A 530114-nucleotide genomic window follows, 5' to 3' on the forward strand; every position below is an offset into this window, starting at 1 on the left:
CTCACTTCCCCACCAGTGGGATGGGGGAGAAAATCAGAAGGGTAACGCTCATGGGTTGAGATAAGAACAGTTTAATAATTAAAATAACAAAAACAACAACAAAAATTCAATGGAAAGAAAAACAATGAGAGGTGCGAAACCTGGGGGGTGGAGGGGGATGGACTACCGAAACAAACTGCATGTGACACAGCTGCTCACCGCCTGCCGACCCAATGCTGCGCCTCCCTGAGCCACAAACTGTCCCCCTTAATATACTGGTCATGGTGTCACATGGTATGGAATGAACGTCCCGTTGGCCAGTCAGGGTCAGCCACCCTGGCCATGGCCCCGACCCTCCCATCTTGCCGACGTGGCAGAGCGCAGAAAGCTGGAAAGGTCCCTGACCACTACAGGCACCACAATGAAGAGAATTAACCCCTTCTCAGCCAAAGCCAGGACATTCTCCACCCCTTATTCCATACCATTTACACCATGCCCAGGTCCCATACGATCCAATACAACCTTACCAACCACCACCCCTCCCTTTCCCATCCTTTAACATAATACACAGACATCATTCCCTTAGTCTATGGACCTTCCCTGTAAAATGTCCATAAAAATGTCCATTGAGTTCACCCAGTCCACGCTGGGCTCCATCTGTCATATCAGTCGTTCAGGGTGGGAGAGATGGTGTGTGTGTGGCATTGGGTTGCTGCATACCAAGTCAGTCATTGTTCCATCACTGCTGCACTTTGCTTGTTTCACGGTTTATCTTCCATGGACTGGGAGGCTTGTACTATGATATCATTGATACAACACAGAGAAGACACACAATATTATATAGCAGTTCGCATCATGCCATTCAGTTCATTGGCTGTTTTTGCCCAAAATCAAATCCCCTTGAGGCACACATCGGCTTTCTCCATCCTCCTGCATCACCCACCAAGTGCACCCAGGTCCTCGAGAAAAAGCAATCCCACGAATGGGTTTGCCTTTGCCTGAGGGAGGAAGAACCCAGACTGTTTTGCCCAGCATATTTTTTATGTGCACTACAGGGACTCTATTCCCATTCCACAGTACGTAGGATTTCTGACTGGGCAGGGCCAGCTCGATTGGCAGATCCCCTCGTGTTGACTAACCACATGGCTTTTGCTAAATGTGTATCCCAGTGCCTGAATGTCCCACCCCCCCATTGCTCTTAGCGTAGTCTTTAACAGTCCATTGTACCGTTCAGTTTTTCCAGAGGCTGGTGCATGATAGGGGATGTGATACACCCACTCAATGCCATGCTCTTTGGCCCAGGTGTCTATGAGGCTATTTTGGAAATGAGTCCCGTTGTCTGACTCAATTCTCTCTGGGGTGCCATGTCACCACAGGACTTGTTTTTTGAGACCCAGGATAGTGTTCCGGGCAGTGGTGTGGGGGACAGGATATGTTTCCAGCCAGCCAGTTGTTGTTTCTACCATTGTAAGCACATGGTGCTTGCCTTGGTGGGTTTGTGTAGTCAATTTGCCAGGCCTCCCCATATTTATATTTCAGCCATTGTCCCCCATACCACAGAGGCTTTACCCGCTTTGCTTGCTTGATTGCAGTGCACGTTTCACATTCATGGATAGCCCGTGCAATAGCATCCATGGTCAAGTCCACCCCTCGATCACGAGCCCACCCGTATGTTGCATCTCTCCCCTGATGGCCTGAGGTGTCATAGGCCCACTGAGCTAGAAATAGTTCACCCTTATGTTGCCAGTCCAGATCCACCTCAGCCACTTCAATCTTGGCAGCCTGATCTACCTGCTCGTTGTTTTGATGTTCTTCAGTGGTCTGACTCTTGGGGACGTGAGCATCCACATGACGTACCTTTACAACCAGGTTCTCTACCCGGGCAGCAATATCTTGCCACAAGGTGGCAGCCCAGATGGGTTTGCCTCTGCGCTGCCAGTTGCTCTGCTTCCACGGCTGTAACCAGCCCCACAGAGCATTTGCCACCATTCAGGAGTCAGTACAGAGATAGAGCAATGTCTAAGGCCAGCTGGATGGCCTTTACCTCTGCAAACTGGCTCGATTCACCTTCTCCTTCAGCAGTTTCTGCTACTTGTCGTGTAGGACTCCATACAGCAGCCTTCCATCTCCGGTGCTTTCCCACAAAGCGACAGGACCCATCAGTGAACAGGGCGTATTGCTTCTCATTTTCTGGCAGTTTGTTATACAGTGGGGCTTCTTCAGCACGTGTCACCTCCTCCTCTGGTGATAATCCAAAATCTTTGCCTTCTGGCCAGTCCATAATCACTTCCAAGATTCCTGGGCGACTGGGGTTTCCTACTCGAGCCCGCTGGGTGATCAGTGCAACCCATTTACTCCATGTAGCATCAGTTGCATGGTGTGTAGAGGGGACGCTTCCTTTGAACATCCAGCCCAGCACTGGCAGTAGAGTTGCCAGAAGCAACTGTGCTTCAGTACCAACCACTTCTGAAGCAGCTTGAACCCCTTCATATGCTGCCAATATCTCTTTTTCAGTTGGAGTATAGCGGGCTTCGGACCCTCTGTATCCCCGACTCCAAAACCCTAGGGGTCGACCCCGGGTCTCCCCATGTGCTTTCTGCCAGAGGCTGCAGGTAGGGCCATTCTCCCCAGCTGCGGTATAGAGCACAATTTTTACATCTTGTCCTGCCTGGACTGGCCCAAGAACTACTGCATGAACTATCTCGTGTTTAATCCATTCAAATGCCTGTCGTTGCTCAGGGCCCCATTTGAAATCATTCTTCTTCAGGGTCACTGTCCCGGCCATTGGCCTGCCCCTCCCAGCCTCCCGCCGAAACGGCAGAGCACGGCAAGTTGGAAAGGTCCCCAATCACCTCAGTGAAGAGAATTAACCCCTTCTCAGCCAAAACCAGCACACTGAAGCAACTCTTAACATTGTCTTCCTTGTAGGGATGTTGAATTGGTACAGCACGGTACGTAAGAGCTTGAACTGCTGAGTTTTCCATTGCTACACAAGAACAGGAAATAAAGCACAGAATAAACGTATTCTATTTTTTTGTTGCTTATGTACTGCTGGAAGTATAGGAATATGTTTTGCCCTTAGTATCTCTTATTCATTTTCATGTAATTTCCTTTCCGCTGTGGCTAATAAGAGGATCAAGGCCTAACGTTAAAATGAGATGTAACAAATGGAAAAGCAGAAGTAGAGGGTGACTGTGTCATCATGGGCTTTCAGAGGCTCTCAAGCTTGTATGCTAATCCTGAAACTGAAAGGAGTTGAAGGGCTGGTTTTTTCTTTCCCCTCCTTCACATCTTTCTTTCCCCTCCCTCCCATTTGCTCAAGTGTAAAATGCTGCAAGGTTTCACAGTCACTTTGACAAAAATGGGTGTGTGGAAACATTTGCATAGTCTTTGTTCATTCCTGTGCAAAACATGATTTATTGAAGGTTGTAGCTTGACGAAGTAGCATTTGAATATATGAGCACCACTTTTCCACAAGAAAGGAGGGTTTACTTTTCTTTACCCACGTAAAAGTTGAGTCATTTCCTATAAATACACTGAACATAATGAGGATTTAGGCATGAAACAGTCTGTACTAGCATTTTAAGAACCAATTTTGTATGTTTTTGTACACTTGAAATACATGCCAGGCTAATCTTAGAATGCCTTTTAAAGCTTAGCAAGGTCAAATAAGTGCTTTGTGCAATCACACATGTAAGTTGTATTTAACTTTTTATTCAGTTTTCAGTGTGCTAAAAATATGAATAATTCATCTCCCGGTTGGTTTTATGTAACCATATGATAAATGAAAATAAGAGAGGGGGGAGAAAGATGAGAGATTGGTGAAGCTTTGTCATGTATGCCTACCACTGAGAAACCACTACAGCTGCCAACTCAAAGAGCAACGCCACTGTATAGCTTGATTTTTATTCAGAGCCCAGAAAGTTATACAATTAAAAGAATATTAATCTGTACTAAGTACATCTACTCCAACACCCCCTTATAACTGTAGAACTTGGCAATAATTACTGCTTTAGTATAGACTTTCTGATTAATATATGCCATTGCAGTACATTAAAAGTAAGTAATGTGCGTACATAGTCTGTGAGAAGTTTTAAGGAATGGAAGAAGATTTGCTGGTAGCTTTTTGCTGTGCTATGAAAGACGGTTGCTTTTCCTTTATGGGTTCGCTCTTGTCTTGTATAAACAACCTTTTCTCAAATATTGTATCTTCATACTTTAGGTTTTCTTTCTTTGGTCTTACATAACTGAACATACACTTAAGACTGTCCTCTGTGCTTGTATGCAGATTCAAGATGATCATAAGATCTGGGCAAATAGTACTTTGCACTGTAAGGGTCAATTTGCTGCCTCATCTAAACCTTTAACGCTTGTCTTAGCACAAAAATTCCTGCATTTTCCTTACTGAAGCTCTCATAACATTGAATTGAATGTGTATTTTCAATTTTGCCAATTGTTGGAGACTAAATGCAGAAACAACTATTGAAAATTGGTTTACCCAATGTTGTGGTTTAGCCTGGGACATTAAAAAACTTAGAGAGGAAACAGTGATAACTTAATTTACAAGACCTCACCCTGCATGCCGCCGCCTGCTGTTACAGAGCAGTCCATCTTTGGTACCTCAATTCTGCTCAAGTACCTTGTTCCTTTCTGCATCAACAGCGACAGTAAGGAAACAGTTTGGAGGTATTGGGGAGAAAGTCTTGATGTTCATCCCAACCTGCTCGTTCCTGGAGAAAACAAGTCATCAAATTGCAAACAGGAGGATTTCTGAAAGACTCAGGTGCTTTTTAGTCTTACTAGTCACCCCAGAACTGTGTTAGCAAGCCATCATGGAAGGACTGGCAGACCACTTGCCACAATCTCTTAAAAAGTTATTCTAGTTTTTGTTTTCCAACATACCCCATTTTATTCCTGCTGCTGAGATCCAAGCTTTCTCCATATAATTAGGACAGCTAGATGTGTGTAGTAACCTTTATAGTTGCCATGCTCAGGAAATACGGTACATTAGATTTTTTTCTTTCTCTTCTTCTGCTTATTCAGGCAGAAATTTTTTTATTTTGGTGACATATAAATTGTAATGTAATATGTAAGTAATATTTGACTCATTAGGTAATGTTTGTAAGTGAGGATAAAATATGTATCAGCCCAGAAGCAACAGCAGACTAGTAGCAAAATACCATTTGCATAGGTGTTGCAGAGAAACCTAAAACATTCAAATTCCAACTTAATAGAATAATACTTCTCCCAGTGACTTGTTTTTGTTAGGATATCGCATACATATAAGAAAAAGTTTAAATCATCTCTAAGAGGTAATTAAATCTTAAAACTTCACGGGCTGAGTGTCACGGTGGGATATTTTTGTGCAACATATCAGTATTCTGTGACAAACACTATCCCCAAGGTAGTTTTGAGCCAATTGTCACCAGAAAAATGCTAGAGATAAGGTATTATTTCCAGGATCAGTAAGTCTGGAGAAACTCAGGTTGCTCCAGAAAAGCATTTTAAATAAAATTAATCCCTACGTTGAGCCATGATTAATTACAAGTTGTTTTGAAAGTTAGATCGAGAGATACTGTGGCTTGGATGCTCTTGGTCAGTAAATTGTCGTGGCTGATAAAGATCAAATTTAAAACTTTAAATGACAATTTTCATAGAAGTTTCAACAAATCTGTTCAATCAGGGTGGTGGAGGAGAGGCCAATTTCATTCATCTGTATGGGATACAGAAGAGTTGAGGCTGGAAGGCACTTCCAGCTTCCCTGCACAAAGAATATTCAACTACAGCAGGTTACCCAGGACTGTCTCCAGCTGGGTTTTGACTCTCCAAGGATGGAGAGTCCACAGCCTTTCTGGGCAATCTCTGCCACTGTTTGACCACCCTCACAGTAAAGAAACAGGTAGGGTTTAGGTTTTGGGTTTTTTTTTATGTTCAGCTGGAATTTTCTGGCATTCAGTTTGTGCCCATTGCCTCTTGTCCTATCACTGGACACCACTAAGAAGAGCCTGGCTCCATCTTTATTCCTTGCCATTGGGAATTTAGCCACATGAATAGAATCCCTCTGAGCCTTCTATTCTCCAGGCTGAACAGTCCCAGCGCTCTCAGCCTCTCCTTGTATGATAGATGCTCCAGTCCCTTAAAACTCTCCCTGGCCCTTTACTGAACTCGCTCCAGTAAGTCTATGCCTCTCTTGTACTGGGAGCCAACCAGCACTACACCCTGCACTTTAGGTGTGTCGCACGTCTGCTGAGCAGGTGGGATTGAGCACCTACCTCAACCTGCTGGCAATGCCCTGCCTAGCACAGCCCAGGAGGCTGTGTTTTTTGCCATTAATACAGAATCTTTTCAGAATTTTTTTCTCTCTTATCTGGGGCAATCAGTTGCCACTATAAATTTATGCTGATGCAAATAAAATAATTATTTATTGCCTGAGAAAAAACTACAAGTATTTTCAAACTGGGAGTAATTGTTTACCTAAAAGTTCCAGATCAATATGTTACTGAAATGCTACAAGAAAACAAAAAGCTGAATGAAAAAATAAGAAAAAAGCTTTGTACTTTTTTGATCCATAATCTATTCCATGTTCACATTTCTTCCTTCCTGCTGTTTGCACTCATCGCTAGAATACCTGTCCAAGATCATTAGACAGATATATGGATTTAATTATAAAACAGTATAAGAGATCAATGCTATTGAAGTGCCTTATTTAGGTGTGTAGTCACCTTAAATTCCTCTCCAGATAATGGAAAGATGCAAATGGTGGTACTGAAGAGGTCTTAGGAGACCTGGAATGCTATCTGGATGTATTTACTTCTCTTTTAATTGTTTTATATATGTGTGTGTATATATATGCATGCCTGTATGTATGTGAGTACACACACACTGGAGTCTAAGAAGAATGCTCCAAACTTCAGCACCATGTTTCAGTGTAATGAATATAAGCCTATGTAATCATAATGATATATTAAATGTATAGGTAAGATCCTGGTAGGAACCCACTCAGGGTTAAAACCTGCAGGTGAGATCACACACAAATGTTAGGGCCGTACATGCTAAGAATATGAACTTGCTTGCTGCCGCTTCCATATGCCATTAGCCACACAAACTACTGAGACAGTACATCACATCAGTCGCGCTGGTAACTGTGGGATTAATTTGCAAGTAGGCTTGGAGGTGCTGGAGTCTGTCCATGTCTGACAGGAATGCTTATGTTCAGCTTACCTCAGAGCTCATTTGTAGTAATCGCTAAGAGAGCCAAAGTGACTATTTATAGAGTGCTTTAGAGAAATAAGTATGATATTCATTAGCAGAAGTTTTGGCCAGAAGCTGAAAAAGTAAAAAAGCAGACTTCAATGTTGATAAATTGCAGAGCAGTCTAACAGCATTGTTAACCTCCTTTTGCAGTGACATGGGTCTCCTGAGTGGATCCAAGGGCTTCCTGATTGTTTTTCCTGGCATCTGTGACTTAAAGCAATCACTTGCTTAAAATGCACGTTGGCAGATTTGCCTTGCCCTTGTGCTGTTTTTTATTTAAACAGTTTAAGCATGAGTGGTACGTGGGCTTCCCAACAAAATAGCATGAATATAATTTACAAAGTTCAATCTAAAGAAGGTATTTTAAAATGTTGTTATTCTCAAATCAAATTAATTATTCTTACCCAAACAGCAGCAAGCTAAATCTGGTATTTATACAGTGACCACAGGGACCATGTCTAGATTCTGTTTGCCTTGCTAAATCCACTTTTGTCCTGCTAAATCCACTTTTATTTGCAACATGAATTCTGTGTTACTGATAAATATTTTCTTTTAGAAATCTTCTGTAGTATTTTTTCTGGAAATTTCTACTGAAACCATTGATGACAACTAGTATTTAAATCAATTATTCTGTTTCCCCTTGGGAAACTGCTGAGGAAAGCAAGGACTGACTTTTAAATTTATAGGAATGTCGAGACAAGTTTGCCAATACCCAGCTTGTTTTCCAGTACTGACCTTTAGATGCCGCTTTGTTTTTACTGCTTTTTTGTATTTTACTATTACTTCTGAAACGACCCACATCCCATGTCCAACGGTTTAACTACCTTCCACATTCAAAATCTTTGTTACTAACACTAAGGATTATGCAAACTGTTGCCTATTTCACTCTATCAATATTTTTTATTGGAAAACAAAGTCAAACAAATAGCTGAAAAATCAAAAGAAAAGAACCATATTTGAGGAGATTATTTGTGATTATGACTGCTGTCCTCAAAATATATCTGAAAGTTGTCTTTTTTCTGAACTGTAAAATAACTGTGTTGTGATTTAACATTCAGTAGTTCTTTTGTTTCTCCCATCTACAGTGTCTTCAGAGTTTTAAATTGAACTCTACATCCACTTCAGCATTTTCCCTCATATACCACATGTAAGTGGTTCTTAATATGATGCCATTCTTACTAAAGATTTTAATTTTGCATACTGATTTCTCACAGTAATCTGTGGAATGGGTGTTATATAGGTTTTTGAATTTTATTTTTTTTAAGCAGACTTGCTGCACAACTGAAAAGAATTGTCTGAATGTGTTGCAAAAAGCTTTTTCTCACAATTTACTCCATGCACATAAAAGAACTTTGTGACTGCTAACGAGTTCAGGGGTAAAAAAAGTTATTCTGCCCCCATTTACATACATGTATTCAGCAGATTATGACAAACCAAGTCAAACTATGCATCTGGCAAGCTAACTTGTGGTCCTTTCAGAAAATATACAATCATAATATTACAGTGTCTCCATTCACCATATTCTTCTGACTCTTTTTTGTTCGGGTGGGTTTTGTATCCTTCTTGTTGTTTAGTGGGGTTGGGTTGGTTTTTTTTTTTAGAATAAAGGTATTGTGGACACCTCCATCAAGTTCTAAATGCTGCAGGAAAATGTCCCTTTATGTTATTTCTGACTAAGTGCTTTTGGGTGCAAGATCTTTATGCCATGTTTAGCAAATTACTCACAGCTTGAGAATTCTTTTTATCAGGGAAGTACCAGATTTATTTTATGGCAAAATCAATTAGTAACTTCTAGCCTTATTGCTAGCCAGGGTCACTAGTGCCAACAGGGTCAGCAAATAGGAACTTGGTTCGTGCCCTGTGTCTGGCCTACATAACTGTGCTTCTAACATCAGATGGATGTTGAGATCCCTCTACTTTTTTGCATAGCTGAAGCTAGGCCATATCAAGGTCATTTCATGTAACTGCAAGTATAATGTGCGCTTTGCAGGTGACTATTCTTGCTTTGATCCTGAGTTAGAACTGTGAAATGATGGTTGCAGAATATCCCAATATATCTAATAATCCTTTGATCAACTTTTTTTTTTTTAAACACAGCAGAGGGCAGAGTTCTGTTGTCTTCTAGTCTTCCCCTGTAGTGCATACAACATGCAAATGTTAAACGCAAAAAGCAACTTCCTCATGCTCACTGCTATAAAACTTCATGGCAATGTCACAGAATGTGTTACTGTCATAGCCTTTGCCTGTCATTACTTTTGCCCTTACAAACAACAGAGATTTAGAACTGGTTGGCTTTTGGCTGGGAGACTGTGATGTGAGGGTGTGAAATTACTGCAAGAGATTACACTGGTGATTCACAGGGATATGCTTTCTACTGTATCAGGTGCTGGACTTATGCCATGGTTTGGTGACATATGATACCATGAGAGTTTTTTCTTAATGGCAACTAAGGCTGGGTCTGAACATTCTGGTAATTAAAAAGAGTTAATTAATTAAAGTTAATTAATTAATTAGAAGAGTAGGACTTCGTGGCTGAGAGTCAAATATGGGTATTCCAAATATCCTTCCTGGTCCTCATGTTTCACAAAGTTCTGTACTGTTGTATAACAACTCCTCATACATTTCTGCCTGCTTTGTAAAGAATGATGGCAGGTTTTAGGACTGCACTTTGCTGTGTTAATCTGCATACTATTACATTTCTGGCTGATCAAATATCCTTTGCTTCCATTCTTAGTGTTGCCATTTGGCACCAACAATGCTTCAAAGGTAAACTCTGGAAGTGCATAAGGATTCCTTGGGATAGAAGATGTTATGTATATATGATATGAAAACATCACAGTTACATGCTCTAATAATACATGTATTTTTAGAAGTTTCATAAAGGATGCTGAAATATGAACAGTTATTTCATTCTAACATAATACAGCTAAACTCTAAGTTGTTGAATTGGCATCCATTATCCCCCCTTTTTTGAAATTTCCTTGAAATTCCCCCTCCGTTTTGTTAGTGTGGAAATTAAGCTCTAGTTGTGAAAAATACAGGAAGCTGAAACCTGAGAAGTGTCTGACGAGTATAGTTCACTATTAGATTATTCAAACTTGAGGCAAGCATAGTGCCAAAGTGTTTGGTGATAACATGATCTCTACTCCTTTACATTCTTTGACAAAGTAGATTACCTCCACTATGCATATATTGCCCCATTAACCAGGAAGATGAGGAAGAATTTAAAGGGATATCTAAACCTCAACTTAGGTGAGAGAATGTGCAATGAATTTAGGGAAAAACATAACACAAATGGTCCTAATTGCCAAAAAATACTGAGAAGTGTTGAATTATAGTAGATTCAACACTCTTGTTATTGTCGTGCTTTACCTTGTAGTATTATTAAAACTTTTACATAAGAGGCTGAGTTCCTGGAAATACTGTAGTAAAAGAGAGAGATCTACAAAGGAAAAAAGAGATGCTGGGACCTGTGTCCTGTACTCTTTATAAAAATATGAAGATGGCTTCTAAAGCTGTCAGAAACTTAAGAAATTTTATATGACTGACTGCATGGGAAAAGCTTTTCATAGGCAGAAGATATTAAAATCAATAAAACTGCCCTGGCACACATTGTTTATCACAAGCGATAAAGAGTCATACACCTCTGCTATTTCACCATGATTTAAAAAATCAGTTGTAGGGGCTAAATATCTTAAGATGGAGAGGAGCCAAGGAAAGTAATAATTTATTTGTAGTGCTTTGGCATTATTAGTCCCAGCTGCAGTAGCTGACCAGCTGTGGATGTTATGATGTGACGAATTATATGCTCGGCAACTGTCTTTCTGTATAATATTTAAATCCTGAGCTCTGCACTGTGAGCCTTACTGTTTAACAGGTGTGGTTGTGTGTGTGTGTATTTTAGTATTTTTGTTAAAACAGTCCCTAGGATGTAACATTTTTATGCAGCACAGCATTATCAGCCAAATGTGTCTGCATGCAGCTAGTAAGAATGCACATCTAATGCTTTTCAAATAGTAGTGCAATCATCTGCTTTAAATGATTAATAAGCACAAGCTAAAAATAGCACCACATTTACCTAATGTTTGCAGGATTATTTTTGTAAACATTTCATTCAGGCTTTCTTTGCCATATTTCTAAGCATCGTCAAAACATAAATGTTGCTATTTTGATTATTTTTTTCTCAGTTTGATCTTCATCATGACCCAGAGAGATGTAGCAGGGGAAAGCACCAGAAATGTTGATTCTCAGTTGACAGTAAGCATGTGGTTTCAGATAAAATGATAAAACTAATCTAATCTAGATATTTGCAGAGTAGTTACAGGGTTTTGGTTGTTTGTTTTTTTTTTTTCCAAAGCTAGTAATTGAACATGGTAAGAACTACAAGTCTGTGTTTTGCTACGAGCTTGTCTGAAAGCACTACAAAAATAAGGTCACATCTTCTGGCTTTAGGTCAGTTAGAAATAGTTTTAAAAGATGTGGAGGAATTGGTACTTTTGTTATGTTGGCTGTCCTACTTTTTTGTTAAGTCCTTGCTGAGATAATGTTAAGACTGGAATTTAAATGATGTTGAGGAAGAAGCCAAGATAGTAATCAGAACATAATTAACAGTGTATCATCTTTCAAACAAAAACAACCAGGGCTGGCCAGTGCTGCTATTCACCAACAAAAAGCGGTGGAAGATTTCCAATTAAAATGCTAGTGTTGTTCGCTGTAGTGGTCTACAGGTGTTGTGTGATGTATACGAATCCTTTACACCAAACAAAAATCCATCCCATCTACCAAATATTTTTTTTCTGCTCTTCAAAATTTGCTCTGTTTCTGTTCAGCTTTGGAGACATTCGGTAACTGGTTTTAACTCTCATGGTGAAAAGATTATATGGCACAATAGAACTGTTATGAACTCTAAGCATAAGTGTAAAACCAGGAATTTTGGTTAAATACATTAATTACTCTGGAAGTGTTTCAAAGATGCCATCCTCTTTTTGGCAATACTGTGAGGAAAAGTAGTATCTTCAAATCTATGGTGTGAAGGTTGTTTTGACTAACTTTTGCATACTGGAGCATTAGTTCCTTAGTCCATGTAATGTACAACATCTGTACATCATACTTCCTTCATAAAATGAAAACATACATACATTTTTCCACAGGTCTTGTGTCCCAGGGTGGGACTCTCCATCTCTCAGAATCAGGGTCAGGCCTTCCCCTTGTGATTTTTTTGAGAATTCTGACTGAAAATTCTGAGTATTAAGAAAAAAAAAGAAAAAGAAACATGGAAAATCTTTGCTAGCGATAGACGCGGTTAAATCCCCTCCCGCTGAGGCGAGGTCAGAGCTTCCCTCACCTGCACGGCGACTCCGCGCTGCTCCTGCCAGCGCCCCGACATCTTCCGAGCACCCACGGTGCGAGAGGCAAATTTTAACGTGATAACTTGAACAGTGTAAACCTGAGGGGGTGGGCAGGGGTGTGTGTGCGTGTCCTTCCATTTCCCCAGGCCCCTCTGAGGACGCCCCTTCTCCGGCGCTCCAACCCGTGCAGCGGCCCCAGGCCTCCTCTGCGGGGCTCCCGGCCCTGAGGGGCGCCGCGGGCGGGAAGCCAGGGCCGAGGCGCGGAGGTGGGAGCGCCGCTGCTCGCCCCGTGGAGCACCGGTGGAGCTGGACGCGGCGCCGGCCTCTCTCCGCTGAGGGGAGCCCCAGCCCTGCTGGGGGAGGCGAGACGAGGTTCTGCTGGGGCCAGCACCTCTGTGGAGAGGGGAGGAGAGGAGAGGGGAGAGGCGCTGCCCGGCCCCCCCTCCAGGGCTTCCCCGCTCGCCGCAGCCCCGCTAAGTCTGACGGAGCGCCGCCGCCGCCCACCGCAGCGCAGCGGCCCGGCGCAGGAGTGAGGGCGGTCGGTCGCCCGACTCCCCGGGCGCCGCCGCTGAGGGGACAGTGGCCGCTTCGGCGCTCCCGGCGGCTTGGCTCGGCTCGGCTCTGCTCCGCTCGCCGGTTCAGGTAGGAGGGGGAGCCCGGCGCGGCCCGGCTCCGCCGGTAAGGGGGGGCGGCTGTGGGGAGACGGCGACCCCCGGGAGCTGCCCCGCGCTGGGGTGACCTTGAGGCGCGGGGGATGGCGGGGATCGCTGCCGGTGGCGGCGGTGGCAGCGGGAGCCCGCCCCGGAGGGGCGCGGTGGGGGTAGCGGGGTGCGGCTGAAGGATGTTTTGGGGCGGTGAATGGGGACGGCTCTGACGAGGGTTCGCTCTGCGGGATGGCAGCCGCGGAGTAAAACCACCTCACACACGGGGCTCGGTCGCTTTCGAGCCCGGCGGTTTCTTTAGTGACAGGAATCGAAGCAGGCGGCGGGCAGGGTGACCGCGTTCCCCGCCGTGCCCTGCCGGGGAAGCCCGAGCACTGAGCGCGGGGTGGCGGCAGCGCAGCCCCGGGCACGGCCGGCCCCGGGCGAGCTCCGCAGCTTCGCGCCCGGCGGGGGCTGAGCAACCCCGGGGGGGACTGGCTCCGGGGCGTCAAGTTTCGGAAGATGACGCTTTTCTTAGAAATATTTATTTGAGAGAGTTAGAAGGAGGTTTGTGCCCCTCGGCCCGCTCGTCCGCTGGGCTGTGCGTGATGATGAGCTGATGGAAGGAGAAGCTCTCGGGAACGCCGTCGCCGCCGTGTCACGGGCAGCGGAACTCGCCCAGCTCCTGCGCCTTCAACTGAGCTCGGGACGGCGAGGTTGGGGCTTTCTCTTTTTTTGTTTCTTACACTGGGAGATTTAAATATGTTTTACAAGCAGTAGTTTTCAAAGCCTCCCAGTACTCCAGTGAAATGTTAAGAGCACCTCCGAGCCCTAGAAAAACTGCGGCGGGAGGTAACTTTCCCCAGGTCACCCAGTAAACGGCCTGCCGAGAGCCCCTGGCTCCCGGGTCAGGTGTCTGCTCCAGTCCCCGTCGCCACCACCCTTGCACGGATGTTGTCAAGATACGCTATCCTGTCGTCACTGAACGTAATGGATTATTTTTCTAAAATTTTGACTTAGAGACTGTACTAGAAATGTGAAAGAAAGAATGCTGTCTTCCGTTATGTATCTTTAAAAGGCCTGTTGCATTGCAGGTGGAGGAAGCATCTCTTCTACTTAATTAAACAGGCAAAAAGTTTACTTCTTTCTGTGTATTTCTTGCTTATCAATTTTACTTGTGTTTTTTCCTTTTTGTTGTGCTGTTTTATCACATTACACCAACACAACCTGATCTAGTGCTAATACTTTCTTTACTTTCTTTTGATTTAAAGTGTATGTTGTAGTAGAGCGATACTTGAGAAGCATGGATACCAAGATAAGGTGCTGGGAAGATCACAAGCTGAAAGCAATGGTGTAGAGTAGGACTTCACTGCTGCCAAAATAAACTAAAATGTAAGTTTATAGACAGTGTGGAAGTTGACACTGTTGTAACTGAACTCCCAAAGAGTAGAAAGAAATCCTTTGAAGAATACTGGTATCTTGTTGGTGGATACTACAAACCCTTAGTTACGTAAGCAGTTCTTTGAAAGTGAGTGGGACCGCACTTCATTTCTGATCTCGTCCACTCTTCTAGGTGTGGCTCATTTTCATGTGGGGACTCAAACAGAATTCAGCATTTTCATGACTTTCGTGTGAAGAAGTGGTTGCTTGTGTATGTCTGTGTATCTTCCTAATAAACTAGTTCAGGATTCTTTTAGTGACTTTGTGATCTAATGTTGAGCACCGTTTTCAAAGGGACCATTGCGGCAGGTTCTTCCTAAAGCAAAAGAATGTGCATTAAAAGTTTAGTGACAATATTAACATTTTGACTTTAACTCTTAATGGAATGAATGTTTTGTTTAATCTTACAATGCAGGGTATTATGTTACCTTCAATTTGTATTTGATATAATTTGATATAATTGTCCTTTGCTCACGTGCTATAAATCCGGGACGACAACCTCCTGATTATCTGAGCTATTGAATGTGATACTGGTTGAAATGTCTTCCATGTCTCTCTATCCAAACCATATCTTTTAACCATTAGATTGTCTCTTTCCTGATTACGCTAAGTAAATTGTTATTGTTTTTGACAAGTTCCATGGGGAGATGAGGGGTAAACTTATATGGTGTCCTGTAATATTGTCACCTCAGTAGGATTAATTTTGGAGGAGTGCAATGGTGAGAGCAAACAGACCATTAGAAGAGCCATGGGGTTGGGTTTGGGTTTCCTCATATAGGCATTTGGTGTCATTTGAGATGCCTCAGGATACCCCTCCTGGCCTTTCATACCACTTCAGAGGGCTGTCAGTCTCTACTGTGTCCCATATCAGACACAATGGGGCACCTCAGGTAACATTAGCTACCTCTTTGTAGATAGCTGAGTCAAACCTTGTGCATCTCTCTGGTTCCTTATCCTTTGTTAGCTAAGAATAAACCACTGCAGGTCACTTACCACAGTAACTTTGGTGATGTGACTAGAAAGTAGGATATTTGTCTGAATATAGGTAGTCCTGTAGGCATTGGCTTAGAGCTTATCTTCACCAACAAAACCCAAGTATTCTGGTTATTAGTCTGAAACTTAGAAAGTTTGTAGAGAGTGAGGTTTAAAAGAAAATTCTGATGTTCAAAATACCTAAAACTTGCACTGTAGCTTCAGAATAGGAGCAGGATGGTGAATGCAGTTGGGGAAAAATATCTGTGTTGACCATGAGGAAAAGTAGAGTAATTAGATGAGAGTTAAGTGATTGTTCTAGTGGCAATCTGGTGGGAGATGATAGTGGAGGGGGTAATTCGGAACAGGAAGAATGTTTACATTTAAACAAAATTATGTGGCTGCTGAAGTCTTTTAAAATAAACATTTGAACGAAGTTCAAACTTCTGATGAAGCTTACCATTGGAATGTGTGTTTCAGATACTGAAGAATTCTGTTTAAAAACAAAGCTTTACACATAATGTGTACTGTGCAATAAATATTTGCAATTTCCAAAATTCAAAGTGGAACTTCAGTTGTCCTTTGAAAGAAAAAATATGTTAAAACTAAGTAAGTAAATGTAAGTATGAATGCAGACTATTTATTTTAAGAATAAAAGTGGCAAATGCAAAAAGATAAAACAGTTTTAATTATCTTAAAAGAAAAACTAAAATTTTTGAGAAAGAAAAAGTGAATGTGGACAAATAATATGTACGTGTAATAGGATAATGGATGTGACAATGATATGTATCATAGTGGCTGAGATACATGTTGGTCTCAGTATATGCATTGCTACAAAAGTATCAGTTACCTCAGAAAGGCTTATTTTTTGCCAAAGCCTACACTGAAAAAATCTTCATCTTCCACAAATGCAGTTATTTAGTAGTGAAATATTTCAGACTTCCATTTTATAGGTGTGACCAACATTTATTGCATCGAATATAGCATATCCTAAGTGATGTGTTAACTGGCATTTTCCTGGATCACTCCATACACACCAGCATGGACTTGTAGCTAAATGTCATTGTGTAAAAGGCCTTGTTTTCACATATTTTGAACCTTACATTCAGAGTTCTTGAATATTTTGTAACATATAAATAACATAGCTGATGTGCTGCAGGGATGCCCTCCACACACTGGAATGTAAACTGAAAAGCCTTTAAATGTTTCTTGGAGGCAGAAGTTGCTACATATTTAACATGTACAGTAGGAACTGTGTTTTGGAGGGCTCATTGCATACTTTTAAGTCTGCAGAAAAAGACATAATTTCTGAAGAGCCTGAGTTTCTTCGGTCTAAATGTTCAGGTCAGTGCCCTCATAGCCTCAATCGCAATTCTCTTGTGTTTCTTTGTTTATCTGCTTTCAGCTATTTCTTTCCTCTGATCTAAAGGCCTCACACTGCTAGCAGATTTTACAGTCTTCCCATTGCTCCTTTTTCCAGGGCCATATGTCCCAAGAACTCCTCAGCTTCTAGAAGTTACCATATTTGGAGTGCCAGATACTTGTGAAGGCAGCGTTGTGGTGCAATTTCTGAATATCTGTGAAACAGTAATGACACTGATATTGTGTACTAGGTAGTACAGTTGTCATAATACAAGAATCTTTGCACAATGAATTTATTCACTGGATAGTGGAACACCTTTAAAAAGTACTGGGTTTTTCAGAACCAAAACTGCTTTTTTCATTGATGTTCTTGTGGAGGAGGTACTTTGTCCTGCCTGCGTGTAGCGGTCAGGTTATGTATGCATTGTATGTATATATGGAAACTATCACCTGGATTTGCAAATTCATCAAGGAAAGATTGATTTTAATTGTTGAAGGGACAGGATTTGGAGCTGCAAGACTGAATCATATTCCCCTCTCACACCCACCAAGCTTCGCAGACCTTTGACCTTGGGTGTGCATTTCAAATTTTGAAAAACTTTGTGTTGTATGAAGCCCAGAATACTGAAGCTGTCTCTATTCAGCTTTTATATTTCCAAGATTAATAAGTCAATGATTCAATAGTGTTTGGGGAATTACCTTTAGTCTAGTTTATTTATTATTATCCCTAAAATAACTTATATTAAACTCCATGAAAACTGACTAATATAAAATCATCCAGCGGGGATGAAGAGTGTTGAAAAATATGACATGCCTCTCTTAAAATGCTTTAGGATTCAGGAGTTTTCTGATGAATAGGAGGGTTTTTTTTGGTTGTTAACAGTGAGGCTAACACCTGGCATATTCCTTTTGATATCTCATTATAAGCAGGAGACACTTTTCAAGCCTCTGGGTAGCTTTACTGTGCAAAAGTTGCAGAGTCACCTTGAATGTATTTGCTGACTGTATATATTCTATCCTGCTTAGTGAACATTGGTTCTTCATCAGTGGAAGGATTCACACTAATGGGAAATCTTCCATCGTGGAAGATGTGATTGTGTTCAGCAGAACATACAAAAGACACCTTTATATTAGACTATCCAGCATTTCAGTTTTTGTGATGCAGGTATTTGAAACCTTTTTGTAATATTGTTATTATTTAAACAGACTAATAAGGTTTAAGAGGAATTGAAATAATAGAAAACTTGTTTTCAGGGAATGTTCTCTGTAACTAAAATTGGAAAATTCCGATAGGTTGATGGGTTCCTAGAAAACATTCTAACAGGCATCTCGAAATGTTTTTAAGTAGGAGTATTAAATGAGGAGATTTATGATAATGAAGAGCAGAAAAATGTTCTTTGCTATTGTCAGATTTCTTAGGGATTCTGCCCATAACTTAGGGTCAATTCAGTTTATTAAAAAAACCCATGATGTTTGTTCTTTGTCATCTGAGGAAATTGATCTGTGCATTTTTGGGTGCTAGCCTACAGTCACAGTAAAAGCAAAATTGTAGTTCTGAGAATAAACTTACACCAAAAAACTAATTATAGGTATATATACAATTGCTTTGCTGCATTGAAGTTGTAGTCTTAAGTTCAGATGCAGTTTTAATGCATTGCTTTATTCTACAAAATCTGCATGTTCACCAGCATTTTGCTAATGTATGAAGTATTCTACTAGCTTTAAATCAGGTTTTGTGGACTAAAAATAGAAGACTGGCATGAGTTTTGGCCTATAATTAGTAGAAAGTAATTACATGAAGACAAAATGTCAAAATTTTGTCTGGAAAAGATCTATTCCATGTTATTGGGTGGTTCTTATTTAGAATAAGTACCAGGTGTCCAAAAGCCCTTACAAAAACTAGGGCCATTTTTGTTTAAACATGCATATGACATGAGAATCATTCTGGAAGAGGTAGAATGATTCTCCTTGAAAGGTTAAATACTCTGAAAAATTAATGTGTATAGTACTGTAGCCCTGCTGATTCTGTGTCAAGTGCTAAAAATTTGAGAGCAAGAGCAACAAGAAAATGCCATTATGGTCTGGGAGGGCTTGTGGCTTCCTCCAGAAGCTACAGTATTATATTGCTTTTTGTGTCACCCAACAGTGTTCCCTCCATATTTTTTCTTGGCACTGCTAACATTTATTGCTCCCTAGCTAAATAAGATGACAAGACAGAGCTGCATTTACTGTGAATTTTCTTGTGCTTTTTTTTTTTCTTCCTTGTTTTGACTTTGGTTTTGCAAGTTTCTGAAGAAAAGGGAAAAATGGAAGGGTTACTTTATGTGCGGCACTCCTGTTAGGCATCCTGGCATGACACATGCCTTTTTAAAAAATACCTTTGTACTATTTGTTACTTATAGTCTACAGTGGCTTCCAGAGCCCTTCCAGCAGAACTCAGCTTATCTGTGTTTTGTGTTTTTGCCTGATTTCTAGATTTGCACTTGCTCTGCTTGCGGTTTACTTTTCAACAAGTTCTTCAATATATGAAGTTTTATTTTGAATTTTGATCTTGTCCGCTTGTGGATTGAAGGTGATATGAACCCTACTTGCTTTCTTCACAAACTTTTTTCTCTACTAAAATTTATTAATGTATACAGCCAGCTGTGAGATGTTTTTGCAGTGTGCTACGTCAAATTGCATTCCATTGACAGTGAATTTTAGTAATCAGTTTTAATTTGTGTGAATGTTTGTTTTTGGGGTTTTATTTTTAGAAACTTTGCACCCATTAAGCTGCAATTTCATATCAGTCCTTTGCTAAGCTGTGATTTCGTATCAGTCCTCACTGTCCTATGAAAATACCATGTTGGACAGTTACTGAAAACCTTACCATAGCCCGTATAAATTGCCTATTACTGTGTCTTCCCTCTTTAGTAGGCCAGTTACAATATCAAAGAGGAAATTTCATTGGTTTGATGTTTTGATTGTTTTCAGGCTCTTAATCCTTCAGGTGTTTAGTTGATGATTTAACTTGTTTCAGCATCTTCCTGGGTATAAAAGGGAGGTGGATTGGTTTGCAGTTTCTTGAGCCAGACTCACACTTCCTTTTGAAGTTGCATACTATTTTTGTCTCTCCACAGTCATTTGGGAGCTTTACTGTTCCTTTGTGCATGACTGAACGTAATAGCTAATGTTTGGGGATGGCTTTAGGTAATACCTTAAGTACTCTGCAGTGAACTTCGTAATTCTCTATCAAATTGAGTATGTCTGGCTTCTTTCGATATTTTTTAGCCTATTCTTTTTTCTTCAGGCCTGTAGTCCTGTCTTCTTGGCAAAAACCACTTTAGAAAATTTTTTGCTTTTCATTATCCTTTAGATGGAGACATTAAAAGAATATGAAGGAGGTACTGAATACTTCAGCTTTCTCTTAACCATCTGTTATTTTCTCTCCTTTCCCATTAAATCCTAGAACCTCTGCTTATCTTTGCCTCCCACTTACTTCTGCTGTATTTATAGATCCTTTTCCTATTACCTTTTTATGTCCCTCATCAGTTGTTGACCCTTTTGTGTGTTGGCTCATCTGGATCATACCCGAGATATTTGTTCCATTCTTTTCTACTTGGTCTTTGTTAAATGCTCTTGTTTCACCTTTTGTACATTCTCTTCTGATAGTCAAAGCCTTTAAAGACTCTGTATGTAACAGAATCAGTCTCTTACAATGTTTCCTATATTCCCTCTGCACTGAGATAATCTGTTGTGCTATTTTATACAGGCTTTGTTGATAACTATCAGTTTTCCTGAACTCCTTGATCATCTCTTCAAGATATGTTACAAATAATTTGGCTGAGTTTGCTAAAGTTGCTGCCCTGAATTCCACTTCTTTTTTTGTGCTTCTTTCACATGTTCCTTTCAATACGCTAGTGAATTCTCTTGACTTGTGATAATGCTTACTTGGAATGTATTTCTGCCCTTAAAATTTAAGCCAATGCTTTCCTGTTAATCTGAATAAAATAAAACTGCAGTGTTAGTAATGTCTTCCATGTTCGTACCTTTATCTTTTTAGTACAGCTCCACCTTGATAATGTAACATGTTTCCCCCTCAAGGGAGCAGTGTGAAAAAGATTTAAAAAATGGATGTATGCGATGGCCAGGGCATGGGATAGGGGAAGTAAGACTCTGTGTTTTTACTTGCTTTGTTAGGGGATGTTTTCTACCTTCATAAAATTTGCTTGCCTTTGCTGGGCTGCTGTATCAGATTAATAATTAAACTGCTACAGTATGCACCTAACCTGCCTGTTTCAATGGTTATTTCATTACTGCTTGTAAAGCTACTGAGAATTTTGGATAGAAAATACTGTAAGTGCAAAGCACTGTTCGTATCTGCAAGGTATTTCTAATGTTATCCAAAAAGAACATTAAAGCCACTTACATAGGAGTGAAGTGTGGTAGGTTCTACGTGTACACAAACATCCAAGCCTCTTCTCAATGTGGAAACATGAAGTTTTTTGGTGGTGTTCTTGCAGGCACTGTTCTGAGATCTGGTGCATTTCAAGCAGAGGAACCTGCGTAGAACAGAATACCCTTTCAGTTAAAATGTCAACCTGCTCCAGGGAGGGAATATTACATTTCTAAACTTAGCACTAAGTGTTGCGTTCTTGTCAAGAGACCATTTACAAGTAACATTTATGGCCTGATTGTCAAATAAGTTATAGATAATGCAGTAGAAATATTTAATGTATTAAGGGTAGGATTTTTTAAAAGGGGAGGAATTGTAGCCAAATGGAATTTTAAGTCCTGCTGGCTTGTCAATGGAATATGTGTATCTCTAAGTTGGATGTTTTTGAAAATTGCACTCTAAATTGGTGACTAATAGAGATCTTCCCCTGATAATGGTATAAAAGTCTTACAAGTTACCATTAATAATTCACCTAACGATTATTGGAGTCTGATTCAGTACCTCTTGAAAATGAGGAAAAGTTTCTCTTATTGATTTTAGTGGCTTTGGGTTATGTTGTTAGGGCGCTCTAATGAAATAATGTGCTTATGAGGGATAATTTTGCCCCTTCCAATGCATCTAGGTAGCCAGAGTTGAAAGTCATAACTTACAGGAGAAACAGATGATGGAGTCTTCTTTGAAGCTGTTTATGTAAAAGAATTTACAAGGATGTCAAGATCCTGTTCCCCTGAGCACAGGAAGAAACAAACGAAGTGAGTTTCTCTCTGCCAGCTTCCCATAGGAGAAGCTCAGTGATGGATTTCCTTGGGAAGGGAAGTGGGAGGTGGGCTATGCAGTAGCTATTACTGCTGTGCAGCATGGGCTCTGCTTCAAACGAAACAGCAGCAGTGCCCTGCCTTCCCTCCCAGCCTCCCTCCATCAGCGCACAGGCGCATCCAGTGCCGCAGCCTTTGCTGTTACGCACCACTGAGGAGCTGCCTGTTTTCATCATTCCTTCTCTGTCTTTGTCTTTTACTGTCTGTCTCTCTTCTTTCATTTTACCTCTCTCTTTTCATTCTCAAAAAGTGTCTAGATGAATCCATTCCCCTTAAACCATTAGAATTCCTAAAGAGTCTTATGTTTGATATTGCTTTGGATGGAAATGTGGCTTTTACAGCTGTTTTAAATGAGGGATGTCAATTAAACCTACCAGTTTTATCCAAGCAGATTTTCAAGCATCTCAGCAGCACAGCACTGTCTTTGGATAATCCATGTGTAAATATAAAAAAATCAAAGCTCTGTGTATATATTTGTGGAGGACACAAAATCTATAAAAGAATAGCAGTGGATCACTGGTATTGTTAATAAAGCAGACATAATATTTAGATATTTTTAGGGAGGTGTGGAATTTTTATTATCATATCAATATGTGTGAAGAGACTCATTAATCAAAGATTTGTGAAAATATATTCATTAACACTGAAATATGAGCTGACAGGTCCAGATCCCTCTGCAATGGAGAGAGATATTTTTCTAAATTAAAATACAGAGATACTGGTGTTGAGCTGGAAGTCATCTGGAAGTATTTTTGTCTTCTCACAACACCACTCATTGCCTTTTAGCAGGCTGCCTTTCTGCAGCAGCAATGAGTATATGACAGTGATGTCTTTTCAAGTTCAATAAAATTCTGCTTCAGACATGACCCTGCCTGAATTTCTCTGTGTGTTTAACAGAGTATTGCACACTGAAAAACGCTTGGAGAGGTTGAAATCGACACTTGTGGGGTACATACATCAGTATTTAGTTCCTATGTGAATGCTTTCTTCAGTGCAGGGGGGAAAAGGCTTTTTCAACATGTTATTATATATGGCTTCTGGTTTCATAACTTTCCTATGATTCAGCCTATTTTTTTGCATATTTCTGTGTAAATACGGCAAAAAGAAAGAGAGATTGGTGGAGCTTGTAATATCCATTCTGATTTTAAATGTATGACTTCTGGAAGAAAACTGTAGGGCTTAGTGCTTTGCTGTGTGAGGGGAAGGTATACAGAGGAAAAGCCATAGAATGACTGTGTCGAACAATAAAACCGGAACAAAAAGCTTTCTATAAATAGCAGCATGGTCCCAGTTCAGTGAAGTACTTAAGCATATGCCTAAATCCCTCCTTGTTCAACAAAGCACTTACATGTGCATTTGAGTTCTGCTGAAATAAAGCATTAAACATTAGGCTTAAGTGCTTTGTTGAATTAGGGGCTGTGTCTGTGCAGACAGACCTGGAGACAAGGATGGTTTTCTTCATGGGAAAATGGTATGCTGTAAACCTTTGTGCCATAATATTTTCTGTGAAATTTCAGACATCATGAACTGACCAATTAACTTGGAGAACTATCGGACATTAAAGTATTAGAGAGTAATTGTGTTCTGGTATGCCAAAAATTGCTTTCTTCTGTTACTCGTTAATTGGTCAGACTTAATGATAACTGCTGCCTTCGTAACAGTAGGACCTGTATTATCTACTAAAGTGAATTTCTAATTTCTTAGTGAAACTGATACAATGAGGATTTTCCTCATGACATCAGTGAAGCAGTCTGTACTCAGGAATTCAAAGCATGGGCTTCTCATTCCATGTAGCCCAGTTAGCACTCTGTCAAGGAGTTTTCAAGTATGTGTAAAGACCATTTTGGTTCTCAATTTTTGAGTTGCTTATATGAGACCTCTTACAAAGGCTTATTTTCTTAGAAGATATTTAGCACCTATTTTCCTAAAATGAAATCTAGTTAACCATTTCAATTTTTCAAAGTATTAGTCACTTTTGAAACTATTCTACAGGGATCCTCACTATTGGCAGCTATTTTTAGTCATCTTGTCTCAAAAGGCTCCACATAATGTCACCAGTGGCTGTGATGGCTGTCTGGATCCATCAGAAGATGGTACTTGAAAAGTGTGTCTTGATCAGGCTAAAATAATGAAAATATGATGCATCCTACTTTTTTTGTAATATGGACATATACAGCTAATCAGAATTTTTTTTTTTCAGTTGTAGGAGTATAGAGTTTATAAAACTTAGAGTCCCACCAGGATGGAAACTTCAATGTATCACTTGTCAGGGCTTCTGAGGTACAGACTTGACTTTTGAGAAACCTGCCCTAAGTCCCTGGTCTATGTGACAGCATAGCTTTCACATCTCAGGTGACTCAAAATTAAACAGACCCAGGATTCCCCAAATGCATTTCGGTATATTAGTTATGAAAGTCACTGTCACAGCTTGGATACTGATTTTTTTTCTTTCCAATGGAAATCGTAACTGAAGTAGGTGAGTAGCGAGTAGTTGGACTTTTGATAAAGTGATGTTTTGACCAAAAAATGTTCTGATGTTTTAATGAAACAGAATTACCATGGTGATTTGGAGGACATACATGTGGCAAGTGGATCTAGAAGAACACTTTGAAAATAATCTTTGGAGTACTGGGACTCTTAACAAGAAGTCTGTGCAGCTCAAGTCATACCTAGTGCTAATTGCCTCTCAAACACAGTGCTAGAGCACACTGCATTTGCTTTTACTTCACTGTTTTTCTGGTGAGTAAATCTGTATACCTATTTTGTGTGTGTGCAACAAGTCCCTATCGGGGAAAAAGCACACTGTAAGAGTGGTTAATTCCAATGTTTTATGTTTGAGCTGATTAAAGAAATTCAAATCTGGATCTTTACATAGGAAATTATAAAGGAGTTTCATAATTTAAACCAGATCAAGTCTATAAAATCATAATAAGCCTATGTAAGTCTCCCCAGTATAATAAAGTTGAAATATTTCAATTGTATAATTAAAAACACCCCTTTGTAACTATTTGAGTGAAAGTCCCTTGTTGCTTTTTATTATATTTGATTAGAGGACACACGGCTTTGAAGAAGCGCTGTTTTGATCTGATTCAAAAGGTCAACTGTTACGAATCATGGTTAATGTCATGATGTTCTCTTACTTCATGTGCTTCATATGGCACTTTAAGTTATACAAAATGAGCTTTATCTGTTTTGCACTTCATGCTGTGTGAATGGCAGTTTCTGTAGCAAGGATCAAAATATCTGTTAGAAACATGATCAAAATACAAAAATCAGTATCTAGAATGACATATAAATTCTGTTAAAATTAGTGAAGTTATAGTATGTGATGTAATGAAGCAGGTTGGTAGATAACGAGCTAATAAGCTGGACTTCCTGAAGTATGCAGACTGAATAAGTTCTGGTTGGATATTGGTGTGGAAATGACAGATTAGAATGGAAGTAAAATGACAAAATGTTTGATGATCTAATGCTGAAATGTACATGTAATGAAGCAAACCATTTTGCAAAATGCAAGTGTCTATCAAGCTTCCTCTTCAAAACACTGAAAATAAGTTCAATATTTTTCATTAAATGTCCAGGACCTGTTTTTTTAAGGTAGTGTGGCAAATAAATTCTGTAATTATTTAATCCAATGAGGGTGCCAGAAACATTTAAAGCTCGCTTTCAGGTGAACAAGAAGTGTTTCTAAGCTATATATCAAGTACCATTACTAACTTTGATTACCAAAATCTTCTAATTTTTGATTAAGAAAAAAAATTCCTACTAGGAAAAAGTTTTTTCTGAGATCGGATTTTGGTATGTGTTAGAGGATGTTGTGAGTAAAGTTGAACAAAATTATTATGATTACTGAATATTTTTGTTAACTAAATAAAGGAAAATGTAGTGGGGAGACACAAACAGTAGTTATTTCCTTTGCAGTCCCTTCTGTGTGTTTCTCTGCAGAGAGCTTTCAATGGATCTTAACCTAAGCGGGGCTTCATCAGTTGGATACATTCTCCTGTCTCCCTTCCTCCACCTCCTTGGGTAATTGAAATCAAATTGCATTGTGCTGCAGATTAGTAGTGAGTTGAGTAATCAACTTGCAGAGGCAGTGATGACCTGGAAGCTTGGTTGTAAATTCCCCCCTCCCCCCCCAGTCCAGTACTGTGGCTTTTTCCTAGATGCTTCCTTCCTGTTTGAGATGACCGACAAGTGAGTATGGAAGCATATGTAGATGAGTATGCGGAGGAACTGAGAGTAAGATTGTAATCAGGGAGGAAAAAAATGTATCTGTCAACTCAGAGCAATTAATATTCCCATTCCAGATTCTTCCTGAAGGTGGAAGACAGGTTTTCTTCAACTACATTCATGTATCAGCTACTGTATGTCTGTGATGGTCTCATGCTTTAACAGGATGGCATCTTTTTGTATTCACTTTTCTCATTCTTATGCAGCAGGATTGTAGATGTTCAAAGGTACAATAGTACTGGTCAAAACATCTTTGTTCTGAGAAACTTAGAGTATTTTGAAGGTTTTTTTTCAGTCTGTTATCCAAGATGCTTTTTAGCACCACGAGGGTTGGTAGGAATTGAAGTTCTAAGCAAATTAGTACAGCTGTGGTAATCTTTGCTGTATTCATAGTAATAACAAAACATTATTTGTTATTTATATGAATAGATGTTTGAGATCCTTATAAAGTAAAAGCTTATATTTAAATACAACATACATTAAAGATATACTTCAAAGGTTACTTATTAATTTACATAATAATCTCAGCTTTCTGAGGAACGAATAACTTTTCATGTATGTAGAACTAGGAATTACAAGGAACTTCCATGAAGTGCTTCCTATCTATAAATATTTATGAAATTCTGCTCAGCTATAAGTATTAAGGAAGGCTGAAGGCTGAGGATTTGATCTTAGAATACACCAGTTTCAGTGAGGATGGTGCTAGAATTCTGTAGTAAGTGGAGCACCAAGGGCTATGCTTTTTATAGATTAGTATTAAGCTGTGATGATACAGATTATTAAATTAATTTTCTGTTTCTGGAACAAGTTTTTCTTTTCTGTTTCTGGAACAAGTTTTTCTGTGCATCATCTTCATGATATTTGATTATTTCCTTACCAGTTGTGGTTCCTGGAGTCAGATAATGCTGCAAAATGACCTTTTGTTTCTTTTTTGACTCTCATTTAAAAAAAATCCTTTATAATTATGCAGAAAAAATTAAAAATACCCCAAATGTTACTTTAAAAAGAAACAAACCTCCAAGTTTTCTTTTGCCTACTTCCTTGTTTTTGGAAGGAGTAACCTGATTTGGATTTTTAAAATTTCTTGGTAATAATGTCTACAAGACAATTGTGGGGCTGCTTTGGAAGCCAGTCCTCAGCTACAGTAGTCAGCATTAATACTGATGCATGAAATTCCTGGTAGCATTGCCCTTTGTAATGTTCAGTTGAGAGTGTAAAATAGCATTTAAACTCAATGGAGCAGGAAGTACATATGAAGTGGAGTATCCAGTTGCCAGCAGGTTTACAGGCAAAGAATCATGTGATGAACTTGAGAAAGTGGCTGAAAATGAAGGAAGTACGTGCTAAGTTTAAGCCTTGATATGCTCTGTGGTGCCATTTTACTAGAACAGGTTACAGAAATCAAGCAGTACTATTCAGCATTTTTCTGAACTTTTGTCTTTTAAAATTTATTTAAAGAGCTCTTTTCTCAAGGAATTAAATCCAGGTTCTGTTAGATAGGCTCAAACTTAATATCAAAGCACCATGAATAAGGCATTCTTGTCAGCTATGTTATATTGAATTCCAGGGTAGTTATGGTGAGTAGAAACTAGGGTTAGAATAAATCCCCCAAACAGTAATTCTAACTGTAGACTTAAGAAGATTCACCTTTGCTGGTAAGCTAATTTAAAAAAATATTTGACATACGCAAAAGACTTTTTAAGGAACAGTAAATTTGTAAGACTAGGTAGTCCCTGGCTAGGATATTCTGTAATCTCTATTCGCTGGGCAGCCTCAAGAGTGAAGGGGGTGCTGTCTGAACTATTTATTTAGCACAGTGTTGGCTGACTTCTGTGTACTCTTGTGCTCCAAATATGAGATGTATCTCTACAGACTGAAGGGCTCAGTGTGTTGTGTGTGTTTTCACTGTGAAAAGGTTCAGGTCTAATGACTGTGTGAAGTGGATGAAAACATAAGAAATGAATTATATTCCCAGGGCTCTTTCAAAAGAGCGTGCAGGGAAATCCTTGACTGAGTATGAAATTAGACTCTTAGGTGTGAAAGAGTGTGTTTAGTGACTACATTTCTCAGAATCCAGCTTTACTTCCCCTGTATTGCAATACTGGAAACTTGAAGAAAATAAGCATTTAGAAAGTTAGGATTGAGTAGGCCACTGAAGCGGACAGTATTGTTGCCTAAGGCCACTGGCCCAGGACAAGCGAAGGAAATGCCTAGACCAACAGAAAGTTTGTGGTATAAGATGGGTGAGAAAGTTTGTGGTATAAGATGGGTGAAAAAGTTTGTTGGTTTTTTTTTTTAATCTCAACTCAGACAGAAGTTACCTCAATTACTTCAGGTATTGGATGAAAACCAAAAATGAGGCCATGGATATTGAAAAACTTTTGAAAATGTTTTTATTGAAATGTTAATGTGAGTAAGTTCTGAGGAGGATAAGAGGAAGAGGCAGCTAATGAGGCAAAACCTTCACTGGCCGTCGTGCCTAGAACTCCACAAAAAACCCACAGAGAAGAGAGCAATAGTGGTTTATCTACAGGTTTGTGTGCTGTTTTTTTCTCTTGTGGAACTCAAGATGGGCAACTGCATAAGAGTCCTCTGTGGGGAAAATGGCAAGCAGACCTGAAATCCATGTATTGCACCCACTGTCCTGTCTCCATGTCTAGATTACTACAGGTATGGTTTTCCATTTCTGTAGTTTTCTGTAGACTGTAGGCAAAATGCAGATAAAGGCAAATTCATAACTGCATTTGAATCAGGTATTTCTTCACTGCTCATTTCTGGTCGTTCAGTGGTTTATTTCAGTAGAATGTTCTGCTAATCTGATAGTTTATGAACTTTCTCACACAGCCATCAGTGGGCCAACAGAAGGTGAATATGCAGCATAAATTAAATATCTACTGCCATGTTAGTACATTAGAGAAATAAAAAGTAATATGAATAAACGTCATATTCTACAGATAATTAGTGCGTAAAATATACAATAGGCAAAATACTCATCTGGAAGTAAGCACTGTTACCTAGGGCAATAATACTGCTAAGCAGAGACATTAGTAGTGTGTGCCAAAACCCCATTTTAATTTCAAATGTCTTTAGGAAACATCACTATGTTATTCTTCTTTTGCCTGCCCTACTGATGACATGACCTTTTGTAGTTCCCATATAGAAACAGAGAATAAAGTGTTATTCAAAAATAGTAGGGCAGAAACACAGGAACTAAGGCTAAATGCAATTCTAAGCTATTGAATGTATTAAAAAAAAAATTGTCCATGCATCTTAGTTCTGATCTCTGAGTCCATTCAGATGGACAGCCTGCTTCTCCTTCCTTAACAGGTATTACAAAAAATAAACATTCCTTTCAATTTCTGCTTTTCAGTGTGCATTAAGTACCTTTAATTTTCCATTTGATTCCTCTTTATTTAGCTGTTTTGAAAGATGAGCTATAAACGTTTATAAAATGTAATTATAGAGACATTTCACTGCTGTTTAAGTAAATGCTTTTGAACATAGACACAAGAATTCTCCGTGGAGTCTCTTGGTTGTGTGTGTTAACTATAAAATTCATTTTCTGCTGAGTAAAAATAACTGGCTCAGAAGTGCAACCAGTACAAACTTAGCATAACTTTGGAGGTTGTTATAAATCTGTCAATGACTTTTAGCAAAGATTGTAACCTTAGTTTTGTATATTACTGCTCTAGTCACATTGGTAACCCCATGTTGATTCAAAATGTTTTACAGCATTGTGGTAAAATTTAGAAATGCCAAGTTTTAAAGTAAATCGTGTGAATGAGAATGGTAATTACTTGTATGAGCAGAGAAGATAAACCTTTATGAACGTATTCAAACAAGTCAAAAGCCTTATGAATTACAGTTGCCAGGACAGGGCTGTGCTTTTCAAAGAGTTGCCATGTAGTAATCACTAACATTTCATACATGAAAGATAGGAAAGCCTGAAACCTGATGCATTCTGTCTCTCTCTTAGCTGATTTTTCTGTACTGTTTGATCTGGTTTTTTGTGCCATTTGTCTTGGCAAAGATAAATCTGTGTGCATACAAACACGACATCATTTAATTACAAATCAGAGTAGATGGTGAATGTGTGCATGTACATAAACACACACATGCTGTCCTCAGTATCATTTAATTACCACCCAGAGCAAACAATCTTTCTGTTTTCTGTATCCCGGGGGACGAAAGGAATGTTTTCTTCTTTCTGTTTGTTTTAGGGCAGTAGGCTAAGTATTTCTCTGAAAGATGTCGTTTCATATCTGACTACTGAACAGAACACAGAAACATAGTAGAAGTGACTGTGAAAATTAGAAATACATTACACTTTCTTGACATTTAAATATTTTCATTGTATGAGATTGTTTTGTGTGTCTCCATTGCATCTTGCTGATGTGTTTGACATTTACGTATACAGCAGGATAATTAAAAATTTGATCTGGCCTAGATGCTGTAGAAATATAATGTGTATTTATTCTTTGCATATGGGCAAATACATTCATATAGATGTACATAAATTTCTGTTGTTCTTATTTGTTTTGGGTTTTCATATTTTACTTACAAAGGGATTAACAGTAAGAATAAATATCATCTAGCTCTTATGAATTGAAATTAGCAGAGTGCCTTGGCTGCATAAAATAATGTTTAAGATTTTTAAAGACTTTTCCCTAATGGCTTTCTTTTGTTTTCAGTATTCTTATACTGACTGCCTTTAAGAATTTATACAAATTAAACTGGTGTAAAGTGGTACAAAGGCTGAATTTCACATTAATTAATAAAAGAAGTTTATAACAGGCCCCTCTCTTTCCCAGTTCCTTACGTGTTACTTTTATAAATTATTTAAGTTATCTTAATTAATATTTATCTTAAGCTTAATTGGACAGTGTATCTTTATAACTGATTGTAGGAAATAAGGGTTGAACATATTTGATAAAATTCTATCAGAAAAGTTAAAAGTGATCTCAGAATTGAGTATTTTTCTATATTTGAAATCAGTTCCCCAGGAAGGAGAGAAAAAACAAGCTGACAGCTCAACAGCTTACTAACAAGGCATAATTATTTTATTTGTATCTATCTGTTTATCTATTCACAATAAGGCTGCTGATTCAGCTTCAGATGAATGTTGTTTAGACCGTTCAAGTGGGTAAAGAGACTTCGGTCAGTTTACCAGTAAATAGATGTTTAAAGCAGAGAACTAAAAATAAGATTAGAAAGCGATCACTAATTGGCATCCTGTTGGTTGCCTCAGCAAGAGACTACTGAGACAGAAATAAAATTTATGCAATGCCTGGGTACCACTGTAATAACAATGAATAATGACTGAGCTGCTTTCTCATCCTTGGAAGTGGTCCTTCCACTTCTGGGTTGGAGGTATGTTTGCGTAACAGCTGCCCTCTGGGGTATACCTCTTCTGTAAGTAAGTAATAGACTTCAAGCTGCATAACCTTTTATCCTTGCTGAAATATTAATTATTTTCAACATTCCAAACTATGCACAAAACAGTCAAAGTACAAATGCTAATTGTTGAGGAAGGGAGGAGACCATAAGAGAAGACCTCAGAAGTCCCTATACAAAGCAAACTTACTGCAATTTTGTTCTGTCTCTTTCTTAACTATTTCCTCGGCCTATGCTTTTTCAGTATGCTTAGGTAAGAGCTTAGAGGCAGTTTCCTGTTGATGGCATCAAAGACAGGATATCAGTTGCTGAGATTTTCCCAAAGGAAGCTGCAAAGTCTTACTGTTTTGCCCTTTCAGTACTATCAGCATTTAGGAACAGCTGTACTTAAATGAAAGTCCTTTGCCTTATTTATCCCCACAGAAGTTTTCTTTTTGCCTTACAGAAGGTGAACACACCTGAGTCCTGAAAGGTACTTCTCACCTATGCTTACCAGCATAGGTACCAACCATCTGATTATTACAGTAGCTGTCTGTGCTGTTATATGATGTATGTAGTAAAAGCCATGTATGTGCTTTTAATAAGTAGCCTAAACACTGGTTTTATTTGATTTGCTGTTAGAAATTCTGCTGTTGCAGACTTGGATTAAAATAGTTTAATTTTGGAAGAAATACATAGTGAAGAGTTGCTGAAATTAAATTTCAGGCAGGGAGATATCAAGTGTAGAGTATGAGAAAAGGTGCAATATAGACCTGTTAGTCATACATCATGTACAGCAGTGGCTATGTTGCTCAGTGGCATTTCCTGTCATATGCTCTGAAGACCGTTGTGTATCTGTTAATCAGCATTCCTGGTTTTAAATGCAAAGACTCTGTGCTTTGATCTCCTAGCTCTCCTGCAGCCCTGCCTAACACAGCTGTTAGGCAGGCTTTTCACAGGCCAAATATTATTTGTCAAAAAATCCAGAGAAAATGTCTGCCCACAAATTTCTCATCTGCATATTCATCTGGGCATCTTCCTGGCTCAGACTTGGCTTTTCTTTTTTTTTTTCCATTAAAATCTTCTGCTGAGCAATGAGCTCATCACAGCACTTTTCCTTTTTCCATTTCTCCTGGAGAAGACTCGTCTGTATAAATCACTGAAATGGCATCACTGATTGTTACAGTTCCAGCTACATTACAAGACCGTGCCAATGATTCATCTTTGGTTCTGCTAAAGGTCTCCAAATATGAAAGAAAGGAGAAACAGTTTGAATTATACAGAGAAAGTTTTCCTTTGAATTCTCAACACTACTTGAACCCCACTGGCTAACTATTGTAGATGATCAATATTGTCTATCATGTTTTTTTTTATCCAGCTCTCCAACTAACTTTATCTCCAAGTGGTGCACAGGAAAAATAAGACCAGAGCTTTGCTGGTACATTCAGACCCTGCAGGTATGTTTTACCAATATCCAAAAGAAAAAGGATTTTTTTTTGTTTTTCAAATTTGAACCCTCACAAGAAGAACAGCAAGGGATAAATGACTTATCCAGAAAATTGAATTAGAATTTTCTTCAGTAAATGTTTTCCAAATGCCTCTAAGCCTAACAGAGAGGAAGAGAGAGCTGGCGTTCATTCCATCAGATAATCCACAAAATGTTATGGTAAAATGCCCATACAATTGGAAGATAGTAAACTAAGAGAATGGGGCAACTGCATTGCCATGAAGGCAGCATACCAAGGATTGTGTAGTTTTCACAATCCTCACAGTCAAACAGTGAAAACAGTAGCTGTCAGAAGAAATTACTGACACAACTGTGTGGTGGGTCTGTCTGCTGAAATGACAGTCGTGTTAGCTCTAGTAAATGCTAATACACTTCTAGTTTTATAAGCATTTGAAATAACCCTCTATGTGCCACATGTTTGGAGGTAAGTCATCTCCAAAACAGAACACCTATGAGACAGATTTAAAGACCTAAAATTCTTATAAGAGCTATAACCAATGTCCTTTACTTATTCTTAAAAAGTTTTTTAAAAATATAAATGTATTCCCCTATACTCCTCTGCCTACTAACTGAAAAGAATCCAAACTTCCACTGCCAATAAATGAGAGGGGGGGGAACTGGATCTAAGGCAAACAAAAATGTTCTGGTGAAATAGGATTAGTTCTTAAATCTCAAAAAAGCTTGTGGAGTCATGGAAAACAGAAAAGAGAGGTTTAGCCTGCATAGAAACGGAATCACGAGTGCAATATCATTCAGACTTTCATTCATGTGACATTTGGTTGTTGTTGGAGACAAATCTTTGAGAAAAGAAGTACAGGAGTTTTTATAGATAAGGAGCTCAATTTCCTTAGCTTTTTGCAGGACGTGAAATACAATTACTGCAAGGGGGATGAAGTGGGAATATGGCAAATACTGTTCTAATTTGGCCGCATGTGTGTTTTCTTTAAACAGTGAGTTTGTTTTGTTTTTTCTATTTAGGGGAATATGTTTTGATTTGTGAGACAGAACACCAGCTGCAGCATGTGTCACTTCTAGGGTTTCACAACTAGTTATAAGTGAATGACAAGGCACGGGGAAAATTGTTACCACCTGCCATAGTGAAGATGCAGTTTAAAAAGTCAGATCATTGAGACAGTGGCTAGAGAGAATGAGATTTTATTGTTTGTATATAGGAACTGCATAGTCCCTTCCTTCATTTTCTTGCGGACCTCTTTGAATAACTGTCCACATCCACAGCGCATGTTGAAGGTTAGAGTCTTCATGGCCATCAGTACCTGCAGGGTGCTTTGTGTTTATTATGCTCTGCACAAGAAAGCATGAAGGATATAGTATGCTTCCTGGGACTCATCTCCTCTCAACTGCTTCATTTGCCGAATGAGTGCTGTTTGCATTTGGACTGCAGGAATGTTTTGCATTAGCAGGTTTCTTGTTAGTTTGCTTAGTGCTTTAAAAACTTTGGGCTTTCTTGGAATAAAGTTTACTGCTTCAGCTTATTAAAAGGAGGCATAAAAAATTAACATTCTGTTCCCTGAGGTAATGCTGCATCTCCAAATCCCTCAGCACCAGACAGTGATTGTTGGTCATGTTGGAACTGGACTAGAAAATGCATTCGAATATGGTAGAAGTCTGAGGGAGTTCAAGTGGCAAATCCCCCACAAAAAGGCTCCTTTAGAAAGAAAACTTTCCTGGTGCTGCCTACGCTGCCTCTTTGCTGAGGCTTGTGGCAGTTCTTGAAGGCACTCATATACAGGGTCAAAATATGGGGTCAGTGTTACAAGTGTTGGAACAAGCATTTTGTTCCCTTAGCACTTCTTTGCACTTGACATTTGTCCGGCATAACCTGGTCATCTGCACTGCATGTGTAGGGTTTGTGTGCTGTGACTCATCCACCTCTTCACCACCATTCTGAAAAGATCCCTCTACATGAATTGATTGCAGTACTTCAAGTTCAAAGTATGTTCTGCAGTGCACACTCATCCTTCTTCAGTCTCTTGTCTCTGTAATTTATAGAGCGCTGAGCTATGGTGGGTGTATTTCACTCTTTTTATGATCCTTGTTCAAAGCATGAGGTATTACACAGCATTCTGGTGAAAACATGCCTCAGATTGGATTCTTAAGACACAGAAAAAATGTAGGACTAATGGAAAAAATGAAGTAAGGAGCATTTGAAACTAATTTAAAATTCCCACATCAACATCACCATTGAGAAAAGGGTGTTTATAAGTTGCTGTGTGTGTTTTTTGTAATCAAAATTTGGTTTCTTGGCGTTAGTATTTAGGAAACCATTCTTCTCTGCAATGCTTCTTCAATCCAGGAAAAAAGTAAACCTCCCTAAATCACACTGTCCCATAAACCAAATTATGTATTATCCCTAAAATGAAAACTGGTAATACTTACCAGCATTGAATGCTTCCTAGGTACTCTTCCATAAGAGTCTGTCATCTTTCTGGCAAGTGGGGAGATGAGTCATAATGATTCCTTTCCTTTGCCTAATAGGTTGTACTTGGCTTTTCAATCCGCTTCCAATTTGACAGGAGTCCACATTACAAAAAATACTCCCTGTGTGCCTTCTCCTGCACCTAGAATCAATTTTTGCTTGCTCTACCAAGGTTTAAACATAGATAGTTTTTATCCACAATCATTAATGTGAAGTAAATAATATTCTGATGGGAATGTGATATTTTTTTTCGTAGTGCATTGTACTGTGTTCTCCTAAACTATGTGAAGCTCCTATGCACAGCTTCTTGTAGTTTTCTAGTTATTCTTAATAATCTCTGTTGCTTTGCCTTTGATGCTAAGGTAACAGCTGGCCTATAGTATGTAGAAGGTAATGTCTTCCAAAACACACTCTCAGCAGGTTTTCTACCAGAGGTAATGAAAGTTAATGGTCTTCTCTTCTGAAATCCAAGCTAGTTTCTGGGTGATTTTGAATGCAGTCCAGGGAGTGGACTTACCATTACCCGATAGCTTGTATTTCACTGATATAATTTTTGTCAAATCTACTTTTTAAGAGAGAGATTTTTGTTTCTCTTTCTCAATAGAAACAAATTACAAATACAAAATAGATTGAATACAAAGTGGATTGAGGCATTGTGATTGAAGGGGGAAAATACATTTTCTCTGGTAAGTAATTTTTACAGAAAGTAAGTCAGCTTAAAGGAAATCAGCATTGCATTGTTAAATGAATGTTTTATTTAAATGAAGTAATGCCACCAGCTATAAATCACTTGGTGACTCTTCCTTGAACATTCTTCTCTTTGGGTAGACATGACTGACTCCTAAAGGCAGGAAACGTTTATGTGCATTGATCCCATAGTACTGACCTCAGGCTAAGTGCCATCAACTTTCCATTTAATAACATTTATTTAGATGGATTTCACATGATTGATGTGAAATTTTTCATACCTTACAAATATTGAAGCTGTTCCTCCTCTTCATATGAAGAACAAATGGGACTGTAATCTTTTTCTATAAGAGTGACAGCCAGAAGCTCCAGTCAAAATGCCAGGTTTTTTTTTTTTTTTCTTTTTTTTTGTAGTGGAGAAGTAGCCTCATATTTCAAGCATGAGTTGCCCAATCTTGCCAACTCTGGGGAACAGCTCTGTCTTAGGAGTCCTCCAACCTAGCCTATGGGGTGGTGTGCAGGGCAGTGGCACCAATATTTTCAGCTCCTCTTGGGCTGTGCACGTATGCTGAAGAAGGCACTCCAGGACATGTCTGTCCCCTTCCCTGGTCTTTTCCCTTCCCTTTCTGCCTCCCCAGCCTGCACCAGTGGCCACAAGTGGATGCTGAACTTCACAGAGACACAGGTGGAGGTGTTTGGCTGTGCAAGAGTTCAGGCCTGAACAGTTGATTCCTTGCTGCTGTGGAGGGAAGGCATGAGTCAAAATATGTTTAATATGTCCCTCAGACTGACAGCAGGACCATGCTGTGTGCTCAACTGATCCTATTATTTGAAAACAGGCAAAGCTAAAAAAAAGGAATACTAATTAAGACATTGTAAAGTAACAGTTGTTCTACTCTGCAAATGAAAAATGAAGCATGGCCAGCAATATGAGCAGAGGGCAAGAAAGCCACAGGCAGAGATGGAACAATGAAGTTGCATGTACATCTCTGAAATTGCTGCCACAAAGGCCTTGAACCAGGGGATGCTCTCTGGTATGTCCTTTCAGAGGGGAAACAGGATATGGTTAGAGAGCAACAAATATTTTCAGCCCCATGCAGGCATCAGCCAGGGCTCTGAGAGCCTGGAGGAGCCAGACACTAAAGCAGAGAGCACCATGTCTGTTCAAGATTTGCCTATATTTTCCCAGTTTTAGTAATTTTATCTTAGTGAGGAGAAACTAACCTGGTGAGCTGTTGAGACCTATCAGATGAGTAATTGGTCAAAACATAGAAAAAATAACTTTTTAAAAAACAACATAACACTGAGATAGCATTTGTCAGGACATGTATTTAATAGCTTGGAGCTCGCTTTACTAATATATGAAGAATCAGTTATTACCAATTGCTTGTAGCTGACTTCTGAGGCAAGGAAGTGTCATGAAAACAGAACAGTACAAATGGTGAAAGAGGTTTGGTGGGTGTTTGTTTTGTTGGTTTGTGTCCCCCCCTCAATGATCCAGAACAGGAAATGAGGCTGGTTTTTTTTGCTCATTATTGATTTAAATCAATCACAGCTGACTTGAATTGGGTCAGAATTTCACCGAGGCTGCTTTTCCTTCTCCTATTTATTCTCTTGTTTCTCCAGTTTTCAGTGGTTCTTGGCAAGTGCTGGAATTAAAAAGGTGCTGATACCTGGCAAGGATCTAACTTGCTCTGTTCTAAACCTCAGCATTAGAGCTGCAGGAACCTGTGTGCTAGGCTTACTGGAGTATCATTTACAATGGAAGGAAAGCAGACTTTGTAGGCAATGGTGGGTATTTAAAAGAATTTGCAAAACTTTGAGCAATTTGAACATTCTTATTCAAGGCTGTGAAGAGGATGAAAGAAGGATGTGCAGGAGATGCCATCTTCTATTTCCTTAGGCAACGGAAAGATCAACAGTGAGGAGGTAGGCCCCGTTAAAGTGTTTCAAATCTTGAGACTTACCTTTTTTGGTTTCATTTTGGTCTAGTGCCTGCTGTTCATTTCTAGCTCTCTGCTACTCTCTCTGCTTACAGAATGTTTTATGGGACTTTCATTGTCTTTCTCTGGGAGTTCATGTTGTGATTTCAAACTGCTCGCACAGTATACTCAGGATGTTTCCTGTTAGTGGATTTCAGCTAAGGAGATCTCAGCTCAGGGGTCTCAGCTCCCTGCTGGCATCCTATGCCCAGGAAAGCCATCACATGGGCAATGCTCACCTGGTACCAGTGGTCCTCCTGGTTGGATTATAGAATGCTAGTGGCCAACACTAATACTTGAGAATTATTGTGTAAAATAAGGTTTTGGCTCCCTGAGTTGAGGTGGTAAGCTGTAATTTTTTTTTCCCTCAAGTGCTTAATTTTCTCTTTTGCTCTAGATTGATGATTTCAGTTGGTTTGAGGCAAAGGTATTTCTACTGGATATACATAATGCAGAAGCTTCAGCTTGTTTTTTTAAAAAAAGTAAATATTTTTTTTGTACAGTTATGGATATCTTTAAAACCTCTAACCTAGGACCCTTGCAGGTATTCTCTGGCACTTTTATTTATGTAAAAATTATTATTTCAGTGGATACTGTACGTGACAAAAGTGTTATGTTATTTTACAGTGTCTTTCAGTGCATTGTTGTAAACCAGTTTAACCAACTGTTTGCTTGACATGCCTAAAAGAGCACATTATATTTCACTTTTGGTGTGAATGGGTATAATTTCATTCAAGTTACTAGCATGTCATTCATCTTAACATTAGACCACACTTCGCAATAACTTAAAATTCCCTGTTGGTGTCATTTTTGGAAAGCAGCATTAATACTTCAGGCCTCTTGCTTTTAATGGACAGGAACACAGAAATACAAATAAAAGCATTTTTCTCTCTTACCTACTTCTCCCTCCTTTTACATACTCCCCACCCCGCACGTAGGACATAGAATATTAGCGGATGCTTGCTCTGTGTGCAAGCTGCCATACAGTCCTTTGAGAAAAGCTGATCTCACTGTGGGGGAATATTACTGTGTTATAAAAGGCTGGTTTTGAATTACTTTTATACTGAAAGTGGTCTTAATGAATGTATTATTTTACAACCTCAGTTTACTGTACAGCACCCTTAAACTTTGTCAAAAGCACAGTTAATTTTCCAACTAAACATCTGTGGGCTAGTTACAACAGCCTTTTCTGGGACATACTGATATTTCTACCTGCAAAAGCTGATGGTTCTAAAATGTCTTAGTGAGTCTTGAAATCTGTTTGATGGAACTGTGACTAGTCACCTGGATGGGCAAAGCGTCCCTTTAGAGGGGTTACATCATCTCCTGCTTTTTGTTTTGCTGGCTATAGACTTTAAATGAACTTTTCCGTTCACTGTGGTGGAGTTTAGTGTGCGTGTGAAACCTAATAGTAATAGCTTTATGGTAATTGCAATGGCTGAAGGTCAAAGAGAAGCAAGATTGGTTGGGAGAGGGAATAAATTTTATCAAAGCAGTTGATATCACTGTAACTTGTAAATTTGAGTGTTGTGTGTGAGTGGAAAGGCAGAACTAAATAGAGCATACGGTTGGCCCTTAAAAAAAAAAAGGGAGAGCAAAATTTAACTCCCAGAGTAGTGTAGTCTGTGAAATACTTGCTTAGAATATTTTTTTCTTATAGGAGTGGGGTAGAGTAAGAAAGAAGATTAAAAGTTCATTTGCATAGCTTTGAAATGTTTTTTAAATGTTTCTTGTTCTTTTTAACTTTTAGCTATAATCTTTTTAAGTTTCTATTTTGGACAAAAAATTCTAGTTATGTTGCAGGTTTGCTTCTCTTGGAATTCAAGACAAAAAAATTAGAAAGTGGCACCTAAATGTTAAAGTGGCTGTTAAATAGTGTCTTTTGTATTAGCTTTCTGTTCTTTGGTACTAGACTTAGACACGTGACTAGTCAGAATTTTTTCTATGAAGTTTGTACATTTAGCTTGGTATTGATGAAGTGCCAGTTTTGCAGACTTATGTTTAATTAGAGACTTTTTTTCCACAGCGTTCTTGCCAATAATGGAAATTCTAATGCTAATGCTGCTGTGTATCAAGACACTGAATTTGCTACTTGTTCAGTATATTTTTATGGTGTCCATCGAAGATATAGGGTGAGAAGGAGAGAGTGAACAAGCACGCTTACACGTACAGTAAGCACCCCCTAGGATCTAAACAGTTTTTAGCTCTTTCTGTGAATAATGTGATATTACTGTTATATTTGCACTTTAACACTTTTATCAACCATCACTGCCTGTCTCTCAGTGGACACAAACCAAAATGGATTTGAAGAATTAAAACATTTGTCTTGATCTCTAGCCCTTCAGCATGACTGGTTGTTTATATAGTAACCAAAAGAGCTGTAAATAGAGGTCATTGCCAATGTGGGAGGTTGGTTTCCATGCAGTTGTTAGTAAAAAACATTCATTGGTGGTAGTTATGACTGGAGAGTGAGATAACAGCAGAACAAGTTGATATTATGGCATAAGTTAAAGAGACTTCTTACTCTCATGTGCACGGAACTATGCCACCAAACTTGTTTTCATATTTGAGATTGACAGATATGCTGGATATTTGGCTTTTACTAGAGACACTGTATGTTCAGCTGTCACTCGTCCTCATGCTTAGGAATTGGTGTTGTTGCTTGTAATGCTGCTGCTTGCTCTCTGGTGGGAGTCTTGGGCTAGCTCTGCTCTCTCACTGTTAGCCTCTCCTGCCTGAGCTAGCACCCAAAAATATATGGATGCATGTCTAGGCAAATAAAAGTTTATTCTGCTCATGCTGAAGCAGGATGGAAAGCAGTGCGGCACTAAGAGTGAATTGATATTACTAGGTCTGCACTGAACTGTGCAGCTGTGCAGGTTTAATTTGTGCTATAGCACAGGCAATATAAACACTCATTTGATTATGAACTGTTATTTAGAGATGCTCAAAGTTGTTTGAAAAATCCTTTCTCTGCAACAAAAAAAAAAACCCTAAGTGGGAGACTGGTGCCACCCAACCAAGTGCTTACATGGGCTCAGTCACTTAACAATGTCTGGTTTGTTTCCATCTTCTGTGTTTGCTCAGAGACTGAAGACATCTTCTTTCTTCAGTGGGAAACTAATAAATAAAACTGGTGCTTGCTTTTTTTTTGCCTTTTTTCTTTTTTTGGGGGGTTTCAAGGAATTGGATGCCTTATCCAAACAGTGGTTCAAAATCCCTGTTAGTGATATCCCAGTCTTGGCATTTCTTTGTCATTGACAAGTGGTGGTTAGCAATAAGAGTATGTGTGCACCATGCTGTCACACTATGCATGCTTGTGTAGTGCATGGTTTTCATCCCTTAAACCTAGGAATAGAAAATACAGGCTTCAGGTGCTTGACAGGTTTGTCCCTGAGCTTAGTGGGCAGATTTTTTCTGAGTTAAGCTCTTTTCTTCAGCCAGGTATCATCTTTTTATATACACACATATATATGTGTGTGCATATGTGTGAGTTCTAATATATATACCTCGCTCCCCCTTCTCCGCTTAACAGCATTTCACAAGTGTGTGCTGTAGAAGGCCCTTAGGTTGTGATAGAGTACTCACAAGGGGGAGGCGGCAAACGTTCCCTCATCCTTTGCCTTATCTTCAGTTTTGAATTATCTTCTATTGAAGATTGTCCTCAAGCTTCAAATATTGAGTTGGTATCTATTTAAAACAGAAGGAATATGGGTTTTGAGCTATTACTGTTAAAAAGGCTTTTAAAGATCCAGGATAAAAGACTGGATGTTAAACCTCCCCCTTTGCAGAGAATTCATTCAGTAGCTGATAATGTGATCTGCTCAGGATAAATGAAGATAAGATGTCTGGGCTCTGACAGCAGCCTCCAGTACTGTTGACTGTAGAGATGTGGGGTTTTGTTTGATTGTTGTCTTAAATGCTGCCTGGGATCACAGCGCTTATTGGATGCGCTCCTCTCAGGTTTGCAACAGACACAGCCTTACTGCTCACATCTGGATGGCTGTGTTTGACTTGACAGCATTTGATTTATTGAATGCCAACCAAATGTCACAGAATCACAGGTTGGAAGGGACCTCAGGGATCATCTAGTCCAACCTTTCTAGGAAGAGCCCAGTCTAGACAAGATGGCCCAACACCCTGCCTAGACGACTCTTGAAGGTGTCCAATGTGGCCGAGTCAACCACTTCCCTGGGGAGATTATTCCAATGGTTCACTGTTCTCACTGTGAAAAATTTCCCTCTGTTGTCCAATCAGAATCTCCCCAAGAGCAACTTTTGCCCATTCCCCCTTGTCCTCTCCATGTGACTCCGTGTAAAGAGGGAGTCTCCATCTTCTTTGTAACTACCCCTTAAGTACTGGTACGTGGTGATGAGATCCTCTCTGAACCTCCTTTTCTCAAGGCTGAACAAACCCAGTTCTCTCAGCCTATCCTTGTATGGCAGGCTTCCCAGTCCTTTGATCATCTTGGTGGCCCTTCTCTGGACCCCTTGCAGCCTGTCCACATCCTTTTTGTATAGCGGGGACCAGAACTGTACACAGTACTCCAGGTGTGGCCTGACAAGCGCTGAGTAGAGTGGGGTAATTACTTCTTTCTCTCTGCTGGCGATGCCCTTTTTGATGCAACCCAGCATCCTGTTGGCCTTCTTGGCTGCAGCAGCACACTGTTTGCTCATGTTGAGCTTTGTGTCCACCAGGACCCCCAGGTCCCTTTCCACAGAGCTGCTCTCCAGCCAGGTGGATCCCAGTCTGTGCTGCACTCCTGGATGATGTTTTCCCAGGTTCGTGACCTCACACTTTTCCTTGTTGAACTTCATAAGGTTCTTTGCTGGCCCACCCTTCCAGCCTATCCAGATCTTCCTGCAGAGCAGCTCTCCCTTCTGGAGTGTCTACTTCCCCACTCAACTTGGTGTCATCAGCAAACTTCATCAGGCTACACTTGATGCTGTCATCCAGATCACTAATAAAGATGTTGAATAACATTGGGCCCATGTCCAGTGTTGTTGGTCCTGAAATGCCGCTAGGTTTGGTGGAGTCTGAGAGGGAACGGGGTGCTTGATCCCAGCAGCTAGCTCCAAGTGGCAGCAGTTGGTCTTGGTGAGGGGGGCCTCCCCATTGCCTCTTGTTTGTGCATTAGGACCCTCGTGATGGTTTGTGGCCGGAACCCAGACCCCCGTCTGACGGCATCAGGGCTGCTCCTTGTGAGTGACGCTGGGCTGAGACCGGGCACAACTCGTCCGGGATGCCGTGTGCCAGTATCGCAATAAACTATTTTGTGTCCGCAGGACGCTCCCGGGGCGCGGGATGTGGGCGGGGGTGTCTTGTCCCGCCGCGGCCGCCAGACGGCGCCGGCGTCACGGGCGGACGGCGGGGCCCAGTGCTGCCCGGCCCCGGCCTCCCGCCGCCCCCCCGCCCAGTCCCGCGCTGGGGACCGCGGCGTGGCGGACTCTCTCCAGGAATACGCTTGCGGGTTCTTTCTCACAGCCGCGCGTCGGCTCTAATGACTTCCGTTTCAAACCTTCTGCAGGTCGGGATCCCTCCTCAGCAAAAGCCTCATCCTGAGCGAAACGGCGGAGAGGGGTTTGCTGCTCGTCTGTCGGTGCGAGGGGGAAGTTCGGGTGGCTGGAGGAAGGAGCGCTTTTAAAGGAAGCTGCCCTCCTGCCCTCTCGATAAATCTTTGGCACAATCTTAATAGCGTTTTGTGTTGGTAATCTCCAAGTTCCCAGATACCCTATTTTCGTGGCGTGTAATAAAGCACTTAGTGCTGAGCAAAGAGCTTCTTATTCTGTTTTTAGAATGCAAAACCTGGAATGCTGTACCCATTCGAAACCAAAATTTGCACTGCTCCGTGTTGCCATTTATTTAACACCATATGGAAGGAAAAAGTTTGACCTTTCTGATTGTTATATGGTCTCCTTGAAGTCATTCAAGTAACTGAGTAAACACACAAGGTTTCTTTTCTGTAATGTCTTGTTTTCTAGCATGAGACTGCAAGTGAAAGCAGCTGGTTATATTAAATCCAATTACAACTTAATAGCTTTATAGAATCTTCTTTGCATTTCTTAAAATATTACATATTCAGGACACATGCTGTGAAGAGATGATGGCAGTGTACCACCTGTACCCTTGGTGGTATTATTCCTGTCATCAAACTTAAAGCCCCTATTTTAAATATTTTTTGTATCTGAATGTTATTGACAAGAATACATGACTATATTGTTAATTCTTAACTAAAATGGGGGAAAAATAACAATGTTTTAATTTTGAAAATATAAAATAAATATTATTTGTCAGAAAACTGTAGTGTTGAAACTAAACATCCTGCCGAGATAAAACAGTGAAAGTGTTTCTTATGGTGAAGGAGATTAGGGTCTGTTAGCACTCAGCTTGGTTTTTTCTGTGACCACTGCTGCTGTCCCATCTGGAAACATCAGCCTTTCTGCTACACATAATTTTTGCCATCCACTGCTGGTGACCTGGTTTTATGTTGATGAGCATAAACATTTTTTATTATCTTGGTACCTTCCTGTTACATCCACCATTTTGATTCCTGTTAATGGGTTTACTTTGTGTAAACACACAGGTGGGTGGCCAGAGAGAGGTGGAATTTAAAAAAAAAAAATTTTTTTTTAAAGGTTGTACACAGAGCTAAAGAAATAGCATTTAGCTTCTGAAGGGATTTTGAGGCCCAAGATTTGAAAAGTTCATCTGAAGTTTTTGCAAGCTCTGTTCAGTGCACTTTTAGAGGAGGTTATTCAGAATCTCTCTGGCTTTAAGAAGCATCTGTAACAGGGCATCTGAAGCACATATGCATATCCTGGCCTGGTTCAGAATTAGAATATGACTATTCTTTCCAGTTTAGCTGCATCTGCCTGGCACACTTAAATTTCTCCCTCATTATGTGACAATTAATAGTTTTGTTGATGTTTATATACATCTGTTAATATTTTCCTCAATATTGTCAACCCCATATGCATAGTGTTGAAATTTCATACCATTTACCATTTTTAATGTAGCATAAAAATAGCTGTTTAAGTTTAGACATACTCTTTTGCTTGCATCAGTTACAGCTTCTGGTTTCACTGGAGGCTCTATCAGTAAAAACGAGGTGGGAATCTGCCCCCAACAATGTGAGTTACATAACAGGTAGAAATCCTCTTTGGCTCTAAAATATTTCTTCAGTATTTAAGAAAATTGAAAAGCTTGGAGGTGGAGAAAGAAAAAGAAGGAAAAAATCTAATATAAGATTTGAGTGGGAAACTGAAGCAGGTAAAATCTGGGAAAGTAACTCTGGTGATGGTGGAAACAGTCTATTTAAGGTTTTCTCCATAACTTCATCATTAATTCCCAAAGTTTTCTGGCTGAGGAGAGAAAACAAGTGTATAGGTTCTGAGCTTTCTGCTGGACAGCTGTCATGTATTCTCAGACTTCAGGTGCAGTAAAAAATGCCTTTGATTTCCACCGTAAAGCTTTTGCCGCATCATGTGAAGATCTACTGGCATTTTTTTCCAGGGAAGCATGACTGAAAGCTCCTTGCCCTCCATGTATCCATCCACCTGCCTGACCTCAAGACTGTCAGAGGCACATAGTGATGTTTAAATACCTGAAGAGTGCCTTCTCCCATGCCAATTAATGCTTCCAAAAAAGAGCAGTGTATGCTATAAAATAGACATCTTTGAAGCTGGGGTTATGAAGTGAAAGTCTTTCAGCCTATGATTGAAGTCACATTGCTGTCTGCTTTCTGTGACTGGGCCAAGGCTTTCCTGATGGATGTTTTGGGAAGTAACTCCTAAGTTTGCTTTCTCTCAGGACAGGAGACTTTGTACATAGGTTTCTCTTCTCTGTGAAGGTACCTACATTTCTCTGTGTGGTGTAGATGGCTGAAGAATATTGGCTTCAGCATTTGCAGAGCAGACATTGCAAGTTTTAGGTTTTTTTGTTTGTTTGTTCTTTTTATTTTTTCCTTAGATGAGAGGCTCGTGCTATTTTTCTCTAGTTTTAAAGCCTTGACAGTTTTATGGACTCTTTAAATCTATAGCGTAGGGCGAGGAAAAGCCTCTAGTGGTTTTATTATTATTTTTCCTTAATAGCTGCATTTACTCTGGTGAGAATTACAGTGGAAAGCGTGGGTAATATATGTACCACCTGTTAGCTTTGTAAATGATTGCTTTCAAACATTTGATGAGGAAAGTAGGGATGAAATCAACTGGATGATATTCCTTTGTTTGAAATAATATGTGAAAAAATAAATGAACTTGTCACAAGCAAAGTTTGGTGAGAACTCATCTGCATGCAGAATAATTCCTGTAAGCATGACATCTTAATTTAAAGATGTTTCTGACACTGCACAGAGAATTTGTCATGCAAATGAGATCCTCATTAGGAAGTAATATTTTTAGAATACTTTTAAGCAAAAGGAAGCATGTTCTTCTAAAGGCTTTCTATACACACAGAGAGCAACTTTATAAAAAGGAAGATAAGGCTTGACGTGGTTGTATTAATGTGAGACAAATGTTTTCCCAGATCATCTCATCAGGATGTTAGCAATTTGGAGTTGCTACGTGGTCCACCTTTCACAATGTTCTGCTTTAAAGGCCTAGGTGTTAACGTCTAAAATTTAACCTACCTATGCAAGATAACAAGGGACTGCTGCTTTGCTGTAGTGCACTACTGGATAGCCTTCCTCATCATTTTGTCAAAGAAGAAATGTGGCTGTTTTGCCTGCTTTTGAGTTAGGGTGAAATACAGGAACTCGGTAAAAGTGTGACATTTATATAGGTGAGACAACAGCAGTGTTTCTTGGAGGGAGAAGTGACAACGCTGTTGCTGTGTAATATTTAAGCCTCTGGTCTTAAAAGCACGTTATGAAGTTATGCATCTGCACAGCTGAAATGGGTGTGTCTTGGTAGGTAAGACTGGGAATGTACGCTGCTGAACAAGCCTGGCTGGAAAAAATGCCTGCTTCTGGACTGTGGTGAATGAGGGCTGTTTTTTCTCAGCCCTGAATCTGCAGTCTTGCAGAGCAAAGTAACGGCTTGGTACAAGGCAACTCCAGCCTCCTACCCCTCTGCTGTATTTACGTGGGAGGGTCTGAAGCTCCCAACCCCCTTGTTTTGGCTCTCTGAAGAGGGACTATTAGGCTGGTGGGAATCAGCCACAGATTCGTCACTGGGTTTGTGCTTGCCTAAAAGGTTAGCTAGGTTGAGTAGGGCTTTGCATTCATCTTAATTGTGTTTGTTTGTCTTATTTTGTAATGTAGGTACTTTTGTAGGTAAATTCTAGTCAATTCCTGAAGTCAAAGTATTCTGCCTGTCAGCAGTAGGACCTTTGACTTTGACGATAGAAAATATGCTGTCTCTATGCAGTCCCCTGTGGTGCGAGAGGCAGAAGAGTGGGAGGCAATAAGAGGTTGCTCAGTGAACTATCCTACTCGGTTGCAAGAACCATAGAACTCCCTTGCTCTGTACAGTGCTCAGGCAGCGCTAAGGACAGAAATGATTAAGTAGATAGGTGGTGATAGAAATTAGGAATTTAGGTCACTGGATAGTAGAAGTGATGAAGAGCAAATAAATTAGTATTCACATCACCACATTTGCTACACTGGATCCCTTGCTTGTAAGACCAAATAAATATTGTTGAGGAGAAGCTGTTTATGTGAACTTCTAAAGCTGTGAAGAGGAGCAACTGATCAACATCAATGTTTAGGGTTGGCGTCAGTCTGGTGTGAAACTGGTACAGTTTAATGAACTGAGATGGTCTCTGGTATCTGTCAGCCTGGCTACTGAAGCAATGAAGTGTGTGAGCCCTTCTGCTTTGTGTGCTTAGAAAATGTATAATTGATTAATGTGGACACGTCTCCTGAAGTGATCAGAACTTTTGTCACTTTAGGTGGATTTGAGTTCTATTGTTCAGAATTTTGGGGAGCTACCTGAAAGGCTTTTGGGGCAAAACTTGGAAAGTAGTGTTCCTGGCCAGAGTGCCAGGTGGACACATATTGTACCAATTCCACTATTCATCAGTATCCATGTTGAGATGCAGTACATTTATTTGCTTTTAATATAGATTCTGAAATTATTGAAGATTCATACATTGTTGGTTCACTGTAGTAATCTCAAAAGCCAACTGTGAAACTTCTAGCTTATATAATAGTTTCTTAATACTTTTATATTAAGTTTTGTAAGGTTTTAGGCTTGTTATAAAGTGTATTAAAGATTAATTTCGGTTTTGAGTGCATGCTTTTCCTAAGCAAAGCAACACTTCTTACAGCTACTAAGATGGCAAGGAAACAAATGCAGTTACTGTTCAAGAGTGTGCTGTTCACTTTGAAATATGCTGTGGAATCTGTGGTTGTTTTGTAAGTTGTGTTCCCCCTGCTAATCAGAGGAGGACTGCTAATGGTAAAGGCTGAATAATGCACTTTGGACCCCTGCATGAAGGAAGGGAAACATCAAGTAGACTGGAGATTCTGGTGACCCAGAGAAACAGGCAATAGAAATGGGCAGAGAATTGCATGAAACAGGCTTTTTGCTGTATGCAGAATAGTTTTCACCTGGTGTGTTTGTTTTGTTCAGGGAAATGGAACTTATCTATGTGCTTAAAATAACCACATTTTTTTCAAGGAAATACCAGGTTCTATCATTAAATCCCTACCTCAACAAGAAAAAGAAAAAACCCCAAAACACCAACCAAACCCAACAAAAGCAAACAAACAAAAAAACCCAAACCCCAAGCAAAAAAACCCCCACCCCTCCCACCCACCCAATAACAACAAACCAACCCATCTCCCCTGAAAAACCCCAATGGCATGACCCCTGAATTTTACTAACTCCAGGCAAAATCAAGTAAAAGTGATTGTAGTTGGCAGCAAATAGAAATGGGAATTTTTCCATCATGCTAACTCTTTCCCAGTGGAGCAAAGCACTGGATAACATTTCTTATAGGTCCAATTTAGCACTGTAGAATTAAGTATACCTGTATCTGTATTGGAGAATCTACAGGTAAGTAGCATATACATGAACTGAGTAGCAATGCACATTCACTCAAACGAAGGCATTAACACAAAGTTGTATTCTTGATGAAGGTAGGAAAATGGGAGATGGGAACAGAAATGGGATGTAAAGGGTAGTAGAAATATTAATAGTAAAGGAGATAAGATATACAGGCAGATATTTGTGTATGCCTGTGAGGAAGAATACATCTCAATGTAGTGCTATAAAACTGTGCCACTTGAGCGCTACTGTAGATTCTCATAATGATTAATGAACGTATTTTACTAAAGTTAGTGACTTTTGCAGTGGCCAAGCTTGTGTCTTTGAGAATGGGATGGAAGAGATACAGAACAGTTGGGACTGTAGGTGCTGCATTTCAGGCTGCATTCCAGCTGGCAGGCACCTGACACCAACGTTTTACTTACCTGTAGTGTTGACAAAGATAATTGCAGCATTTCTGGGGGGAGAGAAAGAGAGGAAAAAAAAAAAACACAACCCCCCAAAAAAACCCCCAGCTCTATAGCTCTATGTCATTCTGCACAAAGGGGATTCCTTCCTGAGGCACCTCAGTGCAGGTGGGCCCCTCTTTTGCATGACACAGAGTGTGTCTTTTATAGCTTGTTGTTGTCAGCTAGGGTCTATTCAGTTCCTGCAGGGAGCAGCAAGAATGGAGTGGATTATTGAATGTGCCACAGAAAATATAAGAATTCTGCTTTACAGAATTACGAAGGTATCCTTATTCCTCTTGCTTGTGGTCTAGGACATGAAGGTCTGCCAGAGCACGTGCTGATCTCACCACTGTTACTGTAAATATCTTATGTTCAAGTGTCTGGTCACAATCTGCCAGGTTCTGCAAGGGCAGAAAGCTGCCTCCAGAAATGGTAAGCCTGTAGCTTGGATGACTTGGAGAATATGCCACTATGTGGATTTACAGTTAAGAATCAGTTTCTGTGATTGAATTTTCCTGAAAGGATAAAACCAAAAGTATACCTGTATCAAAGGCAAATGAAGAATGAATACGATTCCTCAGTGCTATTTCTGTTAGGGTAATCAAATGTTCTGAGCCATAGATGACTCAAGTTTGGTAGCGTTTCTGTAAAGATTGTCTGAAGTCAGGAACTGTGGCTGTCCTCGTAGAAGTGTATTAATAACAAAATTTTTATCATTCCAGTTGTGATACCACAGGGGACAGAACTGCCTCACTTATACAAGCGTAGCAGCAGGATTGAATGACTAGGCATGTAAGAATACAAACTGATTTGAGATACAATAATTTCTTCAAGGTCAGTGACTTATCTTGGGGTTCAGGCTTAGTTCCGTACTGCTTTGTGATGTTGTACTTTGTTGATGAACTACTCAGAATAAACACCTTTTTAAACTGTGAAGCAGAAGTGACAGATTAATTTTGTTATGCAAGCACCTAACAGAATAAGTACGCAAGAAAGGCATCCTCTTGCCATCAGCTTTTTTGGGGGGGGTAAGAAGTGCTGCTGGATACAACGAATTCAATAGTGTGTGCAGCAGGTTTCTATATATGGGATATTTTAAAAAAAGGTTAGTGATTGCTTTTATTAATTTAATTATTTGGATTTTTTTTGCCAAATTTAATTATTCAGTAATAATAATGCTACAATTAGCCATGATCACAAACTCTAGTCTGTAAACACTACAGATGAATGTACTCACAGTCAAAGTTAGGTTACCCTAAAAGTTTGTCCTGGGTACATTAGCATTTACAATTGCCTTCGTACTTGCTGCTTAATGAGTGACAGAAAGGATAAACTGTTTTGAACAAGGACACTCAGGTGTATTTGATGAGAATTTAAACTTTCCCATAGCTGTTCATTCTTTGAATTCTGTTACCAAAACTAATCTGGGAAGTTTGTATTTTTTTTAATATCAGGACATATTTCCCATGACCCTGACTATAAATAAAACAAGATTATTATTTCTGCAGGCTGATTCTTTTAATACTCCAAGTAGTTTTCATGGATGCTTTCTTAAAATTAAATGAGAAAAAAAAAAGATTCAACCAGTTTTATTTCTGTTTTCACTCATTTGTCCTCTTTCTCTTAACTAGATCTTAGCCCTCAACTGAGGCTGTGCTGACACAGCATGACACTTTTATTTTGATTGTTTGCTCTTTGGAAAAAAATGATGGTAAATAAGAAGAAGGTGAAGAACTTGCAAAGTCATAAACAAATATTTATGCCACTGTTTTGCATTCAAAATCCAAGGCTGGCTCCATGCCAGAGAACTTGAGAACACAATTTCTCAATCCCTATTTTTCAGAAAGCAAAAAAGCTGAACTGTGGCCCATGTGTTCATGGTTGGACACTCTTGAGTTGGCCACAGTTAAATTTGGACAAGGTTTAAATGCAGGTAAAATACAGTCTTAGGGAGATATGCCTTGCCATTTATCTTTGATGTGAAAAGGTTATATTCTCATTTCCAGAAAGATACTGTAAAAAGAATGAACTTCCTGGACTTGCTCAGAGGTGATTTGTACTTACGATCTGTTAGTCTGTAGGTATAAACCTACAAGATAGATCTGTATGAGATGTCTTTCTGTCCCTGCTGAATTTGGGAGAATGAAAAAGATCTTGTGCTCTGAATGTACTGATTATTTAATGGGAAAATGTAACACAGTGTGATTAGAATATTGCATAGACTTGTAAGTAATACAAGTTCTTTGAAGAAAAAATAAAATTGGAGAATACTAACAGCAGCAATATTATTTATGGTTGCTGTGATCCCCTTGAGCAGAGGACTTACGTATATTTTTTTGTTGGTCCTCAAAGGTAAATAGGGCAGTCAAGTGGAAAATTTGACAATTTGCAAAATCTAGTGACCTCGCTTGAAAGCTTTGAACTGAAGATATTAAAGGCAAAAGTTTAAGTAAGTAAAGTCTAAGTAAGAATTGAAGTAAGATTCATTGTTATGGATCAAGATAAACAAGATCTGAAGCATGGAAGAGCATGTAAGTGGCATATGTTCCAAAACAGTACAGAGTTATTTAAAGCGGTTTGAGAATGGGGTTCATGTATGTAAACAGTTGTTATTTCTGTAAGCAGCACAAAACATAGCTGTAACATGAGGTAAATAAATGTGCGTGCTCCATTTGTGGATGCTACAGCTGGGAGTGAGTACAGGATAGAGCCCTGGAGTGTTGTTCGCCCTTAGCAGCTCATTCCCTAGGGCAAAGATGCTCGTACTGGACCTTTGCTGCTCTGTCAGCAGAAGCTGAGACCTGAGTCTTGGTGTGAACTGGGATGTAGGATTGGAAGAAACTACTTTTGCATGCAAGGCCAACCCCTTTGGTTGAAGGTAACCATATACCAGATTTCTGGCTGTAGAAACATGTACAGAATGTCAGTTCCACACCTTGTAGGGTACAAACACTTTTTGACACCTGGTCTCAAACTTGAGGTCTATAGCAGATAACAAAAAAGCTCGAGCTGCAGTGGTTCACTTGAAGAAAGGGGGAAGGACTGAGGGCTTTGTTCCTGTCCTTGGTGCCTTCCAAGCTAGATGTGTAATGACAATTCCACTCCATTAGCAATGGAGATTGTGCACGCTGCCCTGGTGCGATGGGTTGGCCCCAGCTAGGAGTAAAGCACTTGCATAGTTTATCCCTCACTCCTTCCCCACAGTGGGGCAGGGGAGATAATAGGAAGAACAGGAGTCAGAAATTTTGTGGATCAAAATAAGACAGGGAGATCACTTGCCAATTACTATGTGGACAAAATGGGCTGAACTCAGGGAATCTAACTTAATTTTAAATGTTTGATTACTGATTGGGAAACAAAGATGACAAGCATTGAAATACTCAGTGAAAACCCCTTTCCTCCGTTTTGCCAGGCTCAGCTTCACCTCAGACACCTCTCCCCTCACTGTTGCTGCAGGTCTCCCTTCCTCCTTCCCCACCTCGGGTGAGGTGAGGGGTGGCACGGGAGGTTGGGGTCAGGGTGTGGCAGTTTCTGCTGCTCCTGGTTCCTCATGAATTGCCAAAACCTGGCAATTTACACCTAATACACCTGGAAAAAGAAAAGTTCCTGACTCCAGACTTGTTTCTGGGTTGTCCCTCAGCCTGTGAGCGGGACTGCTGAGTGTGGATGATGTGCTGAGTGCTAAGCCAGGGCACTCGGTTCGTAGGGCATTGTTGGACTGTCCTCTGGCAAGTAAGCAAATGGCTTCTTTGATTGTGGCTTCTGGTGATACTTTTTGCTTGGCACCAATGATATAATTCATTCGGCCTGAAGGCTAAGCGTTATGTTCTAGCAAGGTCAGTAAGTTGCAGTTATTACTTGACGAAGGCACTCTATTTGCATTGTATCGCACTGCTGGAGAAATTAATTTCAAAACTGCTGGCAGTTCCCTTTGCAAACACATCTTTGCAGAGGTTGGGTATATGGAAGGAATAGAATTAATGCAACTAGACCCTTGGTTCCTTCTTGGGAATGTCTGCAACAAGATGTCACAGGAGGATGAGGAAACAACTATATGGTTGGGGTCTACTTGTTTATGACAGTAAACCCTGGAGAAGGGAAACTACACAGCTTAGTACAAACAAGAACAGTGCCAGTGCTTGTTTAGCCTGTATTAACACAAGAACCAGCAAAGCATCTTTCTTTCTACACGTACAACCTCCCTCCTCCCAGCTATCATGTTGATGATCAAGTAAGTAGCAATGAAGGGGAAGAGCTGAAGGATTCCTTCCTCTCCCTCAGCTCCCTGCAGTGTGGGAAGTGGGATGCAACCAGAGCAGCCAGATCTGCTGGCTGTCTTGTGATGTGCTGAGATGCCAGCAGGGCAAGGAGAGCTGCTGGAGACCCTGTGGTTTACCTTAGCCTGTTCCTGGGGCTGAAAAACATTCTAGAAGTAACTGAGAGGCAGGTGGTGCACAGCTTGCAGAGCAGTGTTCATCTTTCAAAATTCGGTAAGGAAAAGTTTTAGTGTGAGAACCCCAAGTTGTCTGCAGATAGCAATTTGGACATCCTTGTCATGCACTAATGAGCTGTTTGCGGTTTGTCATGTTTGGGAGTGAAGCGTTTTTCTTGTTGGTTTTCTAGTCTGTAATCTGCTTAGTTTGTGTTTGATCGTACTAATTACTTTCAACTTGCATAATTTGTCAGTCATTCTGTGGCAGGTGCGTAGTCAGTCAGATCTAGGAGGTAAGAATATGCGGGAAAGTGACATTCCTCTGGCTTTGCCCTTTCCTTTTAGCTGCTCTTGTTAAAATTAGAGGGAGGAAATTATTTTGAAATTTGTTTCTCTTCATAGTTTTTGTGCTGCTAGGTGGTCACCAGAAATATTTTCAACTCCACATTTGAAGGAGCAATTGTAATTGTAACTATTAGCTTTATTAAACTGATACCACCACCACCACCACACCCCCCACCCCCGTCCTGTCCCGTGTGTGTGTGTCCCCCTGCCCTGCCTTTCTGGAATGAGTCCAGTAGTATTTCAAGCCTTTTTTTTAGTTGCTTATTTAAGGTACTATAAATATTGCTATGTTTTCTGGTTACGTTCTTGTTCTGGACTTAAAGCTAGAACTGCTCTGTTAATGAATACTGTGGGACAAATACCTCACTGTTTTAGACACATTTGGTTATAGAGGCCATGACAATTATACTGTATCTCCAGTGCCTTAATACATAGAAAAAGCCATTTTCTTTATGCCACTAAAATCCTGAGGCTTGGAGGGGAAGCCCAGTGGGAAGGGAGACGTGTCAGTGGCACAAAGACACTTTATGCTTTCCTACTTTCTTGAGAACCTTGAAACTTGTGTAGAAAGATCTCACCAGAGGGAAAGGGTCTTCTATCCTCTTCTATCCCCACATATGTTAAAAGATGCTTCTCCTCAGACCCAGTGGGTGTGATAATGTGGTAAACCCAGCTTTACATGTCTGTCTTGTATCAGAGCTCTACCTACTGAGAGTAGCAGATTCGTTAGTGATGGCTGGCAGTGTTTCTGACGCTGTGAATCTGAACACAATAATGCGGTAGGAATCTTAAGAGAAATTAAAGTTTTTCTCTTTAAAAAGAAAGTAAGTGCTATAAAAAGGGAAGCAGAAAAAAAAAGAGCAAACTCAGTAGTCAGGGGATTTAAAACATGGCAGAATGAAAAGTTTGATTTGTTACCTTGGAACAGAGGCAGTTATGATTACTGTATGTAGATAAAGCACAAAATGAAAGAATTTAGAAAGTTCTACTTATCTAAATTTATATAACTTGACTAGGCATCTTCTGGTGCCAACTTGAGTAACATTTTCTGTGAATGTAAATGTTTGTCTTTCAAGGTCAGAGAGTTTGAAGTGCTATAGCCTTACAGGTTCTAAAGGGAAATAACTTGCAGCAAAACTGTACGTGACCTCAGATGTAAACAGAAAACGAATAATCCTCAGGACCTACAGATTTCCGAAGGAGCATTTTACTATAAAGCATATTTTTTGTGTCTTTTAATTTTTAGGAGGATTTACAGATTTCTTCACCCACCCACTCCCCCAAACAATTTTTCTGCTTTGTTGATCTGAGAGTTGGTTGAATTCCAGTTTTATGGCTCAATGTTGTTAAGAGGTCACAGGTACATGATAGATGTCTTACTAGGTTTGATTTTGATTCAGCTGGTTCTATTATTAGTATTTTTTGTGATACTCCTTTGCAACAAAGATAATAACAAATAATTAAGTAATGGAAATAAACCTTTTGGTGTTTCAGTCATGTTACCTCTTTTCTCTTAAATTGATGGTTTTGTTTTCTTATGTTCATTATGTTAGCTTTTCTCCAAAAGAGAATAATTAGAAGTGTAATTATAAAACACAATTTTCCCAAGAAAATACATAGCTTGTTACATATTAGTAATAGGATTTTGTGCAAATTTGAAAACAGTGTAGCAATTTTAAATTTTTTTTCCTGAAGAGGTTTTTGCTTTAGTAAAACTTTGAAGTATTTTCTCACTTTATTTTCCTGATTGCCATGTTAATTTTCGTTTATTACAAATACTTTCATTTGGAAAAAATAGTAATTATTAAAACATTCTAAGAGAAGCTGATTTTGGCAGTTAACTTTTTTAGAGATCTGTTTTTTCTAATGTAGTTTATTGTCCATTGCCTTAGGCTAGAGAATGAATTTTCTTATGATGTGAGGAGTCATTTGCTTAGGCTGTCTTTCTACTGAAAGAGGTTATGAAGCAATGAAAGACAGTCCATTTGGAGCAAGAGAAAATAAAAAATTGTGATGTATCTCAGTTTCTTCCATGTAAAGCTCTGTAATGTATAGTATCTATAACATGGTATTAAAGAACTGGGAGTTTGAGATGAGTTGTTGGTTTTAATGGAAGAAACCACCATGGTTTGGTGAAGGAAGTGAAGAGAGTGATGGTCTCTTGCAATTATTCAGTAATGTTGACACATGGCCACATGACCAGGGGATAACAAAATGTAAAATATCTTTCTCTGAAAGGCAGGTGTTTTTATAGGAAGAACATGCAGTGACATGCATGATGCTTTCTTCTTTGTCTTATGTTGTTATTTGAGTGCTTGTGTCATAACACTGTGTTCGCTTTGCATCATGAAGTTCTGTATTTCATTTTTTGGTGCCGAGTGACACATGAAAACAAGTTTCTTTCAATGAAGCCTGTCCTCATGGATAAGCAGTACTTCTGATGTTTCTGCAATAGGAACCAATGTCAGAACCCTGTGCATGCAATAGTTCTTTTGCTATGTTACTGTAGATGTGACTTTTTGTTGTTATAAGTCACAAATGTAGATTTACATCAGATGGCAGTTGTTTCGTAATGCTCACTTTTCATTGAGGCTTTTGATCTTATCCACCATTTTATGAATGAGCCTTTTTTCCAGATAATTTAGTTATGCTTTTTTCTTTTTCCATTTAATCTGTGTTTAAAGATAGAGAGTTTTCAGACATCATTAAAGTCTCTGACTCCATGGAATTTTAACAGATGTGATTCTTGAGAGGCTCTGTAGTGGGCAGTGATCATTTATCAGGCAATACTTTTTAAGACCTGCATTATTATTCAGTAATTAAAAATTCACAGGAGTGAAAAGATATCTTGTAAATATTATATTCTTTTTTTATTCCATTGGGGTTTTTTGTTCGTTTTTTCTCTACAAGAATTTTTGAGAAGGTAATACCTTTTATGCAAGACTGCTAGCAACTATGGGATAATTTTCTGTGCACAAGGCTTGTGATGAGGTAGGCGGCTGGAGACGAGTATTTAAGGAAATGGCTTAGCATGTTGGACTGTTTCAGAGAGCGTACATGGTCATATTTTTTTGAGAATGAGGAAAGAAAGGAATACTTGTAGTAATGTGAATATTTTGCTTGTGGTATTTTGTTGAGATACGGGGAAAGCTTTAGCATTGAGTGGAGTTAAGAACTTCTGGAAGAACATGCATGATGTTAACATCAAATGTAATTGATCAACATACTGATGTTTTTGAGATGTAAATGGCTGAAGTCCTGTGCATTGTTTGCCCAGTTTCCAGTTTACTTCTTTATTACTTCTATTTCTACCACAGACTATTAAATATGCTTGGTTTTTGGACATTCTTCATCTTTTCCTTATGTTCCACTTCTAAGGTTTTCATATTTTATGTGTATTGGTAAAAAGCTATTTTAACATAGATTCTTTTTAGGACTGTAAATCTAGCGTATGTACTTTTGTGTTCAGGAAGTATTTAGTCACAGTGTTGCCGATGGAAAAATGCCAGGGTCAGCTGTGGTTTGAACACCTGGAACTCCACAAACCAGTAAATTTCCAGCTGGTTTACACTTAGTGTATTTTGTCACTGGAGAAACTAGATCATCTTTCTTATTCAAGAGTTTTGCTAGTTCTAGCTTTTAGCATTGTAATTGTATTCCTTGTTCCTTCATTGTTGTTGAGTCTGTTTAGGACACTACCAAATTCTGAACTGAATTCTCTTCTACTCGTGCTTGTGAGAATATGAAATAATACTTCTTTAAACATTTTTCATATCTCTGGCAAATACTACTAAATAAAAAGCTGTTACTCATGCAACTGAATGTAACACCATATGCAAATTTAAGACTTGCACTATATGTATGTATCGATACTGAAATAAACTTGCTCTTAAATGGGCAGAGAATATTTGTCTCCAGAACTCCAAGGGTTGTTTCCCCTTGGTTTGAGAAGATTATGGCAATTCTTTTGCTTCATCCATGAGAGTTGACTGTATCTTGATAGCTGATTTTAGAGGAAAACTACAGCTAGCTGGACCAAATATTGTGGGTCTGAAAGAAGTTTGTGGGGTTTGGTGTCGTCGTGTCCCCATCGGTTTTTGTTGTTTGACATGCTTTTTCCTTGTATGTACAGCGTTCTAGTCCCATTTTGCTTTCTCTTGATGTTTTCATGCTCTTCAAGAGTTTTCAGATTCCTTCCTAGGTGATGATTCCTAAGTTACAGTTATGTTAGTGTTTGACTGACTCATAGTGATCACTACTGTAGTACATAACTCAAAATTTTTTACTTTCTGACCTCATGTCTTAGATTTTCAGTCATCTGCATTTACTGTTTCATGTAGAAAAAATATTTCTTCCATATCTCCTGTAGAAAACAACACATATATAGCAACTTTCTAAAAGTATACAGGAAGTATAGCAAGGCAATGGTTGAAACACTTTTTTCATAAGGCTCATTTGTAAAAACATTGAAATAGAAAAGACTGAAGAGAAGTGGACGTGGATGTTAGATCAAAAGGTACACCATCTGACAAGGTATGCCTTGTCAAAATATACTATGCTTCATAAAAAGAATAAGTAGAAGTTAAAAAATGAATGTGGGTGAATAATGCTCTATCAGACATGAATAACAAATTATATTTTCAATAGTATATTAGAGTCAGGAGTAGTGAGATGGGGCAGAGTTTGTAGTCACAGAACTATATACAAAAATACTAGTAAAATTGTAAGGATTATATTTTAGGTTATTTCTCTCCTGTTCCCCTAGAAAAAAATAATCTTTTTGTGAGTGATTCTGACTTTTGTGGAATTGTTTTCTGAAACTGTATATGCAAACAGAATAAATACACAGGAAGCAAGTAATTTTTTATATATATTTGTAAGCAAATTAATCAGATATATAAACTCAAATAATGAAGATTTTTCAGTTGATTTCTTCTTGGTAAAATAAATCTGGTTATTGCTGTGGGATGCAGATATGCTCTATAGCAAGGACTTCCTATTAGATATTTGTATTGGTGAATGTAGAAAGCAATGTTTGCTCTGTGGCAATGGATTTGTGCCTGTATGAAAGATGTACTGAATTGTCCCCATTGTGCTTCTGTTCCTTTGAACCTATTCATGTTTCAAATAATAAAAAAATCATTGTCAGAGCCAAACACTTTCATGCCCACATAACAATATTTGAAGAAGTTAATCAAGGCTGTTTATTCTGCTTTACTGCTTTCACTTTGTCTGCAATTCAGGTCTTCGTTATGAAGCAAGATGGTGTCTGAAACATTGTCTGTAAAAGAGGTTAAAAAAAAAAAAAAAGCCAGAATAGATCTGGGACTAAAGCACCAATGGAATTGATTTTGACTAGCTGGAATGTTCTTGGATGATCAGTGTGTTCTCTCTGTCTTCCTGGACTGTTGTATTCCATTGCCAGTCTTCTACAGACTATAGCTGTCATCATTGGGAAAGAAACATACTGAAACCATGACATGTGAATATGTCTTTATATATATAAAATTTTTTTTACTTGGACTTACTCTACACAGAGAAACTGAAATTTTTATACTTCTTATTACAGTACTTACATGTAAAATCATTACACATCTGTTTTGTCTGTAGACCCAGAATTGTTACTTAAGCTGTGCTGTAATAATGTTTAGTGAAACCTTTCACAGGGCAGAACCAGAAAAATTGTTTATATGGCAAAAAGAGTAGGAGCGACAGTGAAGTACTAAGAGACAGCCTTTGCTAACAATATAACGGTTTCTGGCATGTTTGTGGGGTTTGGGGGGATTTTTTTCTGGTTTTTTTTTTTGTGGTGGTTTTAGCCCTCAAAATAATGGGGCATATGATAATTAAAGATATCAAAGAATAAAAAAAGGCAAATAAAGCATACTTACAGGCCACCTTTCTCTATCCTGACTTGAAAGTTAGTTTAATTCTGATGGGCTATGGAAAGATTCTAGAGAGAGAGAGCAGCTGGGGTTTTTTTTGTGTTTTTTTTTCTTTCTTTTTAAGGCTTGAGATGCCAATTTTCCCATGAAATTTGATTCATTATGAGAGCTTTCATAATAAGAAGTACTTGTAGCCAATGACACTTTGAATAAAATTGTATTGAAGTTGATTCAGCTTTTTTACTTGAGTTGAAAGAGGGCCTCTTACTAGCTGTACTTAAGTAGGGATTATTTTGTGGTGAGGAGGAAAACCAAAACAAATGAAAAGAGGAAACATCCCCCAAAAAAACCCAACAAAAAAAACCCAGACCAAACAACTTAATACCCAGTTGTAACCTGCTTTTGGAGCACACAGCTTTGCAGTTCCTAAACTGTGTGTGGGATGAATGGTGATGATGATAATAGTATCAAATTGCTGATTGTTGGGTGTTTTTTTAAAATTCATCTGCTTAATTATTCTTGGAAATGAAAAACATTTTTTTAGCAGTGACTTTTTATGAGAGTGCCCTGTATGAATCAATATGTTAACCGTAGCCTGAAAAAGCAGCTAAAGACATGCTTAGATTAACTTGTCTCTTATAATTAAATGCTTTGGGTTATAGCCAAACTGTTCACCACGGCGTAGAACTGACCTTTTGCATGGCATAAATGTATTAGTATTTTGTACTAATTTGTATTTTGTATGTTGTTATGCTAACAGTCTCCTAATGCTCATGTCTTTTGGGGATTTTTGTAGAAGAGTACAGTAGATCTCTGGAAAGATGGACAAATAATGTATGATGTCTGAGTAAATGCCAGTTAATATTTGTGCTGTTAACGCCCATTACATTAATTTTAATTTCTAATCTCCAACTATCTTGGAAAGGAAAGGCATCAATAATTGCAGTTGAAGCTTGATTCTTAAACTTCACATTGAATGAGGTTGATGGTCATATGTAAACGGCTAAAGGCCACAAAATAGTCTGGCTTCACAGACTGAGATTATTGGACACTTGTTCAAGAAACAAACCCCAACAGTCTGTTATAGGAACACTTTAAAACTTCTTATGGTAATTATTTTGATCCAAACCACAATAGTGTTTTAGTGATATCAAACCAGAGACTAGGGACAACAGGGATTTCCTTATTTGCTGCAAATGCTCCCTAAAATAGTCAAACTTGTAGTATCAAGATGAGACATTAGGCAGTGTAAAAGCATTGGAGATTCAAAGAGGGGTTTGATAGTACTGGAATATCTGTTGGGCATGAACCAAAGGCCATATACAGTTATTCCTGAATGAGGTAATAAATTTCAATATAGTAGTTTTTTAAAATATTTAACAATTATTTATTTCAGGTTTCACAAAATTAATTGGAGTTTGTGGCACACCTTAAACAATATATTTAATGTCTGTTGAAAAGCCTGAGATGGCAGATGAAAAAAGGAAAATAAAAAAATAGTAAAGGGGCGGTAATGGTTTTGTTACTGTGAAAGTGACTGCATTTTGCCACTAATTTTTCTGAATTCAGCACTTAATTTCTTTAACTACAATATTAAATATTTAATTTATATTTGTTTTCATTACAATTGTAATGAGTCAGAAATGTTAGTTTGATGTAGAATTTTTACCTGGGAGAGTTTGGTATGAATTAGTCTCTCTCAAGAGTTTAGCTTTTTCATAGCATGTATATTAAAAACATACTACAAAAAGCCAAGAGGGCATGCTGTGATGTGCCTGCAGCCCTCTCCACTTAGCCTGCGCAGGGGAGTGCTTGCCACAGCAGCTGAACTCCAGTGTTTTTCATATCCTCTCGTGTTCTCATTTTGTGTGTGTGTGTGTGTGTGTATTTCCTGGGATATTATGATGGGTATGAAAAAGTAGAATGGAATCTAAAAGCTAACTTATAGTTAGTTGGCATTTTAGTTCTTGGTGAATATGGTAACTGGGATTGTTTGAATGGAATATTTACTCATAATATTAGGAGAGAAATGATTATTTGAACCGACCTTAGTCCCTATGCTTCAAAGTTTCATAAAGCACTTAATGATTACTGATACTGCCATTAAATCAAGATCATTTAAGTAGCTGAAAGAGTATGTTTTTCAACGACTTTTAAAGTGGTTTCAACTGAGAAGGTATAATGTTGCTGAATATCTAACTTGTAGTATGCCCTTTTTTCACCCTTTAAGATTATAGTTAATACATCTTCTTTTTTATTCTGTGATCAGTATTTGATTAGTGTTCTTGAAGTAGCAGGTTCGCTAACTATTAGATCAGTTGCACTGAGAGGCGCTTGAGAGTTCCTTTGGTTTTAGAGTGCAGATGTGTGGATCTTTGAGCCTTTGAGTATGTCGCAGTGCAGATGCCTAGTGTGTTTAATATGTATACAAGTCCAGCCAATTTTTTTAACCTTGACTCTGTGTGAAATCGGAGTGTGCTGCAGCTATGCCATGGCAGTTGTGTTGCAGTGGTGTAAATCATGCACTGAAGTCTGGATTGTGAGAGAACTATATGTAGGAAGGGGGATGAAGGACCAGAGATGTGAGGTAAAACCACATGTGTTTGTGTATTATGAGGATGAAGTAGGGAATAAAAATTGTACGCAATATTGCTCACTGCCTGATCTAATCACGCTGCAAACAGGAGGAACTATATGAGGATGGTTTGAAATTCCTTTCCAAAACTCATGTTTATATAGGTCAGAAAAAAAATTTCTCTCTAGCCCCAAATTAACCGATTTATTAGTGTCAGGATCTAGACTTAAAACTATATTTTACTTAGGATTTTTTCCCCCTATTGTAATTACTTCTAAAAAGAAAGAAAAAGTAGGTGTAATTTGGAATTAAATTTGCCAAAACATTCACTGGAAGAACAGTGATTTGAACATGAAGTTATGTTGTACTAGAAGAATATATGTTAGGCTAAACTGTCTTTTTTTTTTTTTGGCTCTGTGGTGCTACTGAAAGATATTAGAAGCTATAGGTTTAATGAAACTATCAACTACCTCTTAAGAAAATGATGTTTTCTCACATGCTTCTGAAATAAGACTGTATAGTCCGGAAGTTTAGCATACCTTAGGGGCGCAAAGATGATAAGGTAAATTAAAAGTATTACTTTTAGTATGTTTGGAATAAGCAATAATGCATTGCTGATCACTTCTTTTTCTGTTAGCTTTCTGTTTGTTTTCTTCTAGAATTTAACCTGTAATATGGACTAAATACTGCAGAACCCCTCCCTCCATTATGTTTTTTTTCAAAATGTTGATACTTTCACCTATTGCTGGGTCTCAAAATTGTATAAACTGAGGACTTGACCTTTCCTGAGTAAACACTTGTTTACATCAGTTAGATCATCTCTCTGTTTAATTTTCCACATTAGTCTTTATGTCACCATATTTCTGACAAACCAGCAGGTCTAGATTTTTCTCAAGAGCTTTTTGTTTGTTCTGATTCAAAATAACGAGTTTATCCACACCACGTGATTGACAATGCTAATACAGATTATTTTTTGGTGATAGATGAAATTCTGTTATGCTTTTCTCTTCCTCCCTGTTCTCTTTTGGAGAAAAACTACACGGTGATTTGGAAAAGAAATGAATGCTGTGATCTTCCTGTGAAAATCTAGGCTACTTATATTAGTGCTTGCTAAGCTAACTGCTACTCTTCTGATTGGGTTCAAGGCTATGGTGACTTTAAGAAGCTAAATTACGTCCTCTTCCTCCAGGGAGGGAGGCCTTTAGTCTGCTAGAGAAACTGATTCCTTTCAAGGTGTGTTAGTATTTCTTAAAATTTACTTTGGGAAACAGGAGAGTTCTGTATGTTCTCAAAGGTTCTAAGGTTGCATGCTATTTTGAGTGATGCCATGTAACCTTTCTTTAAATACAACATTATTAGATAATACCTTCTATCTTCATTTCTTTCTGTCAAAGAATCAGACACACCAAGTGTGAGTTTTGAGCTAGTTTTGGTCTGATAGAATTCCGTAAGTTTTTTTTTTTTTTTAATCCTAATGTAAATGTTTGTCCAGAAAACAAAAATGTTACTGATTTTATGGGGGAACTATTTATTTGTAGAACTATCGAAAATTAGGTTTCTTAAATGACCACTCATAGACGTGGTTGTGTAGACTTAGGGGCTATAGAAAATGTGGAAATGTTAGAGGTTTTAATAGCACTAGCTGTCTGGAGTAATGAATTAAATTGTATATCTCATACAGTGAAAATGAGGTTTATGTTTCAAGAACTGCTCAACTGTGGAGTAGATAATGAACTGAGCAACTGTAAAATAAATAACTAAAAAAACTCCTTTTCCTTCTGATAAACCTGCAGTTCACGTGTTGTCAGGCCAATGTTTGTGCCCTTATCGTAACTATATAATATGTGAACAAAAAAAAAATGTCCTTGGCTTAAAGAGCTGCACTTGCCAGAAAGGAGCAGGTAGTCTGTTTTCCTTCTGGATGGATTCTGAGGTTTTGCTTATTGTAATAACAATAGTGGACTCTTCCCTTCCCCCTGCCACCTTCATTCTAGTTCATAAAAGAAAGAATATTATCGTTGGCAACCTTACCAGCATTTCACATACCTAGAGTTGAGTGAGAGTGGTAGGAGCTGATAAGCAGCTCTGGAGGCATGCCAGCAAAAGATCGCACACCCCCCCTTTCTTCCCTTCTCCCCACTGTCTGCTGTACCAGTGCTGTTTCTGCGCTAGATAAAGGCCTTCCCCTGCAGACTGATAATCTTCATCCCTGGAGAGAAGCAGCCAAATCCATTAATTAGTCCCATTTCCTTTGCCAGGGAAATCAAGCACACTCATCAGAAAAGCAATGTATTTTAAATTTTATTTTTAATAAATTCATCCATCATATTATTTTAAGAGGTTATTTACTTAATGTTCCATTTATTTCTGACTTAGCTCTTTAGTTTTAGCTTCTTTTAAATCATTCATCAAAAAATACATAGCGCTATTAAATGGATTTCATTCTTTCCTTACCATGCACTTAGAACCATTTTTGTGCTCATAGACCTGTGTTTGACATTACTGAACATTGGTATAATCACACTGCCACACTGGTAGGGATATACTGTCAGAATTCGGCATTAGTAGGTAAGTGTTTTTAGAGGAAGGTCAGGCAATCTTCGGCAATATTCTCTCTCCCCTGCCCTGCTCCCCCCCCCTCCCCCCAAAACAGGAATTATTTATCAAGGTGAAACATCACATAGAGAGAAATGTGGTTGGTTGTTTTCTTTAAGTATGGAAGAAATAAACTAAGACCCATTTTCTTTTAAGGCTTTATATATTTCTTATGATGATTTACTTAGAAAGTGCTTTTGCACTTGGTGGATGAAAACATAAAATGCACTACATTGTAACTTGCCATAGTTAAATGGCTGAAATGTTTGCCAGTGAAGCAAGTTTTATGTTTATTTCTGTCAAGAGTAAAAAATGTGCTATAATTGTTGTAATATGGTAATATTGACCTTTTGCTGACCACTTTATCAAACTTCTTTTAATGATCAAAATCAAAGCAAGCTTTGCAGCAATAGAATCTGCTACTTATGCTGAGAACCATTAGCCTGCTGCCAATACTGCAGTCTAGGTGGAGGAGGTTGCAGAGCTACGCCATTCATATATCTCCATCTATCTATAATATGTTTATATACATATGCGTGCCATTCATTTAGTAGGAAAAAGTAACTTTTTCCTCTAACAGGTGTGTTTGATTTAATTTGTTGTTATTAAACTTATCTTTTGGTGGACCTTGTTTGGCAAAATGATTGTGCTCTGAGACTTGACAGATGGCTGTATACTGTAATAAGAAAGTAGGGGTAGAGGAACTAATCCCATGTATTTAATCTTGTTTTACTTATTTAATTTAATAGTGCTTTTAATACTTAGTTCTAAATAAGACTGAAACATAAAATCAGTATGGCCCACAAAAATTGCCTAGTGAGATTCTCTGCTTCTTGCTAAATTTTAAACTTGTTAACTCATCCCCATGAAACACAATGCATTTCTGTTCCTTCTCCTACAAAAGATACCTTAGAGATCTGTGAAAGCAACAGGTGGTAGCCCTCAGCAAAGTACAGTGAAAATTGAATGTGAAATCCAAAATGGAAGTGTGGAGCTCCCAGAAACAAGGTTAGTGAGTAGTAATAATGTTGCCACTTTCCATCTTGTCTGTGAGGATGAGTGTTCTGACCCATCTCTAAGGATTGCGATGAACCTACCAAGAAGTTACCGCTTGAGCAAAAGTAGATGTAGAACATTACCTTGGCTCTAGATGGTGTCCTGCAGCACTCTTGATTGACTCCTCATAATTGAGTTTTAGGGAGATGAAGATGTAAAATACATGAAAAACTGGACTACATCAACACTGCAACAGCTGCCAGGCGTGGTAGTGTTTTTGTCTCCTAACTAGAAGTTGCATAGATTTTATAATTTGCATTAAGTCTGCATCCTTCTTTTTTAAAGGCTGCCATTATATAGCAGCTTTCACACTTTACTGTGCAAACTATAGTCAGAAATTATTCAAGGTGACGCTTATTCCTGGTGCAGAGAAAGCTGTATTGGATCTAAGATATTCAACCTCACAGTGTTCAAGTTTGCTGAGGTGTATTATATAGTGTTATGGTTTCATATTATTCTGGTAATTTTTTGTAGAAGTAGGTGCCGAGAGGCATCCGTGTAATGTGTATGGGTTTTTTTCCTGATATTTAGAAGAGTGGTTTACGACCTCATATAGAGGTTATGTAGTCTAACTGAACTGGATGGCAACTTGAGCATAGTGCTGTGTGGTATTTAGGGAGTATTTTCTGAAGGTTGAATACAACTAAAGATTGTTTTTCTTGCTACTGTCTTTCTTAAGGGTATATTTTGAACATGTTTCTGCTTCTTCTGCACTGCCTTCTGTGTTCAGCAGAACAGGTGACGAAGAACGGCTCAGCTCATCCTGCCTACACAGCCATTCATTTTAATTAAAATTCAGCCAACTCTCTCTGCTTTCCGTATGATTTGTATAAATGAAAGACTTTAATTTGACCTCCTGGAGTGTGAAGGGATTTCAGACTTCAGTTAAATGTTATAAGTTGCTGTCTTTCCTGAGGTGTATGTGGAGTAGGAACTGATGAACCATTTCTATTGGAGAAACACCTGTTTAAGCTCAAACACAGAGCTGGGTGTGACAGGTCTCAGCTTCTTCTCTGTTAAGCATAAAATGAAAGTCATGGTAGATTTATAATAGTTATAAGGAGCTATGTGGCATGAAGACAGCCATTTATTATACCTATTATAATTATAAGCCTGAACTTTGATATAATTTTAGCAATATAGTCTCCTACTTAGATCCTTTGGTGTATTCTCTGGAGACTTGAAGTGCATAATTTCTTAATACTTTTTCATCCACTGCTTCCAGTGTGCAGCCCTCATGAAGCTATTTAATTGACTGATCCCATGTAGATTGTAGTGACCTTGAGGATAGAAGAAAAGGGCTGAAGTGCAATGCCAGCTCTGCAAAGGCCAAGGAAGGCACTTCAGTTTAACCGAGATGCTGGAGACAGTGAGTGACAGGAGGGTAATGCCTTAAGCAACTGTCAAAGGATAAGTACGATAACTTTGTTCATTAAGGGCTTTACAGAGGTAATTTGGTGAGCCAGGTCAGCTGAACACCTTCAGGTGAAAAGGCAGAGGTCAGAAGCAGTTCTAGCTCCAGGCTGTGAAGCCTCTGAGTTACAAATGGACGTGCTCAGGAAGAAACAGAAGTGGAGGAAAGACTGTCACTGATGGTTTTTGAACGAAGAGCACTAAGATAAAAACATCATTCCCTCCTTCTGGTAAAATAATGAATAGCTCATAAAGCCCATAAAATATGAGTTAAAGGATACATCCTTATGTGAAAAGGCAGTGTCTTCTGTTTATTAATGATTTTGTTTGCATGTTGAGATGGTTCTGCCTCTGTCAGAGGAAGTCTAAAATTACAAGTTGATTTCCATTTTAAAGGGAGAGAGAGGGGGTGTAGAAACAAAGTGAAACTCTTGGGAGCTTACTGAAGGCAAAGAATTGAAAAGCTGATTCAATAAAGTGTAGGAAGTTGTGACCTTAGTCACCAAGAAACCAACCTGGTAGAAAAATACCAAATCTGTAAGGAATTTTTTTTTCCCCACAGAAGAGGTAATATTAAAAACAAAACAAAACAAAAACAAACCCCCCACACCCCACCACAACAACAAAAAAACCAACCCAATAAATGTCATTTAGTTAGAAAGGTTGTATTTCTTTTAATTTATTTTTTTTAAATTACGTATTTCCTTTCCAAGTTTGAGAGGGGAAAAAAGGGAGATGTTTTCTGTCTTTAGAAATAAGCAAGTAGACCTGACTGACCATAATCAGAGAACTATAGGGCTCATTGGTTGCTGTCAACATATGTAGCACATATTATAATAAAGGTGAGAAGTACAGGAGAGAGTACCTATACAGAGTCAGCTGAACAGACTTAAAACTCAGCATGTTTCACTGTTGAATTTATCTAGGTGAAGTTTTGAGAAATCTTCCTCATAATGAAAGGAAAGACATAAAATTGTTGATTGCTATTGTAAATATGCGCAAATACCATAGAAACAAGAGTTCTAGGGTACCATGTAGATGTTTGAGCACTTCAGTATTAAGAAAACCAAACTGTAGGAAAAGAACATAGGTCCAAATATACCCAACTGTGTAATGGAAGCATCCATAAATGCTTGATGTGCTCATAGGCAAAAGTAGGATTGGCCTTGTTAAGATGACAGCAGTGAACCATAGGCTGAATAGATGTAATGGCAGCTAAAAAAGTATGTTGCATGTAATGTTTCCTACCAGGAATGGTTATTTGGACAGAGCAGGTCACCTAAGTTAATTGGCAGATACATTCTTTAATTAGTTCCTTAAGATAAGAAAGACCAAAATATACAAGATTTGAAAAATTTCTTCCCCACAACTTCTCTGGCACTTGCTTACAAGAAATTTGCTGAGACATATGTTAAATCTGAGCCAATGTGAGAAAAGAGATTATATAGGTAAAATGTGTGGTGCTAGAGAACAGAGAACTTCTGGGACTGCCTCAGCAAAATGATGAGTTGTGATTAGTGAAATTCATCAGATAACATCATCCTCCTGCCATCTTTGAAATCTGTCTAACACTATCAATGTATCCTGTAAATGTGTGAGCATAAATTGTGAGAGAGTGACAAGGGTTGTCTTGAGATAGCTCTGTAACCTGTTGACCACAAGAAATTAAGCTCACTGTGCTTGATCTGACTTCTAGTTCCTGATGGTCCGTTGTGACACTGTATATACAGTTGCTTTGGAGAGAACTGCAGTGATGAAAGGAGGTTTCAGGTTTCTTTAGTATGTGAAACAGTGGTTGCTTGTTATTGTAAAGGAAATGGGGAAAGCTTTTGAGAGCAACTGGTTCAAACAGATTGCATTTGTTTGCCCATGTGTACTACTGCCATATGCTAGAAAGAATTTTAATTGTGTAGTAATCTCTGCTTTTTCAGTTAGATATGTTTGGCTTATACTTTTGTGTTCAAATAATTTACTTAAAGCTTACCAGACACTTAGGAAAAATATTTGATAAATAGTTGTTATTGCTCCCTGGGCTGTAACAGACATGTATGAGAACAAATACAGGAACATGTACCTCTAAGCATTAAATACAGCACCTGTACCATCACTACTAATTTCTAAGTGGCCAAAAGACAGAATATGTTGATGAACAGGAAGTCACTTAAGGTTTTTAATTTATTTAAATGTTAATGTTCTTACCTGACTTCCTATTAGATTGTGAATGATGATGAACTGAAAAGGAACCAGTGGTTGTTGCACAACAGTCCCTGTGGTACAGTTGGCAGTATTTATATTTAGTATTTACTGTAGTACATGTACATGGAGAATATTTTGATGAAATATTACAAGGAAGTATTTGAAATCTGAATGCATTTTTAAAATGTAGTTTGAGTCTTTAATTGCAAAACAATCTGGAATAGCTGCAGCATATATTTCTACATGCCTCTGATATTTATTCTTTGTTTTAATCAGGTGGAACTTTTCATATCCTAGGGATGTCTTACGTAATGGGTTGTTTCATTTTGACTTTCTTAGCTGTAATGCGTCTCTGGGAGTGCTTCAGAGTCAGTGACATGTAAATAATATTTAGAACAGTATAGAGGAATGTAACTTTTGTGAATGTTTTGACTTTCCTATGGGTTTGTACTTGGCACCTGGAATCTGATTTTCTATCTCTAGTCTGCAGAACTTGCCTTGTTGAGAGTTATTCAGTTTATCTTCCTTGACTGCTTAAGACCTAATTGCATAAATAACTCTATATTGATGAAGAGCATCTAAAGCAAAAAGCTTTAAAACATACAACATCAGGTAAACTTATTTTCATCTTTTTTTTTTTTAAAGAATTGTAAAACAGTATTTTTAAAAATGATTTTTCTGTCTGTTTTCCCCCACATTCTTATACTGGGAGATATTTTAAAGACTTGGCATATTTCTCAGATATTTTATTTCAGATCAAGAGAAGATGTCTAAATTCCTTTCTATAGAATGTTTAAGTTTTGTGTTATAATTCAGATGGATTTTTGTTTGGATACAGTGAATGCTAAAACGTCCTATTCATCAATATGAAAGAAAGTTGTTGTCGTCCCCCGCCCTTTTACAGCTAAAAAAATGTATTTTGTGTACTGGCCTTACTTACATATGAAGTCTTAATTTGAGGATAATTTGATCTACATATTTATGATTAGACACATAGATACAGTGGTGATAAACGCTAAATAGTAAGCGCACAGCACAGAGATGCTGATGCGGAGGCTTTTGGCACTGCTCTATGTTAGATTTTCTTTCCCCTCCTTGTTGAAATTGTTGGGTTTTTGTACAGCATCAGTGAAGGCTGACTTGCTGGTACTGTGTATTATTTGGAAAAAGCTCAGTGTTGCTGGAATACTGGAGGAAGTATTACCTGACACCTTGGATTTGACAGAACAAGCAATGACAGGGTTACAGGTGTTGGTGGTGATTTTTCTTCTGTGAACAATAGAGAAGGATGCATCTGACCAGAGAGATGCAGACAAGCACGTAATTTGTATATCTTTGCATATGTTTCCAGTTACACTGAAGAAAGGAGTCTTTTCACCTGGAGTATGCTGTAGGGATTAATTTGTTTTATGTTTGCTTAGTTCAGTAGTTCTAAAAAACTCACCTTGTGACATGAAAGATTCCTACCATTTTAGTCCTCTATATTGTGATGGTGCTGAAGATAAGTATGGGATTCTTTTACTGTGGTTCCTAAAATAATCTATTTGGGGAGCTTTTTCCTGGTTTTATGAAAAATCTTCTATCATTTAACTAAAATGCTTGGCTCTGTATTTTGCTAAGGTTTATTTAGTACTGTATACTTTTTTTCCACTAACAAATTCTCTTAATAAAATGTGAGAAAAGCACCTGAATCTTCTTTATCCTTTCCAAATATATATTCTAGTACTTATACTGTTTGGGATTTTTATAACCTAAACTCAATGACTCGTATCATCATTGGTGAATGTTACTTACAGGTGGTCTTACCCAACCTGACGAGATAGTAGAAAACTTCTGTACTTTGAGATTCACTTGGTTCAATATTTATTTTCAAGTAATGATTTTATGTAAAGTTGTCCTGTGCACCTTTGAAGAAGAAAATGCAAAAATCCTTAATTTGGATTAATCAGCAGTGTGCTCTTGTGGCCAAGAAGGCCAACAATATCCTGGGCTGCGTTAAAAGGATTGTGGCCAGCAGGTTGAGGGATGTTGTCCTCCCCATCTACTGCCCTAGTGAGGCCATGTTTGGAGTACTGTGTCCAGTTTTGCTCCCACCCAGTTTAAGGACAGGGAACTGCTTGAGCAAGTCCAGCGGAGAGCTACGAAGATGATCAGGGGACTGGAGCATCTCCCTTATGAGGAAAGGCTGAGAGACCTGGGTTTGTCTGGCCTGGAGAAGACTGAGGGGGGATCTCATCAATTCTTGTAAATGAAGGGAGGGTGTCAGGATGATGGGACTGGACTCTTTTTAGTAGTGCCCAATGACAGGACAAGGGGCAATTGGCACAAACTGGAACACAGGAAGTTTCACCTCAGTATGAGGAAAAACTTCTTTACTGTGAGGGTGACAGAGCAGTGGAACAGGCTGCCCAGAGAGGTTGTGGAGTCTCCTTCCCTGGAGACATTCAAAACCCGCCTGGATGCAGTCCTGTGCCCCCTGCTCTAGGTGTGCCTGCTCAAGCAGAGGGGTTGGACAAGATGGTCTCCAGAGGTCCCTTCCAACCCCTACCGTGCTGTGATTCTGTGATAGGATTATGCAGAAACTGTCTACTGAAAAGATAAATGGCTTGGAGGGTAACTGGAATTATGACACTCTTTAAAAATGAAGTATGTTTTAAATGTCAAGCATTGTAATAAAATCATAACAGTGAGGCTTATGGGATAACAGGTTCACTTAAATACATGTTCTGTTCCTGTACTGACTGGCTATAGGGATTTAATCTGTTGGGTTAAATGAGAAACTGCCAGATGAAATTAAAGATTTACCAGCACTCATAGAAATCTTGGTTAAAGTGCAATAATTTCTGTATGTTTTGTCCCACAAGTTACACTTATGTGCATGATGTCATGCCATGGGCCTATCCGTACTAAAAACTTTTTTGTACATTTTGTAAAGCATCAAGTTACCTGCAGATGCACGACAGGCATAGTTTCTATTAAGTTTAACAGATTGTGACAGTTCCTACCCTCTTGTATATGGAGCGTCTAAAAATTTTTATTCGATTTACATAAGATTGTGAGCCTTTGTTATTTTAAGGTATTACTATCTATGTCTACTCTGTTACACACTTGGATAATGTTACTCTTCTCACTTTTATTCTAAGATCTTTTTCTTCCTGGACAAAGACTGTAGAGGCCAGCAGAAGATGCTCAACAGGAAAAAGAAGCTATAAGAATATTTTCATATGCCTGTTATTACTACAGTTATTAAAAGTTTAATTTCCAGAGCTAGCATAGAATTAAAGAAGTTGTTATTAAATAGCTACTATGCATTTTTATAATCTCTAATTGCTTGGTATGGCTTCAACAAAGTTAATTCTGAATATTAATACAGTCACTCATTGGTATTACAAGACTTATCAAAAAGTGGACTCGTCTAGATATTCTTGTTACTCTGTTTTATAAGGAAGATAAATTATGCCTTTAATACTAGATTATTCTTGGAAGTTAGAACTTTGCTTGTCTTTCATGTATTTTAGGAAACCAGTGCTTGATCCACTAAACATTTTCCTACTTAAATTTCATAACACGTTTTGTGTTTCTTTCATGTTACGTATTGATTTCTTAAGATGGTTTTGACATAACTCTAACTACTGCAGTTGCTTGAGATGACAAATTACTTATCTTACTTTTCCACATGCAGGCATTGTGTTTACTCTCCTCCTGGATACCACAGCTCTGTTTGTGCATGCTTGAGAGAGGTTGGTCCTTTCTGTGCTGTATGCAAAGCATCACTCAGTCCTTCCCCAGTTGGAACTTAGTTGTAGGCTCATTCCTTCACTAAGTCTAAACATGCTGGCTCCAAAACCTGTGTGGAGGAATGTGTTTGTATGCGTCTTGTCTCCTACAAGTAGAAAGGGGAGAACTTTGTTGTCTTGTCAGATTCACCTTTTCTCCACTTGCTTTTACTGGAACCCATTTCCCTTCACAAGCTCAAGTCACATCTAGTGCACGATGAGACACACAGACTATAGTTTTTGATTAATTTTTTTTGAATTAGATGTTGTTTGAACTGAAATATTTCAGGGTGAAAGGCCAGCAATATTTTTATCAGGAAAATCACAAACACAGAGTTTTTTTTCTAGCCTTCTGACAAGGATTAGTTACAGGATTTAAATTGTTACAAACAAATGTTTTTGCCAACATTAATTTTAACTGTACTTTTCCTTCATTATCAATTAAATTAGAGGGGCTTTGCTGCATTCAGTTTAGGCAGTTATTTGTGCTTCACAGCTTGTCATTTCAGAGTGTCAAATATTTACTTGTGTCATGTTTGACTGTAGTGCCAGGCTTTGTGTGTTATTTATATTTGTGTATAATTTGCACCTCATTCTTTGATGCTGCCAGACTCTGTGTAACCTGATCTGTGGCTTTTGCCTGGCTCTTGCTTTACTCTTTAGTCTGCAGATCATTTGCTGTCATTTACTTTGCTTCACTGGGATATGAAGAAACGTGCAAATTGAATGCCGAGACTATGGGGTATGTGTGCTCTATGTATGCAGCACCGTAAACAAGAAAACTGGAATCTAGCTTGAACTTGGCCAGTTTGAGAAGAAAATGTTTACTTTATAGGAAAAGAAGAATTTTTAGTTTCATATTAATCAGATTTTTAAGATTCTACCTGTTAATAATTGCCACTTTTAATCTCTGACTTTTGCAGTGTTATGGTGAAGTGAGAGGTGGTCTGTGAAGTCAGTTTTCACCTTGCATTGACTACAGGAGTAGCTTAAACAACTGAGCTATTAATGCAACTTGGACTGTATAACTTGGTTTCTCCTAGACATCTATGTCTGGACTTTTGGGAGGAGCATTTGGGAAAATTTGAAGTACTTATATATGTCAAAATTGGGTTTTGAACCTTCCATTTTTCTCCATCCCGTAGATTCAAATCTCTCACTGATGCTCAGCCTTCATTTACTCATTTACTGAGTAAAGGTGTAAACATTTGGATGCTTATCTTTGGGCATCAAACTGTATTTAGGCACTGAAGGGGTAGCCCATTTCTCTGAATTTTTTTGCATCAGATTTGATCTGTTCGTTTGGATATAATGTTGAAAGTTGTGGCTTGCAATGACTGTACGTTCATAAGTATTTGAACAACAATAAAATATAGATGGAGGTTTTAAAGAAGCTTATGACTTGAGTCCTAAACAAACTTAATGATTAATTATTCAGCATGACACGTGTTTTCTTTGAAGACAGTTCTATATCTGGAAGATTGTTACTCTTTATTGTGAATTTTGAATGACTTTTGGTCATCATTAGAAGGTTTATTAATTCTTTTTTTGGGGGTGGGGATGCCTTCTGACTTTGTTTTCTGTGTCTGTGCTTACTTCAATACAACTCTCAAATTTTGACAGTTTTCTAACTATGTTAGGGTTATATTCAAGTTAAGTTAAATGTGCTGGAGTGTGTTTTCAGGTCCTGAGTCCACCTGGCATGGCTGTATGCAAAATGCTTATAGGGAACAGTCCAGGATCTTTCACTAGATCTCCCCTGCACCTTGCTCCCTAACTCTCTCTTGTGGGTGACTATTTTTTAATGTCCAGATTAGATTTGGTAAGAACAGTGTGTTCAGTGGTTTTCTTTTAACGTATTGTAATGAATGGAATCAGTAGAATCACAGTGCTGTAGTTCTTCACCAAACACAGCTGTGAGGCTTTGCTGTGGGACTTAGTCTTCTTGATGTCGGCTTAATTTATTTTGCTCCCTTCTTCCTTATGTTGAAACATTTCTCTCATGAAAAGTGTGTGTCCACTTGTTGAGGGTCCCATTGCAACAATAAGACCTATAGACTGTCCAAACTGTTCAAAAAAGAAATTTACAGGAAACAGACATTCTCATGATTCAGGATGAAGATTTAAACCTATATTTTATGTATAAATTGTGTACAAAACCCATGCTCATGCATGATAACCATACAAAATAGAACCATTGCGGATAGCATGGGAGTGTTGTGTTTACTTAACTTTCAAGGCCAGAAGAAAGCATTTCTGTCACCCCCAAGTCGTAGTTATTGAGCAATGCCAGTGAAGCAATTTACCCATTTACTGACCTCAGAGAGGTGGTGGAAGGATGGCATATCTTGATTTGTATTTCCAACCCTTCTAGATGTATCCACTGTGAAGTTCCAATGCCTGTGGTGTTGAAAAGGAAGCAGTATTATCACAGCTCCTGCTGTGAAGCTACAGAGAAAAATCATAAAGTATTATAGTTTGTAGTCAATCACTTTTTAGATTACTTTTATCCTGAAAAATGGTTTAGAGGCATTTCTTTCTTTTCCTCTTGTTTCTGACGGTCTAAAAGAGAAAGTCCTAAAATATTCTATATACTTTTGGGAATTTCATGCAGCTGAAAATAATGATTGGAAGGGAGCAAAGTTGTGAGAAACACAATTTGATTATTCCCAATGTTGAGTTGTCTGCTTACCCAGTACACACTGGCCCTGTGGTCTTTGGGTTTATTAGACTAATCCCTCTGCCTAGATTTGTGTGTGGTGACAATTGCTGGGGTTTCCATTTTCAGTATTTGTACTGTCACAAAACAGAACTGTGTCTTTTTCCACTGAATTTTCAGTTATGATCCCAGCCAGAATACATTACTAACGCAGACTGTTGCTTTCTCACCTGCTGTGCAGAATAGACCACAGGCATTTAGAGCACCTCTGCTCAGCACCAGCTGCCAGGACATCTGTATAAATTTATGATTAGGTTACTGTATAAACCTTTTCATGAGACAGAAATCAATCCTCCATATGCTACATACCAGCATCTTTACCAGGATGATGCATTTTAAATTACAAAATCCAGAATATGAAGGTTAAGGAAACTGATTTTTCTCATTAACAGACTCCTGCCATGTGTTGGCTTAAAACCAGCTCCTGTATCTACCCAGAAGGAACCAGAAAAGGCTTATCTTTCTAGAGATTGTTTAGTAGCTGCCACGATGACATAGAACATGAATTAATCCACAGATTTTTTTTAATGTTTTCTAAAGAAGTACTGCATCTTTTAAAACCTTTTTACATCAGGAGGCATTTTATTTAATTCTAATTACTTATATTATAAACTCATTGTTGATAATAAATAGCAACCTTCCTTCTCCATAGAAATCCAACTGCACAAAGTAAAATGCTCTAACAGATTTATAATGCTTTTGAAGAGAGATTTTCTTATCTTACTAAATGCCAAATAATAGTCTGATACCAGATTTGCAGTTGTCCTCTTAAAAGGTCTGCTGAAGTTGGCTGTCACTATTTCCTGTGCGAGGAATGCATTATTAGTGCACAGAAGTTTGAATGCACTCTAGTAGATTTATGTTTCAAACAAAACACTGGCAAGGTATGATTTTTTTTTTTTTAATTGCACTTCGTAAGAAGCCCTGCATTCTTGTTGTGATGTGTTATACTCACTGTATGTAAACTGAAAATAGTTCATGTGTTGCTACTTCTCATTCCTTGACAAAGAAGCCAACAAAAAATAGCTTAGTGGATATTCAAAACCTCTAAAGACAGTTAGGGTCCAAAACTTGACATAAATCATAAATACTATTTCTTGTAATACGTTTTCAAAAATTGAGGGGACTCTGGTATCTTAACTGTTAGGCAGGATGGAAAATCCACTTAGACACTGGACCTGATTTCCAGTCCTTTGGAACAAAATTAATTTCGAAATGAAGATTGCTGTCTGAGACAAGTGGTGGTTTGTATGTAGTATGAGTTGAGTAGATGACATTGCAATTCAGTTGCTAGAAATGTTTGCCTTAAGGTTAACTGATAACTTAAAAATAATGGCTTGAACTGTCTGCGTTTTGTGACTACACATGGAATTTCAGCTTCATTCATAGCAACACTTATGCTGTCCATCCTGTCCCCGTCCCCCCGGTCTCCTCCCAGAATAAGACTACAGTCTTATATTGGGGAGGAACTGAGAAAGGTAAGAAATCTATCATAATTTTAAAATATTCCATAGTATTTACTAAAAGATTTGCCACTCATGTATAAGTGATAGAGGGCTCTAGGCTGTAAATTCAGAAGTAAGATGCATGTGTGCAAAATGTGGGCAGGAAACAGACATCTCCGTTTATTGTCTCTGGCAAAAATTGTTTGAAGTTCCAAGCATTGCTTAAATAGCTACAGCTATATCCCACTGCTGGGAAAGTTTAGATGGTGGATCTATAGCATCCTCACAGATCTGCTTACAGATGCTTTTATAAATGAATTAACTGTGTTGCAAGGCTGCCCTTCCCTGAAATTTCTGTCTATTGGGCAGTTTATCTGAGCAAAGAATAAGGTCTGTGGTATTAAATGGCCTGTACATACCATCTGTGCTACTTTAAGTTTCGTGGTGTGTGTGTGTGTTTGTTTTCTATAGAGAATGTTGATATGAGCAGGTGAAGAGAGACTAGAATTGTTCTGAATAATTATAAACCTCTGAACTTCGACAGTACTAGCTTTATTAATTTGAGTACTTACATCCTTGTATTTTCTGCTTGTAAGTAGATCAGGAAAAATAAATTCTCTGTTGCTGTCGGCCATTAACAGCTTGTGTTAATCACAAAATTTCTGTCTTGGTTTTATAAATTCAAGATACTTCTAGAAAAACCTAAGTGTGTGTTTTTCACATAGGTTGCTGGGGACCTTTTGTTGTAGAACCTAATGGGGAATTACTGCAGGATAGTATCTTCAACAAAAGAAATGGGGTGTGTGTGTGTCTCAGCTTGCCAAAAGAAGAAGCTGAAATTTCAAACAGCGTAAATAGCTGTAGATTTCTTAATGTTTGCCAAAAGACAAAGTTAATATATTGGAGACACTTGACTGAGTGTGTTGTTCTGAGTTAGTGATTTGCTTCAAAATTAGGTTCAAGAGTTTTGGTTCTCTCCAAGCTGTTAATTGACTTTGGAACACTGTTCTCAAGTTAAAATGGATGAAGATGGTAGTTGGGGACTTTTTCTCCATGACCACTGTCTGGTCAAACCAGAATGGTTGCTATCTTTAGGTCTATAAAGAAGGAGGTGTCTCTTTCACCTAGTGAGTGAGAGAAAAGAACAGATGATTTGGAGAAGGCTGAAGCGTGTCATATCTTTTCTCTTTTTTTTTTCCTTAGCCTATCCAGAAGAGATTATCTGTGATCAGATACTTTATGTAATTTCAAAACAGTAGCGCATGCTTGAAGATAAGGACATGCTGGAAAATATTTAGGAAATTTAGATGAATTCAACTTGGTTAGGCTCAATGAAAATACTTTCTTTGCTATTTAAGGAATTCTTTGGGTTAATGTATAATTTACTGCCATTTGATGTAGAGAATTCGTTAGAAGGAAAAATTCCCAGAGAACTAGATGGTATGTGTGGGTGGGAAGAAATACTGCTTTTCTTTGTAGGAAGGTAAAGGGGATCTAACTGGATACTTCAAAAGATGTCAGAACAGGATTTTTTAAAAAATGCATTTGACAGTACATACATTTCATTAAATAGCTGACAGGTTTTACTGAGAACCCACTTAGTTTACGGCTTTGAAAGGTTAGCTAGAATATCAGAAGAACAAAAAAGACACACAAATGTGTCTTCAGTAGGGCATTTGCCATGGTCTAATATGATGATTTCATAAGAAAAATCTAATCTTGGTGAAGTGACTGCAAAACAAGCATTTTCTAGGGAACAGCCAGTTTAAAGAATATTCAGAGTTATCAGTTATTTGCTATATGTTCTGGGCCTGATTCTTCTGTGTAACTTTTTTAATTAACAGGTTGATGTTAGAAAACAAAAATGAGTAAAACTTGTAGTGCTTCCAGGATAGATGGGGATGCAAGCATTTTGGATAAGGGAAAAATAAAGTTTTGGGGGAAGGTCATCTGTGGAAGGAAAAAAAACCTAAACCTGAAGGAACTGGAAAACTATCAGCTGGCAACATGATTCTTTAAATAAAAGGTTTCTGAAGAGCAATCAGTTGTTCCCTGTGATCCGAGAAGCATAGCACAAAAGTTCATCATCAGATGAGTTTGCACCCATTTAAATGGGGGGAGAGTTGAACTACACTTGAAGAGCTGAAGCACTGGGGTGGGCAGGCTGTGGAGGCTGTGTGAAGGATTATAAATGGGACCGGAGGCACATTGTCAGGCTCACTTTTAAAGTCTGCTATATTCTGCCCAAGCTGTCAGAAAGGACTCTGAGGTTCCTTCCAGCCTGCTGTCTTTTTCAGGTAAGCAAACCTCACTTCACATGTCCTCTGTGGCCCCTCTAGCTCACACTGTCTTAGTGGAGGGATTTAAGTGAGACAGCAATATTCCCAAATGAAGAGTATCCATCTCTTTCCCCAATGTGAAAAGACTGGTCTCAACAAATACGATCATCGTGTTCCTTCTTGTAATGTCTTTGCATGGGCATAATTGGAATATCTCAGGCACACTCTGAAATTTACCCATTAGTATCTAGAATGTTCCTTGCAGCTTTGTGAAGTGCTATTGCATCCAATAATTGTCTTATTGTTTTATTTTCAAAACTCAAAATGAGCTAATGTAATGAGACAGCATATCCATGTGAAGGTTTTTGGGTTTTTTTGAGTAAGTTCATAATGTTGAGTCTCTACTGGTGTAGTCCCTTTATTGCGTGCTTCGAAAGATCAGAGGGTTGAGTGCTGGTATAATCTTAGGCTTAAATGGATTGTTTCCAGATATTAGAATGACCTTTGCCACTTTCCTCAGATTTTCAGAGCTTGGAATTTAAGCACTAGACAGTCAGACCCCTCCTGTCATCTAAAAGCTTAACACCTTCACATAACTTTTAAACTATATGCCTCAGCTGCATATTTTTGAAGTCTAATTGTCTGAAGCTGTCAAAAGATGAAGAATTTATGATACCTGTTGGGGGAAGGGGAAGAGTATAGTTATGTACCACTTAACAGAACCAAGAAATATTACACAGCACCAAAGCAAACTGCAATGCATTTTGGTTATGAAAATTAGCCTGATTAATGAAAAATGCTTATATACCTTTTCAAAGAAAAGCAGGCTGAGGAGTTATTTTTAATGTAAGCCTGCTCTTTTCAATGAGGTCTGTTCACTGCTTACAACAACTTCAGAATCTTCATTGGACTTGGCACATCTCATTTGATGCTCTCCCTCATGTGAACTAGCAAAGCAAGTTTTTTCTGCTGCTTATTTCAGAAAGCCACACAGTTCTGCTTGTGATCTGAGCATTTTTTATTTAATTTATTCAGGAATGTTTAATCTATGCCATTCTTTCCTTTAGCCTATGCTCATATATTTGTATGATTTGTATTTAAGCAGTTGCTTAAATACAAAGCTTGCTGCAATATACTAACAATGTCAAACAAAAATTAATTGGATGGCCTAACAATCCAAAGTAAATGATTTATTTCAAGTTACCCTTATGTTTCCTACTTTCTCATTTTAAAACTCCCATGTGACTGTGACTTGGCCTTTTGCCTTTGTATGGTATGCTTTAGGACAAAGTGAAAAATCTGTTTTCAGAGATCTTGTTAAATTAAGTATAATCCTGATCATGTGCTTAATCTAAAGCAAAGAATTTATGAAGAAAAAGTAACAAAGGAAGAATGAGATAGCGAACGTGTCACTGATATGTTCAGCTATTCTGAAGGATTTCAGTTTGGAGGGGTTGACAAAGGCAATGATTTGTAAAATGTTAACAAACAGCAAATTCTGGGTTCAGCAAATTATATTAAAGAGCTATTTACATATTTGAAGAAAATATAGTAACTCTTTGGAAATGTACCCTTAAGGTTAACAGGATTGATGGATATTTCTTCTGAGATTTATTATAATTCTGTTAATATCTTTGCATTCCTGACAACTTCTAAGACTGAACAGCAACGTGAGAACTGCCTACTGGCTTTTTGCTCCTGATGCTTTTGTAATACCTGAAATTGTTCACAAAAGATTCTTGTAGCAAATTCTGGCAGACAGTGGTTTCTAAGGTTGCTTGGTTCACCTTAACCCATGGAGAAAAATCAAGAGTGAGAAGACAAATGCTTGAAACCTGGAGGACTCGATTCCAGCTATATTTAAGTTTTTTAGATGGTTCAATGCTAAGAGTTAAGAATTCAACCTAGGTAAGTAAAATGTGCTACCCTTAGTTTTAAATAGTTTAAAATATGAAAAATAATTACATTTCTGTTTGTTGCTTCCTCTTGTCCTTTGGAATCTTCTGAAGCAGCGATTCTGAAACATTTAAAATGTATAGGGTTTTTGTTCATTTGAAATTTTCAATGCTTTCCAAAGGAGGGAGCTAAGAGAGACCTTCATTGTTTGGGTAGGGTGGAAGTTAACAGTTCAAAGAAACATCCGCCAATGAAAAAAACCAAAATGCAACCAACCAAACAAAAAAACCCAGTTATCTAGGCTTGCTGTGGACACAAATGGGAATTGCAAACAATCTCAGAGTTATTTAAATGTATATAATGTCAACCTGTATCGGATTCAGAACAGAAGAGAAACAGGCAAAGGCAGGTGTTGTTAACTCAGGAAGCAGTGTTGTAGAATGCAGGTGGGTGCTGTCACTGTTTCTAGCCTCTCCTTTCTGGTAGACCTCTTCAGTGAAGCATATGTTGCAGCTTCATGGGACTGTGCAGTAAACGAAATACTATGAAGTGCTATAAAAAACGTGTGTAGATCAAAGCATATTTTTAATACACTTTTTGTCTGCTTGGGTGCTTTTCTTCAGTCTTAGTAATGGTAGTTTAAAATGTATGGTGAGCTCAAGGAATAAATGCCTTCCATATATTTGAGGTACCTCACTCCTGTTAGCCAAAAATGTTTTAATGTGTCCATATAGTTTTGGAGTCTGACAGAGTTTATCTTCCTTAGTGATAATAAAGTTTGCATATGGGATCTCTCAGGCTAAATTAAGTATTTTCATATGTTCACCATACAGGCTATCACCTGTTTCTGTTAGTGTTATGTTCCTCCTAAAAAGATTGTCAGAAATAAATTGCCAAGAACCTTGAGGGAGGAGGGAAGTAAAAATAATTAATAAACAGTATTAGGTCATGTATCTAGTAAGTGAATTTAAAACTGTTTTTAAGTTATCTCTAATTCTAATTTTATTTGTATGAAAACCAGTGGTCTTTACCTACATTATTCTGTAAGAAGCTTTTATGAGGTACTTTTGATGTAAGTCAGACTTGGGCAGTGTCTTTACATAATTTTTAATTCCTTTCTGTGGAAAAAGATTAATATTCTGACACCCAACTAAGGGGGATTTGAATTTTATTGTTCCTTTGGTTTTGACATCACTGGAATATCACTTGAAGAATGGTAAAAAATTTTCTATTCTGTCAAAATATTTCCCAAATGTGTGCATGTTGTATTTACTCCAAGTTAACAATGTTGCTATTTCTTAAATATAATATTTATTAGGAATAGCATTTATTTAGGAAACAAACATAGGGCTGGATGTCTATTATTATTCAAAATTCATGTTCTGTAGTGTTCACTGTCCTGTAACATTTGCCATTGTCCTACTTGGTTTACAAATCACATAATCCTAAAAACTCCTGGTTTCAGTGAAAACAAATAATAGCAGAAACAGCTATTCTTGGTATTCATCCTCAAACCTTTCTGGTCTTTCTTTTGGAATAAAGAAAGCTCTTCTCCCTAGTAGTTATCTGAAAGCAATTGCAATTGTGATCTTAGTGCTGTATTGAGTTTTCTTTTGTTCAGTAGAGGACTAACATTTGTGTGGCTTCCCCAGCTGGAACAGGAAGCTAAGAAAAGGTTTTTGGAAGTGGTTTCATAAAATATACAAATGAATGGCTATTGGGGAGAGGCACCTTATATTTTGATTTATTTTTAAACTTATCCTTTCTGAGAAGGTGCTAAGTTGCGCACAAGAAATCTCTTTACAAAGTGGGAAGTCTCAAGACATTATTTCCTTTGCCAATAATTTCTGTTAGAAGGTTGAAGGAAGCCTGTTCTGATTATTGAGGCTTTTGGTGCTAGGGAAGCTCACAGCTGAGGAATGCCTTTGTCAACTTGTTCTTTGACACAGGGGTGGCCATATCCTGTACTGAAAAGCTGATGATTCCTTCTTACTTGGACAGTAGAACAGACTGTGTGCCAAAATACCCAGCAGTCTTTAATCCTCACCAGCGAGACTTTTGGTAGGCAATTCTGTCCAGGCTGGGAACAGTTACTGGGAAGCGAATTTTCCAGTGAGAGAAAGATGCTGTCTTTTTTTAATGTGGTGTTTCATAAGTCTGTGGAGATTGTGATATTAGGTATAGGAGTACAATGAAATGCTGAAGCTTTTACTTTCTTTTCTGAAGTTTTGGTTAGTGGTATATGTGTTTGTTAGAGCATAGGCACACATGCACTTAAGATTTTGTATGTGTATATATAGTGTGCATACACATGATTTTTCATTTATTCATAGCAAAATGTTTATGGTTGTTCTTAAACTCTTTCTAGTGGCTCCTCTTCCACAGCATGATTCCTAAAATTACTCTTGTGAAGAAGCCAATATTGGCCTCAAAAAAAATTGCTCATAATTCTATTTCTCATAAGTCACTATTCCAGTGACTGAGACATATAAATATTTTTGAACCAGAGACCAAAAAATGTTTTAAAAAAAGTGGCTTCTTATCTGTGGATAGAATTTTACCTACAAATAAAATGAAAAGTTGAAAGTAAATTTCCTAATAAGGTATCATGGTTTACCCCCAGTTGTCAACCAAGCCCCACACAGCTGCTCACTCACCTTCCACCCCCTGGTGGGATGGGGGGGAAAATTAATGGATTGAGATGAAGACAGTTTAGTATTATTATTTTATTTCAATTATTAAACTTATTTCATTATTATTAATGAAAACAGAGAGAGAGAGAGAGATAAACAAAACCCAGGAAAAACAAGGGATGAAATTGTTAACCACCTGCCGACCAATGCCCAGCTGGTCCCCAAGCAGTGATTGCTGCCCCAAGTTTATATACTGAGCATGACACTGTATGGTATGGAATATCCCTTTGGCCAGCTTGGATCAGCTGTCCTGGCTGTGCCCCCTCCCCTCACGGCTTCTTGTGCACCCGGCAGAGCATGGGAAGCTGGAAAGTCCTTGCCTAGTGTAAGCACTACTTAGCAACAACTAAAACATCAGTGTGCTATCAACATTATTCTCATACTAAATCCAAAACACAGCAGTATACCAGCTACTAGAATGAAAACTAACTTTATCCCACCTGAAACCAGGACATAGGGCTATTCTAATGATTGTCTTTTAGTGGTTATATTTGTTGGTTATGTTAAGTAAAAATTCATCTCAACTTTCAGGTTATACACATTATGTTTAAGAGAGCGTGTACCCTATGTTACATTCAAAATAAAGATTTTGCAGTTACCCAAAATAAAAAAAAAGCTTAATCTGAAGTATAGTTGATATTTCCTCAAGACTTGCATAATGTTTCTTCATTGGTTCATTGCCATTTCCTACTTTGACATTTTTTGTTTTCCTTACCAGAACAGAAAAAAGACAAAAATTTAGTAATCTAACTTGTTGGATTACAGGTGTTTTCTGTGAAAATGTATTTTTATTTTACAACTATGCTTTGAGGATCCTGTTGGCTCAGATATACCATTTTTAATTAGTAGTATTGGTAGGAATGAAGCCTCCTGTTTAATGGGCCCTCTGATCACTTGCAGGTAAATAATGTGCCCTCGTGTCTCTGAGAGACTTAGAGGCAGTATTTGATTGTGTGGTTTTCCATAAATGGTACATTTTGAGAATAAGACTGAACACTGAACTTGCACAGATTTCAATTAGAAGTTGGTATTAAGACATTGTTAATTTTATTTTGTTTGAACTACTGTATGAGCAACAGATGAAGTAGAAAGCATCATTGCTGCTTCTGCATTATCTGTTTTCTCCACTCTCTTCTGGTATGTTTTGCATATTAACACAGTTTCTCATCTCAGTGCTCCAGGACTCAGTGTGATTTGAACCAGGGTGGAGGGAGAGGTAGGCATAGTCTGGCCCAACCAAAATAATTCTGTAATTCTACAGAGCATTTATGTGAAGTAAGAAAAAAGCTGGTCTCACTAAGGAATTTTGAAGTAACCTATTCAGAAGTCATTACTGAAATACTTTCACTTCTAGTGAATGTGTGAAAGAGAATGGGAGGGGAAAAGGATTTTGGGGGAGGGGGAAGGGTTTCTGGGTAAAATATCAGATTGTATTGGTTTGCTTGACATGCTGAGAGATTGGGTTGAGTCTGGAAACTAAAATGTGCCCTGGTGCTTCTTTTTACTTTTTCTGGTCTTTAGAGATCTTCATGTGAGTTGAGGGAAAGGAAAAAAGGAAGGCACGCAGGTTGACTTAAAGGAAATATGCAGAGATTTATGGTAACCTTGATATGATCAGCTATGATATGTGGTATCATACCTGTGTATGAGACACAGCAAAATTATTTTACTATTTGCCCTGAGTTGAAAAACAAAACTCTTCTAGCTTGGACAGTAGTAGGAAAGAAATTTCATCTTTGCTATATAATGTTAAATATTGTCCTTTAATATAGCACTAATGGTGACTTTATTTTCTGAACAGATTTACAGGTATAGGATAGAATTATTGGATCATGAGGTGCTCTTTTCATGTTTTAGCTGTTCCTCTGCAAGTAGGATGGGAAATGTTGATGGACCTTCATTGTTTTTCTTACTTACTAGCATGTTTTTATTCTCTTTTGAGCAGAAATATCTTAATTATAAGCAACGTTTTTAAGCACCAGTAAAGATTATGGTCTCATCTTCTCAAATGCTTTTTTCACATATGATGCCATTAAGAGTATTTTGTTACATATTGCTTAAAATTAGTCTTGATTAAATGTACTTTCTATTCTGCATTTACTGGAGAAACCCTCAAATCCAGCCAGCAGGACTTGACAATGTAAAGAATAGTTGCTGCTGCTTTTGATTTGTTGCTTTTTTCATTATTATCTTGCAAAAGTGTGATTGTGTAAAGATAAGAAAGCTATTTGTTCAGTGGTGGTGGTGGGAATATTAATCTGAAATTATTGCTTATGTTTTGAGTAGTTTTTAAAGTAACTTTTTTTTTAAAAATTGATCTGTTACTCATCATTATGGCTTTATATTTTGGCCAAGGTCAACCCCTGCTGTCCATTGAAGAGGTTCTGTTTGGAGGAACTGTACTTTTGATTGTGTTTAGTTGTGTCAGCATTTCCACTGCAAGGTAATACTTGCTGCACTGAAATAGACAGTTGTAGCCATATTGAAAAACAGCAACTGAAGGGTTTCTAGAAGGTGAAACTTTTGCTTTATTTAATTAACACAGGGAATAAGTATAGGAAATTGCACATTTTTTCAAAGAGGTAAGAATGTATAGAAGTCAAATAGAGGAGGAGTTAGGGTTCATTTTATTCTAGTAATAACTAATGTTAATTAATGCAGTTGAAGTATTTTGCAGATAGAATCCAGTTTTCATATTTAAAAAAATGATTCACAACATCTTGGGAAAGAGGGTGTACAGTGGAGAGGAATAATTATGGGGGAAAGTACTTGGTATCCTTGGAAGGAAAAAAAAATGTAAATACTAATTCTCTCTATTCTGTGGTAGAATAGAGAATTTGTTATCCCAAATGAGCAGTAAAATTGCAGCAGAAATCATTCTCCAAAGATAGTGTTTTTTGTGTGTGTTCTTGTGCTCTTTCTCAGCCATAGCTAAGATAACAGACATATTTTGTCTGATAGATACTGATTATCAACAAAGTGGGAAAGTTAACAGCAGGAAGAGAAAGTGAGTAGGAAGTTTGCTTTCTTGTTCTGATAATGTTGTTTCAAGACTTTCAATCACAAATGGATTCTTTCTCTGTATGATACAATATTCCTCAGATTTTACAGACAATATAGATTAATGAGTGCAAGGTAACTTAGTGAAGTGTGTGCTGTCAAGAAGAGGGGAAGTTTTACTTGCATATGTTCTGAAAAACATATGCAACTAAATTTAGCTCATACTAGCAGATTCTACTTTATTTTGAAGATTGTGGGATACTTCCAACCTTGTATGAAAAAGGGCATGGGAAGATTTTTTTGTTTTATTTCTCTTTCGGCCTTTGCATCTCCTTTTCTCCTTTCTCTCTCCCCCAAGGAAAAAAGCCTCTGAAGAGAAGACAACTTTCTCTGCCTACAGTTGTATTTTAGTAGTCTGATTTTAGTACCATGTCATCATGCTGCAAGATTAATTGGCATATACTGGCTTTTGTTTTTAGCCTCCTCCAGTTTTATGCAGTAGCTAATGCTTCTCCTACAACCCTTAGATGTAACTGTGAAAGCTTAGCGTATTATCCAAAACAATTTCTTTCCTGTTCTTTTGAAATGCAGCAACATTAGAAACTGCTGCTTATTATGTGCAATACGTATTTTTTGTATTTGATACTGATACTGCTAGATTAAAAAATAAGGACTGGATGGCTTATAATATTTATCTGCTAGCACTTCAGAACCTTTATTAACCCTTTTTGGTGGGTGTGCTAAGCTGCAGGTGCTCTTACTGTAGTTCACAGAAACACAGCATCAAATTGACCTCTCAGCTATTATTTTCAGATTTTTTTTTCCCCTGCCCCTCTATTATTAAGGAAGTTGAACACTAATGTATCATGAACCTTTCTTTGATTTAGTTTGAAAAGTATTGATTGCATTCCCTTATGAGGAGGAGAAAAAAACCAAAAGAACAACAACAAAAAAACCCCAACAAAAACCCCAAACCCACAAACCAACAACAAAACCCAATCCCCCCAAACCAAACAACAAACCAACCACTGATATTATAATTGCATGTCACATCTGTAGCTGAAAAGAAAAAATACTGGTACCCTGATGCTCTTCTGTATGTCAAAGTCTATAATTTCTTCTCGTAAAAGGTACTTTCCCTCCCTGAAAATTTTGCTTTGCATGTGGTGTACTGCTGCCTTTCTATCTCAAGCTAAATAAATACTAGTTAGTTGAAACAGATTTTTAAGGATTCTAATTGTTTATAATCTTCTTATGGAATCAGTGACCATATTACATTGAAATTCTGGGGTTGTACCATGGATTTACAAACAGTAAAATAAAGTTGTTTACACACTGTTATAAAGCTTTTCAAGATATTCAGAGAATTAGCTTTTAACACTGCAATTCATAAAGCTGTCGGTATTTCTTCTTTGGCAGCATGTACCCTTAGATGTTGAATGCAAAAGATTTTTGGCACGCAGATGGTGAAAGGATTTATAAGACACTTTTTTTAAGAAGGTCACTAATGAATGCTGAGTTGTTGTTTTTAGAGGTGACTATCCCAGCTGCTTTTAAAGCTCGTCCTTTATTTTTGGAGTACCTTATTTTACAACAGAACTGCTGAAGGCTGAGTCAAGTTTGTTCAGTCGTATCCCCTGGAAACATATTGACAAGCATGATTTAGTGGTACTTGTCTTAATCCTGTACATTCCTGACCACAACAAGTCTACACATTCTTTAAGTTTTATTCCATGCTGTACTTTCGGCATTTAAAGTTTGCAAAGCCAAAGGCATTAAAAAGGCAATATGAGAAATAAGCTTTTTTCCTTTTTCTCTTTTGTATATAGAAACTTTAAAAGTCTCAGAGGCTACTACATAATATGAAGTGATAATTTCTGGAGTATCTTAAGAATCAGTCTGAAGTGTGAAGAATATGAAATGACACAACTATTTTCAGCATCATAGGTTTCTAGAAGTATTTGGGGCAGTTTGTGCCAACAGTACACATGCATAAAACTGGTGTGCCGTTAAGCTTGTTTTAACTTGTTTCAGTGTCTGCTTCATTTAGACAAAGGACCTCTTTATGACTAAACTTCCCTCATAAGGGCAAGCTTCTAAGACACAGTAAAAAGCTTCCAAAATAATGGTAAGTGATTCAGTCGATCTGTAGAGATGAAGACGACACTTAAGTTTTAAAACTGCTACAAAGAGTAATGGCATCAGGCAGTCTTGCTGGCAGGAGGCATTCAAATGATTGTAATGACTTCTGCCAACATAAAATGGGTAGAATATATCTTATGATGGTTTAATTATTGCTTTTAAAACAAGAGTAACGTGGGTGGACTCTTGACTTACTGGAAGGCCTAGATTTCATTTAAGTTAGGCCTGTCCCATGCTGGGATTTGATTATATCTCCAGCTAAAACCTTGCTATTTTAGGAAGGTGGGCTAGGTATTTCAGTGATTTGGATATAATTTACTACAGTAGGGCTCTAAAGAAAACCGAAACTAATTCGAGTCCTTAGGGAATTCTCCAACACAGAGCTGGATGCTTTTGGGAGATATTAGAGTGTAACTGAGTGTTATCACTTTGTTGTATTTTATGGTACTTACACTAGTATTTATGATGGTACTACCATAAGATTATGACATGTTGTCTCAGCAGCTCTGAAAAGTAAGAGAATCACTCCTGTCTACAAAGAGAAGATGAGTCATGCAATAACTTGAGAAATTGCTTGTGATCTGTGGTAGATCTTGTGGAGCAGGATAGCTAGTCATTACATAGTGTGTGAGGGTTGTGGGCCAGGACTACTGCAGCACTTAGGATATGTACAATATATGCAACACATCATAGGACTATGAATGCAGCTGTCTTACTTCTCATGTAATGTTTTAACCCATAAGTTAGTTTTATTTTCCATCAAATAAATAAAAACAACTGGAACAATAAAATGATTATTTTATTGCTTAAAATTCTGCGTTGGTTAAAGGAAATACTCAAAACAGTATTTTCCTGAGACAGTGTATGTACTTTTATAACTGGGATGAAGCGAGCAGAAGAAGAATGTCTGTTCCTAACTCATCTAAAAAAGTTATTTAAGGTGTTTGGGTTGTTTTTTTTTGTTTGTCTGGGTTTTTTTTTCTTCCTTTAATTACCAAAGTTGTTTTAAATGACTAAAAGTAAAAATAGTTCTATTGTTACGCCTTTCATGGAAAAACATTCTAATTGTTTGAGTACCACCACCCCTCTTCATTTCTTCCTTATGGCAATACTGGGTACTGCCAGGCTTTGAGAAATCACGGGCCAGGGAGGAAGAAAGCGGGGAGCCCAATTTGTGGGGGAACAAGCACTTACAATAGAATCTGTGTAAAAAGCCAGTTCATAAAATTACTAATAGTTCCCTCCTCAATCTTGCAGTCTGAAATTAAACCATCACATCTTCACTGTTTGCAGCTATTGCTCAAATGCCAAAGCATTCTCTAAAGGATGTTTTGTTGCAGGACATGTGGATTTCTGCCCATGAACTATTGATTTCTCAGAGTTTCAGTGAATATATTTTCTGAGAGAAATTTCCATTTTTGTAACTGTTTTCCTTGGTGTTTCAGGCCACCTTAGTTTTGGAAGAAGGAAAAGTTGAGAGGTCTTTTGAGGATAGGAACCCCTTTGTTGGAAAATTGCTGTGATGGTGTACCAGGGAGCAGCTTCTGGTTTGTGAATAGAACCTAGAACGGGTTTTGCAGCAGGTTACTAAACTTCCTAGCACAGTCCATGGCCACTTGCTATGGTCTTTAAGTCTTGGCCTTTTCAAAAGAATTGCATTTATATCAAAATACTCTAAGTTGTTTGAAGGGAGGTATCAAATACTATTTTCAGTATCCCCAGTCAGATTTGAAACCTAGGGGTTCTAGACATTGCATCAATGCATTTCAGATTATTACTATTATATGTAAGTTTATTCTCTATTGTTCCACCATCATAACTTCATGTAAATTAGAGAGAAATTAGACTCAGGATCTGGAAATCTCTGTAAAATCCAATTTGCTGTATGGGAAGATTTTCCTGAAAGGTAGCATTACTTGAACCTTTAAATTAATGTAATACACTAACAAATTACCTTGTGGAGTTTCAGGGAGAGCACACATCAATTTTCTTCCTTGTTAGTACAAATAACTGAATGTAATAGTATTTTTCTTGTTTTATATTGTTGCTTTGAGTTATCTTACTGGAATGTAAATATTATGTATAAGATGAAAGTATAAAGGCCAGTCTAACTCAAGCTTTAATAAATTGTATTTCCTTGAAGTGGGAGATCCATTTAATCCCTACAGAGAGCAAGTGTCTCTGTACTGAAATGCATTAGTTTTGTGTATCAACAGTAGTTCCCAGTTAAGGTTAGCAATTACACTGATATTAACTTCATGCTAGCCAGAATCAAGCCTGATCTTCAAAAATCCTTGTTCCACCAAACTGTTACGTGTCATAATGGTTTATCTGCCCCTTGACATCCCTCCCTAATGCAAAAGCTGCTAGAGATTAAAGTAAACAGTTTGGGATAGGGTGGATTATGTTTTGCTTCAAATTATTATTCACTCTCTCTGTTTCCCTATGCTTCTGGTTGGGTGATACCTTAGAGGAGGCCTAGGAGGAGCAGTGAGAACACATTTATTCTCTGTTAGGAGATCATTCTGTGAAGCTTGATTTATGCAAAATGCACAGCATGGAAACACCTGATCTTACAAAATAATTGGTCTATGGAGAGTGAATCAGTGGCTGAGCTATTTCCACGCTGCAAGTCTGTTAAGCAACTGGTCACCAGTGATAGCTTGACAGCAGTAACTACGTTGATTGCTCCTGCAAAAATGTTATTAACAGTATTAATAAAAGCAATTATTTTGTATCTGAAATTACTTAATTTCTTGCAGCAGCAAGGGATAATTATTGGAAGTAATTTCTTTGCAGTAACACTTTCTCTAGCAGGATCTGGGGTGGGGAAATCTGAGCTCGTAATTTTTGTTTTAGAAAGAACGTATTTTGACATGGCTCTGCGTGGGTGTTGTGCAACATCAAAGCAAGAGAATCAGAGTGCTTCTGTGCTGAGATGTCAGTAGGTCAATGATAGTACATTTCTCAATATTTTAATCATGAGGTAGCTAGAAAAGAGATTCTAATGTTTTTATTACTCAGAATACTGAATAGTGTCACCTTGTCAAGAGCATTAACTTGCAATACTGTCAGTCCTTTTAGAAGTTTCTATGTATTAACAGTACGTTTTCTGTTCTGGGCTCCAGTGCCCATTAACTTGCTATTGTATCTGTGAGTGTTTGGCATACCTGGTAGTTTCAGGTTGGATACAGAAAACACACAGCACGTGATCAGTGAGCATGGGTGAAAAATTTTGTTGGCTCCAGGTCATGTAAGAATTCTGCAATAGCTGCAGAGAAAGAATCCACCTGGCCAGAATTGCATAACAAATTAATTTCTTTTATGGCTTTTAATTTGGTGGCAGGAATGGTGGAGACTTGTGACAAAACCATTTTTGGCTGAAAAATTTAAACTCATTGTAACCCAAAGTGTTTCTGCTAATGTATCCTTTCGAAATTCTAATGAAACAGACCATTGGAAACAGTTTGTTTCCTGCTAGCTCAGCTTTGGCTTGGCAGTTTAAGACAGAGCTTCCATGACAATTGCTGTGATCCACAGACCCAGGAGGCCTGTGGTCCTTTGTTTTGAGACTTTAGAACAGGGCCAGGGCTCCCTGTTTCACAATAGAACCTCACAAAGTCTGGCCTCTTGGCTCCTCTGGTTTTGCACTGTCACGGTCAGTGCTTGCAGAAAGACAGGTGTGTCCAAAGGCCCCGAGAACCACTGCTGACTCTTAGAAAACAAGCATTGACTGTCATATTTTTCAGAAGTTATTTTGCCTTTTTTTTTTCCTCCTGCGGGAAGTTTTGCAAAACCTATTTCTGTTTTTCAGAACTTACTGCTGAATAAAATTCTCAGTTCCTACTTCTACAAATCCTGTCACAAATGAGGCAAGGAGCCCACAGGTGCTATGCAACACTCAGAGCTGACTTAGATGAGTTTTAAGTAGAGCAATAAGTTAAAATAACTTCTTATTCATTCACATGAGTGCTTTGTGTGGGGTGGAAGGATGGGAGAAGCAAGAGTGAGGCTACCTGGGCAAACCACTCTGGTGAGTGACATGAAGTGCATGTGTATTAAATGGGTCAGCATCAGTGGGCAGGGGACAGCTCTGTTCTTGGCAGTGAATCACAATTATGTTACCTTAATGTTTGCAGGCTGCATGACTTAAGTGTATGAAAGTAATGTTAATCCCAGTTATTCTAAATTAATTATTTTGCAAGTGGTTTAGCTTCATGAGTAGGTTTTAAAGCCATAGTTTAGTATAATCTTACTGACTGTGGTTGTGTGCCTAGCAAACGAGGTTTCACTATATATAAATTTGGTTCAGAGAAAGTAAAACAACTTGTATTTGTGCAGAGACACTCTTTTATCTTAGAGTGATGTTTCTGTAATATTTTTTGTTATGTGTAAGCTATGCAAACACTCACCTGCTTAGGGCATCCAGTAGCTTCTGCTATTTTAACTTTTTGTGTGAGGCACAATGTAGCAGAGTAAGCTTCACTGCACTGAAAAAGTCCCAGCTGGGAAGTACATATTTGATGGTTTTCATTTGGACTTTTTCTAATAAAGGGACAGAGAAGGGTGAAAGTGATCTGCTTTGACTAATGCAAGCAGGTGACAAAAATGATAGGTTTTATGAAAAGCTTTATGGTTATATGGACATTTTTAAGTTTCTAGCCATTTCAGTACTTTTAGACATTAAGAGTTTTGGGGTTTTTAACAAATGAAGTAGTATTTTTACCTAGTGTATAACTTCATTTACATGAAAACTTTGCATAGTCTTGTTGCATTTGGGTTTTTATATATGGAAACAGGTGCACAAATGCACAACAGTGCACAAAGCAAATACTGTAGAATTCAGGTAGCAACTTTTTCAAGTGCAATTAGTGTTGATTTGAGTAGAAATTGCAAAGCATATTGACGTATGTAGAGGTAAAGAGAATTTAATATGTAGGTTTTAACTGCTCTTTTAAATTATGCAGTGTTGTCAGTCTCTTACTTTCCTTCACACTATATATTCCAGAGGTTATAATTCTGTTTGTGACTGTTTTCTTTCAGTGTTTTACTAGTTTTGGTTTTGGGTTTGTTGGGGTTTTTTTGTGTGCGTGTGGCTGGGTTTCTTTTTTTTTGTTTATTTTCTTTTTTAAATTGTATTTATTTTATTTTAGGGTTTACCAGTTTCTCCCAGGCACACATGGGAATGCTTAAACATTAAGCCTATTTATGCATTTTGAAAAAGAGCAAAGAGTCTGAAAGTAAAAATTAGTGTGAGTGTCCTGAACATACTTCACTAATGCTTAGTTTGGAAATAGCTTTGCTGGTGAACTAGCCTATTAGTTGCTTTTGTTGGGGTTGAATGTTTGTTGTTGTTGTTTAAAAGCCTTTCTGACTTTGGTTAAGTGAGTTTGAGAAGAGTTTTAAAAAAATTAATTGATCTATTTTGTAAAGAAAGGAATATGTTTTTCCTTTAAATGACTACAGACCTATTTTGTCCATCTGGCAATTCCACATCAGTTTTCATTTTTACCTGTAAAATTGAGACTGTTACATATCTGTACTATAGATGTAACAGATGTTTTAACCGGGGGGGGGGATATGATCAGAGATTATAAATCTATGAAAAGTGCAAATAAAACAGGTAGTTAAGGTAGTTACTCTAGGAACTTTCAGTATATAGTGTCTCTTAGAACTCTTTGACATCTACAGTGTAGAGCATCTCTATACTTAGCAGGTAGGTCTGCAATTTCACAGGTATATCTAGTTTCCCAATGTCTATAAGAAAAGCAATAATTATGTAATAAGGGAAAACATTAAGGGCTTTTTCCTTTGAATTTTATTGTATTGTCTATATGATCTGATACCCTACATCAGTGGAACAGTTGTGCTCATTTAGAAAAATAGCTTTTTGTTGAGCTAGCTCTTTAGAGTTTAATAATACGTCAAGGTATATCCGATCTGTAAAGTTAACCTCAGTCCTTTTACCCTATTACTTTAAGAACATCTCAAGGTTCCTTGAGACAAAGTGTTGAATGCTATTGTTTTTTTTAATAGCATAATAAAGCTTTTCTTTTTCTTTAGAACTACTTAACTTTTCTGCTTTACCATTTGTATAGCATATTGACTTAAAAAAATACAACAAAGTAAATCCAATGATTTTTATGACAAAATAACAAATTCCTTTTTGGACTTCTGCTGAAGGTTGTTACCGCTGAGGAGGGCGGATGCAACTCTGTTTTCCTGAAGGCAGCTTCTGTTAGACCCTTAGGGATGAAAGCTTAAAGAACAGTACTTTTGTACTGTCCTATATCACTTTTTCTGCGGCATTACTAAACATTTATAGCCATGTGGCTCCCTGTCCATAAACTGGAGACAACACATGGGTTTGCCCTGCTGAGGAGTTTTCCAGGTTGTGCAGGAGCTTCCAGGTCTATCTCATGCTTCACCACCTCCTCTGCCTTTGGAGCACCAGTCTCAGCTCTTGCAGATAATTTGCAAACCTTCTAAGCAGATAGAAGCTCATTTGGAAGAAGGGGGGCCTAACTTTTTAACTTGCCTCACTGAAACTAAAAAGTGATGTCAGTAGGGCCTGTCTCCCATTTGTTGTTCAATACCTTAGTTGCCATAGCAAAATTAAAACTGAAATCTTTTCAGACAGTCTAATTGCTTGGTGCCTGTGAACTGGTGAGATGGTTATCACTATATGCTGACAGCAGTTTATCAGCTGAGATTTGGACTACCGAGAGATTTGGCTTACAGTACTATGCTGTTTCATTCTACTTTTGAAGTCAGTTATTTAAATTGTCACACACCTATAGAGGGTCCAGGGACCACTTGGAATCAGCTCTGCAGGAAATAAGTCATTTAGCTCAGGTAAACCTTAAAATCCATTGCTTGGAGAAGACAGGGAACACCAGTTTTATTTTGCATGGAGGATGCAATGATCTAGTAATCCATGTCCGAGCGGAAGGCAACCACTTTTCCCAGGCACTAGGAAAAATAGGAAAAACAAAAGTCTGCAAGTTCACTTCCCCCTACTCCTTTGCTGTGACTGTCCTGCTGTGAAGATTTCTTTGCTACAGCCATTTATTGCTTGGTGTTCTTTCTCCCAGACATTGTCATGGTAGTCTATGTGAATGACACAGGTCACCTATTTTATGAACTCATTTGAATCCAATTATTATAGAAGTAGGAACACACAGTGTTCCTAATGTAGAAACACTGGATCTTTTGCCCTTTGAGAGTTTGTCTCTCTAAAACACCAGGGATGTGCTTTTGTGGACACAGGACTTTTTTTGTTTTCAGTCTCTGTATTCCATTGCTTGTCTGTGGCTACAGACACTTCTTCCTAATTTGGGCTTGAACTTCTTAAGACAGTCTGGTGATGTTTTAGCTGTTTAAATTTTACAGTAGTATTTATTACAAATGCAGACAGATTGCCAAACTCCTCAGAATCAGAATACTCTAAAGGATCTAAAAGTATTTTCCACTGTCATTTAACTGAAGGGGCTTACAGCCCTGGTAATCTGCTCCTTGTGAAGATGCCCCAGAAAAATACATAATTTCCATGATGCAGGACCAAGTAATTTCAAATTACACCTTAGATTTTTTTTAAAGGTAAAAATCTGTAGAGCTCACTAGGATTGCACGGCTTGTTAATTATTGAAAGCATTTATTTCTTCTAAGTTAGCTTATTGAAAGGGGGTACCTTTTTACTACTTGCTGTCTCCCTCTGTTTTGCAGAAAGAAATCTGTTTCTATATATTAAAAACTTCAAAAAATGTTACAATGCTATTATGCTGTTTGTGAAACAGAGTATGGCTATGTTTTACTTGGTGGTGGATTACCATGCAGTTATATTGCTCTGATTACACTGGTATTATCTTGTGTTGCGTCCTTGTACATATAAATGACACAGGCAAGTAGAGGAGAATTCAGTTATGCACAATGCTGAAGCTTTTATATGTTAACTAATATTTCATATGGTTTGTAAGTAAAAGACCTTAATTTGATTATACTGTTGTACGGTATAAACTATATCAGGTATGTTGCTTTTTTGAGGGCAGGATGTTTTAAGTAAATTCATGTTTCTATATAACATGAATTCCTGGAAGGTGAGGTCCTGCACTTCATCACAAAATTACATAATTGCTTTTATCCCTTCTCTGTCCAATTTAGTATGGGGCAGGTTTCCATTTCAAAATCAGATGTTCAGATTGCATAGTCCATGTGATGTACACATTTCGTAATTTACTGCAGAAGTATAAATTACAACCAATCTGCAGGTTACTTTTTACTGGGGAACGGGCTCAAACTGCTAGATTTGCTTCGTGTAATCTGTCAGATATCACAGAATCACAGGTTGGAAGGGACCTCAGAGATCATCTAGTCCAACCTTTCTAGGAAGAGCCCAGTCTAGACAAGATGGCCTAGCACCCTGTCCAGATGACTCTTGAAGTTTTCCAACGTGGCGGAGTCAACCACTTCCCTGGGGAGATTATTCCAATGGCTGACTGTCCTCAGTGTGAAAAATTTCCCTCTGTTGTCCAATCAGAATCTCCCCAAGAGCAACTTGTGTCCATTCCCCCTTGTCCTCTCCATGTGACTCCGTGTAAAGAGGGAGTCTCCATCTTCTTTGTAACTACCCCTTAAGTACTGGTACATGGTGATGAGATCCCCTCTGAGCCTCCTTTTCTCAAGGCTGAACAAACCCAGTTCTCCCAGCCTATCCTTGTATGGCAGGCTTCCCAGTCCTTTGATCATCTTGGTGGCCCTTCTCTGGACCCCTTGCAGCCTGTTCACATCCTTTTTGTATAGCGGGGACCAGAACTGTACACAGTACTCCAGGTGTGGCCTGACAAGCGCTGAGTAGAGTGGGATAATGACTCCTTTCTCTCTGCTGGCGATGCCCTTTTTGATGCAACCCAGCATCCTGTTGGCCTTCTTGGCTGCAGCAGCACACTGTTTGCTCATGTTGAGCTTTCTGGCCACCAAGACCCCCAGGTCCCTTTCCACAGAGCTGCTCTCCAGCCAGGTGGATCCCAGTCTGTGCTGCACTCCTGGATGATGTTTTCCCAGGTTCGTGACCTCACACTTCTCCTTGTTGAACTTCATAAGGTTCTTGCCAGCCCACTCTTCCAGCCAATCCAGATCTCCCTGCAGAGCAGCTCTCCCTTCTGGAGTGTCTACTTCCCCACTCAACTTGGTGTCATCAGCAAACTTCACCAGGCTGTCATCCAGATCACTAATAAAGATATTGAATAACATTGGGGCCAATGTTGATCCCTGGGGGACCCCACTTGTAACAGGTTGCCAGTTTGAGAAAGAGCTATTTACCACCACCCTTTGGGTGCGGCCTGTCAGCCAATTCCCCACCCCCTGCACAGACCACTTGTCTAGGCCATAACGCATTAATTTCTCCAGGAGGAGACTGTGGGGGACTGTATCAAAGGCCTTGGAGAAGTGCAGGTAGACAATGTCCACCGCCCGCCCTATGTCAACCAAGCAGGTCACTTTGTTGAAGAAGGCCACCAGGTTTGTCAAGCACGATCTGCCTTTAGTGAAGCCATGTTGGCTTTTCCCAATCATGTGCTTCAATTGACTTGTGATGGCCCTCAGGAGGATTCATTCCATGACTTACCCCGGGATCGAAGTAAGGCTGATGGGCCTATAGTTACCCGGATCCTCCCTCGAGCCCTTCTTGTAGGTAGGGGTAACATTTGCCTTCCTCCAGTTGTCTGGGACATTCCCCGTTTGCCTTGACTTCTTGAAGATTATGAAGAGTGGCCTTGCAATGATGTCAGCCAGCTCTCTCAGCACCCTCGGGTGGATGTCGTCAGGGCCTATTGATTTGTAGGGGTCAAGCTCCTGTAGTAATTCATGTACTAACTCTTCCTTCACTGATGGAGGGCCGGTGTTTGGATCAATCGGCAATTTTGTTCCCAAAGCCTGGGACCCAACAGTGTTGGTAAAGACAGAGGTGAAGAAGGTGTTGACGACCTCTGCCTTTTCAGCATCATTGGTGATTGACTCTCCTTTCCTGTTTAACAATGGGCCTATGTTTTCCTTCTTTTTCTGCTTGTAAAGCAGAAATATGATTGCCTGGTGGGCAATCATATAATTTATTAAGAATGTGTTTTAATTAGCTACCTAGATATGAAAAGCTTTATATGCCATCCTCTTGAGCTGTGTGGCTCTTTTTGAAGGATTATCTTTAGTAAGCTTACCCAGATGAAGTCTAGCTAGGTAAGTTGGTATGTACTGTCAGACCTAAAGAATGGAAATTATTAAAATCACACTAATAGGATGAAATATTGTTAGCAATGTCTGATCCCTTTTATTTCCTGGTCAGATCAAGTCTATCCTAACAGCAAATGAAAGACTGATTTTAAACATAATTGTTATTATTTCAGCACTGCTATAGGTTTGCTTGGCTTTCTGTGCATTAGTGAAGTCAGCCTGCTTCCTAGCAGATAGGTACTAGGGCAGTTTTGGTTAGTGGTGCTTCTGTCCTTTGTGGAGATAAAGAAAATAAGTAATGGAAAAAAGGTAAAAATAAGAATACTTAATTTTAGTAAGCTTGCACTATTACTGGTAGAATAAAATGAAAATAGTTTGAATGTAAATTGTTCCCTTACAAACTAGCTATATGTCTCAGACAGGAATCTGACAGGAGGAAAACCTAATTGATACATATATCTATATAAAAGCATATCTGAATCAAAGAGCAAAATCTGCAAAAATACCCTCCTCTAACAGTGTCTTTTCACTCCTGCTGTTATATCAATGCACTGCTTCATCAAAACGCTGAAGTTCTTATTTAGCCTAGGACTATGTATAATGTTCTCCTTCAAGTAGTAGGGGGTTGGTTGTTCTGTGCCAGTCATCCCATAACATTTCCCTTTAATTTTCATGGCAGCCAAGGTATTCTTGTGACACTTAGAAGAATTGAGATATGCTCAGGGCACTGGGGTTTTTTGTTTGTTGGGTTGTTTTTAGTGTTTTTTTTTCTTTTGGGTTTTTTTCCCCTTCTCTGAGAGAAGTGGGGTATTTTGTTCTTTGCTAGATTGTCCATAATTTTTGGAAGAGAAGAAACATCAATGTTTGAGAAACAGCACTGTACTTGGTTTCTCAGTGGAAGGCACTGTTTGAAAAAAACTAAATCGGTTACACCAATGACAGTTATCTTCTTATTCGTGGATGAGAAGTTGTTCTTTCACAGAGATCACTCCTATCTTATGTAGATAATCATATGAGGCCTTTGTAATGTTCAGCACAGCATATCTTCATCCAACAACTGAGGTCTGTCTTTCTGTTGTCAAATTATTTTGGCTTGAGTGTAGCTAATAAAACTTCTCTGGGACTACAGCTGTATGACAGTTGCTGTAGTTAGATGTATGTTGCTCACAGAAAGGAAGCTTCTGTCAAACTTGGAGGAGAAGAGATTCTGGCAGTAATAGTTCCATACAGTTCAGGAATGATGGTGCTGGAGTAACAGAAGGGTAATTTTCAAAAACTTCATTTTGGCCTTTATCACCAGAAAGAGTGTGAAGGAAAAAAATTTCTTTCCACCCACCAAGTGTTGCATCATGGTAGCACAGAGTTTGTCAGCACAGCAACAAAATGTTCATGTAGTAATCCTGGAACTGTTGTTGTCGTGTCAAGAAATGCCAGTAACGTGACACTTGTGACATAGTCTTATAAAGTCATTACAGGATGGTATTAATGAAGTAATCTAAAGCAGGTGTTTGTATACATGCTTGCATTTTTGTTGTAATTAACCCATTCATTAAAGTTAGAGATAAATAAAAGTAGTCATCCCACTGGTAAGTAAAAAAATAAACTTTTAATCTGTGGGTTTTCTTGTTGTTCCTATTAATTTTTTGTTGGCAGTATGGTGGGTTATACTATGAAGTTGTGTGTTCTAGAAGGCAGGGGTTTAACTAGAGTCGGTAAAAGTTGGGGGTTTTTTGGCTGGGTTTTGGGGTTTTTTCTTTTTCTTTTTTTTTCTTTAAATTTGCTTTAGCCGATACTAATTCTTCCAGGGCCATCAATGGGTTTAAGGCAAAAACATGGATTATTTCATCAATGACGTATTTCTTGAGATCAATCATTGCGTCTCTGTTCTCTCATCATAGATTTTGTTCTACCCAGGTCTGGTTAGAGACTGGATAATATCAGTCATTGGATAATAAGGCCACTTCCACTGCCTTTAGGGAAATTCTCAACAGTATAAGTGTTTATGATTTCAGTCTCCGATTTCTTCTCCTTTTGAGCGTGCAACTTTTCAATCCTTTCCTTTTCCCCTTCTGCTGTCCCCTTCTTCTTCTCTCCTTTCTTCTTATTAGTAGGATTTTGCCAGAGCATTGTCAGAGGCCCAGAAGATTCAGCTTGCTGGGATTGAGGTTACAGATCAAATGTATGAATTGCATACTTCAAAGGAGGCATAGTATGCTCCAGGGTGATGCCTAGAGCATCCCAGCAAGACGTGACAAGTCTGAGAAAGGCATTTTGCAAGAGGAGGATCATTAGCTGATGTTATCTAGCCATTGGACTGTCTCCTTGCTAGTTGTCTTCTATGCTGTAGTGCAGGTCTGTTATTTTTTCTCACCAGGAGCACCAGCAGGGTTACGGTCTTGTTTCAGGAAATCATTTCAGATGGTTTCATCTAACCCCAACTTCCTCTCTGTGCCCAAAGATGGTGCAATAGTGACTGTTAGCTGGAGGAAGGTGGAAAGGGTAAGAACTCTCCAGAATGGATTTTGCACAATTAGAGAGAAAAAGAATCTGATAGGTAGTTCTTAATTCCCAATGCTTTATACACTTTAATAATTGTTTCTTCCTTTTGTATGCATTTTAAAGGGAAGATGATGAGAACTAATTTAGTGGTGGTTGTGAAAACTAGAGGAAAAAACTAGCAGTATCTTGATGAAAAACTCCCAAACCACAGCTAACTACTGATTATGATAGAAGCAGTTTAAGTGAAGATTTAATCTGTTACTCGGGGTCAGAACATATTGTTTTTACCAACAAAGAACCTAAAAGAGAAAACGGCTCAAAAGAAGGAATACCAACACTGAATAGGTTCAGATATTTTACATCCACCTGTCTATATCACAACTACTCATGCAAGTATTGCTCAATAACACACAGATTTCAGCTTATTTAGTCTCAGGATTGATGCTAAACTAGCAAAGAACTATATGGAAAAATGTTGTTCTTGCTCCTCTTCCCTTTATTTTTTTTTCGTCTTCTCCCTTCATTGAAAATTTTGACCAAAATGAAGATGTTACCTACCCACAGGCTGTACCTGCAGCGTGTTACTCTACAGCAAGAACGTGGCTTGGGTAGGAGGCTGGAAGCATTTTTGGAAGCAAATGACACCAGTTCCCCCCCAATTAATCCTACGTTGAAATAAACTGAACCATGGTACTTAAAGAAGAATTCTAATGAAGTTAGAATTTTGGGTCATTTCCATAAGTTAAATATATTTAAAAGCATATACTTATTAAATTTGCATAATTAATACTTTAAATTCTGAACTATCTAAAGGCTTTGAGGAGTACTTAAATTTCCCTTGTCTGTTGTAAGATGCAAGGAGGGAAACTGGCTGTTAGCTTTTAAATAGTCATTATATAATATACTTTTAATGAGGCAGGGAAATGTTTTATATTTTTATAAGAGGATGTCTGATTTTTTTAAAAAATTAATATGTTCTATGTAGCAATATTTTTTCATTAAATGTCAAAAAGTGTCTCACACCAAGGACATTTTTGGTAGAATCTCTTAATTCATGTGGCCTTCTGTTAGTGCATAATACAGGCAACCAATTACAATGCCAGTGAATTTTAAAATTATGTTAAATGGCTATCTTGCTGTTAGACCAAAACATTTACCCCTCTTTCCTCTGCAATATTTTATAAAATAAAAAAAAAAACCTTAAGTGTTAAATGTACGTCACTGATGGGCAAAGCGGTAAGTTTTACTTTGCTTATAAAATGATGCTTCATGATCTGCTTGTGTCCTTCAGAGATCTCTTTGGTAAAAAGTTACTTAGTGAGACATGGACGAATGTAAAATGGATGACAGTAGAAGAAACAGTTATACTTTCTGTTAGTAAGGTGTAGGTACATTGGATTATATCCTCCTTCAGGTGGATGGCATGTAAACATCATTCCAACGGTTCTCTGCATTTTTATGCATTAACCTTGCTTCAATAAGAAGAATATAATTTATCTTACAGAGTGGCACTGTACAAAGCTGTGGTGGCTACAATAAGAGAGGGTGAAGGAAATAGTGATGCCTTGCTCCTTTTATATGATAAATTCATCTCAGGAGCATTCCCTCAGATGTGGAAGATATTACAAACCCTTTGTAAAAAGGAGTACCTCCTAACAGGAAGTTCCTAAGATCTGAGAAGGAACTCCAGGTACATGCTTGTGTGTTTTCTTGGTGGATCCTGTTTCTAGATGTATCCTGATTCATGCCTATAGAGAGTTTGTGTCCCTAAAACAGGACTTCGGCTACTGCTGTGGGGTCCAGAGACCTATAAATGAAATAAGAGATTGCACAGGTTGTATGCTTAGAAAAGTGGGTCTTTAGTTCCTTTTTGGATCCATTTTCCAGCTTGTTCTTTTCATAACTTTAGTGGCTTTTCCCTTGGGTGGATAAAGACTTTGAGGGTTAGAAGAAGGCTTAACTTTCTGAGGAAATATTACAGACGCATGCCCTAACTGTAGGTGCTATTATGAGAGTAAGGCTGAACTGTGATGAATTAGGTAATTCCCTCTCGCATGAGAAGTAGAGTGAATTCTTAATAGCTGAGAATTGTAAGACAACAATATTTAACAGGCGGAGGGAAAACAGTCTCCTGAAAAGGCACTGTCATAGACTCCCCTGGCTTGTGAAACTGTGTTTTCTGGAGATGGGAAACAGGTTTGAGTCTGATCTTCTCACAAGTAGGTATTTTGTATTGATTTATAAGCAGTTACAGAGAACATGAACCTGCACACATCTAACCTAATCAATTAGCAATGGAGAAGATTGTTGAAGGTCTGCTTGCAGGTGCTGGGTGAGGGAAAAGATACTGCTGTGTTTCTCCTCAGGAAAGTGGTCTGCAGAAAAAAGTCGCCACTTTTGTGAATGTGTTGATGTATGTTGTTATTGGAATGGGCTATATTTGCCCTGGGAAGTAATACAGATGTGGTAGAAAAGCTGGATGGGAAAGAACAGAAAAAGCTTTTAAAAGCTGATTGTGAGCATTGTTTTTATATTACTTAGAGAGACTGGGGCTAAACCACGACGCAAGCCAAGTCGCTGCCATCATTTTCAGGGAGGAAAGAGTCTGGGGAGAATGGCAGGTAAGGGTAAGAGTCAGGAGAAATCTTTGGTTCTATTGGCTTTTGCAGTTCTCTTTTGCCTTATGGCTTTCTGTGCTAGCCCTTCAAAAATTCATGTTTCTTTTTATCCCTATCTGGGACTCGCTATGCAAAGTAAAGCTGACATCTTCTGCCTAATGGGGCCTTGCTCTTGTATTCTTCCTTTTGAAAACTCTATAGACTCTCTAGGAAATGCATCATCTTTGTCTTGTGCATGGTTTGTACTTTTGTAGGTGTTGACACATTATAATTAAAATTGAAGAAAGTAGGGAAGGCATTCAGAAACAGTAATTACTGGTATGGCAGTAACAAAACTAGGTGGAAGTGAGTACGAAAAGACATATCTTCTGTGAACAGCTTTAGTAGATCTGTCCCTGCCTATGGGCTTAAAATGTTGCATTTGAGTTGCAGGAGCACCTGCACGATGTACCTGTAGCTGCAACTAATGATAAAAATTCTCTTAATCTCAGTGAAGGGATTAGCTGTCCTTTCCTTTTGAATATTAAATAGTCATTAATTAATTGATCACTCACTGATGTGCTGGTGCTTAACTGCAGTGTGGGTGGTTGCATTGCAAGAGGTGTGGGCATGAAAGCATCTGTAGAAGGTCTGCTTCTAGGCTACTAGAGAAATAGCCCTTTAGCTCTGGTGAATATGTATGAGCCTCACTTGATTTTTAGTCTTAAGCCTGCAGGGCTATTGCAAAATTTTTGCAGAACCTGGTTTTCCAACATGAAAGAAACATGAGCCGAAGTTTAGCTCTGCTCTAGACGCTGGTCCTGGTGGGTTGCAAAGGGAAACTAAAAATGCCCAATTTCCTTTGAGGGTCTGTAAAAGTGTTTGCAGTAGACTAATATCAAAACCAGTTTATAGTCAAGTCATATAGGATAATAACTGAAGGGAGGGTTTTTTGGGGGTTTGGGGACTGTTTTTGTTTTTTAATGGAAGATGTGTATTGTCTACTTTCTTTTTTTATGTTGAGCTGGTTTGACCTCTGTGAAGTGTGTTAAGATAAGTATCTGAAGCTCGTTACTGTGCTCAATAGTTTACCAAAGCTAGTACATAATAAATACCCTGAAACACATATTTGCTTTTAACAGAGATGGGTGTGAGTTGCAGAAGGATGTCATGATGCAGACCGCATATGGAGCATCTGTTTTGGTCTGACGTAATGCAAAGACTAGAGTATGCTGTAAACTTGGGCTCCTGGTCCAGGCTTTGATTACATTCTTCTAAGTTTAGTGTAATTTGGACACTTCTTTCCTCACCCTGATACCTTGCCCTGATCATTCAGCTTTTAATGGTATCCCTTTGGTCAATAAAATCTTGGTAACTTAAAAACGACTATTTTGATTTAAAAAAAAAACCTTTGAGACTGCAGTTCCATTATCGAAGGTTGTTATGAGCAGTCCCAAACAAGTGCAGCTTAGACTCTTAAAGGGGCCTCACTAATTGAGTCATTTGCTGCAGCATGAAAACTTAATACTTGAGAGATACAAAATTGCTGCATTGTTGCTTTATAAGCTCTCGTTTGTCCCTGAGACTAGGTTCATTTTCTCTATTGTACAATAGAAGAATTTAGGATCACTTTTGACCTGCTGATTCAAATTTTGCCTTGCTGCTGTTAACCTTCTTCCTTGTTATTTTATACATTTATTTATTTCTTAGTAAGGTTTTGTCTGGGGCTGTCCTTTTCTTTTCAGTATTTTGGTGTTTCTACTATTTTGAAGCCATGCAAATTTTGACAATTGTATCTTTTGATTATGGCAAACCTCAGTGGGTAGTAGCAATGATCATATCCATAATCAGTGTTTTCTTTTCTGATAAAAGTAATAAAATGTATTACTACTTTCACACTGAGCTTCTACCACCAGCAAAAGGGATGATGATAGCGGAGGCACTCTGATGTGTGGGTTGTTTCTTTGGTTGCAAGTTCTTTCGGTGTGTTTTGAAAGAGCCCTGCTTTCCAACTAGCATTAGGGGCTACTGTTTAAATGTACATTTAGGTTTTTAAAAGCTTTATAAAGACAGAAGATAAAATGTTTTACAAAAACGATGTGTTCTGATCTTTTGAAGTCTCCACAGGCCCTGACTGCCACAAACCTCGCACTGCGGAGTGAGTCAAACACATGTATCTCAGAAGCAGCTCGCCAAATAGGCTAGCAGCACTCTGAAAAACAAGTGTCGCTATGTCCAATTCAAATTCTGATTGTGCAGAATCGATTTGAAAGTGAACACTGAAAGGTTTCAAAGCCTGGGAAATATCTGATTGACACAGCAAAATCTTGGGAGCTGTAGTTTTCTTGCTTGTTTCTGCAAGCTCAGGTTGAAACCTGAGCTGAGGTGAACTTTGTTTACACTGACCCAAGGAAAATGATCAGGTTCTGATCCTGCAATGAGTGTTGCATGGGCTCATTACCATTTAGATGGGTGAGATATATTAGAGTTACCATTTCTTGTTTCATTGTAGTAATAAATGGCAGGTTTTCATAATAGTTTACATCCATGAAATATTATTTTTATTACGCCTCAGTGAGATTTGCAAGCTGCCATTATAATGAATAAAAACATGCAAGTGATTGTAAAACTGAAAGACTTTAACAATACTCATTTTGGATTATTTAAGATAGTGTTCAATTTTGCCATTTCCCTTTCACTGTTCAGCTACTCTTCCCAGAAGCTTGCGCTACTACTTTTTCTTTTGGGTGTGTGCAAACCGTGTATTTCTCTCTGTGAGAGGGCAGGGAGTACCTAAGCATTAGGAAAGTAATAGGGTGGTTTTGTTGTTGGTCTGTTTTGCCTTTTTTTCTTTTTGAAAGCTTGCTGTCCAGTCATATGTGTAAATGTTAGTATTCTGATAGAAATTCTACCGTCAGACATGGCTCTGGGATTTCAGGTGGTCTCTTTTCCCCTTAGCCTTCTCCTCCACAACCTAATACTTTTTCTTACGCAGTTCTTGCGCTTAGTGGCAAGATTTGTAAATGTGCTGATTATCTGGCAATTGCTGTTGTTGGCAACAGGACTTCAAAATTCAGCTGCTTCATTGTGGTACTGCGCGCTTCTGAGTATCTAGCTCACAGGGGCTTGCAAGGCACATAGGAGAGCCTGGACCTCCCCACTGGCACATCATCTCTTCTTTGTTCTGTGGTTTTGCTTTAAACCTCTTTTCTGTGAATTAAAGGTGTGGCAGGAACAATAACTTGAGTGAAACAGTTCATAAAGCTGAAGGGTAGTGATCTACGTCTATGAAGCACCTGCTCTGTCTTCACACGCTGTGCTAAACTTTAGATGCCTCAGCATGATAAATGTCAGTATTTCTGTTAGTTTCTTATCCCAAACTTATATGTCTAGGAAAGTCCCACAATTCATTACTCTCTGTAGTTGGAACAGTTCTTGTCATAAATACCTGGTGCTGAGGAAAAAGGCTTCACACAGATGTGATGTACTGCTTTTTGACTGAGAGACTTTCACATTCTGTTCACCTTCATACTTCATATGTTAAGCTGGGGGTAAAAACATATTTTATTTGTTTTTTATATATTTACATTGATTTAAAAATGCAACATATAGAAATGAAAGATAAAATGCACCTTCAGTTGCTACAGAAAAGATCTGAGAAGGAAACCTTTATTATTATGTTGCACAAATTAGATACATGGAGTGTAATGGAGCAATTTTCATTTAAAAAAAAAAAAGGAATCCTGTTTTCACTTAGAAGGGAAAATATCTGTTTCATACAGTGTGTTCCTTTGCAACAGGATCCTGATTATAGGATATTACAATAGAACATGTATTTTCCATTTGGCAGCAATGGGTATGGGTCACAGAAAATCCCTGAAAGCTTTTTATTTCGTTAGCTTATGGGAAATAAAGGCAAGTAAATGAAAAGAGGGAAACCAAGGCCATTGTAAAGCTAGTTACTGATTTGAGATAGTCAATCTGAGACAGCTGAAAATGAACTTCCTTAAAAACCCAGAACAACCCTGTTCTCCCCTGGTTCTCAAAAAACTGGCCTTTTTGTGTTGACTGAAGGGGACAGCTGGAGTCTCAAGTAGTGTGAGTGTAATAAGAGAAACTGTCTGCTATTTGGCTAAATGTATGAGTATGAAAAAATGGGAGTAGAAAAATTTTAAGTAAAATTAACGCACCCTTTGAAATGTGGACTATTTTGTTATGTATGACTCTGGTGGGAAATTTTGTATGCTCTTTTGGCCTGTGGGAACTATTTGAAGCAGTATGCCTTTTTATGTCAGAATACCTGGGTCTTTGTTAACCACTTAACGTCATAAACTCTTGTTGGAGATTTATCTAGATACAAGAGCCAGAGCCATCTGTCCTCAGTAGGAAGGTAATCGAACTGTCTTAAATGAATGTTTTGAGTACAATGGTTGAATGGACCATGATTAGCTTGGTCCCCTGTGGATGGAAAGCTTTATGGCTTTTTCTTTGCTGGAACAAATCCAGCCTTTTTCATAAGTGTACATTTAGTGTGCCACTGGTAGCACTGTAAATAAATAGTAAATATAATGTGCTATTCATCTGAGAAATATTTGGGGGAATGTATTTATTTCTTTGTCACTTTACATTGTGTTAAGGATTCTGTTTGGAGGTTAGATTTTACTGTTGAGAGAAAATGTAATTATAAAAGTCTGCTAAGATTGAAAATATTACAAATTTCTTTGCTTTTTTTGCCATGGCAATTTGTACATATGGTTTTCTTTTAAACAACATGAGCAGTTCTGTGCTTTTCTGTTTGTTTATTTCTTTGGGGGTTTTTTTGTAATGTTATACCTCAAAACCAAACACATATAAATCAAGCTGTTTAACTTATTCTTTCCTTTGAAAATACTTTTTATTTTTTAAAACACACTTTTGCCTAAGCTCAACTGTTGAAGTCAAAGTATATTCTGTTCCTAAGAAGAAAAACGGACAGCAATGGAAAAGAAGTGTTAAAAACAGGCAAAAGCTGTTTCTGGGGTGCCTGCAGCTCTGCTGCTGGAGGGCTATGGGCACAGCACATGGCATGTGACCTAACTGTTGGACATTGATTTATTCCCTCCCTTGCCCTCCCCTTTTGGCTGAGGACAAATCATGGTTCTTGAATATTGTCTTTGTTTAGCCTGTCTCTGGAAGCAAAATTTACCAGTGGCCTGTCTGTGGAAGCAAAATTTTGCAAATAGTTACTGAAAAGTAGTGCTAAAGCTTTGCCAATTTTTACTTGTTGGCTCACTTCTCCTTGTTGAAAGCAATAATAATCATGATTTATATTGCTTTCTAGCTTCATTAGTTTGGCATGTGGGTGCTCATTGTGTAAAAGTAAATAGTTGGTATCAACTGGAATTTACATAATCTTGATGCATTTTCATCATACAGTTATCACTGATGTGGTAAACATTTCTGAGCATTCTGTGCAAGTCTCTGGAAGATTCTCATGTACTTGACTTGGCCGTATTTGTGCATGCTGAAGCCACTGAGGATCTAGGTGTTGATCTCAAATAAGGGCCAAAAATCTCACAAAAATTTAAGGTATCACAATTAATCACATCTCGCACAATTTAGTACACCTGCATTTATTCTGTGAATGACACATTTCTAAAAAAAAAAATTTAATACCTCCAAAAGACTTTATGATCATGATTTTTGCAAGTATTTGCACTTAACGTGTCCAATCTCTGGTACAACTGAAATCAGGTTACATTTCCTTTAGTTGATGGCAGTGGTTTTATTCTCTGGATCCCCTTCCATTTTCTCTTTTCAAAAGGCATGTTTTCTCAGAAAAGGAAGGTAAATACAGTACATTGTTAGAACCTTTAAAACTGTCTTAATTTATGTCTGTATTTCATCAAGTATTTGTTCACTTGCTTAGAAATGATCTTGAACAATCAGTTAATTCTAACTATATGCTCTAAACTTGTGTTGTTTCCCCTGCACGGAAATGCAGTCAGTAAAACCACAAATCTCTAATCCATAATAAGGGATCTCTTATTTAAACCTAGAAAGTTTACAGAGGTTAGCAAAACTCCTTGTCCAGAAAATTTCATCTGAAATATATTCTAATAGTTGTAAAAAAAACTGGTGACTAATGGGTATCTTCAGGTAGGTAATTATCAGGAAACTAAGCTAGCATGATTTTTGCCTCTGTTTGGCTTTCCTTTTGCAATATAGTCACTTCTAGCAGACTGCAATTTCTGTTTGCACATGCTCCTTGATCCTGACCGTAAACCTTACCGCTGAGGGGAAGCAGTACAGTTGGCCTAATTTTGGCCTCTCAGAACACTTGGAGTATGCACCTCCATAATGCGTTTTGAGGGCAAGGTAGACAGGATATGGGATGGGAGACTTCATAAAAGGCACTGTAGTCTGCTCTGCTTCTGGATCCTATAGATAATTGGGCTGGAAGCAATGTTTTTGGTTACAGAATGCTTTCTGTGGTAGATGATATGTCCCCAGAGGGAGATGCTGCCAGTGCTGTGTTGCTGTAGGAAGAGGTGCTACGCCACATCAAGGCCTGGCCAGGAGAAGCCAGTTTATCAAGGCAGAATTTTTTTGGATCTGTTGGTGGGCAGTTTCCTGCTGGAGCCTGAAGAGCTGTCAGCATTGCCTTTTTGTGACAATAGTGTGGGGGAAAGCTATGCAGGAGAAGTCTTGAAGAGCTGAGCAATGTTTTTAAATGCTTACTGCTTTCCTTCAGGCTTCGCTGAAGGACCACTGTTTTGCCTTTAATAGAAGAGAGATTATAATCACTTTGTTTTTTGAAAAGAGTGTTTGGTGGTCTGCTCCAGTGAATTCTTTTATGAAAAGCTTGCAGGGAATAGTCCTGGGCATGTTAAAATATTGGTAACAAAACAATATTCCTCCAAACAGCTCTTGTAAGTGTTCTTTCAGAAGTCCAGCCGTAGATGGTAAAAGAACGTACAAAATTTTTGCAAGTTGTCATTATGGTCCCATCATTATTTGCATAATCCAAAACTACCTTGTTTATTGTTGTTGTTGTTGTTGAAAATTGGTGCTCTAAAGAAACTGTAAAAGTCGTAAGATCAGAGGAAATATTGAGAAATATCTAATCTGCAAACCTTCGTGTCTTTCTACACTAGCAAATACCACCTTATCAGGATTGTAATCCTGTTTCTTGTAAGAATTGTTGGTTTAAATCAGACCAGAAATAATTTGAGAATAATTCTGCCTATACTACCTTGGAACTTCATTAGGCAGTTTCAGTCTGCCCTGACTAAAAATATTTGTTGGTGACATCAGGGCAGGAAAAAGGAGAGGAAAGGAAAAAGAAAAAGAAAGATGATTACATCTAAGTATTATGCTTCTAGCTGGAGATAGAGATGATTCAGCAGGCTTATTTCCTTTTTATCTGCACTGTTTTTCTGATCTGCGTCAAGAAAACTTTGGAGCTCTTTCTTTAGAAATGGAGAAAACAACAGTAAACAATAAATGTAAAGGGAGGTGGTTAAATTCTAATAGCTCCAGGAACTCTGAGATTGTGGTAAAGACAGACAATTTGACAGCCGCCTTCTTTTCCACATAGGCTTTACCTGTAATATTTTGATTACTTTCCTGATAAATATATATCTGCTTATAAACTTCATGCCAGGATTTTTGTTAATAATCAACTGAATGTGCTGTAGAAGTAACACTTATTCCCTTCAAAGAGGGGAAATTCTTTTTTTCCTCTTGAACCTAGAGGGGTCAAAATCAGGCACCACACAATTGGAAGCTATATTGAAGCTGCATTTGTTTATGACAGTTACTATATTTATAACATGGAACAGAATGGTAATGCTCCTTTGGCCAGCAGAATGCATTATCTATAGATCACTGTAGTGAAATTGGGATACATCTGTGTGTTTGATTTCTTCATCCTTTCATTTCTGAAGGAGTTCTAATATAACAGTAGTCTTTAATGTTCAATGTTTCATGATGCCTCTGGACAGCAATTTAGTTGGTGAAAATCCTCTGGTAGCCTGTATTTTAAATTATTTTTTTTAACTTCTGTAAGAGTGGTATGTGGTATGCTACTACAGTGGCAAGATACCTTGCAATAGCTCAGGTTGTAGCACACGTAATTAATAACAATTTGTAATGAGTTACAAATGTGTATAGTTACTATAAATGATGGGAAAACTATCTATGACAACACCATTGAACTTAGTTTAAGAAAATGCTGAAAGGCATCTTTGCATAAATAATCTTTCTTGAAAATGTTGTCACCATACTTTTCTGGTGCTTTGGAAGACCTTAACAGAGAAAATTAATTTGCAGGTAAAACTTTGTCAAAAAAACAGTTTAACTACAGTTGTGTGAACACGGAGTTATAAATCCTTTCTCAAGTCTGCACCTAATGGATGCTCAAATTACTTTCTAGGAACTCTTTTAATCACTCCTTCAGTGATCCTAGACTTTTGGTCCAGGCAGGCATCTTAATTTGATGACTAAACCTACTGTGCTAATTCCCCATTATGTCTACAGTGCAAGTGGGATGCTAAGCAGAGGTAGCTGAGCTACCTCCAGAACCAGCAATAATACAGGTTTTTGTTACTGAGTATAAATTACTCTGAAATGGCACTACAGAACCAGGCCTGTGCTCTTACTGGGACTCGAGCTCAGGTCTTCCCACAGTGCTGCTGCACTGTGCCCAGAAGACGGGCATTTGTACCCTACCCTCAAACAATGTATATGAATAAAAAGAAGGTGTGTTAAAGCATTGTGTGAAATGATGGGGGTGCTTCCAGTTTTTTAAGTTCACGGTAAGATGCTTACTGTTGGGATCTGCCTGCCTGGCAAACTGCTGTAATTTCAGTGTTTTATAGCTCTTCCCTCTGAGAAGAACTTCAGCTAAGCTGCAGATTATCCCTTGGCAGGCCTTGACTATGGATATGACCTTTATACAGCTGGATGCATGCTCCAGTAGCCAGCAAAACTAAATGAGAATGGAATTATAGCCCTTCTTCTTTTGAGGGTTCACTTAGAAGTGTATGCACAGTTTTCTCTAGTGGTTGAGAGAGATTCTCTCAAATGCAATGAAGTTATTTTGCCGTGCACATCAGCTGAGAATCTTCCCAGTGATAAGTAAAAAAGAAGCAGAAGGAAGCACAGAAAATTCTTGTTATCCTTTAATATTTGAAAAAGTAGTAGGGTGATAAAAATTAACTAACAGCATAGCCCGTCCTATGGTACAGTCAGTCACAGATGTTCTTGTAAACATCTGGTATAACATGAAGAGCAGTAGATTAAACCTATTTTCTTTGCATAACTAAAAAGGTTGACAGTCTTGCTAGACAGTTTGGGTTTAATATTAAGGTTGATTAATCTTTCTTACATGAAGGCTTGCAGTCCTATGAACTTTTGAGATATGTCCAAGTTCAACATTTAAGCACGCACTGAACCACTGTGATAAACTTATTATATTCCTTTAGATAAAAGAAGGTTGCAGAAATTAGTCTTTTCTGTGTACATAGAGCAGTCTGGCAGCATTCCTTTGTTGCAGTGTTCATAAATGTATTTATAATAAATGTAGCTAGCATAAATTCTAAGTGCATGGGTTTTTTTTTCTTGGGAGGGGACAAGAGAATGATATATTGATAAGCAAATCTTTGAAACTCTTGAGGAAATGTACTTTAATCAGAATCACTTGGGGAGGGTAACTTCTTTCCCCTTTTATTAATTTTCTCTTAAATGTGGTTTTTAATGCAAAACCTTTTAAAATGCTTCAGATTATTATGGAAATACTTCCTAATTTTATCTTTTTTTCCTTCAGTCAGTCATTTATATTCTACACAGACTAGAATAGCACTGTGGGGGGAGCACTTAAATAGGAAGAAGATATTTGTCATCTGTCACACTCTGAAATTAAACTTCTGATATTGAGTTATTGCCTTAGAAATAACTTCAAAAAACTTTACATGCAGAGAAAAGTACATGGTGGGGGAAGCTGTTGAACTAGTTATGTAATAACACTGTGTTCAGTTCCAGAGAATTTAACAGAGTCTTTAAAAATATTTCTTCATGCATAAATTAAAAAATACATCCATACAAAAAAAAAAGTCAATGATTCCTTGACCACATACGTGGATTTCTTTCTTTTACCAAAATTACAGAGGGGAGGCAGAGGTCCCAGAGCTGCTGCAGAGATTTCTAATGAGAAATTCATATCCAATTTTCTTATGTAGCCTTGAAAATTCTTCTTGTACCTTTACATATATTAAGAAAGTAAAAAGGAGAGAAAGGGGCCATGTCTAAGGGGATCTGTTCTCTATACAGTGAGGGAAGTGAAGCTCAAAAGTACCAATGGCAAGTTGTACAACACGCTGGTTGGGAGGTACATACTATTTAATAATGGCTACTGTGGAAAGAGTATTTGGACTTCAGCATGATACTTCTGTTTTGTGGAAAGATGGTGAAGAATTCTAAATGTGATGAAACAAAGCAGTGGCTTATCCACAGGGTTGGGATAATAGCAATGTTTGTAGTCGATCAGTATAAGACTACTGAGGGAGAATGACAGACTCCTCTTCCTTACAACTGGTTTTGTTTCAAAATGTTTGCTAAAAGAAAATATCTGTAGAGTGGCTGCATTCATTAAACCTGTCATTTGTTGAGATAAGTGAGCAACTTGTATTTTTTTTGCCAAATCAGATTGCTTGCTTTGTGCTTCTGCTTATCCCCCATTGACAGCTTCTGCTGTCATGCAGAAGGCTTGGAGGCATTGCTGTTACATAAATGCAGTGAACAACAAATGTATATTCTTGTACTCTGTGTGCACATATACATATTTTGTTTCTTCGCTGCAAGTACGTGTATTATTTGTAGCCATCATAGCCTATGGTCATGTCATTACTTCCCCCAAAATGTTTAGAAATTTTTTTCACTTTTTGGCATGTAGTTGATAGGAGAGTGACATTTCCATTGACAAAATATCCCCAAAGAAGTACTCAGCATATTGGGAAGTCTCAACCAAGACTCCTCTATAACACTGAGGCATAGTTGCTTCCAGATGTGGTTTTGAGATTGTACAGTAACACTTTTATGATCAGCTCTGCTGTCTTCTCATTCTGTACAGCTTAGGTCACTAATGAAATGAAGCATATGTGAGGGCATCAGTCATCTCGGATCCCCAAGTAAAATGAATGGGATTATTTTAATTAATGCATCTGTAGCTTTCATGACCAAGAAAAGAAGCAATGTTGTCTGTTTGGTGCCTACAACTCTCTTAGCTTCAAGAGTGACTTGGAATGTCACCTTCACCTTAATGTCAGTCACTTTGATAAAGGATTTACATGGTTGAAAATATGACAATATGAAAAATGTGAAAATATGTTTCCAGCTCACATTTCTAGCGAGGTCTTGCCTGAGAGACAGAACAACCTCTTCAGAGCAACACCCTTGACTCATATAATGGAACAAGGAAACCCGTCACTTGCTGATTTTTCAGTTCATCATCTAATGAGAGGTGACAGTAGATGTACCACAGCTACTGAGAGGCTTTACTGCCTGTCTTTTTGACATATTGAGCTAACACATAGGCTGTCAGTTTTGGTTTATAATCTTATAATTACTTATATTTAATCCTGGGGAATTACAAGAAGGATGAGGTGCATTTCAATTGTAAGCTAAACTTGAAATAATACTACATTCATAGAAGGTGGAAACAATTGAAGGTGTAGTAGAGGTCTATACCACTATTGCAGGGGAGTCGTAGTGGAAGACAAAACCCCTCACAAAAACCATTTTATTAGAGAAAATTAACTTCTCCTTCCATGGTAATTGATTTTTCAAGTATCAGTGTAGTTGGTCTTTCTTTCGTATTGTCTTCCCTGACTTGCAAATGTTATGATTTTATTTCTCTGCCAATTTAAATTGCAGATGCATGGTTCATGATGGAATTTTTGCTAATGCCACAGCCCTCATACTGTCTATACTACATGCTAGATTGTCCACTTTAGAAAAATGGCATGTTGCTTTATTTGGCCTAGAGTTTCATTCATTCAGTGTTCAAATATTAGTAAACTTTGACCTGGGATGCAAGGGCCAAATGGAGAGGGGTTTTGAGGTCTCTTCCACTACGCAAGATAAAAGCACCAGCCAGCAGGATGCCATTCCTCCCAGAGGCAGTCCTAATACAGTTGACTGTTTTATTTACCCCTGCTTCAATCAAAGCTCTGCCTTCTTTTATATTAACAAAAGCATTATGCTTGATACAAAATCTACATCTGTGATAACTTAAGATAAAATAAATTTAATTTGGGAAAGAGTTGTTACTGTATAGCAGCAACCTTCTAGGACATTTAAAGATAAAGTGGAAAGAAATTCAGTGACACTGCAGTAAATGTATCTTGCTGGAATTTGTTGTAAGTTGAAAGAAACAAAGCAACTTTGATCTGTCCAAGCTACAGGATAAATTTTGGCTTTGTTCAGTATCATGCCAAATACTGATGTCATCTTTCTAATTTTTTACTGTCTTTATAGAGATCATTATATTTATATAAATATATGATGATGGTCAATCATCATATCATCATCAGCCTGATCCTCACGGGTTTAAATAAAAATCATTACAGCCTTTGCAAATTACATTTTAAGCTATCTTTTGTGAACTACATGTACATGCTTTGTCCATTGACTGTAAAGGAGTAAATCAAATAAAGGAAATAATGGAAAATCTCAGCTATCAGATGACAAGGGTGCATATATTGAGTAATGGAAAATGCTGCAAGTGGAAAAGCTCTTTTTAGATGTTGGAGCAATAATATGTTGCTTGAAGCACACAATTAGAACAGTTTAAACAGTTATTAAAGAATGTTGCCAGATCTTATCACTGCAGTCATGCATATAGATCAATGATCCCCGTGCAGCACTACAAAATGTGTGAATGAGGTACACTAACTAAAAATAAACCTATTGAGTGATATTCCTAAATTGCCATAGAATACTGGATAAATGATGCAATTTTAGCAGGACAAAATAATCTCCAAGATGTGATAAAAATTGTGTTTAACTGCAACATTACAAGTGAGTGTGAGAGATGATAAGATAGCTGCAGGCCTTCTTTGTTTCCTTGAGCATTCATCAATGTTTAAAAAAACAAAACAAACAAGACCACACCAGACAAAACACCCATACAAACAGGATGGAAATACTGACTTGAGATGAGGTTAGAACTAGGTATAGTGAGGTGGATAAGCTGTGCATGCTTGTTTGTGCTGAGTCTTCTAAGAAGGCATCATGCAGTATTTTACAGGTTTTACTTGGCATCAGTAACTCTGCAACTGATATATTTCTGAGTATCTACAATGAGTCTTTAATCATTCTCAGGTTAGTTCATTAAACTTGGAGCCATTGTAGTTCTGCTCTTGCATTATCTGCAAGAAGTATTGGTTTATTAACCAATAATATGTATTGGTAATAATAATATAACCAATGTATGGAAACACCTGGTAGGGGTACAGCTATTAGGGTAGGCTGGAGTAGATTGTAACTGCTATGATTTACGTTGTAAAGCCACTTAAGCAGCCCAAAATATAATGACAAGTATCTGTGGGTTTAAAAAAAAATAATTCTCAAGACACTTGGCAAGAGGTGAGCATCCCAGAACTATCTGAAAGACGGACAAAAGAACCTTTTCTTTACTTCCCCTCCCCTTTTAGAAGAATTATTTAATACTTAACCAAATATCTCTTGTGCCCTTGTACCCCAAACAGAATCGGGTTTTTTTCCTCATAAGAAGCTGGTTTGTTGAAGAAGAATGTGCAGTTGTCACCTCTGTGACTCTTCCAAATTTTTAGGTTATTGAGTAAATGGGAACTTGCATTAATTTCTTTATGGATCAATCTTCAGTTTGACGTGGGAAGATGAAACCTTTCTCTCATCAAAAAGTCTTAAAGATCAATAAAATACTTTTCTCTGTAGCAAATTATTGGACTATCAATTTCTTGTATGGTTATTCATATTTTCAGCCAACTCTAGCAATTAATGCTATTTCTGCTCCAGCAAGGGTTTAAGCTATTTAGGCAAACAAATGAAGCACAAAGGTTTTTATTTAATAATAAATTTTGTATTAATCTAATTTTTTTCATGAGCGACTGGCTTTCTCAGATCACTATCCTTTACAGGGAATGTTAGAGCAATATGCAGTACCTTTAACAACTATAACTTTTGAAAACTCTGGGAATGCCAAATGAAAGCATAAAGAAATATTTATTTGATGGAGCCTTAAGTAAGCCCTGATTAAAGCAACAATGCATTTTAAAACTAGCATTGATTACTCTGGGACTTAAAGTTTTATAATCCTGGACTATGGTTTTGTCTGAAGATGTTGAACCTTTATAGAGTCAGAGAAATAATATTGAGAATACTGATTAGATACTTAAAAGTGCTCAAATACTAGGTTGATGAATTCATCTTCTGAATTTATTCTCAAAACCAGTCTTATAGAAATGGAAGTACTTTACTGATGAGGTAAATGGAGGCAGGAGGTTTAATGACATACCTGTACTGTTAGGCAGAAAGACACTTTTTGCAACCTAAGCCTCAAAGAGTAAGCGTTTGGAACTGTGGTGTAGACAAAATGGAGCTAAGTATTCCCATCACTATGACTGTGTCTGTGCTGCTTAGAGTCCTGCATTGGGAGTCCCCCTTCTTACTAATTTAATTTACTTTGCATCTTTATCATCTCTGCTGTTAAAGTTGTTTTGACTTGCTGTACTTTAAAGCTATTGTGTTAACATATTTTCCCCTAATATGCTTCCCTGTTTGCAGTTAGTTTGATTCTTGGAGTCACGTGTAAGTTGCCTGGAATGGTATTTGATGTGTGAATTGCATTGCCAGTTAATGGAGAAGATGGACTGCTTTTGCTTAGCTACAGTATTGTGCATGCAATTCAAAATGATAGAGCTCTAGTTTTCCCCGATTTTTGTGTATTTCTGTAATGGGGAATCTCTGGAATAGATGTGGAAAAGTGATGTTGGTAGCCTGGGTAATGGAGCAAGTTGTTAGACTTGGAACTACTGCGGGTATTTCTGTTAGCATAGGATGAAAAAAAAAGATATTTTTATCACTTGTAGTAATGAGATTCCATGGCACTTCTATCAATTGGATTAGCCTTTATTTTGGCCAGATTTCATTTCATTTATGACATGTCACCTACCTAACTTAGCTTTGACTCTCAAATGTATTGTCCTTTTAATTTCTGACCTGATGAACAGGTGTTCAGTGTTGTGCTGGTTTTGGCTGAGAAGGGGTTAATTCTCCTCACTGTGGGGGTCGGCTACCTTTCCAGCTTCCCGCACTCCGCCGCGTGGCGGCGGGGGGGACTGGGAGGGGCAGGGCCGTGGTGGGGGCGGCTGACCCCGACTGGCCAATGGCAGGTTCATTCCACACCATGTGACACCATGACCAGTATATTGAGGGGGGGCAGGTTGCAGCGAGAGCGTAACGCGGCGCGGCGCTGGGTCGGTGGGCGGCTGCGGCGCGTGCGGTTCGTTTCGGCGGTTCGTTCCCCCTCTCCTCTCCCTTCCCCCCTCCCCCGGAGCCTTGCGCCTCTCGTTGTTCTCCTTTACATTGCATTTCTGTTGTTGTTTCTTTTAATTTTAATTATTAAACTGTTCTTATCCCAACCCACGAGCGTTACCCTTCTGATTCTCTCCCCCATCTAGCGGTGGGGGAGTGAGCGAGCGACTGTGTGGGGCTGAGCTGCCGGCTAAACCACGACAGTCTTTTTGGCGCCCAACGTGGGGCTCAAGGGTTGGAGATAACAACAGCTGCTGGTCACAGCACCATGTTGTCCTTTTTGCAGTTGGTGTTAAAGATCGGTGTTGGTTTGTTGAGTCTGCTGTGTTCTGCTGTGATTAGTAATGTTTTGCCTACGAGATTTGTTATACAAACACTTGTTTTCAGCGTTATCTGGTATTTGGGGTTTTTGCTGAAACCGTTACTGTACTTCGGATACCACCTTGTTGAGGCAATTAGCAATTATACCTCCTCCTCTGAGAGACTTTATATGGAGGAACTACAGAATAGGGCCTTTGCAACTTTGTTCTATGATGTCTGTGCCTTTGTTACAACAACCTTTTTGTATCTTGAACATCCTTGGGTGGTTAAGGTGCACTTATTGTTAGTTTTTGGGCATGTTGTTTTGGTTTTGACTAAGCAACTCAAGAATATCACCCAGAAATCTGCCCCGAGGCTTGATAGTTACGAGTGGCAGGGCATTTGGGATGGCATGGGCAAATACCTAGGGCAGTGGGCACCCCCAGTGTTTTGGAGTTTCACCCCCGAACAAGGGCAGAATCCTAAAAAACTAGTAGAATATTTGGAGAAAGCATGTTGTTACGCTGGGAACTCCAGATAGACACAGATAACTGCAACATGCTGGGGTCTGGCCCATGCATACTGAGCCCTGCTCAACAGTATTCAGTGCCCCCAGGGGGAAGAGAATGTCTCTGGATTGAAATGCAAAGTGACTGGCACTGTAGTCAATCCAGCCCTGACGACAGGCACTGCAGCCACTCAAACCCCCACAACAAGTAGTGGAGCTAGCTCAGAAAATAAACCCGTACCAGTATCAGTTGCCCCCATACACAAGCGGACATCAACTCGTTTAGAACGGGATGATGACGAACCAGGGCCATCACGGGGAGAGGAGGGAGAAGTAATAAATGAAATAGAGACCACCCGATCCCTGTCCTTAAGCGAGTTGCGAGATATGCGAAAAGATTATAGCCCTCATTCAGGTGAGCACATTGTCACCTGGCTGCTCCGATGCTGGGATAATGGGGCCAGTAGCCTGGAACTAGAGGGAAAAGAAGCCAAACAATTGGGATCCCTTTCTGGGGAAGGGGGCGTTGACAAAGCAATTGGAAAAAAACCACAAGCCCTCAGCCTCTGGAGGCAACTCCTGTCTGGAGTGAAGGAAAGGTATCCCTTTAAAGAAGATGTTACATATCGCCCAGGAAAATGGACAACTGTGGAGAAAGGCATCCAGTATCTAAGGGAATTAGCTGGTTTTGAGGTGATTTATGGTGACCTGGACGATCAACAGTCATCCAAAGATCCAGATGAAGCCGAGTGCACACGACCCATGTGGCGGAAGCTTGTACGGAGCGCACCATCTTCGCATGCAAACTCATTGGCAGTGATGTCCTGGAAAAACGATGAGACACCAATGGTGGCAGAGGTGGTTGATAGACTCCGGGATTACGACACAAATATCTCTTCCTCGCTCGTCTCTGCTGTGGAGAAACTATCCCAAGAGGTCCAGCAACTCAAAGAAGATCTGTCGTACTCCCCACCTCGACAGAGTAGTGTCTCAGCTGTTAGGAATAAGTGTCCTTTGGCTCAAAGAAGGGGATACACGCCATGGGCCACCCTATAACGGTTCTACCTGCGTGACCACGGAGAGGACATGATGAGGTGGGATGGCAAGCCTACTTCGACCCTACAGGCACGAGTACATGAACTGCAAGGAAGAACAGTCACTCAGGGAGGCTCTTCCAGGAAAGCTGCTGCTCCAGTTTCCAGTGAGCAAGTCCCCAGACAGAGGAGTAGAAGCACAGATTTTATTTCTAAGCGTAATAGAGGGACTCCTGATTCACATTTACAGGAAGTGAGTTGTGACTGCCATGATCAGGACTAGAGGGGCCCTGCCTCCAGCCGGGTGGAGGAAAGGGATAACCGGGCTTACTGGACTGTGTGGATCCGATGGCCTGGCATGTCCGACCCACAGGAGTATAAAGCTTTAGTGGAGACCGGCACACAGTGCACCTTAATGCCATCAAACTATATAGGGGCAGAACCCATCAGAATTGCTGGATTGACAGGGGGATCCCAAGAGCTAAGTGTATTGGAGGCCGAAGTGAGCCTAACCGGGAAGAGTGGCAGAAGCACCCCATTGTGACTGGCCCAGAGGCTCTGTGCATCCTTGGTATAGACTACCTCAGGAGAGGGTATTTCAAGGACCCAAAAGGGTACAAGTGGGCTTTTGGTGTAGCTGCCTTGGAGACGGAGGAAACTAAACAGCTGTCTACCTTGCCCGGTCTCTCAAAGCACCCTTCTGTGGTGGGGTTGCTGAAGGTCGAAGAACAACAGGTGCCAATCGCCACCACAACAGTGCACCGGCGGCAATATCGCACCAACAGAGACTCTCTGATCCCCATCCATAAACTCATTCACCAACTGAGGAGCCAAGGAGTCATCAGTAAGACCCATTCACGCTTTAACAGTCCCATATGGCCAGTGCGGAAGTCTAATGGAGAGTGGAGACTAACAGTAGACTATCGTGGCCTGAATGAAGTCACTCCACCGTTGAGTGCTGCTGTGCCAGACATGCTAGAACTTCAATACGAACTGGAGCCAAAGGCAGCCAAATGGTATGCCACAACTGATATTGCTAATGCATTCTCCTCAATCCCTCTGGCAGCAGAGTGCAGGCCACAGTTTGCTTTCACTTGGAGGGGTGTCCATTACACCTGGAATCGACTGCCCCAGGGGTGGAAACACAGTCCTACCATTTGCCATGGACTGATTCAGACTGTACTGGAACAGGGAGAAGCTCCAGAACACCTTCAATGCATTGATGACATCATTGTGTGGGGCAACACAGCGGAAGAAGTTTTTGAGAAAGGAGAGAAAATAGTCCAAATCCTTCTGAAAGCTGGTTTTGCCATAAAACAAAGTAAGGTGAAGGGACCCGCACGAGAAATCCAGTTCTTAGGAATCAAATGGCAAGATGGTCGTCGTCAGATGCCAATGGATGTGATCAACAAAATAGCAGCCATGTCTCCACCAACTAGCAAAAAGGAAACACAAGCTTTCTTGGGCGTTGTGGGTTTTTGGAGAATGCATATTCCAAATTACAGTATGATCGTAAGCCCTCTCTATCAAGTGATCCGGAAGAGGAATGATTTCAGATGGGGCCCTGAGCAACGACAAGCCTTTGAACAGATTAAACGAGAAATAGTTCATGCAGTAGCTCTTGGGCCAGTCCGGGCAGGACAAGATGTAAAAAATGTGCTCTATACCGCAGCCGGGGAGAATGGCCCTACCTGCAGCCTCTGGCAGAAAGCACCTGGGGAGACCCGAGGTCGACCCCTAGGGTTTTGGAGTCAGGGATACAGAGGGTCCGAAGCCCGCTCTACTCCAACTGAAAAAGAGATATTGGCAGCATATGAAGGGGTTCAAGCTGCTTCAGAAGTGGTTGGTAGTGAAGCACAGTTGCTCCTGGCACCCCGACTGCCAGTGCTGGGCTGGATGTTCAAAGGAAACGTCCCCTCTACACACCACGCAACTGATGCTACGTGGAGTAAATGGGTTGCACTGATCACCCAGCGGGCTTGAGTAGGAAACCCCAGTCGCCCGGGAATCTTGGAAGTAATTATGGACTGGCCAGAAGGCAAAGATTTTTGGATTATCATCAGAGGAAGAGGTGACACGTGCTGAAGAAGCCCCACTGTATAACAAACTGCCAGAAAATGAGAAGCAATACGCCCTGTTCACTGATGGGTCCTGTCGCTTTGTGGGAAAGCACCGGAGATGGAAGGCTGCTGTATGGAGTCCTACACGACAAGTAGCAGAAACTGCTGAAGGAGAAGGTGAATCGAGCCAGTTTGCAGAGGTAAAGGCCATCCGGCTGGCCTTAGACGTTGCTGAACGGGAAAAGTGGCCAGTGCTCTATCTCTATACTGACTGCTGGATGGTGGCAAATGCCCTGTGGGGCTGGTTACAGCAGTGGAAGCAAAGAAACTGGCAGCGCAGAGGCAAACCCATCTGGGCTGTCACATTGTGGCAAGATATTGCTGCCCGGATAGAGAAACTGGTTGTAAAGGTACGTCATGTGGATGCTCACGTCCCTGAGAATCGGGCCATTGAAGAACATCGGAACAACCAGCAGGTAGATCAGGCTGCCAAGATTGAAGTGGCTGAGGTGGATCTGGACTGGCGACATAAGGGTGAACTATTTCTAGCTCGATGGGCCTATGACACCTCAGGCCATCAAGAGAGAGATGCAACATACGGGTGGGCTCATGATCGAGGGGTGGACTTGACCATGGATATTATTGCACAGGTTATCCACGAATGTGAAATGTGTGCTGCAATCAAGCAAGCGAAGCGGGTAAAGCCTCTGTGGTATGGGGGACGATGGCTGAAATATAAATATGGGGAGGCCTGGCCAATTGACTATATCACACTCCCACAAACCCACCAAGGCAAGCGCCATGTGCTTACAATGGTAGAAACAATGACTGGCTGGCTGGAAACATACCCCGTGCCCCATGCCACTGCCCGGAACACTATCCTGGGTCTTGAAAAACAAGTCCTGTGGCGACATGGCACCCCAGAGAGAATTGAGTCAGACAACGGGACTCATTTCCGAAACAACCTCATAGACACCTGGGCCAAAGAGCGTGGCATTGAGTGGGTGTATCACATCCCCTATCACGCACCAGCCTCTGGGAAAATTGAACGGTACAATGGACTGTTTAAAAACTACACTGAGAGCAATGGGGGGTGGGACATTCAGGCACTGGGATACACATTTAGCAAAAGCCACGTGGTTAGTCAACACGAGGGGATCTGCCAATCGAGCTGGCCCTGCCCAGTCAGAAATCCTACGTACTGTGGAACGGGAATAGAGTCCCTGTAGTGCACACAAAAAATATGCTGGGCAAAACAGTCTGGGTTCTTCCTCCCTCAGGCAAAGGCAAACCCATTCGTGGGATTGCTTTTTCTCGAGGACCTGGGTGCACTTGGTGGGTGATGCAGGAGGATGGAGAAATCAGATGTGTGCCTCAAGGGGATTTGATTTTGGGTGAAAACAGCCAATGAACTGAATGGAACAATGTGAACTGCTAGATAATATTGTGTGTCTTCTCTGTGTTGTATCAATGATATCAGAGTACGAGCCTCCCAACCCATGGAAGATAAACTATGAAACAAGCCGTAATGGAACGATGACTGACTCGGCATGCAGCAACCCAACGCCACACACCATCTCTCCCACCCTGAACGACTGATACGACAGATGGAGCCCAGCGTGGACTGGGTGAACTCAATGGACATTTTTATGGACATTTTACAGGGAAGGTCCATAGACTAAGGGAATGATGTCTGTGTATTATGTTGAAGGATGGGAAGGGGAGGGGTGGTGGTTGGTAAGGTTGTATTGGATCATATGGGACCTGGGCATGGTGTAAATGGTATGGAATAAGGGGTGGAGAATGTGCTGGTTTTGGCTGAGAAGGGATTAATTCTCCTCACTGTGGGGTTGGCTACCTTTCCAGCTTTCCGCACTCTGCTGCGTGGCGGGGGGGGGCTGGGAGGGTCAGGGCCGTGGTCGGGGCGGCTGACCCTGACTGGCCAATGGCAGGTTCATTCCACACCATGTGACACCATGACCAGTATATTGAGGGGGGGCAGGTTGCAGCGAGAGCGCGGCGCCCCGTCGGGTCGGCGGGTGGCTGCGGCGCAGGCGGTTTGTTTCGGCGGTTCGTTCCCCCTCTCCCCTCCCTTCCCCCCTCCCCCGGAGCTTTGCTCCTGTCGTTGTTCTCCTTTACATTGCATTTCTGTTGTTGTTTCTTTTAATTTTAATTATTAAACTGTTCTTATCCCAACCCACGAGCGTTACCCTTCTGATTCTCTCCCCCATCTAGCGGTGGGGGAGTGAGCGAGCGACTGTGTGGGGCTGAGCTGCTGGCTAAACCACGACAAGTGTTCACAGTGAAACTGATAGATTGTAAGAATTGCTTTTTGGCTGTTAATACCATAATGCACATTCAGTTTGCGTATCATTATTTTACGTTCCAGTAGTGCAAGAGAAATTAATATTGAATATATCTATTCTGAAACTTTTAGAATGCTGTCATTGCTATGTAACTGCATAAATCTCACAGCTTAGTGGAACAATTATCTGACTAGTGGTAAAGTGGTATATTTAACAAGACTGTATGCTTACCAGGTTGTCTTGAAAATTACAGTACACACACAGTATTATGTCTCTGCTTACTTATAATCATCTCTAGAAGGTTTTAAAATAGATTTTGTTGAAAATGTAGTAATCCTGTTGTTAGATTTTCGAACCAGAGAGATGTCTAGATGATTGTCTTCATGTAGCTCTTGGAAGAGATGTATGTTTTCATCTCCTCCAAAAGTAACTGCATAAAGCTTTCATACACTTGGATTTATGCATATATTTATTTACTAGACCTTTGTCCACTCAAAATATTTGACTCTAAGAAAAATTAAGGTTACCAATTCCATTTAAGATTTAGAGACCCCAGTGCTACTACAGAATAATTATAAATGGCAACAAATGTAATAGCTTTTACGTGTATTATTATTTTGATTTTTTTAATTAGACAATTTTTATCACTTCTGTTGCATTGAAAGGTGTGTTAGACTTTTTTTAACGGACTTGCTTTTAAGTTTGCAATTAGGGAGTAATACAGAAGATATGAGGTTAATTATATTAATTGTGCAATAAAACCATTTTGATTTAAATAAAACCAGATGCTTTAAAATGGTTGGACTGCTTTTTTTCTCTGATTTTTACATTCATTGTATCTAGTCAGAATTTATATTTCCAAAATATAAACTATTTTTTCTTTATTTTTACTAGGGCTTGCATGCTGTGGCACAAAGACTGCATCACACTGTGTGCTATGTTGATGGTAAGCTTTATTTCATCTTCCTAAGTTATACACATCATAGTTCCAGGGGATATTGCATTATTTTGTCAGTCAGTTGTTTGAAATTATCATAAACACACTGACATGAGTTTAGTCTTTATCTTTTGTAGTGAATTAATGACAAATTTCCATTTTTATACAACATCCAGTGCAAAATCAGTTTAAAAATCTGTGAAGAATCCGATAATGGCCTTGAAGTTTCAATGGTTATGTTAAAAATTGCAGACAGCACAGGACAGGGACATTTTTGTAGTTTATGTAATGCAGTGGCATCCTAATTCATGACTGATCCCCAAATGGCAAGATGCAAACAGTAACACAAAAGGCCCAGCTCAGGGTCCAGTGAATTCCATTTTGTTCAGGCTCCATGTCTTCAGGCTCTTTATCTATGCAAAGTAATTCTCTATGGCTGCCAACTCTTTGGCACTTTTAAAAATAACTGAGTTTAAAATATTCCATAAACTCATTTTTGCGTAGGCAAAATAAGCCCCTGTGCTCCTCCAAAGCAGCACACATTTCTTCTCTTCCCCTTCTTCTCCAAATATTAGCAAATTACCACTTTTATTATGGTTATGACATGAAAATAAACCAGCTTTTGGAATTAAGCCTCACCTTTATCAAAAGGTTTCGAGCTATGGCCTGTTCTTTTTTGAGCTGTTGAGTAGAAAACACCTTCTGTATTTCTGGGTTTACTGATACATATTTTTAAATTAATATTTTTTCCTCTTACTAGAAGTAGCTTGAATCCTCATGTGGTTCCACCCCTCTCTTTTCCCTCCTACCTCATAAGTTCTCCCTTACCTGCCAAAGGATGTCAGTGACCTCTACATCGGAGACCAGAAGTTAATAAACAGCTTTCCCTAGCTGATGGGATTAGAGGTGTCAGAGGAGTGGCCAAGGCTTTAAGGAACACAGTCTTATAATCTTCTTCCCTAGTTCACTTAAGTTCAGTCAGCCATTGAAAATCTGCCGTATTAAGCTGTCAAGGTAATCAATAGACACGTTCAGTTAAGCTGCTTCTTGGTATTTCTGAGAGTCCAGTCACATTCATAAATGTGACTTCCTGAATAAAAATGTTTAATCCTAGCATATTCATTGGCTTCTTAGTAAGTACATTTACCCATGGGAATAGTTTGGCTTGCGGGGTGTTGAATAGCCAACAGTAAAGGTTTATGTGCATCTTTGCAAATTGTGACCAAGGACAAGCCCTTGCTCAGTTGCATATTACATTTAATTACTCATCACTCTGGAATCAAGAGTTAATGCAGGAACAAAATCTTATAATCTGTCAGGTCTTTTAATGCCAAAGTTCCTCTATTTCCAGTTTTCTGATTGTTTTATACACTTTCCCCTCATTCTGGCAACTTTTCTGTGTAATACATGTGGTTTTTCCATAGTCTCCTGTATAACAGTGATATTTGAAGCAGTTCTGCTATTTTGCTGGTCCTTGCTGGAGGTTTGGAGAGGCTGTGAGGATCTTAGCACTGACTCTGCCAATTTAATTAATCTGGGAGCCCCAGATGGACAGTTAATGGCTCTATTAATAATTTCACTTTCTTATATTCTCAGTTTGAAAATATTGGACCAATATTTTGTGCTCTGAGGTATGATAAAAGTATCTTTTATTTTAGAGTCCATCTAGCAGTAATCCACTGCGAGCTTTGTATATGTTCTCTAAAGCAGGGGCTCATAATTTTTCTTTACACAATTACTGCATAAGGCCCCAAGCTTGGCATTGCTCAGCTACAATATTTTTTACAACAAATACAAGAAGCCGTTGTAATCTCAAGGGCTTATAATTAAATTTTACTAATGCAAATTATTTTTTGTGTTAGGCAAATCTGACAGTGTTATTGCCAGTCTAATTTTTTTAAACAGTTTATCAAGGCTAGCACAAAACCCCAGATAAACTGAACTATAACTTTTCTGACTTTGATGGAAAAATTCATTTTATGCTGTCCAATCTTTCTTTAATGGTTTTGAGAGGGAGAAAATTATGATTAAAACACAGAATTGAAAATTCTGCACACAAAATACTTTGTGAAATGGAATTACAAATCCAGTCTCAAAAAATCTGCATAGTCAGGTAAAATTGCTTGGTGCTTCCTTTTGTTTCTAATTAATATTCACAAGAAAAAAAATATGATGAAATAACAATGAGAGATCAATTAAAGCTATCAGTACAACCAGTTTTTAAAAGAAAATCAGTTTACAGTTCACACTTTCAAAATTACCGCAGTGTAGCTTTTGTATTTATACTATATTTGCAAAGAATTCTGTCCTGGATGAACCGGTGCAAATAGAAATGGCTTGCTTATCAGTTGTGAATCAAGGGTAAGTCACACATCTGGACTTGTAAATACACAGTTAATCTTTTATTATCTAAAATATGTCCACTGTAGATGATACTGAACTTTATTTTCCGGAAATATTTTTACCCGTTTACATGCTTGTAATATGGTATAAAAATACTGCGCTTTCTTTGTAATGTCCCCAGTTTATTTTCAGATACCCATGGTACTCTAAATTGAACCTGGCGTTATTATTCACCTTCTGATGTATGGCTTATCTGATTAATGTGGTTTGGGGATTGCGGTTACTTTGAATAATTTGTCATCTTTTGTCTGTTGTAATGTAATTTTTATTAGAATTCTCTTGAAGAATGCAGTTTATATTACTGAATACAGCGGGAATGAAACACTGGAGAGTGCAGGGGGTGGTTCTTCTGTTTAATGAATGCGACCCTTATTGTATGCCTTCCTTGTATCCAAGCAATGCTTTTTGTGTCAATATGTGGTTTTTTCAATTGACCTTTTGAAAAATGCTGTGTATAAACAAGAGTTGTATAACTTTTGCAGAGGTGGGGCTTTTGATTGCAGGTGTTCATAATTAGATTAATTTACAAAGTAGATCAAGCCAATGAGGGAGGCACAGAAAAGTGATTGAGAGCTTAACAAATTAGCGAAGTTTTTAAAACAATTGATTGGACAGACCTTAACTGTTTTGTTTTTGTTTTGTGTTTGTTTTTTTTTTTTTAAATTATCATCTTGAATAGTGTGTGATGTTTTTCAGCTTCCATTAAAGAGGGCATTTAATGTGAAGCTGCATTTGGTGTTAATTTTCTTGTTGTCTCCTTGTGACATGTGTGTCTTGGAGAATGTCAGCAATGGTAACAAGCAGTACCGCAAACATTGTACCATTTTCAGAAATCCACTAACATTGCTAATGCACAGACCAGTGTCCTTTAAACAAAACCAAAACAAACAAGTAAGCATACATCATTGTCTGTGAAAATATCTGGGACCTGCCCTAAATTTCTGTATTCAGATAATGCAGTCCTGCCTAACAGCATGTTTGCTTGCTTCTGTTACCACCAGTATAGTTACACCAGTAGTTCTCAATGGCATAAATTCTCAGAGATAGTATGATACACTCAGTAATAAGTATAGTATTGGTATAAGCCAGAAAAAGAAGTAATTTTTTGTTTTCATTATTCAAAAGTTTTTCTGCACTGAACTCTAACAATTGACTGATTTAACTCCCACGTAATTTTTATTATTATTACTACTACTACTACTGTTACTGCTATGGACTGAGAATAGTATCAGTTTTCATTGCACTGTTCTCTCCAGTACAAACATTGTGCAGGGTGGACATGGTATTTTATCTGAACAGTAACATGTCATTTCAATAGGCAGCTCTTCGGAAACTTCTGGTTGCAATTTGATAACAATTAGCCATTGAGGTATACTTAAAATGTAACAAGTTCATTTTATTTCTAAGTAAGTTCATTCAATTTTGGGAGTGTTAAGCTGAGTGTTACACATATCCTTTTTTCTTAATCCAAATGACTGCAACTGATCTTGTATTTTTAGATGGACTTTTTCTGCCTTTCATTGCAGAAAAAAAGAAGGTACCATAAGGTAGTACAAAGCATACTTTTTCCTTGTGTCATTTCACAGTAAACCACACTAGTAGTGGTCAGGTTTGGCCCTGACAAATTGGACCAAGGCCCCATGACATTGACATTCAATATGGAGAAGTGATATCTCTCTAGACATAACCTTCACAGTTACCTTTTTTTTCTCTTCAAGAGGTCAAATAACCTCCTTTCACACATTCACAATAAATCCCAAAGCGTGTCAAAAAATGAGGAAGGATGAGAGTTAACACTTCTGACTCCAAAGCTGAAAAAAGACTACTTACTGAAATTTGGCAATGTGTGTTTTCTACTTTAGAAATTTAGAGAAGTGCTACAATACATTGGTCTTCAGAGTGATTTTTGGTCGTCTTTCTCCTGTATAGCGGCTTTCTTCCCATGAGATGAAGGCTAATTACAATTTGTTTTTTTTTTTTTTAAATATGAGTCCCCTGCCTTTGTGTACTCAGCCAGGTCCACTTGCCAAAATACTCTAGACTGCTTTGAGTGTAACCTAGCACAATGCCAGAGGACTGCTGGTTGCACTAGGTGAAGTATTTTCTTGGCTGTTAATACCCAAAACACAGGGGTGAGTAGGTTAATACAGTAGCACAGCTGACACATGCAAATATGAGAGAGAGAATTATGAATTCTTCCTCCAGCATCAGCACCAAGGAGAATGAGACCTTCCTTAGGATATTTCTAAATACCGAACTGCTGCTTGTGTAGAGCTTAAATATAGATTTTGTATAAATTTTGAACTGATGATCATTCCTTGTGCCATCAGCTCAGCTCTAATATTATAGTCAAGTTGTACACGATGGGCCTTCCTTTAAAAAAACACAAAATGAGCACCCTGGCACATTAACTTGGGGCATTTATATTCGAGTATTTTATCACAACTTAAAATACGTGCCTTCCCTCCACTGTAGAACTGGTCTCTCCTTTTTGTAAGTCCTCAGCCGTTTTATCTTAAATACCCAGAAATGAAAATCTTAACCAAGGTTACCAGCTTTTGATAGGTCAAGCTTTTGAAATCCCTCTTTAAAATTTGGAGTGATACTTTTATGCCATTAGCACTGAATACTTAAAAGCCAAAATGTCCTGTGTTTAAGAGTTCTTTTGAAAACTGTAGAATCCTTGAAAAGCTGAAAATAAAGAAGAGGTATTTGGTAATTATTTCAGGATTTTTGCAGACTGATTGTCATGTTTGCCTTCAGAAGATAAAGAATAGCTCTAAAAGATGACGCCTGAGATGTGTAAGCTGCATTTTCTTTTATATCTCTGGAAAGGTAGTCTCTCATTTACCTGATGTATTGCTGTCACTTGCCTTGATTTTTGAATTGGTGAAAATAAGATACAACTGGTTTTAACCAATATGGAAAACTGCTAAAAGAAGCCTGTAAATAGGAGTAATTAACACCCCCACCCCACCCCCAGGTTTCTTTTTTTGTGCTTGTTTAAATACAGTATTGTTAGGTCTAAAAGCACTGTGAAAATATTTTAGACAACATGTATATGCTTTCAAGATGCTTGAATCTGATCAGTTATCCAAATGCTTCCTTTCCTTGGGAAGGCTGAAGGGCTGTACTAAATATGACCTAAGTTACTTCAGTAGTAACATGAATCCAAGAACTTTTTCATGTTTTTATTTGGTCTCTCTGAACAAGTGTAAGATACCTGGATGGGACTGATCAATGAATCAATACAGAGGAGTAATGATGGATGACTTGTAAAGCTTAACGTTGCCTCTGAATAGCTTGTACCTGTACAAAAACCTGAAGTATAGAACTCGAGGAGGGTATTTTGTTTTGTATAGGCTTGAATTAGTTGATTCCTTTATCACTCTGTCAAACATAAGCTGAATGCATATGCTATATTTCACTGGTAAAATATAGTGTTTGTGACAAAATGTGTATTTCATGTGGTGGTAGTGTCAAGGTCTAAAACCACTAATAAGACATGATCTTAGTTCACAAACCATAAGTATTACTGCTGATCTATTGGAATCACTGGTTCTGGTTTCAGAGTCTTGGGGGTTTTCAGTTTATGGCACCAATTCCTGAAAAATAAGCGGCATTTCTAAAGTGTGAGGATACAGCAGCTTCCACATCTCTGTAAGACTGTACACTTCTGCAATCCAGACAGCACAGTTTAAGTATCTGGTAGAAGATGTCACTGAGAAATTAAGATGCAAGATCAAAAATATCTGTCTAATAATGTGATCATGATTTTAGTACTGGTAATGTCAGTGGATACTTAAAGCTAGTGCAAGACAGTACCAAGACTCTGAGTTGCGCTGCACCAGGAGCAGATCACAGAATTAGCTCCCGGCAGGCTTTTGGTAGGGGAGGTAAGAAGTGCGCTGTGATGAATAAAGCTGAGTTGTGTTGATGCAGGCTCAGCTGCACTGGCTGGTACAGCTTGCAGGTGAGAGCATGGCTCTGTGAGATCTTCTCTGTGCGAGCACCTGGGCTGTGGCTCCTCCCTGCTTCTGTGCCTCCAGTGAAAATACCAATGTTGTGTAGGTATTGTAGGCTGTCTCTTAGCTGTGAACTGATCTGTGTGCACAAGACTCATTTGGAGAACAGCTCTTTTCCACATGGCTAAGTGCTCTGAAATGACTAGATTTCTACTAGTCTTTCCCCATGGATATCTGAAGTAGCTCAGTGACTTCTGTTCTGTAGGACACCGTAGCTTTGATGCAGAATGAGCCTGGTCATGAATTTGAAACTACTACTTGCCTTTTAAATTCTTTTTCCCAGTGATGTAATAAAATGTTTAAAATATTACCTTAAAAAAAAAAGACTTGAGAGCCATAGGAGTAGGGAGAGAAATTGCATTAGTCTATAATAATTATATTTATGTCATTCTTTTCATATAATTGACTCTCTGTCTATATCTCACCGGTAGCAATGTTTTTCTACCATTCTGAGTGGTAAAGCTGGAAAAGAGGTGATACATTAATGGTAGTCAGGAGTTATAACCCTTCTCAGTCTCGTTTCCTATAGAGCATATGCCATTATTTGTGAATTTGTGTAATACTTATAATAGTGTAAGTTTGGGATAACTATTGATTATCCCATGGTGAAGTATTCCTAAACTTGCTTTGACAATAGCTTGTGTGTCACATAAAGGATGTATTTTGTCCAGGATCCTTAATAATGTAATTGTAATTTTTGGTTTGGTAGTTGGGGTTTTTCTCCTCCATGAAATATATTACTGAGAACCTTGATGTTGTGGTTGAAAAGCCGTATTCCATAAAAAGAAAGCAGGCCAAAATGCCTGTTTTAACAGACTAAGGTTTATGGCAGGAATACCCCGTTTGGTTTTTTCTTGTGGGTTTGTTTTTGTGTTTTTGTTTTTAAAAAAACTTGTATTTTCTATCAAGTACGAATATTTTTACATTTGCTTAAACAGGGCATCAATATTTCCAGCAAAATACTTCTTTCCCTCAAATTTCCTTTTTAATAAAATACAGCCTCTTTGAGCTCCACAGACCTCACCATCTGTGACTCAATTTTCACTCCATAAAATTTTGCTGGCATCTGTTTAATCAAAAATATTTGTATAGTCATGGAGAAATTTAGTTCAAACTTGGTATTATACTGTTTCTATATGCCAAATAGAAAATATGAAAATAATGAACAGGAACTTTTGGGAGAGGGGAGGAAAATATTAAAATCAGGTTGGTTACTGCTTAGGGCAGTACTTGAATCTGGAAGCAACAGTCCTGTCTTGCAGGCTGTGGAGCTCTGTGTTTCCACAGCTTGCTGCTATGCAGAGTCTTCCTGGGACAACATAGGGCAGCTTTCCCTAACATTGCCAAAGCTGGCTGTTTCCCCATGACTGGAGTTTTGGAGCAGCTGCTAGGCTTACATTTGAAAAGCCAGAAGTAAGTTTATCAGGCTTTAAAAGGCTGTCTTCATTCCTTGCCCCGCTATCCCCATCGTTGTACTTTTTTCCTTTATTCACTTCATGTGGGTGAGCTAACACCCCTCACAAGCTTCTTTATGCTGTTGAAGCTCCCCTCTCCAGCACAGTCAGGCCACCTGTAAGACATTAATGAAGTAATAAAAGAAGGGGAGACAGATGCTCGTATTTCATTCATCTCCCTTTGTTTTTTTGGTGCCCTCTAGGGTAACATGCTCTCTGGTTTCATTGTTTTTCTGTTGAATGCACATCACATTGAAGTTGTAGGTGCTATCATAGTTACTTTAATAGATGTAGTGGTAATTATTAGCAAGACCTTATTTTTAGTCTTTTAAAGGAAATTAGGCATATGCAATTTCTGTCTATCTGTCAGTCTGTTTATTTAGTAATCTGTCAGGCCTGGTTAGGAAATTTTCATCAGTATTGTGGTCTGACAGACCTTTCCCATCTCCCATATGGCATAAAAAATTAACAATTTTAAAGCAATAATTTATAACATTTGATAACCAAATATTTATTTTTTCATTGTGCCTCTTGGTTATTGTAAATTTTTATCACTTAAATTGGTTTGTTATGGCATGGTATGTTGTACCACATATTCTTGATTTTGGAGAATTATCAAAGCATTGTGGCCTTTCTGTTGTTTATTTCCTTTGTTGCTATTGGGGTTGGTGTATAAGCAAACTTTCTCTTCCAGAATGATTTAGCTGTTCACTGCAGATATATATTGTTTTGCATGCAAAATGAATTGATATTTACAACTGAGTAATAAATTTGGCATATTGCTTTTTAATTGAATCGTCAGCAGACTATGCTGATTATCTACAAGTTAACGATAAAGAGCAATGCTTTTAAAATTTGTCATACAAATCCCATTATCTGCACATTTAGTATTTACACATGTATTATTAAACTGAAATTGTTATGTCATATTTTAAATAATATTTTGTTCTCTTTCCTGAAGAAGAAAATTAAGCCTTTTTTTTTTTAATTATTAGGTAGACAAAATCAATTTAAATGAAACACGAGTATCATTTTGTAATGCTTAGAGCTCTTCCCTAATTTGTTATCCTTAAAGTTACTTTATATCTATCTTTATTCAGAGACATCTATAAAGGTATGCTTGAAAGAAAAACGTCTGGAAAAATTCTTTGGGGTTTTCTAATGGTAAATTACAAGGGGGTATTTTGTTTTCTGGACATTTTGCAGATTGTTTATGGTAACGATCATGCTGTATAAGTTTAAAGTCAAATTATAACCGGAAAAGTTTTTGGCTAGATGTTGAAAACTGATTATGCTGCTTGTTTTGTGGCAGACAAAATTTGATTGCCATCATGTTTGCTTATGTTGAGATCAGTAAACTGAAGAACCAGTATGTCTTTTAGCATGAACAAAGTGTACTGCTCTTCAAAAAAATATGCACTGAAAAAAAATGGCAATTGGTTTCTTTTACTTGCATTGATGCGAAGGTTTGGTATAATTGAAAATGCTAATGCTGCAATGAAACAATGCTTTTTAGCATAGCACATTCTGACTGTGGGTCAGAACAAATATCTGAGTGTTATATCACCTGTCAGTCCCATCCAGGCAGTGCTATATATCATAGAGAAAAACTCTTGTAATTTTTTCATGCTTGATTTTATCTTTTGATGACATTTAGAACAAAACAAATTAAACTGAAGCATGACAGGAAAATCTACTGGGTGTAAGGCATAAACTCAGACTTCCATTTGACAAGGAACCAAAAGAGTAACATTTCAGTGTCTTACTCTTCTCCCCAGCATAAGCAATTGGGAAGACACTGAAATGTTTCTCCAATGACAACATGGCTTGGTGCAGGAGTAAGTTTCCCAAGGTGTAGCTGATCACTGCTTGGCAGATTGCTGCTGCTGCTAGAACCACAGAGGGAGAAACAGGAGTGTGCTGCATTGTGGGTGGAGGTGCACTGATGAGGAATTCTGTTCTACTCCAGTTCTGTTCTGTTCCAACTCTGATTTCACCGTAATTCTTCCCTTAGTCTGTTCTACTCCAGTTCTTGTTTTACCCTAATTCTAGTTCTTGTTCTATTCTGTTTAAGAGCACAAGAGATCTTGGAGATAGATGGCTAGTAGCCTTACACCTGGTGCAGTAGAAAACTGAATCAGGAACTTAATGGAAAAGCAGCAGGTTTGTTGTTTTTTTTTGTTTGGTGGGTTTTTTGGTTGGTTTGTTTTTTTGTGTGTGGTGTGTTTGTGTCTGTGTGTGTGGTGTTTTTGTGTGTGGTTTTTTCTTTGTTTTGGGGTTTTTTTTAAGTTCAACAATAGAAGGAGCTGACCTGTAAGAAACCTTTTAGAGAGTCAAGTACTGCAGCAATCCATAGCTAGAAGTCAAATAAGGACAATGAGTCCTTATTTAGTGATGTGCAGCAGAATGAGGAGTTAAGTGTTCCATGTTGAAACTCTTCAAGACTGTTTTAAGACAAGGTTCTTGCTATAGAGGTTATTTTGATGTGGTGTGAGATAATAATCCATGCAACATTATCAACTCTTGCCTTAGAGATTAAACAGTTACAAAATCAAGCCGCTGCCAGCTGAGAAGAATAAGCAGATATGGGCAAACCTGAATGTTTAAATGATAAATGCTTTGATTTATTTTAGCATAGTTTGAGAGAGATGGTAAACAAGCAGAAGGAACACCATAATCCAGCAACCTTGACTGTAAAAAACCGTTTAGTTTAGGAAGATAAACTCCTGTTTCCTTAAGAATACAGGCTATCAGAACGAAAGGTTAAGTTATATCATAAATTAAACCTGAATTAGAAATCAGAAATCAACTGGGGGAATTAAATGGCTGATTATCAATACTGCAAAAGTGCTTCTAGGATCTAGTAATAACTTTAATTTTTAGTTAGCAAAGTTCACCTAAAAATGGCACGCTGAATCTGTATTGCATTTGCTTTGTTGGTCTGTTGGTGTTTGAAGAACCACTTGAGAAACTAGGTAGTGAAAATGTGGAGAGAGAATAAGGAAGACAAATGGAGAAAATAAAGAAATTACATTTTTTTGGCCTTACATCGGTCTATTTATAAAATACAGATGTTTGCGGAATGGTGTCCAATTTTTTGTCTAATTTTCCACCCCAACTTTGGCCACACATTTTTGTGAGATTTGACACAAATCAGTGAATAGTTTTAAATGCAAAAGTTATTTTAAGATGAGTTAACTTTTATTGAAAAATATTTCCAGTTTTTTAAGTTTCATGGCTGATTTTAGAACTTTGTGTTAAAAGTGATGTTAAAAATATATGCAAAAATATTAAGTGTCCTTTTTCTTTATAAAGTTAATAGAAGGTAAAGTTAATGGAAGGTATTCACTTTACACTTAAGTATGGAAGAGAATGGGAACAGTTTTATTTTTTTTCTATAAGTAGTAACTTCATGGGATTATAATGTCATATTTCTTGATAATACATAAGTGATTTTACTCCTACATGTACTTTCACAAAATGTAAATTTAGTGAGTCACGTTCAAAGCACAAAGGCACTGGGAGTTTGAAAGATTATTTTGCTTTATGCAGCAGAACCATTATTTGGTATCAAGTCCCAAAAGTTTTAAATCACCAAAGTTAAAAAAGTATTGCAATAATTATAGTAAATACTGTAAGCTACTCACTTGATATCTAAATTTAGTTTATGCAGATAATTAATAGACACTTTTGTTTTACATTTGTAGAATAATATTCATTAGAAGCAATTAAAATTACATTACTCTGAAGTAAACTGCTGCTTTCCATTTTTTTTAAATCTACATATATTCCATTTGTACATGAAAGCTTACTGTAATTAAAGTTTGACTGGTTTATATTCTATAGGAAAAGCTAGAAATCAGTTCAAAGAACCCTTCCATGTAGATTGCAGACTTCTCATATTTGCAGCATTTTGTTCTCCAAAGCATTTGGTACTGCCACTGTTCAAGCCAGGATGCAGAATTAAATGAACCACTGATTAAGCTCTATTTCTAAATCTATAATAATGTTTATGGTGTTGGTGTTGTCTTATATTTTATGTATCTAATATTTCAGTTCAAGGATCTATCTGACAAAAAAATGCTCCTATAAATGTATGCGCAGGAAAGGTTTCTGCTGAAATTTTTAAAGCATAGTTATAACAGTGACTATGTTTGTGTCCCATATTAAATTTCTTCCTTTTACACTAACATAAATTGTTGTTTTGGCATAAATATTTGACAGAAAAGATGGTCTAAGGAAAAAATAGTTCTCTAAAGCTTCTTTCTTGAAGTGCCTCATGACTCAGCCATTTACACTGAACAAAGTCAGTATTTTGTTCTGGAACAACATCCATGCATATAAGCAATGAACATAAAATACTATGTGGGATACTTGGAATTCAGTTTTATCTGAATGTTTAAAAAAAAAAATTGGTTATCGAAAAGGCAGTGGATGGAAGGAGATAGCTTTTTGGTGCCAGTAGTAATTATAGATAGAAAAAGGTCCTTGCAAGTCAAAAATGGAAGTAAGCTGGCCCAGATATATTGGGCACCACTCTTATGAGTGTAAGAAAATGTTGTGTTTTGTCCCTTCCATCTTGAATTGCGTTTCCACCTCCCTGAATGGGGATTGGCAAATGAGCTTGTATGTAGCAAGCTTTGATATGAGCAACAGTGTTTAAAGGATGTTTCTACTCATGTTTTTAAGTATTCAAGTTATTTAGAGAACAAGAATAGGTTTTCACGTCAAGAAGTTTGGTTTTTCTAATGGAATTGTCACTGCTATTTCATTGTCTTACTTCTTAGGCAACAGACAAAATCAAGTATACGTTATTTTGAAAAATATTTTATGCGGGTGCCTGCATGTACTAGTAGAGTTATTAAGATCCAGGTGCTGGCCACTCCAATATGGAAAATTCATATTGCAAGTGTGGTTGCAAATATAATTAAATTGGCTTTAAAATGACATTTTAAAAACAATGAGTATTTTTTCTTTTTGTTTATTTTTCCTCTCCCTCCTCTCCCTCCTCTCCCTCCTCTCCCTCCTCTCCCTCCTCTCCCTCCTCTCCCTCCTCTCCCTCCTCTCCCTCCTCTCCCTCCTCTCCCTCCTCTCCCTCCTCTCCCTCCTCTCCCTCCTCTCCCTCCTCTCCCTCCTCTCCCTCCTCTCCCTCCTCTCCCTCCTCTCCCTCCTTTATATCCAAAGTCAACACAGAAAAGAAGAAACACAAACAAGAAACAAGTTCACAGCTTTTTCTATTCTGTAGAGTAAGGAATTTTTAATTTTCTTAAAATTAAACTGAGATTTTTCAACTGTTCCCTTCTGTATTCTCATAGCAGGCTACAGTACCTTTTGTCTTCTTGGATCCCATCCATATGATGTCTTTAAATTTAGGATCAGTAAATTCTCAGCTGTCAAGTACTCTTTAGTTTATAAAAGCTTTGTACGTGTGGACCTGAGTCCACTTTATTTTTAAGATAGGATAACCTGCTTCACGTAGAAGGAGAGTGTATATAATGATGGTAGATTAACACATACCTGGATCTTGACTCGAAATTTTCTTTTGCTTGTATGCCTTCCTGAATTTGCCTTAGATACTTTATGCTGGACATAGCTCATATATATATTTACACTCATCCCCATCTGCTTTGCGATGTAATTCACTGTTAAGTACAAGATTACATTTTTCCCCCCACTCAAATACTATAAATTCAAGTATAAATGACGCTTAGTGAAGCTTTCACTAAAATATTATGATTTCTGTGCCACAAGTCGAATATGCTGATTTTGCATCTTCTATTAAATGCAGTAGGAGCTTTCATGCTTTGACCAGACCATCACAAAAGTACAAATGTGAAATAGTGATGAAAGAAATAATGGTTCGGAATTAAATTTTCATTCATTTTTTTTATATTGTGTTGCAGAATAGCTTTGGTACTAAGAATATGTAACTTGATAGAATATGTAACAGATAAACATAAATGTATAACATTCAGTGTAATCACATTAGTCTAACAAGATATTGCTTAATGTAAAACCTGCTCTCCATTTTAAAGGAATCATGAGTTCTACTCAGACTATCCAGACCCTGGAAGTTATCTCCTCCATTTATGTGCTGCAACCAATATAAAGGAATTTTAAATTGTGAAAGCTGCTGATGTCTTCTGGTATAATCATCATCTGGCTATAAATTAAAAAATTTACTGGCTAGCTGAAAACATGACATTTATTCAGTTATTGTTACGTTTAAGCTACCACAGGTTAAACAGCTATTTTATTACAGCTTGACTTTGAAGCTGGTAATTAAAATAAGTAAAATTGAGGTACATTAGTTGGCAGTAAATCTATGAAAGTAACTTTAAGTCAGTAGACAGGTATATATTTAAGTGCTATGAACAATGCAGATATTTATCCAATGTAGTGATGGCTAGGAATGGGCAAAAATTGGCTTTTTACATCCTAATTAACGTTCCTTTTTCCATGACAAGCCATTACTCAAGAAGATACGAGTGTGGATGATATTGCTACAGGAAATACCAGTGTGGAAGCTTGCTGTGATTTCTTTTTAGTATGTCATTGCCAGGTGACATACTTATCCGTCTTCCTGTCAGAAAAGCAAATTTCAAAGTCTAGGAAAAGCAGCCAAATCTGATAGATATTTTTGTGTTGTATTATAATCTCCATAACTGGACATAAAAGGTCAAGAATGGAAAAAGGGGTGGTGTTATACCACAGTATTGATTATTCTAATTTATTTAAGAAAAGAAAGTTGTTATGAATTTATATCAGCCTCCTGCTCTGATGATGGAAAGATCCCTATATTAAAGATGAAGAGGCTTCTTACAAGAACTATGAACATCACTTCCTGTACTCTATTTTTCCCACTCTGGGGAATGGCTTGTGCCAAGCTGCATAAAAGAAAAGTACTTCCATATATCTAACTTCTGTATAAAATACAATAAAAAGAAGTTTTATTACTGTGAATATAAATGAAAATGTTTTTCTAATGTGATTGTGGATGTCCTTTGTGGCATGTATTTCATGTACCTGAGTGCATTTTGGTATTGTAGTGAAATTTTCTATATTTCAGACTACTACAAAATTTAATTCCTATTTTAGTCACTTGACAGCAATATCTTTTAATCCACTAGCAGCTGAAAAGTCTGTTGCACAGGATTTTTTATTTCTGCTTTTTGTTAATAGAACATTTTCCATAGAAACTTAGACTTACTTTCACATTTTCAAGAATTAGAACCAAAGAAAAAAACTTTAAATTGATGACTTCAAGTCTTATTACTTTTCTTCTTGTCAAATTAAATTTGTGATATGTATGAAATATCAAGTAAAATCAGATTTCTAGGTACACTTTATCCACATTACTTTCTGTTGCATTTGGTATATGTTACTTAAAATAAATCAGGCAGACTTTCTATATTCACTCTCAAAGTGTGAAGATTAGCTGCTGAAAATATGATGGTTAAACATCTAGGTGAATGAAAATTTCAGCAGCTTTTATGTACTGTAATTTAATACCAACCTGATTACCTTTATTTTGATAACATTTAAAACAAGCACTGTAACATAGGCGAAAGCAGACTAGTTAATTAGAAATTTTTTGTTTTCATTACTTAAATTTTTTCTTTCATATGTTTTGCTAAAATTTCCTCAAGCTTCTTGTGAAGTCATTTTATGTTGGTGTATATTGTGCTGGTAACTCAGGTTAACTTCAACTTCCAACTCCCACCTGGAGTTCTTAATGGTATCTAATTTTCATTTAACCACAAATGGTTAACAAAATCAGTATATCAAGCATCCTTTTTGGATCGAACTAAAATAGATCAGGCATTTCTCATTTCTTGATATGAAATAATTATGTAAACTTAATCATGTTGCTGCTAGAACCTGATCATCAGTAGCTATCACAGTACTGCAACCCGAACAGCTCGAAGGTACCATGAATTGAAGGCATTTTTGAAAGAGGCAAAATAGGGATACATGACTATTCCTCTGTTTAACAATTCAGCATGGAGTACCTTCAGTTTTAGGACTTGTTTTAACTGGCCAACAATGAACGAATTTAAAAATTCCCGTTAAGCAAAAAGGGAGATCATAAGTCTTTCCTGCAAGGTTGCTTAGCTTTCATAGTGAAGGTCGAAACTGTTTAGCCTTCCTTCCAACTGAAGAGAGCGTAGGTTTTATGACTGTGCTGTTTACTGACATTGTGCTGAACTGACCTGTGTGCGGAAGGTTACAGAAACAGAGAGGTGAAGTAGTTTTTGTGTTTGCGGAAGTTTCTCCTGATAATTCAGCTAAGGACTCCACTCAGTTCTCCATTAATAATCTCTTAATAAGCTCATTGTGTGCCCAGTGAACTTGACTGTATTTCTGGGAAAATTCCAGCTACTCACAAAATCACTGTAATCAACCTGTGTGATAGTTGCAGTTAGAAATCAGAGACTTTTGAAGGAATTATAGGAAATCTGTGATGAGAGGACAGGCTTCACTATGAGGAGCGCTTATTCCAAGTCTCATCTTTTATCATTTTGTTGAAGACCAGTCCAGAATTTTTTTTACTGTTTTCATCACTCTGCCACATGTAGGAGTTTCTGACTGAGGTTCCTCTGAAATAAAGGCTCCCCTAATCTGTTTCATAGTCAAGGTTAACCTTAGAAGTTCTCTTTGTATTACTTGCTTTTAGATTTTAGCTGTTAATGGGTACTCAAGGAATATAAATTTTGGAATGATGGAGGACAAACCTCTAAATAACCACATACATTATACATCAAGGCATATATAAGGCTATTAAAAAAAATCTAGGGAAATGAGATAAACTGGTTTAAATTTTCATTATGATGATACTGAGTATCAGTTCAAAAGGATGCTACCAAATTTAACTCTCATCAAAATAGATGGTCACAAAACCACATCATAGACTAGTCTTTGCTTAATTTTATATGTGTAATTATGGGCAATTTAATCTGTTACACTGTTTATAGATGAATATCTTTTTTTGATTTGTTCAGTCAGTGCTTGTCTCAATTGATAGTGTAGTGCAATGATTCCAAGAGAAAAATGGTGCTTGATGCCCAGGGCAGAGATCTTGCTGTAGTGCAGTTTCTTCTGTGTTCACATTATGGGAGAAAAAAGAAATCAAATGTCAACCTATGATCGCTTGATACTTAAGGAGGCAGCTCGTATATTTTCCATATTTCATCCAGATCCATGTGGATTTCTCAAATTTACAGAGGTTGAAGTGAGCTTCCTGAAAGGAAGAATGTGCACTTAATTATTTGGAAATATTCTGACTTCTATAATATACAATCAATTATGGTGTACTTCTGGTTTTTGTTTTGCATAATTGGGTATATACACACTCAGGTGAGTGTGTATATTTGTATTCTGTTTTTCTGATAAGCCCTTAGTATTTGTCCAGAAATAACATACAGAAGCACTAATACTTTGATTAAACCTTGATCTTTAATTAGTTCAGGTTTCGTTATATACATGTGTGCCTGTGTTTGTGTGTATGTCCTGAGAATTCTTAGCCTGAAGAGTTTGATTATCTTCACACTTCTGTTTAAGAATCAGTCTTGCAATTCTATGCCTACCCTGTGAAAGGCAAACCTCCTTAGAAACATTCTCACCCTGATTCCCATCCTACTCTGTTGATGATGACCTCTTTTTCTCTTAGAAGAGAAATTGAGGCTTTTTTCTTGAAGGAATATGGATACAATTATTTTTTAATCCCTGCATTTTCGCAGTTGGCTCTTGAAATTTGAAGTAAAGGAAAATAAATTATTCTATCCTGTTCCATCTCGTGGGATGCAATTCTAGTGTAATCACATCTTAGTACCACTGCTGACAAATATTCTCATGTGCCAGTAGCATTCATGATTTGTTTTGTGGTGGACGGAGAAAAAAATGTTACATGATTTAAGGCTAGTGATATTTTTACGGTATCATCGCAACTTCAGGAAAACTATGGCACTCAGTGGCAAAATATAAACTGTTATCTGCATCAGAGAGCCTACTTTAGTATGCATCACAGGACTATATTTGCTTTGCTGCTGCATAATTGTATATTATTTTGCCATCAATGTCTCTCTGAGTTAGTGAAATCCTGATCACTTGGTGAAGAAACTAATCCATAGGAATTTAGGATTATGGATTAGACTAAATGTTTTGGGTCTTATAGAAAAAAACATATTTTTCCCTTTTTAGAAGATGAGGAAGCTTTTTTTCATTATAGAATTCTTTATGTTAGACTTCTGAAGAACCTTATTTCTTACTACTACCTTTATGTTAAAACTGATAGGCAATTAGGAAAATGAGCAAGTGGAAGCAAGTACAGCAGAAGAGCACAGGACAGAAAAGGCTAGTAGAGCTCAGCTCAGGCATTTAGAACATGGGCAGCACCAGAAAAAAATCTTTGATCCTTTGTCTTCAACACTTCTCCCTCCTCCACCCCCATACTTTCTGAGGAGAAGGGCAGCTGCTGATTTTTTTTTTTTTTTAAAAAAGAATCCCGCAGAGATTTGTGGGATCTCACTGCTGAGATTTTCCTTCCCTCCCCCCCTCCCCCCCTTGGTGCTAGGCATAAACTATCCTTCTTTCTATCTTCAGCTTCCCATCTGTTAGCTGAAAGTGATGAGTCTGAAGAAAACTGCTTTGGAAAGTAGGGTAGCTTCCCTCACAATGAAGTGCTGTGAAGGCTTGACAAGTTCATTGTGACCATTTGCCTTCTTTGTCCTCATTGTTAATAATCAGAAAATGGCTTGTTTTTAACTTATGCAAAATATTTGTCTAGCTAGAAAGAAAAAAATTATTTTAATTCCCTTTTCTGGGCTTATAATAAATCTAGTTTGTCAAGATTTCTGTTGCATATGTATGATTTCTTGATGAGTTCCAAAGAGGAATGAATCTCATAAAAAGAAATGTTGAGAGGTGATTCATTCCTGAAACCTAGATTCTTTTCTTGACTTAGTCTGTGCTTATGAGTGGGGGTAGGAGAGGGGAAAATGCAAAGGGAGAAGACAAAATAACTGAGGAGGAGCTGCAAGCATTTGGCAGTTGTTACCCTCAGAAATATTCAGATCAAATCTGTTGGTGTATCTTTGCATTCGTCCTTTGTATTTCCCCACAATTCAATAATTCTTGAATCCTTGGGCAAGTTTTAGTCTACTTGGCAGGCAGGTAGAGACAGAAAGACATTTAGTTCCTGCCAGTGGTGAAAACAGATAACCGGGTTGAGGGGAAAAAAGCCTTAAGAAAAAGGCTGATGATCTCTGTTGAACACCAAAAAGCTGTTTGGGAATAAGATCATATGAAATGTCACTAATTTGTGAAGAAAGCTCAATTTTGATCTTGCATGTTATTAGACAGCAGAGAAGCAAGCAAGGCTTCATTAGCTCAGCTACTCACAGAGGTTTTTCGTGACTTCTTCCTGCTCTTAGTTGTATAACCATTCTACATAATTTGAATTTCCATATGAATAGTTTCTTCTCAATTGCTTGTCATTACTGGCTTTCTTCTCTGGATGAGCTATTAACTTGTTTTTACTTAGTTTATCTGAACTATTGTTGCTGTTGCAGTAGTATGGAGTACTTTGTATCCTAAGGAGCAACAGCCATGAAAGGTCTACAGCTTCCCTAACATAATCTTGACAATATTGGAAATCAGATTTGTACTTATTTTTGCATTGAAAGTTTGGATCTTGTCTTATAATCTCATATATCTTTTCTTATTCTCGATTTTCTGTTATCTTGTATGTGGTCTTTAGAGTACACACTGGCCTTTAATTGTAAAAGCTTGTTTTCTGTACAAGTTCTGATTTCTTTAATAATCCTAATGTTATTTTTGTGTTTCGGGGAGCGACTTTTCTACTTTTGTAATGTCTGCTTATGCTTTTCAATAATAAAGAAAAAATGTGAAGCCTTGTTATTTTTCATTACTTTAACACAGCTATTTAGTAATTGTTTTAACAAACCTGATTTGATTCCTTTTTTGTATTTAAAATTGTTTAACACCTTTACATGGCTTAATGGAAAAAAAACTTAGGCTTTTATTTATGGATTAATTATTCTTTATTTAAAAAACCAGAAAGCTATGTCTTTGTATTCATATTGTCGATGCACTGGCAATAGTTATGTATTGTCAGTGGTAGAAATAATTCATATATAGTTCTTGTGTGCTTTTCTTGGTTTACACCTTTCTTTTACTAGTGACAGAATAGTATTACCTGCATTTCTTTTATATCCAATTTAAACAAAGCCCCATTTTTCTACGTGTTTTTAGACATCCCATACATTTTCCAAATTACATGATGTAACGGGGTCTGTAAGTTAGCTATTGTATTCAAATGTGTGATATGTCTGTGGCTTGACAAGCTGATGTTTCTTTCATGTTGTTCCATCTTCACTTTCTTAAACTGTCCTGATACTTTGTTTTCTATGTTCCAGGTTATTGTTTTGTCATGGTGTTTAATTAAAATATAAAAAGTTGCCTGAAATATTTCTGAGTCTTCTATTCAGTGTTTTTAGTGAATATACTCCTTTTTGGAACCTGATCTTGCTTGAATTTTAATTCTGTTTAGCAGTCCACTTATAGCAACTACTAAATATTGTGGTAATTTCAAAGAAGTGTCAGGTATTTTGTAAGTACCTGTCTTGATTAACTTTCATGTACACTTAAGCGTTCCTAAAATATATCAGGGTTTAGAGGTTTTGTGCAGTGGAGACCCTACAATGTGACAAGGAGAGTTATGTAGTTAAGCTGAGATGATAAAACCCTTTGCTGATATCTAGTGGTTAGAATAAGAAATCTAGGAATTATTTGAAATTGTAATCAGTGCTTATCTGGGGCTAAATACCTTCAGGTGTCCAGCCATTAGGTTCCTAAGTCCTGCTGAAAGCCAGTGGTGTTTAAATTCCTAAGTGAAAAGGTGACTGTGCTTCACTTGGGTGCTTTTAAAAGTGTATCCTCATTCAGTTTTACCTCTACACTGATCCTTTCCTTTTTATCTGTTTAGATAATTTAAAGTTCTGATGTGCTGGGTCTTTCAGTTCTATAAATGTTCATACCACTACCAATCTCCTAACCAGAAGACCTTCTTAGCAGTACATTAGCTGTTTTGACGGGAACTGCTCAGGGCTTTACCCTTTCTTTAATGGATGTCCCTGCCACTGTGTGTTTGGGTTACAGCAAGTAAGGTAAAACAAGAGGGCTATTTGTGAGACCCCTGGAATCATTTCAATTCAGGCTTTAACTACAATCCTTGGGAAAATCCTTGGTTCATACTAAAATTGAATTGAGTACTCTGGAAATGCATACCTGTTTCTGACTGTCAGCTTAGATGTGGGTTTCTTTCTGTAATTGCATATTGTTCACGCATTCCTTTCAGATGATGACTGTATATACAAAACCTACTTTAGATCAGTTCTGTGCTTGTTTTACATTTTCTTACTTTGTGCTTTGTTTCTCATATTAAGCGCAGTGCAATAGAGGACAAATAACTTGTTTTTAGCAGGCATCAGGACATAGGAAATAATCCAGATTCAGGTCTTTAAGATATATTTTGATACACTTTAAAACAGTCCTCTCCTGAAAGCAGTATATTCACTTAACATACAAGTTTGGTGTGATATGAGATTCTTATTATCTTTTATTATGGTTTTTCATAATTTAGTTGCAACTTTGTCCCTTATGTCCCAAAGCCAACTCATGGCACCCCTGTGTTCTGCTTACATCAATTTTATTTTTATACTTAATGAAACTGGACTTCCTGCCCAGAGATCAATCTTTGATGCAGTCTGACCTGCCTGCATTTCTATTATGTGACTGTATAATCAGTGTCTAATAGTAGTAAATAAAAAAAGAAAATAATTTTTCAGAATATTTGCTCAGTGAGTAGGGAAATCACTTTTGACAGCTAGAATATGCATTGAACCTTAAGGCAAACAAAAAAACCCAATTATGAATATATTTAGAAGGGCTTTTCCTTCTCAGTACTCTGAGGGAGGTTGATGGGGGACAGGCAGATGAAGAATACAATTAGATGGTAAGATGCTTTATGTTGCCTAAAGCACACATAAGATTTACTCATAAAAAATAGTCAATTTAATTATGTTTATAGAAAGCCAGGCATGGGAGAGAGAATTAATCCATACAGTGGCCAAGCCAAAAGGAATTTCTCTGTCCATAATCTTGAGTGGTAATTGGTTTCCTTTTCCTAAATGATCATAGTGAGTTAGCATTTTATTTTGTAACTTTCTCTTACTTAAAATGTTCTGAATTAGGAGGCCTGCAGGGTGAAAATCCTATTTTCAGTGATTGTTTTTTTTCCTTTGTTCCTTTCCTTCTCCCTCCTGCTTACCTAACTGCAGTTCCTGTCCCAGCCAGGTAGTCTGGCCAAAATAGCTCCTGCCATCTGGAATAGTCACTATGAACCTCTCGGTGACTTCCTCTGATTTGAAATGTCAGCTTGAATCTTTTCTCCCTTGCTTACTGCTCCTTAATTTTCTTTTCGTTTTGTTACTCATTATTCAACAAGGTGACTATTGTTTGATTGTACTGATGTACAGTATGCTTGAAAAATGCTATGCAGAAGAGGGATCTATGTTCTTCCTCCTGTGTCTTCCCCATTATCCTAATCCACATCAGGGTCTGGTTGCTACTGATATGTCATCTCTCCTATGAGAATTATCTAGCATGATTATATTTAGATGCAGTATGAGTGTAGAGCTGTCTAAATTTTCTTTTAAAAGGTACAAAGAAAATAAAATTCAGAAAAGCCATTATTTTTCAGTTAAGATCAGGTTTTTCATATCATTCCCAACACATTTTTGCATTTTCAGATGTTGACGAATTGCTGAATTTTCTGATAAGCAAGCTAAGCATTGCTTTTTTTCCATAAAGGTTATTCCTGTCATTGTGCAATTAGATGGGAATGTCAATTTTCTTCTGTTTTTAAATAAACTACACTTATATTTGTAGGGTTGCTTGAAATCATGCTCCAGGACCTTGATGGTGAAACATCAGAAGCATATTAAAAATAATCCTTGCATTAAATTAGTAATGATTCCTTGCATTAAATTAGTAATGATTTTACGACACTCCTCTGTTTAATATAAATGTTTTAAGATGTTATTCTAGTGGATATTAGAGTTAGGACAGAAGCTGAGTCATGTATATAGATGGTCAGCATTGACAATACAAGGCTATTAACAATGCATTTGGCTGAGCAGAATGTAAGCAGTGAAGTCTGTAAGCTTTTCCACACAGCTCTGCCAACAAAACTTGAGTCCTTGGTTGCTTGTGGACAGCAGTGACATAGAGTACTAGAACATTTAATTGCTTTCATTGACTGAAGAGCAGAGTACTAGACTGAAGAGCAAAGTACTTTGTACTAGACCTGTTTTCTTGAAGCATTTCTGTAATCTTTAGGTTAGAAATTAATAATACATAATATGTACTTGAAAAATTCTAATTTTGGTGAAAATTGGGGAGTAGCATGTGATTGTCTAATTTTCCTTTTAGATATTTCTCCTGTCTTTTTGAGCTATCTACACTTCGGTGATGTTCACATAATACACACAATGCCTTAGATTGTAGCTATAGGTGTCTGTTATTTCCAAAGAAGGATTTTAGAGCGTAATGCATATCTGTCATTTGCAAAGAGTTATTTCTATTGCTAGCTTTCACTCTTACAGGAAATCAATCTTTTCTGGGTCAAAACTTTGATATCAGTGTGGAATTAGGGGCAATTAAAGGTGATGGGAGGAGGTTGCTAGTGAAAAGAAAACTTCAGTTTTCAGGGCCACTTTTGGCATTGAAATGTTCTTGCTTTGGAGGGGAGTTTCTTAGGTGGCTTCATTTCAGTTTTGTCTGGTATCTGAATGGCTCCTTTGTGTTTGTGTACCTTCACCAGATAAGACTTTATTTATTGCCTTCCTATATTTTTTTCCTAGGTTCATATCCTTGCCAGGGAAATGTAGGTCTGACAACTCACAGTCAGAACTTACTCTGTAAAGAAATGCGGTTGCTTAAAGAATTAGGAGTGAGACCTTGAACTGCTTTTGGAATTCCTGTGAGAGACTTGATATACACCTTCTGTGTCACAGCAATGTAATCCTTAAAGAAGGCAGGTAGGTAGTCACAGAACGTACCATCTTGAGCTTAATCTTTACTCTGTACCTCAGCTATACCGAAATGATAAATACAGTAATGACAATGCCTAGAAAGCTGGCCAAGTAGCTGAAATTTCCCAGGAAGCTGGAATTGAAAGGGGGAGGGGAATATCTGTTGGAGGGACAACACAACAGGGCATAAGCAATCCGGGAGGTTCCTTGGACGTGCTGATGATAACTTCCTTCTACAAGTGATAGAGGAGCTGATGAGGAGAGGTGCTATGGTGGACCTTATTCTCACCAAAAAGTAGGGTCTGGTGGGAATTGTTTTTTTCAAGGGCTGCCTTGGCTGCTATGACCATGAAATGGTGGGGTTCAAGATCCTTAGGGCACTGAGGAGGGTGCACAGCAATCTTGCTGCTCTGGACTTCAGGAGAGCAGACTTCGGCCTCTTCAGGAATCTGCTTGGTAGGCTACCATGGAATAAAGCCCTGGAGGGAAGAGGGGCCCAAGAAAGCTGGTTAACATTCAACAATCACCTCCTTCAGGCTCAGGAGTGATGCATCCCAACAAAGAGGAAGTCAGGCAAAAACACCAGGAGGCCTGCATGGATGAACAAGGAGCTCCTGGACAAACCAAAACACAAAAAGGAAGCCTACAGAGGGTGGAAGCAAGGAGAGGTAGCGTGGGAGGAATACAGGGAAATTGTCCAAGCAGGCAGTGATCAGGTTAGGAAAGCTAATGCCCTGATAGAATTAGATCTGGCCAGGGACGTCAGGGGCAACAAGCTTCTGTAGGTACATCGGTGATAAAAGGAAGAGTAGGGAAAATGTGGGCCCTGTCTGGAAGGAAACGAGAGACCTGGCTACCTGGCAGGTGGAGAAGGCTGAGGTATGCAGTGACTTTTTTGCCTCACTCTTCACCAACAAGTGCTCAAGCCACACCACTCAAGTCATAGAAGGCAAAGAATGGCCCACTGTAGGAGAACATAATGTTTGAGATCATCTAAGGAACCTGAAGGTGCACAAGTCCATGGGACCCGATGAGATGCATCTGCGGGTCCAAAGGGAACTTGTCAGATGAAGCTACTAAGCCACTATCCATCATATTTGAGAAGTCATGGCAGTATGGTAAAGTTCCCACTGACTGGAAAAGGGGGAATGTATCCTGCCTTTTTAAAAAGGGGGTGAAAAAGTAAGACTTGGGGAACTACAGACCAGTCAGTCTCACCTCTGTGCCTGGCAAGATCATGGAGCAGATGCTCCTGGAAGCTATGCTAAGGCACATGGAAAACAAGGAGGTGATTGGTGACAGCCAGCATGGCTTCACTAAGGGCAAATTGTGCCTGACAAATTTGGTGGCCTTCTACAAGGAGGTTACAGCGTTGGTGGATAATGCTGTAGAAGAAGAGCAACTGATGTCATCTACCTGGACTTATGCAAAACATTTGACACAGTCCCACACAACATCCTTATCTCTAAACTGGAGAGATGTGGATTTGACAGATGGACCACTTGGTGAATAAGGAATTGGCTGGATGGTTGCACTCAGAGTTGCAGTCAGCGGCTTGATGTCCGAGTGGAGACCAGTGATGAGTGGTGTTCCTCAGGTTGGACTGGAGCTGTTTAACATCTTTGTTGGTGACCATGGACAGTAGGACTGAGTGCACCCTCAGCAGGTTTTCCGACATCACCAAGCTGTGTGCTGAGGTGGCCACGCTGGAGGGAAGGGATGCTATTCAGAGGGACCTTGACAAGCTTGAGAGGTGGGCCTATGCGAACCTTGTGAAGCTCAACAAGACCTGGTGCAAGGTCCTGCACAGGGGTTGGGGCAATGCCAAGCACAGATACAGGCTGTGCAGCAAATGGATTGAGAGCAGCCCTGAGAGAAGGACTTGGGGGTGTTTGTTGATGAGAAGCTCAACATGACCTGGCAAAGTGCGCTTGCAGCCCTGAAGGCCAACTGTATCCTGGGCTGCATCAAATGAAGTGTGACTGGCAGGTAGAGGGAGGTGATTCTCCCCTTCTATTCCGCTCTGGTGAGACCTCACCTGGAGTACTGCCCAGTTCTCGCCCAGCCCTTGTAAGGAGGACATGGGCCTGTTGGATCTAGTCCAGAGGAGGGAGTCCCCCCCAGAAGATGGTCAGCAGGCTGGAGCATCTCTCCTATGAAGACAGGCTGAGAGAGTTGGGGTTGTTCAGCCTGGAGAAGAGAAGGCTCTGAGGGAGACCTTATGGCAGCCTTCCAGTACCTGAAAGGGTCTTACAAGAAAGCTGGAGAGGGACTTTTTACAAGGGCATGTAGTGATAGGGCAAGGGGTGATGGCTTTAAAATGAAAGAGGATAGCTTTAGATTAGGTGTAAGGAGTTGTTCACTATGAAGGTGGTGAGGCAATGGAACAGGTTGCCTTGAGAAGTTATGGATGCCCCATCCCTAGCAGTATTCAAGGCCAGGTTGGATGGGGCTTTGAGCAAAGTGGTCTAGTGGATGGTGTCCCTGCCCATGGCACTAGTTGGAACTAGGTGATATTTAAGGTCCCTTCCAACACAAACCATCCTGTGATTCTATGATACGATGATTCTATGAAATGGCAAACTGTTTGTGACTGGTGTTGCTATAGCAAGTAGAGGTTTCATGTGCCAGTTTCAAATAAACTTAATCCCATAGTTAGGTTTGGGTATCTTCTTGTCTACTCCTTGCAAATACAGGTACAAAATGCGCACAGCACTTGCCTGTGTCTTGTGTTAGGGAATTGGGAAACCTCATACTGATGCTTTTACTGCCTTAATGTGTGGGTGCCAGGAGCTGGGTTATGGTTTTTCAGGCTTTGGGAAGTACTTGCCAACATGACGATCTTTCACACTATCATTGCAAAAATAGTAAGGGCCGTGAAATATGCTTTGGCGAACAATGTACCAAGTGGGTGCATTTGGGGTATCAGAGCTATGAGATATAGCAGTCACCAAACAAAACTTTTTGTTTTATGGTCAGTGTTTGGATGTTTATTTTTTAAATCTTTTTCTCCTGGAACAAGGTTAAGAGGGTTGTTTTTTCATTTGCCCCAGTATTAGATTTCTTCACCTCATTTATAGCAAACCCTTGAGGAGTTAAGCAGATAAGTAAATCCTGCAGGATATAGAAGTGGCTTTTTTAATTTTAGGTGCTAATTTTAAGGGAAGAGACATATGGGAAAGTAGTATTATTTGTATAGAGACTCTTTCAAGTACTAGAAATCTGGGACAGTCTTTATGTTTCACAGGCAAATAAAATTTGCCTTTTTTCCCTGTGAGCCAGGGTGAATTCATTGGAAAGAAATGAACCTCTTATTTCTGACTGATTCATTTTGGCTTAGGAAGGCTCTTTTGAAGATTGATAATTCTGAGTGGGGAATAGGATGGCATTTGGCATGAAATGTCTAAATTATTATTGGTGACTACAGTATCCAAGTCAAGCTGATGAGCTTTGTGTAAGGCCATCAATTAGCAATCTGCAGCAGCTTACTGAGTAGGTTTTTTTTTTTGGTGTCTTTGGGTAGTAGTTTGAGGGGGAAAAAAGGCTGCAAAGTTGCCTCTTGCAGAGAAGATGGTAATGGGGTTAAAGAAGCAGGAGACTAAGCAAGATGTCTCGGTCAGAATAAAGCTTTGCAGAGTATCTTTTAAAATACTTATGTATCATATTTATTCACACACTACTTCCGCTGTGGTGTCCAGAATGTGCTGCATGAAACACTTAAGGTAACAGAAAGGCTGTAGAAGGCACCACAGCTATGATTATTGACTAACTTTGTGAGAATGAATGAGTGGCTGACGTAGCTCTTTGGGATTGTGCTCCTCAGGGCTGCTGCAGTGCTGTGAAAATGCCGTGCTTTTCCAGTGAAGCAATATCACTTCCTGCAATCCACAGAACAAATCAAGTCAAGTGGGACTCCCTGCTGCAAGTGTCCTTTTCAATTTACTTGACTGAAATTGTAGGAAGACTAGCAGATTTGGACTTGGTGCCTGTTCTTTTTTTTTTTTTAATATATATATATAGGGAGTGCTGCTCTGGTGCTATTAATTGGGGGATAGATAAGAAGCAGAAAGTGTTGCATTTGTTATTTTCAAACCAGAAAGCAGTGAACATTTCATGTTATAAATAAGTATTAATACTGAAAAGAATAATTTTTTTCATACCATTATAGGACTGCAATTAGCAACATACCCTTGTCTTGGAAGGCTGCAGTAGTAATGGTGCTGCAGAAAAGTGTTACCCCTCCCCAACATAGTGCTACATATTTTGATAGGTCATGGTATTTTTTGAAATTATTATATATGTATAGCTTCTGACTAATTTGCTCTATTTGTTTCCCATTGTTACATTAATTTCATGTTTTTACTTTTAATCTCTGAAAATAATGATAAATATTCTTGCAATCATATTTACCTGTGGTAGAAGGCAGTGCTGAAAGTACTTGTCTTTCTTCCACCATTGAACACATGCTGTGAGGGTTCATGCATCTACTTTTCCTCTTCAAGTGTTTTCTCTCTTTTACTTTTCTTTAAATATGCAGGATCCTCACTAGACAAAAGACTAGTGTCACTCTAACCTGAAGAGCATAGGTGTCCCATTGTACTTTCCCTGATTCCCATCTGCAAGCACATACTTCTCCGTTGAGCCATTGCTTATTTTCCCACCTGCTTTGTCCTTGATTGCCACAAGTTCCAGAATTACAGTAGTACAACGTAGGGTTAGCAACCCAGGGCAGGTCGTTAAACAGCAGCATATGCACGTAGTTTTGGTGTTTACTTGTCTGTGCAAGGAAGTGCCTTTTAAGTCCTGTGAGCTTCTAAGATGTATTCCTCTGAGTGACTACACCTTTCAAGTGCCATTCTTCAGGGAAGCTGAGGATTCAGAAGGAGTCATAAGCTGCTACCACTCTTGGAGGCAAGATACAAGTGATTTTGTATGGTATTCATGGTTTTATTCCTCTGTGGGAAGTAGCTCCCAGCTTTCATGGATCCAGGAGCTTAGAGACTTGTTACAGGCTTCTATTTAGGAATGAGAAGTATGATTTGATAGTCTTTCCTTTTCTGTCCTTGGGGTGCAATGAGTAACATTAACCTCACATAGGATGGGTCATCTCTTTGAGTATGTATTTCCTATTAATGTTCTTGCATAGAAACTCCTGCAGTATTTATGACATTATCATGTATCAGTTCCACTTCAGTTACATCAAGCATGAAGGCTAATACAGCTTCCAAAAACAAATAAAATGCCAAGAAAAATATTGTCATTTACAACAGAATTCTCTGAATTATTTCATCCAAGTTTGAAGTTGGATTTGAAATTGCTTTAAAAATATTGTTTACAAAAATTTACTCTTGCAAATAGTGCTTTGCTAATACGAACAGCAACATAGCTGATCAAACAGTGCCTTTTGGACATGTGGTCCCTGCTGTGTGATGAGCTTTAAATCACTTAAAAACTGCAAGCGTGTGTAAAGAATTTAAGATAAGTGTTAACTGGGTGTAAGTTATTTTGCTGTCATAATGCAGGTACTTCTGAGAAGAAGGTATTGGCTAATAACAGTCCCACCCAGCACCCAATACTACTAGATGATTAACAATTTATGCACCTGTAAGCTGGTGAAGTTCCAATTCTTACCTCTAATAGCAGTTGGAGTTTTTGGTGTGTGGTGTATTTGGGTTGGGATTTTTTTTAGGGGCGGGGTTTGTTGGTGGGTGGGTGGGGGTTTTTTTGGTGGGAGGGGTGTGTTTTGGTTTTTTTTTTCCATCCTGTGCTAAGTTTGTCATGCAAGTGCAGATGGTTACATTTGTACATGATGGACTAGGAAAAAGGCCAAGATACTCCCTTATAAATGCATGTGATACATTAAGTGAAGACAAGCAAGTGACCCACCTATTCAACACAGAAGATTTAATAACTTTGTACAATACAGCAAATTATGATTCTGTCTTACACATCTTTGTATGAGGTGGAGGCTGGATCCTATCCTCCCTGCTCTTTCCTTGGGGTTTGGCTTTCTTTAGGAACTCAGAAACAAAGCTTTGGAATTTTATTCCTTACAGCTTAAATTTTTACAGTGCCTAAACCAAAACGGCCCCTTTATAAACTTACAGTCAGTTTGGTAATATAAAAACTTAATAGTATTATATAAACATGTTTCTTGCAAGAAAATTGTTTGGAGTGAAACCATATGCACGTGTTAATGGGAAATATTTGTTACACTTCTGCTTTTTCTGCCATTTTTTGTATTTATTTCAATACTTATTAATAGCATCCTTCTGAAACTTCTCTGATGAGAGAACATACAGCAGATTTTTTTTAATGCTGTAACTGCAGTACAATTCTAAATGTCTTGGATGTGATTCTGAACAGAGCTGAACAGGAGTGAAATAATGTGTAGTCTCTGAGTATATAGCTGTAATTTCACTTAGGGATTTTGCTGATGTTACATAAACCACTCGAGCAAAACTACATCAATAGATAAATTATTATTCTCTATTTTCTATAAATCCATCCACAGGGACTCTTCCCTGTGGAGCTTCTTCTGAGGAACTTGATCTATACTAATCTTTTTTGACTTCGCATCCTGTTCTTTGGAAAGGTTACAATACTCATTTGGAGTGCTTCCCACCTTTTTTCTACATTAAAACAGTTGCGTTAGACGGGTAGTATTTTTGGGGGGTTAAAATTGTGAATTCTGACAGGTTTGAAGTAATCTCCATTACCTTCCAACATGACACTGCATTTTTTTTTTTTTCCCTCCTGTAAATAATCTCTTAGTAGAAGATCTGCTTGGCGAACAATGCTTGCTGGTGCTTTGTGTCTCATACCTCAGTCTTCTTGGAAATTTAGAGTGGATAATTTTTAAGCTGTCAGCCATTGGCTGTCCACTTGATTTAAAAAATACTGCTTCACCATCAAGAGATTTCCATCCAACTAGCAGGCAATGATGATTGCTGTGTAAGGGTACACACATGACTATTTTCTGCTATGCGTGGTTGTGTCCTAAGGTTTTTGCATGTGAAAATGTAAGGGATGTTGTCCCAGGTAAGGTCAGCTATCCACAGTCATCCCAAAACCTTGCTGCTATGTGAAAATAGCTCAGGGATCATCCATTTGATCAATGTTAGTATTGTTTTTTGTATGTGCATTGTGTCATGGGTACTTGTGTTGAAATTCATCTGACACTGTCAGATGTCCAGTTAGAGAGTCTTGAAAGGTCTTTTCAGACTTCTTCATGGCTAGCCCTCATCATTTTAGCATGTGAATAAATTTGCATCTTCACTTGGCTTTGCCATGTTGCCGCCTGCTGGTTAACCTTTTCTGGTTAATGTGCACATGCGCAGAGCCTCCAGGTTGCAGCACAGCTCCCTGAAGAGCTCTGCTGGTGACCAACCTCAGGTGGGAGAACTGAGCACTTACTCTTGCTCTGGTGCCCATCTTTTAACCAGATTTTTCCTAAAAGTAAAGGCCTTCTATATTATCTTGTAGTGGCTTAATTTTCATGTGACCTTTTTCATGGAAGGTCTTTTCAAAAGCTTACGAATATCTATTGGATTTTAATATACCAAATATATAGGTCCAACTGACTCTCCCTTGTACACATGCATGCAGCAGATTTGTGAAGCATGACTTCCCTTTACAGAAAAGGAGAACTTACTTTCCTCCCTAATAAAAGATATTTATCTCTGTGTTTATTTCTAGCTTTTAATAATTTCTACTCATTTTTATGGTAAAGGTGACAGGATTGCTAGTCTGTATTATTCAGATATCCACTATAATCTTAAAAACAAACCAAACCAAACCCAAACCCAAACCAAAAACCCAACCCCAAAATGCCAAACAAAAAGCAAACGAACCACCCCCCCACCCCCTTGCTCTGCTGCTCCAGTCTATCTGCACTGGAAGAATCTTTCCTTTCACTTATTGCTTGGAAGTTGCTGCTTGTGCTCAGCAGCTTGTTTTAGACCAAGCTTGCTAGTTGCATGTTACATGTAAACCTATTTTTACAAAATCATTACTGAAGCTCAAAATATGTCTCCTTTAAAATATCTTTAGTTTTGCTGGGTTTTAATCTTTTGGATGTTATGCATTTGATACTCGAGGTTTTTTTTTGTTTTTTTTTTTTTACAAATTCTCCTCTACTTCTTTTTCCTCCTGCTTTTACATGCAACGTTCCTTTCTATTTTATTTTTAACCAAGTTTCTGCCCAGATGGAGAGTTTCATATGTTCTTAACTGTCAGGTTTTATTGTACAGGATTTTTAACAGCAAGGTCATGGGAAGTTGTTATTCATAATGAAGGGTAGGTGGCACTCTTGTTACTTTTGTTTGGTTTCCTGAAATAAATCAGGTGTATGTACTCTCTCAGTAAGATTTCTTTTTATAGAGTAAGTGCTTTAGAGAGTGTTCTTGAACATTGAAGAGGATTTTTATTTTTGTTAAATATGAACCCATACTTAAATTGTCTGAGTCTGGGACTGGTTCACAGTACTTTCTAGGAAGAGAAAAAAGTGTTATTTGGCTCATTTTGAATATACAGTTTTTGGTTTGGTTTTATGTATTTTCTTACCATTTCATTAGTCAATGAAGAAAGACAACAAATCCTTTAATGTCATTTCAACTCCAGTTATTAATACTGTATTTTCTTGTTAGTTTTGTATTTGAAGTGTAGATTTAAGTTGGCATGGTAATCATAGCACTATTGAATGAAAGGAAATGTCATATTAGTAGGTGCTAAACAGTCAATAGAGCCTTTATTTCTTAATCCAGGGTAGTAAATACTTGTTGCCCTAATACTGTAAATTGATTCTAGAATTGTATAGGTTTGTGAGTTTGAGAGTTTTCTCTTATAATCTAAAAATCCTGCAACACAGAAAAATACATAGTGGTAAAGGTATGACATGTTAGATGTGTTTTGCAATTTTAAAGGAAAACTCATTTCAACTCTACTAAATTTTTTTTTCCCTTCTCTTACTCAGTGCCCAGCTAGGACGTGGTTACAGGAGGAATTTTAACACTGATGCTCAACTACTTCAAATCAAATAAAATCAATATCATTATTACTGCTGGCTGACAATTTCGTATGGTTGAGGCAAAGTGATTTGGTTACCTCAGTCCAATTTCTCTTGATCCATTTGTCAATCAATTGATTCTGTTATTGCTCTTCCCAGAAGAGTGCTCCATGGTTGAAAGGAAAGGGAATAAGTAGAGTTGGAAAAAGCAGAGGTTAGAAAAATTTCTGTTCTGCCTTTGTCCAAGAGTATGAATCTCTTCTACATGAGTATCTAAATTCCTCAATGTTTTGTGACACATTGTTGCCATGTAAACAAACCTCTGTGATGGGTTCATGGCTTGTCTAATGCCACAGACTCTCTTCAGGGAATTTCTCAGTTGAAGCCTTCTAGGCAGAGCCATTCCCAAGTACTGAATGTCCTGCAAAGCTACTTTTACTGTGCAGTTCAAATAGAAGATAAAATAGGTAATGTGGAAGGAGAAATTAATAATAAAGGAGAAGCTCATTATAGACAAAGGAATACATTTGTGTGATTTTTCATTGAACATCTAGTAGCAGGCATTACTACCTAATCACAGCATCATGTGAATTGTCTTCTTTTAAAATATTTCTTCAATGCTTTCATTTTAGTTAAGTCCAGAAGCCTGAACTGTGGTTGTGGCTATGCTTTGCTAGTATGGTATGAACTTAGTTGAAAGAAAATCCCTTATTGAAAGAGTTTCCAATCTAATTTAGATTTTATATATCTTCACTTTAAAATATTTATTTAGTATATATTCACTAGGGAAAGAGTGTTTGATTTTAATTTTGATGGTGACTGAATTCTGGAATTAAAAATTAATTGAACAAGCAATTTTGTTTTAATGGATGAAGAAACATTTTATAACTTGTCAGTTTATTTTACAGTTTATATTTTTGGTGCCCTCCCATGTAATACAGACATATGTATTACTCATCCCTCCCACTTCCTCCTGTATGCAAAGTGGTGGTTGTTTTTGTTTTTGTTTGTTTTTTTTTTTTTAAAAAAAACAATACACTGAAGTGTTTTAATTGAAGAGTCCCAAATAAAAATCTATTTTGGGGCAGGAAGTTTTCTCCATGACTTGGATAACATTTACTTTTACTTTCTAATGCCACATTGGCTTTCAAGCTATTAGCTGCCATTAAGGTGAAGAATTTTATATGTTTTGTATAATAATACAAGTCCCAAATGGTGGTAGTTATTGAAGTTAACACTTTTTGCCCGACTGTGAGGGTACTAGCGTCTTTGAGCAATTCGAGTTTTGGTTCTTATTTATGCTTGCCATTTAATGTGCTTGACATTCTGACTATTTTACACCTACCCAATTTCTTCTGGCTCAAGGGATAATGACAATATTTTAAACAGTTGTGAAGTGTGCTGTATGTTATTAAGCAGGTGCCACACTACAAATGGAAGGAAAAATCCCTGCACTATTTCTAGAATAATTGTTTTTGTGTTGTGTATCTCAGGGTCAGCTAGAGTTGTTCATCAGTTTGTTCAGCTGTGTGACTTGGTTAGCTCTTTTGTTGCCAGGATGATAAAGTCTTACTAATATTTTATGTCCTTTTATTTAACTATATATGTGTCTGTGTGTATATAGATGTATTTGAAATATATAATGATGGACTGTGTGCTTACATTGCGTTCTTTGTGATCTAGAGGTGAGGCGTTACAGTGATAGATTTCTGAGTAGTTACTGAGAGCTTCATTTTTCCTAAAGGTTGAGTTAAAATGACGATATAAAAGAAAATTTTATATAAAATTCAGTCCATTCAACTGAGCTCATATGTCTATAGCAGACATTTACTCCTGGTATGGTAGATCTTGGAAGCAACTGTCCTGTGTCTTGGTTTATAGATAATTAGGGTATAACCTTAGAAATTAAAATGTCATGGGGGAAAAAACCTACTTAATCGATTGTAAGTATACTTTGGGTAAAGACCTTTCTCTCCCATTGCAAAATAGTTTTATTAGCCATCTTTCTTGAGTTGTATTCCCATGTAAATATGTGGTTCCTTGCAGTTTTGTAAAATTTTAGGCTCTTTCAAAAAGGTTAAATAGGTATCAGAGAAAGAGGAAGCAGAAGGAAAATTGTGCGGAAATTAAGATCTTTAGAGAAGTAGAGCTGGTGGTCACAATTTCTGTTTGTTTAATCTACTGGAATTTTTGTATTGTATTTAACTATTGCAATTGTGAGTAAATTGCATGAAGAATGATGAAGAAATGTTAGAATACCTTATTTTACTGACCCACGTGGAGACATTTTAAGTATGTACCCAAGTCCTCACAAAACAATCGTCATGGCCTGGCTAGAGGTCCTTGAAACAGCACTGACTTGAACGGGTTATAGGAATGATTTAAAAAAAAAAAATAAAATTTATTTCACAATCTCGCCACCTGGTGGTATAATCTGGCAATGAAAATGTGGTCAAGAGCCTGTTCTAAGAGTCATATTTACTTTGGTAGGCAAGATCTTAAAAGCAGAGTTTAAGCCTGGATTATAAGTAGGTTCTTGGTTTTTAGCAAGCAAGTTCAGTGTGTTCTTCCTTTATTGTGTCAGTGTCCCATGTTAGGTGCAGTATAAGGCTGTGCATGTCTTTACATTAAATATAGCTGTTTCCTCCCCCCTCTGATTTCTACAGATATGAGTGAAGAGAAAGTCAAGAAATATTGTGTAGTCCTGCGACACCGAGTTGTGGCATATTAATCTTCAAAATAAATTTGAGTTATGGTTTAAAAATGAATGGTGTCCATGTGCTGAAATTCCCAGATAAAATTATGCAAACTGAGTTTACCTAAGTTTTGGTAAAAACATTTAAGGGATGTTTTTATCCCTGAAATAAGTATTACAAATCCAAGCAAAATGGAACTTAAATGTATTTGGATAATTTAAACTTTCATTTGCGTACAAGGTGGAGACTGAATAAAGTCAATGACATGCAAGACCTGGCATCTTTAAAACTTAGTGGCAGGGGCATTGGGGAAGCTTGCTCTTTTATGTTAATCCAAGGTGAAGCAGATGTGATCTTACTGGTGTCTTTCTGGGGAAACCCTTGTTTATAATAAAAGATGTGAAAACACAGTGTTCAAAGGGCATTAAATAATCCAGTTTTTGCAAGCTGAATCCAAACATGATTTACTGAAGGGCATGATGAACTGATCATTAACTGGAACTTTTAAGTCAGAAGTGGATGTTTTCTCTACCAAGAATATCGCCTCTGGCTGTGCCATAGGCTGTTGTTTGACACAGGAGTAACTGAGTAAAATTCTGTGACTTTGGGCAAAAATGGCATCATACTGGAGCACAATGGTTCCCTTTTAATACAAAAAAAGAGAAATTTTATTTATTTTTATTTGTCTTTATGGCATAGTGTTGATGTTTTCGCACATGGAACCCTTGCATCCAGCAGGACCTCTCTTTCTGGCAAAACTGCTGCCTATGATTCAAGCACACCTTATTGAGTATCTATTATGAAACAAGTCAGAAAGTCATTTATTCATGATGACATCAGTATGTTGACCTTAAGACCTCTCAATTATTCACTTCCAGGTTCTCTATGACACTGGATGTTTGCTCTTGGATCTGTTTCTCCTGTGGGGTGTCCTTTAGATCAATCCTTGTTTGTTCTATTAATTTGCTTAAATCTCTGGGGTTTGTCTAGTCTAATAATTTCTTCTTTCTTCCAGTTTTTAAATCAAGATTGATTAACCAACACAAAAAGACCCAGCTGGTTATGTGACTTGAACCCTGTTTATGAAGCACTCATTCGTTTTTACAAGAGGACAGCACTGTATGTTGTTTTTTTCTTTTTCTCCCCCAAATTAAAAATAAACTGTTGTAACTTGATAGAAATCCTAGAAAATAGAAAATTCCTGAGGAATTAAACTGTTATTTATCAATAAGATCTTGATTTTTTAGCTTAGTGACACTAGCCAAGGAAATAGAAGTGCTGTGTTCAATTTACCATACTAATAACCACATAACGATGCTACTTATTGTTTCACATCATTTAAGGAGAGCTTCCCTTAGTCTGAAAGATCATGTGCTTTCTCTTTACATTGCATTGTAAGTAGTGTGGGATTAGTGAATGTGACAAATGTGTGTTTTAGACTGCATTGGTAATGGATTATGTAAGAGTCAAAGCTGAAACTCAGGGCAGAGAGCGTAAACTAAATGCAGTAGATCGCAGTGCCACCTATACAATGAGGTAGCTCTAGCAGAACTCTGGATTCTGACCCACGCTCCAAGACCCCAAGATTTTGGGCTAAATAATGCTTCTTTTGTACTGAATTTAGACGGTATTTTTTCACAATGATATATTTGTTCTTTATAAGATATATACCCTCAATTATAATTGCAAAATAAAATTGCACAGGTAAAGTATCAGCCTGATAGTCTGTAACCCAAGTGTGGGAATGCATAAATGAAAGTTCCAGCAGTGACATTAAATGGTTTAACTTCTCTTTTTAGATATCATGAGCTATGATGCATAAGCTAAAACTTAATAAAATTGAACTATTAGATACAGGTTAAGTGCTGATACATAATCATCGTGCTATATGTGGTATGAATCTTATCTTTTCCTTTTCCAGTTCTGTGAAAGTGTTCTGCCTTAACAGTGATGAGACTTTTTTTGTTTCTGTAATTAGGGGGTGGCTTTTTAAAATTGTTAAATTTTGGAAGCAATAAATTTACGTGATGTTCCACCTAGACTAGCAGGAATCCAAGCAATGCTATGAGGTACAGGGCAGCCTCAGATTATTTCAAACATATCTTTAGTTACAACTACATTAGAAGTCAGGCAGCTTGGTTTGGCTGAACTTTATAACCCTGTTAAAATGAAGTTGCCCAACTTGCTCTGCATGTATGAAAATTCCATTATTTTTTAAGTGAAAAGGAAAAGCTGGTATTTATTCTGGATTTTCTGTTGAATAGTAAGTGGTTCTAGTGATTTGTCAGTGGTGATACAATGAATGTACAATCTGTGTTTTCATTTATTACCTCTCTTGTTACTGAAGGTTCATTAACCAAAAAGGAAAATTATGTATAATATTCAAACTATTATAGAAAAAGGGGAAATAGCACTCACTGCCTACTAAAATCAGTCTTGGGCTTATGAAATAGTAGAACCAATAAAGAAAAATCAATAAGTATTTACTCATATAGTTTTGTACAGTGAAGTGTAAGATTACTTTTGATTTTTATGATTACAAGGAGATGTCTGAGCAAATTTCCTTTATGATGTCAATAAATATATTCCCAGTATGGTAATGAGATTGGTTAACATGTTATTAGGAGAGAAAAAGAATCACACTTGCTTTTTTTAACAAGTAAGCATAGAAAACAGAAACATAACAAGAGCACCCTATCATTTTGGGTGTGTTTTTCTGTTCATAAAGCACTTCATCTCCTATGGCTTGTGCAGAAGTAAGCAGACTTAAAGCTTGATATGAAGAACACACATAAATTAATAACTGAACAGATAAAAAGGCTTTGCAAGTTTTCTATTAGCAATTAAAGAAGCTTTCTATAGCACATAGCTTTAAGTTCTATATAGCTGCTGTGAAGAAAACTGTATGAACTTGTTTAGATTATTTATTTGCTTTTATACTGTATCTTAAAAAACTGGAAGTAACTTCTATTATGAAGTTTATAAAAAGCATTATATTATACAAAATGACACTTGCATGACTTTATTCAAAATATGATGTAATGCTTATGTGGATATAAATTATTCAAGGATTTGCCTTCTTTTGTCACATAATTTTCAGATTAATTTCCACCAGGAGTGTTAAGTGTAGCTATAGTTCTCACCTACATGTAAATATTTGATAGGCTCTTTTAGCTAAAACTAATCTAACTCATATCAAAATGTTCTGCTTAGTGCCTATATTTTTTCAATGTAGAGCAGAAAGAAAACAAGGTCATAATAACTATGTGGGCAACTGTAACATCAAGTTATTCCAGCATGTTAAGCATGACTCCTTACTGATATCAGTCTTTGACTGCACTAGTTTGGCACTCTTGCTTTAATGAAGGTTTTAATAGGTGCTCTAAGCTGTGCAGACCAAATATTGTGCTTGTCTTTCAAAATACTAGAGATTCAAGGTTTGTTTTTTTCAAAAAATTCTTAAAACAAGTAGTCTATAATCTATTTGTCAGACTTTTAAATGTCTGTAGGAGGTTGAAAAGCTAAGGCAGACTTAGTAGAGAGGGAACTTTCTTAGTCATTCAGCTATTTTAAAAAACCTCAAAGCCTCCCCAAGGTTTTTGGACTTTTTTCCAAAGAAATAAGTAAAGTTTGAAATATAATAATTTTCTCTATTTCTTAATATAATACACAATAGTTCTAGTTTCTGCTGTGGAAGGCAAGCTTCCAGGCACAATCACACAATCTGGTATGCTTGTAAAAAATAAAAAATGGTAAAACCCCCAAACAAACTTCCCTAAAGAACGCTCTGTCTTTAGCCTCTCAAATACTGTTATCAAAGGTACAGTGGGCTAAGAGATTGTCTATACCTGGATTACATCGTCATTTAACTTGGCTCCAAACAGAACTGAGGTTACATTTACATAAGATGTTGCTTGTTTCCACCGATGAACACAAGGCATCCATTCTGGTTAGATCTTAATGCAAGCTTTAGATAACATTAAACAGGAGGTAAACTAGTTTGACTGTGGAATTTTTTTCGGGTGAGGCCAGAAATAAGGATTATTTCTTCCCAAAGGTAACCACAGCTGTTTTCCTCTCCTAAAGATGTTCCCATATGAAATCCTTCATGGTTTTGTTCTGTCATTCTTGTGATTTATCTAAGTGTGCTGGTTTTGGCTGAGAAGGGGTTAATTCTCTTCACGGTAGCACCTGTAGTAGGCAGGGACCTTTCCAGCTTCCCATGCTCTGCTGTGTGGGCAGGAGGCCAGGAGGGGTGGGGCCACGGCCAGGGCAGCTGACACTGACTGGCCAATGAGATGTTCATTCCATACCATGTGATGCCATGACCGGTATATTAAAGGGGGCAGTTGGCATGTGGGGGGCCAGTTGTGGCTCAGGGACTGGTGGCGTCGGGTGGGCGGGTGGTGAGTGGCTGCGTCACATGCAGTTCGTTTTGGTGGTTTGTTCCCACCCCCACCCCGCTCGGGTTTTGTGCCTCTCATTGTTCTCCTTTCCATGGCATTTTTGTTGTTGTTATTTTATTATTAAACTGTTCTTATCTCAACCCACGAGCGTTATCCTTCTGATTCTCTCCCCTGTCCCACTGGTGGGGGAGTGAGCGAGCAACTATGTGGGGCTGAGTTGCCAGCTAAACCACGACATTCAGTTACTAAAGAAGATACTTTGGGCTGCTATGTTATTTCTGTACTACCTAAAAATGAAATGTCAGTTGTAACTGAGAACGAAGAAGCTGAAGAAATGGCTTCATCTTCAGCACCAGATGCAGCTATGCCTGCATTTCACTGTCTGGCCTGTAAATGCAGGGCACCAGTGGCGCCACTGAAATTTTGGCTTTTCAAATAGTTACGATGCCCTTTGGCAAACTATGCTTTTGTAACTTCTTCCATCTACATTGGAGGAAATTAGCTGTAACAGCAAAGCATGGGATTACTAGTCTCACTTCATTACAATTCTCAGCACAAATTATACATCAGCTCATCCCAGATGATTGCGTATATGTCAAGAAAATATGTTTTATAGGTTTGATGTCAGAGCAGTCCCATCCATCTATTTCAGTGTTCATTTTCCTGGGATTGTTCCCTGTGTTTTCAAGGGGAAGAGGAGTATGTTCCCTTTTCTTTCGCTTCTTAGATGTGAATACGATGTTATTCATTCAGAAAAGCTGTGTAGAAGTAGAGTGCATATGTACTTACAATTACAAGTAATCTTTTTTTTGCATAACTAAATACAAAAATATAAATATCTGTGAATATATCTGAACTATTCCCCCTTTGAAAATCAAGCTTCTTTTTTTTAGATATTTTCCTAATATCTGAAATTAGTGACATTTTATAATCATACAATAACTACCGAAGTTCAATTTTATGTTATTTTTAAGAGGTCAGTAATGGTAATATTACAACATAACTACATTTAGTGAAAGGGTAACAGTAGACAATACCTAGCTCATGCAAAGGAATTCTCATCAGTAAATCTTGAAGTGCAGTAGAAAAAGTATGGATCATAATCTCTTTTTGATGGAAACTGTGGCCCTGTGGCCACATTTTATAGGTAATGGAAACTGTGGTCCAGCATGTCTGTGCAAACCTGTTGTCATGTATTCTGTTGACTAAACATCACAGTATAATGACTCTCCTGAGCAATATATTAAAATATAATATGGAAACAAAAAAAAGCCAAAAAAGTTAATGGTATTTTAATGGAATAAAATTAAAGATTTTTTTTAAACGGAACAAATTGATTGCATTCCTGCTGAATTCTGTGTTGTGTGCTGTTCAAATAATTCATTGGATTTGAACACATCAGACATGAAGTTAATATGTAACGTCAGTTTATTTTTTTTATTATTGACTGTTACCCTGGGATTTAAATATTTCTTGTCTGTCTTGGTGTGAACTAGCTGTTGAAAAATCAGAAAAACCATCAGTGCAAGTAGCTGTTTTTCTGTTTTATACTGTATGTATGCCATTTTTGTCTGATGGAGTACAGTGGGTGTTTGTGCTCCAGATGGTTTTAAAGCAATAGAGTAACGTTAGGAAGAATGAATAATCAGGTGAGACTTCAGTAAATGCTTCAGTGACTGGAGAAAATGGGACCAATTACTCAGTAGCTGTCATTACTGTCTTTGAATATAAATGACAGCCTGGCCCTAATCTAATGATTTGAATTCTGTGTGGCTGTGTGAGCTAAGCAGTGTAGTTCTGACATGTCAGGGAAATTAAGTTTCCATTGAATTTTTTATAGATTACGACACAAATAAAAGATTTTTTTTTAAATCACATTTGAATACTCTGTTACTGATGCAATTATTTAATTCTTCCTTAATACTTTTGATATGCACTTTCCTGATTTAAAAATATTTTGGAAATGTTGAATGGTAGTAAAAAGTTAAAAGCTTTATAGGAATAATTGTAATTATTTTTGCAATATTTATTTTATAATTGTTTTGTAAATAATTTATTTTTGCATGTTGGGGATGATTTTTTCTTTCCTCTTTATATTTGGATTTGCTTCACTGTCACCAAAATAGCTGCTTTGAGGGTTGGCATTTGACAAAAATTAGATGGTTATTTGTATGTTCTGAGGGCTTTTGCATTGTATTTGTATTTTCAGTAATCTCATCGAGAAAAAGCATTTGTTCAGTACTTCTGCAATGGCTGCCTCTGTATGGCATAACAGGAGCTTCTTACAGGTGCTGTTTGGCAAATTTTCCTTCTCTGAGTAAAGGTAATGTGCTCTGGAGAGTAGCTGCAAATGACAAATTTCTGTTTGCTTTGAAACAATCCTTGATTATACCTAGAAATTGCTTACAATCAATTAACAGATGCCCTCAATGAATGTGAAATTCATGTCTGCTGTTTGTTGGTTTAGGTTTTGTGTTTGGTGTTTTTTCTTGGCAGGCTCTTTTATGGCACAGATTTTGTAGGTATGTTACTGGATTTTTACTGGATTCTATCCCTTCCTAGAGTTCTCAGAGCTCAGGTTAATGCTTTTCTCCTGGTTTCTCCTAATAATAAGCATACGAGTGTGTATTTTTCTTAATGTGACTCCACAGAATGCTGGGTACAATTCAAATGCTAATATGTAGAAACTAAATCTCACAAAGGAGATGTGTTAACATTTGTCTTTATTCACTGTATTTCAAAGGCTATGTGCCAAATCTGGCTTGACGCCTATAGCATACTGCATTGCACAAGTTAACCCCTTAAAGGCAGAGAGAAGCATTTCCTTCTGTCATAGTTTGTCTTTTGATCCCATGGAAGAGTGAAGGTTTCCTTGCGTGATCCCGCCCCCCGTCCCCCGTCCCGTCCCCCCCCTCCGCCCCGAGCCTGCATTGCTGATTTTTCCACTTTCTCCCCAATTCCTGTGTTAAATTTCCCTTTTTCAGGGAGAAACTATGAACTGAATATATCCAGCAGAGATTGGGTTTTTTTCCAAGTGATTTTTTTTACCACTTTCTTGGGTGCTGGTAAGTCTCCTCAGTTACTTTGGTGCTTTTCTCCCCTCTTTGTCAATCTGCCCTGCAAGTGTAGCTCCTTGCTGAGATCAGGCTTAGCTCTTTTTAGACAAAACACTAGTTCCTTTTTTCCCCTTGTTATTATTAAAATGTTATTTTGCTCATGGATCTTGTTGTTTTCTGCTTTAAATTTTAAGTCTGTTTTGCCTGCTGTTATCTGTGGCTGTTTGCATTCCGTTGACTTCATGGAATTGTGTACTCTTGTATCGACAAAGTAGATAAATTCTCCATTCACTTTCAGTATGAGACGATCATCTTGTATTGCAATCCTATGCATTTTTTCCCTGGAGAGGTCATCTAAGTTGGTAATATCAATACTTTTTTGAATGTGTATTTGGTACTTTGCAGTTTTTCCAGAGTTTCTTTCTCCACATTTCTTTCCCCAAGCAGAGAGTCTTTCTAGAAAAGTAAATGACACCAAGGAAGAGTTTATGACTGAGCCAAGGTGAGGTCTCTCTCGCCACCCTCCCCTAGTCATCCTGGCCATGCTGGTGACAGCCACCTGCACAGTGCCTTGGGCTTGGCCCTGGCTTTGGGCTTCTCACGTCTTTGTTCCTTACTTGTTTTTGTAGTATCCTGAAATACACGTTTGGAATTTTTTGGATTCTCAGTCATTGGCACTGTCTATTTGGATGGACTAAGTGACTTATTCTTAGGTCTCGTTCTAGATTTCTCAGTAATCTCTCTCTGCAAATGTTGGTGCTTCAGCACTGAGTGAAGTGATGCTTTGCTTTTTATGTATGCAAGCAACACATGGTCTGCAGCCGGCTACTTAAACTCATAGAATATTTAAGAATACGTTAAATGCAAGGTCTTACAGAAAATGCAGATTTATTACTTAATACATTTCATTTGATTCTCATGATAGATTTCTGAAGAGTGCTCTGAGGGTTTTTTTTGTGTGTGTGCTATCACTACTTTGCGTTAATGCTTATGCTAATTTTCTTTCTTTGCTTCAGCCCCATAACACTTGTTATCAGTAGCTACAATTTCCTGCCACCTGTGGTGGAATGTATTTCTTCATTATGAGCTTTTTGCTGCTTCCTCAAGTTTTATTTTTGATTAGCTGCTAGGGAGTTTTTATGTACCATTAGCTTGTCCTGCAAAACTTAATAATCTGATGTGAAAATTGCTGCTTCTAGTTTATATTGGCCCAAATCACTTAGCACCAAATCCTGGTGCCAGTGCTGAACTGATACTAACTAATTTTAGCGCAAGAGAATGTAGTGGAAGACTGGGTTTTGTAGGGTTTGTTTTGTTGGGCTTGTGGTGTGATCTTTTTGTCCCCTTCCCTTAAAGAGTAAAAGCACTGAAAATGCCAAGGCTCCGTTCAGAGTGGCTTATCTGAACTGAGTTGGAATATAGAAGAGGTCAGAACTTTTTATTCTGAACTTGGTGAACATTTTCTTAATGTCATTTGCAGCACATTACATCACTATTTTAGCAGCTATTGTATTTTTAAGGACCTCTCTAAAAATGAGGATGTAAGCAGAAGTTTACCACTCCCTATTAAGTCTTCATGGAAGTGATGTACTGTGAATCCTCCTGCCCAGATCAGAACAGAACTAGAAATCTCACCTACTACTGGCTTTATAAACAGAAATATATATCTTGCTATTGTTCATTAAATAGACTTTTCCATACTCAGTTTAAAAAAAGAAACTTTTTATCACAGGAAAAGCTGTCCAACACCTCAGCTGTAATAGGTAGTTTCTCCTCTTCATCAACATCATCTGGAACAAGGGTAAAAACCATAGAAATGTTAGAGCATGATAAAAGAAGCATGTGTGTATATGAAGGCAAATGTAAATTGCACTGGATTTCTAGCGCAATAATATAAGCACAAAAATAAAAGTAACTTGGCAACTGCAGATGTATAGCTTAAAAATTATAGGAGGAAAGAGAAGAAATTATTTTGTTTCTCTGTGCTGAATTCTGTTGGAGCAGCTGGTGTGAGCTATGTACCAGAGATGAAGTGGTATCGTAGGTAAAACTGCTGGCATGCAGCAATTCATCTGATGTTTGCCAGCGAGGCTGCTGGAAAAATGACTGCTGGGGAGTAATGCCTAGTAAAAAAAAAAAAGCAAAGAATAATTTTCCATATTCTTTACTGATATTTTATCTTTACTTTTCCTAATCAAAAGCTCCTGGGATACAAATTACAACTGGAAGGGAGATGAGCCCGTATTTATAAACTGCTTATATCAGGCAGGAGAAATCTATTTATGAAACAGTCCATGGCAGTACTGAAAAAGTTACTTTTGTTCTTTTGTTGCCTTCTGGGGTGCCCACCTCACTCTCATGAGCTGCGGCTGGTTCGGTTCACACCCTCCCCCCCAACCCATACTGCTGAGGAATTCTTCCTCTTCCCGTCATCCCACAGGCCCCCAGAGAAACAGCACACAGTCTTGTTGGAGTAGCGTGATTCACCACTGTAAAAGTCTCTGTCAGTCTTGCTTGAGAAACTGCGATGAAATGGAAATGAAATCTGTGCTCAATGGGCATAGACATAGGTTTCAACAGCTAAACTCTTTTCTTTTTCCTCCCTTTTCTTTTAAGAGTGAGTGTGTTTCTACTTGTCACTGTGCTTTATGGATGAGATGAAATGAAAATAAAGCACATATTTTGCAAGATGGTAATGTTATCCCGAAAAGTGGGATAACATTCACCCAGTGTGCAAAACACCAAGCTGCACACAGAGCGGAGGTATTTTAATTCATTTTTGTGCAAAATTGGTGCTAGGTGGTATAGGTGGTAACCCACAAAGCTAGCACCCTGCACCAAGAAACTACAAGGCATTTATACAGTTAAATGTGTGAATCACAGCTAATATTCACATGCCTCAGCTAATAAATGGTTAATTGCTTTCTCACTTTGGTGTGACGCTACAGCTTACTTTTAATTTACCATGCATGCTCATAGCTTAAGGGACTTACTAGAGGGGGGTCGGTTCCTGGCCTATGGGCCTGATTTTTTAGTATTATGAGGATAGTTCCCCTAATGGGCACTTTGTTTTAGTTCTTATCTACATCCCAATTAGTTGTTCTCCTTGACTACACACTTTATCTGTCCTCAAGGATATAGTCATAAAACAAGTGTTTCCCTGTCTCTCAGTTTCTGTCTCTGGCCCTCAACTTCTGTTTTGCCAGGCTCCCTTACTTCATTGTTATGTCTTTAGCAGACGGTTACAAAAATTCCATTTTCGTAGGGATATCAGTGAGATTAAGGTGGTGCTGAATCTTAGGTTTCTCATAAGCTTCTTCTCAAATCCCATGAAGTAGTATTCCTGAAAATTGGGAAGGCAAGTATTTATATACAGTTTCTGACAAGGGCTAGTAGCAGATTCTTTCTTTATGGAAAGGGTTTTAGTAACAAGTTAACATCTTGTTTCTGTTATGTTCTCTCATCTAGTCATAAGAGACTTTCTGGCTCAGAAGCTGGATCATCTGAACCAGAATTTCTAATAATCAGAAGTGGATAATTTGGAGTTGTTGGAGAACCACTGAATTTTGAAGAGAAGTTTGATAGCGGTTGTTTGGTGGATTTTGCAGGTTGGTGGGATTGCCTTTTGTGAACAGATAAGACTAGCTCATAGTTCTTGAAAAATCTGGTAAATGGGCAGTCAAGGAGATTATTGCAGGCAAAGGCACACATAGCTCCCAATTTACATACAGCTCATGCATGACCCTAACAGTGAGGTGTCCATTGAAGTGATTGTGAAAGAAAGAAAAGATGAAGTAGAAAAAACCCTGGTGTGATCAAGGAAAGAAACAGCACCATTGTTTTAGTGTTTTGGAATAGATATAAGGGATAGCAAATTGGGATTTGCAAAAGCTAAAGTGGAAGAGATTGCAATAGATAAGACATGAGGTTATTAAGGAACAGATTTTTGTATCTTTTCTACATGAAATTTGAATTAATTTTTATAAAATATGCACTGATCAAAAGAAAAGGAGACAGGAGGAGAGAAGGACACCCTGAAACCCTGAAAAAATAACTTTATCGTAATCTGTTTGTGAAAGAAAAATGGCAGAAACAGAAAATCCACCAAAATCATTGTAAGCATTTTGAATATTGAGAACATAAAATGAACTTTAAAACACGGGGTTTTTGCATATGCATGCATATGAATACACATGGGTATTTGTGTGCCTGTTCATACATGTAGTTCATCACCAGCCAGGGTATAGTAAGATTTAAAACTTGCAAAAAGCTTCAGTTGTTTTCCATCTGGAGTCTCATTTTATTCCTTTGATTTTGCTGTGGAAGTCTTGGCCCTTGGGATGGTGTTTCATTTGCTTCATAAACTTTGTGTGTAACAAGGCTTTTGTTATTTCTGTAGTCAAGTTGGAGTAAAACATAGGTAATTTTCATTCTAGAAATTAAAAAAGTGAATTTAGATTTGTTTTCTTACCTGTCATTCCTACATTGCATTATGCTTACAAAATAATTTCTATTATTGTAAGACATTTCCAAAGTTTCTGCAATGATGGTTCAATCCTTATGTGTTACAAGAAATTGGAAACTAGTATGAATGATCAATTTTGAATAGCTATTTGGCGGTGCATGCATCATGATAGATATGACTTCACATAAAATGGATGGGAAAATGCTAGTTTATATACCTCTTCCACCTATCTATTTAAATGAAAATCCATAAAACTTCAACAGGAGACTGTCATTTGGATTTATTTGGAAAGAACATACTTTAAAAATTCAGGGAAAAACAAGGAAGGAGCTCAGGAGTGGTGAATGGTGACTAGCTAACTGAAATGGAGGAAATTCTGTGGGCATTATCAAAACTCACCCTTGGCTTTAAGCCACAGATGTTTACGGTGCCTGAAGATAAAATGATCCAAACCAGCTATAAATAAAATTAGAACTGCAGCAAGGCAAAAGATAAGATCTGCATATGTTCTCACACATTGAAGCAGAAGCAACTGCTCTTGAAAGTGGTTTGGGTGTGGGTTTTTTTTGTTGTGTGTTTTTTTTTTCCCTAGTTTGAAAGGTTAGAGAAGAAAGGGAGAGGACAGGTCTTTCATTAGTGTTCCTGGGGGAGGGCTGGATGGGGTGAGGTTTCTGGGAAAAAGATAATCAGAGAAGTTAACCTTCCAATCAGAGAAGTTATACTTTTTATAAAATGTGATTTTTGAAAAAATGTGTATCTTTGGCATTGGTCAACAGTCGTGTTCTTTTATTGCTGGGGGGGGCTTGCTCAAAGTTGCTGCTAGTCTGTTATGTGGTGTGTAAAATTCAACATTATGAGGAAAAGGAAGTACTGTGATAATAACAAGACAGCTATTTTTAAAGTACAGAAACAAAATCCTAAAATTACAAAGCACTTTTCCTGATACATAATCAAAATATAGTAGTATATTGAAACAAGTTTACCACACCTTTGAATGGACAGTGAATGAATTTAATCAAACTTCTGTTACACTGGATTTGGTTTCTCATTGATTACTGAGAAAGAATCCAAATTTCTCAATGCAGGAAGAAGTCATGTATAAAAATACAATTTTAATAAACAGTTTATCTTTTCCATTCAAACTGTGAATCATACAGTTTTAAAGGTTTAGTTTAATCTCTCTACAACACTATTTTTCTTGTTTGTTTATAGGCTGCAGATGTAACTCAATCCAGGCAAAAGTCCTGGTGAAGTACCTGAGACGGTATGCTTGCAGTTTGACCAGTCAGTTATGAATATTCACTTTATTGTGAGCAGATGGTAGTTCCAAGTATGTGCAGAAATATCACCATAAGTATTTCCTTTAGTACTTCTTATGTTCTAGTTCTTTTCGCAGCTCTCCTTCCATTCAGGACATGTTTGCTGTAGGAAATATGTGTTCTGACAAAATATTTAAAGGTGAAAAAAGACAGAGGATGCGCAGAGAAAGGAATAACCTTTTCTTCTTTATACTGTGAAAATGACTGATATACTTGGTGTGCTCCTGTGTTTTGAATGATGCAACATAAATGGATGTTTATGCATGCATAGTACATGCTGCATAATACTGCAGTGTAAATAAATGAAAGTTTGGATTTAGAGAAAATAGGTTCCCATGTCTTTCCTGTTCTCTTTCTTTTTACAACATTGGTATATTTGATTTCTTAATTTAAATTACCAATTAAAAAAATGTCTGATAGATTATCTTAAAAAATTAAATCCTCTGTTTACTAGTGGAGCAGTATGGAAAAGGAAGCTCCAAAGCTCAACCAAATTTGAAGTCCCATATTGTGACTTACAGTGCAGGTAGAACTGGAAACACTCTGGTGAATGGTAAGAGAGAGTAGCCTGATTTCCTAAGGTTGGTTTTTCAGTTGGTCTTTAAAATTTAGGGGGGACAAGTATTCAGGCTTGCTATAGGGAAGTAGGAACTGGTCGTAAGGATGATAAGCTTTGTTCTTATGCATTATAGCACAGCTGCAGCTCATGGTTATCACTGGCAATAAAATGAGTTGCCCATGCATATTGTATTGCTGTAAGACAGAGATTTTCCTTCTAACAATGCCTTCATTAATTGAAGGAAGTATTACCAGTAATTTTACAATGCTGGTCCCACGAGTTTCTAAGCCAGGGTTGTAATTCACAGTATTTATAGAATATCATTAAACATCACACCTGTTAATTCCCTGTCAAACTGAGGATAGCTAACCAAAGCAACTTAATTTGAAGACAAAGGACTCTGCCATGAGATCTGAATTATTCTTTCCATGTCTTAAGTATATTCACTGGGATTATTCAGCTAGTTTTCTACCTCTAATTGTTTGTTGAATGAATTTACAAGGTTCTGTTGTAAATTAGACTGTAAATTGTTTGGTGGTGGAGTTGTGTTGTGTGAATTTTGATAGACAAGACTCTATTGACCACAATACCATTTGTAGATTTTGAGTAATTATGCAATCCAGGATTTAACAGCTCTTTCTAACAGATCTTTAAAATTTCATTGATAAGAGTTTTATCTTTTTCTAAAGTAGTCCTTTAACTTGTATTCAGAAGTAAGAGGAAATTCGCCTAGAAGAAATTCATAATACCTTATGCAAACTCTCTTACAGGGAAAACTCCTATTGCAAAAGGACCTATATCTTTACTGCAACTGATTTGAAAGAGCAAAAGGTCAAAAATCTCCTAATGTGTTTTTGAAATCTCTGTTAGCACAGTGCATTTCAGAAGGGCTCTTGCATTTTTTTCTTTTTTTAATTTTAATTTTATACTTGGAAGGGATATTCATTTCAGCTGATGGCCAAAGGGTAAAATAGAAGATATTTTTAGAGTGGAAGATGCATATCAGGAAAGATACAGACTCGAGGAATGTGGTATTAGGAAGTATTTATATAGTTCTATTATTTTATGTGAGTGATGTAGGAAAATATTTTAGCAAATTGCGTTCTACCTACTATGCCAAATCTCCATGTTTTCTTTGCTATTAGTTGGTTATTGCAGAATTATTCATGACCTTGTTCCCTACTGAAAAGGTATCTTACATAGCAGAGTATCAGCTAAACAAAAATACCATTTCCTAGAAAACAATATTTAGCCATTGATGTATTTACTCGTTCTATCTTTCCATCACCTATTATTTTTCCAAAGCTGCTCTCCATTGATAGCGACCTTGCAAAAGATGACAGATTAATTTCAGTGTTTAGGAGTGTGCAGGCTGCTACTCAGTCTCATATTTTACAATATGTGTATACAATATGTAGTAATCTTTGATTCAATTTGAAGCAGTTTAACTTTGAACAACCCAAACAGAAATGCAGGAGAAGCTTTAAAAGCTCATCCATCTTTTTCCTGCTCTCTGCTTAGAGTAGCTCTTACGGTCCAGCTGTCATCTGAAAATACTTTACCTCTACTCTCTTCAGTGGCAGAGCAAAGCAGAATTTACAGAAAGGTTATAGTGCCTGGCTGTGAGATAGACCCAAAATCTGCCAAAAATGTGGTAGCCACAACACTAGACTACAATGTACAAATGTCAGCTTCTTGCTTTAACCTGACAGGAGGAGCTGCTGAATAGAAAGAGCCTCATTACAGGCCAGCGAAATTTGGCTCTGTGCAGGTACCACTGTGATAGCGACAGTCTGTTGCATAGAGTTAATTTAGTAACTACTCTTAGAAGAGCAGCTACATCCTCCTGGTGTCTCCTCCAAAAAATGTGTGTCATACCTTAACTGCTACTTAACTGCTTAGATTTTAAAACACCGGTGTGACATTTCTTCAGCTTTTGAGAAAGAGTTTTGCTATCACTGGTATTAGTGTAGCAGTTTTAAAATAGGATTTAGGGAACCTTTTTAACAGTTTTGCAGACCTGTTGAAAACCATTGTGGATTTTACAATTGACCTGTTTTCTTTCTTCTCCCCCCACCTCTCTCCCTCCCCCCACCTCTCCCCCTGTCCCCAAATATGCCTTGGTCCAGGCTAAAAAAAATTACAAGAAAAACCCACACTCAAAACTTGAGACAGTTTTTAGTATATTTGAAATAGGAATTGCACAAGTCAGTCCAGATAAAGAGGGAAATATTTAAGAATTCCCAAGAGGAAAGAGACTGTAATTGCTACTTGCATCTGAAGAGGAGATCTAAAGTGTAGTTGATAGCTGTGTTCATGTTTTCTCCAGTAATTCCTATGTATGTGAGTTATGTTTACAGTTGAATAATTGTTTGTATGTAAATGAAGCTATTGCAACTTTCTTCCTCTGTAAGGACGGTTTTTAGCTCAATAGGTGTGGGGAGCTGGGGAATGTTCATCTTGGGATTAATGTTAAATTTGGTTCCTGTGTATTTGCTACTTGCCCCACTTAATTGAATTTTTCCTTTCTGTGTGGAATGATGTGCATTCTTCCTTTCTGATTTTAATTTAATAGCTGACATTTTCAGTCTTTCTGGAGATTTGAAGAAAGGTGAACTGTACCTTCTTTTGTCACCCCAGTGGGCTGATATACTGCTGTAATTTCTCACTGTGGATGTTTGAACAACTGTAGAATCACTTTAGAGGTAATCATATTGAGGCTTCCTTATGGCACGCTAGAATAAAAATCATGAATTAATCACTTCAGTGGACCTTCGTTCCTCTTACAGCAACGTTTCACTATACTGTAAATGCTTGATATTATGTCAGTTCCCTGGAAGTAGTCATTATCACCTACACACTTGGTGTCCATTGCTGCTTTCTGAAGAGATTAGTACCTTTTTCTCCTCCTCCTCCTCCAACTCCTCCCCCATGCTTGCTCAGCTAAGTAGAAGAAAATCCAAGTTACTGCAGCCATACAGGATGGAAGACAGAAAATAATGCCCCTGACTTGGTTGCTGTTTCAAGGAGAGAAATGACATACAGGATTTTATTCTCCTTCACTAGCACTTTTATGCTGACTTAACTTCACCTGACGTCAGTAGGTTTAGTGTGGTAGGTCAGAGCAGAATGGGGCCTTTAGTGTTTCAAACTCACTCTGCATGCTACGGAGTGGTTAATCAAGGGAATGGGTGTTGCAAGCTAGACACTGTGGAAGAAAACACAAGTATTTGCTTTCTCTGTAATAGGGAAGGGAAGCAAAATTGCAATCAAAGTAATAATAAAACCAAATCCAAATCGAAGGGGACCTTGAACCAGAAAACAATTTTTTTCTTTTTTTTTCCTTTGTGACTTCCCTAATATACCTATGCATGTGAGAAGATTTGGCTGATTGGACTCATCAGTTATTTGCCAGTCACCTGCCAACAACCATTCATAACCTCTTTTATAAAAGTGTGAATTTGTTGTCTTCTAACAGGAAGGAGTAACAAAAACAAAGAACCTTGCAGAGATTAACTGGTGTGGAGAGGAAAGGTTTACTTTTTTCCACAGTTGATATAGCATTCACTTGGATACTGTCTGTGCATCCAATGAGGAAACAAGAACAAGAAAGAAGAATGGTATCACAAAGGAAAAAGTTAATAAAAATGTCCCAAGCAACACACACTTGTATCAGTAATGCCAGCTTTTGTAGAACAGAAAGAATAGCAGCATTCTCTGATTTAAATTTTTTTGAAGGTGAAAGAGAGACAAAGAAAGCAAGTTGTTAGGAAATGCTGCCAGATTGGAAAGATGGGGGGAAAGGGCATTTTCCTCCCCATCCTTTAATTTTATTTTTATTTACTTTTTAATTTTCCGGTCACACTGGCTAAGCACACTGTCTGGATGCTTCTGCTGAAATCTGCACTGAAACAATTCTAAGAGCTTTTATGTTTTCTTTTCCTTCCTGTTTATCATTCTTTTGAAACAAATGACTTGAGATGAAATTACTTGCTTCTGTCTTTCTCTGCGTTTTAGCAGACTTGTGCAGCCAGAAGCATAAGATTGTATATTTGGATAGTCTTAATAAATAAAAGGCTATGTACCTTAGACTGCAAGATTTAAATTCTGTAGAGAAATACAATGACACCAGCAGTCTGGGCAACGACATTTCAGTGTATTCTATGGAGTTTTCACTTCAGAATGTTGAATAGGTCTGTTCCGCCCATCTTTTCTGGAGGAGTTTTATGTTTTTGGAGCAGTTTCTAAACTGTGGTGCTAACGTCACTAGTGGTACACTTCAAAGTGGTGTGCAGAAATGGCAGCTCCCAATTCTGTCTGCACAAATTAAATGCCTTTATGCAGGCTGTTCCTCTGCTTGGTGGATTGGCCTGATTCGCTCCTATTACATGGGAGCTGCTTTTTCTGCAACCTGATCACTCTGTTCCACGCTATCATCTGCGCAGGATCTTGTTGGTAAGAAGACCCACAGTTATTGGTCATGGGCAGCTCCTCCATGTGGGCGAGTGAGCCTGTGCAATAAGACAGTGGGCAGCGATAAAGGCATTGTACTGGCATTTGGGTTTTGTAGAGCAAGTTGGGAAACAATTGTGGAGGTGCAGAGGGTGAGATCCTACTCCAGTATTAGCGCACAAGTAAAATAAAATTGGAACTCCTTCCCTACAGAAAGCCGGGCTGTTAGTATCACTAACGTTTTTAATATTTAAATAGTGGGCATATAGATAAACCAAACTCTTCAGATCAGTGCTTGTCACTAGGAGCTCATAGAAGACAAACAGAACTGTAAAAAGGTCATAGTAAAAAAAAATCCTCCTAATAGCGGAGGTTTTTATGGAGTTCCAGAAGCACTGTGCATGTGTGGGGATTTGAGGAGATGCTCTAGGTGTTGCTCAATGCATACAGAAACCTTACATTCACTTAACTCAAAAATTGTGTGCATTCTGAAGAGATTTTTTTTTAAGAGATCCTATTTAAAAGCTGAGTAAGCAGTTACAGTTCAGTTTTATATCTGAAGAGATGTGGAAATGTAATTAAATTAATAGGGGTCATTTTGATGCAAGGAGCAAACGATATGGAATGTGGAAGGTAAGCAAGAAAAGTAGGAGTTGTTTCATGGGGTGGGACAGAAAAGCTGGGCTAGCTGGGGCTGGAGTTCCTTTAGACCTCAGTCTTGTGTTGACTTTCATGCTTGATAAGTCTGTGTTCTGAGAACTGACCAGAATATATGTAGGTTAAAAATTGAGATAAAGGCCCCTTGAACAGTTTTGAGGTTTTTCTAATCCATGAAAAGAAGAGAAAGTGTTTGGTGTTTTTAAGAACTCATTCTAAAAAAGGTCTGTAGTCCTTCTCGGCTGTGTGTGGTTATGTTTGGTGAAGCATGGAAGGTAAGTTTAGACTTCCGAATTTTTTCTGCAATGCAATAGAGTGCAATAAAATTCCTCAGTGGTTTGGCTACTTAATATTTATTTTATATTTATGCAGTAGATTTTATATATCTATGAAAGACCTTCAATATTGGAAGATTATTTGAGTGTTTAGCAATCTATTTGTCCTCACTGGACATCTGGGAGATGATCTATTATGTGTGTGTATATATATATAGGAAACAGAGACTAAATCACTTGGTCAAGGTTACAGGGAGAATTTGTGATGGGTGTTAAAATTAAATCTAGACCTTCCTAGGCCTGAGCTTATACTGTTGCAGCATGGTCATCCTCTATCTAGAAATCTCTTCTTTCATCATAGGCTTGTTTGTGGCTTTGGCTAAGTTAACTGCAGACACAACTTGGGAAACTTTCACTGAAAAACTATTAAATAAGCAGCCTTTCTCCCCCCACCCCAAACTATTAAGAAGCATGAACCCCTGCTTCTTTAAGTGCTATGAAGAATTTAGAGTTGTTATGTAAGTGTGAGTTCAGAGCTCAAAAGAGCCTCAACCGATGTCTTAGCTGGATGGAGAAGCAGCGCTTTATTTGAGTAGTATTTCAAAACAGTATCTTGGAGGTAGTTCCAGTATGAGTAGAGCTGAGCTGAGAATTGAAGGTGTTGTCCTGGCCATAGACCTAGGTGGCAGGCAGTTGCTACTGAAGGTGTAAACAGAGGGGTCACTGGGTGGATGAGGACATACTTGCATTGCTTTTGGGTAGAACTATCAAACCTAGTTCTAAGCGTTTGGCCTGAATACTAGTAATATAATTGGGGCAGCATGGAGTTCAGCACAAACTAATTGCTCAGTACTTCACTCAAGTGTTTTTCAGGATGATATAACTGAACATAAGCTGTGCTAACTTTCATTCTTTGACAGCTAAATATACATCTCTCTAGTCTTGCTGAGCTTGAGCTGATTGTGTGGTGATGGAGAGGCAACATTTTATGTAAGGCATGTGTAGGAGATCTGAGAGAGATCTCCACAGGGATCATAGAGCTTATAAATGTGGAAATGGTTATTTACAGATGAAATGCAGAATGAGAGAGGAAGGGAGTAAAGGATCTAAATCTCACTGTTATGTTATATCCAGAAAAGTGCTAAATATCACACTACTTGCTCAGTATAAACCAAAACTGATGTCTATTTCATTAGGTGCCAGTTTTATAAAAGATTGGCAATTGGTTTGAAAATCAAGAGTGGGATTAGTCAGAAGCCTTGATGCTTTATCTTCTTAACAACTTGAGGTCTGAAGCCTTTAAAAAAAAAGCAAAAATCCAAACAGCTCATTAAAGTAATCACTAAATCTTTATAAAACTGTATTACTTAAACTTGAGTTGATGCTGGGTTTTGTGTGTCCATTGGCAAATTTTTTAGTTCCACTTGCTGAGTGGACAAGTACTGCACAAGTCACTAGTTGTGTTTTAATATAGTTCCTTGGATTGGTTCAGTAAGGGATAAAAAACTTAAGTGTCAGGCTTCCGTTTCCATGTAGTAGTTATGCATTTCTTTCATTAAGATTGAAATCACTAACTTACTCTTCTTGTGCTGATTCTGTGAACACGCATAGTATATTTTACTGATGTAACTGCATTGCAATCACTTTCTCTATTCATATTGCCCAAATAAATCATATGTTTAAGTTTTCTATTGAAACAGGAGAAAAGAAATCGGATTTTCATATAAGTGAGGTAATTTTGCTCGTTACAGACTGTGATTTCAGGATGTCTGTCCTTTGTTTCTGGTGATTATTATTTTTACCTTCAAGAAAACGTAGGGTCCAAAACTGCTATAAATTAAATAGATTTAATTCTGTAGATTCTTATTTTATTGCTGTTATGTCTCCGATTTGTATGATTTGTGTTTTTCCAGTGGATTCCTTAAATACCATATTGAAGGATTTCGGGTTGTTTCCAACACTGTCCTCCATGAGTGTGGTGGTCTTTTTATGGCTCTCTTTCCGTAAGAGGTGGGTAGACACACAGCTTCAACTTGGAAACAGAGTTCTTGGGCAGAGAAGAATCATCAGTACTTTGTGTGTAAACAGTTGAAAAAGACAGTAACAATTTTTGTGCCTGGCTGTCTGGGAATGAAAGTTAAATTTTGGTAGTATTGCTGGAGTTGGTGATGACTGTTTATAGTAACTCTGTGAGTTTTTGTGTTTGGGATTGGTTTTGGTTGGGTTTTTTGTTGGTTTGGGGTTTTGTTTTGGTGTTTGGTTTGTTTGGTTTTTTTTTAGTGATGTCATTTATTTTAAACTGTTAGAATGTATTGTTATAAAATTTGGAAAAGTTCCTTATCCACACAGTTCAATGCTGGTCTCTAGTTTCATTAGTCAGTTCTGTAAGACTGACTAGAAATTATATTTGATGAAAGGATTCTGGAAGCGTTAAAATTAAATGCAAGCAGGTACTCTTCCTTCCAGTGCATTGTTTCTTTCATCAGTTGGTTTACAAATACATCCTTTCACACCAATTGAAATAATATACTCTAAAGGAAATTAACATATTCTGATTCTTAATAATGTGATAGACTTTGAGTTTATTTCTGTGTAATTTAATTTATTTTTTGTTCAGACTGTGAGAAAGTAAATGTTGTAAGATGAAGTTCTGTTTTCAGAAGTGTCAGAATTTTCTTGTAATCTTGTAGGGAGGAAGAAGGGGAAAGCAAGCTGTCACAAAGATGCTTTCCCAACTATTTTAGAGGATAGACAGAGGAAACAGTTCTTAATTTCCTTAATAACAAATGATCATTCTCATATCTGTACATTTTCTCTGAAACCTATTCTGGACTATATGGAGTGCTGTGCTTTCTGCTAGCATCAGTGGCAAAAACGCAGATGACATTGAAAGTACAACTACAAACCTATGTGGGATGGGTGTTTTGGCCTTTCACATATGCATAGGACGCTTATTAAGCTATAAAACAGTCTTTCTGACAACTAAGGGATACCATTTTCTCTTAGGTCAAATTCCTTTGGACAACTACACACTTAGTATGAAATTTAGGATTCATTATGTTTATTAGTTTAAATAATAGGTTGTACTGTGGTCTTTTACATTATTGTGTGAGGTTGCTATGAATTTTTTTCCAGTTAAGCCTGTGAATGCGCAGTGTGTTTTCTTCATAGCAAATTAAATTGCTTTTGGGAACTGAAGGTGTTGTTCCTTTGCTGAGTACACTGAATGGAAGACAGATCAGGTTGCTGGAGAGCAACCTCTTGGACAGCTCAAAAACAATTTAGAGCTCTTGAAGGCGGGTTCAGTGGAGTCAGCTAAAACACGACCACCAAATGCCTTAGCAGATAAATGCAAACACTTCAGGTGGCACCATGTATTGCTGCCAGCATTGAGTACACCAAGTGTTGTGTGTAGCCATTAATTAATGGGGACCCCAGGATTTTCATCAAATAGGAAAAATCAAAGGGTAACAAAGCTGAAATGCTTCTTTGAGAGATCATTGCTGTTTTTAAAGGGATATTTGAGCTTAGCATTTAGGTGTTTTTTTAAAAAATTACTTGAAAGTCAGTGTAGGTATGTATCATCTCAGTGGTTTTCAGAAGCTTGTATTTGAGTCTTCCCTCCCCATTCACAGAAGTTATAAAAATTCCATTATTTTAGAAGTGGAAAACATAGAATTCTGAATTATGTTTTGTTTTATATTTTATTATTTTATCTCATACACATATTACGATCTTCCATTCTTGTTCCTGAGATAGAATTAATGAAATGGCTAAGAGGGGAAAAAAACCTCAGTGGATTTAATTTTACAAATATGCTGAGGGTTCTCATCTCTGCTTTATCTAAATATAACACTTAAGCATCTCTGTTGCTTGTGAATAAGATCATGTTTGGAAGCTACAACAGCTCTCAGGAAACCTAATTTTCCTCTTCACAAATTGAAGTTAGGAGTATTAAATAAAAATAATACGGAATACCTGTGTTTAACTCTTTTATGGTATGTAAGCACAGAACATTGAGATGCTTTTAGTGAACTAAGTTGAGGACACAGTGCAGGACTGCAAAATTTATTTTTATGCTCAAGGTAACTAAGATCTTTGAACACTGACATCAGTGTTAAAGAAATATAGGTTTAAATCCTAACCTTGAATGTAATTGTGTAGTTTCACTGTATACAATATTACTTATGCATATACAGATATATATATATTAATTTCCTTGAGGTTTTGAAAATACAAGATGTATATTTTTAGACTGGAATGTCTGACTCCGACAATAAAACGACAAGATATATATAAAAAAAGTATACAGTTCATCTTTTTACAGTGCTGTGGAAAAAAATAAAGCCCATTTGTATACCAAAATTATGAAGGGATCTTTCAAAATAAAGGAATTTCTAAGAAGTAATGCTATGTCAAGTAGATTTTGAGTAGCAGCTGCTTATTTGATGGTGCTGGACACCTCAAAAATTAAGCTAAAATGGCAGATGAGTGCTTAATGGTCTTGAATTATCAGACCCTTAACAGCCCATTCATAAACCACCTTGTAAAAGTTTAAAAAGGAGAAAAGAATTATGCTTTTTTGGCTTTGACTGGTTTACAAGAGCTTCAGATACTTTTTTCCCCTTTTGTTCCCTTTTTTTGAGTGGTTTAAATAAACTTTGCCTATTTTCTTTACCTTCCAGTGAGGTTTTGTATTTATTTACTAGTAATTTACTTTTTTTAAAAATTCACCCATTCTTTTTATGTTTATAGAGATTCAGATGTTAGCATGATCTTCACATATTCATCAGATAAGGGCATACACCAGCGAACAAGTAGTATGGTAGTTTCTGCCAGCCTCAGGTAGGCAGAGGCTGTTGGGATTTTATCAATATAATCTGCAGTTTTATTACTGGGCATTAAGACATTCAACAGATTTATTTGGAGCAAAAACCTTGCTAAGAGAATCACATTTATGAATTAGCCCTGGAAGAAGGTGATGGTGATGTTAGTCATCCAGATGGTGAAGTTCTGGAGTTCTGAGCTCCTGAATTTGCCTGCTGGTCCTGGAACACTTCCCCATGGTCTCTGTAGCCCTGTGAAGGGGAATTTGCCTGCGTGTGTCATCTGAGCTGACAAGTGACCTACAGTGAAATGTATCATTATGATTCCCCCCAGAAAACACTGTGTCCTGTTCTTTGTACTTAAAACTATTTGTCACTTTCTTCCTCTGTTGCAAACATATTCCTACTTTGTGAGCATCGTTGGGTTTTTTGAGTGAAAAAAGTGACAATTCTGCCTCTGAGAAAAGGTAGTTAAAAAAAACCGGTCAGCAAATCATTCAAAATTCATAGTCTATGTTCACTGGTAAGTTAAACCTGGGTGTGATCCACCATGACTTACTGTAAGTAATGAAAATGTTTTGGGTTCTTTCGTCTTAGTCTTTTGGTTCTTATACTGCCTGGGTGCTTTACAGCATCCTTGGGGAGGCAGAGGAGATACTACTGTGCATTGTTTGCCGCTAAATCCTTTCTTGACCCGTTTCTGACCGAACACAAGGATATATAATTTTAACTCTTTCTGAAGGAATAGAACTTTCCTGTTAGTGAGGAATGTAGTTTTCTGCAGCACACAAATGTTGCTAGTGAAAGATTACTTTAATAATGCGTAGTTTGAAGCATTATTTCACTTAAGGAAATACTAGAAAATATTTCCATTTATTCATATTGCTGGTTTAACATATACCATTTAAATCCTCACTCAGGTTCCTATTCAGTTCTGCTTCCTGTTGCTACCTTGCAAATAACATCTTTCAGAAATTGTTGAAGAAGGCTGCATTTATACAGTGCAGTGTAGGTATTTGTCACGTCAGCAAGATCAAGAGTAGATGTATCTAGGGCTTGTCTATACATGTACATATTTGGGAACAAATTAATGTGAGGATGTGTTTATTTGGGAATGCTCTGTGTCTTTGAAAGTGAATTAAAGAAAAACAAGAAAAGACACACACAAAAGAATTGTGTTTGGACATGGAGTTATTCTAGACTAGATAATGTGGGGGTTTTCTCCAATAACGTTTTTGTTCACATATAGAATTCTTCTGCACTAGATAGTATCCTTTATTTGAGAATAACATTTATATTTTGTTCTGAAATTCTGGCAAATCTGCCACAGCTGTTGTTTCATAGTCTTGAATCTGGGATTAAGAAACAGCTAATGATCTTTGTGACATGGTTAAGTCCAGAAGCCAAGCATGATGCCTAACTAATCTTCATTTACAATATATTTTTATTTCATATGCTGTGTATATTTGTTACAATATGATTTGGGTCTGCTATTTAGTTTAGTAATGTGAATACATATTTTTGTACAAGTTATGTTTTATTTATAAGTGAATACTCATAATTACAGTGTCTATACGAATAATTCTTTAAGCTTTCATATTGTAAAGCTCAGAGAAGAAATCCCTTTGCTAAAGAATTTGAACAATTATTTCAGATATATAATTATGAATACAAATTCTGAGGCCTCATAGTAGTGTATTTATATATAAAAGGCAGAAACAGCCATCAAGATAATTTCAGATCAGATTTGACTCTATAGTTGTTTGAAGTCTTGGAATAGCTTTTGTGAGAGGTATTCCCAGATGTTCTAGTGGCAGTGAAAGGACCAATTTGTTGAAGGTAACACCTTGTTTGTTTGTTTGTTTTGGCTGAAGTGTAGCCATTCTGTCAAATCCTGTCATGAAAGGGAAGGACAGGACTGGCGTAAAGCATTTTGGAGTATACCGACACATTCCAGCTGTCACCAAAATTGGGAATGAACCTCGTAACACCAATGTAGTGTTAAAAGGCAGGCATTCTTTATTTGCGGCGCCGGATGTACGGGGGATCGCTCCTCCTAAAGTGAATACTGTCAGATCTCATTGTGCCAATTAAATACATGCTTCATATGACACCAAGTTGAGTGGGCAAGTAGACACTCCAGAAGGGAGAGCTGCTCTGCAGGGAGATCTGGATAGGCTGGAAGAGTGGGCCAGCAAGAACCTTATGAAGTTCAACAAGGAAAAGTGTAGGATCATGCACCAGGGAAAACATCATCCAGGAGTGCAGCACAGACTGGGATCCACCTGGCTGGAGAGCAGCTCTGTGGAAAGGGACCTGGGGGTCCTGGTGGACAGGAAGCTCAACATGAGCAAACAGTGTGCTGCTGCGGCCAAGAAGGTCAACAGGATGCTGGGTTGCATCAAAAAGGGCATCGCCGGCAGAGAGAAAGGAGTCATTATCCCACTCTACTCAGCGCTTGTCAGGCCACACCTGGAGTACTGTGTACAGTTCTGGTCCCCTCTATACAAAAAGGATGTGGACAGGCTGCAAGGGGTCCAGAGAAGGGCCACCAAGGTGATCAAAGGACTTGGAAGCCTGCCATACAAGGATAGGCTGAGAGAACTGGGTTTGTTCAGCCTTGAGAAAAGGAGGCTCAGAGGGGATCTCATCACGATGTACCAGTACTTAAGGGGTAGTTACAAAGAAGATGGAGACTCCCTTTTTACACAGAATCACATGGAGAGGACAAGGGGGAATGGACACAAGTTGCTCTTGGGGAGATTCTGATTGGACAACAGAGGGAAATTTTTCACAGTGAGAACAGTGAACCATTGGAATAACCTCCCCAGGGAAGTAGTTGACTCAGCCACATTGGACACCTTCAAGAGTCGCCTGGACAGGGTGCTGGGCCATCTTGTCTAGACTGGGCTCTTCCTAGAAAGGTTGGACTAGATGATCCCTGAGGTCCCTTCCAACCTGTGATTCATATACATATTAATTAGCTTTCTGATGAAAGATATACATATTCATTATATGCAGATGTCATTTGCACATGCCTATTGGTGTCTCTGGATGGTCGTCAGTGGTCTCTGGATGAAGGACATACTCTTCCTCCCTGTGTCCCGTAGTTAACCCTTGTTTTCACGCAAACTCAGTTCTGAGATTATGTATGTACTGTCCTTGAGGGATGGTCTGTTCTTGGTTTAGTGTTTGCTCTGCAGTTCCTTATTTTTATGTCTCTGTACATCTGCTTTTCTTAAGGCCAAATGCCATTGTAACTTTGTTTAGGTACTTTGAATCTTGAGGCCTCTTTGACTTCCCTAAAGCAACAAGGTTTAGTCATCGTGCAGGCTGTTCTTGTTTCGGCTACCTCATTATCTTGGCTAAGCTTTGGCTCAAGGTCCCAGCCTTAGTTGAGCTACACTAGATTGTATTAGTAACTCCCAACCGTTTATATCCTGAATCGTTGCTACCTAGAAGTGAGGCTTTAATTTAATCCTTAAAACAGAGGTTTGGACCCTAAGCACTAGGAGTGAGGGTCTGGGATCTAAAAATCAGGCTTTGAGTCTGAAAGGAGAGGGATTCTGACAAAAACACATTATCTATTGCATTAATGATTAACTAATGACTAAAATACAGATTAACAAATACACTGATTGTCCCAGACTTAATGTTCAGCTGGATGGTATAGCAGCATCCATGTTTGGTTAACTTCGTCACCCTGGTTACACAGCCAATACCAGTGAAACCCTTCAATGCTCTTTGCGGAGCCCTGGAGATGTCAGCCAACACAAACTGACCAATTTTCCCAAGGTAGGAGGTTGTGATATGGGGGAGGATGTCATAGTGATTTATGTGACAGGCAGGCTCCAGTTTCTTCTTTCCACACAGAGGAACGTGAAGAGCTGCATGACTTTTAATTGGGCTTTGTGACCCTACAGCAAGGTGGTGTTGGGGGCATGGGGACAGCCACCCAAGCAGGCTAGGGATGGCTGTGTGGTCCCCTGGGATGGGGTCCTGGATGCCCTGGGGGCTGCCCAGATGTGCACATCACCATGCAGGGTGATAACTGGCACTTGAAGAACAGGTCACAGATATCTGTGGCTTAACAAAGCTTAACAGGCCAGATTGCTTTACCCAGTAAACTACACATAGACTTTTATCTTACTCTATTAAAAAGAACTCTCAACACAGCAGTAATTCCCTCAAGGTGGTTAATTTCTAGGAAATATGTATCCTAGTTGTATTATTTGCTGAGTTATAAAAAGTCCTTATTTAATAGTTTTTAAAATTTTGTTATCCCTTTTTAATTGTTGAGAGTGATTGAACCTTGCCCCATTTCCATTCATGTTAATAATTTGCTTTTATTAGCGTAAAATATATTACTAGAGTAATATATTAAATAATGCTGATACAGGTTTCAATTCTTATTAATTTTTATAGTCTTAAAAAAGACTACAATGGTAGCTAGTGTGTTAGTCTAATGAGTTTTACAGTAAGGATATCAAGGTATATATGAAAAATCCATATATTGAAGAATGAAGGATGAAAGAATATCTTAAAAGGATGATGTATTTTCTTATTAATATTAACAGGCCATATTTGTACTTTAATTCTCTGCTATTATTTATTACTGCCTATTCTGTCTGAAATATGACTGTAACAGTTAAGCAATTTAAATAGAATAATGTTGGGTTTCTTTTTTTAAGGTGCAATCCAAGGTCACAGTATGACCTAGCTATGTAAACGTGGTACTTAAGATTCATATCCAAATTGTAGTCATATGCAGTTTCACAGTAAACGATACTCCTTCAAATGCATCCTGGCTTTGAATATACTTTTCAAATTGAAGAAAAGTGGTTTCCCATGTGAAGCATTAACCAATAAGAAGTACAAACCACTCTATAAAATTTTGCTTCAGTAGTATCAGGAGAAGGTACCGAACCAACTTATTCTAAACTTACCTGTTTTTTCTGGGAGAATAGTTTTAGTCCATGTAACCCATCTCTATATATGAAGTTTTAACCCTATTTCCAAACATCTCTGGAAGTTAGGTTGTTTGAAGCCTAACTTCTACATGAGACTAATGCAAAATAATGTGATAATTTTAAATTGTAGAATCCTATCATTTGAATTTAAATGTCAGTATCTTACCAGTGCTTCTAAGAACCTAGAGTCTCCATTAAGACCAAAAAAGCAGTGATATGAGACCAAAGAGAAAGTGTGACAGTCCCTTCCAGAACACAGAGAAGGGAACTTGTGTGGTGGGAAGCCACAAGTTACTTGTGAGTCCTCCTACTAGTACAAATATATTATGTGAAGTAAACAGATTAATGGTAGAAGACAGTTGGTACACATCCTGTTTCAAAGACTGGCACATTTATGGGGTTTAAATGTGCACTAAATGAAATGGTGATTCCTAAGCATATTGACTGTCGCATCCTGCAGTTCCTAACAGTGGTGGCACCCTCAGAAGATTATTATTTAAAGCTCTTGTTAGGCCATTTTATTGGTTAAGATTTGTTCTGAGTGTCAAAAAATAGTTTTTCTCATTTTGAATGTGGTATGGAAGATTCTGTCTTTAAACTAAAAAGAAGGTGGAATGCTTGTATAATACCGGTTTCATATTCTTAGGAATGTCTTAGACTGAGATAGTGAAGAAGCTGATTTCAGCTGTGGATTTAGGTTTAGCCGTATCAGATATTGTAGATGCTTACTCTGGCAAATAGAGATCACTTTGGAGGAGACTGATAAGGTGCTTCTCTGTCATTGCTGTGGTTAGGCAGTGGCAGTGAGCCAGGTTTACTTAAACTTTATTGGGAAGCTCAGGCTTATTAATGCTTCTTCCAGTTGGCTCTGCTTTCCCTAGGCTCTCTTCCTGAAAGGGCCTAATGACCTTTTTTCCTGCTTGGGTGATCATGAGAGTCTGGTTTTGTCTTCTGAGCACTAATGCTGTGGCAGGGAGGAGGATAGCAATACCAGCCCAACCTTGTAGACTTCTGCTCTTTTTTTCTTTTTTGCACGGCTGTTAAGGATTGGAAGAAGAATAGTGTGTGTATTGATAGATATCAGATGGTAGAGGTTGAAGGACGGGAGGTAACTGAAGTGTTGGCTGTCTGATAGGTTTTTTTTCACATATTGAGAAAGGTGGGATTCTGATCTAGGAAGTGAAGCTCATGGGGATCGCAATAATTTATCAGTCAGAACAAGTAATTTGTACAGTAAAATAAATGTGGTAGATATAATAGAACAGTTCAAGGCAACTATGAGTTTGTGTTTTAAATGCATGCTGCTTATCTCGTAACCTTCAGTACTTCACTGAGTATACTCAGGTATGTCAAACACCCTTCCCTCAAAGGCAGGAAAGAGTTAACCAATCAAGCAACTTATAACTGTGGCAATTTAAACTAGTGAATATACTTATTTTATAGTTAGGGAAATTGAAGCACAGTGGGATCAAGTGACCTACTAACATCTCATAGTCAAGAAACAGCAGGGCAAGTCCTTGAATTTGAGTGTTCTGAGGTCCCTTTCCTCTACTTCTTTTATTAGGTCATATTGCTTCCTAGGATAACAACATGTTTGCGCGGTTTGGAGATGCAAGCTGTTTCTTTGCAGAAATATTACTGCAGAATGTTACAAAACTGAAGAAACAGAGACTCTGAAAACAGATTTAATTCTTGTTTTTAAAATGTAGCAAATGAGGTTTAAAAATATGAAAGGCTGCCAGTCTGCTGTTCTAGTTTAAGATCTGGGTCGTGATCAGAAAAATATTAGAAATCTGCTGCTGATTTCCAGTGTTGTTCCTCTGATTGGACAGCCTCACTGAAAAGGAGGTCTTGGTCCCCAAGATCCTGAAAGAGGAATTAAAATTATGTTCCTGCATTTCCTGTCATTAATTATCTCATAAAGACCTTGAAATGTGCTTATGATGTCTGTCACCAGCACATACGGAATTAAATTTTTCTCCAAAGAAATTAGGTAGACTCTTCTTTTTGCCTCTGAATATTTTCTGAATTGTCAGTTGCAGTTTTACTAGATAAGCAATTTTTAAAGTCACATTTCAAGCTCAACAGCTAAAGTCTCATTCCTTTCACATCCCATAAGCATTGTTGTGTTTTTTAAACTTAGTCCCAAGAACCTCTCCATTTCTCTGTTCCTTTTCTGCTTGATTTCCACTCCTTGCCCCCAAGTTAAGGTGTTAAATAGTTCTTCTGTCAGAGCTAAATAATATGCCACTGGATGCTTTAACAGGCATGAAGATGCACTGACAAATCTTCATTTCAGGAGAGGCAGTGGTCAGATGTTATGTTGTTTTGCAGCGTTCTGCTATTAAAATTTATGTTGACATATCTAGGAAAAAAGCATCTGATAATATTGTAGTCATTTTGAGTTGTACATGCTAAAAGCCAAGCAAATTGGAAAATTTAACTTTTTCAGTTTTGTTTAAAGAAAAAAGAACTCAAACCCAATAAAAATCCCTCATACCAACCAAAACCTTTCAATCCTGAGGTCAGAATGTTAGTATTTGTACTGTTTACTAGATGACCTATTTCTGGGGGTGGAACTGCTATTTTTAGCTTTTGTTATAATATACAACTGTACCTATGTATGGCAGGTATTCCCTGTATTAAGTGGTTTTGTAACTTTGAGGGTAGCAAGTGCATACTAAGCTCTGCAGCTGGAACCTCAGTCTGTTGCAGGAACCAGATGACTTCCTGGCATTGCATTGCAGTAGTGCTGGATTTGTAGCATTTCTGAAGATTTTTCACTTTGCAGCTTTAAATAAGGACAAATATAATCTGACTCTTCATTCATAGCTTCTTGATTCAAAAACAGGGCAATCTCCCACTGTTGTGCATGGTGCCATGGCACAGTAGTTCAATTCTTACTGCAGAAAGTGCATCTTCTGAGGTTGAGCTCAGCGTTAATGTTTGGCCTCCTGCTGCCACCTGGAGCGTGGATGACTGACAGCTTTGTGGTGAAGGTAGCACCAACACTAGTGCTAAAATACACACAGCACTGTGAACGGGCTCCAAACTGATGAGCCCAGCAAAAGGTTAATAGGTTGTTCGTCTTCTTATGTGGTATGGGACTTTTTTGAGGGCCTACATTAACTGACCACTGGGAATATTAATGTGAAAAATTGTTTTGTTGGATTTGGTCTATAATAATATGTTCAAACTAGGATTATTTTTCCTTTTGAATATTTTTTGTGTTATTTTCTTCCTTTTTTTCCCTTGCTTAATCTGTTAATCAAAAATAAGAATTAGAGTATTTCCTGGTTAAGTATAATGTAGGCATTATGGTTCTCTACCTGGGCTGAAGTTTCTTTAGTATGACACATAGTCTTTGAGAGTAGCAGTCCTCAAACTGGCAATAGCCAAATGTATGGAACAAGTTCTTATACTGAGTTTAATTTCTTTAAATTATTCCTTTCTGTATCCAGGAAAGGCAGTTTTAAAAAAAACCCAAAAAATCTTTAATGTATTTTGGTACTGTGTCAATCAACGTTTTATTGCTGTTCAAATTATCTTTAAAATTTGTATTGAAAAAAATGATTTTTAGTAGCCAAATAATTGTAGATTATCTTAGTATCTTCCCGCTTTTTCTGACAGAGCAGCAGTCACCAGCATTTATGGGTCTTGGACCTAAGCACAACACATCTTAAATAAAACACTTTTTTGTTCTGTTACTGTTTTGTTCAATGCTTGAATTCAGTTTTGAGCCTGCACCCCACACTCCTTAAAGCTGCAGTTTGTACCAAGGACTTGTTAAGAAAAAGGGGACATGTCTCTCTGCTTAATATAACACAAAGTCACTGCATACAGTGTCCTGGCATGCGTGTAATTGCCTGTAGCTTTCTAATGATAAAGGCAGCTTCACATGAGAAAAATATGCATTGATCCTAGTCCTGATTTACATTTTACTTCATTAAAAGAAAAAATTGATCAGCATAGATAAAACTCCCTGATCAGTGATCCTAGCCTCCTTTTTTTTTTTTTTTAATAGCTTCCATTTTGGTGCAGTGCAGTACAGACTTTTGGTTTAACCGGCTGAATTGATATTCTGAGCAGCGAGTAAGGCAGGATGACAGAGCATCAGCACAGCTACTTCTATTAGTGCCTAGGGAGGTACTCTTACTTGCAATTCCCCACTCTGTCCAAGACATGAACTGCTGCTGTCCTGGGATACTACAGCAAAGATTCCAACTTTCATGTGTACTGTTTTACACATAATTCAAGAAAAACATAATGTTTTTCTGTGTTTAGTCACTATCAGGATTGAATGGTTTGAGGTTCAGAATTTGAAGCTGCAGTCTGAACACGGTACATGTACTGATCACAATTTAATTAAAAAAAACCCTATTATACATAATACGTTATGGTTTTTAAAGGACTCATGTTTCTGTCTTATTTTTAGTACTTGGGGTTTTTTTTGAACAGCCATAACACACTATTCCATTGAAAAAGCCTATTACATTTCAGAATCCTGCATCTGCTCATAATTCAAAATAACAGGTAGATTTTTTTAAATAAATAGCACAGTATAGATGGTAAGAAGCTCTAAATAAAATGCACTGTTTCCTCAAAGTGTAAGGCTGTCATTATCATGAGGCAGAGTGCATTATTTTATATGGGGGGGGGGGGGGGGAAAACCAAACCCTGAGAGCTACTGTGGCGTGCATGTACGGTTTTACAGCAGATGCTAATGTGAGCAGATCAGATAAAACAGGAGTATATTTTGTATGCTTCTCCTGTATGGGTTTTAGGTTTCTGGGAGGTATGACAGAATCACAAATACAACAAAACCATCACAGCCCTGCAATATTATTTTATCTTGCCATTATAATCAACATTGTTCTTATGTAAACAGAAAGAGAGCAAGAGAGGGAGAGCCAGCTATATCTTTGCAAAAGGTGATTATGAAGTAATTTGTAAGAGGAGACATGTTTGTTGCATTTGCTGTCAAATGTATAATTAGTTAGCAAAGCTAGAGAATATTTAGTACTCTAACGTTCAAACCCTAGCCAATGAGCCTGCGCTCTGTTCTAGGGGTGCAGTGGATTTGTTGCTTCCCTCAGTCCCCTTGCCCCCTTTTGTACACAACCTTTCGTTCCCCCCTTCTTCCTTCTCAAATGATAGTGATAGGACTTGACAGTCCTTGTCCTTGAAGGTTTCTCCCGTTTCTGAGTTAAGTGGCATATTCCTGGTAGTTTGCCATCTTCCGTTTTTGTCATTATCCCAAGGGAGGTATTAAAATCACAAACAACAACATGGTGGTTCAGTCCACTTTTGTTTTTCAGAGAAACATTTTCTTTCTTTACTATGTCTGCTGTTTGCTTTCCTTCTTTAGAAATCTTAAACAGCAGGCAATAAACATCCTCTTGTGCTCTGCCAGCGAGACGCTCTGGCAGAAACCTCAGCTACCTCCCCACCTGCCTGCTGGGATGGTACAGTCTGCAGAGGGACTCCTGTAATGTAGCTCAGCTTATCAATCCCTTACAGATGCCGAATGGTGATTACTCCGCTGTGTAATTGAAATCATTTTGGATTTGTGATGATATCTTAGCCAAGTAAGTAGCAACAGCCACAGCATGAGAATAATAATAATGATAATAATAAAAAATATTTCCCCTTTCTGTTCTGAGCTTGTTTATTTGGCAATTTGCTTCTCGTGAAGGCACAAGCTGATGAGAAAATGGTGTGGAGACTTGGTCTGAGTGATGCATTAGGTTTTGCTTCATGCCCTGTGAATCTTTGGAGAGGTAATGCTGCAACTTCTGTAGATTATTCTGTAAGGTCAGACAGAAACTGCATAGCTAAAAGGTACTCTTGCATCAGAAATCATTCACTGAGATTTTGTAGGTTGAAAATTCAGTATGATCTTATTTTTTAAACATATGGGTTTGATTTTTATTAAATCTGCTATTTAGTGATGAGGAAAACACGTGGATGACATTTTGCTTTTATCATTGCTGGTAAGAATCAGATGTGCCTTTTTCTTTCAGAAGTGAAGTGCAGAAAAGACACTAAAATGCGAGCAGTACAGTTTGACTTTTTTCTAACTTTAACTGATGTTCTCTTAAGATAAGCAAAGAAATCTATTGTTAGGAAAATATGTAATCCTCAACTGGGTTTATTTATAGAGCTGCTTATAGTTTTTCAATGTGTATGTTTGAAAGTAAAGGGCACACAGATGAAAAGAACCCAAGCGTTGCCTTTCTTTTGAAATGGATTAGAAAATACTGTTAAAGAAACAGGGAATTTTATGTAATTTAAGCATGCATGATGTTTCCTGTGGTAAGGTGGGGAAAGGCTTTCCGTGGTGTATGGTACAATAACTAAAAATTCTGACAGATTTATTTAAAAAAATTTTTTTTGTTTTCTTTTTAAAAGAAGAATCAGCTCCATATCCCTGAATGCTGCATGGAAAAGCTTTTGGCTGTTCATGAAACATACAACGCTTTAACAGAAAACATAAGATTACAGGAGTCATTTCCTATTATGTAAAGGGAGATTCTGTGTGTTTGATCCCTGCCTGCGGTGCTGGCAGCTCATCTGCCCAGTGGTCCTGGGCAGCAGATGAGCTCTTCCCCAAGCTCTGATTTACTGACTTTAAGTTGTCCTATACAAGCTTGGGCAGTTGCTTGTGCATTGCACGTCGTTTCCGAGGACTAATGAGGCGATGGCTGTAGGCAGTCCTGGAGCACTTAAGCAGCCAGGAGCAGATGCTTAGCCCTGTACTTCCCATACCTTCTGGAAGGTAAGTACTGAAGTTGCTAAAAGGGAATGTGTATTCTTTTATGGTAAAATTGTTCATTTTACTGTTCACATGCATCCCAAGAGCTGCATGTTTATTAGGACTTCTGGTCATTTGACCTCCTAACATTCTGTTAGGGACTCTGCTAAAGGATTGTAGAGATATTACACGCATTAGGATGTTTGAAGGATAGCTGACACACTTAATATGGAAAAATTGGGCTTTTGTCGCTGGGATTTGTGTTTAAAATTAGATATATGCGGTATGAAATTGGTAATGAGGGCTTTTTGTTAGTCTTTGCTTAGTAAAAGGAGATTACAGATCTACTTTATAGTCCCCATGTTTGGGTTTTTTTATGCTGAGATGCATTGCTGATTAGCATTTAATTTGTGAGAGGTCATCCATATGCATGACTAGCTCTTGTACCTTGCTCTGAAATAACTGTTTGACTCAGGTATCCAGCAGGTCTTTGATCACATACAGCTTTTACTTTGTTCATGTTCCTCTCATTTTAATCAAAATTGCTACATGTGAAGAAGTGTTTCATATTTTCTCTCTAGTGCTGGTAAAATTAATAAGTTTGTGAATAAGGCAGTAAAATAAGGCTTGTACATAAGTTGTGTATAGTAATGCAGCATGAATAATTTTTTCCCACCTTTCTCATCCTTTTCATATATCTGTCTTCATTTCTGTGGAGAATTGGTTTTGGCCCAGCATGTCAATGGTAAATATACTTGCATTTTCATGAAAAAGGTAATTTTTTTTTCTGTTGCAAATTGAAACTTAAGGACATTTCTCATGCTTTCTGCATATATAAAAAGGCTTCATGCATGTATATTGACACAGCTTGGAAGAGTTTCATGCTTCTCAGTAGGATTACAGGTTACAGAAGACATGGTAATGATGAACTAGGTATCATACTGTTCTTTTAAGAGCTTCCATGAAGGGACTTTTGTGAGTGCTTTTCTGTTTTAAATTTCATATCATGTATCTAGGAAACAGTTTAAAGGATTATTTTTCCCCTTTCCTCCTCCCCAGCATTTAATATACGTAGTTTATCTTTTTCAGTGCTGTTGAATTTAGGATGCAAACATTTTAAAATTGTACTGAAAAAAAGAATTCCTGTCTGAATACTGACAATGTGAGCATACATTCTGCTAATATATAAGAATGTTACAAGTGTTTTCACTTTTCAATTTTCATCCTACAGTTCGTATTTTCAAATGTCATTGTGTATGAAGTAATTCCTTGTTACATTTTGAAATAGACGTAGAAGTCATGACCTTGTAACTATCCCTCACACTCACTGAAAACCCCATTATACTGCAGTAGGACTCCAGCAGCTGATAGTTCTGTAAATTGAATGCCCCTCCTTTTAATAAATGTAAATACTTTCATGGGTCAGACTTAAAATAATGTTCTGAAGGGAAGAAAGTGGTTTATTTGATTGACCTGACTGTGGAACCTTGCAGAGAATAAGCTTGCCTTTTGCCAGATTTTTCATTATGTTTTCAAGGAGAGACAAAGAAGGATATTACAGTTCACTGGAATTTAACAAGTATTGCTATGCCTTTCTGGCTGATTGTTGAAAGTGAACAAAAATTAATTACACTCATATTATACATTATCTGATGGACTGAAAAAAACCCCACGATTAAAATTACGCATTTCTGAATAATTTTAGTAAGTAAATTGAAAAAGGGGTTAAAAAAATGATAAGAATTATTATGATTAAATCATCTGTTCCTAGAGAGGTGTTTTTGTTTAATTCGTATATTGAAATGTGTTGCTAAAGCTTAAGACAGTCTTTCTCATGCTTTCATTAAGATTCTTTTCTTGTTGAGCCAAGAAGGTAGCAATGGATCCTCTCTGAATGGAGTCTCCCTGTCAGTATGGCTCAGTTGCAAATCGAGCAACAGAGAAATCTGTGTGACTGGGATAGTTCTGCTGCCTCTGCAGCACCTGCAGTCCAGGCATTGTGCTTGCTATTAGGAAATCTCAGCTTGGATTCAACTTGCCAGGGCATTATTGTGCAGGGATGCTCAATACTGTAATACTGTGTAGAATTTATCCTTCTGTATCACCTATATATACATTGTGTTCAAAGATAATATATCTTTAGTAGAACAGTTGCATAATAGAACAATATTTCTTCCTCGATAGGTTATGTATAGATTTTTCATATGCAAGTATGTATAAATAAAGGATACGTACGCTTATATAGGTTATATAAAGATACAGGCTTTGATTTCACACATAAAGCAATGAAGATGACCAATAGCATTTCGTTGTAATTTTTATTTTAGTTTTGTGCCCTTTTGTACCAAGCATAAACATATGGTACAGTTTTAAGACCTGTGGGGTTTTTTTTTGTTGTTTGTTTGGTTTTTTTTTTAAGTTTTACTGGTTTTATTCATGTCTAGGGGAAAAAGCATGCTTTTTATGTTGCTTTTCTTGATACATGATCTTGTTTTGTGTATTAAAAATGGAGATTTGCAGTTGAAGAAAATCCATTTATAATGAAAGGGTTAGAATGAAGCATATTTTAAAAATAGCCCACTAATAGGAAAATAGTTCTAAAGGCTGGCATCACCGTAAAATACAGGACACGTTCCTTCATAATACTACAGATCAGTGAATTATGAAGACTCAGAAGTGATGTGGGATGCCTGCATAAATATCAGGCTTTGCATAGTTGAGAAATAGTAACCAAGTTACAAAATACTTCCCTTCTACTACATTGTATATGAACAAGTTCATCCTTTTGGTAAAACATTTTACCTTGTTTTTAAAGTAGCCGTTGCACAGTTAAAGCATATAAGGATTGTGCACCAGGCTATCAGAGAAATCCTAGAAGCAGTTCATGTGAATACCTAGAAGAGGACCAGCAGGAATAATTGATATTAATTTGAAAGAGCTTGAGCAATTTTTTTTTACCTATTGTCTCCTTTCCACACATGCCGAAGGTGAAATAGATGGAGAAGATAGCTGATTTCAGAATCACAGAATAGTTGAGGCTGGTAGGCACCTCTGGAGATCATCTAGTCCAACCACCCCTACCCAAAGTGGAGTCACCTATAACAGGTTGCTCAGGGCTATGTCCAGTCAGGTGGTTTTGAGTAGTATCTCCAAGGATGCAGACTCCCCAGCCTCTCTGGGCAACCTGTGCCAGTGTTTGAACACCCTCAGTTTTCTCATCTTTAAATGGAATTTTCTGTTTGTTTGCTCTCGTTGCCTTTTTGCCTTTCCCTGGGCACCACTGAGAAGAGTCTGACTCCATCTTCTTTACTCCCTCACATGAGGTATTTATACATATTCACAAGGTCCCACCTTCTCCAGGCTGAACAGTTGCAGTTTTCTTAACCTCCAGCTTTCATGTCAGGTGCTCCAGTCCTGTTATCATCTTTGCATCTCTTCATTGGACTCACTCCAGGAAGTCCATGGCCCTCTTGTACTGGGAGCCCAGCACCAGATACAGTGCTCCAGATGTCTCAGCAGTGCTGAGTGGAGGGCTCACCTCTCTTGGCATGCTGGCAACACTCTGTCTAATTCAGCCCAGGATGCTGTTTGCAGCCTTTGCTGTGAGGACACATTGCTGGCTCGCAATCAACTTTGGGTCCACCAGGAACCCCAGGGCCCTTTCTGCAAAGCTGCTTTCTAGCCAGTTGGCCCCCAGCCTGACCTGCCTGGGGTTATTCCTCCCCAGGGGCAGAAGTTTGCTCTTCCCTTTGCTGGATATCCTGAGGTTCCTGTCAGCCTGTTGCTCCAGCCCACTGAGGTCCCTCTGAAAGGCAGCTCAACCATCTGGTGTTACCAACCACACCTCCCCACTTTGTTTCATCTGTGAACTTGCAGAGAGTGCACTCTGTTGCATCGTCCAGGTTGTTAATAAAGACACTTGTCTATTGCATTGCAAGAAGACACTGGGAGGGACGGGATTAGACCTGGAACTCTAGTTTCATGATTTAGCCCAGAATTGAAGCACTGTGTTACTAAAAAATGCCAAAGTGAGGTAAATATCCTGGATATGTTTACAATTAAGAGTGTGGAAGTAGCAATATTGAAGTCCAATACATTGTATTAGCATCCTAGACGCACTTCGGTATGTATATAAACTTCTTTGAGGATGAAAAAGGAAAATCAATGATTTAGGTTTACTGAAAGCTTTATTTTATATGTTAAAGAATGAAGTCTCACAGCTGACGAAGTAATTTAAATTGATAATTTCGTTCACCGCATTTCAATTACAGTGAGTTAAAAATAAAACCATATGCAATGCATTAAAAATAAAAATGAGTTTTAGTGCAATATGATTTGAATCTAGCTGAAAAATCTATTATACAAAAAGAGGAAACAGGATAGGGAAGATGCTTATCTGTTAGCTTTTGGGCAAAGAGGTATTCCAGTGTAGTCATCTCTTGTCCAGTTCACTGGCCTTCCTAGCTCCTGACCTCTGGAAATTAATTAGGCATTTGAAGTAAATGATACTCCTTATATATACACTTCATCTGAGATTTTTCCTTAGAAAATAGCTGTCTTCAGTATGATGTTATCTTTCATGCTCTTATTTGAATTATACTCCATAGTACAATTCAGTGCAAACTTTGTATCTCAGTTTAGGATGAGATAGAGTATTTTAAATGTCTCCAAGGATTCTTCCTTCTCTATACCTCAGCCAAAGTCTGATAAGACAATTCGCATCTTTCTAGAGACAACAGCCAGCTTGCACAATTTTAAAGTAGTGGTTAAATTGCCCACTGGGTTGGTTTAACAATTATTTAGGTGAAAGCTAGGTCCCTCTGCATACTACCATAGCGCTGTCAGTTTATAATAGAACGAAAGTTTTATACTGGCCTTTAAACATAAGGTCAGATAGAGTTGGTCTTCAGCATTCCAGGAAAAGTGAAGTAGAAATACCTCAGACTTTTTCCATTAGCCAACAGGCTAATTGAAGCTGATCCAGCATATGAGGAACCACAAGAGTAGGCTCATGCTGACCAGGAGTAAGAGCTTGCTGTTAGGGTGAACATCCTCTGTCCATGAGAGCTGAGTCAGCCAGCTGTCACAGGTTACGCAGGAAATGACAACCCATACCGGATTTGGATACTGGGGTTTATTCAAGATCCAACAACTTCAGAGCTTTTACCCTACTTGATCTCACGCACAGACTGTCCTAGGTGACCCCTGGCATTTGTCTCCATGTGTGTCTCAGAACTCCAGGATCTGCCCTTACTTCCAGGTTCTTTTGTCCAGTCTTTACTTTTTTTTTTTCTATCCCACGTACCCTTCTTTTCTCTGAGACCACTTCTTTGGGAGCACTTTTGTTCAGCCTGCTCTTCCTTCTGGAACTTAAGTGCCTCAGTTTTCCAAATCTCGGTGGTCTCTGCACAGAAGCACGTGTGATCAGCCTCTTTGGTGCTGTCTCGTGTCTCTTCATTAATTGGATGTCCCAGTGTTATTTAGTCCAGGTATTATAAAAATTTGAAACCAGTCCATTCAGGTTGCAGCCAGTAAGAAACAGGTTTATGCATGAGAGTCCAACAGTTTTGGACTTATTTATAGCCCCTCCCTTTCAGCCTCCCCCCCATTATCTGCTGAATTCTGCATTTAAGCCATTTTTCACCTACCGTTGTAGCATGCTTCACTAATAGGAATGGTGAGGGAGGACCTCCATTCCTGTTGCCTTTATTGCCTCAGTCCATTGTCTTTCAAAAGGAGACATTGCCAGCCATCCACAGTCTTTGTTGCAGTAGGTTTCTGTGCCTTGGTGGACCTTGAAAAAGGAGGTACACTTTACAGAAGTATGGTGACTGTTTATTTTGGCATATGCAATATATAGTGTTTGTCTTACAGGATGGATGAATGTATTGTGATGGTCATGCTCAGCATCTAACTAACCTTGACACAAACACTGTTGCTGATGAAGCACAATAAAAATACTTGTCAGAATGGTACACAGTGTCACACAGGTAGTTAGAAGAGAACAGTGTTCCCACTAAACTGTTCCAGCCTCCTTGGGAAATGTGCGATGCCAAATGTCAGGAGGCAGCATTGATTTGTGTCCTTTGTAAGGAAGTTTAGGAAGAAACTGTTGTCCTGGCTGAGGACAACTGTTTAATTTAACACTGTATGTTTACTACGTTCCGTTCGCCTGCTTGAATTATAATGAAGATTTTGCCTGTTTTTCTAAAAATATATTAACTTATATTTGATATTAAGGGAGTGAAATGCAACTGCAATGAAATAATGATTTTGTGTTCCTTTTCACAATGAAATGAGATTGTCATCCTTCTTCCCCCCCAGTACTTAAAGGAATACCTATTTATGAATTGGGAAGTTTGAAGAAGAATTGTGAGCAGCTTCGTAGTTGCAATGCAAATTGTGGCACTACCCAATGAGGGCATTTGCATTACGGTAGGACTGGTTGCCTCTGTAATGCTGTAGTGGTAAATTGCTATGCAGAGAACTGCAGGATAAAATGGTAGTGCTAAATCAGCATTACTGAATAAGATGGCTGAAAATGCCATGAAAACAAACTATTGGAACATAACAAAAGTAATGATGTGCCTAATTTCCATATAGGCTTGGGGGCAAACTTTTAGTTTTATAGGTTATTTTCTTTGGTTCATACTAAATGTCTGGTGCCTCTCTCATTCCCACACTGCATTATTTTGCATTGGGCAGGACAGAGCTCCTTGTTGCTGAGGGGCAAGGCAGAGGGGGCTGCCTTATGTGTCTCGGATTGACCTGAAAGAATGTGAAAGGACGGCCCTAATATTTCTCTTTTATCATCGAGAATTCCCCTTCAGGACATAGGGGTTTTGAGCTGATGTTTTATTCCTAAGCGTATGTGGGGAGTTATTGGTCCTGAGGGCACTCAATTTATGGTATGCACCACAATTTGCAGAATTGTCTGTTCATTTGATTTTAAGTCATGTTTTGGCTTATCCAAAATAGTATTGGGTATTTCTGTCCTGCTTAGTGCTTAAATATTAGAGATAGGTATAGAAAGTGGAAAGGTGGAATTTATTTACATGTTTGGCTGGAAATAGGAAGACAAAAGGAGGGGAGTATACGTTTCCCAGGAATATGTGATACAACAATAGCTGACGTAGACAGACACCACTGGAGTCTGTCTGAAATGAAGTTCTTTCAATACGCAGGTGGAACCTGGCTCATACCCAGGCTATGGGGGGAAGCTTGGGTGGGCCAGCTGCTGCCTGTGGCTGGTAGCAGACTTGACCTTGGTGAAGGGACAGTGTGCTAATAGAGATAAATTGTGCTCAGACTGTTAAAAAAGGTACTCTTTACTGCAAAGGCTGAATTGCTGTGTATTTCTTCGGTTATCTTCTTACGAATCTTAATATAACTGTTCATTTTAAGAAACTATAGTTACTGTGCCATTCCCTACCTTGTTATGGATCCTCCCCATTCTCCAAAGCAATGTTTACAAAATAAAAAAAGAACCAACAACCTCAAGAAGGGATGTATAAAATCTGCAATGCAGAAATAGGATTATACGTTTATCTGACTTCTCATGTAGACAGATGATTAATATAGTACCAACTACATGGTTTATAGCTTAGTATATCATTAAGGTTGCCTGTAACTCTAGTGTGAAAAGATAATAAATTGTGTCCTCTTCTCTGCCCTTGTCCTCCTTTTTCTAGTTTAGAAATACACTTAGAAGTTATAATCTGAAAATATGATTCTGATACCAGAACTGAGGATGGAAAGAAATGAAAGAGAAAATGGAAGACATCTGAAGTGTTTTTTCTTGAACCTTTTGAAGCATTGAAATTGAGTGCACAAGGTCTTAACATACAAGTCTCATTTACATATCTTCTTTTGGATTAAGAGGGTATCTTTAAAAATATTCCTAGGGAAGTATTTTTGGGGATTTTTTTTTTTTCCACTTGTTAGAGAAAACTAGAATATAATTTCTTAATCGTGTCCAGTTTTCTTCCAAGGAAATCTTGTTCTGCAACTTTATCTTATCTGGAGCAGATGAAAGCTGCAGATACATGCTATTTTTGAAGTTTTTTTTATCAATAAGGTAAGTAGGAGTACTCTTGGGAGCTTTAATTGTCAAACCCTGAGAGAAGGATAATTATAATATTTAAAATAAAACTGAATGAGAATGCTACGAAAGAACAAACAATAAAGTAACTAGAAATATGCATACATACTATTCCTTTAAAACAAGGCACTTTGTATTGGGAGACAGTATCACTGAAACCGCTTCTGAGATCCTCTTGCTTGTGATCATTGGGAATCAAAGAAGATTAGGATCTGTGATTCTATATAAAGCCTCTGTGCCAGATTTGTTACATGAAGGGAAATATAATGCCTAACCCTACACTTTTTAGGCAGAGGCATGACCCAGGGGTTGTGACACTGGCATAAAATTTGAAGTGGTACTCTGTGCTGAAACTGGTAATGCTGAAACTGGAAACCCTGCAAAAGATTTTCTGCTAATTAGGATGGTTTTCATTTTGAAGCTTGCTCGAGAAGAGTTCTGACCATTTCTGGATTAGGAAAGGGATAGATTTTACTACATAGAAAAGAAAATACTTGTGTGTGTGTACACGTATATATGTGTTTTATGTATATAAACACATGTATATATATGTTTATATATACACATATATGTAAAAGCACCCCAAATAGAGAGCAGTTGCTATAAAATCCTTTTTGTTGTTTAGTTTACTGTGTAGTTTAATCCCATTCAAAGTTATTCTTTCAGTGGTTCACTTGAAAACAATAACAATTTTGTACTCCCCCCCCGAAGATCCACTCCCTTCCTCAGTAATTCTTGTTTGACCTTACAACTAGTTCTCCAGAAGCTTTCACACCAGCTGCCAGATATTTCTGTTCAGGAGTTACCCTCAGTGCTAGCAACGTGTTACCATATTGGTCTGCTTTTTGCATTTGTTTTGTAGTGCACGCAGAGCCTCAAAGCTTGAGGTCTCAGTTAATTCAAAATTTAGTGAGAGTTTGACTCTCTCCCGTGGCTCTGCCCTTTTATAGAAACCAAGTCCCACTACGGTAATAAAAAGATAAATATGGGAACATTTGTGATTGCTTGAGATAAAAATTTCTCAGGAGCTGTGGAATTCATTTCTGCAAAAGACTGGACAGACCATGGAATGAACTTTTTACTCCATAAAGTCACACAACACAAAACATCTATGGTGATGCCCATGAGGGCGTGATGAAACTAGTTTTAATTCAGTTTAGGAAGGAAGGAAGGATTGTATCCTACTCTTTTTTTTATATCTGTGAGGTGAACAAACCCAATAGAAGTCTAGAAATAGGGACTCTCCCCTGAACCTGTTGTTATATGACTTAAAGATTGATCAGCTTCCATGGGCAAGGCAGAAGGTGTGATATTCTGTACTTGCCCATGAGAAATATTCTCATAAGGAAAAAATACGTAGACTAGTGACAGTGGTTTGGAGGTTTTTTGAGGTGTTAGAGGATGGAAAAAATCTTGATGTAATTAGGGTAATTCTGAGGGTCTGTGTCATTGGTGGCAAATTCTTCCGTCATCCTGCAAACTAATGTCTTGACCCTAGACAGCCTCACAGATGTTTAGAGTAAGAATTTATGACTTCAGCTACATGATTCTGTGATGCTGGTGTTGGAAGAAGGCTTTTATGGCACACCTCTCTGGACCTAGTGTACTGGAGTGACAGTAGTTAGTTGTGAGGATCTTACACAAGGAGTACAGCAAATACATAAACAACTAGTGACAGGGAAATAAACCAACTAAAAAGCTTGCATGTCTGATTTTAAAATCTTACATGAATTCTCACAGTATGTACATAGTAGTACAGCTTCTATAAATCAGCCCTTCATATATCCATACAATATGCATGTCTCAAAAGCCTTCAGCAATGACTTGCCTCCCTTGAGCCTCATCATCAAAGCCCAGCAAGGTTGATTTTAGCTCTTCATCTCCCTTAGATATATACCCATAGGAGAAATGTAATTTGCTGTGTGTCTTTGCGAGGCTTTTGAGATGAGTTATTGAGAATTGAGGTCATGCTAGTTCAGCCTGGCAGCTGAATCCCTGTGCTTGGTTTTCTCCATAACCAATGTCTCCCTAGAAATCTTTGTCTCGGATTTCTTGCTTGACTGTGTCGCACAGTCTTTTCCCTTTTTTCAGACTGATGGTTGTGTTGGTTGTTGTTGCTTGTTGATCTTCTTCAACATCATCTGCTTTCATTAGCATTTTTGAACAAAGGAATGAATCAGAATAAATCACAACTAATAGAAATATAGGAACAGATTATCGTTTTGCAAAGCTCAACTCTCTCAAAGGAGATTACATATTTAAATTGAACAAATACAACTACATAAATAAACTAAATTAAACATTATCTAATTTGACTTTTGAAGCCAAGTAATTTTAATCCACACTCAGCTTCTCATACAAATATTTCCCAACTCAGTTTTATTCTTTGAAGTATTCTTATTCATATTTAAAAACCAAAAATGTGCCAAATTGAACCACAGTTGTGTATGCTGAATAAATGTAAAATCTTGGGTATAATACATAATAATCTGAGAGTTGGCAAGAGGAAGTGATTGCTTTGTGAGTATCCAAGTAGTAGTGTAAAAATGTTTTTGAGAACCTAATATTTCTCTCTAAAGCCTTCTGACTGATGGCATGCCTGAAAATAATTTTCATAAATCCCATATGTATAGTTCAAAAGAAAGCAATAGATGATTAGAAATCTATATATTCCCCTAGGGAAAATTCATGCAGAAACTCTGGTGGTGCAAGTATTACACAGTTGGTCTGCATTTTGAACAAATTGTTGTTCATAGATGGAAGAGTTGCTTCTACTGCATTACTAATTCTTAGAATTGGGAGCAATTAAACACCCCAAATATGTTAGTTTGTGATCGGAAATGCACTTTCTTGTCTAATAAGATGATTGTTAAGGAAACTTTTTAAAAATATGTGGTAATAAGGTTCAAGAATTCTTGTTCAAATTCTTTAAAAATGTTCCAAATAGTGTTCACAAAGCTGAAATACAATTTTAGTCCACCCTAAGTTCAGTCTAAAAACCGTGATCAAAAGTCATTCTCCAGAAATAGCCTTACATGCAGTTCTTCCTTCTATGTTCACTAAATTGTTATGTACAGGTGGCAGATCTGACCTGTCCAATTACTGTAGTGGCTGGAAGTAGTTGACAGTGGTTTGCAAAAGTACTTAGTTCCAAGTAAATCAGATTTAAGACTACCAAGAGGTTTGGTGGTTTTTTTTTGCTTTTGCCTAATATCTTGAGATTCAAACAAGAGTATTGAAACAAATTTCTGCAGTTTTTTGATTTTTCAGTATTAACCACTTTATTTATGTTGTAACACAGAAATTCCTCACCAACAGTAGAAAAAAAATCTTATATGTAAGATTTTTTGTATTAAAATCACTAATATTGATAGTTTTAATAAAATTATAAAATTATTACCACACTTAGATTTTTATTACAATAGCTGAATATAACTTTTCCAACTATTTGAACTGAGTATTTGCTGTGAGCGGTAACAACAGAGTAGGGCTTGCTAATTCCCTGCAGTGATTAGGAAGCATTATAGATCAACAAATATTGTGGGAAAAATGCAGTTAAGAAATACCTGATGCACACTGAAGTTTTTAGTTTCACTAATGAAGATACCTTTGTTCTGACTATTTAGGACTAAACTCTGCAGCAGCCTTGATGCAGAGACTGCCTGTTAGAAATGCAGCTGTCAGAGTTCTAGGACTTCATGCTGTATATTTCAACTGCTGTGCCAAATGATGTGAGCAAGAGCACCACAAGGATGCTCTGACTCATGTAAGCTGTATCTACAGTGAAGGTCTTGCTGACAATAATGCTGTTCACAACCTGTTTTTTGCAAGTGCTGCTGAAGGGAGGTGCAGGCCCCAGTAGGAGAAGAGATGCCATAGGCAGGCCAGTACTAACGGTCGTCTTGAAAGCCCGGCAGTACAGAATGTGAGAACTTGAATTACTGAGTTTATTCTTCAACTACAATGCAAAGCGGCATCAACAGCAAGAAGAAATGAAGGCTGGTTTTGTTTATTCGGTCTTCCTTCACAATTGGGAGTTCTGGACAGCTTTCCTGGCTAGGAATTTTGTCACATGGCAAACAAAAAATATGATCCTGTTTGTTTCTAAATGCATACATTTTCATTTGAAATCAAAGAAAATTGCCAGTTCTCAAATTAAATGTGTAGCCAGTATATTTTGTTTGTTTGGTGTAAAGGAAGATTTGCAATGATGTTGTGACCGTTGCTGCATTAGTACTGCTCTATGTTTTCAGGGTGTCCTTGAGTATGTTTGCAGTGGTGATGAGATAATAGGAGGAATATTTTCATTAGTAGAATGCAGCAAGAGAGTGGTTCAAGAGCTAAATGAAGACATTGTGCAAGTGAAATATTTTCATAGTCCTGCATCTTAGAAATGCTAGTAATGCACAAGTACTTGTCCCTAAATGATACATTGTGGATAGGCATATACTCTCTGGGGTGGGAGCAATGGGAAAGGTCAGGTGTAATCATATATATTTAAAAAAAACATTAAATGAAAATTATTAGTGTTTTCTGCAAATAGTATTTACTGGATTTTGACAATTCTTACAAAACCTGATGCAAAAAATTTGTCATAATAGCTTTGGTATTTTTTGGTAGTACATCTACCTCAGAGAAAGAAACATAAAAGCATAATTTAATTCTGTTTTTCAAAACAATATTTTGACTCTTCTCCTGTGCATTGTAGTAGTTCTCTCACCATTGAACTCCTGGATGCAATCTTTATGAATATATCTGTTATTTTGGATACAATTAGATTCTATCCGTCATCTCAACTATATGTTAATTGCAACAACTGATTTTTATGTATTCAGATCTTCTAAACATATTGCTTACAATTAAAAAAGACTGATAAAAAACTCGCTGTATTTTTAAATACAATCTGATTTTCAGTGGTTTAGCCACTATTACATGTGACCAGTATATTAATGTTTTAAAAACTGATACTACTAAAATAGCTTTTTTTTTTTTTGATAGTTTAATAAGGATTTGATATTTGAATCACCAAGGCATGGGAATTGTGGTGCTGCCTGGCATTCAGACTAAAATCTTATTTGGTCTAAAACATTAAATATTGTCTTATGCGCAAGATACTAAATTTTTTATTAAAATCTGTGTGCATGAATCCTTCACAGTAACTCAAGGTAATGCACTTGGTTGCAACTCAGACAAAATAAGCTAATTTCAGCAAATCTTTCTAACCAAGAGGAAGTAGTCTGGTATGGTGCTGCAGAATTGTTTGTTAGTGTTGTGCAAAGAATATTTTTAACTATGTGTTGTGAGGAGTTAGTGAGGTTACTGTAGTAAATCTAATAAAACAGCTTGACAAAATTCAAGCACAGCAGTTCATGCTGTATACCATTTTCTGTAAAGGAATTGGCAAGTGTGGTGTTAAGTGAGATTGCCTGGTGCCCTTTACTGGGATGCATGTGCATAAAAGCCAGCAGAAGTGAACTTCAGGATTAATGTCAGATATTGGTTGTACTAGTAGCTGAATGTCTGTAACTTCTGTTGTTATGACTGAGGATTGTCATCAGTAGATTTCTCCAGAGAGAAATATTTAATAGCAGTCCTCAAGAGGCTATGTAATTTGCCCTGCTTGCTGTCTAGAGAAAATGTTTCCAGACCTGTGTAAAAATGGAAGTCCTAAGTATAAGCTGAGTCAGTATCTGTTTCTTAAAAGATCCCATTAAACCAATGGCCTCCCCACCCAGACCACCTCTCCTCTAGTTCTGAGATACATTTTCTTAGATTTTTGAAAAGTAATATATGCTACATATGGATAGATATCATTGACATCAGGTGGCAGTGTCCTACATAGTAATTAGGATCATGACCAGTAAAATATTCAGAGGTTAAAGAAAAAGAAAGTACCTGAATTAATTAAATTGCTTATTTTATATGAATTTTTATTAGGTCTATTTAAAGCATTTCAGCTTTTAATGTATATGTAACTATGTTATTTACTAACTGTTTGTTATAGCATGTTTTTTCAATCACATATGTTTTATAGAGTTTCAACCGAAGCTGTTTCTTTCTAGTGGAGCTACACTAGATGAGGCAGCCCACATATATGCATCAGGTGCAGCATGGCTAAAACAGCCAAAATAATTCTGAGTGAAAAATTTGAAGGTTATCCTTAAAAAAAAAATATCCATACTACAGAAACTGGATGAATAGAGGGGGAAATAACTCGGTCTATATTTTATGCATATCTCTAGACTAAAGAGAAATAACTTTTTTTGGTTGACACAGCTGGATTTCATTTCACATGCTTCCTAGAAAACTCTGTTGTAATGTCTGTCTTGGTTAATAGATGCAACAGACTTTTCATTGCAGAGTTTTCATATGAATTATTTTATTAAAGTTTGTAAAGTGACTGGTTTTTGTATGGCTTGTGTTTGCATATTTGAATATTGTTGAAAATCCCACTGTGCTGTTTTTGAGAAGCGTAAATTGAGTGTATGACACATTTAGTCTATATATTAAATAAATATTGCATGTAAATACATATAACGAAATATGAAAAGGCAGGCTCATGTGGAACCAAGAACACTGCAAAGACCCTGGTAGTACAGGATGTGAAGGTAGGATAAAACACAGAGCCACCAGGCTTCAGAGTATTAAGAGAGTGAATGGCAGGTGAAGTGATTGCTATGTATTGGAAAAGTAGAGCCTACATCTTGAGATGCATTTGGAATTGTTAGAAGTTTCTCTTTTATAGTACAATTTGTTTCAGGTGCTGAAGGACTCCCTAGTCTCCCTTTTCCTTTTAAAGCAGTTCACTGAAAATTCTTTGTAAAATAGAACTGTGATAAATAATTTAGATGTGTGCTTATAGGAATCATTGTTGCATCTGAAGATATTCCAAAGCTCTACATACATTTTGAAATCAATCCAAGCCTTGGATCTGCTCTTGGCTTTTTCCTTTTTCTGAATATTTTGAGATAAGTAGAATTTTCCTAGTAAATAGAAGTGTCTAATTATTCTTAAAACATATATAAGTTTGTTATCAGATATCTCTTTTACAGTTATTTCTTTTTAATAATATTATCTAGAGAAAATAGTGTAACTACCACATGCATTTCTGCAATGGAAAAAAACCAGAGGAAAGCAAAACATGTAAATTGTAATGGACAATTAGCCAGATCATTCTTTAGATGAGACATTTAATTTCATGCAAACTAAGGACTGTAGTCTATATAAAGTATGTGGTCATAATGCATCCATTGTGTTCTTCATTTTTTAAATGTGCAAACAACATTAATATAATCTGAAAGCTTTATGTGTTTTTTTAAAAAATAATTTGAAATGGCATTACTTTTCTTTCTTCTTTTCATTTGAACGTTCAGCAGTGATGCCTGTCTGGACAGGTATATGCTTTCAGAAGACCATTCTTATTTGTCTTTATCACTCTGTCCATGAAGCATAGAAGCTCTTTGTAATTTAGTATTATTTCTCTCGGTCCCTCTTGGTTTCATGCTAAGAATATGGTCTATTACAGAGGTAGCAGAGGAATCTTTTTTTCTTTTCTTTGACCTTAATTTTATTCATGTTCTATAGAAAAACCCTGGGCTGCTTCAGTTAAATCAGGCAAATCTTATAATGAGTTCAATCAGTGTGGAAATATATGTTCTTCCAATTTCGCATTTCATCTCATTTTATTTTTCTTTCTATTTTCCTTTTTTAATTCAAAAGTTTGTGAAGATTTAACTAGAAAATTAATTATAAAATATGGCATAATTGTCATAATAGAAGTTAAAGGTACTTGTTTTGTATGGCCAGTAGATGACAGAGAAAAGGGAAAACCTAGAGTATATGTTGAGACAGAATTGGGTATACTGTAAAGCTAGTTTGTTTTTTTTTTTTTTAGAATAACGTATTTATGTAAGAAGACTACTTCTGAAAATGAGCTGAAGAATGCATGTACAAATACAGGCAATAGCTTATGATGATCTGAGCACAAGGCATCAGATAATTTCTAAGGCAATATCAAACCCTTGTGCTTTGGTAACACCTTATATACCTTAATATGTGTTGCTGAAGCCATACTTCTTTTTGGAAGGTCACAGGATCATGATTTCTCCTTGACTTTAATCGTTCCAGTATAATAGGTTTTGACTCAGCTGTTGGACATGATGAGGATTAAAGCATGGTGTTTGAAAATAAACGTCTTGGGCCAGCTAACCTTAACATTGTTGAGCTTTCTGCCTGCCAGGAGATGTGCTGTCCTAAAACCCTGCTAGACCATGGGTGAGTGCATTGGATGAAACTCCGCAAAAGAAGCGGTAGATTTCATCATCAACTCTACTGGCATTTTTTCTCTTTTGAGCACTCAGTTTTGCACTTTTAACGTTCCCAGAACATTTTTTGTCTCTCTCTATCTATATCTACATTTATACATATATATATTTATATATGTATATAAAAGATTTTGATTTTTTACAGGAATGCTTACTGAATTACCTGAACAGGTTTGAATTGTGAATGGTTTAGTAGAGGTTAATTTAAACATTAATTACATAAAACCTGATGAAGGATTAAGTAAAAAATTTGTTAGCAACAGTGGCAAAGTGCGTAAGTCTATTACGTAATGTTATTGTGCCATTTTTTTTGAGAGAAAGGAATGAGGTTATAAACAGGAGCATTTCTCCTATACTGGCTGAGTGCTGTCATCTGAACATATTTAAGGACTATGAAGGAACACTTCAGGCACATGTATTGTGTTCTAAATCTGCAGTTGTTTTTATATGTATATTTGTATGCAAGTCTGTATTTGTGCAGGAGTGTTTTTCAAGGTAGTTGTTGGACTACTCTGTCTACAAAGATTGAGGTTTTTTATGCAAACCTTTTGACAGGTTTTCTAGTCATGAAAATGTAATAATAAATAGTCATGCAGTTATTTGTAGCATTTTAAAAGACTGAAAAAATGGCTCTAAGAGAAGAGATTAATTTTCTTAAAGAAGGATACTTTAAAAGGTATTGGCATTTTCATTTCTCATTTCAGTCTTTGTCCTCCCACTCTCACAGCTGGTGCTCAGCATTTTTCTTCCTCTGCTTAGTCCTGATAAGCAGTGGTGGTGGGTTTTGGTTTGGGGGTGTGTGTGTGGGTTTTCTTTTTTTTTTTTTTTTTTTTTTTTAAACTCCTGTTGGGCTTGAGCTGAAAACATTTGGTACTTAGGAATATCATTAAAGGTAGTGGGGGAAGAAGCAGGTAATGCTGTGTATTTTGCTGGAGCTCTGATCTCATTGTAGATTTTTTATAAGACTGGTGTCAACTATATCCTCAGTGCAGGGGACAAAGGCTAATTAGGCAAACATATGTTTCATTAAGGATGAGTAAACCAGTCTGTAAAAATTAAAAAAGATAACAGAGTGCTTCAAACTGAAGCGAATCAGAAGTCTTCTAAATTGAAACCAAATCTAAAGGACCTGTTCTGTGTAACTTCCTGAAGCTCCATCCAGAGTTTACCTATTGACAATCATATTGTCATCTTTCAGCTCATGAAAGAAGCATTAAGAACATTTTAATAGTAGTTCTGTTTCTTTTGTGTCTTTTACCCGTGGTTTATTCCCAGTCTGTTAGATGGTAGCTGCCATGACAGAATTGTTCTTTCATATAAACATGTGGCTAAACAAGTTTTCTTGTTTAGCAGTTTCTGAAATCAGGCTACCTACAAATCTTGTGCTGTGTCCCTAAATTCCTATGCCACAATGCCCTATTCCATTGCAGATGATGTTGTCTGCTTCCCCTGTACTCTTTTGCATTTGATCTATGACTCTAAGCCACCCTCGTGGTACCCGTATCTTGCTGTGGTATGTGCACAACTTCTGCTCCCTTCTCCTCTCCCTATGCAATGCCACCACCTGTCCCTTCTCACTTCCTTGACTGCTGTTGGGGTCAAGGGTTGCCTCTGCTTTTGAAGACATGTAAGGACTGACCATTTAGTACGCTAACGAGAACTGCTAAGTTACAACTTTTCCATCAGTATCTCTGCTAATGAGGTTTCCTCCTTCTAATCAGACCCAGAGAGATATTAAAATATTCAGGAAAGTTGTAGGACATAAATACTTGTGAGTTACCTCTCCTCCATCAAACTGGTTGTAACTGGCAAGGGAATTCAAAATGTGTCAGGGGAGATGAGGATAGGCAGCATTACAAAAGCCTCATTTCCTGGGGAGAACATGTTAAACCACAAGGAAAAGTGCTTTGATAAAATTATGGAGAAGGAAAATTGTTTTGTGAGTTTCCAGTCTATTAATAACAAAACTGAAAGAAAACCAAGCATCTTCTATAATAAATTGTCAGTACTGTATTTCAGAAGATCTACTTGTATTAATACAAATATTCTGTACTTTATTGCAGTGTGTTCAATGCAGAAATGTATAATGCTTTCAGATACGTTTTCATACCATGTATATTATATTTCACCTGTTAAAAATGGGAAATATCCCAAATTATGCTAGTTAGAGTAGGCCAAAAATTATTTAATTGCACAATTACTTCTGTTTTTGTCGTATCAGTGAATAAAATAATTATTTATGAAACATTTTTGCAGCAGATGACCAAAATGTTTTACTGCTCAATACCAATCATTGGATTAGGAAAATGGATTACAACTGTGCATAATGAGTTCCTTAAAGCCCTTGAATGATATGATTTCTGTAAATGTCTGCTTGATTTCCTTAACCTTAGGCATTCTGAGAAATAACTGACTCTGTAAGGTTTGCCTTTACCTAATATTTTGTACTGAATTTACTCTGTGTATTTATTAATATACATGTGAGAGATAACTGGAAGTCACTTAAATGAATATGCTTGGTTTCAAAAAAGATGTAGGAACTAATGAATTGCTATACTCGAGCAGATTACAAATCTGCTTAGGCCTGTGTTTACATGGTCCTATTCATCAAGTGAAGAGTGATCTTGTAAAATAATAGCATGAAAAATGCAAAGATTGTGTGTTTGAATGAGAGCATTACTTAATATTTAGTACAATCCTTATGTTGTGTTTTCTTGCCAACAGTACCACTTTTTAAGGTTTTGCCTGTAGTGATCTCTCACTCGGTGGAAGTTTAGCTCTGAAAACAGGGTGCAGCTGCCATTCTGAAGCCCGAGTCCATTAATTAATTAACTTAATTCCATTCTGAATTAAGTCTCAGTGCTAGTCACTGGAGTGATGTTGTCTTTTCCAATGCACCTGTAGAGAATTCACCATAGAACTAGTATAGGAAAATTTACTTCAATTTTATCTGTCTAAAGTAGCAGCTATGCCAGCAATAAATTCTTAGTGAGATGTAGTACTTCCCTCCGTCCCCGACCTAGAAGGTTAGAATTTTTTTTCTCAGGTCTGAAATGATAGATTTTAACTTCCGTATTGGTCCAACTAAAAGACCAATTGTGTAGGCCTAAGTTCTCTGACTGGGTGTCTATTTTAAGGCACATGGCGAAAAATACGCCATCTGGCAATGGGAAAGAAAAGCCACCAGATTTTAATTTTCTTCCTACTAGTTGGTGTAGTGCTGTGTTTTGGATTTCATATGAGAATAATGTTGATAACACACTGATGTTTTAGTTGTTGCTAAGTAGTGCTTACACTAAATCAAAGCTTTTTCAGCTTCTCATGCTCTACTGACAGAGAGGGCTGGGGGTGCACAAGAAGGTGGGAGGGGTCACAGCCAGGACAGCTGACCCAAACTGGCCAAAGGGATATTCCATACCATACAACGTCATGCTCAGATATAAAATAGGGGAAAGATGTCTGGGGGGCTGCTGCCTGGGGACTGGCTGGGCATCAGTCAGCATGTGGTGAACAATTGCATCATGCGTCACTTGCTTTGTATATTCTTTCATTATTATTATTACTATTTTATTTTAATTATTAAACTGTTCTTGTCTCAACCCATGAGTTTGCCCACTTTTACCCTTCCAATTCTCTCCCTCATCCCACTATGGGAGGAGTGAGCGAGTGGCTGTGTGATGCTCAGTCGCCGGCTAGGGTTAAACAATGCCAGTAGTTAAGCTTGTTAATAATTATAGTTTTGGGGAATTGTCTTAAGGGGTAAATAATCTACAGTACCATCAAGCATTGTATGTAATTTTCATTCTTTTTGCACATCTTTCCAGTTTGGTGTGTTTTCCTTTCAAAATACTTCTGCTGAATAGATGAACAATGTAACACTGAAAAATACACCTTTAAGGGCTGGCTTGTAACTGCATCTTGGTGTCAGTGGGCTAGCTCACAAAACTGGTCATGGGAAAGCTTGCCATGTGTATCCTGCTTTTATACCAGCTTGGTATTGCTGTGTTGATTCGTGGGTGGTTTTTGTTCCAGTGCCTCACAGAGTAGGGTCAGACATGGGCAGCTTGGCTTGGAATGAAAACTCTTATTTTCTGCATGCTTAACATCTCTCTTGACTCTGTAAATGGAAAGCTGCAACTTTGTTTAACTGCTAGATGGCAGAAAGAGGAAACGCCAGTGTGCTAGCACCTTCCTCTTCACTGAAATCCGCTGTCTGAGTTCATTACACCCACAGATACAAAATTATGTAGAGAAAATAAACAGTATGAGTGACACTGTGAGGAAGATAAAACCTTGTGTTACCTAGACTGCTGCAGGCTTTTCAGAAAATTTATTCTGGACTTCTGTGAAGTGGGTCATCAGGTAATGCAAAGCAAAAATGGGCATTTGACCACAACGTAAGAAGCATAGAAGGACCTCAGTTCCTCCCCCCTGTCCCCGATATGGAGTAAGGGGGTTCCTGTTAAAACAAGATCAGTGCTGCAGAGACAGATGCCTCCTATCTACCTTGCTGTCTCATCCCTTGGTTCCTGCCACTTACTGCAGCTGTGTAGCAGACATCAAAATTATCATACTTTTGCTTTGGGGTTTACCAAACATTTCTCATGAGAGACCTTGTCCTAAGAAAAAAACCATCCCCATTTGCAGACTTCTATTTCTGACTCCTGAAGTTTGCATTTGGCCTGGTTTAATTCTAGTTTTCATTGTCCTGTTAGTCAGCTATCTTCTTTGTGCAGCTGAGTGGGAAAGAATGGGAAGAAGTCTTTGAATAACTTCCTGCATTTGTGCGAGAAACCTAAATGAAGGGACATTTGCTCTTTCTGATGTTTTGTTTTGTGTGAGAGCTGTACTAAAATCAACATAGAGTGAGAAATGGATGTCCTACTTCTGGTTATTGATTTCCTCGGTAATGTTCTATTTGTGCCCTTTTTCATGGTTCCACTTCACGGTGTGTGTTTGAAAGGTTTCAACTCCTGACAAGATGATGTACTATTTTTCTGTCTAGCTGGCTAGCTCCCCTTCCCAACTTCTTTTCAGGGTTTACACTCAAGTCAGATGTTGCTACTTCCAAATTTCAGCCTATATTACCTGGTGGTAATGGAATTAATAATAATGGAATTTTAAATTTTTTAAATGGTCTTCTGTCTCATGGTTTATTAAAGAGACTAAAAATATACAGTGAACTATATGCAAAGTTTATGTAAAGAAAGGGGCTGAACTGAACAGATGAGATTTGATTGGGATGCCATCAGACAGGCTGGGTTTAAATTCTGTAATTAAATTGACAAACAGAAGTCAACGTAGCAGGAAGAAAGATAGTGAAAAGAAGTAAAATGGCCACCTGGCTTATCAAAAGCTATTGAATTGCTGCTGTTTACAGCACAATATTTTAAAAGTATTCAGAAATAGAATAGGCCAGATCAGTATGATTAGATTTGGATTTACTGACCTTTCCCTCGTAAAGACTATTTGTTGTCTTTGTGGGCTTATTGGTGGAATATTTTTGCAAAGTCTGGTATAATTTATGAGAGTTTATAGAGGTTTCAGTCTTAAGAACTGTCTTCTCCTGTGTGATTTCTGTTCTCTTCTTAAAGACATTTCCACAGATTCCTCAAGTGAGGGATCCCTGACAGAGTTGGGTTCTAAATGCAATGGCCTTATTTTAGCCAAGACCTCACACTTCAATTTTTCCAAAATTAATTTATAATTGTGTGTGTTTGTTTTGGCTCTTTTGTTTTCTGAGCAGTATGAAAATCTCATCACAGAGTTGATATAGGATGGTTTGGGTTGGAAGGGAATTTGAAGTCCAACTAGACCAGGTTGCTCAAAGTCCCATCTAACCTGACTTTGAACACTTCCAGGAATGGGGCATCCACAAATTTTCTCGGCAACCTGTTCCAGTGTCTTACCTTACTCACTGTAAAAAAATGTCTTCCTTATGTCCAATCTAAGCCTACCCTCTTTCAGTTTAAAACCATTGCCCCTTGTCCTGTCTCTACAGGCCTTGGTAAAAGGCCTCTCTCCATCTTTCTTATAAGCCCCCCTTATGTATTGAAAGGCCACAAGAAGGTGTCTCTGGAGCCAGCGTGCTACTTCTTTGAAGTGCAGAAGCATTATTCACAGGAAAAAAAACCCCACTTTTAATGTAAAAAGTGGATACAGTCTATATTACAGTTCAGGGGAGTACAGGCATTGTGATGGTTTTTCATACTGTACTGGTCAGTATACCCCGCGTGGAAATTGTAAATTATCAAAATATGGTGTGAAAGACAAGTGTATTAAATCTATTTGTTTATTCTTTCAGTAAATCTACCTTTTTGAGTATTGGCAACAGTTCCTTGAAGATATGGTGTCTATGGTTACGATTTCCTTGGAACAATAAACAATGGTGACTGACTGGCTTTTCCAGCCAGAAGCAAGATATATTATTGTGCATTCATTTCCTTATTTGTAAGGCTGTTTCAAAGAAAGATTGAAACTCAATACCATGTTAAAGTTGCAAAAATAGAAATAAAAGGTATATTTTATGTTTCTTCCTCTAAGAACTATGCTTTCAATGGCAAACACATGGAATATGTGTCCCCTACATATAGGAATTGAAGCATCAATTTCTTAGTTGAAAATATAAGTAGTATCAATGAAGCTCAAATGGAATGTGGGTTGTGAATTGTGAAGGACCAGTTTTAGGCTTGTGTTTACTCAGGCATGGTAAGTCTTGCTGTCCCAGCCCTTTTACATAAAGAATGTCTAAGCTGTTACGGATGCTTAGTACAATCTAAACTGGATGAACAGGATGTAGTAAACAGATTACAGCAATGTTTATTGGTAATCCATTCTGGTGTGAGAAGTAAAGGAACCATTAAATGGTGTATAAATAAGGTAAAATGAAGAGGTTCTGTGCAGCGTTGAACAGTTTGCAAGTTATCTGAGCAATAACTCCAGAGTTTTCTCTAAGGAGAAGAAGAAACAGTCAGCTTTGTCTAAGTAAGATTGAGATAAATATGCTTTCACTTTGGAAGGTATGTGGTTTTTTTTTTTTTTCTTTTTTTAGCACGGAGGATTAAGTGGATTTGGCAGTTCCTTTGAGTTTGACATTGATATTGTAATGAGCTTTAAATAGCTGATTCCCAACACCTCCTGCTCCCTATCACTGTGAGTTCAGCCCCAGGGTCAGACCAAATACCAGGGACATTGGCTTCCTCAGACCCTGAGGGACATGTCCCCAGGTGACACTCAGTCTCTTGAAAATCTGTCATTTCGTCATGACTCACTTGAAGTGCTACTAGCTGGTCAGAAAGCACGGATTACACCATCACCATCTGTTACAAGCCTCCTGCTCCCTCATGGCTGAGCCTTGAGATATTCTATAATTCTGTGGTTCTATGAAGATGTGGATCAAGTTAGCAGGCAGAATAATATAGCAGAAGAGGGTGGTGAGAAGATCTGCTTCTGCTCAGTGTGAAAAACAGGTGACCTCAGAACACCATCCTTGTGCTATTTCAGTGACCTCCCATTTCAGTGCTGTGACAGTATTATTTCTTAACAGCAAGTGCAACTTTCTCCTTGTATATTTGCACCATTTCCTTTCAGAGCACCCAAAATAATTTTCATTTCTGCAGTAAGAATGTGGTGGAATGCATTCTTTTTGTTTGAGAGAAGCCAACTGACCACTTGAAAATATAGAAGCAGAACTGGACTGGTACCTATAATGGTTAAAAAGAGATTAAAAAAACCCCAAACATGTTTGTCATACTTCAAGGACATACAAGACCTTGACATTTCTGCAGTGAGATCGTGTCTGACATGTTTGCAGATTTTCGTCAAGAAGGTGGGCAGAATCAACTAGAAAAGAGAAATAAGTATTTTAAACCAAATAAAGTAAATGCAAAATCATTCAAGTTAATGTCAAGAACAAACATAAATGAAAATAGCTATTCTCAAGAAACTTTGAGCTGAGTGCAAACCAGGCATTTTTATTCTGAAACAAATCCAAATCATTGCTGTTATTCAGGAACAGCAATTCAGGAGTACTAAATTCAGGTCATCTCCAGTGTGGTGAGAAGAGGTACCTCTGAAGGCATGTGCTCCGAAGTTCAAGTGATCCCGATATCAGCAGTAACAGGTAGATGTAATGTATAGGGAAGCACAAAAATACTACAAGAAAATACGACTTCCTGGGATGTCTCTTTGTAAAATCGGTAATTGCGACCTTATTTCTCATCAGTTGGCAGGGGATACATTGGTTTTAAAATCTGAATTAATAAGTTATTTTGTATAGCTAACTAAGCATATGGTTAGAAAGCTGTAACCCATTCATGATACAGATGTCAGATGGGATAATAAAGTCCATAGGAACATTTTTACTACTGTGAGTAGCTTTGGAGTATCTGGCTCTCAAAATGTCAACATTTTAAATGGGCCACTAGAAATACTTTTACAACTATTTCATTGTTCCAGTTCTGCAAAAAACCCAAAACAAGGAAACCCTCAGTCCTCCCAATCTAGGAATCAAAGTGGTCTGGAAAACTGAATCTACTCCTTTATCCTAAGAGGACAAGTTTCCTGGTTGACTGAGGCATTGAAGGAGTTTGCACCACTTCTGTAACTAATTAGAACTAGAAATAGAAAAAATTCAAGCTTTGTGTCAACTGTTTTGCAGCAAATTCATCCATACATGGCATCCTTTCTTTTGTAGTTCTCCTTACGTTACGCTCTGCAGTATTTAATAAAGAATGCTTGCCAGAGCACTCCACCCATCCAAGCACAGAAGCACATGCAGATTTGCACTGTGCCTCTCATTCTGCTCCAGGAGGTGTGAAGCCAAGAGATCTGAGGGAGGCAGGGGGAACATTGTAGGACCGTTCACTCCTGTTTGCTGGGATGTTGTACTGTAATTTCCTGCATATAAGAGGAGTCTGCCCTTCCTCTGCTTGTTTTCCCTCTTCTATTGTGAACAGGTCAGGATGGGTTCAGAAGGGACTCAGATGTTATAGTGGAACATCCTGAGTTTTACTGTAATTTTGAACTTCTAATATTTGCTGAGACCAGTAGAAAATAAGTCAGTTTTAAAACTGGAACAAAGGAACTTTAAGTCAGTCTCTTCAGCACAACTCTCTTCACACTGTTCTTGCCAACAATGCCAGTGAGCATCTTTGTTGTTCTTCAATTTACAACAGACACAATTTGTGAAGTTCAAAGTTTTATGTAATTCACACAGAGGAGAATGTAGTTTATAATGCTGACTGTAAATGCAGTGTTCCATACAGTTTCTAATATAATATCGTAAACTGACAAATGGTAGTAAATAGTTATTTGAATCCTACAACGTTATCCTGGGCTGCATCAAAAGAAGCGTGGCCAGCAGGTCGAGGGAGGTGATTCTGCCCCTCTGCTCCACTCTGGTGAGACCCCACCTGGAGTCCTGTGTCCAGCTCTGGAGCCCTCAGCACAATTAAGACATGGACCTGTTGGAGCAGGTCCAGAGGAGGGCCACAAAAATGATCCAAGGGATGGAGCACCAATCCTATGAGGACAGGCTGAGAGAGTTGGGGTTGTTCAGCCTGGAGAAGAGAAGGCTGCAGGGAGACCTTATTTTGTGGTCTTTCAGTACTTAAAGGGGGACTATAGGAGGGATGGAGCAATCTCTTTAGCAAGGCCTGTTGTGACAGGACAAGGGGTAATGGTTTTAAACTAAAGGAGGGTAGATTTACACTGGATATAAGGAAAATATTTTTTACACTGAGGGTGGTAAAACACTGGAACAGGTTGCCCAGAGAGGTTGTGGAGGCCCCATCCCTAGAAACATTCAAGGTCAGGTTGGACCGGGCTCTGATCAACCTGATCTAGTTGAAGATGCCCCTGCTCACTGCAGGGGGGTTGGACTTGATGACCTTTAAAGGTCCCTTCCAACCCAAACTATTCTATGACTAATGTAAATAATTTTCAGGTCACGTGTTAAGATATTTTTGTTTTGTTTTAATAGATAATTTTTACCCAGATTAAATAGTTTGCAAATTAACATTTTTTTTTGTCATGGAGTAAAAGTAGCAGACCTTTTCAGCACATTTTTTATCTTTGTGATAAAATGTTCTTTCAATGAAGAAAAATCCACCCTGATGCATAATAGAATCGTGAAGAGGGTTCCTTGGGCCATCGTTAAGACAGTTTGTGTCTGTGGAGTGATACAGGCCTGTATCAATTGCCTTGAACTGCTTCTCATGTTGAGCTTGTGATTCAAAGATGAAAATATCTTTAGAAATGGATTTTCCTCTTCAACATTTTCCTTATTTTTGTCCTTTTTGTACATAAGATTAAACATAAAAAAATTAATGCAGTTCATTGATGTTTGTAAAAAGTTTCCGTATCAAACTTACCCACTCATGATTTATAAAAAAAATTTAAAGATATTTACAAAAGTTTTATGCTTAAGTGTTCTTGATAATGGTAAAGTTTCTACTTTTCAGTACTACTTTCAGCTGTACATGTTATAAGCTAAATTGCCGTAATGCAAATTTACGATGCCTTAAGCTGTTCTACTGATAATTTTCAGAAATGTACAAAAATATAAAATGCTATAGAAAAAGTGAAATTAGTTTTTGAGACTTGCTAGCCTGGTTTTTTAAAATGTTTGTAAGTATTAAAATTTTTTCCCTTTCTAATGGAGACTGATTTTTTGGAGATTTTCTGTTATTTTAAAATAACATTAGTCAGCATTTTCTATTTCTAAGTTTTACTAAGATGCTCATGCAGCTAATACAAATATGGATTAAATTTGATCTGGGGAATATAGTAAAATATTTTTATTAACATACTTGAATTTTTAGTCATTAATATGGTATGGTTGGATTAAAATTAATCTCAAATCTCGGTAAGAAATAATCATCTTACACATCTGAATTCCACCTGCTGAAGTGAAAATTAATTTAATTGTTCAGAGTGTACTTACTGAAACATTATTACACATACTGCTTGTACTGGTTCTTAAACTGAGTAGCAGTCACTAGCAGAAGAGATTGGTGAGATTTTTACAGATGGCCAATGGTTTCTTATCTTTTCCTAGAGTTGGTCTGAAATTTGAAGAATGACTTTTATTAGTACTGTTTCACACTTAGAAGAGGTAATGTTTTAATTCTGTGTTAAGTATGTACAGTTTAGGTTCTGCTGGACCAATATTACTCAAATTTTCAGGCTGCTGAGTGGCTTCCACCTTCCACTGAAGCAAAGGATTTGATGCAAGATAAGACACTGGTGAGGAATGAAGAATAAATCTCTCCTACTAATTTGAATTAATGTGTCACTGGGGCAGAATATTTTCTGTCAACCCATTATCTTTCTCAGGTCGTTTCTTGTAAACAAGCAATGGTTTGAACAGTGGCTCTGGAGAAAGCGTTCTGGGATTTTGGCATTTGTGGCATAGTGCTACCATGATAAAATAGTGCTGGAATGACTGTCTATATGAAATTGTCGTGGTTTAGCCCCAGTCAGCAACCAAGCACCACACAACCGCTTGCTCACTACCCCCTGGTGGGACGGGGGAGAGAATCGGAAGAGTAAAAGTGAGGCAACTCATGGGCTGAGATAAAGGCAGTTTAATAGGTGAAGCAAAGCAAAAGAAGGAATTCATTCACTACTTCCCATGGACAGGCAGGTGTTCAGCCATCCCCAGGAAAGCAGGGCTCCATTGTGCGTAATGGTTACTTGGGAAGACAAACGCCATAGCTTCAAACGTCCCCCCCTTCCTCTTTCTTTCCCAGCTTTATATACTGAACATGACGTCATATGGTATGGAATATCCTGTTGGTCAGTTTGGGTCAGCTGTCCTGGCTGTGTCCCCTCCCAGCTTCTTGTGTACCCGGTAGAGCACTAGGAGCTGAAAAAGTCCTTGACCAGTGTAAGCACTACTTAGCAACAGCCAAAACATCTCCACATTATCACCGATGTTTCCAGAAAAAATCCAAAACATAGCCCATACTAGCTACTATGAAGAAATTTAACTCTATCCCAGCTGAAACCAGGAGAGAAACATTCATAAATTTATGAAGTAATGCCTATATTGGTATATACTTTTTTAACCTGGGAGGAGATGTCATTTGCAGAAGGGCAAATAATCTGTTTCTTTATTTTCCTGCTTCATCTTCTGAAAAATTTTTGGGTATATGTGTGGTTCAGTCATCTGAAAGGAGAGTTCTGAAGGTTACATTTAGCTTTAGAAAATGCTATGCACTGATGTTAGTTATGCAAGCTCTTCTAGCTCTTATTCTTCCAGGATGGCTTCTCCATCAATTCAGATAAACAGTCTGTGAAAATAGCGTAGTCTTTGTAATCTCTCTGGCCCTTGGTGCTCTGAGAAAAAAAAGAAAAATTTCTGTTTTGGTGACTTTTATTTAATGATTTTAGTCACTATGTGAAGCACCTGAATTTCAAGGAAATAAAATAATTTGTGAAACAACAATCACTCTGAATCTGTAAAATATAAAGGACCATAGTAGGAACAGCACGAGTCTTGGTTATATCTGATATGGCAACTAAAGTGCAAAATATCCCAGTACTTCCATGCAAAGACTGGGGAAAGCTTAAGCAGTGTGTTCAAAGTTGTGCTGTGCTTGCTAAAGGGTAAGCAACCATTAGGCTCCCTGATCAATTGAATCTGAATATTTTAAATAGAACAGTTGCACCACTCAAGTAACTGCCAGAAATTACGTATGTTGAGATATGTAATTTCCAGTATTCTAACCAGTTGTAAATTCTCTTTTGTGAAATTATTTATTAAAAAGTTTGCCTTCGATTTTTATTCTCTGTGTGGGTAGTTTTTTTTTTTAAAAAGGTCAGGATTCCTTTCTTAAAATACAACTGGCACTTCATACCAAAACCAAAGCAGATGTCAAAAAATGCAGACTTACTTTTCTGTGTTCATTTAGGTGAACAGATTGCATAATGGTTCAGTGAGTAGCAGCTGTTTAAGTTTCTTAGGAGATATTTGTTTGCAACTTAGCATTACAGGGCTTATCAGCCTTGTAAGCTGCATGTCCTCTATGGCAAGGAATCTGAAAGCTTTCAACAGTTTGCACAGCTCCAGCTGTTCTTCTAAATCTAGGCTGGATGAGCCGTGCATTATGCACTGGTCTTCTGACTTCTCTGGTGCTAGTACAGGAGGATTTCTATCAGGTGTCTTATGTATCTTTGATTCTTAAATGTTCAACCCAGATAAGTGCTGCTTATGTTTCGATTATGAAAAGAGTCTCACTTTAAATTCTCTGGTATACAAGTTTATTAAGTATGTATGTACATGCAGTGCTGATTCTGTAGTTGGGATCAGAGCATAACAGTTTTAACATGTAAATTTCAGGAACTTCCTACTTAACTAATTCTGGAGAAAGTTTGTTACCTGGGATTAGTAGTCCTTAAATGAGAGGAGGATATTTTTAAAGCTGTGTTTGTGTTTTGGTCAAACGTTTGGGACATTCTTATTATAGTTTGTGTATTTTCATTGTCATAATTATGGAAGAAACATGGTGGGGAGTAAATTCAGACTGTGAGAACAGTCTGAGCACAAAAGTACACAAATGCAATATTTAAATCCTGTTCTCTTGGTTTAGGAGATTTAACATGTAATTAAATGATAATTTTACTGAGGTTGAAAGTGTTTTGCAACTTCGGGTTCCACTGTTCTATGTAATTATAAAGCAGATTAATTACTTAAAAAGACTGTGTGATTCTCCTGAAAAAAAGTCTTTTATAGAGCCTTAAAAAGTAGAAAACATTTACTTTTGTAACTTTCTTCTCAAGCAGAAAATCTGTTCTTCTATTATGGAAAAGTTTGTCATGACATGCATTTGGGTGAATTTAGACTGATCAAATTGCTTGGGTTGATTTCATACTAACCAAACTGTAGTATGGACATTGGACAATCTTACAGATAAAAGAAACGTGTGTAGATATAGAGACTATGAAATAGATTCAGTTTGTTCCCATTTTATTCCTTTATATTATTCTGGCTTGAAAATTGCATACAGCAAGTGATTAATAGAACCCTTTATGGGTTCAAATTGATACATCTCTAGAAATCAATGGAGCAAGACTGTTTTGTCTCGCTTATGCACCTAAGTTTATGGCAAAATACATTTCTCCTCATGCCCTATTCTCCTGTAACACATGTTGGCTCAATTCCTAACTGGCACAGGGAGAAGGGAGGAATACTGCTACCTGGCTTTCTGCATGTTTTCAAACTACAGCAAAAGAAGCAGGTGAATTCATCCTCATACCATTGACTTTGATGGCATTTTTCATTATGTGAGATATACTCAACCTGCATAAAGATGTAGGGTTTAAAACATTTCTGTTTGTACATTAGATTGTATTATGATGATAGTCAATGCTGTGTTACAGGTTTTCGCAGTTGTCTTTAAAATCTGTAGGTGTGATGGCTGTCTTGCACTTATCAATTACCTTTGGGGGCAGTAACTTGACACCTTTATAAAATATTACTGCTCATTTGCTATCTATATGTCTAAAAATGTGCTGCAGTGGTATGTCTTAGATACTGCTGCAATAACACAAAAAAAAAATCTATGGAGTTGAGTTTGGTTTTACCTTTCTATAGCTGCAGTCAAATTTCCTTTACATGTGCAGATTTTGTAGCACATGGTTTAGGAGAGATGTCTGCGAAATACTGAAGTACAATGGACACTTGTTTATTAAATGCAGAGCTGGGAGGTGATTTTTCATAAGGTCACTAGCTTATGTGCTGCCTACCTCGTAGCTTTTTTCATAATTCATAGTTCCTACACCTTTTCCAACACTGCTTGCAGAGAATTGGTGTAAGCAAAAATGTTCAGTAGACGAGAAATGGAAAATGTGATATAAAGGTCACATCTGAAATTGTAATAGATGCAATCTTATTGATTTAATCAAAACCACTTTTTTTTTTTTCCCAGGCTTTTGGTAGACAGTTTTTCTTTAAAAATCCTAGTTTTTATTACAAATGTTCTTTTAAATGAGCTGTTTTATTCTTAAATTTGAAACCACATTGCTAAATTTATGGAAATACAGGTAGAGATGGTCTCCATTTTCTACTGCCCTTTACCAAGTTCATTGCTTCCCATTGTTATGATTCATTTAGTTCTTATTTCTCCTGCCTATTATTTGAACAAGATAGTAGATTTTTAAATGTTGCTGAAAATGGCCTTCTCATTTCCTTCCATCATCTTCATTCTTCGTTATTTGTTCCTTGAAATTATATTTTCCTTTAACTTTGTGCTGCTATTCTTATAGATTTCCTACAAACTACTTGGACAAGAAACAATATTCTGTCTGTTCCCAAAGTTATCTAGGACAGTAACTTAAATCCATATACAGGAAAATGTATATACATCTAGGTAACAAAGATGATTTTTATAATATAATGTGAAGATAACATTCAGTTACTCTGAGCTTCATGCGAATTTTAGAGCAGTGGCAAAAGTGACTTTACTAAAGGAATATCTTGGAATGGTCTTGCATACTCATTTCCTACCCTGTGAATCAAACTTCTGTCATTTTGTTTCTATAATTTTTAAGCATCCCCCAATGTAGATTTTTGGCTTTTTTAATTGATCACAGTAGTAATAAATAAATAAATATTCACCACTCCAATTGACTTTTTTTTAAAATATATAAATGTAGATAAAAAATTTCAGAGTTATTCAGGACAGAAAGTATCGTAAAGGTAAGGTAAATGAGTGACCTTCATTCTTAAATTTAGACTCTGCTGCTCACTTTTAGAATGGCTACTAGTAAACATGTTCTTGAAAATGGGAATGACATTGAAAAGTGTTTATTTGTATAAATGTTACAGTGGCAACAGTGTTTGCTTTGAAGTGACATTTACGTTTTGCCTGTGTGGGAGCCACTACTGATACATTCTTCCCCCCCCACCCCGAAGCACTCATTGTTCATATGTATGGACACAGTTGCATTTTTGGCTGTGTTTAGTGCACCATGTACTTTTGCAGGTCACGGTGCCATTTGGGCTTTGAATAATTGTGTAGTATATTTATTGTTACTTTTTGTCTGCTCTAAACAAGCTCCATAGTATGCTGTACAATATGTGCAAATCTTTGATAAATCAAAGAGTTACTTTTCAGAGAAACCAGTTAGAAATGAACTATAAGTGTGTACTGCCAGAGTGAATGGAACTTCTTACGGATGCATGGAAAAGCGTTGCCAAGCAAACTGCTTTGATTAACAGAATATGCTATAATTTTAGAAAACAGGTTGGAATGTAACAAGGTATGAGACAGAATTGTAAGTATGTTTCAGGATACACCTGAATTTTTAAAGCTTAGTCAAATCAGTGCAGAATATTTGCAGGACACCAGTAAAAGATTTGCTTAAAATGTGTATTTTAATTCTGCCATTCAAAAGGCAGACTTACTATAACATGCTGGATTTATAAGAATATGAGAACCAGCAATTTATTACAGTTTCAGTGCTTTCTTGCTCAAGTTCTTGTTTAGATGTGCAATATGAATAAAAGTCCACGGTCTTTAATTAGGTACTTAGACTGAGACCTGACAAATAACTCTTTATCATATTTATCACATTGACTTAAAAAATGAGTCATCTTACTAATAGCAATTTTTTCTCAGTACTTAAGAAAAATATTTTATGGATGTTGCACATACTGACTTCTTGTTAAGGTATAATTTCATTTTATTTTGGATCATTTGCATGCCTCAAATATACTTTAACAGGTTGTATAGTGCCATATTTTGTTTCTGTAATATTTCTAAGTGTTTTAATTACCTAGATTTTAATAATTTAGCTTAATAGTTGGATGAAGGTGTCTCTAGTATTTTCTTGGAGTCTCTTTATACTCACAAAACCAAGAACATGGGACTGTTTGTTCTTTACCTCAGCTGTTATGGAGGGTCTGTACATGTGAAATACGGCTCTAAATTCTGATCGGTCAAGAACCCATTAATTCATATAATTTTATCTTCTAAGGTAAAAGTCCAATAATGGTTATTTTTAAATGCAACAGTATAATTCTTCTTGACTGTATCACACATATTTATTAGGCCTATAGGAGAAAATGTTATGCTTTACAGATACGAATATCTGTAATCTAAAGGAATCAGCAGTTAATCACTTTTTCATAGTGTGACAGTGATAAACATGATTTGCACTATTAAAATATAGTAACTTTTACTGAGGTAATTTGAGGATAATTTGAAAAAGCTTGCTTTCTTTTGGATATTTTTTTTTCCTAACTACAATTCTGTCTTTTATTGATGGGATAGAATATTTATCTGTGAGAAATTAATGGATTTGAAAGCTTAGTGTTTAATTTTAAAATGGTATGATATGATTGTTCTGTAGAATTGAACCTTTTCTGGGCTTATGCAGATGCACTCATCAGTTTGTTGTTCAGGTGTATTCTAAGGTGAGGTGAAACATGGAGTAGATGATGGATGTTCAGAACAGACGTGTGATACAATAGGAACTTTATATGTGTGTGTGTATATATATCCATCTATTTATTCTCTCTCCCATAAAAACATTGGTGGTGGTTTTTGGGTTTGGTGGGTTTTTGTTTTTTGTTTTGTTTTTAATGTGGATTACTTCCATTTGGCTCACTTATTTTTATGTCGACATTTTTTGAAATTGAAGCTATTAAGAACTTCCCTTCCCTTTTCTCTTTTCCTTCATTTCCTCCAAGCTTTAAGTTGTTTGTGAATAGTAGTTCAATATATTTGTATTCATCATGGAAAAAAACTGTTACAGTTCAATTTAGGCAGGTTTTACAAAAATAGAGAGTTAGGCTTAGGCATGTCAAAACATCTAAAGACAAGCCGAGAAATAGGAACAATGAGTTAGTTGCCTCCCATCTTTTGTATATTTTAGTAGTTGAGGATTCGGAGTTAGGGAGGCTGGGATTCTGTTTCATCTCTTCTCCCAGGTAACAAGCGATAAGACAAGAGGAAAAGGCCTCAAGTTGCGCCAGGGAAAGCTTAGAACGGATATTAGGAAAAGTTTCTTCACTGAAAGGGTTGTCAAGCATTGGAACAGGCTGCCCAGGGAAGTGGTTGAGGTGCCATCCCTCGAGGTATTGAAAAGATGTGTAGCCGTGGCACTTAGGGATGTGGTTTAGTGGTAGACTTGGCAGTGTTAGGTTACCGGTTGGACTCGTGATCTTAAGGGTCTTTTCCAACCTTAACGATTCTATGATTCTATGATCTCCTGCTTGATCACATTTGATCCATTACCTCTTATTTTCCAGAATATTTCCATAACAGAAAACTTGCAATGTATTCTGGGTTTGGTGTGAAGACTTTCTTTGCTACTACTCTTCCATTTCATATCATAGAATCATTAAGGTTGGAAAAGACCCTTCAGATCATCAAGTCCAACTGCTAACCTATCACTGCCAAGTCCACCACTAAACCATATCCTCAAGCACCACACCTACCCTTCTTTTAAATACCTCCAGGTATGGAGACTCCACCACCTCCCTGGGCAGCCTGTTCCAATGTTTGACAACCCTTTCAGTGAAGAAGTTTTTCCTAATATCCAACCTAAACTTCCCCGGGCGCAGCTTGAGGCCATTTCCTCACGTCCTATTGCTTTTTACTAGGGAGAAGAGACCGACCCCCGCCTTGCTACAACCTCCTTTCAGGTAGTTGTAGAGAGCAATAAGGTCTCCCCTCAGCCTCCTCTTCTCCAGACTAAAATAAGTAAAAAGTAAAAATTGGAGGCAGTGGTTGGAACGCTAATAGCTTCCTGTCTTTTCAGTAACGTTTCCTAATGGTGGTATTTAAAACTCATTATTCGTGGTTTAAGTGCTTCTAACTTCAGTGGATCTTGTTTTGCTTAATTTTGCATACGCTTACATTTGTTTGTGAGTAAAGAACTGTCTTCTTGCTGGCTTAATAGCCTGAGGTGTGTACAAAGCTCGGGCTTTATTTTCTTGAGTAGGCACAGTGCATTAAAAAATTAGGAACACAGGAACTGACAGGGCAAATGAATCCTGTGGTTCACTTTTCTTGCTGTCTTCTATTGCAAACTAGTGAGTACTGCAAGAGACAGTTTAAATAATCTAGAATGGAAGACTGTAGAAATGTCATTTTATTTTTCAGGGTTTATTAATAAAAGAAAGCAATTACCTACTCTTGTTTCCTCCTCCGCGTTTTATGTTGCCTATCCTGTGCATTTTGCATTCAAGAGTGCAGTGCTGCTCTTGCCTTCCTTCCTCAAGACAGTGTGCAGTCAGCTAGGAAAGGGGAGAAGGAGGCAGAAAGGACAGGAGAGGAAAGGAGGGGGGAGAGAGAGAGAGGGAGAGAGATCTATAGGGGGTGGAGAGAAAGTGCTCCCCTTACAGGAAAGGTGTGTCTTTTCTAACACATGTTCAGACCACTCTGGAGTTAGTCTTAGGTAAGTACATCATATTATGGTCATTTGTGCCTTCTTGCTGTAATGGGTAGCTGTGTCTCACTTGCATAATTTATCTCTTGGTTCAGTAATACAATCCCAGTGGTTGGAGAATTTCAGGTACGGGAGACTAATGCTTTCAATGGTAACTTTCTCGCTATACTTTGCTATCTGTCAGGATAATTTTATGCTGCCTAAACAATATTTTGTGTTCTGAGGGAGGGTATGATGAGTAGCAACTTTTAAGTCATAAGGCAGATATTTGGGCTTGTGAGAGAATGTCCATTATTAGTTTGCACAGCCAGAAGGCAAATGATAATAGCCTTGAAAATCTCCCCTATGTTTTAATTTTAGAAAGTATGACAATAGAAATGGTTCATTATAATAGAACCATGTATGTAAAAGAAAAACTGAATTCTTACTATTTTTGCAGGATTTATTACCTAGTGATGATGATGTACCTGAAATGTTAATCAACTGCTTATATTATATGACAATTGTTAATGAGAATATGCTTTTTAGCTCATTGCAAATGCAATATCTTGGGATGAATTTCACAGATAACAGTAAATGTTCTGTATTACAGGAAATTGAAATAAAATCTTTGGAAAGAAAAAAGCAGCTTACTAATGAACTTTATCAAATAATGGTTGTACTTTGTATAGATTTATATGTTGAAAATTTACATCTTTTCTATTTAATCATCATCTTTTTAAAATGCATTCAGGACCAGGTTTTTGCCTAGTCAGAATTTCACATGCACTGTTGTTTCATTCTTTTCTTGCTTTCAGTCCCGTATAAAAACTGTGAATATTGTTTGCCTTTAACTTGAGCTTAGACACTAATAAACACATTATTCAAATATTTATCTTGGAGGTTATAATATTTGTGTCTGAACTAACTAAACCTGTTAAATGAGTAAATTTAGACTAAAATGTGGAATGCATCACTGTTCCTGCTCCTTATTGGAAGCAGAGATAGAGGAAAATAGATTGCAGGATTATTTTTTTGTAAAATACAGAAACCTTTTGCAGGTTGTCAAGTTTTATGTAATCAAATGTTGCTTATACTTGATTTTTGAATAGATTCACAGTGAAGTCTTAGCTGAAATTCAAATGGTACAGAATGTGTAGATAGAGTAATACATTTGGATGTGCAAATGCTTATATGAAATATGAAACGTATAACTTCTCTGGAATGAATTAGCTGAAAAGAGATTCTCAAAAAAGACTTTTTTTTTTTAAGGATGCAAGTTACATCTGAAATACTAGCAGGCAGTCTGCCATTCATCAAGTTAGCTAGAAATGTATCTGAAACCAAAGCTTTTTTCATCCCCCCTGAGAGAGACAATCCATACTTTTAAAAATGTTCATACGTGGGCAAGCCTGTGAAATGGAGTTCTGCCTGAAAATACCCAAAGCTGGTAAAGCATGGTTATGTAACTAGTATTGCATAATAATGCATTTAACAATATTCTAATAGGAGTTTACTTTTATCACTGTTTCTTTAGGAGAAAGGGTTGCAGGGATGTGACTAATTACCCTCCTTCTTTAAGGTTGTCAGGTGTCCTAATTTTCAAGGAGTGTCCTTGCTAACAGGGACAACCCTGGAATCTTGGAGGGTTTACTGAAAATGGGGCAATATTCTAATTTCAGAAAAATCCCATGTCAACCAGATACCTGAGCAACTCCAGAGTCTCACGTGGACTCTGAGGGCACCGTGTCTGTCTGGGGTAGTACTCGATGCCTCTCATCTTCTGAGAAAAAGATGTGAGATATAGAGCTGTTCCAGCAGCCAGCTATCCCATTTCTGAGGATGAGACTAGTACAGATGTAAAAAAACCCCTTCCTAGTCTTAGATGTAAAGGAAATACATTGTGTTTTCTGTTCAGATGTGCATCCATTTTTTCATTTCTGTAACTTCCCTGTAAATACGAAGCTAGTAACTAGTCATGAGAATGGGTCAGCCAAATCAGGTTCACTGTCCCTTTCCATTTGAAAGGAAGGACCAGGCAGCAAATGTTGGAGTGTTGGGAAGAATTTCTACAGAGGTTGAAGCTAAATTTAAAGAAACAACTCGCTGCAATCCCTGTTCTCAGACAGTTGTCAAAAGAAAAAAGTGCGTTTAAGAAGCATTCAGATTTGTTTGACTACTTTGTTATATCTGTACTCAAACTCAGAATATTTCGTATGTATTTTAAAATAAGGAAGTCCTGGGATTATGTAAGAGGTTGCCCAAGAACAGCATAGAGAAATCTCTGCCTTCTGAAGGAAGGACTGAAACCTGAATTTACTCTGTATGCTCAATGTGTGCTAAGACAGCTCTGATTGAATATATATCCAAAGGTTCCTTCTGTGGAAGAGATTGCTGTGATACCTCAGTTCTGCCCATCTAAAATAGGTGTGCATGTAGGGTCCTTACTGGATTTCACTGAAGTTCCCTATACTTGAGAAAATCCTATGTAATTGTGTGTTTTATTTGAATAAAAACTTTCTAGCTTTTCTAGTAAAAGAACTTAATACGTTTGATGACTTAAACAGGAAACTCTTAGAATGTTAAACTCCTTAGTCTCCTCAAAATTCTGGGGAATGATTGCTCCATAGTCTCTATGGCATCCGGGACTTCTGCATATTGGGTTCCACGGTTTCCTAGGTAGGCAGCTCTCTCGTAAATGTAAATGGCTTAGTAGGGTATTTAAATGTACAGTCATCACATTCGGCCTTGTAATCTAATGTGTAAACTAAATAGGAAACTGCATGCATTTTTCATGTATGATGATGTGTCAGGACACACGGGAAAACTTTCCTTTCTTAGGTTTGGGGTTTTAAAATGTATCACAAATGCATACATGCTGTTCATCTTTGTATTATAGTGACAACTGTTTTCTAAAATAAACAATTATAGTTACTGTAGCTTTATTTTGTAACAGTATAAATACTTGGTGTCTATTTATGAACACCAGAATGAGTTTAAAAGAATGTAGTTTTTCATTTACAACAGCTGACTCTAACCTGGGTAAGTGACAGTTCTAGTATTTCATTACTTCCCCTTCTGGTATTTTGCAATATAAAATTTCATGCATCTGCCATCTCAGATTCTTTTCTTTGTTGGAAAGATTTAATATACTCCCACTTCGTGTAATTAGAGTAATGATGCAAAATTTTCTTAAGGTTAAGAAAACGGCTGGAACCACAAAATAGAACATGAGCAAGCTGTAATTGCCTAGTTTCTTAAGTGAAGATGTGAAACTCTCAAAAAGTTATGATAGTCTTTTGTGGGGAAGGTATACTGTTAGTATCAAGGGAAATATCAGTTCTTACCAGTTGCTGATAATTAAGGGTTGAGGTTTCAGCTGAGGTGAAGGAATTATTTTTGCTTCAGTGTTGGAGCCCTTATGCACCAGTAAAATCATCTGTGGAACAATTTGTAAGCTATTTAATGTTGTAAAAATCAACTGAAAAGAGCGTTTGCATTTCCTTTATTAATTAAATAGAGAACATTTCAATGATAATGCCTCATGTGGATTAAGTCCTACAGTTCTCATTGCTGCTAATGGGATTTTTAAGTGTTGCAAAATCCATATGCATCATAACATAAAACTTGTTTCAGAGTGCCATAGAAAGCTGTTCAGTCATTATTTCTGAAACTTTTTTTTGGGTGACTTTAAGTTGCCCAAATCCAATCTTAATTGGAAAAGACTACTGCTTTGAACTTCCTGCCCAATCATTTCATCTGAATATATGTACATATTTGGTTAGCAGGTTGTAAATTTAAAAATGCTGTGTTTCTGAATCACCATATACAGCTGCAGTCTCTGTAACAAATGCCTTTTTCACATTTGCTGGTTCTGTTTTGTAAAACGGTCTAGGCATCACTGTAAGTGATGTTCATATTTGGACAACACAGCCAAACTACTCTGTGCCTGGCAAGTTTTGGCAATATATAGGTATCCAAGAAGCAGAAGTGAGGATGTTTGTTTGTAACAGAAGATGGCACGGGAAAGCTGTGCTACAAAGCCACATTGATAGATTTTTCTTTCATCTGAAGTCCATAGTGAAGGCCTGTATCAATATTAGTCTTTCCCTCTCTTCTCTGTTGGGTCACAGTTATTTGGAAAAGGTTTAAAGGCTTCTCCTGCTCTCTTTACCCACTTTCGTGACTCCTTCATTCTCCAGTTTTTCTGTTTGTTGATCTTCCTTGAAACATGGTATGACAGCAATGCCTCAGTTGGTGCCACTGCCAGAGTCCGTGTCTTCTCTTTTCCACAACTTATATCTCCAAGGGTGCTACAGGGTTGCATCACTCCTGCTGCCCAACTGCTTAGTATGAGATAGTGCTGTAAGACATTTAAAAACTAAACTAACATCCTTTCCTGTGCTAAGAGATGCTACCACTTGTTATCTGTGCTGCCAACAGCCTCCGTGTTTCTTTTTCTGGATGTGTGCTAGTTTCATTTTGGTTAAACATCAGAGAGACTGAGTTCAGGCACAAGTTCTCTCTTTGCTAATATTGTGGCTCCACTGAAGTATGAATTGATTTGGTCCTTTCTTTTTCCACCACTTTACATGATTCCTGCCCACCTCTTAGTGCATATTCAGGCCTTTCCCCCAGCAGTGCCCTTCTGGATAAATTCCAGCCTTTGGAAAGTTGGTTGAGTTAATAATCTCTGAATGCTGCTCTGATTTGCTTTGTTTGTCTGTGTATGCCTTTACCAAAGCCTCACTTTTCAAATTGTAATTATGAAACAAAGGTGTAGGTGATTAAAACTAATAATCTGAGAGTGCTTTATTTTGACCCTAAATGTTTATGTTCAGTTTTAGATATTGCATTCTCTTGTATACAATAAAACTTCCAATATAGCAGAAATCAATATTGCTCTGAGTATTTTTTGGAATTCTGCAACCTGCTAAAATTAGTAAAAAATTTTTTTTCCTGACAATCAAAATTAATTCTTTTTAGCAAGGCTGGCTTGATAGCATTGTGAATGGAGATTTGTAAATATCTCAAACTTCTTCGTTGCTGCAAGTTAAGTCCCTTAATTCCAATATTTTGTGGGCTGAAGGAAAACAGTTTTTAAAAAAATTTCTCTTATGTGGCTAATCCTCTATGTAAGAAATGTAGTTAATCTTCATTCGCAACATTTGACCTTGACGTTCAAGTGTGTTTCTGAAAATGAGCTCTACGTTTAGTTTTTTGAGCAAATGGATGTGTATAATTACATGTAAAATGGTTTTGGGTTTTTTTCCCCCCAGTGCCAATTATAAAAAGTTATCCTTGGTTCTGAAAATGAAGTTCTATTCCCAATTACTTTGGCAAATTATACCCAAACTCTTTACTCTCAGCGGTATTGTATAAATGATGGCATTTTATAAGCAATGAAAGCAACTTGGTATGGCAGGTAGAACTTAAATGTTATGTCTATAATGCTTGAGCCAAAATCTGGTCATTAAACTTCTTTTTAACAACCGTTAGCTTCACTCTTTTTAACTTCTTCCCTCTGTTTAAAACTTGTGAAATTTCACCTGGAGTGCTATGACCAGCCTCAGTCTCCCCAGTACAGGACAGTTAACTGACAACTGGATGAAGTCCCTTTAAAGGGCCACCAAGGTAGGGAGCACATGGCATACAAGGAGAAGCTGAGTGAGCTGGGGTTGTTGAGTCTGGAGAAGAGATGGCTTAGATGGATTTAGCTTCATCACTTTTTTCAGTTCCCCAGTGGAGTGTTATAAAAGGCGGCAGTGCCAGACTCATCTCCAAGGTACACAGCAAAAGGGTATGAGGTAATAGATATAAGTTGCAGTAAGGGAAATTCTCACCCGGAGGGTGTTCCAACATGGGAACAGTGGCCCAGACAGGGGTGGGAATCTCCATCGCTGGGTATATTCAGAGCTCAACTGGACATGACCCTGAGCAAAGCTGTTCAACACTTGAAGTCAGCAGTGAGTTGGACTAGATGACATTCAAAAATCCTTTCCAACCTAAATTATCTTACGGTTTTGTTAAGAAGGTAAAAAAAAAAGAGAGATGTTTGAGTTGAAGTTAACTTTATAAGTAGAAATGCATGGAAGTCTGAGCCTGCATTTTTGTAAGTCACATATAACTCAGTCTGATAGCACCTCTATGAGTGTTGTGCTGCAGAGTCAATGGGTCCTCTGTCAGTCTTGGGAATACCGATTTGAAATGGCAGTTCAGGCTTACGCAGTTGTTATGGGAGGTTATGCTTTCAATGTGGCCAAATTGCCATCCTTTTTGGTGGCGTTTATAGTTGTACCTGACAGATTTGTGATTTTCTGTTGTCCTCTCTAATTGTCTCCAGCAAGTGGAATTCATACTGGTAAGAGTGGAAGCTGCAGAAAGAGGAGAGGAGAAGTGAAAGCAGCACAATCTTGCCCTGTGTAGGGAATTCAGAAAATGTTATAGGTGTAGTCCCCAAGTTGTTCCATTTTAGAAATTATTATGGAGTTGCTTGCAACAGTGGTAAGTGACCTGTCCCAAATTTATACAGGAGTTTTCCATTTACTGTGTGAAATTATCACAGAATCACAGGTTGGAAGGGACCTCAGGGATCATCTAGTCCAACCTTTCTAGGAAGAGCAGAGTCTAAACAAGATGGCCCAGCACCCTGTCCAGGCGACTCTTGAAGGTTTCCAACATGGCCGAGTCAACTACTTCCCTGGGGAGATTATTCCAATGGTTCACTGTTCTCACTGTGAAAAATTTCCCTCTGTTGTCCAATCAGAATCTCCCCAAGAGCAACTTGTGTCCATTCCCCCTTGTCCTCTCCATGTGATTCTGTGTAAAAAGGGAGTCTCCATCTTCTTTGTAGCTACCCCTTAAGTACTGGTACATGGTGATGAGATCCCCTCTGAGCCTCCTTTTCTCAAGGCTGAACAAATCCAGTTCTCCCAGCCTGTCCTTGTATGGCAGGCTTCCCAGTGCTTTGATCATCTTGGTGGCCCTTCTCTGGACCCCTTGCAGCCTGTCCACATCCTTTTTGTATAGAGGGGACCAGAACTGTACACAGTACTCCAGGTGTGGCCTGACAAGCGCTGAGTAGAGTGGGGTAATGACTCCTTTCTCTCTGCCGGCGATGCCCTTTTTGATGCAACCCAGCATCCTGTTGACCTTCTTGGCCGCAGCAGCACACTGTTCGCTCATGTTGAGCTTCCTGTCCACCAGGACCCCCAGGTCCCTTTCCACAGAGCTGCTCTCCAGCCAGGTGGATCCCAGTCTGTGCTGCACTCCTGGATGATGTTTTCCCTGGTGCATGATCCTACACTTTTCCTTGTTGAACTTCATAAGGTTCTTGCTGGCCCACTCTTCCAGCCTATCCAGATCTTCCTGCAGAGCAGCTCTCCCTTCTGGAGTGTCTACTTCCCCTCTCAACTTGGTGTCATCAGCAAACTTCACCAGGCTACACTTGATGCTGTCATCCAGATCACTTATAAAGATATTGAATAACATTGGGGCCAATGTTGATCCCTGGGGGACCCCACTTGTAACAGGTTGCCAGTTTGAGAAAGAGCTATTTACCACCACCCTTTGGGTGCGGCCTGTCAGCCAGTTCCCCACCCACTGCACAGATCACTTGTCTAGGCCATAACGCATTAATTTCTCCAGGAGGAGACTGTGGGGGACCGTATCAAAGGCCTTGGAGAAGTGCAGGTAGACAATGTCCACCGCCCGCCCCATGTCAACCAAGCAGGTCACTTTGTTGAAGAAGGCCACCAGGTTTGTCAAGCACGATCTGCCTTTAGTGAAGCCATGTTGGCTTTTCCCAATCATGTGCTTCAATTGACTTGTGATGGCCCTCAGGAGGATTCATTCCATGACTTACCCCGGGATCGAAGTAAGGCTGATGGGCCTATAGTTACCCGGATCCTCCCTTGAGCCTTTCTTTTATATAAGGGTAACATTTGCCTTCCTCCAGTTGTCTGGGACATCCCCCACTCGCCTTGACTTCTTGAAGATTATGGAGAGTGGCCTTGCAATGGCATCAGCCAGCTCTCTCAACACCCTTGGGTGGATGTCGTCAGGGCCTATTGATTTGTAGGGGTCAAGCTCCTGTAGTAATTCATGTACTAACTCTTCCTTCACTGATGGAGGGTTGGTGTTTGCATCAATTGGCAATTTTGGTCCCAAGGCCTGGGACCCAACAGTGTTGGTAAAAACAGAGGTGAAGAAAGTGTTGAGGACCTCTGCCTTTTCAGCATCATTGGTGATTGACTCTCCTTTTATAAAAGTTGAGGTAATAAGTAAAAAATGTTGACTTATTCTTTACTGCTTGAGTCTTTGACACTTGTTTCTCCAGTGTTATTATGGTTCTTCTTAAGTAATGTTTCCGTTGTTGACGTACACTTCCTGGAAGTGTCACTTTCCTTTAGGTCAATTATGCTGCAGCGGGATTAATGAGGGATGCACCATAAAATAGTAAACAATACATCTTATAATTGTCTTGATAATGGGTTATATCTGAGGGGGGACTGCAGAAAAAGAAGAGCATGAGCTATGATAACTCAATTAACATGAAGGTGGCACTTCTAAAATGCAGGGTGGGCAGGGATAAAAACTAGTAGGCAACTACTACTCCCTCCCTTGTTAACAGGAAAATTGCTAGGGGAAGCCTCACTATAATTCTGTGGCCTTACAGATGTCTCACTTCATCTTTCAGTAGCCTTAGTGGATAGGATTGACCGGCAGAGCAGAGGTAGAGATCAGCCAACCTAGAGTGGGACCAGAGTGCAGGTTGGCTCTGAACCTAGGGATCTGACAGTCAAGAGACTTCTGTACTAATCTCAGGGTGGGGAAAAATAAAAAAAGTGGGGTGGGGGAAGGGCATTAAAAGGCAGAGGCACCTTGCTGGCAGAGTGAGATACTCCTTCAGACAGGAGGCTTCCAAGACTTTCAGGATATAATTGTTAAAGTGAGTTTTAGCTGGATAAAGCCTGAAGCACTTGAACTGCATTAACAGCAATTGCTGACTTACCTTCCTGTTATGTATCTGTGATGTGCTATGTTGGGGTTACTCTTTCTTTGACAAGATTTTTTAAAAATTAGTTTTTCAGTGCAACTCCTTTCATTACCTTTGTAGTGTTTGCAAATGTACCTTACATAATGGTCCTTCCTGTGTAAAAATTGAAAAGCCAAAAATACTGCTGTTCTTGCTAGGAAAATAATTTGATTTTGAAATTTTGACCCTTATTTGAAGGGCTATATTTTATAATGTTCCTTTTCAATATTTAATTCTGGTATTGGATTTGCAGGTACCTAAATTTGACTATAGTTCTTATGCCTAAGGTGTAAGCTAAGGTGTTACAGAACACTTGTTTACAAATTGAAGTCATCTTGATGCAAAGTTGCTGGTGAATGCACTGCTAAACAAATGATCTCTTGTCTAAAAGTGTCTTGGAAGGTTAATTCTGGGAGAGAATTTTAAAAAATCAGTCAGTTCAACATAAGAGGGAGGCATAGCTCTGAGGCCATAATCCAAAAAGGAAATCTATGTAATTTAAGTAAGAATCTGGGGATAAGATACAGGAAGTCAGGAACATCAGTAATGCTGAGTGAATTACTTACGATGGCATGGGAAATAAAAAGATTATAGGGACAAGAAGTAGAACTAGAGTTTGAAATGTGTCTACATCAGCAAGTCATTTGGTGCATTAGAAGCAGATCAATACCTTGAAGCAATCAGTATTGAGGCCCCTATATCTATGCAGTTTTTATGTTGGACTAGATTTAGTCTGAGCCTTTGGACTGAAAGTAGTCACTGGATGCGAGTGGAAGCTTTCCAAAGACCTGTGATTGTTTCAGATCTGTATGTGTTGAATGCTTTTGGTGTAAACCTGCAGTGGGACTTCAGCTGTGTTTCCTCCAAAGAAATTTGGTTCATGAGCACCTAAGCTGTACTGCAAACTAAACTAACATGCAATAAAAAGGGATGGTTGTAGGAGTTGCTTCAAAACTGCAGTGTTGCTCAAAACCAGAATATGAATGTAGGGCATAGCAATGTCATCTGGCTGTGGAGCCTGTTGTAAAAATATATCATCCTATCCTGTGATGGAGAAGCAGAGGTTCTTCTCTCTTAAAGTAGAATTTATCAAAATGAACTATATTGGGTTAAATCCATTTTCTTTGAAGTTGATGGTAGAGCTTCAACTGATGTAAATGGGAGTAGAACTAGGCCAACACTGATCACTTAAGGGAAATCAAAATCTAGGCTAGAGAAAAGGCAAAGATCAACTCTGCCCAGATACAGAAATAGTTTCTGTGTGTTATTCCACTGGTGACTCCTGTGTGCTTCAGTATGAGTTGGAGGGCTTGTTTCTAGGGCAAATGTAACTTAAATCATTGTACCAAGTTAGTGGTTATCGGCTGGTAGGATGCAGCTGTCGTGCAGTTCTAGCTGCAGCATGGCATTTCTGTCTATGGACATTTTGCTTTCGTTGTTAGCCCTGCAAAACGTTGCCTGTAATGGTATGTTTTGATAAGCCCTTTTCAACAACTAAAACTGTACTCTGCATTACTATTCTTCAGTCTTTTGTGACAACTTAGAGATGGAAGGAAATACCTTCCAATTTGTAGTGCTGAGATACTATGTAGCTGAAGTGGAAGTGGGCCGAAAAACTTCATAAAATGGATACATCAGCAATATTGCTCTACTTTTTACTGTGCCATCTGTGATAACAATGTTCAGATCTCTACAGGAGGATGCCCCCTGGAATCTGCATGTCTGTTTTTTTCTGTACTGTGCCAGTACAAAGAAATCTGTGTTTTGCTAACCAGTCCTATGGTACTGAGGACTTTAACTCCTTTTCAGTCACTGATTTGCTTCTTATTTGCTTTTTTTATGTTGTGTTTGGTCAGGGTCTTTCTACTTTGTTCTGGAATAGCAGAGATGTATATATCACCAGAGTAAAAGAGAATAGGCTGCTTAAAAGGTTTGTTATATCTGTGTGCTAGGATTTCATTGTGGTGCATGAAATGTCTTATGCATTAGAAATATAGCTCTGGTTATAATGTGACTGTGGAAAAAAAATACTGTCAAAAGGAATGACAAATCCACCAGTGTTTCTTGTGCAGTTAAAATGGCAACTTATCTTTGCATGATTCATGTTTCTTCTTTTCAAACTGGTGAGCTGTTCTGAAAAGCAAAAGCTTGCATCTTTAGGTCCTCTGGCTTCTGTGCATCTCTGATTTGGGTGCGTCTTTATACTGATATAACCCTGGGGATGTTTTAATCGTAAGAGAATAAGTCCTTTGCAGTTCCGGCATGACTTCCTGTCTCCTCTGAACTGCATCCTCAATTATATGACTGTTGCCTTTTTAAGCATCGTACTACCTCTTGAATGACAGTGGGGTAAACAGATGCAGCAAATAAGCTGTCATTCCTGCATGCTCGCAAGTGGCAGATCAGGTCAACCGCAGAAACAGATAAACAGGAGCATACACACAGATATTCTTGTGTCATTGCCTTTTGACTGTGATGTAAATGGAGAGCATGGGTACACAGAGTGCTACAAGAATGTTTTTCAGTGTGTTAAAATGAGGTATACCTGCTTTTGGTAGTCATAGGAAGACACTGGGGAACTGCAGCTTTGAGAAATGGTTAAATAAGTTTAGATGATAGATGTACAGATTTACTACTTGTATAATTTCTGAAAGGTCACTTGAGTTGCCATTACAGAAATGGAATTGGGGCTGTTCTCATATTGTATTTCCACAGGTGCATACTCCCAAGCGCTCAAAATATTTTTTGACAATGGGAATGTAGGTATTATTTAAATAGGCTGTAGCCAGAGGTGTTATCTTATTAATCCACAACTTGGCTGTTGCCCACTGAAATCAAGAGTGGACTGGATACATATTTTGTGATAGCATGTGGGTTAGATGCATGCAAATCAGAGACATTGCTTATGTTTTTATTAGTTTTGCTTAATTTTCTGAGATGAGTGTATAGTTTTATTTTTAATGGTTGTATTCATACATGCAAAGATTGTTGCTGGTGAATTGACAGCAATTTCCTTTTATTATTCTAGAGATTGTGCTGGGGAGTACTAACCCTGTAAGATTTCTGTGTTAAAAAACAGATTCAGAGATTGCTTAAAGTTATTAGAAGTACAGTAATTTTAAATTTCTGATGTGTGAATTATTTCAGGTGGGTCCACAGAACATATCTGAGAAAAAGAAATCTGTTGTCAGGAGGTATGAATTTGCTTCTCTTGGAAATGTATAGGAGTTGATTAGTATGAATACCTTGGAAACAACTAGGTTATATTTCTTGTTTACTTGCAGATTTCAGGTATTAAATCAATGGACGGGTTTTGAGTCAAACAGTGCTCTAACCTTAAACTATGGAAATCAGAATGGTTAAGACTTTTGTGTTAAATTATTACACCTTGTATACAACATGCTACAGATGTGATTAATAATATTACTGACTTTAGCTCTGCAACAGACATGTTCAACACTAGTGTGGATCTTTGCAGAACTTGTGACAAAATATGGGTAATTCCTTGTTACACTTCTACCTGTAGAGGGAGAGATTTAATTTTACTGGTTCATTTGTAGATGCATCTGCATTTATAATGATGTAATAAATTTATTTTGGAATCCTTCAGTTGTGAAATATTTGTGGAACTGGTGTCAGATTAAACAACTTGGCTTTCTAGTAAATCTCTGATGATCATTCATGATGGATGAATTTCAAAAATTTAGTTGTGACATGAAGAATTCAGAGACTTACCAAAACCTTTTGGGTTTACAAGTGGGAATCAAAATGTTATAGCAGCCAACTGATTTTTCTGTAGCAGCATTTAGCCCTGAAAAAATTAAGAGCCCAACAAATCAGTAAAGCAATGTGCTGTGGCACTAGATGTAGCTTAAAAAATGGGAGTAATCAATCTATCTTGGCATTTTGGGGGGCATTTTTTCTAAATGTCTCAAGATATTGCTTCCAAAATTTCCCTTTTAGGCATTTATTGATACTCTGATAGGAAACAAACACAAGACTTGATTTCATTTTCAAATAACCACTTTATAGTCAGAAGCCAGAACATTCTGTGTTGGATCACTTTTTGAGAAGTAAAATCAACTGAGTACCATTTTTTTTCCCAGAAAATGTATTTAGATGGAGAAAGGTGAAGAAAAACTGTGCTAAAAATATGCTAGATTTCTTAAGATTTCAGTATCCCAAGGGTATTTCTACTTACAAGAACAGTTGTTGGTTTTAGTCTTTTAATTTTCAGATCTGCTTGGAATCTGAAGTTGAAGGTGTCATTTCTGGTGAATGCATAATTAACAGCACTTAAACTACTTCAAACAGAGTGTTTAAATCTAAAATTGTTAATGGTGCATGTTGTCTGAGTCATTTTGGTGGAAGTCATTATGCACACACCTACTCTCGCACAGACACCCACTCCCCTCACCCTCAAACCCAGTTTTGGTCTCTTCAAAAGTAGTCATGAAGTTGGCTAAAGGTTTTAGAATTTGGAGCGTTTCGCAAAACGTTAGTGCCTGTAGTCTTCTGATGTGGAAAAATCTGTGGGAACGTAGAAAACTAATATTCCCCCTATTAATTTTATTTAATTTAACAATTGAGCAGAAGTCTTTCAGCTCTCTAGAGAATATTCTTAATTCTATAGAATTATTTTCACACTTTCTTTTGCTGACCATTAAATATGTGGTGGGTTTTGTTTTTTTTTTTTCCTACAAAGTAGAACAGTTTCAACTAGAGAGACTAAAATCATAGTGTTACTGTCTGCATGATCAGGTGTAGACCTCAGCTGGGAAACAACGGTGTACTTCACCCCACTGCTGGCCACTTACTAGTATTGCTGGCAGAAAGGAGCAGCAGGAAGCATGGAAAGCCCTCCTTTGGTAGCATCATAGGTTTATGCTAAGCTAAAATTGCTGGGTAATTGTGGACAAATGGTGCAGTTTGAGCAATGTAAAACTAAGATGTTTATCCAACAGCTAGGTAATACTGAAAATGGCAGTGCTCTATGGAGCTGTGAGAAGAGGCTTTTCCTGCTCCGTTTGTGCTATGCCGCCACTTCTATGACCATGCTGTACTGATATATGGGAAATTAAACTACCAAAAAAGAGTAGCTTTGTTACTTTAGTGCCCCAGATAGACTCACTGTTTATCTTGCAGAATATATACAGGGTCAACCAATTACATTTTAACTTTAATACCAATATAGTTATCTAGTATTCAGTATACATTTACATTTACAACTGAAAACATATATAAAGCAAAGCAAATTGACCTAATGCCAACACCATACAAAAGTGACAAATCAATTACCAATTTTTTTACTCCAGATGTGTGTACAGGAAAAAAAAAGAAAGAAGAAGAAAAGAAAATTCCAGGTCTTAATCAAAATATCCAGAAAGTTGGCATATGTTACGTAGTTTGTGAATAAATGGTGGTCATATTCCAAAAAGGAAGATTTCACTGAGAATGCTTGCTGTCAGCCTCTTACGAAAATACCTTTTCAGCTCAATTGTCTCTGCTTATCCCCATCACCGTGGTTAAGAGTTGAGGAGGGAGTTGTTCCCAAAACAGAGAAGTAATTTGCTGGAAAAAGATTTTAGATCAACACATTTGATTACAAGGAGAAATCAAGCTGAGCTAGTGCACTTTGTGCAACCCAGGTCTATGTTCTCTGCAAGAGACATGGTTAAAATCAGCAAACAATCATGCTCTGTAGCAGCTGAGACATCCAGATGGTCTCAGTTTATCCCTCATTAAAACACATTTCAGTGTTCCAATCTTTAGAAAAAGATAGGCTTGAATAGCTGTGGCAAGGCCCATATCCTAAAAGAAAGGTCACAAGCATTTAGATGGTTACAGAAAATACATCTCAAAGCAACCTGGTGCATTGGTTGCATACCAGTCTGCATACCAAAACCTAGGCAGCTTGCAAGTTGAGTAGCTAGGCAGATCAGAGAGATACATGAAGAAGCCCAAGTGCAGGTCCTTCCAGCACTGTTTGTGAACGATACTGTCTTGCCTGTCTTGCATTGATGTAAGTGGACATCAAAGTGAAGTTACTGACTTTTTGCTTTCCTGCAGATATTAGGGCTTTCCGATTTTGTTGCTAGCCTAGGACTTAATATTACTGATTTAATTTCTTGCAAGTGAAAGCAGCACTGCACTACGGTGATGCCAAGGAATGCTCCAGCACATGTACTTTGTATGAATCATATTCATACTAGACCCAAGAGAGTATTTGTGAATGATTTTGTCTGTACCTTCTCCTTCTGCCATTACTTGGAGGAGGCAACAGAAGAAAAGCAGTTGGAACAGTCCAATTCATGTGTGTCAGATGGCCACAGAGTGCCATGATAATCATCTCTATCTTTCCATCTTTCTTTATTTGCCAAGGAATTAAAAAGGACCCTGGTTGTGCTGAAATTTGAGTATCTGCTGAAGGGCTTTGCTGGATAGGAGTCTATGTATCCTGCAGCTAATTATGTCATTAATTAATCTATTATCTATTGATAACTGGCAAGAGAGTTGCTGAGAATGATTCAGAACCTACATGGAAATTCTTAAAGTATTTATTTCCTGTATTTTGATAACTCCTTATTACTGGCCTGTAACCATGATAAATCCATGTATAGAGTTATAGTTAAGGTATTCTTAGAGAAAAATTCCTATTTCTTCCCTGTTTTCTTGACATTTTGTTTCCCTATATGCAGATAACTAATGCAGTTTAAGAGGTGTGGAGTGGGAAGATTAATTTCTGTTCCCCCTTGAAGCACCTAAAGAAGCTACAGCTATATAGTTCCAAAAGAGAACATTTTATTTTTAAGTTGCTATTAATAGAACAGAAAATTAAAAGGATAGGAAGGTTAGGATGAGGTCCTGATAGAACTTGACAAGGAAGATGATATTTAGTAGAAGTACCAGGCATGATGAGAGCTTTAAAATAAATCTGTGTTAATAGCTAAATTATGAGGTGATAATCTGGTGGATGGTCTATTAAAAAATGTTTGTAGGAGGATTTTTAGGATGACCCCGTAGATAATGTATGGTTGTTAGTATGTCCTGTCCTATTGCTTGTATTTTTTTGCTAATTATTTGTTTTTAAGGTTGGGCAGCAACATAGCTGTGATCACTTTTTATCCATCAATTGATGTCTGCTACTGTTTTATCAGCTTATTTTTCTGAGCCACCAGCTAGGATAATGTGCTTGAGGGAAAATTATACCCTACATCAGTGGTTTTGTTACAGCATGTTGTACATTATTAGTAATTTGAATGCACCCAGATAAAAATAGAAAGGTTAAGTAGTTTTCCAAATGTTGCTGCTGTGAAGCAGAAAGAGAGTGATGCTGTACCGTATACATTTTTGAGGGAAGAGTGGTTTTCTCCCCTTTCAAAAATGCTTGCTAAAAATAATGCTTTTCTTAAAGCTGAATGTAAAGAACTGTTTGCTTTTGAGATTTCTCTCCCCAAAGTCTTTTTATTGTTTCTGATTAATTTTTAGGATTCATGAGCCTGGTATGTGTCAGCTTTTGTATACACGTGTATGCCCAGAAAGTGCCTTCCCATGGGACAGGTGGTTTTTTGCCAATTAGAAGGAGCTGCAGTCAAATGGTGGTGATTGCCCTCTGCAACCATCTCCTCAGTTTGTCAACTCTAATGTAGCGGGTTTGGTTTGCTCCTTTATTTTTCTTCCAGTGCTGTTAAATGTTTCTGATCTTTCTCAGATGTTTTCAGTAGTAAGGAGCAATGCCGATTTTGTGGCTGATATATTTATGCAGAGTGTATCTATGATCTCTGTAAAACTGCAGTTTGTAGGTTTTTTTTCAAAACAACTTCTTGATTCCCTATGTACAAGAACAATCTGCGCAGGGAGCATCTAGCAAAAATTTTGTGTTTTGTTGGAGTTGACTAATACTAATACTTTTAATCCTGTGTGAATGTCCTATTTAAAATCACTGCAGAACGTCACTGTATGTCTTTCAGCTAATGCCCACTGAGATTTAAAACCTCCTTTTTGGCTGCTCTTTTTCTTAAGAGTGACCTTGGCTGACAGTTTCTGTTGTACAACTGAGTCCTGCAGGGCTTTGTTTTCCCCCCCTCATCCTTTCACATGGATTTATGTGGTGCTGACTTATGTCTCCAGGAGCTCTGCTTTGATTTCATTACTGTTAGGGTGTTCATAGTTATAAATCACTGTGGAGAACATATGCTTATATTTGATTTTATTAGAGATTAAAAATTTTATGGTAGATGTTAGATTCTGCCTTATATGAATGCTTTCTTCTCCCCTGATTAAAGAGAAGAATAATCACATGTGGTTTTCATGGCAGGTGATAGAAATAAGCCAGCTAATGACCTGCCGCGCAAGCTAGGAGAGATGTAGGAGGTCTTGGCATTGCTTGGGGGGGTGGGTGTGTGTGTGTCTGTGTGTGTGTGTGTCTGTGTGTGTGTGTGTGTCTGTGTGTGTGTGTGTGTGTGTGTGTGTCTCTGTGTGTGTGTCTCTGTGTGTGTGTCTCTGTGTGTGTGTCTCTGTGTGTGTGTGTGTGAGAGAGAATTAGATGACTGTTCATTCTCTTCCAGATTCATTGTCTGTACTCTTGAACTGGAAAGAGACTCTAACAAAATCATAGCTTCAACTGAAATATATTGTCTAACTTTATATTAAGTGCAAAATCTGTGCATGCTCACAGACGAGGGTGTTTGCCTTTGAAATTGGAATTCAATGCTGTCAAGGTTTGGATCTCTGTTTAGTAGCAAAGAAGTAATTTCACCTTTTTAAAGATAAATTCCATGAAGTTGGGCGTTTTGGTGTGAATATAAATATTATTTGTGAGTGTAATATGGTTTGGATTTTTTTGAGCACAATACAAACATATGTTTTTGAAGAAAGATAGCTTTTGTGTTCTACCTATAACTTATTTTCCATAAATGTAGCAAAGCTAAAGGATTATTTTTCTTTCATTCTGGTGCTTGTGTAATTATGCACTGGAAGCTCAGTGGCATAAAGGAGATTTAAACAGATGTGAAGTTTTATAGGAGCTTAATTCTAGTAAGTGTACTGATGGTGTTAAAATACTGGTAGCTTCATTTTCAGTAATCTATAACCTCTTAAAGTCTGATTTTAAATTTGTTATGCTTTCACAGGCTGCCTTTGAATTCCAAGTCATATGTGACTATGTTTTGGCATGAGTGTGTGTAGTGATGTACAGGCATGCAGCAGGATAGGCTTGGATTTTTATACATTTAGTTAAGTAATCTCAAGAGGTAGGTAAGGTGGTGATATGATTATTTTGACATAATTCCTTATGAAATTTAGAGGTATGGACAAACCAGAAGAAAGAATGCAATGGTATTGTTAGCAGTGAATAGGAATTGTTCTGTATTTTCTTACCAATTACTGTGAAAAATAGAGAGGAACTGCATATCTGTGGGAAATGATCAGGTAAGTCTGAGGGAGGTGGAAAACTCTCATTAAACATCAGGATGATAGAGAACAGGCCATGGCCAGTGTGGAACAGCCACCATCTCCTCTGCAGAGGAGTACTGCTTCAGTTTGGGGTTCTTGACTGCTAGAAGATGAATGGCAATTGAATGGCATGCAAAACAGGCATCTAAAACAATGGAGGTACTGTAGAGATTGGTCCAGGTATGTAGGGAAGCTATATAGTGAGAAACACAGGGCACTGTTAATTTGCAAGTGTGTGAGGAGCAGACATGAAGGCATGGATTGTTTCACTGTAGGTGACTGATGTAACTAGACAGGAAACAGGATGAATTTAAGAACAATCTGAGCAATGTTTGAGGGATATACAGTTGGAGTGGACTGCTTGGTCAATCTGTGACTGGCACCTACTGGATTTATGTGTCCTGTTCAATGAGATGTGTTGTCTAAGAATAACTATTTGCTTAAAAATCCTGCCTATCACAATTAAAATATTCAGGATGGTTGTTATCCATCTACTATGTGTAACCATTTTGTGGTTCTACCCAGGCAAAGTGGAAGTGGTGTCTTGCCTTGAAATATGCAGGCGATGAGAACAATGACAAAATCTGTCTTTGACAGTTCTTATAGCACTAAATGCAGATGTTGCTCTCATTTTAGAGAACTGCATCCCATCTCAAAATAGTCTGATCTTATGTAAAAATTCTCTTTTGGCTTTTTATTTTTAAAGAAAAGATACAAAATTTCTTTTACTACTAACACAAAAAAAAAGTATATCTTTGTTCAGAGAAATAGATTATAGCACGCAGTTTTCCTTTACAGACATTATGGGAATAGTGCCTATGAAAAATGTGTGTGTTTCAATTCCACTTGTATATATTTCTATTCACTCATTAAATAACAACCAGATCATTTTTAACATTATTTTAACAACCAGATCATTTTCTTTCGTATTTTGTGTTCTTCCTGCTTCATTATTCTGCTTATAGTTCTTTTGCCTGGAAGCTGGATTTTATGAATCTCATTAACATCCAATGGTGCTGCACTAAAAGATTCAGTATTAATTTTATGGCTCTATACCTTTACTTACTAGTATAATAAGATGCCTCCAATAGTGAAACCAAGGAGGCAGAAGACAGGGCTGCAAACACAGACTGCAGTGTGCAGCATAAGTTTGTTGGGGGGTGGGTTTTGGTTTGTGGTTTTGTTTTTGGTTTAGTTTTTTTTTCTTCTTTTTTTTTTTTTATCCTGGGCCAGCTGTTTCTCATGGAGATCTCTATCATGCTCCAGCATTTCATCTGCTGAACAGTCATATGCCAACTGCTGACTGACAATAACGATGTCTGACTTCTGCTGTTTTCTTGTACTCTATACTGGCTGCCCTTCTACTAGCAAAGGATTTTTTTTCTTTTTTTTCCTTCAGTAACCCCTGAACAAGGGAAGGGAGTACCTCCCCATGCAAAAATGGGTTTCTCTGCTCTCAGTTTTGAAGCAACTCCTTCTGCTGAAATAGAGCATTTTTGGCTAAATACAGAAATCTAGTTCCATTTTTGTATGACCATGCTGTGGCTCTCCTGTATTTTGGCTAAAGGTCTGTTAATGTGCTCTGTTTTTCTTTACTTCTTTTAAAGAATGACATGGCCAACAGTAATCAACCAATCCTTTTTACTGCTAAAGTTTCATTGATTTATATGATAGATGCTGGCAGAAGAATAGAAAAAAACAGCATAGCAGTCCATTTTTGGAGGGGGTTTCTTTTCCCTGAATGGTTTGCCTTGGGCTGCTATGTGGAATTTTGAACTTCTTTCTTAGGGATGTGAGTGTCAACACCGATTGTACTGTAGTAGTTTGGAATTAGATGTTAAAATATGAAAGGCCTTTTCTATAAAGAATGTTTTAATTTAATCTTGCCCATACATTGTATGTGTTGCAAAGTATTTCCAGTAGGTTTTACAATAAACAGCATTACTTCCTTAGTAATCATCCATACCAGGAGTATTGCTATTTAAATGGGATTTTTTAGTAAAATAGTTAGACACTGGGACTTTCACGTCCTAGATGTAACTTCCATCATTTTTCCTTTTAAGAAGCACTAACTTTTCATCAGGTACAAAAGACACTGTCCTATGTACCATGTTTTCTGACTGTCGTGGTTTAGCGGCAGCTCAGCCCCACATAGTCGCTCGCTCACTCCCCCACCGGTAGATGGGGGAGAGAATCAGAAGGGTAACGCTCGTGGGTTGGGATAAGAACAGTTTAATAATTAAAATTAAAAGAAACAACAGTAGAAATGCAATGTAAAGGAGAACAACGAGAGGCGCAAAGCCCCGGGGGAGGGGGGAAGGGAGGGGAGAGGGGGAACGAACCGCCGGAACAAACCGCACGCGCCGCAGCCGCTCGCCGCCCGCCGACCCGACGCTGCGCCCCCTCTGCGCTGCTACTGCCCGCCCTCAATATACTGGTCATGGTGTCACATGGTATGGAATGAAGCTGCCATTGGCCAGTCGGGGTCAGCCGCCCCCACCATGGCCCTGCCCCTCCCAGCCCCCCCCGCCACGCGGCAGAGCGCGGGAAGCTGGAAAGGTAGCCGACCCCCACAGTGAGGAGAATTAACCCCTTCTCAGCCAAAACCAGCACACTGACATAGGTCCATTTTTTAATTCTGGTTTCATTATTGCAATTTGAGTTGATGTAAAGAAATGCCAGTTGACCAAGCAAGATTTGGTTTGAGCCCTTTAACCTCCTGAGTTCAGAGCAGGACACAACAAAATGCATTTTGCTGCAGCTGACTAGTTATGGATTTCCTCGATTTTTATTCTCTCTGTTAACCTATAGGTCCATACTTACAAAAAACCAATATACTTGTTAACCTTTTTGTTAAAGTAATCTATCAAAATTATATTTCACATTACTGAGAGCTCTTCCACTGTGCTTCCTCAAAAGTATATATGTGCTTTTCTTGATTCCATCTAAAGCAGGAAAAGGCCTACGTTTATCTCCAGCTTATATAAAAAATAATAAAATTCTGGCCTCCTTTAAATATTTGAGACTGCTGTTATGACAAAATTCTAACCAGTACTGGAGGTATTTCTGCTACCATTTAAGAACTCTCAAAACAATTAGTGGGTTGATGCAGCCCTCATGGTGCATGTCGGGATGGCAGATGTACATTGGCAGAGGTATAATGTGATGCACTTTCAGAGTCTGGTTTTCTGAAATTTACAGGCCAAAGAAAGATTATGAATAAAAATTGTATCTTATTGATTAAAAGGCTGGTAGATGGTTCAGACATACATAAATTTTCTTCATTACTCTCAGTTTTTAAGATAAAAAGTTTCTGTAAAGCATTGTTCAAAAAACTGAAAAAGGAAGGTAAAATGAGGTTAAGGTATATGTGTACTTATCAAGAGAAGTGGCAGTTTCTACCGTAGTATTAAAATTTTGAGTTAGTCTTAAGGTATGAAGATTAGATAGAGAGGCCAGGTAATATTTCTGTAATGAAATGATTAGTAGTGGACTTAAAAAAAGAGATAAATTAGGAACTAAATTCAGTGTCCCTTCTGAACAGAGGCTGAACAAAAGCAAAAAGGTTTTGGTAGTGTGGGTAGAGTAGGACTGTTGGTTGTATTTAACCAGCCTCTATGAAGCTGAAGATCCTATTTGTTGTAAGGAGCTAGATAACCTATTTCTTTTAAGATATTCTGGTGAATTTGCTGATCAAAATGAGATACAGTCATATATACCAGGCACATAGACTGTAAAAGCGCAGACTTCTCAAAATCCCTTGTAACTTCGTGCTCTGAGCTAGTGTCTTCTCAGTGGTAAAGGTCACATGGTAATTCAAATTCTAGATTTAAGAAATCTTGTGATATGTAAAATGCATGAACGAAGGACAAATACAAAATGCCCATCTTTTTAGTGTTTATGTGTCCCTTCCAACTTGAGATATTCTGATTCTATGATTCAATAATTTGCATTGAATGAAGCCAGTAAAGAAAAATATCTGAACTGGAGTGTGGTGTGTTTGGACCTTCTTTTGTATAGGGGTTATATATGGTACTGTAATGGACTATAGCACAACATTAATTTTTAAAAAAAGGGGTAGAGGGGAAGGCTCTTCAGCCCAGTTGAAAATTTTGTCCTGGAGACAATGCTGATAAGATCATACGTGATCAGTAGATCTCTCTACTACATCACTGGTTAAACATCTGTGTGTTTTCAGCTAAAAAAAGGCTTTCCCTGCCAGCCTGTAACTGATGCAATAATCTGTGCTGGATCCTGGGTCTGTGCTGGGATATGTTCCTTAGCTGATCATCTATTTCTATTGGTGCATTTAGCTTAGATTTTTTTCACATCTACTTTATTTAATGATATCGGAACATCATTAGCTTTTTTCCAGCTGTGTTTTCGATTAAATTGGTAACATAGTTTGGAAGTTGACCTTCCTTGGAACAACTGTGCTGTGTTAGTCCCTGTATAAAATCAATGCAGCTATACATGAAAACATGAATTTTCTGAAGCTTATATAGGTGTAGAAGGGGTCTTTGTTCAGTGCCAAAAGTACAATGCCAAAGAGTAGCAATATGTGTTGTGTGGGAAGATAGTGAAAAAAGAAACCCAATAACTGCTCTGCAATGTGGAACTAGAGTCTTGGGAGAATAAATTAGCTAATGAAAAATAACCTTTCATTTTATCACAGAAAGCAAAACAAAATAAATTCGTATTAGCACTAGCAAGAAATGAGAGGGTTCTTAAAACTTGTGGCTAGTACAAACTTTACTAGAAAACCTCTTTGTGTAGATCACTTTTCAGTAAGTATCTCTAATGGCATGTAGGGAGAATTCTGTAGCAGTTCTAGCAGGTACTGCTGGTTAGCCCTCTGGTCATATCTAGCAGTGCCTGAAGTCAGCAGGTGTTGACGGTGTTGCATAGCAAAGCCAGGAATATTTCATAACTCAGACAAGTGCTCAGTGATGAGAGATAATAAACAAGATTTGATTTCTTATCACAGTCTGTCTAATAACAGTGTTCATCAAGACTGAAATTCTGGCATTAGAGAAGGAAGGATTTAATTTGCAGGCCCTGATCCAATCCCCTAGAAGTTGTTGGTAGAGTAATTTCATTGACTTTAATGGGACTGAATTGATTCCTTTAACAGTATTTTTGTTCCTGTCAGTAGTTCATTTGGCTTTGCTGTAATCATTTACATAAGTAATGGTGGAAAACAGGCTTTGTATCAAATTGTAGGCTGAATAACTGTACACTGGGTACTGGAGGTAGTTTGACTTCACAATTGTTATTTTAAGTTTCCCTCAGTACACTGGTACAGGATGGAAAAAAATTTAGCAAATTTGTGAAGGAGTTTGATTTTTCTTGGTAGAGGTCCTAAGTAAATAGGCTTATTGTATAACTTACTTTAATGATATTTTGTGCCCCTTTAGTAAAGATTTATTTTCTGGCAGTGCATTTTTTGCCTTCAACAGTATCTTACAGGAGGCATGGAATAATTTTTATTTATCCTACCTGATAGAACTTGTGCAAGAAGTCCAATCTGACTGGAGGTGTGGATTCACATTGAAAGGACTAAAACAACTGTTACTCTAGGGATTGTAATAGATAGTTGCCTGTGATTTTTTTTTTCCTAAAAACTTTTTCATTTTGTAGTCTTTTTAAAATAATACCTTAACTTTATTGTCTTTATGTCATCATATTATCAGGGGAAATATATATCTGCCTTAAAACAACTGAATGAAGCATTGTAGAAAAAAAAATAATTTTTTTGTAGGTGGAATGTACAAATATCTCATTCCTGTGTGCTCATCATGAATGAATTATGTACGAGTTAATGCAACTTTTTATTAAGAAATGTAGTGATGAAGTTAGGAATATTTTCAGACAACACATAGCTACAAAGTTCAATTTCCATTTCTTTATCTACTCTCGGCTTCCTGGTATTAAACAAAAATTTCACAGCTGTGAAGGTGCCAACCTGCTTTTAGTCATATGATGTTTTATCTTAGTTCCTTCTGCATCTTGTGCATTCCTGATAATTAAATGTCAAAGTCAGTTTTTGTTTTAAGAGAGCGTGAGTTTGAGTATCTTTGGGTATGTCTAATTAGCTTTGTTGGCTGCTTGGATAGGCAATCGTTTCTCATTCTGGTCTGTGAAGATAATATTAACAAATGGATGGACATTTTATCTTTGACATGTAAAGAACAAGAAATTGTAAAAGGTGGTACAACTAGACCACAATTGATTGATTTTGCTCAGCTGGAGACTTCTACAGAGCAGGTTAAAGTTTTCTTTCCCAACTGTTTTCACCTTGCAAAGGGCTGCCATGAGTTTTTCATCTTCTCAAATATGTTTTCAACCTGTTGCTACCCACAGGTCACATCAAGGTTTGAGGAACTGTAGTCTCAAATAAACCCTCTCAAGCAATTTTGCTCAGACTCCAGGGAAAATTCCCTTAAATCTGCTTCAAATCCTGTTTTATCAAGGAGTGGTATCTCTAATGCAAAGAAAATAGAAAAATCTGTTTAAATACCCACTGCTGACTAAAATGTGACACTTCCAGTGCTTTTTTCCCCCCCTTACTCTGGGAGTTCTCTATAGGTCCCAAGGGACCAGCTAGCATTATATCTACAGCCAAATAATAATCCAAGTGGGACAGTAATGCTACATACAGAAGGCTGGGAACTGCTAATTCCCTTAGCATAATTCAGGGGGAAATTGATCTGTATGCCTTCTTCCCAGCTGCATGATGAGTGAGTAGTACCTGGGCTTTGCTGATCTCTCTGCCCTGGCTGTTCCTCCGCCAACCCATTTAGAAGCTATTACCTTTTCATCCTTCCTCCTGTGCAAGCAATTCCTTCATCATCAGATTTTGAGATCAGAGTTAGCATAATCTTAGATGACAATTTAGAGAAAACAGTTGAATTATGATTATGTCCTGCATTTTTGGAGTCATCATGAATCCATTATTTGTCCAGACCTTTATGGACTGTGAAATGCAAGTCTGGTGATTTGAATCTGGTGAAATCTGGTTTGTTACCTTGCTACTAATTTTTCTGCCAATAGAAGTCCAAACAAAATCAGATATCAGAATAGAATGTAATGAAATCTACTTAGAAATCATTCTAACACACTGTGAAAATATTTACAAGCCTTAAAGATGAGACTTCTCCTGATTAGGGAAATCAAAGAAGAGTTTTCCCAGCAGGCGTGCAGTTAGCTCATCCAAATTGCTTCTGTTTTAATTGGCATGCATTTCCTTTAAGCAGCTAGAAGATGAAAAACATTTGACTTGGGCTCTACAGGAATGGAAGCCTGTTCCCCAAGACACAGCCACTCAGGGTGGGTAGGAACAAAAACAAAAACCAACCAACAAATAATATGAGTTTGTAGTGTATTTGTGCAACAAAAATCCATGACATCTTTGACAAACTAAATCCCAGACCAAGGTGAAGACTTATATTCTGACTTCTTAATGAGAAAAATGAGGATAGGATTTTACTCAGGTTTTTGCTACCTGAAGCGAATCTAGGTGGGCTGCTGTTTTGTCTTTTGTCCGCAGCATGGATGTTTTCAAAATACACTTTAGGAAATTTTTTTACCCATACTTCATGTTTTTAAAGCTTGTTTCAGAAGCATTGGTAAGAATAAATAAAGAGAAATAACCTTCATTAAAAGCTACTGCCTTTGACGGGAAGAACAATGTAACATTTTGCGTGAAATTAGTTTTTCAGTTACTGGAGATTTTTATTTCTCTACAGCTGAACATGTCTGTGGTGGAGGGGTATCCCTATAAATTGTTGTCATAGGGAATGGTGAGACCAAATATGCATAACTGAGGAAGAAATGACTGTGTGCTAGGATGGTGTCAAAAGCTATGTACTCAGAATTTGGGGATGGTGGCTCTTTGTGGCCTGGGAGTCATTTGGTTATAAAATAAAACCACTGAAGCACACCATAGATTATGGTTTTTGGATTGAAAGAGATTGAGCAGACCTTGGGTTACAGAGGTTGAGAACTTTTGGCCTGAGTGGACGGACCCCAGGCTCCTCTGAAAAGAAAGGGACAAGCCCTTGAGCTCCCTGGCTATGTACTACCCCCAGTGCAATGCCCCTTCTGCCGCAGAAACTTCAGGTTTGCTCAGCCTGGTTCCCTTTGACTGCTGGAGATGTTATTCCTCAGATAGTGTAGGCCATAGTAGTGGGCTTAGTTTCAAGTTCTTTGGATATCTTTTTGTGAACTAGTTCTGCAAACTTGCCCTATAACCAGTGGAAGCAGACACCCCTAGCATGTTCACCTAATTTAGACATCCATATGGGAATATCAGTCTCAGTTTGGAAGTGCCTGTTTCTCTTCAGAGGGTACCTGGATCTGCAGCTCCTATGAGGCAAAAGAACAGCTGTATGGTAGATCCAAAAAGAATTGGTGAGGGTTTTTCAGTGATATTGTTCCTGAATAATGTCAGTCATTATTTTTGACTGAAAATGTACAGGTATCACCTGCTTTTTTTAATATCAGAGTTTCGTGGTAGTTCACCTATACTACATCCACATCTTGAAAATATCAACGTTTTGAGTGTGTTTTGTAAAATAATTCCTTCCCTAGCCACCTCCCTGCAAAAAAACAGCAAAGCATAGTGCAGTGCTTGGATTCCTTGTAGAGGAGACTTTAAATTTCACACACTCTTGTAATTTGATCTATTTTGGAGATGCAAAGCCTGTAACCCCACTGATGGGAGAATATTACCATATGCAAGTCTCAAGTTTTCTATTCCCTTAGCTTTTGTTAAGGAAATGTTAACCACACAGGAAGGGTGAGGTGGTCATGTGTTAGTCATGCTAACCCAGTATGTATTCCGGTAAAGTTCCTGGACTTTTCATAAAAAGAGGTTCAGGCATCAAATGAAGCCTGCATATCTTGTTTCGTGGGATTAGAGAGATGCATTATCAGTGAATAATGTTAGTCACGCTCTCTGCTTTCTATACTTTACCATCTGCCTTTCAAAAATGTGAGATGGTGTTTCCCTGGTGTCGTAACATTAGGTGAATCATGAAGAGCACAAACTCTGAGTGATTTGTTTTTAAAGCACTAAAGGAAGTGTAAACTTCATATTTGTTGTTTATTGATTAATATTTAATTGAGGGTGAAATAAAAAATTAAGTAGGAAAATTACTCAAACATGCTAAAAAGCAACAACGCTCTTTTGCCATGGCTGACAAATGACAATGAATTTCTAAGAATAGAATCAAATACATTAATGTGTAGTGGTGGCACAGTGAATCAATAGAGGTGCTTTGACTGAGAATGGTGGACACATCCCACAGAAAAATCATGCAGAAAGTATGTTTGACACTGAGTTTAGTACCGTTTCTCCTCAGAAAACACTAATAATTGTCTTCTTACTGTGGTGTTATGGAACAGTTTAGGAACAATTTTCTTTTTTTAAGAGGAATGTTTAAAAAGCCCATAGGACCAGCAAAGCCCTATAAATTCTCTGTAGGTGAATGGTGCATTTTTTTTGTTTGTCTTTTTTTTTTAACATCATGGCTGTTTTAGACACCCGGTGTTCAAGATTTTGAAGTGTACTTATTTTAGGAATGGATTCTTTTTTGCCCACTGGAAGTAAATAGCAGTCTGTCATTTTAGCTATTCATTATTATTATTGATGCCTCATTTTTTCACAACGTTTTTCTGGGTATACTTTTTCATGATCAAATCTGAGTCTGCTTTTTTTATGTGGCTGTCAGGAACAACTTATCATAGATGAAAACCAGGAAGAGCCTGAAATGCTGATTTTAGGAAAGGAGGGAGGCATATCACCAGTGGAGGTTGCAGTGATTCAGTGCCTCTTGGGATGAAGTGTGTTTTACTGGACATCTGTGACATTTTTATCCTGCAATTCTTTCACAATAATGCTACAGGCTTATGTTATTTCTATTCAGAATACTGATCCATCCTGTTTAAAAACATATAAAGCAATAGTGAGTAAGGTCTTTTCTGCATGCTTTACATGGGGAATTATCTAGAGGTGAACTGATATTGTGAACACTGCCCTGCATGCAAGCACAGAAAGTTGAGTGTTGACAGAGCAGAATATCTCCTCCTTGGCTATTGTTTGGCAAACAAAAGGCCTTTTTAATTACTCTTCCAGTTTCTCTTTATTGCTCACTGCAAGCTGCATTTTGTGCTGAAGTTGTTCTTTTCATGTGAATTTGAAAAGCAAGGTTGGTAGAAGTTCTTAGCACTAGAATATATGTCAATAAATAGGATGGGTAGAAGAAGGATGCAGTAGTTGGCTGTTCTTTTAATTGCATTCTGTAACATTTTAGTGAAACTTTGGTACTTTGCTTCACATGTACCCTTCCCCCCACCCCTGAATTTGAAGGAATGTTTTAATCTGTAAATAAGAGGGCTGGTAGAGGTTCAGTTCACCTAATTGAGCAAGTTACACTAGACAGCTCCAAATCAGATAATGTCACTGTGGGCAAAGAGGAATTAATGCATACAGTAGGCCTGATCTTTCTCACATGCAGAGCAATGGTGGTGCAGTTAGATCAGTGGAAACACCAAGCTTATGTGTTGAGTCGACTGTATGTAGTCAGGAAATTAAAATTGTTGCACAAATATGAAATTGGGTCTTGAAACACTTTGGGATCCTCCTTGTACTAATTTCTGCTCTGTATTACTGTACCTAGAAAGTTCAAAATATGCACTTTGGCTATGATGGCTTTGGTGCTCATTAGGCTGATGGTGTTCTTTTTAAAGATCTTTTTTATTACGAAAAAACTATTCTGAGACCTGTAGATTAGACAATGTGCATACACTAACCTGCTTTGAGGCAAAAAAGAAATATTTACTCTCTGTTGAAACTCTGTGCAATATATAATAGCTGGTTTTAGCAGCATTTAAACCAACTTCATTAGAATGTGGGAAGGGGAAACAGGTTTTAAAGGCTGGTTTTAGCAAGTAATTATCTCCCAGATGGTCCCAATGGGACTCTTTCAACACTGCACATGGTTGAAAAAGAAAAGAAGAAACCCACCCACCCCCAGCCCCCTCCATGTATATGTATTTGTGTGTGTATGTTGGCTCCACGCTTGCACGTTTTTAGCTGTCAAGGCAAAGCTGTGCAGGTTCTTGGCAAGTGGGCTCACAGGCAGTGCTGAAGGAAAGCGACCCAACAGCTGCCTTACTTACATGAGACCTAGCTCTGGCTGTTCAAACCAAAACACTCAAATGTTCTCTTTTTTGGGGTATGCTTACTGTCACAGAAGGCAAGGCTGCAAGATGTATTGTGTGTAAATATATTCTGAATTTGTAATGCTGGCTCTAGTTTTTCCACCAGTTTTACTGTCCTTGTGCTGAAAACCAGTTTTGCTTTAACCCATTAAGAAAACTAGTAGTTTAACTAATCTTTGTTACCTGTAGCCTTTATGAGAGAGTCTTTGTTCTTGTCAGATGAAAGATTGATGTGGCTGTATGAACCAGACCACATACAGACCAGGTGCATCTAGCATGCTGGACCAATTTCTTATTAATATTCATGAGCCATCTCATTTAGCGGATATTCTTGGGACTTGATTAAAGTAAGCAACACTGCTGTTGGTGCTTTAGCTGTAGGGAGCTTTATCTAAGACAGAGCTAGTGTTATCCTTGTTGTCAATGCTACCACTGACTACCTGCAGAATTTTATATTGACATATGTACAGTGTTTCTGCATAGCTTTTCTTATATGACAAGTCAAACTGCAATAATAGAATAAATGTCAAATCATCTTTTTAAAACGTTATTGCTCACTCTTGTAATGAGTCCTTTCTGTTTATTCCCAAAGGTCTAGAGGAAGAAATGACCATGTAGATTCTACAGCTTGGGTGCAGCATAATGGAAAGTGGTGAATGGAGCGGAGCTGGTCTGTAGCCTTGAAAACAGCCGTTCTGCAGACTATTAGTCAGTCAAGGACACCTTGCACACCAGGGGCATTCTCCACGTCGCTTGCTGGACAAACACTGGATTCTTTTTAATTTCTTAGTTTAAAATTCAAGATTAATTTCCTTCAATTTTTAAACAGTTTTAAGATTGTATCAACTCTAACGAGTGGAGCAATATAATCAGCAACAATGGGTGACATGACAAATAGCGATTTTTATTCCAAGAACCAAAGAAATGAGGCCAACCATGCAGGAGAGTTTGGGTGCACACTGCAAGAACTGCGCTCCCTCATGGAACTTCGAGGAACAGAAGCAGTGGTAAAAATTAAAGAGACATATGGGGAAACAGAGGGGCTCTGCAGACATCTGAAGACATCACCAACAGAAGGTAAGCATATTTCTGTTCAGTTGAATTGGGGGACTTTGCATAGGTGCTTTCTGGATAGTGAAAGAGGTTTTGTTTCAAGCCTGAACACAATTCTCGTGGTGCTGCCATTATTCCCAACAATAGTAAAACAGAAGAGCCTTTAGAGAAAGAAGATAAAAGCAGCCTAGTTATAGCTAAAGCTAGCATGAGAATAAAAGAGGTGCTATTTATTCAAATGGCTAAATGCATTAATTCTTCCTTAAAAAGCGAAATATCAGCACCTGTTTTATGGCATTATAAAGAGGCTTTAACATATATGCTTTTGGAAGTAAGAAGTGCAAACTGCTTGCTTCTAGGTATTTAGACATCTTAAGAATATGAAATGCCTTTTTGAGATAGACAACATGTTATTTTGTAGGTCAATGTGTAATATATGTATAGTGGTTACTAATCTTGACTTACTGTATTACTATAGATAGTTTTGCTTAAGTTATCAATATATGACTGTATCAATGCTTTTATTAGTTGGATTTCTTTTGTATCTATAATTAAACTTCTTATTTTCTTACGTTGAATAATACCATCATAACTTTTCAGTATCTATTCTTCCAAGTGTTTCTGGAGTTCTCTACCTGATCATCAGTAATTAGTCTAGTTCTCAACACTCATCCCAAATATCTCCCCATAAAACATGGACAATGGTGGGTTGTTTCTCCACATACAAGTTTCCTGTTCACCAATTCTTTCTCTTTTAGTGCAAATAACATTCTATTTAATTCTAAGAATTCTATTTTCATCACTGTATTTTAATCTCCAAGGAATATTAACACTTAGGGAAATTACACAATCTTTGAGTCTATAATATTTATCTTGTCTTGTAAATTGGCCAAGATGTTAATTTTAAATTATTTTCTTTTTCAAGAAGATAGATTTGTTGGCTTTATTCCAGTCTCTCCTTTTTAAAAAACAAACATTTAGTCACCTCCTGTTTAAGTGCTTGAAAGTCTTGAATTACGGGTGTAATCACAAACATGTCAATTGTAGCATCACATAGTGTGATATTATAAATTACACTAGTTGAAGAGTCCCAAAGGAGCAGCTATCAATGCCTAGTCATCAAGTAAATTTTTCACGGTCCTGCACTTGATCCTATACAGTCTCAGTATTGTTTAAATATTCTAAACCATAAAGCTGTGAACAGTACCTTTTCAGCAAAGGATTATTAAACTAATTCAATATTAAAACGAGCAGCAAACTCCAATAGTGCTTCAGCATTCATGTGCAATCTTGTATTCTAGGGTAACTAGTGGCAAATGGAACATCTTGTAACAGATCTCTCCCGTTCTCTAGTCTTGCCCAAATACCTGACCCTTCAAAGAGGACCTCTTTTTGTACCTGGAGGTTGCTCTCCATAGGAGTACTGAGGTAGGAAAATGAAACCCTGCCGCTCCCAGATGTCCGTCAGTCTTTCAGAGTAGCTTAATAGCTGTTGCACACAAGAGCATCAACTCTTCAGAGAATATGCAGTGATTCTGATATATCCCTGACACGTCTGGGGAATTCCAGACAGAAGTGCAGGACCTCTGTATTTGCATGTCAGAATAAATACTGATTTATAGATATCCTGCTAGGTGTTCAGCATCTTAGATATCCCTCGGCAGTTTATAGAATGTCAAAGCTGAAGGCTTAGTCTGGGTGAGCAGAGATTACCTCAGTGACTTCAGTAAAGTTTTGCCAACTCATTCTTGTGGTTACCTGGTCAATGTGAACTTCAAAGGAGATGTTAATTGCATTATCTGTTCAATTTGTGACATCAGGGAAGCTTAACTCCTCATATTGGAACAGAGCGTATGGATCCAAACAGTGTGGCATGCTGACTCCAGCAGTAAATCTATATCTGATACTTAGATAAGGTAACTTTCTTCTAAGTCTTACGTGCACTTCATCTCTTGTGCATTAGGGAAAAATGGTTCCAGCTTCAAATGGCAATCAGCATAGCCTTGGGATCATGAAGGCTCTGCTGGGTTTTAATTTTAAATTAGATCACATAATGGGAATTCCCAGTCACACTGAGTTGTCATCTTATTTTTAATTGTTTTGCCTGGAAAAATCATTTTAGGCAGGAATATTTTCTGAAATATGTCAAACTCAGAAATTTTCATTTGAGGGAAAATATCCATAAGAATTTAATAGAAAAACTTCAAAGACATATGCCAAATATAAGCATATGTTTCAACATAAGTCCCTAGCCATTGCTTTTCTTATATCCAAACACAACAAAAAAAGTTAAAATACAATGAAGAGGATATTCTTGAAGATGTGACTATTCTTAGAGGAAATAATAGTTTCTTATATGGAAATAGAATTTTAACATTAAGTAGAGATGATTTACAAATAAATTATTGATGTACGTAGTGGAGGCTCCCATAGAGTGTTATCTTTTGGTATTTGCAACAGACCATGGATTGCCCACGGCATATCTTTATGAAATCCCATAATTTGCCACTATGGCTGAAAATCACTTTTCCAACCAGCCTCTTTTTTGGTGAAGCATAGTTAACTGAACTTCCACTATTTTTTATAGTTTGGAGTGCTGCACATTTTACACAGTTTTAAGAGGAATAACAGAATAAGCATTATTGCAGGGCACTACTGCTTTCAACAAACCTAATAAACTCGTAGCTGAGAAGGAGCCCTGGGTGAATATGAATTAAACAGGAAAAAGGACTTGAACGTAGAATTTGGTTCTTCATAGCTCTTTCAGAATTTATTTTCATAAAATCTTTGTAATTTTGTGGGTTATGGTTTAAGTAGTTACTGGAACAGAGGAAGAGAATGAATCCTGGAAGCAGGCACATTATAATTTGGTAAAATGTGGTCTAATCTGAATTTACTGACTTATTATTTCAAAAATAAGTAGTAGCAATTAATTCAGAGTTTACTCAGCAATTCATTTCCCATGTTAATATTTGATGTACCACCTATGGACTGGTAGAATCAATCACTTATACTAAAAGTACATTCTTGAAGCTCTGTTTTAAAGGCCTTGAATTTCTCAAGGTAAGGCATACATGAATAACTTAAATGTTATTTATACTGTTGTGAAGATACACTTACCAGTGTTTTCTGAACTCATGTATTAATCAGTGTGGAGCTTTAAAAGTCTGCTGAATGTTGAGTAGAATAATATTTGCATGCTGAATGAATTAATAAGATTCTTATGGATTACAAGGCTTCAGTCTCTCCTTTAAATTTTCTTTGATCATTTTTCTAACTATAGATGCAGTGTGGATCCCAGCTCTCAGTTATGTCTGAGGGATTTCCTGCATTAAAGTGATTGTATTATAATGAAAAGCTATCATTTAAGCGCTTATAGAAAGAACATCCCCAGATCTACAGAAATACTTTATATAAAAAAATATAAATATGTGTCTCCTTAAATTTCTTTTGAGTTTTCTTTTAAAAATATTTTTATTCAGATTAGTTTCACTTTCATTAATCTAGTAATACAGAAAATAATCAGGATCTAGCTGTCATTTTGCAAAACAACGTTGAATCCCCCATTGGGCAGAGGTGTGATGACAGTTGTATAATTTTCCATGCAATCTGAGCCTCTGAGGCCCACTCGAGCATTAGTGATACCTTATAAAGGACAGCTGATAAACTGTGATGAGTTAGTTGGATGAATACCAAATGAGACTGGAATCTACTCTTTCAAATGCTTATCTGTATTTTACTCCCAATTTTATGTAGTATGCACTAATTTACATTGTTTTTCATCTACATTCCCTTCATATTACAAAATTGTTTATTCTTTATAAGAATAAGTTAATGAATTAACTTCCATTATTTCTTGCTTAAAATACTGGGATGCAGTAATTTCCAAAGTGCGTAAAAAGTGAAGCTGTGCATAATGATGCTTCTTTCATTTTTATACAAAGAAAAAGTTTTTCCTGTGGTGATATCACTGTGATCAGGCCTGAAACAGCAGCTCCAGATGATGTTCAGCATTGGTGATAACATTACAGCACTATAGGGAATTTTTTCTGTTGGTGTTTAGTAGATATGCTATGGGCTAAGCTTCTAGAAATGGTCTGGTGGAGTGTGAGAACATTTCAGATGTGACATTATTACATGAGCTGGCAGAACCTACTTTTAATACGAAAAGTGCAAGGGTTTTTTTGCCTTTTTTTTTTTTTTTTTTTTTTAGTAGTTCTCTTAGGATACTGTAATAAGGCTTCATGGCAAGAGAAAGTATCAATTAACTGCTAACTGATAATATTGCTAGTGTAGAAGTTGACTTTCTAATCACCATAACTGCCCTTAGTTAAGACAGATACAAGAAAAGTTACCTTCTCTTTTCAAATGCATGTTTGTTATATAGGAGATATGGACTGAGTATCAATTAAGCCAACTACACCTACATCGTTATTTTTTATTATTACAGTCTAAAAAGCCTTTCACAATTTTAACTATGAGGCAAAAGATGATTTACAGAATCGTAGAAGAAAGACTGAATACAACAAAATTAAACAGTTGCTTCTAATACGCACTAGTTTTGGTTCCTCAAGCTTGTTGCTATAAAAATACACCTTTAATAACTTAATATTCTGTTTTGAAGCTCATGTTACTAGTACATACTGAATTTCAGTTAGGTACAGCACTATGTTGTTACATGTTAAGATACAGATATGTAAAGAATTAAGCAACAAATTGAGGAAAGAATGAAAGATACTTGATTCAGACAAATAGAAATTTAAAATAGAACTAGAAAGTAATGGATTGCCAGAGATTGAAATCTATAAAACCACACTGTCAGAAACAGATTATGAAAGTAAAGAAATTAATAATAGCATCATTTTAGCTGTTATTAAAAGAATACACTTAATCATGCATAAGCCATCAAATATTATGTATAAGTTCAAGATTTTCTTAAATTATTTTAAATTCAAGATAAGGATAAATATTATTCTACTTGTGAAATGATTTTTTTTTCTTAAAGCTATGTTGCCAGCTCTCCTAAAGTAGTTTTTTAAAGTTGCAGAAAAAGGCTGAGCTGAAGGACTTTGGAAATCTTCAAAGCAGCATCTTAAAAGCACTGTAAAAGAAAACCTGCTCATCCTCCCTCTAGATCACCATGCTAATTCCTCATCCTTATTTGTGCTGTCAAAACATAAGTTGTAGTTCAGGCCAATTTGCCAGCATACCCAGGCCAGATGCCAAACTGCAAGTACACATCTAGTCCTTATTTGTACATGTTCTATCCACATGGAAGGACTGGTTTAAACAATGAAAACAGCCTTCCCCATGAAAAAAGCCTTCAGTGTTGTCACGGCAAAGGCCTCTAAGGGTTGCATTTTGCAACACTTTTTCTTCTACCTTGCATGGGATTAGAAACACCAACAAACTTTAAACTCATATTTCACCTAGTTATTCATGCAGCGTGAAGCATGGCTGAGCTTGTAAGAACTTGTGATAACATTTTTCTGTAGTCACTTCAATAAACACTTGTTGCCTTTGCTGACCCACTCGGGTCTCCACAAACCCCTCCAAATGCCTCCGCCTGCTCCTGGAGAGCAGTGCTCTGCAAAGTTACTGTTTCAGGGAAAGGCCCCTTAGCTAAGAAGGAAGGCCGGTTCTGGCTGCTCCTTCATTTTGAAGTTACTGTTGCAGTTGCTAATCCCCTTGATGGGTACCACAGATGGATTTGTACTGCCTTTACCTTTGGCGGCATGCTTGGGAGAGCTGGAACGGTGCCTGCCTCCCTGGGACCAGTGGGAAGCACAGGAAGGGACACACAGGGTGCACCCAGGGGCCTCCGCTTCTGCTCCTTCCCTGCCTGCGCCCCGGGGTTTCTTCTACCCCCACTCTCTCACTCTAGAGAAAAGCACTGATGCAATTATTATTTATCTGGCTCTTTGCAGCTCTGTTCTGTGGGGAAATGCTGGGTCTGACCCAAGTTCACATTTAAACACCATTGTCATAGTAGGTCTTTCAAGATTGTGAACAGATGGAAAAAATCTAGGCTAGATAGTTGTGTGTTAATAACTCATGTGAGGCATGGAGTTTTACTTTGGCATACAGTACTGTCTCAAAGTCCTATATAACATGCTTGTTGAAGTTGGCTGTTATATTTTTATATATTTATGGGTGTATCAGCACAGTGCCATGCAGATGTACTGATTCAGGGATTTCTGCACCACATTTCTGGGACCCATGCAAACTCAGGGGTTAGATGAAATGGTTCTGTACATTTGACATTCCTGCTGTCCACGGTATGTTATATATCCATAAAATAATATCTACATGTTTAATGATTTGAGCGGAGTGCATGGAGCATTCTTGGCAACTGCAATTATTTTCCTTATCTAATATTTCCATTGTTTGTGTAATGGAACAGCAAACATTCTTCCAAAGGTTACCCAAACATAAGCATCTCAAATGAATGGCTTAGATTTTTCTAAGTGATAAGTACAATTTCATTGCTCATTTTGTTTCTGGCTTTTGGCATGTCCTGCTACTTGCTGATTTACTTTGGCTTTGTTCATTTCCTTGTAGAAAACTGGAGAAGTACTGCATGATGCATTTTCCCCATGAAGCTTTTAAAATAAATATAAGCTAGATCACCTGCTCATTTGAGAATCCTAAATGGTTTGCAAAAAGCTTCTCAATGTGTAACCAGCATTGCTTTAAAGTACGGTTAGGAAAGGAAGAAAGGAAGTGAATGTCTTCTGCCTCTTGTATTACGTAGCATCAGAGTTTTTCTGAGGCCAGTACCGATTTATTTATGTGATTACCCAGGAGGTTGTCTTCCTTTCAATGATTTTCTTACTTTAGCAGGGGCAATACTTTTAGAAAGGAGGCTATTTTCATGCAAACTGAATTCCCCTTCCCTTTAAAACAGTACATTAAATACATGCAGGCAATGTTTACTGACTACAGAAGTGCATTCTGCTGTTGCACCTCAGATTTAGATGAACAGAATAATAAGTGTGAGATTTTGCACCTATTTTGCACAGGTCTAATGTTTGTTCATTTTAATTAGCTCAATTACAATGCATTGTAAGTCAAAAAAAAGTCTGACCCAGGAACTTCTAAGTAATTCTTTCCCTCTTTCTAAAAAGGTTATCGTAGGTTAACATTTGCCATAATGTATTGTGCCACAGCTTTCTCCTTGATCTAAATACAATGATGCAATACAGTAAACCATTTGCTTTTTACAAAATAAGTGATGGAAAGTGTTGCCATTATATGGTATGGTTGATAAATGTGTAATCCCATCCTTAGGAATAGTGGTTTGAGTATGTTGGCATAACTAGCTCATGTATTGTGTGAAAAAAGATTAAGCCAGATCTTTAACTTAATAGCAACAGTGTACATAATGATGGGGGAGGTAATTTTTAGATTTCATAAACTCTCGCAGTTACGTCAGTTGTCAAAATTGCAAAGTAGGATTACGTTAGTGGTGTTCCCTCAGAAAAAGGCAATTAGTCTTTTGCTTGGAGGATCAAAAAGGTATTCTGTTTTGGGCGCTTTCATGCACATGTATCAAAGTGGCTTCTGTGCTGGTAAAGGAAAAGCTGTATGTTTTATCAGTGATGGTAAAGACAGACCTGAAGGGAGGAAAGTGTGGAGTTGCTGCTGAGCTATGTTGCAGCCTTTCCTTTGCAAAGCATGCCTATTTTCTGTATAAGAGTAACAGTACTGCAGAGAAAAAGAAAATATTGTGTAATGAATACCTTGTTGCTATTGTATTGCAGCCCTTAGAAATCCATAAATATATATAGTGTGCCAGTCTTGAGCGAGAGCTGATTTATCTTCATTTTGTTCTTGTTTTCAGAAAGCTGCAGGAAGAAAGCAAACTCCATTATACCAAAGGAATAATCCAATTGATGTAGCCAGTTTGCCCTTGATGAAATTAAGCTTTGTCTTTACAGTATATCAGAGAGAGTGAAGGGGTCTTTTTGTCTTATTTTGTCATTGTCCTATGAAAGCAGTTGACATGCAGTGGTTTTATCCTTTTGTGATTGGCCCTGCTAGAGGAAACACAGGAGCACAGCCCTTAATCAGTTGTCTTAGCTGACACAGGGGTGCAAGAAATGCTCCCTTTACAATGCCACCTAAAAATTTAAAGACAAAACAAGTACCTGCATCGCTATTAGGCATTCCCAGGTGTCCCTACCAGCAGCGATGCTGCTTCCAGCTGAGCCATGGGAATTGGAGAACTTTGCTACTAACATCTTTGGAAGGATCATCTCTGATTGGCCAGAAGGTGACAGTGCCATTCCTCGCAATCACTGAAATTTTGAAATGTTTTTTCTATTCAGCATTGCATTTATATCCTTTCATGAGAGAGGATTCTGCTATTTTTGAAAGATAAAGAGGTTTTTGGGTGAAGTTTTGAAAAGTCTTGTCACTGGGACAGCGGCTTTCAATATGCAAGTCTAAGTTCAGTAGCCTTGCAAGTGGAATTAGCATGACTGATTGGTCATTTTTATTTTGCAAAAACTAATATGAACAGGCTTGAGATAAGAACAGTGTCAGATGCAGTAATGATTTCCTGCCTCCTGTCCCCTTTTGCATTTGCTACTTACCGATCAAATCTAGGCTGACAAAATTTACTGTTTCCATCTGTTTCCCAAAAGTCAAAGGTTAGTGGTGGTTGACATGCCTGTTATTTAGAAAGGTGAGGTGAGTGGAAAGTAAAGCCAAAGATGTATTTTTGGCAGTCAACTCACTGTGCTTCCAAGACAAACATAACTACATTTCGTTGGACTTGGTTTCCTTCAATGTGATCTGTTCACAGTTTCTGACTTGCATTCTAAGTATCTCTAGAAATTATTTCTACTCTATCTCAGTGATGTTTTTCCACACCACTCGAGGTGTTCTAGAAAACACTTGCAGTTGCAGATCCCAAAAGGTGCAAAGACAAATAAGGCCTCCCCATACATCTTGAAAAACCGATTTTCACCTCTGACATAAAAACCCCTATTTTCACTGATCATAAATGACATGGTCTGGCATAGCTTGCACCATGGCATTGTAACTTTCTTTTCGTCTTCTTTTCTGAATGTTCATTAGGTATCCCATTCCTTGCCCTTGCCTTGGAGCTGGTAAAACAATGCATTTTAATGGTCTGTCCTTATTGCCAGTCCAGAATTTGGCAATGCAACCACAGATTCTATGAAATGCAGATTATTTCTGTTGCATAATAGAAATAGCTGGGTGTATGTAGCTGCTATTTCTGTAACAATAGCATTTAGTAGCCCTTGTTTCCTCTTTGCTTTCAAATGCAATTCTTCAGGGACTACAGATATTCTTTTCCTGTGTGGATTGTAAACTGAGTCAATTCTGTTAAGAGACTTAAAAACCTGATCTTCCATGGGCTGTGCTACTCCTTTGATTATTCTTTTTGCATTTGTGCCAGTCTCTCCTCCCCGCTGCTTCCCAGAGAGGAACCGTCTTTTTCAGTATGAGGGCAGTTTAGGTATAGTCCTCTAAAGTACAAAAAGACTGAAAAAATGAAGAGTAGGAAGGAAAATGGACAAATTTATAGAGTAGTTAAAAAGCTGTCGTGATTCTTTTTTCTGGTTAGCATTGGAGATGAGGGAAAATAGGGAACAGCCCACTTCTTTACAGCTGTGCTTGAAAGCAGAGCTTGTCCTTTAAGTAGTTACAAAAGAATATGAGAGAAGAATTTTCTTAATGCATTCAATAAGTATCCTATTAACTGCAGCAGAATTTCACTTTGACCTCACAGATGAGGGCCTAGCTCTTCAGATGCTATAGGCTGACTACTGTTCATTCAAGATCATGGCAGCATTAATGCAGGAAGACAAATATATGGCAATGCTCTAAAATTACAGTGCAGCTATGAAGTTATAATCTTAATACTTATCATAAGCATTATTCTAGGCACCTCAGTTAATTATTTGCTTAAACAATACAACAAATCTACTTGTACTTTTTTCACATTTTTTTCTAGCAGTTTCAAGTGGCAAATTGTAGCACTATGTCCGCTTTAGTTGTGTGATGGCCCCCACCCTTTCGTTGGCACAGGGTCTGAATTTTAGAGGAATGATGATGCCTTTCTGAGCCACTGGTGGGTGGTGGGGTTTTTGTTGTTGTTTTTGGGTTCGTTTTTTCTTTCTTTTTATTTACACGCTGAAGCGTTTTTGCATTCATTTTAAAAAAAGCCCTAGAGTAATAGAGAATTGTTACATTACATCATCATTCTACTTTGCCAGTAGGGTCATGACTGTTGCATGGTTTTGCATGGATAGCAGAGGTCATCCAGCTTGACATTTGTAGTCTTGCGTTACTGCAGTCAAAACAAATGCCTTTTTTTGAACTGTAGTCCCGCAGTTGACTCTTAGCCCATGAAAACCTTGAAGCGCATAAAGATGACTGTCTTGGTGAAAATCACTCCTGTTAGTGAGTGGTAATTGATTAAAAGGGTAAAACAGCAGTGAAGATTCTGGCCAAAGTCAGAACCTATTATTTTCACTATGCAAATTGTCTAGCTTTTACTTAAAGAAAAACCTCAAAAGACTTTAAAGGCACCACTGTTTTCTACAAAAGTTTGGTGTAAATTTGGAAAACTATTCAAGTGTTAAGGTGTGCTCACCTGCTGACTTTGTACACATCTCATAGAACCCTTTGTTCTATTGTTTTCTCAAGTCAGTGAGTTTGAGCAGTTGCATTCAGCAGGTGCAGGGGCAGCCTGACAGAGCTGACCTTGTCTGTTGGTTCATTAACGTACATCAAGTAGATGTGAAACTAATTGCAGAACAGCGTGCTTAGTTAAGGGTTCAAAAAAATTGCTTTTCAGACTTAAGAAATAATATGCTGAAGGAAACCATTGAAGTAAATTATTGTGATTACCAGTATCATGGGCACATCAAACAGGAGCAATACAGTGCTATATGAGGCTATTACGTGAGTGCTGTAGCTGGCCCTAGGAAGTTAACTTTGCTTGTTTCTGGTGCTGGCCTTGTCAGTCACTGACGCTTCAAAGCTATAGGTGCTGAAGGACTCTACAAATAAATTTTTAAAACTTACAAGATAGCTAAGGAAAAAGGTATAAATACTTCACTATTTTGTTTTTCTGTAATGCTATAGTGTAGCTGAAGTAATTTGCTTAAATATGAAATATAAGATGGCTGAAGTCATTAAGCTCAAATTGTCTTATTGACTGTTTTAATGTGACCTCTCAGTAGAGGAAAAAGAATGCACCCAGTTCATTAACATCTGTGTGCACTGCTTCTCAAAAATACTGTATACAAGCTGAGAATAGGCCTGTATAAACACTTGTGTTGAATGTTAAATAAATGTCTTGGAAAGAATAGGGACTTTTTTGTTGTTGTTTCTTCAACCCTGAAGAGATGGTAAAAGATCTGGAAGGTTTGAAATGATTTAAAAATAACTCTTATAATGATAACTGTTTTAGCATTGCCAACATACAAACACTCTTAAGGTGAAAATAGTGTAAAATAGTGTTGTATGGGTGTTTTTGTATGTTTTTTCTCTTTGGTGTCGTGTCCTCCCCCCCCCCCCCACCCCGTTAGTTATAATTCCTGATGTTAAACCTATTTAACAAGGATATCAGCGTGGCATGTTGCGCCATGAGATGCTGGCAGTGCTTTCTGCTGCCCCACTTTTCCACAGGTATTGATGCTGACATGAACATTGCTCCAGTTAGCAGCTTAAAATTATGGAGAAAAATGTATTGGTTCTTGCTGTGCAGTGGCAATCAATAAGATTTCCTGGATGTTAAAATCTTTGCTTCTCTCCTGTTCTGCTCTTCTCTCCTATAAATCTTCCCCTGCTCAGAAGCTGTTACAAGGGACACCTCACCTTACTATATGGATGTGAAATGTGCCTTGAGGGATGATGCCAGCCGTGCTTTTTTGAGTTACTTGCAGCTGCTATTTACTGTATGAGGATGACAGCTGGTATCCTTCCCTGGAGAATCAACCAAGCACTTCTGCAAGACTGTCATCTTTTCTATCTAGTCATGTTCATGTAGTGACAGCAAACTGAATTTTAATTTTAAATTAATGTCCTGAACCTGAGACCCAGTTTGGTATCCCCTAGATTTCTTGTTTGATTGGGTCACTGTTTCGCCATGATTTAGTGAGACCTTCCTCCTCTCTTACTATTATGTTGAACAGTTTATCTTGCATTGTTGTTTAAAAGTCCTGAATTTTATCTGGGGGAATTCTTCAGTCTTCCTAGATGTCTTAAAGGATTCAGTTGCATGAGGTTGCCATGATATTGAAGGTGAAGAAGACATTTTTGGCAGCTTCATTTGAATTTGGGAAGTGGAAGGAGAGGAATTGACTTAAGCCTCTCTTCATTGGAAACATTTTGCAGAAGTTCATTCTATTGTTAAAAATTGTTAGCATGTCTTACCTGCCTGGGACTGTCCGTTAACATTGTGATAGCCTTGTTGGATTAACAAGTGACTGGTGGTGGCTGACTGGAATAAAATTATGCTTCTTGCTGATGTTGCAATGTGAGCAAAACCCCTAGAATATGTGTAGTCATACAAGCAAAGTGACCTTTGACTGGTACTTCTTGTCTTCTGGGGGGAATGGGTTTAAACTCCATTTGCTGAAGTTGCTGTGCCTCACACCAGAAAAAATCCCCCTTCAGAAGGGGAATTCCCAGTGCAGCTGTCCTACGTTATTTAAGTAATTTGTTAGGATTTTCACCCCATCGGTTAGGTATATATTTTAAAATTATCTCTTTCACTACTTTTACCATAATAGAAACCAGAAAAAAATCTCCAAAATAATTATTGTTATATACAGGAGCTTTCTGAAAAGTTGCTTAGTTTTACTTCAGAAAGAGGATCAGATCTTCATGAGGAGGGGCCTTGAAGCCTTCTGGGCATGGAAGAGGGCATGGAGAGCAAAGCCTGAGGAAGCTGGTCACAGATCCTCACTTCTGAACTGTTAGGAAAATGCAATGCATGTTAGGAGAGATGGATGATCAGTTTAGCACACCTGCCTTGAGAAGGTGGCATTCTAGCAGATTATAAGTAGCAAACGTAATAGATTCGCTCATATATATGTAATCTTTAGAATGCATTGATTCATATTACAAATAACCCATGTTTTCTTGTGTTATTGAATAACTGCATACGTTGGTGTGAGCAGTCAATAATGATAGAACTGTTGCCCTGATAAGTAATCTACTTATCCATTACACTACATGTACAAAAACTAAAACTGATTGGAAATGGCTTTACTGAAATTCCTCACACACACACACACACACACACACCCCCCCACCCCCTGTGTGTTCAAGCTTGCAGGCAGAGCAGTGTATCCATTCATTTGCTACATGTAAGTAGCAACATTTATTCTGGGAAATCTCTAGTGAGGTATTGAGAACTGGGAGGAGGTATAAAGCATTCCTGCATTCTTTAGTATGTAAAACTTATATGGCTAAGCAAATGTATGCCCTGCTATGAATATCTGTATTTTCCATATTTAAAATTCAGTATACTGTTTCTATTTGTGGACTCTTCCATATATTAATCTATGCTTATAAACATTCCGAAACAATGCCAGAGTTGTGTTCTGTCATGGTTTCACACTAAACCATTCTTTGTTCATATTTCTATACCTGCTTCCATCATCCTTTGACTATATAAGTTTTTCCTAATACATATTTCCTTTATTGTTCATTTGATTTTTGCACGCTCTTTCTCTTTTTTCTTTTCTGCTGCTTCCTGGAGGTCTTTCTCAAAGATCTCTACTTTTGTAGTGGTTGTGAAATCAACCTTGTGGCCTCTGGCAGTTCCTCTGTTATCAAGAGATGTAACTCTTCTAATCAAAGTCTTTTGAGAAGACCGTGTACTTTCGGGTATCGATATAGGTCATTTGTTGGGCATTTGTGCTATTTGAACTTGGGCCTTTTGGCAGAACTATATGTTTTTTCATCTGTTTAGGTTGCTCTACAGAATGGTGGTGATCAATCTAATATTACTTGTACAACTGGTTGATTATGACTGCATTAAGTATTAAATCTTGGCAGCAGATTTAATATTGACTATTAAAGGCAAATACTTCGGCATGATTCTGAATTAAGTACACTTGAGATATTAAATGCAGTTGATGCAACTGAGCTAGCTGTATCGAATGAGTAACTAGATGGTCTTCTGTAAATGTATGCACCAGTTTCCAGTTGAAACTGTTTTAAGACCAGCATTTATCTTCAAACTTGGCATGTGGCTTTAAAAAATAACAAAACCCACAAAAACCAGACCCAAATTATACAGTGATTTTCATACCATTTAAAATTACATCAGTTTTGTATTTCTGAATCTTTGAAAAACACATTAAATTTGTTCTTGCTGCAAAGGCTTTCAAGAAAAACATTTTTGCAAAAAAAAATTTTTTAAAACTTCTGCCACTTTTCACTGCATGAGATAAATAATGCTAAAACTTACAGGCTGAAGATCAGTATTTTAAATGATGGGAAATATTGGCTACTTATGTTTGTGATTTCAGACATAAAAGAATTGTTTTTTGTTAAGTTCTGTCTCCTGACTTAACCCTTATTTTATCAGTGATGAAATTTCTACTTCCTCCTTAAGCAAGATAATTTAAATTTTGGGCATATCACAAGAATTTTAAATACTTTCTAGCAAAGATATTATTTAACATTCAATGTATTTATGGTGTATTAATTTTAACTTTTTAACTTTTTATGACATAGTAATTTTAACTTTAAATTTAATGCTTTGACTCCTCAATCTACCCTAAGAATCTATGTCCTCTAAGGAATCAAGATGTAATTATTTTAAACAAAATTAGCTGACAAAAGACTTTAATAACATTGTCATTGTTTGTGATAGGAAATGGTTGAAGGTGATAAGGCATAATGTTATGAGCAGACATTCACTCTTCTACTTAAAATACCTTTGTTTAAAGTCAACTGTTTCCTACTTAAGGCTTCATTATACTTACTGAAAAATGCTCAAGATAATTTTGGTTTTGAGCACCAGGAGGAATTCCGGAATACCAATATATAGAACCTTAATTAACTGTACTGAGTTCAATGTGTAAAGCAAACTAAGCCAGGTAGTGATTCTACTAATCAACAGAGACATACTTAAGAGTTCTTTACTAATCAAAGTTTATAGTGAGAACTTTCTTTCTGCCTGAACATCACTGCTGTTACTTTCCTATTCAGTGTCCAACATCATAAAAGATTAATTGTACATAATTCTCAAAAATTTATAAACATAAAATTAAAGGAAAAGTCTACTACAGATAATACACTGGAAAAGTTATAAAGACCACGATACTAGAGAAGAAAGTGCTAGGAAGTGAAAGTAGAGTAGCACCCTCTAGTTTGTTGGTAATTGAGGGATTCAAATACATTTCCATTCAGTATGAACTGCATGAGCATTTATAGCACATGTTGGCAAGAGTAAAGACTAGATAATAGTCTAGCAATGAAGTGTTAGGTTCAATACAAAGTGACCTTACTGAAAAGCCAAACACTAGTTTATTCAGTAATCTAACAACTCATTAAAGGGAATTGGCAAGCAAAGCTAATTAATAAGCACATCCATGTCTTTTCAGAGGTGAACACCTGACGTTCTATTTAATATTGAGTTAGTATGTAAGTAAGGTGAGCTGGCAGGCAAAATTAATTAATACATTCATTCAGTTTCTTAAAGTCTACAGTCTTATTACATAGCTCATGCTGAGAGATGTTTAACAGGAAAGGTAATGGCAATTTTTACACTGCACCAGTGTCTGTTTGGCTGTTATTTTACAGTGGGCAAAAGGAGCATGTTTCATGCAAAAAGAGGCCGCCATTAGTATGATCTTCTCTGCAGTAGGTATAATTGATATAGGAAAAATTGTTTGGATTTTGTTTTTTTTAGTTTTGGGTTTTCTGGCTTAACGTTTAAGACAAAATTGCATTCCCAGATACACTCTATTAAGCATATGGAGCTAACTGTGGATTTGTAACTACTGTCAGCATTATGATGACAGGGTCCTTAATAGTCTGTAGACTTCCTGGAACAAAACATGACCCAGTAATAAATGTTGTTCTTAATAGGCAATGGTATTGCCCAATATTTATTCAGAATAACTCTTCTGTACAACAGGGCTAGGTCCAAGGTGCCAGTCGCTCACTAGAGAGGAGAGAAAGAGTTTGCTTTTCCAGAAGGGCTTATCTGTCAAATAAGAAGAGGAAGTAGGCCTAAACCTCTACATACCACTGTGTTTATCATCAAAAGACGTGATGCTGCTTCAAGTTATTATGCAAGAGTTCATTCACTTGGATCTACTCTTCAGCTGGGAATCTGTTGCAATTTACTGCTTGAGTCTGTTGTTCATACTCATCCTTCTGGGCAGTGTATTTGGAGTTTCACTCTAATCCTTTCAGGAGGAGGGAAAATATGGGAGTTTCAGTCTACTATAAACTATAAAACTATACCCCTGAACCAGCAACTAATAAATGCCACCTTGACATCACCTGAAGAGCTGACAACTTGATTTCAGTTATTTTAATAAAAGACTGCCAAAAGACCAAGTTGCCTAAATAAGGCACTGAGAGTGCTAGGCTAGCAGACTTAGAGGAGAATTTTTTGCTATGGGTAAATTGTAACAAAAAGTATCCAAGGGTAAAATAGGTCTTCATCAGTGTCACGTTAACTTAGTTTTGTGTGCACTACTCAGTGCAATTTAATAAAGTATCAACCACCCTTGAAAATTGTTTCTTGTTTGCAGTTTGACTTCTGATATCCCACGATGAGTATGTATTTTTCTTCTTCAATTCAGATGTGTATGTTTAGAGGCCCATGTTTAGATTGAGTGAAAATCTAGCTCTAAGTGTGTTGCTGGTACGTGTTAGAACCAGAGGTGATTCTAGTTCAGGTCATTAAAAAATGTAGTGTTGTGTTATGGCTGAGTGAACAGACCTTTGTCTCTAGCACAATATACACCAGAGAACAAGAAAAGACTTCTTAGGCAGCAGGTCGGAGACTAGCATGAGGGTTATGATTCATGCAATATGCCAGCAAGGCATGGGGTAGGTATTTGAGAGCATGTCACCCTTGCTCTGTCTGTTGCACTAGCGCATCAATTTCAGATATTACTATGTAAGAACAGTGGGTAACATTTGCCTAGTGATGTGAAATATTACTTATTTCAAATAGAAATAATCCAGTCTTTAATCTGTAATTTTTCCACTGCTACAGGATCTGGGTTTTTAGTATGAGTGAACCTGCATCAGCCACTAGATCAAAACGTTGATTTCCATGATAAGAAAGTGACCCATGTATTAAATCACATCTGAGTGGGCATTCAAACTTTCGAACTGTGGTTTTCCACATCTAAATTTCAAAGCTCTGGCTAGCGTAGGGCATAATGTAATGAATTCTGAAATATGATGTTTTGAGAAAGACCAAGTAAAGGTAGTGTTTGAATGCTTGATGAATGGGAGCTGTCCTGCATTACTGAATAACTTAATGATGGCCATCTGAGACTGCTTTATTTCCATGTGCACTTTTATTGACCTGTGAAATGGATGTTAGACTCATTTACAAGATCCATAGCAGTCCACATGCAAGTAAGTTGCTTTAAATTTCAGAGCATTATGTATCTTTGAAACAATCCAAGTTCTCAAACTGATATGAATACAACTTGGGGTAGTGTTTGGCCTAGCTGGGTAGGAACAAGAATAGATCTAGGTATGCATATTTCTTCTTGTTGTAGAGAGAAAAGGGGACTGCCTGCTATTTAGAGATCAGATTTTCATCACATGGGATCAGTAGGGATGTGGCAGTTGTATTGCTAGTATCTGCAAAAATCCACTTTAAGTATAGGCCTTTGGAAATACTTTTTAAAAGTCACACCAGCCATCTAGTACTAGTCTAATGCATTGTATCTGAAAAGACTTCAAAGGAAAAATGGTCAAATTGTATATCTGTGTCACTGTATGGCATTGGTTTCCAAGATGTCATTTTTACTTTGTGGTTTTTTAGGGAATAAGAAAAGTGTTGGACAACTTTAAAGTTTTTCAGCTTTCACAGAAGCTAATTGTTATGATGGACAAACTTAGCAATGTGGTGATTAGGAATTACTCTAAAGAGACTTTCCTGGAAGAAGAATCTTATATTTTGACTATTTTGTTCAGACCATATTGTAAATGATGTTTTTCATCGCTTGTTTTGAAAATAAAAGCACTTTTACTTCCTTCCTTATTTCAAGTAACTGTTTAGTTGCTGTGCATTCCAAATTATGGATTGACAAAGGGAACTCTACTGAGTTTCAGGAACTGTGTATTTAAATGTACTGCTTTACTAGCCATCAGCTGCCTCTGACCAAAATTGCACACAATATGGCTCCTTCCACTTCTGTCTGTTGTCTTGCATGTAAGAAGATGGTGGCAAGCTATTGTTGTGTTCACTGTAAATGTTGCCAACTGAAATTCTAAATGGTGAGTTATAAATAAGTGCACCTGAGGGGACTGAGGTGACTGTTCTCAGAATTTGTGATGAAAAAGATGCCTGAAGAAAATTGTGCCTTTAATAATTTAGAAGTCTGGGTTTAGCATGAGGTGTCCTTGACAGGCATACCATCAATATTATTGCTTTATGTCAGAGTATGTCTATGACAATTTCAACTTGAATCACCTGAGGAAGCTGCAATACTCTTCTGGAAGAAGACATAAATTGGTTTTGTGTAGTCTCTTTGGAATATCCACCTATTGCAGCTTATTGCTTCTTGAAACTGGAGACAGATTACAGAAAATGGGTGATACAACAGGGTTTGCTCTTGAATCAGGTATTTCAGTGTTGAAGAGTAGAATATTTTTAGTGCCACTCAAAATTGTCCATAGCTGTTTTGTTTGAGCATTTTGCTATTTTATTAGTCAAGTAGTGACTAGTTATATTCCTCCAATAATATTTGATTTGAGGCGATCAGAATTTGAAGTAATCTGTATACAAACGTGTGTGTTATGTTCATGGCTTAAATTCAGGTGTTGGGTTGTACTGAAGGGAGAGTAGAAATGTCATGTTCTCTGTTAAACTAATAAAGTAACCTGTCTTTTAGGTATATGAAACATAAATGCTGCTTTCTTTCACATGAACTTTTAAGTTGTTCAGTAATAAGAGAAGAATCATAGGTTTAAATTTTACTGCAAAATATGGAAGTATTTTTAAGAAAACCTCTTAGCAGCATTGGAAACGAGGAGGGAATTTAACCTGTGTATTATTATTAACCCTTGTGTATTTTTATTGTAAGTTATATAGCTGTATAATATATAAAACATTAGATAGTATATCCGGTACCTGCAGGAAAGGTGAAATTTTTTACATTCCATATTCAGCATAATCATAGTTACCAGCAACTTAACAGGATATTATTGCCAGAATCAGATGGAAGTACTGTTTCTATTCTTGCCATACAACCTGCTCTAGAAGTTTTAATTCTGCACACATGTGTTTTAAGTCATAATTCTTAATTCTGATGAGTCCCATAATATTCTGCTTTGTTTTGTGATGTATTCCCCATATCCTAGTTATTTATAGATAAGAGGCAAAGCAATATGCCAACAATGTGGTTCAAAAGTGAATATAGTTAAAGATTCTAGTGCATTACATGGATGCTTGTGTTTTCTACACTTCATAATAAAAAAATATTATTTCTTTAATTCATTTCCAAAAGCAGCTTACTATTACTCTAGTTAAAAAACCCTCTACCCTTAGCTTCAAATTGTGTGTGAAATTCCTGCTGAAAGCTTTTTATGTGGAAAACCAATTTATCTTTGTGTATTAGAATTCTTACTACATCTGATGGTAACAATATTCTCTTTATTAATTTCCTTGTTATACCTTCTTATTTATAGCCCTTCATAAATTCTCATTTTAAAGTAACCTTGATGTGCTACTTTAAGCACTCCAATGCTGATACTAAAATGTGGGCTAAATTAATAGAAAATTTCAATTGTAATCCTGAATCGTAGGAAATGGAAATTTTGAGATATCAATACTCAATATGCAGCACAGCATTTACTGAGGGGATCCTTTTTGTGGTATTTTACTGTTCTAGGCCGTATAATTTTTGCTTCCTTTCAGCACTTTTGTTCAAGTGTTTACATTGAAGGACAATCTTCGGAACAAGTAGTGAGAGTTTAAGGCCAAGATCCATATAGTTTAGATCCTGCTTTTCATACTGTAGGGTATTTAGGGCAGTATGAGGCATCTGTACTTATTCTAGCACAAGATCTATGACTCCATCACAGGCTACAAAACTTATCAAAGAAGTAGAAGCACTTGGACAGTTAACTTTTTAGTATATTGCCATGCCACTATAAATACCTGAACTAGTTAAAGAAAGGCAGCTCAGGTGTACTGTGCTGGAGGACTCCTGTGACTGCAGTAAATATTGATGTACTCTAAAGCATTTGACAAGTGGAAGAAAGGCACAAACTGAGTACCTTAATGAAGGAAGCAGGAAATTATCTGTTGCTACTGTAGGTCTTAATCCAAAATAGCTTTTTGTTGATGTTTAAGTGTAACAGAAGAGTTTAGTTTTGGATGCTAAATGAACAAAACAAATAGAGAGTCCCAAAAAAGAAACAGAAGTCCAGGTGAGCATAGAAAAGTCCTGCTCGAGACACTGAAAACAGCTGTGGGGAGAGGCACATGTTGAGGAAAAGGGCTGAGTATCTAATGGGGAAGCACTCATCATAGTGCTGTCTGACGAATACTTGTGAAAGGAATAATGTGGTAGAATTGGGCCTCAAAGAAGAGCTGTTTGCTTAGGGGAGTTGAACATTGCAAAAGGTGAAGGAGATTTTTTTTTTTTCTTACAGAGTTCTCTTGATAGCTGCATAGGAAAGAACAGCTATTTACAAAGATGGCCAGTATGTTAAAATTCAGCTGCTTTAGCTGATTATTCTCACAGCATTCAAGGCATTTTCTGCAACAGCTATAGGGGAATAAAAGAGAACAATTTTATTTTGCTGTCCCCAAACCTGACCACCAGAGGAGGAAAAATTAGAAATTGCTTAAAGCAGAGACAGAGATTCTTATAAATCTAATACAGTGTGCGTGGGGGGGAAGTGATGTTTATATTTATCTCCTTTTACCATCAACTGTTATTGTAAGGTAACACTGCAATACCCTAAATCCTATGTCAGTATATTTGATTTAACATATGCAGACCTCTTCTGGATATTTCCGCATATGGCTCTGCTAAGGAGGATTCCTTAACTCTCCCTCTCCCTTCTTCTTTCTGTTGTCCATTAGGATTTTTATGGCAGCATCTTTTGTGCCACTATTTAGCTCCACGGAAGTGACATGCTGAACATTGACACAGATGTAATTAAAATACCCTAACACCATATAGAGTGAGTAGGCTTACAAAATCAAAACAAAAGCCCTGATAGTGAGAAATAAGATCTGACTTGCAAAATTAAAACTGTCGACTGCATCGCTTGTCCTGAGTGCCTTTTACCTTCCCCACTGCCCCCCAAAGTAACTAACCAGCTACCTAGTGAAGTAAGCTGAATGTCATCTTGACTATTCACCAATTTTATTTCAACCTGGTGTATGAGGACAACAAGGGAAAAACCTGTGCCTCAGGGCAAGACTTGCCTGTTGTCATGAGTTTACAGTTAACTGGTGAAAGAACATTGGAATACTTAGAAATCATGCTATATTTAGAGTTTATTCTGTGCAGTGGCAAGGTTAATGCCTCACTCCCTGTTCTGTGTGCAGAATGCAGAAGTACCAGGGTGCTTTACCATAGGTCACAGCTGAATATATTCAGGAGGCTTGAAGGCATAGTTTCCCTGACTGCCAGGTAAGGAAAATAGGCCTTGTAAATTTTGCTGGTTTTCTGAGTAGGAAAGAGATGACATGTGTAGAAGTAAATGGTTATTTCCAAGGTCTCTAGAGAAAACATTTACATAGTTATTCTAACAGAGGCTTCAGAGATCCTGTTTTATAAACAAAAAAGTGAACAAACCACCATGAAAAACCAAACCCAAAGAGACGCTTCTAGTAAACATTTTAAGGAGGATACTTGTGCCTGGAAATGTTGGGGCTGATCACAGGCATGCTGTATTCCTCTTTCCAACTCCTCATGGCACATGTGCATTTGACCTTAGAACTTGGTTATTTCAGAGCACAAAGCAAGGTAATGTGTTAGAGTATTATCAGAATAACTGGTAATTTGTATGTATAAAGAGTAGCATTTGTTGAAAAAAACATTCAAGTTTTGCAGGTGTGTATGTCTATTACAGACAGACTTTTCTGAAAAGCAGTGCAGCATACCATGTAACCATATGGAAATTGCTCTTAAGAATATGGGTTGTTGCTTATAACTTTGTTTCAAGCATGGTGCTTTTATTCTGCTTTTTAGAATACCAGCTTCACAATTTGAAGTGCAATTCAAAATTCATGATAGACTGAAATGTGTTCACTCAAATTTGCATTTGGACATTCTTTAGTATTTATCTTATTTATGTTAATGAATAATCAGTGTGAAACAGAGTGCTCTTACTCTTAACTGATTCAAAATCTTCTGTCATGGAATAAAATGCTGATCATGTATACCACAGAGCAGTTATGGAGTAGGTTTTATGGTATAACCTGTAGATATTTGAAAGGATTGCTGTACAAGTAAGCTTTGTGAATCCTTTTCATAGTCAAAAGATTCGTATGGAACTACTTCTATTTATTTTATGATGATAAAAAGCAGTTAACCCTTCTACCCTGTCTTTTGATACTTTGGTGTATTTCTTAAACATTTGCATCCTAATGTATACTGCAACATGCTCCTTGATTCACTTGTTCATTTGGCAATCTCGAAGCCAAAGGATTTTGAAATTAATTTAGCTTAATATAATTCCTTAGAGTTAGAATGTTAAAAGCAAAGTGGTGAATAAATTAATTTCTTAAATAAAATTCCATCTTCATAACAGGCTGATGAATAGATATAACACTACGAGTTAGGAACTCTTGTTGACCCAGTATTTCCTAAAATGTAATGCTACTAATATGAATATTCATATATATCACACATAATATTTGTGCATTTGTGATAAATTACTTTCTAGTTGTTTAGATAAGAGAAAGCTATTAAGGCAACAAGAAAAAAAAGGAAACAACCTACTTACTTTGTGTCATCTTAACAGTTTCTTTAATGAAATAATGATTTTAATAGTTGTGGGGAGCCATGCCAGTCCTGGGGAATGGCACTGTTTTGCCAAAACCAAGGGCCTTGAGGTGAGAAGACAAATTCATTTTCCCAAGACTAATCTTTTACTGGAAGGAAAGAAAAGTCAGCTGCTGTGGGCAGAGACAGACTGAGAATGTCTTTCCCAGGGACCCATACACGTAGATATTGTTAGGATATTGAAAAGCATCTGATTATGTAATCAGGTTTAATGACAAAGTTTTCATATAATTCTTAGCATACTTTGACTTCTGGTTTGGTAAAATATGGTAACATTCTTGCAACAGTGTTGAGTCAGTAGCCCAAGTACCTGTGTAGTTTTGAAAATACCAATATTGTCTGATAGTTGTTCGTATTACTGAATTTATGAAATTGGGCTTTATTTCACATTGCCCTAACAGGACAAGCTTGACACTGAGTGTCTCTTCTCCTGAGATTCCATAAATTTTATACGCTGAAGGTTACACAGTTATTGGTGAAAGTGAATTCAAAAAGTCCTTTATGAGCAGTAGACTTATAAATAAAACATAGCCAGAAAGCACAGTCCTCCTATATACATTACATAAACTAAAAGGCAGAAGGACAATTTTTTATTATTATTTTTGGTGAGGACTTGTTGCAGAATAAGAGTAGGAAAAGCAAAATTTTATATAAATTGTTTTTCTTGATAGTATAATGGACTCATGGTCTTACAGATTACTGCTTATGAATCTCTTCAAACAGCAAAGCATTTAATACAATTGCCTCTTCTGCAGTGTGATTTACGTTTACAACTTCTGATCATGGGGTTGGATAGATAGAAATGTCTCTTGTAGGGGAGAGCTTGCAGAGCTCTAAGCAAAGCCCGAAGGGCCTGAGGGGTTCTGGTGTGTCCTGCACCTCACTGCACCCATTTCAATGTTCATTTCCTGCTCCAAGGCTCAGTAGTCAGTTCAAATACTAACCAGTGTCTTTGTATCGAAGGCAGCATGGCATTCACAGTTCAGAACCATGATTTTTTTTTCAAAACTTGAGGTTGTTAGTTTGAATATTTCTCAGATCTCTAAAATTGTATTAGGCACAACACTCTGCAGTTCTAGGAAGTTTAGCATGTGCAAGATCACAGACTGTATGTGGTTCGCATTAGGCATGCTTTGTGAGACCTTCAGTTTTTGAGCATTTACTTAATTTAAAGCACATACACTAAGTATGCTTAAATCTAAGCATATGCTCAAATAGTTCAGTTTGGAATTGGATTATCCATATATAGAGCTAAACTGGGTATTAAGTATAAAGAAGGCTGTGTGGCTGTGTTCTGGAAAAGAATTAATTAGAGCCTGAGAAATGTTTCATCTTTTGTTTTGTTAAAGCCCTGCATGCTCTGTGGTATTAGCAGGGGCACAAAATTAAGACTCTATTCATCCTCTTTTGTTACACAGTGATGTTACTTAGTCTACAGGGATTTTTGCTGTTATGCTGTGACTATGACAAACGAAGGCTCCAAAGCCCTCCTGTCAAGCTATTTGAAGTGTATATACCTTTAAAGCTAGGAATGGGAGTATATAAAGAAAGCCAAATAATATTAATTTATTGTTTGAGAACTGAAACAATGAACACAAAGCTGCGTATGCAAATTTTTAAAAAGTGGTGGAAGGGATTCAGAATTTTGTGAGGTCTCAGTAATCTGTTGTACCTTTCTGGTTTGGATTTGATCCATTAGGATTATTCTCCTTGCATCTTCTACAAAGCTGTATACAAAATGTGATGCCCAAAAACTTCATTAAGAAAAAATTAATTTTTTAACCATTTAGTAAATGATTTATTTTTTTGTAATATGCAATTTTTTAGACATTTCACATTGCACTGAAAGTTACTGATTTAATTTTGTCATCTCAACTTGATTTTCTGTTCTGTATTTGCATTTGGTGTTAAAGGTTACACCTTAGAAGGCACTCTGGACTCCTGAAATCACCTTAGTAATGAGTTATTTAATCAACAGCACTATTTAAAGGCGTTTGAAAATAATGTTGTGCCACTACGGTTGTGAAAGAGTTTGTGTGAGGTAAGACAGCATGCAGTAGAATAGGTCCTAAATCTGTAAGTTTAAAAAGGGCAGTGGGGTGCTAAAAATGTGGGATGATGGAAATCAGAGTCACTAGGTGGTTGCTGCCTTTTCTTGGGGCAGCTACACATACTACTGATCTTAATTGTGGCTGTATAAAATATCACATATGTGCCACAGATTGCCAAATTCAGACTCCTCCATCCAGCCAGGTTGTAGATATGTAGTTAGCTGCTGCTTTGCTTACTGCTAGGCATGTCGACTTGTTCTGTACTTTGACAGAACTGTTGTAAGATTTTTCCTAAAAACCAGAAATGACTATGAAGTGTGTTCATCATATTCTCATTTCTTTTATCTGCTCTTTGAGCATATGAAACTTTGCAACGTACAAATCACCCTGTTTCATGCACAGAAACAGATGACATCTTACTCAGCAAAAGAAAAATCTAGAAGTTTCTTATTGGTAGCTCAGATCTCAATTATCCTTCCTGGTAGTCTACACCCATGTGAGAATAGAAACATTTTGTATTTTTCACTAGCACAGTTTTGCGCATGTAGAACGGAGGGTTACATAGGAAATTTTGATTGTGTTTATGAAGCTGCCTGGCCAATTGATACTCACTGGGAGGTTGTTATGAAGAACCTTCAATGGCTTCATTGCAAGGGTATGTGAAGAGACAGTCTTCTAATCTGCATTCTTACAAGTACATTCACAACTTTCAGAAGCAATCAAAACCCTGGCCTAGATGCTTCGAAGAGCATTGGATAACTTATTATGTATTCAACTTCCATGTGGTGCTTCATATATTTGTTGTTTCTCTGTCTCATGACCTTATTTGTGGGATAAAGGTGGCAGTGAACATGGAAATCATTGTAAATACTGTGTATATTTGAATGGGAAGAGTAAATGAATAGCACTAGATAGCAATGTTTATTGTGTCAAGTCTTTGGGATGTCATTTATATGTAACTACTTCTAATTAGTGCCATTCAAACCAACTAAAATGACTCCAAAGCAGATGCCAGTTGTTGCAAGGGATGTGCCTGGATACTTGTCATTTTGTACAGTCGACTGGCATGTATAGCACTGACAACACTTTAATATCAGAGATAGAGAAAAAGTTTCAGTGCTGGTGGTCAGAGTAATTTTTAATAGGGAACATTTCTCTTAATCAACTGTAATTAGGAAACTGCTGCTTCGCAGATGAGACTTACCATTCCCTTGGGTCTTGGTTACTCCTGATGAACAGTGATAGCTTACAGTTCCTCCTTCCATGTCATCTCTAGAAAACAGGCACCATGCTTCATCCTCATTGTGAGAAGTGTTAGAGAATGGATAACATCAGATATTGGTCTAAGAAGGAAGGACTCTTACACCTGAAATTTTGGGATTTGTTTTTTCTTTGAGAATATGTGCTGAAAAATGACATGAATTAATGACTACCTCAGCCTAAATTCTGGTGATATCTAAACAGAATAATTCAGCAATAATTTTGCTTTTGTTTTGAATGCAATTTATAAACATAATCAAAGAATGATATAGCTTTATGTAAATTGACATCCAAATAGCAAGGCTTCACTTTGTAATGATGCTTCCCCCACCCTCTAAAATTGCCTGTTATTTAATTAAGACTCTCTAGGAGGCTGACACTTTTCTATGGCTGAAACAGCAGCTCTACTGCAATGACGAACCTCAGAAAAAGCTAAACATCTCTCTGACTGCTGTGAATCTTGGCTGAACAATGAAAAAGATCCTTTTGGTATTGCTAAGAAAACAGCCTTCTAGCTTTTATAGCCATTTTCTCAGTGATCACCATAATACTCTGCAGTGGGGGTTTTGATTTTTAAAAATAGTAATTTTGAACATTTCCCTAATGTAATATAAATTACTCTTTTTCACAGAGGTATTAAAAGCCACACTCAGAGGTTACGTTTGCCAAGATAGTGATGAGAATAGCCTAAATAAGATTAAAATTTTACGTACTTGCTGCTATTAAGTGTACTCTAGCTATTATGGAAACAGACTAGGTGTAGATGCGAGGCTGTGATGGCAAAGGCCAGTGGGATTAACCTCCCTGCCCCATCTCTCCTTTCTGTTGCTTATTAAGTAGGTTGCAGTGGTGGTAGTTTCCATGTATCCTGATGTCCCAGTGTCAGGCAGATTTCTGATAAATTTTTCTATGCTTCAGTCGTCTTATAGTCATGTTGAAGGATGGACTCTTGAGAAACAAGCTGATGCGATAACATTAACAGTACTGAGAAGCACAGATTTATAGGGATGACTTCCATAAGAAGAAGGGGTACGGTAACTGAGATGTTAACACGTCAGAAAATGTTAATAACAGTATGAAGCATTTGCTCAAGGAAGTTTCCTTTGTTTCAAAGATGCTATGCTGGTTCTCAAAAACTCTATTTCCAAATAGTTGCAGCCTAATTCAAAGCCTGTTTCAGTTTGCCCTCAGGTGCTTCTCTAGTCTCTTTTGGCCATGCTGAAATGAGATTTCTGTTCAGGATGGTTAGCCAGCATCCACCAGAGGTTGGTGGAAAGTAGAAGGCAATAAATTAAAAAAGAACGAAGTTTTACCTTTAGTATGCAATGTTGACTAGTTATGTGCCGTACTCTTGATTTCTAGACAGACAGCTTAGGAAAGCTCAAAAGAAAATTTAGTGGCAAAGTAGTCTTGAAGAAAAGTTAACGCTAATGAGTACTAAGTCTACTGTTACAGACTTCCCCACGATGCTGACAATGCTGTCCTGGTGTGCATTTAAGAGTCCTGTCCTGTTAGCACAGTGAGGGACTCAGTGGTTACTTCAGGTGAACATTTAGAGCTGAAGAAGTTTAAAGACATTGTCTTCTGAACTGGTGAGATTTTGGGTGCTCACATAGAGACACTAAGCTTTGTGCTAGTTGGGGGTTCTTAGTATGTCTTTTTCTTAACAAGCAGTAGCAATTACCATTTTGAGTTCTGTTCCTCTGTACAAAATAATTTAAAAGTAAATTTAAAAATTAGTGTTTGACATTCGGTAACCACTGTATATTATAACACAGTGGTTATAGAATTTGGATGAATAATTATTTTTAAATAGGAAAAATTGCAGAATTCATGCAGTATATTAAAATTTCTCTGAGACGCTCTTTCAAAAATAACTTTCTTGGGTTAAATGTAGACAAAGAAGACATGTTGTGGTAGTTGGGTTAGATTTGGACATGAAGATTGTGTCTCGTGCTTGTACATGGACTTTGAACACTGTGGGGAAGCTTCAGGTACCTTCAAGAATAAGCTATTTATGTAGCTTAGTAGAACTCCTTGCATCCTCTGTGCTGAAGTCAGTGCTGACTTGAAAGGGGTCACATGTAACACTCCAATTATTAGACGGTTAAGTGACAACTTCTGTGCATTTTGAAGCATACGAGTATGCAAGAGTACTCATTTATAAACTAGAGTGCGATTTGATTTTCCCAAGACAAAATAAATCCTCACACTTCAGGTGAGATATGTATTTCTACTTAATGAGGAAAAATTCACTCCTGGCATAACTGCACTGAAGTTAATTTTTCTGACAATAAATTTGGCCCAATATGTCAGTACAAACTTAACTCACTTATGTTCATAGAGATTAACTCAACAGCATCTTATGTATGCCCAGAATAATTAGTTTACTGTCTCTTGAGGTTTATTTAATTCATTTAGAATGCTTTCCATACTTACTGCAGGATAGTTACTGCAGGAACAAGTCTGTTGCAGATAAAAGAAACTATAACTACTCCTTCAATCTTGTGTTTGACTTGTTGGAAAGAAAATTGTAGCAGGGAAAGCCATGGTGTTTTGTTAAAGCTGCGCTCTCTCAGCTTTTTTTATAGAATCCCAGCAATCTGAAATGGTTTGGTGCCTTAAAATAATATTCAAATACATATTTTTTACACTTTAATACTACTGTGCTGCTTCTGATCAGCTAAGAACCATTGCAATACTTTGTGAAATTCGTTACAGCTTCAGAGAAGGTAACTTATAGGACAGTCTTTGAGATCTGCAGTCAGACACTGAATTTTTAAAGTGAGGGTATGTGTCAGAGGCTAAATAATTAAGATCCATGCCTTCTCAGCATTTTATTTCAAATATTAAATATTACATAAGAGATTCTTCCTTATGGAAATCAAGACTCAACCAGAAAATAACTGTGCAGTTAAACTGATGCATCTTGAATCCTACAAATAGTTTGAAAAAGTTCTTAAAATATTTCAGCATTCTACATACTGGTTCAAATTGTCCATGTTTAGAAATGTTGTTATGTTATATTGTGATTTTGACATAAACTCACCCTTTCTGAAACCCCAAACACTGTTCTAAAGCTCCAGGTCAATTTTAAGCAAACATTTGTGTTTGGACTAACACAGGTAGAGGCCAGGTTGGGGCTTGCCATAGTTAGCTCACATAAAACCTGGGGAACATGACCTGTGCGCTGCCAACATGAGGAAATGGATAACTTGCCAGATGAAATTCAGTTCCTTCTGTTGTAAACCACTGTCCTCCACTGGAAGGAATTAAAACTGCACAAATTCTTCTCAAGACCTATGCTGCAAACACCTGCGAGTCCTTTGCTTGGAGATCTTGCTGGTAAAGCACTGTGCTCTATCCTTACAACTTTCATAAATTCCTTAATATGGTCATCAAGTTTAAAAACCACCTGAAGCTTTGAATACTTACATTTCCTAAAATTTTGCTGGAATTTAAATGGATTCATTAAACATGTATGACATGGTGCCTCAGGCATATGCTGTGCCAAAGTTCTCTTCGCTAGCAAAACCTGTACAACTACTGGAAGCAGCACAAATTTCCAGCTCAGGTTCCAGTCCTGTCTTTGTTTACCAGATCTGCAGCCAAGCTGTAACACTATATGACTGCAGAGGCATCACAAGCTTATAAATCTACTGGAAGCAAACACTGCCATTATCTTCTGTATCCCATCATCAGAACTGCAGATTGTTACCTGCTTGGTGCTTTCTCTTTAGTAAAAGACTCAGTAATCTCTGGTTTCCATGAGAAATCATGAGATAAGCCTTTGGTAGGTTGGTACAGAGGCTGGAGCTGGTAATGTTCTCCTCTGATGGTGACCTGCTTTAACTTCCATAGGTTGTGCATAGACTCAGCTTGCTATCTCAGTAGGGTGGAAAACCAAGGCATCAGGTTCAGCTGATTAACTACTTTAGCTTAAAATTGTCCCTATCCTTTTGCATCCTTTCCAAAGCGATGTGGTGGTGTTTGAATGGAGTTGGTGTCTGGCTCCCAGCTGGAGCCACTTTCCTGCTTCCACCTCAGGGCTCAAGCTGTGGTTCTTCCCCCTTACGTGGGTATTAAACTTTCCAGTGGTCGTCTTAGACTCCCACACATTTTGGCATTCTTCACATTTCCTATTAGCAAGACCTCTAAACTGGAAATTCGATACCACATTCAGTATATAAGCAGGTATTTTAAGTTGAGCAAATGCTGACCTGTCAGTGATACACATACTCCTGATGGTTTTGAGTTTTCACCACATTTATGTTTGTGGGAATATAAACGCATGTGTGGAAAAAGACTGTGTTCACATCATTTCAGAACTTCCTTCTGATACTGGGAAGGGTTTGGTTTTGAAAGTCTGTATATATGTGCATATGTACATGCTGTGTGATTATTTTCCAGGATTTAATTCACATGGCAGTTTTAAGAGCAATGAAGTACTGTTGACAAGCTATTTATCATTATTTGCAAGTTATTTATCACAAATTATAATCAATGCAGATGAAATGATTGTTTGACAGTATATCAAGATCCCAGAGAGCTTACTGCAATTATCTAGAGTATAGGCACACTGTTATTCTTGACTCTGGCCAATCCAATGCTGTCACAGTCTTTTTAAACTATCCATTATTCTCTTCTCTTGGGGATCAACTTTATATCCAGGGATACTGCCTGGTGTATGAGACAGATCTCTGTAGTAGGAGTCTGTTTTTCACTGAGTTTTCAGCACATTTAGGATAATGAAACATCAAAGGAGCTTGCATGAGCCAAGACAATATTTTAATAACAGCCTCTGCCTATTCTGCAGAGGCTGGAGCAGCTTTGGAGAGTATTTCTGTCACTTTGGGAAGCAGGTGTATTTGGATGGTGTAACTTACCTGCTTGTATATTCAAGGATTGTTTTCCATCCTTCCATCAGCTGTTTGAGGTTGAATGAAGGGAATAAATATACAGGAATATCCTTAATAATGATGATAGCCTTTAAAGCGCAAGTACTGCCGGGTGTTCTGGAAAAAAGGAATCAACTTGGAGACCTCAAGGGATGCTAGTTCAATACCAACTCCCATAGGGCCCCCAGCATTATTGTTGCTGCCTTCCTGGCTGCTCTCCTCACTGGAAAGCTGATCAGCACAGAAAGCACGATCCAGCCCACATGTGGCCCTGCAGACCAGCAAACATGGCTGTAACATGCAACTGATTCATTGCTGGCTCTACAAACATTTCACTCCAATTTGTCAGGTGCTGCATAAACACAGCTGTGCAGTGGGACCTGCCTCTTTGCTTAAAAGTAACTGGCTTTTCACCTGCATGACCCTGGCATCCTTGGAGCACATTCTGGCTTTGTGTCTGCTGAACATTGATACCTCTTCACACCCATTTCCTCCTGTGTTCATAGTGCTCATTCCTCGGTTTCAAAATCAAAGTGTATAAGTTTCTTATATCTTGTATTTTTAATGGAAATGTTGAACTCAAATTGGATGATAAAACAGAGTTTATAAATAACACCTGTATGGGGATTTATGAACTCAAGCCTGCTATAGGGCATTTATTTTCCCTATAAATAATGTCTTCTTATGTCTTAATTTCTATTTCTTTAATTTTTTTCTTGTGGCCTTCACCACAGCTATTTGTTTCAAGGAACCCAACTGATTATATGCAGGTGTCATGGTTTAGCTGGCAACTCAGCCCCACACAGTTGCTCGCTCACTTCCCCACCAGTGGGATGGGGGAGAGAATCAGAAGGGTAATGCTCGTGGGTTGAGAGAAGAACAGTTTAATAATTAAAATTAAAAACACAACAACAAAAATGCAATGGAAAGGAAAACAATGAGAGGTGCGAAACCCGGGGCAGGGAAGGGAGGGGAATGAACCACCAAAACAAACCACACACGATGCAGCCACCCAACACAGCCTGTCCCCGAACTGCAACTGCCCCCCTTAATATACTGGTCATGGTGTCACATGGTATGGAATGAACATCCCATTGACCAGTCAGGGTCAGCCACCCCGGCCGTGGCCCTGACCCTCCCAGCCTCCTGCCGACGTGGCAGAGCGCGGAAAGCTGGAAAGGTCCCTGACCACTACAGGCACCACAGTGAAGAGAATTAACCCCTTCTCAGCCAAAACCAGCACATTCTCCACCCCTTATTCCATACCATTTACACCATGCCCAGGTCCCATACGATCCAATACAACCTTACCAACCACCACCCCTCCCCTTCCCATCCTTTAACATAATACACAGACATCGTTCCCTTAGTCTATGGACCTTCCCTGTAAAATATCCATAAAAATGTCCATTGAGTTCACCCAGTCCACGCTGGGCTCCATCTGTCATATCAGTCGTTCAGGGTGGGAGAGATGGTGTGTGTGTGGCATTGGGTTGCTGCATACCAAGTCAGTCATCGTTCCATCACTGCTGCACTTTGCTTGTTTCACGGTTTATCTTCCATGGATTGGGAGGCTTGTACTATGATATCATTGATACAACACAGAGATGACACACAATATTATATAGCAGTTCGCATCATGCCATTCAGTTCATTGGCTGTTTTCACCCAAAATCAAATCCCCTTGGGGCACACATCGGCTTTCTCCATCCTCCTGCATCACCCACCAAGTGCACCCAGGTCCTCGAGAAAAAGCAATCCCACGAATGGGTTTGCCTTTGCCTGAGGGAGGAAGAACCCAGACTGTTTTGCCCAGCATATTTTTTGTGTGCACTACAGGGACTCTATTCCCTTCCACAGTATGTAGGATTTCTGACTGGGCAGGGACAGCTTGATTGGCAGATCCCCTCGTGTTGACTAACCACATGGCTTTTGCTAAATGTGTATCCCAGTGCCTGAATGTTCCACTCCCCATTGCTCTCAGTGTAGTTTTTAACAGTCCATTGTACCATTCAATTTTCCCAGAGGCTGGTGCGTGATAGGGGATGTGATACACCCACTCAATGCCATGCTCTTTGGCCCAGGTGTCTATGAGGCTATTTTGGAAACGAGTCCCATTGTCTGACTCAATTCTCTCTGGGGTGCCATGTCGCCACAGGACTTGTTTTTCAAGACCCAGGATAGTGTTCCGGGCAGTGGCGTGGGGGACAGGATATGTTTCCAGCCAGCCGGTCATTGTTTCTACCATTGTAAGCACATGGCGCTTGCCTTGGTGGGTTTGTGGGAGTGTAATATAGTCAATTGGCCAGGCCTCCCCATATCTATATTTCAGCCATCGTCCCCCATACCACAGAGGCTTTACCCGCTTCGCTTGCTTGATTGCAGCGCACATTTCACATTCGTGGATAACCTGTGCAATAATATCCATGGTCAAGTCCACCCCTCGATCATGAGCCCACCCGTATGTTGCATCTCTCTCTTGATGGCCTGAGGTGTCATGGGCCCACCGAGCTAGAAATAGTTGCCAGTCCAGATCCACCTCAGCCACTTCAATCTTGGCAGCCTGATCTACCTGCTGGTTGTTTTGATCTTCTTCAGTGGTCTGACTCTTGGGGACGTGAGCATCCACATGACGTACCTTTACAACCAGTTTCTCTATCCGGGCAGCAATATCTTGCCACAATGTGACAGCCCAGATGGGTTTGCCTCTGCGCTGCCAGTTACTCTGCTTCCACTGCTGCAGCGAGCCCCACAGGGCATTTGCCACCATCCAGGAGTCAGTATAGAGATAGAGCACTGCCCACTTTTCCCATTCAGCAATGTCTAAGGCCAGCCGGATGGCCTTTACCTCTGCAAACTGGCTCGATTCACCTTCTCCTTCAGCAGTTTCTGCTACTTGTCATGTAGGACTCCATACAGCAGCCTTCCATCTCCGGTGCTTTCTCACAAAGTGACAGGACCCATCAGTGAACAGGGTGTATTGCTTCTCATTTTCTGGCAGTTTGTTATACAGTGGGGCTTCTTCAGCACGTGTCACCTCTTCCTCTGGTGATAATCCAAAATCTTTGCCTTTTGGCCAGTCCATAATCACTTCCAAGATTCCTGGGCGACTGGGGTTTCCTACTCGAGCCCACTGGATGATCAGTGCAACCCATTTACTCCACGTAGCATCAGTTGCATGGTGTGTAGAGGGGATGTTTCCTTTGAACATCCAGCCCAGCACTGGCAGTCGGGGTGCCAGGAGCAACTGTGCTTCACTACCAACCACTTCTGAAGCAGCTCGAACCCCTTCATACGCTGCCAATATCTCTTTTTCAGTTGGAGTATAGCAGGCTTCAGACCCTCTGTATCCCCAACTCCAAAACCCTAGGGTTTAACCTTGGGTCTCCCCAGGTGCTTTCTGCCAGAGGCTGCAGGTAGGGCCATTCTCCCCGGCTGCAGTGTAGAGCACATTTTTTACATCTTGTCCTGCCCGGACTGGCCCAAGAGCTACTGCATGAACTATTTCTCGTTTAATCTGTTCAAAGGCTTGTCGTTGCTCAGGGCCCCATTTGAAATCATTCCTCTTCCGGATCACTTGATAGAGAGGGCTTACGATCATACTGTAATTTGTAATATGCATTTTCCAAAAACCCACAATGCCCAAAAAGGCTTGTGTTTCCTTTTTGCTAGTTGGTAGAGACATGGCTGCTATTTTGTTGATCACGTCCAATGGGATCCGATGACATCCATCTTGCCATTTGATTCCTAAGAACCGGATTTCTCGTGCGGGTCCCTTCACCTTACTTTGTTTTATGGCAAAACCAGCTTTCAGAAGGATTTGGACTATTTTCTCTCCTTTCTCAAAAACTTCTTCCGCTGTGTTGCCCCACACAATGATGTCATCAATGCATTGAAGGTGTTCTGGAGCTTCTCCCTGTTCCAGTACAGTCTGAATCAGTCCATGGCAAATGGTAGGACTGTGTTTCCACCCCTGGGGCAGTCGATTCCAGGTGTAATGGACACCCCTCCAAGTGAAAGCAAACTGTGGCCTGCACTCTGCTGCCAGAGGGATTGAGGAGAACGCATTAGCAATATCAATTGTGGCATACCATTTGGCTGCCTTTGACTCCAGTTCGTATTGAAGTCCTAGCATGTCTGGCACAGCAGCACTCAACAGTGGAGTGACTTCATTCAGGCCATGATAGTCTACTGTTAGCCTCCACTCTCCATTCGATTTCTGCACTGGCCATATGGGACTGTTAAAGGGTGAATGGGTCTTACTAATGACTCCTTGGCTCTTCAGTCAGTGAATGAGCTCATGGATGGGACCCAGGGAGTCTTGGTTGGTGCAATATTGCCGCCAGTGCACTGTTGTGGTGGCGATTGGCACCTGTTGTTCTTTGACCCTCAGCAACCCCACAACAGAATGGTCCTTCGAGAGACCGGGCAAGGTAGACAGCTGTTTAGTTTCCTCTGTCTCCAAGGCAGCTACACCAAAAGCCCACTTGTACCCTTTTGGGTCCTTGAAATACCCTCTCCTGAGAGTCTATGCCAAGGATGCACGAAGCCTCTGGGCCAGTCACAATGGGGTGCTTCTGCCACTCATTCCCGGTTAGGCTCAACTTCGGCCTCCAATACAGTTAGCTCTTGGGATCCCCCTGTCACTCCAGCAATTCTGATGGGTTCTGCCCCTATATAGTTTGATGGCATTAAGGTGCCCTGTGCACCAGTGTCCACTAAAGGTTTATACTCCTGTGGGTCAGACATGCCAGGCCATCGTATCCACACAGTCCAGTAAGCCCAGTTATCCCTTTCCTCCACCCGGCTGGAGGCAGGTCCCCTCTAGTCCTGATCATGGCATTCACAACTCACTTCCTGTAAATGTGGATCAAGAGTCTCTCTATTAAGCTCATAAATAAAATCAGCACTTCTACTTCTCTGTCTGGGGACCTGCTCACTGGAAATTGGAGCCGCAGCTTTCCTGGAAGAACCTCCCTGAGTGATTGTTCTTCCTTGCAATTCACATACCTGTGCTTCTAGGGTCGAGGTAGGCTTGCCATCCCGCCTCCTGACATGCTCTCCGTGGTCATGCAGGTAGAACCATAGGGTGGCCCGTGGTGTGTATCCTCTCCTTTGAGCCAAAGGACACTTATTGCTAACAGCTGAGACACTACTCTGTAGAGGTGGGGAGTACGACAGATCTTCTTTGAGTTGCTGGACCTCTTGGGATAGTTTCTTCACAGCAGAGTCTAGCGAGGAAGAGATATTTGTTTCATAATCCCGGAGTCCATCCGTCACCTCCGCCACCGTTGGTGCCTCGTCCCCTCTCCAGGACATTACTGCCAATGAGTTTGCGTATGAGGATGGTGCGCTCCGTACAAGCTTCTGCCACATGGGTCATATGCACTCGGCTTCATCTGGATCTTTGGATGACTGTTGATCGTCCAGGTCACCATAAATCACCTCAAAACCAGCTAATTCCCTTAGATACTGGATGTCTTTCTCCATAGTTGTCCATTTTCCTGGGCGATATGTAACATCTTCTTTGAAGGGATACCTTTCCTTCAGTCCGGACAGGAGTTGCCTCCAGAGGCTGAGGGCTTGTGTTCTTTTTCCAATTGCTTTGTCAATGCCCCCTTCCCTAGAAACCGATCCCAATTGTTTGGCTTCTTTTCCCTCTAATTCCAGGCTACTGGCCCCATTATCTCAGCATCAGAGCAGCCAGGTGACAATGTGCTCACCTGAACGATGGCTGAAATCTTTTCACATATCTTGCAACTCACTCAAGGACAGGGATCAGGTGGTCTCTATTTCATTTATGACTTCTCCCTCCTCTCCCCGTGACGGTCCTGCTTTTTCATCATCCCGTTCTAAATGAGTTGACAGCCGCTTCCCATATTTCTTCTTGTGTATGGGGGCGACTGATACTGGCACGGGTTTATTTTCTGAGCTAGCTCCGGTACTTGTCATGTGGGTTTGAGTAGTCACAGTGCTTGTCCTGGGGGTTTGAGTGGCCACAGTGGCTGTCACTTTGCCTTTCAATCCAGAGACCTTCTCTTCCCCCTGGGAGCACTGAATGCTGTTGAGCAGGGCTCAGTATGCATGGGCCAGGCCTCAGCACGTTGCCGTTATCTGTGTCTCTCTGGACTTCCCAGCATAACAACATACTTTCTCCAAATATTCTACTAGTTTTTCAGGGATGAAACTCCAAAACACTGAGGGTGCCCACTGCCCTAGGGATTTATCCATGCTATCCCAAATGCCCTGCCTCTTGTAACTATCAAGCCTTGGGGCAGATTTCTCGGTAAAATTCTTAAGTTGTTTAGTCAAAGCCAAAACAACATGCCCAAAAACTAACAATAAGTATACCTTAACCACCCAAGGATGTTCAAGATACAAAAAGATTGTTGTAATAAAGGCAGAGACATCATAGAACAAAGTTGCAAAGGTACTATTCTGTATTTCCTCCATATAAAATCTCTCAGAGGAGGAGGTATAATTGCTAATTGCCTCAACAAGGTGGTATCCAAAGTACAGTAACAGTTTCAGCAAAAGCCTCAAATACCAGATAAAGCTGAAAACCAGTGTTTGCATAACAAATCTCATAGGCAAAACATTACTAATCACAGCAGAACACAGCAGACAAAACAAACCAACACCAATCTTTAACACAAACTGCAAAAATCACAACATGGTACTGTGACCAGCATCTGTTGTTATCTCCAACCCTTGAGCCCCACCTTGGGCGCCAGAAAGACTGTCGTGGTTTAGCCAGCAGCTCAGCCCCACACAGTCGCTCGCTCACTCCCCCACCAGTAGATGGGGGTGAGAATCAGAAGGGTAACGCTCATGAGTTGAGATAAGAACAGTTTAATAATTAAAATAAAAAAAACAACAAAAATGCAATGGAAAGGAAGACAACGAGAGGCACGAGACCCGGGTGGAGGGGAAGGGAGGGGAATGAACCACCAAAACAAACCACACACAACACAGCCCCTCACCACCCACCAACCTGACACCAGCCATCCCCAAACTGCAACTGCCCCCCTTAATATAATGGTCATGGTGTCACATGGTATGGAATGAACATCCCATTGGCCAGTCGGGGTCAGCCACCCTGGCTGTAGCCCTGCCCCTCCCAGACCCCCGCCAGCGCGGCAGAGTGTGGGAAGCTGGAAAGGTAGCCAACCACGACAGTGAAGAGAATTAACCCCTTTTCAGCCAAAACCAGCACTTTAGGAATATTTGCTTTTTGCTGTATTGCTATGTCTTGTATTTCTAGGAGATTTTGTGGCAGTAACACCTAATGTAGCGTATTCCTAGAAATTTGACCCCCCTTTTCAAGACTTCATTGAGGTTTATGTGTGTTCAGGTGCTGCAGAATTTGGCCCTTCTTTCTTCAAGGTTTGACACCCACAATTAGTACTGTGAAGCCAAATAAAAGCCAATAGCAATCTGAATTTTGACAAAAATATTTCAAGTCCTTTTCATTGGCTGGAATGGTAAATGAGCCAAGGAGAAGTATTTGGTCATTCTTATTGTCATTTTCAATTTGCGATGTACTTAAGGCAACTTGTTCACTGACTTATTTGAAAGGAGTAAGATGAGCTGGGTCAGAATTGTTATATATACTCAAAGTTTGCAGTGGTTGTGTGTTGGTTGTCTTTATGCTACAAAATTATAGCTGCTGAACTCTGCATCCTTGTTTTTAGGATCTACAAGATTTTACTCTCATGCTCAGTTTGTAAAATCTTAGGAAATGAAATTTTTTTTTCCTGAGCCTAAAACTTTTAAAATCCTATGCAACAGAAGTTGCAATGTCTTACAAAAATCTTCCCAGACACACCACAACTAAATTGTAAGAAGTATTTGAAGTGAACTTTACACTACAGATCTTTAAAGTTAAAGTGTTTCTTAGGGTTTTTTTTATAAACCATTTACTTAATTTTTGAGCCAATTTTTGTAGGCAGCACAATTAGAATAGATGGGTAATTTCCTTGTCAGTTGCAAGTTTTTGCTTTGCATATATATATTATATGCATATATATTTATATAAAACTGTTTAATTACCTTTATTGAAAAAGAAAATAATGTTCATTGTTTAGAAATTAGCTTGGTCATGCAGGACAGTTTGGTAACTTGTAAGTGCATCTTGTGTTTTCCGAAGTTACCTTTACTGGGATCTATAAGGGTAGAATTGAAATAAAATTGAACAACCTTTGAGGCATTGTACCTCAAGGCAGATCTGTTGCTCGATGATTTGTTCCTAGTGCTTATGATACCTGTACTCTCAAAATAATTAGTAAGGCTTATTTTGTAATTGTAATTGTGTAGACAATTCCATGTACTTACTTTTGTAAGAGTTCAGAATCTGATCTAATTTTAAGTATTATTCATAATGTTTTGGATATATAAGAAGTCCACAAAGGCTTGTATGACTTCTTTGCATGGTTTGACTTCTGTATAAAGCCTTTGGATGAGATGACCTGGGCTGATGTGCTTGGTTTGCTTGTATTCAGCTCAGGCCTTCTTTTATGTCAAATAAATGTCTGAAGACTTATAGTGGGAATCTGGGGCAACACTTCTCCAGTACTAGTTTCATTTTGATGTCTCTGGTCCATTCTTAGGTCCATGTGCACTCTGGAGGGAAGGTAAGGAGGCAGGCTATCATGGCATAAGCTGTATTTTTTAGCAAAATCTGTATTTAAGCTCCTCTGAAATGTTAGCTGGGAAGAGAGACGCTACAGGCCAGATAATACCTGAAGTTTTAGTTAAACTGATTTGCTTAAAATTGCACATAAAAATGCCAGCATATAATAGTTAACTAAAAGGGGAGACAAAAAGACACAACATTTGAAAATATCTCAGAGAAAAGAAAGAACAGATGGGGGAGCACACTAATAATAGGAGCCAGTTTGCCTTTCTTATGGTTTAGACCAGATTGTGGTTGTTGTGGGTTGGTTTTTTTTTTGGGTGTGTGGAAGTATTTAATTAAGTCTAAATATAATCATCCCTGTGGTATCTTCTGGTCTTTTTTATGTTGCAAGCTGTCCAGAACGCTTGGGATTCATACATTTTGTTAGTTTGCTGGTAATAAAAGAAATCTGGAAGGCCAGGTCACTTATATTATTTCAGCAAAAAGAAATACTGCTGCTTGCTTTTAAAACATTTGCTTCCTTGCTTAGAGTTTTCATCTGTTGCAAAAGTTAGTGTGAGCTGTGAGCAAGAGCAATCAATCTGCTAAATAGCTTAATCATTAGAAATCTGCATTAGAACTGAAATAAGAATTATCCTGAGATAGAAATTCATTCAAAAACCCTAATATATTTAAAATGCTTCCATGTTTACTTAAATCCCTGTCTACATGTATGTTACTTTCTCAGCTTTAGATCCAAAAGACAGCGATTATTTATTTTCTGGCAGTATTTAAAGATAACTCTTTTGTACTTATCATTCCTAGAGGTCTCACATTTTTTCCAGATCAGATGATTTATGACATGTAGTGATCCAAAATAAAAGACCTTTAATGTGATCTTTCAACTGCATGTAATTTTAGAAATAACTGGAAGGTAGATTACATTTAATTTTCTGAAAGTTTTCAAAAGCCGTTATGTCCTTTCTATTCAACAAACCCTCAACAACAGAAGTGCCAAACTGAATCCAACATGTCCACAAAAATAGTATCTTTACTCATGCTTAATATTGTGTTGTATGTTAGAAATGAGAGCTCTAAAAATCATGCGGACATGTCCTTCTCATAGTTTTCTATGAATTCTAAATAGACTCCATTAGACGTCTGCCTTGAATCAGTTTGCTGGCAATAAGCCATGGAAACTGTGTGCTTTGAAAAAATGGATTTCTACTAGTGTAAGCCATATAGGGCAGTTCCGTTTTCTGGAGATGTGTTTCCACCAGAGTTGGTTCCTTTATTGTAAAAATACCGTATCTTCTTGTGCAAATATAATTTAAAAAAGGAAAAAAAATGCATTTCAGTGGGTTTTACCACATACACACATAACTTTTGAGTCTAGCCCAGAGTTCCGTATCTCAGCTTTGTGTTTCATGTTTCTAGTCAGTATTCACGTTTGTAGTTTACACCTTCCCTTGCATCATGTCTGTGGTATCCCTGACATGTTTTTCTACATTTGTGTATATTCTTTCTGTCTCTGTATACATAAAGGGATAATTATGTGAAATATACATGTGACTTAAGCAAGAATAAACACTTTTGATCTATGTTATGACATTTATTTTACAAACTTTTATGTAATCCATGTAGATTAGTTTCTTCTTTTTTCCAGAAATAAAACTTCCTGAGATTTGTGCAAATCCAAACATTTGAAACATATAGGCAAGCAAGGGTCAAGAAGTATTCTGCTGTTAATAGCTTGAGCATTATGTTATGCAAACATTAGAACTGTAAAAGCAAAAAGTGTGTGGCTGCATTTGCTGTGAGGATAAACAATCCTTGCTGTGAGGATAAACAGAACCTTTTGACCATCACTGGGTTTTGTACAGACCATTAACACGTAAACTTATGGTTGCCACTGTAGTGCTACAAATTAATACTTTTAATTTCAGTAATTTTTGTAGCGCTGGTGCTGTGTGAGATAGGTGCTTGTGATCACACTGTTTGGAGACTTTTATATTGATGCTAAAAGTATTGTTTAGCAGTTTAGATGCTTTAAGCTGTGACTATTGCCACCCTCTCTAGTTCCCAGATATTTGTTGCCACTGGTTTTCAGTGTTAGCACAGCTGTTTGTGTAACTGTGCTAGGAAATAGGTCTGGAAATATTCCTTGCTGGCTCAGGAGCTGACCTTAGGGCGGGCAGGGGAAAAGAGGTGTTTTACACTTGGCTTTTGTACCATTATTGCATGTGAATTTCAGGGAAGATTAATGAACTTGGTTATCCATAATGACTTGTATGTAGCATGGCATATGCCAAGTTGAGATGTAGATTGCTTTATTTTTCCATATGTTTGTGTTTTGCTGGTCTTCAATCATAATTCAAATCCCTACTATGCCAGATAATGGACTGATGTCTAATCATAATTTGTAAACAGAGTGGACATAGGAGAGGGAGAGAATATGAGCAGCTTAGGGGATATCACACAGATCACAGATTATTAATGTATAATGGGAAGCAAACAGCCTAATGACCATGCATGGTTTTCAGGTAAATAAACATGTTCCAGAAAGCATCCTGTGTTATTCCAGGAATTACAGCTTTCAGACATCTTGCTTAATCTATCTGAAGGCAAAATCCAGACAGAATTTTACTATTGAAACAAATCCTTATGGTTTACAGTAGCAAAAGAACACTTGGTCCTCTATCTAATACCACTAGGAAAATTATACCCCAAACTTTCTGGAAATACAATACAGTATTAAAGGAGTTTATTTCTGAAGAGCAAACATCCAGTCAATTACGTACCAGTGATGTGGTATAAGAAGAGCAAAGTAGCCTGCAAACAGCTTAATTACCTGCCTGTTTACAATTTTTATTTTCTCCTAATAATCGTATGATTCAAATACTTCCTGCTGTGCACTTCCCTCCCCCTCTTTAAGTGGTTGCTTGTAAAGCAAAAGCTTGGCTGTACTATTTTGCCCTACACATAAAGGGAATTGTGAATTGAGAAAGTGCTTATGAAGCCAGAAAAATTTAATTGTAAATACAGCTTTCCCCTGTTTTTAAACAGCAAGAACACTGATCTGATTGCTTGGTGTGCCTTCCTTGTGCCCCAGGAATCTCCCTGTTGTCCCTCTCACATGAAGATGTCCTTTCATGATTAACTCTCTGTCACTTAGCTCAGTTTTTTTGACAGCAAAATGAGTGCTGTAGCAGAGTGATTCATGGCTGCAGAAAGCCATATCAAGGGCAAGCCAAGGGTGTTAAAGGCAGCAGCTTGATAAAGCCAGGATTCAAGTCCAGTTCAACTCTTTTCAGCCTCAAGGAATCCAACCTTAGGAAGCTGAGGCCTCGGTAGTGAAGCCAGACTCTTCTAAAATCAAGAAAAGCGAAATCTTTAGATGCAGTTTCCTGTTGAAATTTTGTAGTTAGGTCCTGTGATGTTGCACAAAGCAGCATTACATAAAGCATAGCTGATGCAGTCTAGATTCAGGGCTGGGGGAAAGCATTTAACAAAAAACAGTGTGGAGTGCCATAGCAGAGGAAAACAACTTAAAGATATAAGGAAAAAGAATTTCCAAGTGGGAGGCTGACATGGAGCCTTAATGACTGCCTCAGACTAGCATTGACATTTTTTCAATGTTTAAGAAGATTTTAAACAAGATTTACAACTTGTCATTGCATCTGTGCATCTTGTAATTGTTTCTGTGACATATTGGTCCTAGCAAGTGTAGAGTGCTGCTCTGTTGGGGAGGAAGGGTGTGTCTGCCCACATGTGTGCAGGGTAAGGGGCACCTTAGCAGCAAGAGACAGGGCAGGAGACGGCACTGGGTAGCACACTTGGGCTCTGAAGTGCAGCAAAACCACAGCTTACCTCAGAGGAGGGATCAGGCTCTAAATTAAGTGCTTATAAAGTAAACAGTCCTGGAAAAAATCTGCATCTTCACTGCAGTTGGAAATATGTGATGACGGCATATATCCAGGTTAGATTCTTTGATGGTTACCAGGACACCACAGGTGTCAGCACTGGTTAGCTGCCTGTGGGGGCATGTACAGAATCCTGCTGGGGCTTATACAGCTATTGCTGAAGCATGAGGTCCTGTGGCTTTACCATCATTTGTTACATGATTAGGGATAGATGGGTTTGGTGCTGCTGATGTGGGTTATGTGCATGCTGAAGTCAGAGATGTTAAGTGCCTAATGCTACAATGAGGCAGAGGGAAGTCCTTTCTAGTGAGGGAACTGGAGAATCCAACAATTAATACACTTTCAAGGCATCATTTTTTGAGAAAGTTGGTCTGTATTGGTTCTGGTTAGATGCTGATTGCATTAGTTGCTGTATTTGGTTAGTTATACAACATTATTAAATAGTTTTGTATTCATAAGGTAAAAGTATATTAGGTGGACTGGATTGATGGTTTTGCATCAGTTAATGTTATCACCTGTCTTTTTCCACCATTGGCAGAGGAAACATCTCACGTTTTACAGATCTAGTGTTTTGATATTGGTGAGGGGACATGTCAGCTCTATGAAGTGTTCTTATGCTTGTGTTTTCATCAGTGCAGATAATGGTCTTTGTGTGTATCATCCTGACTGCATGTAACAAGGCTGCAGTAGATAGTTATCTATAGATGAAGATCCTGTATTTTTATAGTATTAGAATTATAACAAATGAACAGACTCGATGAATTAAAGATAATTTTCAAGACCCAGAACCTTTAATCTCAGTTCACTATGAGAAACTTCAGCATGACACAGGATTACCATTTCATGGCAAATCAGTCCAGTCCAGAAGTAGGGGGAAAGGTGAGGGGATCAAACATAATTGGTACCCTTGTTGAATGAATTGCTCAGATATCAAGATTTGAATGAAATTGTAATACCTTCTCACCTTTACCAGACAGGTCTAATAGGTCAGAGTTTGGTAGGTCAGTGTAAAAGGAGCTTGAATTACCCATCCTGGGCTGTATATGTCCTCTGACACTTGACAGGCAGTGAACTTCATCTGCACTAAGCTTAATTGCAAAGAAAGGCTGTGACACAAACAAAGCTCAGGAATTTAAAAGATTAATGCTGTTAGAGTCTTTTTATGTTGTGCAAGCCTGTTTCCATAATAACAGGAATTGTTCATTTTTCCAATAAGTTCTAAAATCTTGAAGGCACATAGATGGAAAGCGGTATTGGTACTTGATATTAATAGTCTCACATAATTCCTTTTGAAGTTTTTTGTTGCCTGATATTTTCCATAATCATTAAACAAACAGAATATTTTTCTTAAGATTTTCAGTCTTGCAACATGAGCAATATTTTATTTTCTTAAAGGGCTTTTATTCAGTGTCATTCATAAGCCTGCAAAGTGCATAGTAGTCTATGGCCATCTTTGAAGACATCAATTCTGACAGTATATGGATATTCTATTTTTGGCTCATGCTTCTCTTTTTAAAAAACAAGCAACCAACCACCCACCCACCCTACCAAACACATGTGTAACATTAAATAACAGCTGTGGCCTCAGAGGATAGACAATTTTCCTGAAATGATTAAGAAGTTTCAAGGAGAGAGTGAGGCTATGCTGAGCAGGAGAAACTGATAGGGAAGAGGAAGAGCTATCTCATATTTATCAGTGCCGTTAGTTTCTTTGAGATAAAATGAAGGGGGAATAAGGAATGTAGAAAAGGATTCAAAGGGAAGAGGGAAGAACTGTTAGGATGAGCTTCAGGAAGAGCAGCAAGCATATAAGGAGACAGGGAAAAATATAACTGTGTTTACCAGAAGACACAGCAGAATTAGGGCAATAAAAAAACCAAACAAAACCAACCCCCCCAAAAAAACAAAAAAAAAAACCCCAACAAAACGAAGTCTGCCTTTTAGAGTCCTGAATATTTCAGCATGACCATTCAGTTCATCTCTGCTTATTGTTTACATAACTTGTAGAAAACAAATGCGTGCTCAAGATGTCTGCCTGAAAGGAATTATTTCATCCTTAGCCTTGTTATTTCAAGGTGTTTTCACTTTCTGTATTAATCAAGGTTATTTTGTAATGTTATCAGTGCTATTTAAACTGAGAATGTTCTCTAAATATTGCTAGGGCGTACGTTGAAAGTGTCTGATTTTCTTATCTTTTGTCTCTTATTTAGTGTTAATGTGTGTCATGCTTAAGGATGTATTAATGAGCCTTTTTTTATCCTGCAATGATAATCCTTTAGGCCCAGTCTCTTCATTAATGAATAATGATGGAACAGAATAGGCAGTTGGGTCATTTTATCGTTTAAGTGCAATGAACAGTCCTGAAGAGAATGCTGCATTGCAGCTATAAGCAAAATGGTTGTACAGATTACAAAATACTTCTGAATTATAGTCTGCATTTCTGGACCATTCTGGGTTTTAGGAAGATTGCCAGTTTCCCAAAGCATTTTCTTAGGAAAGGAATTTTTTTTTCCTATTTAAGAAAGACTTATTCCAACGCCTTCTATTCTATGAACTTGGAAACCCGAGCTTCAATAAAAATATTGAAAAGGACTTGGGAAGGCTTCTGTTTCATAATACTGGTTAGCAGTTGGCTAGTAGTAATTTGCATAAAGTTTTGGACACTGACCTTACCATGAATTTAGACTGATTTTCCCCAAAACATTTGATGTGAGGCAGGAACCATACAAGAAAAATAAGCTGACCAGTTAAGGAACTATACAAAGGAAAGCCTATTCTGCTACCTAAACAAAGCATATAAAAATCAGAATAAGATTTCCAACTGAAGATACTGATGGGGCAAACTAACACATCTAGTATAAGTCACATAAGTGTTTTAAATGCTCCTTTTCTTGGGGTGACCATAACTGGGATAACTTAATTTTTTCCATCTCTTTCAGGGTAAAGAGTGTAATTAAGTCCCTAAGTAGTGGTTATATAAATCTGTCTCTGTGTTACATGATAAAAGGTCTTCGGGTGCCTAGAATTCTTCTCCATTTTCATAGAATCATAGAATGGTTTGTGTTGGAAGGGACCTTTAGAGGTTATCTAGCCCAACCCCCTGCAGTGAGCAGGGGCATCTTCAACTAGGTCAGGTTGCTCAGAGCCCTGTCCAACCTGACCTTGAATGTTTCTAGGGGTGGGGCCTCCACAACCTCTCTGGGCAACCTGTTCCAGTGTTTTACCATCCTCAGTGTAAAAGATATTTTCCTTATATCCAGTCTAAATCTACCCTCCTTTAGTTTAAAACCATTACCCCTTGTCCTGTCACAACAGGCCTTGCTAAAGAGATTCACAGAATCACAGAATCACAGGTTGGAAGGGACCTCAGGGATCATCTAGTCCAACCTTTCTAGGAAGAGCACAGTCTAGACAAGATGGCCCAGCACCCTGTCCCCATGCTTCCTATAGTCCCCCTTTAAGTACTGAAAGACCACAAAATAAGGTCTCCCTGCAGCCTTCTCTTCTCCAGGCTGAACAACACCAACTCTCTCAGCCTGTCCTTGTAGGAGAGGTGCTCCAGCCCTCAGATCATTTTTGTAGCCCTCCTCTGGACCTGCTTCAACAGGTCCATGTCTTAATTGTGCTGAGGGCTCCAGAGCTGGATGCAGGACTCCAGGTCGGGCCTCACCAGAGTGGAGCAGAGGGGTGGAATCACCTCCCTCAACCTGCTGGCCACGCTTCTTTTGATGCAGCCCAGGATAACAATGGCCTTCTGGGCTGTAAGCGCACATTGTTGGCTCATGTCCAGCTTTTCGTCCACCAGTACCCCAAGTCCTTCTCTGCAGGGCTGCTCTCAATCCCTTCATCCTGCAGTCTGTATTGATACGAGGGGTTGCCCTGACCCAGGTGCAGGACCTTGCATTTGGCCTTGTTGGGCCTCATGAGGTTCTCACAGGCCCACTTCTCCAGCTTGTCCAGGTGTCTCTGGATGACATCCCATCCTTCTAGTGTGTCAACTGCACCACTCAGCTTGGTGTCATCTGCAAACTTGCTGAGTGTGCACACGATCCCACTGTCTATGTCACTGATGAAGATATTAAACAGTGAAGGTCCCTGTACGGACCCCTGAGGGAAACCACTCGTCACTGCTTTTCATGTGGACATTGAGCCATTGACCACTACCCCCTGGATGCAACCATCCAGGTCACAGTTGGTTGAAGTCTCACAATCTCTAGCGCTTGTTCTTGTGGGAGACTTCAACTTACCAGATATCTGCTGGAAATACAATACAGCAGAGAGAAAGCAGTCTCGGAGGTTCCTGGAGTGTGTAGGAGATAAATTCCTGATGCAGCTGGTAAGTGAGCCAACCAGGGCAGGTGCCCCGCTGGACCTGCTGTTCATGAACAGAGAAGGCCTGCTGGGTGATGTGGTGGTCGGAGGCTGTCTTGGGCTCAGCAACCATGACACGATAGAGTTCTCAATTCTTGGAGAAGTAAGGAAGAGGGTCAGCAAAACCACTACCCTGAACTTCAGAAGGGCAGACTTTGGATTGTTAAGGAGTCTGGTTAACAGAGTCCCCTGGGAGGCAGTCCTGAAGGGCAAAGGAATCCAGGAAGGCTGCATGTTATTAAAGAAGGAAGTCTCAAAGGCACAGGATCAGGCTGTCCCCATGTGCCGTAAGTTGAGCAGTCAGGGGAGAAGACCGGTTTGGCTGAATAGTGAGCTTTGTCTGGAACTCAAGAAAAAAAGGAGAGCTTACTGCCTTTGGAGGAAGGGGCAGGTGACTCAGGAGGACTACAAGGATGTTGTGAGGTTACGCAGGGAAAAGATTAGAAAGGCGAAGTCCTAGTTGGAACTTAAACTGGCCGCCACCGTTAAAGATAACAAAAAATGTTTTTATAAATATATCAGTGACAAAAGGAGGGCCAAGGAGAATCTCCCTCCTTTGTTGGATGCAGAAGGTAACCTTGCCACAAAAGATGAGGAGAAGGCTGAGGTACTTAATGCTTTCTTTGCCTCAGTCTTTAATAGTCAGACTGGTCATCCTCGGGGTTGTCAGGCCCCTGTGCTGGGAGATGGAGCTAGTATGCAGAATGAAGTCCCAGTTTTTGAAGAGGTGGCAGTCACTGACCTGCTCCTTCACCTGGATGTTCACAAGTCCATGGGGCTGGATGGGATCCACCCGAGGATACTGAGGGATTTGGCAGAGGAGCTGGCCAAACCACTGTCCATCATTTATCAGCAGTCCTGGTCAACCAGGGAGGTCCCAGATGACTGGAAACTAGCAAATGTGACGCCCCTCTACAAGAAGGGTCAGAAGGAGGATCTGGGGAACTACAGGACTGTCAGCCTGACCTTGGTGCTGGGAAAGGTCATGGAGGGGCTCATCTTGAATGCCATTATGTAGCACGTGTGGGACAACCAGGGGGTCAGGCTCAGCCAGCATCGGTTTATGAAAGGGAGGTCCTGCCTCACTAACCTGGTCTCCTATGATAAGGTGACCCGCTTAGTGGATGAGGGGAAGGCTGTGGACATTGTCTACCTGGACTTTAGTAAGGCCTTTGACACTGTCTCCCATAGCATTCTTCTGGAGAAGCTGGCTGCTCATGGCTTGGACAAGTGCGCTCTGCGCTGGGTTAAAAACTGGCTGGATGGCCAAGCCCAGAGACTGGTGGTGAATGGAGTCAAATCCAGTTGGCAGCCAGTCACAAGTGGTGTTCCCCAGGGCTCAGTGTTGGGGCCGGTCCTGTTCAATATCATCATTGATGATCTGAATGAGGGGATTGAGTGCACCCTCAGTAAGTTTGCAGATGACACCAAGCTGGGTGGAAGCGTCAATCTGCTGGAGGGGGGAAAGGCCCTACAGAGGGACCTGGACAGGCTGGATCGTTGGGCCAGAGCCAACGGTATGAGATTAAACGAGGCCCTGCACTTGGGTCACAACCCCATGCAACGCTACAGGCTTGTGGAGGAGTGGCTGGAGAGCTGCCTGGAGGAAAAGGACCTGGGGGTGTTGGTTGACAGCCGCTTGAACATGAGCCAGCAGTGTGCTCAGGAGGCCAAGAAGGCCAATGGCATCCTGGCTTCTATCAGGAATAGTGTGGCAAGCAGGACCGGGGAGGTGATAGTGCCCTGTACTCGGCACTGGTGAGGCCGCACCTCGAGTACTGTGTTCAGTTTTGGGCCCCTCACTACAAGAAGGACATTGAGGTGCTGGAGCATGTCCAAAGAAGGGCAATGAAGCTGGTGAAGGGTCTAGAGAACAAATCTTATGAGGAGCATCTGAGGGAGCTGGAGTTGTTTAGTCTGGAGAAGAGGAGGCTGAGGGGAGACCTTATTGCTCTCTAAAACTACCTGAGAGGAGGTTGTAGCGAGGTTGGGGTTGGACTCTTCTCCCTAGTAACAAGCGATAGGATGTGAGGAAATGTCCTCAAGCTGTGCCAGGGTTGTCAGGCATTGGAACAGGCTGCCCAGGGAGGTGGTTGAGTCTCTGTCCCTGGAGGTATTTAAAAGAAGGGTAGATGTGGTGCTTGAGGATATGGTTTAGTGGTGGACTTGGCAGTGATAGGTTAGCAGTTGGACTTGATGATCTGAAGGGTCTTTTCCAACCTTAATGATTCTATGATTCTATGATCCAGCCAATTCCTTATCCACCAAACAGTCCACCTATCAAATCCATATCTCCGTGGTTTAGAGATGCTGTGGCGGACTGTGTCAGAGGCCTTACAGAAGTCCAGATAGGTGACATCCATAGCTCTTCCCTTGTCCACTGATGTAGTCACTCCATTGTAGAAGGCCACTAGGTTCATCAGGCAGGACTTGCCCTTGGTGAAGCCATGCTGGCTGCCTCGAGTCACCATCATATAATAAGAAAGTTATGTTTAGTTGCTTTCTTTAATCTCTTTTTGCTTCTTTTCTGTTTCTTGGTCTTTTTGTTTCTCTATTTTTGTTCTGATTATTGTGTTCTCCTGTTGCATGATGTGCGGCTTCAACTCCAAATGTCTGTATTGCTATAGTTGTGGCATGAGGAGGGAGGAAGGTGTAGGGCGAGGAGTGTCTAGCAGCAGCTTTGGGAAGCTGAAGTGAAGGTGGTCTAAATTAAATATGAAGACAGGCTGAGAGAGTTGAGGTTCTTTAGCCTGGGGAAGTGAATGCTCTGGGGAGACCTTATGGCAGCCTTCCAGTACCTGAAGGGGGCCTACAAGAAAGCTGGAGAGGGAGCTTTTTACAAGGGCATGTAGTGATAGGACAAAGGGTGATGGCTTTAAACTGAAAGACTGTAGATTTAGATTAGGTGTAAGAAGGAGTTGTTCACTATGAAGGTGGTGAGGCAATGGAACAGGTTGTCCAGAGAAGTTATGGATGTCCCATCCCTGGAAGTGTTCAAGGCCAGGTTGGATGGGGCTTTGAGCAACCTGGTCTAGTGGATGGTGTCCCTGACCATGACAGAAGGGTTGGAACTAGGTCTAAAGATCCTAGGTCTAGGTCCCTTCCAACAGAAACCATTCCATGATTTACCTGTTCTCAGGCTGTGGATTTATTCTGGGACATCTATTCCTGATTAACCATTATGGATTAACTCTTTGTATGGATGTTCTTATTTTGGATTAAGTGTACCTCTTCCCAGTTGAGCTGGATTAAGCAAAGCAATGAATTAATGCGCTGGAAGTAAAAAAAATGGCTAGCACAATGTAAGCATAGGTAACTGCTGTGCAAGGAAAATGGTTAAGCCACAAATTGATTAAATTACTTCTAATTTGAGACCTCATTTTAAAGAAATCTTCACTTTCCACATATATAATGAGGGTTAATTAATAACTGTAGGGGTTATTTTGGGGGCATTAAGAAAATGTGGTCTTTGTTTTCTCACTGAAGCTACCCAAGGATGGTTTTTAATATGAATTTGGTGCCTCTATTCTGATACAATATAGTATAACAATTTCTGCTAATGTGTCTAACACAAATTCATAACTATTTGTAATATGAGCACACTTCTGCCAGAGCTTTGATGCAGAGCTGCCTTACTACATTCTCTTGGATGTGCTCTTGCCAAAAGACACACAAAGTTTTCAACTTCTCACACCATAGAACACAAAAAGATGGAAGAAGTAATTCTTAACATAAAGAACACAGATATTACGACCAAATAAGTGAACAGATTTGAATAGAAATCCTTTCCCACTTCTGTCACCGTGAATGGGGCTTCTTTACAGTTGAGCAGTTTTCAGTGGCTTTTTGGATTGCTGGAACTCCATATAGAATCCCTTGTATCCCTAAAGCATTTCCTACTTTTGTAATCAGTAAGAACTGGGTTTTTAATCTGAAGTCTTCTCCTTTCAGGAGTCTCCCAGGATGAGCTCTTGCTACATGCTTGCACTATCTGTCTTGTGTTTCCCTCTGCTACCTTGCATTCCTGCAGGTTTAAGCTAACAGAAGTCAGTAGCTCTAGTTATTTGGATGCCCTGTCCATCTGAAAGGGTTTACACTTCATCCCAGTGATAAAATGCAAGATGAGATGCAGGTCAGACTCAGTTTGCTACAGAATATACAACGAAAATAATGTAGTCAATAAAGATTGTAAAACAGACTAGTGAGATACACTGTTCATCTGTGGACAAAACTTATGAGCAAACCTTGATTAAGTTTTACAGATTCTAAAATATTTCTATAAAGATTTGGTTTTGAAGTGGGTCCAGTTTGGTGTGTGTAAAAATACATGGTCCTTGACTGCTTCTGACTTACACTCTTACTACAGCTGGTGACTAAGAACACCTTCCTTGAGGTACTTCATAATTTAATTTAGTATTTGATTTGCACTGAAAAAAGAATCTGGAGAACTTCAGTAGTGATCATTCAAATTAGGTGTCGCGGTTTAGCCGGCAACTCAGCCCCACACAGTTGCTCGCTCGCTCCCCCACCAGTAGATGGGGGAGAGAATCAGAAGGGTAATGCTCATGGGTTGAGATAAGAATAGTTTAATAATTAAAATATTTAAAAAAAACCAAAAAAAACAACAAAAATGCAATGGAAATGAAAGCAACAAGAGGTATGAAACCCGGGGCGGGGGAGGGAGGGGAAGGGAGGGGAATGAACCACCAAAACAAACCACACATGACACAGCTGCTCACCGCCCACTGACCCGATGCCACGCTGCCTCCCTGAGCCACAACTGCCCCCCTTAATATACTAGTCATGGTGTCACATGGTATGGAATGAACATCCCATTGGCCAGTCAGGGTCAGCCACCCCGGCTGTGGCCCCGCCCCTCCCAGCCTCCTGCCGATGCGGCAGAGTGCGGGAAGCTGGAAAGTTCCCTGACCACCACAGGCACCACAGTGAAGAGAATTAACCCCTTCTCAGCCAAAACAAGCACATTAGGTTAGTTATGTGCAGGGCTAATCAAGGTGATTGACAATATATGCATCATATGGGAGAGAGTCTGTTCTTTTGGGCTTTTTAGTGTGCTAAAATAGGAGAGGTCTGTTGGTGTTGTCTTCCTAATGGGAGTTCTGTTGCACATGGGCATAAGAATAAGATAATGCTGCATCCCACAGTACATCTTGGGATTGCTTTGCTTGGAGTTTACATTTTCTAATAATTCAAAAAATAAAACGTGAGTCAAGAAAATGTTGTCACTTTTCACAAAATTAAAGAAAGCATTTCATGCTATTATCCCTTTTTTATTGTACTTTATGTAAGACTGAGAACTCTTTGGAGGAATAACATTACATCTGTTCCAATAGTGCCATAATCCCAACTAAAACACTGTTACTGCTCTACTCTGCTGCTCTTTTACACCTAGGCAGCTTTTGTAGAGTGAGTTAACTAATTACCAGAAGACTGGAAAGTCTTGAGATTTTCTTTACCATATTTTCTCCACTTATCTAGAAAATGGGGCAACAGGGAGCTTGTTTGTGCTAAATTATCAGCGCCCAGTGAATCTAAACTTTGAGTATATATCTGTGTTGAGAAATGAGATATTTATTGTAATAATCCTCATGTTGGCACCTTTGGATGAAATTTTACAGCTTTCACTTTTATTGTTTCTCCAAGTCTTTGTGGTACTGAAATCCACAGGAAAGGCAGATTATGATCTGAAGGATGGGTCCCACTTGTTTATTAAGAGGATGGAGCAAATGGGTAACACTGAGTGAGTGCAACAGTGTTACGCAGGTAACAGTGAGCACAACAGCGTGTGCTGTGTTAGAAGTTTCAAAGGTCTAATTATTTTAATGCTCCCAAGCAGTGGGGTGTAATCCATTGGATGCTCAAAAAGCATCTTATTATCCTACTGTCTCCTCGCAAGCTAAGCATTGTGGTTTTAAGTGACATCATTGTCACTTGCAGGAATGATAGCGGCATTTAGTGTTGTTGGCGGGTGGCATAATGATTATAGCACTTTTTCTTCAGTGTTCTCACTTTTTTTAGATACCTTGAATACTCTTCTAAATACACAGCAGCATAAAGTACACTATAGCAAATGCTGTGCCTCTTGCAGAGGCATAGTTTCAAGTGAGTACAGTAGCTGTGTACCTGACAAGCTGACATTAGTCACAGGAAAAGCAGATGACACTGACAAAGTTAGCAATGAAATTAAGAAGAGTTGCCAAGTAGTAGCACTTGGAGGTAACACCTCAGAAAAATGCATCTTATTGCTATCTGGTTTATTTGTTATTTTTTCTTAACTGAGGGTGGGAAAGAATCGTGCTATGGAAGTAGACTCAGCAAAGCGGGTTTTGGTATTTTCATTTTGACTCTCTTACAGACATCACAAAAATGTGTTTCTTCAGAACATAAGATGACTACTTCTGTTATTTGTTTTAATGTAAAAGATTAAAACATTTATATGAGGAATTAGCTACCTTAACCTACAAATTCCTGGCCTCATCTAGGAAAAAAAAAAACCCACAACCTTTTTTCCATGCTGTTGTTGGTATGAGAGCATATGTTGTTATGCTATATTACTTTTAACCTTTCCAATAGGTTTCATCAAGTAAATATGAGCTATAGACCCTTGGAACTGCTTATACTAAAGAACCTATGGTGATTGCAGTGACAAATAGTAATAGTAAAGATCTTTCATATAAAAAGAGAGATGCATGGGACTTTCAGGATACTGCATAAGAGCTTCATGCTGTACTGACTTAGAAGCCTCTTTAGTGTGTCTGCAGCTGCATAATGTCTTCTTCTCTCAGGCCATGCTTTCCCAGCTACACATGCTTTGTTCCTTGGGAATTTGCTTTCTCAGATTATCATGACTCTCATCCTGAGTGGATGTGCTCTATTGAACTGAACAGAAAATAATGAGAAGTTTTTAGTGAGTCTAGGCCATGTCAGCCTAAAAGTACATTATAGTGTGGAGAAGCCAGCGGAGGGTCTCCTTACTATATATTCCGCTTTACTGAATTACAGTCGGATGGCCTCAGTTTCTGATACATTTCATTGACTTTATGTCCTTTGATCATGTTTTACTTGCAAAACTTCATGACATAAAGTTGTACTGTGTTAAGAAGTGGGAATAATTGAAGTTGAAGGCTTTTTATCATTATGAACAATAGACAGTCTAGCAGCTATTTCTGTAACTGTGGATTTCTTTGTTGTGGTATTACTCAGCAACAGGAGTCCCCAGGTCCAGTGTCATTTGCTACTGACAATAAGTATAGGCCTGTGTACAGGTAGACGTGTGCCTCCATCCTTCTTTTCTCTGTCTTCTGCTAGGAGAGGATCCCAAGCATAGCCTTTGTGGTATTCCCTGCTCTATGGCTTGCCTTGGTGGATTGGTGGTGATTACCTGTTTGGCTGTACTTTCTCCAGGACTTTGAGGAGTGCCTGCACACATGCAGCTCCCAGCCAGCAGGAGATGCCTTCATGCAGGCACTTACGTAAGCCATATAATCAGTGGCTCTCTATGAGCTGGACTGATGGTAGTGTTTCCTTTGGGGGACTTGCATTTCCCCAGGCTGTGCTGTATCCACACAGACAGGCACAAGCTGCCTCAGTAGCAACCAGAGTGGTTTGCTTGTCATCAGCACTACTCAAACTGTAGTTTGGGAAAAGAGAGTCCCAGATTGATTGCAGGATCTTTTTTCTCTCCCCATCCCCTGTGGTTGCCATTAGCAATACATATGAAGTGGTGAATTTCTTTGTAGGGTCCAGTGAGTGTGATGGTAAGTGGTTATGAAGGTGTGTTAATTAAAGAAAGCTTTCCACTGTGACTTTATTATATGCTCATTTATTCCTTGATCTTTTTCTTGGCTAAGACCTTGGATCTCCTCTGTTAAACTCATATAGTTGCTCTTCTCTGCCATTACCCAATTCATATGTTAGCGCTTTTCAAGCCTGATCCTGCAGAATAGCCAGTGTGTCTTAAGGTCTAGTCAGAGATGCTTGATTTGATTTAAATATTAAGGGCAAGAAAAAGCTTTCACTTTATCTGGAACCATGATACTATAACTCAGCATTGTAACAGCATGTTTTTGATACTATTTCCCTCATACTCTGCATCAACTTCATTGAAATGGTCCCATCTGTCTATGTTTCAATAGGAAATTGGAGCTTTGTGGGTAATACATAAGCCTGTGCAGAGGGCATTTGTACAGTCTGTACTAAATCATGTTACCTTCTGTGGGAGTGAAATCCTAGATTTGTTTAAATAACTAAAAAAGGGTTTGACTACCTTTTCAATTACATGTCTTTATTTTTCTGGAGAAAGGGGGAGGGGAGGAAAGGAACCATTACATTCTCCCGTTCCCTTTCCACCTCTTCCAAAAAGCCCCAATACCAGTCAGCTGCCGAAGATATGTGATGCTGAACAAACCCAAAGTAGCCAGCATCTGTGGGGTATCCCACTGGCTTGAGGTTGCTTGGCTTTGCTGCAGTAAAAGCCTTCCATAACTTTTAGGTTAACTGTCTCTTAATGCTAGGTGATCTGCGCTGTTGTTTATATATAATGTAACAAGGAATTTTTAATGACTTCTTTCTTATCTGGTTGGTAATGGGTGGGGGGCTGGATGGTGGGTATACATACTAGGTTATTAGTATTTATTAGTATTGCTGCCCTGAATCTGTAACTACTTTATTGTACTTGATACTACAAGATAGAACAAAAGAAAAACATCTCCAGGAGCCTGTGGTACACAAGGTGAGACATTTGAAAATGGTGTACTGATTACTGAGTGGAGTGAGAGCTCAAGAAATTATTTCTAGTGGGATGATTATCTTCCCTCTCAACAGCCATACTCCCACTGACAGCGGTACCTTTCTAAAAAAGAAATCCTAATTCTTTTTTCATACTGGACCTTCAACTCTTGTTGAATGCTTTGTTATCAGCCTTTGTAGAGAGACTTTGTTGTCTGTTTAGGCAAGAAAAATATTAGTCATCTGTTATGATGCGTATCTTGCCTTAAATATTCAATGTCTTGTCTGTTATTTTGATACTGGCTCGTGGTTATGCACTGCACATAAGTCCAGTCATTAGATTATTATGAAATTGTAGCATGCCTTCAGATGAGTGGCTTTTTTTCTGGACCACATTACAGTCACTATTGGGAACCATTTCTGGTTCTGCTGTTATTAGTCATCTTATGTAAATTATTTGTTTCCTGGTTAATAGCTTCTTTTCAGATCAATTTTACTTTAACAAGAAATTAGAAGAAGACAGAAGAAATAAAAGCAAAATGGCTAGATAGGGAAATGAATGAAACATGTTGTGAAGCATTTAGTGCTTCTTGGCAGTAATAAATCCTGCATGGTACCTTGCAGCTAAGTGTCAATCAGGAATCCCAGGAGATGTGAATTTACTCCCCTGAATTGCCACCAAACTGTCTGGGGCAAGAACTTTGGCTTTTGCTGCCTCATAAAACTAAGTTCAAGTTGCTGATGCATTTCTGTAGCTAGAAAGAGAATGAGATATAGAAACCAAGTTGTTCCCAACATTTACATTAGATGTGTCAGTCTATAAGAAAAAATGTTAAGGTCTTCAGTTACTTTATTTTTTTAAAAGTAATGGATTTAGAGGTGTATTTATGTATGTCGTGTGACTTCAGAGTGATAGTTTTGATTGCAGTCTGTAACAGGGAAGGTTTATATAAGGGTCTTTGTAGTCAGCTTGCTGCTTTTCAGATGCTGGAGGGTGGTCCCTGTACTGTGAGGTGGCAGCTGAAGCCACTGCAGAACTCAAGAGGATGGGACGCGGTGACTTGGCCAGTTGCTCTTGGATGTGAAGAGGGAGGATGATTAATGAGGAACTGGAGGGGGAGTTAATTCATTTCCTGGTTCTGCCACTTCTGTGCCCCCCTTTTCTGTATGTTGGCTATTTAGATCTAGCTGTGAAGCATTTGACTCAAGGAGGTTCTAAATCCTGCGAGGGTCTGTTGACAGCACTGCCAAATGGACTTGTAAAAATAGTAGCACCAGCTACATAAAGCTTACCGGACACATTCTAGATGATTTGTAATTCCAAAGGGTTTTAATTTTTGGACAAATTTATTAAAATTTATGTAAGCAAATGTAAGCAAGTTATATTAATGAAAACAAGTAATATTCATTATACTTTACAGACAGCTTGCTAAAACTAGTAAATGCTCTCATTAAATATTCTCCTTCTGAAAGACTGGATTCTCTTAACTGATTTTATTTTAATATGGCCTAAATAGAATTTCAATGTACTGCATCAAAAATTTTTTCAAGCAACCTACGTGATAAAACTGGGAAGCCAGAGGGACATACATTCTAGGTGTGAATGTTTTCACTTTGTGTTTCACATTTGGTGTTGTGTGTCCCATCCCCATCTCCCCATCCCCCCCGTTGGTGGTGGGGAAGTTGGTGGGCCTGGGGATGTTATACTAAAGCATTATGTAGCAGTAGTAATGGCAGGGATTGTTTCATAGTTAAATGTGAAATAAATGGAATGGGTGAAACAATGCAAAGAAAATGAAATAATTGTCGAGGTGACACTTTGTGGTATTTTACTTTTTAGTTTCTGTGAAGACCTAGGTAATGTGATGCTAGGAATGCTCATCATTTGAGAACAGTTTGAGAGTAGGGTCATAGGAGCTCATGAGATAAAATATAGGTTGGTGTTATTATGGGAAAAATCCATGCATGTGATATCTAATTGTCATTAGAGTCCACTAACCAAAATAGTTGGTTTACCCAATGTAATAATTTCAATAGCAGTTCAGCATCACTATGAAGCCTTTGCTTCCCTTGCTGAACTTTTTTTTTTGCCTTTGAAGTTAGATATGCTGTGACATTGTGTACGGTTTTGCTATTTGAAATTTTTATCTACTTTTCTATATGCATCAGAAAGTGTACAGAAGAAAGTAAGAAATGAATGGTTTATTTGCACAATTAGTGCAAATGTAAATTCTTCATTCTTCATCTAATAATTTAAGTAGATATGAAAGTGTCTCTTAAAAGTTTTACGGGTTTTTTTTAATTGCTACTTTAATAATGATGTGCTTTTGCTATTTTTGCAACATCAAAATAGTTCTCTGTTATGCTCCATTTGGTTGCAGTGGAGATAACTGTCACAGAAATACAATTTTCCAGGAAGCCTTAATTGAAATGATGGTTTTATATTCAGCATGCAGGAACTAACAGATGTAGATAAGGAACAGAGAAAATTCATTAAGTGGCACTTCTCTAGTTTTTTAATCTTTTTCTCCCTGCAAAAAGCAACAATTAAAACAATTTCTGTATGAATGCATGCCAGATGAAATCAGAAATGCATTTAATATACTGCACAACATTGTAGAAAATGTTTTCTATGCAATCACTTTCATTCTCCCACAAATTTCAAAGAAATTTTGGGGAATACTTTTTGGAAACTGAAACCTTAAGAAATTATTCAAGTGCTAGAAGCATCAGTAATAAATTTTCACAGTATTTTCTAAACCTGTGCATACTGTTTGTACATAAACATAACACAAATCTGTGTAATCATTCTAAAACACTTGGGTCAAGCAAAGAAGGGTTGTGCAGCTTCACCATAGAAAAGCACTTTAAAAAAAATTTAATGCTTGTGTGAACACATGGATATAAAACCAGCCAGTCGGTGGCTTACTGTCATGCAGAATATAGCATGGAAGGCTGTTCCTTTTGCCAGTAACATATGAAGTCTGAAGTCATATTGAACTGGTATCTCCATTATTTTTAGTACCAACTGGTTCTTCACTTCCTTAGATGTTTTACATCTTCATCTAGAAATGATATTTCAAGTTACTTTCATTTGCAATGTTCTTTTATTACTGTCACATGACTCAGTACTTAAGGGACAAGCAAGAAATCAAAAACATATTCAGGAACAGCAATAAAGTCAGTATGTGTAATATAAAAAAACCCAAACAAAAGACAACACCCAAAACCATAAAAAAATTCTAGCCGCAGGAAAGCCATCTCCTGGTTAAAAGTACTGGTGAGGACAGATGTCCACTTCTAGATCTTGCTGTGCTAATTGACGTTTTTACCATCTGCACAGCTTGTCAGCGTGCACTAGCTGGGAAGCAGCATCCCGCAGATCTGCCTGTGTGACAGGAAGTGTGAGTGACCTCTAATCCTCTTCAAGCAACTAAATCAGGCTTGCTCAAAACACCTTTAGGACTATCTAAAATAATGCTTCTGAATAAAGCAGACTATTTGAAAAAGATATGGAGTGTCCCCATTATACCTTCTGTTGGTGATAGTATTGAGAATTAATGGAAGCTTTTGCAAATAAACATCTTGCGTTGCCTCAGATTCTCAATCACGTTTCCCTTAGCTATATCTCTTTTGTATAACTTTGGCTTCCCTATGTATGTAATTGTCCCTTCCTGACTTTATCTCTACAGTAATACTTAGGACTACTATGTGATTTCATCAGTTGGTGTGTAGATTTCTTCATTCCATCCTTTCCTTTCTCTCTCTCCCTAAATACAGGAGTTTGTTAGTTTCTGTTGTTCAGTGGGAGGGAAAAAAAAACCTAAACCAAAATTTTGCTGAACAGGGTTTTTTGAGTGATGGCCAGATCTCAGGAGAAGGGAATTTTTTTTGTTTGAACTGAACATTGAATTTAACTTCCCAGCCTTTTAAAATTATTTACAATACAATACATTTGATAATTAAAGATTAATATGCTCTTATTTTTAGGTGAGACAGACTCGGTGATTGATTTCACCAAGAACTAGACTTATAGAAGAGAATAAAATCAAACACACAATTTACCCTTGTCTATTTATGGGTCTTAAGGAAGTTAATATTTATTATGAAAAATGAAAGAGTTAAATAAAATTTGTCTGGGTTCCATCATAGGTTATTTGGACTATAGTCTGAAAGATAATGGTGACCATAGATGCCTTAAACTCAGTCTAGTCCTCAGCCTTACAGTGTCTAAGTTTCTATGGTGTCTAAATGAACAATTTTTGTCTTAGAGAAAAGCAATGCTTTGAGTTCCAGTATATCTCTCTGCTTCACAGTATGTACATATATCTATACATGCATTATGATCAGTAACATAGGACAGGATCTGTGTACTTTTTATGGCCTCCTGACAGTAAAGTATATAGCATAATATCAAAGCTGTGAATTCATCATGCCTAGGCAAATATAGGTAGGTTGTTGAAAAATACTGTGACTATTTCCTGATTTATTTCAGCCACCCCTTTCATGCTGTTGAGTACCCAGTCATTTGCTTACCTGCTGGAGCCGGCCCACCACTGTGCACATATGTTCTGTATTGGAAAACAGGCATTTTTCAGAGATCTCTTCCTTCCACTTTCCAATGTGCTTTTGACTTTTTCCTGTTTCAGAGTTTTGTATTGCCGCTTGTAGATGTGTTACATGAACGTTTCTGCCAAAAATCCCTACCACTATCAATGCTGTCAGTGTAGTTTCCTCTTTATGTATGAAGTCACTGCTGTATTTGGAGTAGGTTGTGTTTTGGGGGACTAGTGCAAATTGTGCATGCCATGTTTAGTGAAAATCCTTCCTTGTATTGAAGGGCTTTGCAGCCCTCTGAAAGCTAATTAAACTGCCTTTGTTTGGTCTCTGCTAAAGAATTGTCCCTATGTCATATCCCATCAGCGGTGAGTGACTCCCCCCCCATCTCTCACACACGTTGTCTGAAGTTCTGTGATCTGCACTGGTTCACAAAAGGGCAACTAGCCAAATGGCTCATAGCCTGCAATTCATATTTCATAGGAGAAAGTGTTTTCTCCACAGTGGAACCTGACTGGGAGCTCATGGAGGAGCTGAGAGGTTTGACATGTTATTGTTTGAATCATGAAGAATAACATAGACACACTTCATAATAGCTGGAACCTGTCTGTTACAGTGTCACTAAGCACTAGGTACTGAAAATTAAATGAAGTGAGGTAATCATAACTACAGCATGCCTTTATCTGGAAGAGAAGGATAGTGTTTCTTAGAAGCTGAAGGTGAAAGTTTAATGAATTTACCAAGAGCCAGAAGCTACACAGCAGCTGTAATTATATACCTGAAGTGAAAGGTGAGTCAATGTCTTTGCCTGTATTGTGGCAGGATTGATACGTTCAGAAAAGCATCGCCTTGGTCTTTAGAAAATTATGCTTGGGCCTGGTGCGTTCATCCAAGAGGTGACTTACTGGCACATGAGTGTTGGGAACAGTTGCACCAGTCCTGAATCAACAAGACATAACGCTGAGTACCATTAGCGCATTAGGATCCTGATTTCTTTTGCTTAGCATCTTGATGATGCTATTAATAGGGCTTTCCATTCCTGAAGTACCCTATAGGTTATATGATTTGGGGGAGGGAAGGATGTACCCTAAACTGCATGAGGAGAGAAATCCTTAGAGTGTGGGATTGATCATTTCCTCTTGCTCTCTTGCAGGCACCTTTGTAGTCCTTTGAGGTCAACCCTCAATTTAAGTATTTTCATTGTGTCATGTTTGTGTGAATAAGTATGAATAACTTTGTGTTGCTGATCACTTTCAAAACCTACAGTTTTGTAAATGTTCCAACAGATGTCAAATATTATTTGACAGATATATGTAACCACTTATTTTATTGCAGTTCTTTATGTTGCTGAGAGCCATGTATGGGCAGTTATTCTACCCTAACACTTGCAAGTCTTTTTTTTTCCCTTTTGTTTTTTTTTTTTCAAAAAGGTGGTAGACCTGCATATATTAATATAATTAAAACAGGAAAAAAAAGCACCTAAGTGTGGTTGTTCAGCACAACCACATGTTCTTACACTGTATCCTTAAATTGAATTGTTCTTAAGTTGAAGTTTCTTGCAAAATACGTGCATTTTTATGTCGATTTAAGGAGCCATAGAGTTTCCTTTTTATTTTCTTTGGATATATAACCTGTCATTTTGGCTGTCTTTTTTCATTAAACAAAAATTGGATGCAGTTCATTCCAGTGATTGTGTAGCAGTATGTATGCAGCAGGATAAGTTGCTCTGAAGTAGAACATGACATGCTTTATTGATTTATAAATAAATCAATATTTTTTGGACAGTCAACCATTGGAATAATCTCCCCAGGGAAGTGGTTGACTCGGCCATGTTGGACACCTTCAAGAGTTGTCTGGACAGGGTGCTGGGCTATCTTGTCTAGACTGTGCTCTTCCTAAAAAGGTTGGACTAGATGATCCCTGAGGTCCCTTCCAACCTGTGATTCTGTGATTATACTTTGATGTCATCGACCTGAGGTCACAACAAAGACATGTATGCTTCTTCTACAGATATTACCAAAAGCTGCCAAGAGCTATTCCAATTTCATCCCCAATATAATTTATGTTTTATGATCTGTTTTCAGAAGTCACTGCTTACATGTATTTATCTATCTATATACATAGGATTTATTAAAGTAAACCTAGTTATTCAGAGACTTTTTTATGATTAAAACTGGCAGGAATTAGTATTAAATAGAGTATGTAAAGATTATCATCAAAACATAAGGGCAAATCATCTTGCAAAAGCAAAATTAAAATGGGAAATCTCCCTATTTGTTAATATGCCATAGGAGGTACAGCTTGTAGTTGTTCTTGGACAAACAATTTGTAGAAGTGCAGGTGCAAGTGGGCATTTTCTATATCACTGCGATTTTAATTAATTTTATTTCATTTCATTTACAGGATTAGCTGGCACTGCTGCGGACCTAGAAAAAAGAAAGCTTATTTTTGGAAAAAATTTTATACCTCCAAAGAAGCCAAAAACATTCTTACAGCTAGTCTGGGAAGCATTGCAGGATGTGACTCTCATAATCTTGGAAATTGCAGCCATCATATCTTTGGGGCTTTCGTTTTATCAGCCACCTGGAGAAGGGAATGAAGGTAAAAGATTTTTATAGGAGTTATTTCTCTAAACTTAAATAAAAGCAGTCCTGTATCTCAAATTAATTCCATCCCTACCCTCCAGAAGGTCAGTAACAGGAAATTTCCATGTGGTTTGTTCCTATTACCATTACATCTGGTACTGACATATCTTTTGTATGCTTGGCATTTCTTCATGCAATTAGCTGAACCTGGTGACATGTGCTAAGCAAGTTAAAAGAAAAATAATAAGATTCTTATAAAACTGGAGTATTTTTGTTTCTGTTTTCACCTTTGAGCTTGTGTTCGGTGTTTGTTTATTCATTTGAGATTGTTGTTTACCACATTACAGAGGAGAAATATGTAATTGTTTATATAAATAATGTATCCTATATACATGAACGGGGACAGGTCTTCAGCTAGTTTATAGCAGCTGAAGGCTTGAACTTCGTGAAATTCACTCATTTTAGTAATTTTAGTGATATAGCCAAGGCTAGTGAGCCTGGCTCAAAAGGGAATATTATATGCTAGGACATGTTACTTATAAACTATAAATGGCAGAATCCTTCTGTGATATCTGTAGGAAGTTTTAACACCCTGCCCCCTTTTTTCTCTTTTTTCCCCCCTTTGGAAAGTACTCCTGAATTCACAGAGTTAAGATATTTGTTCCCCTACATAAATGCAAGATTTCCATTTCTGGCAACTGATCCAGATTTCCTCACCCACCCCCCAACGCCCCAAGCTCTTCATAGACTTATAAAGCTGGATAAAACATGCTGTGTGAAGTGATGTGAATAGCTTGGCAAATGCATGGAGAATGTCTTCGTCTAAATATAGCTTTGAAATGCTTTTTACATTTGCTTTCAGATTCCTTTGGTTACTTACCTTGAAGGCCCCTTCCTTCTTCCTATTCCATTCACAAGCAGAATAAGCACATATATGCATAGCTCTTGTAGCATATCTATGATTCCTTTATCCTTTATATATAATCAGGAATCTTGTATTGCTTTCCTAATGAATTTTGAATATGTGACTATTGATTCAGCAGGTTTCTGATTTAGGCACGAAAAGATAAAGGAGTAATCTGTTTTTTAACTGAAGAAAACATTTATTTTATTACTTTGTATAACTGGACATAATAGAATACCTTGGGGAAATTTGTAAAACATGAATGATGCTTTAGAAAATTTGGATTTAGTTCTGCCAGCTTTTTTCTTAGACATAAATCTTCAGACTACCCATATTTTTTTTTTTAAATTAATTTGGCAGGGAAGTAATTTTGAAAATAGAATTGTTGCAGATCTTAGGAAGAGGAGATTTGTGTCATCAGATGAAGGGCTTTAAAATTTTTCTTCCTATTATTTTGGTACTGCATTTAAAATGTTTATTTTCCCATGGGAAGGTATGACACATCTGGGATTCTGAGATAGTCTGAAAAGCTCAGCAGCACAGTCTGGGAAAAAGTATGTGTGTTTTCCCACAGCACAGTATCTTTTTTAGTGGTTGCTGTCTTCCCTATGTTTTTAGAATTGTTTTCCTGGAAGGTTTTGGCATGTTTTGCACAGGGAGAGTAAATCAAGTTAGTGAATATCTTTTAATCCAACTTTTTGAACACATTGTAAAGGTCCTTTACATTTTTTGAATTCTTTCTTTGAGCAGCTGTAAAAATGTGGGAGATTCTCTTTCATTTTAAAATTAGTATATTCTAAACTGCTGCCAGGGATACCTATAGTTTATTGGTAGATGTCCTTTTTAAAGAGTCAAACATTGAAAAACTGACGTATTAAGCTTGATTTTGCTGTTGGTGAAGTGGGATGTAGTCATACTTGAAAATGCTTTGATGGTTTTTCATAGCCTTTAGTAACCAATTACAAAACAAAATTATACATAGATTAATGTTGAGTTAAATTTAAATGAACTTTTTATGAAGAAGCAAAATATGCTGTTTTGCCTACGCTTAATCCAGTTTATTGAAAAATTTAAAGTATTTTTTGAATTGAACATGAACTGGATTCAGACCAAACGGGCCTGTCTGAGGAGATTGTGCTTCTTTGAAAGAGCAGCAACTTGTATGCTTTCTTTCATGTTGAATGTCTGCTTACCTGTCAAAAACTTATATTAATTATACATTGCTTTAGATTGGTTCATCTGTGCATTGCTGTTGTAAAAAGAATATGGAAAAAAAATCATATGTAACATCTTCACAGCAGTCTGTATTATGCCTGATCTCATTTTCTTGAGGTGAGGGGGTAATACTGCCTGTGGGATGTAATAGGGAATCCCCACCCAGTGACTGGGGTAAGTGACAAATCCTCCTTTGGGAAGTATGGAAACCTGTATTTTCATTTTCTAACTCTTCCCAGAATGAAAATTATCCATTGAAATGTGCATTTATTTGCAAGTTTTATGTTGTTTTCTGAAAATAATATATTTTCTTCTGAAAATAGAGCCCAATGTTAGGAAGGGGAGCTGGCATTTCTTGCTAACTGTCTACTCTTGAAGTTGCCCAACTCCTCCAATGCCTATTTTAAATGTTTCTCAGACAGTTTATGGATGAACTTTGTAGTTGTGCTGTCCAGCTGCCTGGATGATGCCTTTGTGGGGAGCAGGTGAGAGGCAGTGCCACTGCCTACTGCTCAGATCTCCCCTAAAGCTCTTCACAGAAGCAGTGTGGAGGGGCTTTTGTGCTTGCTTGCAGCCACTGAAGCTTGGTCTGTGGGCTGACTAGCTAATGGTCAGCTTCACTGAAAATTTTAGAAAGCATTTATATTTCTAGATGATGCATTCTTACCATTTTGTTTGTTTTTATCTGTCCCTACAAGTTGTTGGTATTTGCTTTTCCTGATTGATGGTAATGTGAAGTATAAAGCTTGTGACATTCAAGTTTGTCTGCAGCTCAACAGAAAGTTCCCTTTAAGTAACAAGCACCACTGTTGTATAGCATAGAAGACAGCTTCCTCTTTTGACTTCTGTTTTTTTCTTTTGTTTTTCAAAATGAAATGCATTTTCATTTTGAAAATGAAACAAGACTGTTCTTCCCACACTGATTTGCCCAGTCATCACTGCTAGTTATTTGAATTCATCAACTTACTATCATTCACAAGGACCTTCCGGAGTCTAAAAACAATTGTAAACATAAATTCAGTACCATTGCAATGTAAAAGACTTAGAGAAAAGAAAAAACAAAGGAAAAAAGGCGACACTTTTATGAGCAGACAGGTGTGAGACACTGTTGGTAAGAGGGATAGCAAGGACAGATGATCAAGAAGAGCCAATTTCCATGCAGGTTCATGGCATACTTTGTAACACTGTATATTTCTTATTACAGTGAAGTTTGTATTGTGAATTGGCCTCATGTAGCACAAGGTAATTGTGCTGATTCTTCGGTCATGGCTAAAAGTGCCTGTGAACATCCTATGCCTTTTTGATCACTTTGAGATCTGTGACTAGGATGGGACGGTGAACAGAGCATGAGCCTTTCTGTTGGAGACAGAACTACACAGAGGCCTGGGATTAGAGTGAGGTGAAAGGGAATGTTTCCACAGAAATAACTTTGTCAATCGCAGAAACATTAGCATTAGCCAAATGCTTTTTTTTCCCCTTTGCTCAGAAAGGCCTTGATCTATCCTCACGCGCAACTTCAATGAGAATTCTGGCCAGGGAGTTGTAGCTGAAGCCATAAAGGCTGATATGTCTTGGGAAGTATCAGAGAAGGGTTTGGACAGACTGGAGTCTACAGTGATGTCTTTTATTTTCTACACAAAGAGACCGAAATAAGAGATGAGAGCTGTGTATTGCAAGTTCATTAGCAGCTACCAGAATGGGGTGGAAAAGCCAGTGGAACGCAAGGCTGTGATTTGATTTAGCCTCTTCAGTCTTCATTGGGAGTGGAAACTTGTGGATATTACCCAGTCATAATGATTTGCCATGCTGTGCAGTAAACCTGGACATTTGATATGTCAGAGTTCTGCCGGGCTCCCTGGCGACCTCTCTTCCCTAAGCCGTGTACCTTGCAGCAATGGGGAGGGAGTGTAAGAGCTGAGGGAAAAATTGGATATTTCTCATGCTGGACATTTTGATATTCAGCATTTTTAAAAGATGATATTAACTTTATATGAAAGCTCAAATAAGAAAGGGGTAATGGAAATAAGATTTTACAGAATGTTTAAAAACAGCCAATTGTTTTCTTTCAGCATTTTTGATTGACACAAAACTGCCTTGCAATGTTTCATTTGCTAATTGCTTTGGACTAACTTGAAAAGTTGTGGCCATCTACAAGTGACAACCTTTCTTTGTATGAATAAAGGATAATAACTTGAAAATAAGAGGCTTTAAGACGTAGTGTCAGGGAAACACCACCTTGTGTATTCTTTTAATCCAGTGTATGTATACAGTGTCTTTACAACTAATATATTTATATCTGCCTTTCACATATCCTCAACTTTTATCTACCAATGGCCTTATTAGTTAAATAATAAGTTTAAGTAATATTTATTTTTTAGAACTGACATAACACTTTCTTTTTTGGACACTTGAAACCTACTTTAATTTTTGAAGCTATATCAGAAGTATTTAACTAGTTTCTGCAGTTTAAGTGCAAAATATTTTTCTCCTGAGGCTTTTGAAGGAGGGACGCATGATAAAATCCTCACATCCAAAAACATTAGAGTGCATTAATTGCTTCAGGAACGTTGTCTAAGGGTATAGTCTAATATATGTATATGTTAGTGTGTTTTGCTGTATTAGGCAGTTATATGCTCAGAAGTTAATTTTCTATGTGTATTTCTGGATTAGCTGTTATTTCCCGTTTTAAGCTATGAATGTTGATACATTGCCAAGTTTAAGTCTTTTGACTGTAGCATAATTGCATTTCCAAACATCTGTAACAGAATTTGCTATTATCTTGAGAAAAGTAAGTGGATTATTATCTTCTCAGTTGCATTCAGTTTACACTGTTGAAAGCAGTTGACATTTCTGCAGTTTTGGAGTATCAGTAGCGACCTTTCTCAATGAATCTTAACTGGAAGTAGTACTGTATTGCTGATAGTACATGAAGTTCTTGCTCTACTACAGTTCTTCATTTAAGATACGGGTAAATCTTGGAAAACATTATTTCATATTCTGCTGCAATCATAAAATCTGATCTACATTAATTACTAGATAATAATGTAGTTTGCTTTTGTCGCCTCTCCAGAAGCCACTTCAGTTCCTGTATTTTCATATTTCATAAGAGTGAAAGTTTCAAGAATTTTGTTCTCAGAAGCTATGCTGGAGTTGTTTTTATGATCTGCTTTGCATTCCCTTTTACCATCTGACAGGCCATTAGGAGCAATTGAGAACTTCTGCATAAATTATTGTCAGCCCTGTGGCAATTACTGCTCTCATTACTGATCCACACAGAATCATTCTTCCACTCTTTCAAAAAATGGGCAAAACTGCTGCTGCATTTTACCAAATGTATTTTGAGAGAAAATTGCTGGTGCAGATATAGTCTCTACTAGAGTGATGATCACATAGGGATGCAACTTCGGCAAGTTAAAAATACTTTCTTCCTCCGAACAAAATCCCTCTGGTTAATAGATTACAGACTGTTCCCTGAGCAAACAGTATATTGAGCCTATGATATGTAAAGAGGATTTAATGACTATATGGGATGCTGGCTTCATTTTTTCTTTTGTTCCATAGATTAGAGTTAGTCTGGGACTATATTTGAAATATTTGTATAGCAGTGTATGAAGAAAAAATTTTGTATACAGTTTGTAAAGTATCCAGTGTTCAGTTTAAAAAGACATTATATGAATAGAAAAAGCTGCTTCATGAGATCAAGTGCCTGGACTGTGGTCTCAAACCATCCCATTGCTTGTGGAAATGAAACAACCTTTGGGGAAGAGAGCTTAGACTCAGTCAGAAACCCACCAAAGGAGTGAGAAATGGCAGCACTTCTCTCAGTCACTCCTAGATCTCTGCCTCATTTTGGCTGTAAATCTGAAGGAATCTCCCAGCTTTTTTTTTTTTTAATTTATTTTTTTTAAAACCCTTAGATCTCTGCCAAAAGAGTCAGCTGTTCTTGCAGGAATGACTTAATTACAATTTGTAATTCTTCTGTGTCTTTCAGGAGCCATCCTCATACAGTCTGCCCTGCAATTCAGAGCAAATCAGTAGCATTGCCCAGCTTCAGTGCATCCCCCATCTATACCATTGTTGAACTGCTTATAAATTTTCAGTCTTCTGCTAACACCCTCACTAGCAATTTCTGAGCCTTCTTGAATCCTCTCCCTTTCTTTCAGGCCTCATATCACATGTGGTTCTTATTACCCAGTTGCAAAACCCACTAATGTCAACACCTGACAATCATTTACTGTTTACATGAATGTAACAAACCTTTTAACTTTTCTTCCCTAAATTCTGTTTCCTTATGTGGATTACAAAAGGGGAAAAAAGTAGCCTAAGGTAAGGTGTTCTAACATCCCAGCATTCAGTGTGAAGCTGCAGGCATAATGTCTGTTTTCAAGTGTACAGTTCTTTGCAGCTTAGGGAGGAGAAAAAGGAAAAGCCTTTTTGGTTGAGGTAGCTTCTGTTAAAATTCCTAAAGCAAAACTCTATATTAAAAACAAAGTTAAATCATCTGTTACATTGCTTAGTACTGCTCAGTGAAATTTTGACTGGATAGCCTTCCTTTTACTCATGCAACAAGGTAATGAACAGGAAAATGTACAGAAGCAGGGCACAGTCCCCTGGTATTTGATCCTTGCAAGCCTTTTGATTAAGCTGTTGGTGGCGTTGGTATGCTGCTGCTAAGGGCTGTGGCTGGGGTGCCTGCTGAGCTCTCATGACTTAGTTTCCTTACAAGAGACTGTATTTCCTGGGGTTCACCACTCAATTGTTTCCTTATCATTCCTATAATATGCCACATTACTTGCTCAATAGGGGCATAAGTTGGATATTTAAATCAGAAAGGGTATCCATGTAGTTGGAGAGAAGATACAGCTGATCCACAGCTCCCATGAGGATGGTTGCTTATCTTTGTTCTGTGCTAAGCTTCCCTTTTGAGGTAGAACTCACTTGCACACATGGTACAGCTGTTCTGTGTCTGTCTACCAAATCTTATATTCATATGTGAACCTGAGCAAGTACACATGTATGGATTGAATGGTCACAGTCAGACATGGAAATGCAAGAGCCAACATGCTCATCAGTGCTGGATTTGCCAGACAGCTGTAAAGGTCTTCACTACAGATGGAAAAGCAGCCATGTGATGTTTAGACAAAACCTCTATAACAATCAGTCTGAGGGGAAAAAAAGCCAACCCCAGACAAACAACTTTCTCCCCACCTTGTCTGGATCTGTTGCTTGGGATCTGAAATGCTGTGCTGTTCTCATCTTCTCTCACATTACTGTCTATGAAGATATGACTCAAAATATGTCTCTTGATGTTTCATCAGATTGAGCAACTCTGTAGAAATAAGTCACAGTGGGAAAGATTTGGACCAGCCATTAGTGCAGGTATCTGTGGAAGAAAGTGGAAAAAAAGTTAAAATTTCATATATCTATAAAAAAGAAAATTTATAGATATACACACACATATATAAAGAATATAAAGCAGCTGGCAACAAACTTCTCTTTCTTAGTTAGGAGTGAAAGTGCTAAATTTAGTACCAGGTAGCATGAATTTCTGTCCAGTTTGTAGTCTGTACTGGTGTACATGTTTAAAAAAGTATTTCAGTTTATTTGAGTCAGTCCAGTCCTTGTCCTTGCAAGTTCCCTACCCTTGATGCAAATTCTGCTGGAACAGAACAGCTGCAATAGGCTGTCTGCTGCGTTTCAGCTAGACGCAAGGACAATGTCATGTTATATAGATATGTGATCTGTCCCAAACCCCACTTGTTATAGGTATTATGGAATCTCTTGGATTAAAAAAATATTGTAGTAACATGTAATTAAGACATTGCGCCTTCAAAACATTTCAAAGTTTTGTTATTATGGACAGTATCTCTTCATGTTCAAGGTGTCAGCTTTCCTTAGATCAGTTTTTGGTTTTATTGCTTTTCACGTAACATCTAGCTTACCAAAGGGAATTTTACCCTAAAAATATACAGCAGGCATTCGAGCATTCCTCTTCATCCAGGTGAAAATAAGGAATACCACCTTTCTAATAGGGCTCTAAGGTCGTGTTAAGAATTTTGTTAATTGTTCTGCATTTGCATGTATAAACAGCTGAAGTTTCCCATCCAGCTTTTAACCTTATCTGTATTTTTTTTTTTTTAATTTTATGCAAGGGTAATTCCTCCTACCCATCCATTGCATATATTTGCAAATCAGCTGAGCTCCTATACCAGTTTATTATTATTTTCAGGTTTATGTGCAGCATTTGTCTTCTGCTCTTGTACACATTTCTCTGCATGTAGAGAAAGTTTTTCTCCGTTGGAGGATGCTGCTAGCAATATCAGCCTGCTGTGCTGAATCAGCAGGTACCAGCTGCCATCACGCATCCTAGCAAGATGCTATGGACAATGGAGAGGGGGAAAAAACACCCCAAACAAAACCACCCAAAAAACCTTGGCACCATCACAAGAAATAATGGCTAACAGAGGTATTGCCCTGTGGACAGCTCTTTGAGGTAGATTTCTCCAATTTACTGGATGCAAGAGATGTGTGCTTCCTTTCTGTTTGGAAGGAAAGCAGGGCGTCATGTTCCAACTTCCCCATGAGAACAAATTCTGGTGCTGATAGGGAAAGCTAGGCAGTCTCTAATTCAGGCAAGGTGGGACAGGAAGGAAAAAGACCCTTTCTGTTTTGCGTGCATGACAGGACATCTTGACATTAGATTTGATGCAATTTTTCTCTCTTTCCCAGTTTTTAATTGATGATTTTCTTTTCTCTGTTTCTTCACCGATAGTTGTAACACAACTACATTCATTTTAGTATCTTCAGGTAGCTGACATGTGGAGTATCTCACTTGTTCAGTATCCAATTTTAACAATTTTCTTCCTACTCTCACAGAAACATTTTCATTTTTGAGAGTTATTGCCCAGACAGTAAGCTTCTCGTATTCTCTTTCCAAGAAGTAATGTTTTAGTAGGTTGGTCTGTTTTTCTCTGGGGATTCTAGAAATGTTACATTTTTCTGATGAAATTGGCTTATTCTTAAATTGTATAAATATACAGTATGCCTGCTGGGGAAACCTTGAAATAGATTCTTGTGTATGCAAACACATATGGGCACAGGAGAAACACACAGGTGTCATTCGGCCAGGAAGCAAACACTGGCTATAAAATGAATAGCAGGATTAGCTCTGCAGGAACGCTACCATCTCATCTGGTGTTGGAAAAGGTCCTCAGTATTATTACATTCTGTGGTAGAGTACAACCAATTCCTGCTAAATGTAAACATATTGTTTTTATTGTGTTTATCTTTCTTAATATTGATCATTTGTATTACCTTCACACTGGAAGTGAGCACTAGCAAACAAGAAATACCTGTGTACCCCCTTTGCTTAAATGACCCTAGGGGATAAGCAGTTGTTTCAAAAAAGTTAAAGAAAGTAAAAGGACTAATTATTTAGGAATTCTAGCCCAATTTAATTAAACTTAATTAAAAGTAATCTTATTACTTTTACTTTACTCGGTATTATGTTACCATAACATAAATAACCACATGAAAATCTTGAGCCGTCCTTTGAGGAATTCAGTTCATTTACTCACTAGTGAGACACAATGAGTATAACTGAATATAAACTGAATGTTTCAATGCAGCATTTATCAACTTTTACCATGTCTTTACCCGTACAATTCACATCTGGGATTTCATCATACATTTTCCTTAGCATTTTAATTCAGTAGGGCTATTCGCATGGTTAACAAAGCATTTTTTTTTTTTGAGTCCTTTGCCAGACTTTTGCATACTGAGACTCTTACAGGGCCAATTCAAGATCCTAGGACACAAAGATTTCCACAGGGAAGTGTTGCATGTGTCTCCCTGTCTCTAAAAATCTGTCTCCCTGTATTTCATTAATATGCACTTAATATATTTGATTAATGAGTGAAAGAATCAGAAATGTCACCAATGAGTCAGCTGAACAAAGTTAATTCTCTCTGTGGCAATTTTAGGTATTAATTTTTTTAAAAAGCATTTTACGTGTGATGACATAGATTGGACTAAAAATACAAATATGTGTAGACAGCATAAAAATCTAGTTTGTAAGGCCAACATTAATGTTATTTTACAAATCTCCTACAATCATAGTAGTACATAGCAATAAACAACCATAAGTCTTTTGCCAGCCCTCGCAGTATGAAGCCAACATTAAGATGAAAAACTAATTCCATAACCTATGTGTGTGCACTTTATATTTAAAAAATACCATCAAGTAATGTTTCTGGTACATTGAAAAGCCTTTATCACAGAACAGTAGTGGTTGGAAGGGACCTCTGAGACCTAGAGTGTCGCTTTAAGTACTTTCCATAATGTAAAATGTATTGTAGAAGATGTGAAGCCTTTTTAAAATAAAATCAGCTAAATTTAATTCATTTTAATACTCCGCAGTGATTTTGATTTTAATCTTAACTTCCACCCTACCTCATGACCTATGTCAGTAAAAAAGGAAACCCACCCAGCATCCCTCAATAATGACTTAAAATATTTTCAGAATTTTGTTGCAGATGCTGAAAACAACAATAATTAGTAAACATCTTCAAATCTGCTGTGTATCTCAAAAGGTCAAGGGAACAGCTGAACTGTCTTGTAATCCTCACTGTCAATGTCAGGTAATCACCTGTTGGCATGGCGGGGAAAGCTAGCTGCTGTTTCAGAGTTCTTTATCTGTACTATTTGCAGTCTGTAAGCACTCATTTTAATTTTGCAGGTCTGTCTCAACCATTTGTGTAGTACAACATAATCTTATTCCAAACCAGGTACTTCTTCAGAGGATTTTACTTCTAACTTAATTTCATTGTAGCCCTTAATTAGAACAGATTTGGAATTCCACACAACCCCATTTGTCTCAGAGTGCTTTCAAATGACTTTGTTCTGACTATAAAAGCCTAAAACGTGTATGTTATTCTGTAAGTCTTTATAGACTGTGTTACATAACATTCTTCAAGCACTGAGGAGTACTAAATCAATGGAAAACAGGCCATATATAAGAGAGTATAAAGGCAATGCAGCCTTAAAACCTGATGTGTCCTAATAGGAATCCTTTATCGTCTTTGCTGCTTAATAAATAACACTAATCCAGCTGTCACTGCACTACAGGTTTTTATTGTGCTGTCCATGGAGGAAAATTCACAAGAGAAGCTGAGACAATAGAAATGCAGCTATGAGAAATTAGCATTTTTATATAAAGTAGATTAATCTCAAAGTATAGAATAATTTTGGAGTTACAAAACACAGCTTTTGAGGAGTACTGTCGCACACACTCAAATACTTCTATCATTCTTCGTAAAAATTAAATCCTGAGATTCCCAAAGGATTTTTTAAACCAGTCTAAACCGTCTTGTCAGTATAAGTCATAAAGCAGTCAGCATCCTGGAAAACAGGAGAAACGAAAGTATTTGCCCTCTTAAAAACAGCTTGTTCTGCCAGAACCGCACCATTTAACCTCCTTCCTCACAAAGCTAGGATGAGGTGAAGCAGCATGCAGCTTCTAGTGACATTAGCCCAATCTGGTTTATTAACTAAATCTGTTCCTTTAAAATTTTGTTGAAGAAAGTATCTTACTTTTTAAGCCCTGCTCTCAATCGTACTTCAATGCAAGGTGTAAATATCCAGGTGCAGCGAACAGAACAGGCTGGAGTGTCCAGCTATTACATGGGTGTCCAAACTCTCATGCATGCAAATTATCTCACTGTCGTCCAATACTTGTAAAAGGCTGTTTTCATAAGAAAAAAAATTGTGCACATTTCAGTTGTCATTACCTGGATACACTATTTACTTTCTGAAACATTTTTCTGCTTTGATGTTGTTTTCTGCATTCAAAAAATGGGATAAATTTAGGTTAGGGCTCCAATACTAGGTGAATTGGGGAGAGTCCTGGGTGGTATGGGGTCATGGAGAGTGGTGCAAGGATGGTTTGTAGACCCAGATGGAGACTGACTGTCGGTTTCAGCTGACAAACCGATCAGGACATAAACTGAACCTGCAGAGGCTCTCTGGGGTTTTGTACCCCTGTGCTCAAGATGACCCTACGGGGGAGAGTGCAAAAGGTCAGGCAGTGCCACAGCAGCCTCCTTTGGTGCCTCTCTGCTGGATTGCTCTAGGAGAGTAATAAGCCTGGCTACACTGTCACGTTTATGCAGATTCATGCTGGCTGGTTCTGTGGACTTTGGGAGATTGCCTCATTTTGGCTGGCTCTGTGAGTTTGTACAGAAGTGCTGTGCAGCCTGCAGACAGGGACCACTGGGGAGGTGGTGCAGGAGGTCATCTGAGCATTGTTCCCTACATCCAGTGAGAGTCAGGAGGACTGTGACTGCAAAGGAGAGAACAAGCCTTGCTGGCCTTGTTTTCATCCTATGCAGAGCCGGAAATTTATATTTACTTTAAGCTCCCCATCACTCCCTATATTAGGAGTGCAGTGCTGAGACAAGTGCTGGGTATATAAATCAGAGTGCACTCCAGTCTCTGTTCCTCCCTGGCCTCATTAATCCACAGCCTGATGACAGCATCCAAAGGCAAACAAGAAGAGGCAGGATATGAGAAAACCTACTTGAAGGGAACTTTTTGGTCTTTTAATCTGCCCCCATACTTAAGCCACTCTTGACAGAAGTTTATCATACTTCTTTTTAAAAGGTTCCAGTGATGGAAATTCTGTGTGTTTCCTAGATAATTTGTCTAAGTGACCATGCAGTGAGACAGCTATTCCAGGTGTATAACCCGAATGTCTCTTGTAAGAATTTCAACACACTGCTGCCTTGTTGTATTTTTACATGGATGTGAAGACCAATTTGTCATATTATACTTCCAGCCATATTTTGTCTGCTTGAAGACAACTTGATTATAAATATCAATGTGTAGCTATTTATGGAAAGTTTTTCAACAGGAATTTGAAATTTGAACAACTTGTCAATAATACAGAAGAATACAAGTATTGCACTGAATTGGACAAAGGGAGCCAAAATATTACCTTAAAAATATTTACCTGGTGTTTAAAAGAAAAAGCAAAAAAACTCCCTCCAAAACCCCAAAACATAATTTCCCCAAACCAATGAATAACCAAAAGCTCTGAAAACATCTTTGTTGTCAAAAGTTAACATTAATAGCTTACAAAATAAAACAATATGAAGTACAGGAATACTGAATGTTTTCTTATTCAACTGTGAATTAAAAAATCAGTTCTAACTTAAGAGCTTTAAAATCTCAAATATTCTTCAAATTTGCAAAATCACCTGTTTATTATGTGACATCTTTAATACAAAGTAGTTTTGGATCAGGTTATAGGATTGTTTTACAATTTCAGAGGAGGGTGCTGTTTGCCAGCTAGTCTTCATGAGTTCAAGAAGACGATGTGAAAACCCAAAGTCTGCATGCATTTATGGTCCATATATGTTGGTGGGTTTGAATTAGTATGGAAAATTATTATCTGGAAAAAGCACAGATGACTGAAACAAAACAGGTATACCTTCCTGAACATAAAAAAACTGTGATTACAAGGCAGATAGCACTTTGCTGTGCTCTTTTTTTTTTTTTCTTTTTTTTTTAATAACTAGCAACAGTAGAACAGGCATTCGAGACAAAATATCTAAAACTCAGCAAGAAGTATATACACACAGATATGTAATCAGGCATTGAACTTGGGGCCTTGGGAAAAGAATCTTAAAATCTCTCAACTTCAAATCTTCATAGATACACTTGAGGGTCTTTCCTAAAGCTTATCAGACAGGGAATAGAACAAGCCCCTGCCCTGCTGAACTCCACCTTCACAAATAAAAAAACCTATCAGAAAAGCAAAAATTTAAACAATTTGTTCCAGTTTATTTCTGTTATTGCATAAGGAGTTCTGCCTTTTCTCTCTAGGATATGCTGCTCATCTTGTTTCAGTTAACTATGCATAAACTTTATAGAATCTTAAAAACTAGATGAGTTGAAACTTAAATTAATATGCAGAATATATATAATGTATGTTCTAAATGGAGGCTATCCTAATTACATGCAACTTCAGCTTGCTTTGGATAAATCTCCATTAACGTTTTAGTTTGGATCCAGAGTATACTTCAGAAATTGCATCTCCTGTTTGCCTCCAGTTAATATGCTTTTGTTCACATTGCAGGGTGCTTTTGGGGAGCACACAAACTGGATGTGCATTCAGATGGGATTTCATCCTATCATTTGGGATGAAACTAAACTGAAAAATATGGTCCAGAAACATGTTCCCTTAGCACAGAGATTTGCACTGTAAAACTACTTTTATAGGGCTATACTATCTGCTAGCATCAATAGAACTTCTTAATGCCTTCTGGTGCAAGACGTTATGGTGCAATGTTTAAACTTTTGCTGACATGATTTTTCACCTCTTAAAGCTTTATAGCTCAAAGTAATGAAGATGAGAAATTTAATGAAATAATAAACACTGTAGTTTATGAGCTGGTTTTATTGCTGAAGTCTATAAATCTTCCATATCCTTTTCAACCTGGTTTTCTTGTTCTCATGAATATGAATGATGTGTGAGGGAGTTACAGCATCAAAAGAGGAGGAGGTGTTTCAAGAACTGGTTCTGCAGCACATCAACACAGCCTAAGCTCAAAAGAGCACTGGTTTAATTTTCTGGTTTTGCAGCATCCTTGCTGTGTTAGATTGCTTAAGCTACTCAGTTGCAAATTTTGTTAATCAGTGGCTTCCAAGCTGTGGATCTGTTGACCTCTGAGAATCTATGAATTACTTTAAAGGGGCCTATTAAAATAAGTAACCTATTCTTAGTAACCACTCTCTACAGGACTTGTAGGTTGGAAGAAGTTGACAATTATTCTTTAAATGGTCTAGATGCATGAAGTGTATCAGTCAGCAATCATAACTTCATGCTGTGCTCCAGTTAGATTCTTTTTGTTTTTTTTTAGAAGCTCCAGTGAAATGTCTGTCAAAATTTCCAGGCAAAGTTAAGGTTTTTTAACATTGTCTTGCAAGTTTTGTGTAGAATTTCTGTTAAATACAGTCTTTCTCTAAAATCATCCTGGTTAGAACATCTTGCTTTAAAGCACCAAAAAAAGAAAAAGAAGAAAGGGAATATTTTTGCAAGCACATTGTGCTGGTTTTGGCTGAGAAGGGGTTAATTCTCTTCACTGTGGTGCCTGTGGTGGTTGGGGACCTTTCCAGCTTCCTGTGCTCTGCCGCATCGGCAGGAGGCTGGGAGGGGCGTGGCCACGGTTGGGGTGCCTGACCCCAACTGGCCAATGGGGTGTTCATTCCCTAATATGTGACACCATGACCAATATATTAAGAGGGGCAGTTGCGGCTCGGGGAGCTGTGGCGTCGGGTTGGTGGGCGGTGAGCGGCTGTGTCGCATGTGGTTTTTTTTGGTGGTTCAACCTTCAACCTTAAACAGAATTTTCATTGTGGACAATGATGCAACTTTGCATTTCAATACAAATATCAGAAACAATTGTTTTTGACAAATATAAGTATTTTTTACATTTTGTTTAAATTTTTCAATATCTCTACAGAGACAGTATACTACTACTACTACGTTTCTTTATAGAATGATTATAGGTTATGCTAAGAGATACACAAGTTATTTGTAAGCTGTGTCTTTCCTAGAGAAGTTCATTGTTACAATTTTTCCAGCACAGCCTTCCTAGCGTAGACAAAGCTCTTGCCCTATGGAATATGTTATCCTGTATCGGGAACCTTCGTTTTTGACTGACAGTCTTTACTTCTCTTGATTAAACCCTAAATAATGAATTACTGACAGAATTTAAGAGGTCATTTAATTTCATTATTTTGTCTTTTTAAAAAAAGTTGTTACTATCTCATACATTTAGTAATGCCTGTGAAGGTGTTTATAACTGTTTTTTATTATGGAATAAGTATTTTCAATGATGTGTGAAAACACTTGTTTCGCAAATTCTTACTGGGTTGCACAGCAAACAGATTTACTGGAAATATAATTAAGGGAATGTAATTGCTCTTAAGTGTTTTGATAGATTGTTTCATAATATGCTGTCCTCGTTTTTAACATATTCTAAAATGCCTAGAAGTAGCCTACTTCTAGATTATTCAAGGTTATATTATAATTTTATTTAGTAGAAGTTGTCTTTTCTGAAGCTTCCCTATTACAGACTTCTTGATTCTTAACTTCCTGCTTTTCTGGCTGGGTATGCAGTCTGTCTATCTGTCTTTCTGACTCTCTTTTCCCTATTGCCTTTGAACCAATCCCCTTGAATAAAATAGAACAAGTGAAGTTCTGATCATCCAGTAGTGGTTTGGGGTTTTTTTGTCAATTGATATTTTTATTGTAATGTGGAAGTCTGGAAATACCATGCATTTTGTATCTCTGGAAGAAGAAACAAGAAAGAAAACATAGGTTTGTACACTGATCCTCAGAGCCAGCAAGGAAAGCCCAATTCAGGTATCACTCTCTGCCCAAGAACTGATAACTCCAAAGGAAGTATAGAAGTGATACTATATGTGTCAGGGACTCAGAAAAAAGCAGATGCATCACTGCAGAATACAGATGGGATGCAGTGGAACATCATTTTTTGGGAGCCAAGCATTTGTCCAAAGAATGATTTCACTCTGGTTTTGCTCAACTGTATCAAAACTATTAGTTCTGTACTGTTCACCAGGACAAAGTCTGCTTAGGGAGCAAATTCATTACCAGATGCCAGTGATACTGATGAATGACATAAGTTTAAGACTTGTGCTGGCTTCAGTAATAACACATTAAGAACTTGTAAAGTGCAAAATGTGCATATTGTGTCATAGGGGACCTGCAAATTAAATAATTGTTTCATCATGCAAAGTGACCTACATCTGGTTTCTACAAATCTGTGTTGGACTGCAAAAGATCAAGTCCCATAGATACCTTCCCTTCATTAGAGATGTGTAGATCATCAACAAAACTGGGTTGCTTTTAGATATTGCTTATTAGATAGATTTCCATGTTGCCAAGCATGATTTAACTCTCAACTGGGGACATGAGGTAATGAGATTTTAGAACTTTGGGATGAAATATAAAATCTCACATATTTTCCAGGAAGAGATTCTCCAGAAGTATTAATTCCGTAAGTAAAACTCAGCTAGGACATGACCTTGCAAGCATTTTTGAGTAACTGCACTTGAACTCTTACTCATAAACACAGAGAACATCATTCAAGGTCTGATTCTTACATTTGAAAACTGCATTTTACCTTTTTAATATATGGCTGTGCTTACCAGACATTTTTACCTCTGAGCAATATACAGTAAAACACTAACAATTGGATGTCAAGGTTTTCCCTTGCAATCCCTAAGAACAATACTTGTGATTAAAATTCCCATGCTGGCCTTTCTCTGCTTTCTCTAAGCGGCAACATAAGGAAACAAAACTAAATATAAACATAATAGAAATAGCTGTATGGTCCTGTTCCCTTCTGTTGCCTTTGGTGGAATTAGGACCCCATTCTTTTGACTGATCTTTACAAAATCATGTATTTGGAGGTGCCAGTCAGAAGAATCTTGCTCAACTTATTGCATTTCTTGAAGTAGAGTGAGTATTTTAATGAACATTGCTCACAAATGTTTGTGATCAGGCTGAGGAATATGTGAATATATATGCTCTTAGGACTTACAGATTTGTTTCTTTGCATAAATATGTCAAAACTCTTGTAAATATTTAATATTGAACTCTAAGGTTGACAGTTATATAACTAACCTACAGGGACAGTATTTGTTTTTTCCTTTCTCTCCCGCCCCACCTCCACTGGAGTTCTTATATAACTAACTGATGTATCACAAATCAAGGAATTCTAATATTGTTTTTAAATAAGTAACCAAAAATTGCTTTTAGTGAATATGTCAGCACCCTAAACCTGAAATGTGCGTAGTATAAATATCTCCTGTTAGTAAATCCCTTCTGCTTGGCTGGTCACAGAAACAAATGTGTTCCTGGAGAGCGCAGTCTGACTTACTGCAAGTAACTAAAAAATATTTTTCATGGTTGAATAAGTCCTTGGAGAGTATGAGAGAAAAACAAAAACTTTGTTTTCATAGTTCTAGCAATTTCTGCAACTTTGCTGTTAGCTGTGGTTCTGCAGTGACGCTTTGAGTTTCACCAGCCTGTGGCCTTACTGCCTCATGCAGTGCCCTTACTGGAAGTGATTCAACATCTGATGATGCATCATCATCACAGAGGATTTTGGGAAGGAATACTTGTGCTTCAGTAACTGGCAATCACTCTTTGGACAAATTTTGTAGCAAATGATATGATGCAACAAGGAATTTGTAAAAATAAGTATTACAGTATCTGTTACAGCTTAAAAAATCTTCTTAAGGAGGGGAGTTTGTGGTATTTATTGCATAATTTTTAGTTACGGTTCCTTTTCCTGCTCAGCTGAATAAGTTCGATAAAATAAATAACATCACTTTCAATGTTAGTAATGAGCCCAGCTCTACTAATGAAAAAGCTGTAACTTAGAGCTGCTCAATTTGCTTTAATAACGGCAGTGCTGGAGATGCAGTAAGGAAAAATGTCTTTACAGATAGAAAGTGATTAAATAAAAAGTTTTTATCATGGGATCTGTTGTCTTTCTGATGACAAAACCAGTTTGACTAAAAAAGTCACCTCTGGGGGAGTTATTAGATTTTTCCTAGGGAATTTAAATGCCACAAGGTATTCTTGGCTTAAAAATAGAAATGTGTAGGTAGAAATGAGTAGCTGAGAGGTATGTGCTGTAGGTTGGGACTTAGGAATACAGGTGTTCACAGATTTTTAAAAATATATTTTTTCTGATTTAAAAATTACTGTGCTGCAGTTTAAGACTGTATGGTTTATAATTATAATTGTCATCCTATTCAAAGCAGCTTTAAGAATCTCCTCATAACTATTTGAAATCTTAAACAGATGTTCTTTTTAGCTGCACAGTGCTTGTATGCTTCTTTCTGTATTTGCCCAGATTTGGTTCATATTATGAGAAACGTGTGTTGAAATGGTGTCTATGACCTTAAAAACATTCCAGATTCCAACAGGACATGAACCTGCTAAACTGGCAGATGATGCTGTCTGGCTATTTGTAGCCCTCCCCGCCCCTTTTTTTCCCCCCTTTTATCCCTTTCTAGCTTTCACCAATCTGTAATGATTAAAAACATCAACCGTATTATATTTTCTCCTGCCAGTTATGGCAAGTTTCTTGCTTACCGTCTTCCTGAAATGCTTTAACCTGCTCTTGTATATCTTCCTCTCCTGTCTCACCTTCCCTTTTTGGCACAAGTGTGCTCAAGTGTTTTCTCTCATACAGTTCCATTCCCTTTCAATATCCTAGGCCTTGCTTTCTCATTTTTTCTTTCTAAAACCTTATATATAATTAAAATACTGCTAATGCAGAGTTGGCTTCTCAAGCTAATTTTGAAATGACTGGTAATGAATTAAGTGCATAAAAGGGTCCAGCGCAGGCTGAGTGCTTGGATATTTGCTCTGCTTTTCCAGGTTCTTGGGCAGGGTTTGTAGCCCATTGCTCTTGTGCCCAGGTTGCTCGCAATCTCTGATGAGACGGAAACCCAGGTTCCTGCTACTTCAGATGGACCAGTGTGCTGGTTTGAATTACTTTCCCACTCTTCTTTTTCCTGAGTCCTCTTTACCTTCGACTTCTGTCTTCCTTTCATCTCCCTTCTATAGAAAACCTTTTCAACAGTCTTTGCTGACCTATTTCTGGTCAAATTTTAAGCTTTTAAAATTCTGTTCTCTATCCACAAGCTTTTGGTAATATACTTTTGAGATATTTTATAAAGGACACAATCATATTAGTCCCCTGTTGTATTTCTGAGTGTTCTTTGAGGCTTGCACTGTCAGGTCCTCCTACTCCTCTGGTGGGGGTTCAGCTCACCTGTATGTTCCTGCACACTCCTTTTGGATAAGCTAATCCATTTTATGACTTCAACTGCTTTTTCTATGCCAAAGGAGTTACAGCCCTTTACATTCTTGACTTGCAGTCAAATCTTTATAATCTTAGTTTGAAATGGAGTATGGATTTTCTGTCTCATGAGGATGAGACTGGGGAATGACACACACGGCATATGTTCATAGTTATGGAAGAAAATAGCTTCATATTAAAAACTTGTTTACTTTTTTGAAATTGAATTTTCTGACAGATAGGACCATTGTTAAATATAATTTTAAAAGAGTATTTCACAATTCACTGTCTCAGAATAAAATCCTACAACAAATCACATGTGCATATTAAAAATTCTTTTGTGATGCTTTCAGTCTGTGCCTTTCAATAAAATTGCAGGCATATTTTTTGGTAACATTGGGAACCAAGTACTAACTTGTGAAAATGTAACATCAATCTTAGACCTTAACACAATTTTTTAAAGCTTATATAAGCATTCTTAATAAACATTAGATCGTTTAAACTATATTTTGTTACTTATGCAGATTATTATGTCTTTTTTATGTCTTATTTATATTCCTTATTTTCCCCTTATCTGTAAAGTCAATAATATATCACTCTGTGTACTACAGTAAGGAGGACAGATAGTATAAGTGTACTGTAAGTGTACTGTAAGTGTAAGTATGTGGGTTTTTTTTCCTCCTATGAATACATACAGTTTCTTCCTGTAAATTTATGTAAGTCTTCCTAGAACTTCTAGAAAATGTTGTGTGATATAATGGCAGAAGAAAAAAAAATGGTTTTCCTTAAGTATATAAGAAAGAATTCTACAAACTTATACTAGTGGAGATGCAAGTTTCCTTCCACACCCTGCCCCCCTGCCAACCCCCGATTAAAAGGGACTACTTCCAAAATAGTTTTGAAACAAGAACACAACATAGTTCAAGACAATGTAAAATGTTTCCTGACAGATAGGAGATCTCTTGAAGGGCAGGTTGCGTTTTAAAATCTGTTTGTCTGTAAATCTCTGTTTGTTTTGTTTTGTTTTTTAAATTCTGTTCTGAAATCTTACTATTGTAAGGACTAGATAGTTATTTACTCCCCTGAAGTTCCTAGAGTTTATTCCTATAATGAGAATGATGTGCACATCTTGCATTAATTTATCTAGCACTTTAATCCCATTTCATTTCTGTGAGCTGTAAGAAGCAAAGACAAATTCTGGGAAAGTCTGATGATCAGCTTGGTTAAGCATTTAAAGAGCCTGGTTTTAGTTATATTAGGCTAGATCCACAAAAAGTGCAATTTTAATTCTGAACTATTTTTACAAGTATCTACCTGGAAAGCTTAGATATTCAAAAGCCTTGCTCAGCTGCTGCTTTAGCTTGGAGATATATAGCCCTTTATGTTCAAACTCCTTATATAGCTGAAATTCTGCTTCCATCTAACCTGAAACATACTGATAATGAAGTACTTGGGTTTTTTCTGGTAGTTTAGGACCACCATTCATCTGACATGTGGGATTAAATGAGGGAATCGGCTAGAGCAGACAGGAACACACTTGTTTATGGTGCTTGGAGAGGACATGGTTGGCCAGCTTGCAGGCTGAGGATTTGCAGGGGTGTGAATAAGATTCCCATTTGTGTACTGTCAAACTTTATGTGGTCTTTAAAATTGTGGCCCAGAGTTCTGATCCTTTGAGAGAGAGGAAGATCCTCTCTCTCTTTCCTGCAGGAAGATCCTGGTTGACCCTTTTAATTTTGAGTCATATTGAATAAAAACAATGTGAGCTCTCTGCTTCATGGTACCTGTCCACCTCTATGGGTAAATTTATCTCTTAGTGTGTCAGATAACTTGGACCAATGGATCACCGTAGGAAGCAACACTTGTAGTTTTATAGAAGCCAGATTGAATCTTGACCAATAAGGATTCTAAAATCCATAAAGCAATTTACCATTTCTTCCATCCATCTAAAAGACTAACTTCTGGTTTTGACTATGTCTATCAATTAATTTCTCTACTGGCTCGCACTCCAAGAATTTTTTTCCTGCCCTTCAAATACCTTTCCTCCATCTGAATTTATCATTGTCTGATTGAATGAACAGAAAATAAATGAAATGCATTTGAACTTTTGTTGTTTCCATTGAGTTACGGAGACCTTTTCTTAGGCTTTTAAAAGTTAAAATCATGAATTGTTATTCAATGCAGAAGCTGGTCAAATTTAGGGACACTTTCCAAGAATGTGATCTAAGTTTAGTCTGTTTTCTCCAGCTTTTCTTACAAACGTTTTTTTCAGCTGAAATATGAAGAGTGAACTATGTTCTTTGCTTGTGCATAATCTCTGAGACAGGTAAACACAATTCCTTTCAATTTAATGATAACATGTTGTATTATTTACATGCTACGTTAGACAATTTTTTCTGGTTATATGAACATACTAGTAATGGCATTGTTTATATTGACATGGAGATCAGTTCTGACAACACATACAGTAGGTGAGGAGCTCAGCAGCGGCAAGGGTGAGTCCCGCGGCGCAGCGGTACATCGGGGCAGGCAAAGTGGTTCCTCGTACCCGAGAAGCCCGAGGGTGATCAGAGGGACCCGTCAGGAGCCGGCAGCTCTCGCGAGCAAGGCTGACGTGCAGCTGACGTGGCGTGAGGTGTTGCCAGAAGCAACGTCGGGAGATTTAAACGGCCCCTAAGGAGGGCGAGGCGCGTCAGAAGGGCGAGGCGCGTCAGTGTGCACGCATTTCAAGCAGGAGGGACACCACAGCCTGCTTTTAGGTCTACAGCTCAGGCAAGTGCTTCGGCCTTGGGCAAAATGGTGAGCACTCATCTCGGAGCTAAAACCACTGTTTGTTCAGCGAAAGCCCCCAAGATGTCAGACTTATCCACCCAGATGGGTCTGGTGAGAAAGGACACATCCATACAGTCTGTGGGTTGCAGCAAATGCCCAAACACCCCTCCTGATGAAAAGGCAAGTACCTGCACGAGGTGTGCACCTGTTACGTCAGGTGGCTGAACTGCAGGAAACGGTTAAGAGGCTGCGCAGTATTAGAGGAGCTGAGGCAGAGGTAGACAGATGGCTTCAGAATCATGTTCCTGTGGCAGACACCACCGAGAATGAGGCACCGTGGACCCCGGTGGCTCACAAGGGCAGGATTCCAGATCAGCCTGCACCCTCCACCATCACAATTAGAAACAGATATGAAGCCTTAGCGACTGAGGATACCCATGAGCAAAGTCTGCAAAGTCCCCTGCAAGGGGGAACTGTACCAGCAACACACAGTGGATATCGTAAAAAGAAACGACGAGTGCTCGTGGCGGGTGACTCTCTGTTGAAGGGTACTGAGGTACCCATCTGCCAGCCTGACAGGGAGTCATGAGAGGTATGCTGCCTCCCAGGAGCCAAGGTCCAAGACGTTGCTGAGAGGGTGCCACAACTCATCAGGAAAAGAGACTACTATCCACTATTACTATTTCATGTAGGCATGAATGACACTGAGAGCCACAACCTGGGTAAAATCAAGGAAGATTTTCAAGCCCTGGGGGAGCAAGTGAAAACCATTGGCGCCCAAGTGATCTTCTCTTCCATTTTGCCAGTTCGAGGGAAGGGAGCAGCCAGAAACAGGTGTATAATGTATATCAACTCCTGGCTACGTGGTTGGTGCCATCGTGAGGGGTTTGGCTTTTACGACAATGGGGTGTTCTTCAATGACGACAACATACTAGGGAGGGATGGAATCCATCTGTCTAAAGGGGTAGGGGAATCTTCAGCAGTAGGCTGGCTAATTTGGTGAGGCAAGCTTTAAACTGAAGGACTTGGGGGGTGGGATCCGTGGAGAAAATGCTCACACCAGCACATCCAATGGGGGAGTAAGTCAGGCCAAGCAGTGTGGTGATAAAGGTTCCTTAGCTGTCTCCCAAGAGGTGAAACAAAAGAGCAAACACCTCAAGTGTATGTACATGAATGTACGCAGTCTAGGTAACAAACAGGAGGAACTGGAGCTCCGTGCCCACTCAGAAGGGTACGACATCACAGGAGTAACTGAAACATGGTGGGACACCTCAAACGACTTGGGCATCGCATTGGATTGTTACAAGCTCTTTCGTAAAGTCAGGCAAGGTAGAAGAGGTGGAGGAGTTGCACTCTACATCAAGGAACACCTTGAATGTATCGAAGTCAACTATGGTGATTGCGACTGCTCTATCGAATGCCTCTGGGTTAAAGTCAAAGGGGTCATCTCCAAGCAGGACCTCACAGTGGGCATCTGCTATCGTCCTCCTAACCACGGTGATGAAGCTGACGAAGCAATATTTGGGGCACTAAAGCAAGCTTCTTGCCAACAGAACCTGGTCCTGATGGGTGACTTCAACTACCCAGACATCTGCTGGAAGAACAATACGGCAGCTCACATGGCATCCACCAAGTTCCTGGAATGTATAGAGGACTGTTTCTTAATACAAATGATAGATGTGCCAACCAGGAAGGAGGCACTTCTGGACTTGCTATTCACAAACCGAGAAAGCCTGCTTTGTAATATCTTGGTTAGTGATAGCCTTGGCTGCAGTGACCACAATATTGTGGAGTTCGGGATCCTGCTGAGTGTGCTGAAGTTCACCTCTAAGACAAGGGTTCTGGATTTTAGAAGAGCAAACTTCAGTGCACTAAGGGCTCAATTGGAGGGGTTCAAGGGTAGGCTTCCATGGAATACAAAGGAGCTAGTGAGAGCTGGGAATTCTTCAAGAACTCTCTATTGGAAGCACAAAGCCAATTTATCCCCTACAAAGGAAAAGGAAGTAAGCGGAGCAAGAGGCCCCCATGGCTCAACCATGACATGCTGGGTCTACTCAAATCCAAGAGGGAAGCACACCAGAAACGGAGAAGTGGAAGACTATCCACTGAGAAATACAAGGGCATAGCCAGAGAGTGCAGAGACACAATCAGAAAAGCAAAAGCCCAATTTGAATTGAAACTGGCTGTAGACATAAAAAATAACAAGAAAGGGTTCTTCAGACATGTCAACCACAAGCAGAAAAAGAAGGAAAACATAGGCCCATCGTTAAACAGAAAAGGAGAATCAATCACAAATGATGCTGAAAAGGCAGAGGTCGTCAACACCTTCTTCACCTCGGTCTTTACCAACACTGTTGGGTCCCAGGCTTTGGGAACAAAATTGCCAATTGAACCAAACACCGACCCACCATCAGTGAAGGAAGAGTCAGTATATGAACTACTACAGGAGTTTGACCCCTACAAATCAATGGGCCCTGACACCACCCACCCAAGGGTGTTGAGAGAGCTGGCTGACATCATTGCAAGGCCACTCTCCATAATCTTTGAGAAGTCATGGAGAACAGGGGATGTCCCAGAGGGCTGGACGAAGGCAAATGTTACCCCTATCTACAAGAAGGGCTCGAGGGAGGATCCGGGTAACTACAGGCCCATCAGCCTTACTTCAATCCCTGGGAAAGTTATGGAACGAATCCTCCTGAGGGCCATCACAAGTCAAATGAAGCACGTGATTGGGAAAAGCCAACATGGCTTCACTAAAGGCAGATCGTGCTTGACAAACCTGGTGGCCTTCTATGACAAAGTGACTAGCCTGGTTGACATGGGGCGGGCGATGCATATTGTCTCCCTGGACTTCTCCAAGGCCTTTGATACGGTCCCCCACAGTCTCCTCCTGGAGAAATTAATGCGTTATGGCCTAGACATGTAGTCTGTGCAGTGGGTGGGGAGTTGGCTGACAGGCCGCACCCAAAGGGTGGTGGTAAATAGCTCTTTCACAAACTGGCAACCTGTCACTGGTGGAGTCCCCCAGGGATCAACATTGGCCCCAATGTTATTCAATATCTTTATTAGTGATCTGGATGACAGCATCAAGTGTAGCCTGATGAAGTTTGCTGATGACACCAAGTTGAGAGGGGAAGTAGACACTCCAGAAGGAAGAGCTGCTCTGCAGGGAGATCTGTATAGGCTGGAGGAGTGGGCCAGCAAGAACCTTATGAAGTTCAGCAAGGAATAGTGTAAGATCATGCAGCAGGGAAAACATCATCCAGGAGTGCAGCACAGACTGGGATCCACCTGGCTGGAGAGCAGCTCTGTGGAAAGGGACCTGGGGGTCCTGGTGGACAGGAAGCTCAACATGAGCAAACAGCGTGCTGCTGCAGCCATGAAGGCCAACAGGATGCTGGGTTGCATCAAAAAGGCATTGCCAGCAGAGAGAAAGGAGTCATTACCCCACTCTACTCAGCGCTTGTCAGGCCACACCTGGAGTACTGTGTACAGTTCTGGTCTCCACTATACAAAAAGGATGTGGACAGGCTGGAAGGGGTCCAGAGAAGAGCCACCAAGATGATCAAAGGACTGGGAAGCCTGCCATATGAGGATAGGCTGAGAGAACTGGGTTTGTTCAGCCTTGAGAAAAGGAGGCTCAGAGGGGATCTCATCACCATGTACCAGTACTTAAGGGGTAGCTACAAAGAAGATGGAGACTCCCTTTTTACAAGGAGTCCCATGGAGAGGACAAGGGGGAATGGACACAAGTTGTTCTTGGGGAGATTCTGATTGGACACCAGAGGGAAATTTTTCACAGTGAGGACAGTCAACCATTGGAATAATCTCCCCAGGGAAGTGGTAGACTCGGCCATGTTGGACACCTTTAAGAGTCATCTGGACAGGGTGCTGGGCCATCTTGTTTAGACTGTGCTCTTCCTAGAAAGGTTGGACTAGATGATCCCTGAGGTCCCTTCCAACCTGTGATTCTGTGATTATTAGAAAATTAATTTCATCACTCAAGTAAATTACTATTTTTATTTTTTACCTGTTTTTATGGAATCAAGATACTTGTTGTTTTTTTTTTTTTTTTCCTGAAGAAACACAGAAATATTACTCTCCAAGCTATTCAAGGTACAGCATATTAGCACTGGGCTTAAGGGCACTGACTATCTGTCATTTTGGTTCTTCAGCACATCTCAGAGGCAGTGACCAGACCTTTTGGTTCTTTCAGATAATATCAATGACTTTCTCAAAACTGGTAGCTTTCTGCTGTAGAGAGAGGATATTCTACTCGATGAGTATTACTATAAAGTTTACATACATCCAGAGCTGTAATGGGATCCTTATAATGAAGGACAAAACATAGCTATGTCTTTCAAATGGCTAATTTTTGGGGGTATGTTGATATAGTTCAAGTTAAAAACTTGTATTTAAGTATTACATAATGTTAATTTTTTATTTTGTAAAAAAATATCAGTAATCCGTATGCAGAAATCAAAGATTTTCAGTGAAATCATAAGAACACATGCTACAGAATAAAGTAAATAAATATCGCCCTAGTGGAAATGTCTGAAACTGCTGAAAATCTGAGCTGCCCACCTCTATGGGTTGATCTGCATGTTACTGTTGTCAGTTAACCTGGACCAAGGGATCACCGTAGGAAACAACATCTGTTAGTACTTTTGTATGAGCTAGACTAGATTTCAACCATCTGAAAAGGAAATAAAATCAGTTTTTACTATGGCTAGACCAGGCCATGTTTCTTTTGTGAGAAATAGAAGAGGCTTGCTGTTAAAAAGAATACGGTACTCATGATACTCAAGTATAAATCATACCTAATGGAAAATGAATAGTGAATTTTTGTCTTACATTTGCCAAAAGAGAATTACCTGTACTAGGAAACCACTTAATCCAAACAAGCTGAAGTGAACCTACTGATTTGGAAAAGGAATCTAAAGTCTAACATAGGCCAATTAAAATGATGAAGGTTAAACACAGCAAAGTTCATTAGTCCTTCCCAAAAGTAATGGTCTACTGAAGAAAGAAATTGAAGCTGTGATTTGTCAGTTGCATTTGCAACTGATTTAAGTAGCTTTAGGTACTGAACTTTAAAAAGATAACTTAATTTCTTTCTTGGATGCTATAAAAATCGTTTCTTTAGCAAGGTTATTGTACTGCAGATAAAGGTTCACATAGGTCATCATTCTAAGGGCATCCCTGCTAGGAAGACCCTTCTCTTGGTAGTGCGCTTTGCCTTTCAGATAGGTTAAGACCAAATTGAAACTACAGAGAACATTGGTAAAAGCTCCATTTACTTTGATTTTCTTCTGTTCACTTATTGGAAGTTCAGTCTCATCTTTCCTCCTTTGACTTTTGGTAATTTTGTTACTGTTCATATGCAAAAGTACTCAGCTGGTTAATGAATTATGATGCTTATGTCACAGGAAAGTCTATGTAACTTAAAAATAGAAATCAAATGGCTTGCTAATTCCCTGTAGCGACAGGTGACGAATATTCCAAAATTAACCTTTAGTCCTGGACGGAAGCAAGACGGTTGTTAAGTTGCTAAACCCACTGGTACCTGGGTAAGATGGAAGAACGATGTCAAATGCCTATCTATTTTAGTTCTTTGTGAAAAAATAAAAAATTTATGTTCTCCCTTGGTCATTTGGGAGAGGAGGCTCTATTGTTCAGACTGAGCTCTTTTTTTCTCTCCTGTCAGTTGAGATATCTCTGAATTGTGTCATTCTAGTATGTGTACTTTGCAGTCCGCTGTTATAAACTATCTTTCTTTAGGTCTTATATCATTAAGAAGGAAAGCTATATTACTTTTGTGAATACTATCTAAGAAATTTATTTAAATTTTAATTGCATATGACTTTGAAATAAATAATTAGCAGATGTATATAAACCAATTCAGAATTAATACATAGAGCATATATTTTAAATACTGTTTTACTTTGAAAACAATAGTATACTTACAGCTCTATAAGCATGCCACTGTATTTCTCTGTAAGGAAGAATGATTAATTAATACTAGCTATTATTTTTATACAGTGCTCCCTAGTACATTTCATTATGGCATTTAAATACTAATATACTTAGTTCATCTCAGTATTTTTTAAAGTGTTCATTATAAGTGTGTTTATTTGAGAACATTTAGAAATTGTATCGAAACTAATTTCTTAAGTCTGTTTTAATGGAATCTGTTTTCTTTAATCTTAATTAAATATCATTGCTTTTAATTGATTGATATTACTCATTGTTTTCATCCTTCATGCCACTCTTAGTAAGTCCTCCTTATTTCTGGAAATGCTTGATGGCTCAGGTGAAGCTTCCAACCCTTCTAGCAGATAACAGAATTGGTGCCTTCTTTTCCTGTCTGTTTAGCTTGGGTTTACCAAGGATAGCTTGTTTAGTAGAAAAGTTAAAAGATCTGAAATTTCTATTGATTTGTTTTCTTTCTCTTTTCCTCAGACATCTTTACTTCTATTTTTTCTGCTGTTCTGCCATGTTTCATTTAGCAGACAGTAGTTCGACAAGCAGTTCTATTTCTTAATCTTGTTGTCATTTCACAGCAAGTTTTTCTTGTGATAAAGACAATAATCTGGATCTTCGCTTGCCTTGAATGATTCTTAATGTTGTCTTTGCAGGATGTGGTACTGCAACAGGAGGAGCTGAAGATGAAGGTGAGGCTGAAGCTGGCTGGATTGAAGGTGCTGCCATCCTACTCTCTGTTATCTGTGTTGTACTTGTCACTGCCTTCAATGACTGGAGCAAGGAAAAGCAGTTTCGTGGGCTTCAAAGTCGTATTGAGCAGGAACAGAAATTTACTGTTGTCCGAGGCGGACAGGTTATCCAAATCCCAGTGGCAGAGATAGTAGTTGGTGACATTGCACAGGTGAAATATGGTAAGTTCAGCCAACTAGATGTCTGCTTTTCAGAACCTTATTTATTCTCCTTTCCCTTTCCAGCAGAATAGACTCACTTCACTGGAAGTGATTTAAAAGACAGAATTGCGTGGTGTCATTATTGCCTGTGGTAAGGTAATTTGGCTGTTGGGGCAAAATGAAAACCTGAGATACTTGCACTAAAATTGCACTAGGTAAATAATTTTATTCTTTTCTTCGTTTCACTGACAATGACAAGAACTGTTCATACAAAGGCAGTTCTCTTTCATGGAGGATTACAGGATTTGGAATGTTTGGTTTCTGCACAGTTAGGAATAAAAGGAAGTATTTTTAAATGCTCTGTGAAAGGGAATTGTGCCTCTGCTCACCCCACTTGGTAGGCTGCTCCAGAGCTATGGATCTTGTAAGTCCCCTCAGATCGGATGCTCTAGTAGGTGGATGTCTTATAATTATATGCCATGGGGAAAGCCCTATGCTCCAGTGATGGGAAGAATTTTGCAGGAACTCTGCGTACTTCGTGTTTGACTGAGCTGCTGAATTCCAGCAAAATGCCCATTCTATCAACCATGAAGTTTCTCCTGGACTTAGCTAAGGGATTCCTGAGAGGGGAAGGGGAAAGGGCAGCCTGACTGTTTATTAGCCACTGTTAATTCCTGTGAAGTCTGATAGAGAACCTTTTATGTCATGTTAAGAAGAGTACTCCCTCTGCCAAACCTCCCAAATATTGTGTTCATCCTATGTTAGATGTGATGCATTCTGATTCTGGGATAGCACTAGGCAAAAATATTTGCAATACAAAACCCTTTCCTGTAGGATTGCAATAATATGGCTATTATGAATTGATATGGTAGTAGTTCTTTCACATTTGCTTTCATTTTACATTTTAATGCAATTGTTGTTAATTGCAATTTTATAATAAAAATCATTATGTAATTATAAAAGCAATCTTGCTAAATAAGTGGTTTTCCATTACCCTGTTCTTACTAAAAGGTGATCTTCTACCTGCTGATGGGATATTTATTCAAGGAAATGATCTTAAAATTGACGAAAGCTCTTTAACTGGAGAGTCAGACCAAGTCCGCAAATCTGTTGATAAAGACCCAATGCTACTGTCAGGTAAATCTGCCTGAATTCTTGCTGAGTTACCTTTTATATACTGCTTTGTTCATGTTTTGTTTTGTTTTTCCACATCATCATGTTTTGGTAACATAGATGCAACTGATCTTTTGAACACAGTCACTGGCGTTGTCTGTATGTCATTCAAAAGATATGCTATTGTTTTTTGATTGTGTGCAATTATTTCTGATCATCATACTTTTTTTTATAAAGTGAGAAAGTAATGAAACAGTTTCCAAGGAAAAGGAAAGTATCACTTAGGGAAATAATTGTTTAAATTCATTGTATGCTAGTTTTAATTTAACCGTTACATTTTAAAGCCTTTTAAAGTCTCTTTAAACACTTTATTTGTGTGTAATACTAGGTACAACAGAAAAAGAAACAGTGTGCTTAGAAGGAAATGGATGTAGTAAAATATTGTAGGCTTGATTTCTGTGGTAAATTCAAGTTATTTATAATATTTGTTTACAGCAAATCAGTTAAATAGAATGTGATTTTTAAAAATTCTAATAAAGCCAGTTTCTAAATAGGTTGGTTGTTGATAGATTCCAGCTGGGATGTGATCACAAAACAACGGCCTGCTGATCTCATAGCCATCATCAATGCGTTATAACCTGAAACAGTCATTTTGAAATACATTTGAAGTTTATATTCATTGAACGGATTGTCTTTGCTGTCTGGTTGTACAGTCAGCCAAGAGTCATCCCAAATAGAATATTTATGTTGCAGTGCAGCAGGTAAGTATGCATTCCTGCAGAAATCCTGCCCCTATCCTGCCTCACTGAACTGGTGTTTCCCAAGCAACAGCTGTTGGGAGATGCTTTCGTTCAGAAGAGACAAGTGGCAAGTAAGGATATGTGATAGTTTTTATTGAATTAATGGCGCAAATCCTTTCCAAACTTAAAATCAGCTAGGTAGTTCACCGACTATAAGATTATAAGTGTTTATTATGTAAATTATGAGATTGTGGTCTGGTAACAAAACCTATGAGATTTCAGTCAAAAGGTGGCTGCATTAACTTAAGATGAAGAAATTGCTAATGTTGTGGACTCGCCATAGCCACTTAATGTTACAAAAAGCCCTTTTAATTATTTATAACTTCAGCAAACTTCAAGCATCTTTCTGTCTGAAAGGGTACATATAAAATGAAATTTTTTCAAATGATACAAAAAAATTCCTATCACTCCTGAGATTAGAATAGCAAACAAATTTATTTTGCTTTTTTAGGAGAAAAATTCCTTTGGCTTCTTTAAAAATATTCTGGTTTTTTTGTTAAACTTTTTTGCTGCAGTGTCCCTGCCAAGTGTATGCCTTTTGCTGTTCATGTTGTAAAACCCCAAGTTTTTCAAAGTTATAAATGTTTGAAAAATGTGTTTGCACATATTTGGTAGAGGCTAATTAAGATTACTGGAGTAGCTTCAAATTCTGAAGGCTGCATTTGCACAGAGAAAATACAATTAAGAGCTCAGCATTTGCAGGCAGCACACATATAGAAATGCTGAATAGTGGGAATAGTGCCACATTTTAATTCCTGGTTCCTTGATAACTTATGATGGTGTTCTGACTTTCATGACTAGTGTATGAAACTACTGACCGTTATTTTTGCTAGTTGTACAATAATTTGATTTATCCTAGCAGTGCACATATTTAGACTTAACTTGATTGTACATTAAGAAGTCTCTTGGAGATGCTTTCCAGTGGGTAAACGGGGAGGCCCACAGTGATACTTTGAGGAAATGTAGCTTACTGGTGCTGTTCCTAACAAAATTTATAACCCAATGTTGTCCTTGAAATATTTGTGCATTTTTTTTCTGTTTCTTTTTTCTTAGCTGATAGTTGCACTATTCTGTAAATATAACTTCATAACTGGCATAAAATTTTCATTTTAAAAAGATAGTTTTAATAATGATATGTTCTTAAAGAAAATTCTATCATGAAATATCATAGACATCTATAAATTAAAATATCCTGTGCTGAATTCTAGAGGTTTTCCAATTATGAAGTTTCCATTGATTCATATATTCTCACATATTCCTAAATTGTATTAGATCTTTCTGAATTCCTGTAGATTTCAGTGGTGGCTATGAAAAAACATGAACGTATTGCCCGGAAGGGCATGGTGGGATGAGAAAAGGAAAGCAGTCAAGTTAGGATAAAAGATGTTTTTGTCTTGCTTCTCAAAACTCAGATTTCTTTGCTATAAGGAAAGACAATTGTCTTGTTTTTATTGCAGAATTAAATAAATTTATACTCTATTTTTCTCTATTACAATGTAATCTCTATTGTGGTTACAAAGAAGGTGAAGAATTAATGTGGTATTTTAACAAACACTGCACAGACTTTTGTTTCACACTTACAGTAATGAATTTTTACTCATGCCATGTTAGAAAATCCCTCAACTCTATTTGCCTAGGAGCAGGGTTGATGATTTGAGACTCTATCACGCAAAAGAATACCTTCTTCCATAGGTAGAGTGCAAGGTTTAATGCCTATGAGGTAGGAGCTGATGTGCCCACTGGAAATTGTTAGTCCAAAACACCCAAATTTGCAAACCACCGTATCTTTCAGGTTGGGTTTGACCTGCTTTAAAAACTGAGTTCCTGTTGGATGTTAGCCTAGACCTATATTTTTATAAAAATTGTTTAAAGAAAAAAAAACCCAAACCAACACCCCACAAAACCAGCAAACAGACATAAATTTTCATTTTATCTGGACCGGAAGACATCAGTAAGTTATCTCCAGGTAGGCTTTTGGAATTCAGACAAATATTGTCAGGACGTTGCACGCCACTATTCTCCCTTAATCATCTGTGGGAAATGAAACAGTCCAGGTTTGACAGAGGAATGACTGAAAAAAGGTAACATTTGAATTGCAGCCACAGTTTGTTTTGTGAGTCTAAATTTGGTGAAAGATAAACACCCTGAATCAGGAAGTATTATTTCCACCCTTGGCAACTGAAAAAACATTTCTAATATTCAATCAGTTTCAATGTCATAATTAAACTAAATGAGTTTCTGTGCTTAATGTCCTATTTAATCATCCAGATAGTAATTTACTGTGCTGGAGAAGCAATTCTAAGAGTACAAATGCTGACTAATCCAGTTGGTTCATTTCCATCTGTGTATAGCATATGTGGTATCACCTAGGAGGGCAGAAATGGAAATACAGACTCTGATATACCTGAAGCTAAAAGAAGCAGCTTCTCTTCTCTAGTTCCACTATATGTCTGTCTAAAACATTTTACTTCTTTTAGTTCATTAACAGTTGTATACATAGTGTAGCATAAGCAATTGCATTAAAGTCATCGGCTTAGACAAGCCTGTGATGATGTTACATTTCTTTGCAATGAGCATGGGCATGTATCAACTGACAGCTTGGGTATGACTGCTACTCAGCTGTCTTGATTGAAGCTGATGTGCACTTTAAATTTTGTAGAGTTCAAAGTTTGGAGAAATCCATGATTCCTAAATATGGAAGTTTTTAATATGAGTCTGGCCTCAGTATTGCACACAGTGAAGTGTTTTGGGGTACCATGTGATAATAGTTAACATTCTAAAAAATATTTTTCTTTCCAGGTATTTCGATTAAATTGATTAAGGTATGAAAGAGTTACAGAGAGAGGAGCTCAACTACTGTAGTTCTCACTGAACTGAGACTGATAGAACATTACTTTATCCTAACCTAACTTTTATAAATGCATATTTCTATGGCTGCACAAGGATTTGAAACAAAGAAAAAACTCATCTTATTCAAGAACAAATAAAATAAATCTCTTGGCCATTGGACTCTGTTAGGTTTTGGAAATAAAAAGGAAGCTTGATTAAGGACTAGGGTCAGTTATTGCCTGGAGGAAAATAGTTCTGATTCTGTCTTAATTCCCTGCCAAAAATTATTCCAAGCTAGGCTTCTAGCACAGCAGATATTTTCAGAACAGAGCAGCTAACTTCCAATGTTCCAAATTATTTAGATATGTTGAAATTACATGTAGATGAGTTTTTTCAGGAAAATTCATTTGCGTTCAGAGAAGATATTCTGATGATTGGTTCACTTTATTATTAACTTCAGTTACCTTTTAATAATTGCAGTGACTAAAATTGTTGTTTAGGTATGCAGATAGAGAATTTTTGTTCACCACAGATTTGCTAGAAGTAGCATAACAGTATAAAACCCCCAAACTGGCATGCTCTTTCTTTTCTTTTCTTATTTTTCAGCCCTATTTCCAATCTAATTGGCTAGCACTGTTATTAGATTTGGGAATTTCTGAGCAGTCTCAGGCTTAGTTGCATTTTTGTCTGAAAAAGTATATGCTTTAATAGCTTCCTTACCTATCTAATCAGTTTGCGTCTTTTCTTACTAAACTAGATTTCTTCCTTTTCTATCTTGGAATATTCATCATTTATCAACTTCAAATTAAATAGCATATGAAAAAACGTATTTTACTAATATTGAAATTAGTCTTTCCTATTGAAATTAATAATACTCTCAAGACTAATATTGAAAAAATAGTCTTGAGAAGTAAAGAAGTCAGTATAATTGTTCAACATGGAGTTGGAATACACGCTTTGTGTACAGATTAAGTGGGAAACGTGTTCATTCCAGAATTCCATTCATGTAACAATAGCTGATTGAAGTCATAGAGCCCATTTCTTTATTCAAGCAAATATGATTATAATACCATTTAATGGTGAAATTGCCAGAGTTAGGTGGAAGGAGGTTCAGCTCTTTGGTTTAGCTTAGATGCTGAAGAATTTTTTCAACAGTAATAGTGGAACATAATCTGATGATAAATTAGTACCTGCTCTAAAACATGCTTTTTATGCACCTTAACAGTTTTGATTTATGTGTTACAAGACTAATGTTAAGAAAAGGTTCAGAAAACTATTTGAGGTTACTGCATTTTTGCCCTTTCCAGGTGTGCAGAGGTAAGCTTGAAATACAGTGGGTGCACGTTTTCTTAATAAAGCTGTTTTTGAAACATAGGTGTAAATGCACATTTTTGAGGGGCTATTTCTACCCACCTTTGTAGTTCAGTAGAGAAGAAGATTCCTTCAAAACAAAGCATAGGAATGCTAAAAGCAAGTTTGTAATTAAAATATATTTTAAATTGTGTTATATCTTTAAGGGTGTTCTTCTAAATTTCTGAGTTAAGTTTCAGACGTTTTCTGTCTGTCTGAACTAGTACAACCAAGGCTATTCTGTTTTTTAAAGATTTTTTCTTAAATGTAACTTGTTTTTTGTTGTTTGGGTGGTGGTCCTAAATTGTATGTTTGTAATGTTTTGCTCTAGCATGTGAAAGAAAGCAAATGACTTTTTAAGGAATCAAATTTTATCTCAGAAAGCCATAGGAACAGTTTTGAATGCACCAAGAAAGTCTGCTGCCTTTTTTACCCCCTCCCAAACATGTATCTGTCTATTAGTGCATTTTTGGTTTTATTTGGCTTATTTCTGCTGAAATTTTCTTAGTATTCTGATGAGATATTTATGCCCACAAATTGGGCTTAGTGTTGACAGATGTTCTCTCTGTTCTGTGTTTCTGTTTTCCTTTTAAGAACATGAGAGGTTTTGATTATTTAGAGAAAGATATTTTGATTATAAATAGATAGTTGCGTTCCTTAGTATGTTTTAGGACAGCAACTGGGTGACCAGTAATAAGAAAACAACATTTTTTAAAAAAATGGGTTGCAAGTGTGTGTGTGTGTGTATATATATATATAAAAAAATATTCATCTGTTTAAGGACACAGGTTCATATATCCTTCCATTTTTTTAGCATTTGAGATAACTCAATTGAATGAATATACGTAGACAAGGATGAACGCAATGGAATGTTTATTAAAAAGGGAGGAGAGAAAGAATCTTTCCATGGCTCTTCAGGTTTGGTAGATCTGAATGCTGAATAAGATTCTCCATGAGAAATTAAATATATTCCCCATTTGCTCAATGCAACAGGCTCATAATTCAGTTGGTTAAAAGCCATTTTGCAGGATGGCTAGTTGGAAGATTTCTTTTATTTTTTACTGTGGCTTCAGCTGTGCCCTGCTGTGATACATTTTAGATCTACAGGCATCAGTGAACGACTTCACTTTAGTTTTAAAATACTGAGCAGCAGTTAGTGATGGAAGTGGGTAAGTGATATGGGCAAGATAGCTGAGAATAAGCATACCAGAATTTTTACCTCATTATACACAGAATTTTTTAGGACAAGTCAGTTAATGACTCTACCTAATTCATGCTGTTACAGAATGAATGAAACAGTGACATTGTCTTAAGGAAAGTCAAGGGAGAACCCTACATTTATGGCAAACTGGATAATCGTAAAGCAGTACAATATAACTTTTGAAGTGAGGTGAGGATCTAAGGAACAATAGATTGAAACCCAGCAAATAGTAGTTTGTCATGCATACTGCAGTGACAAGGCAAAGATTAAAGTGAGTATCGTAAGCAGTATAATTGGTTTATTATCACGATGGTCAAACTCTTTAGTTGACTTAAAGACTCGTAAACCAACAAATAGCTTCAAAAGCAGAGTAAAAATGCTCGCTCTTTCCATGCCCCCATGCCCTCCCCAAAGGAAAATATAATTACTGGACTATGTTCTGATTCCATCAGATGTCATTATTCTGATGTCCCACAGCTGCAAGTCTGAGATAATGACTGGCCTTAAAATATAATTTATTTAAAACTATAGCATGTAGGATTTAAAACAATTATTAAATAATAGAATACTTTGTGAGCAGGTTCTAGTTAACCACTTGTCCACCCACAGTTCTCTTGGGGGGTATAGGTACATATTTGTCTTTTTTGTATACAGTGATTTTTTTCTAAAGGCTAACAGTTTGTATGTTATAGTTTATTTTCATAGTTTCCAAACTACTTCCTTCTTCAGATACAGGAAAGAATATTGGAAAAAACCCAAGCCCAAAAAACTTTCAATCCTAGCTTACTCTTGTCAACTTTAAGAAATGGTTGCTTTTCATCTGTGTTCTTATAGTGACTTACACTTAGTAGGCACAACATAATTTTTTACCACTAAAGGATAAAATATGAAGTCTATTTCAATAAATTGCTTTATCTATCAGTAGTTTCTGGTCATTATGTATTAGTTTTTTATCTATTTCATAGGAGCACTACTGATCTGCTTTTTATAATCTTTTAAAATTCACTACCTACTAAGGAACAAACATTGTCCTTTTCAAACATTTTAAATATTACTTCAATAATGAAGGTTTTAAATTAAGACTTTGTCACCATATGAAATGACAAATTAGTCACAATTTGATACCACCCTTAGCACATTTGTTCCCCTGCTTCAGTGACAGGGTTTTTTAATAAGCTTTTATTAACTGGCCTTAAATACATGCCATGTTCAATTGTTGTTCAATAGCCAGTGTGTAATTGATGTGCAATTGTGATCTTTTGCAAATGCTTTGTTATAACATTTTCCCAAAATGTAAATCAGAACACTTTTCATCGCTTTTAGGAATTTCTCGTTTGTGTTTCTACAACTGATAGCAAAAAGTTTCTAAGAGGCTATGATCTTAGGTGACCTAACATTTGGTTAAATATAGGATAACTAATAACTGAGAAAGATGAGAGAAACTGCACACATATTTTCACTTCATCTCTGTAATAGTATTCCAAGATACAAGAATTAACTATGTGAAGCTGAACTATTATCTTCTAAGATTATTTAAACCTGGTTAGTGACAACATTTCTTTTGAAAAGGGAATCTAATGTGTGTGGTTAATGGATGTGCAGCCTAAGATTTGCAATTAACCATCCATTCTTGGCTGAGAATAATATACAATAGGATTAATTTTGGTATGTAATTATATTAGACTCAATATAGATTTTTGAAGTGTAACAAATCTCTCAGTACTGTAGTAAAAGTCTTGCGTAAAATATTTAATGGTTGTTCTTTCATTTTATTATCTATGTAAAACTTACATTGCATATTTTCAGGTACTCATGTCATGGAAGGCTCTGGACGAATGCTTGTAACTGCTGTGGGTGTGAATTCTCAGACAGGCATCATCTTTACTCTGCTAGGTGCTGGAGGAGAAGAAGAAGAAAAGAAAGATAAGAAAGGTAAATTTCACAACACATAAAGATGCTCTGAAGAAAGCTCTTGGGCTTTCTTTTCTGGTATACATTTTTGTCATTACATGTCACACAGAAAAACAGCAAAAGCTGTTAACCAATAAATACATTGGATAACAAGATGTTTTTCCAGTGTGAAATTGCAGACTCTCAGTACATAATTAAATGCAAGGGAATATATGGGCATACTCCCATTGCTGTGTCTTCGTTATATAAATCCATATCCACCTAAGATCTTCTAAGGTTTTGCTCTTGTGATTTACAGCTGTGTAATATTTTTTTCAGGAAAAAAAACCCCAACCAAACCCTTGGCCATGGACATACCAACTTTATTTGAGCTTCAAAAATAAAATAAAGAGAAGATGTGGCTTTTTGCTAGCCTAGTTGTTTAATGTCAGTGAGTGACTTAGAGGCATTTTAATTTATGGAGTAAAGGTCAAACTAAGAATAGTAAAAGAGAAGAAAGTAGCAGTAAATGTTAAGAGAGAGTTTAACTTTGATGTCCTGTATCAGTTAATGAAATCAAGAAGACTTTTTAGACTTTTCACCTTATTATAGTGTGATGTCATAAGCAATTGTTAATTTATGGGTTGTACACTAAGCAGACACATGAGGTTTGTTCAAATAGTCTTGTAAATTGTTCATGTCTACTTTTATAATTTCATTCCAAGTTTGTTTTAAGAATATTTATCTTTCAGACATAATTAAGGGCCAGTTAATATGGGGTTTTTTAGACATCTGTTTTTCACTATTAATAAAAAAGAGTAGTTATAAATTTATTGAACATTTTACTTGGTATCTGTCAGGCAATGTGATTCCACCTTTTTTCATTTCCATCTTTTTAATTTGAAGCTGCTGATAGGAAGGCCAAATTTAAATGGTTTTCATGACCTACAATTTCCATATCTGAGTATGTTCAACAAGTGGTTGCTCTTGACTCCATGTTTCTCTGAGGAAATGCCTTTTTACTTGATGAAAGACTTTACAAAATGTTTATAATTTCATTTCTACACAGAAATGCACAATACCTGATAGGCATGGTAAGTTCTAAGAACATTAAAAGGAGAAGGACTGAAACTTCTCAAAGGCAGACTAATTTTGAACAATATCTTAGAGTTTGATCTTGCTACCATTAAGAGAAAGACTCCTAGACACAGACCTTTCAAGATCTGGCAGCATCTGTTTTGGAAGTGTGTAAGGATATTGTAGGGGAGATGGAGCAACTTCAGTACCTGTTGGAAAGTGACAGCTGTCTGCCCGGACGTCCTTTGTTTAACTGGGTAGGCCTTCTCTGTATGTTACTTTACTCAGGACACTGGTGATTCTCTCATGTTCCATTGTGGATAGCCTTGAAAGACAGGGAATAGGGAATAGCAGAGTAATGCACTGCACTGTGGTCGTAATTTCTACCCAGAGACAGAGATCTTTAGGGAAGTGTGTAAGAACTTTTTATACAGACATTGAATCTAATTGGATATAGCTACAATAACAAGAAAAATTGCTTTTCATCTTCTAATGTTGCTAGCAGCTTTGTGCTAGCACAGAGGACTTCCTGGGCAGAGCTGGTTACAGATTGAGGCCCAAACTAAAAAAATGTACTCTCATATGTAAACCTGCAATTCTGTGAAATCCTGACAATCATAAATGTTTGTTTCAGTCTTATGTGGGTATATGCTTTTATTGGTCATTAACATTTTGTAAAAATCATCATACAGGTGTGAAACAGGAGGATGGACAACAGCTTCCAGGTAGAGTAAGAATTGTACTGCATCAAATGAAAGGATGAGGCTTTTAGCCAGCAAGCTTTGGGGCAAATCAGGGTTGAACTAATGATTAAAATAACTGTCTTTGAATCAGTCCAGTGAAATTAAAGAATAAATTCAAATCAACAGGATTGGTTGTGGCAAACATTAAATGTGCACGCATTGTTGGTGTGGCAAATCTTTGTTAAGCTTGAGTAATGAGTTATTCTCCAGAAGTGAATTCCAGTATGTTAAATGTTGAAATGCGTGATTTGCTGTTAGCGGTTCGTGATGTGCTGGTTAGGATGAGTACCAAATGAAATAAAAAATAAGCATGAGTAACCAAAGCAATTTAAGTTATTACCATCACAGTAATCAAATTTGCAATTTAAATTTTCATGAATGTAGTTACACAGGGGGTGTTTTTAAATCCTGAATGCTGTTTTTTTTCTTCTCCCAATTTACCATTTGTAAATAAAACATGACCATTTTTATGGAATAACAAATTAGTACAGTGTGAAGTGGTCACTGTGGGTTAAGTACTGAGGAAGTTCAAGAGTCTCAATCAGGATTCATTGTAGGACTTGTGTTCTATTGCGAACAATTAACCAATAGAAACAAACAAAATTTATCTGTTATTTGTAAAGACTAATCTTCTGAATTCTAGTATGAACAAACATAACAAAATAATAAAAACTTCTTTGAGGTTTTCACCTTCCTGTTAGGAAAGATTGCTTGACTAATTTCTCTAATATGCAGATAATTGCTGAAAACAAAAAGGATTTTTTTTTAGCTGATACTTTTTTTATTTTACCACAAAACAGCCAATTATTTAATGTCTATTATCTAGATTTAAAATAACTCATTCTCCTCAAGACTATATTTGCCATTTCCGCATACAGAATTGAAAAGTTTAATGTTTCTATTTAGATCAACATGCATATTAACTAGGTTATGACAGGACATAGATTGAGCCCATGTTAGACTGGGATGTATCAGCAATAATACATCATAATATGCAACATTATATAAAATACAAAATATGTAATGTTGTATATACCATGTAGTATGCTGCATATTTTAAAACTACTTATGCATTGCATAAATTAATTAACTTAAGGGAAATATTTCAGCCATTTTAATATTTGCATAGCATTATATTAAGATTTAAAAAATTATGTATAAAAGGACCAAGGCATTGTACATAGTACTGTGTACAGCCAGTCCTCGCCAACTCTGTTAACTTTGTTAAATGTCTTTCTATTTATTTATTTTATTATTATTATTCCATGTTTGAGTTTTTGCCTTACTTTGTAACATCTTTGTAATGACATTTTGCTTTTGAAAGTTATGTTAATTAATTTAAAACAGATTGATTTTTGGTAGAACAAAGCCATAGTATTTCATAAATGTTTTTTGTTTTGTCATGTGCATTTGTTTATGTTGTTGTTATTTTTAAAATTATTATTATTATAATTTTTTTATCCATTATTACTCAGTAGATTCTTTCCATCCCTCCTCCCACCCTCCTTCAGCCACAGATGGTGCAGCAGGTGCAAATGCCACTGATAATGCAAATGCCAGCTTAGTCAATGGTATGTCAAGAACGCCTAGCTTGTTTTATTTGATAGATTTCTCTCCTGACTATACAAGATTCCCTTTTCCTTTTATGAATTGCACAGATGTTGTATGTGCATGTGATTACCCTCTGAGAGATCCTACTCCATAAACTCTATAGTAGCTTATAAGAGATGCCACAAAGATGCTGTGACTGACTGACTTTATTCACACACAACTAAGCACGGGAGAGGAAGAAGTGGGAATTACGATCTATTTGCCATTAATTAATAGCAAGCCTAGTTTCAAAACTTGTGAGTTGCCTTCGCATGAAATTTCATTGTAAAGCTCTTCTTTACACATTTGTCATCATAGAACTGAAGAACACCATGATAAATAGATTACATCTTCTTTTCTTCTGATGTGGCACTCTCATAAGTCTTCATGTAGTTTTAAGAAATAGTGCTGGGGTCAGGAATCTGGCTCAATTTCAATTAACAGTGCTTTAGGAATAACTTTTGCTTCTTTGAGCATCTTTTTTGGAAAAGACTGAAAAGTTATGTTTGTATATGCCCTTAGATAGTGATCATCTAATGAGCCTGCCTGTATTTACTAAAAAATAAAAATATAAAAAAAATTTACCATAGTCAGTTTTGACTGTCTCAGTACAGATTCTTGACCCCACTTCTTAGCATGCAGATATTTCAGTATTTCTTCTAATAATCTAATTCCAGTATTAAATGGAATGGGTCAATATTAGTCTAGGCATCAGCTGTATTTTTCTGATAATCAGATACATTAGTCTTTATTTGCCATAGAAACCTTTCCCTCTTGTACAGCACCAATAATACTGACAAAAGTAATTCTACTTCTCATTGTGTTGGTGATAGAAATTTTTTTCCATGCAGGTCAGTAGTTGTTGCATTATGCATGTGAAACTAGAGTTTCTGACGTAGCAATACCAGGTATTAAACAAGTACTAAGATTTAGTAGTGTAATATCTTATTTAAATCAATGACATAAGAAATCTTTGAGCCTATTTTTAAATAACTTTATTATAATTTAAAAGAAACATATAACCAGATTTAAAATTTTACTTCTGCACATTCTAAGTTTGCTTGAAAACTAGGATTTATGAGGCTTACACCTCACTGCATGACAAGAACCTGGATCATCCTGGTTCCAACACACCAATTTCAGATTCCCTAGAGACCTAGAACCAGGAAATTAATGACGAGCATTTCATTCTCCATTCTTTATGCTCTATAATTCTACTTTGTTTTATGTAAAACAAACATATGCATACAACAAAGTCTTACCAGATATCTTCCTTCAATCCCACTGGAGACTGCAGCATTACAATTATGCTCAGTCCTGCAAGTTGCCAAGTACTAAGTTAATCATCTGCTTAAGCGTTTTGCTGGATGAGAACCAGCAAGATGCAGAAATGAGTCCCAAACTGTTCTAACCCAGTCTCTCTGTTAGCAAGTTTTAGTTGCCTGGTAAATATCAATTGTGTTTGGTCTTAATGACTGACCTTAATATGGAAATTGAGTTCCATGGGCTGTTAAATCAGGGTCTTAAGTATGTATGTGATTTTTCCATCATCCTGTCTCCCACCAGAAACAATAGCTACTGTCCCTGTTTATCTTGGGTTTGAGAGATATATACTCAATTCTTTTCACTCCACAAAGCGTAGAAATAAATCTTTTGTGCAGCTGAATATGTTTTTGCTTTTAACTCTTATGAGGTGAGGTGGTTGAATTAATTCTGCAGATCTGTGATCAATATGGAAAGGAGATACTTTCCACAATTCAGTTTATATGACATGTTCAGAGGAGAACTGAGACTTGGCAAGTCGAGTTATATCTGAGTGCCTTAAACTTCTCTGGGAAATTGCCAAAGTCTGATTTCTGTTTACACATTATGTTTTTCTGGTCAGCAGTGGTGATAAGTTAGACAATACTTAAATGTAGATATGTTTTGGAGGGGAGAAAGGATGGGGAAGAAAAAGTCCTAAAGCAAGTAGACCAAGTTCATGTGGATATTTTTTCGGTCTGGATGAAATAAATTTTTTCAATAATGTCTGAGAATTCTCCCTGAGATGTGACTGGAAACAAGCATTTTTACATAAAGTCTAATTCTTCTGTGTAGAAACTACCTTCAAATTAGAAAAAAATATAATATACTTGAATAAGTACTTACTTAGCTCAGGAAATGCTGTTGCTTGTTGCTTGAAAATCAACTCATTACCATTTCAAATACAACATTATTATTGACCTAGTTGTCACTATACATTTGACAGAGTATTTTGTTTTCAGTGAGTTTATAGTGATAGATTCATATAGGTTTGTGACACAGCCTGTTTGTTGTCTGCTGTATCAAAGGAACTATTATAAATTCTGTTGGGTTCTAGTAGTTGAGATTAAAATATGTAATTGTTTGATGGTCTTTTGTTAAAAATATGGACAATATATTCAGTTTTTAAAAGGTTACAAGTTAAGGTTATGAGCAGATCAGAAAATTTTACAGAAAGGTAGTAATTAATGGAAATTCGTCTAATTTTAAAGTATTTAGAAAAGGTGGATTTTTGAAAAGAAAATATGGCAAGCAACAATCACTCTTTATGGGTTGTTTACCCCAAATTTGATTTCCTTAGAGAAAGGAGTGCTTATCATTTTCCAGTAGAGCACTACCTGATTCCTAAATTGGGATTTCCATGTTGGGTTGTTGGGTTTGTTTTGGCATTTGGCACTCAAACAATTTGTTACTTAAAATTATATTCTGATATAGAAACACCATACCAGACTCAGAGAAATGTCTCAGCTGAAATATTTTACATCTACTGTTAATTTTGTCAGTTCTAGCGTATGTAGACTACTGTTCAATTCCTGCAAAGCAATTTGTAGTTTAAAATATATTTTAAAGGTATTTTCTGAATTGTAAGTGAAGTTATTTAGTGAGGGCATAGAAGAATTATCTAAAACTTCCTATTTGATACAGTGGAATCAGATTTATTCTTCTATAGTTAACCTGTGTATTACTAATGCATTGTATCTGATACCACACTGCATGAAAGAATTCCTAATGATTCACTTCAGATATGTTTGACATCACATTTCCCCCTATATATAGATTTGCAGTGTGCATCTGTTCTTACTAGCTGCAGAATATAACGGACTTGGCGTAAGAGGGCTATAACTCATTTCTATTGAAAGATGGGACATTTTGAAAAATCAGTAGCATATTTTGTATTTTTTGCTCTGTCACAGCATGTGAGATCATAACTGAATTAGCTTCTTCGGTTGATTCTAAGCAATTCCTCCAATAAACAAAAAATTTCCAATGCCAGTGACAGGTCTTTCTTATTCTGTCTCATTGACTCTTCATAGAGGGCTGGGGGAGTCCTTCCTGAAAAGTTTATTTGAAGAAGTAACTGAATTTTGGCATAAGAACTTTGGCAGTAATGGTGCCATGGGTATGCTCCAAAGGACAGAAATTTTAATAAGGCAAAGGCAACATGCAAAACATTTTATATTCAAACTCAAAGCCTCCAAAGCAACTATGGAATACAGCTCATATTAGGAGGCTCTATATTCTTTTCTAAACCACCTGATTTTTCATTCGTGTTTAGAAAAAGTGGTAAAAATAAACTCAGATTAATTCCTCCAGATTTCAGGGCCGTTATTCCTTCTACTTCCTTATTTCCAAAAAGAAAAAAAGAAAAAATGTGCAAAATTATGTTAAAATATATCATACTTTTAAGAGAGTTATATATTAAATTATCAAAATCTTAATAAATACTCATACTTTTAATGTTTGTAAACAATGCAGAAAAGTCAGAAAGATGGGATAGTATTTCTGGTCCTAGCACTAACGGAAAGGAGAAAGAATTTCTCAGCAGTAGCGATTCTATAATATTAATTTCTTTCTTCATTCATAATTTATAGTGAAATGCAGGCTTAAAATTATTTTGAACAGGAGGAAATAAATCCTTTACAGCATTTTTTTTCTTTAGCATAGTTAATTACCTATTCTTTGTTATTCTATCAAAATAATTGGAATATAACTAGCTGTGATGACTCTGATATTTAAGAATATATTTCTTAAATACTTATGTTCACATTGTTGCTAATGATTGTCCATTTTGTGTACCACTATTTTTAGGTAGCCAGGGTAGATGAATTATTAGTGTAATTCATTACAACAGTTATGATACCCCTATTAAATAGCGAATATATAAAATAAAGTTAAATACTTTTATTTACATAGGAAAACAGTGTATTTTGTGATTGACAGTAACGAAAGTCATGGGTTTGGGTTTGTTTGGTGGGTCTTCGGGTTTTTTTGTTTTTGATTTTGGGGGGGGCTGGGGGGTGTTGTTTGGGTTTTTTTTGGGGTTTTTTTGGTTTTTTTTAGGTTGAAGATTCTTCGATTATACTGCTTTAAGGTTTTAAATTATAGTCTGAAAAAGGAACTATAGAGCAGGTCATAGAGCAGACTCTCTGCTCTAAATTAATGTTTTCCAGTTCTTAAGGAAGGCTTTATTCTCTAGCCAGAAATCAGAATCTCTAGAGATGTTTTATGTCTTCTACTAACTTTATTAAAAACAATTCTAAGAAAAATAGCTATTAGAAAGATAGAAATTCAATTATGCACTGTATGCAGAAATTTTTAATCAGATTTCACAATGAAAATGAACTCGATTTTGTTCAGGTTCATAGATTCATGTCTCATGGCAAAATGTAAGTCTTTGGAAGATAGAGACCACCTTTTTAAAAGTCACATTCTGGCAAAGGTGGGAATAGGGGTAGAACATAGACAAGCAGTTGATGCCTAATGTTTACATCAGCATACTTCCATAATCCATCTGACTACCAAGATGATTATATGTAGTGAAACATCCTTTCCTTTACTGTAATTCTATGCTTCCAAATTTCTCGGTGCCTGTAGTCTGTTAGTATGAGGGGAGTGATCTCCCTATTACTGAAAATACAAACATGCAAGAAATTAATCTTAGCCTTTTAATTTTGCTACTATGTATTCACAGCATAGAGTGAGGAAAAAAAAAACATATGTTGAAGCGTAATTTCTGCTGCTTTATTGTGCATGTTGGTACCTGCTGTATTATTGCAGGAAGTTGGAAGAGCAGGATTTAACTGCTGTCATATTTCTTTTATATACTCTAATGATACTTTTCTTATCCAAATGTGTCAAAAATCCTGTAAAGGTGTTTTAACTATTAATTTTCCTTAGCGTTATTTTTATATTGTGTGTTATGCATAACTACAAAAAGAGAATGTCATCCATTCTAAATGTAATATTTATAAAACTCAAGTAGCCTTTTCTGTAAGATAAATTCATATATCACTGTGAAAGTTTCTTAAGGAATCCCACAAAGAAATTTTAAATACACTTGAAATTGTTTACGTGTTATACTGAATACCAGAATTTTGTATGCTCTAATTTGTATTTTGCCATTTTTATTTCAAACACGCTTTCAAATGGTATATTTTCAGTTAAAAAAAAAACAACAACCAAAAAAAAAAAAACCCAAAAAAACACCCATAAGGACTTTGACATGGTAAGACTACATGAAGCTAAAATACTAAATTGGAAATTACATGTGCACTTGATAAATCTGAATATAGGATGATCACTTGGCACTTGTATTTACAGGAGTAACTTGCTAAATAAGGAAGTGAGGAAGATGTAGTTTTAAAATAATATCTGATTTACATTTTTATTTCTTTATATTAGTTAACACTATTTATATTTTTTCCTAATTTACTAAAAGAATTAGTTTAATTCTGGAATACATTAAGAAAGTCGTTCTCTATACTGGTGTGTGCAAAAATTATACCTGTGGTTTTTTTAAGTCCCAGATCTCTGAAATTTCAGTTCAGGAATATTATTCAAAATCTGCTTTCCACTGGATTCTTTTCATTAGTTTCACCCTCTTAATTTATGCGTTTTGCTCAAAACTATGTGTTGATATGTAGTATTCACATGTTACAACATTGAACTTGACTGCGGTTCCTTGAATGTGTCCAGCTAAGTTGTCCCTGCTTCTAAATAAACATATGGTAACAATGGCTACTGATCATAAATAAGTATCTGTAACATGCGCATTACTTTTGTCTGCCCTTTTTATTTAAATTCCCATTTTCATGTTCTGTCTTGGGTGAAGATTGTTTACTGTCTGTTGTCTGTTGAAATTTTTCATCATATAGGCAAAATGCAGGATGGGAATATGGAGAACAGCCAGAACAAAGGTAATCTTCTTTCATATTAAGGAGGTTGTGGATTTTGTTTTTAGCATGTAGTTCAATTCTGTTAAAAAATTAAATGAAAATTTGTGATTTGTGCCTGTGTGTAAAAATGGCCCTACTGTTCAAACAGACATTAAAAAAAACCCACAAAACCAAACCCCAAAAAATGCTAAGAAATTGTAACTTAACAGAGTTTTGGTATATCAGATATTTAGGATAGGAGATCAGTATTTCTAATAAGCTATTTATGGATGATACTTTCGTGTCACAAAGTTAATTTGAATTCATTTTTCTTGAGCAAGTTATGTATGTTAAGTATTGTTAGTGTATTTCCAACTCTATTTTTGATATGTCTCATCATCTTTGGTGTTTAACGGCATTGTACAGACATATTTTCATTTGCAGGGAGAAGGTAAAGCAATTCAAAAGGAAACTGAAGCCAAGAGGTTATTTAGCAATGTAGAAGTGTATTATAAGGATAACAACAGGAAGATTAAGAATCTTAGGAGTTTCTTATTTAAGGTACACTTTCAGGAAGAAATTGAAATAAATATTTTGCTTTCTCTGAAGCAAAGTCATGGTTCTCTTTTTATTATAAGAGACACAGCTGTCCTGATTTCTTTGGATTATGCCAAATAAGTAAATGTAACTTTCTTTTCTCAGATAGTTCTAAGGATAGCAAAGGTGGTGGATCAGAAATGGAATAGATAACCTCAGTTCTTAATAATACAAAACTGTTAAACAAAATTATAGTAAATAAGTAAGTTTTAAGGTTAGATGAATTAGATTTCCAATACAAATAAGCATGGTTTTGTACAATCTGTTCATGAATGTCAAAGCAAAGCTGTTTCATCTCATTCTATGTAATTTACTTATGTCTGTGTTCAGTACATAACACATACACATATATGAACTGGAATGTCATTGCCTTTAAAATATGTCTTTCTCTTTGATACAAAATCGAGTTTCCTTATATTAGCATTCTTTCAAGAAAGGATGGTTTAGCCTTTGAATTACGTGTACTTTTTATGGGAGAACAATGATTATACCATCTGACCTGATAGTGAAGTTTCTTGAACACTGAATGCTAAGGAAACTTTTAATGTCTGGTGTTATCTAGAATAATGGTTCACAAAGTGTGGTCCGCTAGTCACTGGGGTGCCCATGCAGTCAAGAGAAGTGGTGCCAGGATTGTCTGTGGAGCCTCATTGCTTTTAAAATGTTTTCATTAAAAGTATTATTATAAGGCTGCATCATAACCTATGAGATATACCCAAATTTAGAGATATATAGACTGTCTATTTGCTAAAGCATTTGAGATCTGCTGTTCTAGGAAATCCTGCACTACTGATGTATTGTTACCTGCCAGGTAATTTGCAAGACATTAAGTGATATATATGTGTATAACAGAATGTAATTGGTGGCATAATAAATAAATAAATAAAGATCAATGTTTTTCACTGCACTTGACAAAGACCACATTACATATCCCCATATATATTGAGTGCACATGGGTAAGCTTGTACATTTGTGCCCCTGCAGAACCCCACTGGGTCTCACAGAGCATCTGTCTGCCATGGGAGTGAAGTGTAATTCTGTGTATATTTACAATCATAGGTGTTGCAATCAGCCCCTGCCACAGGTTGTGCTGGTTGAATTCAGTAAGTATCAACACTAAGATAAAAAAAAAAGAAGAATGGTTTTGGAGTAACAGTTTTGTTCTGCATTATTAGCCAAGCAGCAGGATGGGGCTGCTGCCATGGAGATGCAGCCACTGAAGAGTGCGGAAGGGGGAGAGGGAGATGACAAAGACAAGAAGAAATCCAACATGCACAAGAAAGAAAAATCTGTTCTTCAGGGAAAGCTGACCAAGCTGGCAGTCCAGATAGGCAAAGCAGGTATGGATGGATAACTGACCAAATAGCGGTGTATTATACTAGCACAAAGGGTTTTAATACAAATTATTCTTAAAAGGGATAGGCCTTTTTTATGGCAATGTTTAGAAATAGGTCATCATAATACTGTTCCAGGGATAATGTGTGGTACTGAAGATCTTTTATTCTGCTAAAACTCAGCTTTGACTGTCAAGAAACTGGAAGCTTTGGGCAACTTGGATTGTAATGAATATTTGAATCAAAATGAAACGTAGTTTTTCTCATAGGCAATATTCCCAAATGCAGTAATTACATATTTAATTTCCTCTCTCCATATAAATTCTGAGTACAGAGTTTCAGAATTTCTAATATAATCTCAAAGTATCACTCACACAGTATTTCCCTCTTACGGATTCTGAAATCATTCTGTTCTTTCTTAATATCCATGTTCCTGCCTTCTACCAAAATATGACATATCTGTTGACTCTTGTATCCAGTACCATCTGGTCTCTACTGTTATAAGTAACACTTCTGCAACATGTAGGTAGAAAGTGAAAATCTTCCATAATGACATAATGTTCATTAGGGTCATTTTTCTAGTGGTATTAAAGAGATCTTGATTTCTAACCTCACCTCAGTTCAGTCTCCTTTATCCTTCTTTACCAGTCTGATTTTTATACCTGCTAGTCTTTCTTATTCCTTTTTAAGTTCATTATGCTTAGTTGATCACATAACCCCATGATGCCACTTCTGTTTCTTTGCCTGAACGGTGCATGACTTGGAATCTCTTTAATATCCAATTTCATGCTTTGCCCAGTTTCATATTCCTCAAGCTTCTCCGCTTGATACAAAGCCACTTCATTTCTCATTATCATTAATTTCTTAGCTTAAGTACCTTTCTTCATTGCTTTTTGATTATTACTGTCTTTGGTATTTCAGCAGGCATGTGAATATCACTTTTAAAGTCATTGTATAGGAATTTCTAACCATAATGTGGCAAGTAATAGGAATTAAATTAATTAATCATTGCTTTATTTGGTTTTTCTTTGTCATTGGGCAATCTACAGGGATGTCTTGCTTTGTCAGGAGTATTTGTCTGTACAATATTTTAATGGGTTTTCCTTTATCCTCTGGTATTTATCGGTCTCCCTGACTCATCTGTTTCCTGTCAACCTTACCATCCTTCAGCTTACCAACTTTTTTTTTCTAACTTCAGTCAAGATATGAATTTCACAGCATTCCCCTTCTACTGTATGATCTCATTAGAGAGAAATTAATTTATTTTGAAATGCAGGCTTAACTGCTTCATAGAAACCTGCCAAGGAGCAGTAATCATACCAAGGCAAAATAGATGTTCTAATGGAGTTTATATTTGTATGTTCAAATCTAGGAACAAAATTGTGGAGGAGGAGTGCTATCTTAGCAAAATATGTGTCATTGGGAAAGCATATTAAGTCCCTGAGAGACCATATTAAGTCCCTGGGATCTTTTGTGAATTCTGTGAAACATCATGTCTTGTGCTACGCCGTCAGTGTTGTACCTCTTTTGAGCCTCTCCTCATAAAAACAAGCACTGTTTGCATATGCTCCTTTGAAAAGGAAACACTAGTATTTATCACATTTTCAAGAAAAAAACAATTAAAAACTGCTCTGTGGACGATTCTGCAGTATTGCCTCATTGTATTGAGCCAGACAGATCAGTAGGGCTTTTCTAAAATATTTGATACAGCAGCATAAACAGGAGACTCCTTTTCTCAAGCCTCTTAAGATAAGCTTATTTAAAAGAAAGATGAGTATTTGAATATGGATGGACTAGTAATTTGTAGAAGGTGGAGGTTACAAGGGGAGATAAATATTGTACCAGGCATAGTAGTGTACTAATCTGAAAAAACTTAGCTTAAGCAACAGTGGAACTCATGTTGAACTAGAATGACTGAGAAGTTTTAATGGCAGCAGCGAGATGGTGCTTAAAAATTAATGCAGTATGATTCAGCTGTTCTGTAGAATTCAGTGAATATATGGCTGTTGTAAATGTATTACAGTAATGTCTTTTCTACATTGTAAAATTTATAATTATCACCATTATTGGTACTGAAGAAAAATGTAATGTAGAATAAGAATAGTTTCATATCAAATCCAAATGTAATTTCTAATTGCACTGTTTTTGTGTTTTGTTTTGTAGTGATTGATTGTTTCTGTTTTCAGGTTTGGTGATGTCTGCCATCACTGTAATCATTTTGGTACTATATTTTGCCATTGACACATTTGTGGTCAACAAGAAACAATGGTTGCCTGAGTGCACTCCTGTCTATGTTCAGTATTTTGTTAAATTCTTCATTATTGGTGTTACTGTACTTGTGGTTGCTGTTCCTGAGGGACTTCCACTTGCTGTCACTATTTCTCTGGCTTATTCTGTAAAGGTAAGAAACATTAAAAATAAATATGGGAAAAAAATGCTTTTCATTTGAGTTTACTAGTAAGTTATTCTTCAGGTTTTGTCAAGTGTGATGAAAGTTGGCCTGTAAATTAATGCGCACAAAATGTTAATGAAAGTGAAATTTCTTCAAAGTGAATCTTTGCTTTGTATTGAAAGTATTTCTGACAAAAAGGCAAATACATATGTGTTCTAATACATATCTTACTACACAGTGCAGGAATATTGAACAATAGAAATACCTACTTAGTTTGCAAGGTTACCAGGAATTTATTCAGGAGAGTTCACTATGTGAATAGTCCAGTCTTTTGTTACAGAATACCTTTGTCTTCAAATTTTCTTGTGCATGCTTCAATTTTCCTTGACATGGATGTAAAGTCTTCAGGAACACCTTTCAAAGAAATCAGAGTTTCACTAGGAGCATTCATGTACTTTTCTGAAATGCAGTTGCAGTTGTTTGTAGCCAATGTCAATGTCTCTATTAGGAAATTAGAAAGGATTAAAATTCTGGACTTGTGGATTACTCCATTACCTATCTAGGAGTTTTCTCAGATTATTTTAGCAGTTTAGTCAGATGGACCTTATTTAAACATTCTGGGAATCTTAGATAAAGGTTTTATTAAGTTTATTTCCATTTAATGTGTAAAAAAATTAATATATGAACATTAGGAAGGAATATGTTGGTTTTTGTAGCCAAACGTTATTATTATTAGGAAAAAAAGAGCACATTTGAAGCATGGGATTTCACTAATAAAGACTCTAGCTGCTTTTAAAATACTTTCCTGTTCTCCTTAAGTCCTTCATGTGACACGCGTATCTGTATTTGCGGTATCAAACTGCAATACAGCTTTGTGTAGAAGTGGTGATATTGTGCCCTGTGAGTGTAAGACAGTGTCTGAATATAAGGGTCAGGTGGTTGGGCACAGAATGTTTTTAATATTTAAAACATATAAACAAGGACAATATGTATTTCCAGGATGACTGCACATCTTGTGAAAAATAGGTACTGTGGAATGGAGTACTCTGGTGGTTTTTTGCGGGTGTGGTTGTTTTTGGGTTGGTTTGTCATTTTGTTTCTTTGCGCTTTTTGGGGTTTTTTGGGGGTTTATTTTTTGGGTTGTATGGGGTTGTTTTGTTTTGGTTGGTGGGTTTTTTTTTGTTTGTTAGTTTGTTTCTTTCTTTCCTAAAATCTATTGTTCATCTATGTGCTGCAAAATAACATCCTGGCATCAGAAAGAGTATTAAAAAGAAGTCTAGAATTTGCTAGAATTATATTGTTAAAAAAATCCTGTTCTCTTCAGTTTCTTTAGCTAATCTTTGCTGTTCTAGCTATTCCTTAAAATGTATGTATATGGCAAAGAATGATGGAACTGTATCAGTTTATCTAAGGCAAAATTATTTCAGGGATGGTCACTGCTTGTTTGTCTGTAACTAGGGCTTGGTTTATTGGCCCCAGTTAAAGTTCTAGTTTAGTGAGCATTATGTTCTAATGAACCAGACTAAATACATGCTTTTTTGCTTTTTATAAATGATGTTAAAAATCTGTCAAAGCAAATCTTGAAGGTTTTTTATTTTGCTTTTTCTCAGAAAATGATGAAGGATAACAATCTGGTCCGCCACTTAGATGCTTGTGAAACTATGGGTAATGCTACAGCCATCTGCTCCGACAAAACAGGGACACTAACAACCAACCGGATGACGGTTGTCCAAGCCTACGTTGGTGATGTCCACTACAAAGAGATCCCTGACCCAGATTCTGTACCTGCCAAAACTCTTGATTTACTTGTTAATGCAATTGCTATCAACAGTGCTTATACTACAAAAATTCTGGTAAGTAGGCTTCTGTCAATAAAATGAAACGGCAGAAGGAGTCGTAATTTTTTAAAGCATTGTTAATTCCTTAACATCGTGTTGATTATGAACTATTAGGTACTGTTGAGGCCCTCTAAATGAGAACAGGTGCTGTAAAAAATCTGTATATTATGTTTTTCTTTTAAGGATAGGGATGTACTTAGAAGTACAAGACCATGCTACATTTTAAAAACTCCTGCTGTTATTAGATTGGGATGGCCCGGATTCAGTGCAGGTAAATTTGCTAACACAACTACTTTTCACTGAGACTTCATGTGTTATTTTTATGTGTCTAAGAACTTTCAATTCATTCTCAAATAGGACAAATTGGATTGCTTAAATCAGTGAGGTTAATGATTTTTATTCATTCTGGTTTCAAGTTAATTACATCCAGAATTATTTTAATCCGTCTGCAAAACAGGGCAAAATGGAAATATCATGTTTGCTTGTGGCATTAGATTCTTCTATACAGAGCCAATGAAGAGGCCGGAAATTTTTGCAATTCCAATAGATTTGTTCTATGAAAGGTCTAGCCTACTCTTCATATTGCAGAACAAATGCCTTTTTTAAAGTTTATGAATTTATGTATTGTTCTTTTTATAGCTCTGTGCTGAGCTGTGTAATAGTCTTGCATGCACTTCATGTTTGTTTTAAAAGTAGTCTTCTAAAATATGATCACAGAAAACAATTGGTGAAATGCCGCTGAGTGCTGGAGCATATATTTCCTTTAACTCTTGCTGTATAAATATCTGGATATTAGTAACAATCAACACTTGGAAGAAGAATGTTTAGAGAAACCTGATGCAGATATGCTAAGCGTGTTTGTGGCAAAGGTGTTTTTGAAATTAATGCTTCTGAGGATTGTTTACCTAGGGTTAGTGTAAGAAGTCAAGCCACAGCTTAGGCACCCTTCAGACAGTCATCTGTGCTGTGATGCACTTACTCTTCTGTTCTCACTGAAAGCTCTCTGGAAAGGGAAATGTGGGGAGAACCAGCCCCTGAGGTGACTTGAGCTGCTTCCTACATCAAGAGTGGACAGAGAATCACACAAAGCCTCCACCAGCTCAGCAAGATACTGTTAGTTGCCACCTTCCGGCTGAAATCAGCCAGCAATGTGAGTGCACCTCTTCTGTTGCACTGTACAGACAGATAGCTCTAGTCAACAGAGGTTGGAGCTATCCCTTTTGACTTTGAATTCAGATGCTCTGGAAGAGCAGAGCTCACTCAGCTGTGCACCAAGTTCAGCTGTGAGCATCCAACTAGCAGCACCAGTTCCCAGCTGAATCCTGGATCTTATTCTGCCTTTTCTCCTATGGTCTGTCGAGGTCAAAATCAACCAGGTTAACTGAAATGAAAGACAGGCCTTCCGTTCGCAGGTGGTTCAGTGTAAATGCTGTGTAATAGCTCAGTGTGGCTATTTTATGGCTGTGGCTTTTTGGAATCTAATTTACGTTATTTGTAAACTAGCAAGAATATTTTAGTACTGCTGGGTAAATCATGCCTTCACAAATCAGTATAACATTTGATTGTGGGGGAGAGGAACATATGTCTTAGTTATTTTAATGTTGTTTCAGCCTAAGTAAGGTTAAGTACTTTTGTAGAAGGAGAAATAACATCAAACTCAAACACAGACTGGGATTAACACAAGGTAATACAGACAAATTGGAGTGAAAGATAATAGGTAGCTATATAAATTTGTGTTTATATAACTGCTACAGTGGTAATACTAGTCACCAGCATCAGTCTGAGCTGATGACTTTGGGAGGGCTTTGAGAGAATGTTACCAATGTTGGCAGAATTTTCCTCATTCTTAAGAAACAGCAAGGCAGAGGGCAGGCAGATTGGTTGACAGTTAAGTCAGGTGTAACTAACAGAGGAAGACTCAATGTCAGCTGTCCTTCATTTGTTTTATATTTTGCTGTTCATTTTAAATGCATGAGATCAAACACAGTAACAACATGTTTCTGTTCAACTTCCATACCAGTTCGTCCCCTCTGAATCTCAGAATGCTTTTGGGTTTCTGAGTAAGGCACGGGAAGGCATCAGAATTTCCAGAGTGATGCACCTGTAATATTAAGTTTAATGTTCTGTCTTTCTCTTGTGGTAATAGTTTAATTTGACTGAAAAAAATTCTGCTTAGTAGTAGTTCTAAAATTTCACTTTGGTCTCAATATAATTTTGAATTTATTTTTTTTTTTACTCTGGCTTGACTTCATTGCTTCTTGTTGAAATTAGTTATGTATGCCTATTAGAGTCAATATTTCACCATTTCTGTTGTGTTTTAGCTTTGCTCAGAGACTGATTCTCTGTAAAACTGATAAATGGGTGAAATACTCTGGAAATCACCTTTGATCTGGATACTTATCAGATGACTACTTGAACTTATCTGTGTAAAATTAATGGTGATTTTTTAGCTATTATAACAGCATCATAAAATCAAGCCTTGCTATATGGACCCCACAAGAATAACTCCAGTGTCAGTGGAGATCATTTTGTTCATTGTTTATAAAAAGCTTAAGCTAATGTTTAGTTACAAGGTATTGTTCCATAGCCATCATTCATTTTAAATCAAAAATAAGTACAGTAAAAAACAGTAAGGGAGTTGTTTCCAGGATGAAGTGTACAGTATTATTTTTCTAGCTGCTATTACTGAATGCATACTTGTGCACTCATTCTTCCAGCATATTTAATTAAATTATGAATATCAGCTCAAACCCAAAGGGCATATGTGTTATGTCGCCAAGATTGAATTCTACATATTCCATTTTTAGTTACCTAGTTATGCATATGCTGTAAATTACACTTTGTATGAACTTCTGTTCAGAGTCATCACATATGGGACCATAAAATTAGTCAAGATTCTCTGCTGAATGAGGAATATTCCCTCTTGCATTGTCTTTTGATTAAGTGGAAATTTGAACCATTGATAAAAATATAAAAAGAAAATAATATCACTGCTTGGGATAAAAATTTGAATTTCCCTGAGAAATTAAACACAAATTATTCCAACTGAACAATAGCATCATTAAATATAGTTCTTTTCAATGCTTTCTAAGGATTAAGTTACTGGGTAAGCTGATTTTGCATTCCATTAGCTTCAGAGCAACTTTAATGCTGCTTTTATGCTTTTTATGTGAAGCTCTTCCCCAGAAAACCTTTCTTCTCCAGTATTCGTGTTTTATGTAGCTTTCCCACATGGAAGTAAAAATTAGACTTCATACATTTTTACATGTGAGATGTGATCAGGACTGTAAAGCATCTCTTATTCTGAAAATAAAATTTGCATTTCAGTAATACTTTGATTGCACTTGGAGCAGAAGTACATTGATCTCGAATATCATGGAGCAATAATGAGATAGACTCCAAATACCAAAACTAGTGATTTGAACTCTTCTGTTGGGCTCTTGCTTGCTCAAATTCAGTTTAATTAGAAAAGTATTTCTTCTTCTAATTTCCTGAAAACTGTCAAAGGGCACAGATGACATGCTTGCTGGATGGGTGTAATGTGTTCTTATTAAGAAGAGATCACAATTAGTATTTAGCTGAGTGATTTTCAGCAGCAGTGGAAAAGACACAGCTGAACCCATTATTGTTATGATCTGACACAGGGAGCAAAAAAGCTACTTATGCCTGTATTGGGTGAATATCTGGATCTGTATTAGGAGGACTGTTTTCTGTTCTGATGGTCTGGAGTATCATTTACTGCATTTGCACAGTATGTGACACAATTTAGCGGCACCCTTTACCGAGGATCTTGAAGGAAAAAAGGCAGAGATGTCACAGAAAAGTGCAGAACATTCACTGCCTTCTACAGCTTCTGCTGACTTAGGAAATGAAGTAAACATATGTTACTCTATATGTTAGTAGATGTTATTCAAGTAACGGATGTAACCTTGTAAAAATTTTGGAACAAAAAGGCCTCTATCAGATAAAACCAAAGAGGGCAAATGAAGGGGAAAAAAAAGAAAAAAAAAAGAAAAAAGGAATGTAGACAATTTTATTGCAGCCAGAACAGAGAAAGCAATGTTTCCTGTTGATTGTATGGCAGAAGAACACATGCATATGATGCTGTAACATCTCTCTAAGAAAATAGTTGCTGCCAGCACCCAAATTCCAGCCACATTTCTGCCACAGCCCTAGATGAGGGTCTTCACTGTACATGCAGACAGACCTCTACTCACAAGGCTGCAGGGCTGGTTTTGAGGGCCCCAAATAACCCCAGCAGGGAGAAACAGGGATTACCCACAAGCTTCCCTGAGAGGAGTTTTTTCTGGGGGAGAGTGACAGTTACCTTCCATTGGAGAAAGAGTCTAAGGATGCAGGCTGGCTGCAGAAGTACCTGGCGCACAGCAGTAGGATGGAGCTGCAACACCATTTCAGCTGGAGATGGACCTCATCATAGACTCAGCCATTAAGATGTACTAGGAGAGAAAGGAGGGTGTTAATTCACCTTCATGCTTTGTGCAATTACTTTTTCCTGAACATATAATGAAAGATCTTAGTAAAACAAGTATAACAAAATTTCTAACTTTTTAATACTGAAATATAGAATTCAAGAGATTATGGCACAAAATTTTATTGTTCCGAATAAATAATTCTTTTGACTGATTCTCTGATGCAGAATACTGGAATGAATGCACTTCGTAATTTCTTGGAGGAAAAGAGTGGAGGAAGGCTGGCAGAGCAGGTAGTAGGTAATCTATAGTATATGAGAACCATAAGAAGAAATGACATTCTACAACAGTGAAATGGGGAAAGAATTGAAAACAAGATTCTAGCACAACAGCTGCTTTGCAGGAATAGATTAAAATCCACTCTGGATATTGAGAACATGGATGTAGTAGCCAGCTGAAGGGTTCTTTTTATTTGTGAGGAGTATATTTGCATCCAAAAGAAATACAGCTATCTGGGTTGTTGGGAGACATAATGTTCCTGTCAGAAATGGTTTTTTAAAAGGTGTGCAAAGTACAAAATACACTTCTCTCTTAAAGACTTTTTTTATTAAATCAAATTTAAAAACTGGATTTCATTATCAAGTACTTGAATTGATCTTGTCTATTTTTAATTTTTTAATTGGATGAAAAAAAGTCTCAAGAATAATATATATACACATATGCACACATTATTTAGCCAACAAAAATTTACTGTCATTTCCTTTTACCTTTCATAATTTCATCATTTTCAATATAGTAAGGCCTTCTTGAAAACAGCTTTAAAGTTGTTTTGGGGAATATGGGTATTTGGAAGTTTCCTAAGGAATCATTTAAAAACCTGAGAAGTAGTAGGTTGGTTTATGGATTTTTTCCATACATTTCCCCACATTAATGTATAAAGTTATCAGTGATGGAAAAGAGGATTGAAATGTCATATCTTTTTAATGGTAGTTGCTTGCAGCTCTCTCATTCTTGTCTGACAAAGCATAGACCTTTTCTTCTAGCTGTCTATATACATATATTTATGTCTGTGTATTTATATGAAGTCTTGCTTTCAAAATGGAATGGAAAAAGATGACCCTACCTGTTTAGGGAAGATTGTTTATTTCATTTCTTACACAAAGCTCAAAACCCAATAGATCAGATTATGCCATACCTATCAACAGAAAATCATCAGAATTTATATTTCCTGAGGCAACAGCAAAAGAGCTTGTACTTTATTGTAGCTGTCTGCCAAGGGCAGTCATGCTAAATGGAACTGCTGTTGGGTGTCACTATAATTCTCATCTTTATTCAAAGAAGAACCATGAGAAAATAGCTTTTATCCTCCAAACTACATTTTAAACTATTTTGGCATTTGAAATTGGAAAGATATTTTTACTCCCAGGTACAGTTTTCTGAAAACCTATTCTCAAGCTCTTTGTTTCTTAAATACAGATAAAATTATAATTTGTACATGAAGGTTTGGGTCATCTCTTATTTTATCCAGATAAGTTCACCTATTGCTGCTAAGAATGTTCTAATTTAAAATAGATAGTTTAAAAAAAGCCCCAAACCCCCACAAAAACACGAACACAAAAAATGAGGACAGAAGTAGTAAAAAAAAAAATCAATAAGGATAAATTGAAGAAAGCTTTCATTTATGACAACATTAAATGACAGCCCAAGTAAATTGTTTGGCCTAAATTCTGTTTTATTCCTTCGGTAGTTCCCTACCATTAATGTTAACCCGCAAATATAACTGGCAGCTCCAGTTGTTGACTTGAAATCTAAAAAAGATCAGTCATTTATCAGACAGACAGTCTGGTTGTCAGTCAAGGCTGACTTGCCTATAAGAAAGCAGGTCAAATTTGAAGAAGAGGCTGTGGAAGAAGGAATGAGAACTCCAGAAAGCAGAAAGTCGCAATGAGGGCACATTGAGGGGAAAAAAGGTAAAACTGGAATGTAAGGAAGAAAGATGATTATAACCTGGCAGTAGCAGAGCTTGCACATACTCTTCTCAGCATGCTCTCCTTTACAGATGTGCAGTTTTCCCTGTTTCACTACATCACATTTTCTCCACATACAGTTGCAAGCTTAGTCCACAGGGAGGTTTGCACTAGTACTTTTGAAACTGAAGGGTTTGAGTGAATCTTGGTGACAATCTGAGCAGAGACCATCCTTTGTAATGGTTTTCTTGCCTCTGCTTTCTTTCCTCCAGGCAACACTTAAAAATAAATTCCACCCTTAGATAATGTGTCAGCGTTTCTAAGGATAGATCTGTGGAAGGTTTTATCTTTACAGAATAATCCTGGAAATCAGTAAACAGTGAGAAACATATCTGGGATTAATTTTTGCAATTTAGCCCATGTAATGACACTGAACTGGCTTGTTGTCAGTGTCATCTGGCTTTGGATGAGGGAGGCAAGAGGAAGGAGCAACAGGCTTAGAATACATTTGGAATGGGAAAATCCTCTACTTCTACTGTACTTAAAGTTGTCCAGAAAATGTCACAGAAAAATATACTGAGAGGAGAATTCCGCAGTGGCAGATTGATGAACTGGTGTAGGAATTCAAAGATACTAATTTTTTCACTGTCTGAAAAAGAACAAGTGGATTTGCATGAACCATGAAGTTCTGCTCCTGGCTTTACAGTTCATATTCTGCAATCTTAGGGGTACAATAAGTTACTAAGTACATGATATGAGGAGAAAGAGAAGAAAATCTGCTTTGCAGAAAAACAATGCATGATTTTCAGGTGGCATCTGCCAACTCAGTAAGGTTGGATTTAGGTCAGTAAGGCTCTCTTGTAACTAACTTGAGGATAGTACTATACGTCTTTTATTGGTTGCTTTCAGCATGTTAGTTTGGTAATGGAAATTTGTGAAAATTGTATATTCTCTTGTTTTTGAAGTGCTCAGGTGATGGCGTTAAAATATTGTCTGAGGCATTCCTGAGTCTCCAGCCAAATGGTGCATTTGATCCATTTAAAATTTTAAATTTGATTTGTTTGAACTTATTTCTAAAAATCTGTCTATTTTGTAAGATGTCTTACTTCACCTGCAAAATTATTACCGTTACAGGTAAACTTATGTCCGTCTCAATTTCCATATTTTGTTTCCAGAGTATTATACAACTAAATAATGTAGATATACGTTACAGATGGGACCAGACAATGCAGGCCAAAGTATCTTTCTATATATAAGCAAGACTATCATCACAAAAAAAATTCCCAACAATATTTTCTTTAAAACTTGTTCATAAAGTCCTTGGTAAGCATTTTCTTAGAATAAGTTGGGCAGGAAAAAAGCAACCTATAGTGTGCATATGATTTACTGGGTAAATAATAATTATTAGAGATAATAGATCATGTAGTTAATTGTCTCTGCTTCTAGGAATGGTAATTAGCAGAGTAATGATCCTCACACATCTCTTGCCATGGAAGTTTTATATAATGAGGTATAAATATAGCTTTTCTCACTAAATTAGCTACTGAAATAATAATTGAAATAACTATGTTTAGAAAAGACTGCTTGAGTGTGTAAAGCGTAGGACATGGTGTTATCCCAGTCATGCACTTTCTGCCATTGGGGTACAGGTGCTTTGTCTTGCTAGGAAGAAGTGCTTTTTTATTAAAGTCTACTTTTTTAAAACTTGTATGTGAGGGGTAGAATGGAATCAGCTGCTGAGAAAGCTTCTTAGCAGTTGTCTGTTGGATGGATTTACCTAAGCAAAGAGGGATTAGGGAGCAGAGATCAGAGCAGGGCCATCCTGTAAATCTGCTATTGACATTGTTATACTCTCTGGAAGGTTGCTTATTTTCATTAGTGGCCAGGTTGTCAGAGGCAAGGCAGGTTTCCCGACAATATCGCAGAAATGTTATAGGTAGAGAAGGTGAGATAAATGTGCTCAGAGCTAGGTCTTTCACTGAAGTTCTTGTTATAAACTATAATTGTAAAAGAACTTAGCAATAGAAGGACTGCAACTCATGACAACTCTTTTCCTTAGTTCCTAGTCTCCTTTTCTGTCAAAGAAAGGGGTGATGCTCCTGCCTCAGCAATAAATGAACATAGGAAGAGAAGATCAATAAATAAAATAATCCTGCACTGTAGAATGTAACAAAACAAATTATTCCCATACTAGCTAAAAGTTTATGATCAAGGTAGATTTTATGTCTTTATTTCCTTTCTTCATGTGACAGAAACCAAGGAAATAATCACCTCCTTCTTACTAGCCTTCTTTACCTTCACAGTTTGGTAATTGCAGATTCCATTTATTCTTGTTGGAATAAATAATCACTGCCAGATTATAAACAGGACTGACAGTCACTTGGAAGCTTTTAGTTATCATAATATCATTTACCACATTAGCTTCCCCTCCTGCCCCCAGCTTGCTTGTACGAAAATGAGTAAATTAGATTTTTAACATTCTATGAAGCAACAACTGTTTTTCCTGTTACCTTGCATGAGATTTTCTGTTACGTTATTGATCTTACTTTCATGTTCTTATTTCCCACTTATCTTGTGCTGGCATAAGATAATTCACTTATGGGGATAACTGCCAACTGTTCCCAAATACGCCTGTGGATGAATGCAGGCTTTAAAAGTCAATGTTTCCTGCAACATATTTCAAAGTGTTTTCATCTAGATATATAAATGTTGCTTATTGTTGTTTGATCATTTTTAGGACCAATTTTTAAAAAATGAAATATGTTAGCACAATTAATTATTTTAATATGTACTTTTTTTCATGCTTATGATACCGTACTGAGATGAAGTCACACACTTTGGAGCTGATGAAAATGCTGGTTAGAATTTTGGAGGGGATATTATCAGGGAGCATGTTTTCCTGATGGGAGCTTTTGTTTTCACGTGAGTGGGTGTAAACCACTTACTTCAGGCACATCTGTTTTAATGTAGGTTTTCTTTGTGTTCTCTATCATCAGGAACAGGAAGATAATAATTTCAAATGTGATAATTTAATACCAATTTTATAGAAAATGGTAGTGGGTTTATAATCAGAGAGAGATACAGGAACAGCCTTATTAGAAAGCAATGTGGTGGGTGAATCACCTCATAATGAAATATGACATTAATTTTCTTTCAGATATATGTAGTGTACATTATATACTTTTTAGTAAGTTTTCCTTTTATTTGAAGAATTCTATGTGGCTTATTTCTGTGGGGTGGGGAAACCAACCAAAAAACCCCTCAACTGATATAATGCCTGAAACACAACAGATCAGCAAGCAATAAAGTATATAGCAGAAAACATCTTGCTAATTTCAGAGCAATAAATGTGCACGACTTACTTTCCAGACTTGAAAAAGACTTTAAATTGACTTGGAATTGCTGTTCCTTATGAATGAAATAGTGCTTAATAATATTTATTATATTTCTGTTATTGTAAACAAAATACAATTTTTATTTCGAGTCACAGCTAGTCCTAGAAAGTTGGTATTAAAGATACACAAAGTAAAAAAACTGCTTCGAATTCTAGTTTCTGCCTTCTTCTGCAGGTAGACACCACTACTAATTTTTCTCTCAAGCTCCCACTTTTCTGTTCTTATACACGAAGCTCTCGGCTCCTCTTCATTCCAATCAATCATATTTCTGTGTTATTTACAAGTGAGTGTGGGGAAATGTCCAAAAATTATGGCCATTCTGCTTTTAGAGACGGTGCCAGATAAGCTGGAAAAATGTCTAGAGTGGATGGGATTCTGAAGAATTAGAACCACATATTCTGAGCAAACTGCAAGGGGCACTGACTTCTCAAAGGCATATTACTTTGATCTGTTTTCTTAGGGGCATATGACTTTGATGGACAAAAGGCAGAAGGCATATGTTACACAAAATCCTTTTCCCCGCTGGAGTGTAGCATAGGAAATTGAAAGTTCATAGAATCATAGAATGTCCTGAGTTGGAAAGGACCCACAAGGATTGTCAAGTCCAACTCCTTTCCCTGCACAGGACAACCCCAAATTTACACCATATCTCTCAGGTCATTGTCCAAGTGCTTCTTTGAATATCGTCAGGCTTGGTGCTGTGACTGCCTCCCCAGGGAGCCTGTTCCAGTGCTGTACCACCCTGTGAGTGAAGAACCTTTTCCTAATATCCAACCTAAACCTCTCCAGGCACATCTTCCTGCCATTCCTTCTGGTCCTATCATTGGTCACCAGAAAGAAGAGATCAGCGCCTGCCCTCCTTCTTCCCCTTGTGAGGAAGCTATAGACAGCGATGAGGTCTCCCGTTAGTCTCCTCTTCTTTAGACTGAACAAACCAAGTGACTTTAGCCGCTCCTCATATGGTTTCCCCTCTAAACCCTTCACCAACTTCGTGGCCCTTCTCTGGACACTGTCTTTGTATCCCTAATATACTGTGGCATCCAGAACTGCATGCAGTACTGGAGGTAAGGCCACACCAACGCAGAGTAAAGCAGGACAATCACCTCCCTCGACCAGCTGCAATGCAGTGCTTGATGCACCCCAGGACTTGGTTGGGCCTCTTGGCTGCCAGGGCACAGTGTTGGCTCACGTTCAACTTGCCGTTAAACAGAACCCCCAGGTCCCTCTCTGCAGAGCTGCTCTCCAGCCTCTTGTTCCCCAGTCTGTATGTACATCCAGGGTTGCTGTGCCCCAGGTGCAAAACCCAGCACTTGCCCTTGTTAAACTTCACACGGTTGGTGAGTGCCAAGCTCTCTAATTTGTCTAGATCTCTCTGCAGGGTCTCTCTGCCCTTGAGAGTGTCAACAGCTCCTCCTAATTTTGTGTCATCAGCAAACTTAATTATTCTTTCAAGTCCTGCATCCAAGTCATTTATGAAGACATTAAAGAGTCCTAGCCCCAAGATGGATCCCTGGGGAACCCCACTAGTGACTGGCCGCCAGCCTGATGTAACCCCATTTACTATGACCCTTTGAGCCCAACCCATCAGCCAATTGCTCACCCCCTGCATTACATGTTTATCCAGCTGTATGCTGGACATTTTGTCCAGGAGGATACCGTGAGAGATAGTATTGAAAGCTTTACTGAAATCCAAAAAGATGACATCGACTGGCTTTCCTTGCTCAACTAGGTGGGTAACCTTGTCATAGAAGGAAATCTAATTTATTAGGCAGGACTTTCCCCTCATGAACCTGTGCTGGATAGGACCAATGACTGCATTGTGTTTCAGGTTTTTTTTTCAATAAGTCCCAGAATAATCTTCTCCATAATTTTACCAGGCACAGAAGCGAGGCTGACAGGCCTGTAGTTACTGGGGTCATCCCTGTTGCCTTTCTTGAATATTGGGGCAACATTTGCCAGCTTCCAGTCAACAGGGAAAGTTGACTGGAAAGTTTCCCAAGGAAGGGTGGATCGAGTATTTTAATGTAGTCAGAACTATACTGTTCCTTAGCATCATTGAAGAAATGACAGATCTGTTTTGGCAGACACCCCACATGGGAAAATTAAGCTTCTAGAAGGATGTTTTTAAAATTTTGGTCAACTTTAATAAGTACTACTACAAACCTTTCTCAAAGTGTGTAAGTGCAAACACACAGAGCAAATGAGTATGGCTGGCTACTGGCAAGTCTATATGGAGACACTGGCACATCTCATCCATCTGAAATTATAAATGAGTATAGGGCAGTAGATGTAGCTCATTGTTCATAATACTGAATGAAAGTATTGAGCATGTTAAAAAGTTTGTCTGCGTATTTCCTATGCTGTTATTTTTCTTTAGTTTCTACTTAAGTGAGCAGAGAATTAAGTTACCTTACAATTCCTTTCACTCCAAAGGAGAAGGGTTGACAGTGCTCAGTGCTGGTTTGCTAGGGCCTGTATATTTAGAAGAGGTGAGAGACAAGGTTTTCTGGGAGAATTTTCCTATAAAGACAGACAGGATGTTCAACCTCTCCATCATTCCTATCCTGTTTCATTCTGAATGAATAATCAGATAAAAATTGGCTGCAGTCTCACAGTCTGCTATTCTGCCCAGCAAAGGCATCATTCTTAGTAACCTGACAAGGAGAGGGGCTGGCCAGAGGACTGAATTTATAATGCATCTCAAACATTACCCCACCAATCATGCAAAAAAATCCCTTTGAGAAAATATTAGATAAGAAGTGCTCTAACATATTATATACACTTGAGCCCATGCGTTTGCCTCCCAAAAAGAACACCTAACTAACCAAAACAATTTTAAAAATAATTTCAGCTGATATGTGCTAGTATAGATTTTAAGAGGGGTATTTTTATTATGATAAGTGAAATAGTTGCTGTTAGTGTTTTTAGATTCATTTAGAAATTGATGCTTGAAGACCCTTTTCCTACTCTGGAAATGTGTACTATTAACAGAGAAGATCTATAATTACGATGGGCAATAATCAGTAGCATAAGTCAAGTGAAAAAAACTTGCTTTTACATTTCATGTGGCTAGAGTTGCTTTGCTCTTACTACATTTAGCTCCTTAAACTATAAAAATTTTTTGTACTCATGCTGCAACCAGAAAGGCAGTGAGTATTAATATTGAATTTTGGCTTTGGTTTGTTTTTTCTAAAAATTTAGTTTTCCTATCTTTAGTAGAAAATTCAAAGTATTGATAAGTTTTGTGCGACTGAAGACTACCTGTAAATACTTTTCCTTTTGTTGGAATTCAGGATTTTGATGTGCATATGTAAATGCCATGCATTTTCTGTTACTTAATGTGGTGATATTCTTCTACAGTATGGTCATTATCACTGTACACATTTTTCAGATAGTGGCACTGTTTTTTGGGGGGTTTTGGTTTTTTTGTCCAATTAATTGGCCTAAACCAATGATTTAATGTCTACAGTGCGTTACAAGATTTCCAGTTCTAATTAGTAAAAAGCATAGAGAAGGTTATACAAATTAAATGAGAGTTGGTATATTTAGATAACATGGAATAGGTGGTGTGTGTTTCACAACTTTGTGGTTGAAATTCATGTACAATGGGTAGTTGAAAGCATGCGTGAGAAGCACTTCAGACTACTGGTGGAGGTGTTTTTAAAAAATACAATTAATTTTTATTAAGAGAGTTAACTAGTTCATTAAAAGTGAGGAAGATTATGTAACTAGAATTTTGATTATGATCTGTGCAGAAATATTAAATAAGATTTTAACAGGCAACCTTGGTGAGAAAAAGTCTTGAGATGCCAGGGAGAAAACTCTTGATAGATTACTATAGTGGGTATTAGACTGACTTAAAGGATGTTTTCTGAATATACAATTGCTGGTTAGATCACTGCTATAACTAAAGAAAATGTATCTTTATTTCCTCAAATCTAAAAGCTGAGGTTTCAGCCCTAAAACAGTTGCAATAATGCTTTTAATGTTGGCAAAACCATGTAAATCCTAGTATTGGTTCTAATTTAGAAATATACTTTTTAAACTTCAGATGTTGCCTTGAAGTAGAATTTTCACTACCTGATCAATTCAACATTATGCAGTTTGTCTCCTGTCTCTGTTTTCTGTGTTGGCAACACTCATGAAGGCAGTCTAATAGCAACATGCAGTAAAACCTCAGTTTAATAGATCTAAAACAAGGTAGCAGATGTTTGGGTTGTCATTATGGAGGTACCCATTACAATCCCACAATTAAGTGCAATATCTCCTTTGCATTTAAAGAAAAATGTTCAGCTGATTTGTCTTTCATGAAGATATAGCAAGCCTTTGCCAAAGATATGGAACAAATTATCAGCAAGTTATAAAATCTGTTAGTCTGTTCTTAATTTTAATCAATTTGGTTTAGAAATGGCACATTTGTCACTCTGGTCTGTGTTCGAATGATTTTGGTAATAGGGGAGAAAAATGCTTTTCTTCCTTTATAACTGCCTTTAACTGAAGCCTTGTACTTAGGCTATATTTGAAGTAAATTGGTTGTTAATTAAAGTACGTTAATAACAATTGCTGTGTCTAATTATTATGATTATATAGGTTACTTGTCAACAGTTCTTGTAGCACTTAAAGCTGGAATGGAACTAGTGTAAATCTAACAACTGCCAGTTCCCTGTGAATAGGACTATACAAAAGGACAAGAGAGGAGATTTTTGGTGTCCAAATTTGGAAATAGAATACATAATTTTCAAAATTTGAGAGCCAAATTGTCATTAAATGGTATGTTATAATGGAACATTTGAATGGTTTTGATCAATAATAATAGGAAAGCCTCTACATACAGACGAATAACATTTATAGTATAATAGATATACTAAGAATCTTTGAGGAAAATGTGGAGAAGAATCTGTGTCTGTAAAACTCAGTTTAATCTAATCTGGAAACACTAAGGCTGGAGTGTCCTAATCATAAGTATGATTAATTGGTAGTGTCATAACAAGGCAGAGTTCATTCTTTGCACTGTAATGTGGTGTATTAATGTACCTTGGTTTAAATTAAGCCACGAATCATTGTCATTTGGAATTAAGAGATTTTTTAAAATTATATTTATTTTTCAAATTAAAAGACATCCAACTTTCTATTTTACTTATTTTAATCCTGAAAATGTAAACTATTTATTACAAAAGAAAAAATTTCAAATTAGAGAACCAAAATGGATTGGGAGATGAAAAGGAATAACTCGTGATTATGGAGTTGCGAATGAACTGTAATGTTCATAATGTAATATATAATATATATAATATATAATAATCAATATAATATAACATACATGTCAATGCTCGGTTCCTTAGAATAAGTATTCTTCAGTTATGTGTGCAGGACTTTATGAAAAGGTATTATTAATTTTAAAAAGTTATTGGTTAATGTTTTTATAATTTGAAATCAGAAATCCTCGCTCTGGGCCCAATTAAATTAATTACACAGATAAATGTAGTTAAATGTTGCTTTGTTAACAACCTCAAATAGTGCTTCTGCTACAGCTATCCCACTTTTTCTTTGGTTGTGAAGCTGAAGGAAATAGCAATTTTAGTCCTAATTAGTTCTAACAAGTTCTTTATACCTAGGAGTAATATTCTCATATGAATAGTGTAAATTGCTCATATGTCACATTTTGCATGTCTGAAAATCTATGCACAGACAATATAAGTGTTTTGTCTGTATTTTTAAATTGCATCCTCTGTTCTTGAGGGTGAGTTGAAAAACTGATGAAGTGTGGACTAGAAAACTGGACAGTGAGGTACATTGAAACCTGGTTGAACTGCTGGTCTCAGGCTGTTGTGATAACAAAGTCCAGCTGGAAGCCGATCACTAATGGTGTATCCCAGTGATCAATAAGGGGGGCCAATACTGTTTCACATCATTAATAATCCAGATGATGGGGCTGAGTGTCTGACATACAAGTTTGAGGTTGTGAAAACTGGGACTGTTCAGCATGGAGAAGAGAAATCTCAGGGAGGAACATTATCAATGAGTGTAAGTACCTGATGGGAGGGAATAAAGAAGATGGAGCTGGACTCTTCTCAGTGGTGCCCTGTGAAAGGCAAAAAGCCAATGAGAGCAAACTGAAACACAGGAAATTCCATTTAGACATAAGAAAGCGTGTTCTACTGTGAGGGTGGTCAAACATTGGTCCAGGTTGCCTAGAGAGGTTGTGGAGTCTCCTTCCCTGGAGGTTTTCAAAACCCAACTGGATACAGCCCTGAGCGACCTGCTGTAGTTGGACCTGCTTCGGCAGGGGCACTGGGTTTAGATTGTCTTCCAAAAGAGGGAGGCTAGTGCATGCTGGTCTCAACCACATGCGAAAAATGTATACAGGACTGACATATCCAATTTTTACCTTTAACTAGTGAGAAGAAGAAACAATTCTCCTGTTTCCAGTAGTATTTTTTGGCCTGATCCTTTTTTTATTCAAATGAGTCAAAGTTAAATTTGTCCTTCAAACTAAAAGGGTAATTTATTTGCTATTAAAATTAAGGGCAGAGTATTAATTCTCTTTGAATGTAAAAATATGTAAGTCAATGAGAGAGGGAGTAAAGACTGTCACACCAGCCTTTCAGTCTGTTCTTTGTGCATGATTTCATGTCCTTTCATAATCACTTTTGGTGAATTTATGGATAGTATAATTTTTTCTTTGTTTGTTATGTGAGCTGAAACAATTGTGAGTCCATATTCACTGAGCCACATCACTGCTGCTTTATCTTTGCCATGTTGATAGGAAATGTTACACTGTTACATTACATAATTACATCTGGCCCCTTTTTATATGATCATTGCCTTGCTATTATTTGATGCAACAAGAGATGTTGAACCACACTGTTTTAATGTGATGTATCTGAATAAACTTGTATCCATCTCAAGTACTAGCAATGAGAATTATGTGGTACCACAGCATTCCATTAATTAAATGGATTGTTGCATCATTTTCAGGTCTGTCTTCAGATAACAGAAAAAATATTTAAAAATTATTGTCCTAAAAATTAAATAATTACCCTGTATAAGAGCTAATCTGATGCAGGAAGCCTGGATTTTAATATCCTCCAATTGCTGTGGTAGATCTGATTATGCCAGTCATACCTAAATAACTCCATTGTTCTGGCTACTGTACAAATATATTGTTTCTTACACCCTGCACAGTAATGAGTCAAAAATTCCTGTTACCAATTTCCTAGGAAGGTTGAGCAGATCTGATATTGAAATGGTTGTTAAATAACAAGATAGTGGCCTGTGCTGGGGAGCAGTGCCAAACGACAATGCTGTCACTCATCTGAGGAGCCTGCTTCATGTCAGCTGAAGGGTGCAGCACACATCTGATCAGTGGTAGGGAAGTCTGTTAAACTGCTTCTCCGTTGTTACTTGTTCTTGCTGAGGCAGCATAACTGAGCTCAGCAGGATGTTCTGGTCAGTCTCTAACCATGAGAGATGTGAAGGTTGTCTTATGGCTTTAACAGTTTGAACTGCCAGCAAGTTGGGGTCCAGACTTAGGCTTGACATGCAGTATAAACGTACATTGAGACTACAATTTTACTGTAACATAGAGGTCTAAATGATAAAAGACTGCTGCCTGTATTCAACATGTAGTAATTAGGGGGCTGTACAGTTGCTGGTTCAGTGAGAAGGCATCCTCACTAGCCACTAGTATGAAGTAACAACTTACAAATGTATAACTTTACTGTTAAACTGTTGTTTTTTATGTTTCTGATTTTAGTCTTGAGATTCTATATTTCTTGTGAGTGCTGAAACTTATTTCATGTGCCTTCATTTTAGGTTGTGTAGATCTGGGATGCGAATTAGGCTGACTAACAAATCAGTGCCTGTCAGTCGGGATTTGGAATAAGTTGCCTTGATTTTGATAGGCTTATGATGGTGACTGCTGGTGCCTAGTGTAAATAGTGAGAATTTGAGGTGACCTATTTGGTGCACATTTTCCCAAGAAATCAAGCTGCTGTGGGTACTAGGGTTTTGTGGATGATTGGAAGCAAAAGGATTTACCTGTTGTATCCCCCTTTCCCAGTCTTTTCAGAATAGAAATATGGGGGGGACATTAATTCAGGGCAGCAATGGTGACATTTCAGATATTTATTTGTTCATGTGATCCATTTATTATTTCCCTCTCTACATTCTCCTGTCTTTTAGTCCTGTTTTATGCTAGGGAATACTGCTGATGTGCTTGATTACCAGTACACATCTGTGTAAAACAATTTTTTTTCTCTTAATCCTGTTCCTTCCACTAATTTTGGATTCAAACACTCCATGCCCTCCTCTCTGTGTTGGAGTTAAGTGCTTATATCATGTAGGAAGTGTTTGAAGAAAAAGGGAGAAACTTGGTAATAAAGGTGGAGAATTTACTAAAAACACTTTCCCTTCTTCTGTTACCTTCAGTTTGATTCTTCCTGTCTGATTCTTTTTCCTACAAAACATGCTGTTGATAATCCCTGAGCCCAAGATACATGCCACTATTAGAGGTGAATGTCTTCTTTTTTTTCCCACAACTTTCCTCTCTGTCAGATACACTTCACAGTCAAATTTCTTGTATAAGCTTATAACTTTTTTATTTTAGATGAGCTGTATTAGCATTCCTCAAAACATATTGCATGCCACCCTGCAATATTTTTCTGGCTTCTGTACAGCACTGTGTAACACCATTATGTACCGTGTGAAATACAAATCCTGTTTAGAATATATGGCCAGTCTTTGTTACCGGAGCATGTACAGCATCTATTAAGGGGTTCCCAAACATTTTGTGTTGTCTGGTTTAGAGCCAAATTGCAAATGTATGTACCACAGGGCTTTGAAATTATGAATGTGTAATCATGGGACCCCAAAATTGATGCATTATGGAGAAAATGGATCAATATCAGGAATTTAGAAGCTCACCATCCTTAAGGGGTGTGGACCTCTAGTTCTTTGGAATTGAAATGTTTTGCTTGAGCTTGAAATGACGTAAAGGAAGAGATCTGTATCAGTCTAGTGTATAAAAATTTTTAATCCTGTGAAGGTAAAAAGGAGATAAATCTTGGTGTCTGATGAACAGGCATGATATAAGTGAATGGGAACACCTATGTTAGACTACTCAGTGGCGTGCATAAGAATAAAAAAACCCCATCAAACCTTTACAATTTCAATGTTGAACTTTAAATCTGGTGAGTGAGATCAAAATGGTACGTAAGGTTAATGGATTCTGTTTCTTCTGATGCCAAAATGATTATGCAACCAGCTCCAAGTTAAGTGTTTTTTCAATCCCTTATGCTGACCCCAATTCAAACTGACTTTTGACTTTAATTTAACTGAATTTCAACAGCATTTTACCTTGCAGTGATGATTCTGAGTTGTAAATTAGCATGTGTATTTCAGAAAACATGTGCTCTGTATAAAACAGCGGTAACTTATTAATCATTAATATGAAAAACTACTTAAAATTCTAAATAGTCTGAGGACAAATTGTGCTCTTCATCAGTCAAGTCAATAATATTACTTCAGATGTGTCCTCAAGGGTAGCAAAGATCAGAGTCTGCACAAGCTTTGAAGGGTAATTTTTATTCCTAAATAAAGACCTTAGGAAAATGAATTACTAACATTTTAACAGTACAGAGCTGATCCCAGGTATGTGTAGTGAAATATATCTTTAAGATGCTGTTTGGTTTTTCTTTGTTTTAATCTACAAAAATATTTTCCAAGAATTCTAATAAAATATTTGGCGTTTGGTTAATTAGTATTATTCTAGTCATGTATATACTTAATATGACAGTTGTAGTCTGCCTGGGAAGCCAGCAGTATGCTATGTACTGAGATAATGTGGGCAGGTGTTCAATAAAACTAAAGGAAAGTTCCACAGTATTGTTTGGAAGAGAAAAGTCAGATAGGATTACTAAGTAAGCTTTCTAAACAATAGGTGAAAGTGGAAAAAAAATTTTTGTAAGAGCATCTTCACATGTCAAAACCAGCCTATTTCCAGACAAGCTTTATTAAAGTTTCTATTGCATTCTTATGCATGGATGCGAATTCCTATGTAGTTATGCAGAGGTGATACAGCTAGGAAAAAAACAAACTCTTACAACAAATAGTAAAGAATGAAGGAGAAGATAAAGCAAATTTCTTGCTGGTGTTTGGCAAGCAGAATCCAGATTATAGCTTGGGTGAAGGATCTGTGGAAATGGTCATACTATGAAAGGCAGAAAAAAGTTCTACTGTTGAACTTCTGTAGTTAACAGGATCCCAGAGAAATCATAAATGAAAACTAGAACATTACTGCTTTCTTATTTTCAACACATCTTTTGAAACTATTCCCCATTTTGTAATTGAAAACTTTATTTAGTCAAGCAAAGTTTTAGATTTGTAATCCTTGGCTAAAAAGAACTTTCATTTTTAAGATTTTATCTAAGATAAACAGTAATTTCTAAATCTATCTTGGTTTAGCTTGAAGTCAGCTGAATAAACCTGTATCTACAAAAAGCTGATAACATTTTATTATAAATTTAGTATATTTTAATCTTGCTTTAGATGTCTTCCATTAAACCATTGACTCAAATTATGTACCAAAGGAGTATCTCTGAATCTGATAGTACTATAGTTTTTTAGTAGTTCTCCTTTTTATGGTATTAGGAATTAAAAAATAAAAAAATCATCACATGGTTTGAATGTCATTCATCCATCTTGGTTATTTTAAATTTTACATGTATAATGTTTAAACATACACAAAAAAATTCCTGCACATCCTGGTCCATTTTTTATTTTTTGAGAAAATATAGAGTGGAAATTTCTCACAATATAGTTTTAAAAAATCTATTTCCTCTTTCTGCCTATTGTGAATGAAGTTGAACTAGAACATTCGATATGGATATAATAGTCTAGCAAAGTTCATTTTTTTTCTTAATAAAATTGGCATATTTATCATTATTCTAAAGGATAAATTCAATCTGTAGAACACAGGAGAATAGCATAAAACGAACAAAGGCTTCAGATGATATATGAAATCCTAACGTTTTCATTTGGAAAGACTTGGTTCTTCTTGCCAGGTCCTCTCTTTTCACATCAAAAGGAGCAATGAGAAAAATGAGGCTTACGAAGTGTTATGGTTAAAATAGAAGCATTATAATTTCCTAATTTAATTCTAAAAGTTGAAGCACCTCTTCAAGTTATGCCCAGTTTTATCTTTCTTCCTTCTTAACCCAGTTGATTAGTCAAGTGTTTTCCAGTGAAATAATTCTGAAAATTCCTTATGAAATTCAAATTCAGTATTAGGTCAATACTAGCTTTTGGGCTGATATTTTTAAGCCTTAATAATACAACTGTACTTTGACCTAGAAACCTATTTTGATTTGATAGTTGTAACAACTGTTCTTTTAACATGTCTGTACTTTGTTTTCCATGCAAGTATTTGCTTACAATTGAAATATTATTACATAATATAAAGGTTTGGAAGAAACATTTGAAAACTTTTTACAGGAATCAGTGGAAAGTACTTATTGGAGAAAGATATTGGATCAGTCTCTTCCCTGCAGAAGATTGTACAGTAGGTAGCAGTCTTACGACTAGCAAAAGATTCTTCACTGAGCTCTTGAGAAACAGTGCATTCAAAAAGACCAAGTTCCTATTTGCAAATCACAGTTCAAAGGCTTTCTCTCATATGTTGTCAAAGGGTTTTCATTCTCTGAGGAGTCAGTGAAGTTGTTACTAGTTAATTATTCAAAAGTAACCCCTTTGGGCTGTCCTTTTAATTGTTTTCCAGGTGTCATAAAGTGCAGATTTCAGCAAGAAATAAATTTAGATATAGCACAGTAGGAAGTTTTAAAAGCCAGCAGCTTCTGCAAAGGACTGTCAAGAACAATCTGCAAGGAGACTAGTTTTGGCATATAGATTTTGAGCTGAAACAGTACAGGAAAGGAAGTGCTACTTGCCAGCTCTCACCACCATATGCTTTGTTACAATGTAATGTACAAAGAATATGGAGACAGCAGCTGCTCTAGAGGGAGGTGGCCACTTGTTAGATTTTGAAACCTTTCTGAAATGTCTGTTCATTTTCTTTCCACTGGTATTTTTTCCCCTTGCTTATGTATTTGCATTTAAAAGATATTCACTAAAATAAATCTATTTTTAGACCACAGTGAGAAGAGGAGAGTGTGATCTACTTTCTGTTGAAATAAAAATAATTTTGTAAGGACTTCAACATTTAGTTTTATATATGGTGGAGTGTGGGTAGATTCTCATTTTAGCAATATCCATTCACATCAGGTCATGATGAAATCATATGTAAAATTAACTGTTGTCTAGGATTGTATGTCTTTGATGGAGAGAAATTTATGTCTGTCACTGGTTTCCAGTGTGTTTGCTAGTAGCTTGATCACATTCGCATTTACGTCAATGTCGAGATCCACGGACTTCAGTGGCAGAGAGAACCAAAGCGTAAATGAGGATTTAGGTCTATAATGGAGACAGTTTGATATGACGTTCTCAGAAAAATCAGCCTTTCCTATCATCCCTACCCAGACAGTGAAGTTGATTACTCTGTGGCTTTCAGAAACCTGAAGTTCTTAGCATGTTTCAGGTACTGTGTGCCTGCAATGCCATGAAAATGAACCTAATTTATTTAAACAAAACTATTTTAAAGAGTATTTTTTTTACTCCAGACTGAGATTTTCATATCCACTGAATGTAACAATCCTTCCAGATACAGTACAAAGTCTTGGGTTTTAAATTAGGGATTCTCAAGTGAATTTGAGAATGCAGAGGGAATTGACATCACAGTGTAATGGGATTATTGAGCAAGATGTTAGAGCATATAATAAAATTAATATATTGTATTAGCATTTTTGCTGAGTGTCACTTTTTTACATTGACCCTGGAGTAATGCTGAAATGTCATAGCAACACAAATATGACGCATTTAACTCAGCAAGAGTGATGGTTCATATAGAAGAAAGATGTTACAATTCTTTTTGGAAGGATAAATCTCTTCAGGACAGAGATTTTTAGATTATTACGTATTGGTCACCACAGATGCATCTCCCTGAAAAAGAAATTACATTAATCTATCTGTGTATATATTTTCCTGGTGATAGAAGGATGGTTCTTATGTAAAAATATGTGATTATTTGCTTACTTCAGTTCTAGACCAATTTATTATTATCTTACCTTCATTGTTTAATCCAGCTGCAATTGGTGGTTATCTGGAATACTTAAGTAGTTGCTAAGGCTCACTTAAAGGTCCCCTTTTCCCTTTTTGTTGCTGTGCTTGTTTACAAGTTTAATAATGCCTTATATTACCCATCATCCCACTGAGGGGCAATGTAGGGAATTCCATCTCTTAAGAATATCATTTCCAAAGTAGATGGCGTTTTAAAGTCTATAGTGAAATTAAACATGGATTCTGAATATAGTCCTGCAGTCCTAATTCTGCAAGATGGGTAGTTTTTAAATTTTGAATGGGAAGGTAAAGCCTTCTTTGTCCATAGAAGGACTGAGTATTGTCCTGAGTTGCAAAATGTTTAGCCTACTCCATTTTTTCTAACATACAAAGCATTTATTGCCTGAAACAGCAGAATAAAGTATGTTAATTCTAGAAAAAGGTACTTTTAGATATAGAACTATTATTTTATAGATTGTTGGAAATACCTTTTTCACTGAGATGTGCTGTTATGATTAAGTGCAGATTTATTTTTACATAAAAAATGCCTGATAGAAAAAAAGGACAGATCTTTCTTTCCCGCACCATTATAATCATGAAAGTCAGCAAAGCAATATAGTTCTAAGCAAGTAAGAAAAGAAAATACTCTAAGGCAAATGAGAATTAATTATTTTTTCAGCCTAAAGAAAGTTACTTCATTTTTAATTACATAGTGCCTAACCATCGCAAGCTATTCAGCTGCCAATGGCTAATTTAAAAGAAAACAAATGCGAGAAACCCAATGTAGCTATTTGTCTAGAGAAATTTTCCTCATTGTGAGAATAGCTGCTTCAAGTCTGTTAAAGCTCTGTGGATTTTTTGCTAGCTTTTAAAAATCAGCAGACATACAATTGCACAGTTAGAGCTTCAGATCTTAAACTGTACACTGTAAGTTTGTTATTAATTGTTCAGAAGGCATATATGCTGCTTGTCATTAGAGAAATTAATATCTAATTTTTTCTTCTCTTCAGCCACCAGAAAAAGAGGGTGGCCTGCCTCGCCAGGTAGGCAATAAGACGGAGTGTGGTCTCTTGGGATTTGTCCTGGATTTGAAGCAGGATTATGAGCCTGTTCGGAATCTCATGCCTGAGGAGAAACTCTATAAAGTTTACACGTTCAACTCTGTCAGAAAGTCAATGAGTACTGTCATTAAAATGCCAGATGGTAGTTTCCGAATGTACAGCAAAGGAGCTTCTGAAATTGTTCTGAAGAAGTAAGTTCAATGGATTACTTGCTGTGTTTTTCTGAAATGCAAAAGATTCTGACACACATAAGGCATACATGGGAATTTTGGTATTTGGAATTTGCTACTTACGGTAGAAGTATGACACGCGATAAAATGTTACTGATTTTTCTCAAAAAAATAATTTTTTTTAAGTCCTCACTCTTGCAACACTATTTGGCTTTTTTTTCTTATCATTGGCTAGCCAAAGAATTGGGTCTGCATTTGGTAGTTTATGAATGGATTCCTTATGTTCAATCCATTTGGAAAACAAGAATTTTTCAATTTCATTGTAAGTTGCCAGCTCATTAATTACATGGGTATTAAGGAAATAATGAAGGAAAGGCTCTTGGTGTCTCTGTAATAAGTTACAAACAAATTCTCTGATATTTCAGTAGTGAATCTTCCTGTTTAATCTACAAATTTACACTAGAAATTTAAAACTTGCCATCAAAAGGGAGAGTGTTGAATGAAGTGAGCTGATACAAGCAAATACTTTTCAGCAGTTATGTGAATACACAATCAACTTTTTTTTCCCCCCCATAAATAAAAAAGATGCTCCAGGATCCTTAATGCAGCTGGTGAACCTCGTATCTTCAGACCACGTGACCGTGATGAAATGGTGAAGAAAGTGATTGAACCTATGGCCTGTGATGGACTGAGAACAATCTGTGTTGCTTTCCGAGACTTTAACAGCAGCCCAGAGCCTGACTGGGACAACGAAAATGACATATTATCTGACCTGACTTGCATTTGTGTTGTTGGCATTGAAGACCCAGTAAGGCCGGAGGTATATCAAATTCTTATGTTATAAAGCATTTCTTGGAGAAATGAACATTAATTGAACTATAGAGTTCTTGCAGTTTTTATCTTTTATTTTTAATTAGCTCTGTCAAAGAAGATGGAAGTGAATTTTAGAAATAGACTTTACTTGATAAAAATCAATTATTAATATCTAAATAAAGCAAAATAGGGCTTTTTGAACTGCAGGATTGAGATTACTTGACCTTCCCCCAAGGAGTAGTATACAGGAGGATTGATCGGCAGAAGTTTTATTATGCTACCAGATATTAAAGAATTTTCCTTAAGGAATGTAGTGACATACAACTGTGAAACTAGATAAAAGATGGTGGTGATTGTAATTGCCACGATTGTAAGTACAATGTGCTCGCTTTCCACAGAAATTGCTTGCAGTCTTGGAGGTCTGTGTTTTAGTAACAGTTGCCACTTTACTAATTGTCCTAAGACGGTAACTGGTGGCTACTCAGGAAAACTGTTTTTAATGTTGTGTTTGGACAAGGAAAAGCTTTGGCACAGAAAGGCTTCAGATTTCAAGGATACTATACATAAATGTCTTGTAAAACTATGACTAAAATTTCAACTCAGCTAAACTGAAAAAAAACAGTGTTCGGTGTGCACACTAGAAGCATATGCCTGCTACTACACTTGTAAATTGTATTACTACAGCAATATAAAGTGCAGATTAAGAGGCAGAAACTTTGTTTCTGACTTATGTATATGGTGCTTGATAATTAATCTTGACAGTGGAGAATTGGTTCCATTTTACAGTTTAGAAAGATTGAGAGAAGCTAAGTCCCAAAGTTAAAAGTGCTGAGCATAAAATGCAGGTATTGTCATTATCTTTGTTTGGTGCCCTTCTCGCTGACTCAACCATGTGTGGCCATGGCTGCTGTGTAGGCACAGCCGCAGCCACGTGGTATGATGTGAGAGCACCTGCCCCAGCACCTCCTGCAAATGTGGGGAGCGATTAATGATCTCCTGTTTTGCTCCAAGAAGTCCACTCTTCGATTCTGCTGTTGTTTCAGTTGATCATTAATGACTGTGGTTTGCTTTGGAGTAGTCATTGAAGGAGAACTCAAATTTCTGTTATACAAAAAGGGTACGTTCTGATGCTGCAAAAAGAAAGTTGTTTGGTACTAATCCTTGTCTTTTTTATTATTCTGACTCATTTTACATTTTTGCTGGATCTTTTTTTAATCACGTCTAAATCTTTGTATTTGATCCACTGAGAATTGGTGGCAATGCTAGACATATTAGGAATTTGTTTTTTACTAAAACATCAAAAATATAATTTGTTCTGGTTTTTTTCCATAAGTCCTTTATAAAGTAGGCATTGACATACTTCTTACTGCTGTAACTTTGGAAACTAGCATGATATAATTACAGCTAAGGTACCAACTGCATAACTATGCTTTGTGAGATAATGAACTTTCTTGGGGCTTTTTTCAGTATCAAGAATGTTGTTATAAAGTAAATCTTGTTTAGGTGGAAAGTGTATGATAAACTCCTTATCTCCACAACCATCAGATAAACAGCATTCACTTTATCTGTCATCAGATGGTCTTTTGCTGCTAATCCATCTGTCCCTACACCTCACATTGCAAGTCTTTAAAGATATTTAAAAACATTCTTAAAATGTTCTGTTTGCAATGATCCCTTAATGCTCTAACTCACGTATGTATAAACTCAGAAAGCTTATAAATGTCAGTGGCCACTGGAACTGTGATTCAGTCCTGTTTCCCTCCAAAATAGATTCATGATACATCTTGTTAGAAAATAGCTTTAAGTCAGGTTATGGGTGGTATGACAGACTGAGGGAATAGGAAGCAGTGGGATTTGCAGTTATTATTGAAAATAGCTGCAAACTATCCTTTCATGTGATTATTATGAGTGTGTTTTATAAGGGAACTGCTTTCATCTTATAGGGAATAATTTCTTAGGAGCTTGAGGTAAAAATGAAGAGTGTTGCTAAAAATAAAGAGGTCAAGTCTGACTTCTGTATAAAGGATCAAAGAAGATGCAGACAGGAAAACATTTTATTTCTAGATAATCATTGCATAATGTATTTGATTTCTTGTAGTTTAACACCAGAATATGCAGTAACACTTCTTACTTAATTGCAAAACACTCAATAAAATGTTTATAATTTCAGAATTTTACCAACTGTTGGACATATCTGCAGTTGTTTTTTGGGACTTTGTTCTTTGGGTTTTTTCCTCTTCTTGTCCCTTTTCACTGTTTTAAAGTGTTAACAACATCATCAAAACATTTAAAACAATGTTAAAATTATTACTACTCCACACATTGGTAGAAAGCAGTAGGAGTACCTTAGGAAAAAGGAATGAACTAAAAAACATCCAAGCCAAAGCAAAAGAATAAATTTCAGAAAAACTGTCTAGGTAAGAAATATCTGACTTAGTGGGAATATTGTAATATGCATGTATTGCAATGGTGAAATCACCATTGTAGATGCAAATAGTAAGAAGTTGAGCTGTTATAAGGGACCTTACTATTTTGCCAGAATTAAGTCCACTTATAAATAGAGTGGCCACTGGAGTTTATGAATTTTCAAAGTACTTTCTATAGCAGAAGAAAGAACATAAAAAATTAGAAATATTGCTACAACTCCTGTTTTATTAATATTCTCAGTATTCATGGATATCAGAATTTATTCAGACAGAAATGATAGATTAGGTAATTCCAATGAAACAATCCAATTTCACCATCCTGGCAACCTTTAGTTTCCCTTAAATTACACTCCCATTTTTCCTAGGGAAGGCTTAGATTTTTCCTTTTCTCCAAGATGATTTTTGGAGTTAACACATGCAAAATGGTAGCCTCCTTGTCTCCACAGAGGTCCTGTGACACACTACCAATATACATCCTTGGGGTGTTTAAATATGTGAATACCTGCAGTGTCAGTGGTGTCATGCTAGCATGATTTCAGAGTGCTGCATCTGTTCTGATGATATTGCTGGGAGCTTTCTTGCACTTGCATTGCCTTCTATACATTAAAAGAAACTATTGGGTCATTTATTCAACATTCATATCCAGCAACTGACTAGCTTCATCTGGAGTGTAAACACTGGTCACTCATGACTTTTGCACAATTCCTAAGTTAATTGAGACACTAGCTTATTCATTATCAGCAGCTGTTTTTATCAAGCACTGAACTACCTGCTTGATATTTATCTTTGACAAATATACAAAAAGAGAACAAATAGAACGGTGTCTTGGTCCTGTAGAGATCTGTCTGTTGATTTTGACAGTCTTGCTGGATTGATTTTAATGAGTCTGAACTGGCTTATACTGATTTGCCAATGTACGCCTACAGTCTGTTATTTCTGGGAGTTGAACATAAATTGCTTCCAAATGTCACCTATTTATTTGTCACCTGATGTTGGTAGATAGTCCTGCACTGGATAATTTATGCATGTATGCATGCATTAGAAGTTTTTCTTTGCGGAGAGAAAATAAACCAGAAAAATTTATAATGTGTACTTAGGCTCTGCAAAACTGATGGAAAATCTCTGCTTCCACTGCCCACTCAGTCTGCCAACACTCTCTCATCCTTACAGCAATAAAAAAATATGAACAATATTTTAACTGTAATTACTGTACACAGTATTAAATCAGATACCACCCACCTGCTGTCCAGAAAATGAGAGAAGAGGAAAAGATAATTATTTCTCTAGTTACATGTGCATTTGAGATGTATTTGAAACTAGGTTGTCCTCCCATGACCTTGTTTAATAGGACTGGCACTTTATGTGAATAGACTGGTTTTTCTGTTTGCACTGTAATTTATTTTTCTTCATGGTTCATACACTGTGCTGGTTTTACAGATAGTCATCCAAATCTGTCACATCCTATGCATGAGGGTCACCACAGTTAAAGTGGATACCAAAGGCATTCCAAATTGGCAAATGGGATATAGTCAGGATTATTAATGCAGAAACTGGCTAAATCAGGAGTCATTTGATTAAGTAATAGATTTAATCTGATTGTATGTCCCCCATAGAAGTCTTTCATAATGTTGAAAGGCTTCCAGGATAGAACTTGTGGGAAAATATTCTCAGCAGAGATGAGGAAATGGGAAGATAAACCTCTGTCCTTTAATTTGTCTCTTGTTTCTGTAATCTGTTTTGACAGAGAGTTGTTCTGCAAATAGCACGTTGTGTGGATGCAGTCTGAGGGTGGAGTGATTTTCTTTGTAGTCATGGGAAAAGTACTAGTCTGATCCTCAACTGGATGTTAGTTTAGTGAGGCATTTTGGAAAATAGAAGCTTCACAACTGCCTTTAATAAAGATGCAGAAACATGGTGTGGAATTGTATTCACTGATTAGAATAATCATTATCTACAATATGGTTTAAGGGTCTGTAATTTCAGTCTGATGTGCAGTCTGAGATATATAGCCTTTCTGGCCCCCTCAAATCCTTAGAAGCCCAGCATTTGCTACACTGGATCAGAGCAGTGTTTGTCAAGTAAAAGGCAATGTCCTACCCTCAGCAGTATCACATACTTGTGGCTATAGAGGAAACTAAAATATCCAGAAATGCACAAATTTAACAGTGTAATATTGTAGATGGTGGCTCCTTTTCTTAAGTTCTGTACAAATGAATGACATTAATCTACTGTAATTGGCATGTGTTCAACAAGCTGCACTTAACTGGTAGTAGAATATGGTGAGGCTTTGCTATTGTAGCTAGTAATATCCATTTTGATACCCTTTCTTAAGTAGTTTTTTTTTAAATTTTTGTAATTATTTTTAAATTACCATTCTTTTCAGAATCGTATCCTTTGCTTATTAGTTTCTGTAGGAAACCAACAGCTCTATATACATGCTTACTGACATAATTCATCACAGTCAGGCAATCATGTTACTTTACATAAGTATGTCATCTGAAGAAGCTCAGCAGCAATTTGCCATCAGTGGTCAAGTATATGTATTTGGGGAATTTATTAAATGGTTTATGCATGCATTACATAGATTGAGAGTGTTAGGTAACATTGCAGAGCAAGCATCTAGGGCCAGGTCTTTGGAGCTATTTTAACTTGTGGGATAACTTTCAAATTGCCTGCAGGTTTACTTAGGATCACTGTCTAATACTCAGATGCTTATCTAAGTCATGCTCATCTTCTGGGAATCTTTTCCTCTCAGACTGTGTCTTTCCTACTTTCAAGTATCTCTCCTCTGCCCCACATGTAAGAACCAGTGCAACCTATAACTGCTTTATATCTGTGCTTTACTATCTTCTGTAGTAAGGCAGTTCAGTTTCTTGTAGCTCTGTGAAAGGTTTCTGTCTTCAGGAGGAGTCCTGGGATGCCCTTAGTCTCTTCTACGTAAAAATGAAAACTGAAGAAGTAATGGTATCTATCTAGGCTGTTCTTGAAGTGTTAAACACACTTCTTATTCTTCCATGTCAAATAATTTTTTTTTTCTTGAAGAAACAATGCCTTCCTCATAATGCAAAAGTGTGATGAGACTCCATTCATTGGTTAGAGTGATATTTATTATTAATTAATAAATTATTGTTAATTATTATATAGTTTAATGGAATAGAATTTTTTCTCCATCTTAAATTGAGCTATAGATATGTAGCTCTTTTATAGGCTTCATACACCGAAGTAGCTGTATTAAAAGAGCTTTATTTGATTATTAGGAATCAATTTCCTAGCTTTTGCACATTTTAATTACAAAAATCTTTTCTTTTTTAAGTAAGCTGTATGTGATGCCAAGTCAGTATATACCTTCTACATTAATCTCACGGACCCTGTTACACACGGAATTCTCTCTCAGTGGTGTGTATAGTGTGGGGCAGGAAGAGTTAGTCTCATGCAGAAAGTAGCATAAATAAAATCATGCTGCATTTTTACAGTTTTGAAATATGTAAATTATTTGTGAAATTTTAAACTTGTATATTTAGGAATTCCACCTGTTTTTATGCATGAATTAGTGTAATAGTGCTAAGTTACAATAACTTTTTAGATAATCTTACTGAAAAGAAAGTTTGGGTCAGCAGTTAGATAATTTTCTGTACAAAACACATGTATTCTCAATTCATATTTATATGTATGTTGAGTATGTTAGGTTCAACATTCTGTACCTCGATGCTAAAGGTCAAAAAAGGTGCAGAACACTCCTTTTTAAAGTCAGGAGAAACTCTAGGCAACTGATCTAAAATACAGTTTATGTGCTTCTGGATGGAAGTTGTGTCTTGCCTGTGTTGTAACCTCAATTCCATAATAGTCAGGTAGCTATAATATGGCATAACGTCTATTGTTTCTCTTTTTGCTTCATTAATTCCTTAGCCTCAAAATATTCTAATTGGAAACACCTGACATATTTTATCTCTTATCTAGAAATTTCCTTTCCTGTTATATTGCTTTTGTAGGTCCCAGAAGCCATAAGAAAGTGCCAGAGAGCTGGAATAACAGTCCGCATGGTCACTGGAGACAACATCAACACAGCACGTGCCATTGCCATAAAATGTGGAATCATTCACCCAGGAGAAGACTTTCTCTGCCTTGAAGGGAAAGAGTTTAACAGAAGGATCCGAAATGAGAAGGGAGAGGTAATTCAAATACTAAATCCATACATACCATTAATATGTTATTTAAAAATAGCAAGAACACTGAAATGCTGTTTCCCCTGCACTGATGTGTACCTCCTATCTGTAAAGACTACTTGGAGAGATTGCTACTTCCTTCTACCACTAGCCTTTTGCAATTCAAAATACCATTGAAAATGCAGTCTTAACTTTTCATGATGCAGAGCCACTATCAGTTTAGTGCTAGCCTAATTTAGCAGTGTTTAGAACCATAGCACTAGACTACAAGAAATTAAAGCCAAACACATTAAAAGCAGGTTTGTTAGCAAAGAGGGGAAGGAACTTAACAGCAATATGCAGGTCTGCCTCATAAAAATGCAGTCTGTACTGAAAACCAGCTCCTCTCATCTCTTTATTTTATACCACTTTATCTAATGTACTGCTACATCCACTTATATTAATGATCTGCATAACTTAATCTTTTCTTCAGAAGATTTTTAGCTCCTTATAAAAGATGGCGCTAACACATAGGCTACTGAAGTCAGCTGTAAAAAAGTAAACTTTATGCTGTGTCTTTGAGTTCATCAGTAATAAATGGACACAGTCATTTACTCCTTGCATCGATTGATGGAATCCTTTGTCCTTGTTGTTATTGGTATACAGAGAAAATTCTGCCAGTAATGGTGCAAAATGAAGAATTTTAATTCAAATGTAGACTAGAACAACACATTTTCACTTGTGAAAATATTTGATCAGCTTTGAGAAACTCCACTATAGTATATCTAGAGTTATGAATCTGAGTGGAATTATCCATAATGATACTAAGATACTGTGGCAAAATTTGCATATGTTGGCCAACAGCTGAGCTTTGGTGGTAGAAAACTGTCTTTTTTAACCTTGCCTTCATTTGCAGTGTTGGTGGCTGTTGTAATTTTTCTGTGCTTTTGGAGAAAAGTTGCACATCTGAGTAACGAAGTGAATCATCTGACACAAGGACACAAATACATATTTTGCTAATCACAGGCTAACAGTTTTACTGTTTTGGGGTTTTTTGTGTTCCTCCCTCTCCAGATTGAGCAAGAGCGGATTGACAAAATCTGGCCAAAGCTTCGAGTACTTGCTCGCTCATCTCCCACGGACAAACACACTTTGGTAAAAGGTGTGTGCAGACTACCTTTGCATGTGTGTGTAATAAATGCCAAAGTTATTGAATTATGTTCTGCATTTAATCTGCATTGTAAAAATTTTACTGTTGCAAATATATCTGAGTTGTTACCTTTAATTGCACATCTTTACATAATGCAAGGAAGTTTTCTCAGTAACCAACTCTCTTGTGTTTGCGTTCTACCCGAGTCTACAAATGAAAGGTAATAGGAAACTGGTTGGCAGGAATAACAGAAATGCCAATAAGATGTCTGGCAAGTAGATGTAGGCAATCTCATATTTGCCTTGTGACTTTAATTGGACTAGAATGAGGCTTTAGCTGGGAAGGGAAAATGTGTGTTTGCTGGTCAGAAAGAAAATATTGTTGAGAAATAGGTTGTGGTTCATATAAATTAGAGGGGGCATAGATTTTTGTAGTCTTTGCCTATATCTCTTTATGAAGAAAACAAGAACAAGCTCATTTAGAGTAAATCAAGTCACTCAAATGCATCTGTTCTCCCACAATTATTTTTAAAGAATAGTCCAAGATAAAAAACTTTTCATGTTACAGTAGCAGTTACTGGAGATGATGTAACTAGGAGCTGCCCTCTTTAGCATTACATGAATGGAGATGCGCATTTTAGGCCAATTCCATTTTCCTGTAGGCTCACTAATTGTATGATTTGCATTGGCTTCCTTTAGATTTCTGGCTGTATTTTTAGAGTCTGTTTTTGTCCTATAAAAACAGCACCGTACAAATGATATTCTCTTACTATACTGTCTGCAGATGGAATGCTCTATAAAAGAGGGATTTGTTTGCAGTTTTCGCTACAAAGCCTTTTTCATATCTGTAACTCACACTTCTTGATGAGTTGAAATCTTATTCTGTTGACTTTGAAGCTCACACTTAAAAGACAGCTGATGAAATCAGAAAATTTCTGATCAGGAATAACATCATTTCTAGCCATGATAAGATGGGAGGCTGGCGCAGGTGGAAGCCCCATTGGTGGATGGCTGTGGTTGCTGGCTTCCTGATGAAGAAAGAACTGGATTATTTTGCAAAGGCCCTAGAAAGTCTGGAGAGACTCTTCTTAGCAATTTTTGGAGGAGCTAGAGTTCAGGATAAGATCCAGCTGATCAGTTACACATTTTCAGCTGGTTGTCTACTTTAATAGTAATTCACATTTAGGTATGCAATAATTTCTGGATCTATCCTTTTGGTATGGCAAGATTTTATTGATGTGACTCCATACATGACTGATTACAAAGGCTTTTAAACTGTATGTAATTTTTTTTAAATGCCTAAATAACTTTAGACCAAAAGTTCCATTGTGGTCTCCCAAGTTATGTGCACACACATCAGGGACAGTCCACTGGGATGCAGAAAGAAAATATTTTTTACCATTATTAAATAGAAGAGTATTTTTAAAATATTGTTTATTTCATCTGTATCTAATAATTTTTAATATATGTTTTATAATGGACATAAACATATGTATAATTTATAAATAATATACATATTTTGGGGGTGTGTCCTCAAAAAGATTTTACCAGTAGGCATTCATGATTGAAAAGGTTTGGAGACCATTTATTTGGACAACATGATTAGCTCCATAGGCCAGTATTAAAACAGCACAAAGTTAGCTGAAGCCTCCTCACTTCCCTAGTGCATATAAAATACTGTCTTTTAGCTCTTAGAGGACACGACTTGTACAGCCTAATAGCTTATTTGTTACAGAAACACACAACAATTTGTGTTTCATTAAGTGGATTAAATAAGTCCTTTGGGAGTACTCATTTGAATCATTCAGGATTTTTCCTTAAGAGAAAATTGAAACCTTTGCCAGAGAAAATGAAATCAATAAAGAGCTAAAGAAGAATAAGCAACAAATTATTGATGTTTTATAGCATATACACTTATATGTGTTATAGATATTATAGATATTTGCTACTACTGAATGCTTTATGCAACTAATACAATTAAGGTTTTAAAGATATGATTAGGTCAAATGATAGAGCAATTAAGTATCTAAGGAAGTTCAAGACCAAGTATGTGGAAAATCGTGATGAAATTTTTTGGCTGGTAATACTCCAAGGGCCACTGAAAGTTACAAGAAACTATTTAAATGTTCACTAGTTTTTGGCCTCTTGTTAAAATGTTATGTTTTTCTCAGACACTTGAGGGATCAAGAGGATTTTCTCTTCTTTGATGTATTCTATCTGCTCTAGGGTAAAAACACACATCACAATATAAACTTTTTTTATATTTAATTTTTAATGACATACAGCTGCTGGAGGGAATATTTTTTCTCCTTAACATAGCACAATCCCATCCAGCAAAAGGATAATTTTTATTTTGCATTTTTGTTTTTACTACTGCTAAGGGACTAGAGAAAGGCATGGTTCAGCTTTTTGGGCTGGGTAGACAGTTTCTCTCTAATATTTATGACTTTGAAGTAGAGGTAGATTGAAAAACAAAAAAAGTCAAAATGGCTTGTCTTCATGAACTGTTTCAGTGAAACAGAAACGTTAGATATCTTAATCCAACTGAAATACCATTTCTTATGGATTTTATGACATCCATGGGTATTATTTCATATTTTTACCCTATTTCAAAGTAAATACGCGTATCATTTATACTGATGTGTCCTTGTAATATTATTGCTGAAATACTTCCATATTGTCATATTGTTTTTTAAAATACTATGTACTATGAGAAGCAACTTTTTAGTAATGATGGGAAATATCATCTTATTATCAGAAGGCATAGAAAAGATCAAATAAAATATTCAGTTTACCAGTTAAAGAAGCGGTGCTTTCCAATATGCTTAAATTAGGCTAGAATCATTTTTCTGTGATATTAAAAACAACTATTCTATTCTCATGTAAGGCTGACTTATTAACAAGCAGAAAATGAAATTTAAAGAGGAAAAGTTTTTTTAATAATTACCCTTAATTACTAAAATATGTCAAATATTATTGCATGGGATGGTATTTTATGCATAACATCATTAACGTGGACATGCCATGAGACTAAGCAGGATATCAAAAGTGTAGAAAAGTGTATTCTTTGAATTATTAGTGGATTAATTGAAATTCTGAAGTTAAATATCAGCATGTTGCAAATGGCAAGTAATTTTGATTTCCATTTGAGAGAATATGTTAATATTTATTTTTATTCAAATTCATATGAAGAAATATTCAGAAGGTTGACCTGTTCCACAGTGAAAAAAGTCAGCTTCAGCCAACTCTTCCCTGAAGTGAAGAACATAAAAATAGTTTAAAGGAAGCAGGAGGTATACTGCATTTAAATCTAGAGTTTTATACTTTCTAATTACCATTTAGGTCTCTGTAGTCTCTGTTCAGTGTAACTTTGTGGGAGGCACTGATGCCCTCAAGGTTCCCCTTTAGTGTTTCACTCTTATAATATAAAGCACATTGGTGATGCATGCTTAGTACAGAAATGTGTGCGTTCTAGCCATGCTCTTCTCTACCATTCTAGTATGATAAACTCTGTGGAGCACTATTCACTTAATGCTGTCTGTAATGTTATGTATAACACTTCTACATTAACCTTTAAAGCTCTATTCCTGCACATAGTTAAGCATGTAACTAAAGTGAATTTAAATTTTCTCTTCCAGACAGACTTTATAATTTCTAGTTAAATTGACAGGGAGCTTCAAAAGTTTGGAAGTATTAAAAACTAACCTAAACAGAACATGCATATAAAAATATATTACTGCATCTGTCTATGTTTAGCTTGTCAAAGAAATATAAATATGTGTAAGCATATGGGATGATCAACTTTCCTGCATCAATAACACTTCAGTTGGTGTGCATCTTTGAAATGCTCTACTGTAGCTAAGTTTTTCCTGTCTGCCTCTTTTGAGTTAGTCAGTTGAGAGAGAAAGGAATACCTAAACTAGGATTTTTTTTTCTCCCAGAACCAGTGGTTTCTTACTGATGTGACTCTAAGGGTGACAATGCAAGTAAGAATTGTTTAAAAAAAGCAGCATTTGTTCTGCAGTAAAGGGAGAACCTGAGGCTATACTTGATGTTTTTGATCTGAGGCACAGTTACAGATAGCTCTGTGTAAAAGACATGGAATACACATTATTGGTAGATACTATTTATCTTACTATCCTGAGTGAATTTGATTTAATGCTTGCTTAATATTAGATGGGAGGAAGGTAGAAGATATAGGATATATTTCACTTTCAGCTGTGTATGCGGTGCTGGTACCTTTTATAGCAAGCTTGTGCATATAGTATCCCTCTTGATAACTATACACAGTTGTTTTAAATATGATCTTTTCCCTCATCAGAAACAAGCTGCTTGCTCTGAAAAACTTCTGCCTTATGCAAGCTATGTGACTCCTCCCCAAATTCCTTCAGCATCAGCAGAATCTGTGTGTGAAACCCACTGTAAAGTTGTGCTTTAGGTGTATTCCCATGACTGTTGAATAAAATTGTTTTTGACAGAGGAAAGACATGGCCAAACAGCTTAAGATGATGGAACAGACCAATGAAACAGCAAAGAATGTTTTGGGAGAAAGCCTTGCTGAATTTTAGGAATTCCTTGGCTATCCCTTGCAGACCTGTTTTTATTAAAATACTGTATGTAAGCATTCAAGTGGAGTAAAGCAGTTTATTTTGAAGAAATTTCGTACCTGTTAGGCATGACTAATTAATACTGAAGTTTCTTTTTAGCTGTTTTGAATGAGTGGAAAGGCCAATGAATGTTAAAGAAATGGGCATTCTCTTTATTGGCAGTCTGTCTGGTCATGCTCTTAAATTTTTCACTGATCATTGAAGCAGATGTTCTCCACAGCTCAGAATTGCAGAGGGAGAACCCTTCCTAGGCATCCCTCCTCTGTTTGGTCTCCTTACACTGTTTGTAAGATCTATACAGACATATTACTCGATACTGAAGAAAATTCTTGAGGTGAAACCTTATCACTACTATTAACAGAATGATATCAAAGAAAGAAAACAAAAAAGTATAAGGAAATGTGGTTAGGAAGGAGGGAAGTGCTGGAAAGAAGACAACGATTCAGAAACATGAGGAAGGGGGAGAAGGAACAGATTAAAAAGAGCATGCAGAAGTCAGGGAGCATAAGTATTGCTATGATTAATCCTCTGAATCCCAACTAATCACTACTGCTCCATTTTAGAGATTTGTCTGACATACAAATGAAATTTCCACAAAGATCTCTCTTCTTATGAATAGCACTGAAGTCCGTCCACATACTGATGTGCCATGCATCGACATATTTCTGATGACACTACCAGTGGCGACTGCAATGAGGGTGTGTGGCTGAGACACTGATGATAACCGAGACAATCTGATCTCTGTTTTTCCATGACTACTGATTATGTAGTTCTGTGCTCTGGAGCATGTTGGGCTTACCCCAGCTCCATAGTTTGCTTTTAGGGATAAAAATGACTACTAAACCTTGTATATGACATAGATGCATCCAGCAATTGGTTGATTGGCAATTGGTAGTATAGTCATTGACATTAGAGCACTATTTATATCTATTAGGAGGTCATTTGTTAGAGCCTCTTCAACTTGATTTGGGTTGTGCTCCCATTTGGAATCCAATTGTGAGAGCATGCTATCTACCTGTTTGGAGCAGTTAATAGTATGATAAGTCAGAGATGTTAAGAATTTTTTTCAGAAGCTTAAACTATTAATTTAACATCAAAGGATGTGTTAATAACAAGAAGGGGGAAGACCAAGATAAATGCTTTTAACAGTAATGGCAGCTAATGTTCCTGTTTATTTAGTAATGCCAATGGCAAATCACCCCAAGAAATTGAAAGCTCTAATTATAAGGTCTTATCAGAATAATGTGCCATTTATCTGAGTTCATACTGCCAATGGAAAGTGAATAGATTTTTTTTCTGATTTTCATAAGACTGAAAAATACAGGACACTAACTGCTTCCATACTACATTGCAATCTTCTGGGTGCCATGAGGCAACTATTGCTCTGGAATCTGCAATTTCCTATTCCTGGTTAGTTATCTGATATGAGTTATTTTTTCCAGAGTAGAATGAAAGCTTTTCACACTGGGTAGGTTTTGATAATTGTTTTTAGATGTTATGACTTTGTGCAAAATGTGTTAGCAAAAGGAATTTTGTCATTCCCCCCCCCCGCCCCACCCCGAGTTACTAAGATGGAGAGGTGTTCTTGTATCCTACACAACAATCCTGTATTCTGGACTCATATTCAAATGGACTCTGATGTGGAAATAAAAACATAAGTGGTGAATGATCCCCATCCTATTAAAAAACAAGGCTTCTTCTGTAATCTTAGAAAAAGTCTTTATGCTTTTCCTTACTTTCCCCATCTACATAAGTGGAAAATACTTCCCTTCAGGGTAGTTCCATGAAACTTGATTCACCAAGTGAAATGTGCTTTCTTTCTGAAAATTATCTCAAAATGAAAGTAGAAATTATTTTGTCTATTTATTAAAATGTTTGGCTCCAGAATTTAAAGAATTGTATCTTCTTAATCATTGTTTGGCAGAATTAAACATGTCTGTTAAAATGCTAATTTAGCTCCAGCTAAATGAAAGTCATCAATGGCATTTGTTATTTTTAGGTTAAACTGCTTGCCAGAAGGCATCGCAGTAAAGCAGATATTACAGTTCAGTCCCAGTTTAGGAGAGCTTTAAGCATGAACTTAAGTCTTTGGCAAATCCTTTCCATTGATGTTTAATCAGAGAACTGGCCTGAATTGGGTTTACTGTGGCACATAATTTTAAATAGTAGAAACCTTCCAGAAGAACTTAATGAGCTGATCTCATTCCCTTTGAAGTCTATGCAAGTTTTGTTGATGTTTTGATGATGCAGGGTCAGAACTTTCCATGTAAATTCTAGTAGTGATGTCTAGTAGTGTATGGTAGTTATGACACTGTTTTCATCATTATTTTCCTTAAAAATCAACTCTATTAATCTCTATAAGGCTTGTGTGGTATTATGTAGTCTATATTACACAGACCATGTTATTTTTAGAAGAAAGTTTTATCTTGCTAATTATTTTATATGTATGTATACACACACATATACATTTTTTGCAGGTATTATTGACAGCACACAGGTGGAACAGAGGCAGGTTGTAGCTGTGACTGGTGATGGAACCAACGATGGACCAGCACTTAAAAAAGCTGATGTTGGCTTTGCAATGGTATAATCTTGAGCGTATTTATTGATTTTTGTGTCACTACAGATTTGCTGTAAGAGATTTTTTGCATTCATTAAGCATTGAGAAAATTGCTTAGTTATTACTTGTCAGTGAAGCAATGTATTGGAGGGCATGGGTTATGTTGCCTCAGAATCCTTTCAGTTTACTATGTTAGATTCACTGGTATATGCAGAATCCTGTGGCAATACAAGAAAATGAACTCTTGTGTTCTTCACAACAGCGGAGTACTATTTTGCTTTGGTAAAACCCATCACTGATTGTAAAGATGTCTTCCCAATGTACTCTGACTCTAAAGACAGTAGTATACTAGGCTATATATTAAGATAAGTAATTCTGATTTTTGTTAGCAGTTCTGTTCATGTATTTTAAAAAGATATCATCAATGATAAAAATAACTCAGAAGATCAGTAGTCATTAAGCTGATAATTTAAACCACTCAAAACTATCATCACATGAATTCCACTGCTGTCTATCAATTCTCTTTTCTGCGCCCTTATTCACTTTCAAAAATAGGCCAAAATAGCTAACTTCCTAGCAAATATAAAAAGCAGAATATACTCAGCAGTCACTGTTTCTATGCTGTGAAGTCTCTGTATAACTGTGGACTTTGAATAAATATGAAGATTTATATTGTAACTGTCTCTTTCTAGTAGGTAATTTTATTCACATTTAATTTTTCTAGGGTATTGCTGGAACAGACGTTGCAAAGGAAGCCTCAGATATCATCCTAACAGATGACAATTTCAGTAGCATCGTGAAGGCTGTAATGTGGGGTCGTAATGTCTATGATAGTATCTCCAAGTTCCTGCAGTTCCAGCTCACTGTTAACATTGTGGCTGTCATTGTGGCTTTCACTGGAGCATGCATTACCCAGGTAAGGTTAACTTTAAGTGTTGCTTAAACTGTGGGGCCAAATCCTACCAAGCTACACTTTCTTTCAAGTAACGGTGGCTTACATCTGATTCTTGCTTTGTACAACAGAAGGTATGCTTTCTGAAATACTTCTGAGCGTTAAGAGTGTATTTAGGATCAAACAGCTAAATGTTAAACAGCTGTTGACATGAGGAAGTGTATTAATCCATGTTTTCCTGGAATTAAATTGCTTTTGGGAGCTGCTAATTTTTATGCTGCCTCACACAGCTCCCTGATTTTGATGACATATTATTGTCATGACTGAGCCTGTGATGATAGGAGAGAAAATGTCAGCGACTGGGAGAAGGAAGAGGTTATGTGACTTTGCCTTTTCCTCTGAAGACTATTTAACTATTAAATATATATTTCTTGATGAAATATATCTTCATGGAAGATATATATGAAATATATATCCATATATTAAATATATGAAATATCCATATATGAAATATATGTATAATAATAATAATGGTATTATTATTTTCAAGGGAGGAGTACTGACACGCTGAAGTGATCCCAGCAGGGGAGCTTTTTGACTGATAAAATTATTTTGTTGCTTTCAGGTCATTCCTTTTAATTTCAGTTGCAAATGACAAACCAATTAAATGATATGTACAGTTGGACCTTGATCTCTTTTTCTCCCTCTACATTAATCCCTCACTGCAATCCTGGTGTTCATGCAAAATGTCTTGGTCTTTTATTAAAAAAATCATATTTGAAAGCAGACCACATTTTTTTCCACTTCAAATTACTACTTTTTGATTAATAAAACTAAGTTTTCTTTTCCCTAGAAAGAAAACAGGATGTATTTAGTACAGTATGAGGTCTTTGTCCTTCATTAGAAAATTGCAAAAGGTGCAGTTTTTAGTGACGTCACTCCCTAAAATAATGTATATTTCAGATGCTGCAGGCAGGTACTGTTACAAAATTCCTCCTTTGATTGAGACACACTGTGGGAAAGCTGATGCTTCCCTCTATTGTGCATTACACAGATGCACATACCTGTTTCAGCAGGTAAATTTCACCTCATGCACACCTGAGCAAAACAATGAATAAGTCATTAGCTCTGCTCCAGGGTAAACTTACATTGTAATCCTGGAATTGATACTTGAAACCAGAAACCCAGGTACCTTTACAAAACCATGAGGTCAAACTTCTAAGCCTTGACTGACAATTAGAGGCCTTTTTTTGTGCTGTGCATGAGGAGTCTGCAAGCTCCCATCTTCTGCTGGCACCATGCAACATCTGGGCAGATACAACTATTATTATTTAGCTCCTCTGAGCTAAGTGAGCATAAGGCTAGTGCTAGGGCTGGGATTCTCAGAGAAATCAGAAATGGCTGTTTTTGAAGCAAGTAGAAGTGATCTTACCAAATGAAATAATTATTTTATTCAGTACAAAAGAAGCACTGAAACCTCAATTAACTTGTTTTCCTAGAAGTGAAAATTGCAAGTTGCTAAGTGCTAGATCCTTACCACACTGCCCCCAGGTCTTGATGGTGCCTTCTTGTCATAACTGATCCTGTGCTATGGGACAAAATTTTTGATATTGTCACAGAAGTTGCATAACTTTTCCCTGGGGAAATATTTCCATTTTTGTTGAGAAAATGTTTAGCTGTAATGTGATTATTGCTGGTAATACAAGGTATGTAAATAATGACTAGAAGTCTGGAAGATCAATCCTCCTGGATTTTTGTCAGTGGTACCAAACTGTGTAGAATAAGGTGCTAACAGCAATATGGTAAGAATACCATAATTGAGTGCTTCCTTTTACGACCCTGTTTTAAAGACATTCAGTACCTAGTAACATTTATTTAAGGTGAATCTTTTTTGGCTAATGTCCATATTTTTTCAACTGCTTTGTGAAAGCATGAAGGGAAATATATTCTATTTGTTAACTAAGGAATTTCTGGTTTATTCTTGAAGAGATTAAGCATCACTGAATCAGTGCAAAGACTATTATAAATCAAGTCTAGGTGCATGTGTAATGCATAACCAGTGCAAGCATATTCCCCTTTTTAATTACGGAGCTTTCTTCATCCTTTGCATCATTCCATTGGCTTCTAGAAGGATTTGAATCAGGCCTGGTGCATTTGTATTGCCCCAGTGATCTGTAAGAGCATCACTGAGCCTGTCAAGTCTGTTGTCCTTGTTTACAGGTTTTAATGTACACCACCTAGAAAACTGTATTTCTGTCCAAATAGATTCTTATGTAATTCCTTAGTCCGAGAGTAAAAATGCAAATCCAAAGGAGAAGTCTAAAAGGAGCTAAAATTGAAATTGTAGCAAAACCGCAGCAGTTACTTCCATTGTAGTTCTGTTTACGCTCAACAGCCTGACTGCTGATAATCTCAAGTAGCTCTCAGTTCTGTCTTCTTCAAGAAGGGTCTTGCCTTACGAATGAACATTATATTAGGCTTTGACTCAAAGACTCCAGCCAGTGACAGGGCATTATGTTTGTTGGGCTCATAAGGTTTACTAATAATTACACCTGAGAACATACTGTACCCTCTGGTTGCTATGAAAGTAGGTCTAGCACAAAATACATGAATGTACCAAATAATCTTGCATACAACAGGCTAGGTGCACACACATAGATCTAAGTCTGCAAAACTGTACAAAGGTCTTAAATTACTATTTTGACTGAAACATTTATGTTCTTAGCAAACAAATGAAGCTAAAATTTGTAGTTTCTAAAAGGCAACACTGCTTTATGTGACCTTCAAAATGAATATGAAGAAGGTCCACATTAGACTGAATTTTACTTTGCTTTTAGGTAGTCTGTTTGGCTTTATTTGACACACAGAATATAATTTTAGTCCACAGTTAATATTCAGGTTTATGAATATTAAACAGGCTATCTTTTTGGTGATATTTCATCAGATATAGAATGAGAAAAATTCTATGTAGGTAGTAACATTTTTTTCATTCTTCTTAATGACCTCTCAGAAAAATATCTTCTGCAATTCAGAACTAGCATACTGGGATGCTTTGAGTATGAAGCTTCTTTTACGCTTCTTTACTGTTTTTGGTGTTTCTGCTGTTTGTGCTTAAAGGAAGTACAAAGATGATAAGATCTTTGGTTTGACTATTTTTTTTAACATTTGGCTTGTGCTTTGCCACTAAATAGACTTAATTTTATTCAGTCTTGATTCTGCAGTTGCATTGGTATACATGTAAGTATGTGTATGTGGTCATATCACTGCAGAACTCCTAGTGAAACCACAGTAACTCTATGTTAATGAAAGCGTCCAACTGTGTGAGTACTATTATGAGTTAAACTAGACCTGCAAGGAGCACCCAGAGAATTCATTGCCAAGTAGGAGCTGATTTGTTTGGTCCAGAGAATCTTAGGAGTGTCATGGAGAGGCTTAAGAAAAATATTGGGTAGGACCTGTGACCATTAATGGTCATTTTAAGAGTCTGCTGCTTTTTTATCTCAAATACATAATTAAAATCAGTGTTCTTGCCAATTCCACTCTAGGGAACTACTGTTTAGCTTAATTATGTTAATTTTAGGCAAATATTATTTTATTATTTATCTAGCCAATGCCTGCTTCAGCAAGATGCTGCAGTTAGAGAGGATATCTACCATATCTACCATTTCTATTTTGTCCTGATTTGTTCTTTCAATAGATGTTTAACTACATGTACAAAATGTATGTGACCTTATATGTTACTCCAGTGTTACATAAGGATTATAAAGGAGTAGCAGCGGGCTATTAAAGAAGTTATTATGCAGACTAAACAGGACCAATAAAAATGGTCATTTGCTATTCTCCATCACGGGTCCCAGCACGAAGTCATGTTAAGGTAACAGAAACAATATTCTAAACAGCATAGAAATTACAGATACAGTGTCACCTCTTGGCAAGCTCAGCATTGCTGCTGCCAAAACTAAGCTGCCCATCATAGGGATCTAACTTAACTTTGGGCCCTGTTTCAGCAGCTCAATGTATAAGCCAAGAGTTCTGAATTTTCACCTAATAATGAACTTTTGTGTTGTGATTCTATAATTATGTAAAGCACTCTGAGATCTAGGTTATACAAGAAAACCAAGTTTAAAGAAATCTCTGATTAAAAGCTGAATCAGGATCACCCAATCTGTGGCTGCATAGGTGCTCTTAAGTTTGGGTCCAGTGCGTGCATAACACCCACCAATAAGAACACAACTATTATTTCTGCTAGTTCCATGTCAGTGCAGTTTGTGTGGCACAATGCAGCTGAGGTGTATTAATTCACCTTACCTTTCAATTAATCTAAATCATTTATCTCTTCTTTCTTTTTCTCTGTGTTGCCCAATACACACTTTTAAAATGATCAGGGTGTGGTTATCTTGACCAATTTGCATATAATTGTCCTTTCTGTTTAGCAACCATTACTTCAGGTTAAACCAATAATTTGTTTTTCCAGTGGATTTATGTGATTTATACTCTTATATTCTGACTTCATTCTCTGAATAGTATTTTTGCAGAGCCCTTGATTGACTCAGTGAGGGTTCTTCTTTGGAGCTCTGCCCACAATTTTTGTGAATTTTGTACTTCAAATGAGTCATTGCTCCACATCTCTAGGTATCATACAGACTTCTATATGGGCCTTACAAAGCCAGAAGGTTCATCCTGTTTCCTGTCCCCAATGTATACACAGTACCAAGAAAATATTAGGTCATTATCTTTGGAGCTGTTATACAAAATAAAGATTTTAAAATGCATTTTTTACTGGAACTATAAAGCTAGCAGGTTTATCTCCATGCCAGATTTTGTCTGTGTCTCCAACTGTTGAGGCAACATAGCTATTCAAAAAGGTTGCATTAAAGAAAGAGAAGACAAAGACTATGTTTTAGCATTTTACATTCAAATTATTATTCTTGTACTTTGAGAAAGACTTAATGTTTTAGCAGACACTAGGAACTGAAAACAGTGACTCTAAAGGACATTATGTTTGGAAAAGTAAATGTTAATTAAAAAGCACTGTAGCAATGAACTACCACATGAATCATTTATTGTTTTTACAGATCTTGTTCAAAAAGTAAGGATGATCTATATGTACTTGTATATGGCTCTAATTTACATGGTTATAATGTTTTACTGCAGAACTGTATTTGGCAAATCCTAAAATAATAGCATTGGCAAATTTGAATAAGTTATAATAGAAAATCAAAGTATGTACTGTTTAGCTTTGTTTTGGGAAGGCTTAGGGGAACAGAAGTAGAAATGAGGGTGCCGCTTCCATACAATTAGTAGGCAGTGTGATCTAGCAGCAGAAGCAAGGACTGGCATTTTTTTGCATTAATGTATATAAAGTCAACCTACCAGAAATGCTCATTTTTATGAATCCGTATATATGTTCTGTGACAAGTGGGAGTAAAGAGGTAAGGGTGAAAATACCTTTTCATTCCCTTACAGCATGTCATCTAAATCAAAAGTAACAAACTCTAAAATTTGTGAGGCTCTGCCTGTCACAAAAGATTTGTAATTTATTCCCAGCCTTTGGTGATTAGTGCTTTTAAGTGTTTCCAAGATGTAGTGTAACATCACTTGTTTTAAGGGACATTTTTCTTTTACCTCTAGGCCAATGCTAACCTATTCCAAGGTCAAGTGGAAAGGAATTTAACAAATAAGTGGTGATTTTGGGTGGTTTGCAGTTTGAACAGCTTTCATCCCCAAAGTTTTCAGAAAGTGAATTAAGAATTATTAGCAAGGCAGTTAGTGGCTAAAATGCCGTGAAAAGAACACTAAATTTGCATCCCGCTTGCATAAGTGACTAAAATCTGTAATGGCAGACTAAGCTCCTTAGCTGACATGTATTTTCCTCAGTTTCCACCAACTATCCAGAAATCAGATAGAGTTGCAGTGGAAATTTCATTCCACTGCCTGCCCAGACTAATGTGTATCTAATGTTTTGGCTTCAGCTTAGAATGAGCTTTCACACTTGACTGAACAGCGTAGCACTGCCAATCATAGATACTTATTAGGGGCACCATAGCCACCCAAGGTGATTGGCAGTGTGAAATGCCAGTGAGAACATGTTGTTGCCAAAACTGATGACTGCCAATTACAGTTGTGTGATTTAGAGACTGAAATTACCTGACTTTTTGTTATGCTAGGAAAATGTCAGGCTCTGATAGACACCTGAATATTTGACTCTATTTATTAAGTGCAACAGACATATTCAATTTTATTAACATAGAAGTCAGCACATGAAGTGGGAATTCAGCTATTGTAACATCTCAAAGTAGAGGCTGTTTCTCAAGACAGCTTATTAACTAGAAAGGTAAAAATGCAACAAGGAAAATAAAATTTGTCAGTAGAAGACATGATTTCCTTTTTCTCTATATACTATATCCAAGTTAAGATCTCTGAGCCCTAGGCACAAACTGCCTTTAGTGCATGTAGTCTTCTTATATGAGCATTAATATTAATAAAAATAAATGAGGTCTTAATTTGGAACGAAGTTTGTCCTGATTACTTTGAGTTTTTAGGCACCTCTAAAGAGGTGCAGCTGCATATCAAATGAGTGAGCTGAACTCTCCAGATTAGCCCAGTTAATGCAACCCATAATCAAGAGGTCAATAATCTGTTAACGCTTGTCTTTCTCCCTTCCCTGATGTAGCCAACCTGTAAGACTTAGAAATAGTAGATTGATCCCTGAGGTCCCTTCCAACCTGGGATTCTGTGATCCCTCTGAATAAGCCAAAAGTAAATATTTTTTAATAATTAAAATTTATCAGAATTTGTGTAAATGTAAGGGTGTTAAAAATATGTTTTCAGGAGGAAATAATATTTTATCTCATGGGTCAGAGTTGGCGTGTAAACCAGATCCACAAGAGACCAAACTACTTACCCTTGTTTGCCATATGTCCTTGGGATACTGAATGGATATTGGCCTTCATTATTTGATAATATGTCATTAAAAATGAACATTTAACCCTTTGAAGAAAAGGGCAGAGTTCATAAGGTATTTTTATTGGCTTGGATTTGGCTTGCATCACAGAATCACAGCATGGTAGGGGTTGGAAGGGACCTCTAGAGATCATCTTGTCCAACCCCCCTGCTTGAGCAGGTACACCTAGAGTAGGGGGCACAGGAACGCACCCAGGCGGGTTTTGAATATCTCCAGGGAAGGAGAGTCCACAACCTCTCTGTGCAGCCTGTTCCACTGCTCTGTCACCCTCACAGTAAAGAAGTTTTTTCTCATACTGAGGTGGAACTTCCTGTGTTCCAACTTGTGCCCATTAGCCCTTGTCCTGTCATTGGGCACTATTGAAAAGAGCCTAGTCCCATCGTCCTGGACACCCTCCCTTTAGATATTTATAGGTATTGACAAAATCCCCCCTCAGTCTTCTCTTCTCCAGGCTGAGCAAACCCAGGTCTCTCAGCCTTTCCTAATAAGGGTAATGCGCCTGTCCCCTGATCATCTTGGTAGCTCTCCACTAGACTTGCTCAAGCAGTTCCACATCCTTCTTAAACTGGGGGGCCCAAAACTGGACACAGTACTCCAAATGTGGTCTCACTAGGGCAGAGTAGAGGGGGAGGATAACCTCTCTCGATCTGCTGGCCACACTCCTTTTAATGCAGCCCAGAATATTGTTGACCTTCTTGGCCACAAGGGCACATTGTTGGCTTATGGTCAGCTTGCTGTCCACCAGCACCCCCAGGTCCTTCTCAACAGAGCCACTTTCCAGTAGTTCAGCCCCAGCCTGTACTGGTGCATGGGGTTGTTCCTCCCCAGGTGCAGGACCTTGCCCTTGCTCTTGTTGAATTTCATCAGGTTCCTCTGGGCCCAGCTCTCTAGCCTGTCCAGGTCTCATTGGATGGCAGCACAGCCTTCTAGTGCATCAGCCACTCCTCCCAGCTTGGTATCATCAGCAAACTTGCTGAGTTTACACTCTATCCCATAATCCAGGTCACTGATGAATACGTTGAACAGGACTGGACCCAGCACAGACCCTTGGGGAACACCACTAGTGACAGGCCTCCATCCAGACTCTGCTCCATTGATCACGACCCTCTGAGTTCTGTTTTTGAGCCAGTTCTCTGTCCATATCACTGTTCACTCATCCAACCCACACTTCCTTAGCTTGCCTATGAGAATGCTATGGGAGACAGTGTCGAATGCCTGTGTGCTGTTCCATAAATTTCTTTGCTTCACTACTGCAGCACCATGGTAATGTAATGCATAAAAATAGTGTTCTGATCTTCCAACTTTCACACTGTTGATTAACCCCCTTCTATGATAAATTTTTTTTATATTGATAACTTACTAATTTTGAGATTCTATTTTACTAATAAAACCCGTGTATTTGAAACAGGAAGCAGGCCTTTCTAATGCTGCCCATGTTGTATTCAGTCTAAAGGCACAGGAGGCTGTTAGATACAAAACAAGAATCTAATTAGTGTTTCCTGATATGGCTCCTTGAAGCAATTTCATCTGTCATTACGGTTGCCCCAAAGAATTAAAAATCAAAACTTTAAAATAGTCATCTAGAGTTCTCCTGAGATCTGTGTTAGTTTGCTTTATTTAGCTACTTTTGGGGTTTTAAAAACATGATCTAAAGTCCTCTGTAATAGGACCATAGACTCTTTCTTCAATTAAGTGAGGAAAGAGCTCCTTCTAGCGGTTGACGACCTGCTTCAGAAACTAAATACTTCATCCTGACAAGTAGTGTGTGGGTTTTTTTTCCTTTCCAGTTCCGTAGTTTCAATTATGCTAACCTGTTACTCAGTAAAATAACAGATTTTCTTACTTTTGCACATTTGATATCGTTTAATGAGTTTCAGAATAATTTTTTAATTCAAATATCAGGCATTTTTTTCATCACTACTGTTTTTAAAAGGTCTTATTTAAGTAAGATGTATTAAAATGTCTCAGTAATTGTTTAATAGATTTTTAATAATTTCAAGCTGTGTCTGAAAAAACAGATAGGTAGATTACAGTAAAAAGAAACATTACTTTTATATTTTTTTCAGTATAATTTTTCTTCCAGGAAAGAAACTCCCACTTGTGTTATCTAGATACCTACATTCAGCTCAAAATTTAAGCATGATGCATGAAGTAACAGAGGTATTGTAAACTGTATTATAAAGTGTTAATATTATGCTTTATAAGAATTGCATGGTTGTAAATATTCCTGATTTAAATGACTGTAGAGGAATAATTTATCTTTGCTCAGATCACTGTACTTCCTGTGATTCTGGTCTTGCATAAGAAATATAAGAAAGGTCATAGTAGGTCAGACCAAAAGTCCACGTATTTCAGCATCCTGTCTTCAGTACTGTTTGCAGTCACACAAGAAGAAATGAAATCACAGTAAACGACCTGACAACAATTGTTTTTCTAGGAAATATGTAACTTTCTTATTTATCTCCACAGGACTCTCCTCTAAAAGCTGTACAGATGTTGTGGGTCAATCTAATTATGGACACCTTTGCCTCACTTGCTTTGGCCACTGAACCTCCAACAGAAGCTCTATTGCTAAGAAAGCCGTATGGCAGGAACAAACCTCTTATATCCCGTACCATGATGAAGAACATTCTAGGCCACGCTGTTTATCAGCTTACTCTCATATTTACACTTCTTTTTGTCGGTAAGAAAGTTTGTTAGGCTTGTTGCTCAGAATCGTTTAGGTCTTGTAGCCTGATATGTCAAAATGCTTTAAATGTAACCACTCAATGCATAATATATTAAGTCTGTCAAAGTTAAACAGCTAGCAGGACCGAGCTCTTTAATAGTATCAGAAACAGTAGGGGAAACAGAACAGATGGAATAGAGGGACTTAGTCACATTGCGTAGGTTGTTTACAATGGGAGGAGCCTCAGTGAGCCTTTTTGTCTCCTAAGGAAATGTAGGTCTGGGCTTTGGCATAAGTTTATATGAAAACGTAGCATAGAAAGTTACATTTTAGTCTGAGTATCTAGCCTGCTTCTTCTATACAGAAATTTCATTCTGAGACTTGTCATCTTTAGTAGGTGTGTAATAATAAATTAAAAAAAAACCAAAACAACCCACACCAAAAATCAAAATTCATTTTACATGTCTGGAGAAGCTCTAATTGGGAGAAAAATGTTTGCCATAGTCAAGAAATAATGCTGATCTTAAGTAGTATAGATAAGCAAGTAATCAGTATTAAGTGATACAAATAATGCTCTGTTTTGAGATTTAATATATAGAATGGACATTAAAAGGGATTTTTTCCAAAATGTAATTTATTAGATTACTGGACTCTTCTTCAGGCCATGCTAGCAATGGATGCTTTTTATAAGCTGTGTTTTGGAGAGGGGAGGGAAGGAGGAGGAATGTTTCTTGCTGCAGGGAACAGTAGGGACTAATAATAGATTCTGTTGCTCCACAATAAGTGAATTAGCTCGAAGGACTGATAATTTTATCAACTGGGTAATGTGTTCTTGTCACTATGTCATCACTGTTAAATTATATGTGTTGTCTTTCAGATTTTTTCTTTATATACAGACTTCCATATAATCTGTAAATGTAAATTTATGGTTCTTAGGAGTTTTTTGAGCTCCATTGTAAAAGTCTTGCTGCATCTTACCAACAACAACAGGCAGCTAAGTTGGAATGCTCAAAGGAGGTGATGGTCTGTTTGCAGTGGAGCTATTTAAACCAAAATAACTGCCAGGTTTTGAAGAGAGACAGTCTGTAATATTGTTAGGCTTACAGTGTATTTTGAGAACATCTAGTGAGGCTAAGGAAATTGTAATTTAACATTCTCTAAAACAGGTGTAGAAGGTCTTGGTAATTCATGTGATATATATCTTAGAATGAGAAATTCTGTGATATTTATGGGGAATTTTAATGGCTTTTCGATGCATTTTAAAATACTTTATACTGAGCCCTGATGACAAGAAAACCAGGCTTTTTTGCCCTATTCTAATTACTTCTGTGTGTCTCTGGAAAACCCATGCATACTTTGAAGGATATAGCCCAACTAATACTTCCTTTTTTGTTGTTGTTGTAAATTTCTGTAGAGACTAGTACATCAAGTTTTTCTGTTTTGTTTTTTTTTTTCTCTCTGTTGTGGCAATAAATGCATGGTGTTTAAACATAGAGGAATGTCTTTGAGATGTCAGGCACATCAGAAATCCAGAAGTCACTGTCTAGTTCTGTCAAACTGTAGTATAAAAAAAAATAACCTCAGCAACTAGGTGTAATAAACTTCAAGTTGATGTACTATAATGCTTTTTGAAACATGTTTGGAAATAAAAACTAATTATGGGTTTAACCACTGCCATTGCACAATAGCAGCATTTTCTGCTTTGCCAATTAAGTGATGCAATGCAATAATAGAGAATGAAGGACAGTTACTCTCCTTGAAGAGTATTATTCATAGATTTGTTTGTGTGTGTATTGAATGAAAGTAAATAGATGTAGTGTGTGTGTATATAAATGAAAAAATTATTACATCTGTTTGCTTTAATTAATTTTTTCCTTTATTGTTTATATGTAGTAAGGGGGAATGTTTTCCAATACTTAATTATTTCTTTGGAGATTTATAATCTTCTTAAAAATCTCTACTATCTCATAGTCTAGGTTTTGTGGCCTCATATTATGTGACTGATATATTTGTGATATTGGAAGCTACCTTCTGTCAAAAGACAGAAGCCAAATTCTTTCTTTGGAAGTATTATTCCCAGTGACTTGAACATGAACTACTCAAATACCCCAAGGCAAAAAAACACTCACTGTTAACTTAGCTAATGGAATTAATGACTTTAGGAGAAAACCTGAGGAAACCTTTATTCTTTTTTCTTCAGAAATTCTGAATATAAAGCTAGTGGGATAACAAAAATTCTTCAAGTTTGAATTTTCTTTTATTGACGAAACACTGGTTATGAAAATTAGTAGTATTGTGATAATCTTCTTTACTCTTATTTCATTCATTATTTACCCTTTCATGTGAATGCCCCATCCTTACTTTCAGACAATGCCTCTTTCAATAACTATGTTATGTATAAACTTTGCATATTAGAAAGTGGATGAAAAACTGAACATGAGCCAACAATGTGCACTTGCAGCCCAGAAAGCCAGTTGTATCCTGGGCTGCATAAAAAGAAGTGTGGCCAGCAGGTCGAGGAAGATGATTCTCCTCCCCCACTCCCCTCTTGTGAGACTCCACCTGGAGTGCTGCATCCAGTTCTTGTGTCTCCAGTACAAGAAAGAGATGGACCAGTTAAAGCAGGTCCAGAGAAAGAGCCACAAAACTGATCAGAGAGCTGGAACAGCTCTCCTGTGAAGAAAGGCTTAGACACTTGGGGTTGCTCAGCCTGGAGAAGAGAAAGCTCTGGGGAGATGTTATTGCAGCCGTTCAATATATAAAGAGGGCTTATAAGAAAGACAGAGAGACTTTTTACCAAGGCCTGTAGTGACAGGACAAGGAGCAGCAGTTTTAAACTGAAAGAGGGTAGGTTTGTTTGGACATAAGGAAGTCGTTTTTTCATGAAGAGAGTGGTGAGACACAAGAACAGGTTGCCCAGAGAAACTGTGGATGCTCCATCATTGGAAGTGTTCAAGGTCAGGTTGGATGTGGCTATGAGCAACATGATCTACTGAAAGATGTCTTTACTCATGGCAGGGGGTTTGGACTAGATGATCTTTGAAGGTCCCTTCCAACCCAAACCATTCTATGATTCTGTAAGAATAGAAGTCCCTCAGGTGCAGGTAACTTTCAGAAAACTTATCTCATTTTTACAGTTATCCATCATGGGTTGTAGCTTGGTTTTTTTATTGGTCAGATCTAAAAGTGATAGTCAAATTATCAAAATAAAAAGCAATGCTTGATGGTATGCTTTTAAAGCAGATTAGCAGAATGATCAATGTGCTTTTTACCATTAATATTCTTGAATGCTTGTCAAGAATTATGCCATACTGGATTAGCAAATGGGTGAAGACTGCTGAAGAGTGGTTGCTTCTAATTATTGTAGAAAATTGCAAACACTTCTACCATTTTCAGTGGTCTCAAGTGCTCAGTACATCAGAAGGAATTGACTTAGAATAATTACTACTTGGTTACAGGAAAAGTACTACTGAAAACTATTTGTGTAGGTATACTGAATTATTAGAAGAAAAGTCATAATTTGATAAGCTTATTGCTCAGGAAGTTTAGATGTCTTTTGGTCACTAGTGTTATAAATTCTGCCTGTATTATAGTAAGTGCAGAAAGAAAACTGGTAAAGCAGAGCATAGGAGGCAACTAGCTAAAGCCAACAAGGGAAATATAAATTTAAGTTTGCTTAATTTATTCTAGTGGAAACTTTTATTTTTTTCTTATACCTAGGTGAGAAAATGTTTAAGATTGACAGTGGGAGGAATGCACCGCTTCACTCTCCTCCTTCAGAACATTATACCATTATCTTCAACACCTTTGTCATGATGCAGCTTTTCAATGAAATCAACGCACGGAAAATCCATGGTGAAAGAAATGTCTTTGATGGCATCTTCAGAAATCCTATTTTTTGCACTATTGTACTGGGTACATTTGCTATTCAGGTAATGATTTGGGCAAGAACTAGTAACTATTAATCAGAAATTTACTTTAAGGGTTTCTTTTTCTGTGTTTTTTTTTGAAAGCAGAATGCTTTAGGAGGGATACTTAATACTAAACCACCTAGTTTTACATATTTTCTCAATTAATACAACTGTCAATAATGGAAAATGTTATGTAGCCATACTAACACCACATAAATTTTGACCACTATAACTAGGTCAAATCTTAAATTAATCTGAAGATGTACAATAATAACAGCCATCATGATTTATTGATATTGTAACTGGATTTTTCACAAGTCATTAAATAGTATACCAAACAATAGCAGCAAAGCATTTTACATTAATTTACTACTCCATGAATAGACAAATTGACCTTCAAATAGCTAATGCTGATCTGTTCTTCGGAGGTTAAATGCCACTGCCAAATGCCACTCATGTTCTCAGTAATACTACATCTTTGTAGTAATTCGTCATGTCTGTCTCACAAGTTTGCTGTCCCAGTCATGTGAACATAATTACATACATACACTTTCTCCAAACAGCTGTAGTTTTCCTTCTGTAAGAACTCTAATTCTCCTTCTGCTCCTGTAACCATCCATTTAGTGGCATCTATCCTGTACTTGACAGCGTTTGTCTTTACCTTTTAGAAGTCTACTGCAGCCCTCACAATTGCTTAGGGTTGAGCTCTTTCTATCTTGACATTATTCCTCGATTCTGCAATGGCATCCTGGGAGCTATCATATTGGGACCTTTCTCATGGAAGGAGTAAGGAGGAAGATAGAGCTATCTGAATCTGGGCTGTAGTGGTTTGAAGTAGGAAAGGGGAACCACTTAGTAAACTAAGTATGGGAGAAAGGACATCAGTGATTGGTAGTAGAACTTGATGGTGATGGTCTTTAACTGCCAGTTCAGAGACATGGGTTTAGTATCATGAACTAAAATGCCTTTAGAAGGGGCCTGACAAATTCACAACCATCTCTAATTTTTTCTTTTTTTAATCATAGATAATGTTTGAGGATGTTTTCTTAGTTCTAGGCATTACTGTACGCAGTTGTCTGGCTGAAGAAGAAGTGTTATCTAGCTGCTAGTCACATTTCTGAATAAGCTGCTGTTTACTCACTCTTCCCTGCTTTCCGAGTAGCTGAAAGACTTAAAGTGCACAGTTCAAAACACTAAGTTTGCACTCTGACAGTGAATCAAAAAGGACATTGTAGCATGAGAATACTTAGGCTGCGACTCTTACTTGCTTTTAAATCTCTCTTTAAAATCAGGTAATTTTTCCTGGGACAATAGAAGGTTAATCTTTCTACTAATTTTCCACTTTGTTTATTACATTGTGGAAATATAGCTTTGCATAATGTTACTTGTTGAAGCAATGTCAGAAAAGTATTGATTATTTTGGCTGTGTGTTTTAATAGCTGGATGTGTGAGCTAAGCATTGTATTCTAAAGAGAAAACTATTGTCTCCAGGAGCTTGTATTATGTAGAAGGCTATGGGAGATCACAGAAGTGTTTTTATTTCATATTTAAAACTTTCTTAGCTCCACATGTATTTACTACATTTCTGTGAAGTACAGACTTTGGCTTTGATACTTCATTTTTGAGTGCAATAGTTCCATTAACTATTAGTTAGTTTAGTTTAGTTTAGTCCTCCTAAACCCCTCTAAAAAGAAAAAAGCCAGCATCAGTGGCCAAATTTTCAAAGTAAAAAAAATGGAGACTCTTAATATGCATCCTTGATAAGGATCAGAAAGTGCTTCTGTGAGAGCTATAACAGCTTGAGAAATAAAAGGGTAGTTACCACTACTGTCTTCAGGCAATCAATAGCTTTCTTTTATTTTTTAATTCCTTTCTCTGCTTTCAGAACAAATAATTAATTTTCACAGTGAAGGAAGATGGGTTAAAGTATGCCACGCCTGCCATATAGCATTTAGAAATCTCTCAATGTGGAGTTGTAATTTCTTATAATTTTAGCATCATGTTCACAATTTTTATTTTGTCTCCACTTTCCTTACACTCTCCAATCATTTTCCCACTTCCTATCCACTGCGTTCCATTATCTGTCCCCTTCATTCTTCCTATGTGTTTGCACTTTGCATGGAATAAGTTTGTGTTCATAGCTTGTGTTTATTCACTCACACAAGAAAGCAACCACTTTATATATTAGTCTTTGTTTGTATCTTAGATTGGACAAATTGCTTTGAACTTCTGTTTTGAAGCCTTTGACAGTTTAAATCTCTGGCTTGTGATTTCTGGTCCCTGGTTTTGCAGCAGCACTGCTTAAAAAAAAAAATCAATACTATCTGATTTTCAGTTGGGAAAACCTTCTGAATCTAACCAGACTTAGAAACTTGTTCAGATTCTCTGTGTGTTGGTTATCCTGCTGCAAGTTGTGTGGTTTTCGCACCCTCTTTCTCCAACAGGACTAGATTTTGGTATACTATCAGTCTATCCATGAAAACATGTCTATAAGTGTACAATAAAATGTTAATTAGAGGGAAGAATCTCTCATGCATGCGCATTCCAAAATAAACTACATCAGGGTCAACATGCCCCCAGCTGAGAATACTCAGAAGCTGGGTGAATACATAGGGACAGTCCTGGTTTCTTTCTTCCTGACACTTGTATATGACTCTTGTTAGAGATGAGGAAGCCATAGCCTGAACTGGCACTGCTTTTTCTGACCTCAAATTCAGGCTGTATAAGTTTGTGTGGTTTGATTTTTAGTGACCAAGATTCTGCAGCTTTTGCTGGATGAGTTTCAAAAATGTACTTCTGGTAGTTTGACTTAGTGCCACCTAAGAGTGTCAAATGATGTATTTGGAATATAAGATAGTATTTTGATTTTGGGTGCTCTCTAGATTCAGTCCACTATACAATGGATTGTTAATAATACATTCGACTAGTCTACTGGTAAAATATGTTGGCATCAAACCAGCAGAGCTGTAATATGTAAAAGACAAAGTAAAATCTCAGGTAAAATATGACTGAAAGTTGGGGGGTTGTGTGTTTTGGGGTTTTTGGGGGGGGACTGTTTTGTTTTGTTTTGTTTGTTTGTTTGTTTGTTTTTCCCAGACAATATTTACCCCCTTTCTTCTCTGCTTTCCTTTGTAGATAGTCATTGTCCAGTTTGGAGGAAAACCATTTAGCTGTTCTCCCCTGCAGCTTGACCAGTGGATGTGGTGTGTATTTATTGGATTGGGAGAACTTGTATGGGGTCAGGTAAGCATTCAGGAATATGCAGATTTCTTTCTTTTGTTTTTACACACCGATCAAAGATCTGATATTGTTCATTCATAATCCTACTATACTGTTGCTTCCTTGATCTCTCACAGTGGCATATATAGCACACATTGAAATACAGGATGCTCTCTAAGTACTTCAAGAATAGATATAGTAGTAAGGATAATCTATACCATTGTTCCTTTTGACTTTTGTTAATTTTCATATCTTTTCTTTCCCTAAGCAGGGTGTGCTATCACCAAGTTGTTCTTCAGTTAGGCTTTTTTGTGAGAGACGTTTGATTCATAACCTAGTCACCAAAAAAAAAAAAAAAAAAAAAGTCTAGTAAGAGGAATTGCATGGTAACCTTCCCTGCAATAGAGTACCCAATGCAGCAGTGTCTGTTCAGCCATAGCAAATTTCTGAGGGTGAAAAGAAGTGCCAGTTCTATGTCAACTCACTAATTCCCTTGCTGAAACTGCCATTCTACAAATCCATGGTAGGCTTGTTACTGGCATAGGACTAAGTCCAGTGCATTTAATATAGACCTGCACTGATCATCCATCCACCTACTCCTGCGTGCGAAGTGTGGAAGAGGGGGTGAAAGAAAAAAGATTTTTTCCTATAGTAGTTGCAGAAAAGTGCAGTTTATTTCATGTGTCACTTTAAGATTCTGCTACCACCTGTGTCATCATTAGCTAATATAAAATTATATATAGATGTAAAACCAAGTGTCAGTGAGATAATTAAATAAGTTATGTGATTGTCTAGCTGGAAGTAATAATATAGATACAATCAGTATTGCTAAAATACTGCATTATTCTTTTATGTGCAAACATATTGCAAAGTTAATAATAATGTTATTTTTTTCATGTTTGAATGCATTATTAATGTTTTTAAGTTAATGCTACCTGACACGTTAAAAAAAGATGTGAAAAATGTGAAGTTACATTTTGCTTCTCATATAAAGATACATGTAGACCAACTAGTTTGCCACTATGAAGAAACAGGGAAGGAACTCCCAACTGCAATTTAATACTGAAGTTGTTCTGATGGAATTGTGATGAATGGACACTAGCTTTCAAAACTGATGTTTGTTGTCTTATGGAAGAAATTAACTTCTGGGACAGTTGGGCCTCAGATTTTTTTGAAGAAGTAAGCTCAGAATCATGACAGCTTTTAATGCATATGTTGCTGAAAACCACCACTGTTAGATTGTTCTACTGTAATTATTACCTGAAGATGTGATTTGATTTATGTCCTTGCAGGAGGAAGACCTAAAGTCAGTTTCATAATTCTTGGAAAGAAAAGAGTTGTTTTTAACTGATTAGAAAATACAAACTTTGGGATGGGGGAAGAAAAGCAAGGGAGAAAAATCCTAGCTGTTTTATTAGATCTTTCAGCTGTGAAGAGTTTCCCACAGCCTTTGATCAATGTACTGTTTGGCTTCTAAATTTTGTTATATGTTGTTATTGCATAACCATTGAAAAACTAAGAATAATATCACCATCTGTTTTCTATTTAAAGATGGGCATAGTTGCCCAAGCCTTATTGCAAGAGCCTAGCCATTAAATTAAAACTGGTATTGGAATACCTCAACAATTTTGTCACTTAAAAGACTACAGTGTTACATAAAGCAAATACACAGGGGTGGAGGGAAAAGAGTTTCTCTTGTGGTAAGTATTTAGTGACCAGAAAAGAAAAACACAAGTAAAAAACAAAAAACCCCAAAAGCATTATCTACATATTTACATGATTTACAGTCTGTGGGAAGTCCCCTCTTCATGGAGGTCTACAGTGAAAGAGACTTCTTTTTCTTTAGAAGAGGTGCTTCTCTTCCTTCTCAGCCTTTTCTCTCCTGCTATGACTAATTCTAGTTCAGCAGAAATTTGTTATCCCTCTGTTTTATCAGTCTCCTGAACCTGCTGTTCCTGTGAACTGCTAAAACCAATCAAGATTTTCCAGTTATAGGTGTTAAAGTTGGCACTTTTAAAAGTGATTTAAAGTGTAATTTCTAGGAAGCCAATCTTAGATGCTTTGAGGGATAGTTTTCTAAAAGGTGGCCCTCATCACTTCTAAAAAAACAAGTCTTTCTAAAATATTTCATGTTACATTCCCAGAATTACTGATCACATTTTAAAACTGGGATAATTTTCGGGGGAATAACATTTACTTCCTTAATCCAGTCTATTGAGTCTGCCATTACCTGAACTGGGCAGGTGTCCACAGATATGGAAAACGAACAAACAAAAAGACATGTAAACACCCTAAGAAAAGAATTAGAGCAGGATCTATCAGCCTGGCTGAGAGAGATCGTGAAGGAGAGGTATGTTCTATCACAAAGAATCACTACCAAATACAGTTGTTTCTATGTGTACTGTCCTGCAAATACTTCATCAGCATCAATTCCATCAGATACCAAACAGTCTCAAGTTTCTGTAGAGCGCTGGCATTATAGTATTTTGAAAGCTGGGAAGCTGAAGGAGTTTAAGTGTTTGAATGACTAGCTCTTACCTTTTTTTTTAATGTTCTGTCTCTACTTGTGCCACACCAATTCATTAATTTTCCAAGATTACATCTGGTTTTTCAAACTCCAAAATGCATTTTAAAAAGGTTCTGTAGCAGTGTAGAAACAGTTGGGTGGTTTTTTTTGACATTCTTCATCTGTCTTCAAAAATAATATAATAAATGTGGAGTTGTGGATCATGAAGTTCAAGGACACCCTCAGCAAACTCTACAGTTTATTTTCCCCCTGAAAACATTTGGTAGCTTTTCGTGTTCTTCACTGTATTCATTCCAGTTTTCCAAAACTGTAAGATAAATTCTCACCAACTTTCCTGCAATTGTCTGTTTTGTCTCCATCGTTGACACATTTGGGCTTCAGAGATGTGATTGCTCACTGCTGAAACAAAGAGAAACAAAAAAGAATATTGCAGCATTTCTTTGCTAAATGGGTATAATAGTTAACATTGTAGGAGATTTTTTTTAAGGGTTCAATATGTTCCAGGTAATTTCTTGTTTAAATATCCATCTGCTCATATATTTATTCAAGCTGACAAAAGAAATCAGAACAAAGAGAAATGGCTGCCCAAGAGGGTAACACTGAAATGTATTTAAAATAATTACGTTATAACATTGTCTAACTGCAGTATTTGCAAATTTTTAAGATTATTAGCCATCTCCTGTATTAATTACTTCCAAGGACCACTTTGGTGGACAAACGAAACAAGAAGAGGGGCTGAGTTAATCAGAATTTATTGGTAATAAGGACACAGAGTAAAAGATAGCCCTATAAGAAGTCCAACAGGGAGACAGTCAAATCCACACCTTTCAGAAACCTTACTTTTGGTAAATGCTGAGTAAAGCATTTCAACTTGCTGAAACAAAGGGAAGCTGAAAACATGAACTAATGTAGTGTGACAGGATTTATAAGCATGAGATTGCAACTAATTTTCAGCTCACATTAACATACATTAGATTATTATCAGTCATTAGAAATACCCAAATTCTAATTGCAGAATTATCAATCTTGCTGTTTTCTTTAATTAATTACATTTGAATACTCACATCATCTTTTAGGTTTTTTTGAGAAACAACAACATGTTTTCCCAGCCTTAAACTTGCTCCATAGCTGTGTATTGCCAATGTAGTTTAACAATGCAAGTAATGCTAATTGTTTATGCAGTGAACTAAGTATTTTTGGACTAAAATGGAGTTGTATAAGTGTAAGGTACTATTATGAATATTCCTATCTTAACTTTCCTGAAAGATTATAGATCTTGTTAATATCAGCGTTCTTTTGTAATTAGCAGAATATTATACTATTGTTATTGAAGGAGGCTTATGTTTTCAGTACTTTTTTATAATTTTAGGTCATTGCAACCATCCCAACAAGTAGGCTAAAGTTTTTAAAGGAGGCAGGGAGGCTCACTGAGAAGGAGGAGGTCCCTGAAGAAGAACTCAATGAAGATGTTGAAGAAATTGATCATGCAGAAAGAGAACTTCGACGTGGACAAATTCTCTGGTTCAGAGGTCTCAACAGAATCCAAACGCAGGTATGCTAAAAGTAAAAGTCCACATGGTTTAGGATAAAAAAAGATTAATCTTTGATCAAGACAGGATAAGGAAAGCCACAGAGTGTTTGTGTGTGTGAATGATGGTACTTGATAATTGCTTTACTGTTTTTAAAGGAGGAGCATATGAAAAAGTAAAATAGGTGAACTGAACAAAGGCGTGTGTGTATAGCAGGAGAGATAAAGTGAAAAGGTTATAAAATAATAATATGCAAAAATAGGTATACTTTTTTTGAGACTACTGTGAATGGACATTCTTTTTCTACTCCAGTGATGACAGCTCATAAAACAGTGCTACTTAGAAAATGCTAGCCATGACAGTGGCTAGCAAAATGCTATGAAGGCTTTCTAAAACATAATGGTTTATTTGGTCAAAAACATATTGTTGCTGCCACTTCTGCAATAACAGAATAATTTACGTTGTTGAGTCTGAAGTCTAATTTGATTTAAAAACCCAAACTTTTCAGTTCTGGCACTACAATATATATATATGATGATTAAAATGAACTTATTTTCTTTTCTATTAGGTAACGAAAAATGTGGTTCTGGTTTTATTTTCAGTAGTAAGGGCCTAAGCGTCCATTAAATATTTAAATCTATGTGTTGGCTACTATGGATGATTTCTTAGAAATAGCTATCTTTTTATTTTAAAACCCTCAACTTTTGCTAAATACAACAATCCATGGCATTTTTAATATACTAAATATTTGCACTGAACCATGGTGCTAAATATAGTACAGATTAGGATGTCTAATAAAATTTGTCCTTTAGTGCTAAAATAATTATTTGAACTATTTTGCCTTTTTCATTGCAGTGAAGTAGTGTGTTCTATAGCACTCTAGTGCTCTCTATTTGATCAAGTGTTTGTGCCAGCTTGCAGAAGAGAGCAGCTCTGAAAGATATGTACTCACCATATCAGATGTGAATGTTTTACATCATGCTTACAGGAAAAAGCGGTGAATAATTAAGAAATCTTTTTTCTTTAAAAAATCTGTTAAAGAACATTTTTATCTCAGAAGATTTTTATTTTTGTCTTCATTAAGATAAACAGCCCTTTCTCCCTTTCCCATCTACAGATTGATAAATTTTTTTTCTGGAGAAAGAGATGCAGCCATGCATTACAATAAATAAGGGAAAGCAGCTGACTGAAACTACAACAGTTAGGTCTCTCTAGTGCATTGACAGAGCGAAAAATAAAGAGGGTGGAAATTGCCATTAGAGAGATTAAGGATTTGGGTAAATTCGCAAGGTTCTGTGGTAAGTGATTAAATACGGATCTTCAGCTTTGAGGTTGTGTGTCTTGACTCTGTTGAGTCAGGAGCACTCATCATTAGAGAAAATTCAAATTGTCACAGTATAAAGGTGACAAACAGATGCCCAGGTAATGGTCATCTTTATGAAAAGATGACCTCTAAATGTGCATTCTTTTCTTCCTGATGGCTGTAGGAGGAGTGTTGTCTCTTGGCATTTCTGTCAGGATGTCTTTCTGGTTGTGGTGAGTGTAAACAACTACAAGCACAAAAAACCAAATTACATGCTTTCAGTTCTTTTTCTAGCCTGAGAGGTAGCTTTTAGTTCTGCATACCTTTGTCGACTTAATTCACAGATAAATTATTATTCTTTTATACTATTTAAACCAAAATTAACATCAATTATATTTCTTTGCTAACATCCATCATCTTAGTTTCCTTTCTGCTCTTAGTTGTATAAGTATCTTCAGTAAGATGTACTGTTTCTCTCCTGCCAAGAGGCTTCTGTGATTTTTTTCTCATTTTATTTATTCAGTGACTTTGACTTTTACATCCATTTCACAACTGTGGAATGATAATGAAAAAAGGACAGATTCACAGATAGTTCTAAGGTGTCCACTGGAGAGTGATGAACTTAGGTGCAGGTCAAATTAGATCCATTGTTGGATGGACCTTGAGTTGAGCGCATTTTGATTCACACTGTGTTGTGGCCCATAAAAATGAATTCATACACTTGTACTACATTTCTCAGGAAGCCAGCTAAAGAAGAGTTGATGGAAGAAGACGAGGATGTCTATAGCATCCTTGGGGAGCTGGAGGATTTGCAAGAATCCTCTGATGTCTAATGCACTTCTGGAGATGCGGAAGAAGAAGGTAGAGCATCCCCTCACTTCATATATATATGAGGATGACAGTAAGATTAGGAATAAACCCTAAACTCTCTCACAACTGGATTGATCATTCAAATCCTAACAAGACCAGTTTCCACCATCATATGCTTGTGCTGTGTTTTAGATTATCTCTAGTTTGGCTTATTTTCTATTCAGTCATTACTGGACAGATAGCCACAGCACTCAACAAAAGCCTTCAGCTTTCGCTCTTAAAACAGTTATAAAGAATCTATGACAGGGTTGTTGGTTGTTGTGGTTTTTTTTTTTCCAGATAACTGCACATCTGCCTTGTAATATTCTAATAAGAACTCATCCAAACTGACAAAAATTTTGCGGTTCTAAAGACCTTTTTTTTCTTTTTTGTGGCCTCTCTCAAAACAGAGGATTCAAACCTAGACCCCAGAGAAATTGTTGATTGTTGTTGATTCTTCATACTGAAATGTCAACCATATTCCTGTGAAGACATGCATGAATTTGCTTGAAAGAAAGGTGTATGAAAAATACACATAACTAAGTCAAAGAGAATGGCTACTTCTGATTTTCTTTTTTTGTCTACTTTTGTTCATTTAGATATTCTGTTGTCTTATAAATATACTATAGGGCTTCTCTGGATGGATGGATGTTCTCCTTCTCTGAAGGGAAGAGTGTTTCCTTACTGGATAGCTCTCTCAGAGACCACTGACGTATGAAGTTTCACAAATGACTCATTCTAATTATGCAAGTTTCAGAAAGATATAAAAGTGATCTCAAATTGCATAAAAGACAGGACTTTTCAACCTCTGATAGTTTTCAGCATTTTTTTCCAAATCTTTGTTGCAGTTCCTACAAATTCTTCATTCTGAAGGAAGAGACAAGCTGATCATACCATCCTGGCAGATCTAATAGCTTTTGGAAAGTTCATCAAGTTCACCTTCAGGCAAAACTGTGTAATCTGAGTAAAAACCAAAAATCATTGCATCTTTTTTAATTGTATACTGAGAAGTTTCTCTGGTTTTCATTTGAGTATGGAAAATTGTGAAGTGTGGAGATTTGAAAACTTTCCAAGCTACATGATAGATTTTTACAACACCAGGCCTGATTCTTTCCTCCTCTGCTTCATTCATCCTGTAATTCAGTTTGCTTTATCTGCTTAAGGTGGGAAATAACTGTCTAGAAATGTTTTGAGAATAAAAGCAAAAACTGAAAAATATACAGGAGCCATGTGTGCTACTGAAAAAAAGATTATTCCTCTTTAGGTGCTAAAAAATACATGAAGGTGCTGTACTGCATTTTCTTTCCCTTCCTTTCTGCATTAAAACTTTTGAACAAATGCAAAAGTCACTCCTGGCATGTGGTTTTGAAGGTAGATAAAAATCTAGCACCTCATTTTGTGGCTTTCCACATAGCTTTTAATACAGAAAACATTGCAGTAGCCCAGTGCAAGTGAAATGGAAACTGTTTTACTTCATGCAGGAAAGTTGGTGGGTTTTGGTGTTTGGGGTTTTTTTTGTGTGTGTGTGTGTGGTTTTTCTTTTATTTTAAATAATATCCCGGACAGAAATGCTTGCTGAAAATTCTGAAACTAGAGAAAACTGTTCTGCCAGGAGCCGTCTCTCAGTATAAGATTCCCCCCCCACCCTTTTCTTTTAAACTGGTAATCAGTGATATTTTTATTAGCTGTGTGTGTCAAAAAAATGGATCTTCTAAAGTATAGAACATATAAAAAATGAGAGAGAGGTAAAAATCCAACCTTACAAATAAGCTTCAAATGTAGGACAGTATTTTTTTTCTCTACCTGAAAGCCTATGATCAAAACATGATTGTATCCTATATTTTGATATTTTGTTGGAAATTTTTCAGACTTCTCATGATGTATGAATTATCATTTATTTTCTCCTTTTTAGCAACTTGAAATGTTCTAAATAAATGCATTCTTTTGTAATTAAAAAGATCACATCTTTATTTAAAATGCATTATTTATTTATTTATTTCTATGAACTTTTTCTTCTCTGTTGTTTTCTTGTTTTAGAAGATAAACTTTTTCGGCCAAGTGTTCTCTTCTTTCTTGGCTTCAGGCAGAACACAACCCTGTATGTTCAGCTTTTAAGATTCTGAAAAGGGTGTCATTCTCCCCCTTTAATTATATTCATGAAGATCTGTAGTTACTTTCTTCAGGAGAACGAGTAAATAACACACCTGTAATTCTTGTTCTTTGGAGAAATTATTAAATACAGATCTTCCCTTATCTTTTCACTCTTATACTAAGGTCTTTCCTTTCAGTTTATTAGGAAGACATTTGTATATCTAGAAGTGCCCTTTGGCTTAGGATTTACCATCTGTGTCTTCCACAGTGACACGTACTTCATGTTCTCAGTAAGAGTCTTTAAAATCTTTTTTGAATGGTCTCTTTTGAAGAGTGCTCTGTCACCAGTGTTAGATCATGAAAACCCAAGGTCTGTATTTAATTCTACTTTTGTACAGTGAACATTTCAGGTGAGTATTTAATACGCCTTCATATGTAACCAATGGTTTGAGTCTCATGTTTTTTCTAGATGCCAATGTGAACCTTGGCTAATAAGTCACTTGTACCCCTATTCCATATGCTAACTCGCCTCAGATTGTATTTTTTCACTGTGATATTTGTATTGGACATGTAATTCAAAATAAGTCTGTGGCAGAAAACACTGAGAGCAAAGGTGTAAAATGTTGTGATGACTGATCCATTAGTGTGCACATATAAATGGATGTTGTAAACAGAACTCTGAAATAGTAGGTCAGTGAACAGATCAGCTGTTTCATGTTTGTATAGTAAAAGTTCAGTGTGGCAATTTTACAGCAGTAACTTTTGATCCCTTTTACAGCTGGCTGTGATATGATTATTACCATAAAAACTTGCAGGAAAATAAACAGTGATGTCCCAAGATAAGATTATGGGAGGGGATACATCCATGCTATTAAAGATGAAGCCATATGAATTTGCTTATTCCTAAGACTAGCCACAATAGAAAATGTTAGTCAATTTATTATAGTGCTTTCATGAAGGAAAATTTAGGAGGACTTGCACCAAGATTTGTGCTATTTTAATTGATAAATATACCACTTCACCTTCTCCCACCTACTTTCTAAGCCGTGTATTTTCAGAAATCTGGGTTGCAAGATACAAATCTGGTAACAGTTGGTTACTTCAAATTAGTTGGTTGAATTCTTCTAATTGATACTACTACTGCTGCTTTATCATGTTGTGGTTGTACTAATGTAGCAAAGAGGATGTAGATCTGTAGCATATATTTACTGCTTGGTATTATCTACTGCCAATCCCTGGCTTTACATTTGTACACAGAGCCTACTTTTTATTGGGTTATAACGGTGACAAAGAATGCCTTGAAATACTCAGCTCTTCTCTAACTTATCTTCTGTGGTGATGAATAAAGCACTCTGGAAGGTATTCAGGATGAATAGATCAAACAGTGCATGCAATAGACATATGAAAATAACAAGGCGAAAATTGTAATGTTATTTGCTGCAGTAGTCAATCCAGTTCCACATCATCTGTGTGATTTTAAGTGCTCTGCTTAAAGATAAAATGTTAATCTTTTTAAATCTGTAATTATAAAAAAAATTCATTATCACTATGCTTAATTTATACTCACTTTAATTTTAGAAGAAGTCAGATAAAATATTAGAACACTTTCTGTTTTATCAAGCTCGTATATTGACAACCCTGTTTTTGTAGACAAAACACAGTTGTATTTGGAATATTTTAAAGGGTTTTTTTTGTTTGGTTGGTTGTGGTCCCTGTCTCCCCCCAGATTCCAACTAAGCGACTGAATTTTCATCCCTCTGGAAGGACACCTAGAGAGCAATAACAGAGTAATTTTATTCTCAGTAGGAAAAAAGCGGAGATTAGTTATATCAAGTATTCCAGTTTCATTTACATATAAATAAAATAGTTTAACTTTTAAAGATTGTTATTTCAAGTCTTCTAGTCGTTTAAACTGATGCAGCTCCACTGCCTCCTATGGAGCTGTTTCATTTTATCCAGACAGAAAATTTGGATCATTTACTATGTAAAAACATTAAAAGGAACATTAAAAAGTATTTATTTCAGTTGAAGTAAAACTATGTGCACAGTTGATTTATTGTTTTTATTATTCCTGTCAGTTATGCAACTGTATCCATACTTTAAGCAACTTGTCTCATTCTTTCCTCCATTACAGATCGAAGTAGTCAATACTTTCAAGAGTGGCACTTCCTTTCAGGGGGCTCTAAGGAGACAGTCCTCCGTCACAAGCCAGACCCAGGATGTAACCAATATTTCTAGCCCTAGTCACGTATCGTTATCCAATGCTCTTTCCTCTCCTACCAGCACATCTGCTGCTGCGGCTGGGCGTGAGTGTGTATTCTTAATGCATCAGACCTACAGAGATGCCAACTTATGTAGCAGTCATTTGAGACTAAGCTACTTTGCCCTTTCCCATTTTGTCCTGTTATGTTTATTAGCTTACACATACCCAGGAACACATGACATGATAGCTTTGTGTACAGTAGATACTCTCCATGATTCATTACAAGTTCTGTTAATTTACTGTTAGGACAGGAATTTCTAGTAATTTTGTATCCAGCATATGGAGAATTCTGATTTTATTTCAGGCTTCTGTGTCATGTTTTCTCAGTCTTATTGGATATATTTTCTACTGCTTATAAAATATATACTTTAAATGATTCTATGAATATATGAAGCAATGCAGCTTGTCAGATAAAAGATCATTCCATCTGGAAGATTGTGTGTAATATAGGTCACTCATGTCCAAGAAAGATGTACTTTAATTAGCACAGGTACAGGAAGGAAAAATGAAATAGAGAATCAGGTTAATGATGCAGGGCTGAGGGATTAAGGTTTACATGAATATTGAAATAGATTTGTTTTCTCTAAATGCACTGGGAGGTAAGCATGAAGGAATGAGGGAGCTGGACAAGTTAAAGGACGGTGTTGAAACAACAAAATAAATGTGGTAGCAAATTTCTTTTTAGAAGAAGCAGGTTTTAAACACTGAAATCTTGACACAGCTTTCTTTTAGATGCAAACAAAACATCTAGTGAAATGGTGGTGAAATCAATAAAAACTTTAAAGTGGCTAATAAGAAAGGCCTGATTGACTAACAGTAAAATTCCTGTTGCTCAGGTAGAGTCTTACAGATCTAACTTCGGGTTTATATTTTTATTTTTATGTATTCAGGACTGTAAGTTGCTATTTTGTTTTACAGCATAGCCAGCGTTAAAATATTATTTAAATATATAGAACTTAGTTTACAAGCTTGTCACTTTACAAAATAATGCAGTATATTCCTTATGCAAGTTTTAGTGAAAAGTTGGCCAGACAGACAAGACTGCGTTCTTGTCTGTCTGGCCAACAGAGAGAGGGAAGGCAGACAAAGACAAGGCAGACAAGAGAAGGAAGTAAAATTCCAGAACTCCTGGAGGAATAAAAGGCAAACCCCCTCAGTATTTGAACATCAAGTGTTTAGAAATGCATTAGAAGTTTTGTTGGATTTAAAAGGCAAAGAAGAAACTTTGCTTTTGCTAGGAACCCAAAGAACCATTCAGGTTCCAACTTTGGCAGCTGCTCCTTGGAGAGAATTTATATCTTTTCCTATCTCTTCTTGGGAAGTTTGGCCTGCTAACATTTTACTCCAACAGCACGAACTGTTTCAGGGCGGCAGCACGATCCAGAGAAGCAAAGTCACTGAGATGCATGCCACTGCTGTGCCACGGGCACTCTAAGCTGCTTCTGAGACTCAGAGCCTGTTCCCTCATTTCCATACTGAGCAGGACACAAAACACCAGACACAAACCAGCCTTTCATCCAGGCAATGATTTCCCATAATAGCATTTCTACATTTGAGCAGAAAACAGAGAGCAACTCATTCTTCTGTGGTAGATGTTTCAATAACATCCTGTAGCCAGCAGTCTGAAAGGGTAGAGTTAGTAAAATTAGAATAGGCAATTTATTTTCCCTCTCTTCTCTGCATTGCAGCAAGGCAACTAAGAATTGAATAGTCTTGCATCTTGGCAAAGGCCTTACTAAGTTGTGGGCTGAAGTTCATTAATAGAAGAAAGCATAATTTGCTACAGCCTTTGATGTCTCCTTTTATTTGGAAAAATAAAACAGGTCTACAGAGCTCATCAGTTGCAGCCACATTTACTCAGTAAAATAAAAACCATATGATTGATTTGTTAACCAACCCAGAGACAAATATCTCCATTGCAGAGGACAGTGAGAGATTGGGTCTTTTAAAGTGGTTATTCTGGACTGTTAGTATTTTGTTACTGAAATACAGTATCTGTTTAGTATCAAACCAGTATGTCCTTCCAATTATAACCCTTAGGGAAGGTTTTGATTTATCAATACAATGACATAAACCTAATACATGACAGTGAAAAAGCAAAGAAAAAAAATTTAGTTTTTATTTTTAAATTGGGTGTTTACAGTTGGCTGTTCATCTTCCAGAACCTGGGAAACCTTTCCTAATCCATATCTCATGGAAATGGGGTATGTTTTTATGAATTGGTATTTTCTGAGAAAATTTCATTTGCAAAATGTGCCTACGCCTACTTTTCAACTCCTTGCTTAAAATTATGTGGTGGGACAGGACTGACTTCTTTCCTGCTGCTTAGAATGAACTAAACCCTAAAATAGTTACCTTCTTATGGGTTGGATGAGAATAATGGGATAACTGTACCTCTGATATTGAAAACGCCTCTCTCTTCAGGAATCTTAAAAATATTGCATGTGTGGATATATTATGCGGAGTATCAAGGGAAAACCTTAAGGTTATAGCAAAGACAAAAGGGTCTAATACTTGAAAGGACCCAATATGAGATACTGTCAGGAAGGTTTGTTTACGGAGAAGTGGTGCTCAGTGTCTTGCAACAATTGGGATATTTCAGGAGTCATTTTGGGTGCCCAAAATGCAGAGGTTTTGAGATCAATACCTAATAAAAAATATAATAATCATATGATGCTCTAGAAATAAGTGAGTCTAATTTAACAGAGCATTTATGCAGGTCTTTACTAATTGTATAGTTTTTTAATATATAGTTCATTGTGACACCTCACCAATCTGAGATTTCTTCTGCAGATTTATAATAACATTTTGGAATAAAGAAAAATATTTTTTCTAGTATTTTTGGCCAGACTAATGTTTGATTCAAAGATTAATGCATGCTTAAAGAGAAATCTCCCTGTCAAATACACCCACATCTACAGTACTTTGTGAAACAGATTAGCAAGTTAATACATGAAATTTTCAGCTATTCATAAATACAGCACATTCAAGACTTTCATAGAGTTGTAGAATACTTTAATTAAGAGCAATATATACAAATTAATATTTACTATTAATATATGTTTATTTTTACTGAGTTTCTCTACTCACTCTGAAGTTGTCCTAGTTATGCTGATACTTATTAGCTGTCACAGTGTTTTTGCCAATAACAAATTACAAATTTCTGCATGTCAGCATTAATTGATAACAATGAGGTCCATATTATGAGTTTCTGATATCTTTTGAAAAATGTTGCCATTTTAAATAAACATAGTGAAAATTTCTGCAATTGAAACCTGCCATTTTATATTCTCTGATGAAAGCAGAAAATGTATTTAAATGCAAACTAAATATGCGCACATATTTAATAAGCACACGTAAGCTACAGAAAATGAAAATATTGGAAAAATAAGTCTGTGCAATATGGTGTCTGCCAAGTTCTCGGGTTTTGTCATGTCATGTGTATGAACACACAGACATAGGTACACACACAATCTTCTATCATTGGAAAACTGTTACGCTACAGAGTTAAAAGTGGTGTTAGATACCAGACTATCCCATACCAGCTTTGGTGGATATGTATTTTATATGCATTTCTTTCCATGTTTTACTTTGGGAAAACAAAATCAGATCCAGTGGGGCAATGGAGGATCTTTTTTACTTTTGAAGCTCAGAATTATCAACACAAAATGTTAGCTTGTGCTTAAACTTTAATGTTTTTGAAGCCTTTGCTACTATATTGCTTAAATAGGTAGCAGATTAGTAGATCTAACTGTACACAAATTAAACAAGTTATTCCTTATCCTAACTTGTTTATATCTGATTCTCAGACGTTGTTTATATTATCAGTAGATAACCCCTTCAAAAGAACATGGTTTCAAATCTTCCAAGGAAGACACACTTTTAGTATTCCTTTGTACTTGCTCTTCCTTCTTCCTCTCATTCTCATATATAGTTCGTAAGTGGAAGCAGCCAGAAACTGCAGGTCTCTTACAAAAATAGCTCCTTTCTTTCATAAAAGGTTATAATTAAAAAATGTTAAGTGTAGGAAACATTGGGGGAACAACAAACAAACAAAACCAAACCCCATGAAAAGGCAACCTCCCAGATCATGACTCTGCTGTAGTTTCTGTATTTGAAAGTTCCTTTTAATTTGATTTGTTGAGGACTGTGATTTCTGCCTGAGATTTCTAGAAGTGAATATTTCGTGGAATCACAACTTTTTATTATATTAACTCTAGCAACAGTGGCCTCCAACAAGCCACTTGTAAGTATGACACAGGAAAAAATACACAGTGATGACGCCAAATCTTATAGCAGCTAATTAAAATCTTACCAAACAATCACAAAATATTCTCAGAAGTATTTGTCCATCACACAGATCTCTGAAGGTTTTTTAGAGGTTGTTTTTTTTTTGGTTGGTTGGTTTTTAAAAAGTGTTTTTGAACAAAAGAAAAACATAGCACCATTAAGGCTGTATTTTTGTTCTGGTTCACAGTTTGGAGAGAGCTACAAACTTCAAAAGCAGAGCTAATTTTTATTGAAAGACAACTTCTTTTCATTCTCCCTTTGATTAAAAAATAGGTGAAATTTATCAGACTTGCCAAGAAACTGTCATTTATAGGTAGCTTTTCACAAGCAGCATTTGCCTTGGAGTGGCACAAGGGCATAAGCATCTGCAAACTGTCTCAAACTAACGTAAGATATTAAGCAAGCTTAATTCTAGTGCATACTACAGTTCATTTACTAATAGATAATTTTAAAGAGAGAGCTTAGTTTAGATATTTGTAATCTGTCGTGTATGAAAATCAGGTTCTTTGATATCAAGAAAAATAAATTACTGTTCCAGCAGCTTTTGCTTTTCTGTATTTTTTATGTATTTAGTTTCCTATAAATGTAATCATCCTTCAGCTGGGCAGACTATAACTAAAACATAAGATAAAATCTGAAGTTTCAATCAAATTTTCTCATTAAGAAAAAGGGGAACAACTTACTTAAAAAAAATTTGTTTTAATAAATGTTAAGGCAAAGATAACTGTCCAGTATTGATCTATATTCAGATCACAGACAAAGTCAAGTGGCCATACCAGCCTTAGTGAAAATGTCAGTTGCTTTCTGTGACAACATGGTATAACTATCACAGGAGGAAATGGAACAAGCAGAACTTAAACAAAGTCCACATCTAAAATAATGTTTATAAAAGTTGCACCATTTGGGAACATCATTAAACTAGAGACAGAGAGACCATGCTAAAGCTTAGAAGTTCCCAATGGTTATAACCAGGATTTCACAATCCTGCTGGGATATGCAAGATCAAAATCAACTTCTGTATATCTTCCCTGTAGGGAAACTAACTAGGTTTAAAATCTAAATATAAAACCAAGTCCTCAACTGGAGATACAGCGTGGCAAGAAGGTTTAGACTCCTAACGCAGAAACACATTCTTTCAAAAGGTTGCATACTATATTTAAACTTTGCCAAATCTGATATGAAGATGTTAGGCTCCATAATTTTGCATCAGTCCTATAATAAAGGAGATATACTACAGAAGTGGGAGCCCTGCATATGGTACTGATCTTGTGCTCTAAAATTCAGTGGAATAATAGTCATGTGAACCTTCTGTGAAACGATAATCAGGCCTGAGGATTTCACAGAATATGTAGGTATTCTGCTTTCCTCTTGCTGCACATGGTTTGACTTTTCAGCAGCACTTACTGGATTTACTGCATATTTATGTAAAAATAGAGTAGGACAGATAATGTTATGCATCTGTTTCACTCATTAAAGCAGAAACCTAGAAATTGTCATTTTCCTAAAATTAATTGGTTTTATTTTATCTTTGAATTTGCTCAACTTCTGCATCACACAATCCAGAACATACTAGCCACAACATTTACAGAAGACTCCAATACATACAGTATCTCCTCCTGTGGATACCTAATCTGATTTTACTCACCTAAAATTGGGAGGATTGAAAAATAAACAAAAATACACTGAAGATACGTCTTCTATTTCAAAGCTTTACATATGCAATAGTACTTGATCAAACTCATTTACCTTTATATAGCTATAGTCTTGATATAGAGTAGTATCAGTTACATATAAGAGTTGGCATCTCTTTGCAAAATTGACCTCTTGTTTACAATTTTATACTAATCACCTTACTGATCTTTCAGTATTGAATTTATTTGCTTTTGCAGTGCCCTACTCTCTACTGTCTGAATATTAAATGTGTTTGTTTTCCCAGAGGGCTAGAGAACATTGGACAAAAGGGTTCAGCAGGAGAGAGTGAAATAAAAAGAGGTTGTGAGTCTTTAACCTTGAGCCTGAAATGAATGTGAACCAAACTCAAGACACTTGGCTTATATAAAGCCAGGTAAACATTCGAGTATAAGCCCACACACTACCAACCATAATATATCTGTTGATGCTTAACAGGCCTCGTCTATTTTGCCTAGATTGTTGTATTTAGGAGTGAGATTCTGAACTTCATCTTTTTCTTCTGATGGAAAAAATTCATAGTATCTAAAATTCTATTTCTTTTATTTTTCTTGCCTGATGCAGTATAATTAACTTTCAAGGTGGGATGCAACTGAAGAGTTTTTCTGTTACAGCTACAGAGAAGAAAGAAGTGGAAACTTATAGTAATGTCAAAAAATGTCCTGAAGTGTTGTCCCCACAGTCTTTTGTTTAAAAGCAGTTCATTTTTTTTCCTGTTGTCTCCATTACTGTGAGAAAAGGGAGCTGTATCGCACTGTTTGTCTTCCCTTGGCTTTGTCAGTATCATAAAGATAAATCATTACATGAACTCTACATAGTTCATAGTAAACCAACACTTTCTAGGTTCTATCCATCATGGTTATGTCCCTGCTTTTACATGCTGTACAACCATAACCACATTATACGAAGTTCTTCTGCTTTATTTTATCTTCAAAAAAGTAATCTGCGCTTTGTTTCAGCAGAGCCCCTAAACATTTTCACACCAGATGTTACTTCAGATCTTGAACTTAAGCATGTATTAAAAGAATTTGTTGCTGTTGGGCCATGTAACTCTGGGTAAATAATATTTTTTCAGTTCTTAGCTTAAATAGGGTAGTATTATTATATAGAAATTAAAATGCCACCTTTGTATCCAACAAAACCTCTACCTTTGTTTCCACTAACATAATGAAAGAAGGAAGTTTTGTTCCTGTAAGCAATAATTTTATACATTGGGGACACACTATGAACAAGATTTTAAACTATATTGTAATGCAGAAATTCTGTCACTGAATGAGGTGTGACTCTCAAAAAAAAGTTTTCTTCTAGATGCCAAACTAAATATCCAGAATTTAAAATTGGGGAGGGAGTTTCTCCTTAAGTGAAAAATTAATGAGAAACATGAACAGCTCTGAAACTGTAAAGACATTTTAAGAGAAGGAGGTAGTTTTCTACATCTCCTTAGTGAAGAAAACTTATTAGAAAGCTAACTTTAAGTACTCTCAGCTTTAGGGATTTGCCTAAGTATGGCCCTTACACTACCATTGCATTCAGAAGATTAACTACTTTAGATATTAGCAGATCCGAACTAGTCCTAAGCTAATATTTCCAGTAAAAATCACTATGAACAAGTAGAAGTTATTCTGGTAACATCTAAATGTTCCTGCAAGACTCAGAATCTGTGCCAACACCTTGCCACAGATCTTCACACGAAGTGATGACTGCTGGCTGATTCTACATTCTGCAATTACATCTTCAGATTGTTGTGTAATCACATCTAAGCAAAAGATTTAGTGTAGTGTTTTCTTTCAGTGGATCATTAGTTCAAGCAGTCACTGCAGAGTACCAAATTCAGGTCATGGCAGGCAGGTTTTCATAACTGGCTTTCAGATACAACCTAAATCTATAGTTCTTCCTCAGCTGTGTAAGATGTTAGTCAACTAGTTGACTGACTAAAAGCTTGGTATTAAATGCAAATTAGATGCCAAATTTTGCTATTAAATGCAATATAGATGCTTTCTCTGCTATGGAACTTGGAGCCTCATAAATTGAAGTCAGTTCCTTCCTTGCTAACCCGTAGAGACTTAAATACAGTTTGTGTGACTTGCAGAAAAGCTTTACTTTCATGGGATTTTGCTGGATCTATTCAAACGTAATATGAAATTGCAAAACTTTTTATTTAAGTAAAAATTTACTTTACCTTTATTAAAAAGAATCCAGCTTGTAAATAGAGCCTAAATCTATGCAGTAAGAAATGGCTGTATTCAAGAGAATGAAATTATTTTGTTAGTTGATAAGATATAGCAAAGAGCTGTAACTGAATGACTGTTATTTTTATTTAGATAGCAGAAATAATAGGTAGCTTTGCAGGAAATGTCATCATATGAGCCCATACTATAAAGTAAGCATGATACAAAAAGTTTTCTGAGTTAAAATAGGACAATATCATAATCTATTTTAAAGATTGTCCTGATAAAACATACTATTTTTTCATTGTTTAGACTAATCAATTTGAACTTTAAAATACAAGATAGGAAGGCATAAATAATGAGGAAATTAGTGTCACTTATTCTCCATGAGTTCAAATCCTATCTTTAGTAATGCAAATAAATCTCTTATCCCGGTCTGTTTGTTCACTATACAGAACCATCACAATTCAAAGATGCAGTTCTTATAAAACCCTGGTTTATGATTCCAGGTGCCTGTCAAAGAAGTATTATGTACACTATATGATTGTATTGTGTAAAATTTATTCTTATCTTCCTCATCCTGTACCTCTCCCAACCTCCTAAAATCATCTTCTAGTATCCCAAGATCTGGAGAAGCCATTCTGTACCACTCCAATCCTCTTGAGCATAAACAGTCACAGGACCTACTTTTTGTACTGTGTTCTGCTGTTGCCAATTGTATGTTTAAAGAGAAGGGAGAGTGTTTGAACTGACCAAAGGCCATGTATCTGAAGACGGCATGACTTGCTATTAGGATTTTTGAAAGATGATTAATATCCAAATTTAGAAAATAGAAACAAGGACAAAGGGCAAAGAGATCAAAATACAAGTCAGCCTCATTTTCAAATTTGCTGGAATCCTGTACAACTTGGAGAACTCCAGCCACAGGATCAGCTGTAACACTGTGACTCCATGCCATTACTAAAATGCAGTGTGCCAAATGAAGGAGGAATTAAAGCCTTACAAATTAGTGGTGTATTAGGCCAACCAATAATGTGCAGCATGTTTACATGTAAACAGATACACATGCCAACCACCAAACCATTTCACAATGCCTGCTTGCACCTTTTCTGCCTCTGCCTGTGTTTTGGTCGCCCCTTTAAGAAATGCTAAAGATTCGCTCATGGACTACATGGAAGTAGAAGGATAGAACTCATACTTAGTCATAAAACATTTGCCAACAGATCACGTTTTGCCATTCTGTTTTTTCCTCTCCGGCCCACCCCCCCCTTCCAAAACGTTATGTTTTTTTCAGCAGTAAACCAGCACAAACCTTCACTTCTTTTCAGAATTGGTAGGTCACTGGTATATAGACAGCATCCCTCCCTTTGCCCACTCACAGAGGGCTTACTGTCCACAATCTGCAATGCTCCTCACTCTGTTCTTCTCATTTCCTACTGGGAAAGCAATTTACACTGTCCCTGACAGTCTAATGGGCTGGGTCTTTAATTTATTTTCACCTATGTTCTTAGTGTCAGGTGGTTAATGGCATTAGATTGACCCTGGCATAAGTCACCTGACCTAGTTTAAAGACTGCACATATGGCATAAATTGTGTCGCTTTCCGAATTTAACTTTACGGTTTTAGAACTGAGACACAGAAAATGAAAAAGCTTGCTGTTTAACAATGTAATTCAATTCAACCCAACAATCAATATGTTATTTTATTACATGTTTTATATACATTAAAAAGTTAAATGGCTAGAACAGTGGGTCTATACTCGAGTGTTTACCTCACATATGCATGAAGGAAAAATAAAAGTTGGTTCAACAATACTATGTTCACATTATCCAGGCTTCCAAGTGTAGTTGTTGTGTGCAACTTATCTCTGTTCATGTGGTAACTGTGATTTTTTTTTCCTTCCCCTGTGGTAGCACGATTATGCTTAGTACTTTGTCTGCTTGGCTTTTTGTGCTTTTGGCTGCATTCATTTAGATTTTGCTTTAAAACATTGATATTAGTTATAGTTTTTACATTTGGCTCCTGTGTCTCATACCTACCATCCAAACATGTCTGTGTTCTGTGCTTTTCTGTTTGTGAAGTGTGATATGTTATGTGTAATGGTTTTTTAACAATACAAAAGAGACTTTTTTAAATTAAAAAAGCCTTCCTACTTACTCACTGCAAAACTATCAACATGCATGGTTTTACATTTGCATTACAATTAACATGGCTTGTCTTTTACTAGGGATGTACCACACGAGTGGAAGTCCGCTTTCTTTAACCAGTACTTCCCATCAGTTCTTTGATGGCTTTAAACTTGATTTATTTTAATATTGCAGTTGATACAGCTATTCAAAATGCACATAACTGAGCCACTCGTTTATGCATATAACATCCAGAGACTATGGACTTCAGCTGCCTGCACTGCCCTAACCATATGCTACATTTTTCACAAAGTATCCTCTAACAGTGTTGCCCTTTGAAGGTGCTACTTCTGACACCTCTTTCCTTTTCTCCCCCCAGATCCGCGTCGTGAAGGCATTCCGTAGCTCTCTCTACGAAGGTTTGGAAAAACCAGAATCTAGAACCTCTATTCACAACTTTATGACTCATCCTGAATTTAGGATAGAAGATTCCCAGCCCCACATCCCACTCATTGATGACACAGACCTAGAAGAAGACCCTGCTCTTAAGAAAAACTCAAGTCCACCGTCTTCACTGAACAAGAACAACAGTGCTATCGACAGTGGGATAAATCTTACAACTGATACAAGTAAATCAGCTACCTCTTCTAGTCCAGGAAGCCCAATACATAGCCTGGAGACATCACTTTAGCTGAAAGGGTCACTGCAAAAAAAAATTAAGATAAAATAAAATTAAAAAAAAAAAAACACAGCAACCGAAATATATAGATATATATATTAAAAACAAAAACATTGCTGGCTGAAAAGCTGTTTGAACTCTTATTCACTCTGAGTCAAGTGAATGAATTGTTGATCACAATGGTTTTGGGGAAAGAATGAATGGCTGATTTACATACCCCTTGTTCCCTTTCAGAAAAACAAAAAAAATCCTCCTGCATGAATGTACTGTACTCTTCTGGCCCTTCTTTCTCCCTTTTTGTTTCTTTTTATTTACTTTTTTTTTTCCTCCTTAAGCAGGAACTGCAGAGGACTTCTTTCTGAGGCTATTTATCCAATTCACTGGTCTGTGAGTTTTTTGAAATGCTTGTGTGGCATGGACTCAATTGTATAGATTAATTTAAATAACTTTTTTCAAGTTGCAAAGCTTAACTTGCACAGTAGATTTGCACCAGTTGGACAGAGGAACTTAAACATTTATGAGACTATATATAGAGATATATACATATAAGTATATAAATAATTAATTATATATATGTATATACCTATATATATAGTTATATATATATATAAAGTTTCTTTGTTGGCATGTTGCCTTGTTTCTGCTCAAATTGCTCTGACTATTTTAACTTATTTATGTCCTAAAAAAGAATGTAATTTGTTTACAAACCTGTAGATAATATCCTTAACTATTTGTAGGGTTAAGACAGCACTTCCTGCCGAAGTAGTATAAAAATGGCTCAGCTCAGCTCATTGAAAACGTCTGTAGTATCGCACCCTGAATATTTTATTACAACCATGTTCTGATTTCTGCCTGATTTTTTTTTTGTTAAATAATGTTGATACTGCTAGTAGATAGCAAAAGAAGCCAAAATATAACACATTGGATGTAGCATTGTGATCCTATATACAGGGAGGTAAAACAGGCTTCCTTTGTTTCAAATAAAAATCAAAATGATCAGGTTCTCCTTTTTTTTTTTTCCCTCTGATAATCTGCTTGAATTTGTTTTGGTGCAGCATACAATAATGGAGGCTATTTCATTCTTTAAACATATGGCAATGGCTTCCAAAAATATTTTTAGAGAGATACTGTATGAAACTGAGTTGAGTTTATAAAAATAATTTAAAATAACTTATATTTGGTTTGTCTATATGGAGATAAAAGTAATGTTAAAATATTGTGATATATTGTGTTAGTCCTTTTCAGTTAGCAATTTAGGCATTTATTTCCTTATTACTTGCAAAGTATGGGCTGTTGGCATTTTGGATGAAAATCACTCTAGGTTGTTGCTTTGATTTTTTTTTTAAACAAAAATGTAATTTCTGCACTATTAGGTCTGAACGAAGCTTTATTAATTGTATTTTGAGATGTGCTTTGTGTGATTTTTTTTTAACCAAGCTTGTCTTCCTGTAGTCATAACATATACTGTAACACAGTAATACATCATTTTACCTTGAGCTTTCTACGAAGAAAGCTATTTTGAAGACCTGCAGTATGGAGGGTGAAAAATATTTTTCAAGATGGTAACAGCCCTGATAACTTAAAATATATGAGCTTATGTAATTGCTATGTCAACCACTTGAATACTAAGCACTTTGTGGATCACGATTTTTCATAAATAATTTTTGTATTTAATATAAAGTTTGCTTGGAGACTTTTCAGCATATAATCTTTTCCATAATTGTACAGTGCAAAAGACATTTTGAATTACACAATTAATTATGCCAGATGTGTTGAAAAACACTCTCAAACTATCTTGATAAATTGATCTGTTAAGGTATTATTGGTTGTCTTAAAGTTGGCTCATAGAGTGGTGCATCTCTGCAGTCACAAGAACTAAACCAAGCCAGAACTCTCCAAAACAAGATTAGACTCATGGCCAAACTGCAGACTGAACTAAAATGTTTTCAGGGTGCATCAAGACTATTCAGCCAGGTAAAGCTCTAATGAGCTTGAATTGCCAGCTTCCAGACTTTTGTGTAGAAGCTTGAATGTTTTTGGCTCAAACTCTTAGTTCACTATCTGATCCAAACTTTTCACTGAACAACAGAACAGGTCTTTGAAGGCATTACAACTCTCTTTTCAACAGATAGTGTGACCCATTTCTTAACAGTAAAAATCTAGCATGAAAACAAAATTATTTTAGCTAACTCCTAGCGACAAAGTGATTGAAACTCAGTCAGGATTGTTCTTCACTTTGTAAATATGGTGATTAACCTTTGTATAACATGTATCGGGTTTCTATGGCCTATCTGGGATATCATATTCAGAAGAAATATGTTGTCTATTTACAGGGAAGCCTCTAGCTTTGGACTTGAACATCTACAGAAGCTATTAATACTGGAAAAAAATTATTTTCAACATCTTAACACTGACTGCCTTTACTTTCAAAGATTCTTAATATTTTTTTCTTGGTTTCTCTTTTTTTATTATTATTTTCCTGTAGGAGTACCCTGCCCTAAGGTACCATTTGCAGACTTGAAAACTGTTAAGAAAATGAACACTGCATTCTGTGTATATATAGTAAAACATATATAAACTGAGATGCATAGAAAACTGGGGCTTTTGTGAGCAGAGACTGTTTTATGTATATGATGATAGACTTTTTTTTTTTTAAGCAGAATAGCTATGACCTTTCAACTACAAGTCATGCATCACAATTCCTTTCTTTTATTGCTTCACCTCTCTGTGATGGGAACAATGGATCAAAAACCAAAATGATCAGTTTGTTAAAATTCCCTGCAATATATAAATGCTCGCTCTCTACGTACTGTACTTAGCAGCATGAGATTTGTGGACAACAATACAGTGGTACATTGGCAATTCCATCCCACTAGGGGTTATTAATATATGTTCATTCATCTGTTTTTATGAATTTTTTTATCTAGACAATAATTGTAAATAAAGAACTTAATCTGTCTGTTCATTTAATACTATGCAAAAGGTTATGCTTTCTATTGTTATTCTTATTCCTACAGTGTGATGCTGGAATGTTTGTGGTTTCAAAAAAAAAAAGACAAAAGTAAGTAAAATATGTGATGTAAATTATTTTATAGTTTGAAAGAAAATTATAAAGTTTTACTCTTGCTGCTTTCTGTCTAATAGATCTCTCTTGGCAGGAGCACAAGTGGAAAATTTAAAGAAATAAATTCACAAAGCAGCATGAACAATAATGGTCTGAACGTAACAGCTTTCTTTATTTTCACCTGAAGTCATTAGGTATAGCTCTGGATTCCCACTGGGATATTTTAATGTAAAGGTGTACATAAATCTTCTGGACTGGCAGTAAGAAGCCTGCTCACCAGTCAGTGGTTACACTTTCATTACACCCAGGCAACAAGTCAGCCTAGAGTGCTTTTAATTCCTGGCTGTGGGTCAGTGTAATGCCTAGAAAGGTAACTTGGTCCATGCTGTGGTGGGAATGGCTGATGTGAATGCTGCAATGAAGTAAGCTGAACTTACTAGGCACAGAATAAGCAAAATGGATGAAGCCCCTGTGAATTTGCATAAGAAACAATTAGTTTAATTTTGGTCTTAAGACTAACAAACATCGAAGTCTGTTTTCCTATCGCTTTGGCACATGTGACGAATCCCTCCCTTTACGTGTATTTTTTCATCTCTTTCCTCTTCTGTCATGATCAGAAAAATCATTTTTGAAACTTTCTAGAACTGGGGAGTTCAGGCCAGGCATCGTGTCCTACCACTTAAGACCTTAAAAACTGTGCATATGCAGCAGCAGGGAAAAAATGAGGGAACTTCCATTCTGGTGCTCAGTCCCACAGCCCAGAACTTCCTTCTTTTTTTTTCAGCTTAGACTAATGCAGTTGTTCCATAAACTGCAATAGAACCTGTGCTCATGCAGAATTATTGCACTAGCAACAGCAAGGTTTAGAAGTTAGCCAGGCATATGGGTTGAACTACTCACACAAGGTGTGAGGTGAGTAACTGTCATATAATCGCAATTTTAAAGGTAAAATGCTTCAAATTATGAATTTATCTGTCCTCTTACCTAGATTTCAAGCTTTTACCCACAAATTCTGTATGACAAGAAATACTTGATAGCAGCCAGAACTACAATGAAATAGTACTACACTGGGAGAAAAGTCACTAATAAATAAAAATGTATTCAACACAGTAAATTCAACAAAAACCCTACAGAAAGAAGTTGTTAAACAGCAGATTTCTGGGATTAATTATGCATTACAACTACTTTGGAATTAAACTGCTTTCTGCTTTGATTTTGTGAGGTCATTCTAGGTAACAATATAAAAATATTTTAATTCTCTGTCATTTACCTTATTCTTACACACATAACTTTATTTACAGCCTTAGTCCATGTACTTTTGACAAGACTCTGCGTCTCTGCAAAAAGTATGCATGTGTTGAGGTGTTCGTAAGAAAGAGGGCTGGGATTGTTCAGTGCATTTTAAGCACTGTGTATATGTTAAGCTTCTGTCAGCTTCAGAGATCTAATTTATAAGGTGCATCTTTTCAAGAGCGTTTCTGAAATACTTTCTTAGCACTGCATGGATGTGAGTTGTACTAGAAGAATAACAGGGATGGAATTCCCCACTACACTAACTTCCTATTCTTTGCATCAAATTGAAGATTCAGAAGGGCACATCATATTTGATATTATTAGTCCATCACAGTGGACTAAGACCGATGTCCTGATTCAAAATAAGGATGTCAGGTTTTATTCTTGCTATTCTTTTATCCATACTAAATATACTGCTAAGAAGATAACAGGGGTAGTCATGCATGCCTGGATAGAAAAATCATGTGCTGATTATGTATGCTGGTGCTACACTAGATGCCACTACATGTATTTGTCATGAGATGCTGTACTGATATGGAATGGTGGAAATAGTTCATAAATGGTGGATAGGCAAGGAGATAGGCAAGGCAAGGAGAGGCAAAAAGAGAAAAGCAGGGAGAAAGAGGAAGAAAATCCAGGTGTATATATATAGTACACTATATACTGAAATGAAATAAAATCCTAATTGCTTATTATTGGCTTGATCTAGGCACTGAGTTCTAATACAAGACATACTCAAACAGTATTCTCTATCTACCAGCCTTTTCCAGCTAAGGTCCAAATTCATGAATAGGCTGAGGTTCACAAAGTGAGGTATAGCCCTCCAGCTGGAAAACACTGATTTACAAAACCCTTGCTCAGATGTTACCCCAAAACCTCATGTCTGTCTGACCAGAAGGTTGACCGGAAGTAGATGACCTCCAGCATCCCTTTGAACTTAATTTTTTTATATTATTCTGTGATACAAAAGTAAATTACACAATTTGTGGGGTTCGTTTACTTCAGTGTAGTAGCGCACTACTCACACAGGCTGTGAGAGGACCAGGGTTCAACACTTCAAACCTCCTGTTGGTATTACAGTATTATTATAGATGCTTTTGAGGACCCACAAAAAGGTAAGCAGTAGACATTTCCTATCTATGTATGTATTCATGCAACAGTGTGAGACATCGACATAATAAAACATAATACTAAAAATTACATAATAAAACTTATTCATGGCCCAGATCAGGACTAGGGTCCACATGTAAATTGCCCTGGATTATAAAGTACAAATCCATATTTCTAATTTTATCAGTACATGAATTCTGTTTAGGTAATGCTCAGGTTTTTTCACCAACACCTTGATATAAGAGGTACTGAATAAGACAGAGAAGTAGCTGATTTTGTTTTTCTTTTTACAGTTATTAACAGGCATATTGTGATCTAACCTGATAGAAACTGAAGAGAAGTTATTAACCGATTTATTAAACAAGGCAAACTGTTGAAAAACACAAATCAAAGGAAATATTTACAGGTTTTTCTCCATACGTTGAAATAAACTTTTATTATTTGTTGCCTGGTACCAACTGAAGTGTTAAATTCCAAGTAAGGGAGTGTCCTTCTCCACTACGTCTGTCTGTGATGGATTTGTTCACTTTTCAAGCGAATTGCAAAGCACCTCCCTATACCCTTTGTGTGTGTGCATTTAAGAATCATTAGGAATTGATCTGGTTTAAGCAGTATTAGTCAATTAAATTACTTCAGTTTTTAGAAGGTAGTCTACAGTTATGAAAATTAGAAAAAGGTTTTCTAGGTTTCTTGAAAAAAATTTGTAGAACCTTTATGTCATCTGTTTAAGATGACCCTATATATACTTGTAATAGCTCCTAGTGTTTTCATCAGTTGGTTATTTCAAATTATTTAAAATTCAAGTTTTGTCAGAGGCATTTTAAATTATTTTCTAAAAAGAAGACAATCAACATCATTTGATGACAAATCACATGCTTGCTTTGCATAGATATAATTAATTATAAGTTTTAATTTGACCCTTGTTTGGAATTCTTTTATAAAAGACAAATATTGCAGGAGTTACAGAACAGAGCTAACTGTCACTGTGTACGTAAGTAGTGCTTTATGTTTGGGAAGTAACTGAATCAAAAAGAATGCTTTCTGTCACAAATGAACATGCCAAATGCCTAACACTGTTACATAGCTACCTGTGATAAACTTGGTATTCCCCCAAAAAGCATCATGCCCTTTCTTAATTGCTAGCACTAGTGTTTATGTAGTTATATGGTTGGAGCATACTACTTATCTACTTTTTTTTTTTTTTAAACTATTGCTATATCATTTCAGTTGCTTCCTATCCAGTTCCATGACTGGTCTCACCATATGATTTGGTGGGAGTTAGTGCTGGAGCAGAGAAGCAGCAGCAGGAACTGATCAGAGAATCAAGCCACAATTACTTCAGATTAAAATGGCTGTTCTGCCAATCCTACAACACAGGGAATTGACCAAATGCCTCTAGAGCTCCCCATCCCCCAAAGACAGAGAATTCAGTGCTTTTGACTGTCCTTCTGTCTTACCACTAAGGTACCAAGCCTATCATAGAGAATTATGGTTTCACAAGCGAAAATGCAGAGTTGCTAGCATCTGCTCAGTGGCTGCTGTAAAGCAAGATGATTTTCTGCCAGACACATGCTTGCATCTGACAAAATAGCATCACACTTCACATTAGCTGACATTCTTGCTGGAAGTATGAGCAAGGGTGGGGAGACTGACCTCTTTACAGAGCTGTAGGATGTACAATGTTGGCTCTGTCTGGGGAAGCCATTTCTGATTATGTATGTTCCTTTTTGTTGCAGTTTAATCTACTGTCAAGAATTAAACCCAATTCTAATTGGTTTTATTATCCTACTTTCTCCACTTGTGAGGAATTTGGATATTTTCAGTATTTTTCTATTACATTTCTGTGCTATTACCTATAAGCCTGAGGTGATGAAAATGGTCTTAGTGAAATATGCCTTTTTACTTATTTCCTTTTATTAACATTAATAGCCTCCTATATCCCATGACCTCTGGGTATAAATTGTATTTTCAGTGTGTGAGAAAACACAGAAAAAAAAACATATTGGCTGAGTATGCTGTAGGGATGATTCCAATTGCTTTCTTTTCATTTTCATATTTAAGGATAGAAGCACTACCTAATAATGACAATGCATTTTTATCTCCTCAGTGTTCCTCCCCATGTGATGCTGCCAGTACATTTTGTTCTTGAAAATTTGCAGGCTGCGCTATGGTATGCCACTGGCAGAGCATCCATATGCTAATAGTGAGCTAGTACAGCAGAGTGAAAAGCTGTCTTCCATCCAAACACCAGATGCTAAAAATAATAGCTGATACAACTCCTCTACAACTTTTAATTACCTCACATCAGAGGAATATTTTGCTGCCTAGTTATAGTCAATAACATGTTTGCTTAAGATTTACATTCTTTGTCAATGGCGAACCCCAGCAGTCTTGCCATACTTAAGTGTTCATTTGTATTCTTGAATCCTGAAATGGGACAAAACTGTAGTTACAATTTGAGATTCTTTTGTTCAATTGTTCACGTTAATGCACATGCTACATTGTACCAATCATGTCTTTGTAAAAAAATTCCAAAAGAAACTTTCTCCAGGTTCCCCAGCAGTCTGAGATTTGGTGGGGAACTTGGGTAGTTAAACTTCATGCTGAATGATCTCTCCTTATAAATCAGTTCCACAAAACATCATTCAAAAAATGTTATCAAAAAAGAAATGAGCCTAGTTTTCAAGATAGCGACTTGTCATCGAATTACCCTGGGCTCAGAAAACACCTACTTTTGATGTTAGGACTTTGCAGGCATTATCACAAAGGAGAGGAGAAGAAATCCTTCTTTTACCATGGTAGCAGCTTTAACACAATACTGTGTTTGTTCCTGAGGCTGCAAGTAAATGGCAGAATGGCAGAAAAGTCAGTATAACTGTCTCCATTTGTTCTCATTACTATGGGTCTATGAAAATGAGCTTTGAAAATGTCACATGAAGAGCGCTTTGAGACAATATCTATTAAGATGATTTTAGTAAATAGTTACAAAGTTCCTAAAATAATAGGCGTTTGCTTCAAAAAAGATATCAAAACTCTGTATGCTTTATTTGAAAATTAATTTTAAAAGAAAGGTCTCTTTCTCTCATGTTATTTCTGAGAAGTATTTTTAATAACAGCTCCATAAAGTTTATAACTTCAAAGACTGCTTGCAAGCAGTGATACTGAACTTAGAATGAAACTACTGCACTTTTCCTCCCTTACAATGCATGCAGTTTTACTATTGTTATTAAGCTTGCAAAATCGAAGAGCAAATTTTTCTTCTGGTTTAAACAATGGACTTCTCAAAAAAGTCCTGTGTTATTTCAAAGCCACTAACGCTCAAACACTGATCAAGATAATTTCAACACAGAAAAAAGGTTCATTTTCTTTAAAGACAAATGTAGCTAACACCTATTAGAAACTTTTTGAAGAGTTAAGTGGCTGAAGCGCAATTACAGGCTAAGCCAAAAGTTACAAGTGTTTGAAATCTTGTGATGAGAGGGACTGTTGGCATTTGCAAACCAATAAAAACAGCAGGTGTACAAAGGAAATCTTTTGAAGTCCTATTCTGCAGAAGTACTTTGTATCCAGAAAGTATAATGTTGTTAACAGTCATATATATCTAAGCAATTATTAAAATCAAACCTCTGAGCTATATAATTTCTACTACTATCATAGATTTATCTTATTTGCAAATGTGATGAGCATCAAAACCACCAAAAATTGAAGGTCATCTTAAATAGATGTAGTAGTTGCAGGTGTGTAAGCTACTCAAGATGAAGCATTGATGTAATAGCGAACAAGTACATAAGCAGAGGAGACTGCTTCATGGTGGATGTAGGGGAGAATAATTCTGTTGTGTGATGGTGTTATGGAACAAAATGCAGCTTGAACAGGTGTGCCCTGGCTTGCTGACAAGGTAAAGCTAGTGAGTTGAGAATGTGGTAGAGTGTACAGGATTTTATTTCTTGGAAAGGCTTCGTGGAGTAATTAATTTCTGTTCAAATACTATGTCTTTCAGGATTATTTTGACTTGCAGTATGTTATTAAGCATGTTTGGAAGAGACTAATGTAGTGTTCCTGGTGAAGTTAGTATGTGCTGTCTACTGCATCAATAAATACTCCCCCCAGCCTAATCTGGCTTTGATTTATAGTCTATTATATTTTTGCTCTTTTTGTTTGTCTCTTATTCAGCTGCTTGTCATTAGACACTTTCAGAAGGTTCCTGGTAAAATTTGGGCTTTTACGGGTTGGAATAGAGCAGCAAAGCTGCAATCTATAGTCCAGATCCATAAAAATTATTTAATTTATTTGGAATATGATTTCATTTGTTGTCATTGCTTCTTACGTCTGTTCTAATGTATTGTGTTTTGAAATTGCAATTGGAGACCTGTAATTTAAGTAATTTCCATAAACCATGAAAAATTATGGTGTTCCCCACTTTAATACATTGTTCGCTATCTTTAAATATCTCATAGTTCCAATTACTCTATTTTACATTTTAACTGATGGACAGCAGACATCTTTTACTTATTTCAAAGGCCATCTCCTCTGCTGTGAGTTTACTCAAGCTTAAGGTTTGTCATGAGTACTATCAGTGTCTATCAGTGCTTTTTGTATGTTGCTTGATAGACAGAAGGCCAATTAAGGATGCAGCAGAACTATGGACTTGTACTTTAATTTTGTAGTTCTTTGCTTTTTAGGATATCTTCACTGATATGGAAGTACAGAGTATCTCAGTGTGAGAAGCCATGTTCTGTGAACAATCTTTGATTATAAGCAAGGTATAAATCATCGTGTGTAATATATTGCTGTCTAAATAGGAACGCAGAATTAAGATAGGAATTACCTACACTGGAAATCAATCAGATTTTAAAGATACTTCTGATACATCTTAAAATTTATTGAAAAACTAAACCTCATCACGCTTACTGCTCATTCTTGTGCTTAATCTGGCTATCTCGGTAAATAACAATGCAAGCACTAGTGTGTTTAGTATTGATGTTAAATATTTTAAAATCTATTCATGCAGAGAAAGGACACTAATGTATTGTTTTAGGTTTAAGAGAGAATTTTTGGGGGTGGTTTTTTCAGAACCTCCATAGTGGATCTCTATTTCCATTTCCAGTGATGATTTTAAATTTCAATCTATCAAGTATATTCTATTTCTTGGAGTGACTTCTGAGTTAGGTTTTTCAACCTATTCTTCAGATTATAATGCTGAAATTAAGAAAGCATGCAAATCATTTTTATGTCCTTCTTGTGGCATTAAAGGCTGAGGTAACACTATAGCAATGCAGTGAAATGTTGCCACAAGACTAATATGTCTTGATTTCAGACATAGGGAAATGACAGGACAGGTTTTTGAATAAAAAATAGCTAATTTCCAGTCAGAGTACACAGACATGCTTTTTTGATACGGAAAGCAAAAAAAGCAGTCTTACATTTCCAAAAACTATGATGATCTGTTCTTATCCCTACAATCTGTGACAAACCCTCCGATGTTTATGATTGAAAAATCTGACTGTACGTGTACAGTGTCATGCAAAGGATTGTAAACCTGTCAGATTTGTACAATATCCATTAACCTTCATAATGCATCTATACAGAAAAACGGTTGCCACAGAGGGATGACAGAAGGGACACTGAACAGAATATGAATTAGAACAGGATCTTTTAGAAACTTGTTCTATCAAGATTTGTATTGCTTTACTTTCTAATGTTATAGAAAGGCTGTGCTTCATTTTTGAGAGTGACAAGAGAAAAACATTATGCTACATTGCAAGAACAATGCCTGAGTGATACAATTTTAAAAATCGTAAGCTGCTTTTTTTAAAGTGTTCCACAGTATAACACAGCCCAAATGCTCCAGGATTTAGGGACTATGGTAACGCATGTGATAATAACTGTAATGATTCCCCATGCTCAGTTTTCATGATGCAGATGCAATCCTCTGATCTGGCACCAATGTGGGGAGAGGGCATTCTCCCTGATGCTAATGGTCCATGCTATAAGAAATATGCTCTTTCAAATTGAGTTGAAAATACAGCTCATACAATCCAGATTTGAAGAACATGTTATGAATAACAGTAGAGGGCAAGAGTGCATAAAATCAGTAGGGCTCAAATTCTCCACAGGTCCTACAGCCCACACTGCACAACACTACTGCATAGTGTCGCCAAAGTGCAAATAATTCTGTCTGTTCCTCTGTGGGTTTAATGAATGCCCTACACATAACAGTTATTTCCACTGCATCAGCACTTTTGTATGGAGAATGAATAATTCACTAATTATCTAAGCATCATCTTCAAAATTAATTTTTATTTCTGTAGAATAGATATTGTGTTCATTCACCCACTCTGGATGCCCCTGGCATAGATTACAATGCCACTATAAAAGACATATGACATTAGAACTGAATCTCATTAATGTCACTTTCTGCAGTCCACCACCATGAAAATAGCAGTTTATCATTTGAAATACTCTCTCTTCAAGATTCAGTATTTCACAGAAAACTGCTGAGCTTTGAAACAGTCCCTTATATAAGTTATTCTGACCTAAAGGAAGAACTGTTTCTAAGAATCACTTTTGCTGTCTAATAAGTTTTTCTTTTATTCTTTTCTTTTATCTTTTTTTTTGTTTTGCTTGGTTTATTTTTTTCTTTTAAAACAGCTGTAGGTGGTATTTTGATTTTGGCAGCTGGACTATCAAAATAAAACAACCAAAAATTAGACCATTAGGTTATGCACATATTCAGGAGGCTTTTATTGGGTTGGTTGGTTTGTTTAAAAAAGCTTAATAGCAATGCCAGTGGTGATACAAATCTCTGATTTTTTTCTTTTTGGGGATTCTTCTTTTCCATTTGGCTTAAATCTGGCTGCAGAAAAGATTGATAGTTGTCTAATGACTGAGTAATATGTTTTTAAATCTTTAGGAATAATACTTTTCTACACCAAAATTAACAAAATCATCCTTATCTTGAGGATAAGAAAGATGAAAAAACCAAACAAGTTCATCAAACCATTCTTACTTTTACATTGAGCTGAAAGACTAGTCTTTTTCATATCCAGCAATTCCCATATGTGATTCACAGTCTTTTGCAGGAGCACTTGATCTGCTGGTAGCAGAGAATCTGTTACTGCCCCAGCAAATGCATAGGACAAATGACAGAAGAGCATTCAGAGGCATGACAAGGATGAACTAAGAGGACTGGGAAGCTGCAAGCTATTGAGGCAAAGGATCTTTGTCAAGGTGGAGAAGTCTTTATTGGCTTGCAGAGTGTACAGGACTTGAGACTGTAAACTGGGTTCCTGTAGTCAGAACTTTGTGTTCCAGGTAGAAGTATGAAACGTTGTTATATACCATATAAATGTAGCTATAAGCTCAGAGTAGGAACTCTTCTGATTTCTTTTAAAGTAGGGATATAGCATACCCTCCAGCACGTTTAAATTTGTTTTTAATCATTTAAACAGACTAGCTCTCTTCTGATCATCTTTTCATTGTATTTTCTGACTATATTTTTAAACACAAACCTACAAATCTACCCATTAGTTATGCAGATCATCAAACCTTCATTTAACAGCTACACTTCTGATTTCACACCTTTAAAAAAGCAGTCAGGTTGCTCTGTGAAACAGTTTGCTGAAACCATTGTGACAAAGAAACAGCGGGACATTACAGCTTCCTTCTAGTGGAAAACTCAATAGGATATATATTTGTCTCATTAGTGATATAGTCCCTATGAGAATTTAGGAAAATGAATTATTGGGCTTCTAGCATACAGGTTAAAGTTGAAGCTCTGAAAATGCAGTGGAACATGCATCCAGAAAAGGTCCCGAAATAGCTATGTTTAGTTCTAGAACTTGAAATGTTGTTGAAAAGCCTAAAATCAGTCTATGTGGTGAGTACATGGATTGGCTGTAGATGGTTGAGATGAAAACTCAACCTGTCAACTAGGTCATAATAAGTCCTTGAAAGATAAATTGACCACTGATCAATTTATTTGGCCTGTGACTTTCAAATCATGATCAGCAGAGAGCTTCAGGGTCAATAATGTTCCAAGGATTTGTCAAAATTATATCAGAACTTGAATCTGTCCTTACAACAACAAAATGTCTATTTGTGGGGAAGACAGAAATTGAATACTGTAAGCTCTGCAAAGTAGATTTTCTTGACTGCAGAAATGGGTTAAATGATAATTCTATCTGGCTGACTGACCAGTAAGCAGGTTCACCTCAATTTCTACAACTATAATAGGGAGCATAATGGAGTGCTACTGCTGAAGGGAACTGGATACTTTCTATTGTAAGATAGCACTTGGATGGTCTTTTATTGTCTTAGTGAAAACCCATCCACCAAAGATATAGGAGGCTAAGCTTTAGGGGATAAGGTTTGGAGAACTACCTTTTCCTTATACCTAGGATCAATGAAGTACAGGGGAATGTTTTGGCCATGTTAAGAAAATATGAGACCAGATCTACTTTTAAAAAGTCAGGCATTACTTCTACCTGCCCCACTCCCCCAGCTCCCATTAGAAATAGCTAGGTTGTCTTAAGAGTGACTGTAATGTGATGATGACTTAAAACTTTTAAGATCCAATTTTTGGACATCAGTGTTAAAACTCAGGTGAGTTATAGACAAACAAAACAGGTTGGTTTTTACTATGTAAATACATAATAAATGCAAGGAAAGGTGCCTAGCAAACTAACTGTAGAAATTCCCTTTAGATAAACAAATTGTTTGGAAAGGAACGCTTCTGCTGTAGGAGTTCTAATAGGAGCAGCGACAGCTAAGGAAGTGACTGAAATTTGCATCTCAGGTGATCCTTAAGCAGCAAAACTTCATGGCTCTGAAGGAGGGATAGACTTATGGTTGCTGAGTGCCTCTGACAAACTGAAAATAATGAGACAGAACCGTGGTCACAAACTGCATCAGTGGATGTGGTAAATGTTGGATACAAAAGCTATGAAGGTTCACTTGGAGGGAGCTGCACAATATGTCACACTTGGACACTTATTCCCAGATGATACGCTGGTGTATGCTGAAAAGCTTTAAACAGGAACTGATACATTTAGCGTATAAAAAGCTTATGGCACCCCACGCTGCATTCAATGTGGACTCATGTAAAGGGAGTTTCCTTTGGACATGGGATAAGGTCACAAGCTGATGACTTTGAACTGTTAAGGGGTAGAAATTATGAAGCCTTGTTGAAATCTGTGGAAGAGTGAGCTACATTTTATTCAAGATATATGAGCTGAAACATATTGCCATCCAAATATGTGTGAGGCTAGACATGAATATGAACTGTAGGGGTAAAGACATTTGACAAGTATCTGTGCAAATACAGAGGTCTGGTTTTATTTGCAGAATAATGCAGATCATGAGTATACACATCCATGTGAATGGATGAGACAGAAGCAGTCATTCCAGTGTGGGGGAAAGTGATGGAGGGGAAGGTGGTGCAGGGACAAATAAAATAAAATTAACTTCAAGCTATTGAGACCAAGATGTTGGACTAGGACTATTGTCTGCTCTTTTTTTCCTAATAGCCGTAGGAAAACATAGCTGATGATAGATAAGGAGGACAGTATCAAAGAAATTCTATAAATATTTTTTCCCTTTCTAAAAAGTTAGACCACAGGCTAACTCTTCTACCCCTTTTAAGGCAAAATATATATACTTTCAGTTTGATCGTGTCTTCTGTTTTTGCATATATTTAAGTAATGTGATTCTCTGTGAAGGTTACAGTTGAGAACAAAAAGTTCAGATGTGCTCACTGCTTCATATGACATGTTCATAAAACCTGATATGCTCTAACCTTGCCTGTTTAGCATTAGAACCAAGAGATTAGGTCCGTTTCTGAGTTATTCCAAGAGATAACTTGCAATTAATATTTCAGTGCTCAGATTAGCCACACAGTGTCACCCTAGACCAAAAAAAAGTCTAATAGAAAGCATTCTGCCTAATCACTAACTTTGAAATGTTGTACTGGAAGTAGTCTGGAGAAATGTTACTACTTCTAAATAAATTAACAAGCTTCTCAAGGGAATCTATTTCATTCTGTCTGATACATCTGTAGCCAGAACCTAGCCATCTTCAGGTGTTCCTGAAATTTTGGACAAGAGCCACCTGCAACACTTTATGCTGATTGTCATCAGCAAAGACCATTTTGGTAGTTTCTTTCTGCTTGAGATCTTGGCCTCCATACTTTTAATTTTTAAAGAGAAAGTGCTAACTCTGGTGTTCTGGATTTCTAGTGATTACATGTCAAAAGCATATTTTTCCAAACTTTTGAAATATAATTCAGATTCTGAAGGCATACATATGTTTCAGAAAAAGCATAAGTATTTAGGCTTATTCCACTAAGTTATTCCAGTGATGCTTCAAAAGAGGTCCCAAAGCAAAACCTCGTATTTGACTTCCTTATCATTGTTTTCTGAAAGTATTTGGAATAGATATTGTTTTATATTCCTGGGCTTACATTTCAAATTAAGTTCGCAATGTCTAGATTTAGACCTAGATAACATAGAAGTTAAGAAGCAAAGGTACAAAGCATGTTTGAGATCACAGCTCATAGAATGGTTGGGGTTGGAAGAGGCCTTAAAGATCATCTAGTTCCAACCTCCAAGAAAAGATCTAAATCCAAAAATACCAGAAGAGCTTCCTCTAAAACTAGAGTGGCGTTAAAACCAGCTCCAGACAGGTTATGGACATCTGGATGTGGAGTGAATTGAGATTCAAAGCTTATCCTCACTCTTCACAGCAGATATTAACAACAGATACTACATATAAAAAGCAATAGACACTCATAGTTAAGGTAACTGGTACCAAATAGAAAACACCTAAGGCACTCTTGATAGCAATAGCTGATATCAAACAGTCACCAGGTATATTTAAGGTGGTGGTTTTGAACGTATGTCATTTGACCTGTTGCATCTGCTAAATTAATGAGAAGATTAAAATTATCACCATAGTCTAGCAGGAAGGCAGACAGGAGCAAATGTCAATGCTTAAGGACTCCGGCCATCTACAAGAAGAAAATCAGAATGTTACTAATGGGGGAATTCTAGAACTGAAATTTATCGGGACCCTGTTTCCCACTATGCATGATCACACAGACCAATGTATTTCAAGCCTAAAACAGTGATTGTACTGGATAACAGAAGCTCCAATTGGTAACTTATTCCAGAGTGACATGAATCTCCTGAAGAACGATTCTTGTTATTAAACTCTTCATATTTCACATTGCAGGGCCCCATTCTAAGCTGCTCCTCACTACCAGGATACAAAATGAAGTGACAGTTTAGAAGTGAACAATATTTATAAAAAGAGTTCACCAAGCTTCATCTTATATTTTGGACTAGTTCTATCTTTTGATAAACAGTGCTATATTAAAATAAATTAGTTAAGATTAAATGTGACTCAGTGTTTTCAAATCATGGATAATGATGGATGTGCAGCTTGCTTTCTCAAAATATTTCCTAGTAGTCTTGGAAATTCTGGATTTTGCTAAATGTTCCTTAATTATTGGCTATATCCTCAAGGAAATAAAACAGTTAAATCAGTTCAATCAATTTGGGTGAAGTTAGAGACAGCTATGTTAACAGGCTAATTCACTTTTATAGAAGTTAGTGAAATAACAATGCCAGGGAGTTAGGAAGTCACCTTTATTTTGATATTTTGGGCTGTTTTCCCTTTGAAAAAAGATTTATAGTTATGATAGCTAGGATTTAAACAGAACTTTTTTCTCCTTTCCGCAATAAAACCACTCTCTCCATTAATAAACAATCATGTTGTCATGTTTACACTACCAGTTCTGCTATAATTGCTCCTAACAAAGTGCAAGAGAAAAAGCTAAGAGGCAGCAAAATAGTCAGCTACTGGGCTGCTGAACTGTGCTCCAAACAAAAATGAAATGATAATTAGCATGTCCCAGAGGCTCCAAAATTAATTGATCAAAAGCCTGAGCATTCTCCTTTTTCACCATGGCTCAGCTTTGAACCCACTGCTTCTCCTTGCCTCCATTCCTCTCTGTTCAGCTCTTAGTTGCTCCCTGAACTTCACACCAGCCCCGCCAGCCCCGCCCCCCCTCCCCCCCCCCTTTTTTTGTTTTTCAGGGACTGGACTGGGCTGCTGTTGAAAATGATTGTTTAAATTGGTAAATCCTAATCACAGTGAGATTGCTGGGAACAGTGTGTGCAAAGTCTGAAAAGCAGGCTGAGCGAGGCGGTGCAGAGATGCCTGCAGAGGGACTGGCTTGTCCCCAGAAGTTGTGCCCTCTCTCGCCTCCTGAGTGCAGAACATTCCTTCATGGTATATCCTTACATTCCTCCAGTCTATTGATTCTAAATAAATATATTTTTAAAATTCCAGTTACATAATACTTAAATCACTATGGGTTGGCCAGTGTCTGAAAGTTTATGGCCTAGATACAGCAATGAATGGGCTATTGAGTTAATAAAAAACCTAAATACTACTCATAAAATGTGAAGGATGGAGGGAAACCTGAGAGCATAGCTTTCTAATACCTAGAGGCATGCATATCCTGAAGGCCATTCAGCAGCTCAAAAATCCCACACAAGATTAATATTTAAATGCCACTAGAAGTGTCATATGCAAAAAATTAGTACAGTTTGTTACAAGAATTTGAGTTACAGATGACATGAAATCATTGTATCATTGTATAAATTGGCCCTGTACTCACAGTATTTGGTTGGAGTGCTATGGCTTATAAAGAAAGATTTCAGGATGTGCTTTGGTTAAATAAATGAACTAGCTTTGGTAATAGTTGTCTCTCTAAGCTTTTGTCACTATTCATTTTGACAAATGGAATTACATACAATAAATATCTTTTTATTTTCCCATATTTCTGTCTCTAAACAACAAGCAGGGATGATGTTAGCTTTTGTATTAATTCCTTTATTACCTGTTGGCCTTTCCTAAATTACTGAGTGCTCAACCTACAGTCTTCAGCTTGATTTGGTTTGGTGCTTTTGCACCTGATCTGTAATTAATATACATACCAAGAAGGGTCATTTAATAATTACAAATAAGAAAAACCTCACTATTGGGAGAAAATTCTGAAAAAAATCAGGAGTCTCAAACTTACTTTTCTTAAACAGCTGGAACTGCTAAACTGAAAACTTCTTGTATGCACAATAAAATGTTCTCCTCCTCCTCCTCTCCTTATTTTTTATTTTTATTTAAAAATGAAACCTCTTTCTAAGAAGTCTTAGAATAACAGTTAAAAATAATGGAAGGAAAGCCTGAAAATTATCTACTATGATTAAAACGTACCTTAAAATTAACACATACACACATAAGAAAACAGAATAGCTACAATATGAAGAATAAGATATTCTATGTATGTTTCTTCCAGTATTTAATGAAAAAAAGCAATCTGAGCATTTCTATTCTTATCTAGAGTACCATACAGCAGTACTAGTGCTTACAGGAGAACAAGGCAGTTCCTATTTTGTAGTATACTTGATTTGAGTGGGATCAGGAAATAGTCAAAGCCCCTACTTGGTGCTCTCCTGGGGCTTTCTGGTAATTCATCTCCAGTACTAGAGATCCTCCTCACAGACAATGAACAAGAGGAAATAAAGCCGAATATCTGGAATATTTGGGGTTTGGCTTGGTCAGCTTATTTGAAAGGTACAAGTAGAAAAGAAAATACGTTTTTAAAAAAAGTTCAGAATGTTTCTAAAAAGGAAAATCCTGTAAGAAGGACCAACGATCATAGAATCATTAAGGTTGGAAAAGACCTGTAGGATCAAGTCCAACCATCAACTCAACACTACCATGTCTCCTAAACCATACCCTGAAGTGCCACATCTACACATCTTTTAAATGCCTCCAGGGATGGTGACTCTATCACCTCTCTGAGCAGCCTGTACCAATGCCTGACCACTCTTTCAGAGAAGAAATTTTTCCTAATATGCAATCTAAACCTCCCCTGATGCAGCTTGAGGCTGTTTCCTCTCATTTTATTGCTAGCAACCTGGGAGAAGAGACCAACACCCACTTCACTACAAACCCCCTTTCAGGTAGTTGTAGAGCACAATATGGTCTCCCCTCAGTCTCTAGACCCTTCACCAACTTCACTGCCCTTCTCTGGACATGCTCCAGCACCTCAACGTCCTTCTTGTAGTGAGGGGCCCAAAACTGAACACAGTACTCGAAGTGTGGCCTCACCAGTGTTGAGTACAAGGGCATGATCACCTCCCTGCTCCTGCTGGCCACACTAGTCCTGATACAATGAGCCATGATCATATATTTTTAAATATATTTACTTATGGTCAAGAAAAAATCATTAAACACACACACAAAATGGATTAGCAGCCTTTAGCAAGATCAATGTCCAAAAGTTGTAGACTTTTAAAGGGTAGATTGCTTTGGAGCACTGTTTTCCTGCCAGTTTGTCTCTGCTCTCTTTCTGTTTTAAAACTGATCCAGGCTCAGTATATTTTTTAACATTGGGTAGGCTCCATTCAAGGTAACACTCAACACGATAATCTTTTTGATGGAGGGTTTTTTAGGCTAAAGGGAGAATATTCTGTTGGTGATATTGTAAACCAGGACTAATTCTATTGTCTGTACTGGAAAAGGAACTAATCAATGTTTAGTAAGACTGATCAGAGCTCTTAAGTGCAGATGTTATATTTTAAAATATTATTTTTAAAATATTATTTTAATATTATTAAAATATTTAAAATATTATTTTAAAATATTATTCTTGTGGCAGTTCTTTGCTTGTTGCTTCATAGGGCTCATCTTTGATTAGAGATACTCAGGATAGTATTATGTTCTTGCTGACTTTAAGTACAGTTAGTTAGATACCAGAAGGAAGGGGGAAGACAAAACATGTCCTAGAATGAAGAGAGTTTTAGATTTATCAGGTTCAGTCTTTATGGTATGGTCTGGTCTTTATGGTATTATATCCATGCATAAAATTCTTCTAAAGGAAACAAAATATTTGTTTTAATATTACACTGTACACAGACAGGTAAAGTGATGTTTAAATTCTCCCCACAGAATCAGTTTTGAGCAGGAACTTTATCCTAAAAACCCCAGGGTTTTCTGTGGTGTTATCAACCTGCAGGTATGTATTTTTGAGTTTGTAAACAGAATAAAAGCTGTAAGAGTTTCAAACTCTGAAGAGTTTTCTGATTTCCATGCCACTCCATAAAACCATTTTCCTCTTTCAATTACATTTTAAAATGTGTAATATAAACTTAATTAGCAATATTGATCCCTTTTCATTCTATTGTACATTGCAAGAAATAGGAAAGAATTCATAACAAAAGCCCATCAATGCTACCCTTTCTAATGGATTAACCAATGAAATGAATATGCAACTCAACACAAAGGGATGGATTCTGGCCTTCAATTCTTGGAAAAAAAACCCCAACAAATTCCACCTGTTTACTTTCTTTCTAATATGCAGTCTGATGAAACAATCTGAGAGTTTCAACTTGAAAAATTACTGTTAAGTTTTGTTTTCCCTTCATGTGAAGTTTTTCAGGCATTTTGCCACCAAATTGGTTTTCAGGGTGTGTACACTGCTAAGGCTTATTCTCACTTTCAACCTCTAGTAAAATCAGATGAACAAGGCTAGAGTAATATTTTTGTCTGTAAATCTCCACAGGGATATTCTCATTTTGTGCATCCTTCTCTGCTTATGAACAGAACATAATAAAGCAAGATTTCCTCTGTAAAAGACTTTATAATCTTCATCACACAGGCTTTAAAATAATGAACTTGTTGGAGGATTCTTTTCTCAGAGTAGAAAGATACTCAACTAGATGGCCTACCTGGATCATGATTCAAGCAAACATCTTTACTCAGAATGACAAATGACGTGTGTGTTTGAAGTAAATTACATGCTTAAGTCCTGTGACTTATATGTCCCTTCCTAAAGCACAAGCATAATTCCCTTCTTCCCTGACTGCTAGTCAATAGGGGCCAGTTAATACTGACTACAATATCAGCTTTCAAATTGGAGATAAGCCATGAAGCATTTACAGTCAATGTGATATACAATAACAATGCCATTTATAAAAACAAATTCACTCAAGGCTTGACAGATATTACTTATTTAATAGCCTCATGCAGTATTCATCTTCCTTAGAGTACTTAAAAAAAAAAAAAGAGTTTAAGGCTAAACACTATAAATTGAGAAATACAAACTATTGAGTTTGCCTATAAGGTGGTCAGTGTCTTCCTTAATTTTTAACATGCCAGAAGCAATGATGTTCCTTTTCACTAAGTGTGCAAACATAAACAGCTTAGCCTATTAAAATCCCTGCTGTTATAAAATACATTACCGGGAAGTATTCTCCTAAAGCCAAAAGGAAAGGGGGAAAAGAAAATTCAGAGTCAGTTAAAAACCCTTCTGATGAAAGTAGGGAAACACATCTCTCCTGGGAATCTAAACAGGGTTGGTTGGTTTTGCTTTGGTTTTTGGTTTTTTTTTTTGTATAGATGTTAAGCACAGAGCTAAACGGTCTTTAGGTAGCTGGGGTACTACCTTCACAGCAGTAAATGTACATCATCAGCCTTGTTCATGAGTTCTAATCAGTTCTTGTCAGTACATTGTAATGGGTTATTAGAAATGTTCTAGTCATGGTAATTTTATGCTTGTGAGACTCCATTAAGAAACATTCCTGATTTTACAGCTAAAATGGAAGTGAGTCATCTTTACACTACATTACATACAAAGGCTCAACCCACCTTTTCACTGTGGTCACCTCCTGTATCCTGTCCAAGTATTGTAGAGTTTGGTGAAACCCAGATAGCTTCAATGAAGCTCAGGCTGAGCAGAAATGAAACAGCTGGATTTTATCTGTCCCCTAGCATGGAGATGCTACACTGTTCTTGCAAATTAGGTGATTGCCCACTTTACTGTTCATTCTTTTGCTACTTCGCATCAAAGACCTGAAGATTTCCAATCTGTACTAAGAATTTCTGTTTGCATTTAATTCTGAGTGCTAGGCATCCAATCAGATGGGGTGCTCTGCTCACTCACTAACACTTCTCTTTCAGCTGAATTAGGAAAAACAATGTACACTCTTCCTTCTGGGTTAACCTTACAGAACAGTCAAGGCTACATCTAGATCCGAATATGTTCATTTAACTCAATTTTTCTCATAAGGTAGGGTAGCTATTACACCGAATAATGGTACTCGCTGACCACGTCTGCTAACATCAAAGTACTGCTTTCTACCTTTAGCGCTCTGACCAGATTTTCTGTCAAATGATGCTGACTATTAGGAGTATCTTTAACTTTAGGTCCATACTAACAGCTGTAAGGACTGCAGGCTGTACTTCCTGAACATAAACATTGTTCAGGAAGAAACTTCTTTAAGCCAAAACAGTTACATTGAGAAGGAAGGTATGGCAAAAGGCTTCCTGTGTTCCTCTGCACAGAAAAATTCCTAGTAGTTTGCTTACTTTCTACTTCTGTCTTCGTGCTTTGGTGATCTCCTGACTATTTGTTTCCAGGATGTAAACACATCATCAGTCAAAAAGAGTAAGTGCCTGGATGTCTTGGAGCCCTCATACAAAGTAACAATAGAAATTATAGTTTGCCTATATTTGTCTCTTTTCAGATTTATAGACTTAGAAGGTTCATTTGCACTTTCTATTTATTTCTGTTTCAGTGGATTTATTCACCTTAATTACAATTAAATTTGATACTCTGTGGAGAATTTAATAATGTCTTTTATTATACTATTGATGCTCACACAAATGAAAAAACCAAGCATGTTGGAAACAAATGAAAAACCACTGTTCATAGCTTAGAATAACTCAATAGGCAACACACCCAACTTAATTACTGCAACTCTACAATCATTTTTAAACAAGTTTTAACACTATAAAAACTACCCTTTGAGTTAGAGTTCAGGCCTGAAGGTTTACAGCTGCTTAGCCACTGGTTAGCTTACTAGCAAATGTGGAAAGATTATCCTTCCAGAATACCCTTATCATTGTACTGACATGTTTTTTGTAGCTACTGTAAATCTGTAAACTTTTTATTCTTTATTTTAGCAATCTACACTAACAGATAGATAAAAGCAACATTTTCTCCAGGTGTGTCATTCTTTCTAATAAATTTGTTCCCATCTTTTCAACATTACCACATTACTTCCATAGATGCAATATCTAGGTGATCTAGACATGTTTGGTGGAAGCAGCTACTGCTGAAAGCAGAATTTGAATAGTCGCTCTCTGGTGTTTTTTTTAATGATAAATCAGCCTTAATGCAAATTATCCCTTCGAAGAATGCAAAGAATCAAAGTAAAAACACCATCTATGAACAGCAATTGTATAACATCTTTGTTCCCGTGTAACCTGGGGCAATTCCATCCCAAATATAATTAAACTGACTGTGCTATGTATTTATTGTAGTTAAATTCAACATAGTTTTATAATTCCTTCTACTCAACATGTGTTATAAATATAAATATGTTTATAAATATAAATCAATGCCAATCAAGTGCAGCAAATTGTTTCAGATTTATACCTTAAAAGACCAAATCTCTAAGGACAAAAAAAATCCTGCAGTTCATGATAGGAGAGTATGTGCTCAGCATCATAGTTGTTCCCTTAGAAACAAAGAATCACATGATGCACAGTGCTAGCAGAGCATATTCAATGCATAAAGAAATCAGGCTAATTTTTCTTCGTTTGTTCTGAAATCTATGCTGTCAACTGCAGCACTGAGAGCTGTTTAGTTTGCCTCATATGTAAAAGTACAGTACAGGTGATTGGCAGTGTTCTGTACCACTAGTGCTAAAATCTTGATTAATGGGGAACAAAACAACACGCACTTTTTCCTGTTGGAAAGTTCAGCCTCCCTGCTTGTAGATTTTCAAAAGAAATCTCAGCAAAACGAATTTCACCCAGTTAGAAGGGAAAAATTAGACAAACAACAGATCACAGCAGCGAGATACTATCTGTCAGAACAGGTGAACTAGAACTTTTCTCCATCATTTCAATTCTGTTTGTGAACTGTTTCTTTTTCCTTGTTTATAGCCTCAGTATTCTGACAGTACTTTAATTGAAAGAAGAAAAAACCCCAACCATTAAATGAGGAAAAATTCACAAAACAAAGTACACAGGATTCACAAAATCAAGTTTGCAAGTTATTTTAGTATGGTTTTAGAAAGGAAATCACTGCTTTAAGATGGAAAACTAATCTGATGTCTGTACTGCAGCTCTGTTGGTTGGCATTTCTACCTAACAGTGTGTCTTGAATACATGATAAGCCATTCACAGACTCCCACAGGCTGATGGAGTTTAAATCTGAATTTATTCAAGTCCATACCCAATCTGATTTCCCTAAAGAATAAGACCTCTGTTGGAGCTCAATTGAATCACACTTGTTTTTCATTGCTAAACTGACGTGGATGTTTCTGATAGTCCTTTAGAAATAGCCAAAACTGGGACGCTGCATATATATACATACACTTTTTATATGGTTTTATATAAGAGTATATATATATATTTTTAAACCCTATAGGATTGAGGTTAGAGTTCTTTTGTCCCTGGTTCATGCCTGGTGAAGTTGCTGGACTACAGCCTTTCATAATTCTTAACATTGCCATACCATATGCTTGAATCATAATAAGGAAACTAAGGAGGAACTACTGAAAAGGTTTTTTTTCTTGAACTTTTTGTTGTTTAGCTCTTCATTAGAGCTTAAAAGTATATGCTGTCCACCTGCATGCAAAGTGCATAGTTTTATAGATAGACTAGACGCCAGAAGTAAAGTAAGCGGGGAAAACTCTTTCTGCCTTTTTTCCTATCCCCAGTAACCTAAGTAAAAGGGCTTTCATATTCAAAGGCTATTGAACATGCTGAGAAAGAGAAAAACTGGAAAGTTTACAATTGCATAATACCCACAAAGGAGGGAGTTACAAGGCTCAGTGCAGTGACAATTAATCAGATGTCTATGTACTTGCTTCATGGGGGTCCCCATTTTGTAGTACAAGCGATTGCCATTGCTATTCTTTACAGCACAGCAAGTTTCTAGTGTAAACTGGGGAGCACCATGAACTGGTAACAGAAGTAACATTTCCTTTTTTTGTCTGACACTGTATTCCCAACTTCATGAGCCATATTGCTGCAACAATCTTGCTCATTGTTGGGCCAAGGAGACAGCCAAATGAAATGAATGGAATAAAATAGGTTTAGATTTGTCACACCTACCAACCCACACAAGTTCATCACTTTTTACTATCCCCTGTAGTTTTTTTCTGTTCTATAAGCAGACATGACAGATATACTGGATAGAAGAAGCTGTGTCTTAATAAGCTATGTCTCAATCAAAATCAGTGTGGCTATGTTTTGATTGAAAGTACAGGAAACTGAAAAAAAGCTGCCATATTGCTGAGCCTGGCAACAGCTAAATGCATACTAGAAAGGTCAAAACCCCCCATAACTCTTTGCATATCCCATACTGACCAGCATGACCCAAAAATGGCCAACAATATCTCAAAAGTAAAAATGGAGCTAGAAAAACTTTTGAGGGGCAGTGGTAATGTTTGTAAGAAAAAAACCCACCTTATTCTAATACTCTTTCCAGACTTAAATTTCTTCACAAATTCCAGCTAAAAAAGCAGGTTGTACTCCCTCCACCACACACACACAAAAAAAAAAAAAAAGAGAGAAAGAAAAAACAAGAAAAAGAAAATAGTATCCTAGAATTACTGAGTAAGAGATGAGTAAGTGTATTCATCACAAATGTGGATACTGAAATTCCACCACAGGCTCCTGTTGTGTGTTCTGTAATTCATACCTTTTCTGGTTATGAAGCAGGTTGTGGATGTTGAGAAGAGAAACCTCTGAAATTCTTTCTGCTGGGCAGTCTCACATTGTGTAAAATACTTAAGACTACCTTGGCTACAAGGAAGTGCAGAAAGCCCTTCCAGCCCTTCTAGCAGGACTTTCAGCTGGGAGGTGAAATCTGCCTGTTTTCTGACTGCAAATGCAGTGTATGTTTGTTTGTTCAAAGTACAGTAATGTCAATGAATGACTTTCAGCACCTTTTTTTTCCCCTCCCTAGCCCTTCACAATGTACTCTAGCCTGCAGATTAGGATGTATGTATATATAAAATGTAAGTATAATGCCTCTCAGGTAGAGGGATTTGCAGCTGTCCTTGATAAATTCTGTAAACACTGTGAAGGGAGACCACAATTCCCTTAATTGCCTTATTTCCCATTTTTACAAAATATTTTACTGAGATGAACGATGTAGGGTCAAAACCAGATATTTTTAAATTTTTCTTTTTCCAATGAGGAACTGAATCTTTTTATTTGGTTTGTCTTCTGTCTGTTCATTTCCATAAGCACAAAAAAATAATCACTGTTCTAGTTACACAATATCAAAACTTCAAAAAGAAATCATAATTGCTTTTAAAAAATTTCCACCCATGATGGCTTGAGACACTTCCTTACCATATACATGGATTTGCTTCCTGCAATTTGCAATGGCCGCCTTCTGTGAATTTATGCAGTGGTCCTATAAAACTGATTGTCCAAGGAGCATAACTGAATGGGAATATAGCCCTTTTTAATGGTATGAATTAATCAAAAAGAAGAGGTATATTCTTAATTTGCTCCACATTTCTCAAACTTGCAAAGCTCTATACTCAAGGAACACAAAATACATAAGGACTGATAACAACAGTGTTAATAACGAATGAACAATTTGTGATTCTAGCAGCTCAGCTCTAAACATGAAGCCATTCCTAAGTCTGTAAAGCTCAAAAGGCATGTCTGGTTTTGCAGCTGATTTTTGGTTTCATTTCTTACCTAGCTTTAATGATTTGCTCTGTAGATAATTACATTGTTCTGTTCTAACTGTGATGACACCCTTAATTTTACAAAACTATTTTTCATTTAAACTTGTCATCAGCAACAAAAATTTAAATTGCACATATTGAAGGGTTGTGATCTTCAATACATCAAAATGAAAGCAAAGGAAAATTGTCTAAAATAAACAACACAACAATTTGGTTAATGGAACGGTCATAGCCTTCTGTCAATGAGTTTTTGCATAATCTGCAGTTAATTTAAATCTTGCCTCAGTATAGGATAATTTATCCAATTGAAGAATCAAATGTTTTCAAATGATAGTTTACTCTTGTTGGCTTTTTTAATCAAGTGTTCAAGAAGAATATTAAGTTGTTAAAGCTAAGTGCATTTTTTTTTACTGGGTCTTATCCAAAATACCTAGCTTTGCACTAAATAACAATGGAATTAATACCTGCTTCAGTACAGGCAATAGAACACATTTGAAAATAAAGTATACTTTGTGCAAGTCAATCTCTATTTTTGCCACAATGTTGGGTTTTTTTGTTCACTTACCCCAACCTACTGATGCTGTGAAGCCAACCTTTCTGTATATCTGATGTGGTTTTCTAGCTCAGACTGTATCTTTAATACAAAGTAGGCTCATGAAGTTTTTAGGGGATTTCAGGGGTGAGGTTTACTAGTATATCTTCTTGAAGTTATCCAGAGATATGAACACAATACATACCTAAGCTTTACAGCCTTTTCAAAGTGAATGAGAGCAGTACTTTTCCTTGCCAATAATCTTGAAATATAGTGAGAAAAAGCATTCTGTAGGGGCAATATAGTGGTATGACTACATGGTGGCAAATCAGGCTACTTTTCCTAGACTGTAGGTTTCATTGTACTCAGTTTTGCCAGTGCCAGCCAGATCTGCCACTGGTTAGCACTGGACTGTAGTTGACATTACCTAAGTCAAAATAACTTTCCAGGACTAGAACTTTTCCCAGGTTCAGGCTTACTGTAGGAACACTTCTGGCAAACATCTAAAATGTTTATTTCTGTTACTTATTACTGACAAATCATTAAAAACCAAAGAGGGGGAATCATAAATAACTTATATGTGGCTTGATTAATTTCATGAAATATGGACATGGCTCAAAAATTTCTAAATTTGAATGAATTGAAAAGGAATTTTATGGGAGCAAGAGCATTTATGTCAGTGCCAAATATCAAACCTTTCTGGTCAAGAGAGTGGAAAAACAGACAGAAGACACAGAGTTATCACCTCTGGAAATGGTGATCTGGAAATGGCCTCTTCTGTCTGCCTCAGTTTATGAATATCTTCTCTGCTCCAGTTGAGCTATACTTCTCTTTTGCTCATCTTCTCTTCAAACTTATGCTTTGATATATCTTACAAAAAATGCTTGATGAATGGGAAAGTATTTCTGTATTTTACTGAATGATTATTTCACTGAATGCTCCAACTAAAGGTAAGAATTTAGGATCAGGGCTAGTGAAAAATAATCTTGACTGGTCAGGTCATTAAAACTCTGAAAAAATGGAAGAAAATGTGAGTGTGTACTTGGAAAAAGATTGTACCCATACAAAACATGTTTTTTGGTATTTTAAAAAGTTATCTCCCATCTACTTCACATAGAGAAGCTTTCCTTCCTCCTTGGTCTTTATAGGATGGTCAGTCTTTTTCTGCATTCAGAAATATTATACTGGAACATACTACTGCATAAAAAAATTGTATTAATAAAAAACTAAATTTGGGATTGCAAAAAAAAATCACACTCAAAGGAACAACTTGCCAGTGACATACCATCCAATCTGTGACAAATCAGTGAAGTTCTACCTCTCTTACACCTCCATGTATTAACTGGAATAGGATTTTTTTCCCTAAAGCAGGTCAACCATCAGTCATTAACTTTGATGCAGTAATTACCAGGAAAAATATATAGCTGTGCTCCCCACTTAGGTTGTCAGAATAGATTATCACGCTCCGGCCAAAAAAAGTCTATTGTTTTAACATTTCACAACATATATACAGCATTCAAATAACAGACTTGGGGGAGGAATGTTTTCATTCTTGGAAAACTTCCAGATACATTTTTGGAAAGAATTATAATTTTACCTTGGTGCCTGCCTGGGCTTGCTCCTAATGACTGAGGTACCGTACAGATGGTGAAGGCTACAGTCATTCATCAGAGTAATGTATTTTGTTACCACGACCTTATTGTGCTCCAAGTTGATATGCAGTTACATTTTTAATTATAAAAGAATTTGTAATTATTTTATTACCAGCACCCTCCAAATTGATAACAATTGCATTTCTAGTGGTATTCTCATCATTAGTTACTGTTCTTAGTCCAATACAAATTGAAATAGCCAAGATTTAAGCACATGACAAATTGTCACTGGCATGTGGCAGGTTTGCTGCATAATCAACAACTCTGAAAAGCCAGCCTCTGGTAACCCAGTTTTTACTAGCACAATACACCAATGGAAGCTGCTGCCTTAGTTATACCTGTAAAGTATTAAACATTTTATAAATGATTGCTCATTTATAAATATAAAAGGATATTTTATCAGATTATCATGTCTTAAAGTGCAAGTGTGAACTATGTTCTTATATTCCTCAATTTAAAAATTCATTTTAACAGATTGGGAATGCTGAAGACAATCCCAAACAGGACAACCACTACTGCCACCACTGTTTATCTTACATTTCCGATAGTGCTATTCCCCCATTTATTGACACATGCAACTAATACAGGCAGTTTCAGAGCAAATGTGTCTAAAGACTGCAAAATATTAATAATTTGCTTTGCTTTGTTTGAATTAGTGTCCAGTTCAGGGGAATTAGAGGCTGAGCAATGACATAGCTGGAAATTTAGGGATTACAAGTGCAAAAACCCCTGAGCCCAAATCTCAACTCTGGGTAGACTTCATCTGGCAGCTTTCAGTACTCTTACTGAATAGCACTAGTGATGCTGTAATCATCCTGTTTTGATACAATACTGTTTCTGTTCTTACTGTTACCTCTTCTTCCACCTGCTTCTGTTTCAGCTGGAGCAGAAAAACAGCCTCCTTGCTACTAACATAACTGCAAACTCTCAATGCCTGAGTTTCAAAATGGAGGTACTTCTCACCTCATCTCTGCTTCTGCTTTATTATCTATTACCTTTCCACACAGGTGGGAGTAAGTGATGATAAAATATAAAATTTCAGCTACAGGGTCTCCTTTATGGCTCTAAATGCTGAGGCACAAAGAGTAAAATCGTAATAATCTTGAGAGTTCTCAAAGCAGATTGCAGCCCTTCATGCATGATGTACTTTCGATTTTGATTTGGCAGGCTACCTGCCTTCTGGGTGGTCTTAACAACTCTAAGTCCTCTGGCAACTGAATGGACATTTTTCCAAAGCAACTGGCCATATCCTCCTTTTTTTGAAGTTATTATTCAGCCACTTAGTCATTTCAGTTTCACTCAGAAACTCTATTCTGGAAAGACTTTTGGTGGTTCTAAATTCAGACAGACAAAAAGTTTCTAGTAACACTGCATTATGCAAAATCTTTGACAAATACAGAGGGGAAGAACAAGTTAAATATGTTGTTAAAGGAAGAACGATGTTTCTAAAAGTCTCTGGAATGAGCTCAATGGAAATTTAAATTCTTACACACTCTGCCTCTTAACTGTACCTCTGAAAAATTTATTTTACATTTTGCTTGTGTATGTCCATCTCTTAAATAAGAGTGTTGTTGAGGTATTAATCTCTCTATTCTGTTGCTCTTGTGTGCTTACAGTGAGATAAGAAACATCACGTAAGCATGATATTTTAGCAAGGAGTAATTTAGCACAGAAACATGTCCCATGATGAACCTCATAGGGGGATTAAGGAGAGGGATTAGGAGCCTTGGCAGGTGTTGGCAGGTACAAGCATACCTACAAAATGGTTGAACAGACTTCTCAGTGTGCGGATTTCATTTTTCTTCAAAGTAGATAGGACATGCAATACAGATAGAACAGCAAGTGAGGTGATAGCTTGAATGCATTTGCATGCTACAGTCCTCCTGTTTCAGAAAAAAATGTAGAGAAAATCCTGTTTGGCCATACAAGGGAAAAAAAAAAAAACCCAAAGTTTTCATCCCTTTAAAGAACACCCTGAAAACACTTCAGTGTTATAGGCCTTTTTCAGACCTTCTTTGTGAAGTTCTAAAGCCAGCTTCTAAATAGGGTAAAAATGAAACTAATTCCTGCTGGAAACATGAAACACTGTGTGGCCAGTTTAAAATTATCTTTTTCCCCTGTTTCAACTGATGTTACATATTTAGTAGCTTAGCTGTGTTCTGAGGAATAGGAAGGTATCATCTTAATAGGAATACCATAGTTGACTGTTTCAGAGAATATGTAAAAGATATTTTTTAAAATTATTATACACATTCTAAAATTGCAGCAAGTGTTCCCCCTTTTCACTGTGACTCTAGACTGTGTCAGCACATTACTGCACTGAAAGTGTTTTATTAGCATCTCTTAAAAAATTTTTCTGCCAATAATCACTGAAACCTTCAACAATATCACCAAAATTGTTCCTTGCATCACATTCTGATTACAGCAGAAAAGTACTTGATAGTGTACAGTGGTGATATCACTGCACTGTATTTTTGAGTGGTTTAATGCATAGTTTCTGCATATGCTGTTTTCTGGCTACAGAAGTATCCACTCCTCAGAGAAACCCAGGTATTACTTTGTGATACTTAAGTGTGAACCACCATAATTTTAACAACCTGAAAACTGTTATGACTTTCTTGTGGAAGGATATACTTATAGTGTTAACATGTCAAAACTTTCTCATAAGCCTCTACTTAAAATTCTTAAACTGTGTTTTGCAAGTCAGTTGAGTCTTAATATCTGCATTGCACACCATTTCTAGGTAAAAGAAAGCAATGACCTTCTAACAAACAAACAAACAGAGTTTCATTCTTCATTTTCTATTAAACCTCGGTCTCTATTAAGACAATGGTTACACATGGAAATCAAGAATACCACAGCAAATAATCAATATGTGAATGATTATACCTCAGAATATACATATTCAGCCCCACTGCAATCTACCTCCCTTATGGTTCAATACATTGACTAATAACATGGCGTGGAGAAGATTTATAGTCTAAATAAAAACTGAAGAAGTGTCAACAGAAAAAAAAAACAGGTTCCCAAGTTACATTCCCTAGTAGGTTTACTGTTTTCTTATTTATACTGAAATCCATTGTCTGGCTGCAAACTGCTAGATCCTCCCAAATCTTATTTCATATTTGTGCACAGAACAACATAGCTATGTTGGATTTCACTATAACAATAGTGTATCATAAAACAGTAACATCAGGATTTCAATTCTGGAGAATAAGTTCACACTATAAATACATCATCCCCACCCACCCCCCCGCCCCGACATCTCTGATTTTGAAATTATTTCTACCAAACAGAAATTATTACTAGAAGTTTATCTATGGCCATAAGTACTATATTTTCAAGTTTTCCATTTTGCCCAGGAAAGGACCCACATGTTTAGATAAGGCTAAGCTAATTTAAGTTCATTTGCTGTCTTTCTACCTTTTTGACTGAACAAGAGTGACACCGGTAATTTGGATCTTATGACTCTAAGACAGAAATAGATATTCTGAAGAACTACTCCAGTTATCTAACAAATAATTTGAAATTCATAAAAGCTTAATCAAGTACTATGGTGACTTGAATTATTAATATTACCAAAAAAAAGAAAAAGGTCTGGCATATCAAAAGTCTATTTGCCCTGTAAAGAATATGTATTCTATTTACTGCCTTATAAAATGTATGCTAAATGAAATGAGGATCAGTACAGAAAAAAAATTAAACAGTCAAAGTATTTCAGGAACCAGCATCTTGCACAGATTGCCATATATACCCTCTTTAAGAAAAAGGCATTTAATGGATTTTAGAATAGAAAATTTAATGAAATTTGCTTTATACATAACAGTTTCTAAATAACCTTAATAATTTTCCCCATAAATGTTGAGTTCCTAAGGTACAGTGTATTATTTGTTAAATATCTTAAGCTTTTATTTTAACATTGTTTAAAAAAAAAAGCTGCACGCATTAACCACAAGTTCAAGCAGACTAAAGAATAAAGTAATTTCAGTAATTCTGAAAATCTTTTGCTAATTCTGAAATTCAAGTTTAGATGGTGGCAGAATTTGAATATCTGATTCATTTCTGATTAAAATGTCATTCATCTGGGAGTGTGTAAATCCATATAGATTTGATTTATTTTAACCTCTGTTATCTGCAGTTCCACTTTGTTAAAACAGGGTCATGTCCATAACATCTGCTATACTGAAATTGAACTGCCAGCCAAGTTTTAGGCCCTGTATTTCACTAGCATTTGGATGATCAAGGCTGTAGTATCCCTAGCTCCCAAGTATGTTCATTTTTCTTCAGCATCCATGTTTACTTCTAAGGTAATACAAATTTAATTACATTGAATGACCCAGAACTCTCTAGTCTGAGTGCTCAAGTATGCCTTAACTGCCCTAACCAGCCTCTCTTCATATCTCCTGACCATGGGCCCAGGAGCTCCATTGAAGCTCAGGCCTGACTCTGAACTATGCTGTAGGAGTGTTTGTCTCCAGCACTCTTGTAGTTGTGCCTAGCCATAGATACTGCAGGTCTAAATCTTGACCTGCAGGCTGACTTCTCAGCTTGACCAGGGACCTGCCTAATTTGCTATGGATAGATCTGGTAATTATTGCTAGTGTTTGACCCTGCTTACCATCATTAGACCTGATTCTGACCCTAACTTGGGAACTTGTGTTCCTGGCCTGATCCTGAACACACATTACCATGGACTTGTCTGAAGAGCTGGGCTTCTGGCTGACCCCAACTACCAACTGGGTCTGTCTGCTTGCCTTCCTTGGGTACTGTGGGACAGGGCCCTGGCTGGTGGGGCATATTTTTGCTTCCCATCTATTAGGTAGTGAGCCCTTGTAGTGCCCTGACACTGTTTTTTTGGAGTTATTATAAAATGACCTACTTGTTAGACCACAGTACTTCTTAATTCATACAACCTACTTTCCTTTGTAATTCTTGAGCTTTGTAGTATTATAGCCTCTGTGTTTTTAATACAGCAGGTACAGCAGAAAGGCAACAGTATTTTTTTTAAAAAAAACCCACATATTTACATTTCCTGATTTTGCATATTAGTAATTATCCAAATGTGTTTCCATTCCAGTTTGCTGTTTGCTATCTGTTTGCAGCTGCATTTGGACTCTTTCCAACATGCCATCTCAGATTGTGAATAGCCCAGTTCCGTTTATGAAGGCAATGATTATGATTTTTTTTTAATTAAAAAATAAAAATAACCAAACCTGAAAATTTATTCTTGCAACTCATGTAGGGGTAAACAGAAGAGGAAGAAAAATATATGACTGGGAAAAAAGTTAAAGAGCTAAATAAGAAAATAGCTTCACCAGGGAAGGGTCCTGGTATACATCTTTCTTATGTGAAATATTGTGTATTGGCTCAGCTGGAGAAAAGAAGTAGTCAAGCCAGAGCAGTATAATAATGTCCAATTCCTTCTGTAAGGAAGGGATTCCTAATCTTTCATCTGTGACTTATCTGGCATCAGAAAGGATACAGAACATATTCTTACTGGCATCAGACATCAGAATGGAAGAGTCATGGGAACTGGTTATGAAAATGGCAGTATTCTTCTCTTAACATTTTTAAAGTTGTCCCTAGCTCTTCAGGAAAAGTGAATTCTGACAGTTTTTGACAATGTGAAGAAACAGAGGTGCATTTTATTATATAGCATCTGCAGTATAGACAGCTGGCATGCATTCACCTCTCTATAATCATATACTGAGGCCAGCAATTCCTCCCATCTGTGACTTAACAGCAAGGAGCTCTTCCTGCTACCTTTTCATGAAGAATAATGACTTCCTGAAGCTTAACACTACCCTGTCTTCTTTTTCCTCTAGCTAACCATTAACATCTTTGGAGTAAATACTGTGAAGTCATCTCTCTGGACCTAGACACAGAAAATGCCCAAGCTGTCTCGTGTTCCAGATCTCCCACATACATACTGCCACAGTAAAGGCAAGGGCTATGCTTCAGGCATTATTCAGGGTAAAAAGGAAAGAAGAAAGGGCCATTAATGCAGATGTACTTGATAGTCTACAAAGCAAGATTGCATGCAAAATTTGTAGGGACCAGGTGGTGGTAGATCACTATACAGAATAATGAAGGCTTCATTCTTTGCATTAATCTGATCAAAATCTGCATGCCTCAGTGGAATAGGGAGCCCTAAAAATTACATGCTTTAATAATTTGAATAGCTTTCTATGAGTACTTTCTTTATGTCAAAGTTAATGCATAGTAGTGACAATTACAGAAAGCTTTCTCTTGCAATGGATTTGAATATGTAAAAAGATTTTCTTGAAATAAGCAGGAATTTTACTACACTAAATATGCGAGAAAAAGGTTCAAGGAATGATTGCTTGTCAGAGTTTGAATCAAGATGACATATATATTAGTGAAGGAAAAGCATCTAGATCTTCAGCTTTACTTTTCTTGTTGAATTTTTGCTGCCAAAGCTACAAACAGAGAAAAGCTCAGTAGACCTAAAATTAAACAGCACTGTCAAAATGTGTGTCTTTCATTGAAACCTTATATTCTAGGTGGTTTCGAGACTCTGCTTTGTTCAGCTGGGAGCTTAGTGTTTTATGGAAGACCTAGAATGCTGAAGATCCACATCCAAACATGGATAAAAGAATAAAAATATCAAAATGCTTGTAAATAGTGATCAAATCTTCTGAAAACAGCATGAGAAACTTACCATACAGTTTGGCATATCTTGAACTTGATTCACTAGGGCAATGCTAGAATCCTAAATACTAAAATCCCATATGCCTGTGAAATTGGGGTTCTATTAATATTTTGAATTGCTTTGTCTCGAAGAGAAGAACCACAAAATCTTGGCAGTTGTTGAAACTAGATGTTTAACTCAAAAGGTTAGAGATTTTTTAATCCTTTTGTTTTATTTCTAGTGCAGCTAATTTGCCTTTTTGCAAGTATCCTAGCAACTACTCCCCCCACCCCCTCCAGTACCATAAAGGTTAGGTAAGGATTCTAGAGAGATTGGCCTAAAATATAAAACAAACTGACAGAAGAACATTTCTTAAAGTCACAGCTTGCTTTAATAATATTCCAACAATTCCAACACATTTTAAAGGAGAGGGGACAAGAAGCAGAGAAACAATCCTGAAATAATTTTTAACTGTTTGTAACACTATGAAATATTAGACTTAATAAGGGCTTAAACTTCACCAGGGGCTACCTCAGACTAGGAAACACTCCCTACAAAGACTGAGGGACATGTCCTTTAATATAGTATTTGGTGAGATGAAAACTTAAAGCAAAAAAAAAATTTGAAATGTATGCAAAACCAGATTTTGTTACGCTGTAGCAAAATATTTGCAACTAAAATCGGGTACTATTGGAATTCTTATTGCTTTTGCAGTTCTGGTAAGGTTTGTATCAATAACAAACCATTTAGATGACATGAACGAATACCACTTCCTCATCAAGCCTCGCTTCTGTTGGTGTAGGCACCAGGAGCTGTCAGACAAAGTTAGACTTCATCGGTGTTAATTGCAGTCTGAAGTAAAAATGTACCAGATATACTCAAGTTACCTATTTCAACTAAATGCTTGCTTCTGACCTGCTAGAAGGTCCTAATACAAATAACATTTCCTAACTAGGAGGCTATATTTAGCCATTAATGAAATTTTAACTACTTAAGTCAAAATCTGGTAAGTTGTAGGTATGCCCACATCGGATAAAGGCTGAATAGCCTAGCACAACTGCTGGAAACTGTGTAACTATGTTATCTATACAATCATCTGGGTCTTTGCTTTGGTTTTTGGTGGTGGTTTGTTTTTTTTTTTGGGGGGGGGTGTTTTTCTTTTTAAATTTAGAGATCTTGTTGAGCTGTAAGACATGTGCTCAACATGGATTCATGTCCAAGATCAGCTTTTGCAAATATTTTTGTTTTTTGTTTATTTGTTTTTAAAATCTTTTAATCTTCTAAGCCTCATTTTATTCCTATATCTCCATAAGCAAATAGCTACTTTGAATTAATTACAAGGATGGTAATTTTCCAAATACATCAGGGATAGAATTAAAATTCAGCATTATTTTTAACATTATGAAATAAAATTACATTATTGCATAGTTAATATACTTATTTTAAAAGGCTTTAATTTAGAAACTGAACATTTGCGTATGCTTTCACAGTTTGCATAGCAACAAATAAATGCTGTACAACCCCATAGCCTTTAAAGTTAATCATAATAAAAGCATTTATTGATCAGTGCTTTACAGAAAACTTATAGCTTCCCAAACCTACATGCTCTCAAACATCGGTTCTACCTCATCAGTCCAGTTGGACTACACTGATTCTTGTTTGGGAAAAAAACTATCAATCAATTATGGAAATTAGCCACCAGAGGGAGCCAGCATTGCTGAGCTGGTACAGAAGTGTTCCTCTCGGTGCAAAAAAAAAAAAAAAAAAAACAAAAAAATAACCTGTTTTGCTATCAGATAGACTAATTTCTGTTAAATATGCTTTCCATGTTAACTGTACAGCCACGCTACAAACTGACAACTTCAGTAGCAGTTACATTTTTTTCATTGTAAAGAAGTTCAGTAGCTATTCCTTTTCTATTGTTAATTTAGAATTTTCCATCCCTCAGCTGGTAAACCAAATACCAACATCAGGAATCAGCCATACTCCACTGTTTCTCCACAGATCACCAGCCCTCCTCCATCCTGTGCAGTAAGCCCAATGCTTCATGCACACACTGGGCTTGCTACTACTGAGGCAGGCCCTGGGAAGGCTCCAGGCCCCTCTTCAGAAGGCAGCTGCTGCCCTGCCCATGCAGTTGTGTGCTGCTTTGGCTGTGGGAGGAGCTTCACCTTTTACACCTCAGAATATAATAAATGTGAACTCTGTTTATTGCGTAGTTAGCTCACTACAGTTGAGCTGGGTGGTTTATAGACCCTGGTGAGCTCTCCTTGGGGGAGGACTGAGAGGATATTTTACTCCAGAGTAGTTCACCTGAGGGGTGTGGCAGGGGAAGGGCCTGTTAGTGCATGAAAGAAAATGGTGACAGCTAGACTTCAAAAACTTCTCAGTTTTACATTTGGAAAGCAGCTCCTCAGGTACCTTTATCTTGACCAACAAATACAACTTTTATGAATTGTGTAAGTAAGCTTCTTCCCTAATTCAGCTGAAAAAAAGACAAGTAAATGCCTCATGTATGTTTGGATTTAGTACATATTCCTGTCTGAACATACATGCTCCTTTGTCTCTTATTGGCAGTATAGTTTTGATTGCACTGTTGAGGTTATATCAGTAGAAGTATGCTAAGAGATGAGTCACATTAGGTCAACTTGATTGGATGAGGAGGACTGGATCCTGAGGTGGCTACTTTGGGAATTTCAATTGATACTCTGTGTGCAGCTTTGCCAAATAAAGGAATGAATGGGTGATACTTAATTACCAGCACTTAGTGCTCCAGAAAAGCTTTTGCCTGTGTTTTCTTGTATATGAAACATGCTTAACTTTTGATTATAGTTATTATGTACTTCATCAAAACCAAACAAAGATTCGAAGTCTGACTAGGTAAACAATGGGTCATTACTCTTGAGCACTGACACTGGAAATGTTGAATCTCCTGTGCTGATACCTGACTGCAAATGTCAAAGAAAGGATGGAGGGGCAATTCTGGGTATTTTATGCTGCTGAAGTTCAGGTAAAATCCTCTTTAAGGAACACTCACAGAGGTTTCACTGCATGTGTAAGTGAGGCTAATAAATCCTTCAGTTTTCATGGTAGTTTTAAATAATACTTGAATTCCTTGTTAAATTCAGTGCATGGTTTTCTAAGTATGGTCGCTGAATGCTGCTGCTGCTGCCATAAACGATGGCAAGGACTGTCTGTCTTTTTGTAAGAGAGAGATATCTTCTGTTCTTCATAACATTTTTAGGATTTGAGAGACTCTAATCACTTAATAATGTACCTCTGACATGTGGTTTGGCCTTCATTTCTTGGATATAAAATGGAAGATGATCCTGTCCAGCAATGCTACATAATAAAAAGGTCATTAGTTGAGATCTAAACACCACAGACACTTAACAAAACCCACTTGTATTTGGAAGTATAGTGGTACGACTGTTCATTTTAGCGTTTTTTTTCTTCTTTTTTTAATCCATTGGCAACTGTGCTGTGCATGAGCAACTGACCTAGAGCTAGAGGTGAGCAGAGGAAGTATTCCTGTCAGCACACAAAGTGAACTACCCTAATTTGGAGGGCAGTCAGAAAATTATTTTTTGCTGATCTTTCCTGATCTTGTCTGTTATTCTTTGGTATATTGTCTGAATAGGACAGCACTGTCCTTATCTATAGGCTGGCTTCAATATATGGGACTGCAATTTACATTCCTACATTTACTACCTCATTAATGCCTCTTCAGTTATTGTGCTTTGCTTCCAACACTGCAAATACTTAATCTATGTCAAGGGGGCTTCAGTGCTAAAATCAGGGGCACAGAGGGCCACTGTGCAGTCCAGCAATCATCACAATCTCTGATCTTGCAGTCTGGAGGCATGTTCCTTTCTAGTCCTCCAGCTAACCCTCTGTCTGTGCTTGTGTGATGCTAACACAAAGGTAGTGCTTTTCCCTGTATGTGTTTTGTTTCCTTTTACTCTGCTTCCTTTGGGGAGCCTGCATTGACTCCAAAAATGAATTCCTTTAAAGTTTCTGCTTCTACCTGTGTATCATAAAAGCAGCCCACAATAAGCAAAGAGCATACTACAGATAGTTGCAATGAAAAGAAAGCAGTGACTTGGCAACTGCTGCTGACAGGCATTATGATCTTAGTAGTTTTTTTCAGTCTAAGTTCCAAAGGAGAGCAAGTGTGTACCGTTGTGTTAGATATGAGTCTGTTTGCCAATCATTTTCTCAATAGTTTTAAATCAATTTGCTAAATTCAAACAAATTTAACTTTGAGGTAAAGAGTGAAAATACTCTGCTTTTTTAAGTTTCTTGAAAACAAATAAAAGGACACAGGCTGGAGTGTAATAGATAGAGCTACACACCTATGTGTGTAACTTCAAGTGGCTCATAGATAGGTATGAATCACTGAGGTAAGCGAGGGGATGGGAGATCCTGGCTGCTTGTATCAAAGCAACAAACCTGCTCGTGTTTAAGCTGTAGATTTTAATTATGCTTAAAACAGTATCAGAGACAGAAATTAATAGATTCCATCAATTAATCATATACTATAAACTAGCAGCAAAGAAATAGAAAGACAAAGTTTGGAGAGGCTTGTATAACCTGGACAAAGACATGAGAAAAAGTGAAATTAGAACACTGAGGATATTTCTGTCACTGGACACCTGACAGACTCAGCAGGAAAAAGTGGTAATATTGGTGATTACAGTGGTCAGATCAACGTAAGAAAATCCAGTCTGTCTATGTCAAATTAGAAATGCTAAAATATTAGTGTAGCAATGGCAGGAGCTGAGGAACCAAATTAGGGACTACAGAAACACTGATGCAGGATTTGAGTGTGGATTTGATAAGGAAGCAGAAGCATGGTTGGGGGCAGTCATAATTATCTGAAGGGCCTGCTTTAGTCAGGAATGAAGTTAATATTGTTTCACATTAGGGAAGTAAAGTAACAGGACATAAAAATATGAACATGGTGGGGGAGGGGGAATACTAAAAAGAATAAAGGGAGGTTCTTAAGTCTCACCCAGTACTAAGTCTGCAGAGTTTTGCCTTGCTAATACACTTCTTTAAAGATACTGCCAGTGTTGCCCAAACTCATAAGAGCATCAAAGATAACGTGTTCGTTTTGCAGTCTCTGTTTTCCAGATACGGGACTTTATTGGTTTTGCATTCTGTAGTTCTTTTACATTGGGTTCTGATAGGAGCTGTTTGGTTATTCTGACTGGAAATGATTACTGGCTACCATTTCTACAGTTGCTTTCCAATTTTTCTTCAAAAAGTATTAACACAGCTCCCCATCCCCCGTCCCCCATCCCCCGTCCCCTGTCACCTAGACCTTTCCTGTCTTTTGGAGTTATTGAAAATCTTAACAACCTTTTTGGCTTTTGTTAGCTCTTTTAAGTCTCCTGAATTAAGTTTATTGGACATGGTGACTTTAAAATTCTTGATGTAGCAACTGCATTGCAGCATCCCAGGTTGAAACTCTGTAATGTTACAAAACGTATTTCTCACTCTGTGTGTGTTTTACTAGCGGCAGCTTTTTTGTCAACTTAGATTCTAGAAATGCACTTAATTCCTATCATTGCTCACCTTTTTCTGGTTTTGGCTGAGAAGGGGTTAATTTTCTTCACTGTAGTGCCTGTAGTAGGCAGGGACCTCTCCAGCTTCCCATGCTCTGCCACGTGGGCAGGAGGCTGGGAGGGGCGGGGCCACGGCCAGGGCAGTTGACCCCATCTGGCCAATGGGATGTTCATTCCATACCATGTGATGCCATGACCAGTATATTATTATTTCAAGGACCCAAAAGGGTACAGGTGGGGTTTTGGTGTAGCTGCCTTGGAGATGGAGGAAACTAAACAGCGGTCTACCTTGCCCGGTCTCTCAAAGGACCCTTCTGTTGTGGGGTTGCTGAGGGTCAAAGAACAACAGGTGCCAATTGCCACCACAACAGTGCACCGGCGGCAATATCGCACCAACCAAGACTCCCTGGGTCCCATCCATGAGCTCATTCACTGACTGGAAAGCCAAGGAGTCATCAGTAAGACCCATTCACGCTTTAACAGTCCCATATGGCCAGTGCGGAAATCTAATGGAGAGTGGAGGCTAACAGTAGACTATCGTGGCCTGAATGAAGTCACTCCCCTGTTGAGTGCTGCTGTGCCAGAAATGCTAGAACTTCAATATGAACTGGAGTCAAAAGCAGCCAAGTGGTATGCCACAATTGATATTGCTAATGTGTTCTTTGTCCATCCCTTTGGCAGCAGAGTGCAGGCCACAGTTTGCTTTCACATGGAGGGGCGTCCAGTATACCTGGAATCGACTGCCCCAGGGGTGGAAACACAGTCCTACCATTTGCCATGGACAGATTCAGACTGTACTGGAACAGGGAGAAGCTCCAGAACACCTTCAGTGCATTGATGACATCATTGTGTGGGGCAACATAGCGGAAGAATTCTTTGAGAAAGGAGAGAAAATAGTCCAAATCCTTCTGAAAGCTGATTTTGCCATAAAACAAGGTAAGGTGAAGGGACTCGCACAAGAGATCCGGTTCTTAGGAATCAAATGGCAAGATGGACATCATCGGATCCCATTGGACATGATCAACAAAATAGCAGCCATGTCTCCACCAACTAGCAAAAAGGAAACACAAGCTTTCTTGGGCATTGTGGGTTTTTGGAGAATGCATATTCCAAATTACAGTATGATCGTAAGCCCTCTCTATCAAGTGATCCGGAAGAGGAATGATTTCAAATGGGGCCCTGAGCAATGACAGGCCTTTGAACGGATTAAACAGGAGATAGTTCATGCAGTAGCTCTTGGGCCAGTCCAGGCAGGACAAGATGTAAAAAATGTGCTCTACACCGCAGCCGGGGAGAATGGCCCTACCTGCAGCCTCTGGCAGAAAGCGCCTGGGGAGACCCAAGGTTGACCCCTAGGGTTTTTGGAGTCGGGGATACAGAGGGTCTGAAGCCTGCTATACTCTAACTGAAAAAGAGATATTGGCAACATATGAAGGGGTTCGAGCTGCTTCAGAAGTGGTTGGTACTGAGGCACAGTTGCTCCTGGCACCCCAACTGCCAGTGCTGGGCTGGATGTTCAAAGGAAACGTCCCATCTACACACCATGCAGTTGATGCTACATGGAATAAACGGGTTGCACTGATCATCCAGTGGGCTCGAGTAGGAAACCCCAGTCGCCCAGGAATCTTGGAAGTGATTATGGACTGGCCAAAAGGCAAAGATTTTGGATTATCACCAGAGGAGGAGGTGACACAAAATGCCAGAAAATGAAAAGCAGTATGCCCTGTTCACTGATGGGCCCTGTTGCCTTGTGGGAAAGCATCGGAGATGGAAGGCTGCTGTATGGAGTCCTATACGACAAGTAGCAGAAACTGCTGAAGGAGAAGGTGAATCAAGCCAGTTTGCAGAGGTAAAGGCCATCCAGCTGGCCTTAGACATTGCTGAATGGGAAAAGTGGCCAGTGCTCTATCTCTATACTGACTGCTGGATGGTGGCAAATGCCCTGTGGGGCTGGTTACAGCAGTGGAAGCAAAGCAACTGGCAGCGCAGAGGCAAACCCATCTGGGCTGTCACATTGTGGCAAGATATTGCTGCCCGGGTAGAGAACCTGGTTGTAAAGGTACGTCACATGGATGCTCACGTCCCCAAGAGTCGGGCCACTGAAGAACATCGAAACAACCAGCAGGTAGATCAGGCTGCCAAGATTGAAGTGGCTGAGGTGGATCTGGACTGGCAACATAAAGGTGAATTATTTATAGCTCGGTGGGCCCATGACACCTCAGGCCATCAAGGGAGAGATGCAACATACAGGTGGGCTCGCGATCAAGGGGTGGACTTGACCATGGACGCTATAGTACGGGCTATCCACGAATGTGACACATGCGCTGCAATCAAGCAAGCGAAGTGGGTAAAGCCTCTGTGGCATGTGGGATGATAGCTGAAATATAAATATGGAGAGGCCTGGCAAATTGACTATATTACACTCCCACAAACCTGCCATGGTGGGGCAGCTGACCCCAACTGGCCAATGGTATGTTCATTCCATACCATGTGATGCCTTGACCAGTATATTAATGGGGGTAGTTGGCAGGTGGGGGGGCAGTTGTGGCTTGGGGAGGTGCAGTGTTGGGTTGGCGGGTGGTGAGCGGTTGCTTCACATGTGGTTTGTTTCTGTGGTTCATCGCCTTCCCCCCTCTCCCCCCCACCCCCGGTTTTGCACCTCTTGTTGTTTTCCTTTCCATTGCATTTTTGTTGTTGTTTTTTTAATTTTAATTATTAAACTGTTCTTATCTCAACCCAAGAGCATTACCCTTCTGATTCTCTCCCCTATTCCACCAGTGGGGGAGTGCGCGAGCAGCTGTGTGGGGCTGGGTTGGCGGCTAAACCACAACAAGTTTTTATTCCATGCTGGTTTGATTCCACTTCACTTATGTAATTGGCTGTTTAAAAGAATCAAGTAGATAATGTTTGGGATTTTTATCTCTTTGTATATAACAAATCATACCAAGTCCTAGTCATTTTTACTCTGTGATAACATTACTTTTTCTGAGATCAGCTCCTCTTTGTTAGTCCATAATCTTACTAATACTGTGATATATTGACATACTGTTATATTTATCAGTACAATTTAGCTTCAGCCTGTGTTAAAGTTGATAGTTTTTGAGTTTGGAAAGTCTCTACTGTACTGTTCAGAAACAGAAAATACATTGGGATTTTTAGTACTGGTTGACTGAACAATTCAGGATATATTGTCCAAGCTGAAGTTCTCTGTGACAACAAAAGGAGATATTGTCCAAGCTGAAGTTCTCTATGACAACAAAACTTTGATTCTTACTTATTGTGGGTATGTGGCTGTTGTGGTTTAACCCCAGCCAGCACCCAAGCACCACACAGCCACTCACTTACTCGCCCATCCCAGTAGGATGGGGGAGAATTTGAAGGGCTAAAGTAAGAAAACTCATGGGCTGAGATAAGAATAGTTTAATAATTAAAATATAATAATATTGTAGCAAAAAGGAAAACAACAAGAGAGAAGTGAAATCCAGGGAAAGAAACCACATGATTTTATAGCTCACCACCTGATGACCGTTGCCCTGTCAGTCCCTGAGATGTGATCACAGCCCAACTCCCTCCAGTTTACATAATGAGCATGACATCCTATGGTATGAAATATCCCTTTGGCCAGTATGGATCAGCTGTCCTGGCTGTGCTCCATCCCCTCCCGGCTTCTTGTGCACCTGGCAAAGCATGGGAAGCTGGAAAAGTCCTTGACTAGTGTAAGCACTACCTAGCAACAACTAAAACATCAGTGTGTTATCAACATTATTCTCATATTAAATCCAAAACACAGTGCTATACCAGGTCCTAGAGAGAAAATTAACTCTATCCCAGATGAAACCAGGACAGTGGCCAAAAAGTTTATTTAGGGTGCTTTTATTGAGTGGAGGAGACAGTAGCTAGCCTCTCATCCTGTGCTTCATCTACTAGAACATTTATAGCTTGATTGATACACTAGAACACCCTACACCTGGGTTGGGGCAACCCCTGGTATCAGTACAGGCTGTAGGATGAAGGGATTAAGAGTAGCCCTGTGGAGGACTTGGGGGTACTGCTGGATGAAAAGCTGGACATGAGTCAACAATGTGCGCTTGCAGCCCAGAAGGCCAATGTTAACCTGAGCTACATCAAAAGAAGTGTAGCCAGCAGGTTGAGGGAGGTGATTCTGCCCCTTTATTCTGTTCTGGTGGACCCCACCTGGAGTCCTGTTTCCAGCTCTGGATCCCTCAGCACAAGGAGGACATGGACTTGTTGGAGTGGGTCCAGAGGAGGGCCACAAAAATGATCCGAGGGCTGGAGCACCTCTCTTATGAGGACAGGCTGAAAGAGTTGGTCTTGTTCAGCCTAGAGAAGAGAAGGCTCCAGGGAGACGTTATTGAGGCCTTTCAGTACTTAAAGGGGGACTATAGGAAGGATGGGGCAATCTCTTTAGCAAGGCCTGTTGTGACAGGACAAGGAGTAATGGTTTTAAACTAAAGGAGGGTAGATTTAGACTGGATATAAGGAACAAATTTTTTACACTGAGGGTGGTGAAACACTGGAACAGGTTTCCCAGAGAGGCTGATGGAGGCCCCATCCCTAGAAACATTCAAGGTCAGGTTGGACCGGGCTCTGAGCAACCTGATCTAGTTGAAGATGCCCCTGCTCACTGCAGGTGGGTTGGACTAGATGACCTCTAAAGGTCCCTTACAACCCAAACGATTCTATGAGTCTATGATACTGAAGATACTTTCATTTCAAGGCTTGAAAACAAGAACGGTCAGCTTTGACCTGAAACAGCACTGTTACTCCACTTCTATCCTAATCTTTCTTACACAGTTATAGCCATTAATGTAATGTTTGATGTGAATCATCTCTCCATATATTCATGCTACCAGTTATATCAGGATTATTTTCATAAATAAGCAATTCCAGAGCATATTATCTAAGACTGCTACTACTGTGGGTAGAACAGACAGTTGAACAATTTCTCTTCACATTCATTAGTGCTGTGGTTAATTATTGTTAAATACAAATATTTTACACTAAATGAGATGCTTACTTTCCTTATTTTCATCTTGCAACAAATGATACAATTTTAATGTGTTTTACTTTTGCCATTTGAAGACAGTTGCACTGGATGCATGTTCGTATAGCCTCATCTTCTACTCCATAGGTCAGGCTGAACTTCTGCTGGGAGAGTGAGAGGATTCCTCTCCAAAACCAGCTGTGTACCTCATAGCTGGAGCACGGGGGCTATGAGGCAAACCCTTTCAATCTGGGAGGTTCCAACAGAAGGGAAAGGGTTTTCTTATAACAGGACTGAGATCCAAAGCAAAAACCTTGGGTGAGGGAAGAAGGTCCCAGAGGAGAATTATGGGTGCATTTACATTAGCAAGTCAGTCTGTTGGAGGGTTTTTTGAGGTGCAAATATGTAGCCTAGGGCTATAACTTGTGTCTTGGTGGTAGCACTCAAATGCATTACTATTCCACTTGAAGCAGTTCTGCTCCTGTGGAATCAAGTTTGAAATTGTACTGGCGGCATTGAAATGGCAGCACCATCTTGAGTGCCTGACTTGTAATGTGAATGCAAGGTCCTCCAGTAGTTACAGTTAATTTTCCTTTAATGTAGTGCCTTTTCAGTGGTGCTAGCCACCTATTTCCTAGAAGATTGCTTCTCTTCCTGCTAAGAGGACTAACTGTGTTTAAGCTTCTGTTCCTGTAATAAGCTTCTCTGCTTTTATCCCAGCGATCTAGCTACTAGCAGCATATTCTCATTCTGCCTTTTTTTGGTAAGAAAGACAGGAATTAATACAAAGAAAGTAATTTCAACATTTTCTTTTCTCTAGTATGTTTTCTGGCTGCCTAATGTAATTTATAGTTTGCACTATAGCCTTCCTGTTCAGTTTAAGTGCACTGTCACTAGTGGATCCCTGCCCACAGGCTTCCAAAATGCATCTAATCCGAGTGTGACATATTGTCTTGGCTCTGGGAATGCAGAACAGACTTCTCTGATGATATGTTCAGCTTCTAAAAATAACTACATGTTAGGTAGCTAGAATTCTTTCTTCCCCCAAGACCTACTTCTAAAACATAGTAACATGATGTACTGGCTCCCTGTAAAGCTACTCCATTTCCTCTTTTTAGAAAAAAAAGAGAACTGTGGGGAAGAAAAATTTATAAAGATTAATATAGGTCTAACTTCTTGACAAAGAATAACTTTATTTACCTTGAAGGAAATGGTCTGAAGTTATTTAACTTAGTAACAGGTATTTATGAACTCTGTGGCTCAATTAATTTTTAATGAAATGAGCACAAGTAATATAGATTACTTCCTGTATCTCATCTCTATAGAACAAACTGTTGACCAGTATGGGAACAAATGACTAGAAGTTATGAACAATGCTAATAAGCTTTATTTTGGAGCATTGAATGGATGCCTGTAATTGTGTCTAATTGTTCCTTTTTTTGTTTGTTTACTCCAGGCAGTGTTTCTGGAGATGTATATTAACTGTGATAATACAGGTTTTCACATACACATTCTCTAATACAGAGCTGTAGTTCTTTTAAAAAGCAGCTGTAGCTGCTTTTAAAACACTGCTATTGATTGTTGCTGTAGTCTGGCCATGCGTACCATTCCCTTGCCTTAGTGAATGCATTCTCTCACAGACTTCCGTCTTTCCTGTCTCAGTGATTCTTGATTTCCAAGTTTTGTGTAGGTTTTTTTTGTTGTGACTTTTGATTTCTTTGTCTTCCATATTCAAGGGTCAGATTATTCCACAAAGAATATATTTATTTTTGTGCTAGATATGTGGGTTTTTTCACCATAAGACTACCAGGTGTGTTTATTTCCATAATGTGGGTAACTTCTATTAGTTGCAAATCTTTTCCTGTCCATGGGTATACTTAAATTGTTTTTCAGATGACTGCATATTGCTTTGCTCTTCCAGAGAAGATTTCTACGAATTATAGTATTTCTTTTCGTCTGTGTTTAAACACAGCCTTGATTTCCTGTTGCACAATATTCTTTATCCTTTGTTTTTACTGCTGGAGAATCTCTGTTTGATTTGGGGTACTGGTGCTCCAAATCAAAAAGATGACTGAGACATGTTCAAATGTGTATGTCTCTATAGTGGTGGGTCTACTTTTGTGATACTTATGTGGAAGAAAACTGGAAAATAAACTTTAACTTTTATATGTCTGCAAAAGTTAGTCTGCATACCCACTATTGCCGTAGAGTAGTTCCCTCAAGAAAATTCTGCTCTTTCTTGGGCACAAGGAGAACTCTCCATGAAAAGGACCACAGACTTACAAAATAATTAAGCAAAATGCTCACATTCAGACAAAAATTCTGATAATGAAATTTGGAAACAATTGCATACAAATAAATTGTTGGTCTGTATAAGTCTGGATATCATTCAGGAGATGGTGTGTTCTTTCCTTAGTTCACAGTGTACAAAATAAGCCTGCACCACCCACTTTGAACACTTCATAATGTTATTGTAACAATGGATGCTTAAAAAAAGCAGGAGCAGTTTCAGGAAAACAACACAGGGTGGGAAGAGGTGCTCTTTAGTCAAGAAAGAGAAAAACTTTTTTAGAGATAATTAAAATATGAAATGAGAAAGCTGCTCCCTCAAGCCCTGACTGAGGTCAGGATTATTTGGGAGACACAGTAGGAGCTTCAAGTGAAATCATAATATGCTGAATATTTTAGAGCAACATACACATGTTCAAAAGACACAGTATGAACTGAGGCTTCCCGTTCCCTCCATGGTGCAAACATCTAACCAGGCTTTGGTTTATAATATCTTGTGGTTCACCTCCGTATTTTTGTGGTGGCTATTCTATCTTATTACAATTTATTGCATATCCACCCACAGATTTTCTGATATTAGTGCAATGGAGTATTATGGATTTCCAAAGCAATCAATGGTGGTCTATAAAACTTAGCAGTACCATCAGATTAAGTGGGCATATGGTTCTACTGAAGTTGAACATGATTTCATATACCTTCTCCTGTCTCCCCAAAATGTTTATCTGTGATAAGGTATTGTCTTTACCAAGTTAGACTTGGTTCACTTGCTCTAATAGTGCTTTTCACTTTCCTAAATAGTGCTTTTAAAAAATCTGAACAGGTTGCTGTCTGTCTTCCAATGACCTACTACTTATTGTAACCACTGTTTATTAGCTGTAGGCAAAATTATGACTTGCAAGGAACATTATGATGCTGGTTATAAAATGTTTTTCTCTGTCAGCAACAGAATTTAGAAATATTTCTGTAGTGATGTGAAATTACAGATGAATTATTAAAAGTCTCTCCTGCAGCTTAACAGGTGTGTTGCAGATCAGGACTGTATTCTATTACAGATAGCCATGGGTCATTATCTTTTAAGAATTATTCATCATCTAAGCTATACAACTCACAGAATCACAGAATCACAGGTTGGAAGGGACCTCAGGGATCATCTAGTCCAACCTTTCTAGGAAGAGCACAGTCTAAACAAGATGGCCCAGCACCCTGTCCAGATGACTCTTAAAGGTGTCCAACATGGCCGAGTCAACCACTTCCCTGGGGAGATTATCCCAATGGTTGACTGTCCTCAATGTGAAAAATTTCCCTCTGGTGCCCAATCGGAATCTCCCCAAGAACAACTTGTGTCCATTCCCCCTTCTCCTCTCCATGGGACTCCTTGTAAAAAGGGAGTCTCCATCTTCTTTGTAGCTACCCCTTAAGTACTGGTACATGGGGATGAGACCCCCTCTGAACCTCCTTTTCTCAAGGCTGAACAAACCCAGTTCTCCCAGCCTATCCTCGTATGGCAGGCTTCCCAGTCCTTTGATCATCTTGGTGGCCCTTCTCTGGACCCCTTCCAGCCTGTCCACATCCTTTTTGTATAGCGGGAACCAGAACTGTACACAGTACTCCAGGTGTGGCCTGACAAGCGCTGAGTAGAGTGGGATAATCACTCCTTTCTCTCTGCTGGCGATGCCCTTTTTGATGCAACCCAGCATCCTGTTGGCCTTCTTGGCCGCAGCAGCATGCTGTTTGCTCATGTTGAGCTTTCTGTCCACCAGGACCCCCAGGTCCCTTTCCACAGAGCTGCTCTCCAGCCAGGTGGATCCCAGTCGGTGCTGCACTCCTGGATGATGTTTTCCCTGCTGCATGATCTTACACTTTTTCTTGTTGAACTTCATAAGGTTCTTGCTGGCCCACTCCTCCAGCCTATCCAGATCTCCCTGCAAAGCAGCTCTCCCTTCTGGAGTGTCTACTTCCCCTCTCAACTTGGTGTCATCAGCAAACTTCATCAGGCTACACTTGATGCCATTGTCCAGATCACTTATGAAGATGTTGAATAACATTGGGCCCAATATCGATCCCTGGGGGACTCCACCAGTGACAGGTTGCCAGTTTGAGAAAGAGCTATTTACCCCCACCCTTTGAGTGTGGCCTGTCAGCCAGTTCCCCACCCACTGCACAGACCACTTGTCTAGGCCATAACACATCAATTTCTCCAGGAGGAGACTGTGGAGGACCATATCAAAGGCCTTGGAGAAGTCCAGGTAAACAATGTCCACTGCCTGCCCCATGTCAACCAAGCAGGTCACTTTGTCATAGAAGGCCACCACGTTTGTCAAGCACGATCTGCCTTTAGTGAAGCCATGTTGGCTTTTCCCAATCACGTGCTTCAATTGACTTGTGATGGCCCCCAGAAGGATTCGTTCCATAACTCAACTCGCTTAATAAACCTCAGCTAAATTTTTCTAAGCAGATTGTTTTGATATAACTTCTCCACCGAGTACATGGAAATTCTGTGTCCTAGTAGCCACGATACCTAGTGCATCCTTACTGAACAATTGTTAGATTCAATCATGTTTAGAAAAGGAAAAAATAAAAGCAAATTCCATTTCTTCTTTAAGCGTATTTTATCCATGTATTGCTATGTTTTCAGCTTGTTTTTATATATAAAAAATATATATATATATTTAAAAATCTGGGTATATTCTTAAGGATTGCTGTATATCTCAAGTTATCGTGCTGTGTAAAGATAAGTTTTGGTAACTCAGAAAACTGTTACCAAAATAAGTAAACAAATCACAACAGAACTCAACATGATCACAAATAATCTTAACTGTGATGTAAGTAGATATGTAGTCATGGAATGAAACTACAAATGATCAAATTATATTTATTTACAAAAATAGTCCCTTATTTTCTTATAAAAAATGAACTTGACACAGTTTGGGGCAGAGAATAATTACTTGTAAACCTCATCAAGCTACTCAAATATACAGTAGGCTGAGGACATCACAGCAAATATGTGCATTTAGAAAGAAAATATCCCTCAAGTCCTGCTCAGCATTAGCAGGATTAGCATTATACATGTTCCAGAAGATTACAAGAAATACAAGAAATAAATTTCTTTTCTTCTTCATATTCTGGCAGGAAAAAGCTAACAGTTTCTGAAGCATAAGGCTAAATGACTCTGTCATTAATTTTCAACAGTGATATTTTCTTTAACTGGTAGATACTGCTGGTCTTGTCTCTTTGCTGTATATGTGAAGCTATTATGGCCAAAGCAGGAATGTCCCTTTGCAAACTCGGCATTTCAGAACTCTTCTCATAGGTCTCCAAAAGCTTTGGCTGCTTACGCAGTTTTGTGTGTAGCTGTCCCTGAGGTTTCTGTGAGCCTTACTCGGTTTTCATCACACCTTAGCACAGAATGTCTAGCTGCTGACCATCTTTGAAACAATTCCTGTTGGTTGGTAGAACAGGACACAAGGCTTCCTGCTGCTAGTTGATGTCCTTGTTCTGCTGCAGACTCTTTAACACTGGTCTCACTGGTTTTAGTCCTTTGGAAAACCCTTCTGGCATTAATGCTTCATGCTGATAGACTGGATTTCTTCCTGTCTGTGCCATAGATCCTGACAACATGATTGCTCCACTTCTTAATGATTTTAGCCAGCTTTTCATTCCTAACATTTATTCTTACATGTCTTTTAGCCTATATTGTTGTTTCTTGCCTATATCCTGTCTACTTTTTACCATTTTGCTTCCCATGTGTTAGCTTCATAATATGTTGGGTAACCTCTCTGTCATAATGAGATTGGAAAGATTGATGTGACAGTTCACAAAAGTAGCAACAGAAGTAGTGACTTGGACTAGCCAGTATCCCAGGAGTTAACATATTTATTGTGCAACAATTTTGAGCTTTATTTTTTTGCCAAACAAAATGAAAACAAGATGCTTCAAATAAAAGTAAATCAGGGAAAATTAGTAGAGGGTATAAATCCCCATCCTTCCATCAGAAGATATTTATGAGCAATGCTTGAAATACATATGTTTTGAGTGTTGGTCTTGTTTGACATTTTTGATCTAGCAATTTTCTGGTTGAGAAGTAAGTTTGTTCTGGCTATTTCCTCTTCTGATCGAAAGAATATATTTTGCCCTGATTATGCATAAACCAGAATATTAGGTCAGTTTAAATGTGTTTATAAAAGTGTAATTTCTGAGTGTAGTGCAAACAATTGAGAAGAACCCCATAATTTCTTTGGCATGCAAATGAAGTTTATCAAGGTTATAACAATATAATACTTGGTGTTTAGTAACAAACAGTTATTCATAGATAAATATATTATGGCTGAGGATATATTTCTCTAGAGAAGTATAATGTATGAATTGCCCCTCCCATTTCCTCCCCCATTCTTCTGGGGGAAGAGGGAGCAAGTGACTGCGTGGGGGCTTACCTGCCAGCTGGGGTCAACTCACCACACCTGATTTAAACCTGTAAGCTATTAATCCAGGAGGAGTGCTTTAATTACCTGCTCTGGTCACTTTCCTTGTAGTGAAACCTGTAGCACCAGGGATGCTACCAAGAATTGCAGGTTTGGTAGTGCTGCCAAATTGCTATCTATTCTTTTCAATATAGTTTAGAGTTGGATGTGTTTTGCATTTTTATATACACAGTCTGGAAGAAGAGTTAAGGTATCTCTCACTTTCACATGTAAGCATGTTCTCATTATTTTGTTCCCTGTTACTTTATTGATGTTGTAACTGTTATCTCACAGTTGATGTTATCTGCTGCAGAATTCCCCTTGCATTGGAGATGAAATCACTTTAGGAGATTACAGCTTTACTCATTTGGCCTCTTCTCAAAGTCATTTTGCAATGTAAAGTCCAGACCTGAACTTCCTAACTTCTGGTCTGAGTTTACCTCTGTATAATTGCATTTAAAATCAATAATAATATGGATTTTAAAAAAAAGTTTCTTTTTTTATATAATAGTATTTGCACAACACAAACTTGTCACATGAAGATCAAAGACTTTAGGCTACAGTTATCTAAGTCAGGGTGTATTATGACTTTAATATTTGTATGCAAATTAACACAAAGATCCCTTTGATGTGAACTGACACATACTCAAAAACATGATCTGTATTTGGTTATGCCAGAAGTTGTTATTCTGAAGTCTTTTTTTTCTGGTGTTGTATAAATGTTTAATCATTCATATCTGGTACAGGATGAAGCAAATAATCTCTTCCTCAACTTGAAATGAGAACAGAATGGCACAAATGGGCTACCAGTAAAAACTCATTTTCTATTTGTTTTAGCACAGTGATACAAGACTACAGTAGGAATAGTTGTCTGTGGGCATTCAGAATAGGTCACATCTATGTGCAAATGTTATATAACAAGAGACTTCTGCTTTTTAGCTGTTAATAGATGTTGCCATTTGGATTTCTTAAATGGTTGAAGCTAGGCATGTGTTCTAGGCCATGGAGGCCTGAGGCTGCAGTTAGAGGTATCTCAGGGAGCAATGATAGTGAACACACAAAGGAAAGATGGGATTTATACAGAAGAAGGCCACAGGGTGATGTGGTTTCTGGAGTGCTTGACAAATTCATGATAGTCTTTGTGAAAAGCCCTTGAAAAATAATCCATGAAAGCAGTCAGGATGAAAGTAATTTCTTCTTACAGATTTTTTTCCCTGGTACATCAGTCATGTTATTCGATCTGAAAATGTGTTGAAGTATGTTATGAACATAAAGCATTGGGAAGTCTGACATTATTGCATTCTAGTTAATGGAATCCACGGATATGTAGTTGCTCAGTTTGTACTGTTACTGAAAGTGTGACATTAAGAGCAGCAATAAAATGTGCGGTATTGGAGCACAGGCAGAATTATTACTGTTTTCCAGTAATTTTGTTACTTGTAAAAGTGATAAACATAGAAGCAACTTGTCAGCTTGGCAATTCAGCAGGTGGTGGGGGTGTTTGTACAAAAGGACTGTCTGTAACGTAACTCAGCAGACAGAGTGTATTTCCGTAGCAGCGTACCTAGCAGAAAAGTGTTTGGAAATGTTAATGACTTTTACTTGGTTTCATTACATGTAATGTACTTTCTGGTCAATGTGCAAGAGGAGGCTGGTTTCTACTTTTACACACACTTCTGTTTATAAACGGATGTAGTGGCATCCTAGGTGGTCCAGTTTTGTCTTTGGTTTGCATTGATACTTTTATCTTCCTAGGAAGTAGAAAAGGTCAAACAGTTAATGAACCTGTTTTAAGGAATATCAAGTCCTGTTCTAGCCAGATATTCAGCTCTGACAACATTGGGTTGCTGAGCCAAGGGCCCATTTTGTTGTCATACACCTCCTGCTGAGAAACCTATATTCTAGATAATAGTGACCACTCAAACGTAGAAGGGGGATGGAGGAAGGCTACTGTTCAGAAAGGTCTATCGCTGCACAAGTGTTAAATAGCAGCATGTAGCAAGTAACTTCTGCTACATTACCAGCATTCTGTGATATCTGGTAGTACTGCAGCAAGCAGTATTCAAGGAAACAGGAGTGATATGACCTGTTTTTGTAACTGTTAACTTTAACTGCTGCAAACCACACACTTAAAAACAAGTGTATCTTTCCATCCTGTCAACACAAAACAATTTAACAATAGGAGGCTTTATTTTAAACATAAATAATGTAACAAAGATTTAGCTATATATTGTAAATCTCACCCTTTGAGAGAACAGCCACAGAATAAATTTTCAAAGCTGTCAATGGAAGATTTAACCAGTCTTTTCGGAAAAGGTTATAAGGAAGTAATGTTGAGGCATTTCTGGTTCTGCTTGTAGGTGAGGAAGTTCTGTCTCCTGAGCATGCTTGCTGTTACCAGTCTCCTTAATCTACTGTTGCGCGTTGTTTGTCCTTGATGAAGTAAGAATTCTGTTTCTACATTTGTTGTCTATCTAGGTGAGGTTTTTAAGTTAGTTGAATTTTGATCCAAACACTGATGTGGAAACTCAGCTTCAGCCACTGAGGCATGCCTATTTTTGATATGGAAATTACTGTCTGCACAGATTCCCTCGAAAGGTTTATTAGATCACAGCACATCTGGTCAGAGTTCATACCTGGTAATGAAAACAGGCAAGTTTGGCTTGCTTTCTTTTTTAACTGCCAAGATTTTGTTCAGCTCTATGAATCACTCCTTACAGCAATTAGGCACAATGCTCCCAAGCTCACAACATAAATAAACATAGCAAAATATTGATGATGATGAAAGGACTTCCTATTTATAGCTTGTTTACATTCTTTAGAAAGCACCTGTAGAAATACTCCATACACAAATAATTTCATATTACATTAGAAAGTGGTGCAAATATACAGCCTGATCTGGAATATGTTGTCATAAGTCAGTCAATAACAAAAGACAGTATAAACGTGAGGCCCACTTAAGCCACGAGCTACAGAATTAATCATGTCTCAATGCAGACCTTTTCCCATGCTGTAAGGGACTAGAAACTTGTCTCAACATTGTCGGCAGAATGGCTTGACTACCAAGGCTTCACCATGACAGCAACTGAGGAAGTTCTACCCAGCAGGAACATATATATCTATATCTTGTTGTCTCGGAGCACATAGGCCCAGTCCTCTGCACATGCGCCTGGCCCCAGGGTCATCTTGCAACATATAGGAGGGCGGCTTGGACCCCCTGGAACTCTCTGGAACCGTCGAGCACCCTCTAGTGACAATACTGCGCATGCGCCCCACTGCCGAGTGGGAAATGTGGCCATGCAAACCAGCTTATTGACTATGCAACAGAACAATGCTATAAAAGGCGGAACCAGCAGAAACCAGTTGGAACGTTCCCCCACCGGACTGACGAGACATCGGACTGACGGGATGCTGTAGATCCGTGGTGGTAGCTATTGTAACGCGCTCTCTCTCTTTTTCTTTTTTTTCCTTTTTCTCTCCTTTTCTCTTGTGTACTTGTTGGCGGCCAAATAAAGTGACTTGGCACTTGACTCCATTTTGAGTCTTAGTTCTGTTCCCGAGAATACAACAAACCTGGTCACGATAACGCATCCAATTGAACATCACTCAGAAGTTAAGCCCAGCCGCCCCTAGGCACCCAGAATTATCTGAGGTTGGTTAGAAAGCAAGGGGGCTCAACTTCTGCCAAATTGTGCAACCCAACAGTGGATCGTGACACATGGCCACAAACATAGAGAGATTTTTGCATTTGTGAATATGTTTTGACCTAATCTCAAGTGAAGGAACTAAATGCAAAATTCAAATCCAAGCTTTCATTTAATTTCTCCAGATTTTGGCTTTGACTGATTTGCAGTAGGAACTTAATTGCCCATCTGACAAAAGGAAGTACTGTTCTTCTAATGAAAAGTACAAGGTTTTGAGCAGATCTCAGATATTTCCTAATATTAATAGCCTAAACATATCTTTATTGTTAAGTGGTTTGTATATAGCCTTCATGCCAATATGCAAAGTAATATGCAAAGTAAACAAGACTTTGTCCTTAATATTGAAATCAATTGAACAATCAATTTCATTAATCTAATTATAATGTTAGAGTTAAAATTGCAGAAAAAATAATTCCAGGATTATATTTAGAGGTAAAATTATTTTAATGTTAAATAATGTATTAAATATATTTAGCATTACTTATTGTATTATATAATGTTAAATAATAAATTTTAAAATTGTGTTAAGATAAATAATACAGAAATAATTATGGCCCAGAGACAAATTTAAACCAGTTCATGGAAAAGATGTATCTGATTACATTCAGGTAATTATGCCTTGCAAACAAGTATTAAAAATTGTGCTCTGAGAGGCGTTATTAAGCATAATCTGAAATGAAGTAAAATGCATACAGGGCAATCCAGCCTGAAAAAGCTGGCCTAACAATCATTACTTATTGCTTCTGATAATGATGGAAGTTTTTATGACTGTGCTTGTTTAAAAAACAAAACAAAAAACCCCAAATGACCAACTGCCCCCCCCCCGCCCCCCAAAAGAAACCCAAACAAATAAAAAAATCCCAGCCCAAAACATTTACCCGTTGGTATTATACTGTGTAACATTATGCTATGTTAGCCACTTTTAAAATAACACTTTTAACTGTTGATCTGGTTTGATCACACTGTAATACATTTTCTGTGAAAGTCATCAAAAGTTTTGTTTTAATTGAGGAAAATTAGTGTGTGCTTTCTGAAGGTGGAATGAATGAATGCCTTCTGCACTGGCTGTCATATTTGGGTTTATAGCTGACTGGCCAAATGATTAGGCCAACACATGAGCAGTGGGGGTTTTTTTGTACTCGCACTGTTACCTCTTGAAAGGACCTGGCTGTCCAGGAGTCTTTATATGCAGCTTTTGAAATTCAGTCTTTTCAAAAGTTTCTGAAGATCTAAATGTCCTGATACTTCTGAAAATCTTGGTCTTTGTTTAAAATGAGCTTTAAAAATATTAATGTATCTGTGAATAATTTAATAATATTCAAATTATTTTATTCAAAACAATGAACGGAAAAATCGTATAAGACACTATTTGGGAAAAAAATAACCCTAGTGAAAAATGAATAAAATGTTCCGAGTCAAAGAAAGATAGGCCTTAATTTGTCGTGTGAGTTTTAGTTGTACAAGTTTTTGATGTATTGCTGTAGAAAGCCTTGGGAAAGCTATCACTTGACTTCTTATGTCAATAGGGACCATAGTACACTATAGTTTTGGGATTATTTTTAAATGGCCATTATGTTCTACTGTTGCTATTTAGTTTTCAGTGTTGTACTTAGAACTGGGATGTAATTTGTAGGCACTAGTTTTTCCATACTTTAAGGGTTGAGGGATGCATCAATGAGAATGGAAAGACTATTATTGTTATTGAAAGAATTTTATCAGGAGCTGCTTTTTAAACACCCCATCACCCCAAATTCTTAATAAAACAAATAGAACTATAGTCTTCCTCTACTATAATTGCATGGAAGTCCTCTCCATTTGAGTAAGGTTCTGCTATACAGGATTTGGAGGGGTGGATATGATAGGGTCAGGAACAATTGGTGAGGAGTCATTTGGGAAAGGGCATTTTAAGGATATCTTAAAGACTGAAAAATGTAAGAGGGATGTGAAGAAACTAAACGTAAGTGGAATACACTATAATGTGACCCTTCTTTTGGATTTAATACAAATACAGATGTAAGATGTATCTACTACTTCTAAAAGACCTAAATTAGAACTTGGAGCACAGGAGGTTTAAATACCTTTTATTTTTTGCAAAATTTGAGAATGGAGGTTTTGTACTGATACCATTAATTATTTTAATTCCTTCATAGTTACAAAAGCAGAGTGAAAATTAACTTTCAGTCAAGAATCAGAATAGGAAGATGTTTGTATAGTGGAAATTGTAGATTTTGACAGATTTTCAGATATTTTAGCCTACATGACGAGTTGATAATTACATTTCTGTTAGAATAATGTCTTGTAAAACAATAGGCCTCATTAAGAGTAAACTATTTATGGAAAAATAATATGAATCACAGAACTTAAGTGTGTGTTAAGTTTATTGCATTTAGCTACTACCATTTCTTCAAATAAGCTTTCTTGAATGTTAAATTTGTGTTCATATTAAACTAGGAATAAAGCAGAGTGGTAAAGTTTGAAGGTGGTGAAAGGAGTTCCTGAGAGCTTCTGCTCTGCCATTATACAGATTAGGCACCATTCACTATGGTATCTTGACCTTTAACATCAGATTTTGAATGCAGCTCAGGAACTTTCTTTGGCCTCTTCATTTTAATGCAACCCAAATGCTTCCTGAGCAAGCCATTAGGCAGCAGCCAAATTTTGTTTTAATCAAATGGACTCATAGATGGGTTGTTTTCTGTGTCTGGCCAGGATTCTGATTTGCAAACATAAAAGAGGACTTAGAACTTCAGGGTACTGTTAGCAAAGTACCACTGAAACAAATAATTCAAGAAATCGTGTAAAGCCACTGTGTTTAAAAGATTATGTATACGTGAGAGTATACAGTATAAACTGTCATGTAGCAATCAACACAAAATTAAATCAATGTCTTGCTGGAGGATGTCACTCCACTTCCACTGGTTAATATGCTGTGACACAATAATAATTCTGCAATAAAGGTCAGTGCAGAAAACCCAGTGTGCTTCTTGCTATACAGTAACATTTGGCGTACAGAGTTTTGTGTTACAGTTCACAAAATCTGTGTCTAGTAGGTCCAGTCTGTGATGTAGACTTATTTCCCATACAGCAAATGAACATATATTATTATTCCTTTAAGTGGAATATGCAAGCAGCACAGGAGAAGGCAGCTGCTTTGGAAACTCTCTGCCTGTATAAAACCATGTATTGCACCCAGAAGTTTTCTCTTTATTGATAGCAGGTGGAACTGTCACTCTGTGACTAGCTCAACTGTAGAAGAGGGATATTATGCTCTGTTCCTTGCTTAAGGCTCTTGTCAAACTCAGGACTGAACTAGTGAACTCTTAATAAGTTTAAACAGACTTAAAATATAAGTAAACTTACAATTGAAAATCCATTTAACGCAAGCATCTGAAAAGTAATACTTTCTGAAATGTATATACTCTCTTATTAACAAGTATCTGAAATTTGTTCCATTAATAGCAAACTGCTACAAACCCTTAATGCTTCTTTTAAAAACAAACCTCAAAAACCTTTCTATTATGTATGTAATGTTAGTAAAGAATTGATGCAACTATCACATTTTATGGAAAGATAAATGTGCTTACAGATACAGAGCCATGAGATATAGAGCCATATCTCCTTGGCTTCAGTTACTTTAATCATCCCAACAGTCAATGTTTAAGATGCACAAAACCCTTTCAAACTGCAAAGAACTAATCAAGTGCCATATTCAGGTGCTCTTCAGAACAAGAGATGACCTTGGAAACTTTCTCTTTAGGCCCCAAATCTGCAATTAATTTCTTAATTTCAGGCAATAGATGTTGAATGTGCTGAAAAAGCACTGGTTGAAAACCCCATAGTATTTACCTACAGGTTATTCTGTAGCCAGTAAAAAGTTGAAAGGTTGTGATTATGGATACCTCTGCAGATCAAATTGTTTTCCTCTTCAGTATGCAATTTTCTACTCTTAAATTATATTTAATCTCAGTAACAGATGGAGAAGCTGATTGCAAAACATAGAATGATACTCTCAAAAATTGTACACTTGTAAATACCAGGGCTAATGAAGACCTGCTATTAGTGAATATGTCACTCGTACTCATACTTTTACACTTCAGGACATACTAGTTTATTTGCCTTAACTCCATCAGCAAAGACTTCCTTTTTTAGTGGGACAAGTAGAGAATGTGGCATCTAGTGAGGAGACCTTAATCTGACGGTGACAGTTTTGTTAGTACTCTTCCTGTTTGAGTTAATGAGACACTTGTAGTCATCAGGAAATTATACAACAATGTTTAGAAAAAGTTAAAATTTTAAAAAATTGATGCCTAGCATTCCTCAGCATAAGGAATTTTTCCTACAGAAAAAGAAAAATCAATTTTTATCCTTACACATGTTGGAACAAATTAATTCAGGGCATAGTTAAACTAATATAATTACATTATAGTCCAGGATTAATTACAAACTAGCAAGACATTAGTCCTTTCTGTGTCAGCTGAAATTCCAAACTTTTAATCTTTTTTATATGAAGAATTGAAAAGGCTCACCCCTTCCCTGACTTCCTTTTTCTCAAAGATTTCCTGGATTTAATAAATTGGAATAATACTTATTTAATTCTAACATTTACATTGCTTCCTCACTCCAGAAATCAATGACCCATTATTTTCCATTTCAACAGTATAAAACATTTCCTGCAATGATCTGTTCAACATAGTTTTGAGTGTGTTCAACACAGTATCACCTACTAGACAATGTTATGCTAACAACCATTTCCCAAAAGATGTTGAGTAAAGCATGCATATAGCTTCAGTGAGGATCCCCTTTTGTTAAATCAGGATTATACTTGTAGCTCTGGCACCTTGCGAATAATGATAGGTACTGTCACATGGTAGTCTGAGCTTTCAGAGAGTAAAAACTTCCATAGAAGATAATTAATAAAGGTCCATTTGGCTCTATATTTTCAGTGACAATCAGTTTAGAGAAGGAGATTAAGAAATAGAATACTGCTTTGGACATTATATTCACCAGACGTTGTGCCTAAACTAAAGCATAATAGTGGGAGCACAGGATTCCAACAGATTATTCCCTTCCACTGAGCAGTTCTACCACCTTTCTTATTACAAACTGCATAGAGAAATGACCCAAACTTCCTCCTCCTGTCCTGAAACCAGAAGAACTACATGCCTCAGACAATATGAAATGTCTCTTCTCTGTGATATGTGGCCTATAACTTGCCCTGTGAACACTAGGATATTGAGGAAGCCAAACATAAACCTTTGGCACAAGTTCTGCATAAGATGACCTTCTGCCAAATTTCTTCTTCTCTCATGCATTTGGTTTTCTGTGGATTAGGCTCAACGTTTCTGGTAGTATGATTCTACCCAGTGCCAGACATACGGAAAAGAGTTTGAGACAAATGTATTTTAAGCCTCTCTTGTCAATGTAGTCAAACACTGCAGGATCAGTTTCAGCTTTCTGGTAGATAGGATAGGAATAGAGAATGAGATGGAGTAGGAACTATTAGAAATATTCTGAGTCACTTAAATAATATTCTTCACATCTCTGCTTTAAACATCATGTTGAAATAACACACTCATGACTTTCTTTAAAGTTACTGGAAAGCTTTTTCCCACTCATAAGAAACTGCTAATTTTGTCTTCTGTGCCTGAATCATAGCACCCAGATAGATGCCATCCATTCCTGAAAGAGGGCAGCAGCAATTCATACACCCCTTCTCTTGCCTTCCCACCATACCCATTACCAGGCTTTTGGAATCTGTACCAACAAAGTAGAGATCTACCCACTGGTCTTTGTTCCTCTAGACAGAGTTTTGTGCACATAAATGTGATGTATGCTTCTTTTCTGTAAGGGTCTTCTGTCATTGATTTTTCTTGCTTACTTTTAACAAATCATTGGGGAAAATTAACTGTCCAGTAGATTCAAGAGTACCAGATAACACATAATTTTATATCTCCTCCATTTGCCTTTCCAGTGGATTAGCTTAGAGTCTACATTAACAGCTACTCCCTCTTTTAGCTGTGAAAGACAGAGTCCGTGTACCAGGACTGACACATAGCTGTACTTTTTAGTAAGTGAATATCATAAAGTATGACAGTATTCTATATTTTGTCTCCTAACACTGAGATGTTGTTATTCCTGGACATAGTGGGGTGGGGTTACAACAATGTTTGTGGGGATTTTTTTGTTTGTGTTTTTTCTGGTATACCAGCTAAGTTCCATTTGACCTAATCACAGACTATAAATCTATAGGTGTTGTCTTCATGTCAGCTAAGGGCTGACTTTTCACAGCTGTAAAGAAAGTATTTTAGTAAGACAAGTTTCTTCAGTACTCAAATACTGCAATATCTTAACAAAACCCCTTGAATAAATTTCTGATTAAAGATATGATGAAAAAAAGCAAAGCAAGTTAAAAAAAATCTTTAGGTACTTTTCAACAGTGCACAGAAATGCAGCTTGGCTGGAGCATTTGCAATATCACATCGTCTGCTCTGCAGGCATCTTGTTGAAGGCAATTAATTGTTAATTAGCTATGTGCCAGCAGGCAGCTCAAGAAAGGATAGTTTGCTGAGTTAGTCCAAGTTGTCAGATGTAATTTATGTGATAGAGCAGTTGCAGTAGCATAGTGTCTGTATGAATATACTAGGTCTGCTTCAGTGAACTTAACACATACTACTTTCTCTAAAATTCTAGATGCTCCTGTGCTTAAATGCTTACAGTGCTAACATGTAAACAAATACAGAATATAAAATCATAGAATGTCCTGAGTTGGAAGGGACCTGTGTTTGATAAGAGCTGATCAAAACTTTTCAGGCAATTAATTTGTTTTACTAACATGAAACTGCAGCCAAAAATAATTCAATAAAGAAAATATTTTGAAAATGAAGGACCTCCTTTTTAAATTTTAAAGCAATATATTGGTTCTGCACTCCATTTTTGAAGATATAAAATACCAAAATTAAACAGGTGATTGAGCTGAACAGAATTTTGGGGGTAACCTGTCACACATATTTCTTATTTTGTACCATGGAGAGGAGTAAATCACCTCCCTTATGGGTTGATGCATCTTTTGGAGCTTTTCTCCTATTTCAGAGCTGAAACTGAACCAAACCACTCCCTCATTCACATCTCACGACTGCATTTCTTATGGTAACTTGCAGTTGTTCATTCTGATGTATTTTAAAACTACATTTGGCAGACTGTGCAGTGTTGCTGCCATCCTTCATTCAACATGAGTATTGCATAGGTTACCGTGTTTGTGAGGGACAATCAGACGCTTCACCACGTGTTCAAGATTGAACACTGATCTGTTGCTTCTGGGTAGGTGTTGTGGTTTAACAGCAGCACACAGCTGCTCTCTCTCTCCCCCAGGGGGATGGGGTAGAGAATCAGAAAGGCAGAAATGAGAAAGCTCATGGGTTGAGATAAAGACAGATTAATAGGTAAAATAAAGCTGCATGTGCAAGCAAAACAAAGTAAGGAATTAATTCACTATTTCCCATCAGTACATAGCTGTTTAGCCATTTCCAGGAAAGCAGGGCTTCACCGTGTGTAATTGTTACTTGGGAAGACAAATGCCATAACTCAAATCATCATCCTCCCTTCCTCCCTGTTATCCCCAGCTGTTATTGCTGAGCACGATGTCACATGATATGGAATATCCCTTTGGTCAGTTGGGGTCAGCTGTCCCAGCCGTGCCCCCTCCCAACTTATTCTGCAACCCCAGCCTACTCACTCATGGGGAAATGTGAAAAATAGAAAAGGCTTTGATGCTGTGTAAGCACTGTTCAGTAATAGCTAAAATATCAGTGTTTTATCAACACTGTTTTGGTCACAAATCCAAAACACAGCTCCGTACCAGCTACTATGAAGAAAATTGATTCTATCTCAGCCAAAACCAGTACAGTAGGAAAGTTAGGGAGATGAGCATACTAAGCTGTTGAATCAGGAGAAATTAATTTTCATCAAGAAATGTTTCTGTTCCTTTACATGTATATTTAAAAATATATATATGAAGGTGTGTAATTTCAAGATATTTACATTTCCATGTTTATTTACTTTAATTATTGATTATCAGCTTCATTTATAAGCTGGAAAATGTGTTTTAAATTACAGTTCTATAGACTCAACCTAAAGCCTGAAAGCCAAGTTAAGCTGTGTGAAATTAATGTATTAACACAAAGCCTGGCTAGATGAGCTGTTCATGCAAAAGAAGTGCAATGGGGATGACTACCTAGGGGTTGGGGAAGATGCTGCTTCCTATCAGGTTCGCTCTTTCCCACCTGAGGTGTCTGAGTCTTCCCACATTAACCTGGAGCATACAGTGCACAAAGCAACTCCTTACCCTACTCGTTCTTCTACAGCAAGAAAGAATGTTTGGGATAAGACTTTAGGTGCCTGCAGAGGCCATCTATAATCTGAATTCAGTTCTGCCTTTGTTTTAATATTCACTGAATGTCTTTAATAATACAAATTCTGCAATCTTAATACAGTTGAAAACATGTTCAAAGGACCTGAACACCAACTTTCCTCAGAGTTCATTGCTTTTCTAGGTTGCAGCACCTCTTAGTAAGTATGAGTTTGGCATACTAATGATATGCATAGCTGCATGAAGACTGCAAGTTCAATTTGGGATCTGGAAGAACGATTAGTAACCGTTAGAGGTAAGGCCATTGTGGTGTTATGTATCTAATGCTTCTGAAGTCTCTGTTTGATATTTCTTTTATT

General features: G+C 37.5%; 1 protein-coding gene across 9 annotated transcripts; it reads left to right on the forward strand.

Moving 5' to 3' along the window:
* Positions 1–12831: 12831 nt before the first annotated feature.
* On the forward strand, positions 12832–464390 carry ATP2B2 (ATPase plasma membrane Ca2+ transporting 2). Of its 9 annotated transcripts, XM_075096581.1 has the most exons (26): positions 12871–13223; positions 128321–128372; positions 165079–165182; positions 265916–266400; positions 330433–330630; positions 360050–360307; positions 361298–361423; positions 369386–369511; positions 371239–371271; positions 372765–372860; positions 379056–379097; positions 380828–380992; positions 383173–383387; positions 384989–385231; positions 409189–409430; positions 409995–410229; positions 416638–416817; positions 417865–417952; positions 425024–425130; positions 425831–426022; positions 435432–435645; positions 439351–439562; positions 442677–442784; positions 446657–446839; positions 453194–453280; positions 463975–464390. In XM_075096581.1, the coding sequence occupies exons 4-26, from the start codon at positions 266202–266204 to the stop codon at positions 464284–464286; spliced, it is 3861 nt and encodes a 1286-aa protein (XP_074952682.1). In that variant the 5' UTR covers positions 12871–13223; positions 128321–128372; positions 165079–165182; positions 265916–266201; the 3' UTR covers positions 464287–464390. The 9 variants fall into 9 exon arrangements, with proteins under 9 accessions (XP_074952686.1, XP_074952684.1, XP_074952682.1 ...); XM_075096582.1 differs by lacking the exons at positions 371239–371271; positions 372765–372860; XM_075096588.1 differs by lacking the exons at positions 371239–371271; positions 372765–372860 and having other exon boundaries at positions 453194–453365; positions 463975–464302.
* The last annotated feature ends 65724 nt before the right edge of the window (positions 464391–530114 follow it).

The sequence above is a fragment of the Phalacrocorax aristotelis genome, chromosome 6, assembly GCF_949628215.1.
Source record: "Phalacrocorax aristotelis chromosome 6, bGulAri2.1, whole genome shotgun sequence".
Classification (NCBI taxonomy): domain Eukaryota; kingdom Metazoa; phylum Chordata; class Aves; order Suliformes; family Phalacrocoracidae; genus Phalacrocorax; species Phalacrocorax aristotelis.

Coding starts and splice junctions, on each gene's coding strand:
- ATP2B2 (XM_075096581.1), top strand. CDS start 266,202: ATGGGTGACATGACAAATAGCGATTTTTATTCCAAGAACCAAAGAAAT. Junction 410,230..416,637: donor AAGACCCAGTAAGGCCGGAG/GTATATCAAATT, acceptor TTGCTTTTGTAG/GTCCCAGAAGCCATAAGAAA. Junction 417,953..425,023: donor CAAACACACTTTGGTAAAAG/GTGTGTGCAGAC, acceptor CATTTTTTGCAG/GTATTATTGACAGCACACAG.